Source organism: Drosophila kikkawai, chromosome 2R, assembly GCF_030179895.1.
Source record: "Drosophila kikkawai strain 14028-0561.14 chromosome 2R, DkikHiC1v2, whole genome shotgun sequence".
NCBI lineage: Eukaryota > Metazoa > Arthropoda > Insecta > Diptera > Drosophilidae > Drosophila > Drosophila kikkawai.
Genome location: NC_091729.1, coordinates 23,872,945 through 24,354,990, shown reverse-complemented (window position 1 = coordinate 24,354,990; position 482,046 = coordinate 23,872,945). Strand labels below are relative to the sequence as shown.

The 482,046-nt window shown below is 44.0% G+C and overlaps 80 protein-coding genes across 129 annotated transcripts; 29 read left to right on the top strand and 51 right to left on the bottom strand.

The window, feature by feature from the left end:
* Positions 1 to 4,800: 4,800 nt before the first annotated feature.
* Positions 4,801 to 14,602, bottom strand: wech (tripartite motif containing 71 protein wech). Of its 2 annotated transcripts, XM_017164282.3 has the most exons (6): positions 14,418 to 14,602; positions 14,087 to 14,332; positions 10,621 to 10,921; positions 8,604 to 10,554; positions 8,387 to 8,539; positions 4,801 to 8,331 (listed from the first exon to the last, which is right to left on the bottom strand). In XM_017164282.3, the coding sequence occupies exons 3-6, from the start codon at positions 10,842 to 10,844 to the stop codon at positions 8,161 to 8,163; spliced, it is 2,499 nt and encodes an 832-aa protein (XP_017019771.1). In that variant the 5' UTR covers positions 10,845 to 10,921; positions 14,087 to 14,332; positions 14,418 to 14,602; the 3' UTR covers positions 4,801 to 8,160. The 2 variants fall into 2 exon arrangements, with proteins under 2 accessions (XP_017019771.1, XP_017019772.1); XM_017164283.3 differs by lacking the exons at positions 14,087 to 14,332; positions 14,418 to 14,602 and adding an exon at positions 13,169 to 13,757.
* A 984-nt stretch (positions 14,603 to 15,586) lies between these two features.
* Coop (Corepressor of Pangolin) lies at positions 15,587 to 18,192 on the bottom strand. Its single transcript, XM_017164291.3, has 2 exons — positions 16,806 to 18,192; positions 15,587 to 16,738 (listed from the first exon to the last, which is right to left on the bottom strand). Exons 1-2 carry the CDS (start codon positions 17,029 to 17,031, stop codon positions 15,834 to 15,836), a joined length of 1,131 nt encoding a protein of 376 aa, XP_017019780.1. The 5' UTR covers positions 17,032 to 18,192; the 3' UTR covers positions 15,587 to 15,833.
* Positions 18,193 to 19,021: 829 nt separating this feature from the next.
* Positions 19,022 to 21,370, bottom strand: LOC108073043 (mesoderm induction early response protein 1). Its single transcript, XM_017164506.3, has 3 exons — positions 20,569 to 21,370; positions 19,907 to 20,505; positions 19,022 to 19,826 (listed from the first exon to the last, which is right to left on the bottom strand). Exons 1-3 carry the CDS (start codon positions 21,323 to 21,325, stop codon positions 19,404 to 19,406), a joined length of 1,779 nt encoding a protein of 592 aa, XP_017019995.1. The 5' UTR covers positions 21,326 to 21,370; the 3' UTR covers positions 19,022 to 19,403.
* A 194-nt stretch (positions 21,371 to 21,564) lies between these two features.
* dpa (disc proliferation abnormal) lies at positions 21,565 to 24,724 on the bottom strand. Its single transcript, XM_017164495.3, has 7 exons — positions 24,582 to 24,724; positions 24,187 to 24,500; positions 23,196 to 24,124; positions 22,761 to 23,132; positions 22,337 to 22,703; positions 21,824 to 22,276; positions 21,565 to 21,760 (listed from the first exon to the last, which is right to left on the bottom strand). Exons 1-7 carry the CDS (start codon positions 24,643 to 24,645, stop codon positions 21,665 to 21,667), a joined length of 2,595 nt encoding a protein of 864 aa, XP_017019984.1. The 5' UTR covers positions 24,646 to 24,724; the 3' UTR covers positions 21,565 to 21,664.
* Positions 24,656 to 32,815, top strand: didum (dilute class unconventional myosin). 9 transcript variants are annotated; one of them, XM_070284279.1, is made up of 18 exons: positions 24,656 to 24,793; positions 25,871 to 26,684; positions 26,752 to 26,990; positions 27,052 to 27,540; positions 27,608 to 27,701; positions 27,762 to 27,988; positions 28,156 to 28,179; positions 28,516 to 28,629; positions 28,687 to 29,573; positions 29,641 to 30,164; positions 30,230 to 30,365; positions 30,489 to 30,586; positions 30,668 to 30,833; positions 30,891 to 31,409; positions 31,505 to 31,636; positions 31,693 to 32,239; positions 32,299 to 32,523; positions 32,592 to 32,815. In XM_070284279.1, exons 1-18 carry the CDS (start codon positions 24,725 to 24,727, stop codon positions 32,733 to 32,735), a joined length of 5,448 nt encoding a protein of 1,815 aa, XP_070140380.1. In that variant the 5' UTR covers positions 24,656 to 24,724; the 3' UTR covers positions 32,736 to 32,815. The 9 variants fall into 9 exon arrangements, with proteins under 9 accessions (XP_070140380.1, XP_070140379.1, XP_070140382.1 ...); XM_070284278.1 differs by having other exon boundaries at positions 32,589 to 32,815; XM_017164430.3 differs by lacking the exon at positions 24,656 to 24,793 and adding an exon at positions 25,115 to 25,435.
* A 362-nt stretch (positions 32,816 to 33,177) lies between these two features.
* mEFTu2 (mitochondrial translation elongation factor Tu 2) lies at positions 33,178 to 34,830 on the bottom strand. Its single transcript, XM_017164435.3, has 3 exons — positions 34,438 to 34,830; positions 33,615 to 34,380; positions 33,178 to 33,552 (listed from the first exon to the last, which is right to left on the bottom strand). Exons 1-3 carry the CDS (start codon positions 34,828 to 34,830, stop codon positions 33,353 to 33,355), a joined length of 1,359 nt encoding a protein of 452 aa, XP_017019924.1. The 3' UTR covers positions 33,178 to 33,352.
* Positions 34,831 to 35,037: 207 nt separating this feature from the next.
* LOC108072895 (succinate dehydrogenase assembly factor 2-B, mitochondrial) lies at positions 35,038 to 36,096 on the top strand. Of its 2 annotated transcripts, none has more exons than XM_070284284.1 (3): positions 35,038 to 35,174; positions 35,315 to 35,496; positions 35,557 to 36,096. In XM_070284284.1, exons 1-3 carry the CDS (start codon positions 35,118 to 35,120, stop codon positions 35,825 to 35,827), a joined length of 510 nt encoding a protein of 169 aa, XP_070140385.1. In that variant the 5' UTR covers positions 35,038 to 35,117; the 3' UTR covers positions 35,828 to 36,096. The 2 variants fall into 2 exon arrangements, with proteins under 2 accessions (XP_070140385.1, XP_017019708.1); XM_017164219.3 differs by having other exon boundaries at positions 35,170 to 35,259.
* Positions 36,097 to 36,948: 852 nt separating this feature from the next.
* Positions 36,949 to 38,100, bottom strand: LOC108072929 (uncharacterized). Its single transcript, XM_017164276.2, has one exon. The coding sequence runs from the start codon at positions 38,098 to 38,100 to the stop codon at positions 37,552 to 37,554; it is 549 nt and encodes a 182-aa protein (XP_017019765.1). The 3' UTR covers positions 36,949 to 37,551.
* A 24-nt stretch (positions 38,101 to 38,124) lies between these two features.
* Positions 38,125 to 42,969, bottom strand: RanBPM (Ran-binding protein M). 2 transcript variants are annotated; one of them, XM_070284419.1, is made up of 12 exons: positions 42,905 to 42,969; positions 40,737 to 42,137; positions 40,092 to 40,256; positions 39,820 to 40,013; positions 39,575 to 39,756; positions 39,400 to 39,512; positions 39,187 to 39,338; positions 38,924 to 39,129; positions 38,687 to 38,862; positions 38,497 to 38,636; positions 38,319 to 38,430; positions 38,125 to 38,261 (listed from the first exon to the last, which is right to left on the bottom strand). In XM_070284419.1, exons 2-12 carry the CDS (start codon positions 42,058 to 42,060, stop codon positions 38,125 to 38,127), a joined length of 2,901 nt encoding a protein of 966 aa, XP_070140520.1. In that variant the 5' UTR covers positions 42,061 to 42,137; positions 42,905 to 42,969. The 2 variants fall into 2 exon arrangements, with proteins under 2 accessions (XP_070140520.1, XP_017019770.1); XM_017164281.3 differs by having other exon boundaries at positions 39,820 to 40,010; positions 42,905 to 42,968.
* Positions 42,970 to 43,041: 72 nt separating this feature from the next.
* Polr2E (DNA-directed RNA polymerases I, II, and III subunit Rpb5) lies at positions 43,042 to 43,845 on the top strand. Its single transcript, XM_017164275.2, has one exon. It carries the CDS (start codon positions 43,122 to 43,124, stop codon positions 43,752 to 43,754), a length of 633 nt encoding a protein of 210 aa, XP_017019764.1. The 5' UTR covers positions 43,042 to 43,121; the 3' UTR covers positions 43,755 to 43,845.
* Positions 43,846 to 44,083: 238 nt separating this feature from the next.
* Positions 44,084 to 45,807, top strand: LOC108072927 (uncharacterized). Its single transcript, XM_017164274.3, has 3 exons — positions 44,084 to 45,215; positions 45,277 to 45,410; positions 45,480 to 45,807. Exons 1-3 carry the CDS (start codon positions 44,224 to 44,226, stop codon positions 45,662 to 45,664), a joined length of 1,311 nt encoding a protein of 436 aa, XP_017019763.1. The 5' UTR covers positions 44,084 to 44,223; the 3' UTR covers positions 45,665 to 45,807.
* On the bottom strand, positions 45,782 to 47,677 carry LOC108072925 (uncharacterized). The gene has a single exon (XM_017164271.3). It carries the CDS (start codon positions 47,627 to 47,629, stop codon positions 45,797 to 45,799), a length of 1,833 nt encoding a protein of 610 aa, XP_017019760.1. The 5' UTR covers positions 47,630 to 47,677; the 3' UTR covers positions 45,782 to 45,796.
* Positions 47,678 to 47,943: 266 nt separating this feature from the next.
* On the top strand, positions 47,944 to 51,418 carry achi (achintya). 2 transcript variants are annotated; one of them, XM_017164272.3, is made up of 9 exons: positions 47,944 to 48,083; positions 48,918 to 49,047; positions 49,105 to 49,667; positions 49,729 to 49,880; positions 49,970 to 50,353; positions 50,452 to 50,538; positions 50,598 to 50,734; positions 50,800 to 50,946; positions 51,006 to 51,418. In XM_017164272.3, exons 2-9 carry the CDS (start codon positions 48,933 to 48,935, stop codon positions 51,125 to 51,127), a joined length of 1,707 nt encoding a protein of 568 aa, XP_017019761.1. In that variant the 5' UTR covers positions 47,944 to 48,083; positions 48,918 to 48,932; the 3' UTR covers positions 51,128 to 51,418. The 2 variants fall into 2 exon arrangements, with proteins under 2 accessions (XP_017019761.1, XP_070140521.1); XM_070284420.1 differs by lacking the exons at positions 47,944 to 48,083; positions 49,970 to 50,353.
* A 316-nt stretch (positions 51,419 to 51,734) lies between these two features.
* Positions 51,735 to 71,206, top strand: fdl (fused lobes). Its single transcript, XM_017164270.3, has 6 exons — positions 51,735 to 52,317; positions 67,885 to 68,067; positions 68,138 to 68,649; positions 68,725 to 69,460; positions 69,525 to 69,843; positions 69,908 to 71,206. The coding sequence occupies exons 2-6, from the start codon at positions 67,904 to 67,906 to the stop codon at positions 70,160 to 70,162; spliced, it is 1,986 nt and encodes a 661-aa protein (XP_017019759.1). The 5' UTR covers positions 51,735 to 52,317; positions 67,885 to 67,903; the 3' UTR covers positions 70,163 to 71,206.
* s-cup (stanley-cup) lies at positions 55,586 to 62,443 on the bottom strand. Of its 2 annotated transcripts, none has more exons than XM_041776936.2 (3): positions 61,868 to 62,443; positions 58,700 to 58,850; positions 55,586 to 57,153 (listed from the first exon to the last, which is right to left on the bottom strand). In XM_041776936.2, exons 1-3 carry the CDS (start codon positions 62,221 to 62,223, stop codon positions 55,960 to 55,962), a joined length of 1,701 nt encoding a protein of 566 aa, XP_041632870.1. In that variant the 5' UTR covers positions 62,224 to 62,443; the 3' UTR covers positions 55,586 to 55,959. The 2 variants fall into 2 exon arrangements, with proteins under 2 accessions (XP_041632870.1, XP_070140194.1); XM_070284093.1 differs by lacking the exon at positions 61,868 to 62,443 and adding an exon at positions 58,945 to 59,100.
* A 56-nt stretch (positions 71,207 to 71,262) lies between the features above and the next one.
* Positions 71,263 to 83,299, bottom strand: Dh44-R2 (Diuretic hormone 44 receptor 2). Of its 6 annotated transcripts, none has more exons than XM_070284002.1 (5): positions 82,897 to 83,299; positions 74,611 to 74,970; positions 72,459 to 72,576; positions 72,195 to 72,261; positions 71,263 to 71,709 (listed from the first exon to the last, which is right to left on the bottom strand). In XM_070284002.1, exons 2-5 carry the CDS (start codon positions 74,836 to 74,838, stop codon positions 71,613 to 71,615), a joined length of 510 nt encoding a protein of 169 aa, XP_070140103.1. In that variant the 5' UTR covers positions 74,839 to 74,970; positions 82,897 to 83,299; the 3' UTR covers positions 71,263 to 71,612. The 6 variants fall into 6 exon arrangements, with proteins under 6 accessions (XP_070140103.1, XP_041632871.1, XP_070140104.1 ...); XM_070284003.1 differs by having other exon boundaries at positions 71,643 to 71,709; positions 72,195 to 72,245; XM_017164277.3 differs by lacking the exon at positions 71,263 to 71,709 and adding an exon at positions 71,758 to 71,973.
* Positions 83,300 to 84,266: 967 nt separating this feature from the next.
* Positions 84,267 to 86,483, bottom strand: Nepl10 (Neprilysin-like 10). Its single transcript, XM_017164298.3, has one exon. It carries the CDS (start codon positions 86,452 to 86,454, stop codon positions 84,541 to 84,543), a length of 1,914 nt encoding a protein of 637 aa, XP_017019787.2. The 5' UTR covers positions 86,455 to 86,483; the 3' UTR covers positions 84,267 to 84,540.
* Positions 86,484 to 86,913: 430 nt separating this feature from the next.
* On the bottom strand, positions 86,914 to 89,906 carry LOC108072941 (uncharacterized). The gene is made up of 3 exons (XM_017164296.2): positions 89,720 to 89,906; positions 88,691 to 89,655; positions 86,914 to 88,629 (listed from the first exon to the last, which is right to left on the bottom strand). The coding sequence occupies exons 1-3, from the start codon at positions 89,814 to 89,816 to the stop codon at positions 87,088 to 87,090; spliced, it is 2,604 nt and encodes an 867-aa protein (XP_017019785.1). The 5' UTR covers positions 89,817 to 89,906; the 3' UTR covers positions 86,914 to 87,087.
* Positions 89,907 to 90,435: 529 nt separating this feature from the next.
* dgt5 (dim gamma-tubulin 5) lies at positions 90,436 to 93,221 on the top strand. The gene is made up of 5 exons (XM_017164297.3): positions 90,436 to 90,578; positions 90,646 to 90,923; positions 90,979 to 92,203; positions 92,270 to 92,457; positions 92,532 to 93,221. Exons 1-5 carry the CDS (start codon positions 90,484 to 90,486, stop codon positions 92,792 to 92,794), a joined length of 2,049 nt encoding a protein of 682 aa, XP_017019786.1. The 5' UTR covers positions 90,436 to 90,483; the 3' UTR covers positions 92,795 to 93,221.
* Positions 92,880 to 105,871, bottom strand: Lac (septate junction protein lachesin). The gene is made up of 2 exons (XM_017164299.3): positions 104,968 to 105,871; positions 92,880 to 94,207 (listed from the first exon to the last, which is right to left on the bottom strand). The coding sequence occupies exons 1-2, from the start codon at positions 105,503 to 105,505 to the stop codon at positions 93,666 to 93,668; spliced, it is 1,080 nt and encodes a 359-aa protein (XP_017019788.1). The 5' UTR covers positions 105,506 to 105,871; the 3' UTR covers positions 92,880 to 93,665.
* A 2,318-nt stretch (positions 105,872 to 108,189) lies between these two features.
* On the bottom strand, positions 108,190 to 125,344 carry Dyb (Dystrobrevin). Of its 6 annotated transcripts, XM_070284080.1 has the most exons (10): positions 124,849 to 125,344; positions 112,946 to 113,311; positions 112,795 to 112,880; positions 111,894 to 112,726; positions 111,226 to 111,838; positions 110,793 to 110,954; positions 110,454 to 110,513; positions 109,784 to 110,192; positions 109,414 to 109,721; positions 108,190 to 109,159 (listed from the first exon to the last, which is right to left on the bottom strand). In XM_070284080.1, exons 2-8 carry the CDS (start codon positions 113,278 to 113,280, stop codon positions 109,819 to 109,821), a joined length of 2,463 nt encoding a protein of 820 aa, XP_070140181.1. In that variant the 5' UTR covers positions 113,281 to 113,311; positions 124,849 to 125,344; the 3' UTR covers positions 108,190 to 109,159; positions 109,414 to 109,721; positions 109,784 to 109,818. The 6 variants fall into 6 exon arrangements, with proteins under 6 accessions (XP_070140181.1, XP_070140177.1, XP_070140180.1 ...); XM_070284076.1 differs by lacking the exons at positions 109,784 to 110,192; positions 110,454 to 110,513 and having other exon boundaries at positions 109,414 to 109,457; positions 124,849 to 125,342; XM_070284079.1 differs by lacking the exons at positions 109,784 to 110,192; positions 110,454 to 110,513; positions 110,793 to 110,954 and adding an exon at positions 109,230 to 109,282 and having other exon boundaries at positions 109,414 to 109,457; positions 124,849 to 125,341.
* Positions 125,345 to 125,695: 351 nt separating this feature from the next.
* Positions 125,696 to 126,606, bottom strand: Tmem18 (transmembrane protein 18). Its single transcript, XM_017164216.2, has 4 exons — positions 126,444 to 126,606; positions 126,271 to 126,388; positions 126,055 to 126,203; positions 125,696 to 125,999 (listed from the first exon to the last, which is right to left on the bottom strand). The coding sequence occupies exons 1-4, from the start codon at positions 126,501 to 126,503 to the stop codon at positions 125,865 to 125,867; spliced, it is 462 nt and encodes a 153-aa protein (XP_017019705.1). The 5' UTR covers positions 126,504 to 126,606; the 3' UTR covers positions 125,696 to 125,864.
* A 447-nt stretch (positions 126,607 to 127,053) lies between these two features.
* DUBAI (Deubiquitinating apoptotic inhibitor) lies at positions 127,054 to 131,358 on the top strand. The gene is made up of 4 exons (XM_017164468.2): positions 127,054 to 128,416; positions 128,475 to 128,806; positions 128,955 to 129,744; positions 129,811 to 131,358. The coding sequence occupies exons 1-4, from the start codon at positions 127,613 to 127,615 to the stop codon at positions 130,411 to 130,413; spliced, it is 2,529 nt and encodes an 842-aa protein (XP_017019957.1). The 5' UTR covers positions 127,054 to 127,612; the 3' UTR covers positions 130,414 to 131,358.
* A 1,412-nt stretch (positions 131,359 to 132,770) lies between these two features.
* On the bottom strand, positions 132,771 to 133,807 carry LOC108072879 (trypsin delta). Its single transcript, XM_017164198.3, has one exon. The coding sequence runs from the start codon at positions 133,792 to 133,794 to the stop codon at positions 133,012 to 133,014; it is 783 nt and encodes a 260-aa protein (XP_017019687.1). The 5' UTR covers positions 133,795 to 133,807; the 3' UTR covers positions 132,771 to 133,011.
* A 1,179-nt stretch (positions 133,808 to 134,986) lies between these two features.
* On the top strand, positions 134,987 to 138,672 carry Cyp4aa1 (Probable cytochrome P450 4aa1). Its single transcript, XM_017164265.3, has 4 exons — positions 134,987 to 135,114; positions 136,919 to 137,102; positions 137,235 to 137,618; positions 137,684 to 138,672. The coding sequence occupies exons 1-4, from the start codon at positions 135,097 to 135,099 to the stop codon at positions 138,628 to 138,630; spliced, it is 1,533 nt and encodes a 510-aa protein (XP_017019754.1). The 5' UTR covers positions 134,987 to 135,096; the 3' UTR covers positions 138,631 to 138,672.
* On the top strand, positions 135,756 to 136,326 carry COX6AL (Cytochrome c oxidase subunit 6A-like). The gene has a single exon (XM_017164267.3). It carries the CDS (start codon positions 135,846 to 135,848, stop codon positions 136,134 to 136,136), a length of 291 nt encoding a protein of 96 aa, XP_017019756.1. The 5' UTR covers positions 135,756 to 135,845; the 3' UTR covers positions 136,137 to 136,326.
* A 15-nt stretch (positions 138,673 to 138,687) lies between the features above and the next one.
* LOC108072919 (myosin light chain kinase, smooth muscle) lies at positions 138,688 to 161,780 on the bottom strand. 6 transcript variants are annotated; one of them, XM_017164260.3, is made up of 22 exons: positions 159,836 to 161,777; positions 158,983 to 159,765; positions 158,018 to 158,797; positions 156,201 to 157,856; positions 153,655 to 154,362; positions 153,427 to 153,599; positions 153,012 to 153,099; positions 151,225 to 152,548; positions 149,369 to 149,501; positions 148,274 to 148,442; positions 146,432 to 146,477; positions 145,502 to 146,367; positions 145,020 to 145,443; positions 144,533 to 144,866; positions 142,940 to 143,254; positions 141,923 to 142,197; positions 141,358 to 141,861; positions 140,950 to 141,291; positions 140,787 to 140,888; positions 140,530 to 140,707; positions 139,708 to 140,434; positions 138,688 to 139,295 (listed from the first exon to the last, which is right to left on the bottom strand). In XM_017164260.3, exons 1-22 carry the CDS (start codon positions 161,529 to 161,531, stop codon positions 138,970 to 138,972), a joined length of 11,949 nt encoding a protein of 3,982 aa, XP_017019749.1. In that variant the 5' UTR covers positions 161,532 to 161,777; the 3' UTR covers positions 138,688 to 138,969. The 6 variants fall into 6 exon arrangements, 5 of the variants coding, with proteins under 5 accessions (XP_017019749.1, XP_017019750.1, XP_070139694.1 ...); XM_017164261.3 differs by lacking the exons at positions 144,533 to 144,866; positions 145,020 to 145,443; positions 145,502 to 146,367; ... (9 more) ...; positions 158,983 to 159,765; positions 159,836 to 161,777 and adding an exon at positions 144,067 to 144,202 and having other exon boundaries at positions 138,716 to 139,295; XM_070283593.1 differs by lacking the exons at positions 144,533 to 144,866; positions 145,020 to 145,443; positions 145,502 to 146,367; ... (9 more) ...; positions 158,983 to 159,765; positions 159,836 to 161,777 and adding an exon at positions 143,833 to 143,948 and having other exon boundaries at positions 138,716 to 139,295.
* Positions 146,683 to 148,272, top strand: LOC108072922 (uncharacterized). Its single transcript, XM_017164266.3, has 3 exons — positions 146,683 to 146,894; positions 146,955 to 147,148; positions 147,207 to 148,272. Exons 1-3 carry the CDS (start codon positions 146,764 to 146,766, stop codon positions 148,235 to 148,237), a joined length of 1,356 nt encoding a protein of 451 aa, XP_017019755.1. The 5' UTR covers positions 146,683 to 146,763; the 3' UTR covers positions 148,238 to 148,272.
* Positions 161,781 to 162,234: 454 nt separating the features above from the next.
* Positions 162,235 to 183,871, bottom strand: LOC138927871 (titin-like). Its single transcript, XM_070284413.1, has 9 exons — positions 183,258 to 183,871; positions 181,652 to 181,823; positions 179,571 to 179,862; positions 178,376 to 178,860; positions 178,222 to 178,313; positions 177,628 to 177,840; positions 163,035 to 177,566; positions 162,437 to 162,939; positions 162,235 to 162,240 (listed from the first exon to the last, which is right to left on the bottom strand). The coding sequence occupies exons 1-9, from the start codon at positions 183,307 to 183,309 to the stop codon at positions 162,235 to 162,237; spliced, it is 16,347 nt and encodes a 5,448-aa protein (XP_070140514.1). The 5' UTR covers positions 183,310 to 183,871.
* Positions 183,872 to 184,059: 188 nt separating this feature from the next.
* LOC108072980 (palmitoyltransferase ZDHHC3) lies at positions 184,060 to 185,599 on the bottom strand. Its single transcript, XM_017164421.3, has 4 exons — positions 185,181 to 185,599; positions 184,818 to 185,039; positions 184,537 to 184,749; positions 184,060 to 184,463 (listed from the first exon to the last, which is right to left on the bottom strand). The coding sequence occupies exons 1-4, from the start codon at positions 185,466 to 185,468 to the stop codon at positions 184,302 to 184,304; spliced, it is 885 nt and encodes a 294-aa protein (XP_017019910.1). The 5' UTR covers positions 185,469 to 185,599; the 3' UTR covers positions 184,060 to 184,301.
* A 101-nt stretch (positions 185,600 to 185,700) lies between these two features.
* On the bottom strand, positions 185,701 to 186,678 carry Pex11ab (peroxin 11). Its single transcript, XM_017164423.2, has 2 exons — positions 186,434 to 186,678; positions 185,701 to 186,380 (listed from the first exon to the last, which is right to left on the bottom strand). Exons 1-2 carry the CDS (start codon positions 186,609 to 186,611, stop codon positions 185,827 to 185,829), a joined length of 732 nt encoding a protein of 243 aa, XP_017019912.1. The 5' UTR covers positions 186,612 to 186,678; the 3' UTR covers positions 185,701 to 185,826.
* A 33-nt stretch (positions 186,679 to 186,711) lies between these two features.
* Positions 186,712 to 187,730, top strand: LOC108072982 (transmembrane protein 208). Of its 2 annotated transcripts, none has more exons than XM_017164424.3 (4): positions 186,712 to 186,866; positions 186,932 to 187,087; positions 187,149 to 187,285; positions 187,347 to 187,730. In XM_017164424.3, exons 1-4 carry the CDS (start codon positions 186,861 to 186,863, stop codon positions 187,570 to 187,572), a joined length of 525 nt encoding a protein of 174 aa, XP_017019913.1. In that variant the 5' UTR covers positions 186,712 to 186,860; the 3' UTR covers positions 187,573 to 187,730. The 2 variants fall into 2 exon arrangements, with proteins under 2 accessions (XP_017019913.1, XP_070140911.1); XM_070284810.1 differs by having other exon boundaries at positions 186,766 to 186,870.
* Positions 187,731 to 188,019: 289 nt separating this feature from the next.
* ATPCL (ATP-citrate synthase) lies at positions 188,020 to 195,683 on the bottom strand. Of its 5 annotated transcripts, none has more exons than XM_017164416.3 (9): positions 195,553 to 195,683; positions 194,127 to 194,292; positions 192,307 to 192,492; positions 191,524 to 192,250; positions 191,148 to 191,465; positions 190,419 to 190,620; positions 188,997 to 190,230; positions 188,593 to 188,933; positions 188,020 to 188,530 (listed from the first exon to the last, which is right to left on the bottom strand). In XM_017164416.3, exons 2-9 carry the CDS (start codon positions 194,283 to 194,285, stop codon positions 188,362 to 188,364), a joined length of 3,336 nt encoding a protein of 1,111 aa, XP_017019905.1. In that variant the 5' UTR covers positions 194,286 to 194,292; positions 195,553 to 195,683; the 3' UTR covers positions 188,020 to 188,361. The 5 variants fall into 5 exon arrangements, with proteins under 5 accessions (XP_017019905.1, XP_017019908.1, XP_017019909.1 ...); XM_017164419.3 differs by having other exon boundaries at positions 190,419 to 190,572; XM_017164420.3 differs by having other exon boundaries at positions 190,419 to 190,569.
* Positions 195,684 to 195,954: 271 nt separating this feature from the next.
* Tmem131 (Transmembrane protein 131) lies at positions 195,955 to 201,165 on the top strand. The gene is made up of 3 exons (XM_017164446.2): positions 195,955 to 196,723; positions 196,779 to 200,484; positions 200,546 to 201,165. The coding sequence occupies exons 1-3, from the start codon at positions 196,145 to 196,147 to the stop codon at positions 201,001 to 201,003; spliced, it is 4,743 nt and encodes a 1,580-aa protein (XP_017019935.1). The 5' UTR covers positions 195,955 to 196,144; the 3' UTR covers positions 201,004 to 201,165.
* Ufc1 (Ubiquitin-fold modifier conjugating enzyme 1) lies at positions 201,150 to 201,931 on the bottom strand. Its single transcript, XM_017164447.3, has 3 exons — positions 201,715 to 201,931; positions 201,356 to 201,655; positions 201,150 to 201,286 (listed from the first exon to the last, which is right to left on the bottom strand). Exons 1-3 carry the CDS (start codon positions 201,835 to 201,837, stop codon positions 201,215 to 201,217), a joined length of 495 nt encoding a protein of 164 aa, XP_017019936.1. The 5' UTR covers positions 201,838 to 201,931; the 3' UTR covers positions 201,150 to 201,214.
* A 532-nt stretch (positions 201,932 to 202,463) lies between these two features.
* Positions 202,464 to 208,088, top strand: LOC108073009 (uncharacterized). Of its 2 annotated transcripts, none has more exons than XM_017164466.3 (4): positions 202,464 to 202,600; positions 206,238 to 206,353; positions 206,425 to 206,898; positions 206,957 to 208,088. In XM_017164466.3, exons 2-4 carry the CDS (start codon positions 206,276 to 206,278, stop codon positions 207,827 to 207,829), a joined length of 1,425 nt encoding a protein of 474 aa, XP_017019955.1. In that variant the 5' UTR covers positions 202,464 to 202,600; positions 206,238 to 206,275; the 3' UTR covers positions 207,830 to 208,088. The 2 variants fall into 2 exon arrangements, with proteins under 2 accessions (XP_017019955.1, XP_017019954.1); XM_017164465.3 differs by lacking the exon at positions 202,464 to 202,600 and adding an exon at positions 205,967 to 206,107.
* On the bottom strand, positions 203,800 to 206,153 carry LOC108073008 (transcription factor grauzone). The gene is made up of 5 exons (XM_017164464.3): positions 206,038 to 206,153; positions 205,712 to 205,982; positions 204,628 to 205,640; positions 204,188 to 204,569; positions 203,800 to 204,134 (listed from the first exon to the last, which is right to left on the bottom strand). The coding sequence occupies exons 2-5, from the start codon at positions 205,829 to 205,831 to the stop codon at positions 203,847 to 203,849; spliced, it is 1,803 nt and encodes a 600-aa protein (XP_017019953.1). The 5' UTR covers positions 205,832 to 205,982; positions 206,038 to 206,153; the 3' UTR covers positions 203,800 to 203,846.
* Positions 208,074 to 209,072, bottom strand: Prosbeta1 (proteasome beta1 subunit). The gene is made up of 3 exons (XM_017164467.3): positions 208,915 to 209,072; positions 208,379 to 208,853; positions 208,074 to 208,319 (listed from the first exon to the last, which is right to left on the bottom strand). The coding sequence occupies exons 1-3, from the start codon at positions 208,957 to 208,959 to the stop codon at positions 208,168 to 208,170; spliced, it is 672 nt and encodes a 223-aa protein (XP_017019956.1). The 5' UTR covers positions 208,960 to 209,072; the 3' UTR covers positions 208,074 to 208,167.
* A 290-nt stretch (positions 209,073 to 209,362) lies between these two features.
* LOC108073048 (uncharacterized) lies at positions 209,363 to 212,316 on the top strand. Of its 2 annotated transcripts, XM_017164511.3 has the most exons (3): positions 209,363 to 209,518; positions 209,675 to 209,754; positions 211,535 to 212,316. In XM_017164511.3, the coding sequence occupies exons 2-3, from the start codon at positions 209,704 to 209,706 to the stop codon at positions 211,721 to 211,723; spliced, it is 240 nt and encodes a 79-aa protein (XP_017020000.1). In that variant the 5' UTR covers positions 209,363 to 209,518; positions 209,675 to 209,703; the 3' UTR covers positions 211,724 to 212,316. The 2 variants fall into 2 exon arrangements, with proteins under 2 accessions (XP_017020000.1, XP_017020001.1); XM_017164512.3 differs by lacking the exon at positions 209,363 to 209,518 and having other exon boundaries at positions 209,553 to 209,754.
* LOC108073046 (histone-lysine N-methyltransferase 2D) lies at positions 209,761 to 210,985 on the top strand. The gene has a single exon (XM_017164510.3). The coding sequence runs from the start codon at positions 209,871 to 209,873 to the stop codon at positions 210,903 to 210,905; it is 1,035 nt and encodes a 344-aa protein (XP_017019999.1). The 5' UTR covers positions 209,761 to 209,870; the 3' UTR covers positions 210,906 to 210,985.
* Positions 212,317 to 213,607: 1,291 nt separating the features above from the next.
* Positions 213,608 to 220,444, top strand: ADD1 (ADD domain-containing protein 1). 2 transcript variants are annotated; one of them, XM_017164426.3, is made up of 5 exons: positions 213,608 to 214,039; positions 214,111 to 214,579; positions 214,642 to 215,969; positions 216,623 to 217,534; positions 217,599 to 218,213. In XM_017164426.3, exons 1-5 carry the CDS (start codon positions 213,949 to 213,951, stop codon positions 218,150 to 218,152), a joined length of 3,354 nt encoding a protein of 1,117 aa, XP_017019915.1. In that variant the 5' UTR covers positions 213,608 to 213,948; the 3' UTR covers positions 218,153 to 218,213. The 2 variants fall into 2 exon arrangements, with proteins under 2 accessions (XP_017019915.1, XP_017019914.1); XM_017164425.3 differs by lacking the exons at positions 216,623 to 217,534; positions 217,599 to 218,213 and adding an exon at positions 218,357 to 220,444 and having other exon boundaries at positions 213,632 to 214,039.
* A 734-nt stretch (positions 220,445 to 221,178) lies between these two features.
* On the bottom strand, positions 221,179 to 223,343 carry GalT1 (beta1,3-galactosyltransferase 1). The gene is made up of 2 exons (XM_017164427.3): positions 222,835 to 223,343; positions 221,179 to 222,769 (listed from the first exon to the last, which is right to left on the bottom strand). The coding sequence occupies exons 1-2, from the start codon at positions 223,097 to 223,099 to the stop codon at positions 221,658 to 221,660; spliced, it is 1,377 nt and encodes a 458-aa protein (XP_017019916.1). The 5' UTR covers positions 223,100 to 223,343; the 3' UTR covers positions 221,179 to 221,657.
* A 1,181-nt stretch (positions 223,344 to 224,524) lies between these two features.
* RnrS (ribonucleoside-diphosphate reductase subunit M2) lies at positions 224,525 to 226,724 on the bottom strand. Its single transcript, XM_017164513.2, has 3 exons — positions 226,505 to 226,724; positions 226,079 to 226,324; positions 224,525 to 225,759 (listed from the first exon to the last, which is right to left on the bottom strand). The coding sequence occupies exons 1-3, from the start codon at positions 226,562 to 226,564 to the stop codon at positions 224,878 to 224,880; spliced, it is 1,188 nt and encodes a 395-aa protein (XP_017020002.1). The 5' UTR covers positions 226,565 to 226,724; the 3' UTR covers positions 224,525 to 224,877.
* A 366-nt stretch (positions 226,725 to 227,090) lies between these two features.
* On the top strand, positions 227,091 to 227,757 carry LOC108072881 (RNA-binding protein 48). The gene is made up of 3 exons (XM_017164201.3): positions 227,091 to 227,250; positions 227,306 to 227,450; positions 227,504 to 227,757. Exons 1-3 carry the CDS (start codon positions 227,158 to 227,160, stop codon positions 227,755 to 227,757), a joined length of 492 nt encoding a protein of 163 aa, XP_017019690.1. The 5' UTR covers positions 227,091 to 227,157.
* A 1-nt stretch (position 227,758) lies between these two features.
* rho-7 (rhomboid family intramembrane serine protease rho-7) lies at positions 227,759 to 229,474 on the bottom strand. Of its 2 annotated transcripts, none has more exons than XM_017164199.2 (6): positions 229,316 to 229,474; positions 229,016 to 229,235; positions 228,658 to 228,952; positions 228,289 to 228,509; positions 228,023 to 228,222; positions 227,759 to 227,964 (listed from the first exon to the last, which is right to left on the bottom strand). In XM_017164199.2, exons 1-6 carry the CDS (start codon positions 229,360 to 229,362, stop codon positions 227,874 to 227,876), a joined length of 1,074 nt encoding a protein of 357 aa, XP_017019688.1. In that variant the 5' UTR covers positions 229,363 to 229,474; the 3' UTR covers positions 227,759 to 227,873. The 2 variants fall into 2 exon arrangements, with proteins under 2 accessions (XP_017019688.1, XP_017019689.1); XM_017164200.3 differs by having other exon boundaries at positions 229,016 to 229,229; positions 229,316 to 229,470.
* Positions 229,475 to 229,656: 182 nt separating this feature from the next.
* On the bottom strand, positions 229,657 to 231,769 carry Spn55B (Serpin 55B). The gene is made up of 2 exons (XM_017164383.3): positions 230,579 to 231,769; positions 229,657 to 230,028 (listed from the first exon to the last, which is right to left on the bottom strand). The coding sequence occupies exons 1-2, from the start codon at positions 231,434 to 231,436 to the stop codon at positions 229,762 to 229,764; spliced, it is 1,125 nt and encodes a 374-aa protein (XP_017019872.1). The 5' UTR covers positions 231,437 to 231,769; the 3' UTR covers positions 229,657 to 229,761.
* Positions 231,770 to 234,234: 2,465 nt separating this feature from the next.
* Positions 234,235 to 236,309, top strand: BEAF-32 (Boundary element-associated factor of 32kD). 2 transcript variants are annotated; one of them, XM_017164385.2, is made up of 2 exons: positions 234,235 to 234,472; positions 235,461 to 236,309. In XM_017164385.2, the coding sequence occupies exons 1-2, from the start codon at positions 234,235 to 234,237 to the stop codon at positions 236,054 to 236,056; spliced, it is 834 nt and encodes a 277-aa protein (XP_017019874.1). In that variant the 3' UTR covers positions 236,057 to 236,309. The 2 variants fall into 2 exon arrangements, with proteins under 2 accessions (XP_017019874.1, XP_017019873.1); XM_017164384.3 differs by lacking the exon at positions 234,235 to 234,472 and adding an exon at positions 234,894 to 235,248.
* A 96-nt stretch (positions 236,310 to 236,405) lies between these two features.
* On the bottom strand, positions 236,406 to 265,030 carry kn (EBF transcription factor knot). Of its 3 annotated transcripts, XM_017164376.3 has the most exons (12): positions 264,545 to 265,030; positions 259,427 to 259,644; positions 259,302 to 259,357; positions 252,845 to 252,918; positions 251,037 to 251,105; positions 240,044 to 240,125; positions 239,791 to 239,971; positions 239,303 to 239,584; positions 239,080 to 239,227; positions 238,727 to 239,016; positions 238,025 to 238,431; positions 236,406 to 237,832 (listed from the first exon to the last, which is right to left on the bottom strand). In XM_017164376.3, the coding sequence occupies exons 1-11, from the start codon at positions 264,724 to 264,726 to the stop codon at positions 238,289 to 238,291; spliced, it is 1,725 nt and encodes a 574-aa protein (XP_017019865.1). In that variant the 5' UTR covers positions 264,727 to 265,030; the 3' UTR covers positions 236,406 to 237,832; positions 238,025 to 238,288. The 3 variants fall into 3 exon arrangements, with proteins under 3 accessions (XP_017019865.1, XP_017019871.1, XP_017019868.1); XM_017164382.3 differs by lacking the exon at positions 238,025 to 238,431; XM_017164379.3 differs by lacking the exon at positions 238,025 to 238,431 and having other exon boundaries at positions 239,080 to 239,224; positions 264,545 to 264,794.
* Positions 265,031 to 276,137: 11,107 nt separating this feature from the next.
* hui (hase und igel) lies at positions 276,138 to 277,932 on the top strand. The gene is made up of 3 exons (XM_017164220.3): positions 276,138 to 276,301; positions 277,204 to 277,453; positions 277,511 to 277,932. Exons 1-3 carry the CDS (start codon positions 276,241 to 276,243, stop codon positions 277,830 to 277,832), a joined length of 633 nt encoding a protein of 210 aa, XP_017019709.1. The 5' UTR covers positions 276,138 to 276,240; the 3' UTR covers positions 277,833 to 277,932.
* An 8,355-nt stretch (positions 277,933 to 286,287) lies between these two features.
* Positions 286,288 to 288,403, bottom strand: Pgm2b (Phosphoglucomutase 2b). Its single transcript, XM_017164208.3, has 2 exons — positions 287,369 to 288,403; positions 286,288 to 287,307 (listed from the first exon to the last, which is right to left on the bottom strand). The coding sequence occupies exons 1-2, from the start codon at positions 288,294 to 288,296 to the stop codon at positions 286,340 to 286,342; spliced, it is 1,896 nt and encodes a 631-aa protein (XP_017019697.1). The 5' UTR covers positions 288,297 to 288,403; the 3' UTR covers positions 286,288 to 286,339.
* A 14,240-nt stretch (positions 288,404 to 302,643) lies between these two features.
* On the top strand, positions 302,644 to 303,811 carry LOC108072894 (uncharacterized). Of its 2 annotated transcripts, XM_017164218.3 has the most exons (3): positions 302,645 to 302,795; positions 303,016 to 303,361; positions 303,418 to 303,599. In XM_017164218.3, the coding sequence occupies exons 1-3, from the start codon at positions 302,772 to 302,774 to the stop codon at positions 303,453 to 303,455; spliced, it is 408 nt and encodes a 135-aa protein (XP_017019707.1). In that variant the 5' UTR covers positions 302,645 to 302,771; the 3' UTR covers positions 303,456 to 303,599. The 2 variants fall into 2 exon arrangements, with proteins under 2 accessions (XP_017019706.1, XP_017019707.1); XM_017164217.3 differs by having other exon boundaries at positions 302,644 to 302,795; positions 303,016 to 303,811.
* A 10,854-nt stretch (positions 303,812 to 314,665) lies between these two features.
* NaPi-T (Na[+]-dependent inorganic phosphate cotransporter) lies at positions 314,666 to 317,235 on the bottom strand. Its single transcript, XM_017166161.3, has 7 exons — positions 316,973 to 317,235; positions 316,619 to 316,839; positions 316,261 to 316,506; positions 315,746 to 316,201; positions 315,554 to 315,686; positions 315,251 to 315,492; positions 314,666 to 315,191 (listed from the first exon to the last, which is right to left on the bottom strand). The coding sequence occupies exons 1-7, from the start codon at positions 316,980 to 316,982 to the stop codon at positions 314,910 to 314,912; spliced, it is 1,590 nt and encodes a 529-aa protein (XP_017021650.1). The 5' UTR covers positions 316,983 to 317,235; the 3' UTR covers positions 314,666 to 314,909.
* Positions 317,236 to 317,627: 392 nt separating this feature from the next.
* LOC108074218 (hormone receptor 4) lies at positions 317,628 to 320,112 on the bottom strand. The gene is made up of 3 exons (XM_017166162.3): positions 319,861 to 320,112; positions 319,427 to 319,582; positions 317,628 to 319,369 (listed from the first exon to the last, which is right to left on the bottom strand). The coding sequence occupies exons 1-3, from the start codon at positions 319,861 to 319,863 to the stop codon at positions 318,011 to 318,013; spliced, it is 1,518 nt and encodes a 505-aa protein (XP_017021651.1). The 5' UTR covers positions 319,864 to 320,112; the 3' UTR covers positions 317,628 to 318,010.
* A 136-nt stretch (positions 320,113 to 320,248) lies between these two features.
* Positions 320,249 to 324,367, bottom strand: SMC2 (structural maintenance of chromosomes 2). The gene is made up of 7 exons (XM_017166149.2): positions 324,120 to 324,367; positions 323,753 to 324,064; positions 322,971 to 323,700; positions 322,488 to 322,915; positions 322,161 to 322,430; positions 321,900 to 322,093; positions 320,249 to 321,845 (listed from the first exon to the last, which is right to left on the bottom strand). Exons 1-7 carry the CDS (start codon positions 324,285 to 324,287, stop codon positions 320,405 to 320,407), a joined length of 3,543 nt encoding a protein of 1,180 aa, XP_017021638.1. The 5' UTR covers positions 324,288 to 324,367; the 3' UTR covers positions 320,249 to 320,404.
* Positions 324,368 to 324,478: 111 nt separating this feature from the next.
* Positions 324,479 to 326,553, bottom strand: clt (cricklet). The gene is made up of 4 exons (XM_017166159.2): positions 326,389 to 326,553; positions 326,211 to 326,336; positions 325,926 to 326,149; positions 324,479 to 325,869 (listed from the first exon to the last, which is right to left on the bottom strand). The coding sequence occupies exons 1-4, from the start codon at positions 326,440 to 326,442 to the stop codon at positions 324,588 to 324,590; spliced, it is 1,686 nt and encodes a 561-aa protein (XP_017021648.1). The 5' UTR covers positions 326,443 to 326,553; the 3' UTR covers positions 324,479 to 324,587.
* A 357-nt stretch (positions 326,554 to 326,910) lies between these two features.
* PTP-ER (Protein tyrosine phosphatase-ERK/Enhancer of Ras1) lies at positions 326,911 to 332,139 on the bottom strand. The gene is made up of 2 exons (XM_017166146.3): positions 328,988 to 332,139; positions 326,911 to 328,924 (listed from the first exon to the last, which is right to left on the bottom strand). Exons 1-2 carry the CDS (start codon positions 331,934 to 331,936, stop codon positions 327,701 to 327,703), a joined length of 4,173 nt encoding a protein of 1,390 aa, XP_017021635.1. The 5' UTR covers positions 331,937 to 332,139; the 3' UTR covers positions 326,911 to 327,700.
* Positions 332,140 to 332,425: 286 nt separating this feature from the next.
* On the top strand, positions 332,426 to 333,216 carry LOC108074222 (uncharacterized). Its single transcript, XM_017166167.3, has 3 exons — positions 332,426 to 332,592; positions 332,649 to 332,934; positions 332,988 to 333,216. Exons 1-3 carry the CDS (start codon positions 332,546 to 332,548, stop codon positions 333,090 to 333,092), a joined length of 438 nt encoding a protein of 145 aa, XP_017021656.1. The 5' UTR covers positions 332,426 to 332,545; the 3' UTR covers positions 333,093 to 333,216.
* Positions 333,217 to 333,458: 242 nt separating this feature from the next.
* Positions 333,459 to 334,066, top strand: LOC108074226 (ATPase inhibitor A, mitochondrial). The gene is made up of 3 exons (XM_017166170.3): positions 333,459 to 333,621; positions 333,695 to 333,833; positions 333,888 to 334,066. Exons 1-3 carry the CDS (start codon positions 333,572 to 333,574, stop codon positions 333,954 to 333,956), a joined length of 258 nt encoding a protein of 85 aa, XP_017021659.1. The 5' UTR covers positions 333,459 to 333,571; the 3' UTR covers positions 333,957 to 334,066.
* A 21-nt stretch (positions 334,067 to 334,087) lies between these two features.
* Positions 334,088 to 335,113, top strand: Mthfs (methenyltetrahydrofolate synthetase). The gene is made up of 3 exons (XM_017166166.2): positions 334,088 to 334,481; positions 334,540 to 334,795; positions 334,856 to 335,113. The coding sequence occupies exons 1-3, from the start codon at positions 334,299 to 334,301 to the stop codon at positions 335,086 to 335,088; spliced, it is 672 nt and encodes a 223-aa protein (XP_017021655.1). The 5' UTR covers positions 334,088 to 334,298; the 3' UTR covers positions 335,089 to 335,113.
* On the bottom strand, positions 335,057 to 341,174 carry vir (VIR_N domain-containing protein). The gene is made up of 5 exons (XM_017166143.2): positions 340,994 to 341,174; positions 340,241 to 340,929; positions 337,286 to 340,179; positions 336,466 to 337,162; positions 335,057 to 336,409 (listed from the first exon to the last, which is right to left on the bottom strand). The coding sequence occupies exons 1-5, from the start codon at positions 341,057 to 341,059 to the stop codon at positions 335,164 to 335,166; spliced, it is 5,592 nt and encodes a 1,863-aa protein (XP_017021632.1). The 5' UTR covers positions 341,060 to 341,174; the 3' UTR covers positions 335,057 to 335,163.
* Positions 341,175 to 341,325: 151 nt separating this feature from the next.
* Positions 341,326 to 347,141, top strand: LOC108074225 (ATPase inhibitor mai-1, mitochondrial). Its single transcript, XM_017166169.3, has 4 exons — positions 341,326 to 341,398; positions 341,632 to 341,708; positions 342,002 to 342,146; positions 346,825 to 347,141. Exons 2-4 carry the CDS (start codon positions 341,659 to 341,661, stop codon positions 346,951 to 346,953), a joined length of 324 nt encoding a protein of 107 aa, XP_017021658.1. The 5' UTR covers positions 341,326 to 341,398; positions 341,632 to 341,658; the 3' UTR covers positions 346,954 to 347,141.
* yellow-d2 (L-dopachrome tautomerase yellow-d2) lies at positions 342,157 to 343,613 on the bottom strand. Its single transcript, XM_017166165.3, has 2 exons — positions 343,315 to 343,613; positions 342,157 to 343,251 (listed from the first exon to the last, which is right to left on the bottom strand). Exons 1-2 carry the CDS (start codon positions 343,508 to 343,510, stop codon positions 342,209 to 342,211), a joined length of 1,239 nt encoding a protein of 412 aa, XP_017021654.1. The 5' UTR covers positions 343,511 to 343,613; the 3' UTR covers positions 342,157 to 342,208.
* On the bottom strand, positions 344,553 to 346,631 carry yellow-d (L-dopachrome tautomerase yellow-d). Of its 3 annotated transcripts, none has more exons than XM_017166163.3 (4): positions 346,504 to 346,631; positions 345,626 to 346,149; positions 344,816 to 345,565; positions 344,553 to 344,742 (listed from the first exon to the last, which is right to left on the bottom strand). In XM_017166163.3, exons 2-4 carry the CDS (start codon positions 346,040 to 346,042, stop codon positions 344,611 to 344,613), a joined length of 1,299 nt encoding a protein of 432 aa, XP_017021652.1. In that variant the 5' UTR covers positions 346,043 to 346,149; positions 346,504 to 346,631; the 3' UTR covers positions 344,553 to 344,610. The 3 variants fall into 3 exon arrangements, with proteins under 3 accessions (XP_017021652.1, XP_017021653.1, XP_041633143.1); XM_017166164.3 differs by having other exon boundaries at positions 345,626 to 346,197; positions 346,504 to 346,623; XM_041777209.2 differs by lacking the exon at positions 346,504 to 346,631 and having other exon boundaries at positions 345,626 to 346,314.
* Positions 347,142 to 348,322: 1,181 nt separating the features above from the next.
* Positions 348,323 to 353,904, top strand: Golgin245 (golgin subfamily A member Golgin-245). The gene is made up of 8 exons (XM_017166145.3): positions 348,323 to 348,525; positions 348,751 to 348,841; positions 348,916 to 349,112; positions 349,167 to 349,370; positions 349,436 to 353,086; positions 353,153 to 353,224; positions 353,284 to 353,400; positions 353,465 to 353,904. The coding sequence occupies exons 1-8, from the start codon at positions 348,442 to 348,444 to the stop codon at positions 353,480 to 353,482; spliced, it is 4,434 nt and encodes a 1,477-aa protein (XP_017021634.1). The 5' UTR covers positions 348,323 to 348,441; the 3' UTR covers positions 353,483 to 353,904.
* A 1-nt stretch (position 353,905) lies between these two features.
* Ice1 (Interacts with the C terminus of ELL 1) lies at positions 353,906 to 359,317 on the bottom strand. Its single transcript, XM_017166144.3, has 2 exons — positions 357,811 to 359,317; positions 353,906 to 357,750 (listed from the first exon to the last, which is right to left on the bottom strand). The coding sequence occupies exons 1-2, from the start codon at positions 359,090 to 359,092 to the stop codon at positions 353,921 to 353,923; spliced, it is 5,112 nt and encodes a 1,703-aa protein (XP_017021633.1). The 5' UTR covers positions 359,093 to 359,317; the 3' UTR covers positions 353,906 to 353,920.
* A 128-nt stretch (positions 359,318 to 359,445) lies between these two features.
* roh (reduction of Rh1) lies at positions 359,446 to 360,095 on the bottom strand. The gene is made up of 3 exons (XM_017166172.2): positions 359,964 to 360,095; positions 359,684 to 359,884; positions 359,446 to 359,618 (listed from the first exon to the last, which is right to left on the bottom strand). Exons 2-3 carry the CDS (start codon positions 359,862 to 359,864, stop codon positions 359,551 to 359,553), a joined length of 249 nt encoding a protein of 82 aa, XP_017021661.1. The 5' UTR covers positions 359,865 to 359,884; positions 359,964 to 360,095; the 3' UTR covers positions 359,446 to 359,550.
* eIF2Bdelta (eukaryotic translation initiation factor 2B subunit delta) lies at positions 360,064 to 363,064 on the top strand. 3 transcript variants are annotated; one of them, XM_017166157.3, is made up of 4 exons: positions 360,064 to 360,187; positions 360,586 to 361,224; positions 361,284 to 361,853; positions 361,919 to 363,064. In XM_017166157.3, exons 2-4 carry the CDS (start codon positions 360,727 to 360,729, stop codon positions 362,600 to 362,602), a joined length of 1,752 nt encoding a protein of 583 aa, XP_017021646.1. In that variant the 5' UTR covers positions 360,064 to 360,187; positions 360,586 to 360,726; the 3' UTR covers positions 362,603 to 363,064. The 3 variants fall into 3 exon arrangements, with proteins under 3 accessions (XP_017021646.1, XP_017021647.1, XP_070140158.1); XM_017166158.3 differs by having other exon boundaries at positions 360,087 to 360,182; XM_070284057.1 differs by lacking the exon at positions 360,064 to 360,187 and adding an exon at positions 360,363 to 360,404.
* On the bottom strand, positions 363,050 to 370,799 carry Mtmr6 (Myotubularin related protein 6). Of its 2 annotated transcripts, none has more exons than XM_017166153.3 (10): positions 370,555 to 370,799; positions 367,170 to 367,286; positions 365,339 to 365,501; positions 364,994 to 365,277; positions 364,780 to 364,914; positions 364,488 to 364,717; positions 363,914 to 364,426; positions 363,612 to 363,854; positions 363,319 to 363,541; positions 363,050 to 363,250 (listed from the first exon to the last, which is right to left on the bottom strand). In XM_017166153.3, exons 1-10 carry the CDS (start codon positions 370,576 to 370,578, stop codon positions 363,107 to 363,109), a joined length of 2,076 nt encoding a protein of 691 aa, XP_017021642.1. In that variant the 5' UTR covers positions 370,579 to 370,799; the 3' UTR covers positions 363,050 to 363,106. The 2 variants fall into 2 exon arrangements, with proteins under 2 accessions (XP_017021642.1, XP_017021643.1); XM_017166154.3 differs by lacking the exon at positions 370,555 to 370,799 and adding an exon at positions 369,021 to 369,562.
* A 179-nt stretch (positions 370,800 to 370,978) lies between these two features.
* LOC108074209 (focadhesin) lies at positions 370,979 to 376,598 on the bottom strand. 2 transcript variants are annotated; one of them, XM_070284163.1, is made up of 7 exons: positions 376,388 to 376,598; positions 375,876 to 376,156; positions 374,495 to 374,713; positions 373,411 to 374,434; positions 373,149 to 373,360; positions 371,359 to 373,090; positions 370,979 to 371,297 (listed from the first exon to the last, which is right to left on the bottom strand). In XM_070284163.1, the coding sequence occupies exons 2-7, from the start codon at positions 376,145 to 376,147 to the stop codon at positions 371,148 to 371,150; spliced, it is 3,609 nt and encodes a 1,202-aa protein (XP_070140264.1). In that variant the 5' UTR covers positions 376,148 to 376,156; positions 376,388 to 376,598; the 3' UTR covers positions 370,979 to 371,147. The 2 variants fall into 2 exon arrangements, with proteins under 2 accessions (XP_070140264.1, XP_017021636.1); XM_017166147.3 differs by having other exon boundaries at positions 376,392 to 376,598.
* Positions 376,599 to 382,038: 5,440 nt separating this feature from the next.
* On the bottom strand, positions 382,039 to 391,658 carry LOC108074201 (serine/threonine-protein kinase phg2). 2 transcript variants are annotated; one of them, XM_070284612.1, is made up of 7 exons: positions 391,331 to 391,658; positions 391,095 to 391,164; positions 384,850 to 385,018; positions 384,487 to 384,782; positions 383,604 to 383,861; positions 382,561 to 382,692; positions 382,039 to 382,457 (listed from the first exon to the last, which is right to left on the bottom strand). In XM_070284612.1, exons 2-7 carry the CDS (start codon positions 391,152 to 391,154, stop codon positions 382,359 to 382,361), a joined length of 1,014 nt encoding a protein of 337 aa, XP_070140713.1. In that variant the 5' UTR covers positions 391,155 to 391,164; positions 391,331 to 391,658; the 3' UTR covers positions 382,039 to 382,358. The 2 variants fall into 2 exon arrangements, with proteins under 2 accessions (XP_070140713.1, XP_041633085.1); XM_041777151.2 differs by lacking the exon at positions 383,604 to 383,861 and having other exon boundaries at positions 391,331 to 391,657.
* Positions 386,028 to 387,705, top strand: LOC108074224 (uncharacterized). The gene is made up of 2 exons (XM_017166168.3): positions 386,028 to 386,328; positions 386,395 to 387,705. The coding sequence occupies exons 1-2, from the start codon at positions 386,125 to 386,127 to the stop codon at positions 386,581 to 386,583; spliced, it is 393 nt and encodes a 130-aa protein (XP_017021657.1). The 5' UTR covers positions 386,028 to 386,124; the 3' UTR covers positions 386,584 to 387,705.
* A 2,531-nt stretch (positions 391,659 to 394,189) lies between the features above and the next one.
* LOC108076208 (uncharacterized) lies at positions 394,190 to 407,038 on the bottom strand. 2 transcript variants are annotated; one of them, XM_017168944.3, is made up of 4 exons: positions 406,718 to 407,038; positions 395,105 to 395,236; positions 394,736 to 395,044; positions 394,190 to 394,661 (listed from the first exon to the last, which is right to left on the bottom strand). In XM_017168944.3, exons 1-4 carry the CDS (start codon positions 406,745 to 406,747, stop codon positions 394,440 to 394,442), a joined length of 693 nt encoding a protein of 230 aa, XP_017024433.1. In that variant the 5' UTR covers positions 406,748 to 407,038; the 3' UTR covers positions 394,190 to 394,439. The 2 variants fall into 2 exon arrangements, with proteins under 2 accessions (XP_017024433.1, XP_017024432.1); XM_017168943.3 differs by lacking the exon at positions 406,718 to 407,038 and adding an exon at positions 399,259 to 399,425.
* A 10,817-nt stretch (positions 407,039 to 417,855) lies between these two features.
* LOC108076161 (odorant receptor 59a-like) lies at positions 417,856 to 419,059 on the bottom strand. Its single transcript, XM_017168887.3, has 2 exons — positions 418,335 to 419,059; positions 417,856 to 418,267 (listed from the first exon to the last, which is right to left on the bottom strand). The coding sequence occupies exons 1-2, from the start codon at positions 419,057 to 419,059 to the stop codon at positions 417,856 to 417,858; spliced, it is 1,137 nt and encodes a 378-aa protein (XP_017024376.3).
* A 241-nt stretch (positions 419,060 to 419,300) lies between these two features.
* On the bottom strand, positions 419,301 to 420,506 carry Or59a (Odorant receptor 59a). Its single transcript, XM_017168990.1, has 2 exons — positions 419,782 to 420,506; positions 419,301 to 419,715 (listed from the first exon to the last, which is right to left on the bottom strand). The coding sequence occupies exons 1-2, from the start codon at positions 420,504 to 420,506 to the stop codon at positions 419,301 to 419,303; spliced, it is 1,140 nt and encodes a 379-aa protein (XP_017024479.1).
* Positions 420,507 to 424,399: 3,893 nt separating this feature from the next.
* Positions 424,400 to 478,403, top strand: LOC108076160 (uncharacterized). The gene is made up of 14 exons (XM_017168886.3): positions 424,400 to 424,652; positions 438,655 to 440,350; positions 449,693 to 450,000; positions 457,895 to 458,069; positions 466,355 to 466,487; positions 466,813 to 466,956; positions 467,014 to 467,214; positions 468,959 to 469,027; positions 470,740 to 470,849; positions 470,919 to 471,133; positions 472,296 to 472,434; positions 472,513 to 472,618; positions 472,704 to 472,866; positions 476,080 to 478,403. The coding sequence occupies exons 2-14, from the start codon at positions 438,951 to 438,953 to the stop codon at positions 477,264 to 477,266; spliced, it is 4,350 nt and encodes a 1,449-aa protein (XP_017024375.2). The 5' UTR covers positions 424,400 to 424,652; positions 438,655 to 438,950; the 3' UTR covers positions 477,267 to 478,403.
* On the bottom strand, positions 440,737 to 441,436 carry SkpF (SKP1-related F). The gene has a single exon (XM_017169444.3). The coding sequence runs from the start codon at positions 441,316 to 441,318 to the stop codon at positions 440,800 to 440,802; it is 519 nt and encodes a 172-aa protein (XP_017024933.1). The 5' UTR covers positions 441,319 to 441,436; the 3' UTR covers positions 440,737 to 440,799.
* Or59b (Odorant receptor 59b) lies at positions 452,691 to 454,812 on the bottom strand. The gene is made up of 3 exons (XM_017169443.2): positions 454,005 to 454,812; positions 453,598 to 453,955; positions 452,691 to 453,539 (listed from the first exon to the last, which is right to left on the bottom strand). The coding sequence occupies exons 1-3, from the start codon at positions 454,772 to 454,774 to the stop codon at positions 453,471 to 453,473; spliced, it is 1,197 nt and encodes a 398-aa protein (XP_017024932.1). The 5' UTR covers positions 454,775 to 454,812; the 3' UTR covers positions 452,691 to 453,470.
* Or59c (Odorant receptor 59c) lies at positions 455,194 to 456,973 on the bottom strand. Its single transcript, XM_017169442.2, has 2 exons — positions 455,940 to 456,973; positions 455,194 to 455,798 (listed from the first exon to the last, which is right to left on the bottom strand). The coding sequence occupies exons 1-2, from the start codon at positions 456,713 to 456,715 to the stop codon at positions 455,336 to 455,338; spliced, it is 1,239 nt and encodes a 412-aa protein (XP_017024931.1). The 5' UTR covers positions 456,716 to 456,973; the 3' UTR covers positions 455,194 to 455,335.
* LOC108076535 (uncharacterized) lies at positions 457,051 to 457,716 on the bottom strand. The gene is made up of 2 exons (XM_041777078.2): positions 457,624 to 457,716; positions 457,051 to 457,540 (listed from the first exon to the last, which is right to left on the bottom strand). Exon 2 carries the CDS (start codon positions 457,531 to 457,533, stop codon positions 457,246 to 457,248), a length of 288 nt encoding a protein of 95 aa, XP_041633012.1. The 5' UTR covers positions 457,534 to 457,540; positions 457,624 to 457,716; the 3' UTR covers positions 457,051 to 457,245.
* On the bottom strand, positions 460,298 to 460,938 carry LOC108076534 (uncharacterized). The gene is made up of 2 exons (XM_017169445.2): positions 460,773 to 460,938; positions 460,298 to 460,504 (listed from the first exon to the last, which is right to left on the bottom strand). Exons 1-2 carry the CDS (start codon positions 460,894 to 460,896, stop codon positions 460,335 to 460,337), a joined length of 294 nt encoding a protein of 97 aa, XP_017024934.1. The 5' UTR covers positions 460,897 to 460,938; the 3' UTR covers positions 460,298 to 460,334.
* Positions 478,404 to 482,046: the final 3,643 nt, after the last annotated feature.

Below are 482,046 nucleotides of genomic sequence, written 5' to 3'. Positions count from 1 at the left end.
AGTAATAATCATCGAAAACGATGGATTGTTGTCGGTTGCACATTTATTTTTAGACGCAAAATAAATGTTAAAAATTCGCTGTTATCAGCAAATTGAGTCTACTTTTAGCAAGGAATTTGTTTACTTTTATAAAAGCATAATTAAATATTTCTGTATTCTTTAAAGACAACAATGTAGTATAAATATTTAAGGGATTTGAAGTTTTATAAGAAAAGGTATATGTATTCAATTTAAACATATTTCAGTTCAAAGCTTGGAATTTAAATATTTTTTAAAATATTTTAAAATGGCAACACTTTTAATTTTAAACTTATTTTTATTCAAATCTTGGAATCTAAATAGTTTTAAAAATATTTTATTTGTAATAGCAACTCTCACATTAAAACTATTGTCCACCATCAATCAAGTCGCTCTGAAAAACCCAACTTAGTTTTGATTTGACTTTAGTTTCAGCCTTAGTTACTCTGTTAATTTCACTTTCATGACAGCATCTGAGGTTGCAAATTGTCAACGCATAGGTTGGCTAATCACAGCGATTAAATAACCACCACGGATCTACGTCCGTTCACTGGCACTTGAAAACTGGCCTAATCTCTCACAAACAAAATCCACGCACGATTACAGCCGCAAAACAAACTGATTCCAGTGGCAGACCTCGGCGAAATGGTGGCCAATTGATGACTGACCAACCGGTGACCACTCTGGGTATCGGGTAACTGAAATCCGTGGCCGATGCAGTCCGCGCGGGGGTCTTTAATTACACTTTCCGGCGGCGCGTCGGCGCTCCGCTCCAATTTGTATGCGCAACCCGTCACTGCACGCGGACGACGCCCGCAACTCGAAAAGCAAAGCAAACCTAAAACAAAGTATTGAAATCGACACGCACTCGGGGGGGATTGGTGCGAGGACTCTGATTCCGATTCGGATTCACCTGAAGCCACCGCCAAGCGCACGTTTCAAAACACGTCTAAACTAAACAAAAAAAATAAACCTGGCTAATAACTCAATGGACTCTTCGGCTCGTCGCTTTTCCAGTTTCAGTTTAAGTTTTCTTTTATTTATTTATCTTTTTGGTTTTTGTGTTGGGCCTTGTTTACACGCTCCGCTCTTCAAATTTGAATATTATTTCTTGGGTCAAGATGCACACCACCACCACGAATTCTAGGCTCAGAGATAATGGTGATGAATGATTGGGTCTACAGTCCGACTTCTGTAACCTGAACCTAGACTGGCCACTCCACTTTGAGAAATACTGGTCGCCTTGCAACATAGTTGTAGGATCAATTAAGAAACTGGCATCACCAACTGCCAATTAAGAAACTGGACTTGCACACAATTATGATTTGGTTTAGCAATTTGATTTGATTAGGTGGCTACGGGTTTTGTATTTATTTTTCTTTTATGTTTGTCTTAGATTAGTAAATATTATTTATAATTTTTAAAGCACATACTATTAAGCATATGTTTCAGAACTGCATTTTAGATGAAAATTTAATTACATAATTTTTGTAGAAGCCAAAAGATGAGATGAAATACAAGCTAGTAATTCAACAAAAATTCCTGACACTTCGATTGTTTTTTAAGAAACACGAGAAACTTGAGCTGATTCTAATTATAAATTTAAGTGGGTTTTAACTTCCATAACTCACACCTAATAAAATTAGATTTCAGGTTGTAATTACAGCACTTTTGCTTAAAATTGTATAGAATTACACTTTAAAATTACAGAGAATATCTCAACTTTTTTGTTATATGTTACACGATGCGCTGCCGAAATAGGTATAGTTCGGCTTAGGCTAAAGATCGTCCCGTAAATAATAATTCGTTTGCCTTTTCAAACAGCTGTTTGGAGGCTGATATAATGTGGAGGTAGAAAAGCAAACAAGTAAATAAATAGGCAAACACATAACCAGTTTTTAAGTTTTATTTAGCATCGCATCGAACCCGAACCCTGACCATGAAAGCCGCCGGACAAGCGGACACACGGACAAACTGTCAGTGTCGGACGAAGATTGAATCAGGCAAGCGCACTTGGCGTGTGTGGAGGAGAGTTATCTCTATCTAGTCCAGTACACCTGAAAATTGGTATAATCGAGCCCCCCCGTTTAAGCCATATTCTATTGCCGTAATTAACGCGTTCTCGACTAATGGCTAGCCTGGACTTTGGCTAAGTTTTGCTCAACTTAACGACCAGTAAAAAACCAGTAAAAAAAACAATTGTAAAAGTGAATTGAAATAGAGAGGTATTAGTATTTGTACACAGAGTCAGCGCAATTTTTAAAGTCACGCAACGGACTCCTTGCCACCTTATTTTTGAGTTTTCTACTTTTATTTGCAGTATTTCGCATTTTTGGCTTCATAAAAGTCTCATTATGCCGGAGTACTTAGCTATTCCTTTTGTTATTCTAAATGGCTTTGTTACTTTTTTTTGACAAAAATCTGAATCGCATTTTCGTTCTTTGTGGTTTTAAGATATAAATATATCTGTATAATATAGTGTAGCCTTGACCCAGGTTCCGGGTGTACGTGGAGGCATCTTTGGCAGCCATTAAAAGATATTAATTATTAGAATATATGAAAATAATAATATGAAAATAATAATATGAACATAATAATATGAACATAATAGTATTCTCATTGAACAGATCCTATTAAAAAGAATATTATTATTTAAATCTAAATGAATAATTAATGCAAAAATATTATTTATTAAATTTAATTAAAGCTAAGGAATTCTATAAACTCCTGATAAAAATGTTTTTTATTTACAGATTTTCTTTAAAATGAAAAGAAAGCTACCTTCGGGAAGCCAAAGTTTCTTACTCTTGCAATTTCATCAGGGAGCCAAATTAAAAATAGATCTTAACTAAACCAAACATTGATGCTTATCAAGAAATTATATGATTTATAGGATTGGAAATGACTCCTTCATATAATATAATATAATTATAACGTGCAAGACTATAAACTAACTAGATAATTAATACAATAACTAGTTGTTTTTATTCTCTTCAATCTTTAATCTCTTAACCATGAACCTTTTTATATGTCAGTGTCATAATTGTTCGTCTTTACTTTTAATACTTAAATACTTTATTAAGAAATGCAGCTGGTCTTGGTTATCTAGTCTTTAATTACCCTCTTACTGATATTTACCAAAAGTGCATTTTAATTTAATAATAGACCAGAAGCCGATCAGGCAAGTTCCAATACTAAGTTGCTTGGCCTGTTAAGTGGTCAATATTATAAGCTATCATTATTCAAATTTTGAGCTTTTTAAAACTTGACTTATTCAAGACAAGTTCAAATGTATTCTGGTATACTTTTGGGCATTTAATTTATCTTAATAAAGATTTCAAATACCATACATACAACCTGAAATAAATTTCCCCCAAGTAAATAAAATAAAAGCCAACTAATTTCCACAATTATTAGTGTATAATTTATTATTAAATATGTTATAAAATTTGTTTATCGTATAAAATATACTCTTACTCTTGTCTCGTCAAGTCCACATCTATATGTGTATATATATATATACAATATATATATATATTTGGGTATATAAATATGTATGTGTATGCATGTATATAGAAAAATGACCAAGCCACGCTTCGCAGTTTGCCCGTTCGCTTTTCGTTCACTATTTTCATTTTCATATTTTTTTTCTGACAATTACAATTTTAAACTGCAACTCGTTATTGAATCTGTCGCTTGATTTTGGTAGATTTCCTTTAGCTTTCGGCAAATATACAATATATATGACTTACGTAGCTGCTTACTGGTGGGTGTACCTAGTACCCGCACTTCCCTACATACTATATGCTGAGTGGGGTGAGTGAGAATGTATGAGATAATTTCGCGTATGCCGAGAACCTGGTCTCTATATATTATATGGTATATTCCGAAGCAAATCATAGTTGAAGGAGAAGAGTGGGATGGTTTTTTTTTCATTTTCTAGATATATGTGTGGGGGGTTAGTCTATGTTTTAAGTAACTATGTAAGTATGTGACTATGCGAATAAATGTGGTTAGTATGCTGTCGATCGTTCGATCCTCTATGAATATCCTTGCAGTATGCAGTACTTTTTGCTATGCGAAACCAGTAGCTGGCACTATCAATATTTTCTTCCTATGCTGCTCTGCGCTCTCCAATCGAAATCTATTATATGCTTTAACTTTAAACTTAAAACTGTGTGTGTCGTCGTCTGATCCTGGCTTAAAATTTAAATTTGTACTCGTTTTGTACTCAATTGCTCCATAATTATTACATATGTGTTTAGTAATGTGTGTGTGTGTGTATGCGTAGGTTTGATAATTTCCAAATACCATCAAAAAAATCGAATTTAGATATAATCTGGTTTTGTTGTCTTCGTTTTGTGGTGGATTTGGGTTCAACTTAATTGCTAAATGATTTTGACAAAATATAATTATGATCGTAGGTAAGTAAGTATGTTGTATGCATAATTTTAGAGATTTTCCTTGTTATAATATAGTAATAAAGAAATAATTTCTCTGTGCTTGCCGAGAATTGCTTGTGGTTTTTGTGTCATTAAAAGTTTTACTCAAAATTGTATTTTGATATAAGAGTTCAATCCTTTTCTTTGCTTTCTCTCTTTTCTTTATTTCCTTTTTGTTATGTTTTAGCATCGTCAATCGATTGGTTTATATATAAAAAGAGTTGCTTAATCAATATGTATGTCGGGGTTTATTTTTGAAAATCATTCGCACATCCCCAGGGATTATTCTTAGTCGATTCTCGTTATTTTCTCCCCCTTTCCTTAACTGCTAAGTACGTAATACGAAAGAAATTGAATACCTGATTTAAGTTTTGGATTCGTTTTTAGTGTTTTTTTTTTACTTTAGTTTAGTTTAGAGTTTAGAGGCTACGTTTTAATGAGCATTCTGCTTGCTTTTAGAATTAATTGTTGGTTCGGGCAAACTTTTGTTTCGTTTTGTTTGGTGTTTTTTGGAATATATTCGGTTTATTTTTAAACAAAAATACCTGTTTGCAATTGAATTAAGAGTGTATGTGTATTTTTTGGTATGTACTTTGTTCTTTAATTAACTATTTAATGCGTAGGCTTTCTTTGAATGTTGTGTATAATGTAGAGTTGGAAGAAAATAGAAGTTATCGTCATGCCATCGAAAACAATCGAAGCTAATCGATAAACATCAATGTTCGTCCATCTCTGATGTGTAATGAGTGTAGTGTTTGTTTTGTAAGTTATTTTTGCTTTTTTATTCGTTTTTTGATTCTTAAGCCTTTGGCAAATTGTTCAGTATCTTTTCATGACTTTTAGTTTTTAGTAAATCTTGTTGTTTTGTGTTTAACATACTTTAGTATATTCTATAGATATATAATATATATGTTTAAATGCTTTTTATTTTGAATTATGGCATTCGGTATTCTCGCTTAGACCTCAATAATTGTCATCCCTTTCTTTTTTTTTTTAAGCTTGTAGTTTATACTATTATTATTTTTTTTTTTCCTTTTTGTTTTATTTTTTTTACACAATTTCTAAACTGTGGCTTTTAGAAAACGGCGCTCATTTGTAATGATATATAAGTATTTAGTTCTTTAGTATTGGTTTTGTTTTAGTAGTAAATCTCACACAAATATAAAATATGGCATTCTCTCGGATGTCGTCGCTAGGCCCGATACGGTTACGATACGATATTGTATATATGATATATATACACATATGTGTTGTGGGATGATGCTTTCGGCGTGCGCTGAATGTGTGCGAGTGTTCTTTTTTTTTTAATTATTATTTGGATTTGAATAATGATTCGATCTGGATCACAAGAAATGAACGGCGCTTCAAGGTTTACGATTTACGGTTTACGTTTTTCGATTTTACGATTTACTATTACCGATTACCGATTTACAAATCGGTGAATTATCGATTAAAAATGAGGTTACGACGAGTATGTTATGGCGATTCGTGTGGGGTTGACTAAACTAAACTAAGGTGTAAAATAATTACGATATCTACTCTCTATATAGCTCTAAGTATGTAGGTAGGTCGACCCCCGTCTCATTCTGTTTGCATTCTGCGTTCTGGTGTATATATTACGTGTATATATATAAATATTGTATATGTTTTTTGTTGCCATCGCTCTCGTAGAGCCTTCTAGCATTTTTGCATTATTTTTTTTAAGGTATGGTTAGTTTTTTTTATGATTTTAAGGTTGTTTTGTTTTTGTTTTTAGTTTTTTCTTTGCGCATTTTATGCAATGTTGCTTTATTCGTGGAAGGAGTGTAGCTATGTATTCTCTCTCTCTCTCGTACACACATCTATCTCAATCTCTAAGGTCGGGTTTTTGTTTTTAAACACAAGTACAAAGAATATAGACTGAACGTTTTAAAAAACAGGTAAAGTAAGAACATAACGTAAACTAAGTAACTAAGTTGGCTTAATACATTTTGCAATTTTTCACCAGGATCTATTTAGCCTAGAATCGTACCTAGTCTCTGTTTAGTGTGTGTGTATATATTTGCTAGTAAAAATCGTTCCACCTCCAAAGACAGATAATTCAGCTAATTCAGCTAATTCATTCATTGTTTTTCAATTTGTTTTACATGCTTTGTATCTTATTTCTGGTTGTTTCTTGTGTTTCTTTTGCGAGGAACATGTCACCTAAAATGTGTATTCAATACGCCCATACATTGTATATTGCTCTGGATTTTTCCCATACGTTTTTCACTATGCCACGCCCCCGCTAAGTCTACTAAATGCTAATGAACACATTGAGTCAAAAATTATGATAATTTTTTTCGTTACTTTTGTTTGTTTTAGCTAACCCCTCACCTCTACTACCGCCTGTCCTTCTTAATTACAAAACGGAAAGCCCTGCCTGTGATGCTTGCACAAAAAGCGCTGGATGAAGATGCGGAACTCGATATTGGATGTGGATGGGAATGTGGATGCGGATGCGGATGAAGTATAATGTAAGTTAAACTCGGTTTTGTCAGCTATGCCCATGATTTTATGACTTTGTGATCGGATCTCTATAGGTATAGGTGTGTGTTAAGTTAAGCTATGTTAAGTTACTTTACGTTATATCAATGTCATTGCAATTTTTGAGTGTTGTCTCGTTTTCACGTTGTTGTTTTTTGTTTTATCTTTTTTGGCCTCACCATAATATATGGTTCTTTCAGTTGGCTCCGAAATTGCGGTTTAGTTTTAATCAGTCTTTGTTAAAAAGTTCAACCAAAAAGTCAGCGGGTTTCCTTCCATTGTTTACTTGTTTTTTTTCTTTGTTTTGCTCTTACAAAGTTCGTGTACTCACTTGCTCAGTCTCAATAATATAAGAAATCAGTATAAAATACATACAAATATCGCGGAAAAAAAAAGTTATTTTAAAACAAACAAAACAGTTTAAGGACAAACGAATTAAGAATATAATACAATCATTATTAATACCATATTCCGCACAAAGTCTGCTAACTCTTGTCGAACCAAAGATACAAAAAAAAAAGAGAACATGTATTGTATATAACCCTATATAGTAGTTATCTCTCGCTCATCTTTCCGCTAAGCAACCGATGCCATAAAAAACGCACTCTCCATCAGCTAGCAAACTGCCTTTTCAGTCTAACTAACAGGTATTTGAATATTTTCATCTAGTAAATGGTTCGAGAGTTTACCCCCTTTTTGCTTTATCCTTTTCACTAGGTCCTGAATGCTCCTCTGACTATCTATCGCCTACTGCTAATTATCTCCTACATCCTATATGCTTCCACTTTAGTTTTTTTTCCCGTTCTAGTTGGTTGTTTTGGGGCTTGCTCTTGTATATTCGCTATATATATATATGTATATATATTGTATGTTTAGGCATACGCGTCTGGTAGATATCTAGATATCTGTAGATACATATGTGTAATTCGTATTGTTGTATTGTGTAAATTACCAGAATCGTAACCATTATAACTCTTAAGCATTATCGAGGTAATCGTTGTAGCACTTAAGCTAAAAATTTTCACTAATTTTTCCATGCTCTCCGGAATTTTCTTCTACTGATTTTTATCCCTTTCGCTTAACGGCTCCTGTTTTCTACTTTGTTCTTTGCTTTGTTCCTTTTCAATCTGATCTTGGCTCCTGTGTGTCTGTGTGTGTAAATGGTCTAAAAAAGATCGGCACTCGCTAACCTAACTTAGAATACGTGCACAAACCGCTTGTAAGGGTTAGACCCTTCCTTGGAGTCTGGCGACAGTTCAATGAGGAATACAATGCGACCGTCTGGCATAAGGGCCACATCGCAGGTTCGATCCTTCTCGTCCAGCGTCGGTGGCATTAGCGGATTTATCGAGGGACGCACCTCAATCTGTAAGCAAAGTGATTAGTGCATGTTTCGTAGACGTGTTTAAACTTCAACTTACATCCCACATAAAGTCCAGGTTCTGATTAAAGACCAGGATGCGTTGATTCTTGGAATCGGCCACTATAATGCGGCCCTCGTCGTCACAGCACAGGCCCGAAGGCCGATTGAACTCGTGGAAGCCCGAGCCCTCGTGTCCCTTGACGGACAGGATCTGCACATCAAATAAATAACCAATTAATAATCACGAAATGAACTGATATAGAATGGCAACTTACATCGTTAATGTCAGGATCAATAAGGTAGAGGCAGTGGTTGTCAAAGTCAGACACTATTATGTTGCCCGTGGGTGTGTAGCAAACGCCTCGTGGCGAGGCAATGCCCTTGGTCTGCCCATGGTTGTCGAACACTATCTGGCGGATGAAGCGACCCTCCGAGTCGAACTGCTGGATGCGATGATTGCGCGAATCGGTGACCACGATCTGACGACGGGAATTTACGGCCACATCCCAGGGATACTGGAACTGGCCGTACTCCTTGCCATAGCTGCCGAATTTGAGCAGGAAAACACCGCTGGCAGTGAAGATCTGTACGCGATGGTTGTCCTTGTCCACCACTATGATGCGATTATCCACGTCCACACAGATGCCGGCGGGCAGATCGAACTCGCCATTGCCCACGCCCTTGCGACCAAACTTGAACTTCAGGGAGCCATCGGGATTGAAGACCTGAACGCGATTATTGCGACGATCCGAGACCAGTACATGGCCCATCTTGTCCACGCACAGGCCCCATGGCCGGCTCACCTGTCCATCCTCATGGCCCTCGGTGGCAAACGACAGCGACAAAGCATTTGAGTTACGCACTTTGACCAGATCCATGCAACCGGGAATCGCTTGCGTTGTTCTCGGCGCACTGAAGTGCAATCCCGGCGAGCTGCGCAATCCATTGAGCTCCCAGTCCAGAGCAGCGCTGGACATGCCGCAGGCACTACCTCCTCGGGGCTGCATAATGGGCGACGGGATGCGGAAACTGTTGTCGCGCAGCAGGGGACGTCGGACATTCGTGGAGGCCACACTCAGCGGATTGTTAGGCAGATTCATGCCAAAGGCCATGTCCATGCCGTTGCCAACTCCCACGTTGCCAACTCCACCGCCAACGGTGCCGACACCAACTCCCACAGAGGCAGCAGCGGCAGCGACAGCACTGACGCTAGAGACGCTCGGCACAATGCCATTGCTACTAGAGACGATGGGCATGTTCTTGTCGTCCACCAGAATGACGCCGCCTTGGTTGCGGATGTCCTGCAGTAGACTGTAGTCGGGTGGGGCGAAGGCAAAGACCTCCTGCTTGGGCTGCAGATCCTTGTAGATGCCGGCAAACTGCTCCATCTGTCGCTGGCCATTGGTCAACTTCATAGCAATCTCAATTTGGTCCATATTGCAGGCATTATCGGCCACCTTGCTGAGCATGTCGGAGGTCTCCGAGAGACCGGCGAGGGCAGACTTCAAACCTGCCATCTGATCGTGCAGAATGGCCAGGCGTCGCTGGCGAAGCTTCTCCACAAAGTCGAGTAGGAAACGCTCGCGATCCTCGATGGCAATGATGAACTGACGGAAGGCTTTACGTATATTGTCACTCAGCTCGCTGCAGTTGCGCTCAATCAGCCGAATAAAGGCCAGGGCCTTGTCAATGCTGCTTTTGATGCACCGCGTCCCCACCTGGCTGCTCTCGATGGCGCCCTCGAGCTTCTCCTTGGATCCAACCATGAAGCTCTGTATAGACGCATAGCTGTGCTCCTTGTGTTCGTGCAGCGTGCAGCATTGGCACACCAGCTTGCGACAGTAATCACACACATAGCGCAGCATCTCGTTGTGTATGTCGCAAATGAAGTTGCCGCTGGGCGGTGTATGGACATTCGCAGAGCTCCCGCCCGTGGGTGAGGCTCCAATGGGCGTCGGCAGAGAGACGATCGAATGGTTGGAGGACAAAGGACTGTTCCTGTGCTCCCTTAGGCAGTCGTTGCACATGAACTCGTTGCACTCCAGGCAGCGTATCGAGGCGCTAACCTCGCACCAGCCGCAGCTAATGCTTGAGTTATTGGATGATTCGGGAGACATTTTGGGATTGCTGCGTGCACCGCTGCCGATGGGACCCATGCTGAAGTCGCCGTGTGTGTCCAAGCCACCCAAGAAATTGTTAATGAAGAAGTCCGTGCGTGGTGGCGAGCTATAAAAGGTTTAAAATGATTTATCTTAGTTTATTTATTTATTTAGTTAGCTTAAGCACACTTACCTCTGACCCACATTCGAGAGCATGCCCACATTGAGATCCCAGGCGGGGAAGCTATCGAGGATACCCGCCAGCAACCGCTCGGAGGAGTTGCTGGCATTGCTGCTAACGCTGCCGCCGCCACTGCCATTGGCCGTTGAGGAGGAGTTGGCCACGCCATTGGCGCTCGGCGCATTGCTGCTGGCCATTTGTTGCGGAACCGAATTGTTTGACAAGAGTTCCATCATAAGAGTAATGTTGGTGGTGAGATCACGTTTCTATAGCACAAGGCGGCAGTCGTCGTCGATGCAAAGGCGCTTTTCCGCTATAAAGGTGAGCAAGAATTTTCCGTAAAAGAACTTTCGAAGAATTGGTTTTTTTTTGTTGAACGCTAAAGCCAAGATCGATCGATCGGTTATGTTTTCTAAACAGCGTTTGGAACGCGCGCGATGATACGTCGTCGGTTGCCGAGGGGTAGCAGCTAACTAAATTGGCCAGGGAAAAGGTACTGCATTAAGTAGTCCCAAACCAGGCATGCAGCTGCATCTTTCAGCGTCTTAGGTAGCAAGGAAAATCCCCCGACCTTCGACCCTTGATCCTTTAAGCAGGCCCGTCCCCGAATCCGAGGAAAATGCAATGCAACCCGAGGAGTGGCAGCTGTGTGGCGCGAGCAGTCGCAGCAGGTCAGATTTTGTGCGTTTCTCTGTGTGTGTGTGCCTTTGTATCGAGAAGACGCACAATCCTGAAATCCTGGAATTTCAAAATCAGCCACGCATTTCCTTTAAATTTATGTGCCCAAAATGGCCAACTTTTGCGCGCAATTCTTGGGAATGTGGCTGTACTTTGGAAGGATATTCGTATATGTACATATCTATTTACCTCACTTTTAACCCAAATACCAGGAGCTTGAAAATTCCCTACTACTCCTGCTGCCCTCGAAAAGCAAAGGAAAACAAACGGTACAGGATAGCTCCGGGCTGGGATTAGAGTATGAGAACCCACCCCCAAAGGAGCACACTCCACCTTATCGCGTAGTTATAGCGTAACCCCAGCTTTTCCACCCACCCACCACTCCGTCGCCTGCAGTGCGCAAGCGACTTTTCCGGCTAAGGTTTGGGGGGAGCAAGTCGTAATAAAAACAACAGACGGACAGAACTGGTTGCCATCTTCAAGACGTCGAGCTACGTACACCTAATCAACCAAGCCGACCGACCGACTTTCATCCCCTCAAGCAGGAGCAGGATTTCGAAGCGACGACGGCTTCTTGTACACTTCGCCGAAAACTTGATGACCCAACAAACGACGGAACGTGTTCCTCAGTTATCCTGATTTTGGGTAATTCGAGTTAATTTATAGCCTAACTTCAAGGGTGGACCTAGAGACGAACCCCAGTTCATTTGGCAGACTTGGGTTAATGTTAACCTGGAAAGGTAAAGGGTTGCCAAAGTGATGAGGGGTTTATAAGAAAAAATAGAAGTTTTCTCAAGCAAAAAAGGATCAAATGAATTTATTAACCCTGCATTTGTTTCTGTAAATGTATTTCATATTCACATAATCCTGTGTATTTTTAGAGAATGTCAAATTTGTGGTGGTGTCAGGCTGTCAGAAAAGGGTTTCTAAGAAAGGTATAGATCTTTTCGATACTTTTTAACCTGTTCATATTTGTTTGGGTAATAAAAAAAGTTTTCTAATAACTAAAATTTAAACCCCTTTTCTTCGTCAATAATCCCAGGACTTCCGTTTAAATAGATTTCATTAATACCTTTTTAGAAAATTTTAAGAATTTAAATTACTACACGAAAGGGATTGCATTGACTTAGATTTCTAATGATTTCATCGAAGGAAAACGAACAAATCCTGACGAATCCTGCAATCAATACGCAAGAACTCTACTTTGATCCCCTTTTTCCCAACGTTACAATGCGACGCCCTTAGGCAAAGAATGCAATTCAAGGATATTTTCGAACCGTGTAGACAGCAGCAGCAAGACCAACAACAACAACAAGGATAAGAGCAGGAACAGGACGAAGAGGAGGAGGAGAAAGAGAAATATGGGGAGGAGGAGGCAGCGGCTAAACTACCCTTGTCACCCTTGAACATTTTCCATTGAAACTGGTCTGCTGTCTCCGAGTCGCAGGACGTGGAAAAAAACACGACCAAGAAGTTAAAGTCCTTTCAAACACACACATATACATCGGTACACGTACTTGTGCGCCTGTGTGGGTTTCTGTGTACGTGCAGGCGACGATACAACGACTACGACGCAAAATATAACGGGGGATGAGGACGAGGGTTGTATTTACACACAAGTTTCTCTACATGTCCGTTTGTAGGTGGTTTCTGCGCCGCAAAAATCGTGTATATTTGTATATTTGTGTATGTATATTTTGACACAAGCAAAATAAAAAAAAACTAGGCAGGGGGAAAAGTTGAGAGGAATCTTTTGCGAAATCTTCTTCAGAAAATCAATACATTTTTGCCTTCGGAAATAAAGTTTATTTATTTATTTTCCATTGATAGTTCCTCGTCTGCAACGCCCCTATTAGCTGCTGCATCTCTTTCCCGTACACACCTTTTTTAGCAGCCGCATGCAAGTCGCCGTTATATCCGCGCTCTTATTGTTGTTGTTTTGAAGTTTCTACCGTTTGCTTTTCTCGTTTTCCTTTTCCCCGTTGTTGTTTCGCTAATTGATTCGATTTCGTATTTGATTCGGTCTGAATTTGATGCGGTTTTCGTTTTTATTTTCGTTTTGATTTTCAGCGGATTTTCGCGAGGCGAGATACAAATGTGTTTCTTCCAGAGAGTTCTTATTATATGCGTATCCGTGCGCTCCCGACATTCGTGTATTCCTTACTCCGACTGAGGAAGAAGATACATCCGAAAGCGACACCGAAACCGAAAACACAACATAACACGCTCAACTCAATGCTCTCTCGCTGTCTCTGTTGCTTTATTCATCATCATCATCATCATCATGAGGCCTAAACAAAAAAATAATAAACTCAAATGTATCTCACACAGTTAGTTTTTTGATTTTGATGTGCGCATGTCGCTCTTACTCTCTCCCACCGAGCACGCTCTCTCTCTCTCTCCTTGGCATGGGCACGTACATATTTATGTACACACATACATACATATGTATGCTCGCATGCACATTTTTATCTTCTATTTATTTTCACTTATGCCGCAAAGAACTGCAGTAAAATGCAGCCGACGGAAGAGAGGGTCGTGGCAGGAGTTTACCAAAATGCGCTCCTTTTAGTCTTAAACAATTGAATCCACTGATTAAAACTTCCAACAGGCTCATCACAGCTAATAGGATAATGGCGTCCGATTTCGGCAAGGGTATTTAAAGGGTATATTGGTTTTTCACACAACGAACACTATCCCATCAATTGCTTAGCTTCATTTACAACTACTCGACTCAGAATCCATTTTGGCTTATTTCTCTTATTTAACGTTTTTGAAACTTTAATTGTTTACCACTCACTTGTCAAATTCACGCACTCTTCGCGATCACGGGGTATCCCATAGTCGTCACTTTGCTTGCTGCTGCTTTCTCCGTCCGTTCTTATTCGTTTATCTCATGCGTGTGTTTGATCGATGTAGAAAGCTATCGAAATCTTTGGAAAACGTCTATCGGTGTTGTTATTGTTCACAAATTGTTTACATTTTCCCCGGCTCTGCGGCGTATCTATATGCGAAGTTGTTGTACCACCCTCGTGCACTTTTCCTCCTGCAATTAAAAGCCGTGAACAATTGCCCTTATTGTGTATGTGTGTGTGCAGCTTTGGCGCGCCTGCTTTTCCTGTATTATTTACTTTGGCGGGCGTGTTTCGGCTTCAGGTTGCTGCGCTGGTTTATTTGGCTTAATCGAACGCTTCCAATTCTGACCCACTTTTGTGGCGAGGACTAGGACTCGAAATCGGCTCGAATTCTTCACTCCAACCTTCACGCACGCATTTAACAAACTGCAAAATGTTCATGCGCTGCTCTCTCGACGCTGACGCCGCTGCCCTTCTGGCGTTGTTGTTTGCGCCCCTACCTCGGCGAGGGTATTTGGGCATATCCGACTGGTGAGTGTTTTTATTCTGAGAACGCTGGGATCTCACCACGAACATGGAAATATATAGTTAAAAATAAAATTTGCCTTTAAAAATAATTATTACTAATTTTTATTCGATTTGCCGTTGTGTTGTTCAAATATTATTCATATCATAAAAAATAAAAAGTTTTCTTCAAGTTTCCGAATAACTTATCGAGTTGCAATCCTTCGAGTTAGGGCATTCAAAAGTCGTGTTCTTATTGTGCATATGCACCAAAACTGAGCAACTGAGAGAGCGGCAGAGAGCGAGTGAGACCACTACATCAGTGTTGCCAGTTCATCATATTTCAGGCTAGATCTAGCATATTTAATCATATTATAGTTGGAAATTGCCTCTAGCCTTATTCGTGATAACGATTTTTTTATAGAGTAAATTATTTCCGGGCTTATGGTCGTAATAGACACTAATGTATTCTCGGATTTAATAATAGCTTGTTTTTAAGCAATCATTTTATTTTATATTTAGCTATCTAGATTCTAGCATCACTGAAGCACACTGAGCAACTGAGAGAGCGATGAGCAGCGCATGTGGCGCGAAAATGCGGAAAATGGGAATAAACGGAGATTTGAAATTAACGGAGGAGGAGTGGAGGAGAGAGAGACACCACCGGATGACGATGAGACCGGTGGCGCGCATTGTTGTTGGTTGCAGCAGAAGGCATACCCTTAAGGAACTTGTTTTGCACGGAGAGAAATTTCGTAGCAAATTATTTTCAAGCCGTGGATAATTGGGAATGAGAATGCGGAACGGGGAATGGGAACGGGCAACTGGAAACTGCGGGCGGGCGGGCTAGGGCACGGCGAGCAGGTAAAATGCGCAGGTGCGCCGGAACGCGATGGCCACAGGTAAGGCCAACTCGGTTATCCTGTGGAGAAGACAAGTAATTACGCTGGTATTTCTTGATCGTCTATTTAAAAACGTATGTAAGTATGTACGTACTACAGGCTACAGGCTATATGGGATGTATTCAAGTGTATGTGTTTGTGTGTGGAGGAAGGCAGGCCGGAATACTGATTACATGCTACGTATGTATGCAGATCCACGGGTTAGTCAGTCGCGTTCTTATAATACTGTAAGCTAAGCTTATAAAGTACACATCATCCCCCATTCCCGGTAGCGTGAATCACGGGATCAGCCGAACTCAAGCTCCTCGATGAGGACATTCTGCAGCTTCTGGCGCACGCGCAGCCGCCGGCGTTCATCCAGGCGCTGGAGAAAGGGCATCAGGCTGAGCAGGAACATGCGATCCGCCTCGTCCTGCAGATCGCCGCCGGTGGGCTCCGTATTGGTGGTGGCATCCATGCTGATGTACTTGAAGGGCAAATCCGCCGTGTTTGGGGACGGCAACGTGGATGGGCTGGAGCCCTTAGCATCCGGCTCGCTTTTCAGGCTATGACTCAGACTACGGCTTGAGGTGTTGCTATTGTGGTTGTTATTGTTGTGGTTGGCCTTCATTTTTGTCTGCTCCATTTCCTCATCGTCATCGTCCAGCACTTCGATAGTGAATACGCTAGGATTAGCCGGATCCAACCGCTTGCCACGCTCCTCCTCTTGATTCTCCGATGCGGCATCCTCGTCAAAGTCATCGTCATCCTCCTCTTCTTCGCCGTCTTCTCCCACACCAGCCATTTCCTCCTGATCTGTGTGGTGTGGCGGCTCCAGCTTGACCCGCTTGGTATCCGGCGGCTGACAATCGCGATCCTCGAAGAAGGAGCTAATGTCCGAGAAGCTAGGCTGATGCAGCTCAGAATCGTAGCTGTCACTCAGCTCACAAATGGGCTCCGTGGCCACCAGGGGCATGGAGTCGTATTTGTCCACGCCCAGGACGTTATTGTTTTCCGACCAGTGTCCCGGCGGGTGCTTCTTGCTGCTGCTCCGTGTCTGACGCATGATATTTTCATGGACGGCGGGCTCCATGAAGCGCATGTCGTTGTAGAAGCGCCACGATGAGGGTGTCTCATTGGACAGGTTATTGCGGATGTACACCTTGCGAAAGTTGTCCCTCAGGTGGCCCCACTTGATGCGGCAGATGTCAGCTGCGGGGAAAGGAGAAGGAGAGACTGTTAAAGCCACTGGCCAAGAGAGATCTCTGCAGTTACTCACCCGGAAGATTCACATCCTGGCCCACCTCGAACCAGATGGGCGTAATGTCGCTTCGCTTCTGGCCATTGGCATTGTTTCGCAGCCACAGCATGGGGCGACGGGAGACGGCAGCAATCAGGCGCTTCACCGTTTCAATGGGCAGCTTGGCGGTGTTGGTGAAGGCAAAGGTGGCCGCGGAGACGGCCGAGGCCGCCACCGACGATGACGCATTGTAGGCCAGCTCCATGACCGATCCCAGGCCAGCTCCGAGTCCGATGACTATCCGATTCCAATTCCGTATTTCCCAGCAAGCGACTCGCGCAGCTCAAGCGCTAAGGCAGCACTGAAAATACGAAAAATACGGGCGAGCGAGCGCGACCACGACCACGCGAGTGTGTACGGGAACCAGTTTACGTGCCTTTTAGGCGACGGCGAAGGCGGTGCCAAAAGAGAACCGGCGAGGAGAGAGCGGCTCAAGCAGAGGCAGCAGCAACAGGCTTTGCCACGAACCGAGGAGCAAGAAGAAGCAGCGCAGAACCCCAAAGGCAGGCAGGCAGCAGCAACAAAAAAAAAAGCAACAACGGCAACTAAAGCAGCCGCCGTCTCTGGTCTCTGGTCGGTCTCTGCCTGGCAATATTATCCGGATGTAAAGCTTCCGCTGGCCGCAACGCAACTCACTGCTGGCTGCTTGTGTCGTATTTGCGCGCTTTACGGTTGTTAACTTCGCCGTCGCTTCAGTGCCCGCCGTAACGAATCCAATATGCTCTGCCAAAATTCAGTAAGAGCATCTGACACGCGCAGCGCAACGACTTGAGCGAACATGTCGCCTTTAACACCTGTTGTCTCCCTCTTATCAAGCCCTTCTTCACACTGAATGTGTGTGTGTGTGCGTGTAGGAGAGAGTATCCTTGTCCAGGCTAAAAGCCTGCCTTAAATGCCTGGACTTGGACAGTGTAGCGTATGGTGTATGCGCGGTGTAGCGTACTTTTGTTTATTTTTATCAAAACTGGATTTTACTACGGTCGGCTGGCGGCTGGTGGCTGGCCTGGCATGGAAATGGAAATGGAGCTGGAGTGAACGTAAAAAATTCACGCCACGCCACGCCAGTGGGAGCACTGGCGGAAAAGAGAGAAAACGTGTGAGTGTGTGCCGCCTGCCTGTGTGTGTGTGTATGTGTGTTGGATGGGAACAAAAGCTCCAGCTGGAAACTTCGTCACGATCGTGAGCCTGGAACCCCGGGGCCTTCTTCTTCATGGATATGTATGCATGGATGTATGTTTACAAATACGTTTGTATATATGCAATGTCTCCCCTGTATCCGTTGTCTGTATGTACCGCCCAGTTTGCACGTTTCGGGGCAAGTCTTATCCCTCCTCCACCTCCTCCTCTTGCCACTCCAGCGAAAATGCAAGTGAAGCAGATACGAGAATTGGCGACCGGGGTTTCTTTTATCAGATCGGCAGCTTTGACTTGCGGTTGGGCTTCTCTTTTTTCCAGCTTGACATTTGATCCTCGCCGCAATAAACAAATACTTGTATATAAAAACACATACATACACGTAGACGGCCAATAAGTGGAATCCAACACCGTAATTGGCCATTTTCAAGAACGTCTTGGCGAAGAAAACTGTGGAAAAAGATCTCGCATGCAAGGCATACATACTGAAAAAGTACGGGGACCGGTTCTCGGCAGCAATCCGGTCGTTTTTAACGGAATTCCACAGGCTAGGCTATCTGGCGTTGCTATCGAAATCCAGGATTGAAATGAAAACTACTTCTTAAGGCAGCTTGAAACATCAAACTATAGATCATGCTTAAGTTATAGCTGTAGTCATGGGGATCCTGAAGCTTGACTTGATTATTACGCCATTTTTTTTAATGTCTTATTAAAAAGAATCCTTGAATGGGTTTAGTTTAAATTTAAAATTTTGATGAATACAAGATTTTTAAAAATATTTTTAAGTGATTTCCAGATTTTTAAAATATTTTATTTTTATAAATTATATAATTTATAAAATAAATATATATTAAACAAAATATTTGAGATTTGGACTATAAAATTTAAAAATGGTTCGTTTAGGAAATCTTTAAAGGAAAATAAATTAGTAAATATTTTCCTGCTTTTTAGAGATATTTATATTTAATATAAATTACAGAAAACATTAGAAATCTCCAAATATATTCACCCATTTAGCCTTTAAAATACTCAAATTTGCTCAAGAAGAGATAAAAAGTGACTTTACAGATTACATACACACGGATTACATTTATTGACAATTAACGAAACTCAAGGATTGAGCCAAAATATATACCTTATATAGTATCTTATGCAAGCGATAAGTACTTGGTTCCGGAATCTAGACATGAACATGTAACAAATAGACAAATCACAAAAACACACGCTTAACAATAAAGAAATTCATTTATGGGATTTTTGAGAGATGTTTCGATTAAAGAATCTGGAATATATATGTTTTTGACATATGGCCTATACTCTACACGTACAGTATGCATATTTATAATGAGTGGTAATGGTCATGTTGCCCGGTCCAGCGCCTGCGCCCGGTAATGATCGCGATGATGATGATGATAATGATGATAATGGCGATGATGTCGTCTTTCACACAGCAGCCAAATTTGGTTCCACCTCGACGTTGTTATCCTCGTCTTCCAGCGGTAGCGAGGCGGATGTGCCACGCTTGCGATTTCCACTTGTTTGTGGCGTCGCAGCCGCTTGGCCTCCCGTCATGATGGAATAATTCTTAGAGCCGGACTTTCGTGGACTAACGCCGGGTGGATCTTTCTCCAAGGCCACAAGCTCGCCATTGCCGTGACCATTGCTGCTGTGCGGTGAGCAGCTGCCATTACTATTACCGGTGCCGTTGCCAAGCCCGTTGCCATTCTCATTCCCAGCTCCCGCTTCATTGATAAAGACGTCCATGTGATCGATGGTGTCGTTTAGGGCAAAGCTCTGGTCCCGCCGCTCGCTCTTCTTCCACAGATAGTAGAAGTGGACCAGTTCGCGCATGGTTCGCGTGCGCACCTGAAAGAGCCCAACGATCATCGGCAGACACACAGAATTACTTACTGGGGGCGATCGGCGGGCGATGGACGGTGCTTTACCTGGTTCTGTCGTATCTGGAGGAAGTCCTTGCCGAACTTATGGATGCCCTCCTCGAACTTTAGGCACTCGTCCTCCGACCAACTGCTCATGGTGTCGCTGCTAAGGGGCAGAACGTTCATACGCTTGCGACGCAGCGCCTCCTTGAAGTCGTAGCCGCACTGAACGAGCAGATGTAGCGCCTGTTCGTTGTCCTTTACCACAGATTCCTGATCGCCCGCAGGCAGAGGCTTAGAAGGCGTGGTCGGAGGAGGAGCGGGGGGCGGAGCTGCCTCGCCTGTAGTTATTGCTGCCGCAGAAGCTTCATCGCCTGCCACAGCTTCGGTGTCCTCCTCGGGCGGAACTATGGGTCGCGTTTCCTGAATCTTGGCCAGATAATCCTCCACCTCGCGTTCACTGACTTGGCTGGGCTCCCAGATCAATTGATCCTCGTTTTCATACGGCAATATGTCGCCATATTGCGATAGACCCTCGGGTATTTCCGCCTGATAGTCGTTGCCCACCATTATGATCTTTCGGGCATCGTCCATCGACTCAGACTCGCTGTCCTCCTCCTCCTCGTCGGCTTCCACTTCATCGAATAGCGTCTGCAGCGGTGTGACTGCAAAAGTGTTACATAATCGGAGTTAGTGATCCCCTCCCAATTGTTTAGATTCAAACCTACATCGTTCAACGTCCTCGGTGCTGGTGGTCGCTAGATTTGCAAAGGACTCCTCCGGATACAGGTCGAGCAAGTGCGAGCGATGTGGCTTCCTGGTGCCTCCTTCAGACGACGGCGGTGGCAGCTGTAGCGGCGCTTCATCAGTGTCCATGGAAGCTTCTCCCGCTTCCAGCACTGGCTCTTCCTCCTTTTCTCGTAGCTGCTCTAACTCGTTGCTTGTTTTCTCTGAGTGCACGGCAACGCCCGAGCCTGAAGTGTTTGCCGTCTCTGTGTCCAGCTCCTGGTACTGCCGCTTGGTAGCACGTCGCGCCCTTCGTGTGGAGCTGCCCGAGCGATTTGAACTGCTCACTGCCGGTGAGGACGCCATGCTCCCACCGTACTTAGCCAACAGCTCCTCAATGGGCATTTCGCTCTCCTCGCGCAGCGTGGCTATCTCATCCTCGGCGCTGTGTGCCTCTTGATCTGCCAGGGCCTCCTCCTCGTTTAAGGTGGCCTCATCATCAAAATCATTGACCATCATATCGATGGTGGGCTCGAAGGTGGTGTCCGCCACCGAGGATGACGGCGACATGGGCGGCTGGACGCTAGTGCTTGTGTTGTCCGAACTGGTAGCCGGGGATTTGCGGCGCTCACGCTCCCGCTTTGTGGGCGTTAACGATGACATGGCGGATGTGTCGCTGTGGGGCTGGCTGCCGGAGTCCGCTGACGCCTCGGAGGCGCTGTGCAGAGAGTGCTCCGAAGATTTCCCGGACTCCATCATTTTCCCTACACGCAGTGTGGCAGCGGCCAGAGCGCCAAAATATCTTGAATTTAGTGTGGCTTGATGTGCTAAAAATGCCAGAGTTTGTAAAATTGGAAATGGTCACACTTATGTGATTTTGATTTTCGGAATTAAAATTTACTTAAATTTAAGTAAATTTTTTATTAATATGTATAATACAGAAATTAAAAATAATTAACCTGGAAGCCAACAGAAAATACCTAACAAAATTACAGAAATTATTTTTTTTTTTTTATTGAAACACATATTTTGTAATTTGCTCTTAATAATAGGAATGAATATGAGTTAATAGTGAAAAATGAGATAAATATGATTCAATTAACAAATACGTATGGTATTTTTGCCCATGACCACAATGGCGCCTTCATCCTGCACCTCCTTCAGTGCATCTTCGAATTGTTCTCGCGTAATTAACTAAATTAAAAAAAAAAGAAAATTATTAATAAATTAAGAACAACAATTTTTAAAAAGACTCACAATTTGGGATCCCTCCTTGATCTCCTTAAACAGCTTTTGATAGGGCACTGTGGGCACCTTGCCCTTCTTCTTCAAGTTCTCCTTGATGGCCGCCACCAGGTCAGCGCGCTTCTTTCTCGCCGCCGTTGATAAGCCTGTGGTTAGGATGCCCACATCGATCTTACCGGACAGCGGATCCGTGGCCGACTGCTTCAAGGCCTCGCGATGCAAACGCCAAGCCTCCTCCACGTCTAGCAACTCCACCTCATTGCTAAGCCGCACCTTGGCATGAGCCTCCGACAGGCGTATAAGACTCTCCAGCTGGCGGGGATAGGCAGAGATCTGGCCACGACCAGCGCCCACCTTACGCATGTCCACATAGGCCTGGATCAAGCGCTGCTGGGCCTCATCGGAAAGCGTGGGCGATAGGTGTTCACGAGCATAGGCGATGTAGTCACGCAAGACACTCATGTCCTAGAAATATTTTTCTTTTTAGAAAGTCTAGATGGTTATTTTTAAAAGTCTTAGCCTTACAAACATGGTATCCTCCTCCTCATGCCGGGTGACATAGTAAAGCGAGACCAGGTGACTGGCCAGACGCTTGTCAAAGACCTCATCCTGCGGATCCAGAACCAAAAAGATCAAATCAAAGCGAGAGAGCAAGGTGTGCGGCAGCTGGACATTATCGATGATGTTCTTGCGCTTGTTCCACTGCGACTCGGCCGGATTGGCGGCTGCCAGGATAGAGGTGCGAGCGTTCAGCTGGCAAATGATGCCGGCCTTGGCAATGCTCAACGTTTGTTGTTCCATCACCTCGTGGAGCACACTTCGCGTGGAGTCATTCATCTTGTCGAATTCGTCGATGCAACAGACACCATTATCGGCCAAAACCAGAGCGCCACTAAACATAACAGAGCCTTTAGCCAATGATTCTACATAATTTCAAAAGAGAACTCACGTTTGTAGGACCAATTGCCGAGTTTCCGGATCCTTGGTCACATAGGCAGTCAGACCCACAGCCGAGGAGCCGCGACCCGAGGTGTACTGCGATCTTGGCACCAGATTGTACACATACTGCAGCATCTGGGACTTGGATGTGCCGGGATCACCGCAGAGCAGCAGGTGAATCTCGGACCTAAAGTTCTGTCGGCCCAGAGTGGCGTGCTTTTTCTTGGTGCCGCCAAATAGCTGCAGGAGAATGCCCTTTTTAATGTCATCGTTCTCGTAAATCGAAGGAGCAATGGCCCTGGCCAGGCGATCGTAAATGTCGGGCTTCTTGGCCAGCAACTGGAGGAGTTCAATGCGTTCCGGTGGGAAAATGTGATCCTTGCTGGGAAGAAAAGAAAACTCGAGTTTAGAAGGTGATAAATAAGGGTTATTTGCCCAGGCTTACCCCTCCTCCTCCTCGTAGAGACGCTTGTTGTCCACCTTGCGGAAGTGCACCACATCGACATGGGTTTTGTAGACGCTCTTCACGCTCGAGGAAATGCCTCCAGTCTTTAGAGGCGTGGCGCGATATATACCCGTGACGGTGACACGATCGCCCGGCTGAACCTTGTCCACCAGATCGTTGTGGGCATACAGCAGGACGTTATGGGGCGTTTGGCCGGCGGCCATATCATCCGGCGACTCCTGGAGTTTGACGAGTTGCTTATCCGTGAACTCCGAACGGTTGTGGATCAAACGGAAGCAATGATTGGTGTTACAATTGGTGCACAGCGTGGGCTGGTTAATGCGTCCGCGATCCACCTCGACGGTGGTGCTAAAGGAGCAGATGTTGCAGCTGAAGAAGGCCTCGCGCATCTCGGGAATGACGTTGGAGGAACGGATGACCATGCCGCTGATGCTGATCAGTTGATCCATGTCCTCCGGATTCAGGGAACGCATATTACGCGTCTTGTCCGCATTGAAGGGACGCACCTGGATCTGGTGCTCCAGCAAGGCGGCTGGATAGCGTTCGAAGAACATCTCATTGATGGCCATATCGAAGCCGGGAATCACCTCCTGCGGATAGCAGATCAACTGGCGGTACAAATCCGAATCGAAGGTCTTTAAATGGGCACAATTGAGATTCAGATAGGGCTCCTCCAGAGTGTGAATCTCTTCCAGCTTCTGCAAATACAGCGGCTGATTGACATCGATGTTCTCGGAGATTTCATCTTGCTCGGCACTGGGATCGATGAAGCGCAGTATAAACGACTTGAACTTGGACTTGCACTGACTGACAACCACATTGGTGCCCCACACGACGAGCTGCGGTGCTTGCGAGGATTCAGAGACGGGATCTGTGGTCTCGGAGCCCTTCTCGGGTATAGGTTCCAGCTGTAGAGAAACAGATAAGTTAGTTGGCTTCCCTTTGAAAGGGGTTTCGGGTAGCTACTTACCCCCGAGCCACCACCAATGGCCACCTGGCGGATGCGCTTGTCCGTCCTAATATCAGGACGAGCCCGCAGCGGAGTTCCGCGGATGCCCGAGCGCGGTGTACGAATGGAACCCATCGAGCTGGGCGTGCCGTAGTTGAGCGGCGAACTCAAATCGATCTCGCTCATGTTGGCACCCAATCCTCGCGCCGGACTTGTGGCCGGCAAGCTGATGTTACCCGGCGATGTTGGCGGCAAGCTGATGTTGTCCGAGGGCCGGGCACCGGCACGGCCGGGACCCATGCGCATGGGCGTCTCCACATCCTGCGACGCAATGCCTGCAGGAAACCGACACAGAGCAGAGTTTGGAATACACAAAAAAAAACAAAGCAAACCCATTTTCAGACTTCAAAACATACCTCTGGTGGGCGTGCGAGCTCCCTGCTTGGCTGCGACACTGGGCGAACGTGCGGGACTCGACATTATCGAAGCGCTTCTGTATATTTTCTAGAATTTAAATTCTGATCAACACGAAATCTGGAGCTGTTCTGGCTGGCTAGCTATGCCTCGCTGGGTTAAAGCGCGGCAAAATCTGACAGATGCCGAGTTCAGTGTTGGAGACAGGCGGTGGGTACGTATCCAGTGTTGGCCAACACGCCGAAGGGCCTAGCGCGCCAAATGATTAGGGTCTTATTTCTCCCATATTCCCACACAAATTAGGTAATTGGTTAATGGTCATGGGTTTTTAGTCCCTGCTTTTGGGTAATTAAACTGCTGTCAGGATAAATCAAGGTCTTCGGGGGAACTGGGCCCTAACGGCGCAGACACTTGACAACCCTGCCCGTGGGCCAACAACAAAAGCGGCGGGGGAGCCGTCAGTCCGTCAGTCAGAATAGAAACGTCAGAGACGAAAGTTTTGTTTGTTTTCGTTTTTTTTTTTTGGGTAAATTTCAGGGTCCTGAAGTTCCCAATGAAGTAGCTTACATTCAAAAACTCTTAAAATTTTTAAACACTTTTGGCTTTCAGTTAACAAAAAATACAAAAAATAAGGCAATCAGAATGGTCATGTAGAGGACGCTGCAATCGGGGTTAAGTCAACAAAAACAAGAGAGGCGAAACACACCGAAAGGGAAAACAAACAAAGTAACGGGATTTATGAGCCCATCGCACTGACAGTTGACGCGAGGAGAAGAAGGAGCAGGAGAAGCTGAAACCGTCAGGCGAAGGAGGCGCAGCGGGAAAAATGTCAAGCGAGGAGATGCTATACGCGCAGGTATTACACGTCCATCGTTGGATATATTGATGCCCCACAAGTGCATCGTGGCAGATTGCGGCGGCGGGTGTCGGTGTCGCTGACGGTGCCAATATAAAATGCAACAATAACCGTGATTCCGCGTGCTTGTGTTTGTGTTGAGGCATGTGTGTGTGTGCCATTTGCCGTTCTTCGCGTTCTCCCCCTTCCAGTTTCCATTGCTCAGCCCTGATTTCTTCCCATTGATGACTGCATCGTTGATGGCTTCTCACCGAAATATGTTTTGTGGTGATTCAGCGGCCTTATCGCAGCTGGGGCGGGCTTATCACACTTTCGTTGTGATAACAAAAAGTGAAAGAAAGCAAAGCAAAGCAGAACAGAGCAGGTGTCACAAGTCGTCGCGGATTGGGGTTAAATGCTAATTGACCAATTAACGCCTCTGCTATCTCCTTTTAGGGCGCGAAAATATGGATAACGCACCCGGAACATGTGTGGGAGAGCGCCACGTTGGAGGAGAGCTACCGCAAGGGTGCCGGCTTCTTGAAGATCTGCACAGAGTCGGGCAGCTTGCGGGAGGTGAAGCTAAAACCCGATGGCAGCGACCTGCCCCCACTGCGCAATCCGGCCATTCTGGTGGGTCAGAACGATCTCACCACCCTGTCCTACCTGCATGAGCCGGGGGTGTTGCACAATCTGCGTGTCCGCTTCTGCGAGCGCCAGATTATCTACACCTACTGCGGCATCATTCTGGTGGCCATCAATCCCTATGCCGAGATGCCTCTGTACGGTCCAAGCATTATACGGGCATATCGCGGCCATGCCATGGGTGATCTGGAGCCCCACATCTTTGCCCTGGCCGAGGAGGCGTACACAAAGCTGGAGCGCGAGAATTGTAATCTAAGCATCATCGTTAGCGGCGAGTCTGGAGCAGGCAAGACGGTATCTGCCAAGTATGCAATGCGTTACTTTGCCGCCGTCGGCGGTTCCGAGTCAGAGACTCAGGTCGAGCGCAAGGTGCTGGCATCTTCGCCGATCATGGAGGCTTTTGGCAATGCCAAGACAACGCGCAACGACAATAGCTCCCGCTTTGGCAAGTTTACCAAGCTGCTGTTCCGCAATCAGATGGGCGTGATGTACCTGCAGGGCGCAACCATGCACACGTACCTGCTGGAGAAGTCGCGAGTGGTGTACCAGGCCCAGGGCGAGCGCAACTATCACATTTTCTATCAGTTGTGTTCAGCGCGGGCCAAGTATCCGGAATTGGTGCTGGGTAAGGTCTAGATTTGCTTTAATATTTCCTATAAAAAGGAATTCATCTTTGATGCTTTTTGTGTTAGATCACCAGGACAAGTTCCAGTTCCTGAACATGGGCGGTGCTCCGGACATTGAGAGGGTCTCCGATGCGGATCAATTCAACGAGACTGTGCAGGCCATGACAGTGCTGGGCTTTTCCATACAGCAGATAGCGGACATCGTCAAGATACTGGCTGGCATACTGCATTTGGGCAACATCGAGGTGTCCAAGAAGTTCCACGAGGGCAGCGAAGAGGAGGACACCGACTCGTGCGAGATATTCGTAAGAATCATACTCAAATCTTTACCAGAAAATGTAATGTAATTGTATAATCCCACCTTAGCCCAACGACATCCACCTGCAGATCACCAGCGATCTTCTTCGGGTGAACGCCGAGGATCTGCGTCGGTGGCTTTTGATGCGTAAGATAGAGTCGGCCAATGAATATGTACTGATACCGAACAGCATTGAGGCAGCCCAGGCGGCACGCGACGCTTTGGCCAAGCATATCTATGCCAAACTGTTCCAATATATTGTCGGTGTGCTGAACAAGAGCCTCAACAACGGTAGCAAGCAGTGCAGCTTCATTGGCGTCCTCGATATCTACGGCTTCGAAACGTTCGAGGTGAACTCGTTTGAGCAGTTTTGCATCAACTATGCCAACGAGAAGCTGCAGCAGCAGTTCAATCAGCATGTCTTTAAGCTGGAGCAGGAGGAGTACCTCAAGGAGGGCATCACCTGGACCATGATTGACTTTTATGACAATCAGCCGTGCATAGATCTCATTGAGTCGCGGCTGGGCGTGCTAGATCTACTCGACGAGGAGTGTAGAGTGAGATTTATGCTTTGTTTTTACTTTTATTACGTTTTATTAATGTTATTGACCTGATTTGATGTAGATGCCCAGGGGCTCGGACGAGAGTTGGGCTGGCAAGCTCATCGAAAAGTGCACTAAATTTCCGCATTTTGAGAAGCCGCGCTTTGGCAGCACCAGTGAGTGTTTCCTTAAAGCAAACTCTTCTTAATTTCTCACTCTTTATTTATAAATTTCAGGTTTCTTTATCAAACATTTCTCGGATACGGTTGAGTATGACGTGAACGGTTTCTTGGAGAAGAACCGTGACACTGTCTCCAAGGAGCTAACCCAAGTCTTGGTCGAGTCCAACATGTCGCTGGTCAAGCAGGTCATGTGCCTCGAGGAGATTGACACTCTCAGCGTGGATACGGCCAAAACCTCCACCTTGGGCGGTCGTGTGGTCATCAGTGCTGGCCGGAAACAGGTTTGTTATCGATTACCGAGGATGGGTACATGACTGGGACATGCTTTTGTACCACCACCACCACCATTTGTAAACCTTGTCTTATTGCTATTTGTATTTTTTATGCGCTATTTTTCCCCATTCGCTCATCGCCAACGTCTGCCTCGGAACATGGCCAACAAATACAGCAAATGAATGAAACACGTCGACGAGTTAGTTACCAAAAAACTTCAATTTATTCTACTAACTAGAATGACTAACCCAAGACCTTTATGTTTAGCTTTAAGTTTGTTTTTTACACACTTTTAAACTTGAAATTTTAATAATTAAGGTTAAATTTAAAACTTAAATAATACAGATCGACAGCGTTTTTGTTTAACTTTAAGTTAAGCGAATCAGAAAAGCATTTTTCCATTCTTGATTTTTAGATTTTGTTTTTAAATTTTGTCGGTCTGTGTAATTTAAGTTAAGTTACTTAAAATTTACTGTGTTTTTTCCTGTTTTTAACTCTATCTAATGTAAAATTTTTATTCCAACATAATAAAAAGGTGGTGCCATCGAAGCAGCATCGAAAATCTGTTGGCTCGCAGTTCCAGGAGAGTCTCGCCTCGCTGATATCCACATTGCACGCCACAACGCCACATTATGTGCGCTGCATCAAGGTGAGTTTCAAGCTCAGGGCTTTCTCTTAAATATAACAAATTCATAATTTCCCGCAGCCAAATGACGAGAAAGTGGCTTTCAAGTGGGAGACATCAAAGATCATTCAGCAACTGAGGGCATGCGGTGTCCTGGAGACAGTTCGCATTTCGGCCGCTGGCTTCCCCTCGCGCTGGCTCTATCTGGACTTTTATATGCGCTACCAGCTGCTGGCACATCGCGCCAATATTGACAAGAACGACATGAAGCAGTCGTGCCGCAACATAGTGATGAAGTGGATCCAGGACGAGGATAAGTACCGCTTTGGCAACACTCAGATTTTCTTCCGTGCCGGCCAGGTGGCCTTCCTGGAACAGGTGCGTGCCAATCTGCGCAAGAAGTACATTACGGTAGTGCAGTCTGTGGTCCGTCGCTTTATTTACCGCCGACGCTTCCTGCGCCTGCGCAAGGTGATCAGTGGGATTCAGAGGTGTGCCCGTGGCTTCATGGCTCGCCAGCGGGTTCAGGAGATGCGCGAGGCTCGGGCTGGATTGATATTGTCGAAATACGCTCGAGGTTGGCTGTGCCGCCGGCGATATTTACGCCTACGCCACTCTATACTGGGCATACAGACCCTGGCCCGGGGCATGCTGGCCCGCAAGAAGTTCTATGCCATGCGGGATAACTATAGGGCGCTGCAGATCCAGCGTTTCGTGCGCGGTGCTCTGGCTCGGCGTGCTTACCAGAAGCGAAGACGTGACATTATCATTTGCCAGGCGGCCGTACGCCGGTTCTTGGCACGCCGCAAATTCAAGCGGATGAAGGCCGAGGCCAAGACCATCTCGCATATCAGTGCCAAGTACATGGGGCTGGAGAACAAGATTATATCCATGCAGCAGCGCATTGATGAGCTCAACCGCGACAACAGCAACCTGAAGCACAAGACCAGCGAGATTAGCGTTTTAAAGTGAGTAAAGTTGAGAGCACAAGGAAGCTCTCAATCTGATCCTGATTCTCCTGATTCTATTTCGCAGAATGAAACTGGAGCTAAAGAAGACCCTCGAGGGCGATCTGAAGAACCTAAAGGCGGCTTGCCAAGACAAGGACAAGCTAATCGAAGCTCTCAATAAGCAGCTGGAGGCAGAGCGCGATGAAAAGATGCAGCTACTCGAGGAAAACGGGCATGCCCAGGAGGATTGGGTCAACCAGAAGCAGTCTTGGTGCTCGGAGAATGAGGATTTGCGCCGCCAGATCAGCGAGATGATCGAACTGGCCAAGAACGCTGAGGTAAGTCAGCGCACACAAGAGGACCGGATGCTGGCTGAGGATAACAAGGAGCTCAACGAGGCCTACCAGCGTGCCATCAAGGACAAGGAGGTGATTGAGAATGAAAACTATACCCTAAAAGAGGAACTGAGTCGCCTCACGGCTGGCAATTACCGGCTGCATGCGCGCACTGGCAGCAATGCATCCAGCCAGAACGAGGAGGATGTGGGTTATGCTTCGGCCAAGAATACGCTGGACATCAATAGGCCACCGGATCTATTGAGCAAGAATTGTAAGAGTTAACTAACAGCAGAAGATGGCAGAGATTGCAGAGAGACTCTCTTTTGTCATTTGTAGATGCCACCAGTGATGTGACCACTTTGGTGATGAAACTGCGCGCTGTTCTCGAGGAGGAGAAGCAAAAGAGCAAGTACCTGCAGGAGCAGTACCTCAAGCTGGCCAATCGCTACAAGCCCAGCGAGGATTCCTATCGGTGAGTGTACACAGCTCTTTCCCCTCCCAAAACCATGTCCTATGACCCCAAACTAAACCACAAACATGTACATTTGTCCACATTCTTGTTATGGCTACCACAATGACCACCAAACCTACACAGAGTCTACGAGCTTGAGGTAGAGAACGAGAAACTGCGCAGCGAGTACGATCAGCTGCGAACGAGCATCAAACACGGTGTTGAGATCAACGAGCTCAATGGTAACCGCTACCTCGCGTTTCTAGCGAACCAATCTGGAGCTGACCTACTGATCCTCTCTTTCTTTTTTTTTATCCCTACAGCCCAGCATGCGGCTCTCCAAGCCGAGGTACTTAGGCGACGCGACGAGTGCATCCAATTGAAGGCGGTCCTGCTGGAGCAGAGCCAGGTTATGAAGTCTATCAATCCGGAGAGCAATGATATCCATGTTTTGGGCGAGGCTTTGCAGGCCCAGAAGCTCATTAATCGGTGGGTTAAGTACTAACAAGGGTAAGCTTTCCTAGGTCTAACTTCCTTTTTCCCTAGCCAACTGGAGTCCGAACTGGAGGCCATTACCGAAGAGCACAACAGCAAGCTGGTGGAGATGACGCAGGTCATCGAGAGGCTAAGCAATGAAAAGGAAGACCTGCAGAAGGTGATCTTTGAAAGCATTGATCAGTTTGAGGACGCCAATGTGGACACACTGAAGCATAACGATCGGTATTTGCGAAGGGAACTGCAACAGTCCGTGGCCCAGTGTCTGCTTGTTCAGGAGGAACTGAAGTTGGCCCATGCCAAGCTCAAGGCATATCGCCAGGATGGCGGCGAGCTGGAGCACAAGCTGGAGGTGGAAATGAAGCAACAGCAGCAGAACGGCGGCAGCGGCGATAGCGTGGGCGCCGTGGTGGTGACCAAGCAAAAGTCACAAAATCCTTTGGGTCTAATGAAGTTCCACAGCAGTGATCTCGACAAGATTCTGCAGCGTTTACTCCACGCTCTAACGCCGCGCACAGCGGTGGGCCTGCTGCCTGGCTTCCCAGCTTACCTGATTTTTATGTGCATAAGGTGAGGCTTTTTATTTGAAGAATCCTTGAATGAAGTAGCTCCAGAAAAAGTGTGATATCTCGTTCTCAAATCCTTTTCTTCCCTTTCCTTAAAAGATACACCGATCTGACCAATGCCGATGACGATGTGCGCGAGCTTCTGAGCAAGTTTGTGATACAGATCAAGAAAATGCATCGAACTCCGCATCCCATTGAGAACCGTGTCATTTGGCTTGTCAACTCCATAACGTAAGTGTGTCAAGGATCCTGCCTAGTTCCTTTTAATTAATTAATTCCCCTTTTAGACTGCTGAATCTCCTCAAGCAATATGGAGATGTGGAGGAGTATGTGAAACTGAATACCGAGAAACAGAATCAGCAGCAGCTCAAGAACTTCAATCTCTTCGAGTATCGTCGCGTGATCCTTGACTTGATTGTGAATCTGTACCAGGCTCTGATCATGCAAATCCAAGGCCTGCTGGACCCCAAGATAGTTCCGGCCATACTCAGTAATGATGAGATACAGCGCGGTCGTCAGGCTCATGGCATACGCAGTCGAACGGCGTCGATTGGAGCAGCTGCAGCTGCTGCTGCCTCATCGCCAGAGCATGCTGGAGCGGGTCCCGCCTGGAAGCAACTGATTGGCCAGCTGGAACATTTCTATACGCAATTCCAGCACTTTGGTTTGGACAACTGCTATGCAGAGCAGATATTCAATCAACTGCTGTACTTTGTGTGCGCCGTGGCCCTCAACTATTTGATGTTGCGCGGTGATATATGCATGTGGGAGACTGGGATGATCATACGCTATAATATAGGCTGCATAGAGGATTGGGTGCGCAGCAAGAAGATGGTAGGAATAACATCGAGATACGAGATTCTAGCTTAACTTTCTATGTAAACTTATTTCAGTCCAACGAAGTTCTGGCTCCTTTGGCTCCACTCAACCAAGTCTCACAGCTGCTGCAGTCCCGTAAAAGCGAGCAGGATGTCCAGACCATTTGTGATCTGTGCACATCTCTGAGCACTGCCCAGGTGCTCAAGGTGATGAAGTCCTACAAGCTGGATGACTACGAGAGCGAAATAACCAATGTTTTCCTAATGAAGCTCACCACGGAACTTAACACCCGACAAATGGTTGATATTTTTTATACAAAATCGTATTATATATAGAGAATTTTATATATTTTTACCCTTTTCAGCAGCGAAAGAGCCATGGCGACGAATTTACCATTGACCAGAAGTTCATACAGCCGTTCAAGGTGGTCTTCCGGTACAGTGACATCAAGCTGGAGGACATTGAACTTCCGTCGCATCTGAATCTGGACGAATATCTCACCAAGATCTAGGATATTCGCTCTCTTTTTTTATGATTTAAGCCTAACGATTGTAGAAAAATTAATAATGTATAATGTACTTGTACTTGTAATTGATGTCTGCTTAAAATCGATTACCAAATCGATGCGAGGCTTAGTGTAGGTAGAGTTCCTGCTTATTTTACGTGTCCCTCCATGTTCCTTGTTGCCAACCATGTTTAGTTTATTTGTTGTACGAATTAATTGTAGCAAAAAAAAAATTAGTAGGAAGAGGTTATAAACCAGAGAAAGCCTTTTTGAAATGTGAAATGTTAGGGGTTGGACCCCATGAAACGGAGCATTCCTTGCCTTGTGACCTTGTACCTTAGAGCATATATTAAATGTACTTAACCAGGCCGCTTTAGTGGCCTTTAACTACAGATGATAGCCTCATAAGACTCATATTTAAAAAGAGAACACCGAAGAAGCCAAGCAATCACTTTCACTATTATTTATGTATTCTCATTCTCTGTTTTAGTTTAGGCAACTTTTGTTATTTGTAGATGAAAAATTGTTTAGCAAAATCCATAGATATCTTTAAACACTTATATACACAATATATTAACGAAAAAAACAATGAATTTGTACAAATATATATATGTATTTGCGAGTTAACAATCCACCAGGACTTTGGACAACTTATTTTTGGGCAAATCCAGGGAGGACAAGCGTTTATTTATCATTCCGGTAGCCACTGTGGCTCCATTCTCTCGTATGGTAAAGGCCTGGCCTGGCGTCATCACCATTTTCCTTAGCAGAGTCACGCGCACCTTGGAGTGCTCGCCCGGCATCAACATGGCTTCACTGGGAACTACACAAATAAAACATAATATACATACATGCTTCAATTTCTACTAAACCCAAGCCACTCACCTATATCTATGCGTGCTGGAACATTCCACGTCTGACTAAATAGCTGCTGTATATACTTGGAGAGCATGGGCCTGGTGCGTCCGCCTTCGGCCCGGGACAACAGATACATGGAGCCCTCAAAGTGATTGGATATATCCTCGCTGCCCGTGGCACACAGCAGCATGCCACGCTCCACAGCCGAAATCTTGATGCCACGCAGCAAAGCACCCACATTTTCGCCGGCCAGAGCTTGTGGTACACTTTTCCGGAATATCTGAATGTCACTTACGCTCGTCTTTAGATTCTGATTGAAGCCTAGAAGATCGGCATCGGCATTTCGTGTTATGGTGCCTCGTTTAATGGTGCCCACAACCACAGTACCGCGGCCGGGCACTGTGAAAGCATTGTCTATGGGCAGGATGAAGGGTGAGGCATTGTCACGCTGTGGCGTTGGAATATACTGGTCGCAGTGTTCCAGCAGCTTCTCAATGGACGGCACACCGAACTCGGACTGATCCTCGCGTAGGGCCAGCAGGGCAGAGCCACAAATCACTGGGCTGTTGACACCATCGAAGCCAAAGTCACTGAGCATTTCACGCATCTCAATCTCCACCAGCTCTAGGACCTCCTGATCCACCAAATCGGCCTTGTTTATGAAGACCACAATGCGATTGACGCCCACCTGCTTGGCCAGCAGCAGATGTTCGCGGGTCTGTGGCATCTGGCCATCGGTGGCGGCCACCACCAGGATGGCGCCATCCATTTGCGAGGCTCCCGAGATCATGTTCTGCAAGAAGAGTGAAGCTTTAAGAGTAAACCAGGAGTTGCTTTGCATCCTAGCTACCTTTATGTAATCCGCATGACCCGGACAGTCGGTGTGGGCATAGGTGCGCTCCTTGGTGGCGTAGCCTATGTGACACGCATTGATGGTGATGCCGCGTGCCTTCTCCTCGGGCGCTCGATCGATCTGGTCGTAGGACAGGTACTCCGCCAGGCCCTTTTGTGACTGGATCTTGGTAATGGCAGCGGTCAGTGTGGTTTTTCCATGGTCCACATGCCCGATGGTGCCCACATTGCAGTGCTGTCGCTCACGTAAGTCGGCGGACGTGCTCTTCTCGGCACTTATTGTGGCCAGCTGCCGCCGGATGCCAGCGCTGGCCAATGCCTGTCTGATCCGGGGCAGGAAGGCGGCATCGCAGTGACGCCACAACCTTGGGAGCATTATCCCGCCGCTCATGGTAATCCAGAGAGGATGTAACCAACTCAGGTGCACGTCTTGGAAAGCCTGCCAAAACAGCTGTTCCAGCCAGTGCTGCACAGTGGATTTTTCAATTTGAAATTTTGATAAGGAGTAAGGTGTTTTGTTTTTAAATAAAATAGTAACATAACTTATGATTTGATTTTTAAGTATTATTTTAACTATTTTTCCGAAGAAAATGAAACACAAAATCCCACTTCATCGGAAGAAAAAAGGGTTTCTTATACAGAAAATCAAAAAAGATTTATTTGCCGCCTTGAGGGACAATGCTGGAAATGTCTGCTTTCCAGCCCAAATATTCCAGGCTTTATGGAATTATTAACGTTAAGTAAAAAGGTCACACTATTGTTATATCATTGTTATTCTTCGAGTGGTCTTTTGTTTTTTAACATGCTGCGACAGTTTTTGGTAAAATAAAGACTTTTAATTAATAAAAAGTATTCATTAAATATCGAATTAACAGGTATCTACAGTGGGCCGTCGCCTGGCGTTGCCTATGTTTGCTCAAAATCGTTCTGCCAGCAATTTGGACAAAACGGAATTCACAACGCCCGGCGAGATTGTGGACTACGATGATCCGCCGCACCTGCCCGTGCCGGAGTATCCAGCCCGTCCTGATGAGCCCCTGGAAACACGCAAGCAGCGGTATGATTACTAGAAAATATTTTAATATTTTTACTTAATTTATTAATAAACCTTTTGCAGACTCCTCTATCAGAGCCGTAAGCGCGGCATGCTGGAGAATGATCTCCTGCTGAGCACCTTTGTGGCCAAGTTCCTAAAGGACTTCAATGCCGATCAGACCGCTCAGTATGATCGTTTAATTAATGGGGTTAGCAACGATTGGGATATATTCTATTGGGCCACCGAAACCAAGCCCACGCCTCCGGAATTCGATACGGAAATAATGAGAATGCTCAAGGAGCATGTCAAGAACGCGGAGAAGGTGCAGCGAATTAGGCAGCCGGATTTGTAAATGTAAATATCGAGCTAAAACTGCATTTTTTTGTAATATTAAAACCTCTGTTTTTGTTCTAATTTATAAAAATATTTAAACATAATTTTACTAAATTTTTCCCATTTTAATGCCACAAGATTAAAGATCAAAGTTTTCTTTAATTTCTATTGGTGAAATGATTAAAATTTGGATAAAATTTTGAGGAGTAAATAAATAAGAATACTTGTAAATAATGTTTAAAATAGAATAAAATATTTACGAAAAATATTTGAATTTCGGAAACTATATTTAATTTGTATTTTTATTTAAGGTTAAATTGATGTTTTTTTAGACATTTTAGAAAAGTAAATAAATGGTGATATTTATACCCTTGCAGGGTATTATAATTTCAGTCAGAAGTTTGCAACGCAGTGAAGGAGACGTTTCCGACCCTATAAAGTATATATATTCTTGATCAGCATCAACAGGGGAATCTTTCTAGATATGTCAGGAAGAAATCGATTTTTTGGCCATTTTTGCAAAATTTTATAAGGGGTTACATCACTAAAATTTTTGATTTTGATAAAAAATTGAATTTCCAAAATTTTTAAATGAAGTATGCAGATTTATTAACTGTAGAAAATCTTGCACAGAACAGTTTTCCGATTTAAAATTAATGCTCTTTTGGCCGAGTTATGCTATTTTTAATTTTAAAAAAAATCAAGAAGTTTTTTAATATAAAAAATCAGATTTTATAATACAAAATAATATTTTTCTAAGTCAAGGAATCATTTCCGACCCCATAAACCACATATATTCTTGATCAGCATTAACATGCGAATCTTTCTAGACATGTCCGGAAGAAATCGATTTTTTGGCCATTTTTGCGAAATTTCATAAGGGGTAACATCATTAAAATTAGCAAAAATGGCCAAAAATTTTGATTTCTTTAAATTTTAAATATGGTATGCATTTTTGGCTTAGTTATGATATATTTTAATTGTTACCTGCAAGGGTATACAAACTTTGCCAGGCCAAAGTTAGCTTTCTTTCTTGTTTTGAAATAAAATTCCATATAATCAAACAAATTATATGGTATAAATATCAACGCAGTAACAATATTTTCTGCAACCCAGCTCCACTTTTATAAAAACAAATCCTTTTCATGAAATACACATCCATACAATATATATTTAAACGATTATCCAGTTGAATGGTATATCTGCGCTTGCCTTGCCTGATCTGTGTATACATTATATATATTTATAGAGTAAATTTAATATGCTTAAACCCTATAGAGAAAATATTACACTTGAAATGTTTCACTTGCTCGCGCGCTTAGCCTTGCCACAAAGATGATGAGAAAATCGCAGAGAAAACACTGGAAATCGGAGGAGAGTCTACTACGTTTATGTTTATACCAATCAACTATGGGTTTCCTATATTCCAACGTGCTAATTAGATGGATGAACACTTAACTAGTTCGCTTTCTAGATTATATTTTGGGGCGTGGAGAAGAGAAGTTGCGGAAGGATACATCATAATATTACACACTTTATGCTTAGAGAGAGACTATATAAAATATGTGTGGTTTATATGTTAAAAGATATTAAAAATCACGCCAAAATCATCATCACCGTGGCGCACTTTAGCATATTTCTCGCTCGAACAATTAAAAGAAGGGCATTGTGTTTGAAATAAATGAGAACGCGGGGAAAGTAACAACAAAATTTAACCTACTACGAATTGTAAATAATCTAGATTTAGTCGAGCGTCTCGAAGAAGTCCTGCGGATCCCCGAACATGGACGCACTGCTGCCATCACTCATCGTTCCCGCCTCTAATTCCTCTTGCTCTGCCGCCTCCGCTTCAGCTTCCTCTTGCCCCGTCGCCTCCTCTTCCTCCCCCGCCCTTGCTGCTGCTGCTGCCGCCGACGCCACTGCTGCTGCTGCTGCTTGTGTTCCCTGTGCAGACCGCGAAGATGAGCTGACCCCGCCGCCACTGCTGCGATGCCGCCCCCGACGCACTGGCCCTGTGCCCACACTGACCGAAGCTGCCACCGCAGCGGCCGCTGAACGGAGACTGCTGCCCGTCATTACGGGATCATAGGTGCGGGAGGAGGGGGCATCAGTGCTGCTGGACAGTGAGGACTTGCGGCGCCTTTTATTACGCCGTCTTCGTCGGCGTTTGGTCGTCTGAACGGCGACCGCTGCCGTCGATGTGGAGGGCCCGGCCCCGCCAGTGCCGGCGCTGCCCAGTGGTGATTCCGTGAGCACACTGGTGCGCGGCAGGGTCAGCGTGGTCTCGAACATCTTCAGCAGCGTCGGCGAACTGGGTCAATTTTGCGGGAACACGTCGTCGATGGTAATGAAAGCGTCCTCGCCCAGCGAGTGCTGACCAATGATCTTGATGAGCTCAGAGGCGTGAGCCACCAGATATTCCAGCGGTGGACGGCGCTCGAAGTTAAGAGACTCTGTGGTAAGACTCGGAATAAGTTTTTTTAAGATAAAAAGATCCATCAAGGACTCACCCAATATGGCCGAGTTGAGCGTGGTGGAGATGTTCCACCGTCGCGAGGGACACAGAAGCCAGCCCAAGGGACTGGACCAAGGATTTGAGTAGGCAATCAAGCTAAATGCATCCTGTAATTAAGTTTAAAATCAACATTAAACTTCAAAGTTAATATGCATAATCTATGCATGGTTTACCTCCAACATTTGACGCTCTTCTTCAGTCATGAGGTTCTCCTTCTCCAGCTGCTGTCCCATGCTGGAGAGTTCCTTGCCAAACTCCAGAATCTTCTCAATCACACGGCCACCGTTGCGCGACGAGGGTGAAACGTCTACGTCTAAAGGGGAATTAGGCTTGGTTTTGCCTCAAAAACTGACATCTACTTACCCATTTCCTCGTCGATGGCATCTAGAGAGTTGCGCACGGCGCTGGCATTGCCATTAGAGCAGGAGTTGGAGTCACCGCCGCCGCCGTTCGAATGGCTCTGGCAGGGCTCCATTTCCACGTCCATGCTGTTGCTGTCATGCTCCAAGCACTTGTTGGAGTTGTCGTCAACCAACATGCTAAGGAATCGGAATCGTTTAATAATAATTGTGGGTTTAAGCAGGTTGAAGCTGAGGTTACCTTTTCGTATCTGGCTTGTCGCCCACTTGTGGCTTTATCACAGCTGGAGTTGCAGTGTTCGGTTGCTGTTGTGATGACTGATTGATGTTTCCATTGCCATTGCCATTACCGCTCTTGCTGTGCTTGAACGCCTTGGTGGACTGTATCACGGACGTCTGATTCGTTGGCATGGTCTGTGTGGTGGCGGTGACTTTGTTATTGGCATTCTTTTGGAGAGATGATGTTAATCTGATTTGGAGGAATATATATTCTCTTTAACTAACCTCAACGTCGGCTCCATTGATCATCTCTATGAACTGGCGGCACTTCAAGGCGAACCAGAGGTTCTTATTGTTCTCCAAAAGCCCGGGATAAGAGCGCAGGGTATGCTCGATGGCCTGGCTCATTTTTCCAGTTAATATAAGCTTGATAATCTCTGAGGAGGTAGGTAAATCAATCAATTTGTAAGGATTATTTTAGGCATCAAGGAAACCTACTTTGACGCGTTTTAATGGAGGAGAGATCCTCGTCGAAGGGCTGGTTTGTATAGCCATTGAACGCCTCGGCGGTCTTGCTGTAGCCATTGTGCACCAGATAGGTGGAGACCAGGCTGTAAAATCAAACAAATAAAATCAAAAATCGATTCAATACACAGCATATTCATTTACACACCGATTCATAAGATTCTCCGGGGTTTCCAGCAGGTGTGGATACCTGTCAATCTTGCGCAGCACACTTGAGCGCATCTCCTTCATCATTTCCACAATTTTGTCGAACTTGAATGGCTCCTGGCCAAAATTGGCATCCACCTCCTCGCCGGGCGTCTGCAGGCCCACGGTTGGATAAAGCTTGGTCTGCACAGAAAGACATCCGTAGAGTTAAGGGATGATAAGCAAGTTCCTACTTGAGATACCCACCGGCAAATCCCTAAATGCGATGCCCAGATCCACGCCGTTCTTGGTGTAAAAGCACGTGTTGTTCACAAAGTTGACGCAGCAACCAATAACATCGCCGGTGGTGAAGGTGGGCCCGTAGGTCTGTCCATTCCCAGAGGAACTGAACGAGTTGCCGTCGTCGCCGTGATAGCCATACGATTGCTTGTCCCAACCTACTTGATGAGGGGAGGTCATTAGGAATCATGGTGAGCACCGGAGCAGCGAGCAGCGCGGCATCATCGCAACACACAAACCTGGCAGGCGATTCATCCGGAACTGCTGGGCGGTCAGGCCAATGCCCATATAACCGTTGCGTCCCTTGGAGATGATTCGCACCTCGAAGTAGTACAGTCCGCAGGAGGACGGGATCGGGTAGGCGGTGCGCACGGAGGCGGCATCGCTGTGCTGCTTTCCAACGCCTGCAACAGTAAAATTACATATCAAATTGCGAAATATTCTTTACTTTACATTTAACAGACACAATATTTTACATGTTATGTTAGCTGCGCACAGCTGTTTCTGTTAGTTTAACAGTCACGCGAATGAGCGTGGGAGAAGTGAGTGGTGAAAAACAAAACCACTAGTAACACAGCTGTGAGCACCTGTCTGTCTGTGTGCGTGCGTGTGTCAAAGAGAGCCAAGAGCGAGACAACTGCAGTGGCCCTCAAAATGCACTCGCTCATCATCTCTCTCTCAGTCTCCGCTTTTTTTTTTTTAGAATATTTGATTTTTTTTTTGTTATATTAAAAAGATTATTTGGGGAAGCCAAAGATAAATAGGAAAGAACACCATAATAGGAGATTCACAGTATTATGAATAAACTAAATTTAATAGTGTAATTAGGGAACTTTCTTTCTAATATCAAATTAATTCCATAACTATAAGAGGCTATGACTCACCCTTGTAGGTGACCCTCAGGTTATTCTGCGACAGGCCGATGGACAAGCACTTGTCATGTGGACTCCAGCACCGCGGCAGCGGAGTCTCGCTCTCGTTTACATTGGGATACAGCAGTCTCAGGGGATCCACGCCCTGGTGTTGCGGCGAATTGGAGGCGGCAGTGCGCGTCGAGTGCTGGCTGCGACGTCCTCCGCTGCCCACCCGGGGCGAGCCCTGGGCACTGGTCCGGGGGGCGTGGCTGGGGAACATGTCGTTGCTGAAGTGACTGCCGTTGTTGCTGTAAAAATGGCGAGTGCGTCGCGAATTGCCGCTGCCGTTGTTACTACTATTATTATTACTGTTGGTGTTGTTGTTGGTATCGTTGCTGGCGGTTCGTGGCGCCCGGACCAGCTGGGGCAGTGGTGCAACTCTAGACGAGTGACGCGAGTGCAGGCGCAGGGCCCGAATATAGGCGGAGGGGGAAGCAAACTCCCTGCCCACTATCTGGACGCTTTCGATTACAACCTCCGCGTCGTCGTCGTCCTCCACGACCTCGTCTTCCTCCTCGTCGGAGTCGTCGATGCGCTCCACGGCGTTGGCCTCTAAGTTCTCGTCAATGATCCCGACAGGCGGGGGCGGCGGCGGCCCTGGCAGCTCCTGAGATTCGGAGTCCTCCTGCTCGTCCACGTCTTCGAGGAGAAGGGGCTCGGCTTCTGGTTCCGGCTGCACTGGGAGTAGTTGGGCTTCCCTCGCCGGTTGATCCTCATTCAGGGGAGGTTCTTGAGGTGGCTGCTGCTGTTCTAGATGTGCCTCCTGTTCCTGACGATCTTGCTCCTCTGCTGGAAGCTGCTGCTGATCTTCCGGGAGAAGCTGTTGTGGACGTTGCTGCTCGTGATCCTGCAACGGTTGATCTTGCAGCTCCTGCTGCACCTGTTGATCCTGCAACTGTAGAGACGGGTGCTGCTCTTGATCCTCCAACACAGGCGGTGTCTGGTGCTCCTCCGGCTGCTGATCTCGCTCCCGCTGTGGTGCCGTCGATGGAGGAGTCGTGGATGGCTGTGGCGGTGCCGGTGCGGTCTGGCGGAGATCAGGAGGAGTGGGTGAGTGTGAGTGATCTTGCGGTGAATGCTCATTCAATGGGGGATCCAGAGGAAGGGGAACGACGGCCGGGGGAGGAGGTGAGGGCGAATGGGAATGAGATTGCGACTGTGACTGGGACTGAGATGAAGGGGGCGCTGCTCCCACGGCTCCCGATTGAGACAGATGGTGGGAGCTGCTGCTGGCGCTGCTGTTGTTGCTGTTGCTCTCCTCGGAGAGCAGTGGTGGCTCATCGATGTGCTCCATGGCTGTTACGGTTCTTCCGTTTTTCTGTTCTGATTCTGTTTCTGTCTTGTTGTTGTTGCAAACAGGAGGCAAGAGTGCTGAGAGAGAGAGTCAGCGGGCGATTAGAGAGGGTGAGCTAACAACGAGTGAGAGCGGATGATGCGGATGCGAATGCAGATGCTGTGTGTATACGTGGGGGAAGAGGGGTGGGGGTGGGAAGGCGGAGAGGTGCCAATTGCAAACACAAACAACAACCTCGAAACTGCAAGTGTCCTTTGTCCGTTACACTGTCCAAATCTTATTCGCTCTCTCTCTCTCACACTATCACTGACCCAAAATGCAACAGCAACAACTTACAGCGAACAACAACAACAGCAACAGCGGTTTACAGTTGGTACGCGCAGCTGCAGCAGCAAAAACAATAACAACAACAACGATGGCAGCAGCCAACTACTACAGCTACAAAAACGGCATGCAGCAAAATGCAAAAAATCGATAACCAATACAAAATTAGCAAACACTTTTTCGCTCTTTCTTGCCTTGATATCAATTTATTTCATTTTATTAGTTTGAAAATGCCTTTTTACGTCGTTCTTTTCTGAAGTTTTCTTTGTTTTCCCTTAACCAGCGAGTCACTGTCCACACACAAACAAACACAGGCAATCCCTCGTTCTCTCTCTCGCACTCACCCACACACATATGCATGCAGCACGCACACACGCATACACAAGCACAGAGAAGAAAATTTTAGCTGGGGCAAATGATTTCTGTCTGTTTGTGGTTTGTTTTAGCTTTAGATGAATTCGATTTGGCTGTCATTGGATGCTGCTGAACGTAGCTGCGTCTGATATTTGCATATAGTTACCTTCGAGCAGATACTTGTGGTTAAAAACTACGAATTTTGATTTATGTACTAAATCGTACTAGGGATGTGAGAGCTTCGATGGCACTATCGATTTTTCTTAGACCATCGCGATATGATATATTTATAATCGAGTGGAAATTTTCGTTGCACCAATCTGGTCACACAGTTTCATCCGCGTGTATAAATTGTAATAATTTCTTAATTTTTTGAAACAACCATGGACGACGAGGCGGAGACGTACAAACTGTGGCGCATTCGCAAGACCATCATGCAGCTGAGCCACGACCGCGGCTACCTGGTGACGCAGGAGGAGCTGGACCAGACTCTGGAGCAGTTCAAGAACATGTTTGGCGACAAGCCGAGCGAGAAGCGGCCCTCACGCTCTGATTTGATTGTCCTGGTGGCGCACAACGACGATCCCACGGACCAGATGTTCGTCTTCTTCCCGGAGGAGCCAAAGATTGGCATAAAGACCATCAAGACGTACTGCACACGTATGCAGGAGGAGAACATTCACCGGGCCATCGTCGTGGTCCAGGGAGGAATGACGCCGTCAGCCAAGCAGTCGCTCGTGGACATGGCTCCCAAGTACATTTTGGAGCAGTTCCTGGAGTCGGAGCTGCTGATTAATATAACCGAGCACGAGCTGGTGCCGGAGCATGTCGTGATGACCGCGGAGGAGAAACAGGAGCTATTGAGTCGCTACAAGCTCAAGGAAAACATGTTGATGCGCATCCAGGCCGGCGATCCAGTGGCCCGGTACTTTGGCCTTAAGCGCGGCCAGGTGGTGAAGATCATTCGCTCCTCGGAGACGGCTGGCCGGTACATCTCGTACCGATTGGTCTGCTGATGCCCAGATCTTTGTGTGTAGCTTAAGAAACCTATGATTTAAGACAAGGATTGTGTATTGTAAAATCCAATAAATTGCAATCTTATCATAAGTCATTAGGATTTTGTTTATGGTGAAAACTCCAGGGAATCCCAACAAAAGGGTAAAAAAATATACGCACTCTGAAATAATGTTTGCAAAAAATCGATCATTTTCAAGACACATCTTCGTTCAAATTCCATTAAAAAACGAATAAATGAAAAAATGGTTCATATATTTTCTTTAAAAAAATTAAAGCCTAAAACTGATAATAATAGAGAACGGTTTTTATCGACTATCGATTTATTGCCATCTCTAACACCCAAACAAAACGGATAACGAAAGAAAGGTGCAAAACAGAATTATACAACCAAAAGAGAGGCGAAAGGAGGTGTGTGAGGACCAGCATCGCGTCTAGAGGAGCATCGGCGGCAGAGGTGACCTCTTAACAATGGCCATGTTGACGCGTTTGACCAGCAGCGGCACCACCACCGTGGCCGGAGCTGCACCTGGGTCGCCGAAGGGTCTGCAGAGATTCCAGAACTACATCGCTGCCTTCTTGTGGCCGGGATCGCAGCGCCAGAGGCGGAAATCTACCCAGTTGGACGCCATCGACTGCTTCACCAACGATCTAGTCACGCGCAAGACGCAGAAATGGGAGGAGTTGCGCGACAACCTAATGAAGCGCCAACCGTCCGCGCAGGAGACGGATGCCAATAGCAATGTGGCGACGCAGGTACAGGTGGGCAGCAAGGGAACGGCAGCGACTACCACTAGCTTCAGCCAGAATGTTGGTCTGATGTCCAAGGGCATGATGAGCGATTTGAAGGCACTGCGTTCGCCGCAACTGGGCCTGGACATCCGATCTCTGTCGCAGCCGCAGCTGGACAATCTATTGATGGCCACGCTGGAGATAAAGAACAAGCTGGACTTTCTCTACCTGATCCGCCAGTGCATCCGATGCCACCTGCTGCCCTCCAACGAGGTATTTGTGTCCTGCCTCAAGTATCTGAGTGCCCAGCGCAAGCTCCAGCAACTGGAGGCGCTGGCGGAGACGTGTCGCCAGCTGGAGCATCCCTTCTCACAGACCTATGCCGATTTGGCTCCCTTCCGGGCCATCGCTCTGTGGAATAATGGCAATGCAGACGTGGCCCTGATGACCCTGCATCGCGGCTATGGGGTTAGCATGTCCTCGGAGGAGGGCAGGCGGATGGCGCGCACAGCTTTTCGCACAATTTCCGAGGAGACCCTGGCCCAGAAGAGCGAGGCGGTGCTGGTGTCGCTGTTGGAAGTGGCGCGTGCTATACACCGTGAGCACAAGGACATCTTCGTGGTGGCCTGCGTGTGGAAGCAGTGTTTCGCCAGCGACTGGTTCTGTGACCAAAAGTCGGCGGGTGAACTGTTCGAGCACTACAAGGAGCTTCAAGAGCTGGTGGAGAGGAGGTGTGTTAATTGAGATTCCTTGGGTATCTTTAATCTTAATCCCTATACTCTTCCTCCACAGAGCCAGCCCTTTGTGCTCTTCATTCCTAGGCCGCAACAATGTGGATGCCGTGCATCGCCTGATCGAGGTGTTTTTGCAGCACCAGCAGCGCTCCGCCTGCTCCAGCTGCCTCAGCCTGCTCTTCAACTATCAATGTGGGTCGTGGGATAAGTTATCTTCTTTCCTTCCAAAAATAATACTTCAAATTCCGATTTCCCTTTCAGATATGCGCAAGGATCTGCGCGCCTGCGCCGAGATTGTCAAGTCCTGCAGCGAGTTGGAGATGCCGCTGAACGAGCTACAGAACGAGCAGTTCCTCAGTTTGTTCCTCGACCAGAGCGATCCTTTGGACTCCTCGGGCGCAGTCAGCAAGTACAAGGCACCCAAGTCCTTCCAGTACAAGTTCTAGTGTTGCCGCTTTTGATCGTTATGCCGTTGTCATCGTAGATTTAGCACAAGAAAGCGTTGAGCAATATGCATCCATCCCATCCCTTAAAAAAACCCAGCAGTGGTAGCCTCGCCTCTCTTCAATAAATGTTATTTAATGTCCAAGTTCATCGTCTCGCATATTGCCCTCGGGCAGCTGGCTGGGCAGAATGCCGACGCACTCGTAGCAGCGAGAGATCAGGTGGTTGCCGCACCGATGCGACTGGCACTGCTGGCATCGCGTGCGGGACTTGGTGCCCCGTTTGCTGCGGGCGCAGGGCTTGCAGCGTCGATGCTTGGCGCCATAGCGACTGGAGAGATTCACGCCCACCGGCAGACTCACCTTGTCCGGTGTGAGTACACCCACGCTGTCGGATCGCTTGGCATCGCCGGTGGCCTCGCTGAGCAACCGCTGACTGGATTGTCCGAGAATCTCGCAGATCTGCAGGCGCATCACCAGCGATGTGGTGGTAGACCTACGCTGGAGGCGTCTCTGTAATCGCTGCTGGGTGAGAAAGAGTCCCAACTGGCGTTGGAAGTCGCGCTGCTCCATTGTGGCATCTCCTTTGGGGGAGAGTCGAAGCAGGATCCAGGCATTCACGGCGGCCACGTTCAGCACGAAGTGCAGAAGCTGTAGGAAGGAATTGCTCTGCTTTTCCAGGGCGGAGGGCAGCATGTGGGCGGTACTAAAGCGTTCCGTGAGCTCATAGAACTGCTGGCAGGCCTGGGAAGTGTTCTGGTATGCCTGGAGTGCGTCCACTTGCGGGCTGAGGCCACAGCAGAAGACGGCTTCGCCGTCGAGCGGAATGAGCTTGGAGGAGCCACTGTAAACGAGGCTATCACACTGCCACTGACGCGGCCACTCCGGCGACGTGGCCTCCAGCACTCCCAGCGAGCTGAGCTGGCGCTGCATTAGCTGCTCGCTCTGTGGCAGGGTAAGGTGGCGCAATCCCAAGGTCACATTCCTGCTCGTCGTCTTAAAATCACAAATCAAATGCTCCACATCCTTTTCCAGCGATCTCTGTTGTCTGCTGCTCACCAAAGCATTGGTCATGTACAGGGTCCTGGCGTCGCAGCAGAGGGTCAACCGGTTTTTGGCCACCGTGCCGCTGACCTCATCCACATTCAGCCAACTGCTGCAGCCGTAGTAGGAACGACAGTTGATGAGGAGCCGCTGCCAGAGCTTTTGGGCCTCTGACCAACCACCACTGGGGCCCGATAGGCACTCGGAAATGCTCTCGAATCGGGCGAGGGTCATGGAGGCCCGGAAGATGGCATTGCCCAGCTCCAGCGTCCAAAGTTCCTCGAGTTCCCCCCTGTACTGTGCATTGCGGAACACCCCGCAGAGGTAGCTCAGGCCGAGAAATGACCGCAGCTCCACAATGTCCAGGGGTCGCTGGGCACCCGTGGGATTCCGTTTCTTGCGCATCTGCTCGTTGGTGTGACGCAGCAGGGACTTGAGCATTTCATCGTCGAACAAGAGCATCCAGGCCTCTACCGCGTTGGAAACGGAACGTGCGGGTCCCTTGCCGCAGGCTTGTTGGCCCAGCAGAGGCAGTTCCTCCCCAGCTGCCACTTGGGGATCCTTGGACACGCTCCATATTTGGCCAGTGCTCGATGTGTAATGGCCAGCATTATGGGACGGGCGGCCACGGCCCCTTTTAGGAGTGACTCCCGGCCGGACTGAACCCTCAGACTTGAGCACCGTCTCCGCCAGTTGCTCGTCACTGATCAGCACATCGCCGTCCTCGAAGATCCAGGAAAAGCGGCAGCTTCCTGCCGTCTCTTGCAGGGGATCGGCGTCGTCTTCGTAAGCTTCCTGGGCTTCCGGCAGCTGTGGCAACTGCTCCTCCACTTGCATCTGCATCTTCTCCTCCTCGTCGCCAGCATCCTCCTGGTCACTGCATTTTATATTGGCCAGCAGCTCCTCGTCCAAGGGGCAGTTCATATTGTTATAAAAAAACAAACAAAAATGTTATTTTGTTTGCAAATATTCAGCAATGGTCACTCTACTGCCAGTGTGACCATCCGATATAGCGCACTTATTTGAATTTGAACTGCAGTTGTCATCGGAATTAGCTCATAAGTACTATCGAACTGAGCGGTTATCGGAGTGCTGCCATCACCATCATTGTTGTGTTGTTTCTTGGCGAGCCCGAAAAGAGAATAAAACAAACCGAGAATTAGAGGCTTGTTGCGGAAAGCCAAAGAAAACGTTTTATTAGGCAACCGTAGTCCCGGTCCCCCGTTAATCCCGCGTCGAATGGCCACGACCCGGTGGCTGTGACCCGTCGCCTGCGTCGCTATCCCAAACCACTGGCAGATAGTGTGCCGAGGGCAAAAATTTACGGAAAATCGAGTGTAAAGTGCAATTAAATAAAAGTGGCCAATGTACAAAGCAGGTGAATCTATGAAATGAATGGATTAACTAGTCAAGTCGCCCGTTATTTAGGCGCGCAACGAATTTGTGTCAATTTGACATGTTATATGTCATCAGTGGTGCCGTATAAGCTAGAGTCTGACCAAAAATTAGCCGAATTAGCTAGATATAAAAAATAAATTCTGATAAAAAAGTTATAAAAAACGACAATGTATTAATCATTATTTTCCGAATTTAATTAAATGGATTATTTAATCGTTAATTTCAAAATTCTTGTATCGTCTTATAAATATTTGACGTATTTTATGTGGCATGTCCCGTCTTACGATCTATTACATCGATATATTTTCCCTATAAAACCAATAGTTGATAGTGCTAGAATTTGATCATAAGATAGATAAACTAAAAAGTAATCTGTATTCAGGGCTTTAAACTATTTGCAATTATCATTATCCTTCAATCTAGCCGGAAAAATGTTAACTGGCAAATCTGTATGTCATGGACTGGCCGATAGAAAGTCTATCGAAGTTGGCGGCTATCGATAGTTTTCAAACCAACTGAAAGTTAAAAGTGCAATTTGAAATTAGAAATTTGAAATAAGTCCAAGCGGGCCATGACATTGATGTCTAAAGGACATATAGTCCCATCTCCAAAAGTTAGTTTAATCTCATAGCCCGTGCTGTGAACACGGAAAATCTAGCTCTCAAAAAAGAAGGAAAAAAAAAACAACAATTTTATCGAGCAGAAAAATAAGAGAAAAAGAAATTGGGTTGACAGCTTTTCCAATTACTTTTCGGTGTCATTTTTTTTTTACTTTTATATTCGTTTTTTTTCTTGTTTCCGCGATCGGGAATAGGCGGCTGTGTCTAATATGATCTCTCCGGAGCAGGAGCACGTCAACCTGGCGCTGGACCGCCAGGTTCGCCAGAACATCCATGACATGATGCGAGAAGCTAATGTCCAGGCTAGCATGCTGGACAGCGAAGGTGAGCAAGGAATCGACAGTACAGGGGCTTTGTCCCTGCTTCATGGTATGCTTTTAGTTTCAGGACGCAACCGCTTCGAGTCTGAATGCAGCGACGACATAAATGCCGAAGGCAGTATTGCCGTGATGGAGGCCTTGTCCGGCGATGGCCTGATGGAGGATGACAACTCCACCGACCAGGTGGTGGTGGTGGCGGCGGCGGAGGATAGCATTAACGATGTGCAGAACTACCACGACATGATGGTGGAGGCTGATCAGAACAGCAACTGCGGCTCAAGCCGCAAGCGTCGAGGCAACTTGCCCAAGCACTCGGTGAAGATCCTCAAGCGTTGGCTCTACGATCATCGCTACAATGCCTATCCCAGTGATGCGGAGAAGTTCACCTTGTCGCAGGATGCCGGCCTGACGGTGCTGCAGGTGTGCAATTGGTTCATCAATGCACGTCGCCGCATCCTGCCCGAAATGATACGCCGCGAGGGCAATGATCCGCTGCACTTTACCATTTCGCGTCGCGGCAAAAAGGTCAGTCCAAACTCCTCTGGGTCGAGCGTTGCTGGCGGTCAGGGAATGAATGTGTCAGGGACTCTGGATCCCATTTCCGTTAGTCCCGTCTCCGAAGTGGTGAGTTGTGTAAGGGTTTTTTATAATTTTGAACTTACTTACTTTTCAATACCTACTCCAGGTCGTTGGTGCCACCGAGGAGGTAGATGGCGCCGCCGGCGAGATGCACGAGGGCATTGCCAACGTCTTGACCAATTTCGATCAGTATGTCCAGGGACCCAACGGTCAGATGGTCAAGATGGAGCCAGAATACGACGACAGCGTCATATACAGGTAGATACCGGTCGCTTCCCTTAGTCGTAGTTGCTTAGGCTGTGCTCCTGTCCCAATCGTCATCCACCTCCCATCCTCCTCCCATTAAGTTGGCAGCAGGCAATTGCAAACAACCCGATGGGCTTCCAAAGTCTCCATGCGTCGCTGCAGGCAACCATGATCGAAAAGATCCAGAATTATCAAATGCGCAAGGCAGCAGCGGCCCTTGGTGGTGGTGGCAGTACTAGTGCCGGTTCCACCTGCAGCTCTGCCGGTTCCATAATTCCATACAACTTCGATGATGATGATGATGAGGATAAGCCGAGTCCGGCGAAGCGTGGAAAAAAGAAGCAAACGGCGGCAACCGGCAAGACGGCTGGAACAAAGTCCAAGCAGTCGAAGCAGCTGGGGTCTGAAATCAAGCAGGAGGTCAAGAAAACTAAGGCTGTGTACTGTTACCAGGACGAATTTGGCAGCTTCGTGATGGCCTCTAGGTACAGCTATCAAACGACGACACCCACCGACTGGCCTTAGTTTCTAGTCCGCTTTCGCGGCGATGTTACATTGCTAAGCGTTTTCTTTTCTTTTGCAGATCCGAGACGGACGAGAGCACCCAGGAATTTGAGCAGCGTAGCGAGGAGGGTCGCTTCGAGACCGACGACTGGCAGAGCGTGATGAAGTGAGTTATCTGGCCTTGTTGGGGGGCTTTCTCAATAACCTAAAGTCTTTGCTTTTTAGATCTGTTTTCACCACTGAAGAGGTGACCACCACTAACACTGCCACAACCAACACTGCCAATGAAGGCGTCACATCTGGAACTACATCTGCCAATACTTCATCGTGGAATCCCAACCAGCAGATGGCCACGGGGGATGGTGAGCCCACATGCTGTGATTACGTAGCAAGGCTTGTTAACCTTTTGCCATTTTTGTATTTATAGCCGGCCCCCTAGAGCCCTTGTACGAGGCCACAGTCATTCCTGGCCCAACTCAGCCGGAAGTTAGGGAAAATCTACAGACGGAGGAAGTCTTTGCCATTACAGACATCGAAAATACCGCCGAACAAACATCGCCAGCGCCATCGCAAAGTATGTTCTCCCTCACCAGCTACTTTTTGTTTAGCTTAATCTTTATAAATTCTGTGCAGGCCTCAGCCGAGAGGAGCGCGACAACTACAAGTGTCTGTATTACCTCGTGGAAACTGCCATGGCTGTGCGCCAAAATGATACGGGCGAAGACGACGACGACATGCCTGTAAATATTTTTTAGAAATTTCCAACTGGAATGCTGCAGGTTCTGATCCCGGTGCCAGAGCCAATACCTTGTTATTATGTTAATAGACAGATCGTGAGAAAGATGTAGGTTATTTAAACTTAAATGTACAAAGCACTAGATCAATTGAGTAAGAATGCAATCGCAAGTCGCATATTTATCAAGTCAATTCAAAGGGAAAACGATGCATCACTTGCTGGTTCTTGATTTTATCCTAAACTCTATGCGATTGCGTGAACTGTTAAGTAAAATAAACCAAATACTTGTGCATTTGCAACACCTGCGCCATACAAAGCAAAGTGTTTTTAAATTTGAATAGAAAGTGCGGGCTAACGGTTAAGTATGCTTGACTGAAAAGGTGACTCAAGAAAGCAATTATCAGATTCTGTAAACCTCTTATACTGCTAGTTGCTTGGAAAATCCTAAAAACAGTAAAAAACATTAACTACCAAGGAAATCCATTAACTAGTTAAATATAATAGAAACTAAAATGCTTTCAGTGACGTCACAAATGACACACCTCATACAAGTCAGTATTTTTCTCTTTCAGTATATTTCCCTTGCCCAGCAAATGACAGTATTTTACCGTTTTCCCTTATACGGTCAGTCACCGATTTTGTTTTTTGTTTTTTTGCAATAAATGTTTGCCCAGCACAATAATTAACCAATTGTCAAGGCAAACACGGAAAGTGCTATTGTTTAAACCACACTCCGAATGTCTGTCGTCCAGCTGTTTCGTACGGACAGCGTGCAAATAGGGGACTTATTCAAGTGCAGCAGAATTTTTCCGTGTTCATTCGTTCGCTCGCCCCGTCTCGCTCGCGCTGCCGCTGTCGTCGTGTGCACTTTGTGTAAATTACAGCACAAATGAGTTTCGATTGGAACCAACTGTTTAAAATGTAACGCCAGTCCAGCCCAGCAAGCCGCTGCCGCACAAAGCCGCCGCAAAATAAAGCACAACAAAAAAAAAGTAAGGCAGACGCACCACAAGCCGCAAAGCAATAGCAATAGGAGCAGCCGCTTCTGTGACCACACCTGCCTGCCTGCCTGCCAGGCTCACGCTTATCTTATCGCACCAGCAACACCCTAGAATCTACAAGCAAGCTTTAGATCCTCTCCTCCGCTGGCTCTGTTGTTGTCCTGGCAACGGAGGAAATCAGGACATGCTAAGAGCATTCCCAGTGTGGGTAAGTCTACAAAAGTACGCTTGTACTTTACAAGCATTCGTACATATTTTTGTCTGCAATCGCAAGTGTGTGTATGTGTGTGTCTGGGGCTATTGGTCAGTGGCGTAGGCAGGGGAGGACATTTTGGGGCCATCATCTCAGCCTAGTCTCTAGAGTTCGTTTGAAAAAGTCTCTGAATTGGAAGTGTGTTACATATTATAAGTTTTTCAAAACCAATTTGATGTTTATGTACTTAAAAAGTTCTTGGTTCTATTAATAAATAAATAAAAGAGTAACCTATTCCCTTTCACCTTTTCCTTTTCCCAAAAAAAAAACCTGCCTACGCCACTGGAGGCCCCTTTGAATAAGTGAGTGCGCCAGTACGTGTACGGGCATATTTTTTGGCTATTTGCTATTTGCACTTTTACTTTCGGCTTTCGTCTTTCCTTTGTGGCTTGGCCCACTTGCGTCATGACTGGCTTTATTTGTTGCTGTTGTAATCTTAATGCATTTGAGTTACTGTTTGCAACTGTTTTTTTTTTTTTGTGAGAGTGTGTGTGTTATTCAAAACTCGAGCGGTTCCAGCCGGCGTTCTGGGGAACGGAAGCGATATCGCGGCCCTGAGCTATTCACTACTTAACAATGCCTTATCGGTAAAATGTTTTAAAGGCTCCGGGGAAAAGAAATAAATTTGCTTCAGAATAAAATATAATAATAAGATATCTTTAAAAGAATTTAAAGTTCTTTTAAAATAATTCTTTTGTTTTATAAATACATTTATTTTTCAATGTTTTAATCATTAAAAATTCGTTTTTAATCGTTATAAACTTTGTTTTTCAAGCTTATATTGCTATTTTGCTCTCTGACACAGTTTGTTTTAAGAGATAAGAAATTTAATTATAAATAATTTCTAGGAAAGAAACCCTGGCTTTAATTATTGTTTTTCTTAGTATTCTCTTGCAGTGCTCTTAATTGCTTCTTATCTCACTTTTTTTTTTATTTAAGAGCATTTAAGAGTTCGTCTTCCATTCACACATTTTGAATATCTGAAATTTTAGGTCACACCAATTGCCAAACGGTTTTATATTTAGTGACCCATTATAGTCTATTTTTAAGCACGTGCCTGGCACTCACTACCAGCAATGATAATGATGATGATGACGCTGTTAGAATGGTGATGCTGCCGATGCTCCCGATGATGATGATGATGATGACATCGGCGTAAGTGGCTCGAGTAGTTTGGCCCGATGCCCCGGCAGGAACATGAGTTTCTAAGCGGCAATTTGCAGCAATTATAAATACGAGAGGCAGTTGTTGGCAAAGTGCTAGTGCTAGAGCTTGTGTCGCCTCACAGCTCACACCTCAGAGTGCTACAGCTCATGCCACACCACGGCTCGCCCGTGTTCGTGTGTCTCTTTTGGTTTTATTAATAAATCGAAGGGGCTGTAGCTGCTGTGTGTGTGTGTGTGTGGAAAGGGTCAAACGGTGTGCTGCGCAGTTTGGTTCGGCAGCGGAAAAACACCATCCTAAAGCCCATTCGAAACCCATCGATACCCCCATACCCATCTCTTTCCCCATCTCCCGTGCCCGTTCATTTCTCCCATGAGTTCAGCTCGGTTCAGTCTCATTTTCAGCTCTCGTTCGCCGCTCTATTTTGTTTGGCATGCACATATTAGCAGCCGCCGTCTGGGGTGCTCTCTTTTCTATCATTTTCCACCTCTTTGTGCCGCTCAGCTGTGGCTGCCACTCGGCAGCGGCATCGGCATCGGTGCAGATGTGGCTGCGACTTGTTGTGCCACTACATCATCATCAGACCGGCAGACGCATTCAGTTTGCAATTATCAACAAAAGGCGCGCGCGGAATCGGATTCGAAATCGGGAATAGTGCTAATGCGTGGCCCAAAAATATCGCCGCTGGCATGGCCATAAATAAACCAAAATTAAATTCTTTGTATTTATTGCCCACGTTGGTGGTGGTGGTTAAGAGCTCACGTGAAGAGCAACGATTGAACAACAACGGTCTCAAATGCTGCTGACACGACGGTACGAGAGTGTTAAACGAAATCATCCCACACACAAATAAAGCGTTTATAAACCGCATTTGATTGGGGTTTAAGTGGCGATTTGAATGTGATCTCGAGTGTAATCCTAGGCCTGTGCATAATTGTGTAGCCCCACCCCTGAGTTTCCCTTCAAGGTTGCATAATCGGTAGGCGGCATTCAAACCCTTCCTTCTGTGAAGTGCCACTAACAAGTTTCTTGTTACCATTTTCAATGTGGCACGAGGGCAAAATGAAAGGTACAAGCAGTAAAAACAAGAGTTCTTCTGCCTCTCCGCTTGACCACACCGAGAGCAGAATCCGCAATTGTAAACGATTTGCTACTCTAATACCCTTGGCATACTTGATTCATGTTAAAAGTTGTTTTAAGTGGGCGAACAGTGCGTATACTTGTTTTGTGAAGTTGCTCTAAATTAGGGTAGGTCTTGCGTATACTTGATATTTAGTGGAGTCTTCAAAATATGTGAAGTGCTTTTGTTTTATTGAGGTTACTCTGTTTGTAAGTTGCGAAACAGTGCGTATACTTGATATTTTGTGAAGTATTTAGTGGGGTTTTTCGGTGAAATGAGGAAAGCTGTTTGTTTACAAAGAGACTTTAAACTACAAATAAAATATTACTCACCTTTTTTGCCTATAAATTCTCTAAATTAAAATAGTAATTTTGTTATTTAAAAAACTCCCAAGCTTTAGGGCATCAAGCAGCCGACGTGGTGACCCTTTTAAACATAAAAACCCTCTCGTTCTCATCATGCAAACGATCCAGACAGAGACACAAAGCCGTCGTCTGTCTGAGGTAAGTGCGGTGAAAAAGGAAAACGGAAAATTCACAGAGAAGGCTGGGAAACTAGAAGGGGGGGGTTTTGGGGTCGTGGGTGGTTGGATGGTTTGGTGTTGTGTAGTCTCTGTTATCTTGGCGCTTGTTAGCCCGTTGTCTTTGACGATTTGTTTGCATGCCATTCTTTGCTCTGGTTTCGTTTTTTATAGCGCTCCCCCACCGCCGACTGTGTTTTTTTTTAATACAAAATCAATTGGATTGCGTTGGAACTAAACTAAAAACTAAAAAACCTCTGCTGCACTCATGTGTAAATAAGGTTGCGAAGGTTGCGGATTGCTGATTGCGGATACCGGATTGAGGTTGCCATTGCTTGTTGCTTTCAATTACAACTTTTGATTCTTTATTGATACGAGTATTCATATTCGAAACGAACATTTACAGGGATATGCACGATGAGGGGGGGCTTAGCTCTAGACATTTAAACGTTAACATTATTGTTTTCCTTTGTTACCAGAGAGATTTGTGTGCGGAATGCCAGCTTAGGTAAGGAAATACCCCTTGGTAACCTCTCTCAAAATAACTCTCTAGTAAACAAAATACTTTAAAGGCATTATATTGAAGTGTGCATGTAACTTTAGTGGGTTCTTAGTAATCTTTTCGTGAAACAAAAGACTCTCTGGGGGCTGTAAGGTAGCTAATAAGGTGGCTTACAGGCAAGTTCTAGTCTGTAGAAAGGCATATTCTTTCTCTAAATATCGAAACTCATCTTAATCGTAGTTAAAGCACACTTGTGATTTAGGTTTTTGGTTTACAGACGCCCCATTAGGCTCACACATAACCACTGGACTCCAGTTTGAGGGCTCCCTCGTATGTGGGCAGGCCCGATCTGTCAATTATCTTGCTCATGTCCAGGCTGATGATGCCGTTCTCGTTAATGGTGTTCAAATCCTCGTCCTCGTCCTGCTCCGCCCTCTGATGATTGCCCGCGGCCTGCTCTCCGCCGGTTGATGTTGCTGCCTCTCTGTCCGATGTTGCTGCTGCTGCTGTTGTGTCCAATGTTGCTGATGTTGCTGCTGCGTTGTCATTTTCATCGTTGACAGCGGTTAGGGGCGGCGAGGAGGAAGTGCGTTCGTTAGAAGGCGCTGCCTCCAATGTGGCGGCTGCCTCTACGTTCCCATTTTCCTCATCCTGCTGTGCATCGCCGGCTGCCATGTGGTTGCCATTATCGCAATCGCTGGGACAGGGACAGCTTGGCGGATTCTCCTCCTCCTCTTCACGTCGTCCACTCATATTCAGACCGCTCTCTACGGACAGAGCGGTCAGGGGCTCATCCTCCGCCTCGATCTCATAGCGGAACTTGCCGCACAGCGGACAGCCCCGCCGGTAGTGGGTGGCACTGTGCTGATGGCTCTGCTGCAGGTACCGCCGCCCAAAGGTATTCAACCTGATGTTCTGGACGGGCTTGCGCACCTGCAGGGCCAGTGGCAGAGAGGGCGGCGGCGGTGCCGCTGCAGGCTGCAGGGCCTCCATTTCCAGGCAATTTCCGCTTCGGGCTGCCACAGCCGCTGCCGCGGCATTCCACATACTCTCCACCTCGGCCCGTTGCAGGGAGCAGCAGGATTGGGCATTAAGCGCCAATTGCAATTGCTTATTGACCAAGAGTCCGTTGCCGCCGCCACCTACCCCTCCTCCGGCACTGCCACTGGCCACTGCATCCACGCTGCCATCGGGGGTACCGCGGCTTCCGCCTGCCCCCGGGTGCTGCTGCTGGTGTTGATAGTTTAAGTCCAGCGAGGAGCGGTATCCTGGCGGCGGTGAGACTCGCTGCATGAGAAGCTGTTGCTGCTGTTGCAGTTGCAGCTGCAATTGCTGGTGCTGCTGTTGCTCCAACTGCTGCTGGTGGAGCTGCTGCTCGTGCAGCACCACAGCATCGTACGAGGGCGGTGGCTCGTGGTGCAGGGCCGGCACGGCAGACAGGCCATCGGTGGAGTCGCCTAGGAAGAGGCCCGAAGTCTCGTAGCACTGCAAGGGAAGATAAGGGAAAGTGGGATAAGAAAGGGGAGTTAAAATCGATATAATTATTTACCTTTATAATTATATAATTATTAACTAAAATAAATTATATTTAGAGTAATGTTTGGGAGTAAAAATATTACATCTACTTAATTCCAAAATAATACTTTACTTTCCCTAAAACCCAAACTCTCTATATAAGTCTTATCCTCCCACAGAACCCAAATTCCCTCAAGGTCATGAGTAATTGCTGATCTCCGCTTGGACGAATTGTAATTTAGCTTCTTAATGGAGATGCGGCGGGCAAGTGAAATTTACGCGATCAAATAAAAAAGTTTAAATTGCACACATCATAAATTTATTTGTCTCTGTATACAGATATATCTGTACAACCAGGACTTGACCACCAGGCCCAGGAAACCCATGCCAGGCTATGGGCTTCCCCCTCATTCTGTCCGCAGTTGACATTTGGCGCCTGGACGGGCTAACGTTGATTTACGCGGTGGAGCCTTTTGCCGGCATTTTCCTCTATTTTTTTGTTGTTGCTTTTCCTCCTTCGTTTCCCAGCGGGCCAACAAACAACAATGAACTGACTGATGGCAAACCGGGGGTGTTTGGTTGTTTTTTTTTCTGGTATTAGTGGGCCGCAGGCGGTAACTGGTAACTTAATAAAGCCCTAGTCCAGGGCCAAGTGTGCGGCTTCTGTGGCGTCCACTTGCAATGGCAATAGAAAATTGTCGCTCGGCCTTACTTTCTCGCGGCTGTCGCACCTGTTAAATGCGCCGCATAAATATCCATTACTGGCCTGCTTTCAGCCTGGCCTCTGACTTACTTTCAAACTGTCTTCATGAAATGTTGGCTTAAACTTGAAAAAGGATAATTAGGGTTGGCCTGTGGTTGGTTGTCTTTTCCCCACACACAATTGGTGTTGGGTCATCAAAATGTATTATAAACTGGGTTACTAATATTTCATTTTATACTTTGCTTAGCCTTAATTGTGATTTTAGTTTTTAATTGGGGTTTTGGAGGGGATTTTATTGGATTTAGTTGGGGAAGGTGATCTGTCTTTTTGGGTATTTAATATTTTAATATATTTTTCACACCTATTAGCTCTTTAATAAGCTTCTAAATATAAATTATTAAAAATAAATAAGTAGAATGATGATATGTACTCCTTTGTACTTGAAAAGTGGACAAGACAGCTTCTCAGTCTCCAATTGCGAGCTTTCTTTTTATAAGAAGAATTGTGTTTAATTTGAATGAATTTCTAGCTTCATAAATATATACAAAATATAATTGAAACCCCCTGCATAATTGAACATTGAACTACCTTCTCTAGTTTCCTTTAATTAAATACCAACTCCTGATTCTCTCTCCGTTGGAGGCGAGTTGTCAGTTTCCATTGTGGCCCCTCAACTATTGGTGGAGCCTTTAACATCATCCGTTTGTTATTCTGGCAGTTGGACAACACAATGAGCCGAGCCCAGTCGAGCCCCTGCCCGAGTGGAGATAGAACCCCGAGCTACATGGATACTAATATATAAACACAACTCACCTGTTCGACGCTGTATATTTCCATGTTGGGATCGCCTTCGAGCCACTGGTGCTGCTGCTGCCTGTAGGCGGCCTCTGTTCGCTTTTTGATGTTTCGATGGCAACAATAGCAGACCACACACAATATGGTTGTCACCAGGGAGAGCATGGCCCTGCAATGGGAAAATGGGAAAATGGGAATGGGAATGGCTAATAGAAATGGCAATATGAATGCAGTGTGTGTTATGCCACGGATATCGGGCCCACATGGTGGAATGAAATTGATTGCCAGGCCTCGATAAATTGCCATCATGATAATATTGTATTAATGCCGTTTTTGGCATTTATTAATTTTGTCAAACAAATTGCAAATGCCTGTCTCTGTCTCTTTCTGTGTTTGTGTTTGTGTTTATTTATTTTAGCCTGCATATTGATGGCCTAAATATCTGGCACAATGTTGTCATTGTGTTGGATTCATACATCACCAGAGCGGAAATTACTTTTCTTACGTTATGATGTTGCCTTAATTAGTTAGTGCAGACTTTTGTTGGCTTTATCACGATTTTAAATCAACCCAGAAACTAGGCAAGTTAACCTTCCTAGCAGCAGAGTGAGTTTTGAAGAGCCTTTTGCTGCTGGTTAGCCAAGCACACTTTGTCTAACAATTTCGCCTTGGTAATTTCAATAGTTTCCCTGAGCTAATTTCAATAATGGTTGCCATAATTTGATAGTTTCATTAACTCTCTTGGTTTCTGTGAACCACATATAACTGTATATTGTTTACCTTAAGCAGATAATTGGCATAAAGGCGGTCTAAACCTTATAATTTCATTTATTTAATTGCCTACCTAAGGTAAACATATTGCTTGGCTTAGAATTGTGGCTAAAATTCTGGCTTAAATCAATTTTTGAGTGGCATTTAATTGCAGTTTACAGAGACAACTATGTGTTTTGTGGTTTTACAGGCAAATTAACAAGTTAGTTGAGTTGTTTTGGCAGATATTTGGCTAGGAAATTAATATTTTAATTATAAGATAAACCTCTCTTGGCAGTGTTTGTTAAATTGTGTTTTTTTAATCAAAGTTTACAGAGTTAACTGAGCATTTACTTATCTTTCTTAACACTTTTAACAATTTATTTAAACTCTCCTGATTTCTCCAGTATCTGTACCATTATTCGCTAATCGTTTTCTTAGGTGTGGTAGCCCTAGAAACTTTTCCGGAATTTATCAATAAATCAGGAAAATACCCCCCACTATCCGCCTTGATTGCCAGTTATCAAAATTTCCTTTTAACGCTGTCGGCTGTCGGATTCATGTTGGGTTTATTGAAACCCACTGGTTTATTTAGTCCGTCCCTTGCCCGGAAAAAGGTTTCGTGTCGATTTCGCTGCTCGAGGCATTTCCATGACGTCACTTAATCCACTTTAGAATGCAACATTGTGTCCCACTTGTCTGTCCAGTGTTCGTTCCGCTCTTCCACTGTTTCTTCCTCTGTCTCTCCTGTCTCATCCTGGTTTTTCTTTCTGTATTTTTTTTTGGCTGTTCATTTTCCCCCGGTTCACGCAATTTCTCGCATGTCAACAGTTCATTAAGGACCTCTTTTCGAGCCCAGTTTCTGGCAACCTTCCACAGAGAGACAACAACGGCATGTGGTTCTCCCTTCTGCTCTACCCTTTCCCCAATTTGCCCCATTTTTATTTGTGGCTATTTTCAATGAATTGCCCACCAAGACAAATCGATAAAAATGTAGTTAAAATAAAGTTTTTTCGGCGCGTGATGTTTACAGACATCAAAAAGAAGTAAACTATAAAAAACTGTGTTGACAATACGCGCTGTTTGTTGTTGTTGGATTTTGTAACCAAAAAAAAAGAGAGAGGGGAAAAGTGGGGAAAAGCTCGTGTTGCACACGAAAATAAATTTTATTAGGCAAAGGGAAAAAGGATGCTTCGGTTTTCCGCGAAAAAAAAGGCAGAGAAATGGCTTGGCGCAATTATAATTATTATTTTGCGCCTGAAAATAGCAAAAGAGCGGAGGCAGCTTGACACCGCCTCGCATCTCGACGACGCTTAAAATGTTGATGTTTATTAATTTGCAGCTCCAGCTCATAAATCAAGAGCGCACAACAGGGCATTATGATCTATGAGAGAGAGAGCTGTGTGCTGGTAATATCCTTCTAAAATATGTGTGCATATTTGTGTGTCTACAAATGGGGCAATTACTGCAATTTACGAACTGCTGTTAAGCATTTTTAATGATTGGTTGATTTTGTGTGCTTTCTGGGTGGTTAAATGCAGCTTTTAGCTAGTCCTGTTAATGGTTAGCCATTGGAAGGGAGATCTTTAGATAGTGACTGCAAATTACAGTTTTGTTAAGTGAATTATCAATAGAATATATAATTATTTTCTGGTAAAATGTTGATTTTAACTAACCTCAGGTTAAGGGTTTAACAAAACAAGAAAATAAATATTTAAAAAAATATACTTAGCAGGTAGTTAAAGTCATATTTCAGCCATTGAATTTTTAGTTAGTGGTTTGCCAATATAAATGGTTTGTTTGAATAGTTTTTCTTCAGTATGACTTTTTATCAGTTATGTTTACTGGATAATTTAAAATATATATACTTTACAGCTAGTAAAAGTTTGATTTCAAGTAACCTCAGTTTAGTGGTTAAACCAGAAATAAGCGATCCTTACATAGCTGCCTCAAATTAAGCCCTTGTGCCAGTAAAATTACTGAATTATCCATAATAAATATTCAGTTAAAGCTTTTACCTAATCTCCAGTTAGTAGTAAATCAATAGATAAGATATCTCTAGATAATAGCCTCGAATTACAGCCCTGTTAAAGTAATCAAAAACAATTAACCCCAAGTACAAATGCACCAAACAAATAGGTTTAGCTGGCACTATCGATCGAAGGTACAATTTCTAGAAAAAAGTTCCTTAAAAATGTAAATATTTGATTGATTTCAGTCCAAGTCAAGTCCGTCCAACTTTGTTGCCAACTCTAATTTATTAATGGCCAGAAGGATAGGACTTGTGGGAATGCTTAGCTTAGCCAGTTCAGTTGCCAAAAGTTGCAGCCATGATGTGTGCGCCACTCTTTCACATTTCCCACGAGCCCCACCTTGGCTCTTCCTCGTGATGCCTCGCCATCAGTTGTCAACTGGATCTGGAGCTGTCAGACTTACCCGCCAAGCAGCAGATTCACATTTCCGTTGACAACATTTGCATAAGTCTGGGGTCCGCCAGGTCCTCCTCCTCCTCCTCCGCCGCTGGAGCTGACAGATCCTTGGCCGCCGCGCTGCTGATGATATTGCCCCAGGCCGCTGGTATAGTAGGTGGTAAATGTGGTAATCGAGGATGAGGAGGAGATATGCTCCTGGGATTGCTGCTGCTGCTGCAGGAGCTCCTCCTCCTCGCTGCCGGATGATGTTGAAACTCCCGGCGTTGTTGTGGCAACTGATGTGGTTGGGATTGTTTGATTATGACCGAAGGCCATTGGTGCTCCCGCTCCCGCCTTAGTTGCATAATGCTTTAGAGACATTTCACAGCGACTTCAAGTCCAAATCGAAACGGTGCGATTGCATAACGATTAGCACGGCGCAGCACTCATTACACTAGCCATTAGCACGCACACCTTTGCCTCGGGCTGGGCACATCTAGAATGGGCTGGCAGCCCAGGACTTGTGACTAACCCTCTTGACTGTGTGTGCGGGCTCCTAGACCGCAGCAAGGACGAACAGCGACTGTTAGACCTCGCGACCGACGACCCGAAGGCAACACACTAGCACGACCAGGCAACACCAAGGTTCACACACTAACTGACACACTACACTTTAATTTGTTTTGATATTTTTGGTGAAGGTATTTTCTTTTATTTTAGGGTTAATATATTTTATATATTTAACAGCTTTGGCTTTTATTTATAATATATTTTCAAGAGAGATATCCTATTTAGTATCTGTTGATAGTTTTGCAGGTTTTTAGCACTATAAATTGAATTTAATTACTTTTTCCCCTTTAACCACCTTTGTCTTTAAGGTTTATTTAATTTTTCGAATAATTTATACTCTGCTTTATTATCATTATTGATTTCAAGACTGATCATTTAATTGTTCAATCACTCTGCTTAATTGAATATATTTGATTGAAGACCGATAAATATTTTTTTCTCTGTGTAACTGTTACAACGATCGATGGCCAAGGCAAAAGAACAAGTCTATTTCGGTAACTTTGTTTAGTAGTTTTCGGCCGCGAATCGCGAGTTGTGCGTCTGGGCAAATGCGTTGCGCTGCTGCAACTGAGCTCCGGCTTGACTTGCTGACTAGTTCGCCCGCTCGCTGGCTGGCTGGCTGAGGACTTTGGCTTGGCTTATCCTTTTGTTGTGTGTGCCCCGACGAAGTTGCCTTGGCAACCGAATGAACCCGACTTCGGCTGGGGCTCTTTTCACTTCGTGTGTTGCTGCGACTGCTTATCCTGCTGCTGCTACTGTTGCTGCTGCTGCTATTGCTGCTGATGTTGCTGCTTGCCTGTTACAAGTTGCGTTGCCCATTTTTCAGCTACTGCCTTTCCCTCTCTTTATAGCTTGTGGAGGAAGGCGGGTTGTCAGGATAAAGGAAGAGTCGACGACAAAGGCCAAGCATGGCTATTTGTATTGAGCTTCCCTTTGTATCCCTTTCACTCACTCAAGTCCTGTTCCTGCACGTTTCACGTCAAATTGAGCGCCAAAATGCTTTTGTATGCTCGTATGAGTTGTCATTATTGCTGTTGTTGCTGCTTGCTGTTGCTGCTTGCGATTGCTGCTGCTTCTACTGCCACATTTTGCTACTGTATTTGTTGTTGTGGCAACCGTGCATGCCATTTGAACAACACTTGTCGCCAACTGACATTTTTCACGGCATGCGCCCATAAATAATAATGCGACTCAGAGGCAACAGTCTGCGTCGCACATATTGAGCAATGCAGGTGGCATGCTGCAGGGCACACGTGGCGTATGAGTGATGCGTTTATAAATTTAAAGGGAATTTATCTCAGAAACTTTAAAATTTAAACCAAATTATAAAGAAAGGGGTTTTTTTTTTAAAGTTTACTACATTACTATACCTTTTTTATGGTCAGTTTTGAGGCTCACATTGCGTATCCTTAATTTTCGGCTAATATAAACCAAACATTTTGTTTAAATAAATGATTTATCATCTATTCAAAACCTAAAATTGCTCGTGAAATAATTCAATTTTATCATCATTAAATGTAGACATTGTAAAGGCGTTAAGACCCCTCTTCCTCTTTTATTATTTTTACAATATTCCCCATTTGTTAGCCTTTTACATAGCCCCCCCACTCTCATTTCAAAATAACTGCAACAATATGGAAACAATTTCAAAAATGTTTCGCCTAAATGCCTCAATGAAATGTAGACCATTTGCATATCGGTCCACGTTTTATGGCACCACCGGCCCGGCCTGGCCCGGCTCTGCCCGTCCCCCGTATGCAATCATCATTATAATTGCCAGCCGTTAGCAACTAATTGAAATGCACGTATTATTTCTGGCAAATTTGCTTTTAATTTATGACGCACTCGCACTCGTACAAACATTTAAATGGGCATTTTTGGGCCTCAGTGTGCCTGTCCAATATTCGGGGGCGGCACTGTGTTCCCTGAGCAGCTTCTCCTCAGTAACTATGACTTTGGCTATAGGTAGAGCCCAAGCCAGCTGCACACAATCACAGGCAGGCACGGGCACAGTCGCCCTGAGTTGGTTCAAGAACATATGTAAATAGTTGCACGCCATTTTTGTCGCCCCTCTCATTTACTTTCTCAGTTTTCTCTGCACTGGGAGTCTTTTTAGCCACTCTGCAAAGAAATCAAATTTTGAGTAATTTTTTCAAAATTTTATAAGGGGTTACATCGTTAAAATTTTTAAAAATTTCAAAAATTTTGGATTTCTTAATATTTCAAATTGATTTGTTAACCTTGAAAAAACTAGCATAGAAAAGCTTTCCGAATTGAATTTGATGCATTTTTGGCTTAGTTACGATCGATTTTTGATTGGATGTCAGGATCATATGCAAACTGAGCCTTCAGAAGTTTGTTTCTTTTCTTGTTTTGGCTTTGTTCTTTGTTTTTCAATACCAAGTTTATCTTTCTAAACTATTAAATTATCCAGCAAAATTTTTATAGCAATCCCTTAGATTTCCTATTGTTACTTGCTAAAAATTTGTATATATTTCTCTTCAGTATGCAAATTAGTATCCATTTTTCTCTGTGCACGCCCTTTCTCTTTCTCTCTCTCAGTCGTCCTGTGTGTGTTTTTGGTTGTGCCAACTGTTTGTTGGCGGCGTCGGCGGTGACGGCGTTGTTGGAGCGTCTTGAAATCCGCGCTACGTTGGCGGCTCAGCAGTTGGGCGGGCTCTCCGCACGGTCGTAGTTGTTGCCTGCACCTCGAGTGTCGCGCGCGCTGAAGAGCACGTTGTTCTTGCCGCTCGACGGCCGTGAATGGCGCACAAAAGCTGCTGCTGCTGCTACAATTTTAGTTTTCCATCTTTCTGGCATAATTTTAGATTTGTGTGAAAGAAAATTTGTCAATTCAGGAGGAGGACGACACCGCGGGAACAGCTGCAACAGCAGCAGGAGGAGGAGGAGGAGCAGAAGCATCCACAAACGGGCGGCAGCCACGTTTTTGTGTGTCACGCCGCCCCTCAACAGTTGGCAGCTGGCAACGTGACTCATTAGAGCGTCTCCCTGAAGGAGGAGTAGTGGGAGGAGAAGGAGGAGCAGCAGCATTGGGTCAGCTTTAGGGTGACACCGTGCCAGGGAGATGCGGGGGCCCAACGATGATGATGGATAGTTTCGGCCGCTTCTGGTCACTTTCGGGGGCCGCTCTGCGCACGCGTTGCGGGTAAGCAAGCCAGGCAACCAAAAAAGCCACCGTGTGTGGTGTAAACCCCAAGTGACAGTCGGCTAAACGGGGCAACAAATGGTTGTATTTATAAATGGGGAATCTGGGAGAAGTATAAAATTATTATAACTGCTAAAGGGTTTACCAATTGAAGCGTAAATACGTATTTTAATTTATTTAAAACTTTTTTAGAAGATATTAGACCTAATGCCTAAAATGAATGCCCTATATATTTTCAATCCCCATATTTTGCTTTGTCCTATGACTAGAGAAATTCTTTTAATTATTTAGGAAAATATAAAAAGCATTCTGAAAGACTCAACATTAATATTAAGGTTTTATTTCTATTTATTTATAAAAGATACAGTAAAAGGTAAATCTTAGTAGAGTTTCGGGTCAGTTTTCAGTACCTCTTTTTTCCTTACAAGGCTTAAAACCCCATAAAGTCTTAATAAAAAATATAAAAAATTATTTACAACCAACCTGCCCCTTGTAGACGCTCCAATTCAAAGTCCGTTTCAGTTTCTAACCCACTTTTGTACCGTATTTTATAAGCACAAAGCCAGGGGAAGTCCCCCATGAAAGCGCTGCAATGTATGCTACACTTTATACAACATATTTTTGACAGTCGCCGTGCGGGAACTAATGAGGCTGTCACAGTCACAGCAATCCTTTCGACCCCTCGCACTGCCTTCGTTTTCAAGCATTGGCAGGCATTAATTATGCATGCCTGTTGATTTATTATGCACGACCATCAAGGTAATGATGGGGCCAGGCCACAAGCAAAGAGCACACGTCGTCCATTGCAATGGTGGAGCACTATATGGCAGCCAGCGTTAGTTAACCTCCTCCACCTCCAGTTGCCGGTGGCAACACTGAAGAGGAGACGAGGAGCAAAAGTAGAATTCACCTCTCTCTGTTGCATGACCTGCAAAAGTATTTCATATTTTCACATGAAGCGTAATGAAAATTTTAAGGTCTCACCCAAGCCCAGCTTCGATTGTCGGGAGTCGCACGGCACGCAAAGGTTGCACTGCATTTACAGGTGTGTTCGTACGTATATTCAAACTGGAAGTCACGATACCTGGCACCTGGTACCATTCTCCATTGGTGGCAAGGTCTTGCCCTCGCCCTCGTTCTCCGTTCCTCTATGCAAAAGTTTAAAAGAGACCGCCCTAAAAATATATAACATATATATACATAGGTATAAAATCATATTTGGGTTTGCGGGTCCTCGATTCTCCACTCATTTGTTAAGTAATTTGATTTGAAATCGATAAGGAAGCAGCATAAAACGTTAAATTATAGGTTTTTATTATAAACCTGATATGGGTATGGGGATTACAGTTGAAAGGAAGGTGTTTAGGGGTTGACACGCAGGTTAAAATCGGGTTAAACAGGTCAAACAAACTGCTGAGAAAAAAGTGTTTACTTGGGACACTTTGTGGGGTTTAGTATTCTATCTACCTTGCCCAAGGAACCCACTGAAGAAGCAGACTCTGACACCTTTGATCTTGTATTCTTTAGTATTCCATCAAGTTTTTTTATATTTAAATTACTCAAGAATTATGGGTTTTATATCCAACTATGTGAAATCTTTCAGCAAACTAAGGTGAGCCTTATCATACCCCCAACTTATGTTTCTGTATTTCTGCGGAGGTGTCTTCGATTTTTCATTATGTTTGCCCCAGCCAGGCGCCACCAGGAGACCTCAATTCCCTTTGCGTGCTTCCCAAGGTGGGGATGTATGGTGTGCCATGTGTGCGTGTGAGTTGTTATTGGAAGGGCGAAGGCAGTCGCGGTCGCGAAGAACAAACAATTGCCACTAAATGGCATGTGGCTGTGGCCCCAACTCCTTGCGCTTGGGTTTCCTTTGATTTTATCGCTCGTCAAGCCCAAGTCGCGAGCATTGATTAAAGTTCGATGTGTCCTCCGTGACAGAGAGCGGGCGAAATGAAGGAAGGCGGACCAAAAGGAAGGGTCCCTGTGACACGACCAGCTATTGTGCATTATTGCTTAACTGTCTCAGTTCTTTGAACCAGAGCCAAAACAGATGATGATGTCAACTAGTGGGAGGGAGGAGTTAAAGCTGGGGGAAAATCTGGTTCGAGGAAAAACAGTTTACCCCCAAGGGTAAAGTGTAATTAAAGTTTCACTATAATTAATAAGGACAATGGGTTAAAAATAACACTTTAAAGATTAATTAAAGCTTTTGTATTTTGTTTATAAAAATTTTAATTGATTTGAAAAACTAGTTTCCCCACTCGGATTATTAATAAACCCTCCATTCTCTACCCTTTTTCCAGCCTACGTTATCTCTATAAGATGTCCCTGGCCGTTTCGCTACGCCGAGCTCTCTTGGCGCTGCTCTCCGGCGCCATCTTCATCCTGACGGTGCTCTATTGGAATCAGGGAGCCACCAAGGTCCAGGCCTACAATGAGGCCCTGGAACGTCCGCACAACCATCGCGATGGCAGTGCCTTTCCCATGTGAGTGTGTCTATGTGCCAATCAAGCTGCTGAAATCCAAGTTGTAATCCTTCTTCATCATTTCGGGCAGACCCGTCGAAAAGTCCTGGACGTACAAGTGCGAGAGTGACCGATGCCTGCGGGTAAGCCATCACGGCAAGTCCGGCAAGCGGGTCTCGTTCATCAGCTGCTCCATGACGTGCGGTGACATCAACATCTGGCCCCATCCCACCCATAAATCCCAGCTCAGTCAGCACACGCACAGCTTCTCCGTGGAGGATGTGCAACTGCAGGTGGACACATCGCACCGGGAGGTGCGCAGGCAGCTGCAGTTGGCCTTTGACTGGTTTCTGAAAGATCTGCGGCAGATCCAAAGGTTGGACTACGGCGGCTCTGCCTCGGAATCAGCGGCTAGCGAGTCCTCTTCCAAGTTAAGGCGTCATGTGGATTCGCAGAGCCCAGCAGCCACGTTGTTTGGCGCCACCTTTGGCGTCAGGCAGGCCGGGGATCTGTCCAGTTTGCAGATCAAGATCAGTGTGCACAAATCGGGAGACATTAACTTTAGTTTGGACAACGATGAGAGCTATCAGCTGAGCTCCAGCAGTGAGTAACTTGTGTTTTAGAAGGATCTTTTATTTATTTTTCTAATATTTTCCTTTATTTTGCATGCTTTAACAGCCGAAGGACACCGTCTGCTGGTGGAGATCACAGCCAACTCGTACTTTGGAGCCCGTCATGGCCTCTCCACACTGCAGCAGCTCATCTGGTTTGACGACGAGGATCGCCTGCTGCACACCTACGCAAACAGCAAGGTGAAGGATGCTCCAAAGTTCCGATATCGTGGCTTGATGCTGGACACCTCGAGGCACTACTTCTCGGTGGAGTCCATCAAGCGAACGATTGTGGCCATGGGCCTGTCCAAGTTGAATCGCTTCCATTGGCATCTAACGGATGCCCAGAGTTTTCCCTACATCTCACGCCACTATCCCGAGCTGGCTGAGCATGGTGCCTACTCCGAGAGCGAGACCTACACCGAGCAGGATGTGCGCGAGGTGGCGGAGTTTGCCAAGATCTATGGTGTTCAGGTCATCCCGGAGATTGATGCTCCGGCCCATGCCGGCAATGGCTGGGATTGGGGACCGAAGCGTGGCCTGGGCGAGCTGGCCATGTGCATTAACCAACAGCCGTGGAGCTTCTACTGCGGTGAACCGCCTTGCGGACAGCTGAATCCGAAGAATAACCACACCTACCTCATACTGCAACGCCTCTACGAGGAGCTGCTGCAGCAGACGGGGCCCACGGACCTCTTCCATCTGGGCGGCGACGAGGTGAATCTTGACTGCTGGGCGCAGTACTTCAATGACACAGATCTAAGGGGTCTGTGGTGTGATTTCATGCTGCAGGCGATGGCCAGGTGAGGGCGGGTGTTCTTTTAGCCTCATAAACTTTAGATTTTAATTGATTTTCTTCCCTGATAGACTGAAGCTGGCCAACAATGGCGTGGCGCCCAAGTATGTGGCCGTTTGGTCCAGCGCCTTGACCAACACCAAGTGTCTTCCGCACAGCCAGTTTGCCGTGCAGGTGTGGGGCGGTAGCACCTGGCAGGAGAACTATGATCTGCTGGACAACGGCTACAATGTGATTTTCTCTCATGTGGATGCCTGGTATTTGGACTGTGGGTTCGGCAGTTGGCGGGCCACGGGAGATGCTGCCTGTGCTCCTTACCGCACCTGGCAGAATGTCTACAAGCATAGGCCTTGGGAAAGGATGCGTTTGGACAAGAAGCACAGGAAGCAGGTAAGATTTTCTGGGAGTTCATTTAATATATAACTTTTATTAATAATGGTTTTCCTGTGCGTAGGTCTTGGGCGGCGAAGCCTGCATGTGGACGGAGCAGGTGGACGAGAACCAGCTGGATAATCGGCTGTGGCCACGCTCTGCTGCTTTGGCTGAGCGCCTGTGGTCGGATCCCAGCGATGATCATGATATTGATATAGTGCCGCCGGACGTATTCCGCCGTATCTCATTGTTCCGCAATCGCCTCGTGGAGCTGGGCATACGGGCGGAGGCTCTGTTTCCCAAATATTGCGCCCAGAATCCCGGCGAATGCATTTGATATTACCTCTAAGAAGTGAAAGTAAACCCGAAATCCCAAACCAACCCCTCCCGAAATGTGCGTTAGTTAGTTGATAGTCCAATTGTTATTTTATACGGATACCTAGGCTTCGGAGCAGGCGACGAGGACTGTTTGAAATGGTTTCTGGCATAAACCATGACTCGAATTTCGTTTACATAGATCAAACTATACAAACACTCACTCACTCACCCATAACTAGTACAATTCATCTCGAATTATAGCGCACATTGCAGACATGACCTAGTGTAGGGAATCAAGTCGAGGTTGATGGAATGCAGGTGACGACATTGAACATTAGCGTTCATAGTTCATAGTTCATAGATTTAGTTGTAGATTTCATACGCATCCAATTCACAGACATAGGCTTACGATATATATATATATTAATACATAGTATTTAAAAGGATCAAAAACAATTAAGAAATTACGCAACCTTTTGATATAATTTGAACAAAAAAAGCTTTATTCGCAGAACATTTATTATTAAGACATGATCTTTTTCACTTTTTTTACCTGTGTTTGTTTTTTTACACTTTATTTCGCGTTGCCTTAAGTTATATAGTATACATTAAATTACATTTTCAGTGATATAAACAATGTGACCTTAAGAATCAGAAAGTAAAACGAAAAAACTGCTAAAAATGAGTAAAACTTAGAATTAGAAATTAAAAATTAATCGTTACGACAAGTTTTTTGCACGCATTGGCACACCCAACTAACACTAACACACACACTCATACACATTAACTCGATGACTAGTAATTTAGTAGCTAATCTAGACTACACTGAACATAAAATGGGGGGTATTCACAGTTTGTTTTCCTTTCGATAACTCGATGATTCTACCTTTGGAATGTTTGGAATGTAAGCTTTATGTTAGCCACTTGTTTTCGTACTTAAGATCTTACTATAAGATATATCAAAAGCAAAAAGATACCGAAAATCATGAACCTACATTAGTTTAACAACAATTTCTGCTGTAACTCCAAGTCACTCTCGATAATAAAAACTACTACAAGTCCAGTCTAAGCTGGTTCCTTTTTTGGGGTTTTAATCTAACAAATGATTAAAATTAATAAATAAAATCTAGCAAATTATTAAAATTAAAGTCACTTTACAGTATAACTGTTGGCTTTTGTAGCTCTTTGCACAAGGTCAGCATTCAAAGTAATTTTTTAGCAAAATAAATATATTTATATAAAGGAAAAACAAAATTAATAAAGTTGACAAGGAAATCTCTTGATCTCTTAATCTCAGCTAAGGACAGAACCCACCAAGATCTGAAGATGTTTGGAAACATCCTACGAACCCCTTCTGCCTGCCTGAACGAAGTCTGATCTGATCTACTTCGCACCTAGGACCTCCATAATACTTCATGGGCTATTTTAATTTATAGAAATTATTAGAAATACTATAACCAAAAAGAAAACTAAACAAAATCTGAGATGTCGATGCTGTGGTAACGCTGCAAGGATCCCAGCCGCGTGTGGGGAGATGGCCGCAGGCAGATCACACACTCCTCCGTGCTGAAAATCAACAATAATTAATGACAGCAAACAAGAGACAACAATAAATCGTTTATAAAAAATATAATACTTTAATCTGAGCTCTAAATGTGTAAACTATAGCATGCAAAAAATACTTATGGCCAACAAAATATATATAATAAGCATGCTCTAATGTAATATATAGTTTGTGGGGGGAAATCTCTGTGTCGTATACATAATTGTGTGCGGTGTGGTGGTGTTCATTCATAGTGTCCGGTGGGTACGGGACTTGTTGATGTCAGTCTACAAGAAAGAGGATAAACAAAACGGAAAAGAACCCAGGTGAGAAACGAAATAATAAAGAGTCATCAAAGACAGGCATGCAGATAAATCAAATAGTATATTGGAAAGGAAATAAACTACAGCAGGTGTTAGTAAGCGAAACGAGTGCAATTTAGCTCTGGGTATATTAGTGTTTAGTGTTTAGAGGGGAAAGCATATACATGAGCATTGCGTATACGCACCGGAGACTTTCGGTTCGCGATCTCAGCGAGTAGTCTTTGGAGGCGCGATGCCTGAAATGGAAATTAACTGGTTAAGTGACAACAACGACGACGAGGACTACATAGCAGCCAGAAAGCCACACCAACTAAATAGTGCAAAACACATAGTGTAAAGCCAATATATATATATATATATAGTAGCGAGTGGCATTTTCTAAAATATATATTTAGTTTTTCAAATATATATATATTTTTAAAATTAATTGAAAGATAAACCCCTCTTACCTGTGGTGTCATAATGCACCCCCTTGAACTCCTCGAAGCAGGGCAAAACTGCCAGACTCCCAGCATTGGTTCGGGGCCAACACAGCACGGAATCGAAGGAACTGGGACATTGTAAAATCTGTAAAAAAACACACAGCTGACTATAGTTTGGGGGCCAAGAAAAACATAGTTTCCAAAGGCTGAGATAAATATTTTCAGCCTTTTAATGATGCTGATGCTGCACGGTCATTAAGTTTCTCACTCTCTCTCTCCCTGGCTAAACGGAACCGACCTAACTCAATCCCATTAAAACCGATTGTACAGCCGATTTATGCGTTCCAGCTGACATAGTATCTTTATGTGTTCATCTCCAGCGCCCTCGCTGCTGGGCTTGTACTTTTATAGTTCTGACGCACTCGGAACCCAACAGAATTTCCAAAAATTCTACAAATATGCATATGTACATTTATATATATACCAGAGAATCACCCGCTGTTATTTATATATTTGCAGTGGCGATGAAATTGTTTATTTCGCACAGATATACAGATATATGGAATATATATATATTTATAATATTAATGTTAAGTATACACGATCGGTCGACGGCGGCGTCTGAGCTTCCATTGATATTTTTTATGGGCCTTATCAGCTGACATTGCACAATACCGAAGCACCTGGAGAATCGCCAAGGAATTCCTTTCAATTCTTTTATTGTCTTCTCCGCTGATAAGCTAAAGCTCTTGGCTGACAGCTAATGCGATCGGACTTAGCCACGCGACACTGAGAGTTGTCAACGAATAAGCCAAACATGAGGGGGAATTCCGCTCCAATATTTGTCTTTGCTTTTTTGATTTTCACTCATTAGTCAGCTATATTAACTTAATATTTGTGTCCACAGAATTAACGCCCTTGAAACTTGCCGGTCGCTGTGCCTGCCCCTTTGATCGTATTTATAAATTCGGGATGAACGATAAACAAAAATGGCAAAACGCAGCCTCAAGTGGGTTTCCTTGGCTTTTATTTTGTTTACAGCCAAGAGGAATACATAAATAAATATTTATTGGGGGTTTGCATTTTCCGGAAATAAAATTTGCCTAGAATATTTGCACAAAAATTAATCCAAAAGACCGCTGTGTGCTGCCTAGGTTTCCCAACGGAACAGAGATTGACAGCCGGATGGATGGATGGATGGATGGGAGGGAAGGCAATTATTCTTCCAGAAAGAATATGGATCAATTAGCGCCAACGATTAATTGGTAAATTTCGTTCAAATGGCCCAGAAAAAATCAATTGTTTCTTTAAAACAATGGGTAATTAAAAAATATTTATAGGATGGCTTGTTGCCTTTGGCGATTGTTGTTATGATTGGCTTCGTAAAAATGTTGATTGTATGTGATGAATTGATGGAGATGACTTGCTGAGTAAAGCATGATATTTATTTATTTATTTTCAAGAATTTATTTGTAGAAAAGTGCAATTTATATTATTTTTCAGACATTTTTAAGTGCTTTAGTTATTGTTTTAGGAAGATTGTATGGGGAAAGTTGCAGGAAATCTTTAATTCAAGACATTTAAACATTTATTTGAAGCTTTGAAGTTTATTAAAAAAATATTTGTAATGAAAAATAGGCCCAACAATCTAAATCTTTGAAGAATTTCAAACTTTTCAATGTTCTTGTAGACAGATAACGATCTAAAATCTATTAACTTTGTTGTGGTTCCATGTCTAAATATGACTTGGAGCTATTATTAATTTTTCAAGCATTTCCCAAGCTCATATTCCATTGACCTTAGCTTTAATTGCTTTATTTCTTAATACTGGCATTCGAAGAATGATTAAATTAATAACTCCCTCGATAGCCTCTTTTACAGATAAATCAATTAGGTGGCTTATTGATCCATATATGTACGATTATAGCAGCTTATAATTAAGTACATGAAACGGTTTAGTGTGGCGTAAAATTGCCGAGTTCCTGGATTGGCTAACAAACAACTTACTAGTCGCTGGCTCTAATTAGTTTTTACATATAAACTTGGCTAAATAGAGGAACTGGGACTGGGACTGTCTGGGAATTTATGTGCTGCGGTCCCTCTGGGAAACTAAATCCTCCTCCTTAGTGGAATATATATACATATAACATATATAGAGGGAGCACCAAGGACAACTCACCCGCTTGCCACCGGCTGCCGCCGCTTGGAGCTCCTCCAGCTCCTGCTGGTGCTGACACTGCTGCGTGCGGTTGACGAGGAGCGCCCCACTGTGCGGCTGCTGGGCGCCAATTAGGGCGCTGGCCCGCTGCAGCATGTCCAGCGAGAAGTTGGCTATGACGTTGGCCAAATCCTCCTGCGAGGCGTCATCCAGGCTATCCACCAGTGCCCGCAAATCGTCGTCGGCCATGAGGCTTGGCTGGCTCCTCCTCCACGGATGAGCGATGCGTTGCAATATGGCGATGGAGGACCTGTCAGCGAGGCGTCTCCGCTCCTGGCACTTTCTCTCGAACGATGCGGACGATGCGCAATTAAATGGAATCTGGACAAATAAACCGCCAGCGTGGGTGCAAGAAAAAAAATGTATAGGGGAAACGTTCTTCATATCTTCGTTTATCAGATAAAGCAAAGACTGGAGAGTCGAAAAGATCCGAGAGGCGAGAACCCTGAACCCAAAGAGCAGCATCCCCAAGGGTGCTGCTGTACTGATTGAGGGAAATAAATAAATATATATACTAGATCACTAAACACTCTTCATTTCTGCGCGGAAAACTTTCTGGAAAGGTGTTTTCATCTTTTACTGTATACAAATTATAATAAAAATCTGTTCAAATAAGGCATGAGCCACTCACGTGACCCTGGGTGGGGGTGAGGAGTGAGTCTGCTTTATGGTGGGAGTGTCAGTGGGCTCAGATTAAATGTAGATAGATAACCCACAGCACAATCTTTATGGACAGCCCCAAGAGTGGCACCAGAGTGGGTGGTGATGGCCAGAAAAGAGGTGAAGCTCCCTCTCTCTCCGAATGGCGGCAAATACCCAGTAATTGAACGCTCCAGACCGTCTGTCAATATAATTTGGGGGCGAACGCGAAACCCGATCAATTACAGCGTCGTCGTCATCGTCACCCCCATTAGATCCCCATTAGCTGCCATAACTCCCAGCCCCGCCGATAATATTTGCCATAAGCTGTTGTCGTAATGAAGATTGCAGGGCACAGATAACCTTTCCGATTCACACGGGTAAAAACGAGTTTTTGAAAAAGCTATTAAATGGGTCTTGATATGAAGATGATAATTTGACCATGTTTACACCGCTAGTTATTTAGACAATTCTCTTACGATTTTAGATGCATTATTAAAGGGGAGATTTCTAGCTTAGATTTTGTATCATTCAAGTATTAATATAACTTTAACCTTTGGTAATTAAGTCATGAACTTCAACCTAACAAAAGAAAATACCTTTTGTATCTTCTGAATTTCTAAGGATGGATTAATTACTCCATGTTCCTCATCTCCATATGCCACATATATATATATATACTCCTTAGTCATATGTAAAATCAGCAGTCACGCACAATCATTACGTTGCAACAATTAAGATACAAAAGGTCGCCGGAATAAGAGTAATTAAACTAGGACGACGGCCGTAACTTTATCTGTTAATTGTGGAAGGGCGTAGGACTGTGACAGATGTGTAAACCAGACCCAAGTACATAGTACGTTTTCACCTGGCGACGGCGGTGTGTACCTGCTCAATGGAGCCCAGCCAAACAGCCAGCCAGCACCACACAGTGATTAAAACAAAGAGTGTCAAGTTATTTATTAATGAACAAATACCATGGCAGCGAGCTGCTCCACGGGTCGCCGACTCATCCCATCTCATCTCATCTCACATCTCATCGCGCAGCATCGCACGCACAAAGCTGGAAGTAGATGGAGCAGGAGGAGCTTTGTCAATGTCAAGTTGAGGGAGATAACATGGCATTTGTGCCCCTGCATATGGCGGCTATGGACCATGGATAATGTCATGGCTTCTGGCTCGTCAAGTGTTTCGGTATGCAGGTGGGCCATCTTGCATTGCTGGCCCGCTCTCTCTCTCTCTCTCTGGTTAATTATGGTCTATAAATAGCCCGCAACAACTTTGATCTCTGGCCAGGGCCAGGTACAAGCAGCAGGTGCACTTGCACCACCTTGCCAGCAAAGGAATCTGACTAAACAATTTCAGGTGGGTGCTCTGCCTTTCTCTTCTGGCCGGAATTCTTAAAGAATCTTTCTCTTTTTCTCTTCCTGAATTATTGTAATTGTTTTTTAAGTAATTTTTATGTATAAATTCAAGTTTTACTACTTTAAATTCCATTTTATCTAGTATAATTAATGTGAGATATCTAAAAAACCAAGTCATAAGTAAATAATATTATTTCTTGTAAGAAAAAAATTTCAATTAAATAGAAATCAGATCCTGCAAGTTGCCCTTCTACTCTCCCTATTCCCTTTAGTTATTTCAATCTCTTCAACTCCCACCCATCCACCTACCCTCTGCTCCCTACGGCGTGCAAATATTTGCCTTCAATCCTGAAATGGCCAAACATCTGGCCACAGAAGTCGTCATGCCACAATCTTAAGCTCCCTCTCCACAGAACCCACAACCCATGAAACACGAAAAGAAGCAGCGATTTATTTATGGGCCTTAGCAAACAAGCGCATTATTTGGACGAGCGCGTGCTGCTGTTTATCACGATGATTATGATGATCATAATAATAATAATAATAATGGTAATTAGCATCCATGTCATTTGGAGCCAATGGAAAGGCGACTAATCTGGCCTTAAATGCGCCACAATTGGCTGCCGCCGAAGTAAACATTTCAACCGTTTTGACCAATGTAAATAATAACAGTCAGGAGGAGTCTTTAGCGGTGGTGCAACAGGGCGTATGCCTAATATTCGCTAGCCACCGCTTGGATGATTTATGGAGTGTCCAAACAAATGAAAATTAATTGGCAATCGGCATGTGTGCAACCAGGGGGAAGGGTAAGTTGAGAAGGCCAACGAAGATGGACATGCAATCCAAAACATGCGCATTGTTCGAGCCATCAAAGTCGGTCGATTAGTAATCTCTATTGTTGTGTGTGGGAGCTGCGAGCCAGGAGAGCTTTTTTCTCCACTATTTTTAATTGTCAATCGGAATGAAATCGTGTACCTACATGATAATTTTCAATTAAAATTGCTTGCTTCATGAATGAGTAATAATAATGAGGAAGAGAGTGCTGTAAATTGTTTCCATTTCCTTGTAATATTAATTGCATCCATCACAGACATTATGATTAACAGGAGGCCTTAATGAAATCACTGCGGAGTCCTGGTGAGAATTCAATTATTTACTTGTGGATTTTAATAGTATTTTTTGAGCTCTTGAATAAATAATAATGGAATTACTGCACTGGCATTTGTAATGTCAATCTATTAACACAGTAGGTGTCATTTGTAATAATGGTGTTATGACACTTGATTGTGGCATGGAAAATAATAATGATATTATGACACTACATTGTGGCCTGGAAAATAATAATAGTGCTATGACACTATGCATATTGTGACTTTGAATTTAATAATGGTATTTTGACACTATATTGTGAAAGAATAAATATTGAAAAAGAAAAATTTGCTCTTTGCTTGATTTTTTTTCAGTAAATAGGGTATGGTAACGCCTTTATTTTACTTGTATTTTTATACCCTTGCAGGGTATTATAATTTCAGTCAGAAGTTTGCAACGCAGTGAAGGAGACGTTTCCGACCCTATAAAGTATATATATTCTTGATCAGCATCAACAGGGGAATCTTTCTAGATATGTCCGGAAGAAATCGATTTTTTGGCCATTTTTGCAAAATTTTATAAGGGGTTACATCATTAAAATTTTTGATTTTGTTAAAAAATTGAATTTTCAAAATTTTTAAATGAAGTATGCAGATTTATTAACTGTAGAAAATCTTGCACAGAACAGTTTTCCGATTTAAAATTAATGCTCTTTTGGCCGAGTTATGCTATTTTTAATTTTAAAAAAAATCAAGAAGTTTTTTAATATAAAAAATCCGATTTTATAATACAAAATAATATTTTTCTAAGTCAAGGATTCATTTCCGACCCCATAAACCATATATATTCTTGATCAGCATCAACAGGGGAATCTTTCTAGATATGTCAGAAAGAAATCGATTTTTTGGCCATTTTTGAAAAATTTTATAAGGGGTAACATCATTAAAATTAGCATAAATGCCCAAAAATTTTGATTTCTTAAAATTTTAAATTTGGTATGCAGTTTTTTTAAATTAATAAAAACTAACACAAAACTGCTTTCCGAATCGAAATTAATGAATTTTTGGCTTAGTATGATATATTTTAATTGTTACCTGCAAGGGTATACAAACTTTGGCTGGCCAAAGTTAGCTTTCTTTCTTGTTTAGTTAGTAATATTTTAATAAAAGCATAAATCTTAGTTTTTGTAATTTCTTCACTTTATTAGTGTCATACTTTCAGCTCAATACATACATTTAATATGAGGTAAGCAAAGCCATTATCCTGCATTTATTTTTCAGCGATTTCCTCGAACTCAATTCATGCAAATATGCAAATTGTGTGATTTGAAATTCATTTAGATTCCACGTAAATAAGCAAAAAAAAAAATAATATATTTCTTTACCTTTTTGAGAAGCTACGAAAGTGACAATTACAACTGGCCTTCTTCCGAGTTTTGTATAGAAATTAGACCTTTCTCCATAGATAAAGTCTTTCCAAATATCAATAACTGACTTTTCCCTCGATTTCCAACACTCTTATCTTTAGAATCAATTAAAATACTTAAAGCCAATGCCATATGACAGTGTCACACTGCGTGATAAAAGGCACGTAAATGAAATGTACAAAGACATACGGAAAAAAGGTAATAAAAATTATGGGCAAGCAGGAAGGAGGCAGAAGCAGTAGCAGTTTATGAATGAATGAGCCCGGTCAGCGAAGCGTGTAGAAAAGTCAGAAGTCAGCGCCGTCAGCTGGCAGACAAATTAAATCGAAACGAATCGAATCGAATGGCATCGCATCGCAGAGCGGGACGAGGCGGTGGATATGGCTATGGCGAATTAAATCGAACCGAATGGAATGGCAGACGCAGTCAGGCGCTATCATATCGTTATTTATGGTTTTGGCCGGCCGAAAGCAAATAAATAGATGGGTTCGAGCCTCGTCATCCGCCCCGGCAACATCCCATCCCATCCTTATCCTCTTTTGCTCGGGCCCGCATTAATTCCGTGGACAGTAGAACCGTAAAACAGGGCAATCTACGGCCAAGCCAACACACACACACCGCCCACACGGACACGGGGAAAGTTTACAAATTAAAAGAAAATTGAATCGAAACCAAAGACACACACACACAACCAGAGCAAAGCAGAGCAGAACTTGGGCCACACGGCGTATGAGCAACTCGAAACGATATCAAGCATACGCCGCGTTGCCAGACGACTTCATTTCATATGCTCACTAATTTTATTGCCTTACAACGGCATAACAAATTCTCAAGATGCTTTGAACTCGCTGGAAGCTTTAGATTTGCAGGGGCGACCTGTAAAGTTGCCAAAAAGAAGCAGCAGGAATAAACTTGAATAAAGTAAAAATAAAACAACAAATATTTTCCTTTTCATTTGCAATTTTTAAACAAGTTTCAGTAACTGAGGAGCTGCGGGCATTTTATTGCCTGTTGCAGGTTGGCAGGTGAAGCGGAGGAGGAGGACTAAGGCCAGGAGTCATGGCAATACTCGTAATAAGGCCACCCCCGCCACGAACACGCCACACAGAGATACATAAATATGATGTAATTTTAAAATTTCATGAGTTCATGTAAAGTTTGTTTTATCTGCTTTATGGCAGAGCAAACGAGCGAGCATTGCCAGTGGCAGTGTTTCTCCATGCAGAAGGGGTTCACCTAGACAGGCCGCCTGCAGGCATCGTGGAGTGCAAACTACGAGCAGCTGCTCTGGAGAAGCAGCAATCAATACATACTTATTAGAAAATTCAATTAGTTAACTGCGGGCGGTTGCCATTCATCTTTGGTGCAAAAACAGACACTTTGCATGAAGAAGAGCACTTGGAGAAATATTTGAGAAGTTTATTGTTAAACTTATATTAAGATAATCGTTAAAAGTATTACTAATTATTAATGGAATTATTTATAGAAATTTGTAGGTACAAAATTCTTCAAATTCTATTTTTTAATTGATACTTTATTTATAGGAAATTGTAGTTCAAATTCAATTATGTTAACTTTAATATTATTACTTTGTATTACTTATTATTAATGGAATTATTTATAGAAATTTTCAAGTATTTCTCAATTTCTCTCATTCAACATTCAAGTATCTTGTTCTCCGTGTAAAAATAAAGTGTTTACTGCTCTTCACAATATTGAGAAAGACAGTCAGCATCTTGGCAAACACACAAAATGCATTTAGAGTACGTACGAGTATTCAGATCGAGGGAAACCCTCTTCTCCGACCCACTTACACTCGAAAGCCATTTGCAAATTTTCAGCAAACCACAAGCCTCCTGCCCGCCTCCCTTTTCTCTCCTTAAATTCTGCTCTTGTTTCGGCCTCCTTACAATCGAGTATAATTAAATTTACGTATTTACTTAACAATTCATATTCGAGAGTCATAAACAATTTGCCCCCAGTTGTGGCCCGAACTCCGTTTGCTTTTTTATTCGCTGTTTGCTTTTCGGGAACCCGTGGCGGCCTAATGAATCGAGGGAGGAGAGGAGCTGGGAACTGAGAAACTGGGAACTGGGGAATATGCATTATATATACCTATATAGATGCGGGGTGAATATTACAAATGTTTATCTTTGCTCAATTACAACAATACCGGCAGCGTTGGCCATGTGCGAAGGCGGGGGTGCAGATCTGAAATATGCATGAGATTTTCCAGGGAACACATAGCATTTTGAAATGCAATGAAAAAGAGAGAATAAGAGGAAGCCGCCCCATCCTGCCGGAAAGGAATTAATTAAAAAATCCCATACTCTCGGCCTTCCACCTCAGGATGCAGGAAACAAAGAGGCAGAGGAAGAGAGCAGGATATAGAGCGGGTAATACAGAGAGAGATAAAAAAGGGAGCGGGAGCCAAACAGGACATGAACATGGTGTCCCCAATCACCTCGAGGCACTACTCCTCCGCCTGTAAACGAGTCGTAAACATGCAAATGGAGCACAAACATTTGCATATATGAGATAAAATCAAGCCAAAGCGAAACTAGCAAGGAATCCATTCGCATACATTGAAGAAAAATGTTTATATTTTTATAAATAGTGAAATATAACCTTGGAAATTATCTAGTTTTGGAGTCTTGTCAAAGAAAATATTGATAAAATTAAGTCTCAAGATAATTAAAATTTAAATTTATTGAATTGGATATTATTTTAGTGATAATTTTTGAACAGATTTTCGGCTAAGAAGCTCACATGCTTAAATAATATGTTTGTAGTCTCAGTTGCTGCTTTTCCTCTATGATAAGATTAATATTTTATTGACACTTTTTTATATGTCAAGATCGAAGTATTTTTAGCAGTGCAAAGCCATGGGAATAGGTCGTTAAATTAAATTATTAAGAACTTGATATGTTTTCATTTATGGGAAATAAAATTTAATGATTTCTTTAACAAAAGACATGAAATTATATATAAAACCTAATCTTCTACTGGGAATAATAATAGATCACTCAGATTTTTATACTTTACATACTTTTAAGTTATAGAAAATTAAACAATTAAGACTGGATGTATATTAAGAAAAAGTACAATATTTCTGTAGGATATGAAACAATTAAAACTGATTTCAAACGAACTTACATTTTAGTTTGCTATTAAAGATTCCCTTTAAAATAAGTATAAAGTTTTATAATAATTTTCCTAAATAAAATAAACATCTTTGAGGTGTACATAAAACTTGTAACTTTTCTTCCTGTGCACCAGATGCTCCCTGCTCCTTCTTTTCTCATTCCCCACCCCTTCCTGCCACCCCTCGGTTTCACCTCAGTAATTTGTTTTCGCCTTTTGTGAAGCTGGCAGCGGATAATCTGACGGCCATTGAGTCTAATCAGACGTTTATTCTTCAATTTAAAGTCTATTTGCGGACTTCTCCATTGTTTGCTAATGGGAGCAAGCTGCTAAGTGATCATCGCCACTTGGTCGTGGATGTGGATGTGAATGTGCCCCGTGGCGCTCTAAAAGATTTGCCCAAAAATGAGGAATGTTTTTCGGCTTCGATATTTGCTGTATTTGTTAACCAGTGCCCGAGGAATGGAGGATCGCGGGAGATCTTGGCGAGAACACTATATTGGATCGCCATTGGGGGTCAGGGTTTCACGCTCCCGCAAAACTGTCGGCTAAATGCTGGAATTAGCGCCTCTCCTTAGCACTCACATGGGCTTTGCTGCTTGTTGCTGTTTTTCTTTTCTTTTCTTTTCTTTTCTTTTCTTTTCTTTTCTTGAAGCTTTAAACGTTTATCGCCTTTTTATCATTATCATTTATTTGTTTGCATTACTTAACACACACGCACACACACCGGGACACACTCGCGAGACTCGATCGCGGAATGACACATTAAAGACTTTAATTTTAGACGAAAACAAAATCAAATCACTTCCGAAAAACACCGAAAAAATGCGGGGCAAACTAAGCCTGCGGCGCTTTTGGATGGATGCCTGGGATGCTGCGCAAGATTATCAAAGCATCTGTCCGGATGGCGATTACAAACGGTGATAGTAATGAAGCGATGACGACGACGACGACGGCGGCGGCGACACGCGTCCAATGGCGGCCAAAGACAGCGCCAAACTGCGGCCAACGGGGCGTATGAAAACGAGAGCTTTGCGGAAAAGCACACGAACACATGGAACCACCGAACACCGAACACCGAGCACCAAGCACCGAGCACCTCTCACGGAGGCAGGATACAACACCAGTTGAAGTCGGCCCGGCGGCAACAAGTTGGAGGTGGAAAGAGCTTCGTGAGCAGCGCGCCAGTGGGAGAGCGAAAAGCTTCCCAAGAGACCGGCGTTTTCTTTCGGTTCGAGTAAAAGTGAGTATTTTGTGTTTTGTTTTTTTGTATTTTTTGTATTTGCCTTCAATTGACACTGCTGACCACAGATTGCAGCGCAATAGCCGGCGATGGTGATAGCAATTGCCTGTCACCTGCAATTGACACTCAAGCTGAATGGCCACGGTAAATGGGTTTTGTCCACTTTCAACGGGAATAAGGCATTTAATACCCTAGGGAGGGCAATGGCTAGTCCCCGAAAGTGCTTAAAGCTGGCTCTTTACCTTCTCAATCAGAAGATTAAGAGCAGTTAACTCTGTCATTCCGTTTACTAGCTACTAGAGGTACTTCGAAACTAGGTTTGTTATCTGCTAAGATTGTTATCTATTAAGAGAACTACCTACTAAGAGTGCTCCTTAACAAAGCAAAGATTATAAGTTATAAAACAAAAAAATAATAGATTGATCATCATCACAATATTAAATAAAGATTTTGGCTCACATTTCAGCTTGCTTTCGCTGAAATTAATTAGTAGATTAAGAGCTAAAGTTTACTATATATTAAAGATTTCCTGATTTAACTATCTCATAAAGCGTATAGTAGTAACTTAAGCTGCTCTTTATCAAAGCAAATAATATAAGTTATAAATCAAATAAGAAAATATTGAAAATATTTTATTGTTTCCTTGTACCTTTTACATATAGATTATATATATATATATTATATTATTATATATATACCATATATATTCCTCACATATGTTAGAAGTTTAAGACCCAAGTAAATATATTATTTTAGCATTTATTGCATTATAGAACAAAATAATAATCCAAAACATTATTTAGAAAAATTCATTAAATACAATTTTACCCAAGCAAATATATACGATTTGCACAGGTAAAATTATAAAACAAAATAATATTTCAAATAATTCAATAAATCCTTTTTTTTAGCTCACAAAATTGTAAAATTTAAGACCCAAGTAATTGTAGATTCAATCAGCATAGATTCTGTATTACATTTTATAGTTATGGCTGCAATTTAGCTGGCTCGGTCTCTTCCCTTGGGCGCCATATTTCACACAGGGAAGGCGGAGACGGAGGTTGACGACACTGGAAGTCGTATGCAAATTGACGCAAATTGCCAACGCTCACGTTCACTCGCTCATCGTCGCGATCGTGGCCAAGCACCGGCGGCAGGGTTCCGCAGAAGAACTGGGCATAGCTCAGGTAGAACAGTTTCGACTTGAACTCCGCGTCAAAGGCATAAGGAAGATACTCCACTGTCCGCGGGTCAGAGTTGAAACCGAAGAAGGAGTCATAGGCCAGCTGAAGGCCATTAATATCGGCCACGCACTCCTTCAGGGAAACAGGGGATTTTTTTCCCCTAGCGCACTTGATGGCCTCCTGGAAACTTTTGGATTCAACGATCTGCAAACCTATAGGTGACTCATTTCCCGAGGAATCGAACAGCAAGCCCTCCTGCTCGAAGGCATGGCTCATTTCGTGACCCAGCACCGCACCCATAAGGCTCTCCTGGAAGATGGGATGCTGGCGATGATCGAAGAGGGGAAACTGCAGAAATTCCATGGGCACAGTGATGGTGTTCCTTTCGTTCTCATAGAAGGGAGAGGTGCGAGCCTTGAACACATTATCGTTGACGTAGTAACGCCTCAGATCCAGCCTAGCCTGCGGCTGCAGGAGTCCCGCATGCTGGAGACGGGTTCGGAGGGTCAGGGCCTCGATAAGATTCTCCAGGAAAGTGGAATTCTTGAATTCGGCACTCTCGTAGTGCAAGTTATAGAACTCTGAGGAGTTCTCCTCCGGCAGGTTGCCAACCTTCAGCTGCATGCCCGTCAACTTGGCTTCCAGGTAGGCCAACATCTCGGCATTGAGCTCCAAACGATTGGCCTCAAAGTATTTCTTAAAAGTGGCCTTCAACATGGTGAATATCTCCTGCAGACGACGAGTGTCCTGCTCCCGGTTTTCGTACACAAAGCGATTGTAAATGTAGTTTATGCCCAGCGGCAGGATGGCTCGCATGTGGTGAATACAGGACTTTGGATTGCGAAACATAGGCTCCGCTTCTTCAAGGACAACTAAGTGGTGTACTCTTGCGTACTCTCTGTAATCCTCATATTTTACGAACTTCAGAAGCTGAACCAAGTCCCGAAAATACTCCACATTGCTGACCTCGAAGACGAGGTCCTTGAATAGCGGCGAGTTCCTGTTGACCTCGAAAAGCTCACTAAGGATCTCTGCCCAGGACAGGTGGGGAATTTGCTCAAACATTTCCTTGTAGGTCCATGTGTACACTGTGGGCTCATCAAAGCGATGCTTATCCTGCAGCTCCTTCAAGTCCTTGATAAATTGAGTCAGATTATCCTTGTTTTGGTAGTTGTTTTTGGGATTTTCTATAAACTGCAGTGCTCGGAGCATCCTATACCTGAATCTCGGCTCGGGCATCGTCAACTGGACCACACGGCGCGTGGAATCATTGGTGGCCACATCCGCTCGCTCATCGAAGGCTATGCCAAGGGGTCCTGAACTGGCCCTTGCCCAAAGTTGGACCATCTCTGGAGGATCTACTGGCGTCCATTGCTTCTTATCCCTGGTGCAGGCCTGGTAATACGTTCGCATTTGGTGGATGAGCTGTGGGGCCTGGGTGTCATTAGCTTTCAAGTCGCTCTCCATAAACTCCACCAGGGCAGTGGCAAACTGATCCTCGACCCACCCAAAGTTGTCCACATATTTGGAGGCTGGCGAGTTGTGGTTGACAAAGTTACCGCAGGCAAAGCTCCAGAAATCAGTGCAGGGCGATGCCGTTCTATTGATGTTCCAGCGGATCTGGTTGGCCGTGGCCCTATTGATGTCCACATCCGCTTCGATGGAAGCCACCAAGACGAGAGCCAGGCTAAAGCCCAGTAAAAGTGCACTTTGCATGTTTGTTTGCCAGATTGAAACTGAAATAATGTTAATAAACTCGCCGCTTATCAAAACGACCGAGTCTAAGCTTGGAACACTTATGATCCGAGGGCAGAGCTTGCTCTCTGGGAACTGATAACTCAGCTCAGAGCTTTCCGTGAATAAGTAGTAGGTGGATAAACCCGCTTTGGGACTATATTAAGGCGAGGGTAGCATTTATTGTTAACATTGATTGTTAATTACAAAACTGTTTTCTTTAATTATTGAATTGAAAATATGAAAGTTCTCAGTGTAAAAATAAGAAACCGTAATCGCCCTTATGGCTTACTTTTTGGAGTTTGGCTTCTTTCCCACCCACCTTTGGCTTCTCCTTCTGCTTCTTGATGGGCTTGATTGTCCCACACATAAACAATTTATACAACATTTTAATTTTAAATATTGTTTCGCTTTCCGGGAATAAAAAGAGAGTAGACCCGCTTAGTGACTATATTAGCATTTATTGTTTATATCGACCGTTAATTACAGCACTGTTGTATTTTAAAAATCGAATTTCGGCTAAAAAAGTTCTCAATAGTAAACAGGAAATAGTAATCGCCTGGGGACTGCCCCAACTTAATTTATACTCTTAAATTAAACAGGGATCTCTAAGGTTCACTTCTTGAACTTTTGCTTCTTTCCCTCTTTCCCGCTCGCCTTCGACTTCTTCAGTTGCCCCACCTGCTTTTTCTTCAGGTTGTTCTGCTTCTTGATGGGCTTACCTTCCAGCAAGGGTACTTTGTCTTCGTGAGGTGCATTCACTAGCTTGGAAGGGGTCTTCGGAGTGGCTGACTTTTTCAAGTTTTGCTTACGCTCAGGCGTCGCGGGAGAAGCGCCACCATTTACCGTTGGCTTGGAAACTTTGGATGGTGACTCGCTTTTAGGTACTTTCTGATCTGTTTCCGGAGTTTTTTTCACCTTCTGAAGCTCCTGCTGTCGCTTCTTAGATGCCTTCCCTTCTGCTTTGGAAGAACCATTGCCATTGGATAGCGCCGCCTTCTCCTCCTGCGGCTTCTCTGGCTTTGGCTGCTTGGGCGCCTTGACGGGCTTTTCGAACACCTTGGCCACGTACTTGGTCTTGCTCTCCTCCAACTTCTTCTTCTTCAAATCCTGCTCAATATCTGTGAGACTGGGCTTGCCGGCACGCTTGCCCAAAAGCTTGCGGGGAACCTTGTCACCAGCTTCCGTCTCCTTTTCAGCTTCCCCTTCAGTTGCACTTTCTGCGGCGGAGGCCGCTTCAGCCTCGATGGCGGCGTCCAATTGCTTCTCATCCTCCTCCTGCTGCTCCTTGGTCAGCGGTATGGTGTTGGAGAACTTCTGCAGCTTGGCCACGTAGAATCCATCCATGTTGTGGGTGTGCGGATAGTAGCGCCGGGTAAGGTTCAAGCTGGGATGGAAGCGGTGCTGGCGGAAATTTGTAAAGCCATTGACGCCAAAGTTCAGGCCGGTATCCACCAGCTTGACATTGCGCTTCTTAAGCGCGTAGTCGATGACCCATTCATTCTCCTCCGGCAGCACGGAGCAGGTGGAGTATACAATAAATCCACCTGTCTTCGATTTCGCGTCCACACAATCAATGGCCGAGAGCAGAAGTTTGCGCTGCAGGTTGTAACACCTCTGAACATCCACCTCAGACTTGGTGGTCTTCACACTGGGATCCTTGGAGACCACACCAGTGCCAGTGCAGGGAGCATCGAGCAGGACGCGATCGAAACCGGTGATAATGTTCCTGAACTTGGTGCCATCCTCGCAGCTGATGATCGCATTCACAATGCCCAGCCGATGGAAATTGGCCTGAACAGCCTTGACGCGATCACGATTGAAGTCGTTGGCGAACAGCGTTCCGGTGTTCTTCATTATCGAAGCAATGTGCGATCCCTTGCCACCAGGGGCCGAGCACATATCCAGGATGCGTTCGTTCTCCTGCGGAGCGAGCGCCATCACCGGCAGCAGCGAGGAGGCACCCTGGCACATGTAGTGACCGGCCAAGTACTCGGGTGTGGCACCCAGCGGCACCGTCGAGTTGAAGACCACCAGTCCCACCTTGGTCCACTTGCCCAGGGGATCCAAATTGACGCCACGATTGATCAGAGCAGCGGCCAAGTCTCGACGACGTGTCTTCAGCGTGTTGGTGCGGATGGTTAGTGGACGGGCCACCTGAAAATACAAATATAAATTTTTAAATGCGTTTAAAAAGCTTTCTTGCAGGCTGACCCACCTCCGAGGCCTCGAGGTACTCCATGAGTTCGGTTAGCGGGAACATGTCCATCAGCTTTTCCATTAAAAACTCATTGTAGCTGTAGTACAGGCACAAATCCTGGCGCAGCAGCTCAATGTACTCCCCGCGAGAACGATCCGCCTGACGATATTTCTTGAAATCGGACAAAACCAAGGTAACATCTTTGATGCGCTGCTGCACCTGCTGCAGGGTGAGTTCCTCGGTCTTTTCCTCCTCGGTGGGCAGCTGGAAAACATCCTGATGATCAACCGTCATCTGCATTTCCTCCTCGGCCAGCTGGGCGTCCTTGGCCTCGCGCTTCTTGAGCTTCTTGTTGGCACGCTCAATGGGCAGCTTGTCATCATCATCGTCGTCGTCGTCATCATCCTCATCGCTCTCTGCCTCGGCAGCATCCTCGTCCCCGGAAATGTCAAAGTCATCGTCCGAATTGGCCTCATCGTCGGAAAGATCGGCCAGCTTGCCAACCTGAGCGGTGTCTTCATCGGAGTCCTCCTCTTCATCATCTTCATCGTCGTCCTCCGCCTCCTCCTCCTCGTCTTCCTCAGCCGACTCTGCAGCTTCTAGGCCATTTTCATCCTCAGAGTCTTCCTCCAATTCCTCTTCATCCTCAGACTCGGGTTCTGGCAGCTTCTTTCCCTTTTTGGGCTTTAACCAGGCATCGTTGTCGTCTGTGAAGCCCTTGGGAGCTGCCGATTTTGTATTTATGGGTGCTGGCACCAATTGTGGCACCTCTTCGTCGGATGAAGCCTCTTGGGCCTCCACTTCCTCCTCTGGTTCGCTGTCGCTGTTGTAGGCCGTTTTGCGTCTGACTTGTGGCTGCTTCTGAGCACCCTTGGCCCGCTTTTCCTGGAGTTTCGCTTTCTGGACTACTTTCTTTTGCTCCCGCTTGACGAAACGTTGCTTTTGACGGTGGGAAAGCTTTTTATCCTCCTCCTCCATGGGAGCTGTGAGAGATAGCATTTGAATTTAATACCGGGCAGTCGGTGAAGAACTTTGTTGGCCACTTACCAAAGGATTTCTTGCGGAAGACGGGTGGTCCCTGTTTGCGTGCCTTGCGGCCAGGTCCCTTCTTCGGTTTCTCACTATATTCAGCTTTGCGACCCATAGTTTTAACTTAATTTAACTGGTTTTAGTAGCTGATATAAAAACGTGAGAATTTACTCCACGTGCGCTACTTAAATGGCAGCCGGACTTTTCCAACACTACGTTAGTGCTGATCTTCTTGGCTATAGCTGCGAAATCGAAACCAAAGAATAGCCAAATATTAATTTAAACAATGCACCCGGGCAAGTTTGCTTTGATTTCTTGAATATTGATTTTTTAAATATTTAAATCTTAAGTTAGGAAGGACTTAACATTAAATCTCAAAAAAGAAAGCGTGCAAACTAGCTATACTTGTTGCTTCAGCTGTTTATTAGTTTCCAGTGTTGGTAGACACGTAAATTTTGGTAAAATAATGTTCCGCGAACTGGTTCTTTTACAAGAGCTGCCAACTTGGCTTAAATGATTCTAATAAAAATTGAATTTTTAATATTAAACAGTAAAACTACTTATTCTGCTCTTTAAAAAACGTTTAAGAGTTGTATTAAATAACTCTTATTACTTAAAAATTGCTCATAACTTTATTTTTATGCCCCAAGTTACTAGTGGCTGACAATTTTAAATAGCAGTTCCGTTACAAGGAATGATGTTTGGTGTTTTTAAGGACTTTACAGACGGTCATACTGAAGGTTTCAAACAACTGCGCCTTTTCGTATTATTTTCTGCAAATCATGGCTTACCAGGATAAAATTAACGATTTCAAGTGCTGGGCGACTAGCCTGGGCTGCCCGCCCTCTGACCTGCCCATCGACGATGGCCTGGGAAGGTAATAGATTGCCGAAAAGCATTAAATCCACTTTCTGATTGACCACAATCCTTTGATCCCCCGAAAGGATCTTCAAGTCGGGCTCCAGTCTTCTTCTAAACCAGCTGCAGGCGCGCATCCACCCGCAGGAGGTGGTGCGAGAACTGCGCGAGAACCTGCTGATCGCCCAAGTGGCCCGCTACAAGGATAAGGTGGTGCCCCTGGCTTCCCGCAGCTTCCAGCCGCCGGAGCTGCAGCGATATCAGAAAATGCAGAAGCTTAAGGAGCAGAAGCAGAAGGCGGAGCAGCATTTGTCCGATGCCCGAAAGGAGTACCAGCGACTAGCCGCCAGCATTAAGACCAAGAGTAGGTATTCCTAGCCAGGGAATAAATCAAACGTTTATTAATCCCTTCCCCGTAGACATTCAAACCATCAGTGCCACGAACCGGAAGCAACTCCTGGAGGCCAAATGCAATATCCTCAAGCTTAAGCTGCAGTCGCTAAACAAGAGCTCCGAGCAGGAGCAGACGACCAAGACCCAGATCCTGGCCACCACGCCGGTGGTGTTGAACTCAAGGAATGCTAGCGAGAAGCAAGCCGCCCGCGATGTTGAAACGGCTCTCAAAAAGCTGGAGAACTTCTACGGCGTGTGTGATGAGGACACCAATGCCCACACCCTGACGGAGGCCAAACGGCAGCTGTGGGATGAGATGCGCACCATCTTTGCGGACACACCCAACTCCACGCTGCTGAACGTCATCATGAAAATCAAGGAGGAGCAGCTGCAGCACATAATGCACCTCAATGAGGCCAGGGACAACCCGACAATGAGCAAACCTCCACTCAATAGCTACGAGGTGAAGCTGCTGAAGACCAAGGCCGACATGCTGGGCCTCGCTGCGAAATCCCTGGCCGCCCACAAGGAGTTGGAGGTGAAAGAGGCACGCTTCTGCCAGGAGTACAGCGACTTTGCGGACGAACTGCAGCAGAAGGTGCACAGCTTCAATGGCATCGATGGCGACTCGGTGGAGGCAGAGGCCGCCGATGAGCTGATAAGCGACTATCTCGTCCAGTACAACATGCGTAACTTTAATCGCGCCCAGAACGACTTCTTGCGCGAGCAGATCGAGCAGCTTCGCCAAGAACTGGACGCCGGCAGCAACCAACTGGAGAGCCACGACCTGAAGCTCGGCTCCGTGAAAGAGGTGTACGGCGACATCAATGCCTCGATCAATCGCATTCAACAGGACATGGTGCAGCTGTCGCAGATCAAGGACAAGATCATCTTCTCCCGCAACATGATGAAGAATCTGCTGGACGACATGCAGGCCACGGCGCAGAAGCAGAACGCCAAGTCCCAACTGATGAGCACCAAGCTGAAGGTCAGCAACATGTCCATGCTGGGCGCCGAGAGCTTCTGTCTGGCCAACGACAGCGTCTTCTCCAGCACCAAAATGGAACTCGATGTTAGTGTTATGAACTCTTCCATGCGTCGCAGCTTTGACAACAAGACACTGATGCCGGGTGGCGGCGATCTCACAATCCTAGTGCCACAATCCGGAGCCACAGTGCCCGCACACCTGCTGGAGCTGAACACATTTGCGGAAATGCCACTGGAAAAGCTCAGCTGCCTGCCCAGAGCCTGGTAAATATGAGTGTATTTAAGAGGAAACGAAGGAATTTCCAATTAATTACTTTTTCTGGGTTGCAGCTCCTTCCTGCTGTCGGCCAATCCGCTTATCGTAGAGGGACAGGAGCTGGCCTCCACTGTTCAACTGTCGCCTGGTTATTTGCTGACACCCTTCGGGGCCCTGCAGGAAGTCCGCAAACGCATTTTGTGGGCGTCGGCAATTGCCGCGCACATGTCTGACTTGAAATTGAATTTGGAGCCGTTAATTGGTAAGCTCAAACTCAGACATTTTGTCCTCATATCCGGCCAGACTGGAAATAACCCTCCCATTTCGTCCACCTAGTTGATCCGCACGATTTGAGGCTGAAGGCAAGCCGTCAGCAGGACGAAATGGACCAATTGCTGGACAACATGCAGGCCATTGGGGTGAAAATCCAATTGCAACGGGACAGAGCCGAGCGCATCTATCGCTTCCTGCTGGACAATCCGCTGCGTCGCTTTGTGCCACCCAGCAAGCGCCACAACAACGGCTCCTTTGCGGACTACGAGTCCGACTTCAATCTCTACTATCGCATGGCCACCAATGGAGCCTCGATGAGAGACTAGGTTTAGTATAAAATATTCTATTGTTCTCATTTACAAACATATCCTTTTAAAACTAAATGTATTCCCAAAGAAAAGGTCTTGCTCGTTGGTTTTTCAAATATTTTTATTGATTTTTTTGTTTGTTCATTTGTGTTTTTGTCGTTTATCATTTTTTTTTCTTGAATTACAAAGTCGAAATTGATTTTAATCGTCGTCGCAGCCACACAAAAACTGGGCTCAAAAATCTTGTCTTGTTTATCAAAAGAATTTCGTGCTTAAGACCTAAGTAGAGAGAGAGATGTTTACAGATGTTTTTGCCTCGACTTAATGCCGGTGTTAGTATTATCATTAGGGTTTATTCGAGTTGTCACGAGAATACTTTATTGTTTATTAAATAAAAAATAAAATATCTCTGTTCCCCCCAGCAAAGCGGAAACGGAATGTTGAACTGTTGCATATAGTTCTTAGATTAAGGTATTTAAAACATATACAGTGCCAGATTAGAAAGCAAAACGAAAGGGATTTTAGGGATGTATATCAAGAGGGAGAGAGTCCTACACAGTATGGTTAGAGTTCGAGTTGGTGGCCCAAAGGTAGGTGCTAATAAATTATATCGATTGCTCTCGGTCCCCCTCTTTTTCACTTAGCATACTTCTTAACTTAAGACATAATATATTGGACGTAAGAAAAAGGAAACGGGAACGGGAGCTACAACAGATTTTTGCGTTTAAGAACTGGAATTCCGGTATCATTTGAGACTTCTATTGCGCGGTTACAAGGTATATCTATTATATATATATTGTTTATGTTTACGTTTATGCATTCGAGGGCTGAGTGTGATGGATTTTGTTTTGTTTTTGTTGGTTGTTGGACACGGAGAGCGGATATTGGCTTATCTGGCAAAGATCAGCGCCGCCAGGATGCCCACCAGGGCGAACGAGGTGGCAGCCACTTCCTCGGCACCGGCAAATGACGCCTGACCGCAGGCCGGTGGGCATACGGGAATGATGGTCTCGAAGAGATTGACACGCGCCTCCGCCTCGCCAAAGCGATTGGTGGCCTTGCACACATAATCACCGTACTGACGCTTCTCAATGGTGATCACACGGAGCGTCGAGTCGGAGTACTCGTCGGCGGTGGCAAAGTGCGAGATGCTGTAGTGCTGGTTGTTGGCCAGCTGGATGTCATCCTTGGTCCAGACAATGGCTGGCGGTGGGTACGCCTCGATGTGGCACTCCAAATCCATGTCGTATTGCAGGGCCTGTCCCAGCCGGGGTCGGGGCACAGTGATTACGGGGGCAAACTCCACTTCCACGTTGACATTACGACGATCGCCCTTGCTGACGCCATTGTCGGCCACGCAGTAGTAGGTTCCGCGATCCTCCTTCTTGACTGACTTGATGCGCAGGATGTTGCCGGAATAGGTGGCACTATCTGGAAGGGAATAGAATGGAGAGGGAAATACTTATTAGTTGGGGGTATACTTCATATTTTTACTAATTTCTAATACATCGAAATCATGGGTACGTCTTTAAATGACCTGCAAAGTATTCAATTTCAAAAATCCTTATCTTTGCCTAAATAATCACTGATATTCTCCCTCTAAAATGCATTTAAACTCAAAATGTTCCTGCTTTTATAATCTCTTACAAATCACCACAAATAATTGCCCTTTTGAACTGCGGCGTAACAGTTCCCATTAACCAAAGAGTGGAAGCTTTAATGTGATCCGGTCCTAGGCGCGCGTTCATGTGCAAACACATCTATTCAATGGTAGTGGCAGCTATTAATGGAGCAGCTCTAAACGCTCTCCCGGCCGACGAAGCTATTGTGTTTGTGCAGCGGGGAGCAGAGAGTCAAAAATCCAATTTTAATGAGCCAACACAAGGGGCACATCCGTTGGCACTTGCTGCGGGTGACCTTTTCCAGAGCGGCGGTGTCCACGCCATGTTCGCACAAAACAATGGCCACGTTAATGACCTCTAACAAGTAAACCATTTCGGGCCGAGCACTGTTCGCTCTGCTCGTTTGCTTTGCCAACTAATTTTGAAAAAAAAAAAGTACGGAGTACGCCACTGCACTTAGGCATAAGTGCACGGAAGGATGGCCCAGGGAGTGGGAGGTAGCCGAGTTGGGGTGAGCCACTGAAGCGTAAACGTGAATGGGAATAGGAATTGCAGTGCGAATTGCGAAAGGTGCTCCGGGTTCATAACCGGAAGTTGGCTCGGCTCAGCGGGCTAAATAGGGGGTGAGATGCAGGGGCAACGAGTGCAATGAGCCTAGGGATCTGTTCCCTCTCATCCAAACACACACACACACACACTCCTTCTGGCTGCGTGTCTGTGGCTGCTCTTCAAACATTTGCCAAAACAATTCAGGCTCAAACAATTGACACAAACTACATGGGAGTAGAAAATTCCACGGAGAGAAAAAGAGCTAATAAAGTTGGTTGAATTTATATCTTTATATTATTAGAAAGAGATTTCGGTAAGCCCAAGTTTGTATATCCTTGCAGGTTACAATTGGACCAGGGGTCGCACTTAAAATTGTTCATAGGAAAGCCAAAAATGCATTCATTTCAGTTCGGAAAGCTGTTTTGTGTTAGTTTTCATCAGGGTAACAAATCTGCATACTGAATTTTAGATTTTAAGAAATTCAAAATTTTTGCAATTTTGAAAATTTTAATGATGTAACCCCTTATAAAATTTTGGAAAAATTGAAAAAAAAAATTTTTTCTTCCTGGCATGGCTAAAACGATTCGGCTGTTAATGCTGATCAAGAATATATATGATTTATAGGGTCGGAAATGACTTCTTCACTGCGTTTCAAGCTTCTGACTGAAATTATAACAACCTGCAAGGGTATATATGTAGACTAAAAGTATGCCAGGGAAACCTATTTTTATTTTAAAATTTTATCAAGCAAATTCTGTTCCGAATTTCGCTCGGTGTTCAAAAAAAGAGTTAGAAGAAGGGGAAGCCCCGACAGGCAGCCAGGAGAGAGCATTGACCAAAGCTCCGGAATGCCAGGAAAATATGTTTTATGCGAATTGCACACAAAATGCGGGCCACAGCAGCTTTGGAGGGGGGCAAAATACCATATTCGAGTGCGGCTTGTGCCTGCTCAACTGAAACATTTCAAATTAATTGCGCCTGGGAATCGAAGTAACACATTTCATTAAAATTGGATTGACAGAGTCCACACACCCCTCCCTGAACTGCACTCAAAGAGCAAACAGTGTGATGCCAATGGGTTAAGGCGGAGTTGACGAGCTCAAATGGCATCTTGTCATGATGCGGGCTCTCCATCCTCTCCTCACAGTCGAAAACAACGCAACAAACTCATTTCAATATTAGAAAAACAAACATTTAAGCAAGCCTTCGACATTTGTATATATCTAGATATCCGAGAGGATATACATATATATTTGTATATATCCAGAGGCAGACTCAAGAGTCGGAGATCGAGAGGGGAATTGGTTTAATTAGTCCAAATGGAAAATGATTCACTTTGGATTATATACACACAGAGAGATAGGCAGAGAGTGTGTTGTGAGGGGCAGACATTTCCCTGGAGAATTGGACGAGAATTTAAGCTTTGAAAGAAGGCGTTAATATACATATATAGAAGAATAATGCCCTAGGGAGTTCTTAAATATGAATTATCAGGGAATGTTATATTATCGACTTCAAGCTAATTTGTTTTTAAGTAAATACTTTTCGATATAAAGTTCTTTAAGAGTGAAAAGATTAAATCAAAATTGAATACAGAACCCTTATCTTTATCAAAGACATTCTTGAAAAAAATCAAGCTTAGTCTCCCACTTTAGAATAATCACAATATAAAGCAAAAATTTTCCCAGGATAAAGGCAGATATATACATATATATATTTTCATGAGAACTTGAGCCCAACTCCGATAAAGACATGTACTTATGCATAAATATACATATCTCTAGAGAAGATTAAGACTTGGCACCATCAAAGTTACGCAGAAGAAACCCACCGAATCCGCAAAATATTCTCAGAGCCACCGAAAACAAAGGCCATTCGCATCAATGAAAAAATATATACACAAAATCGTACAGCAAGTAGAATTTGTTGCGTTTGTAATTTACGAGCGTTTACTGTGGCCATGTCAGCAGGAGGAGGAGAAGTACCCTGGGTCCACAAAAACAGGTTCTTTCTCTATCTCTAGGTTCTGTTTCAGTTTCTGTTTCTGTTGCCTTTTCCCCCTAACCATTTACCTCTGACTCCAGCAGAGCCTCTCTCTAGTACATATATTCCGATCGAAGCTAGAGTTATAGTTCACATGCAACCTACACTCGAAATAACAAATTTCCAGCCATTACCACTTTGTTTTTTACTATTTTTTATGCCCTTTTTGATGGATTGACGCTTACTTACTGGACTGTGAAATGATATGCAAGTCAGGTAGGTAGAGTGGCTAGGAATTTCAGAGCTTCAAACATTTGTCGCCTGTTTACCGTTGTAAAAACTAGAAAAACTCCAAGTTTTTCAAGCGGAGGTTGCGCATGCGCGTAATTGGGGCGTGTCGAGGAAAGTGGCAAATATTTAATTGCTAATTAGTTATGCGACGCAGACAGAGACAGAGAGAGAGAGCGACCCCGCAGCTGCCAGTATCTTGAGTTCAAAACGTTTCTCATTCTCTGGCTTTAATTAATGCAGAAATAATGCCTCGAATTGACTGCATACGACACTTTCCGGGGGTTCGAAATTTAAGAACTAGAGCATAAAGTCATTGAAACAGAACACCCCAAAGGGAAGATGAATGAACGTCTGGGTCTGTGTTTGTTTGAGAATTCGAGATTATGTAAGAGTTCATGAATCGAAAACATTGTTGTAATGGCTTCAAATTACATAGACCAGACTCGTATATCACTCGCTAAACGAGCCCAAGGCAAAGGGGTTGGGTCTACGGTGTCCAAATATGTACATACCTTTGAGATCGGTGATCTATTGGGTTTTTAGAACCTTGTATAATAACCATTACATATTGACAAATTAAGAATGAATTCCAGTTCAATCAAACTAATGAGAGATGCCCGCATCTTAGGGATCCAACAAAATATATATGTACATATGGTAGGGAGAATGCGAGGCGGAAATAGGCCTATCCTCCTCGATTCCCATATCATGCCAGCCATCATCCATCAACGCCGAATGGTGCCGAGTAATTTCAGTTACTAATGAGAGAATTAAAAACACTTTGCACCGGCCCAGGACAGGATGGATGATGACTCCGACTCCGACTGCGACTGTAACTCTGACTGTGCAATCTCCGACAACTAATGAAAGGAAAACACAACCAGAAAGAGAACGAACCCGGGCCACAGAAAAAGAAACATAAACAGAGCTCGAAGAGAGTGCAGGCAGGAAAGATGGAATCTGAAAAGGTAATGAAAGCCCCGACAAAACAGTCGGGCGAGGCGAGGCGGGTCCACACATTTGTTTTAGGCCGGCTTCCTTCAAGGGAACCTGTCTGGGGCTCTCAGGCGAAATGAAAACAAGACCCCGACCAAGTCCAAGTCCGAGTCGTATCCCGTCCCGTCCCTTGGGCAAACACAACCAGAGAGAGATAAATTGTCAGTTGAAGAAAAAGGAAAATTGTGCAAGGGAAGAGAGGTGAGAATTGGGTTCCTGCTGGGGAATAGGGAGTGGGAGGAGGTGCGAAGTGCAGGTAGATAGAACCTGGCCTGAAAGGATGCACCAACTCCTTTGTGCTCCAGAGGAAATGGAAAATGCCTGGGAAAAAGCAGCAGTACTAAAAGGAAACAGGTGCACCGAGCACGAGAGCTCGAAGTGTAGGTGTAGCTGGGATGACTATGTGACCCGCTCAGGTCTAGGTCTTGGCGCTTGGATGACTTCTAGCGTTAAATGCATCAAAAAGGCGCTCGCTTGGAAAATTTGTGACCCTACGAGAAGGTGGAAAGGGTTGTTGCTACTCGTCATTTTTCATAAACTACTTAAAGCGACAAACGAGGCACGCCGCCATTTTGTGAAGCAACGAAACAACCACCGAAGGGAGGAACAGGACGCGGACACGGACACAGACAGGGACTGGGAACCCGGGGAAATACCAAACCGACGGGCATGCAAAAAATATGCGCACCAATCACAGGACCAGAGACGCCGCCCTTTCTCTGCCCCTTCGGAAAACCGTGTGACGTACAGCGAACTAACCAAAATAACATTGATGCCGCCGGAGCAGCGCTTTCCCTTTCCCAGGAAGTCTAGGTCTAGTCCTGCGGCCATATTTGTTTTTTCTCCGCATTCAATTTCCTGCAATTTGGCGGCAAACTCGTCTTTCTGCCCAGGAAAAAGCTGCCTCTGAAGCTCTTCAAATGTCAACCGAGAGAGTCGAGTTGCCTGGCGTTGAGTCCAAGGTTCTATGAACCGAACGTTGCCATGTGGAAATTATGAATGTTAATGCAGCACGTCAACAATGTGTGACTCATCATAATTTAAAACACGGACTGGCAAAGGCAGAAGCCAAATGCCGAAGCGGGTGCGCTTTTAATGACGCTTCGCATTATTTGCGCCCGCTGCACACACTTCCCAAGCCTGAACCCAAGCCTGAGCCCAAAACCCAAACCCCCAACGAAAGGAAAACCCAGGCACAGCAGCAGCCACCCGACATATCATAGCTCCGGGGCATGTCACAGATGGGTCATGTCTCTCGTTCCTCTCCAGAGTTCGTTGGTTTGGCAGAGAAATCCAATTAAAAAAGTGCACACAGTGTTTTGATTCTAACACGATTTTCACTTTTTTCCTCGTTTGGGAAATGCTTTTTTCCAATGGGGTTTGATTTGATTGTCATTTGTAAGCCTGAAAAGCTTGATTCGGTTCTACATATAGCAGATATTCAGGGATATAACTGGGTGGCATTGCTACCTGTTTGGGGTACACAAAAATTCTGATAAAATGCCTAAATAGAAGTAGATTTACTTGGTTTATTTAAGTAGAAATATAGATTTTCCATCAGAGAATCAGACTAAAACCAATCCATGTTTATTTTATATTAAACAGCTCTTCATAGACCAAATTTCAGCATTGTTTTATGTATAGAATATGAGTTACTCAAGGCTGTTCTTAACTACTGTCTGTTTATGAAGCTCCCACTAGCTTTCTAATACAATTTTCTAATTATAAGCCAAGAAAAGCTGTTTTCCATACCAGGAGTCAAGTGTTTGGAGTTGATTAAACCCATAATAATAGGAATACCCTACTGTATCCACTTTGATTGCCCAAAGAACACCTGGTATATACTGCCTTAGAAGCTTCTGCAGTTCCTCCCCACTCCTAACATTGTGTGGAAAAATTGCATGCCTTTGCAAATTTGTCGCCTCTTCCTGTTTTGTCACCCAAACTCATCAAGGAACATCAACATGAACCGAGGGCTTCTCTCGGCGCGCACACACAGATCCGAACGTATATATCGAGCATATAACAAGCTCTTGAGACATGTGAATGCACCCACTTTGGTGGGTAACGCTTCGCCTTTGCCTTCGCCTTGAAACCGCACAGAATGTGACATGAAGGCAGCCACCACCCAGAGCAAGGCCACCCACCTTCACCTCCACCTCCAACGCCAGAGGAAGAACCAGGAACCACCCACCGACAGACAAAGCCACAGACGCTGTGTGTTGTTGACTTTTCAAAAGTGATTTTCTCCGTCGAGTAGTACATTATAGCTGGCCGAGAGTTATGCCGCCTGGCATGCCATTTATTGGATTACACTCCACTCCACTCCACACTCTGCTGCTCTTCCTCCTTCCCAGGGAAACTCAATTGCCGACGAGTGCAGACTGTACTTGTCGGCGAGAGAAGAGACTCATAAATCAGGGATTGGATTGAAAAGAAAACTATTAAAATAGCAATTATGCCAAAAAAAGAAATGGATAAGCTGGCGGAGCAAGAAGGCTGACCGACGTAAATCCCTTGTGAGCCGAGTGCCTAAATAAATATTGGCAAAGTCCCAGGACAAACAAAGAGCAGGAGCAGGAGCAGGAGGGGTGGCTACGGTTTGGGCTTGGAGCGAAAGCCGCGTGTCCTTTGTGTGAGAAAGTGAGTGTGATAAGGATTAAAAAGCCGGTCTGCTGTCGTTGAAGGTGAAACATGCAGCTAAAAGTGCTAAATAAATAGGGGAATTGCCGCCACACACAGAAAGAGAAAATGTATTCAAAGTGTGAAAGGATTCATTGATGCACGGCAAGAAATTTAGAATACATTTGTATAATATGAAATATTACTGTATATTTATTTATTTAATCTCCCTTTTCCTGGTCTCCGATTAGTTGATGTAAATTGGTAGGAAACTGGGACGATTTAGCTGGCCATTTGAGCTATCAACTAACAAGTTATTACTTCAGGCTGAGTAACTGCCACAAAGGGCTGTTATATCTCCGACTCTCTGCATTTTGCTGGCTGACTGAAAGCCGCCAGTTGGCGGCTCATGGCGTTCCATGTTGACCAAGTGGTCGTTGCCCCAGCAACCAACATTTACAAACAGGTTTTTGCCACACCGCGTTCGGTAAGTACGTCATTGGCGTTTATCGTTCCCGTTCTCACTATGCCGCTTATGCCTTTGCTTTTTGCTTTTGCTTCTGCTTTTGACTTTGCAACGGCCATAAACAATGCAGGCAAGCTTGCAACAGGAAGAGGAAACAGAAGTAGTAGCAGCAGCAGCAGCAGGACAAACAAATAATCATCAAAGGACTTGGACGCTCACTCCTCTAATTGCGAGTGTGCCAAACCTAATTGCTTGCAAATATTCGCCCCAGCTGCTTCTGCTTCCTCTCTGGCATCCCAGGAATGTTTTTCATTATAAATCAACATAAAATCGAGGGTAACTAATTTCGTATACGGCCTGTTGAGATCTCGAGTTGAGCATCAATTGCGCATCGAAATGTTTGTGTGTAAATATTATAAACATTAGCATTTTGCACCCTTCTTTTGGCGAAATTGGAATACTTCAGAGATCACGCTCACTTGAGTCTAATTCGCAATTTTCCAACAATTTGCATGAAAGGTTAATCAAGCTTTTTAAGCAGGGGAGTCGTAGTACTAAAGTACCGGACCCATAGAGTCCCCATATAGAGCGTGTGCAGACACCCCGAAGTGATCCCGAGCGAGTGTACTCGCATAATTGAACAATTAAAGTTAATTTAGCCTGATCCTCGCGATCAGAGATCCCTCCTCGATCAGATAAGTATCTGAAAGATGCCTGGCTTCCGGCTCTGTCTGAAAAGAGAGAGAATCAGACAACAATAACCCAGATGTCGACAGCTGTCGTGGTCGTCGTCGTCGCCGGTTGAGAGAAGAGATTCAGCAAAAAATGGAAATTTAATTTTTGCTTTCTTTGCATAACAACAATTTGTGGGGCCGGGCCAAGGTGAGGTTTATTATGACAGCCCAGCATATGCATATATGCCCCATAGATAACTTTCAGGTGCGCCAGGTGCATGTCTGTGTTTGCTCAATGGCCATTGAATGGCGTAAAAAACCAATCGATTTGCCTGGCAACGCACAAATTGGCATGGACATGGGTCGCGTTGTCGACACCCTGCCAAAAAAGAACGGAAGTCTATGCTTAGGGAGGGGGTTTCCATTCCTCAACCCTGGGCGGGACCAGGAGCTAGGGTTAGGGGTTGCTTAGAAGAGGGATCCCGATCCCGATCCTGAACAGGGGTCGAACCGCTCGCGGCTTGTTTGTTTGCATCTCTTACATTGTACTCGCCCCGGGAAGCGGTCTTTGTTTGGGTTACCTTTTTAGCTTGTAATTTATATATTTTGTATACTTCGATTGTATTTTGCCGGCTATCAAAATAAGAATTATATGTAGCCGAGCGGCGGAAGGAGGGTAAGGGTTTCGGTTTGGTTACGGGGTTTCCAGGCGACGCCAGGCCCATGCTCTCTCAGGAAGCCTTTGTTTGCATATGTTTGCCCGCCCGCCTCGCCTCCCCTCCTCTTTCCTCTTTCCTCTTTCCCGTTTCATTTTTTGTATTTTTCATTTCGTTTCGTTTTTTATGCAGTCGGGAGGAGGCAAAAAGCCCAAAGCCCAGACCGTGTCTGATGTGTAAGAAAACAGCCCTCTCGCCCTTCTGCTGCTGTTGCATTTGCACCGGTTGAAGGAAGGTTTGTGTGTTGTTTACGCCCGAACTCCGACTCCGGCACCGGCCTGGCTCTGGCTGTGGCTCCGAGCAGAGTTGTTCCCGGAGACCATCAAACGGTCCGTGGAACGTTTTCAAGTTGCGGAAGCAATTGCGCGTGCTGAAGTTGTCGAATGCCTCGAAAACTCGAATGGGAAATGGTGAAATGCTGCCACAGCACAAAGGCTGCATCTGTGGAGAACCTCCCCCCTGGAAAACCCTCCTGTGGAAACCCCTTATCCCAGAGCATTTGACTCGGTTCGTTGGCGCATTTCAAAGCCCCGTGTGGGTCCGTCAGAATTTGTTTGCTTAAGCGCTTTAAATTAGAGCGTAAAAAAGTGTGAAACTCCTGGCAAATACTGGACCCGACCCCCTGTTCCTGGGCCCTTTTGATTTATAGGAAAAAAAGAGTAAAGCCTTTTCTGGCTGCCATCGAGCGTGTCCAACCTATTGCGGTTCGGGTTTTATAGTTTTTTAGCGGACCACGCCTAGAAGGCAACCTCAATGTCGCGGCAATTAAAGATTGCACAAGATACAAGTTCTGGAACTAAGCTAGCTTACAGATACAGTATCTGAGAGAGCAACCAAGGGTGTAGTAGTGTAGTACAGGGTGTGGTGACTGTTCTAGGTAGTAGGTAGTCATCCATCGGATTAGTTTCACTAATTGCTTTTCGACTGCCGTTCAAATGACGCTGCAATCTCGTTAAGGGCATCCATTATGGCCGCCGCCCGAGGGTCAGCCCTCAGGTAGAGATCGGTGTTGCAGCAGCACCTGTACGGGATTAACCTTAAGTGAAGGTTCTACTCTCTCTACCTGAGCACCAAATTATTTTATTGTTTTATTAGCTTTTTCCCTCTTAAACACGAAAATTTTGGAAGGACAAAGGAAAGCAAACAAAACTGAAGATAACATTTGCACTTGCCGGGACTGTCCGGGGTATTTCCAAAGAAAACCTGGAGAAGGTGTTTGGAAATTTGTAAAATTTGGATGGAAAATAGAGAGAGGATGAAAGGCAATAAATCTTTTGTTGCAAATCTTGAAAAAAACAATACAAAAATGGAAGAAAATAAACCAAAATGGTGATAACATTTGCACTTGTCAGCAGGGGATTTCCAAAAAAAAATATTGAACTTTGTCTTAGAGATTAAAAATAATGCAAAGCGAGGCATTAGAATATAAATATAATATATGAAATTCAAGGAATTGTTTACTGTTTTTCGATTGCTTTTTATATGTTATCTGCACTACAAATAACTCCTTATTAATTTCTTTTAAATATAAAAATGAGAAGATAATTCAGTTGAGAACCCTTTTTTCTTAAAAGCTTCAAGAAAGTAGAGAAAGAATAAAAACCTTTTAGCAAGATTGAGTTTAAAAACCAATCTCTTGCCTTAAATTTAATATTAGCTTTCAAATTGGTATTTGATTAGGCTGTGTTTTCCGTTTCTTAGGGTTAAAAAGTAAGCAAGGGGTGGATCTTGTTTATTAAATCGAAGAAAATAAACAATTCTTAAACCCAAAAAAAGCTGTTTTTATTTCACAAAAAAGTAAACAAAAGCGGGCAAATGCCATAAAAAGAAAGCGTGCCGAGTGAGGCCAAGAAAAATCAATCTTGTGTTGCAAAACCTATGGCCCTCGGACGACAGGTGGTGGGGTTGGAACAAAAGGTACAAAAAGAGCGGAAAAGAAAAACTTAAAAAGGGGAAAAGCTAGCTGCCGTTTAGTAGCTCCAGAATGCTAAATAAACAAAGCTGAGGTGACGCCTGAGTGAGTCACGGTCACCACCACCACGGGAGCCAGTGCACACACCTTGTAGCCAAAGCAAAAGCCAAAGCGGGACGGACAGTGAGACGTGCTTGAAGCTCCAACTGGGGGACTGAGAGCCAGAGAAACCGCGCGAGAGAGAGAGAGCCACAGAACAGCGCCCCAACAAACGTGAGACTTGTAAGTTAACTCGGAGCCATGCTCTCCCTCATAAAATTCCACAATAAATAACAAAATATATTATAGACCAGGACTCACCCGTGGGCAGGATGGCGTTGTTCTCGCGACGCCAGGTGATGGTGGGCGTGGGATAGCCGCTGGCATAGCACTCCATCTGGACGCTGCTGCCCTCGCTGGCCACGATCGACTGCGTGGAGTTGTCCGAGATGACGGGCGGACGGCGCACAGACAGCTTCACCTCAGCGCTCACCTTGTGCACCGTGGAGATGACCACTTGGCAGGTGTAGGTGCCCGCATCCGTCTCCTGGATATCCTTGATCTGCAGCTTGTACGTGGACGAGTTGGGATCGTAGCGGAGCGAGAAGCGCGAGTCCTTAATCACCAGCGTCGATCCGGTGGACAGGAAGACGGGATCGCTGTCAGTCTTCAGAAAGAGCACATTGTACTCCTTGGCGTACTGGACGGAGCAGTCGAACTCGACGGTGCCGCCAATGTCCTTGATCTGCTCCTGTGTGATGTACGAGATGGTGGGCGTGCGCTGGGCCGCCGCGCCCTGGAGCAGGGCCAGCAGCAGGGCGCTCCACACGCAGCCAAGTAGGTTCTTTGGGCTCCACATCTCGTCGTCGTCTCTGCGGATCTTTAGCACCACACCCTGAATAACGCGCGGTATACGAGGTATATAATTTCTCAAGACGTTTCAGCTGAGCAAAGCTGCGCTCCAAATGTCTGGGAAGAGTCGTGGAGAGTGGCGGTGTCTCCCAAAACTGGTATCGCCGTTTCTTTCGCTTGCACTGCTAACGTGGATGCTGGCGGCGCGGCCCCACACTTGTCGGCTCGCTCTAAGCTGGTTTTAGACTCGGCTCTCTCTTGCACTTATTCTCTCGGAGATCGGTCACGAGTTTTTTGGCCAAGACGGAGGAAACGCGGCGAACTGCACAGCACGAGTGTCGGAAAGCGAATAAATGAGTGCGTGCTTTTTGAATTATCCGCCCGCTCGAGTGTCAGAAACTAGGGATGTGAAAATCGAACCAAGACATCGATAAGAATATCTATCGATATTTTTAAGTCTCGATTATAGCTATATTGCCGCCAGATGACGAATTATTTCGCAGGTTCGAAACTGGGCTGCCTGGCTTATAACTCCGCTAAACAAAAACAAGAAAGGATACTAGCTTCGGCACGGCGAAGTTTGTATACCCTTGCAGATTGGTTTCGATGTTTATATTATAGATTTAAATGCTGAGAACACTCACAAAACAGAGTTTCATTAAATTTTACCTATACTTATTATGTTTACAGTTTGACAGTTTCAGTTTTACATTCCCAGCTTTACATATTTTATACATTTACCGATCGCTTCTATGGCAGCTATATGATATAGTTGTCCGATTTTTATAAAATGTATACCAAAATTCTAGAATAATAAAAAAAGCTTATATCTGAGAGTAGATAAACATACGTTGAAAAACAACGAAGCTATAATTTTTATACCCTGGCAGGGTATTTTATTTCCAGTCCGAAGCTCATTACGCATTGAAGGAGTCATTTCCGACCCCATAAACCATATATATTCTTGATCAGCATTAGCAGGCGCATCTTTCTGGCTAAGTCCGGAGGAAAAAAATTTTTAATCAATTTTTTCAAAATGTTATAAGGGGTTACATCATTAAAATACTCAAAATTTGATAAAATTTGCAATTTCTAACTAAGTATGCAGATTTGTAAACCTTATAAAAACTAACATAACGCCGCTTTCCGAATGCAAATTACGGCATTTTTGACAGAGTTATGCCTTTTTTAGTTTTTAATTTTCTGTTTTTCTCATTTCCGATGTAATTTTTAACATCATTTTCTGAATTTTTAAATTTTTTTCTAAATTTTAAAAAATTTTCCTGAATTTTTAAAATTTTTTCTAATATTTTAACTTTTTTTTTAGATTTTTAAAATTTTTTTAGAATTAAAAAAATTTTTTTTAATATTTTAACTGCCAAATTTGAATTTGAATTAAACTGCCAAATTTGAATTTGAATTTAACGACGATCAGTTTCAGTGCTCACTTCCATCAGTGATGCTCACTTCCATCAGTGATGCTCACTTCCATCAGTGATGCTCATCTGGCTATATTTCAATATTGGAGGGCAATAAAATCGGGCTTAATGGCAGTGATGCGCATGTGCATCAGTGATGCTCATCTAGCTATTTTTTGCATTATTGGTAGAAAATTGCATCTAACTAGCTGCCAGTGATGAGCATCACTGATGGAAGTGAGCATCACTGATGGAAGTGAGCATCACTGATGGAAGTGAGCATCACTGATGGAAGTGAGCATCACTGATGGAAGTGAGCATCACTGATGGAAGTGAGCATCACTGATGGAAGTGAGCATCACTTATGGAAGTGAGCATCACTGATGGAAGTGAGCATCACTGATGCAAGTAGCAAAATTTTTCATTCAAATTGGCCGCTTTCCAAACTGGGGTAACAGGCGAACAGAAATCAGCAGCAAGCAACTGAAAACTGGTATAAACTGTTATAAAAACATTTGGGCAAAAATAATAATTGGTATAAACGGTTATATTTCAATTTATGCATTTATACCTATTTGTTGACGACAACAACAGCTTGATGGCAACAACAACCTTTTTACAACAACATCCCTACAGCAGCCAATCCAAATTTCCGAACATTTTCATGCAAATTGCCCGTTTCCCAAATTGGGGTAACAGGCGAACAGAAATCAGCAGCAAGCAACTGAAAACTGGTATAAACTGTTATAAAAACTTTGGGCCACGAAAAACGTGCCAGTGTGACCATATTGTAAATTTTGTCCAAGTTTCAAACCATTTCGGAGCCGACGAAAGTTAGCGCAGACTCAAACCTTTTGAATCCAAATTTAGGTGTTATTTTACAACTGCACCTGGTCACACTGAAACTGATCGTCGTTAAATTCAAATTCAAATTTGGCAGTTAAATTCAAATTCAAATTTGGCAGTTAAAATATTTAAAAAAATGTAAAAAATTCTACATTTGAATTTGAATTTAACTGCCAAATTTGAATTTGCATTTTGCATTATTGGGACAAAATGGCATCTTACTAACTGCCAGTGATGCTGATCTAGCAATTTTGCAATATTTGATGTTTTTTCCATTGTCCACCGCAAGTATGCCCTTCTATTGAGCGCCGTTTAAAATTGAAATTTAAATCGTTTTAAAACATTACTCAAGTTTTAAAATCTATCTTATATTCTCTCCAATACATCCCAAATAACACTCCCCCTTTAAATCAAAAACTCCTTCGTATTGTGATTGTTTAAAATGCATTTTTATTTAGTTTTTCTCTTTTTGTAATATTCTTCAGTAGTTATTTATGTATACGTTCTATATAAATGTCGGATTCTCTCTATATCTCGTCGTGCTCTATATGCATTTACGATTATATGGTATAACTTTTGCGGTATGAATGCATATTATAAATGGAGATTAAGTATAAATCGAAACGCGGCGATCGTTTTAGTTTTTAGTGTTTAACATTGGGTTTGTTTTTGTTTTTCTTTACTGTGGCTCAAATAGTTTTTCATTTTCCGTTTTGTTGTCTTCAATCGTATCTCAAAGTGTGTGTATATTGTGTATATAAGTTTTAGCGTTTAGAACTGGAACAGCATCGTCATAAAAACGTTGAAAAGCCCGATGCCCTTCCAGCCCCGGTTTAGAATTTGATTTTCGGTTCTTTAACAAGTTGCTAGTTTAGGTTTAAGTTTAAGTACATAATAAGTTTCTATATCGTATTTGTATTACGCATTACTCGTACATGTTTGATTTTCGGTTGTTGTTAAGTTTTGCTGGTAATAAATAAGCGCTGACGCGCGGGCTTACAAAATCTAAAAGCCGAGCATTACAGAGTCGCAGAAACCTAAAATTAAAACGCCATACATGTCTCTTATTGCCCATTAGCAGTACGTCCATGTACGTATCTTGTTCAACGAGATTCAATTGTATATTCATATTCTTTGCTTCAGTAAAATAATCATATATCCCGAGAGAAGAAAGTCTACGGCTACGGCTCCATTAAATAATAATAATAATAAATAAATTGCTCTAAGTCAACGTAAATATGAGTTAAGGTAGGGTGTAAAAAGCTAAGCGCGAGTTCGTCCTCCTGGGGCTCCGGCATGGTATACTGGTCCACTGGTGAGGCGGTGTCTTCTTAGTTCTTCTGCGAGTTAAGACTCCATTGGGCAAACTGCTCCTGCCATTGGCTATTCGCATTTGCCTGTGAATTTAGTGAAATAAACTAGTTAGAGAGAGAGTGGCTAAGAGTGGGTTTGCTTGATTAATCGTACTCAAGTTAAGAGGTCTCAGTGGCATGCAAGGTGGCAATCAACAACTACACTAGCTACGGGATATACATAGATATTATAGTATATATATAGTATGCTTATCGAGTGCATATACAAAGAGAGAGAGGAAGATAAGGAACAACATCTAGAGCAACAGTGAGCGGGATTTCGTGGCGAAACCCTTTACCTTTTCGTTCCACTCTTGGTTATACGATTGAGACTCGTCGAAATCTGAAATTGTATCAAGGTTGCGGTAAACAAATATAAATATTGACTTTCAAAGGCACAAATCAAAGTCAAGATCTGACAATTTATTCGAATCCGTTTCGAGTCAAGCAGCCAACGTGAATCAAAATCTAGAGACTAACTAGTATGAACTGAGACTGAGATTGCTCGAGTAGAGAGAGGCGATTGACAGTGCAGCGATGATGAGGATGCGGCTAGGGATAGAACAGAGAGTGGCACCCACACTAGAGTCTAGAGAGAGAGATCTACCTGACGTGAGACGAGCGAGTTAGGATGGTCTAGAGAAGCGGTAGATTCTGTATATATTTTACCTGATCGGAGAGAGTTATATATCGTTGAGAACCCCTTACAAATTCAAACTATACTTCATGATATAAGCGTGCATGATCAGCTGCAGTTCATCGATTGTCTCACCGATCTCGTGCAGCGCCGGGAAGCCGGCCTGCTCATCGTCGATGAACAACTCCGGATGGTTCCTGTAGCCCAGGATGCGATTCACCTGTGACAGCTCCTCGCCCTGCCCGAACGTATAATCAAACTGGTCCTCTTCGGCCTGAATATTATAGGGTTTGGGATCGGTATTATAGGGGGCAGCGGCAGCTCCCTCGCACTCGAGATCCTCGTCGGTGCGGAAGACCTCCTCGTACTCGCGGCACTCGCAATCGTTGCATTCGCACTGACTCGATCCCTCCGATTCGCCGCCCTCGATGTGTCGGAATTCTTGTTCGGTTTTTGGTTTAGATTTTCGGATTTTTGAACAGAAGAAACGAGCACAAATTATAAAGGGAAGCTAACTAAGCAAAAGAAGAATCTCAATATTTGCAGCACTTTTTCTTGTGCCGCCGATTAGGGAAATAATCTAAAACCAAAAACGATTCAAGGAGACGAAACGAAAAGAAAACGATATCGAAAAAATGAAGCTTTAGAGACGGTGGCTTATGGGAACCAGCAGCAGCAGGAGTGACCACCGGGACAACTTACCCAATGGCAGGATGAAGCGTGCCTGCGGCAGGGAGCTCGACGGAGCAGCCCTTCCCCGTCCTGGAAATGGCGAGACCCAACACACAAAAGAAACACACACGGCATAAGCACAGAGAGAAACACATTCCAGTTTTGTTTGGGGGTCAGGGAGGAGCAGTGGGGGATTAGGTGGCGGCTCTAGAAGCGGTGCTAACTACGAGTTCTAGGTGCTGTCTGTGCTGGTGCAGTGCTGACCACCATTCACGGGCATCTTCGCAAAGCGGGGGCGGAGAGCAGCAGCAGCAGTTGCAGTTGCGGAAGCGATAGCGGGTTTAGAGTGGTTCGAATCCTTGGATTTACCTGCATTCAGGTCGCTGACCATGTGGGAAATGGCCGACGTTAGATGGTCGGCGGCCTCATTGAGCTCCGCGTCAGGATTCGGAATCGGATTGAGGCTGGGAATGCCACTGACATGGCCTGTGGCACTGGCAGTGGCAGTGCTGCTACGCATTGGCGGTGGCGCTGCGAAGGCGAAGCGATCAAGAAACGATTGTGTGTGTGTGTGTTTTGGGTGTGTTGGGTGTATTTAGCGTGTGTTTGTGCCAGTGGTGGAGGTTTTCCCGCACCATTGAGTGGATTCGATTAATATCTGATGTCTGGACCCAGGCCTAAACTCTCGCCAATTGACCAATTCCTCGGGAGATTTCAAAATTTGGACATGACCGAAACCTAATCGAAAGTATCCCGCCCGCGGGTCATCTTTCATTGGATCCTCCCTCCAATCCCTACTCACTTGCACTTCCGTTGGCGGCGAAGGCGCTGCGCATGTCGCTGCTGATCTGGTTGAGCTGATCCAGCTGGCTCTGGCTGAAGGGACCGTGGCCATGGGCCTGCTGCTGTTGTTGCTGCTGGAGGAGCTGCTGTTGGGCGGCCCGCACGCCACCGGCCATGGGATGCTGCTGCATCTGCTGGGCGTGCAGGGCACTCATGGGTGAGGTGCCAAGGATACCAGCTCCTACTCCTCCTCCTCCTCCCCCGCCGCCGCCTGGCATCGGTGGCGACTTCCCTGAGCGTGGACTCGAGTTGGGCGTGGAGCGGGGCGAGGCGGTCTGTTGGTTCTTCAGCATACGCATCAGGCCCTCCAGTTGTTCCATCAGCTGCCGCCGTGAGTCCTGCAGGGCGCCCAAGTGGCCCTCGAGTTCTCCCTTCCGCTGCCGCAAAGCCCTTAGCTCGTTGATCAGCGCCGGATTCTCCGGTGCCATCTGCTCCGTCTCCTGCTGGCGCCTCAGGCGCGCTATCTCCCGCATTATCTCCTTGTTCTTGGACTCCAGTTGGGCAATCAGCTCGCGTTGGGCCCGCGAGTTGTCCGTGCCAATGGGCGTGGCACTGTCGGGCAAGTTGGAGGGCTAAAGGAGGCAGGAATGAAAGGGATTCGGATAATTCTCTCAGCTAAACACTTACCGCTCGGTTCTCCTGGGCCAATCGGGCGGCATAGCGGGCAATTAGACGGTGCTCCTCATCATTGGCGGAGGCAGCGGCCACACGGGACATGGTGGTGCCGCTGGCGCTATCCAAACTGCGACCGGTGGCCCGTGAATCGAGGGTGCTGGAGCGATCAAAGAGGCCAGGCGGCAGGCCGTGCTGGCCCGGGTGACCCGGATGGGGTCCGCCATGGTGGCCGGATACGAGGCCCGAGGGGTCCGAGAAGCCATTGTGCGAGGGCAGCGGCGAGGGTGGCACGATGTGCGACAGGTTGAGCGTCTTCTCCGGCTGGTCGGGGAAGCGGGGTAGCACCTGCGCCGTCTTCTCGGGCACACAGCGGAAGCTCTTGCGCAGCGAGTGACCGATCTGTTTGCTGGGCGACTTGTAGCTCGAGTACTCCTTGACCTCGTGATCGTTCTGGTGGTTCAGCGATGTCTTGCCGTGCCAGAAGCACTCCTGGCACAACTGGTAGGCGTGGCACCGCTGACAGCGATAACGAAACCCGGTGAAGTTTTCCTTGTGGCAAACAGAGCAGACAGTCGGATGCACAATGGTCTCCACAGTGGCCAGCCGGTGCACCAGCGGCAGCCAGACGAGGCAGGACGGCCCCGGCTCGGACATAAGCGTGGCCATAAAATCGTTCACCGTCACCTTGTTCTCGGCCGGGAAGATCTCCTCCTCGAGCCCCTCCTTGTAGTGGAATGTGGGCGACTCGTACACGGCCGCCGGCAGGGCCAGCACCTCGCGCAGGAATTCGCCCAGTTTCCAGGCCACCAGCTGGCCAGCGCCATCCGAGATCTGCGAGAATATATCTATGGAAATGTAAAGAGAGAGAAATAACTTAGCTTGCGGGTTTATTTTTAGCTTGTAAACCACTCACATCTGAGTTTGTCCACCAGTTTGCCAGAGCACATGGTAGCCAGGGCCACCTTGATGGAGAATACGCGAATTTTGCCCGAGTTATCACTGTAAAAAGAGAGAACCATTGTTAAATGGGATGAAATCATCTCAAACATTACCCAAACCCTTACCTTGTGTAAGCAGCCAACAGCCAATTGAGCAGCAAACCCGCTTTAGAGTCGACAGGCACCTGCTGGGCGGTGGGCAGCCGCTTGTTGAGATTGTGATACAGCGAGGACACAAGCGTCTCCAGCCTGGCCACGCTCACCTCGCTCTGTGGCTCCAGGGTATTGAGGCCATTCTCGCGGAATGCCTCGATAACGTTCCATATGTCCACCAGATGCAGATTCGTTGACTTTTGTATGTAGCGCAGCTTGGAGGCGGTGCGATAGGAGGCGAAACGGATGGAGTCAAAGGTCTGCAGGCGCAGGTCCTGCAGGATGGCCACACGCGGCTCCAGCTCCATTACTGATGATGCTGCTGCAATACCGATATGCCTGCAATTTAATTAAAAAGCGTGCATTATAATAGCGATAATCGTAAATAATAATAGTTCTGGGTGGCAGCTAACTGGGTCAGTGATGGTTGGGGGGTATTAGGGAGTTGGAATGCTACGCTTAGAGGAGCATTCAACAGCCACCACAGGGACATAGAGGGACGAAGCGACACCGCATGGGGAATATGCTCGCCAGTCCCGTTTTTACATGTTCCATTGTGTTTGGCGTCTGGCTTCACCAGTGCTCGTTTATTGTCGATGCACTTGGAAAAATAAGTATTTAAAATAGCTTACCATAAATGGTAATAGATAAATTATTTCTTATATTTAATGAAATAGTTTTGAGAGATAAAATAAATCACTTCAAGAGCTGGAAAGTGAAGGATTTCAAGAACTCTTAAAAGCAAAGACATGGACAATCGTTAATGATGCCTCAAAAGTCTGTGAAGACAACCCTTCACAATAGTATATAATATTTACTAGGAAAATCTTGATTTATCGAATAAATTTGGCAGTTTTTATCCTATAAAATAAGACATATTCAAACAAACCCTATTAATTTTCCCATTAAATAAATGAAATACACAAAATATGTATAATTTTTTCTCTAATTACAATCAAGCACGCCTAGCTCTCATATTTCTCGTTGTGTTCTCCCTATAGTCTGGCCGCTGTTGTCTTTGCATCCCTGCTGGCGGCAATCGCCGGAAGAGGAAGTGAGCAATCCAGCGAGGCAGACAGTAGGGACTCTCATCCGCCGCCTCATGCTAACCCCACAGCTAGTTAGGGAAACAAAGCGAATTTAATAATCCGCCTACGCGCTAAAAGTTTTCGCTCTCTTTCCCATAAACCGCTTTTGCCAGTCCAATTAATCGACAAGGATGCCCCGCTTGCAGGCAGCGTCCTCCTCAACATATCCTTGAAGCATAATTCCACGCCAAAAGGGTGTCGACAACTTCAGAAGTTGCTGTCACATCACGCTTCTCATACCCAACTTTTCCCAATTGATTTTCCATCTCCCAGGAGCGAGAAAAAAACTTGAAATGTCCTTGGAAAAGAAAGGAGAAGAAAGCCAGAGGGCAGAGTAGGGGTTGTCTCCGAGTCTGAGTCATCATTGGAACGTAATCAGAGTACTACTTTCTGTGCGGATCTGGTGGCTATTTCTGTCTCACAATGCCAACATATGTCCCCATCCATGTCCTGCCTGCCATGTCCTTTTCAACATCCGAGAGCTGGCCAATTTAAACAAGTATTCTCATTTAAATGCCGCTTCCTTTTCCTGCCGCTGCCCTCTGTCAACTAAATGATAGTGTTATTACAAGGAGAGCCAAAATGTGGTGACAGGCAGCGGGGAGCTGAAAGCTGAAATTGAATTTCCAAACTGCAAACTATGAATGAAGCTGGGAGTCGAGATGATGGAGATGATGATGATGGCAGTGGGAATACACTGGGAGAAACGCTGCTAGAAAATGAGGAAAGTGAGTGGCACTAAGTTGGGTACTTCAGAAACTCTAGAGTTCTATTAGAAATCAAAGCATTTTGTTTAAATTTAATAGAAGTTTCGCCATAAAGTCAGTGGGTAAACTGTCCTGGAAAAGGTATAGGGTTAGAAGGCTAGGCTTCAAATATAGAGCTGAAAGCCAGGCATTATATTATATTAAATCCAAATAAAATGATGTAGTTTTCCTTATAAAATCTGTTTAATATTAAAGATGTCTTCCTTATTCCCCAAAGATCTTCCTAAAACTATCAAACTTCATACGCTTTTCTCATTCTCCAAGGATACTCATATATATTTCTGTATAAGAAACCCTACCATGCTCAACTCCCGCCTTCGAGGATGCTATTTTCCCCTCAGTGTTGGTTATGGCAGCCTGGGCGTCTAAAGATTGAGGATGATGACTCATAAGGCTTCACGTGCCTCGGCTTTTTCTCCTCATCCTCCCTCTTTTGCCATACGAAATAGAGCAACAACAGCCGTTAGGACACACATAAATGCCCGCACACATACGGGCACCCACTCCCCCCTGCTCTCACACTCTTGAATTCTTTGGGGCACGGAGCGAATGCTGCGAGCTCGGCAAACATTTGCGCTCGAAAGTATGCAACAAGACCTGGCTGAATAATTTGAGTTTGGTCAGGATAGCAGGGCGGTGGAGCAGGAGGAGGCGCAGAAGGATGAGAAGAACGTTTCCCCCGAAAAAGTGAGAGGAAGGGAATTCCGCATTGCCAGCGGCTGCTGCAGTTTTTGATGCTGCCACTCGCCCCGAGCGTTGACATCCTGCTGCTGCCGCTGCTTGCAACAGCCTTCTGCCAAGTGGCCACCACCCACCGATTATGCCAGCAGGGAGAGAAAAATTTTGGGATTTAGCAAGACATTGTGGAATTTCAATATAAAAACTGGGTTTTGAGAGATTTTATTTAATATTTTTGATAAAATAACGTCGAAAACAAACTATGAGTATTTTTAATATTTAAATCCGTAATATGAATAAGTTTGAATACTTTTAAACCATTTCCAGGAAGTTTTAAGGTGCTACAAGTTATTTTTAATATAGATTTCAGAAAGTAAACTATCTTCTTCTTTTTAAAATGACACTCTTAGAATAAATATATTAATTATTGTGTGGTTTAAATATGTTCTATGACTATTAAAATCATATTTAAATAAATACTATAATATTTACAAAATTTCCTCCAAGTGCACCCTAAAGAGGTTAAGGAGGATGAGAGGCGTGTGCCCCTATTCGTGTCATCCAGAGATCTCTGCACTAAAAATTCTCTTTTTATCCGTGTCAGCAGCATATTAAATTCCATTGCAAAAGTACAAAACACCTCCTGGTTCCGTAGCGTTCTGTTCTGTTGGGGATTTACCAATTGTAACCGCAATTGTTGGCAGCTTTTGTTGTGGTGGCTGACCACCAGGCAGGCAGCTCAATTCATGCAGATTTCTTAGTTGTTTTACATATTTGTGCTTGGCCCATTGTTAGCAATTTTACCATATAAATAAACCAACAAGGAGGCCAGCTAGCCGGCAGGAAACTTTTCTAATCGGAAGTCCTGCTGGCGACACACTCTTGAAGGCAATTTTTTCCAGCAACTTTAAGGATCAAGCTGAATGTGTGGTACGAGTATGTGTGTGTGAGAAGTTTGAACCTCATTACCGGCGAGCAGCCATCAAAATCAGGCTTAAATACACAGCCTCAAAGGCTAAATGGGTCGAACTGAACGATGGCATTAACGAGAGGCAGAAATATTGTGTATATATTATATTTAAATACGAGTGAATTTAAATAAGAGCGGAAGCTAACTGTGGGAAGCAGAAGTTTGTATACCCTTGTGGTTTGCCATTTAAATCGATCATAACTTGGCCAAAAATTTACTAATTTTAAATCGGAAAGCTTTTCTGTGCTAGTTTTTTATAGATTAATAAATCTGCAAACCTAATTTTAAAGTTTTTAAAATTTCGATTTTTATCAATTTTTGAAAATTTTAACAATGTAACCCCTTATCATATTTTTGAAAAAAAAAAAATTGAAAAAAAAATTTTCTTTCACAATAGGCTAGATCGACTCGGCTTCTTACGCTGATCAAGAATATATATGGTTTATAGGGTCGGAATGGACTCCTTCACTGATAAAAACTTATAATACTCTGGGAAAGGGTAAAAAAATGAGCTCATCGATAGAAACTCTATGCAAACATTTTCACATACATTTGGATAATCTCTGGGGTTTCCAATACAGTTAATTGAATAAAAAAGACAGAGAAAAACAAATCCATTAGAGTTGGAGCAACAGAAACTGAAATCCCATTTAATTAATACAAGTTTGGAGAGCGTTTTCCCATTGGGAAAGTTGAAATCCTGACTAAACATCGAAGCAAAGCACGTTGATGCAATTTGTGACATTTAAATCACAGAGAGTTGGGTAATTTCTGTGATTTTATGCATGGAAAATCCATTGGAAACCTCACAGTAATAGTGGCAACCAGAAAATGCATCCCTTTAATTACTCTATTTGATAATGTGCTCCCTCTCCAGCTAGAGTCTGAATAGCCAGCGCTCCAATCATCCATCACCTGCACCCGGCTGACCCCAGGTGAACCCAAAAAGAACCCACGGGAAACGGGGGAAACAGGTAAGTCAGCAGAGAACTCACGTTGATGCTCAATTTACTAACTGAGCTGAAAAAAAAGAAGTAAAAAGAAAATATAAAAAAGCGACGAGCAAAGCGGAGGAACCGCACGGATGAAATATGAATAGCAACAAGGACGATAGCGTGTCCAGGACCTGCATCAAAGTTTTCCCTCTCCACCTTTATTCCATCTTTCACATTTTCCCTGTTGCCGCAAAGCAGAAATTAAACAAGTTTCAGTTGAAAGTCCTCCGTGTCCTGGGAGTCCTGGGTGCTGTTGCTGTTTTATGCCATTTGCGTGCCAGGGAAATCAAAGCCAAACAACCGACTCCAGCGATGATAACCACCGGGCACATAATTTGCAATTTCAGAGGCAAAACCCGTTCGTTCTTTTGCCTCTCCTGGATTCGTGTATCCCGGTATTCCTGTATCCCCGAGTCCCTGTATCCCCGTATCCCTTGTATTCCGTGTTAATTCCGACTTTTCCGTTTTTGCAGCAACAGGACAGCAGCAGGAGATTGCATGTCTGGCCGAATTGATCAGCTCAAATCGCAGGCCGTGCAATAACCTTTTGTCCAGGTGAGAGGCTCAAAAAGGAGCCAAAGGTGAGGCTAACTGGAACTACTGCTGCCGAGTTAATTGAAAAATTGAGTCCAGCCAACAAGAGTGGATGTGCATATGCTCTATTTGTCATAATTGATGGCCCTGCAAACGAAGTCCCATAAGTTTGCCTAGCTTATTTATGCAGAGAGAGAAATTTTTGAGAAGCAATAATGTGAAATTTGATAAACAATTTAATATAAAATGAAGAATTAATTTTTTAGAATTTTCTTTTAGATGTTTTACGGAATAAAGTAATTTTTATATACTTTTAAAGAGGGTCTTAAGTCGTTGATATTTAAGTTTTCCTTTGGGTACTATTTATTCTCCCTGCTATAAGCTATCAAAGACAAACCAAATTAGTCCAGGAACACAACAAAAGCTGGGCAACTAGAAAGAAAACTATGTTCCGGACTGGAAGGAAGTTGTGTCCCAGTTAGACGAGCCAACTGTCATCAGCCTCGTCAGACTGCGCAAGCGAAGTAATTATGTGTACAGCTCGAAATGGGAGCATTCAGGAAGGGACTGGGACTGGGAATGGAACTGGAAGTGGTATGGGCGCTGGCAAGGATACGGAGGAGTGGCTCTGCGCCACTTACTGTGCAACTGGAATGGCAAAGGCAAAAGCGAAATGCACATTCCGCGGCACCACAAAGCGCCATTAGTTGTCGCCGCTCAAGGATTGCCAAAGGGATTGAGTATACATACTATACATACATATATGTGGGTATATATAGGCAAGAGCTTAAGAATCGGAGCTGGGCGCTTTGCTTCAAGTTCTAGAGGCACTCTGAAGAGTTTACTGCGGCCCATAATCCTGGGGATCTAGTGGATTTACCTGTCCGCTTTTTGTTCACAGAGCAGGTGGCAAGAGTGCTGACAGCAATGCAGATGATGGGGCACCAAGCCGGATCGGCTTTTCTCACAGCCACCACCTGGCCAAGGTCAGGGTGCAGATAAGGCCCAGTTGATTTACCTTGATAAAAGGTAGGAGGCTTGCATTGTATGGACTTGATTGCATTAAACTTAAGCTGTCAGCTGAATTTAAAAAGGTAAACAGACGCATAGAGAGAAAATAAGAGCTTGTCTAATATATTCAACAAAAAAGGTAATTAAATATTAGCTTAATTTAATTCCATATTTTAAAGCAATGACTGACTTTAATTAGCAACCTTGAGCTTCATTTAAAATCAGAATGAATGAATGAATTAGAAAGTTATAGTTATAGTTAGACCTTCTAAACGTACAAACAAACATATTTTAAGAGCTCTGTAAAACATTTAACAAACAAATTTGGAAACTGTATAACCAGCCAATATTGACACAGTTTTGTTTATAACATTTTCAAGTCCAATCAACCGTTAAAGCCAGAGTTTCCTTGGGGTAAATCAACATTCGGCGGTACGAACTATATGCATAACTTATTATTCCGATTGAGGCACTCGCAGCGGTTACGCAGGCCCGCCACCTGACACCACCTGCACCTATCAACACCCACCGCCCACACATTAATAATTGCCACTAACCCACGGCAAATCCAACCAGTTGAGTTGAAAATTCCACTCGAAATATGCAAATTATCAGCTGAGAATTGATTGCAGTTAGAGAATCAGAGACTATATAGGCAGATATAGAACCCGGGGTGTGACAACCGTTCAGCCATGATCCATCGATGACAATCCCCTGTATAATTAGCACAGATGAGCGAACGATTCGCGGTAAATATTTTCCACTTTATCACACGAGTCACGCCCTATTTTTGGCGATTTGTGAGAACGTGCGATTTGTGGGGGAAAACCGCAGGGAAAACGAATACTAAAAGCGACCCGAGACTCAAGAATTCGGAATTTGAGCTGCAACAATTGTAAATAGTCAGCTAATTGGCCAAACGAGTAGAAAATCAGCCAGACAGAGCGTCGCACTGAACTGGGCCAAAGTGTTTGGCACGAAACCACTAAAAAGTGGCCTAAGAGGAGGAGGAATGGGTGAACTTTTCCCTGGACGGCTTTGATGTAAGCGATTATGGGAAAATTTTTGGTTTTCTGTTTTCTGTTTTTGCCCCTGCCCACGCACACACAAAATCTCTTACGAAACCAAAGGGCAGCGGCGGCGCTACGGCACACCAACATACATATAAGCATCGTAAACATTTTGGTGTGGGCAGCTTTTCCCATTTCACGATACATTTGGAGGACGTTCCACTATCTCACGGGCGGTGATAACGATCTGCAAAGCAAACAGACCGTAGCCGATAAGATATATTCCGATTAGCCGAGCGAAACTCGTTAGAACGCTGGAAAATTGTGCAATTTCTGTTGTTCTGATTTCTTGTTTCTTCTTTGGCATTTTTTTTGCACGGGGGAAACTCTGGCCATGTCAACGACAAACGACAAAAAAAAGGGCAGTCAATCAACTGCAACTGAAATGGCAATCGAAATAGGAATGGAAATGGAAATCGAATAGCTGTCCAAGAGGAAAGGGAACCCGGTGACAAAGAAAGCCCCACAAATCAATGCAGGCCAGGGCTAAAGTCGACAGAGAGAGGCAGTCTACAAGTCTGGTGCCTTTCTTCGGGGTTTCTGCTTACATTTTGCATAAATCTATAATGAGATTTGAAATGCAACTGCCACACATAATGGCATTGTCCACGATGACTCTGACCAATCAATGGGGCTTAGAGGAAACGCCAAAATGATGATATAAAAGCATTATAAGGGTATCGAGTAATCAGAAAGAATAAAAGCAAGAAATGAACTTGGAATTATAATGAGGAAAGATCTACAATATTTGTTTATTAGTTAATTATTTGAACCCCCGTCAGACAATCAAATGAAATTCCAGAATTACCACAACTGCTGCCCAAATATATTAAATATCCCTCGCGTAAACAATACTTAAATTATTTTTCCCCTTTTCAGCAAAAGCGGAAGTTGGCTGCCCAAATATTTGTTGGCCACCGACTTTGTTTACAAACAAATAGCCCGAGATGAAACGATTGCCATATATTAACCCCCACCGCTGTCGATCAGTTTGTTATATATATTTATATATATAAACAATCTGGTTGGCTTTGAGGGAAAAATCGCATTGTTCGAGGCAATTATCAAAATTTTAGAAAGGAGAAGCTTTCTACCCGCCCACAGTAAAGTCCAGCATGTGAGTCCTTGCCCTTTCACCAGAGTTGATATTTCCTCTGACGGATCTCCGCCATTAGCCAGAGAGCATGTGCTGGGGCCAAAAGTTCAATCCGTTCTACATTGGACCCTATCCGGAGCGCGCCTGCGGGAACTGTCCCTACGGCATCTACTCGGGATTCACGCGTTGTGGCTGGGATGGCGGAAACGGACCCTTTGGCACCACCTTCTGTGATGCAAATGGATGTCCGTCCGATGGCTGCTGCGGATCGGCTTATGGGCCATGCTGTGATCCCAACTGTGGGTCATGTTGTGGTCGATCATGCGGTCCCTGCGGCAGTTCCTGGTTTAGTCATTGTTGTAGTCCCCGCTGTAGTCCGTGCTGTAGTCCCCGCTGTAGTCATTCCCGTAGATCTCGTGACAGAGCACACTGCTGCGTGATGTGCTGCAGTGGCTTGGACTATTGTGGCGAGTCCCGTTGCTGCTACCCCTGCTGCTGAGAAGGAAGACACCAGCTCCCGTAACTCTCTGTCATCTGGACTTTACTGTATGCGGTTAATTGGTTTCTTGAGCAAAATGTATTGTGAATCACAAACAATTATGGCCAGCCCTTTGGGGCTTTGGGTTTGTCACTGGCTGCCCCGTGGGTTTCTACTCTAAAAATAACCAGATGCTTTACGCTCCAATCGCCACCGAGCAAGCAATTCCCTTGTAATGGCATTCCCATACATGACTGCCCCTTGACTGGGGAATATCGCAGTCGCTCCCGATACATATCCCATACATCAAAAGAGAACTGGAGGGGTGAGGGGGAAAGAGGTTGGCGCCGCTAAATGCGATTACAGCATAAACGATTAATTTTATTGCATTTAGCTGGGACGCGGCTCTACGGGCGCTGGTTCTTGTTCTATAAACTAATTAAAGCACAGTGGACAGCCTCGGAAAAGAGGCGACTTCAAAGCGAGAGGGCCCACAGGCAAAAAAGGGTTAATTGTGCGCTACTCCCCCACTATTTTCCTAGGCTTTACGCGGACTTGCACTGGGAGAAAGGTTTTAGATAAAAGTAGAATTGTAAATAACACGAACTTTTCATGGGAAAAGCTATGACTATGAAAAGTTTATAATCTAAAAAGTAACTAAATTATAAAAAAAATAAGTGATACATTTTTCTAAAAGCAGTTAATTAGTTTATATGTTTATTACCAATTCCCGTATTATTTCCAAGTGCATTTGACAATTTTTCCAAGCGTTTTTCTTTTTCAATTTTCCCTTTGTTTCTAGGAGACAACCCGAGCAATGTTTTTTGTAGGCCAAAATTACTCCATGGCTGGTATTTATGTGGCCCCAAGTTCTTGCTCTCCTTTTCAGCGGTCTCTAGTGCCAGCCATTGTTGGCTGCCATGTTGTGGGTGGCCGCACTCAACTTTGTTTGTTTTCGTTGCCCCCGTATCATCTATGTTGTGTGTTTGTGTTTTGTCGCTTGGCGTTTTTTTTCATGTCACGCCTCATTTAGCTTTTCACAACATTTCCACCCACCCAGCGGAGGAGATGCAGAGCAACGTGTGTCGCCCTGAGTCTCGGAAATATCTGGGGATCTGGAGCAGTGCTTCCCAATGCTCTCCACTCTTGGCGTCGGCTCTTAGCACACATCAAAATTAACCGAAATAACTAGCGGGCTGTACGGACGGATGCGTGTTTGTATCTATGAACTAGATCGAGGCTGGAATGTTTCTTTTAATGAGCCTTAATATGTTCGAGGTAATTGAATCTGATTGGAGATTGGGGGAAATTATAAACAAATGGTCAAAATATACGGCAAGAGTTGGTTTTTAAGATGTCATAGATGATTTCTGTGTTTTATATGATCTATAAAATGGATAACACCTGGAAATCTTGCCATAAATAGTTTATAAAACACGCCTATGTAGATTCTAATTTCTAGAATATTTATATTAGTTTTCCCTTAAAACTTTGCTCTTTTATTTGATATAATGTAAGAGACCAATTTCTTATTAGCCTTTCGCCCCACTGGTTCTGTGATTTATGTATTCGTAAAATTAAAAGATCGTTAACGCTAAAACAGCCAGCAATTAACGCAACTGAAAGATGGCAAATCTGGCAAATTGTTAGCACACTTTCTAAGATACATCTCGCCCGATCTGCGTTTATTGCGCTGTGATAAAAGCAATGCTGGCGCACTCAGCGGATTGCGATTGCCGGCTGATAGCGGCCAATAAAACGATCTGCGCGAAAGTGAAACTATATGGATAGCTGATATATCGAAGCACCGCGACGATCTATTTATTACCCGTAGGTGTTGGAATGCCGAATGACTTTGGCTTCGGGCTCGAGCTTCGGCTTCTGCTTGGACTTCGGCTTAGAAGCACCTGCTCCGCTCTCGCTCTCGCCCTGCCCGCCCTCGCACGCCCCCTGTGCGCCCAGTGCTCGCTCCCACCTAGTGGACTCTGTGGGGCGAGCAGCAGCAGCCGCCGTTTTTCAAATGCTAAAATTGGCGATTAGTCAAAATGATGTCACCGAGTTATTTTGATTGTTTTCTTTTTATTATTTGTATATAGTTATTTTGCTTGACTTTGGCATTTTGGCGACATGTTGACCATAAATTCCGTATTATTGTTTTCCGCCAATTGCCCGAGGTGCGGAAAAGGCCAAAAAAGATAAGCGATAAAACTGAAAACTGTGACCTATGACGGTCTGACGTGTGTATGTGTGACTTTTCATTAGCCCGGGAATCCAATTATTAGCTGAATTAATCATTCCAATGCGCCCACCATATGGCGGCATTCGGTATCTGATCTAATCTTAATGAGTACAACGCACACTTAGTATAGACCTCTGTCTGAGCTAGCTCATAGAATTATGGAATGTGGCAACATATTAGATAATGTCTGGAAAGGAACTATAAATATATATCTGATATAATCTTAATTAGTACGGAAAGGCCAGTACCTGATATAATCTTGATTAATATAGGAAGAACATGTTTATTCCCTGCTGGGAATGTGGCGTATATAACTAAAAAATATCTGCAATTATAGGTATTTTAAATATTTTTAAACTCTTGGACTAGATTAGTTTTTGCAGAGACTACTATACATTATGAAGACTAAAAAATATATATTATTTTTTTATATAGATTTTTGATATTTAAGAATCATCTTTAATATTTAAATTTCACATTACTTTCCCTTTAAAATATGTCGTCTCCTGATTAACCCCCAAGTGCTGTATTATTTCCTAGTATTATGCAAAATAGGGGCGTGGCGTGACCCCATCAGAAATTATGTTTCACTCGACACAATTATTTTATTTGCATTTCCCCATACATATCTCCAAAACAGCAAAAACTGCAACGGACTTTGAAACTGACAAACAAAAATATTTGTAAACTAAATTCCAGCAGCAAAAACACAACAAACATTTGGAGGGGGGGACGAAAAAGTGAGGGGAAAACGGCCCCAGACGCTTTTTATGAATGAACGCCAACACGTCACTCATTTCTGCTGTGGGGATATCGTGAAAATCTACAACTACGCATTGGATGATAGGGAGAGTAATGGGAGTGACAAATCCAAAAAACATTGCTTTTACGGCTATTGTTATGGCTGTGGTGGAATTTTGATGCGATTCGCGATGAACTCGGTTGTTTACCTGTCGTAATTAGCAACCTCTATGCGTCACTATTCGTTTTCCTTTTGGCTGCGCGGAGTTGCTGGCGTTCTTCTTCTTTCTCTCCTCCCACTCCTTGCACCTGGCCACTTTGTGTGTGTGTCTTATTTTCACCTGCCGTTTGCACAATAACTGAAGTTGCAAAATTCACGCTGCTCTTCAGGCGAGAGCAGGACAGAGCGAAGATGCTGCGCCCTTTTGGCCTTTGTACAAAATATGGTAACGGGAAAACTTCTTTTTTTCGGCCAACACGCATACACACGCAGGCAGCGACGCACCAACACACACACTCACAGCCGTAAGCCGAGCTTTAATCCGCGCTTAATTTTATGCGTTTGCAAACGCTTTCGCGCGACTTTTAATTAATTTAAGCGAAGTTATATCTTATCACCGATTTTGTTTACCAGAATTCATTGCTGCGCGACACTTTGACTTCGACCGGTCGAAAAAAGGGAAAAACAACAACAACCAACAACGAGCAGAGATGCCTTTTCGGAGACAAGCTAGAAAACAGCTAAAAGCCAAATTCCAAGGGAAATAGCTAGGTTATCGAGCCACCATCGATAATTTCCCAGCTCTAGTTTCCATCTCTAGCACGTTGTTGTTGTTTTTCCCTATTTTCGCTTAAATTAATTTTTAAACCCTTTAAGGGTATTATAATTCTATTCGAAATTGCTACAATTTGAATTTTCAAAAAGAATCCTACAAAATACCTTACCGATAATATCGAATTTTCGCTTTCGATATATATCGTTAAAACACCGCCAAACTTCGTGTTTTTTATTTCCTTAGAACAGCCAAACTATTAACAAAATAAAATGCACACCACTGCGTTTCTAAAATATATTAAGTATCGCAAGAAGCTATTCTGAAATGGCAGCAAGTACGACTCTAAGCCTAATTCTAATTCAAGTCGGGGGACTTTAGCTTTACATCTTTGAAAAAGCAATGGATTCCTCACAGCTCCAATGATAACAGCTTAAAATTAAACGCAGCTCCTACTCAGCTTTCTCGTGCTCCTCGGTGGCCAACGATGTGTCTTCCTGGTTTTTTCGTCCCTGACGCGCTCGCTCCCTGATTTGAGCCGTTTTCAACGAGACCATCAGCTGCGTGGAGTTGTAGAGCCAAGTTCCCTGCAAAATCACCAGGTCATTGACCCCTGTCCGCAGTTTCTATGGCGTTACTTACGATCAACAGCATGCAGTTGAGGAGTATGGGAATGGAGAAGACTGTCGAGATAAACAGCCCGTTGCTATCAAAGTACTGCTGCTTGGAGAAGGAGCTCCAGTTCTGGGCCGCGTACTCGTTGATGCTCTCCGTGAAGTAAACCGCCAGCACTGCAGATAACAAGAAAAACAATTAAACAACAACAAGAAACAATTCGGCCGTAGAATCCCCACGTACGCAGTACCAGGAACAGAAAGACCTGGAAGTTGGTGTTGTTCCGGCTGAGTAGAGCTGTTGCTGTGGTCAGGACATGCACCAAAACTAGGCCAATCAGCCACGGATCTGTCCAATCAATCTGAAATCAATCAGTTATTATTAAAAGCACAAAACCGTGCCACTAGTGAACGTACGCTGAGGAGAAACGTCCAGTAGCCGGTGACTTCGTTCACTTCCGTTTGGCCCGGATGCATTGTCTTGCTTTTGTTAAAGTTCGGTTCAGTGTAAAGACAGTTAATTTGGTTAATTTCGAGCAAAGCTGTATTATTGACGATTTTGTTTACTTTGACAACCGGTTAAAAAAAAAAAAACAAACAAATGTATCGATACATCGATATTTTTGAAAGAAATATTTGTATCGAGATATTTTCGGTGCTATTTTTTAAATGCCAAAGAGTAATTGTAAAACTTGGGTTTTTATTAGTTCTTTATAAATTGCAAATAAATGTTACACATTAATTTTTTTTCCCGTTTTTAAATAATATCAAAAATACTACACTGTCGATATATTAGGGTGCCTACACACTGCAACATTCCAGCCTGTCATTCCGCCTGAAATGTGAAAGAGTAATTGTAAAACTTGGGTTTTTATTTATTTATTTTTTATTCCTTATAAATTTAAAAGAAATGTTACACATTAATTTTTTCCGTTTTTTTAAATATCAAAAATACCACTCTATCGATATAGTAGGGCTCCCACACACTGCGTCATTCAGCCTGTCATTCCGCCTGAACGTCTCGATACGCCTGTCAGTAGACACAACATTAAAACGGAGAAATATCACAAAGAATTCGTTGAAAAAACATTCAAAATTGTAGTTAATAAGTCGACTCAACTGAATCCAAGTCAACCAGTTGAGCAGGAGACGTGTGAGCAACCACATAGTGGCCGATATTAGAAGGAATCTTCACAAGCGGAGCCATAGATGTGGCATCGTCCACAAAACTCCCAGGGCACCACATTCGCTTAGAGACAAGTGGAAGTGGTGGTGGGTGCAGCAGCAGCACAAGCAGCAGCAACAGCAACAGCACCAGTAGCGGTTTCTGGCCGAGATCACTGCATGTGGACACGGACTTGCCGCACCTGAAAGGTCACTCCGTAACAACGACACGTAACGGCGAGCGGTTCAAGGACGCTCGGCTGAGACTTAGCGCTCAGCGAAGGGGGACCCGCAAGAGCAGCAGTGCCCGGGCGCTAGGCAAGCCGAAGCCCCTGTCCTTCGGCAGCTGGCTGCGCCGCTCCGCCCTCTGGTCCACCAGTGTCCACGCGCCCCACTCCCACGTCAAGCGACTGCTGCGAAAGATGGCCGTCAAGCAGAACAACAGTGAGGCTGGCGAGGCCCCGGAAAATGCCGGAGGCAGCGGCAGCGGTCTGCCCCCCAATGCCAAGCCCAGCACCTCAAACGGAATAAAAATCATTGCCGATGGAAACGGCGCCGCCGAAAGCATGGAAACGGGTTCGTCCGCCGGCGAGGGCTCCGGCCCCAGTCGCCAGGGCAAGCGAGACTTTAATACGCTGCTAAGCAACCTGCAGAGTCTGGAGCCGGCGGAGGAGACGGTCCAAATGTACGAGCGGGTGATTGTGGACCTGGCACGCATGCAGATGCCCCTGGCGCCTTCGGAGCTGAAGCGCTTCAAGGAGGACGTGATCAAGGTGGGCGCATATTTGGCCGCTCGCAACGAGAAGTTCCATCAGATGTTCTACCTGCGGGTCGTCTACGAGCTAATCACCAAGTCCCCCTCCGATCGGGCGCCCTCTTGTGCGGTGGCTGTTGTATTCAAGCTGTTCGATAGCACCCAGATCCTGGAGGCGGTGCACTCGCTTCTGGAGCAGAATGTGCATGATTCCAGCATTCAAAAAACGGTGGGTCTGCTCTGCGAATGGATAACGTATTGCAGCTTCTGCAGCAATCTGAATCTGTGGGTGATGGCTCTGCTCACCGGGCTGGAGGAACAGGGCAAGCGTGCTCTTCTCGACGAGATTGCGTTGGAAAATATTGATAAGCTCTTTAAGCTGCTCATCATTCCGGTGCTGCGGCCCAAGGCCGCCCCGATAGTTTTCCATATGCTGTCGACGACTAATTACACGCCCGAGGTTTTTCACAAGGTAAGGAGGTAATTACTCCTATCTAGGGGACTTTAATGAATTTCCGAATTCGTTGCAGATATTGCCAAAGATCCCCCGTGTCCTGCACTTTATAAAGATACAGTTGAATACAGCGGACGAGAATGAGCTGGAGATTCGCGATTGTCTGCAGCAGCTAGTGGACCTCACCAGCGCTTTGATGCTGCACTTTCACGAGCACGACGAGCTCTATACGCCGGTCAAGAAGACGCTGCAGATGTATAACCCCTCGGCGAACTGTGTGGCCCTGGCGCGGGCCATGCACGAGAGTGCCCAGCCATGGGGTCGGCGGAATGCGCGAGTGGGGCTGGTTAACCTGGGCAACACCTGCTACATGAACAGCGTACTCCAGGCGCTGGCCATGACAAGCGAGTAAGTGAAAACGGAGCCATAGCGTAAACATAAATATAAATTCTGGTAGGAACTGCTTATGTTTATGGTATAGTTTTGGATTACCCTTTCGTCTTAATTTTCTTGATTTCCTCGTAATGTCTTTAATATACTTTTCGCTGTTTTACAGCTTTAGCCGGCAGATTCTGCTCATAGAGTGCGACTCGCTGCTGCTGAAGAAGGTGCAGCAGCAGATAGCCTTGATGCATCACTCGATGCGCTATGAGCTGACGCCGTCACGAGTGCTAGACGCCACCCGGCCACCTGGCTTTATGCCGGGGCTGCAGCAGGACAGCTCCGAGTTCCTAGGTCATCTGCTCGACCTGCTGCACGAGCAAGAGATCAAAAGCTCCTCCTCGGAGACGGCTCCGAAGCCCGGCGACGAATTGCTCAGCGAGGAGATCGTGACCAGCGGGGTGATACCCTACAACAGCAATGATCATGAACTTAGCAGCGGTTGCAGCAGCGCCAATAAGACAGCTCCCAATCCGCCCGCAACACCCACCAAAGGCACAAACGGCAGCTCTCAGCAGGGACTTTCCCCGAAGCTAGCTTCCACCATCGATAAGACTTTCGCCGGGAAGCTGTCGACCACCTATCGGTGCCTGAGTTGTGGCTGGGAGAGCCGCAATGAGGATAGCTTCAGGGAGCTTCAGCTATCCTTCCCAGACGTCAAGGACGACTGCGGAGCTACCAACTACTCGGTGCAGGACCTCATCGAGTACTTCTGTTCGCCGGAGAAGCTGGACGGCGACAATCAGTACCACTGTCCGTGCTGCAAGAAGCATTGCGATGGAGAACGACACATCGGGGTCACCCAGGCGCCCAGGAACCTAATCCTTACGCTCAAGCAGTTCAAGTACGACCAGAAGTACCACTATCGCACCAAGTTGATGCACAAGGTGTTCCACGACGAGAGTGTGAGTATCCGGAGGCGTTTACCTTTCGGCTTTCGTTCTGATTATATATTTCTCTCTTGCCCACAGGTAACCGTCAAGATGTGCGCCACCGACTCGCTGCAGGAGATGTCCACGGTGCACTATGACCTCTATGCTGGCGTGGTGCACTCCGGCTTCAGCATGGACTCCGGCCACTACTTTACGTTTGCAGCGGATCAGTCGAAGAACTGGTACAAGTTCAACGACAACCTGGTGACCCATTCGCAGCCGGAGGAGATGCACAACCTCACCTCGCCCAATACGCCCTACATACTCTTCTACAAGATGTGTGCTCGCTCCAACGAATCAAATGGTGCGTCCTCCGCCAGCTGCAGCTCGAGCATAAACGGAGGATCGGTGGCGGGGGGAGGCCATCAGGTGGTCTCGGTGCCGATATCGCCGCCACTGACGCTGGAGGAATTGCCCCGCCAACTGCGCGACTATGTCAAAAAGGACAACCACATGTACAACGAGGAGTTGCGGATGCAGCGCTATAAGCGAGGCGCCACCGGTGGACACAACAATGGATTTGTTAGCCGTCACAACTACGACGGGGAAGGGGATGACGACGATGATGACCAGGAACTGCCGCCGTCCGGCGGATGCGGTGGCAATGGCCTGGGCATGAACATCAATCGTTTTGTCTACTGAGGCGATCGGTGGAGCGAGGGGAGCGAGCAGACTGGAAGTCACCACTAGACTACATACACACACAACCATATATATATATAAATATATATATATAGTATATATATATATTTGTCTACTTTATAAAAGAAACGCGCATACTAATCTCTAAATGTTACATACAAATATATATATATATATAGAGCCGATCGAGATACATACGATACACAAGGCTATAATAGCGTATGTGGCCGCTCTGCGCTCTCCGTTCGCTCTTCCGTTGTTTTCCATACTCCATTTCCACACTAATCCCCGAAATCCAGTTTCGAACTCCCCAACGAACTCCACTCCACTCCATCCACTCTCATACATACGCGAAACTATGAATGTATTGTTATGATTTTTTTGTTTTTGTTAACACAAACATAGTTTTTAGAACGAGCATACATATACATATATATATGCGTACACACACATATATATACTGATACTGATAACAATTAAAAATGCATCTGAAATTGCCAGAGAAGCGAAACAGAGAGATGGAGAGCTATATACTCGAGGATCTAAGAAGACCACTGACTTCCAAAGCAGACAAGCAGCTAAATCAGAGGAGAAGGCACACACTAGCTTCAGCTCGGAGAAGGATATCATCACAGCGAGCGGGGAGCATTAGGGACCCTCCCCCGACAATGACTTGTACAAAAGTGAGCTGGTTAATACCCCAAAATCTACGTATTATTAGTTTCCCTGTTGATTTTTTGTTAAAAACGAATTTGTAATCGATATTCAACACAACTCTTTGGAATCTGGTGAGCAGAGAACGGCGATTAACTTGGATATTATTGCAATTAAATTGGAATAATTTCAAAGAACCTTTGTATATGGTGTATGTCTATTGATAACCAAAATCTATACTATATGCTATGCTATAAGTGTATCAATAAAGAGAAAAGAACAAGCCCAGAAGCATTTGTGTGCGGATTTTTATTATATCCTTGGAGGCTATATATTATCAGTCGGAAGTTTGCCAGGCAGTGAAGGAGTCCTTTCCGACCCCATAAATCATATATATTCTTGATCAGCATCAACAGCCGAATCGTTTTAGCCATGTCCGAAGAGAAAAATATTTTTTTCAAAAATTGATAAGGAGGACATCGTTAAAAATGTCAAAAATTTGCCAATATTTATATTTTTTAAAATTATAAATTAAGTCAGCAGATTTATTAACTTAAATAAACCAAATGCAGAACAGCTTTTCGAACTGAAATTAATTAATTTTTGGCCGAGTTATGACATTTTTATACCCTTGCAGGGTATTATAATTTCAGTCAGAAGTTTGCAACGCAATGAATAAGACGTTTCCGACCCCATAAACCATATATATTCTTGATCAGCATCAACAGAGGAATCTTTCTAGATATGTCTGGAAGAAATCGATTTTTTGGCCATTTTTGCAAAATTTTATAGGGGTTACCTCATTAAAATTTTTAATTTTGATAAAAAATTGAATTTTCAAAATTTTTAAATGAAGTATGCAGATTTATTAACTGTAGAAAATCTTGCACAGAACAGTTATCCGATTTAAAATTAATGCTCTTTTGGCCCAGTTATGATATTTTTAATTTAAAAAAAAACAAGAAGTTTTTTATGTAAAAAATCAGATTTTATAATACAAAATAATATTTTTCTAAGTCAAGGAATCATTTCCGACCCCATAAACCATATATATTCTTGATCAGCATCAACAGGGGAATCTTTGTAGACATGTCCGGAAGAAATTGATTTTTTGGCCATTTTTGCGAAATTTGATAAGGGGTTACATCATTAAAATTCGCAAAATGGCCAAAAATTTTGATATCTTAAAATTTTAAATTTGGTATGCAGTTTTTTTAAATTAATAAAAACTAACACAAAACTGCTTTCCGAATCGAAATTAATGCAGTTTTGGCTTAGTTATGATATATTTTAATTGTAACCTGCAAGGGTATACAAACTCTGGCTGGCCAAAGTTAGTTTTCTTTCTTGTTAAATTTAAAAAATTTTAAAAATTAAAGCTACTTATATATAAGTCTTATCTAATTAATATAAAAAAATCGACCTCATAAATCATATATATTCTTGATCAGCATCAAAAGCCGAGTATTTTTCTTTCAATTGGGTGGAAAATGTTTTATTTTCCCATTCATAATTTTATCTGATATGCTGATTTGTTAATCTAATAAAAGCCAACACAAAAAGGCTTTCCGAATTTAAATGAATTCATTTTTTGTCCAAGTTAAGATACATTCCAATTGCAAACTGCTTGGGTGAACAGACTTTGACTTCCAGAAGTTACATTCCTTTCTTGTTAGTCGTGATATATGACCCAGACTTAGTACTTAAGATTCCAGATAACTAGCCAAAGTCCAGCATAATTATCCGCTTAAATGTGTTAATTTATTGATAAATTCTTCAGACAAAGTGCTTTTTTTATATAAACATAAACAAGGTTAATGGTGACTTCCATTAAGGTATTAATCATTTTAAAATCTTGATTTAGTCAGTAATGTCATATTTTGTTCGTTTAATTTGTTCGCTTTCAGGCCGTAAAGTACCTCTTCTTTGACAGAGAATCTCCCACTAGAGGTACGGCTCTGCCTGCTCCTCCACCCAGGCAATGTGGGAGTTGACGCTGGTGTACACTCCTGGGAATCCCTCCCTGCCACAGCCCACGCCCCAAGACACTATGCCCACCTGAACTCCATCCACAACCAGGGGACCGCCGGAATCTCCATTGCAGGTATCCTTGCCGCCTTCCAAGAAGCCAGCGCAAATCATCTCATCTGTGATGGTGTAGTCCTTGGTCAGGTACTGGGATCCGCATGTGCTCCTTTCCACAATTTGCAGCTCGACGGCACGCAGCATAGCAGGCAGGGCCTCATCCTCTTCGGTCCGCTTGCCCCAGCCACTGACCACGGCATGGGCGCCCGATGGAGGAGCCTCCAGGGCCAAGGCAATAGGCTGAACCAGGGCGGAATACTCCAATGGCTCGCGGGTAATGATCAATCCAATATCATTCACATAGGTCTTCTTGTTGTAGCCACTGTGGTAGATCAGCTTGCTGACCTTCACGCCCTCCTCCTCCAGGTCAGCGATCGAGTTCTGGCCAGCCACGATCCGGATGTAGGAGGCAAAGCGTCCCTTGACGCAGTGAGCGGCTGTGACCACCACCTTGGGGGCGTAGATACTGCCGCCGCAGATGTGGAGCAGCATGTAGGTCTCCAGACGAACCGAGACCTGGTACGGATAGTTGGCAATGTCCGCCTGATCGCCACCCACAATGAGTGGGTTTATGAAGGCGGAATTCACAAGGATTAGAGGGGCAAGCAGCCCCAAAAGAAACAGTCCCAAGCGTAGCGACATTTTCACAATTCTAAGGGGTGGTTCGATTTGGACTCCTTATATAGGGCCATAGTCAGCGGCTTATCACTTATCACGAAATGGCGAAATTGGCGATCATCCCCGATCCCCGATAGGTATTTTGGATTTTTTTTCCATAAAATTCAGCAACGATATCGTAAAGTTTATGGGACGGACGTTTTATATCCATTATAAACTGGCCTGACCGAAGGCGGTGGTCTTCTAAAGACCCAAATGGCCACAAAGCCAGAGGAAAGCCAACTGGCCAAGCTAGAACCATTTGGGGATTATCAGTAAGTTAATGGTTGAGTCACCGCCCGGCCTTATATCATTAACCATCGAACTTTACTCGTGAAGACTGACGAGGATGTCTAGGTGTTGAGGTGTAATCTGGTCGGCGGGAAGCCCGCCTATTCATCATGTCTCCAGATAAGGGGGGAGAGATTTATTTTCTATGTTAATCTCTGGCGGTACTTGGGCACCCAAAGCCACAGTCAGTACAAGAGGCTATAGTCTAATCGGGGCTGATAACCATAATTGTGCCACCAATAACGATTATTTAAAGGAAAACCATTAGATAGGAATCCAAATTGTTTTATAATTGAAATTCTACTACTATACTATGAGTAAGTAGAAGGTGGAGGAGGTGCACATAGCACATCCAACTATGATCCCTTGTTTGCCCAAGATACTAGTAATTTCGCGGAAATGATTCCCAAAGTTTTGGTCAACATTTATGATGACGTTAAAAGGCCTGAGCCCCCGAGCATCGACCACTCTGTAAATATAAATGATTGATGTAATCCAGCGACGATAGGAGGAGGCCCGGCCCGCCTGGGATCGAACCTGGTCCGAGCAAAGTTCGTTACACTGTGCACAAATAGGCGCAGAGAACGGATAATTGATTGCCACGCCACTTGGCGCGGAGGCGCAGCATCCCCAGCATCGTATCCACTTCTAGCTACTTAGCACTTCGAGTGCCGCCGACTAGTTAGCAATTACTATACTCGATATCGGGTACCTGCAGTACCTCTAGGGGGGATATAGAGGTGGCTCCAGCTCACGTACGCGCCGAGCAGCGGCGGCGTCTTTTTCGGCATGTGTAAGCCGAGCTTGATCGGCCCAAATTGGTTATAAATAGACGCTCAGCCGGCGGAGGTCCCGCATTTGCAGCTCAACTGTCGGCGGATAAGTAGCCCTAAAATCGGAAATATATATAAAGCTATATACTAGCGTAATATAACTTCACCGTCTAAGTGCGGCAAGGACTTGCAAGTGATTAAGATTTGTGTGAATTAAGTCAAAATGTTTGTGGAAAAAGTGGTGAGTGGTAAAAGATATAAAAGGAGATTGAAAGTGGTTATAAAATAAGGTCAAGAAAATGGATGAAACTATAAAAAAATCAAGTTGAACCAATGGAAATACTAAATCCTTTATTAGAAAATATTCAACAAACTAAAAAAATGTATCGTAAAAGTGTTTAAACATAAACTGTGTTCCCCTGTAACTCTCGATTACCATAAATTTAAATTCATTTTAAAGTCTTAACTGAATTATCTCACCTCTGTTGGCTTTTTAGCCGGAATTACTGGCAACAACGAGTCCCTCGTTTGGTAGAAGACCATTATGATAATTTATGAAATTAGTGGGAAATAATCATGATGTGTATTGATTAGTGGCCAGGTGCCAATTGGCGAGCAAATAAACGCTCGGGTTCTGCACACCTCGCAGCCTGGATACGCTGCCGTGCCCAAAAAGAAATAGAAGACGTCGTCGCAAGTGCGGAGCGGAAGCCTTCTGGACGCTTCACAGGTTTTTTCGGTTTCTGCTCAAATATTGATCAGATCAAACAGGGGTTGTTGGACCTCAGCCTTGGCACGGGCCTCTGTGCGTTCGATTTCCTTGAGAGTTTCTAATTGCTATGAACAATATTTATTTCGAAGAGGCAGCAGCAGGCGTGGGCGTCTTAGGTCAGATTTTGGGTTCCTTCACAGTCAGTCATCAGCCTGACTCTCCTTGAGCTTTAAAAAATTATTTGAATCTAAATCAAAGCCATGCCTCGATCCCGATTCGATTTCCGGCAGATGGGCTTTGGCTCTGGTAATACCGCCAGCCTGTGGAAGCGTCTTACCTTCCTGGTGGCCATTCCGGCCATTGTTTTGTGCGCTGTCAACGCCTTCTCTGGGCACGGGCATCAGGAACGTGAGCCCTTCACCAAGTACGAGTATCTACGGCGAAGGACCAAGAGATTTCCTTGGGGCGATGGCGATCGCAGCCTGTTCCACAATGCCGACAAGAATGCCCTGTCCGAGGGCTACGAGGATGAGACTCCACCGGCGGAATAATATTCCAAAGCCAAAAACATGGTTTCTTCTTGAGTTTTTTGACCACTGGACAACTGCATTTTAGAGTATACTTTATCCAAAACTCAGGGATATCGTGGAGTCCCTGGACTGACGACCAAAACTTCTACATTTATAATCCACCAACTGCATGTGTTTCTTTGCAAACAATAAATTAACCATTGAAATCTGAGTCAGAGTCGGGTTTCACCTGACCATGAAACCTGACGGATGTGTGGCTAATTGCTGCTGTCCCATCCAGAACCGAAATCTGCCCTGACACATCACATCATGTGGGAACTGGCCGGGCAACAATGCCTCTGTCCCTGGTGATCATCATTTGTCATCTTTTGTGGCTCGGCGTAACCTGTTGCACCATTGACACCAAAAACCCGACCACGTACGACAAGGGCGGGGGCGAACCCAAATGCTTTAATCGATCTCCGAGCCGCACACGTACTTGTATCTTGTATCTGCTCTGCGATGCTAGGAGCTGCCATCGCCCATACGCCGTGTTGGCCCAAGCAATTCACACCGCAGTTAGATACATAACTTATACTTTCGTTGCCGATTACGATTACGATGCCGAAAAAAAACTTACGACACACGGCAAGGGCATGCCAAGTGCGCTCCCTGCTCCTCACCGAGATCTTAGTTAATTAGTTAACTCGAGGGCTGATGGAGTGCGTCGCCGCTCGATAACTGAATCAATATTGGCGCACGCAGGCAATTATCCACCTGACTGACCCGACCCTGATATATGTATCTCTTTGTCTCTCTCACAGTTTGAGCGTGCCACCAAGCTGGAGTTGTTCTCGCTCCTGCTGCTCATGGTGATCACTTTGAGTATCTACACATTCTATGCGACCTTAAACACGTACCTGAAATCGGTGCTTTTGATGCTGAGGCTTACGGGACCGCCATTGGTGCCATTTCTGGGAAACTGTCACCTGATCACGGACAAAGGGGGTGAGTTTACATACCTTAAGGTGAAGTATGTGTAGTCTAGATCTTGGAAAGGCTACCTAAAGTCCAATTTAAGAGGAAGTCTATGTTTTACAATATATTAATCACAATTTATCCCTAAAACCCCTCTTCCAGTGATGCAAAAATGGTGCGGCAATGCCTATAAGCTATATGGCTCCGTCGTACGCATTTGGGTACTCCTCTTCCCCTTCTTCGCCGTTCTAGATCCCGAAGATCTTCAGGTGATTCTCTCCTCCAAGAAACACACCAACAAGGCGTTCGTCTACCGGCTGATGCACAATTTCCTTGGTGATGGTCTCATCACCAGCAGTGGCTCCAAGTGGAGCAACCACCGGCGGCTCATTCAGCCTGCCTTCCATCTCAGCCTGCTGGAAAAATTCATTGACACCTTTGTGGATGCCTCACAGTCGCTGTACGAGAACCTAGATGCCTCTGCCAAGGGCCAGGACATCAACATAGCCAAGTATGTGAACAACTGCGTGGTGGGCATACTAAATGGTGAGTCTCTAGAGAGGATTAGTTTCTCCTGGTCATCAACTAACCTCTATATGACTTACCCACAGAGGCCGTTCTGGGCGTGCCCATCAAGAAGAGGGACCAGGATATGGTCAACATGGAGGACTCACCTTTCCGCCAGGGCAAGCTCATGATGCCCCAGCGCTTCACACGTCCTTGGCTGCTACTGGATGGAGTCTATCACTGGACCAATATGGCCAACGATGAGCTGAACCAGAAGAAGCGTCTTAATGACTTCACACGCCAGATGATCAAGCGACGTCGCCAGATGCAGAATAATAACAATGGGAACGACGAGCGCAGGTGCCTGCTGGACTTTATGATCGAGATCTCCGACAGCAATCCCGACTTCACCGAAGAGGACATCGTAAACGAGGCCTGCACTTTTATGTTGGCTGGCCAGGATTCCGTGGGCGCCGCCGTCGCCTTCACTCTTTTCCTGCTGACCCAGAATGCCGACTGTCAAGAGCGTTGTTGCCAGGAGCTGGAGACTATCTTTGAGGGCAGCAACAGGGCTCCTACGATGACGGATTTGCGGGAGATGCGCTACATGGAGATGTGCATCAAGGAGGCACTGCGTCTTTACCCCAGTGTGCCACTGATGTCCCGCAAGCTGGGCGAGGAGGTGCGCCTAAAGGATTACACACTGCCCGCCGGCAGCAATGTCTTGATCTGCCCCTATGCCACCCACCGGCTAGAGCACATCTACCCCGAACCGGAAAAGTTTATACCAGAGCGATTCTCCCCTGAGAACTCGGAGCACCGCCATCCGTACGCCTTTCTACCATTCAGTGCTGGGCCGAGGTACTGCATTGGCAATCGTTTTGCCATTATGGAGATGAAGACCATAGTGTCGCGGCTGTTGCGTAGCTTCCACCTGCTACCCGTGCCAGGCAAGACTACCTTTGAGGCCACCTTCCGGATTACTCTTCGTGCTTCCGGCGGCCTGTGGGTGCACCTCAAGCCCCGCGATCACCCGCTAGCCGATCACTAACCCAAGAAAGGAGTTTCCTCCCGCACACACACAGATTTCGTTATCATTAACTTTAATTAGTACGGTAAATAAGTATATAAATCGATATAATAATTTAAACACTTAGCTTCCTCCTAGCCTAAGTACAGGGCCTCCGACGGGAGGGAGAGGGGGCGGGGGCGGCGTACTGTGAGTGGGTGCGGGTGCGGGTGCTGGATTCTGGGTGCGCTCCAAACCGCAGTCGCTTCGCAGTCGCATCTCGCATTCGCTTCATATTCGAGTGTCGTAGAGTTGAGTTTCTCCTGGGGTCTTTGCTTAAACAATGCTATATCTGCTATATATTTGTAATAAAGTTATAAACTAGGACGTGATATGCTGCGTTTCGTTGTTGTTGTTGTTGAATCTGTTGATGAGCCGTCGCGCACGTGACTCGCGATTCGTCTCCGTTGTCTTCGTGTTCCCATTTCCGTTGCTACCATTGCTGAACTGCCGCTGAGCACTGGCCACCGTGTGCTGTTGGGCAAGACGCTCGGCCGCCTCACGGACACGTTGGCTCATCAGCCGCGTCGGCGTGGCTGATCGCTGTGGCAGCGGTGAGCTGGGCATGGATCGCACCTGAGCCGGCTTGGCTTTAGCGGAGGATCCACTACTAAGGGTTCCACGTTTCGATTTTTCCGAGTCCTCTGCTGTTAAGGGAGGAAATAGAAGAGAAGAGTTAGTGGGAAACGGTTAGGATTTGTACAAAAAAATCCCAAAACAGACCCTAAAGTTAAATAATTTAAAAGTGTAAGTTTTTTCAATTTAAAAATAAATTGTTTTGGCCTGATTCTGAAATGGTTTGGAGCCTAAAAAAGGCCACATTTAATGTATTAATTTAGTGCAAAAATAGCCAATTTTCAAAACTGTATTGTGGCGTAACGGCTTAAGTTAGCTTATTAAATTTAATATCATATAATAACACAACAATAAAACTATTTTGTACTTATATTAATCTTGTATTAAATTTTTTTTTTGCTTAAAATATCTAAATTCATAAATTTTTTCTAACTTCTACCATACTCTAGAGGTCTGTTTTTGGTTGCTTTAGCTCAAAGTTACTTCTACTGATGCGTCCCACGCTCGCCACCTTGGCTATCTTGAAGGACTCAAAGGCAAGCGGAGGTTTGTTAGCAGCAGCAGCAGCAGCAGCGGCGGATGCAGCGGGAGCAGGAGCAGTGGGAACCTGGAACCTATCCTTCAGCTGCGACACCTTCAGCTTGGACTCACACAGAGGCTTGACCTGGGTCTTGGACTTTGGTTTCTCCCGAGCAGCACTATCCTCGAGAGACTTCTTCCGCATCTTGATGGTGTTGGTAAAGTCCGAGCGCATGATGGCCTCACCCTTGCTATTGGTGGGCAGCTCCAGGGTGACAGCAACAGGATGTTCTGGGTCCAACTGCTCTGTATGAGAGACATTGCCAGCCTTGGCTATGGCTTCCAACTTGGACTTGGCTAGGGAGAGCAAGAGGTTCTCCTGGGCGCCGCTGCAGTTAGAGCATTCGCTGTATCCCGAGTCACTTCGTTCGCTGCACTGTGACTTATCTCTCAGCTTCAGGACTGTGCGCTTCTCCACCGAAGGCATCTCCACGCTGAAGTCGTCTTCTTCTTCGTGGAGGGAAGTCATTTGGGAGGACATGCCACTGCTTAAGGCACTGGCATTTAGCATACTCAAACCCGATAAAGAGGGCCTGGGACTGCTTAAAGCTCCCATGGCTATGGCCGAGTTCCGGCGCGACACTGACAAGTTGGCCATGCGTCCCAGAGCTCGAATGGCATTGCCAGTTTTCTGCGGCAGCAGGAGCAAGCAAAGGCAAGGAAGCAGGAGTAGCATAGGGTTAGGATTTAAAAAAAAAATGCGGAGGATTAAAAGCTTAGACTAACCTGCCACTTTCTGCGGATAATGAACTTCTTCAGCTTGTCCGTGCAGATCTTGTTGTTGCTGAGATTGTCGTCGTGTCGCTGGCTAAGCCACTTGGATTCCAGGCACTGTTGGGCGGTCAGGCGCTCCTCCTTGCGGTGCACCAAAAGCTGCGAGATAAAGTCCTTGGCCTCCTGGGAACTACGGATAGGAAAATAAAGGATTTAATAAATTGAAAATAATAATAATAATAATATTTATATTTATTTATTTAACTTACACGCAGTCAAAGGCCTCGTCATCGTAGTCGTAATCCGCTCGTGTGATATTCGAGAAGGTCTCCACATCGTTGTCGCCCATGAAAGGTGAGAGGCCGGAGAGTCTATGGGAATACATAATATATATATAATTCGCCAAGGAAGTCCCAAGTTAGCTAGACTTACAGCACATAGCAGATGACGCCCACGCTCCACATGTCTGACTTGAAGCCAATGGGCTCATAGCTGATGATCTCCGGCGGTATAAACTCGGGGGTTCCAAAGAGAACGCGTACAGGAGCCTTCGTGTCCAGCCGCTGGGCCAGGCCAAAGTCAATGATCTTGATCTGGTGGCTGGTGCGCGTATGGCACATAATATTCTCCGGCTTCAGGTCCAAATGCACCACGCTCTGGCTGTGCATGTAGGCCACGCCATCGCACACCTGTCGCAGGAAAAGGATGCAGTCCAGCTCAGTCAATGTGAAGTCATCGGCCACCACACGCTCAAACAGTTCGCCGCCAGTGATGCTAAATAACAAAAGAAAAAAAGAATTAATCTAATCTAATCTTGAAGAAAAAACCTGGTAGACTTACTACTCCATCACCATGACTATCTCCCTGGGACTCTCGAAGGAGGCGGCCAGCTGCAGGAGCTTGGGATGCTGCAGGGAACGCATTATGGAGATCTCTTCGAGCACCTTCTGTCGATCTTGTGACTTGATGCACTTGATCACCTTGGCGGCCAGCAGTTGGTCCGGCTGCTCGCGTTCCTGCACCTTGTAGACCACGCCGAAGCGTCCTTTGCCCAGCTCCTCGATGATTTCAAAGCGGGCTTTGAAGTCTCCGCCAGCCTGGACACTCACTGTCTGGCCATAATGATCTGAGGGACTCCTCTGCAATCTGCTAGTGATCTGCACCAGTTCGCTGGCCTGGCCGGGTTCACTGCGTCCATGGATATTCTCGGCTCTCACGCGGAATCTATAATGCATCTGTGGCTGTAGGTTCTTGATGGTGTAGGCCAGCGTGTCCACCACTCGGGTCACCTGTTGCCAGTTGTCCGTATCACAGTCCTCGCCCTCGCAGGTCTGCATCTCAATGCTATGTTGATTAAGATGGATTTAGTTACAGGATGAGCTATTTATACCCTTTGGTTACTTACATAAAGCCTGTGATCATGCAGCCGCCATCGTAGGGTGGCCCACACCAGGCCACTGCCACGCGATCTGGGCCTAGGGAGACACTGGGCTGACCACTGGGCGGTTCTGGTGGTCCCTCCACTGCCACCGAGGCGGCAGCAGCCTCCACGCCATAGTCGTTCATCACTTCCACCGTGTATTTGCCGCTGTCATCCGCTGAGATGTCCGTGATGTAGAGGGTCGACTGCTGGCTGGTTGTCCGTATTGTCACATTGGAGCTCTCTATGATGGGGTGGCACTGTGGGTGAGGGGAAAAGAAGGTTTGTTAAGTGAGGAACTTAAAAAGGAAAGAAAAATAATTTCGGGGAATCTAACAATTCTATACCCTGCAGTTTGCCTTAATTTTTAATTGGGAAAGCTTTTCGGAGCTGGTTTTTATGAGTTTCTTGAGATATGTTATAAGCAAGGTCAAGTTGAAAAACAAGACAACATAATCTTTAATATACAATATATACATTGTTTTATGTGTGACAAAATAATGAAGTTCGGCACTTTTTTGAAGAAAAAAAAATCAGCATAAAAGCCTGATGAATTGCCAAAGTTCGTGGCAATGTATTTTCCAAGTGTTGTTGGAGCTGATCTCTGGCCACACAACCTTCGCGGGCGCTGCTCGTCTCGTATTTGCGGTTTGCAACCATTACGTAGCCAGACCAGACCAGGCTACCCATAGGCAGCCCATCAACCCAACGTGCGTCGTTCGTAAACACCGCAAACTGATCGTGACACAGTCAGAGAGTCACCATCGAGCCACAGAAATGCCCAAAGCAAGAGACAGGCGCCCAGCGAGATAGGGCTGGCACCGGAGTAGTGGGCTTATAGCAGATAAAGAATATGGATCCGATATGGCCTTATAATCCCACTGGCACGGCTGCTCTGCCCAAATTAGGTCAAGATTGCACAACACCTCGCTGTGACGCTGAGACACGCAAACCGGACCAATTACCATAAGCCTACTTGCGAGGATTAGTTCAGCAACTTACCGCCTTGTACCAGATGACCGTGGTGCCCGGGAATGGCTCGTAGCGCACGCTCAGCCGGACATGTCCGCCAATGAGGGCGGTGCAATCCTCGGGGCGTGTTAAAATGCAGCTATTGCGTCCCGCCAGCGAGGAGGAGGCACTGCTGTTGCCCCTGACGGCGGGCAGAACCAGAAGGCTCGTATAAGTACGGGTGGCGGGTATACGCCGTGAGTCTGCCAGGGGATGCTTCACCTGCAGACAGATCTCGCCGCTCCTCGAAGTGGTCACGTCTCGCATGCGCAGCAGCCGAATGCCGTTCTCTGGATAAGACTCCAACTGAAAGGAAGAGGGTGAAATATATAAGATTGTAGGGAGAGAACACTAATTATATTACTGAATGAAGATTTTTGTAGATTAAATTGGTCTCAATTATTTTTTATTTAAAAATTTTATTGAGTCGTAAAAAGCACTGAGTTAGGCATCTTATTCCTAGGGACTATTTCCCTCTTCACTGCTTTCCACATAATTTCCTTTGTTAGTAAAATGTCTAGGCCTTAGATTGTTTATCTCCTTGAAAGTGAATTTAATGGCTCACGTTTGTGCTAATTGAATTCCAGGTGTGGAGGGTAAAACCGAAAGCACTCCTTGTATATAGATAGGTAGCTTCTCCCCTATTATTGATTCAATATCAACAGGTCGCTGCTGATTTTCAAAATATATAGAATAATATTTTCTTTGCTATTTTTACCACTTAATCACGGGTTTAGAACGCTTCCCACATGGGTAAACAATTATATACTGTATGCACAAGTGTCTGGAGAGGGGAGAGGCAGTAACCGATCGATCCGGAGCAGGGCGAAGCGGCGCAAACTGAGGTTGTTGTACAACTGAACGGCCCTCTCAATGGCACGCACCAATTAAGCGGGAACGCTACGCGAGAACATGGAATGCCACGAGCTGAGCGCAGCCAACGATCGTGACAATGACACTTTCACGCTCGCTCTCATTTTCACTGGAGCACACCAGCACCACCACCAGCCAATGCTAGGGGGACTGGGAATAGTCACAGGGCCTTGCCTTGCCTTTGGCTTTGGCTGAATGCCATTAGCGATATTGATACTCGAATGCAATCCATTTGCTTTGCCTACCTGTGACATCTTCAAACGGTCACGCCCTGTAGACTTTGATTTTCCCCAAAGCCCGCTCTCTGGCGGGAACAAAACCGGGGGGGAAAGGAAACTGGGACTTAGACCGGGACTTAGACTACCACTGAGACCGAGATGTGCGCCGCTTGAGCGCCGACAAGCGAGTGTTTCTCCTCGCCAGCTGAGCAACTTGAGCGCCCAGCAGCAACAGCAGCAGCAGCAACATCGTTGGCATGCAAAGCGCATGCCGCCGTATTTCAATCTTTTGGGTCTCTTATATATCTCCTATATGTATCTTATGCAAATGAGCATGTATACACACAATTATTATTATTGTTTTCTCCCGGCAGAAGTGTGAACAAGGCAAGAGGCCGAAAATGAAGAGCTCTGTTTTGCTTCCCCTCTGGGATTGAGGCCAAAAGCAAGCGCGCGAATGACTCTGCCTGGGGTTTATTACACGCATACGCACCGTCATGTTAAGTGAGTCATCCTCCTCGGCTATTAGTTGGCCATTTAGATACCATTCGGCTTCCGCTTCGCAGGGAAAGACACGGGCATAGAACAGGGCTTCCTCGCCCAAGCCACATACCACTGGGAGGGGAGTCTTTAGCAGCTGCACGCGCTGCTCATCTGCCTGGGTCAGATCTCGCTCCAAGACGCACAGCTCGCCGCTGCTAGTGCAATCGGGTTCGGAGTTGGAGTCTGAGTCGTTGGTAAACACCTGACAGCTGTATATGCCGGAGTCAATGTCGAAGGCATCGTTGATGCGCAGGCACAGGCGTCCATTGCCATGATCAATGTAACTGGAATTAAAAAACAATTAAATTGTGATAAATAAATGACATTGGGAGAGCAAAGGAGAGAAGCTTATATATAGTTTTGGGATCTTAATGGCCTCTTAATGGAATCTTTATGCTTTTTATAGCTACTCCCACCTCCCACCATCTACTACTCACTTGAATTCATCGCTGTCCGGTAGTACTTCCCCATTGCGCAGCCAAACGTAGCTATAGGGCTCTTGGCAATCGATGCCGCAGCACAGATCAATCACCTCTCCCTCCAGCGATTTGGTTATCTCGGGCAGTGGTTCCGTGATGACGGCTCCGCGTCTGGTGGGAATCTCATTCTCCGTATCATAGAAACGGACTGTGGTGGAGCTGATCAGGGGATCGTGATTGCTGCCGCTTATGATGCAGGTATATACTCCCTCGTCCTCGCGCGTAACAGTATCCACAATGAGCAGGGCCATTGAGTCCTCCTCCTGCAGCAGGATGTGCACTCGCTCTGATGGCTCCAGCTCCACGTTGTTGCGATAGAACCTCACCGAAGGCACCGAAGAGCCTCGATAGCCGCTAGCCAAGGCCATGCGTCCGCCAATTGCTGCGGGAAAGCAATGATAAATCAGAATTTTACTCCTAAATAGGAGCTTAAAACCCACCTGTGGATGGACCCATGATACGCCTGTAAAGGCGGGAGGAGGAGGCGCGTACACTGCGCACAGATGGAGACTTGGAGTAGCGGGAGCTGCGTATCACATCCAGGCGGGCAGTAGCCTCAATCCTTCCAAAATCATTCTCGAGAGTCACGCGGTACAGGCCCGCATCATCAAAGGACACCTCATCGATCTCTATGATCCGAAGATCATCGATTTCCTTTACAGCGATTCTGGGCGTGGGCGTGACAATCAGACCATCCTTGTCCCAGGTGGCCCAGGGTGTGGGATGGCCCGCGATGGCGCACTGGAAGCGCACACTGTCGCCCTCCTCGACGACTCGATTGTAGGGAATGGCAAGGAACTTGGGTGCCGTTATGGCATTGCGGGCATCGCTACGCCTTCGCTCGGCCACCGCGGAAAGATCGATGCTGCTTGTGGTGCGATAGGAGGAGAGACGCATGGGTGAGAAGCTCCTTGCTGGCGTCGAACGCGGCGTGGAGCGTGGCGTGGAGTGGGCGGAGAGCAGGCCACTGGGCCGTGTCAACTGGCGACTGAGCATGTTCTCCTTCTCCTCGGGCACATCGACAATTATGCAGGCAGAGGAGAGACTGCGACCAACCGAGTTCTTGGCCACACAAGTATACTCGCCCTCGTCCTCGGGGTACACGCGTGGAATGCTCAGCGTGGCCTTGGTGCCATCAAAGGACATCACGTAGTCGCGGTCAGCGGGAACCACTCGTCCGTCCTTTTCCCAAATGATAAACGGTTCTGGATCGGCCTCCACATGGCATTCCAGCGATATCGCATCCCCATCGCAACAGCGCAGGTTTCGCAAGTTGCGGACGAAGCGGGGAAGAGTCTCGATGTTGCTGTGTGGATAAATATTTGTTTAATTATTGCTCCGGGACGGAATTCCTGATAATCTGAACTCACCCATGTCGTGTGTGCACTTTGTCCATGCGGCTATCTTTAAGTATGTCTAAGGGAGAGGACAGACAAATATGATAAATACGATTTTTTTAAATAAATAAATTTCTAGATTTGAAATTGGCGCCAGTTGTGAACTGCTTTAACATATTTCGCAAGCAGTGCAACCTGTTAGCCCCAGTTTTTGTGTGACCAGATAATATTAATTGTGTAGGGTTAAGAACACATCGATATCACTATCGATATCGATTGCTAGAGTTATTTTTTGCATCGCTAGATTTAAGAATGTTCTGTAATTTCTTTTAACGAATTTTTGATTCAAAAACTGCCATTTAACAATGAAAGGTATGATTATAGTGCCCATGGACCTGGAGCCCGGGTTCCGGAGGGCTGACATGCACACTTTACCGGTGGTCAACAGCGCAATGGTGTTTAACTTTTGCTCAGCCGCCGACAAGTCTAAACAAATGTAAGTTAGTGCCTCCTTAAAATTAACTATAATTAATAGAATTGTTCTTCCTACATACAGAGCCACGAATAAAGGTGACCTGCTTACGGACTATGTACAGATGCAGCGGCGTGGCGAGGTCTACGAACTCAAGGGACTTGTCTTCCCCGCTGCTGACTTTGCCAACACGGACACCCACGCCAATGTGGGCCTGAAGGTCGTGGAGAGCTCACGGATTATCACAGATGGCCAGTGCAGCCTGTGTCCCGCCGCCGGTGAGAATTACTCTGGGTCAACTCTGCATTTTCTTACTAAAAACCAACTCTTTGTTAGGAGCCTGTGCCCACATTGTGGCCTTTACGTTTTGGTTGCTCAGCAAGAGCACCGAACGCAATCCCTCGGCTGTGGTCGAGTTCTGGGGCCACGAACTGGAGACACTGGTGCAGCCAGAGCCCGCGGTAGCCACTCGTATTTGCGATATATTGCCCAAGGACGAGGTGCGATTGGAGAGCGAACAGAGCCTGCAGGAGATGAACGCCAGCGAGGGACAGGCCTTTCTGGACGCAGTTTTGGACGAACTATCCGCCTGCGGACGAGACTCGGCTCTGTACCGCCAATGCGTGGACATTAGAGACGAATTCGAGCCCTTGTTCATACACCATGTGCTGCTCCGAGCAGCCGAGCTCAACATCTTGGACGTTCCCAGCTTTGTGCACTACATGGAGCTCCAGGCGCAGACGGGAATCTTCGAAACCCTCAACGAGGTGACCCGCAACCAGTACAAGTCCAAGCTGTGGATCGAGGCGCAGTACATGCGCATCCGCTGCTCCATGATGCACATGATTGTCAACCGCAAGTCGACCGAGGAAGACGAGGAGATCTTCAACATGATGTTCTGCAAGGGCCGCGACCGGAACATCGACGATCGCGTGCAACAAAAGCAGCACAAGCGCTTTATCCTCAAGCAGACGGAGAAGCTGGAGAACAAGCAGTACCTCGAGTGCGGCCTGCTCCTCGACGAGAGCTATCCCTTCCTGTGTGCCGCCCCGGATGGCATCACGGATGATCACATCGTTGAAATTAAATCGCCCAAGACTGATGAGGACTTTGAGAAGTACCTGGAGGCTCGCGAATCAATAGCCCCGAAATACATGGCCCAGATCCAGATCCAGATGTTCATGGCCAATGTGAAGAAGGCTCTATATTGTGTGCTGAGCCCAACGTTTGAGACCAATGGAGCCCTGCACTACGTTTGGGTGCAGGCGGATCCCGAGTTCGTGTCTAGCCTGCTCACCATGGCCGAGGATTTCTGGCGGGAAGCTGTCTTCCCGCGCCTCTCGAATATCTACCCCCAGGTGGGGTAGACTATACTAGTCAATAAATCGCAAAACTCGACTTACCTTTGGCGAATATTTGTAGGGATATTACAGCCTTGGCTTCGCCATGACAGTTGCTGGCTATTACTGAGTAGGTGCCGGTGAAGTCCAACTTGGCGCTGGGTATCTCCAGCCTGTACTCGGGTCCGTCTCCGATGCGCCGGAAGTGGGGGGCGTCCTTGTAATACTCCGGCTGCGGATGAGACGAGACAAGATGATGGATGCTGTAATTAAGCTAAAGACTCTCAAGGTCACGTCGAATGGCTTCTATAAGGATCTGATCTGTCCGGCTGACGGCGAGCATGAATCACGAATTGCGACTGTGTGCCTGATGCTGCTCCGCTGTTATTATTGTGTTGAGCTTATAACCATATAAGCACAAAATTCAGTTTCAAGACTGTCGAATAGGAAAACTGGTAACTACGTTGTTGCCCACCCTGACCTCCTCCTCCTGCTCTCGCTTCCTTGGTACGTTGCACGACCAGCGACAACGACAGTGGCTAATATTTTTTTCCTTTTTGGCTCGCGTAATTGTTTTTTTGCGAACACAACAAGCCTGTTATTTGATATGGCTTGAACTTGAATTAGCGTTTGACAGCGAATCGGATTTGTAAGATCTGTCGCCTAGCCGTTCCCAGTGGTCTTGTATAATGCTGCAGTATGACGCACTTGCTCGTAATCCGAGCTATTCTTCACTTGCCTTTGTAGCAACTTTGTTGCCGTATCGGTTTCTGTTAGGGATCTCTGGACACTTTGTTCTCACTCGCGGATCAATTAAACATTTCAAAAAAACTTTATCCGCGCGAGCAACTGTGGCAACTCGAAAAAAAAGATCACTATAGTGTCTGGCCCACTGGGAGTTCACTTTTTATAGAAAATTAAAAGCGGAAACTAACGATTCAGACTTCCTGATGTCCGAGTATAGGGCCCACTTGTGCCCCTGATAAAGCCAACTTTGACTGGGAGACTGGAAGCGAGAGCAGGCAGCGGTAGCGCGATAATTCGACCCACATTTGTTGGCGCCGCGATTGCAACTGGCCGCCACTGAGAGCTGCGCCTGCGCGCCTGAGCGGTGCTGCTGCCTCCCCGTTTGACGTCACATGCTCAACCATTACTCACATTCAGAAAATCGCGCAGCCAAACGACTTCGGGCTTGGGATCGCCAACCACCTCGCAGAATATGATGACGTTGTCACCCTCGTAGGCTTCGCTGGAACGGGGCTTGACCACAAACAGGGGCTCCTTGGAGTACCTAGGGATTGAATAGGGGAATAATTAAAGGGGAATTTTATTAAACCCTTGTATTATAATTTATATAAAATAAAAATTATTCCTAAAAATTAGTAAGAAGTTGGCTTTCCTTCTTGTTATACCCTTGCAGGGTATTATAATTTCAGTCAGAAGTTTGCAACGCAGTGAAGGAGACGTTTCCGACCCTATAAAGTATATATATTCTTGATCAGCATCAACAGGGGAATCTTTCTAGATATGTCAGGAAGAAATCGATTTTTTGGCCATTTTTGCAAGATTTTATAAGGGGTTACATCATTAAAATTTTTGATTTTGATTTAAATGAAGTATGCAGATTTATTACCTGTAGAAAATCTAGCACAGAACAGTTTTCCGATTTAAAATTAATGCTTTTTTTGCCGAGTTATGATATTTTTAATTTTAAAAATGTATTAAAAAAATCAAGAAGTTTTTTTTAATACAAAAAATCAGATTTTATAATACAAAATAATATTTTTCTAAGTCAAGGAATCATATCCGACCCCATAAACCATATATTTTCTTGATCAGCATTAAAATGCGAATCTTTCTAGACATGTCTGGAAGAAATCGATTTTTTGACCATTTTTGAAAAATTTTACATCATTAAAATTTTTGATTTTGATAAAAAATTGAATTTTCAAAATTTTTAAATGAAGTATGCAGATTTATTAACTGTAGAAAATCTAGCACAGAACAGTTTTCCGATTTAAAATTAATGCTCTTTTGGCCGAGTTATGATATTTTTAATTTTAAAAATGTATTAAAAAAATCAAGAAGTTTTTTAATATAAAATTTTTGATTTTGATAAAAAATTGAATTTTCAAAATTTTTAAATGAAGTATGCAGATTTATTAACTGTAGAAAATCTAGCACAGAACAGTTTTCCGATTTAAAATTAATGCTCTTTTGGCCGAGTTATGATATTTTTAATTTTAAAAATGTATTAAAAAAATCAAGAAGTTTTTTAATATAAAAAATCAAATTTTATAATACAAAATAATATTTTTCTGAGTCAAGGAATCATTTCCGACCCCATAAACCATATATATTCTTGATCAGCATTAACATGCGAATCTTTCTAGACATGTCCGGAAGAAATCGATTTTTTGGCCATTTTTGCGAAATATGATAAGGGGTAGAGGTTTACGCCGATGGTTAAAGGCATCGGCGGCGGCGTAGAGGTCAAAATGACTCGGCGGCGGCGGCGTAGTAGTCAGAAAGAACCGGCGGCGGCGGCGCGTCAAATAAGGCAAAAAGGCCATTTTAATGAGTTATTTTTTTTTTTTTAAGTTTTATAAAGAACAATGACACTGAAGGCCGCGCTGAAGCTGCGCCGATGCCGCACCAGCGGCGCGCCGCGGCGCGCCGTTATTTTCATAATTTGGCGGCGGCGCGTCAAATAAGGCAAAAATCGGCGGCGGCGGCGGCGTGGCGCGGCGGCGTATATGTCTAATAAGGGGTTACATCATTAAAATTAGCAAAAATGGCCAAAAATGTTGATTTCTTAAAATTTTAAATTTGGTATGCAATTTTTTTAAATTAATAAAAACTAACACAAAACTGCTTTCCGAATCGAAATTAATGCATTTTTGGCTTAGTTATGATGTATTTTAATTGTTACCTGCAAGGGTATACAAACTTTGGCTGGCCAAAGTTAGCTTTCTTTCTTGTCTATATTCTAATACCAAAACCCAAATACTCACGGCAGGTCGTCAGTCTTGATGATGGGAATATCCAGGGATCGTTGCGGCGTTGCTATCTTGTTCAGCTCCTCCTCGATGGCCACCCGGCAGATAGTTTCCACCTTGCCGACCACGTTGGAGGCAACACACACATAGATTCCCGCATCTCGTAAGGTGGCCTCGGCAATGATTAGTTCCACATAGCCATTCGAGTCCAAAGTGGCTGTCAGGCGACGGCTCGGCCTCAGGCGCATGCCATTCCGATGCCAGGTGACGCCCACGGCAGGATAGGCCTCCACTTTCGTGGAGAGACGTATCTCAGAGCCCTCGCGGAATATGTAGAAGGGATCCAAGGGTACATAAAAGTCCGGCGAGATATAAGCCCGAATGCCCTTGTCCACCACCAGGGTGCAGTGACAGGACACCGAGCCCAGTTCATTCTTGGCCAGGCAGGTGTAGGTGCCGCTGTCGTCCAGCGTTGTGGCCGCTATCTCCAGCGTGAAGAACTGTCCCTCGGAGCTGATGAGATGCTTCCTATCGGCATGGATGAGCTGATCGTCCTTGTACCACAGGATCTCGGGCACGGGATAACCAACGATCTGGCAGGTAAGACGCACCGGATAGGTGAACTGGACACGACGATCGCGCAGGCGCATGGTGAAAATGGGTAGAGAGTCGCCCACATCGGCCACGTTACGTCCATGAGCGATCTCCTTTAGACGCGAATCAGCCTCGTAGATCCTCGAATCGGCCACGACTTGGAGGCGGGCAAACGTGGAGACCCTGCCCTTGGAGTTGGTTGCCTCGCAGGTGTAGCGACCCGAATCCAGCTCGCTGACGGTGGCAATAGTCAGAGCACAGGTGGAACCGATCTGACGGATCTTAACCCGCTCCGAGCTGCTGCTCAGCTGAATGCCATCCTTGAACCAGGTGACCTGCGGCCGAGGCGCTCCGCGCATATTGCACTGCAGGGTGAAGGATGAGCCCAGCAGAGCCTTCGCCTGACCCGGCAGGATTTTGACGAACTCGGGCAGACACTCGACGCCGCCCACTTGCAAAGCAGAGCTGGTCTGGACCGTGGGTCCCCAGCCATAGCGGTTTTTGGGCGTCACCCGGAAGTGATACTCCAGGTTGGGCTTCAGGTTGAAGGCATCGAACGAGTTGATGGGCGTAAGGCCCAGCTCTCGCCAGTAGGCACCGCCCTCATGGCCCACCACCCAGGCCTCCACCTTGTAGGCAATCACCGGGGCAGAGTTGGCACTAACCGGCTTGCCCCACGACAGCGAGATGTGCGTGGGTCCGGAGTCAACGACCAGGGGCTCCGTGGAAATGCAACCCGGGGGATCTGGCAAGAGAGAAGATGTGTAAATGAAATGAGGCTTCGAGAGGTATGGAAGTTAGAGGTAAATGGATGGCCTCAATTAAAACGCTTTACGCCCCGGAGAAATATATTTTTTATTTTCTTGTTTCCACTACGTAAATGTATAAGCTGGATTGCTGTGCTTTATATAATACATTATTTATATATGTAGGTACGATAATAAAAGTAATTAAGTCAATCGTTCAGAAATACTAACAAAAGATAAATACACGAATTTATAGTGTCTGTGTGCTGCTGGGTTTCTACGATCTCACAGGAAATTTCTTTTGTCGTTTGTGGGCTGAACCGTCGATCTGCAAGATATTTTTTTCAGCTTGGAAGTGGAACTGGAACACAGAAAGGACGACAGACACAGACAGGAGGACGGACGGACAGCTGGGAGAGGATTGACTACACAAAATATACATAGGTACCCAGAAACACTCACCTCTGAAGTACGAAGTGTCGCTGTAACTATCCAGGGGAAGGCCCCAGCGTGGTTGCGATGGCGTGGCGGAGCGAGCGCGCGGGTTTACCTATAAGTTTTGTAGTCAGAACGATATATTATATTGCTTTGAATGAACACATATAGAGATTCAGGATATGTATATTGTTTGGTGCTGGCTGAGGGAGGCGGAGGCGGCGTTCGAAATTGGCAAATTAGATTTTTTGTATTAATAAAGCTTTATTCTTTCTTTTTGGGTATCTTAATCTGTAATAAGAGAAGAAGAGAAGCAGAGAGAGAGAGAGAGAGAGAAGTGCAGCGGTTAGTTAAGCGAAAGCGTTTATCCAGAGGGGACAGCCACAAGCAACAGAGATAGAGAGAGCAACGAAGGACACAGATACTGTTACGAAAATCCTACCGTTACAGTGACGAATATCCTGTCAGTGCCAAAGTTGTTGCGGGCCACCACAAAGTAGGTGCCAGAGTCGGAGATCTGGGCTTGCTGCACTGTGAATCTGGTGTAGTCATCCGACACCTCTTTGCTGACCCGGTCCGACTGAGTGATGTCCTTGGTGCCCTTCATGAATGTGACTAAAAAGAACAGAGGTTACAGAGATTACAGCGACTGACAGATTCAGCGACTTACGCTTCGGTTTCGGATCCCCGCCAATGCGGAAAGATAAAGAGAACGGATCACCCACGGCGATCTTCATCTCAGTGTCCGGTCGCGAAAGGAACAGCGGCGGACGCTCGTCCTTGGTCTCGGCCATGGAGACATCTATGTTGGCATGCGACTCGATGCGACCAAAAGCGTTCGAGGCCCGGCACGTGTAGGTGCCCTCGATCTCAGGCAAGGCATTCATTATAGTCAGTGTGTAGACGCCACGATCAGCCAGGGTCTTGACATTGGGTCCATCCACCGCCTGGCGATCGCGGTACCATTTCACCTCAATGGGCGTGCTGGTCTGCATGAATTCCGCCGAAATGGCCACGGTGCCTCCCTTGCAGACCGTCTGGTTGCCCAGGGGCAGCAGGAAGTGCGGCTTATTCGGATCGCGATGGAAGAAGCCGTGCGTCTTCTCCAGCGAGTAGTGCTGGCGGCCCTTGAAGTCCACCTGATGGGAGATCTTGTTCTCGGCTCCCTCGTTGCGGGCCACGCACGAGTAGATGCCCGAGTCCTTCTCCGTGGGATTGTTGATCACCAGCTTGGCATAGCCATCGGCCTGGTCGGTTAGTTTGTACTTCTCATCGTTGGAGATGATCTCGTTGCCCTTCATCCACTCGATCTCGGGACGGGGCTGGCCACGTACGCGGCAATCCAGAACCAACTCATTCTCGTTGAGAGAATATGTGTCTGCAAAGGGGGAAGATAAACCTTATTAGTAAATCCTTATTGGAGGAAATGAGAAACACAAGCGGTTAGAACAGCAGCCAGGATGAACAAAAGCGAAGATGGAGTCCGCAGCTTGGCTGGATAATACCTCGGATTGGCTGCGTAAAAGTACTTGGTTGCGAGGCCTCCTTGAAGTGCTTGTAGACACGCAGCTGGGCGTGTGTGAGGCTCTCCCCGAAATCGTTGGTGGCACAGCAGGTGTAGTTGCCACTGTCCTCGGCCACGGCGGCATAGATCTCCAGCGAGGCCTCACCGTTCTGGTAGAGCGTCTGATAGCGATTATCCGCCGGCAAGGGTTTGTGATTCTTCAGCCACTCAATGTGGGTGTTTTCATCCGCAGAGACGGTGCACAGCAGGCGGAGATTGCCGCCCTCCGAAACAGTGCGATCATGGAGTAGGGTATGGAAGAGAGGCTTTGCCTTGCCCACGCTGCGCAGGAGGCGATCTCCAGCGCGATGAAGGTCTCCATTGCCATTGACCACCTGTGGCAGCTGCTGTTGGCTGCTAGAACTTAAATAAGACTGACTCCTCGACCAATCCTGCTCGCTAAGCGAGGAGCTGTCCTCCTGGCTGACATTGATTAGGCGCTTGAGATCAAAGGCCTTGATGGTGGTGCTGATGGAGTCAATGCGGTCCTCATGCTCCGCATAACAGGCAAAAATTCCGCAGTCAGAGGGTATGGGGTTGCGTATGATGAGCTTCCTAACACCGCCAGGCTCTTCAACCGTCCTGTAGCGATTGTTGGAAATGGTGTGGTCATCCCGCATCCAACTGACATTGGGACGTCCATGCACCTGGCAGCTCAGCACAATCTCATTGCGTTGGGCATCATAGGACTCTAAGAAAATGAGATCAGCTATAAAATAAAAATGATTAAAAGAGATGCTGGGACCCTTACCTGTTATGGCTGAGGAGAAACTTTCCGGCAACTTGCCCATGCATTGATCCAACACACTCAGCTGGCCGGCACTCTCCACCGTCTGCCTGCTGTTCTTCACCACGCATCTGTACTGGCCACTGTCCTCCACGCGGGCATCGTAAATCTCCAAGCTGATGGCTCCGTTTATGTTGTAGATCTTGTGACGGGCATCCTTGGTCACGCGCTCGTCGTTCCTTAGCCAGTGGACATCCTCAATGATGCCAGTTACATAGCAGATAAGCTGAGCTTTGTTGCCACTACCAATAGTCATGGTCTTTAGGCTGGTCTCCAGATTCAGTCTTAGCTTGGCCTCGCGTGCCCGGGCCTTGACAGCAGCTGTATCGCTTGACGGAGCGGCGGAGGCCTCATCCCGTTTGATCTCCTGGATAACCACGTCAATGGGTTTCTTGTCCGAAGTTCTCTCCCTCACATAGTCCGAGGCCTGCACAAACTTGCTGATCTTCATCTGGCCATTTTCGCTCTCCGCATAGCAAGTGTACAGGCCGGAATCCTCGCTGCCAAAGCTGGAAATGGTCAAGAGCTTAACCCCGTCGCTTTGCTCCGCATACTGGTACTTTGGACTCTCCACAGGCAGCAGGGTGTTGTCCCGCTGCCAGTAAATATGAGGCTTGGGACTGCCCGAGACCTTGCACTCCAGAGTGAGCTGGTTGCCCTGGGAATGGTATGCATCTGGACATGGAACATGGAAAGAATAAAGACAAGACACACAAGACACATAAGACAGAGTACGAGAAGGTAAGGGAATGGATTTCAGGACTGTTAGCTTTCTTATAACTTACTCCTAGGACTACAGATAGGGCTACATATTGCTCAAAAAAACCAAGACACTCGGACGAGAACACACAGAGCCTGCTCCTACCTTTAATGCCCACTACAAAGGTGGGCGAAATAACCTCCGGCTTGCCCGTGCTGTACACAAACAGGTTGCAAGTGCTCACGATTTCGTTCTCCGAACCCCTCACCCGCAACGTATACTCGCCGGCCTCCTCCTCCGTTACCCCCACAAGATTCAGCCAGGCGATGCCATCCTGCATGGACATCTTGCTCTTGGGACCAAAGGCTATCGGCTGGTCGCCATGGAACCACTTGGCCGTTGGCTCCGGTCCATCAATGTTGACCATCCACTTGACATTGCTGCCCGACTTGACCGTGCGGTTTGAAAGGAAGTTCCTGAAGTATAGGCGCTTCCTTAGATCCGGTGGTGGTGGCACCTCACGCCTGGAACTGCCCTGCTCCTCCTCGTCGGGCTTAGGCTTCCGGCGACGCTTCTCGCCACCGGCAGCAGCACCCTCTCCGCCCTCGCCGCCTTCGCCCTCCGCGGCGGCGCCTTCTTCACCGGCTGCCGGTGCCTCCTCATCGCCTCCAGCCGGACGCGGTGGCCTGCCCTCCCTGGGCGGAGAGTGGCGCGGTACCCGAACTCGCGGCTCCACAGTTATAACGTGGACGATTTCCGTCTTGCCCTCACGATTCTCGGCCTGGCACACGTACTTGCCGCTGTCCGAGGGCTTCGGGTTGCTGATGAACAGCTCGCAGGTGCCGTCATCGTGGTCCACCTGCTGGTACTTGTCGCTATTCTCCACCTTCACGCCGTCCTTCACCCACGTAACCGAGGGTGTGGGCAGACCACGCACATGGACATCCAGCTGCAACTCGTTGATCTTGCCGTGCAGCGTATCCTTGATGTTGCGCGTAAAGGTGGGTGGCACATCACCGGTGCCCGGATCCTCGTATACTTCCAGGCGACACGAGGTGGAGGCCTCGCCTGTCTCGTCGCGACCCCAGCACTTGTACTCGCCATTGTCCTCGGCCGTAGCGCTCATGATCTCCAGCAGGCACAGACCCTCGCTGTAGCGGCCCCTGATCTTGGGACTGTTTTGGATCTGCTCGCCGTCCTTGAACCATTTGACCTGCGGCTCCTTGGCGTCCAGGAAGCACGAAATCTTCACCTTGGATCCCTCGGCCACGACACGATCCCTCATCGAGGTGCTGAAGTGGATGGCGATGTTCTTCTCGCGACGCTTGCTGGACAAACTGGCCGTATCAGAGGCATAGTCGGTGGCGTAGGCGGAGGATGAATCCGCTTCGTCGTCCTTCTTAGGACGTCGCTTGCCCTTTCCTCCCTCCTCAGCTTCCGATTCGGCCTCAGGAGCTGCGGCAGCCGCTGGCTTCTTCTCAACGGGCTTCTCCACCTCCTTGGGGCGCAGCAGGCTCTTGTCCGCATGGAAGACGCCATGGATGTTGTCCGCAATGTGATGGGCCTTGCCCTCGAAGAGCACATAGTGGGAGATCTCCATCTTGCCGGCGCGGCTCTCGGCCTTGAGCACATATTTGCCAGAGTCCTTGTTGTCCGGCCGATCGATGATGAGCTCACAGGTTCCATCTTGATGCTCGATGAGCTGGTAACGACCACCGCTCTGGATCTCCACGCTGTCCTTGAACCACTGAACCTCGGGCGTTGGCTGGCCACGCACGGCTGTCTCCAGGATCAACTCGTTGGTGTTAAGATGATAGGTTTCTAGAGGAGAAGAGCACCGAGTCCGGTTACGTAAGCACACACTCATTGCATAATGGAAACGATCGATGGATGATGGCATTGCACAATCACACACAATGTGGGATGGATCTCTAAATATAGATCAATCGGTCGATCGATCGACGCTGCCAGCGAGATCTTACCTTTCAGAGAGCGTATAAAGACGGGCTGCACATCCGTGTTGACCTTTGGCTGGTACACATGCAGCAGGGCCGAGGTGGTGATCTTGCAGAACTCGTTCTGGGCAATAATGGAGTAAGTGCCCGAGTCCTCCGCCTGGGCATTAACGAACTCCAGCACCGCCAAGCTGTCACGATTCATGTTACGGATGCGTGGTCCATAGGTGACATTCTGGTCATCCTTTTGCCACTTGATAATGGGCTCCGGGCCACCGATCACGGCCTGTAACTTGACCTTGGAGCCCTCGGCCACATACCGATTGGACAGATTGACCGTGAAGTACAGCATTTGCTTGGGCGAGGGATCCGGCATACGGCTGCGGCGCTCATAGCCACCCTCACCGTCACCACCGCCGCCCTCAGCGTCGTCGTCCTTCTTCTTCCTCCTGGCCTTGGCCTTGCCGCCACTGCCGCCGCCGCCCTCAGCTGGCTCACCTCCTTCCTGCATGGCAATAGCAGACAGAATGCTCGATCGCCTCGAGGTATGGGTGGTGTCGACCACAACCGTGTGGGTGGTCGACTGAGTGCCCAGCTTGCTCTTGGCGGTGCAAACATAGATTCCGTTGTCATTGATCGTCGGCTTGTTGATGATCAGCTCGCAGATGCCATCCAAGTGCTCGATCTGCACCACACGATCGTCGAGCACGATGGGTATCTGGTCCTTGGTCCACGAGATCACCGGCCGGGGATTGCCGCGCACCTTCGTGTCGAGAATCAGATCATTTTGCGAGGCATGGTACACATCTAGAGAACAAAGTCAATCAATCAATTCCCAGCTATTTTTGTACGCCAACGACCTCAATTGATCGAACATCGATGGTCGGACAATAGACGACACAAACACACACAGTCGGGAGATGGGGATCGTGTAACCAAAGCGACAGAGCACACACATCGAGAGACACAATAAGAGGGGAGACGGGGGATACCTCGCAGTGGCAGGGCGAATATGGGCTCCGATTCGTCGCCATCCGCCTGCGCCGTGTAAACCTTAAAGTAGCAGGAGGTCTCGATCTCGCTAAGATCGTTCTTAGCCACACACTTGTAGACGCCCGAGTCGGCAGGGGTGACGTCGGCGATCTCAAGTATGGCCTTGCCCTCCTCCGACAAATTCTTGATGTTGCCGCCCACCACCACCCACTTGTCGTCCTTCATCCAGCGTGTGTTGGGCTGGGGTCCAATTACCGTTGCCACAAACTTAATGGTGGATCCCTCGAGCGCCATGCGATCACGCAGCTGGGTGGCAAACGAGAGCTTCTGCTTGGCCGGCACTAAGGGCTCTGGAGAAGCCCGGACTGGACGCAGCCGCTGCTGCTCGGCCTCGGCATCTGCTCGCTTCTGGTCGGACTCGGCCTTCGATTTAAGGGCCGCCTCCATAGCCTTCTTGGCCTGCTTCAAGCTGTCTAGCTGGATCTTGTCGCGGGCATGGAAGATGCCGGGCACATGGTAGTGCAGATTCTTGGCCACCTCCACGGTGTGATTGATCTGAGCCTCTCCACTGGAATTAAAGGCCTTGAGCGTGTATATACCGCCATCCTTGTTGCCTGGCTTGTAGATCAGCAGCTTGCACACACCGTGAGCCTCCTCCAGGATCGTGAACTTGTAGCTGGCCTTCACCTGGAAGGCGCCGCGCCACCAGGTGATCACGGGACGGGGAACGCCGTGAACGTGGCACTCGATGGTCAGCTCGTCATCGCGCAAATGGTAGTACTCTGAAACAGGCACACATAGAGAGAAGGAGCTCTTAGGAATGCACTGAAATCGGGGGCCAGGAACAAATACCTTTGATATACTGAATGGAGGGGGGTTTGGGTTCGTCCTTGAACACTTCGTAGATGGTGACAATGCAGGACGATGTCACCTCATCGTTCTGGTTCGAGATTACACACGAATACTCGCCGGAGTCCAAAATGGTGGTATTGAGCACCTCCAGCACCAGGATGTTGTTGTTGTTGATAATGCGATGGCATCCATCGCGCTCCAGTTGCTTGCGGTTATGGTACCACTTAGCCGAAAGCTCTGGTCCGTCTACGGCGCAGGCTAGACGCACACTCTGGCCGGCTTCGGCGGCTCGATCAGACAGGAAGTTAATAAACTTGGGATTGCGGGCCTGCTCACGGCGGCGCTGCCAGTCGGCGTCGCGCTCCTTCTCGCTAATGCGCTTGGCCTGGCTGTATTTGCGCATCTGCTGCATGAATTCCTCGCCCTCGATGGCGGCGATGCGCTGCCAGCGCTCCTCCTCGTGGGGATCGGGGCGAACGAATTCGTCCGAGGAGTCACTGCCGCGACGTTTCTCGTCTTTCTTCTTCAGATCGGTCACAGCGTCCTCCTCCTCTTCGATATCACGATCCTCGTCGCCCTCACCGTCTTCTCCGGCATACTCCTGGTCCTGGTCCTCATCGCCATAGCCGGCTTCGGTGCCCTCCTCGCCTTCCTCACCCATGGCCGATGGATCCTCTTCATCCTCCTCAGCCTCGGCCTCTTCGAGGGCCCGCTGCTCGGCCTCCAGTCGCTCCTGCTCTTCTTTCTCGGCCTGCAGGCGCTTCTGTCGCTCCTCATAGGTCTCGCCCTTGGGCTTGGTCCGGGCTGCCTCCTCCTCAGCGGCCTTGGCAGCGGCCTTGGCCTGCTCCTCCATCTGGAGCACCATCTTGCTCTTCTTCGGCGGTGGCTTGGGTGCGGGCTGCTGCTGCTCAAACATTTTCTTGCTAGCCTTCTGGCCTCCACCGATCTCTAGTTTCAAGGTCAATTTCGGACTGGGGGATTTCTCCTTCTTCTCCTTCTTCTTGGGCGGAGCCTTCTTCTTGCCCTTCTTGACGGGCTCATCGCCTTCATCGAGATCGATACTATCCTCTCGATCCTCGCCCCCGTAGTCTCCCAAGTCATCGCCATCTTCGGCGCCGGAAGGACTCATGTCCTTGTCGATAGACTTGCGCTGAACGCGCGGCTTCCTGGCCTTTTTCTCCTTCTTTTTCGGCTTGACCTCTTCGATGATCTCCTCCTCTTCGACCTCCTCGTACTCCTCGACAACGTAGATAACCTCAACGTTGGACACATCCATTACGGCAGCGCGATCGATCACCGACAGATCGGAGGTTATGTAACGCACGGGCTTCTGCACGTCCACGGGCTCGGAAATGTCCATGATAAGGGCGCGATCGAAGACGGCGATGTTGCAGGTCGTCTGGCTCTTAATGTCCCGGCCAAGCTCGAAAGGAGTCTTCTCCTTTTCCTCCCGCTTCAGGAAGGGAGTGATGCTGCGCCAAGTTGACGGCGTGGCACTGCGCCGAGTCATGTACAGTGTGAACGGGGTCTGACTCCTGCCATGAATTGGCGTGGCACTGCGTCCGCGTAAGCTGCCCGGAGTTGGTGACTTAAGCTTGCGCTTCTTTTGCGTCGGCACCTGCAGGGTATCCTGGGCAGCGCCCGCCTCCGGTTCGGCGGAAGCCCGTGGCTCGATATCTCCGTCCGTTTCTCCCATTTCGATTTCGGATTGTATTCGTTCCGCTTGCGGGTTTCGGAAGGATAACGTGAACGGAATGAAATTCGTAAATGAAAACCGATAAAAATTATATATCCGTCCCGAGTTTCTAGATCAATATATATATATATTTAGAGCCCGCAACGGTTCGATCGAGTTTTTCGGACGTGAGACGTCCGTTCGATGCTAAAGAAGATTCACGACTGTCACCGAACGTGGTGAAAATTTCGAAAGCACATTCCCCGTGTCTCGGTTCGATCTGAGTAGTCCAAATCGCCGAATCGATTTAATTGTTAATGCTAAAAACAATTTTACGAATTCTGTTTTGTTCGTTGTACAAACGGACACACACATGCAGTAAAATTGATTGCCAAAATGCATTTCTATTTAAATACCGGCCACTTTTAATCAATGCAGAGGCATTCAATTTAAGTAAACGGAATTATATAAGTTCAAATCGAATTGGCTAATTAAAGAGGCGTCTATTTAAATGCGATGATAAAGTGCCTCCTCAACTCTCGCACTCGGCACATGCCATATTTACGAACCGAAAGTGCGAAGCGATGGGTTAGTCAAGACAGGTATACCACACCCGACTAATCGAGACTTATTCTGGCCTTACAAGATAGCTTCCTATATACTAAATATACGCCAAAGGCAAGGTGCACATTGTTAAAGTAAAAGAAATATCCTCAATTGCAAATTACCACTAATTAAGTTTGAAATTCGGGCATTGGATCAGTAGGTAGACTAGGTAGACAGCACTTACCTCGAATGTTGCGTGTAAATATTGGAGGAGTGCCAAATTTGCTTGAAGGTGCTTCGTATATAGTCACAAGACAGCTAGTTTCGACTTCTCCATTTTGATTGGACGCTATGCAGCGATAAATGCCAGAGTCACTCACTTCGGCCGATTTAATTTCAAGGCATGATAGTCCGTCGTTCAATGTTCTCCTGTACTTGGCATCGTTCTCGATGGGACTGTGGCTGTTCTGCTTGAACCATTGCACGTTCATATCGTGACCCGATAGACCGCATGTCAGCTTGAGGTCGCTACCCGAGGCCGTGTTCCGGTTGGTTAATTGAATGTCCACTGTGGGCTTGCGCTTGGCACTGCGCGACTCCTTTCGGTTCTTGTACTCCGAATCCATGGATTTGTATGTCTGCAGGATAACCGAATCAGCCAAGTGTTCAGATCTCTGAATTCTCTGTTCGGGTTGCTTCATAACGAATTCATCTTCGGTTTCTTTGGTTGGCAATTGGGGTTTCTTAACGGTCGGCTCTCCGTCGATTGGTTTTGTCTCTGCAGGCTTCTTTTCATTAACGAATTCTGGTTGTTCGCTTTCATCTTTCAAGGCCTTTGCTTTCTTGTCAGTTACAGTGACAGCCGTAGTTGATGGTTCTTCATCTGCAAAACGTTTTTAAAATAATAAAACGATATTAATAATTAATAAAAGGATATTATTTAGAATACATTTGCATATGTATTTTCTTAAAACTTACGGATACGAGAAGAAACCAAATCCTCCGCCTTTGCCAATTCATCCTTATCAGCACGGTTTTTGGACTTGGCTTTCAATGGCTGTTTTTCCGGTGATGGTTTATCCACAGGCTTCTCTTGTTCCGATTTATCTTCAGTCCCCTTCTTTGACTTTCTCTTTACGTCCTTTTCTGCCTGTTTCACAGACCCTGCTTTCTGTTCTCTTTCTTCACTTACAAGTTTCTCGGCTTCTTCAATCCTTTCTTCGGATATCTTTTCTGCAGCAACCTCAGAAACATCTCCCTTTTCGGACTTCTTCTTGATATCCTGCTCAGCTTGTTTTTGTTTCTCAGCTTCCAATTTCTGTTCTTCGAGAGTTTGTTTTTCCAAAGCCTTTGCTTTCTTTGCCTTAGATTCAGCATCCTTTACCTCAGGCTTCTTGGCTTCTTCAACCTGTTCTTCGGATATCTTTTCTGCAGGAATCTCAGAAACTTCTGCCTTTTCGGACTTCTTCTTAATATCTTGCTCAGCTTGTTTTTGTTTCTCAGCTTCCAATTTCTGTTCTTCGAGAGTTTGTTTCTCCAAAGCCTTTGCTTTCTTTGCCTTAGATTCAGCATCCTTCACCTCAGGCTTCTTGGCTTCTTCAACCTGTTCTTCGGATATCTTTTCTGCTGGAACCTCAGAAACTTCTGCCTTTTCGGATTTCTTCTTGACATCTTGCTCAGCATGTTTTTGTTTCTCAGCTTCCAATTTCTGTTCTTCGAGAGTTTGTTTCTCCAAAGCCTTTGCTTTCTTTGCCTTAGATTCAGCATCCTGTACCTCAGGCTTCTTGGCTTCTTCAACCTTTTCTTCGGATATCTTTTCTGCAGGAATCTCAGAAACTTCTGCCTTTTCGGACTTCTTCTTAATATCTTGCTCAGCTTGTTTTTGTTTCTCAGCTTCCAATTTCTGTTCTTCGAGAGTTTGTTTTTCCAAAGCCTTTGCTTTCTTTGCCTTAGATTCAGCATCCTTCACCTCAGGCTTCTTGGCTTCTTCAACCTGTTCTTCGGATATCTTTTCTGCTGGAACCTCAGAAACTTCTGCCTTTTCGGATTTCTTCTTGACATCTTGCTCAGCATGTTTTTGTTTCTCAGCTTCCAATTTCTGTTCTTCAAGAGTTTGTTTCTCCAAAGCCTTTGCTTTCTTTGCCTTAGATTCAGCATCCTTTACCTCAGGCTTCTTGGCTTCTTCAACCTTTTCTTCGGATTTTGTTTCTGCAGGAACCTCAGAAACTTCTGCCTTTTCGGATTTCTTCTTGATATCCTGCTCAGCTTGTTTTTGTTTCTCAGCTTCCAATTTCTGTTCTTCGAGAGTTTGTTTTTCCAAAGCCTTTGCTTTCTTTGCCTTAGATTCAGCATCCTTCACCTCAGGCTTCTTGGCTTCTTCAACCTGTTCTTCGGATATCTTTTCTGCTGGAACCTCAGAAACTTCTGCCTTTTCGGATTTCTTCTTGACATCTTGCTCAGCATGTTTTTGTTTCTCAGCTTCCAATTTCTGTTCTTCAAGAGTTTGTTTCTCCAAAGCCTTTGCTTTCTTTGCCTTAGATTCAGCATCCTTTACCTCAGGCTTCTTGGCTTCTTCAACCTTTTCTTCGGATATATTTTCCGCAGGAACCTCAGAAACTTCTGCCTTTTCTAACTTCTTCTTGATATCCTGCTCAGCTTGTTTTTGTTTCTCAGCTTCCAATTTCTGTTCTTCGAGAGTTTGTTTCTCCAAAGCCTTTGCTTTCTTTGCCTTAGATTCAGCATCCTTTACCTCAGGCTTCTTGGCTTCTTCAACCTTTTCTTCGGATTTTGTTTCTGCAGGAACCTCAGAAACTTCTGCCTTTTCGGATTTCTTCTTGATATCCTGCTCAGCTTGTTTTTGTTTCTCAGCTTCCAATTTCTGTTCTTCGAGAGTTTGTTTTTCCAAAGCCTTTGCTTTCTTTGCCTTAGATTCAGCATCCTTCACCTCAGGCTTCTTGGCTTCTTCAACCTGTTCTTCGGATATCTTTTCTGCTGGAACCTCAGAAACTTCTGCCTTTTCGGATTTCTTCTTGACATCTTGCTCAGCTTGTTTTTGTTTCTCAGCTTCCAATTTCTGTTCTTCAAGAGTTTGTTTCTCCAAAGCCTTTGCTTTCTTTGCCTTAGATTCAGCATCCTTCACCTCAGGCTTCTTGGCTTCTTCAACCTTTTCTTCGGATATCTTTTCTGCAGGAACCTCAGAAACTTCTCCCTTTTCGGATTTCTTCTTAATATCTTGCTCAGCTTGTTTTTGTTTCTCAGCTTCCAATTTCTGTTCTTCGAGAGTTTGTTTCTCCAAAGCCTTTGCTTTCTTTGCCTTAGATTCAGCATCCTTTACCTCAGGCTTCTTGGCTTCTTCAACCTGTTCTTCGGATATCTTTTCTGCAGGAATCTCAGAAACTTCTGCCTTTTCGGACTTCTTCTTAATATCTTGCTCAGCTTGTTTTTGTTTCTCAGCTTCCAATTTCTGTTCTTCGAGAGTTTGTTTCTCCAAAGCCTTTGCTTTCTTTGCCTTAGATTCAGCATCCTTCACCTCAGGCTTCTTGGCTTCTTCAACCTTTTCTTCGGATATCTTTTCTGCAGTAACCTCAGCAACTTCTCCCTTCTCTGGCTTCTTCTTGACATCCTGCTCAGCTTGTTTTTGTTTCTCAGCTTCCAATTTTTGTTCTTCGAGAGTTTGTTTTTCCAAAGCCTTTGCTTTCTTTGCCTTAGATTCAGCATCCTTTACCTCAGGCTTCTTGGCTTCTTCAACCTTTTCTTCGGAAATCTTTTCTGCAGGAACCTCAGAAACTTCTCCCTTCTCTGATTTCTTCTTGACATCTTGTTCAGCATGTTTTTGTTTCTCAGCTTCCAATTTTTGTTCTTCAAGAGTTTGTTTCTCCAAAGCCTTTGCTTTTTTTGCCTTAGATTCAGCATCCTTTACCTCAGGCTTCTTGGCTTCTTCAACCTTTTCTTCGGATTTTGTTTCTGCAGGAACCTCAGAAACTTCTGCCTTTTCGGATTTCTTCTTGATATCCTGCTCAGCTTGTTTTTGTTTCTCAGCTTCCAATTTCTGTTCTTCGAGAGTTTGTTTTTCCAAAGCCTTTGCTTTCTTTGCCTTAGATTCAGCATCCTTCACCTCAGGCTTCTTGGCTTCTTCAACCTGTTCTTCGGATATCTTTTCTGCTGGAACCTCAGAAACTTCTGCCTTTTCGGATTTCTTCTTGACATCTTGCTCAGCATGTTTTTGTTTCTCAGCTTCCAATTTCTGTTCTTCAAGAGTTTGTTTCTCCAAAGCCTTTGCTTTCTTTGCCTTAGATTCAGCATCCTTTACCTCAGGCTTCTTGGCTTCTTCAACCTTTTCTTCGGATATATTTTCCGCAGGAACCTCAGAAACTTCTGCCTTTTCTAACTTCTTCTTGATATCCTGCTCAGCTTGTTTTTGTTTCTCAGCTTCCAATTTCTGTTCTTCGAGAGTTTGTTTTTCCAAAGCCTTTGCTTTCTTTGCCTTAGATTCAGCATCCTTTACCTCAGGCTTCTTGGCTTCTTCAACCTTTTCTTCGGATATCTTGTCTGCAGGAATCTCAGAAACTTCTGCCTTTTCGGACTTCTTCTTAATATCTTGCTCAGCTTGTTTTTGTTTCTCAGCTTCCAATTTCTGTTCTTCGAGAGTTTGTTTCTCCAAAGCCTTTGCTTTCTTTGCCTTAGATTCAGCATCCTTTACCTCAGGCTTCTTGGCTTCTTCAACCTTTTCTTCGGATATCTTGTCTGCAGGAATCTCAGAAACTTCTGCCTTTTCGGACTTCTTCTTAATATCTTGCTCAGCTTGTTTTTGTTTCTCAGCTTCCAATTTCTGTTCTTCGAGAGTTTGTTTCTCCAAAGCCTTTGCTTTCTTTGCCTTAGATTCAGCATCCTTTACCTCAGCCTTTTTGGCTTCTTCAAGCTTTTCTTCAGAAATCTTTTCTGCAGGAACCTCAGAAACTTCTGCCTTTTCGGATTTCTTCTTAACATCTTGCTCAGCATGTTTTTGTTTCTCAGCTTCCAATTTTTGTTCTTCGATAGTTTGTTTTTCCAAAGACGTATCAAGATCAACCGCCTCTAAATCAGCTTTCACCTTGTTTTGATTCGAGCTTCCAATTAGGTTATTTAAGTCTTCGCAAATATCAAGAATCTTGTGCGTTACAGTTTTAATTTTGCCATTGATCACCACAGTATGCAGTTGGCTCTGGCTCTTCTCAATATAGTCGTATTCATTTAGCACTATTGTCTTGATTGCTTCAATTTGTGGTTTCAATATTGCAGTCTTTTCGTCTAAGAGATCGTCAAGAATGACGAAAATATCCATTAAATTCTGTTGCAAACTTATCATTCTCTCCGATGATTTGTCAACGTGTCGCTCGGCCTGAATTTTAACTGAAATTTTCTCCAGGTTACCCAGTTTAGGGACCAGTAAAGATGGCTTGGTAAACATGTTGCTGTCATCAATAAGTTGAATTGCGGCTTTGGTTAAAATCACATTCGTTTTAATTTCTTTAACATAGTTTTGCATTACTCTTTCAGCCGCGGCTGGGCATGCCTCTAAAAGGGATTCCATGAAAGACTCGAAAAGCTCTTTGTACTTTTTATCTTCGCTTGACTTTTCATCATACGTGTGCACTATATGACCTTTCAATTTAAATATAAAATTGGAGACCTCATCTATATCTTTAAGATTATTAATAATATCTCGACAATCAGCTACAATCAAGTTTAGGTCGTTCTTTTTACTGCCGCTGTTTATCGCAGCGGCCAACTCAGCGAAAACGTGTTTCAAAATCTTAACCAAATCTTCTTGGGATGGTTCTTGATCCTCCTCAATCTTCTCTTCAGAAACCTGATCGGCAGTGACCTCAGAAACTTCTCCCTGCTCGGACTTCTTGGCGACATCCTTCTCGTCTGGCTTCTGCGTTTTAGCTTCCAGTTGTTGCTCCTCAAGGGATTGCTTCTCCAAAGCCTTAGCTTGTTCAGCCTTAGCAGCCGTTTCTTTCGCCTCTGCCTTTATGGCCTCCTCAATCTTCTCTTCAGAAATCTTTTCCGCAGTGACCTCAGAAACTTCTCCCTGCTCGGACTTCTTGGCGACATCCTTCTCGTCTGGCTTCTGCGTTTTAGCTTCCAGTTTTTGCTCCTCAAGGGTTTGCTTTTCCAAAGCCTTAGCTTGTTCAGCCTTAGCATCCGTTTCTTTTGTCTCTGCCTTTGTGGCCTCCTCAATCTTCTCTTCAGAAATCTTTTCCGCAGTGACCTCAGAAACTTCTCCCTGCTCGGACTTCTTGGCGACATCCTTCTCGTCTGGCTTCTGCGTTTTAGCTTCCAGTTTTTGCTCCTCAAGGGTTTGCTTTTCCAAAGCCTTAGCTTGTTCAGCCTTAGCATCCGTTTCTTTTGTCTCTGCCTTTGTGGCCTCCTCAATCTTCTCTTCAGAAATCTTCTCCGCAGTGACCTCAGAAACTTCTCCCTGCTCGGACTTCTTGGCGACATCCTTCTCATCTGGCTTCTGCGTTTTAGCTTCCAGTTGTTGCTCCTCAAGGGTTTGCTTTTCCAAAGCCTTAGCTTGTTCGGCCTTAGCATCCGTTTCTTTTGTCTCTGCCTTTATGGCCTCCTCAATCTTCTCTTCAGAAATCTTTTCCGCAGTGACCTCAGAAACTTCTCCCTGCTCGGACTTCTTGGCGACATCCTTCTCGTCTGGCTTCTGCGTTTTAGCTTCCAGTTTTTGCTCCTCAAGGGTTTGCTTTTCCAAAGCCTTAGCTTGTTCAGCCTTAGCATCCGTTTCTTTTGTCTCTGCCTTTATGGCCTCCTCAATCTTCTCTTCAGAAATCTTCTCCGCAGTGACCTCAGAAACTTCTCCCTGCTCGGACTTCTTGGCGACATCCTTCTCATCTGGCTTCTGCGTTTTAGCTTCCAGTTGTTGCTCCTCAAGGGTTTGCTTTTCCAAAGCCTTAGCTTGTTCAGCCTTAGCATCCGTTTCTTTTGTCTCTGCCTTTGTGGCCTCCTCAATCTTCTCTTCAGAAATCTTTTCCGCAGTGACCTCAGAAACTTCTCCCTGCTCGGACTTCTTGGCGACATCCTTCTCGTCTGGCTTCTGCGTTTTAGCTTCCAGTTGTTGCTCCTCAAGGGTTTGCTTTTCCAAAGCCTTAGCTTGTTCAGCCTTAGCAGCCGTTTCCTTTGTCTCTGCCTTTGTGGCCTCCTCAATCTTCTCTTCAGAAATCTTCTCCGCAGTGACCTCAGAAACTTCTCCCTGCTCGGACTTCTTGGCGACATCCTTCTCGTCTGGCTTCAGCGTTTTAGCTTCCAGTTGTTGCTCCTCAAGGGCTTGCTTCTCCAAAGCCTTTGCTTGTTCAGCCTTAGCAGCCGTTTCCTTTGTCTCTGCCTTTGTGGCCTCCTCAATCTTCTCTTCAGAAATCTGTTCGGCAGTGACCTCAGAAACTTCTCCCTGCTCGGACTTCTTGGCGACATCCTTCTCGTCTGCCTTCTGCGTTTTAGCTTCCAGTTTTTGCTCCTCAAGGGATTGCTTCTCCAAAGCCTTAGCTTGTTCAGCCTTAGCAGCCGTTTCCTTTGTCTCTGCCTTTGTGGCCTCCTCAATCTTCTCTTCAGAAATCTTCTCCGCAGTGACCTCAGAAACTTCTCCCTGCTCGGACTTCTTGGCGACATCCTTCTCGTCTGGCTTCTGCGTCTTAGCTTCCAGTTGTTGCTCCTCAAGGGATTGCTTCTCGAAAGCCTTAGCTTGTTCAGCCTTAGCAGCCGTTTCTTTTGTCTCTGCCTTAATGGCTTCCTCAATCTTCTCTGCAGAAATCTGTTCGGCAGTGACCTCAGAAACTTCTCCCTGCTCGGACTTCTTGGCGACATCCTTCTCGTCTGCCTTCTGCGTTTTAGCTTCCAGTTTTTGCTCCTCAAGGGCTTGCTTCTCCAAAGCCTTAGCTTGTTCAGCCTTAGCAGCCGTTTCCTTTGTCTCTGCCTTTGTGGCCTCCTCAATCTTCTCTTCAGAAATCTTCTCCGCAGTGACCTCAGAAACTTCTCCCTGCTCGGACTTCTTGGCGACATCCTTCTCGTCTGGCTTCTGCGTTTTAGCTTCCAGTTTTTGCTCCTCAAGGGATTGCTTCTCCAAAGCCTTAGCTTGTTTAGCCTTAGCAGCCGTTTCCTTTGTCTCTGCCTTTGTGGCCTCCTCAATCTTCTCTTCAGAAATCTGTTCGGCAATGACCTCAGAAACTTCTCCCTGCTCGGACTTCTTGGCGACATCCTTCTCGTCTGGCTTCAGCGTTTTAGCTTCCAGTTGTTGCTCCTCAAGGGATTGCTTCTCCAAAGCCTTAGCTTGTTCAGCCTTAGCAGCCGGCTCGTTTGTCTCTGCCTTTGTGGCCTCCTCAATCTTCTCTTCAGAAATCTTCTCCGCAGTGACCTTAGAAACTTCTCCCTGCTCGGACTTCTTGGCGACATCCTTCTCGTCTGGCTTCTGCGTTTTAGCTTCCAGTGGTTGCTCCTCAAGGGATTGCTTCTCCAAAGCCTTAGCTTGTTCAGCCTTAGCAGCCGTTTCTTTTGTCTCTGCCTTAATGGCTTCCTCAATCTTCTCTGCAGAAATCTGTTCGGCAGTGACCTGAGAAACTTCTCCCTGCTCGGACTTCTTGGCGACATCCTTCTCGTCTGGCTCCTGCGTTTTAGCTTCCAGTTGTTGCTCCTCAAGAGATTGCTTCTCCAAAGCTTTAGCTTGCTCAGGTTTGGATTCAGTTTCCGTTACCTCAGGCTTCTTTGTTTCATCAATTTGCTCTTGAGATATCTCTTCCGCGGTAGTCACAGAAACTTCCCTCTTCTCAGTTTCCTGGTCGATATTCCTTTCATCTGCTTTTTGAGTGTGAGCTTCAAGTTGTTGTTCCTCCAAAGATTGCTTCTCTAATGATATTCCCTGATCAACAGTGTCTTTGTGTTGACTTTGATTTCCAAGAATATCTTTTAATTCTTCAGAAATATTAAGAATCTTCTGCGTAATAACTTGAACTTTTCCTTGTATGACTGCAGTATTTAGTGCCCCCTGAACTTTCTCAATGTAGTCATATTCACTAAGCAATAAGGTTTTGGTTTCCTCTATTTTTTGCTTAATATTCCCCATGTTTTCGTCTACAAGGTCATCAAGAATAATGAAAATATCCATAAGGTTTTGTTGCAAGCTGATCATTTTTTCAGATGACTTATCGACATGTTGATCGAATTGAATTTTTTCGGAAATACTTTCCAGATTAACCAATTTTGGCACTAGGGAAGATGGTTTTATAGACATGTGTTGGTCGTCAATTAGCTGAATTGCTGCTTTAGTTAAAATCACGTTGGTTTTAATTTCTTTTACATAATTTTGACTTATTTGTTGAGATGCTTCAGGGAAGGCATCGAAGAGAGACTCAATAAATGCTTCGACAAGTTCTTTGTCCGACTGCTCCTCTGGAGCCTTTCCATCATAAGTGTGAACTATGTGCTCTCTTAATTTAAATATTGATTTGGACACTTTGTTGCAGTCGTTCATATTTTCGATAATATCTTGACTTTCTGCAATAACAATCTTCATTGTTTCGTTCTCTGTGTCGCTACCAAGTGCTTGGGATAAGTCTGATAATCTTTCGGTTAACGTCTCTAAAATTGCTTCTGGAGAACTCTTTGGAGCAATAATCTTAGATGATTCTTCTTTGTCCTTTTCTTGCGCAGAATCCTTATCAACCTCACTAATTTTCTTATTATCCAAATCTGACTCTTTAATTAAGTCCTTTGTTGATAATTCCTGCTTGACCTTCTGTTCATTTATTTCCTTGATTTCTGATTTCGATATCTCCTCGGATTCTATTTTAAATGCATCTTTCGTTTCTTCAGATTGCTCTGCTTGCTGTTTATTTTCTGTACATTCTGAAACTTTTGTGGTAGGAACTATTTCTGCTTCCACAACTTTAGCCCTCTTAGGTTCTGGTTCAATATCTTCTTGGCTTTCAGCACTTTCTTCAGTCTTAAAGTCTGAACCTAAAACCGACTCAGAAGAAGAAATATCCGGTTGCTTTTGCAGCTCGTCAATGAAAACATTTAGTTTACTAAGCTTGTCTTGTAAAATATTTATTTGCAGGTGCAGAGTATCTATGAGAGTAACTTGTTTAGCTGTTATTTGTGTAAGTTGGGGTTGAGAAAGGATTTCCTTCTCGATTTGCACAAGTATGGCCTCCAGCTGAGTAATATCGTCCGTGTTTTCATCGAGCAAGAGGAGACACTGGGGATTATTAGCTTGAAGACCCTCTTCGATTTCGGTGAGGAAGGCTTTGCCAGACGAAACGCTTTCAATGATTTCGCTTATATCTATTGGCACCGTAGGTTCAACTGAAATCTGAGACAAAGCCTTTAATTCCGCAGTAATGGAATCCATTTCTTGCAGCAGTTCAATAACGCGAATGGTACTATCATTATTTTCAATAAAATCAAATACAGTTACTAAACTACTTTGCGTCTTTAAGAGTCCCCCCAAAATTTCATTGCTGACCTTTTCGCTGACTTCATTTAGGCTGCGAAAAGCTGCCATCAGGGTGGTCTGTAATTGTACAATTACCGCCGAAGACTTATCAATGTCAACGGTGGGGTGAGCGGCTACAGCTGCGATAGACTGAAGTAGATTTTCAATAGGCTTCCTCAGAGTTGAAAGCTTTTTATGATCAACTGCTTCTGGGCGGTCGCAATACAAAATGAAATTATTAAATGCCTTGGCAATTTTTCCAAACATTTCCTGTGCCAGCTGGGTCTCTAGAACTGGCAAAGAAAGCAATATATCTTCAAAGGCACTCTCAACGTTTTCCAATGAGTCCACCAATCCCGACTCATAAGTATGAACCAGAGATTCCTTTAATTTAAACATAGTGCGGGCTATTTGCGCTTGGGCCAGGACCGTTTCCTGCTGAACACCTTCCGAGACAAGAGCAGTTTGAATATTCTGTAAATCTGACTTTAGCTGCCCCATGATTTCGGCCACTTTCTGGAGTTCCTTGCTGGAATCAGTCTGTGTGACCTCGAGACAAGCCTCAAGCTGTTTAATGCCGCTTGCCACACCTTGTTGTATGTCGAATACCTCCACCGTCGCATCCTCTTCTACAACAGCCATCTCCTGAATATGGTCCGAAACAGTTTGCTTGTGTCCAACACTCTTTAGGTCAGAAATATCCTCCTGGGTAGATAAATCAGTTACATTTTCCAGCACCTGCATATCAATCTGTTCGCAGTACTGCCTAACTTCGCGGAGTGGAGTAGCCAGCGTCTTGAGCTTCGAAAGTTCAAGTTCAGGAAGGCTCTCGACGCCACTGTGGGCCATACACTCCTCCACGTTAAGGACACATTGCTCCAAGCTGCATACGGCCTCGGCGAAGGTGCCTTGTTGACTAGCCTCTGACAAAGGTTGTGCTGCTTCCACAAGGGCAGTTTCTTGAACCAAAGCTATGGTACTTTGCAGTTCCTGCATTTTGACAATGGCTTCTTGTACTTTCTGGGCGGCCACGCCGGCTAACGAGGCAACATCAGCATCATCGCAGTGCGAGAGAACCGAAGTTATCCCCTGATTTAAGTCGGACAGCAGGACAGCTACGGACAATTGTTGCTCGCCGCTGGTGGGTTCCACTTCTGGTTCTGTGGGCAAAGACTCTGCGGCTGACTTAAGCACTGAAACGTCATCCAAAGTCGACAAGTCTTCGACTGAGGCTCTAGAGGGCTTCAGGTTTTCAAGGACATGAATCAGACTTGAGAGGGGACTTGCTATGGAAAGCTTCTCCTCCATTAATGGCTTTTGCTGCTCCACAATGTCAGTAAACTGATTCAGAGCATTCAAAAATTGATTATCGGACAGAGTTGTTGCTGGACTGTCCAGGGCTTTAGCCAAGTCAGCAAAGCTTTTGCCACACTCGAAAAGTATTCTGGTTGTATTCGCCTCATTTACATCGAGAGTTGTCTCTGCCTCGCTAAAAGTAGCCAGTCCCTTGGCGATTTGCAGGATCCTCAAGAGGAAAACTTGAGCTTCATTGGCGGATATCTTTACCTTTTCGGATGCTTTTGCGTTTTCGCTAATTTTATTCAGAGTTTCCTGAAGCGTTTCAATGTTGCCAACGGCCTCCTCCAGAGACACCTTGGTTTCAAGAACCTTGCGAAGGGCACTGAAAGATTTATCATGCTGCTGTGAAGCCTTCTCCTCATCCTGCTGTATTTCCTGCTGCAAAATCTTGAACTCGTGCTCCTCGATATCAATGACTGCGTTTCGAATAATGCTGCGTATATTCTCCAGGGTGTGCAGAGCTTGCTGGTCGGGATCCCGAGCTGTTAGCATCACCCCGTGGCCTTTCTGGGTGTTCTCCTGCAGCATGCTCAAGGGCTCAATAAGATCGGCTAGAGAACCGGTCATGGACTTGACCTCCGTCTGCCGGATACAGTAGTTGAGCTCATCTACGGGACGCTTTAGTCTTTCAAGAAGATCCACATGATGAATAGAAATGTCTTTTTCCAGAATACTGCTAATTAAAGCTGATAGTTCATCCTTCAGATTAAGTAAACGGATTTTAACGTTGGATGAAAGTCTGGGCGAAATCCTTTCAATATTCGTTTCAAAGTGCAATACAGCCTGGGCAAATGACTGCAAAAGTTTTTGGGTATCTGCAACATCCAAGCCAGGCTCGGATCTGTGATCCTCCATCGGTATTGAGGCCTGTCCGCTCTCTAAATCCTGGCCCAGCTGCGCCAGACCATTTTGAATCTCCTGCAGAGGTGGCACCATCGATTCCACGGTGCTGACTGTGAGCATGCCACCCTCCACGCTGTCCGATTTCTCGTTGAGGATGACCTCCAAGCCCTTGTTAAGCTCGAAAAGGGGAGGCGTTACAATATCAAGAATGGCCATGTTTATTTTCTGTTCCATTGACTCGGTACCCGCCAGGGATTCGGTCTTGTCTTCAATGGACTGCAGGGTGCTCTGCAACTGCTTAATTGGCTCCACAATGCTCTCGAGTACTTTTTGGTGCACCTTCTTGTAGATCTGCTCCTCGGAATCCTCCAAAGACAACTCCATCTCCACACGTTCCAGTGCTTCCTGAATCTTTGCCACTGGCTGGCAAATTTCTTTCAAAGCGCTCGCTTCACTTGGCAAGTTCGCCTCCGAAATTGTGGCAAAGGATACGGAGTCCGGAACTTCTTGCATTTTCTCAACAGCTTCGGAAAAGTGTTTGGCTGCCTCCAGTTCTTGGGCTTCCTGTAGAAGCGCCTGAGACTTAATTGTGCCCTGCGTGATCTCCAATCCCTGCTGAATGTCATCAGCGGTGAGCTCAATTTGGGCACGGAGGCACTCAGACTCAAATTTCCTGCTGACTACCTTAAGCTCTTCCAGGGCTCGCTTCATCTGATCGGCCACGCTGTCGATAATGCACACACTGGTGCGCTGGATGAGCGTGGCTCCCGTTTCGTCAATCTCCACGCACTTTTCAATGACCTGCAGGCCCATGTGCAGCCGGCGGATATCCTCGTCCATCGATTGGATAAGGGCATCGATCTGTGACTCCCCGGAGTAGACCCTAAGTTTCGATTCGATTTGCTTGATCGGTTCTATGATATTGCGAATGATGGCAATGCTTTGATCTGCTGCAGCCGGAGTCATCATCATGGTGGATTGCTCCAGGACCTCATTCTCGACAGCTGTTAGATGATTCTGAATGACCTTGAGCAGCTTTGCCAGGGGGACCAGGGCCATGAGATTCTTATTGATTTCAGCTTCATCGGTAACTGCTTTTGGGTGCGACGATGGTGTCACTAAAAGTCCATCTCCCACGGCTCCAGAAATGTCTTGCAGTCGGGCATCGTCTTCTGTTGTCTTCGAAGAATCACTGTCTGTCGGTTTTTTCGACTTCTTTCTCTTTGGCGGGGCCACTGACTCTTTGTCCTTCTCCGAACTGGTTTGAGCTTCGACAGGTGCCTTTTGAGATGCCGACATCTGGGCGCTGGCAAAGGTCTGCAAGTCCGATGTTTCCTCCTCACCTTGGCTGCCCGATCCTGAGGCCTTAGACAGGCTAAAGAATTCATCTGTCTCCGTGGGCTTGGACTTTTTCCGCTTTCGAATTGGTGCTGATAGCGACAATTCCTCCTCCATTTTCTCAAAGGACTCCTGCACATATTGCTCGGTTTCCTTGTCAAATTTGCCCTCTCTGCCGGATGAGCCGTGCACTGTGATCTCCGTGATGGATATGTCATCCATATCAGCCTCAGTGCGCATATCCTCCTCTACGGTAAAATACTCGGGTGAGATGTCAATGACCACGGCCTCCATCAGCAGCTTGCCCGACTGCGAGGTTTCTTTGACAAATCGGAGCGGCGGCAGCTCCACAATGTTGTGCTCAGTCACATGTTCCGAGATCTGATCAGCATACATTTCCACAATCTTGAGGGCCTCTTCCTCAGTGAGATCGGGCGTTTCGTAAAGTGAAACGGAGACCTCTTTGCCGTCAAAGGAGAAGGATACATCGCCCTTGTCATCGATGGTAATGTCGCCAACGGGTGTTTCATACATTTGGGATGTGCGCTCCTCCTGAATGGTGGACAGCGAGTAGTTTCTCTGCAGTTCGTTCTCGCGCGGTTCCTCGTTCTTCTGCTGCTGACTCCTTTGGGCATCTTCAAAGCCCAGGAGTGAGGCAGAGCTGGCGACGATACCCATACAATTCCTTGCCTCGCAGGTGTAGGTGCCCAGACAGCAGGTGCCATCCTGGCCCGAAATGATGCGATGTATATCACCCGGCTTCAGTTCCACACCATCCTTGTACCACTTCAAGGCCGGTTGAGGGACGCCGATAACCTTGCACTCCAAATTCACGGCTCCCTCCTCGGTAAGCACCGCCCGGAGGCATTCAAGAAAACGGGGCTTCTTATAGTGACGCGGTATCTGCAGCTTCAGGAAGCAGGAAGTGATGCTGGTCCCAAAATCGTTGACAGCCACACACTTCCACTCAGCCTGGTCGACAAACTCAACGGCCTTGATGTCCAACAGCCAGTCCTCGTTTTCGCCGCGATAATGATTGTATCGTTCGTTCGGATCAATGGGCAACTCGTCCCGAAACCAGGACAGTATGGGATCTGGGGTGGCCTTCACCACAACCTTGAACTGGAAAGGTTCGTTTATCTTCGCATCCGTGCTCTTAAGTCCGGTAAGGAACTTTGGGGCTTGATTTTGGTTTTGGTTAGTGAACACCAGTCGCTCTTCGTCGGTCAGCTGGTTTTGGATATCCTCCACGGTGAGGACAGCGGTGCTACTGGTCTCTCCCATGCAATTACGTGCTATGCAGCAATAGGTGCCCAATGAGTTGGTACCCGTCAGCTGATACACGTCGCCTGGCTTCAATTCGTGGCCATCCTTAAACCATTTAAGCAAGGGTGTGGGAAAACCTACCACTTTACACTCGAAGGACACGAGACCCTCCTCGGTGAGCACGGCGCGAAGACTCTCCATGAAGCGGGGCTTGCGATAGTTCCTGGGAACTGTAATAATTTGGGTCTTAATAAAAAAAGCCACACTTTAAGGCCAACAATTTCCACTCACTGTCCATTGCCACGTTACACGATGAAATGCCCACACTGCCATCGAAGCTGGTCACCACACACTTCCATTCGCCGGCATCGCAGGACTCGGAAGGCTTCACCTCGATCATGTAAACGCCCAGGCCATCCTCGATTAGCTTGTACCGCTCAGCGGTCTCCACACGGCCTTCCGTATTGTACCAGCAAACGCTTTTGGGCCAGGGCGGAACCACCACTACGGGAGAGATGGGGGAGAACTTGTAAACAATCTGTGTACCGGAGAGAGCGTGAGCAGAGTGATCTCTCCGCTACGTCGTCTATGCTTTCTCTTCTCTCTTTGGCGGCGGGCAATTATCGGTTTTGTTTTGCTCGCCACTCGACGGGATGTTGATGACCCACCTCAACATACCAACCGTGCGATCGAGTTCAAGTTTCTGGCGCGCGGTCTAAAAACAACAAGCGCCGGCGAAGGCGGGAATTGGACCAAATTCGCCATTACGCACACAGCTCTGAGTGACCAAGTATTCCGAGTGTCCGAGTGCCCGAGAGAAGATAAACAAAGACACGTTGGCCCAGTGCCAGCAGGAGATCGGCAGCTAATGCTCCGAGTGCTCACCTTGACAGCCCAGAATGATAGTCTCGCCGATGTGGAGGCTCATGTCGCGCAGTTCGTTCGTGAATATCGGAGGCGGCGCATTGGCAGCAACGCTGCGGAAAGATTAGTCAGTAAGAGAGCTCCGACTAGAGACTCACCCCCAAAAGAGACTCACCTATCCGCCGGCTTGAGAGATCCCTCGCGGCTACCACGTCCTACCACATGCACCTTGGAGCTGGAGTAAGTGACGCCCATGCAGTTGCGCGCCTCGCACGTATACGTGCCCAGGCTTGTTGGATCATCGGCATTGGCTGTCAGGGCAAAGATGTCGCCGGCCTTGATCTCTTTGGAGTCCTTGAACCACCGCAGATGTGGCGTGGGCACACCCACTACCTTGCATTCCAGCGAAACGGTGCCCTGCTCCGTGAGCACAGCCCGCAGCTCCTCCACAAACTCCGGCGTCTTGTACGCCTTAGGAACCAGCACGTTTAGCGTACCCAGGCAGGAGTTGCGTCCGCCATAGTTCTCCGCCATCAGCATCCACTGGCCGCCATCTTCCATGGTCACTGGACTCACCTCGAGGTAGTGGAAAGTTCCCTCGTTGATCTCTGTTATACGATCACTGGCACACACCCGCCGATCATTTCGATACCAGGTGAGCTGGTAAAAAAGGAAAGGAAAATGGTTGTTTATGAAAGGATAATTTCAGTCAGAAGTTTGCAACGCAGTAAAGGAGACGTTTCCGACCCCATAAACCATATATATTCTTGATCAGCAGGGGAATCTTTCTAGATATGTCAGGAAGAAATCGATTTTTTGGCCATTTTTGAAAAATTTTATAAGGGGGTTACATCATTAAAATGTTTGATTTTGATAAAAAAAAGAATTTTCAAAATTTTTAAATGAAGTATGCAGATTTATTAACTGTAGAAAATCTTGCACAGAACAGTTTTCCGATTTAAAATTAATGCTCTTTTGGCCGAGTTATGATATTTTTAATTTTAAAAAAAATCAATAAGTTTTTTAATATAAAAAATCCGATTTTATAATACAAAATAATATTTTTCTAAGTCAAGGAATCATTTCCGACCCCAAAAACCATATATATTCTTGATCAGCATCAACAGGGGAATCTTTCTAGACATGTCCGGAAGAAATCGATTTTTTTGCCATTTTTGCGAAATTTCATAAGGGGTTACATCATTAAAATTAGCAAAAATGGCCACAAATTTTGATTTCTTAAAATTTTAAATTTGGTATGCAGTTTTTTTAAATTAATAGAAACTAACACAAAACTGCTTTCCGAGTCGAAATTAATGCATTTTTCGCTTAGTTATGATATATTATATTATATATATATTATATATTACCTTCAAATCTGTCGAGCTCTTGATCTCAGTGAGGAGACGTGTACGGGTGCCCACTTTTACAGAGAGATCGACGAGGCGTCGCAAGAACACTGGTGGATCGTCGCCGGTGGATCTGTCCTCCACAATGAGTTCCACGTGCCGACGCACCACATCCTGGCTCTTCGTCTTGGCGAACAGCGTGTAGTGGCCGGCGTCCTCCCGCTGAACATGCTCCACGGCCAGCTGTACGGCATTGCTGGTGGCCGTGATGCGGAAGCGATCGGAATTCTCGATGGGAACTTCACCACGGCTCCTGATAATACAAGATAATAACGGAAGAGAGTGTGCGTGAGTTTCAGATATAGTGCAATCCATAGGGAAATAACAGAATGGACAGCAAGGGATCACCTTTTCCTGTAGACCGAGGAGGCCGAGGAGAGTGTGCCATGGATTTGTTTGTGCTCATTGCACTGGCAGCATTTGGAACATCCGTTGCCCATGGCGTTTATATGGTTATATTACGCTTTTTACAACTAATATTCGGTTTAATTTTCACTTTAATTTTGCTATAGCCTCTCGGAATGTTGTACTAATTATCATTATTTAATTTTCCTTTTGATGGAGAGAATATAATTTAAGGGTTTCATAAAACCATTATGAGTAACTCATTATAAATTATCTCAAATCAGTTCAGAGTCTTCTGTTAGAAATTTTGATTTATTTTTTAATATTATTATTTATTATTTATTAATTTCTCTATATTATTTATACCACTAGCACGTGCAAACATTTACGCGAAACGTTTGATGCGTAAGAGCCGTTTATTTATGTGGCACTTATTATTGGCCAATAAACAGATTCTCAAACCAACACCAGAACCACCACACAAAAACAATAATAATAATACAAAAATGTTCTGAAAGAGAATAATGGCCAGAGTATTTCTGAATCGAAGCGAGAATGTTTATAAATAAATGCTCGAACTTGCTACGCTATTAATTGTATTTCGCATTCGGCCAGCTCGGAAGGAAGACAGAGCAGAAACCGCGGACTGCAATAATTTAAACGCTAGCCAGGCTAGTCAGTGCTTTTGCCAATTTATTTTTGGGCTGCGTGTTTTTTTTTTGATGTTGAGCGCTAATAACTTGTTGTTTCGCTGTCGTCTTCAACCGAAATCGAGAATTTTCAAATTGTTTCGTGTTTCCTTTGTGTGTTCTGTGCCCAGAATTGTTTTATTTATTTATCTGTTGTTGCCTCTCGCGGATATTGCCAAACATCTGACTCTCCTCTGTTCACCTAACACACATATCTCTCGTTGTTTCTACGCGCCAGGCGAAGGCGCATTATGTAATTTTCCGAATTTCGTTTGAAAAACTATTTTCAACAATTTTAGGGCATTAATTGGAAAAGCCGAAATTCCTTTCGCTGCCCCAACAACAGGCCACCGCCCCCCCAAAGGCTGCGCCAAAGAGGTAAACGTAGACGTAGTTCCGCGGACGCGACGCGATGCGATTTGTTAATACGTCTATATATAGCCGATTGTTACATATTTCGGGCACCGATCCCGAGGCCCGCATATGCCAGGTGCTGGCTGGTGCGACGTCCCGGAGGAATTCCACCGAAACTGATTGATTTCGATATGCATGTGATTTATTAAGTATGCGCCGCGTGGACACCCCGGATTCCACGCACCAGTACGTATACGCAGTGGTGTATATATATAGAACTCTCGTATAGCGCTGCTGAGGCTGCCTTTCTCGATGTCCGCCCGCTGGGCAACGGATATGTTAATGCGCCGATCGTCAAAGTGGAACTGGTCGCTCTAGCAACCTGGGCACCCAGAGATGAATGGGGGACGACTCTCTCGCTCTTTCAAGGGGCGCAGACGCCGATGGACCTGCTCTCCGTAGTATCTGATTGAGCGGATCCGTCGGAGGCAACCATGAAGGAGAAATCATATGTTAATGCGCAAAATTTTGGCATAATGCACACACACACACACACGGCCGGCCGGACGGAACAAGGACGGCAGTGATTCACGCGCACCGAATGCACAGGTAAGGCGAGAAAAATAGATTGGCTGCGAAAGATTTATGACTTACCATTCGAATTTGAAGGGCAGCAGTTCCTGCTCATCCTTCTCATCGCAGTCGATCTTTACGAAGAAGGTGGCGCGCTCGTTGGGGATGCAGCGGATCAGGGAGCTGGAGTTCTCGCTGAATGTGATGCGGGGTGGTCGGCGTTCGGACGACTCTCTATCCTGGCCAGGAGGTTCTGCAAAGTGGTCAGGCGGCGTTGATAGTACGTTAATTATAAGCGTGACTAATCGCTTTATAAGTTTCGCCGGCAACGGCGGCGGCGGCGGCGACGACTAAGGAACGCCCGCCGAACAAATTATCATAAATATTTGCGAAATGTCAAAAGTTGCCACATAAACAGACACATAGTTATGCCGGCAGCAAAGACGATGAAAGGGGGCAAAGAGATTCGACTAGGAGATACTCTCTAATCACGGGAAACTTTGATTGCTTTCCAGTCCTATTTATAATTTATTGTTTTATATATTATTGTTTTTTTGGCGAATTTTAATTATGTAAGCCCATATAAAATTTTACAACAATTTGTAATAAATACTTTCTGCCCAGATAGACTCGGTTGTTGATGTTGATCAGGAGTATATATGATATATAAGGTCGGAAGTGACTTCTTCCCTGCATTACTAGTTTCTGACTAAAATAATAACCTCATAGGGGTATGAAAATTTAAATATTTATCTATTATTTTGTATGCGTATTTTTATGAAAACATCAGGTTCATAATTTAATAACTAAGCCAAAAATGCATTAATTTAAATTCCGAAAACTGGTCTGAGTTAGATTTTATAAGGTTAATAAAATTGCATACAAAGTTTAAAAATTTAAGAAAACAAAATTTTTATAAATTTTTGACAATTTTGACGATGTAACCCCTTATAAAATATTTAAAAAATTAAAAATTTTTTTTTCCTTACAAACATGACTCAATCGACTCAGCTTTTAATGCTGATCAAGAATATATATGATTTAGAGGGTCGGAAATGATTCCTTCACTGTGTTCCTAGCTTCTAAATGAAATTATAAAACCCAACAAAGGTATGAAAAATATCTACCACGCGGAATAACAGCATCAAAATGAATTCTGATTTTATTTCGGTTTTGCCCTTCAAGGAACTTCTCCTATAATGTTTAGTGTTTGGTGTTTGTTTGTCCCGTGCACATTGCCATAACCTGCCCAAAACACCATCGAGTATTCGAAATATGCACTAAAAATAGTTCCAAATATTATTCATACGCCACCACACAACGGGCACTATTTGCTGCCAGCATGTCGAATCTTTCTGCATGGGGTAGCCGTGTAATCAAATGTGATTTGCACATAGTATACCGGCAGTTGGCCACCGCTCGGTCCTCGCCGGGGTGCGGATGACACTCGACCAGCGTTTATTCCAACGTACAATTATGAAAATTTCTCACACAAAAATTACGTAACCGCACTGGGGGCCGCCGTATCACGGCAAAGAAGAACAAGGGGAGCCAACGAAGACGGAGCCCGTGGCAGGCCATAAAAATAACGCACACAAATAGCCATAAAGTACATTGTTCGGGATCGGGAACAGACCGAGGGAAACAAAAAGGAGAAACTCTCGCTTTCCCGGCACCACTCGCTTACCCACTGCAACGGCATTCTCGTCCGCGGCATTGCCTGCTGGCGATCTTTCCATGCTCAGGTCTCACTATATAATTAGCCGCAAAACAGGGCAACTTTGGCATGGGCCGGGAATATGGGGCTTTGCGCTTTTCAGGACTTGTGCTGTGTGTAGGATTAGGGCGCAGTATACTTTTCCGAAAGCGATTTCTTTTTTTTTTTTATTATTTATATTTAGAACGCGCCGATGCCGCCGCACACAATCAACGTTAAAAAATTTCGTGAATTTTTTCGTTTCCGAATCACTGAAATGAAATTTTCCGCTGGTAATTACGCGTATTCGTTGGGCACAATGGCTCGGAAAATGTGCAATTAGGATATATTCACATTTTCGACTGCGATGCAGCGGATTACATAGCCATATTCCTCGATTTCAATTCCAATTCCAAGTCGAAATCCACCAGGCGCACTCACACTCACAAAGATTGACACATTTGGGGGAACACACAGAGATGTTCTTTTCTTTTCTATATATAAACAATATGTACAACACAGCGTCGACGTCGAGGGCGCGCACCACGTCCAGCAGACACCTCCTGGATCTCCGATCGTTTTTCTCAGACTAAACTGAACTGAGCAGACAGATCAGCAGCATCGCCTCGCCTGTCCATGTCGTATGTGGGATAATTTTGGCCACCACGAGAAAGAGCAATGAGATCGGCAAGCTCCTCTCCTAAAGATGAGCAGAGATGCTGCGCATGTCTTCTATATCAAAGCTCTCAGCAAGACAGAAAACATGAAGAAAACCAAGAAAAACAAAGACCAGTAATTGATTTAGTACGGCTTTCAGGTAAGTACAACTCTTCACCTGGCTAAGGCTGTGAATCTTTAATTCCTAAATACACACACACATATACAAATAAGTTAAAGTTAAGAAAACTTGATTGAAAAATACAAAAAATTGCACACTTTGCAGCGGAGCAACAAGTGGCGGCTACTTGTTGCCCTTGTACGTTGGTTCAAGTATTGTTCGTTTAAGCTAATTCCTATTCCAAGTCGAAGCCTTCTTCAGACCGAGTAGAAGTGCGAATGGAACTTGGTTCGGCAGGAGGAAGGTTCCGTGAAAGGTGAGAACCAGGCTAGCGAAAAGCGTCCAAAAACCGATTGTATGCTCTTGAGGCGCGACTTCTTGGCCCAGCGAGCCTCCTCCTTCTTAAGCTGCTCGATTCCCTGTAAAAAAAAAAAGTAAGAGAGTGGAGAACATTAATTGTTAAATCTTCCGAGAGAGAGAGCGGCTACCCACCGTCTGATCGTTGAGGATAGCCGTCAGCTGAGTGGCCAGCATGATGATGGTGAATATGCCGAACATAAGGCCTTCAAAGGTGAGAAAGAGCAGCAAAAATATGGTAGCCGGCGGCGAGTACGGCGAGCAGGTGCGCCAGTCGTTCTTCACACACTCCGCGAATTGGGTGAGAACCAGGAAGAGCGTGTGCACGGAGATCGAAGCTATGTAGAACTAAGAAGAGAGAAAGGAGAGAATTGGCATACGAGGAACCCATTAGAAACAGAGAGCTCCGCACTTACTGTAAAGAGCACAAAGTACTTCTGGTTGTTCTCGCCCACGCAGTTGTTGACCCAGGGACAGTGGTGGTCCATCTTTCGGATGCAGCGCTGGCAAACGGAGCAGTGATGCGCCCGATCTGGCTTGATGCTGCAACACTTGGGGCACTTGTAGAACATCTGGCCCTCGCGGTAGCCCATTTGTTCGATCATCTCCTTGGTGGCATTGCCACGGGGTACAGCGCCCTGTTCATGAAGAAATGAGGAATAAATAAAGATATGTATATGCTTATGTGGCAATATTGAAAACTCATCCTTATTGGGCAGTTTTCCATCACGTAGATAAGACTAATTAGTGTACCCCGAGTACATCCCACCAACACTCACCGGATCTGAGAGCATTGTGCGTATGTGGGAGGCGAACGCTAGAAATGCGAGCGCCTGGAATACGATCATGTTCAGTGTGCTGAAGACCGTATAGTTGCTGGGCAGCAGAATGAGGCGCATGACCACAAACTCGGCAAAGAGGATAAGCAGCCAGGTCATTACCACGCACACAATGCCGCAGATGTCCTTGACACACCAGGCCCGGTTCCCACAACACCGATTGTGGTCGACGGCACCGGGTCCTGATCCACCGCCACCGGTGGAGAGCGACGAATAGGAGTAGTTCATGATTCTCGGATGCAGCACACGCACAGGTGACGCACAGGTCTCACCAAGTGCCTGATAACGCGGCCGGACTGCGGACCATTAGCCAAAGGCGAGTGATAAAAGGCAACCGAAACAAACGAAAAAACACAATACTAGAAAAGTGTCATTCACGGCGGGGGGGCTGCATTTCATCAGCTGTTTGGCATTCACCAAGTGGCGCCGGCAAGGGGGCGGAATTAATAGGTGGTTTTTTAATACATAAAATCGTTCGTTTATCTTTTCACTTAATCCGAGCACAAATACAAATACAATACAACAATTAAAATAGCTACACGGACAGCCTATCTACAAGGTTGCCCATTTATCAGGTCGCTGGGTGTTATGCAGGCGTTAGCTTGGCCTTGGGCTCCAGCAAAGCCCACAGTCCAGCCAGCGATGACACCGCTCCCAGGAGTCCTATTGTCCTCGGGGTGAGCTTTGTGTAACCAAGCGCCGTGAGCGGAATGAAGAAATCACACACATTCTTCACCGTGTCCACCACTATGTCCTTGTGTCCCTGCATCAGCACAAAGGATTGCAGGGCAAGACGCTTGAAGTCCTCGGGCGAGTTGATGCTCGTGGGGAGGCGGCAACGTGATATGCCTCCCTTGCAGCCGGATCGATGCAGGTCCAGGACCCTCAGGATCTCGTAAAAGTCCCGGCACAGATTCATGATGATCGAGAAGAGCCAGTACTTGTTGGCGAGGCTGGACCAGCGCTTGGCGTCTACTGCCGTCAGTCCCGTCCTGGCCAGCCACAGGAAGTGGTCAGCGAAAAGGAACAGTGACTGCGACAGCTTGCTCAGGGTGAGCGTCACACGGATGGTGAGATCCGGATAGTGGATGGTCTTCAGAGTGCCATAGAACACGTCCACGCACTTGCCAAACCGGAGCACTGCATCGAACAAGAATTAGTTAAGAATTTGATAACCATTAGAGGATACCTACGCTTCCGGAAGGTGCTCAGGATGTACTCGATCGTCTTGAAGTTATCCACCAGCGCCGGACTCGAGTTGGCGGTCTCCAGCGAGTCCCACATCGCACGGGAGGCATACTGGATGAGCCTGGCGATCTTGTCCCGTCCGCCCGCTTGGTTGTTCAACTGCACCAGTCGATCCATATTCATGTTGTGACCGCAAATTCAAACTTAATCCCAATCCAAAATCCAAAGGTCGAATGTTTAGCAGGGGGGGCCCATCAGCTGTGGCGACGTTTCGCAGTGAGTGTCAAAAGATTAAGTTGTGCCATTTTACAACACTGTCCCACTATCAGGCAGTCGTTTCACAACACTCGCCTTTTTTACGCAAATTTCTCGCCACGTAAAGTGGTCCGATATTAGTTTTGAAATACCTGACACACAACTAGCAATTTCACCATGGCTGTAGGTAAACCCGGAGCTAGGACGATGCTAGCCAGGATTACATGGAATCTTTTCTCTACTCGCAGCCACCACAGAAGGGCAAGCAGGGCACGAAGGGCGCCAAGCAAATCGTGGAGGAAAACAAGACGACACTGACTTTCTACAGAAACATGGCCATTGGCTGCGCTGCACCTGCTCTTCTGCTCAGTTCGCTAGTCTTCGAGATCACCAAAACCTCGGTGGTATGTCTGTGGGCAGGGACTCTAATCTGGTGCGTTTACTCATGACCTAAAACCCCCACAGTTCATGCACATCCTGGCATTGCTAATCCTTGTCGGCGCCTACCAGTTCATGGCCTTCATGTCCCGGCCGAAATACTCCGAGAGCGGGGCTCTTGTGGACTCGGGTAATGATCTAAACATGGAAGGCGGCATTGCGGAGTAAGTAAACTAAGGCCCAGACTTTTGTCCATTTAGCTAATTTTCCTTTGGTTCTCCACAGAAATGTCAAGGATCTGATAATCCTGACTTCCGGCACGCTTCTGCTTGCCTTGATCTCCAACTACTTCTGGCTGGTGCTTCTCCTGGCGCCTGTACGGGCTGGATGGATGCTCTGGGGTACCGTCATCCAACCTTGGCTGTCCCAGCGAAACGCCCAGGACGAGAGTCCCGAAGTGGACGAAAAGAAGCAGAAGAAAATGGAGCGCAAGATGCGGCGTATGAGATAGGAGTCGTCCAACACCACCAGCCAAGGGGTTGCTCGCTTTAGTGGTTAGGGGTAAAGGTTGGTTCCTGGTTCCAATGAGATTCTACGCTTAGTTGTGTGTGCGTTTCCAAATTGTTAATATTCGTTCGGCAAATTAAACTCGTCGGAGACAAAAAAGCATTTCCCGGTGTTCTTAAAACGTTTGTCCGGTTTAATTCCGGTGATTTTGGGTGTTCTTCTGAAAACTTCGACTTTCTCTTGTTTAGATCCATCTCAAAAACCGGCATATTTTTAAATAAAAAACTCATTTAGAGACTCTGTGCGTGTGCTTGTAATTGTTTTCTAAATCAATTTGTGCTTCAGTGCAGCAGGAACTAGTGCTGTGTCCAAGATCCGCTTCGATAGGCCGGCCAAAAGGGAGCGTGGGAATAAATAATGGAAAAACAAGAAGGGTGATCAACATAAAAACTAAGCTTTTGCAACAATTTATTCACTTGTTGTCCAGACAATTGTGTGTGAGAGAGAGAGCATCCAACTAAAGTATAAAAAGTATCAAATAAAGAGTCATGCTGGGTTATGTTTTGTGCCCTCTCCTCGGAGCACTTCACTAGATTTGGATCCCAAAACCCCTAACGGGCTCCGAGTTATGATGGTAACTTAACAACTTTAAATGCAGGTTAAGTGATGGGGGAAGGGGATGGGAGGTGGACCGGGACTGGGTGCCTCCATGCCTAACATCGTACATCTGTGCTTAACTACAACAACTTCCGAATAATATTTATATGCTTGTCGCCGTCGCCGCCGCCGCTGCTTAGTTGTACTGCTCGGGAATGACGTAGGAGATGTCGTCCCACGGGTGGCGGTACAGACCCTGCTTAAGACGCTTCTGGTCCATGTAATGGCCAATGAATCCTATGCTGCGGCCCAGCACAAACAGAGAATTGATGGCGCCGACATTGATATACTCCTGTGCCTCCTCACTGAAAGTCAAGAGAATTTTGGATTATCAGGCCATCATCAGAACCCATGTTCATTAGCTCACCTGGTGAAGGAGCCGCTGTTGCGCAGCATATCCACAAATGCGGTGGCTATCACGCCGTCCACATTGAGAATCAGATTCGGCTTCTTGTTGGTGGTAATCTTCTCCACCTCGAGGGCGTATTTGAGGAGCGGACAGGCCGGGAAATTCTCCAGCACAAACTCCTTGATGATCTTCACACGCACATCGGGATTATTGATGGACTTCACGCGGTGGCCAATGCCCAGAATAAGCTTGCCCTCCTTGCGCATTTTGTTCACAAACTCCATGGGATGCAGATTGGTGTCGTATGCCTCCGAGAACTGTCGCGCAGATCCGTCCAAAGCACCTCCAAAACGATCACCCTGCAAATGGAGTCCCGAATTAGCATAAAATCTTCATTGTTATACCAAAGATTCTTCACTTACAATTGTCAAAAGACCGCTAACGACGGAAGACACCAGATCCTTGCCGGCACGAGCACACACAATGGTGTTGTGAGCTCCCGAGACAGCTGGGCCGTGATCTGCGGTGACCATCAGGCACATCTCGAAGAACTTGCACACGTAGGAGGGAAGGCAACGCTGGAACCACAGCAGCGAGATGACACCGCCGATGCCCACGTCCTTGCTCAGCACCTCGCTGATGGGCATTCCTGCGTAGATCAGCTCCTGGCCACGCTCGTCGCAAATGGAGGTCATGAAGGAGGCGGGCTTACGGATCAGGCCCAGCTCACGAGCCCACGAGTAATCCATGGGCACTGTTGGAGGCGGCACTTCCTCCTTGGGCACCACGCGACCCGTTTTCACCAGCTCGCCATACACGTGGTGAATGAGCTCACCCAGCGTGTCGAAGGAGTCGGGCACGTAAGCACCAGCCTCCCGGAGACCCTTGTTCTTTGCCGTCGCCGTCTCGCGATCGGAGTTGGCGCAGGATCCGGCGTGACCGAACTGCACCTCTGAGGTAAACATGCTGGCGCAGGTGCCAATGCACCAGGCCACCAATGGCTTCGTTATGCGTCCATCCTTCAGGGCTGCGCACACATCATACTCCTCGGTGCCACCCACTTCGCCCAGGAGGACGATCAGTTTGGTCTCCGGATCGGCCTGGTAGCGCAGAATGTGATCCATGAAGGTGGAGCCCGGGTAGCGATCACCGCCAATGGCGATGCCCTCGATCACGCCATCGGTGGCCTTCGAGATGATGTTGTTGAGCTCGTTGGACATGCCGCCGGAGCGAGAGACATAGGCCACACTGCCAGGACGGTACAGTTTCGAGTGTAGAATGTTGTCCAGCATGCCGCCGGTGTTGCCAATCTTGAAGCAACCAGGCTTAACGCCACCCACCGTGGCGGGTCCAATAATGGCCACACCCTTCTTGTCCGCCTCGATAATCAGCTTCCGGGTCATATTCTCGGGAATGCCCTCGGCAATGATGGCCACGGTGCGGATTTGGGGGAACTCGAGCACCTCCAGGGTGGACTCGTAGGCGCTGCGCATGGATGCGAAATTGACCATGACATCGACCTCCTTGTGCTTGTGAATGGCATCGGACATTTTCTTGTAAACTGGAATCAGAATCTCCTTGTGACCCCAGTAGTACTTTTGCTTGTGGTCGCCGGTGAAGGGATAGACCATGGCCACCACAGAGGGCTCATCGCGTCTGGTGGTGGGGAAAAAAAAGAAAGGAAGAAAGCAACGATAAATTATTGAATTGTATATATTGACTCTCGATAAATGGATTCAATTCACTGAAAATCGATCTAAAGGTAAGTTTATCGCAACGATAAATGATCGAAATATAGTTGATCCTTGATAAATCGATATTTTCTGTTATCACTTCCCACTCACCTGCAAATAAAGTCAAAGTCAAGCATCGATTGCACCGCCCGCTGCTGCATGCCCCACACAATCGCCTTGGTGGTGTTTGAGAAGAACTTTCGGTTCAGACTCGATCCATTGCGATGGGCACCGCCAACGCTGGCGCTATTGTCGCCCTCATCTGCTGAGATAGGTGGTAGTTTAATCGGTTTAGCTGCTGTCGGGCTCAGGGCTATCCCAACGAACGAATGGAACGAACGAGTCGAGATCAAGAGACGAGATCGATGTCGGGGGGCATCGATTAGATGATGATGGAGGAGGAGCAAAGAGCGAGATCAGGACGTGTAGAAGATTGACAAGCCAAGTACGATACACAAAAACACACACATTACACGAACGAACGAACGAGCAAGCGAACGAACACGGGGGTTATGAGGGATCGGTTGCAGATCGGCGATATTTCAAATATATTTTGTTGTTTTTTTTTTTTTATCAATTTGGTTTATGTGGATTTTTTTTTGGTGAGTGGCGACAATTTTTGTTGTCGTTGGTTGTTGTCGAGGGCGATCAATGCAAACATACAAAATACAGAGAGAAAGAGAAAATACAGAGAGAGATCAGATATAAGTGCAGACGATCGGTCGGTCTACATATGCCACCCGCCAAAATGGATTAGTGATATCCCAGGGGGGGTCGTTAGGCGTACACAAACTACCCAAACTACGTCACAATCCATGCCAGTCCAATATCCACACTTACCAGAGCCCAGAACCTCGCCAGCCTCACTGGCCGCCTTGAGATCCGCCTGCGCCTGCTGTCCGCCGGGCAGCAAGAAGTTGGCCGTGGAGAACTCCACGCTGGCTGCCTGGGGAATGGGCCGCTTGCCCAAAGCCATACCACAAATGGCGGTCATGTGCGTTTCGGGTCCAAAGACATGCAGCGGAATGCCCAGGGTGCTGCCAAAGTCACGCATCCGCCGGAGACCCTCCTGGTAGTTGGGTCCGGCACGGCGCACAAAGATCGATACGTTGTGCTCCGCCAGTTTTGGCTGGAACTCGCGCAGGGCGGTGATGATGCCTGCAAAGCGAATGACATTTAGATCGATGGATGAGATAAGATAAGACCAAACACTCACCTTGGAAGGTCGCCGCCACATTAGTAAAATTGGCAATGCCTCCACCGGTGATCAGCACCTTGCCATCGGGATGCTTCGGCGATGAGGTCATCAGGTTGAGGATCGTCTTGGCATACTCGTACGTCTGCTGCTCCGATGGGGCACCACTATACTCTCCATAGTTGGCCAGCTCCGAGGCGCCACCCAAGTCACAGATGGTATCGGAGTAGATGACACTAGCTCCGCCTCCTGCAACCATCGTCCAGATGCGTCCATTACGATTGAGAATCGTTAGCTTTAAGGAAGCACCGCTCTTGGCATCCAGATCGGCAATGTAGGCCTCCTCGGGATAGGCATCACGGCCGAATGGAGGTGGATAGTCGATCTCACCCCACTTGGGACGGCAAATGAAATCGGCGGTCGAGTCCAGCTTGGCCGCCAAATCCAGAATGTACAGGTTGTCGGCCGTCACGACCAGGGGATTGATCTCCAGATACGTAAAGTACAGGTCCACAAATGTAGTGTACAGAGCGCTAATGAACTTTGCAATGCGTTCCTTGGTGCCAGCATCCTTGACCTCTTTCAAAAGCTTGCTTTTCACGTCGGCCAGCGACAGTGTGGAGTTCACAGGCACATCAAGTTTTACGGCCTTGGCATCCACATCGCCAATATCCACGCCGCCCTGGTGATAAAACAGTATGGTGTCCGCGGCGCGATTCGAGTAGATGCACACATACATCTCCTCGGCCTTAAAAAAAATCAATTTTAAAAAGGAAATTCTAGATGAAAAGCTCTCGAACTCACATCCGTGTGCGGCACAAAGGGCTCAATGATAAAGTTGCGTAGCTTGCCCACGGCATTTCCAATCTTCTGGTCCTTGTTTAAACGCTCACCAATCCACTGCTTCACCTGCTCAAAGTTCTTTTTGACGCCAATCAATCCTAGCTTTCCACGGCGCTTAATCAGTTGATCCGGCTTGACCACCAGCGGCTGCAATAAAGGCAAGAGGGCGAGATGCTAATTAAATGTGTTTTTATGAGCTTACATATAATGAAATAAGCGACAAATCGTTGAACTTGTGCCTCCTGAGAGGCACTGAGCTCAGCGAAAAGCCGGTTCTAGCGGTCAGATCAGTCGATAACACCAGGGGTCGTTCCAGCTCGGCCCAAGTCCCGCGTCATTGGCAATGACAATAATGCTCGTACTTGTACCCGAACTTGTGTACTTGTGCCCGGCGCACAAAAGCACACATCCGAGATGCTTATTAGAAGATCGTACGAGTGTAAATTAAGCAAGCTCGAAACTGAGTACCAAATGTCAGCCGAGTCGTCAGGTGATCCACAACTTTGTAGGTGTATATATTTGGTATAGGATGTGGGGTTTTTAGTTCTAATAAACTGTTAATTATAGATTGCTTTATATCAAAAGGATTTAGTATTTATTTATAATAATTATTTGCTTCCAAAAGTCCCGAAGAACGACCTCTGTCTTGTTTATTGTTTTGTTGGTGTATTATTTCGCTTCCATTGAGAACACCCATTCTAATCTTGAGGAAAAGTGTGTGTTTACCTACTCAAGTAAACACCTTTATCACCTTTAGGGGTTCCTCCCGCAAATGGAGTTACACATTTAAGACAAATACTTGGGATTCTCCTAAAATAATTAAGCCCCATACTAAAGATTAGATTTTGTCCAGAAGGATTACTAATTCCTGGGCTTTTTTAACCAGAAATATTACTTTTATTTTCAGATAACTCAAGAGGGATTCACCCCCAAAACCCCAAGATTAGATTTGAGGGAACTAGGATTTCCACAACAGCAGTTCTCACCAATAAATTTCCATCTGTTTATTCTATAGAAAAACTATGATAAGATTTTTGCTCTACCAAAATATAGATAACTAATTGCAACAAATGAGGACGCTGCCTCTAAAGTCAACAAACAACTTGAAGATAAGCATTACTAGCATTTCCACGATTGCGATTCTACCTGCCAGATAAGACTTTAAATAGTTGTGTTGAGTTGTTGAGCTTCCTCGTATAGGTGCTCGACCCCAATAAACAAAACCCCACCTCCAGATAAGTTCCCAGCCACTGCCAAAGTTTCCACGATCGATGGGAAGGTCAATCGGAGATAGGTGCGTGATCGAGAATCCCAGTCTCCACGCACGCTTATCGTGCTCGCCCGCAAATGAGGTGAGGCTGATCCGCTGGCGGATAACCAATCAAACCTAGACCACGCCATGCCACGCGACCTACAGCTGGGAATGGGCACCAAATCAGGCTATCATAACAGGCCGATAAACCAGAGAGAGCGCGCCATCGGGTGAGTTGGTACTTGCTGGGTTCCCTTTCTCCGCTTCCCGCCCGTCTGTCTACGCAGCTTCTAGCAAATCACTCGTTCGAGTGGCGCCCAAATCGTGCTTATCAGGCAGAGTCAACGCTTAGTCACCCATTACCAGCGTGCTGGTAGAAGCTCTGCGCAGAGCCGCAGTCGGCGAGGTCAAGTTCAATGACAACCTCGGGGAGAGTTTTGTTGTCGCTGCTGGCCTAATTGTTGTTCCTGATCGGCTGATTCGCAATCAGCAAGCTCCCTGTTCCGGGCTATTTTTAACTGGCACTCACCGTGGTCAGCAGCCAGGGCTGGTCAACGCTGAGCTTGGACCAATCTGTTGTTGCGTTCACTGTGGCAAAACGGCAGGTGGCTGCGCCGGCGCCGTGGGTGTTGAGGTGACGGTTCAGGATGTCCTTGCCGGAGGCCTCCGTAATTGCTTTCGCCGACATTCTGGAGCTGCAAGAGATTAACCAGAGGTTTTATAGGTATTTATATAGTCAAGTAAAGCGATCTATTCAAAGGCGTTTAGAGGCTATTTGCGCGCGTACCGTGGCTTGACTTTGTCTGTACTTTCAAACTTTGATTTATTTACTTAGAATTGATTAGGGAGCGCGCGCTATTGTGTGCAGGTGCAATAGGTTTCGAGTTCGCTGGCGTCGGGCTATATGTGTGCGTCGGGCGAGCGAGCGAGCGATTGTGTGTTGCTTTGGGTGTTTCGAGGTGTTTTGGGGAGCCTGGCAGTTAGTCAACCTGCACGGCGTCGAGTCTGGGGCTAAACTGAAATCGAATGAGCGCCAGCACCAGCCATGAAAGGGAGCCAAGCAACAAGCAACAGGCGTGCGGCGGCGGTGGCGGCGTTCCGAGTCCGATTTCGTCACTGCTTCTGCTTCGGCTTCGGCTCTTTAGAATTTCGGCAGCTGGCCCGCCGCTCTCGCTCTCTGCCTTGAGTGTGTGTGCCTGGAGACAACAACAGGCACCGTTAGCTGTGGCACTGGACCATTGAGTGGAACCGGTTGTCATCACCATCACCAGCAGAAGTGCAACGGGTCAAGCTAAATAGCTGTTGCGTTCGATCTCCACCTGAGGGCCTGTTATGCATTGAACTTTCTCCCAAATACGCAGCAAAAAAGAGTGCTCGGAAATCGTCACCAGAGCCTAGCGTTTGGCTTGGAATCTAATTTGAAAGGCACACATGGAAGGGGGCTGATGACTTTGCAAGTACACCACACACACACGCCCAGCCCCAGTACGGGGCTCATTTACATCTGGACACGAAGTTCACGCTGCCGCTGAAAGCGGAAGGTGAAGGAAGCAGAGGTATGGAAATCGGTGAAACTAAAACTAAACCGAAAACTGGAAACTGGCACTGGGCGAATGTGTTGTAAGCGGAGAAAGTGGGCAAAATCAATACGGTAGTTGCATCACCTTTCGCAGGTCAAATATTTGGCAATCTAAACAACCATGGGGCGTGATTTATCGCAGAAGGGGGCGAGGCAAATCGCTGGGAGATTTGCAATAAAAAAAAAATTATTCATAAATATTTCTGCAAGATTGTGCCTTGTGTGTGTTGGTATGCGTGAGTGTTTGTGCATAGCAAGCCGACCGATCTGTGCCAAGTCTCTACTGGTCATGTTTTCCCCTGCCCTTGACACCTGTGGAGTTGCACGCTTCTCGGACAGAGTAGGGAGGGATTATCAAGTTAGCCGGAGGACTCACTTTAATTATAACAGCTTCACGTCCACTGATTAATTAAAACACGTAAACTAACTGCAACTTTCTTTTGGTTTTTTCGTTTTCTATATCTGAGTGACCGCCTCTTTCAATCTTCAAAAGGCAAAGTGTGGCGGAATGCGCTTTTGGTCACACTGAGTCTGGCGGGAAACGCAACTTGGTTACAGTTTGGAGTTGCCAGATTAGGAAAAATCGTGTTTTTTATCCGTTCTTTGCTTGCGGAATATTAAGCAGCTTGAGTTTTGTGTACAGCCATAGGAGCATGCCAAAAATCCTTTAGAAAATCCTTGAAAATCCCTGTAAAACAAATAAAGGAACAGCTCTGCCAGACTATCGACTACCACTCCCATCTCTAGTTTACTCTACTTTTTAGCAAGTTGACAGCCCGCGGTAGAACGAGAGGGAAATACGCGAGGGGAACTAAGCGATAATCAGTTTTGGTCAGCGAACGATATTGGATAATATAAATAAAGCACTGCGTCAAAGGAAACCCCAAGAGAATTTGAGCTGGACAGGAAGCGGGCCCGCCACACCAGCGCCACCGCCTCAAATACACTCACACACACACACAGACACCATGGCCACACAGGCTCTGCTGAAGCCGCTCCCGCGGCTATTCGCCGAGCCATTCCTGCTTATCCTGGTCCTCTTGCTCACCTTGGAGGCCAGTGGCGAAAAGGTGCTGCAAGAGAGCTTCATGGGAATGCAGGAGCCGTCGGCCCACGACTTGGGTGAACTGCTGCGCGACCTTCGGCTCGTGCCGTCTCGCCTAGACTTTGGAACGTGGTCCGTGGGCCAGGCGCGTTCCCAGACGGTAACGCTGTTCAATCAGCACGCTAACCGAACGCTCCAGATGAACGCCGTGGCGGGGCCAAGCCCAGCGTTCTACAGCAGCTTCCTGGGCACCAGGGAGGTGCCGCCCCAGGGCAATACCACCTTCAATGTGGTATTCTTGCCGCGGCAACTGGGCGCCATTGCCGCGGATCTGCTCATCCACACCTCGTTCGGCCAGGCCGAGCTGGCGGTGCAGGGCGAGGGCAGTGAATGCCCTTACCGCCTCAAGCCGCTGGTGGGGATTAAGGCGCCCATGAATGCGACGCTCACGCCGGAGATTCATATGTACAATCCTCACGAGCGGCCGCTGCAGATATTGGAGGTAGGTGGACGTAAGGTCATGTGGGATGACTTCTAATCGGCTTTTCACTTTCCAGATATACAGCAGCGGGGGCGAGTTCCAGTTGGAGCTGCCCAGCGGGGGATCAGAGGGTCCGCAGAATCTGTGGGAGATTCCCCCGCACACACTTAAACCGGTTATACGGATCTCATTTCACGGCCGCACCGCCGGCAACCACAGCGCCTACATACGCATCAAGATCGCTGAGCAGGAGCTGGACATGGGCCAGGAGAACGTCCTGGTCATACCTGTAGAGTTTGAGATTCTGCCGCGACATTCGGCGTATGCCCGGAATCCGCTGGCAGACTTTGGTCGTCTGGCCACCTTGAATTCTCCTGAAGCGCTGCAGTTTAAGCTGGATGTTCGCAAGGATCAGAGTCACCGACTCTTTGGTAGCTATCTGCGCAAGATTCCGGGCCTCTCGTTTGATGCCAACAACACGAGCATCGTGCTGGATCCCCGGCTGTTCGAGGGCAGCGAGTCCATAAACGATCTACTGGTGATCAATAGCAGTAACCAATCCAGTTCAGATACGGACACGGATCCGGCCTTCACGGTGCTGGTACGTGCGGAGATCTTCCACGGCGGACTCTCCTACGATGGGAATATCACCAAGTTTGTGTCAAGCTCACTGGAAGACGGTGAGACTGCACCACCGCTGGAGAGGAAACGTTCGCTGATAGTAAGCAACAACTTTGCCCAGCCGCTCATCCTGTTCAACGTCAGTCTCAGTGCACCAGTGGACGAATCCCTCTTGGAGGTAACCCTACTGGGCGATCCCAGGATAGTGCTGCAGCCCGGCGAGGCCGTGGAACTGCTGCGACTGAATTTGCTCAACGAAGATGTGCCGTTCGAGTCCTTCCTGCGAATCGAAACGAATGTCACGATCTTTGAGCTGCCCCTGGTCTCATGCAGTGGACGCCTGCATGTATCGACGCAGCCATTCAAGCTCAAGCTTGACCAGGACGTGCACAAGGAGGATGCTTACAGCCTGGACCTGGATCTGGGCACAGTGCCATTCGCCGAGATGTCTCGCGATGGTTTCGTTCTCCTGCACAATGACAATCCTGTTCCCGTAAAGATCACCAACTGGTTTTTCAAGCATCCAAAGACCGTCTACTCGCAGAGCACCTTCCTGGGCTGTCGGAGGCGGGAAGATCGGGAACGCGTTCAAAACGAGAGCAGCCCTTGGCACCTCTGCACCGAGTTGCGTCCTGGCGATAGCGCTGTCTTCAAGGTGGCCATTCAGACGTACGAGGCTGAGGTTACCTATGGCACCCTTAAGGTGTGGACGCCCTACGAGCTGATCCGCGTGCGCGTTAAGTTTGAGGCCTCAGTGGGACAGCTGGAGATCGAGCAGGAGCAGCTTGATTTCAAGAACTGTTTTCCCGGCAAGATGTGCTCTGCAGTGCTCAGCATCCGTTCCAGCTTCACGCAGGCGGTGCATGTGAAAAGCATATCCTTTGCCCGACCTCTGGGTCTGCGCTTCAAGGATTTCAATGCCAAGGGCACTACGATTGCTCCGCAGACGCTGACCAAGGTGGGACGCATATACTTCGAGCCGGCGGCCATGTGTAGGAATCAATGCTACATCAAGGAGTCCACGAAGGAAGACGAAATATTTTTATCCGATGCCAGCAATTGCCTTGTCAACAATAATCTCATCTATGATGGAGTGGAGCTGCGCCAGCGCACGGAGCTCTTCCGGCAACTGCGACGCCAACTGGCAGCCATGTCGCTAACCCTGCACAGCGAGGAGTTACCTCCCTTGGAGCTGGACTTTGCCATAAATATCGAGTGGCCGAAGCTAGTGCAGTTCCAGCCGATACCGCCCACGCCGGCCATCGAGGTGGGCCAGGTGCAGCGCCAGTGGATTACGCTGACAAATCCCTCGCAGCATCCGCTGCTACTGGACTATTATCTGTCGGATCCTATGTTTGCCCGTCGGACGCAGTTATCCCTACCGCACGAAGTCATTGACGTTAGCTCCACGAGTTGCTATCTTACGGACAAGAAGGTCTTTTCGCTGCCAGACGCTGGGAATCCCATTCTGCTGCCCGGCGGAGCCAGCCTTAATATACCCATCACCTTCAGTGCCCAGCAGCCGGAGAAGTACTGCACCCTGTTGCACGTGCGGAGCAATCTCACTCTCTACGAGGCCGTCTGGCTGCAGGCTCGAGCCGTGCAGTCACAGTTCCGTTTCGGCAATCGTCGTCCAGGATCTGCGTCTCCTCTGCTCTTTGAGCTTTCCACCGATCAGTTCCAAGGCTGTCAGTCTGGTAATGGAGCTGTGGTGGCCAGTCGGAGTTTTACGGCCCGCAACTCTGGTGTTATCCCGATGAGGATCGAGGGCTTTCTCATTGGCTCCCTGCCCTGCGAGGACTTTGGCTTCAGGGTGATGGACTGCGAAGGCTTCGAGTTAGGTGAGAATGAGACGCGCAAGGTGGAGATCTCCTTTAGCACGGACTTTACTTCCTCGCGTGTCAAACGCTCCCTGACGCTCCTCACGAACCTCAGCTACGACATCAGCTACCAGCTGCTGGCCCAAATGCCGTCGGAAAGTGTGGAGCTGTGCGCCTCTGTCCTGGTTAGACCGGGATGGGAGTCATCACTGAAGAATGCTGCCCTCGTGGTACTCTTAGCCAGCTTTGGTCTAGTCCTGGTGGCCGCTGTCTTTGATGCGAAAGCCATAATGGCGCAGCAGAATGCCTACGATGCCGCCAGGAATAAGGGACCCCTGCAGCCTACCTTTAATCTGCGGAATATTGTGAAGATGCAGGCGGAGGAGGCAGCGGCCAAGGCAGAGGCAGTGCAGCAGCAGCAGAAGGCCAAGAATGGTCAGCTTAAAGAACTGCGCAAGCGGAGTGTTCTGGCCACGACAGCTCCTCCGCGAAAAGCCAAGTCATCGTGGACACCCTGGAGCATGGACATGAATGTCCTAAGCAAGCATCTGCAGAAATCCAAGCCAAAGCCAGCGGCGGGTAACCCTGTGACACCTCCGACTTCTACTTCTTCCTCTAACCAAACGGAGGTAAAACCTATAAAGAAGTCCTCGACACCATCGCCCCAAACAGCTGCCGCTCCAATTTCAGTGCGACCACAGAAGAAGATGAAGCCTACGTCTATAGTGTCACCTGTGCCATCGAAACCAAAGCCGGAACCCTCGACGCCACCAATTGTAGAGATGTACGAGAAGCCCCTGGTGAAATCTAGTCCTCCGCAGCAGGAGAACATCTCCCCAAGGCCCAACAACAACAAGGTTCCAGAACAGCGAGTGGTGCTCAAGGAGCAGAACGGGTCGACCAAAAAAATGGGCAAAACCCCTGGCAGGGAGCGGGAGAGGGAGCGCCGCAAGGAACAGAAGGCGGTGAACGGCTCCGCTGGGACTGGAGTGGGAGCCAGGAAACCAGAGCGGAAACAACGCCAGAAGCTTAACTTTGGCCAGTCGATGACGAACAGCACCTCGCCCCCAGCTTCGCCAGATGCCATCAAGTGCATATCCTCGCCTTGGGAGACAAGCAGTAAGGTCTCCTTTAGCGAGGTTTTGCAAAAGAAAGAATATGCAGCCACCAGCAATGGCTTAGACTGGAGTCAGGCTTTGTCTTCGAGTGATCTCGGGCCAATAGGAGACAGCCGAAAGAACTCCACGCCGCCGGCGGTAACGTCATTATGGGAACCCCTCTCAGCCACGGCTAGCAACTCGCTGTTTGCCAATGGGGACGTAGATCTTCCCACAGGAGATGGTAAGGCACCATCAAAAATATATGACATGTCTATATCCTAATCCTGGTTTACTTCTTCCAGCTATTTACGAGCAGCAGGAACGGGAACGACAACAGTGGCAGCGCAGCGAGTTGATTATGCAGCAGCAACTGCTCCTCCAGCAGGCCCAGCAGCTGGAGTTGCAGCAAAGGCAACAGCAACAGCAGCAACTGCTGGCGAATTTGGAGACGAATAACTGGGCCAACCACTGGTCGCCCCTGGGCTTCTCCTCCTGGCCGGATGTTGCCACCAATACCCTAGGGGTCATGCGTCCGCCGCCAGGTCTGGAGCAGAATTTGGCTCCACGTCAGATGCTGGGAACAGCGCACAATCTTGCACAAGAACCGGGGGTAGCGGGTAGCAACAGAACTGAGGCATCAGTTCCGGGCGAGAGCAGCCTGCCCACACAGTACGATCCCTTTACTTCGCCCAGCTCAATTTGGTCGGACACCTGGCGCCAGTCCTCGCAGCGCAACAACAGCAACAACCACATGAACTAACAGGGAGGACGAGGAGCAAGCTCACTGATCAAACCAAATGAAATTCTTACCACTTAGATTCACCTAGGATACTAGGATACGCGACGAGGCAGGAACGCAGCAAGATCTTTTCCAATTTGACTTTTGACTAATAAATGCAAAGATAATGACTTTCTTATCAAACTTTGTTCATTATTTTGTTGCCAGCGGTGATTCCATCTACATTAACTAACTACTTTTCCTTGTACGTGATGATGCCCTTCTCGATGAGGTCCGGCACCTCCACAGCCAGCCAGGGAGCGAGCTGCAAAGACAGAGGAGATGCTTTAATAAAGAGAAAACTATGGGTAAAGCCTCTCAAAAAACCACTTACACCTAAAGCCATGGCATGGGCAATGCCGAACTTTGGCACATTGCGCGCCCACAGGGGCTTGAAGTGATCCGTGAGGCAGATCTTTCCGCCGCGATACATCTTCGCCGTCTTGCCATCGAGCTCTGGCAGAGCAATTTCTGGCGCTGTCGTTGGGTATGTCACTGGAATGTCGAACTCCACATCGAACTCGTACTTGAGCAGGTTGTGCATGTACCAACACTTGCCGAACCACTTGGTGCCCTCCTTGTTGGACTCCAGGCGGAACCAGTCGCTGCCAGACTGCTTGTTGTTCTCCACATACTGAAGGATGGCAAGTCTTAGTGGGACTCCAATCGAGATTACTAATTTGGTCTAGTCACCTTGATCAGCGCCTGATACTCCTCCTTCAGTCGCTGTACCCACACGTCCTTCTCGCGTGGTCCAGCGCGAATTTGAAGCAGTGGAATGCTGCTCAGCGTTTTCCGGGTGCTGTCGTCCACCATTGTGTCCTGATGCTGGTCAAAAACAAGGAAAACCCAGAGGAAAACAAAATGTTGACACGTTCACACGTTTGGTGGTGGGCGAAAAAGAGACAAATGCAACAGCTGAGCTGAGGCGGGTGTAGACAGGGGCGTAGGCAGGAGAATTGCTAGGGGGTTGGATGCGAAAAGCTTCATTTGGCAAAGTAATTAAATTAGATGTGATATTGGTCTTAGAAACGGATATAAAAAAAATAGTACAAAAAAAAAATGTCTTATCAGCGTAATCCCTTTTTTTTGCTCTCCACGCCCCTGCATATGCAGAGCTGCCATCAGGCTTGATTGAAATAACAAGTCTAGAGTTGCCACTCGCCGTTTTCGTTTTTGAAATAACGGTTTTTATTATATTATCTGCAAAAGCTTAAGAATTTATCAATTAACTTCTGCAAATTAAACAGAAATATATAAAAAACACTTTTAACGCAACTAAATTAAACCTGCAATCGATAGTCATCGATTCTCTGGCGGCAAAATCTAGTTGCGAAATTATGAGTTTTTTTCGCTTCATATAATCAGGAAATATCTCACTGTTTTCAGGTTCCAATAAAGAATATAAGGCGGAGAGGTCTGGCATTCTGCTCAAACAATATTTGCTCGTCGCGCGATAAGCATCAAATCTAGGAGAGCTCCAGTGATAGTGTGAAATTAAACAAACAAGACGTTGAAAAGTAAACAGATTTGGCGCTCAGTGACTCGGTGAATATTTAAGTTGCCTAATTACAAACAAGTAAGTGTCAATTTGGATCGGGTTATTGTTATCTCTTTAAATTTAGATCATTATGTTGCGAAATAAGAAATGTTGAAATTACCGCAGAGGGTGGGATAAATTAAGATTTGTGATTGAAAGATCTGAGGATTTAAAATGCAGGATAAATGAAATCCTAAAATGCATATATGTAACTAGGACATACAAATCTGAAATTTGATGTGTTAAATTTTTGATTAGTTGTCTTGAGAAAGAAATAAATTATGCAAGTATCCCGCAACCATTAACCATTCGAAATGTTCAAATTTATATTCCTCCTAAATAATTTAAAATTATTATGATATCAAAAATGAAGTTTTTATACACATATAATTTAAAATTGGGTAAATGTATTCAAAGAAGATTGGTAAAGATTTACATAAATCAATAGTTTTTAAGCTGAGCAAGAAAATCGCACAGTAACCCGTACTATAGGTTTCTTTAGTATCGGAAATGCCTTTCTCCATATTATTCAAGACTTTTTTAATCATAAAAGAAAACCCGATAAGAACGGATGTTCTTATTGGCATTGTAAAACAGGTACCGGGATTCACTTTAATGTTAAAAGCTATTAAAATGAAGTCAGATTACAATTTAAAACCCCCTATAAGGCAATCAAATAATATAATAAGTAGGCCTGGGAACCACTTGAACGTATAAGGAGTACTTAGGGGAGGTCCCCAAAAAGGCCAAAGATCACGACGACAACATGTGTGGTTCGCAAAAATATTCCATTGGTAAATAAGATGGTTTTCTAAAGAACAACAAGGCATCTGGAGATTTTGTCTCGTCATTTCTATGGCATAGATTTAGCATTCCGCAGAAGACTAGAAAATTGTACAAACATTCGCCGCTGAATGGTACCTTTGAACCGAGCATGATAATGCCAATCCGCTGATAAGGATCCAATCCACTTCCCAAGCCGCCTCGAACCGGTTTTCTCGTCTGCCCCGGAGCCTGGAAACGCGGCTTGATCGTCGTCAAAATAAGATTACCAAAGCTGAACCATGTGCTATATGCGTTTATAAATTACCAGATTCGACCTTAATCGCTGATAACGCCGGCTCCGATGTCCGTTATACCAGTTCGCGACGATCGGCCTGCAGTCGGGCAAACCGGTTATGGCCGGTCGATCCAATCGAAGCAGGGTTTTTCAATTAATAAGTTGTTACAACAACATCCACAGTGTCTTATTTTGGTTTTTATTAGGTCAAAGGGTCACCAAGGGCTAGCACTCGGCTCCAGAGCTTACGGCTGCTGGTGGCGGAGGTGGTGCTGCTATCTCTGTAGCAGCCTTTGCCTCCCCAACGAGTCGTGCCTCCGTCGTCTTGCGCACGCTTACAGCAATGATCGTGTCCGCTTTCCGCGGCTGGTAAACCCGCTTATGACGATTCTCCTCCCATTCCTTGCGATGAACCTTCTTTCGGTGGGCATGCATATTGGCATTGGAGTTGAAGGTCTGCGGACAGTGGGGACAGGTGTACAGCACTTCCCCGGTATGGGTGGTCATGTGCTCCTGGAAATGTCATCATTAGGAAAATCTTTTTAGAGAGAAAACAAATATTTCACCTTCAGCTCGTTGGGTCGCTTGAAGGCCTTCTCGCACATCGGGCACTGGTGAGTGCGAGCCGTGTTGTGGGTGTACTTCAAGTGGTGCTGATGCGCCTGCAGGCTGGGCGAGATCTTGAGGCAATGCTCGCATTGCATCGGCTGGAGATTCTCGGCGGTGTGCATCATCTTTATATGCCGGGCCAGGCCATATTTGGTGGTCAGCTTTGAGTCACACAGATGACAGCTGATGGCTGCCTGTGGTGCGCCCGTGTGCTCCTCCATATGGCGGACCAAAGCCTCCCTGCCGCGGATGGATTTACCGCAGACATCGCAGATCTTGGCATATAAATTCAAGTGGACCAACTTCACGTGCTGCTTCATCGTATACTGAGTGGGAAAACTAGGCAAAGACAAGGATTAAGCATAAGCGAAGGGTAACTTCAGTGTGTGGGACTCACGTCTTCTCGCAGTGTGTGCACTTGACGAGCCACTGATCCCGGGGAATGTGCGTCAGCTTGTGGCGCTCGCACACCACCGCACTGTAAAAGCTTTTGGAGCAATGCTCGCACTGGTAGCGGCGCCCGTTTGCCTTGATCTCGTGCATCCGCATGTGCAGCTCCAGACTCCGACGCTGGCCCATTACGCGATGACAGATGTCGCACTTGAAGAGTTCCGGATCCTGGTGGCGGCGCAGATGATCGACCAGGACGCCCCGCTTCCAGAACTTGCGGTTGCAGCATGTGGAGTAGCCACGCTGCTTGTGCTCGCGTCGCACATGCACTAACATCTCCGAAAAGCCCTCCATGGGCAAACTGCAGACTGGGCAGTGGACCTTATAGTGCTCCCGAATGTACGCGTTGAACTCCTTCGACTTTGCCATATTCGGCACCCCGGTTCGCTTTGGCCGTTCAGGCAGGCTTACTTTTCCCCGTCCCCGTCCGCGGCCGCGGCCGCGGCCACGTCCTCTGGGACGACCGCGAGCCTTGTGCTGGACCTTAGGCGGCTTCGGCTTTGGCTTTTCTTCCTCCTCCTCATCCTCCTCCTCCATGTCTTCGCCAGCCTCGTCCTCACTGCCGCAGTCGCTGGGCATGTAGTCGTGCTCCTCCTGGTCTTCCAGGACATCGGCTATAGTCAGATCCGCCTCAGGATACTCAATTTTGATCTCATTCAGGTTGATCTGCTCCAACACGGTCTTGAGCTCCTCGCTGACATCCTTTGGCTCCGTTTTACGGGGACGTCCTCGTCGGCGCTTAACGCCAGCCGCCACGCTGTCTCCTTCCTCGTTCTTCACCACATCCTCCCCTCCACCGAGGATCGCCGACACCACTTCTGTGGGCAGAGAAGGCAACGTCACATGCGTCGTCTGCTCCAGCGCCATGTGGGCCTGCTCCACGCTGAGGTAGAAGCTGTGAAAGATCAGCAATTGCTCCCAGCAGTCGCCGCACACGTAGCCGCTGCCTGAGTCATGGATCTACAAGTCGGGGGAATCCAAGTTAATTGGAATTTCGAACCAGGCGCAAAAAGAATTCTTGTAATGTTTACCCGCAGCCAGAAATGTTTTTCGATGATGGGCTGCAGGCCCATAGAGTCAGCCTCCTCGGAAGGAAACTCAATGTTGCCCACGTTGTCATCCACATGTTTAGTGCACAAAAAACACGGCATTTTTAATGGTAAATGCGTAAAAGTGCGCCAGAAATGCGTTTTATTTTCCAACTAAATGCGATCCGTGGCACAGCTGACCGGTGTCGTCACTAGCAGTTATCGATGGACCGCGGATCCGCCGAGCAGCTGATTGATGTCATCACTAGCAGACCTTTGGGATTAATTTATTTTAATTTAGTCTTTAATTCGGCTTAATTTGTTAATACTTGTGTTTACGAAATGGCCACGCAAATTGGGGAAACCTCCGAAACCAGCCATTCGCCTCTCCACAGACGAGTAAGTGCGTTGTTGTCTGGCTTATCGGGGGGACGCACGTTTCCACACCTAGACGCTAGACGCCATAAACAAAAGATGTCGTTTTAACAATCCCTAACTTATCTTTCCCACTCTTCTTGCCTATTTACAGCCAGTCTAATCTTGTTGACCGCTTCGGAGAGCACTGACATGGAGGTGCAAACGAATCGTGTGGTTCCTGATGGCGGCTACGGCTGGGTCGTGGTGGCCGCCGTGGCCTTGATTAATGTAAGTTTTAACCGAAGTTTTTCTATTAAAACTCCAAGTACTAAAGGATTTGCTTAAACTCCCGCTTGCAGATGACAAACCAGTCCATTTTGTTCGTATTTGGACAGCTCTTTGTGAGCAAGCTGCGCCTGATGCACGAGGATACCTTTACGACGGCCCTGATCACCAATCTGAACAGCCTAGCTCTGAACTTTTCGGGTCTGTTCATCGGTCCGGCCATCAAGAGCTTCAAGCCGCGCAATGTGGCCGCCACCGGCTGCGTGCTGGTCTCCCTGGGCTTGGCTCTTTGCGCCTTCGCCACCGAAAGCTGGCACTTTATTGTCGGCTACAGCTTCTTCGTGGGCTTCGGCTTGGGCCTGATCTCGCCCTCCACATTTATGGCCATCAACTCGTACTTTAGCAGCAAGCGAGGAAGAGCGGTGGGGGTGTCCCTGGCTGGGGCAGGACTTGGCCAGGTACTTATACCTCACCTGGTGCGATACCTTCTGGAGAATCATGGTTTTCGCTACGCCGTCCTGGCCATGTCTGGTTTGTCTCTAACCGGGGTGAGTTTTAAAGGATTACCCACCTAAGAAGTCATCTAATGTTAATTTTCCTACTCAGCTCTTTGGTGCCGCATTCTTGAAGCCTCTGAATCCGCCGGCCAAGCACAATAACCGTCGCCACATGCGTCTCATGGCCGAGCCGGATGCTGAGAAAGCTCAATCCAGTCCCCTGCAAGTAGTGATTGTGCCATCTAGCCAAGGCAAGGGCGAGGAGCTGCCACCAAAGAATACGGATACACTGTGCGGCCGGATGGGCCAGCGCCTGGTGCAGGCAATGGACCTGGAGCTACTCAAGGATCTGGCATTCTGGAGCATCATTGTGGGCATGGCCCTGGTCTACACGGCCACCGTTAACTTCACGATGATCTTCCCCGACTTTCTGGAGCATACGGCGGGACTTAATAGCCAGTTGGTTGCCTTCTGTTTGTCCGCAATGGCGGGAGCCGATATTATCTGCCGCCTGCTGTTGCCCGTCATCACAGACCACCTGAGGATACCGTACCGCGTGGTGTTCCTCCTGGGCACCGCTGGTCTCTTTGTGGCCCGCTGTGTGCTGGCCGAAAACCAGAACCTGGCCACCATCATCTCCATGTCCATACTAATGGGCGTGATGAAGTCGGCCACCGTGCTGAACAACAATCTGACAGTATCGGCGCACTGTCGTCCCGACAAGCTGGCCGGCGGATTGGGTCTGAACATGATGTCCAAGGGTGTGATCGTGATAACAGTTGGCCAGCTGCTGGGATGGGTGCGTGACTATGCGGACTCCTCCGTCAAGTGTCTGTACGCCCAGGGAGCTGTTCTTCTACTGGTGGTGATTGTTTGGACACCGGAAATCTTCTTCCGCCACCGTAGGCAACGACGCACCACCTCCAAGTCGATGGACACCACCGTAGACGCCGCCGAGGAAGTGACCAAGCTCAACTCGTAAACTGGTCGGGATTAGGGTTTAAGTGAAGGAGGAATTCGGTATTGATTGTCATGTGATAGAGGGGCTCTGCCTTTGAGTCGCCGCAGTAGTTATCAGGGTTGTGAGCCAGAACCAGTGTCCGGGAGCAGGACGATTTGTATGACTATGCCTTTAGGATTAGGTTTTCGACTATTTATTACCATTTAGCCCGTAGAGACTTAACTTTTGTACTGCCTCAAGAGCCAAAATACAAAATAATCAAGTATCCATATTACAAAAACCAAGTTTATTACCATAAGGCGAGTTTGCAACTCAGTCTCGGTTCGATCTTAAGCCTTAATTGGTGGAAAATCCATTATCTATGCCGTGATAAAGCTGGGTGTGCTCGAGACCTCGGAGGCGCCGGATTCAGTGTTGTAGAACAGGCGGCGCTCGATGCCATCCTTGGTAATGATGCCAATGCGCACCACTCCGCCGGAGCTGCCATCATGGTAGATGGCGTGCTGGACAGCTGTGAGAGATACGGGTTAACCCTGCTCATAGTGGAGTTTCCAGAAAGTGCACACTCACCCTTCTTGACAAACGTCACACACTCCTCTTTCGGCATATTGGGACGATAGTGCTCGCGCACGAATCCGTAGATGAAGCTAGATCCAGAGCCACCAATCGTGCAGGCCTCGCGCGTCAGCATGCCACCCAAGGGAATGCTGTACACCTGGCCACCGGCCTGTGCATCCCATCCAGCCACAATGATGCCGGCGAGCAGGGAATCGCGATAGTTGTAGCAGAAGTTGCGGAACTCGGAGGCTGCCTCGAAGACCAGTGCCTCCTTGTTGGTCTGGTTCTCATGGTAGTTCAGCGAATAGGCCACGATATCGGCAATGGCCTGGGTGTCGGCGGCGGAGCCACTGCGGCAGCAGTATATCTTGTCCGTGATGCGGGTCAGCTTGTCGGTGACTCGGTTGGCCACATAGGCCCCGGAGCTGGTCCGGGAATCTGCTCCAATAACGACTCCTCCGTCGAACTCCACCGCCATGATGGTGGTCTGGAAACGTAGAAATACAGCCTCAATGCAAGGATGATGGGCGCGGTGGGGGCATACTTACGCCGGTGCTGACGGGAGTGTCGGTAAAGTCGAAGCTTGGATCCATTCTCTGGTTTTTATTGGTAAAATTCAACTTTGTATTTTAAGAAAAAGCCGCTCCGAATGACTGGCTTGTTTTAGACGATTGTAGCAATAGAGATGTTCGAGACATCGATGATAATATCGATATACCGATATTGATTTAAAAAGGTGGGGAACTTGGATCTGATAGGAACGTAATCAAACAACGTGAAGATGATCGAGAACGTAAGGGCAGAAATTTAAATTGATCGTAACTTTATCGGATCGTCGGTTTATATCCTTTTAATCCTTTAAAGTTTATTATTTCTTGTCAAAATTATAATACCCTGCAAGGGCAAACAAAATAAATAAAAATAAATATCTTACGTCATTACTTAAAATGTAAATCGATAGTCGGAAAAAACATCGATTTTTCTATGGGCACCTCTACCACAAAATGGCCAAAGGGCCACCTCTTGCTCTCACACTCTAAGAATTAATTCTTATTCTCTTCAGTTTCTTGGTTTTAATTTGCTCCTCTATTTTTAACAATAGAGAATCCGACGGCTGCAGTGCTGTGGCGATTGGAGAGCGCCGCCCGAAACGTAAGTGATAAGCATAAGAGTGCCTCATTTTACTGTCGTCGCTTGTCACTCGACAAACAACGAGCAGCGCTGAGAAAATTCAGTGAAAAATCAATTCGTGTTATGTAAGCTTAGCCTGCGCTCGAATAACCGGAACTTTTGTGTCGTTGTCCGCAGATCCCGATTAACCGCAACTGGAACGGACCATGAAAACTACCAATCTCGGACTGTACGCTTTCCGTTTAACCTTCGGTCAGGTGAGCCACTCGCACATTAAACCAGAAAAACGGGAACCCGCTCTAGGCCGCACGTGGCGGCGAGTCTCGGGGGGGCAGCCACTACGCTTTTACCCACACACATTCATCTGCTCAGAATGGAGCACCTGAAGGTAGGTGATCCGTGCCAGGAGTGTCTGGCACAGGGCAGGGATCACAAGCTGCGCCTCTTCTACCTAAATCTCGAGGAGGATCAGCTGCTCAAGTGCGAGGCAAGGACCTGTTTGTGGCCACACAACGATGAGATTTCCTCGGACGAAGAGGTGGATTTTGAGACATCAGATATACCAGCTTCACCATTATCTGTGCCAGTTGCTTCACCACAATTTATGCCGCCAGCTCCACTACAATCTATGCCACCTGCTTCACTACAATCTCTGCCTTCTTTGCTGGAAGATCTTAATGCTGATCCAGCAACTAGTGTCCCTTGGGAGGAGAGTCCAATGCCATTTGATGACCCCAATGAGGGCGATGACGACGAATTTATCCGCCAGCTGCTGCAGAACCTCACACCTGCCACAGAAACAAACTCTGATGGGACAACCCAAGAGCCTAAATTGAATCTCAACTCTTTGCCGGATCTTAAAACGCTAACAGAAGTGAAACCCACCCTGGAACCACAGCTACCAGATTTGAGCTGCCTGGATGTAAACATTCCCGAGCAGAACAGCAAGCCCACAAAGGCGGAAATACCTCTGCTGCCCGCCAAACTGTTGCCTCTGCCAAAGCTCAAGGCTCAAGGAAGGCAGACTTACCCCAGAGCCAAGCAATCAGCCCAAAAAATTCAAATTCCAGCGAAACAAGAGTATGAAATTCCGCTTCAGCCCGCCAAGCTTATGAGTCCACCAAGCCCAAAGGGGGAACCTTTCATCAGTGCGCCCCAGAAAGCATCCACGCTGCCACGCAGTCCCACTGCTGCAGTCCAGCCAGCCTTTAACATCATTATCAGTATTCCGGAAATAAATCCAACCAAGTCCTTTATGGACGCCGTCAGTCGACATTCGGCAGCAGCAAAACCTTCGTCCCGTGGAGGAGGTAGAAGCACCACGCGCCCGGCCATGGGTAGAAAGCCACGCACCCAGGCGGTGATGCAGATGATTGAGCAACTGGAAACCACCAAGCGAACGTCATAAGCAACTGGAATTTTTTTTTTTAACGTTTTTCGAGTATTCCAAATAAATTTGCATATGAAATTATGCATGCATCTACCGGACCACAATTCAAGTTCGTTTATTTATAAACAATTCCGCTTTGTTTGTATTATATATACATTTTATTTGGCGACGCGATTTGCGGATTATTAATGCTCGGCACGCGTCTACCGCATGTTCAAGTGGCCAGGAGAGATATGTGGCGGACATCCTGCTATCAGCAGATGTGAACTTTGGAAAGGAGGTCGCAGCAAGTGCGTCATGCGGAGAGCGGTGCCTTTCAAGCCGAGATTAGCCCTGAAGCGGGCTGTAATTGATAAGGCACATTTAGGCGTCATCAATAGTGAGCTCTATATCTAATCAGGCATTACATCGCCCCCCCTTGGCTATATATCAGTTCAATGAACGTGGGAATGTGTGTGGGGTAATCGCTTTCGTGTGACCGGAGCAAAGCACTTGAGCCTCGTTGCCAACGGTTGCTGCGTAGTTTGCCTAGGTGGGCGGGCGTGTCCGGGCAGTGGGCCAAGTTTATTGTTTGTTTGGTCAGCTATAAATACCCTAAAAATGCGAGACAACCTAATCTATTTGTTCTCTTATCATTTCTCCCACAGGCGCCTCCGCTGTCCGCACAGTCCACGACGCACCTTAGCCATGGCTTTACCACCAGCTCATCGGCGCCAAACCGTGTGGTGACCCGCTCGGCCACCATGCTGGCACTCTTCGGCATCGCTCTGTCCTCGTTCAGCCTGAAGCAGCTGCTGGCCAAGAAGCAGAAGCACCAGGGATTGCGGAAGCTCTAGGAGCAAATAACTAGCCAAGAAACGGAATGAAGAAGTGGGGGGAGCCATGCGCCATGTCCTGAGCCCGCGCACATTCACTTAAGTTCATCATCATGTTCATGTTGTATATTTTCCTAAGTTAAGTCATCTACTACACTCACTCACTCAGCACAGACGGCCGGAGCTCAGGCATGGGGGCCAGGATTATTTTATACCCATAAAGGAGATGTATATTTTCTTGTTTACACATGCAGAGCCAACTAAAAGGAATACATTTGTGATAAAAACAAAAAAGAAACGCGTATGAGTTTAGCCAAGAAACTAGCAAACTAAACAAAAGGGAAAAAAAGAGTAGAAGAAGCGCTAAATTAAAGGAAATCCGAAATTATCGTTACCGCCGCTTTTTAGTTATAAATATTTTATGTGTAAACAAGTCCATCATATACGTATATTTATTTACAAATTGTCAGCAGATCAGAGAAACGACCTAGTTAGAAGGGATAGAAACTATAGTGACATCGCTGGATGGCAGACAGGGAGCAGGCTGCAACAGTATCCACGAAACCAACTAGTTGTAGTTCCTAATTCTAATAAATGCATTATATTCAATTGGACATTTTTGATTTTTATTTCACTACTCGGATAATATAAATAATCGAATGTTTTAAAATAACTTCTATAACCAAATAAAAAACTAAACGTTTGTTTTTTATATATCTGGAGTTTTATTCGGTTTCTAAAACAATTGAAATTTGAACTATACTATTCTGGCTAAATCGGCCAGAATTTTGTTTTAAATTTTATTTTATTCATTTTAAATAAAGCGCCAATACAATTTTACACTCGTTTGAGAGGGTAACACTGAAACTATCGATATCAATTTAAATACCGATCAATAAATATGATATCGATTCTTATCGCTGTTTTAATTAAAAATGAATTAAAATTAAATATATGCGATGATCAATTTATGTATAAAAACTACAAAAAAATACGCTTGATTCAAAGAAAGTTCGATTTAATTTAAAAGCTCTGACATTGATTACCTAAGCGCTGCCAATATATTTAATTCTTCTCTAACTCTATCCGAAAACATTTTCGATTTTATATCGATATAACCGATAACATATAGTTATTACTTATCTGGAGTTTGCTCATCTAAAGATATAGGCTTAATCGTCCTTTATATAAGTGTGATATAAATTTAACAAACTATATATATATATGTAATTAAAATGTATTCTTCTCTTCAAGCGCTTTAAACTTCCACTTGCTTTTAAAATTTTTCAGCAACGATATTACAATTTAAGAGATAAAAGTTATCGATGTTTACTACGGTCACACTGATTGAACTGGTTCGATTGGGAAAAATATTTGCAATTGGCAAGCGCTGGGCTAATGAATTATTCATTTAATTAAATTCTTATTATAGATATAACACATTTGAATTAACTTTAACTCATCTGACCCCATAATATTTTAAGCGACATTCTTCTCTTTCTTGTTGCGCTCGGCTTCTTATGGCCCTGCCGTAAGTGGGAAAGAGACAACTAGTATGTTATAGGGTTGCCAAGATCTGCAAAGTATGAAAAATAATTATTAAATTTGTATTAAAAATTAATAAAATTAGCCCTTATTTCATAAAACATGATTCCATCTATTAATTTGTGATCTTTAAGCCAATTTTTAAGGTTAACTCCGCTTTTGTACCCAAATAAAAGCTTAAAGATCTCATTTTTGAGGTGGGATTTTGGGTAATTATGCCGATCTTTAGGATCAGAAACGATTAAGCTCAATTTTGCCAGGAAATTCGCAAACTTAAATTTACCAAATCGGGCATAAATCAGTATCCAAACTTGTTATATATACTTCGTACAGCTTCGTGTACAAAAATTTCACTCGGAACAGCCGAAGTAGCCGCCATATTGGAATTTCAGCTGGCTGACATTCTCGGGTGAAAAAATCTGTTCTTTCTCATTTTCCGAACAGTTCGTTGTGAATAAGTGAAAATTAAGGAAATTTTCGAATTTCTAAAGATCTTTTGCTGGTTAAAAGCAGCCACAAGGAAGGGGAAAATACGCGGCAGAGGGAGGGTTGTTGTTGGCAAACAAATAAGAGCGATTAGCGCGCCGCTTTGTTGTTGCGGCGGCCAGCGCGTTGTGTGATTTTTGCAGAAAGTTGGCATTTTTCGTAGAATTTTGCACGTGGAACAGGACTAGGGACCAGGAGCAGGAGCAGGCCACATCATGAGTACTCCGGGAGGCAGCGATGTGGCGTTGGTGAAGGCGGCAACACCATCGCCCTCGCCACTAACGAAGATAGATGTGGAGTACACGGGTAAGTGATGACCCGTCTCGGTCGTCTAGCGTGGTGGCCCCAATAACGTAGCACCCCTCTGTTACCGCCAGGCTCCAAGTTCGAGATGCATGCTTCGCTGTCGGAGGAGGAGCGTCGCTTCTACCTGAAGATGTATCCCAACGTGGACATTGTCAACCAACGCCGAGTACACTGCACCGTGTGCCGCCAGCATTTGGGCACCGCCCTTGCCGCCGAGAACAACATCAAAATGCATCCCATACTGCGCGTGACGCACTGCGTCAAATGTCACGACTTCTACAATAGCGGGGAGTTCTCCAAGGGTGAGGATGGCTCAGAGCTGTACTGCCGCTGGTGCGGGCAGGGCGGCGAGGTCTACTGCTGCTCCACCTGCCCGTACGTCTTCTGCAAGTCGTGCATCGTGAAGAACCTGTCCAAGGGCGTGATTGTGGACATAGAACAGAACGAGCACTGGAACTGCTTCAACTGCACATCGAAGATCCTCTGGCCATTGCGGGCTCAGCACTGGGCGCTGGTCAACTACATTCAGTCGACGAAAAAGTGAGTTTCTACCACAACATACTTTACCCCAAAGCCCTACAATCCTCTCCTGAAATCCACAGAGCTCTACAATCTATGCAGATGCCCGAGCTGGAAGCCCGCCGCCATATGCTTAAGGACAACACCAGCTGCTGTCGCTTGGCCAAGTCAAAGGCCACCAGTCTCTCGGACTCCATGGAGAGCCTGGAGTCCAATGCATCGAGACGCAGCCAAGGCAGCTTGGCGAACGCGGTCAAGAGAGCACTCCCGTCCAAGCCGAGTCCGGGACCAACGACAAAACGCCCCAAATCCTCAAATGACGAGGTGGTCTGTACACCCGATCTGCTCAGTATGCTGGAGCCGGACTGCCAGCTCTCCATGCTCCCCAAGCCACCGAACCGTCAGCCGGGGCCAGCATCTAGTATCACCACCACCCCAAGGATTGTCACCGTCCAGCAGAACTACACGGGACCCAGTCCCAGCAGTGGCACCACCAGCAATGGTAGTGGCTCCTCCGCCTCAATGGGAGCGCCACGCGGCAGCCTGCCACCGCCCTTAGTGCTCACTGGTTCAGGGATTCGTTATCGTCAGAGTTCTCCTGGCAATGTCACGAATGTGCGACGCACTGTGGTGCCCAATGTGGTCCGGAACAGTGGCCCTGTGTTCCACACCATCAACGGGTTCCGTGTGGATTTGAACAGTGCTGCCCAACAGGACTCCTACCGCCTGCCCAATGGACGACTGATTCAAGTTAAACGCCAGATGCCGTTGGCCAACCAACCGGCAGGAGGATCAACCGCTCCAACGTCACCGATTGTCATCCCTCCCATGAACCCGGGTGTGGTTATACGTCCGCGAGGCCCGCCTACAGTTGGCAGGCCGCCGACGCAGGGCAATAATAATTTTGGCAACAACATGGGCATCTACAATCCGCAGATTAATCAGCAGCAGCGAGCACCTCAAGTTGTGCGAATTAGCCAAAGCCAGGCGGCAGCACCACCATCGCCAGCTCAGGTCCCAGCCTCGAATGTCAATGGGAGTGGTGGTGGTGGTGGACAGACGCTGATGATTACTCCCGTGCCCGGTCCGGCCAAGACTCCAACTCTAGTGCGTCACAATTTCCCCAACACAACACTGGGACAGGCACGGTCACAGTTGCAGGAGCAGATCTTCAGCGCCATGGACATTTGCACCCATCTCACCGGCAAGGTGGTGTCCCTCACCCACTCGAATGCGTATAACCAGGTCCGGAATTACATAGATCTCAAAGAATTGTATATTCACATGTCCTACCTGATGACGTACGCCATCGGGCGGTTCAAGCATCTCCAGGAGAAGTGCCTGGTGGATATGCGGGAGATGGGCTTCAAGAATGATGCCAATAGTCTGGAGAACGGACAGCTGGCTGCCGGTGAGTTTTTGTTTATATACTTTTATTAAGCACGTAGTCACAAGTTAGGTCTTTTAGAAATAAGTTGGTAGGGTTAATATAGATTTCTGTAATGATTTTAATGGAATTTAAGCTAGGAATAAAAATATGTATATAACGATATCTTATATTAATATATAAACGTTGCATTTTAAGTACAATGGATCTAGATTCTGTGGGAACTGTACCAAAGAACCTAAACTTATTTTAAACTAGAAAGAACCTAACTTCGGATAGCCGAAGTTTTTTGTACAAAAGAGGGCTAAGTCTATGGGGATGTAGTATTCCTTTAAGTTGTAAGGATAAATTGTGAGGATTATCCTCCACCCTAAACCTTTCTTTGGTGCATATTTTCGACACATGGACGGGCGACGGCGTTGTCACTTTCTTTTCGGTTTCCGTTTTCCGCGTGTGTGTTTTTTTATAATTTTACCAGCGATGAGAGCCTATATGTAAGTATCCTGTGTTTTATAACGAAAAAAAAACTCACTCTGCGGGTTCCATCTCATTGGCTGCAAAGGAAAGAAACGATTGGGTTTTAGCTTGGTCCATGTGTTAGCAAAATACCATCCAAGGAACAGGCAATGGGATGGAACCGAGCAGCAGCAGTTTTTATAGTCTCTCGCTTCTTGCAGCCGTGGACTACGTGTGCTATGGCCAGCTGGACGATGTGGATCTCTTCAATACGGGCTGCAATAGTTTCCACCACCAGGTCTATGAGTACCGCAAGAGTCTGCATGCCAATCTGAAGGAGGGCGAAGACTGTGAGCCCCTGCCGCCGCTAATGCCGCTGGGAGTTCGAGCCGAAGGCGATCCAATCGAGGAGGAGGAACCAACCGAACAGAATCGGGAAGCTGATGATTTTGATTACGATGAGACGGAGGATTTGGATGATGACCTGGACGATGACGATCTGGATAACGAGGAGTGCGGCGAGCTGGGCACCGAGGAGAGTATGAATCGTAACGAACAGGCTCATGCCTATGACCGCAAGCTAACCCGCCTTCTGCGCGAATATCCCTCACTCTGGTGCACCCGTCATCCGGATTATGGCAAGAAGGAGGTAACTCTCAAGCAGTGGCGGGTGATAGCCACTCACTTTCCCCGCGGCGATGACATCAAGCTGCGCTGGAAGAACGTACGCAAGCGTTATGTTCGCATCGAGCGCAGGCTGAAGCAGGGCAAGCGCTTCAAGGGCTATTTTGACAAGGCCACCAACTATTTGGCCAACAGAGATCGTCCCCGAAGCGAATGGCTGGCCGTCGACTGTGGCGAAGACGACGGCGATGGCTTTGAGCGTAAGCAACTGGATGTCATTGAGAACACCATGGAACACAAGGAACAGAAGGCGGCTGCTCTGCCACCACTGAAACCTAAGCCACGTTTACCCATGCGACCTTTGGAAGTGCGTGCCATTGATCAGCGCATCATTACCTTTGCCAAGAGCCATCCCGTGCTCTGGCGCAAATCCACAGATCCCGAATTTAACAGTATTGATGAGCAAACCAGGAAATCTCTTTGGCAAAACTTTTGGAAGTCGGCGCCCAGTAAGAGATTAAACTCTCAGCTTTTTCTTAGTTTTCCCTAAAAAATAATCGTTTTCTTTTTCAGATTATGCCTACGAGTACCTCGTGGAGCGCTGGCAGCAAATGTACGAGATGTACAAGTCCTTCCGCCTCAAGAGCATCAAGGACAAGGGCATTTTTGCCAATCTCGAGTTGAAATACTCCAAGTACTTGGCCAGCTTGTATTTTCTGTACAAGATCGATGAGCAGGACCTGCGCGATGAGTTTGAGCCTTTGCAGGATTGCGTGCCAAATGGCACTGACATGGCTGGCAAGCTTAAGGACATGCCCGATGACAAGCAGTTTGCCCAGCAACTAGTGCTGGCCATACGAGCCTATCCCACTCTATGGAATCCCCGACATGTGGACTACAATGATGTGGGAGCCAGGGAGCGGCTTTGGCCAGAGGTGGCCCGTCGGCTGCCACGTTTCAAAAGGGATGCCAAGTCCTGTAAACTGCGCTGGCAAATGGCCAAATTTGCCTACGAATGCTATTGCCGGGAGATGGAGCAGCAACCACCTACGCGGGCCAGCGAACAGAAGCTCCAAAAAATGCGGGCCAATTTCCCGCTTGAAGAGATGCGTTTCCTTAACACTTAGGCTTTATATTCCAGTATTTAATTTAGTTTAGTTATGCTTCGAATTTTGAGATTATAGTTAAGGCTTAAATAAAACCCTTTGCCAACTTCTTTCTGTAATAATCTCTGCTACTTCGAGGGGTTTTTTAAAGGAATTAAGTCTCTTTTAATATTAAAACTATATTTAATTTCTCAACTTTTCTAATTTGTATCTTTACCTTTTTAGAAAAACAAGCCAGCGATGACGAAGACAACGAAATTGAGATTGTAGAGCCCAAAACGGATACCATTACCATTGATTCCGATAACGAGGATGATACTCCCTCGACCTCAACGCAACAAAAGGCCATGATGAAGATTGTCTCGGTAACATCAGCGGCTCCTAAGAAGGAGCTCAGTGAAAACCAAGCTGATATCGATGTGGCTGCCTTTAGCTCCACGATCTTGGCCAGCCTGCTGGAAGTCGACATACACGAGGGAGGCACCACCGGTGATCCAAAGTCCATTTCCCCTGGTCAGAAGAAGCAGCCGCGCAAAAAGACCACAAATAAACCGAATCCAGCTCTACTGCAGCTGGAACGCCAACGAATGGAGGAGATGAAGCGTTCCGATGCCAAGCTGAAAAAGAAGTGTAGGGTGAAGCTGCGACGAGCTGAGGAAGACTTTGAAGTGGCGCGTAAATGGGTGGAGAGAAACAGGAAGGGGGATCAGGAGCAGGCTACAGACATTGCGGAGGCATCGCTAGCCGAGGCTCCAAGTGAAAAGGTTGTGGAGGAGTCTAAGGACGTTCCCCAGCCTCTAGAAATTGAGGTTCAACTAATTGCTTTGTCTCCAGAAAAGGAATCCCCGAACAAGGACAGAGAGTCTGAAGACTCGGAGATAAAAGGGTCCGGTAAGGAAACTCCTTCTGAAGCCAAGGATAAAGATAAAATTGGGGAAATGTTAAAGGCAGCTATAAAAGCCAAGATAACACAGAAAGCACAAAGAGGAGAAGGAAGAACGGAAGAGCAAGAAGAGATGGTAACAGAGGAGGACAAGGCTGCAGAGGAAGAGGTTAAAGGAGTCAAAGAAAAGGAAACAAACTTGGAGAAAGGATCAGAAAAGGATAGTCTCAATGAGGATGTAAAGGAATCCAACTCGGAATCCGAAAAGGTGACAGAAAAAGAAAAGGCTGAAGATAAGGACAAGGAAGAAGTTAAACAAAAGGTAGCAGAAAAAGAAAAGTCTAAAGAGCAGGATAAGGAAGAAGTGGTTTCAGAAAAACAAAAGCCAGTTGAGAAAGAAATGAAGCTCCAGTCTAACAATACTTCAGAGACAGAAACAGAAAAGGTCCTAGATCCAGTATCATCTGAGGAAAAGGAACCAAGGCAGTCCAAAAAAGAACAAAACAAAAAGGATAATGAAACAGCAACCTTGTCCGAAAAAAGCCCAAAAACCTCTCCCTCAGATGAAAAAGCTAAGAAAAAACCTACTGAAACTATCTTAGATGAAGTGTCCACCGAAGCAGCATCTCCTCCAGAGGCAGAACCGAGCCAAGCTGAAAATGAAGTTGTAACAGAAGAAGTAATTCCGCAAGGTGAACCACTTCCAAAGCAAGACTCCACCGCGGATCTTGTAGAAACCATGGACACTACTCCTGATAATGAGGAGCCCTCGGCCGCTGAGCTTGTGGAAAGCATGGATGTGATTGAACTAGACGAACCGCCCAAGGAATTACTCGATTGTGCCATAGACGAAGTGATTGCCATGGATGGCATCGAGCTGAGTTCTGCCACCGAAGAGCTGATGAAAGCCTTGGCCAGTAGTTCGGAAAATGTCACTGATTTGGATGCTGATGAACTAATAGAAACCCTGCCACTGGAAACTACAGAGCCACCTGAGATCCTACTCAAAGAAGACGACAATGGAGAGACTGAAAAGGGACAGGCACCTGCGATCAACAGCAGTGAGAACGGTCAGGCCAGTGAGCCCACCTTAACAGAAGATGTGCCCGCCACGGGGCAGATACTGGGCTAGTTTGTGGTGATCATTCGAGGTCCTCCCACAGCAGGAAAAACCTAACGCAAGGACCTTAACAGACGAAAGACAAAGCACATTTTGTACATTAATCATCGTAGATCTACGATTCTATTGAACATATTTGTTTACTTTTAAAATTTTCTTGTGTAGAACATATTCTTTTTTTTAAACTCATCATCATGCTCAGCTAAGATCTAAGGCTTAGAGACAAAATCAAGTGTACAGAAAGGGGAATTTCAACAAAAAAAAAACAAAGCACCTTATCATCTTTAATTGTATTTATAGATCTTGCATTTTCTAATGCATTGTTATGTTTTCGAAACGCTTACAAAGCCGGTAATCCCAAGGAATATGTGTGTGTGCATGAAGCAATCGTATGACTTCTCTGAACGATCATTGAAAGCTAGAATAAATATAAAACAAAAAGAAAGCCAATTGCCGATAATTACCGATTAGTGTTTAGGCTAAACAGATATTATATATGTTTAACTCTAAGCTATCTAATGACAAATAAAAGGAGTACTGAGCTAAAGTCAAAGATGTATTTATATTATTAGTATTTATGATTTATAATTCTCGGGATTATATTATGAAAAGGTAAGTATTGGCACTAACCATAAGACATGTTGTATGGTTAGTAGTATTGCTCAGTGTAAGGATTTAATGTAAAAGAGTTTTGCGAATTTCTTGAATTTTATTCATTTTTTCTTTTGCAGTTTGAACAAACAACTAGATATTTGGCAATTTAATTTATTAAATATTGTTCCGTTCTTATGTATCACACGTTTGCCAACTGATTATAAATAATGTTACAGTTTCTGTGCGTGGATCAGCCAAAAAGTGATATATATATTTGATTTACAACATTCAAAAGAGATATAAACAAGCAGGACTTGGCAAAATAAATACTTACATATCTAACTTTAAATCTCTTTTTATGATCTGGGGTCTATACGTACGATATATATATATGTGCTTTACTTTTAACATTGATATGGGGTTACAGGGTTTCAGGGTGCTAATATAATGAAAAATAAAGTAACATTTACTTGTATAAACTTATCGCAAAAGCCCTATCTCAATTTTAAGGGGGTTGTTTTCGTTGATAAAAGGGTGAATACATTCAGTACGAGTAATGAGTTTGGGCTAGGAATATTATACATGTAGACATCGATCATTACAGAGACGATAAGGAAAAAAGAAACTATAACACAATGTTCTTGAAAACCAGGGTCCATAAATAATGATTTATGTTAAATATTCGCAAATAACTCGGAAAAGAGTGAGTTAAGTGAATAACTGGGAAGCTTGATACATTTCTAATCTTTGTCCAATCTAAAAACTTTGAGGGTTTCATGTATCACCTTCTCTTGGCAACCAATTCAGCAGATAACCGATAACTGATACTAATTACTGATAACTGATAACTGATATCTTATCCGCTGCAGACTAACAAATTTTTGTAAAATGATGAAGCAAGTAGAGAAGTCAAGTAGAGAGCCCGGGTTCTAACAATTAGGCCGCTTGTGCAGTCGCAGCTGGCTGAAGTACCGCTCCGGCGGCGGACACTTGATGGAGTAGTCGGACACATGGTTCCAGGCCTCCACCATACTGTCGTCCTTTACCTGATGCTGCAGTATGCTGCCCTTGAAGGCGCACAGTTTCTTCGAATGAGCGAAGCTGAAGAGAGGATGATGGCGACGCTTGACATTGGCCCGTTGTGCACACAGCCCCGTGATGTACACATCCTCCAAGTAAACCAGCGTTGTATTAAGTGACGCCTCGTATAGCCGCTGCACCACATCGATGGAGAGCAGGTAGCCGGCTCCAGAAAGATACTTTGGATACGCCTCCGGCGGATACATGTACGAGGGCATGTACCACTTGCTGGTCACATCACTCACCGGTACCACATTGCAGAACTGATGGCCGTACATCACCCCGGAGCTGTCGTTCATCCGGTTCTGCGGCGATGTGGCCAGGAAGGTGAAGCGATCGTGATAGTCCAAGGTGTCGTTGTACAGCGGTATGGTGCCTCCGAGGAGGAAGTGCAACAAATTGGGTATATTCAGGAAGGTGTCGTCGTCGCACTTGAGGAAGAAGGCGGATGTATTCGAGCAGCTCCGACTGATGTGCTTCAGAGCCATAACCGACTTGAGGGTGAGGTTGTTGTAGCTGTCCACAAAGTTACCCTGGATTATGTCATTGTACTGCTCCGCTTCGCTGTGAATGCGCGTCAGGGTCTCGTTTCCCACAAGTGCCTCGTCCCGGCTGCGGCCAATAACAAAGACAACGCGCACTGTGGCGGTCAGGGTGTCACCCATGCCGTGCAGGTACTCAGCGTACAGCTTGAGACGCTCCGGCAGCAGTGGCAGGTACCTACCCTTGAGATGGCCATGGAGCTTGGCAAAGGCCGGGTAGTTAAACTCGGTGGTGTTGCCCCAGGTCTCGCGTATGGTCTGGCGCTGAACAAAGTTACCCAGGCCCGTGCAGACGGCGATTACCAGGAAGGTCTTGTTCCGACAAAGATCACGGGGCACAATGGTTGCCGTTTCCTGTCCGGGATCGAGATAATCGCTTACGCTCCGGGAGGTTTCCAGCGTCCAGTCGGGCAGACCAGCTGCAAAAACGTAACAATGAATGGGAGGTTCTCCTCAGACGACAAGGCACCACCCATTGTCTTACCACTACGCCGGTGCACATCCATGTAGATGAGCGGCAGGTAGACGAAGAGCATCAGCAACACAGTGCAGGCGCTCAATGTGTAACAGCCGAGGCGTCTCAGGCTCCTTGGCAGCGGCAGGCGGTTGCGTCGCTGCAACTTCCTTAGCTTGACCTTGGTGCGGTGCTGGTTCCCCTCCTCGTCGGATCCAGTGGCGGAACTATCCGCCGCCGCCGCCAGCAAAGAGCTCTGCTCCTCGCCATTATCCGCTGTCCAAGTGCCGTGCATTTGCCTCTTTGTTCGCTAACGGTTGCCGTCGGTTTGGTGGCATTTCATTTTGGGGACATCTTATCCAGCGAACTGAGTGTTTTTTGGGAGCGATAAGCGTTTGGTGCTCTTGAGTTACTCCCCGATTTCGCGTCACATCTAATCGGGGTTCTTTTTTCTTAATTATTTTTCGCAACAACTCGTAATAAGGGTTCGACAAATCAGAGATAAATCTGTTAACTGTTCAGCTGATTGCCGAAAAAACGTAAAGCTCGTGACTATCGATATCAAGAGACTATCGACATTAAAGATTTTATTACTATTAATAATTAATTTAATTTAATTTAAAAAGTCCTTGAAAAGATAAAGAAAGGAAAATGTTAATAAAAAATAAAATATATTTTTGTATGCTTAAAGATGCCTGTTTAAAGCTTTAAATCTTTAAAGAAATATAAAATATCTTCCATTATAATGTAAAAATCATACGTAATTCTTAATGTTTGGCCTAGATAATTGTGGATGAGCCCCATTTTATGGGTTTTTCATTATCAGCAATTAGCTTTTTGGCTGCCATAATTTATGACTAATAAATATAATAGGTTTTGATAAAGTCGACATAACTTTCCCTTTTACAGATTAAAAAAAATATCAATGAAGATAACCAACTTTGTAAACCCGAAGGGTGTATACCCTTGTAAATCGATCGAAAAAAAACAAATAAAACTATTAAAAGAGGTAACTTTGGTAAGCCGAAATTTGTATATTCTTTCAAGAGAGCCAGAGGGTATTTTAAATCGATCATAATTTTTTAATTTGAGTTCGGAAAGCTGTTCTGAGGTAATTTTTATAAGGTTTATAAATCTGTATACAAAATGTATATTTTCTTAAACTAAAATTTTCTTTAAAATTTTAAAATTTGTTACTACAGGTACAATTTTTTTTCCGAATAATTAATTTTTTATTTTACTTTTCGCTCATTTTTACCCATTTCAAAATTTTTAAAAATTAGGTAATATTTTTAATTATTTTTTTCCCCACGAATACAGCTAGATTGACTCTGCTTTCAACGCTGATCAAGAATATATGTGATTTATATGATCGGAAAATAAACTTTTCTAGGTCTTTCAAGAAGCTTACCAATATAGTCATCCGATTTTCATTAAAATCAAAAACCAAGTTCAGAAATCATTAAATATGAAATTATTTATAGTAGATTTAAACAAGTTGCAAAACTGCAAAGGTATTATTTAATAGAATTAACCTACGTTTTCGTTTTTTTATTTTAAGCTCCGTTTCTCACAACCTTTTTGAAATAGTTCCAATATAAGAATGTTAATTATTTTAAACTGATTGTTTTATTCCACCAACTGCATGGCAACCAAAACGCAAGCTAGGAAACCCTCAGAAAGTTCTAATTGTTACACAAAATACTCCCAAAGAGAACTCTTTTATATAGTAGTGCTTAATAATTGTCTATGCATAAATTTATTTAAAATGTTGTATGTACAATGAATTCGAAAAAAGGTCGCTCCTAGTCAAGTTTTGCTGAAAATTCCAATGATCGAGCGCTTTTCTGGGTCCCAAATAAGTAATGATAAAAATAGTGGTGATGGTGTGCGGGTCAGTGATCGGTCTTAGCCTAGATTAAATTAAAAACGGACAACACATTAAGGCGGTCTGCTTAAAGAATAGTGCATGAGAAGCCAGCCCTTGCGTCCACTTGAATGATTGCATTAAATTGCATTAAATTGAATTAAATTGAATTATTGGCTTGGGGGGATGATGACCCGGGACCAGCCCTAAAAGTCCGCGTCCAGGGTAAACACATTGTCCAATCGGTTGGTGGCCACGCCCATGCGCTGATACTCGCCCACCTTCTTCTCAAAGAAGTTGGTCTTGCCATCCAGCGAGATCATCTCCATGAAGTTGAACGGATTCTTGGTGTTGTAGATCTTTCCCACGCCCAGCTCGACCAGCAGACGATCGGCCACAAACTCAATGTACTGCGACATCAGGTCACAGTTCATGCCGATCAGATTAACCGGCAGGGCATCGGTGAGGAACTCCTGCTCAATGTCCACAGCGTCGCGGATGATCTCGATGATGCGCTCGCGCCTCGGTCGCTGCACCAGATGCTGGAACATCAGCACCGCAAAGTCACAGTGCAGACCCTCATCGCGGGAGATCAGCTCATTGGAGAAGGTCAAACCAGGCATCAGGCCGCGCTTCTTCAGCCAGAAAATGGAGGCAAAGCTGCCGCTGAAGAAAATGCCCTCGACGGCGGCAAACGCAATGATGCGCTCCCCAAAGTTGGCCGACTTGGAAGAGATCCAGGACAGGGCCCAGTCAGCCTTGCGCTTCACCGCCGGCATGGTCTCAATGGCATTGAACAGATATTCCCGCTGGTGTGGGTCCCGAATGTAAGTGTCGATCAGCACACTGTACATCTCCGAATGCACGTTCTCCATGGCGATCTGGAAGCCATAAAAGCAGCGGGCCTCGGTGATCTGTACCTCCTGGCTAAAGCGCTCCACCAGATTCTCGTTGACAATACCATCGGAGGCGGCAAAGAAGGCCAGCACATGGGAGATGAAGTGGCGTTCGTCATCCTTAAGGCGATGCCAGTCGGTGAGATCCTTGGACAAGTCCACCTCTTCCACGGTCCAGAAGGAGGCCTCGGCCTAATTAAGAAAAAGTACGAAATATTGTTTTACACTTCCGATAAATAATAATCTCACTTGGTAATTTTCCCGCCAAAACGAAGACACATTGAGTAAACAGTAAAATCAGTGGAAGGGGCAAGGGCCGAGGATTGGGGGAGGGGCTATCACAAACATTGATTCATGCTATCGCCGACGTGACCGGCTTTTGGCGCGCTTTATCACGAAACGCCCGCCCTTCCACAGTTTTTGCCGCCCAAAATCATTGGATTTTCACCACGCACACAGTTACACACACGCCACCACAACTACCACCACAAATACATGCACATACACATACCTTCTTGTACATCTGCCAGATGTCGTGATACTGGATGGGAAAGATGACGAATCTCCGGGGATTCTCGCGCAGAAGCGGCTCCAGCGAGGGATCAAAGGGTGCTGCCGACTTATCCATGATAGAGGCAGACTTGCCGGCTCCATTCTCTGCCACCTCTTTGACCGCCTGGCCACCGTTCTCCTCCTGGCCAATGGACATTTTGCGAACGTTGCTGGCGTTGTCGGTCAAGACCTTCTTGCTGGGGCTCTGTTTATACGGCGAGAATAAAGAGAAAACAAAAAGAACATATATTTTTTCGCTGCGTAGTTGTATTTTTCCCCCCGGGAACCCACGCAGACAGAGACACATGCAAAAATTCTATGTATAGCCCTGAACTTGTGCATTTAATTGTGCACTCCGCTGGCGTTGCATAAACGTGTCAATTACCTTTAGTGAGAACTTCTCCATGTTGTCCGCAATGTTTTCCTTGGACGCCATTTGAGACATGTTTGTGCTTTGATTTATCCTAGCTTGTTGCTTGTTTTTTAATACTGCAGCAGGTAGCTCTGGTGAAATTCACTTTAAAACGCGGTTAATCTTTAGTATCGAGTCCAAAATGTCAGCGGCAAATGAGTTGTTAAACGTTGCTTCCGAGGTTTTTATGCGGTTTCGATTTGCCGCCAATTTTAGGGATGGTACTACAGCATAAATGGTTCTATCGATACTGTGATAAATGATATATCGATTTATCGACGATCAGTGAGATTTAAAAAAAGGTACGAAACTTTGCTCTGAACCAGAACGGAAAATCAACATGAAGGAAAATACTACTGAGACACTTTGTGGCTTTGGACATCGAAGTTTAGCTTATTACTTAGCGTTTTATCCAGCCGACGCTCAAAAACTAAATTAAATCCTCAGAAAATAACAGCACTATTTGAGGTGCCAGTGTTGGGCAGCCCACAAAAACAGTTTTCAATCGATAGGTTGAATTATCGGTCGATATTCGATGCATCGATGTTTTCAGCATCACTAAGTCAAATTTGTTTTTATTTTCCGCAATTTTTAGTTTTAAAACTACAATTTGTGCATCAGCAAGTATGGAAGAGACATCCTCGGACCACCACAAGCGAATGGAATACTGCACCACTAGACTGCAGTATCGTCAAGGACGAGAGCTGAAAGCTGTAAAGGTAAGTATATTATTTTGTATGCATTGTACAATTTAATAATACCAACAATCCTCAGGTTTATACAGTGGCCAGTGAGTCCAGGCACTTGCTGATATTCGGCGTGCCAAAGATAAACCTTCAAGCGAATCTGAAGACCAAGTTGCAGGGCTTCGGAAGGCTGGAGTCCTGTATATGCATAACCTCAGTTATGGCTTCAAAGAGTGAGTCTTGGTAGTGTCTTAAAATGATCATTGAACTAACTAAATATCTCTAGTGGAACTAGAGGCCTTTACAGACGTATTTGCAGTCAAATTCGAGCGTTTGGACGTAGCTAGAAGGGCAAAACGGATGTTGGATGCTCGCCCATTCTACGGGGGCATCCTCCACATTTCCTACGCTCCGGAAAGGGAATCCCAGCAAGAGCTGCGGGAGAAGCTGCTGCAGCGCGGGCAGGAGGTGGCTCTTCGCATCCGTTGCAATCGGCGGGATGAGGACCCGCCGCCCAAAAAGAGCCGAGAAGCCAAATGAATACTCGATCGCGACGCTTTATTCAACAGAACTCATTGCAATGAACCTCTAAGGCAGAACGATGTCATTATTATCTCCACGTTGCAAAACCTGGCCAAAACATCTGCCCCGCCCTACTATTTCTGTTTCGTTCGCCGCAGATCGTGGTAGTAGTTCAGCAGGCCAATGCGTTTCGCCCAAATCTGTGCTCCGTACGTGGCCCAGAAGCTGTAGACAAAAACAGGATTAAGAGGAAAGGATCACACTAGATGAAAAAGCAACTTACATGCCAAACATAGCGCCGCCCAAGTGAGCCGCATGATCAAAGAACTTCCAGCCCAGGACACATCCGGCAAAGTCAATGCCCATGATCACCTTGATGCCGGCTCCGGCGGAGAATGTCAGCGCGGGCAGGAACAGAATGCTAAGCTGCGTATCCGGATATTGGGCGCAAACATAAGCCAAAACAGTCATTATGGCGCCAGACTAAAAGGCAAATTTCCAGCTCATAATTATACGAATTCTGTTAAAAATTTTCTGTAGCATCCTTACCGCCCCCAAAGACATTCCCGCCGAACTTGTGCCGGCCTTGTAGAGCATGCTCATCAGGCTGGAGAATACGCCGGCGCTGAGGTAGACGGCCAGGAACTGTTCTTTGCCCAGCGAAAGGACCGCCGCATTGGCAAAGCTGTGCAGCACGTACATATTGGCGAATATGTGCATGGCGGAGTAGTGGCTAAATGTGGACAGGAACATGGGCCAACAGACGACTCCTGTGAACAGAATATATCAGTTGTTTTTTTTACATAATGTAGCATAAGCATTAAGATAACCTTGCGAATCATCAGGGAACCTTACAATTAAATACTACGAACCCCTAATAACTGCAAGGATATCCCAAAACTTGTCTTCCAAACTCACGCGCCGCCGGATTGGAGGTAAAGTATGTCATCATGGTTGTTCGCAAGGAGGGCACCCGCCACAGGGCAAAGGCCAAAGCATTGCACAGGAAAATGGGAGCAAACATCTTGTCGCCCGGCGTCAGGGCATCCCAGTGGCGCTGGATGTCCTGCTTCAGCTGCGTCCAATAGTTGCGGTCCGCCACCGATCGGCTCTGCCACCAGCCAAATCTCGCCTGACGCGCCTTCGCCAGGATGGCGCTGCGTGTGTTCTCATACTCCAGAATGGTGGCTCCGGCAAAGCAGCCCACCGTAAACTAGGTGCAGATATATACGAATTCATTAGCATGAGTCTAAATCCAGACGAGTCCGCCGCTTACTGCTCCAGTGAAGGCCACCGCCTTGATCACATTGTTAAGCGGCACTGAAGTGTTTTGCTCCGCCGCCGCCGGCTCACCGCCCATCGGCTTAAGGTCTCTGGTGCTCTGCTTCCGGTTGCCATGGAAGGTTCGGCGACATGACCTCGTCGCCGGATGGCCCGAGGTAATGGTGTGTCTGTAGGGCAGGATCAGCGGCGCTTTGGCATGATGACATCTGTGGCTGCAAGAGTTAATGTTTGGTTTTGGGCTGTGATTACTCCGGGATGCCGGGTCTAGGCGGTGGTCGCCCCGCTTACTTACGCCACCTGGGAGAGCCAGCTCCGGCAGAGCGCGCGACTCATGAGCATGATAGTGTGGGTCTGGGTAAATTTAGCATAAAATATAATAAATTTGTTTAGTTTTTGCTTTGTGGAAAAAGTCCGGATAGTTGAACATGTGGCCGGAGGAGAGGAGGGAAAAAATACCCCGTTCATGGGGTTTTTTTACGATTTGTTGTTTTTGTAAAGCACACGGTCATACTTGGGCTCCAACTTTTGATTTTCTAGGGAAACTTTTCTATTCTATTATAAAAAATAAAAATAATATAATTACACAATTTTCAAAAAATGTATACAAATATTATTTTGAGACAAAAACATACATTTATTGACTTTGTCATGATGCGTTTATTAATTTTAAAAATACTTTTCGATAAAAACAATACAAAAACAATTGAACCTGAGTCCACTGAGAGAAAATTGAGCTTCTTAGACAGCCTTCACAAAGGCTCCGGCAAAAAGGATATTCTTCTTGTTCCAGATAACATACAGGAAGGGGCGATCCGCCTGGAACTGCAGGGGGAAAGTCATCATGCGGGTCATCATGATCATGCCAGTGGCAGCCGCCGCCTCGGTGCCCTCCTCATTCACCTCAATGGTGGCCTTGTGCAGGACTTGGGAAACGAATATACCCTCGGGGGATTCCAGCAGATTGTTGAACTCGGCTCCGTCGGTGAACATTTTCGTGATGCCCAGCTAAAAGTATATAAATAAGCAGAGTATTAATATGTGTCTGGGGTAAATAATAACTAATGAGGTCATAGCCACTCTCGAGGGTTTGTGATCGATAAGATAGGTAACCTTAGCAGGGTGTGACTGCAACTAAAATTGTTTAATTTTATGGGTTCGTGCGGCTGATACATGATCTTTAACACGAACCGCAGGCTGCGTCAATAAAAGTATGAATATCGCAGTCCATTTTTGACTTATCTTAGACACCTTTTAGTGGCGATAAGCTACTTATAAATAATTCCATACATCAAGCAAAGGAATTTTTTGAGATAAGAAACTCAATAAATGGTTTTAGGGGGCGGTTTGCAGTGATGCAACGTGGCTATAAAAGTTACTATTTTGGGGTTTATATTAAAGAGAAGTTACTAAATCCGAATAATTTCACAAAGGCACGCACCTACCCAAACCATTTATCATGAAAGTGGGTCAAAAAACTATGTCAAACTACGTTAAGGCGAAAGCTGACCATGAATAAAGTGTAATTATACCAAAAAGGTGCCAACTCCTCCCTCACCTGCTTCAGTTTCTCGGCCAATTCCAGGGAGTAGTCCACCTTGAACTTTGGGAACTTGACGTTCACCTCCTCCACGGCCATCTTAGCCGACAAATCCACCAGATTCACTTCCTTGAGCTTCTCAGCCAGATCGTACAGGCCAGTGCGCTCCTGCGGCAAAAGCACAAGCATGGATAGATCCGAATCCTGGTAGGGCATATCCAGGGCAGTGCAACCCAGATCCTCAAAATAGCCGTAGGCAAACTTGGCCTTCTGGTTCATGTAGCTGACCTTGACCTGCTCCTCCTCGCCCACCCAGAAGTCATCCTCTTCGGTGCGATCCTCGCTGAACTTGTGCGCCCAGCTGCCCTTGAAGTGCAGGGCATTGAGCAGAACCAGCCGGGTGTTGTCATTGAAGGAATCCGCACTGACCAGCTCCGTGATTTTGCCCTGGGTCTTGGCATTCACCCAGGCATTGATGGCCTGGGCGGCGGCATCGCTCAAGGCAAAGTTAATGGACTCGGCCTCCGAGTGGTACTGTTCCTTGATGGCCTCCTGATAGGCTGCTTTCAGCTGCTTACCCTCCTGCACATACAGCTTGTTGGCCGCGCGCAGCAGGTTACTGTTGCGGTACTGCTCCAGGACGAACTGGAAGGTCTGGGCCACCTCTGGCGGGAAGTTGGACACAAAGTGCAGGGCCGTGGCGATCTCATCGGCGGTTTCACCCTGGGCTCCGGCAAAGGCCAAAGCAATGCAGGTCTGGATGGAGAAGGGCGAGAAGACAACGTTCTCCTTGAAGCCACCAGTGGCCAAAAGCTGGAAGAGTTCGGTGGTGAAGCGGGCACCTCCCCTCGCGAATTCCAAATTGAAGTCGAACATATTGATTGTCTGTGGGTGTGCGTGTGCTGCGTAATCGCGGAACTGCTGCGTGTACTTGCTTTCTGGCCCGCTGTCTACACCGGAATGCCTTAAATGCCGTTTCGGGGCCACAACAAAAGTGAAAAAGTGAAAACGGAGAGCCCACAGCCGGCGTCGGCTGATGAGTCACTTATCAAAACACCAAAACATCAAAACAGAAGAGTGGTGGCGTCACCTTCCGGCGCTGTTGTTGCCCTTGGTGGTTTCCCCAAGGATTACCCAGTGCAGTTAGACCTATAAATAGCCTTTTGATGTATAGATCTTGTGGTTTTAGTGGCGGAAATTCTGTAAAGAAGGTCTTGTAATTCCATTGTAATTCGTTAATAAGACCAAAGTAGTGGTCGCCGGGAAATACCATGCAACAGATGGGTAACTACAGGTTCTGGGCACACTGGGTATATGTAAGTACATATATTGTTTTAAATTATACGGTCATTTCTAGTGTAATCCCCCCATTGTTCGTTTTCAAAAACATTACCCGGTTCAGCTCATCGATGCTGCAGGCAGAATCTTTTATCAGGTTGCTAGCCTGCGAGAGCACCAATTCGGAGGATGCATTGCTGGCGGGTATGGCCAGTATTTGGCAACTAGTCTTGTAGAGCAGCGGAAATTGCTCCCGATGGGAGTGCCACCATTCGAGGACTTGAAAGCCATCATGGTAGGCCATCTGAATGCCCTGATATCCTCGCATTTCTTTCGTGATCTTGTCCTCTTGGCTATCCATGGCCACAAAGTCCGAGAAAAGATCATCGTTCGCCTCAAAATCGCGCTGTTCAAGCACATCACCCTCTCCCTTGATTAGGACCTCCTCCACTTGACGGGGCTTTGAATGCTCCGTGGAGTTGTGCCGCCTCATAAACTCCTCGCAGTTCGCTATGGTCTCCTCACGCTCCACCTGGCTGCATTGCAGCAGCCTGTTGGTGGGCGGAAAAAGAAAATGGGCCATCATGTGGTACTTGGTAATGCAGGGCATTAAAATCCAATCCATGTTGTCGAGCAGACAACGCTTTAGATCCACCTCTATCGCGTGGCTTGAATCGCTGCTGCACAGTTTTCGCAGCCTATGTACATGTGGAATGACCAGATGCAGAGACGGTCCCGTGCTGGACTCCAGCGTGGAACAGCACTTTTCGAACTGACCCAGCAGATTGTTGATGGCTGCCAGGCCAGCGATGTCGCAAGCCTCCATTAGCTTCTCATCCTCGTTTGCGATTATGCTCCAGTTGGCTTCCAGGGATTTGAAAATGTCCGAGATCCTGACCAGGCCCTTTGATGTGGGTGTGGGCAGCACTCCCAGGATAACTAGCTCCTTGGCCGTGTTCAACATCAACCTTAGTTCAGCTACGTCGCGGAAGGTCTTCTCTACGACTCTGTCCAGCAAGGTGTTGAAGCAAAAAATGGTTTTCCGACCCTCGAATACCGCCTTAATGGTCGTACGTTCGTCGTACACAAAAATGGGATCATCTTCAGCCAACTCACAATCCAAACCCTTTAGATTGGCATCGATCAGCTTGACTATGTAAGTATCTACAACAAAAATTGAATAAATATAGAGAATATAGAAAATTATAAGGAGAATTTCCAAATCTTACCCGTAGAGGACTTGTTCCTGGGCACCTGGGTCACGCCGAGCAGTTGGTTCTTCTTCCGTCCATCGTGCACGTAGTGGATAGTCGTGGAAAGATAGAAGCTTTCCTCCGCTAAGTCCCTGCTCTCAGCTATGGCAATACTATAGCCGGTTTGCCGCGCAGCGGACATCTCGCGGTGCACCTGTTGCAGGACATTATCGTACCAATTCTGTACGTTCCAGGCGATTACACCATGATTCGGCAGCAGATCCTCCACACAGACATTGCGACCGTACTCCGAACCGACCTCCAAGAGAACCGAGACTAGCTTTCGCAGTCCCGAATCCTTGCCAATATTGAAGGGACGACAGTTCACCACGCACCATTCCACCATTGCCTGGCTGACCTTATCGGTGGCCTCCACCTCCGCAGTGGATTCTTCTGCGACATCTGTTCTGGGCTCCTCGGAGCCAAGGGGATCCTTATTTACGCCGAGCACCTGGATTCTGTAGCATTTGTGCCGCACCATATTCGAGGTGCATCCTTTGTACTTGTAAATACTGGAGCAGGTGCGGCAGATCACGACGTTGGGGATTTGGTCACCGCTTTGATCATCGATCCTGGCGAAAACATCCCAAACGCGGCTCCGGCTGCGCTTGTTGCTAAAGCGAAGGGTTCCGGCTTGAATGAGAGCCTTAAGGTAGTCGTAGCTATAGGGGGTTTTTTCGCGCTTAACGGTTGTCATTTTCGATATTTCGCTTTGAACTGGAAAACTAGAATCTGCAGAATTGAAATAAATTAAATTTAATTGAGTACTGTGCTCTACAGATTGTATATACTGTGCCAGCATGTTATCGAAGTGCACAGCATGTAATCGATTCGTTGAAATCGATTTTCTTGAAACATTTTCATCTGTGCTATAAAGGAAGCCCAAGAATTAGGAATACAAATTCATTAATTTTTAATTTTATCACTCAGGGTAATATTTAATTAAATTTATAAGATAAAAATATTATTCACCTGCACCACCTTGCCTATCTTGCACCCTGCCCTGGCCGCTTTCCTGCACTTTCCAACACCGTTTTGTGCGTGACTGAACTTCGTGACATGCGTGTATTTGTTTGTATTTGTGTGGATTTTATAATTTGGATCTGTTTTGGTTTATCAAACAATATCCAGGGATAAAATACAATGCACGTGGAGAGAAAATCTGAGCTGCGCAGCATGCTTAAGTCCGGTGACAAGCGCTGCAAGCTGGTGGAGCCCCGGAACACAAAGAGCTGCGTCTGGAGGTTTTTCAACCTGGTCTCCTGCGACGACCAAATAGAACCGTATGCATGCTGCAAAACCTGCGGAGATCTCCTTTCCTACAGCGGGAAGACCGGAACGGGGAGCCTTCTGCGCCACCGGTGCCTCCACTCGAGTAACGGTAAGTTCAGGATCCGAAATATCACGCACGCCCCCTCACTGCCACGCGTGCTCCGCTCCGTGTCCGTGCCCGGAGACACTGAGCACGGATCACCGCCAATTGCCATCGCGATAGCACCGTAGCGATAAGTCCACGGTAATCCGTGTTATTGGGAAGAGCGGGAAAAAATCCATATAAATTCGAGTTAGACGTGCGCCAGTGTTTGCAGGGAAAACCAGTGCCCCCACAATCAGTGTTGATTTATAATAGGACCAGGGGAAACCCAAATTACAAATTAAACCCAATAAAAAAACCAATTATCTGCTGTTATATTTCCATAAATAAATTTCGTTGCTTCCTTTTATTTTTATTTGTCCATTTTTTATTTTTTTTTTTATTTCTACCTTTGTTTTCACCCCTATGCCCCTGCGCTTTCCAACACTGGTAGTGGCGGTACTTACCAGCACTGACAGCAACAACGCCGATATCTCAATTATACGAAAAAAGAAAATTGGAAAATCCGTTTAGCGTCCGAGAAAATAAAAGAAATTAAGTAAAAATGCCCAAGGGACGCGTAAGCAATGTGTGGCAGCACTACGACATCAACGAGGAGTGCGAAAATTTTGCGATATGCCGCTACTGCGGAAACAATATATCGCGTGGCGGCATGGCCAGCAATCTTAAGGGGAACAATACGACCAATTTGTGGACGCATCTGCGTCACAAGCACAGCGACGAGGTTCTGGTCAGTCCCGTCCAGCAGCGTCCGAACCGGGTCTTCCCGATAATCAAGAAAGGTAAAGGGCGCACCAAATCCCGCGCGGCCCGCCAGCGATCCCGCTTTGTGTACAGCTATCGACCGTCTGGCCGCGCGGCAAACTATCGCCGTCCATCTCTCGATATGATTATTTTAATTTATTCGAAGTCTTTCAATATGTATCGCAAATAACATCGCCACCCGCACTATTGCACAGCCATTGATATATCCTCCTATCGCATATGCTTTCAGAGAAAACCGTGCGGATAGCCAAGGCCAAGCAGCTGCGCGAGCCCCTGCGCCTGGCCAAGCCGAAGATTGACGTCTCCGGTTCGTATGTGGGCGAGACCGGGGCCCTGCCGCAAAAGTGGGAGGAGTACGAGCAGAACGACGAGATCACCGACGATATCAAGGACATCATATACAGCGAGGATCCGCTGTGCTACAGCCCCATACATGTGATGGAAGATGAGACCCTGGAGACGGGCGAGAAGGTGCATGTGGTGGGCAACGCCAGCGTTGTCGGTGCTGGCGGTAGCCGGGCCAGTGCCACACCAGTGGTGGCCACCGTGGTGGCCTCTTCCTCGGCCAGCTCCCCGGCCAAGCAGCTGAAAAACAACCTGGAGACGTCCATCGACCGCTTGACCACCGTCAGCGAGCAGCTGAGCTACATCATCCAGCAGAGCCACGAGGAGCAAACAAAGGACGACGATTACTACTTTGCCCTCAGTTTGGTGCCCATTATGCGCCATCTGTCCATCAATCGGAAGATGTACGTGCGCTCGAAGATCCAGGAGCTACTGTTCAAGGAGAGCGAGGGCGAGTCACTGGCTTCCAAGGACGAGTAAGGGGATTCCCAAGCCCCCAAGCAAGGAACAGGAGCAACCAGACATGTTCTCGATGTCGATAATTAAGATAATTATACATATATACACTTTCCCTGTGTATTCAGTTAAATTATGTAAACACATATTGCGATTGTACGTTCGGTTTTTACGACTAATATGGCATTACACATATATTTTCAATTTTTCATTATCTTTATCTTAGCCCCAGACACGAAATAAAATAAACTGTACCACATAGTAATAACCAAAAGCATTCATGGTGTAAGACGTTTATTTTAAATAAATTTTATTTAAATAACTTGTTAAGATTTACAAAACAGAGAGCGTTTGCTAGATGGTTGTTATTATAAATTATTGTATTTGTAATTTACAAATCGATTTAGCGGTTAATGCTGCTGCCCTTATAGATATGCTTCACTATCGTCTCTCGCATGGGATTTCAATTATTTTGTAGATCTAGGAGTGCAAGCAAAGACCATATAATAACAAGATGAATAACGCTGGCTACAAAGTGAAGACCATTTAGAATTAAGAATGCTTAAGAACAAAACTTCCAGAGATCCTGAAAAAATCCTACAACCGTTACCCATCTTGTTACTATAAGGCCTTTGGTGCTAGCATACGGCTTTATATCATACAATACGAATACGAAATTACAGTAAAACCCCTACAAATCGAGTAATAAACAATAAACTTAGGACTACTTGTGTGTAGTACTTGTATGCACCCCCCAGATATGGGGCCTGGCTTAGAGTCTAGTCAACAAATCGGTAGTTTATCAAACACACTCTGACTTGAATAGCAAAATGTATACATGTATATATCTTATGATGATTTGGTGTTAATCGAACCGTTCTATATGAATTTCGAATGGTGGAAATGATGTACTATATATACGAGTATGGGATTGCGTGAGATGGACTTGTTGGATATTAGGGCTAAGTGCACGATATGTTTTTGCCAAAAGTTTTTTGTTTTTTTTTTGGTATAAATTTCATTGTAATATTACGCTTAGATATGCTGCAAATGTCACCGCGAATGTGGTGTATATCTATGTAGGTATATAACATTTTGATTTCGGTTTTCTCAATTGGCAGAGAGAGCGAGGGTATTCCCCATATGTCTTCCATTTTCTTTAAATTTCTTCTTTTTTTTCGATATTTATCCAAGAAAGTATCGTATACAAGCAGTTAGTTTTATGTCCAAAAAGTTCATTCAAATTGTATCTGTTTTGGTATATCTTGATTCGTATTCGTATTTTTGTTTAGAATTGATCAATCATCATCATGGGTATATATAAATTGGTATAATTTCCTCTATTCACAGTTCCGATTAATATTAAGCATTAAGTTTATGTATATTTTGGGATAAATATTTACAAAATGATTTCTTGTTGGGTTTTAAAGACCCTCTTTCATATGTTTTAAATTACTTTGATATGGTATTCTATATGTATTTGTTAGGTATATATCTAGTACCGAGGCGTATTTAAATATAAATTAAAAACGGGCTTTAATCAAAAAATGTACAATTATATCAATAGGTTTTTGTTTTTTATGAGTTTTTTTTTGTTTTATGTTTTTTGCGAATTTTGGAACCATTTCCTCATGTTTATTGCACTGTCGAGCTTCTTGTGGATGTCCGCGAGGGGATTGGTGGCCTGCCAATAGCCTCATTAGTAGTAATATTATTTGGTTGAGGTCACCAGTTGGGTGCTATAGCCCTGTGTGTTGCAGGTGGGCAGGGCGAAGGGATTGAAACTCAGGCTGCTGACCCCTAAAAATATAATATTAAAAAGGGTTAATATTAAAAATACATTTGTAATACTCTTACAGGTAAAGGGAATTTAAAGGGGGAGTTTCCTACACAAAAATCTACACAAATAATACGCTTTCCGGGAGGTAGAACTAAGGGGAAAAGGATCTTTCTTAATTTTACTTTCTTAGGGATAATGGAAATTATAAATACCGTTAATCGTGTGTTGTCTGTGGTGTCTGTTGAAGGTGGATGTGTGTTTTTAGAGTGCTCAGATTTGTTATTTGCCACCCCTTTTGGCCATGTCCTTGCCGATTGATAGATTGTCTCTGTCTGGCTATCTCCCTCTCTCTCTGCGTGGGTGGCTGGCGTGTCGATTTTTCTTTATTTTCTTGGGGTTGGACATGGGCAGCATTTAATTTCCTCGCAGGTCCTGGCTCTGCTCTCCTTCCATTGAACTCTCCTGGTATATATGGCTTAAACGGCCGCCGCCGTGGCTGCTGACACGGCCGGATTGTGCCAGGGCTGGTGGGGATGCGGGTAGTGATGGTGCGGATGGGCGGCCGCTGCATGATGATGCTGCACGAGCGCCTGATGCCACGTCGACGACACGGCGGACACTGTTGGAATTAATGGCGAAAATGCACTTGCTGAGCATACTTTGTTCACTTTGTTTCGGGTGAGGAGAAAAATTCTCGGGAATGGGGTTTATGGAGGTGACCAGAGAGTTATGTGGGGGCGGTATTCATGTGAGAGTTTTACAGAACGAAAGGTAAACTCAACTCAAGTAGAAAAAGTAGGGAAAATGAATCCTTAATCGAGAGATGATGGAACAGTGGTTATTATTCCAAAATCAATGGGTTCTTCCCTTCACCTTTATAGAGTGAAAACTTAGATCTAGGGATCATAACTTACTTGACGTGGAGTTGAAGACGCTGCCGGGCGAGGAGGACAACGTGCCCATGTTGGGTGCAGGTGCATAACCATTGGCAGTTGCTGCTACGGCTGCACTAGCCGCCGTGGCTCCATAGGATCCTCCCGAGCTATGCGGCGTAGAGGCACTGCTGCAGTAACCACCTCTCGGACTCACACTGCTCGACTGGGCCCGCTGGTAATCATCCTCGGTCCATTGGCCAGTGCCATCCTGCACACTGACCGCCAGCTGGCCGGCATAGGAGTTGAAGCCTGTAGAGCCGCCCGGGGATCTGCTGCAACACGGGTTGCGTATTAGCTTTCTGAGGAGCATAACTTAACAGAGCTGCGCTTACCTGGGCATGGAATACAGCGCCTCGACCAGGTCGGCTGCTCGCTTGAGGATTATCTCCTTTTGCAGCTTCTCGGGATCACCAGGATGCCGGGGTATCAGCTTCTGCAGGCGCTGGAAACCATAGTCGATTGTGGGTTCGTTGAGAGCTGCTTGGAACGCAAAACAAAATACAGGTTAGACTTGGTGTAAAGGTTTAGGAGCTATTCCAAGCTGCGACCACTTACAGACATAGACGAAGCGACCGGGCGATCCCTTGCAGAATTGCTTGCTCTTGTAGGATAGCGTCACCTCTACCACTCCAGGAATATGCCGCGGTGGCGTCTGCACCCGGATTGCATGTGAGGTGATCAGCTCGCTCCAGACCAGCATAGTGCCAAAGACCACCTGGAGGCCATCGAAGAAGTTATCGCCCACAATAATCACGGTGGCACCGCCAGTTGTCCAGCCCTCGCTGGGTGAGATCGCCTTGATGCAGGGCGTGGCCACAGGCAGCGGGGGATAGAGACCTTGAAACAAGAGATCCCAGAGAAGGTTTTGGTTAGTTGGTTTATAAACTTTGGCGAGGATGAACTCGTTTCGGATCTGCCAATTGCTACATAACAAAATGAAAAGTGGGAAATTTCTTGGGGGGATAGTTTTTGGGGGATCTTTGGGAGCTACGTAAAACGAATAAAATGTGTGTGGTCGGAATAATTGGAATTTTGCTACGGACCATCGTAGGTACTGTCGGGCGCTAGGGGGTGACCGGAAATGGACAGGGATGTGTTGCCTGTACCTTCCGTGGTGTCCAGTCGCTTGGCCCTCCGTCCGTGCTTCGAATTGTTGTGCACGAACATGTTGTCGGAGATGGCCAGCAGTGGTCCATCAACGGCCACCTGTGTGGAGATCACCACCTGAGATTAGAGTGGATAATAATGATATATTAATTGGTATTCTAAAGCCTGGCCTGGGCTGCGTTTACTCACCTGAAATCTGCGCATATCCCGCGGGTTGCCGGCATTCTTCAAACAATTTTGATTGCATTTCAAAAAGAACTTGAGGAAGAAGCTGGAAGAGAGGAATTGATTGGAGTTAATCGATGGGTTGTAAAATTTAACTATAAAGTTTAATTAACAGAGAAAACAGAAGGGTTTTTATAAGATCAATGTTATTTCTGTGAGCCTGAAAAAGAATCCTTGGGAGTTAGGAAAGTCTTAAGGTTATGAAGTCTCTAAAGAAACCAGTAAAAATTTATGTTTTCTCTTCAAGACTCCTGTTTAGGCATATTTACAGGGTTTCTATAAAATATTTAAACAATTTTAAACTATATTTTTGAGTTATTAATTTTAATTTTTATTTTAGAACTCTTTTTTCCTTCTCCCCATTACTAAGTGTAATTTGAAGACCTGCCATTTCTGACACTTCCCAAACCCAGTGTATACAAAAATCCCTGACGTTTGGCTTTGTGCAGGCAATTATCCATAAGTTGGGCATAAAAACCATTCATAAAGCCTTCAATTAAGACTCTTTAGGAAGGCTTTCAGACCTCCAACGATAACCAATGACGACTTTACGAGTAGCTAATGATGGGTTGCGACGCCTTTTAGCTGCCTGCCACTTGCTCTCTTTTCATTCGTTATTCCCAGTTTTCTGGGCAGATGTTTGGCCCCGGGGCCACAGGCCGATAAGTGGGGTGACAGACGGCGAATGTCCTGCGGCCAGGATGCTAGAGTGCCAATGGAAATTGACACCCGTGTGCGTTGCATTTAAATGCTGAAAATACTTTTATGCATCCGCCGGCGACATGATACCGGCCCCCTTTTTTTTTTATTTGCACAAATAATATTTTCCCTTCCAAACAGCAGGGGGTTCATCCTTACATATATAGTTTTTTGTTGCTTTTCTCACTCGACAAATTGGACAAATTAGCAGGAGCCGTACGAAGAGGAGGAGGAGGGTTGATCTCTGGCCAAACAGCGGGCGACGGCCTCTGCATATGTCCATGTCGCAAAATTTATTTAATTACTTATTCAGAAAACTTGTAGGCAATTTCTTTAAAGTTTATCTTGAAAAATGAAGTCATAAATCACAGTTTAGCGGCGATAAGAGACTGACAGGCTCGAAAAAAGCGAAAAAATTCAATTAAAACTGATATGCGAATGGCGCCCCAAACTTTATAATGAACCAGAGAAACATATACAAAACATATACAAAAAGTATACGAAAATAAATAAGCACGCTTTTATTTTTATTTTGCGCATGGCGCTTATCGGGAACTATGCCTGGGACCTGGCAATGGAACCAGATGTGCGTCCATTACACCAGCGGCATCATCATCATCGTCATCATTAACACAAACCATCCCAAGAGAGCCGTGAGGCGTGAGCCGAGCCGTGTATCTGTCAGATACTGTATCGTATTACACACGCAGCTCACAGATGCAACTGCAGCTCTGAAATTTGAATACGTATCGAGTGGCTATTGAGAGGATCATTCCACTTGCTCGGGCGATGACTTCATCCCCGGGAAACACGAGGATATACAAGGGATGTCATCACATTCGGGATGCTCCATTACAGAGCCTAGGTTCGATTTTTATGGGCAGCTAATTGACTTCTCGGAAGCAGGCAGCCTTCGTCCTCGCCCTCGCCTTGCTTGAATTACAATGTTTTCAAAATATCCTGTCACAGGACGCATAAATTCCCAGGGTCTCCCCTTCGGGACATGGACATTTGCATATGTCTAAGACGATGTCTTCTTCTGCATCTTTATCCTGTTGCAGTTTGAATAGCCTCGAAAATCTCTTTACCAATTCAATTTCTTCAGCCGCCACAAGGATTTTTCCGCTGTTTTTTCGTTTTGCCTCCTCTTGTATTTTTTCGGCAATTAAAAATTCCAGTCGCGTCCTGCCAATAAATCAAAGTGTCTCCCATCTTAAACGCCCTTTCTCCTGCAATTCTCCAATTCCCATTCTTTCTCCTCTCCTTCGCAACAAAGTTTACTCTGTTTTGGCCTTTGCTTTGTCCTTTTTGTTTGTGCCAGCAACGCGAAAATTTTCATTTAATGAAAAGCTACGCATCATCAAATGCGCTAGCACATGACACTGGGGCCACCACCTTGACGGGGAGAAGACATTTCCCGAGAATTTCCCCGAAGGCACACAGATTCGCCCGCGGACTCCATTGGCAGCTCAGGCACGTAGCGCCAACGAAGTGCATAATTGGTCATTCATATTTGGTAGCAGGAGCTGGCCGAGAGACTCCCCTTTGGAGGGGCCTTTGATTGGAAGGAAATATCGGTTTTTTAAGTCCTTCAAATCGAAGCTTGATTGATTTTTCTAGATTTTAGTGGTAAAAAATTACCGGAAAGCTAAGGAAATGTTAAGATTTTATGGTGATGAATTGTTTTTATAAAAATAATATTGAACTTCCCTTGTAACTCCATTCGTATCCTACATCCTTTCAAAGTTGTAGTGAGAAAAATTAAATAAAAGCATGGAAAAAGGCTGTGATTTGGGTTAAGATATTAAAATACTTTACTTTCTTTGTACATATTTTAAAAACCCTTTCCTAAATATCCTTAAACTTATTTTAAACTTAAAGAAACTCTACCCAGTAATTCAAAAACTTCTTATCTTCTAAAATGTCCTCACCTAGCCTGTTCTGCCATAACTCCTAAACCTAAATCTAAACCCTAACCTTAACCTTAACCTCAGCCCCGTCCTTTATCCCACGCTCATCGCAGTCACAGAAAATTGAAATAAATTCCCAGAATATCTTTATCTAAAAAAAGCGTCAAAAACTTTTTCCTGGTTTATGGTTTTCCGAGGAGGCAAGCGATTAACTGTGAATTTGCCAAGCAGCAGCAACATCGCGCGAACAACAAATTGTGGCATTATCTTTGCATCGCAAAACAACACACAAATTTAATGATGAATTTGGCAAGGACATAAATCGCTTTGCCCAGGCTCGACACAGGCTCCTTTGCCACCTCCGGCGTACCATTTTCCGCTGATTTTATCTGGAGATGGCGTGAACAGCCGTGAGGAGCCGAGAGCGTTTTTGGCGCACGCCGCAAACAGGACACCCAGAAGGTAAGAGAGGTATGCACACACCCCCACCAACTTGTCTCTAATTTTTCACTAACGATAATATTCAAAATTTTCAACTTTATTGTCGCATAAACCCAATGACTATGGGGCAATGACAACGAGTGCCGGGGTCTATGGAAGTGGAGAAGAGGCCTAAAATAATGCGAAAACTTACTTTCGCTCCATTTCTATGCCTTTTGGCATAGAAAAAAGGAAATACAACAGAAGAGACAGGGAGACAGAGAGTCGTAGAGAGACAGAGAGAGCTTCACAAAAACATGGCCGTCGACAAGGATGAAGTCACCATTTTGCCGCCTTCTATTGTTGCTACTTGGGCTTTATTTATTTATGCTCCTTCTCGGCTTAACGCTCCACGCTTGGCAGCCCAAGGATTCCATGGATTCCGACTGCGATTCCCACTTATCCACCCTGCCATATCTGAAGTTCATAGCTTTCTTTTTTTTTTTGGGTTCCTTTGTATTATAATAGACTTTCGCAGGGGGTGAAGTTGCAGGATATGTCTTCAGTGGCTGCACTGGGGGAAATATTTGTAGTTCTGGAGAGTTTATTTGGGTTTAATTTAAGGAGTTTTTTAGCTTTGATATTTTTCTAGAGAATATATATGAATTTTCAAGATAAAAATCCTTTAAAAATACGACTTTTCATACCTCAAAGCTTCTTTAAAATGTTCTCATTTATTATCTTTCTAAAACATATAGAAAAGGTTTTAATTTTAAATTTTTAACAGTGCATTTTGCTGCTTGTTTGGCGTGCCGCTTGTCTGCAGATACGTTTATCCTTTTGGCCGGAAGAGAACTTGTTGAAAACACTTTCGCTTGGCTTTCTCTCAGAGAGAGCGAAAGTGAGTGAAGACACTTTGAGTGTTTCTTAGGGATACGAGTGAGCTTTTTACTCGAGAATCCCAAGTTCATTTTTGGGTGAATGAATCTCTTTGGCTTTCTGTGTTCTGTTTTTGTGTATATTTTTTTTTTTTGTGGGGTTGCTTTGGGACCGAAAGTCATGCCGCTGGGACCGGGGAAATACCTTCCGAATGTTGTCGTTTTTTTTTTGTATTTGCTTGTTTCAGTGGGGGGAAGCCAGAGAGCAGCTTGTTGTTCTTGGGATTTCTTCATCTCTAAACTGATTATTTTCATACACACACAGAAACACACACACACTCGCAGCGTATCGAGGTTAGATATCAGACGACGATAAAAGTAGCTGAAAGATACAAATGTATCTGAGGGCCTTTTCGGGGGGAATAACGAGGGCGACCTCCACTGAACCATCAAATTATCGACCTCATTGAAATGCCCCGAATTATGCCAACTATTTTGGCATGTGTGTGTGGGCGTGCGTGAGTGTGTTGACTGTCAGTTAACGCTTTTAATACCATTAATTATGCAACAGGGGTAAATGGCCGAGGAAATGGCTAACACACACCAACTAATAGATGAGTTCCTCCCAAGATGATGAGACGAGACAACGACAATGTGGCTTTTCGGCTCAGATCTGTGCATTTTTAATCCTCCATATGTCTCCTCCACTCTGGTTATATGTGTATATCAATTATGCACATTAGACGGGTCTGCTCTGGTTAATTCATTCCGGTTAACCTCAGGGAATGGTTTTAGCTATTTAAAGGTTACGAATTTTAATTGGGGAAAATAGTTTTGAGTGGGGAATTAGGTGAGATTAAGAAATAGGATTATAAGTAATTTTTAAATATATATTTTATATATACAGCATCGATTAACCATTATTTGTGGACATTCAAAAATGGTTTTCCATCTCAGAAAATGTGCTTACAATATAGTAATTAATAATCACTTAGTTAATCGATATATAAATACAATCGTATACAATAACTTTTGCATATTTCAATGTTGAATTTCTATTGGCATTTGAAAATATCTACCTACATTTATGATTTAATAAACTGCATTTCCCAAGAGCAATCCTAAATTCAGAATGCCAAAAAAATGGGGGGAGAGAGTGCCAATTTAAAGTGAAAAGTGCGAAACGAAGCGCTGGAAAATTTGCATTAATAATTCAATTTCAATAGACACTGTGTCTACTACAAATATGCAAATGTACTCGAACCTCGAACCCAGAGTTCTTTTGAAATGCAAAAATTCAATTCGTTTGATTTACGAGGTGCAAATATCTAAATGCAGTTCGAACTGAAGCTCAAACTCAATTGCTTCCACTTCAAAGATAATCGCGGGCAAGTATCTATAAAAATTATATATATCTTGCTCAACCCTGCCTTTTATATATCTCTTTTATTTTTGGGGGGTAAGAAATAGCTTGGCGCTGTGATAAAAAGTCAGAAATATGCGCTGCTTCTCATATCTTTATCGATAATTAACTGTTATGGTCGCCACCACCCACTCTCTGGATGTCTAGCGGGGATGTCTGCCCAATATTTCATGGCGGGACGATTGTCGATTCCTGCTGACCGCAAATGCCGTCGAAATTCTCCTCTTTTTTCCACATTTTGCTGTGTTTGTTTGCCTTTTGCGTCGCTTTGAATATTTGAGCAGGACACAGGCAGAGAGCAGCAAGGACTTGGGAAATAACCACCTACTCGATCCGCAGGACACGACATCCCAACCAGGTGGCCGGGAATGCATTTAGAAAATTAAAAACTGTGGCAAACGGCAGCAGCAACTAGCAGCAGCAGCAGTTTTGTCATCATTTTTAGCGCCCGTGCGATTATCAAGGCAGGCGGCATGCAATGAATGGCCCAAAACATTTCCTCACCACTCACGCAGGACACTCGGGGAAGGGATAATAGGAAAAGTAATTAAAGAAGGAATTGTTTTTATTTTTAAGGAATTTTTCCTGATACTTACAAGCTGTTGGTTGATGCAAAAGTTTAATTTAAGAAATGGAATTTGATTTTTTAATTTGTTTAATTTTTGTAAATTTCTTTCAACATTTTATTATCTGCTACGATTTATTATTTCACAATTTAAGGAGATTTTTAAAAGCCACAAATATTTTTGCATATAAATGTTTTATATAACTTTGCTAAAATATCTTGGAAAAAATTTGCATAATTTATTTACTTTATATAAACTATAAATAAAATATTATAAATTGAAATGTATTTTTTAAGTAACCTTACTAATCTCAGAACCACTGTTAAACTCTTTGGCTCTATGTTTTTTGCATATTGGACACCACAAAATGTCAATTCTATTTGTTGCCTGGCTAAAAGGGGTGGAAAAAGGGGGGTTATAGAGTGGAGCTGGAGTTGGCACTTAGTTTATTTGGCGTTGCTGCGGTGGACAAAACGCTGGCAAATATAGAAAATTGAAATAAAGCGAAGAAAACGCCAATGACGTGGATAAATGCCAGAGTGGCAAATTTTCGATTGTTCGCCTGAGAGCTTTTCCCCCTTACCCACAATCTATTCTTTTTCTTTGTGTTCTCTATTTATTTTTTTGTTTTATGTTGTTACGTCGCAGATGGGTGTTTTTTGTGGTGGCCAGAATACTTTTTGTTTTGTTTCGATTGCCCCCCTAAATATTTAGCCAAATTAAAAAGTCAATTCCGCTTGTCACGCGATAACGTTTTTAATGACCGCCGCGGCGATAACGATGCCAATTGCATGCCTGTCAATATAATTCACGTCATTACGCATACGCACCAGATGTGGAATCAAAAAATGATATTCAACAAATGGAACACACAAAAAGCACGCACAAAAATAACATTAACGTTATATAAAAATAAGAACCACTCAAGATCGGTTGGAAATGTGTGACAAAAACGTGGAACATGTCGCTGAACCAGCAACACGAATACCTTCTCAAGAGTGCCAACAAATACAAGGACTTGGAACAATAAAAACAACAGAAACAACCGACCACCGCCGAAGTGAGCTTTAAATTCACTTAATTATGGAACACACACGAAGTGCATGCCAACAACAAACTGGGCTAAAAGGAAAAAGGCCAGGCTCGAAATGCGATTCATTTTGTTTCGTTTTCGATGCATTTCGATTCCGGAGACAATGCGAGTGTCCTCGCAAATCATAAATAAAAAAAGGAGGTCTCTACAGAAAGAGAGGGCATCACTCCAACCGAGACGAGATGGAGGAGATGACTGCGACTAAGCCCTCATCTCATCACCTGCACCAGGTAATTGCAAATCCCAGCGATCTAGGCCACAGTGGGTGTTTATATAAGGAACTTGACAGAAAATATTATATACTAGAGTAATCTAGAAATCACTAGGAGGTTTAAACCCATTTAAAAATGCATCTAAAAGTATGCAATAAAATTTGACTACAAATTAAGTGTAAATTTGAGTTTTGTTGCCTTTCTAAATTATGTATCCTTTTTTGGGTACCTTTTAAAATGATTTTAAAATCCCGAGATAGTGATAAAAAAATCTCTCTTTTAGCCCTAAAAAATATAAATAAACATATAATTAAATAGGGAATTTCCCCCAAATATTTTACCCAAAATTAGGCCCAATAATGATTTTAAAGGCAGCTTTTTGGACTAGGATTTCTTTTCTTAATTATTTAAAAAATATTTTTGGACTAGGATTTCTTTTCTAAATTATTTAAAATATATTTCCCCCTTATTTTTAACCCTCTTAACCCACTGTTTCCCCGCTCATTGTGTGCACAATTTCGGCATCTCCAAAGCCTCCTCTGTGGCGAACCGACTCGACCAACTGCAGATCGGCTGCATGAATAACAGAAGTTCATCAATAAAACATGTGCAGATCGTCGGCGAATGTGGCCAAGTGGCTGCTGGCTACTGGCTACTGGCTACCGTGATTGTTGTTATTTTGTTGCTACTCTTATTGTTGTTGCTGCAGCAACTCTCACGGCACACGTTCGAACGTCAGTCGGGCTAAAAGAGAGAAATCTGGTAGTTGGATGCACACCAAGAAAAATCAGGTAAGGAAATTAAATGCTAATGAGCTAAGTAATGTAAAAAATTAAAAAAACTCTTATAAAAGATAATACTTGATATAAATATAAAAAATATTATATAAAAATCCAGCTAAATTCCAAGCCAAAAATTCATCAAAAAACTATGTTTGGCAAATATATTATCTTAAAAATAAGTGTCTAAAAAATCCTCTATTTTTTCTCCCAGTGCACCTGCCTTTGGACTGGTGTTGTTGTACTGTTGCTGTTGTCATATCGAATCAGTTTTTGGCTTTCGTCAAGCCACTTGGTAATGCAAGCCCCTGGATCTGTGGATCCCCGATTCGGAATTTTCAATCAGTTCCAATTGTTGCGCGCCGCTGACAAAGTTTAACCAGGCAGAGCAGTAGGTATACAGGAGGCGAAGGAGGTGATCCAGAGGAGATCCCGAGGAGAGAATGGTCAACACTGAGTGGCAAAATGCGTTGGACCCCCGGGCAAGTTAGCGCTTTAGCTTGATTTCCCTCCCTCCCGCGATCGATTGGATGGCAAAATTTAGTTGCGAACAGATAGATTATCCCGGGGTCTTTGTCTTTCCGCCGGCGGCGGCATGATCTACTGGCATATCAATGAGCGGGCGGCGGCGGAGTGGGTTGCCTGACTCCCTGGCTTGGCTGGATGCCACTCCATTCGACTGATCCATGCCGCCTTTTAAGCTGATTGGAGATGGTAGCTGGTAGCTGGGAGTGTTTTTAGCCAGTGATTGATATGCGCCCGCTGGTCGAGGCTTCGCTCCTCCTCGAGGAATGCGATGCCGACAAAAGTTACAGCCCGACTGACAAATGCGACATGTGGTAGGGGGAACTGGAGGGGATCACAGGTGTGAGCGTGTCACGATAGCTTAATAGAAATACCTGAGAGGTACTACAAGGAGCCCAGTAAGTGTTAGATTCAGTCAATTAAGGCTTAGAGATATTTAACGCCAAGAAAAGAGCACTGTTTCTATGAGAAAATAATTAAATATAATAACAATCAGTAACCTTTTGATTTCTTTTAAAAAAGTATATAAAATATTGTTTAAAAATGTATTAGAAAGTTCACACTAAACCCTTCAATACCTTCTATAAACCTCACGTTGCCATCTCTAAATGGGATTAACTATAGCTCTCGAGTTGAAGACTTGCCCAACCGGCTAACAAGGCAAATAAATAGAGGAGAAATGAATTAATAATCGTAAATATCAAGCGCAAAGTGTCGCGCCTGGGCACGTGGAGCAGAAAAAGAGATGACCAGAAGGAGATGCTCTGCGATCTAAGATATTCTCCCGATTGTAACTGTTATTCCAACGGATGACAGTGGCATTCGGGGCCATTCTAGAGCAACAGCAACACGCAAAGCAATTTTAACAAGATCATAAATGTGCAACGCATGGACCTGTGATCTTGCCGAGATCGTGTTTTCAACAATCTCCCAATCTGTGTGGCAAGAACCACTTGGGTTTTTTCAATTCCTAATTTGCAAGCTTAGCGACACAAAGGAGTAGAAGGTGGCCAGGTGGGAGAGCAGGGGCAGGAGCAGCCATCAGAGGCAATCAATTAAATTTAATTATGACACCAATTATGGGCTGATTGTCGTCAGGTAACTGGTAACCGGCTGCAGACACACTTTTGCTGGCCACTTTAATAATAGAATCATTACGTAGACTCTGAAGATCTTGGAGTTTCGCGGAACACACCTTTGTGGGCAATCCTAGAAATGGCAGTCCTGGTATGGCGATAGGCAAATACTCGGGGACACCCTTCGCCGGAGGTCCGCGATCTGCACGCTTTTACGGGGAATCACACAGCGGGAGATGATTATCATCTGCATAAGGTGTGCTTCAATTTAATGGGGTCTGGGGACTGGAAAATTGTTTAACAACTCAATGAGTTTGGTGGCGATGTCCAAGAAAGGTTTGCTTCACTAAATAGAAATCAATGGGGGCCTATTTCTTTTATTTCGTTGAAGAAGCCAATGGAGTTGAAGCTGATGGTTGAGTAATTATACCAGAATTGGATGTCTTTAAGGAGTGAAATTAAATAATTAAAGGTTGGTCTTGAAAGGGAATTATTGGGCTTTCCATTACTTATTTTATTTTCTATAAAAAATATATAATTTTGAAGGGTATTTCAAGCAGGACAGTCAATTATTTTGGCCTCACAACTACTTTTGAGGTTTTTCCCTAGAAACTCTAAGAATAAAAAGCCCCTAAAGGGCTTGTAAGGCACCTAAAAATTGCTCCTAAAAGTCATAACTTCCTAGAGCTTTGCCTTACATTTCGTCTCAAAGGATTTCCCAGACCGCAATAACAATTTGTTTTGCATTTTTGGTTTCTGTCTAATTTCCTTCACTCAAAATAATATTTCCGAAGCCAATTAGAGAGGACACACGCCGGAATAAGAAGGACGGGGGAGGCGTGGCAGCCACAAGGATGTGCATACAATTAACATAATTCGCCTGACACGCGACAGTCCTTGGGGTGGCTTCGCTTGAGAGACAAGAGCGTCCTGCGTCGAGGGGGGAGGAGGTGTCGGATTGCCGCGAACTCGTCTCAATTTACAATTTATGAAAATAGAATTTGCCTTTGCCATTTTGATGAATTTTTGTTGACTCTCCCAGCTGCAGCAGCAGCACAAGCTTCTGTTTCAGTTTCAGATCCTGAAAGGACTGCCCTTTCCCCCCGGATATTTCATTCGAGGTGCTCTTTGCATGTCTGCCGCATCGTGTTTTATATTGCAGTTGATAATAATGCCAATAAATCAACGATACGCATACACAAGCCGCAGAGCAGAGCAGAGGCTGGCTGGCAAAAATAAAAAGCCAGCCACGATGATGAAAAGCAGCTTAAAATGTCATCTTTTGTGTGTGTGAAAGAGCAACAGGATGGGGGTCCTGGACAGGGGTCTGGGTATGGTCATGGTTATGGAGGGGAGAATGAACTATGACTACTTACCGATCAATAATGACGGGGTCCGATGGCGTCTCGTTGCGATTACCACAGCTCTTCTTATCACAGCAGCGGCTGAAATAAATAAGGATTTTTATTATATTTTTTAAAGGTAAAATTATAGTTAGTAAAAGTTATAAGACATAAATAAATATAAAAACGAATACAAATTTATAGAAATTATTTTAGTTTTGTTTGCTTTTAAAGAGTTGCCTTTCAAGGGACAACGGTGCGTATACTTTATGCTTCAGCAAGGGTAAGGGCTTTCTAAGACAGAATACTCTGAAGTATAAGCTTTTATCTGGGTAGAAAAATATTAAAAAAGCTATATTATTGTGAGAACAGAAAATAGTTATTAAACAGTAGTTATTTTTTATATGAATAATGTTTTTTAAGGAAACAAAATAAACCCTTTTTATATGAGTATCTTAATAAATTCTTTTCTGCTTTTAAAAATTATTATTATTTTAAGTTATTACATTTTACAGATTCCTCTGCCTATCTCCTTTATTTGAATAGTTTAACCTACAAAATAAAACTCTTTTCCAAAAAACTATCTCCAACTAAAGCTCCATTTTTAAAGCTTCTACTATGATCTTAAATAGTTAACTTTTTAACTCTTTGAAGCCCTCAAGGCCTTAAATTTAAACATTTAATAGCCTCTTGAAAAAGTATGATAGAAGTGCTTCTATTTTTTGGGGGTCAGACATTTGTCATTGCTCCTCCGCCGACATCGCCGCACTTATCCGTTATCTGCATCTATATACGAGCAACATATATCTATATCGAGTTCAATGGCTGCGTAATTCCACGACTGCACAGCCCCGGGGCTGGCTCTAAAAAAAAAAGAAAATAAATAAATACAGGCAGGGGGGAGAGAGGGAGGCTGACTGGCGCTGAGGGTCATCCTGGGGGTGGTATTTTTGGCTTGGACCCGGCTTTCGGCCGTATAACATAAACATGGATGACTGAAATGGGCGCAAAGCCAAAGCCAAAGCGATAAAGAAGACGCCACCCTGCTAGCTTTCTCTATCCCTCTCTCTCTCTCTAGCAAGGACTCGTCCTTTCAGGGGGGAGGCTGCAACCCCCGCACAGAGTATACGTGTGTGCGTTGTCCCCTTGTTTTTGATAATGCTACGCAAACATAAAAACTGGGTGCCAATCCGAAATAATAAAAGATGGCCGGCCAGCAACAGCAACAACAACAGGAGCAGGTCCTTGAAAGGGGGGTTGGCGCCGGCTAAAGCTGTGTAATTTTTTCGTTGTTGTTGTTCTCTTGGCTGTTTTTTTTTTTGTTGCGCCGTTTTTATTTTCTACGCAACCTTCAACTGTCAGAAAGCTGTTAGAAGGGTGAACAGCAGTAGAAGGCAGCCCAAGTGTCCTGCGGGGGTGTCCTGGGGAGGCTGGCAGTCAACCATTTATACGTTTCAGCTCGCGTGCGTTTGAGCGTGAAAATAAAACGAAGGACACTCTCTGGCAAAAGCCGGACGGAGCTTAAAAATCAACAAAATTAAAGCGCAAGAAAACTCAGGGAAAATCACGGAAAAACGGCCCCCGACAAAAAACAAAAGCAAATGAGAACTCAGGTCTCTATAATTTGAGTGGCTATGAAAAGGAAGGGAGAGGAAAAAAGAAGGAAAAACTTAAAGGAAGCTTCTCCTGGGAACTGTCTCCCGCCGAATGCCCGCGAGACTTGTGAGATTTTGATTCGCAAATCAGTTAGAGAAAGGTGTGGATTGTTTTACAGGCAGCGAGAAAGGGTAATAAAAGTGTAGGAATATTATTGATAAGGACATAAAGGACTAAGCTCTCACCTGCACATCACCTCGTGCGTGAGAAGCACGCGACACATCTCCGGATTCTTGTCCTGACCCTCGTATATGATGGCCTGAAAGAGATCATAAAAGGGGTATAAGGATTTAGAGAATTGTATATAAAAAAATATATATAAATTAGAGCGTTAATGAAAGGGACTTAAGTATTTACTGGTCGAAAAATATATTTATAAAGAGGAGTTCTTTAAACTTTAACTGAATCTAAATGTTTTAAAGAAAATACCCTTAATAACTCCCTAGCAAATCCTATTATTTCCCCTTCCCTATTGATTTATTCACCTGCCATAGAACCCCCAACCTGACCCCGCTATTAACCCACTGCCATTGACACCCGCCTTAAACCCCCGTCATCTCCCTTACCTTTGACCTCTCCACCCTTCCCCTCTGTATCAACTATATCATTTTTGGCCCAAAGACAAACACACATAAATGCTAATTACAGGACAACGAAAACTCGGTCCTCCAGCAAATCGACATATGGGACCCAGTGCAAATATTGACAGTGTCCACAATTTTTACCTCCGCATGAATAATATTCGAGGGGCGTACTGTTCTGTATACTATCTAGTATTTGAATTTGTATTTATATTTTTGTGTGTGGTGTGTGTGTTTGCTCAGTGAAAACGCCACTCGAACGAACAGTGTTTGTTTATTTGGTGCGGTGGAAGTGAAGTGAGGCGTGTGGCGGGCTGGAAATCGTGCCATGTGGAAGCTACGGCGACCGCAAGTGCAGCGTTAGACAATCTGCTGCAATTTCGGGGCAACAAAACCTCTCGAACTTGCCAAACTCTCGAGGAAAATAGATAAACAAATGGTTGCCTAGGGGGGTGGCTGGCTGGGCAAAGCACAAAAAGGCCTATAGTTCTCTAATTTAAAAATGATTAAAGCGGGTGTCCTGCCCTCCCTCCTGCTTGCTGCTGTGTGTTCTTTCCCCTGTTAACCGTAATCCAACACTCATCCGGCGAATTAGTTTGGCGAAAAACACGGCATATGCGAAGGACACCCAGGACTTTGGGGGGTGAGAGGATCATTCATCAACTGACGGCAGGAGATACACGCAAAAGTAATAACAATAACCGAGTGAGGAGGCAGCAAACCTGAGCCAGGTTCGGGTTCATCCACCAAAAAGTAAAAACAAAAAAATAAAACCAGCAGCAAGGACGTCAAGGACGAGTGGTTCCTCCATACATATGTGCATTTCCTTTTTTCAGAAGCTGTGCCCAACCAGATAGATAATCAGAAATTAATTTTAATGCAACCAGCAGCAGCAGCAGCATCAGTCCTCTAGAATCCTACCCCTCTGACATGTATATATAACAGCCCAGACCACCCGTTGTCTTTGGCATTAGCTGGGCACATGTAAAATTATGATCATCCCTTATTATCCCGTTTGTCAGGTTAATAATTCCCCCCCAAGCCGTAACCTGTAAAGGATCCGACTCAGAGACTCAGCTAGCTCGATAGCCCCGGCTCAGTGTCCAATATGTTTGTGGGATATCCTGGGCATTACGGCTGGAACTTGTCCCGGACGGAGTGCAGCTAATTATAGGCCGGACAAGGACACGGGACAAGGATGGCAAGTCCTTTTTATCCCCTTCCGAGGTAATGGATTTTCAATGTTTTTTTGTGTTGGCAGAGGACATAAAGTTTTTTTGCAGGACAACTTGTATTTGTCACCTGTTTATTTTGGAATTTGGAGTGAGTTTTATTTAGTTTACGAAAAATATAGAATAAAAGGATATAAGAGCAAGCCAATTAGCATTTAAAAAACAGCTACATAAATAATAAGCCCCACTTAAACTCAGCTAAACTTGTCTCACAAAGCAAATATAAATAAAAACCAACTAAAACCCCAACTACAAAAGGATCTCTTAACCTAAAGAGGGTCAAAACATCAGAAATCATCATCCATCATCCTTGCTGGCTGAGGGATGCAGAAACAAACAATTAGTTTGTATCTCTAGCCAACCGTTTTTGTGGCCAAAAGTCAGGAGTTGAGAGGAGGATGCCAGGAGTCAAGAGTTGGTGGCTGGAAATCCGAGGCTAAATGGCTCTTCTAATAAAAAAACAGCAGGCAAACTAAACGAAAGCCACTAAAACTGGAGTAAAAGCGTTTAAACTACGATTTATCAACAGGACAAAGAACAGGAGCTCGCAGGAGTTGGAGCTGAAACAGGACAACCCAACAGGACGAGCAAAAAAATGAGCTGAAAAAAGCGAGTGATGAAGTGATGACAGGACAGGCAGGCCGAGGATGAGGGAAAAGCGGGTCCAAACAGGATGAGCCGAGGCGGCTTTTAAATTTTAAACGATTTTCCATCAAACTTCGGCGAAGAGCCAGCGATTTTTTTTACAGTATTTTTGCAAATTGTTATTATCGCTTTTGGAATAAAATGAATCGACACTTGCTGCATTATTCACGCACTTGAATGCCGAGAGTTGCATGCTTCATGTTGCATGTTGCATGCTGCATGCTGCATATTTAACGTGCCAAATAAAAATCTCGCCAAACAAGATAAATTATCCCGCACAAAAGGGCCACAGCGACTGCGAAAAAATGTTTGTGAAAGGCCAAACAATAAAACAAAAATAAACTAAATAAAAAAAGGGGAACCTATAGAGAGGGTAGCTCTTAATTTATTAAAGCTTCATTTATCAGGGCAACGCATAAATTGCCCACGGAAAAAAAGAAGGGAAAGCGACATAAAGGTTAACGTGGCTGCAAGGACCTTGTGCATCCTCGCTATATGTATTTCGTATATGTTTGCACCTTTGCTAAGGGGTCCCTTTTTGGTCCCTTTTCAGGCATTTGCATATTTTTAGGGGCGCAGGATAAGAATGTCACATTATGTTGAAATGTTACTTAAAGCAAAGGAAGCAAATATGCTTAATTTTTTGAATTTTTGCATATTTATTATGCAACTTAAAAGAAATTATTTTATATCTTGATTTTTTGATTACTTTAAATTTAAACAATACAAAGTAATGCTATAAAAGAGCTATTATAATGCAATTAATTTATATTTAAATGTGTTTGCTTATCGATAACTCTAGGCACACAATACCCTGCTTTACCCATTTCCGCACTGCTTTCCCCAATTTCCGTTCATCTACAGGGTGCATCTGGCACACCTTTGCAGAAAACCTCGAAATCCCCTATGGGAGCCGCAAGGATTTCAAAGGACATCCGCCGCATGCATTACACATTTCGCATAATGAGGCCGATATGCCAGATTTCATACATAATTTTTTTCACGCCTGCTTTTGGTCACCTCTCTACCTCTGTTTATCTCCCTCGCTCCCTCTCTCCCATCTCTGTTTCGACCGCAGAAATGCACTTGCCGTGAAAGCATTTTTAATCGCATTGCGAGTGAAAGAGAAGGGTAGATTGGGGGGAGCCTGCCAACAGAGAGAGAGTGAGAGCGAGGTAGACAGACATGGCGGCAGGCAAATGGCTCCACACTCTCTTCACACACACACATACACACCACACACATGCATGGGAGAGATGCAAATGTGGAGATTTCGCGCAATCTGTTGAATTTATTGAGCGGCGACGCCAACAACAACAACAACAACAAACAGCAATAATAACACTTTGCCATTAAGCGAGCATGCACAATTTGTTAATAATCGAAAATGATTCTCTCGCTTCTCGGCTTTTTAAGTGTTGACATACAAATTAATTTTATCGCTTAATTAACACGCGCAGACAAGTGTGAGAGAGAGAGGGATGGCTACAAGTCATTTAATGAAGCGCTTCTTTAACCGTTAGTATAACGTTTAAAATGTTATTATTTTTATAGATTTTAAGTTTAATTTTCTCAAAAAATATATTTAATTTTTGAATAATAAAAGGGAACAAGAAAAGCTAGTGATAAATTTTATAAATAAATTGTATACAATAAAATGTATTTTTAAAATTTATCAATAGCTTCTCTTGTTCCTCTTTATACTGAATATTGATAAGCGATTTCTTTTTCAAACCCGGCATGCGTCTATCACACTTATCTCAGTGCATTAATCGCTGGCTGTCTCGCTCTCCGCTCTCCTCTCTCTTTATCACCACTATCAACATCTCTCACTTTTTCGAGTTTAGAATTTCGCTGCGCTTTTATGTGCGTGTAAATCGCGATAAGGACAATTTTGGCAACAAAACACAGAGAAAAGTGGGGGGAAAAAGGATTTTCCTATTGTTTTATGCTGGACCCGTGTCCTCTGATGATGAAAATGAAATATGATCGCCGAAATGAGGCGATTTTCCGTGGTTCCATCGTTAGCTCAAATTGCAGTTGCGCCGCCGTAGAGCCGCTGCCTCCCGTTCGAACTGTAATTCGCCGTTATCTGATCGAATGTAATTATGATTATGACCATGATTTGCTGCATTTGCCTGCCCAAACGGCCCACAGAAAAAGGGGTTGCAAGGGTTGAAGCTGGGCGAAGGAAGGATGTGGCCACGTGGATGACAGTTGACAATTGTCCTGCCTGCGCGTCCTGCTTTTACGATTGCTTCCGCCTATACCGATTCCCTGGTAATCTTATTCGTCCTGCCACAGTTTCGGGCTGCTCCATAAATAAAATACAACCTTCCTTCTGACCTCCCACCCCCTGAGATAACACCCGCTTATCCCCGCCTTACCTGTTACGCAATCCGATAACAAAGGCGACACGCGACAAACGAAATGTAAAATTCAAAAAAACAACAGCTACAAAAAATAAAGCGGAAGCCAAACCCACCTAATCCGATCAAATGATTGTTCTTTTCCCAGCTTGCGACACTTTCCACTGGGAGTCTCATGTGAGTGTTTCCCCTGGACTTAGGGGTAGGTCCTTCAAAAACACATCACAAGTCAAGCGGAAGTGGGCAATACAAGGGGAAGTCGGAGGAGTGAAGGTTGTGTTCTCTTTTGAATTATAACTATTTTACCAGTACTAGTTTTTCTATTTAAGTTATTCAAGTTTAATTTAAAACTGGCAATAGGCATTTAAAAAAACATTTTTTTATTATAATAATGATGTCACTATTAAAAGTAAATTGAGGAAATAATGCCTATTTTTAAAGTAACTAAATTCAGCATAAAAACTGTTATCAAAAAATCCATAAATTATTTATAAGAATTAAAGATAAAGAAATTTCAGGCTGTCATTTTGTATTTAAATGTTAGCAATTCACAAAACCTACTCTACAATTATTAAAAATTCCATGTATTTCTGGGGATTTATTCTTATGAATTAATAACAAGAAATATTTGCCGCTCATAAATCACAAAATAATCAGAAGAAAAAAATTGTAAGATTCTTAATAAGTCTTCAGGGAACCTTTAGTAACCCGGAAACTAAAAGTTTTCCTTAAAGAGCAATAAGGCTTTTTATAATTTAATTAAATATAAATTTTAATGGCTCTTTACAATATGATAAGCTTTATTTAAAACATCAGGGTGACGTCAAGACGATATTTTATCAAAAACATAAGAAGTTTTCAAACTTTTTGGGAAAACTCTTAAATTTCTTTGTTTTATTTGTATTATATCTATATTTCATTCTTTTTTTGTCAAATTGAATTGAAGGCAAAAAGGGGGAAATATTTTTGCGATTAAATTGCATTGCGCACAAATGGATTTCTCATAGGGAGAAAGGGGATAGGCTGCTGTCGATAATTTGTGGATAAATTTATTGTGAGCTCGTTTCTGATTCCGAACGAACGGGCTAAATGGGCAAGAAACGCCCACAAAAAGTCGGAGAGGCATTGGAGAAATAGAGAGAAATCGAAATCGAAGCCAACGAGGGGGTTAATGGCAAAAGACACACACCGAGGCCAGCCGACGTCTATAAAAATTTGTCACTCGAGAAATTAATTGCCCTTGAAAGGGAAAAAGAGGCAAAAAGGCCGGGAGGCGGACGGGCATTAGGCCCACAAAAGTGGACATATGGTGCACTGTGAGGATATTGAAGGACTCGCCATCGCCACAGGACTTGCACGCACCCACAACAAAGCGCATTAACAATGTTCGATCCCCGTGCGATTCTCTAAATTCTCTTGCTTTTCTCGCTTCTCTCGTTAGCTCCGGTCACACCCCTTTGCCACTTTTCCACATTTCTGGCTTTTGGGGGGAAGTCGTGCGAACAAACTAAGCGCCTGACGACTCAATTTATTGGCCAAAGGACACACCAGGACACACTTAATTAGCCGTGACAATCAATTTCGAATGCAACTTATGCTCGAATCAGCAAAACAAACATCGGGAAAATGCACGGAAAAGCGGCCAAGTGGAAGGAATTAGTTTTTCATAGACCGGTTAACTTTTCCTATTGAATTTTAAGCGACAGGAAGGAAGTCCTTTTTCATTTACTTAAGTGGGAAATGCTATGGGGAAATGAAATCTATATATCTATATATTTATCAAATCGCTATATCTATATGTATTCCTTGACTCACCTGTTTGGTCACCGAATCGATGAGTCGCACGAATATATCCTGCTCCTGGCGGGCTCCTATAAATACCAAAAAACAACCATAAATATAATATTTAAATATTTAATTCAAAGCCCTTCCCCACTCACCATTGGCGTACAGCAACTGCAGCCTGTACTGGATGCCATTGTTCGTCTTGGTGGCATCCGACTCCGAGTCCTTCTCAATGAACCCAATGAAGGCTGTGCGCTCGATCTCGATGGGTTGTCCAGCCCGATCATACAAGGCGATCACAAAGTGGAAGAAGTTCGACTTGCGCAAATTACTGGGCGGCTGCTTCTCAAAGTGGGCGCGGCCAATGCCCAGACTGCAATGGGAAAAGGGAGAAAAACCAGTACAGAAATTAGTACAATATATAGCGGGAGGATGACAATGGTAATTATGCCATTAGCTGGGTAAACATAGAGCAGGCCTAAAGAGGCTCTAATTGGGTCTGGAGGAAGGCGAGAGATACTCCGGTTTAGTGGCCGGAATTAGGGACAACTCAATTACGGTGGAGAGTGACATTCAAGCAGCAGCAGCAAGGACTACACACAGTGACAACTATCATTAAAAGCGCATAAGCAACTTCAACGTGACACAATAATCCTGATGTATGACAGTCCCTTCCCCGCCTACACTTGAAATATTTTATATGCGCTTGTTATATATATATATATGTGGGCCAGTGAACAGACACACACACACACACACAGTGATGGCAATTATCCTTAGGACACGTGGACACTGAGCCGCAGACGGCGGAATAAAGGCTTGTCCTTGTCCTGGCCATATGCTAAATGTCGGACTGACCCCATCCTTTTGGCCCTGTCAGCGGACAATTACCGGACAATGTCGAGCAGCAGGACTAAGGTAGGGTCCTGCACCTTGGCTCACCTCCCTCTTCTCTCTCCCTTGCTGCATAACGAACAATTTAATTTAGAAAATGCTGATTTTATCAGATTTTTTGTTTTGTATTTGCGTTACTCGCATTTCCTGCACTATTTATGAGTGTTTGTGCTTCGCCTGTTTGCCTAGGCAATGTCAAGGAGCATGTCCTGGCCCACTGGCTCGGGGGTCCTGCAATTATATACACATTTGCCAAAGGATAATGCCAGCCATCAGCTAATGACAGGCGACTCTCCCCCTTCTCCAAACGAGTTGTGCAATCGAATTCGAGGGAATATATGCGTCCTAGTTATTAAATAAGTAGTTGGATATCCCCAATGGACTCGTAGGGCAATTTTATCAGCGTTTTTCTGTTTGGATTTAGCTTTGGCTTTGCCTTTAGCTTTGCTGTTTTCAATAATTTTGATTGCAACTTTGATGGTTGCCTCTAACTGATTCGCGGAACAACAATTGAGCTGAAATGGTAATTAAGTCTTAAATAGGGGTTGACTTTCTAGGGAATTATATTTTTAGAAGCAGTACAAAATGTATAGTTAAGAAGGTAATGTAAATAATTAAGAAGTTGAAAGGATAAGTATCTATAAAAAGCATTTTTCTAAATTAGAAAAAGTTTTAGACACCTTAAATTACGATTTAAAAATTTTATTTAATTGATTTTAATAAGAAAATTCTTCCAAAATTGTTTCAAAAGCTAAAATCTTATTTTAAAAATTAAAAAAAATTAAATTAAGTTACCAAAAAGTCACGAAGCCACTTAATTTCGTATAAAACAATTTCGTTTAATCTCTTCCTTTAGATTATAATGCCTTTTGACAGACACCGAATGATTTAGAATATACGAGTTTCCCAGCGAAATAAAAGACATTTCGCGGTGCTAAAGTTGATTCACCCACAAGCCGATATCAAATTAAGAGGACAGTCAGCTTTTCGAGGTGGGGGAAAAGCGGCGGTTGAATGCGATTTCCACTGCCAAACGGAGGTACAAGTGCGGAGGATGATAATGGGAGGAGGATGGTGGAGCTTTCCGACATATAAATGCCAGACATGTTACATTCTGGTGAAAGGTTATTGTTATGGTGGAGCGGTAGAGTGTGTTCGGAAAGTGAGCAGCAAAATAATGCCGAGTACATCCTGGCAAATAAAAAACTTGCCTGAACTGAACACTCCTCCGCCCACCTAAGCACCCCCCTCGATTTTCCCCGGATCGCTTTCTTTCTTCTTTTTTTGTTGACTTTTCAACTCGACCGGATGGAAAATCGTTTGGCGGCAGTTTGCCAGCTCACTTTGTTTGCACTTGCCGCCAATTTGCGAGAGAGGAGCAGCTAACATGGGGAAAAAAAAGAACGTGGAGAACATTTTTGTGGCCGTTTTGCTGTTGATTTTATTATGCCAACATTTAATTGTCGCAAATCGATGCCCAGGTGGCCAACCGGGAAAAGGCGAGGGATGAGGAGGATGAGCCTCGATTCGTGGTCACGTTTTGTCTATTTCTGCACGTGAAAAGCTGCTTTCCACACATGGAGGAGTGGAGTCCTGGAGAGTCCTTTAAAAAGGCAACTTTATTTCCGGCCATATACTGGCTGGGCTCTGTTTGCTGTCCATTGTTTAAGGACACTTTACGACCAACTTGTACTTGTACTTTGAGAGAGCTCGTTTCGTGGGCAATCTTTGTTGAAATAAATTTTCGAATATTCCCTTGATTTATGAGCGGCGACAAGAAACACAACACAATTGTGTGTGTTGTGTTGTGTTGTGTGCTTTATGCACTTTGTTTTACAGTGCAACACATTGTGGCTGTTCCAGTTAGATGTACAGATAAGTGTTTAAATAAATGGCTGGGCCACAAAACATATTGAACAATTATCGGCAATGGAGGAGATTTATTTGTCGCAAAACTTCCATTCACACGAGAAGGAAAAATGTGAATTTTTTGGAATTTTCAAATAGTAATTGCCAAAGTTTTGAATTAGGAAGAGAGAAAGAGGAAGGGGTTAAGTCTCACAGGGGATTTATGGGGTAAGTAAGGGATTATTAATTGAGTTTGTGAAAATTTTTAAGGCTTTTGTTGTTTATAAATAAACAAAAAGATATTGCAGGGGGATAATGAGAAAGATGTAGTTTTGAGTGTCTGAAATCTTAATTAAAATTATTAAATTATAGAGATTTTAGATTTGCATTAAGAAAAAGTTAATAATTTGGATGCATTATAAACTGGCTAGGCTAAATTGTATTTTTCAATTCAAATTTGTTTATAGAAATAGTATGAAAAGTAAGAACTTTTGGTCATTATAAAAAAGTAATATTTTAAAACACTCCTTTGGACTTTTGACAGACTAACCTTTTAAAAAATGTATTTTAGAAATATTCTGCTAATATTTTAGATATTTTCTAATAATATTTTAGATATTTTCAAATCACTTTACACTTCTAACTTTTGTAAAGAATATTTCTGAAGAAAGAAAGATTTTTAAAGTTAATTTAAGAATTTAACTAATTCATTTACCTTTCTCAAATTCTATATATATTTTTTAAAGTTCCGCACTTGAGTATAATTTATATTATTAATTTCAACTTTTACTAACAAATCTCTTAAACAAACTTCTCTAGTTTATTAACCAAAATTCTTAACACTCTTAGATTTCCCCCACTTTTTTTTTTTACCTCGTTTCACAGCGCATTGTCTTAGTGCCTAAGTTCTGATTGTGATCCTGATTAAGATTGTCCTGTCTCTGATGCTGGTTATGGTCACCCAAATGGTGGTGCGAATTCGGATGCGGGTGTGGGTGTGGGTGCTGATGATGATTTGCCGCCGCTGAATGGACAAAGCCCGCTGTCATTTCGCTTTCGCTTTCCGTTTGGGCAACTCGCGCACTTCTTCTCGGCGCGAACATCTCACGCCAGAAACATCTCAAACGCAACTAAACAAACATGGGAAAAGCAAAAGGAAAGCGAAAGCTTTTCCCAAGCAACCCTCCGGAAAAGAGAGCGCCATTCTTGGAGGCATCCCTTTGAGCTCAAAGGCGGCATCCATTGCCTTTATCCCCGCATCAAAAGTCGAAAGAAAAGTGCGTGAACCACGCACTTTGAGTGGCTTTTTCGAGTGAGTCTGGGATCTGAATGGACTTTGTTTTGGGGTTCATCCTGGCTATGGCAGAGATGGAAGCGGGTGCTTTCCGGGGTTGGACGCCATCAAAACGAACCCCCGCGCATCCCGGCTGACTGACTGACTTACTACGTTTCGAAATCGCTCCCCCAGGAGACTTTATATATCGTTGGACACGATGCCGGCTTTTGGCTTTTTGTTGGCCAAAAGTAAACAAACGCACTTTTACCCCCACATCAGGGTATTTCCTTTTTGGAGACTTCCTTTTGCTTGCTTGCTTGTGTGTTGCCGCAACATTGTTGCTGGATTTTGGGACTTCCCTTGGAGATTGGCCAAGGTGATTAATGGAGAGATTAGCAGGGATTAAGGAGCATTTCATTGAGCCTTCTATGAGTCACGATGTCAATGGTGGGTGTTAATTAGGCCCCAAAGAATGGGGATTTGCTTTTATCTTGGCAAGTATTTACTTATCCCCTATAGGGGAATTTGTGTTGAGCCTTTGTTGAGCTTTTCAGGTGTGTGTTATGTTGATGGGACTTGGGCGTCAAGGGGAATGGGAAAATATTTATTCACTTTATATGAGTGAATTTTAATTATAATAATTATTTAGCACTTTATAGAACTATTTAAATCAATAACTGGGACTATTCCTTTATAAAAAAAATTATTTATAATTTCTACAAATTTTATTGGTTCCAAAAGAGAGCCAAGACTGTGATTCTAAGAAGCTCGAAATCTCTATTTTGATTTAAAAAACTTGCCTATTCATCATTTAAATTAAATTTATAAATACTAAAAATGCTAATAAACTAATTTAAGTCAAGAACATTTTCTGGAAGTCTCTAATTATAAATGATAATTAATAATTAGACTCTTTCAGATAGGTTCTTGACTATATTCTCTGTTTCTTATAGAATTCTCTTCATTTTAGCATATTATCAAGCCACCAAAATACCATTCTATATTTCCATATATTCACTAATAGAGTTATTTTCTCCTAAATATTTTTTTTATAATATTTTCTCACACTTGAACACGGCAGATCACCTTATTGGTTCACTTTAGGGCAGAGTTTTCTTTTGGAATTTCCAAATTTCTGGTTTTCTGTACTTATAGTCTTGCTTTTTACTTTGTTCACTTGAAAGATCACTTGTCTTGCAGTCACTTTAGGTCACAAGGAGTCACATTTGGCAGTGGCCTCACCACCCGCACTTACTTGCTCTGATCAACGACTGGCTGCATGGCCCACCGGCTGCCCAGGGGCTCCTCCTTGAGGGACGTCATTGGACCCCGCGGCTGATTCATATCGGCGGCTGTAGGTGGCAGGCCGAACATCAAACCGCCGGCGGACCTGGGGCCGGAGACGGCGCTCGGATAGAGCTTCCGGCCCCATTCCATGCCCAGCTCCAGGGTGGGCCAGGGGGAGGCCGAGCTAAAGCCCGGCACCGGCTCCTCGGAACGCAGCTTGAAGCCGTCGGCGAAGGGATGCGAATGCGGGTGTGGATGCGGATGCGGATGGGAGCTGGGATAATGCTGCGAATGCTGGTGGAGATCAGCGTACGAAGCGACTTCGGCGCCGGCTGCTGCTCCTAATCCTGCGCTGCTGGAAATTGTGGCTGCCGTTTTGATCGGTTTCCTGGTCTTGTCCGGGAATTTTTGGTTTTGGTTTGGGTTTTGGTGTTCTTTGAGTCTCTGGAGGAATGGCAATCAATGGAGCACACTCTCTCTTTCTCACTCTTTCTTTATTTCACTTATCGCGAACGTATGTGTATGCGTTTGTGGGTGTGTGTGTGTTACCAATGCACCGCAGAGAATTTGGGATTTTCGGAATCGGAAAATTTTTGAGCGGCGCGCTACCGTCCCGAGTGGCTGTTAAACCCCAACTGAATCCTCGCCAGCGATGCTGCTTTCAAATCGCAAGAAGCAGCGCAGCAGCAGCAGCCAAGCACCAAGCAGCGCAGCAGCAGCGGCAGGCGACAAACGACCAACGAGAGTTTTGAAAATGGAAACGAAACGCCTGCGCCACAGGAGAGCAGAGAGGGTGGCAGAGGCGACGGCGGCGCAGCAGCACGCAGGGGGTGGCAGTGGCAGCTGCTGGCCAAGTGTGATGGCAACCAATCCCGTGGTGGCAGCAATGCGCAAGGCGTGGCTTTCCATTTTTCGTCTCATTCCACATCACCCAGAAGGTTGAGACATGGCCAGAGTTATTCCCCCAGTAGGCATAGTCGTCCAGTTTACCTGTGAAATAAATAAAATAATAAATAAAATAACAAAAAAGAAGCCTCGAAAAGGAAGAGGATCTTGAGTTCAAAAAAAATCCTTCTGGATATCTAGGGAAATTATGGCCTCCCTAATTCCAATTGGATTGTGACCGTTCGTTTAATATATTATTTTATATTTATTTTTGAATTAAATTAATTTATTTTAATACAAGATCCTTTAAGTTACTTTTGTAATATTTACTACTATAATTTATTAATTTATTTAACTTGGAAAACACAAAATTACCGTTGCACTTCTTCCCGTGGAGAGCCAAAACTGTCACCAAAAAAAAAACCACCACCGACGACGACAAGCAGGCGCAAGGGCCCCTAGGAACGCTGCAATGGAACGTATGTACGTTCCCGAGTCGAGGGGGCGTGCTGTTGGCCCAGGATCTCAGCTCGAAGCTCTATTCCCAGGCTCAGTCTCAGTCTCAGGCTGCTTTTGGCCCCCAGCTGGGAGACCAAGTGTCAACGCCTGCACATGCAAAAAGCGCTAAACGCAAAACCAAACTCCCTGGCGAGACCACAAAGGAAAGGTTGCGGTTGCCGCCACCCGATTGGTCAGTTAACGGTGAACCAGGGCATCAAGAGAGCGCCGAGCCGGTTTTTTCAAATTCTCTTCGAAATGGCTAAGCAGTGCAAGCAGTCCCGTGTATAGGTAAACGGAATGAGTGGGATTAAGCGAAACTATAATTATTTGTTATATTTTTTGGGAATAAAAATATTTAAAATTTAAAAAATAATATTTCTGGTGACCTTTTTAAGGGGTATTTAAAAAATATATATCTCCGCTTTATTTGGTAAATTTTGAAACCTTGTTTCTTAATACTCTAGGAAATTTTATATAAAATTATTGTTATTTCTTTAATAAATTTGTAATTGATATTTATAGTCTATACATAAAGGGTTTTAGCTCAATTTTGGTTTTAAAAATTTCAAAAAAAAGTTAAAATAAATTCTCAAACCTTTTTAGTTAAATAAAATCGTTTTGAAACTGAAAAAGATGTTTTGCAAGATGTTATAAATATTTATAAATTCTATAATAAATTTGTACTATTAATTTTTGCCACATCCTGAACCCTTAACCCCTTTGTTGCCACATTTGTTGTGTGTGCACAAAGTTGATTAGTCATCATTTTCAGGTTTAACCCTTCTGACTTTCGCACATTATGATCCTGAAAAGTAAAAGAAGTTGTCAAACACTTTGTGGAGTACCTAAGATTTTTCTATTTTTCCTTTTACCCCCTCTCTGTCCCTCACGGATTAGTTACCGAAACCGCCCACAAAATTTTCACGCCTCGTTAGGAGAACAAAAAGTGAAAAGGTCAGGGGATGGGCTGCTTCCCGGCTTTTGGTTTTTCGGTTTTCAGGTTGAGGTTCACAGAGAGAGAGAGAGAGACGGTGCTCGGGGTTCGGATGAAAAACAATTTGCATTTTCCGCATTTGCGGTTTCTGGCTGTGACCAATTGAATGAACGGCGACCCAAGAGTTTGTTTGACTTTTCCCTGAATTAATTTGAGGGGCGTGGTAATCTCATTAACTTCTGACGTGGCCCTAAAAACTGGCCAAAGAAACTCCGTTAGCTCCGGAATTTTCCTTACCCCAACTCCCACTTGTTGTTCTATTTTTGAGAAACTTCTCGGGAAGCATTTCCCCAGAGCGGCGGCGGCAGGCACAAACATTTTATTTTATGTTTAAATCAGAGGCGAAAAAGAGCAAACAGAAGATGTCCCCAGACATCGCTAATTAACCAAAATATCCCGAAGGAAATGTATTTTATTTATTTATTCTTTCATCCTTGGGCCGAAAAGGTGAGGAGCATTCCCTTTCCCTTGATCCAAAAATGTTCGATTAACCCCTTTTATCACGCCTAATTCTCGGCGGAGTTTCTTGGGCCGCGACAGCTGTCACGGGAACTGGACCCCTTAACCCCACAGCAGCTCGCCATCGCCATCGCCACCCTTAACCCCTTGTTTGTTGTTGCTGCCGCCGGAATTGGTTTCAAATTGTTTACAATTGCATTTACATGGCACTGGACTTTCACTTGTAGTCCGATTTCTAAATAATTTGCTCTTCCTTCTGGTTTTATTTCTACCCCTCAAGTTGTGGCAACTTGAGGGATTAGTGGCAGGACTCGCAGGACACTCTCATCACCACAATTACAATTGGACGTCAATTAGTCAGGGGATTGACTTGGAACCACAAAGGAGAGTTAAGGGTGAGGAAATATTATAGAGAAATTTCAAGTTAATTGTTTCTATAAAAAGTAGTTTCAAATTTAGGTAAAAATCTTGAAATATTATAAAAAATATAAACCCCAATTCAAATCAAAAAAAATCATTGACTGATCTTAAAAATAAATCGTCGTTTTCAAGTGCCCTTATATTGGTTTTAAATTCCTATTTCCACCATTCAAATATCCTGTTTTCTCTCACCGATTTCCTCTGTTGAATCCTTTCCTTCCCTCTCGCATCCTGCATCCCTAACGCCATCTTCAAAGGACCATGAATAATTTTAATATTCATAGAGACGCCCCAAAAGCAAGACTCGCATGTAAATGTCCCATTTGTCACTCGTAAACAAAAAATAAAAAATAAAATAAAGGAAGGGAAAATAAGAAAGCAAAATGCAGGAATATACATATAGCAACTGCCAGACTCAAACTCTGTCCATATGCAAGACATTCCCAGTCACAGGGTCATAAATAAAGGCGAGCGAAGGAAATTTGAGGCGCGAACATTTTAATTAGTTTCCCCTCTCGAGTGCCTCGTCGTCGTCGTCGTCGTAGTCCTTTGCCAGGACACTTATGCAAATTACCCGGAGTCCCGTAGCCTAATGAGAGGGAGAGCCCTGGGCTAACACACCGTGAAAATAAATCATATTTGGTTACAGTTTGAAAAGAAAATCTCTCTTGATTTCCACGAGTCATCATCATCATCATCATGATCATTGTGGAGTTTTTCAGGGGAATTCCCTAGTTTCTATTTCCTATTCTCCATGGACCCTGTGACAGATGCCAGAGATCCATCTCCTCCAGTTGCATTGTCAGCCAGCGAGAGACCACCAAAGTTTATCAATTCCCGGGAATTTCCACACTCTCTCAACCCTCAAAACCAAAGCTAAATGCTGCACTTGCCACAGTTTAAAGTGCGATTTAAAAAACTAAAACCAGCAAGTGCTCAAGTGGCTTGGAGTGGCACGTGGCTGGGCAAGTAAATTTAATTAAATTATCTCAAACACGTGTTTGACCAACTGCAACGATTTTAGGTAAACAATCGCAACCAGTTCAAGTGTTTGCCCAAGCCACCGGCCTAAACGTTCTCGTGAGGGTAACTCTTAGGAAAATAAAAAAAAAAAAAAATAACAAAAAGGGATTCGTTTACATAAGAACAACAACAACAAGCGGAGAAAGGCCTTAACAAAATAAACCATTCTTCAGATTTATTATTTCAGAAAACAAAGGTAAACTTCTTCCCACAAACATTTTCGCACATCGTCCTCCTGGTGCTACTCCCTCATCCTTCTCCTCAGTCTAAGAAAAACCCGTTTCACTTATAAAAATCGCTGAAAAAATCATAAATATTTACAACCTGAGCTCTCATCGATCTCCAGCTCTCGATAAGCATTTTTGTGGCTGGTGAAAACAACATTGCCTTATTGATATGAAATTATTTTTCAGCCTGGCCAAATATGTGTGTGGCTTCCTCGACGCATCAAATTCGAGATTGGAAAAACCCGCCAGAGGTTCATTAACTTGGCCAAGAGACTAAAGATTGATTTGGCGGTTAACTAAAGTTAGCCAAAAGTTAATTACTCAAATTGGAAAATATTTATCACAATATGCGATTGATATTTGAAGTTATATGGTGTGTGGGAATGAAAAATAAATGGAGTGGAGTTATTTAAGCATTTAAAAATTAAAAGAAATTAAGATTTAAAGGGGGAAATTGTTGGCTCCCTTTTATATTTTCTATATTTATATACCAAATTATTTTAAAACTATTTTAACTACATTTAACCAAGACTTGAAATAGAAACCCTTGAAACAAATTCTCTATATTATAATTTAAAACTTGTTATATTTTATTTCTAATTTCTAACCCTCTGGAAATACATTTAATTCCCAGCAACTCCTCCACTTAATTTCCCTTGAAATATGTTGTAAATAATTTGATGTAAACTTTTATGAGGTGCTTGTCGCGGAAGCGGAATTCATGCATCTCATTTGGGGTTTTAGTGCAGCTCCCCAAGGGGTTACGCTGCCTCGCTCCCCATTCCACCCCCAAATTCTGGGCCACCTGGAGAAGCGTGTCACAGCGATGTGGAGCCTCTGGAGAACCACAAAAACGCGAACCAACCATCCTAACGAAAACAAGAAGGGGAATGGGGGAAAAGAGGGAAATGGGAAATGGGGAAATGGAAAATGGGTATGAGCTGCGATACATTTACTAGATTAATTAGCTCATTTACGGCTGACAATGTCCGTGTTAATTCCCAGTGAATTAAATGATAACATCACGCGGACTTTTGGTGTCCTAAAAGTATGGTATTTTCCACGTGTCAATGCGATGGCTTGGCAAATAACCGATGACACTAATATGTGTTTTCTTAGGGGGTATTCAGAGGGTATCCTTTATCTCTTCTTTGGGTTCTAGTATCCTGGACTGACTGCATGCGATTTGCATAATTTCAAGGACCAAAGGACCTCGACTGGACGCACCCTTCACTGATGACGCCCCGCTTGTTTGCATCACTCACACCTTCCACGATTCCGTCCTTTATTTTACACTCCCCCTTCTTGGCAGAGGGAGAGCTTCCCCTGTTTTTCCTGCCATATAGTATGTATGCATAGCCAGGCGAAAATATATAATTTGACTTCATTATGCGAACAGTTGTTGCCTTTAGTTTTGGTAATTTATTTCAATTTTTTCAGTCCTCTGCCGATGCTTGCATGTAGCTGCCCGTGGGCAAAAAGGGGTTAATGCTAAAGCACTGGAAAAAATTAAAGAGGTTTTCAAATATCAGAAAAGAAAAAGAACTAGTTTTATAAAGTTTCAGTTGTAAAGTTAAAGTTCCTTTTTGGGTTTTTAAAGATTTACCTTTTTTATACCCTTGCAGGGTATTATAATTTCAGTCAGAAGTTTGCAACGCAGTGAAGGAGAGGTTTCCGACCCTATAAAGTATATATATTCTTGATCAGCATCAACAGGGGAATCTTTTTAGATATGTCAGGAAGAAATCGATTTTTTGGCCATTTTTGAAAAATTTTATAAGGGGTTACATCATTAAAATTTTTGATTTTGATAAAAAATTGAATTTTCAAAATTTTTAAATGAAGTATGCAGATTTATTAACTGTAGAAAATCTTGCACAGAACAGTTTTCCGATTTAAAATTAATGGTTTTTTGGCCGAGTTATGATATTTTTAATTTTAAAAAAATCAAGAAGTTTTTTAATATAAAAAATCCGATTTTATAATACAAAATAATATTTTTCTAAGTCAAGGAATCATTTCCGACCCCATAAACCATATATATTCTTGATCAGCATCAACAGGGGAATTTTTCTAGACATGTCCGGAAGAAATCGATTTTTTGGCCATTTTTGCGAAATTTGATAAGGGGTTACATCATTAAAATTAGCAAAAATGACCAAAAATTTTAATTTCTTAAAATTTTAAATTTGGTATGCAGTTTTTTTAAATTAACAAAAACTAACACAAAACTGCTTTCCGAATTGAAATTAATGCATTTTTGGCTTAGTTATGATATATTTTAATTGTTACCTGCAAGGGTATACAAACTTTGGCTGGCCAAAGTTAGCTTTCTTTCTTGTTTAAATATTCATATTAAATATATATAAAATTACAAACAATTTTTTCTAGTGCTTACTGCCACCCCTGAGCATATCCTGTATACATTTCCAGGTCCTGCAACTGTTCCTTTGACTGAATTAAGTGTGTGCGTGTGGGGAAAATGCCTCAAATATTGTTACTTGCTGCCATTGTTGCAATTGTTATCCCGTTTTTACTGTTGCTCCTTGTCCAAAAGGACACGATTTCGGGTGTGGCTAAAAAAAAAGGAAGAATCTCTCTGGCAAATCAAATGTTAGTCTCGCCTATCATAACATGGATTCATAATTAATTTTTGTGAAATTTCCAAGACTCATCAGGGTCAAAAGAAATGCGGCGGCGGCGGCGGCGGCAGGACTCAGGACGAATCCCGGGAGAGGCAACCTTTTTGGCCACTTAGTCTCAGTGTCAGCCACAAGTAAACAAGCAAACAAACAAAGACTGCCAACAGACTATAACGGTACTGGACTTTTGGGCGTGTTGGCCGGACAGCTGCAAGGATATTGACACTTTTCTTCGTCTCAGAGAGAGAGAGAGACGGAAAGACCTCCTCTTCCATCTAACCAAAACTTAGTCCTGCTCTAAAGGACATAACCATGCATATAAATTTGATTATTATTAAGTCGGGCACATTAGTGAGCATTTCTAATGAACGTAGAGAGATCCTTGCGGCCCGAAAAAAGGGTCAGCCCACAGACACACCCCTTCACACCAACTCCTCGTTTCATATAAGCCCACACACATGAGCTTGTTAAAGTCAATTTATAAATGCTCAGGTTTATGGTTTTAAGTATTTAAATATTTAGCACACTTCTTGGCCTCAGACTGCGGCTTCTGTTGGCCATAAAGGCTACTCATACACCTCCTTTGCGTGTGTGTGTGTGAGGCTTTTATTCATAATTTATGCCTCCGCAGGGCGACACTCACTCGAATGTGTGGAGGGTATGGGCAGTGAGTGCACTCATTAACTGAAGGCTGTCCTTAAAGCCAAATGAGCTTGTTTTAATTTGCACTGGTTCGGGATTTCGTGGATTTAATTAGGGTTTTAATACGAGTTTTTGGCTTAAATAAGGCTTAAAGGATAAGATACCTTAACTTTAGTTGACACAAAAGTCGATTTATAAATCAGAAATGGTTCATGTTCTTTACAATTCAATTCTTTACAATCATTTTAATAAGAGTTATTTATATTATCTCCAACAATTAAACCAGAATCAATCAGTCTAAGTGAAATGCATTTTCCAACCTTCAATCTCCTCCCCCTTCTTCCAATTGTGATGTTCAGCTTAGCGATTTCAATTATCGGGCATGTTAGGCGGGGGGTTGCATTTTCCTTTGCTACTTATTGGGGCAGGATATGTTGTGCTGCCAGGATAAGGGGTGGGTGGTGCAGGCGGCGACCGCCGATTAGCACGTGCCGCTCGTTGCGAGGAGGAAGAAACGGAGGAGGAATAGGCAAAAACGCAAGGACACGTGACCCTGAGCGCAGCTTCCGAAGATAAACATAATTATGCAAGCCGGCGGAGAGGGGCAAGGCAATGTTGGCCAATCTGATAACACGCAACGAGATTTGTCATCATCAAACAAAGTGGGCGTGAAAATTGCGGATGAACCAGATCCCAGGCAGCTCCCTGTTTCGGGAAGGATACATGGCAGGACTTCCTGGGCGGATGCAATCATGTACGCGGCGTGTGCGCGACATGGCCTTTGTTTGCCTTTCCCAGGGAAGCCAGAGAAATAGTCGAAAATAATTGCGGAGCAGTCAGGATAATGGAGATACTCGTGGGGCAAGTACATTATTATATAGTATATCTATATATCTGGCATATGCTAGTAGGATTTGTAATAATGCTTCTCTGCGAGAGTGGGCAGGATAATAATTCTGCATTCAGAAAGTGTTTCTTCAAATGCCACACAGCCTCCTCAATGCATTCTACTTTGTCTTTTGTCTAAGCTTAAGCACTGGGAAAAATTTAACATTTAACTGTAATATTTATTAAGTATTTTTACAAGTAAGTTAGGTATTAAATCAAAACTTTTTCTATATTTTTATGTATTAAAAAAAGCTTTGAAAAATGTATCTAACAAGGTAACCTACAATTACTTAGAAATGTCTAAAGATATCTTTGACACTCTTCTTATATCTTAAGTGTACTTCCCCTGACCGGAACGTAGTTTAGTATATCCTGGCAGCAACTCCTTTCCAGGCCTCGTCCTTGTTCGGCATTAAAGTTTCATTTTCATTTCATGCCCATGGCCACTTGGCATGCGAGAGAGCCACTCTTGACCTGGCTGAAAGGATACTAATCATAGTCCTGCCGCCATGCATCATCCTTTGCACATCCTCATCAGGTTGATTGCGAAAAATCACTAGAGAAATCAGAGTGAGCTCCGTGACACATCCCAAATTTCCATCCTTCTCTTTTTTTGGGTATTTTTAGGCGAAAAAAAACATACAAACAAACATTGAAAATCAATTTCGTAATCAAAGCTTTGTCATTTCGCAGTTGAGGGAGGTTCATTGTCATTCAGCGTCTCTTCTCTTCTCTTCTCTAAAATAAAATGCCAACAAATGTGAAACATTAAAATACAAATATAGAAAAATCCTCAGCTGTTTCAATTATTCATATTTTTCACAGGTCCCTGGGGTAGCGGGGAAATATGAATGAAGGCCAAAGAAAATGTACTTGAATTAACAGAAAATTCAAATTTATCAAAACAATTTGACTTTGTATACTTTGAAAACCGAAAATATCAAAGGAAAGGAAATTTAATTAAGAAAGAAAAAAAATCTAAAGTTATAGCAACAACCTATTATATAGAAAATAATTCAACAATTAAAACTCTTTGTTATACCAAATAATTGAATACTTTTTTACTTATATAAACACCAACCTAATGTATTATTTTTCGATGAAAACATAAAGCCAAATAATTGTTAACCAAAAAACTTCCACAAGGTCAAAACAATTTAATTAGTTGTTTATGTTTACTTATATTTTTTTCTCACCAAACCAAACTCTAAAAGTGAAGAATAATAAGGCCTGAAGCTCCGTTTTAAACAAAAATAGTTGGCCAATAAACAAGACCAGGAAGCTAAAAGAATTTCAGCTTTTTTTTTATTTAATTTCTACAGGACCTGTATGCCTTACTCATGTCCTGTCTGGCGATGAAAAAGTAGAGCAGGGGCTGGGTCCCTGAGTGTCCCAGGTCGGCTGTCAAACATAATCACCTTGCCAGCTTCCCCCCAGCAAACCTATATTCTCCGAGGAAATTTATGTTTTTTATTCGGTTTCGGGATGGACAGCAGAGACAAAAAGTCTGGCTGTGAATGAAATATATTATTTGGGTTTCTCCTCCCCCCTTTAGTTTATTTCATTTTTTAACACATTTTGTAATTTCAACACGTTGCCACGTACCGCAAAAGTTTCCTTTTGCCAAAGAGTGTCCACCACTCGGACTCGGACTTGGATCTGGACTGGAATGATTAATGGTTGGTTGCGGGACAGGCTCCGAGCTGGCTGGGCCAAATAATAAATCGTTCAAATCGGCTGGGGATTATTTTTCCGAGTAGGCGGACCAAGTATTTTGCTCTGTCACCATTTGCGGAAAAGGTTTTTCCTTTTTTTTGGCGAAAAACGTGTGCAAAATTTTGAAAATATTTGTGTACAAATGTCAGGAAACTTGTGGATTTCTATTAGATTAATATAAAGCCAAGGAATTGAATTTGTTGAGGGATGTCAAAGTGTCTAAGCTGGGGTGGAATATTAAGGGTATTTCTTACAAAATAAATATATATAAAAATATATAGCTCATTCATAAGCTAAAAACCCACATCAAAACTGGTTGCTGGGTTACCTAATGACTTTGCTTGGATTTCCTGGAATATATATGATAATGTAAAATTAAATAACAAGACTTGTTTTCATTTGCAAACAAAAACATGCCAAAAAAAAAAAGCAAAACCAGTTCAATTTCTAACGGAGCGTCATATTTTTGCTTAAATTTAAAATTCGCATAATATTATAATATTTAGGCGACGCATGCCGGCCATTATAATAATTTAACTAAATTAATAGTTGAGTCTCAACATCTGTTTAACCATTTCTTGGGCGGTGTAATCAGGTTATTGCCCCAAGAAAAACAGAAGAGGGGTCTCTCTCTCTCTTAACAAACGAATAGGGTCAAAAGCAGGGCCCAAGGCGGCGAGAGCACTTGGCCAAAAAAGAAATATACAGACTGAAGCTCACACGAATCCCCATGTACATAATGCGATATACAAATAAAGCGAAAACAAACAGAACTGAGATATACCAGCTGTCATGTATTCTTCATTAGCTTTTTCGGGGGGATTTCTTGAAATTTGCTGAGAAAAAATACCCGCGAGATAAATCGAGTTAAGAGAGAAGCTGTGAGTTTATTACAATCTATGAATCATCCGGTTCTAACTTTAGTTTTACGAGTTTAAGCCAGGTTTTAACTTTTAAAGAGGCATCATTTTGGTTTTTATTGCTGATTCTTTTGTTTATTGTGGTGGAGTTGTTTGCTCAGCTCTTTTTCTGCTGGTTTGACAGCTTCTCTTCCACCTTTATATATATATTTATTTTTTTTTCGATGATGATTTGCACTACGTCAGCGCTAGAAATTTCCATATAAAAGCCCTGTTGATCCGCAAAGCGCGTTTAGTCGATTTTGAACTTTTCACGCGTTCGCTGCCTCAGTCTTTCGTTCGTCTTTAACCGAGAGTGTGTGTGTGTTCCCGAGTGCTTAACCCCAGAAAGCTTAACCCCTACAAAAATGAAATACGCCGTGCTTGCCCTCGCTCTGTTTGCGGTCTCTGCCGCCTCGGCTTCTTCCGGTGAGTCGAAAGTTAATTGTAATTAAGTGAGTTTTAGGGGAGTGATTAGAGGCCTGGCCAAGTCTGCAATTACATCATCAACGTCCAAGGCTGTTTATCATCATGTTTATTATAAATTTGATTAACAAGTCGGCGGACGGGTACGACTTGTGGGGTTCGAGTATGTTAATAATAGTTATATACCCAAAAAAAAAATCTATCGAACTCCAAACCCAAACTGGTTTGTGAAATTTCGCTGCCTCATTAAATGTTCAAGCGACAATAATGTTTGCCCTGCGAAACTTTCCGCACATTAATTTTGGCTTTTGTGTATAATTATATTATAATCAAGCAATTCAAATTCGCATTGGGTTTGCACATTCACGCGTCTCAAGAGTGGACAAACTTTCACGTTTTAAATAGAAATTTCAGTAGGTTTTTAGAACTGCAAGTATGGGGGTATAATCTATATTTAACTAAAGAATTTATTGTATATAAATAGTAGGACCTAAAAAACTCATTAACAACAATAAAACATAAGGGTTTTATACTTTAATTTCATCTGAAAATGTTAAATATAGCAAATGCCTGTAGCAAACAATTGTTAAAGATTAATTTTAAAGGTTTTCAAGGTAGTTTTTCTAAAGAAAAAGTACATTAATATTACTTATTACTATTACAATCCATTTCCTGCATGTTTTAGCCATATATATATTTGGATTTTAAGAAAATAGTTCTTTATAATTTAGTATTAACCATTAAAGCCAGTTTTAAGCTTTTGCCAAGTCTTTGCAATGGATTAAGTCTTTATAAATTCTCAATTTAGGTGTTTACCTAAGGTAGAGATTTCTGTTATTACTTAAATTTTATCAAAATTATGTTCCTTATATATCCTCTAAAATTCAATATCGTAATTTTTCTAGCTGGCCAGTTCCTGCCTCGTGCCTTCTTCACCTTGGACTCTGAGGGTCATCAGTCGGATGTTCACCCGGTGAATGCCCATCTGCTGAGACGTCTGCGTCGCCAGGTGGTTAGCTCATCCTCCTCCTCCTCCTCCTCCTCATCTGGAACTGGCGGCAGTTACACCTTCTCCTCGCACTCCGTTCAAAATCCCGATGGTTCGGGACAGTCAGGCTCCTCCTACACCCAGCAGGCAGCGTCGGTTCCATCGGCGTAAGTTATCTTGCCATGAATCTTCTATAGTTACTAATGATTTCTTATTAATATCAGAGGCGTAAGCTTTGACAGCCGCTTTGGAGAGGACTCTGCCACCGGCAACTACAATCCTTCGTACAACAACGGTGCCTACAATACCGGTGTCAACAGTGGAGCCTATAACACTGCCTCCAACATTAACACCAATGCCGGATTTGGATCCCTCAGCAGCTCCCAGCAGAGCTACGGATCTGGTGCCGTGCCCTCCACCCAAATCCATCAGACTGTTACAACCATTGATGCTAATGGCAACCAAAAGGTGACCACCGTCCATGGAGCCACCGATCAGTCTGGTGTCCTGAATGTGCAGAAGAACACTGCCACCTACAGCGGTTAATAATTGGATCTATGTCCATTTAATTTAGATATTTCTGAGTGTGCCTGAGGTGTAAATTTGAATAAATTAAAATAAAGTAAATTAAAGTAATTAAAAGTGATTTTAAATGATTTTAAATCTCTGAAAAGGTTGCCAGAAAATATGACTTTGAAGTACTTGACATATTGTATCTTGGAAAGTTGAGTATTTATAGCTCTATCTTATCGTGTTCCTATATATATTTCTTGCCGCTTGCCATTTGTATTGGTCAATTAATTGCTTCCAAGTGGGCGCACTGACACGCCTCCTTCCAGATGTCGCTGCTTATTCATTGCGGTTCCTGTCGCTACCACTTTTCAAGTGCTCTTTTTTACACACTCTAGATGATTGCATCCACATTCTGGGTACAGAGAGAGAAATGGGAAGCCTTTTTTAACTACATTTATTAATAAACAAATTTACTAAATTTAACCCATGAAAAAAGGATAAATTTATTAAAATATAAAATTATCTCTACAGAAAATGTTCCAAATTCCAAATTCATTTAATACAGAATTTTTCGCAGTGCCTCCAGCATCCTTTAGCCTGCATCCTGCATCCTTTACACTTTGCCGAGTTTAATCTCGCGTCAAAAAGAGATGGCAAGGTGTGAGGAAAAGAGACATAGAGAGTGAGAAAGGGGGACCTTGTGCTCTACTGAACACAAACAATTGCAAAAAACAGGGGCGTGCTTAGGGGGGTTAATCGCGCGAATGTGGGCGTGACAGGCAGTGTTGGTAAATGCTTTTAGCGAATTAGGGCAGCCAAGCGGAACTTGCACAGCCTCCGGAAAGCTGTTAGCAATGATTAAAAACTAGTGCACTTTACACTCTCCAACAAAGCACTATATATCCCTCCTCATTTGGAGAGGGAGATATGATGAGCAGGGAAAGGAGTATGTAGTTCCGCACAAGATATGAATATGGGATTTGCTTGGGGAATTACCGAAATCTCAACAGGTGCACGCACTTTTCAACAGACACACACTCGGTCTTCATCCGGCTTAATCCCCGAAAAGTTTGTCGAAAAGTTTTTAATTATTATAATTAATTACTTTGATCTCTGTGACTGGCAACTCGCTCCTTCTCGCTGCTATTAATTTACTTGATTAAGATGCGGTTTTTCCTCCCCCCCTTTCGTCCTTATTAAAATGTATTCCACACAATTCGTAATTCGGAAAGTGTAATGAATTTACTTTTCCAGCAAGACCTGCGCTGAATGTGATAGATTTTCATTAGCAAGGACCTTCTCATGTATGTGTTCGTGTGTGTAAAGGGGGTTAAGGCAAAGGGTTAATTAGGGCGGAGCTTTCAAGAAGGATTTATGGGGATTCGCTGGCAAAAGGAAAATTTGTAAGCTACTTTCAACTATGCATAATTTAGGGGTTTTAAGTAGAAGACTTAACTTTATAGTTTTTAATTAACTTAATTTTCTTGATCAGCATCAACAGCCTAGACGATTTAGCCACACTGGGAAGGGGGTACATCGTTAAAATTGTCAAAATTTGTCAACAATTTTAATTTAGAATATAAATAAATGTAAAAAACTTACTCAGAACAGCTTTCCGATTTCAAATTACTGAATTTATGGCTTAGTTATGATAGATTTTCAACTCAAATTGCCTCTGCAAGGGTATACAACTTTCAGCTTCTTAAATTTAACTTCCATTTTTGTTTTTTATTTAAATTATCTAATGACTTAAAGAGTGATTAACTTCTAAATATAGTATTTATGATCATTCCAGCTTTAATTGCATGATTCAACCTTTGACTTTGAAGAAGAACCAAGTGTAGATTTAGCCTAATGACTCTTTGCCTCATTCTTGAAGACCGTCTATAAGCATAAGCTTTTATTGCTAAAAGAAAACCCCAAGCTTTTCGAATTCTTCTAGGCTTGAACTTGAAGAAAAGCTTTAGTGAAGCTGAAGAGAGAGCGAGAGCTGGAAGACGGAAAGAACATGCTTCAGTTCGCGTGTTCTGAATTTCGATGAAAACGGGACTGGAGCAAAAAGAGTCACCATTCCAAGGATGGACCAAGGAGGAGCGGGAGGAGCCAGAGCCAAAGTCGTTGTGGAGTGAAGGCATCATCGCATTGGAGCCGCTGATTGATGGGGAGTCACGCGGAGACAGCGGACAACTTGCAACAAATTAAGCGTCTTGTGTGGTCGAGCGTTGCGGTAGATCGACGCCACCTGGTCAGGTATCCACCACCCCGTCGTCAGCCCCGTCACTCCTAACGTCTCCAGATTCTACCCACCTTATCCTCATACAAGTTATACACTGAAAAATTAAACAATTGTTAGATTTACTAAGGAAATGATGTGATATTTTGTGTCATCATTTGACAATTTGTGCAATAAATCATTATTATGTTTCAGATGGCAGGCAATATAATTTTTAATATATTTTAATAGATATATAAATAAATTTCCGTGCATTATCAACTCCAATTCCAAAGTTCCAGAGAGTGACCACCGCCGGCGATGCCTAAATTCAGTTGGACACGAGCGCCGATGCAGCGATCAAGTGACATTTTATTGTCGGCAATCGCTGGCTTTATTTTATTTTTTGCTTTTTTTTCGCTGCTTCTGGTTCTGTTTTTCCTTTTTATTTGTATTTATTTTTCGTTTTTGCCTTCGGCTGCATTTGCTATTTAGAGGCATGAAAGCAGCGACGGATAATTGACAACAGTTAATTCCATTCCATTGATCGCCGGAGCGTTGAAATGTCGCAAATTTAATTATTGAAGCCGCACGCTGCCAGTTCAATTGAAGTTGGAATTGAAGTTGGAATTGGAAGCGGAATCCTCAGCTGACCGTGGGTGGGCAGCAATGTTAAAGGATTCCAAGGAGGACAGGCAGGAGGAAGCAGGAGTTTGCCAGGAGCGTAGCCTGGACTAAATGGGAGAAGGGTGCTGAAAATGATGCACTAAACTCATTTAAAAATCCTTAAAAACCTTTTTTAATCAATTTTTTAATACTTAAAATACAAATTAAATTTAAATTTTAAGTTCTTTATTCTTAAAGACCCAGTTTTAGTCCCCTTTTTGGACATACCCTTGAGGTTAAGTGGGAAACCCTTAAGCACTTTTGGGCCTTTAAGCAAAAACAAATAAAACGTCGCAGGAACAGGAAACAGAGGATAGCAGAGGAGGCCAGGAAGAGCCGAGCAGGAACAGAAGGAGCAGCAGAGAAACCCAGGAAAAAGAGTCAGAGCAGAGCCCCATCGTCCAGGTGAGTGCCGCCAAACGAGAACCAAACAAAACGAAACATTTCCTGACAAATTTCTGTCATTTCAGCAGGAGCTGGGCATAAAGCTGGCGAAAAAAAATAAAAGAAAATGCAGCGGGGAAAGCGCTCAAAAAAAAACATAAACCAGGACACCAACGATTTGTGCAGTCATCGGAAGCGGAAGCACTGCCAGGAATCGGACTCTCTTCCTCTCCACCTCCAAGGACCAGCAGGACATACAAACTGACTGAAGGATAACGAGTAGAGCAAGGAGGGAGGAGCACACTCCTCTGTTGACTTAAATCGTTTAGGTAAAGTTAAACAACTTGTTCCGTTAATTGTTAAACAAAGCTCAGGCAGTTGAGAAAAAAAAAATACGAAGAAGTGAAGCGCAGAGTTTTCCCCATTTTCTCCCCTTTTTTTCCCATTTTCCTCGGAGATTGACAGAGATTGCTGGGAATAATTGATGGGAAAACTAAGAGCAAACAGTTGAAGGGAAAACTGCAATCATAAAGTTGAAGGAGTTGAGCTTGATTTAATATTATTTTTGGAATGGGAGTTAGTTTAAAGGAATTATTCACAAATATATTAAAAGCTTTAAACAAATACCAAAAACCCCTCTATCTTTATTATAAATATCCCCTAATTAACATCGCAATAAACATATCCTTGATTATTTAAATTAATTATCCATTTTCCTATCCATTTTCATTACTCTGGAAATATGTATAATTACTTCTATAGCCAACTAACTTTTATGGCAAACCTTTTTCTGGAGTATCAAAAACTTTAATTGAGGCTCCTGATGAACCTTTTTTCATGCAATATGTGCACTTTTCCTACATTTGTCACTCCTTTTCCTTTTTTGGCAAAAAAAAAGGGTGAAGTTTCCACCCAAAGTGTGTGTGTGTGTAGAAAATAAAAAAAAATAAAAACGACAACAACAAGCGAAGAGGGGGGTTTAAGAGCAATAGCATCTCCATATGCAGACGTTGATTTCCGTTGCGTTTCCCTTGGGGCATTATCCTGTGCCACATATATATGTCCTTATCCACCCACTTTTAATGGGAGTGACGGTGTGAGTATGTGTGGAAAGAGCATCTGACCCCGCAAAACCCTCTTCTTAACGCACTTTTCAAGCTAAATGACAATACAGCCTAGGAAAAAATATAAATAAACTGGGAATAAATCTACATTTACTTTTGCTAAGGAGAAGATTAATTAGTTTTTTTTATAGGAAGTAAGGCTCATAAGTTAATTAAGAGAAAGGAAAAGAAAAAGTCTTTTGTTTTATATTTTTTATAATACTTTTAAATATATAAAAATTGTAAATATATAATAATAATTAAATTTGTCATAGAGATTTTTTTGTGTTTTGCTCTATAAAAGTTTTCCTTATACTGTGTTTACTTCATATAATTAATTTTATTCATAAATACTAAATCACAAGTAATAACATTCTCTTAATTTAAACAAAAAGCAGTGCGCTTGTCGATAAAGCAGTTGTATAGCTCTCTTCATGTTCCAGTTTTCAAGCAAACATTTCTCTTAAATGCCAAACGAAACTCTCTTAAATCCTAAGCAGTTGTTTCTCATTGGCTAAAGTTAAATGGAAAGAAAGAAAAAGGAAATAAAAAAGAAACAAAAAGAGAAATAAAAGAAGAAAATTCCAATTGACCAGAAGGGATTTTTCTTAAATTTTTTACTTAGATTTATAAATATTTATACAGCTGCATTACATCTAAAAATCATGTAAATGTTTGGGTTTCAATTCAAAGTTATGAACTTTATTTTTATAAAAAAAAGAAAAGTTATTTATTGCATTAATAAAATACCTAAAAAAAGGTGAATAAACCCAAGGAAAACAAAATTAAAATGCATTACCAACAATAAACAAATTTGTCCGTGAAATCTGTAGGGTTTCCCCCGTAAGCAATGCATATTAAATTTATGCTTTTTTCAGGTTTTTTGATTTGACTTCCTTTTTTTCACTCACAAATTTAATAGAAATGTTCAAAATGTTCCGGCAATTAAGCTTCCGTCGCACGAATTTTCCACTTTTGTGCACAAAAACAAACATTTCGAATGGAAAAAAAGCGGGGATTGTTTGCATATTTAATAAAGCTAATCAAAAACACGTCGCGCCCCCTCGCAGGACTCGGAATCTCGGAATATATGTATATATCCCTCGTGTTCGATAGGGGAGTGAGGGGTTGAAGCTGTGTGTAGTTGCACTCCGACAGCATCCTTCACATAATTTATTGGTCCTGGCTCAAGGACACCAAAGTCGGCAGGGAGAGGAAAAAAAATAAACAAACGGATATATCGAACAAAACTGTGAAAAACCCAGCGGGAAACCACCGACGGCAGCCAAACTAATTTGTTGTCATTTTTATGCGACAAAAACGAAAACAATAAATGCAGTAAAAACAAATTGTCAAAAAAATATACCGAATGGGGGGAGGACGCAGCCGAGGAAGATCCTTGCAGCTGCCGTGAAGCTGATGAATTATTGATTTAATTAATATTTATAGTTTTGTGCTTGGTTTTTTTTTTTGTGAAATATAGAAAATTAAACAAGAAAGAAAGCTAACTTTGGCCAGCCAAAGTTTGTATACCCTTGCAGGTAACAATTAAAATATATCATAACTAAGCCAAAAATGCATTAATTTCGATTCGGAAAGCAGTTTTGTGTTAGTTTTTATTAATTAAAAAAAACTGCATACCAAATTTAAAATTTTAAGAAATCAAAATTTTTGTACATTTTTGCTAATTTTAATGATGTAACCCCTTGTCAAATTTCGCAAAAATGGCCAAAAAATCGATTTCTTCCGGACATGTCTAGAAAGATTCGCATGTTAATGCTGATCAAGAATATATATGGTTTATGGGGTCGGAAATGATTCCTTGACTTAGAAAAATATTATTTTGTATTATAAAATCGGATTTTTTATATTAAAACTTCTTGATTTTTTTTTTAAATTAAAAATATCATAACTCGGTCAAAAGAGCATTAATTTTAAATCGGAAAACTGTTCTGTGCAAGATTTTCTACAGTTAATAAATCTGCATACTTCATTTAAAAATTTTGAAAATTCAATTTTTTATCAAAATCAAAAATTTTAATAAAAATTTTTATAAAATTTTGCAATAATGGCCAAAAAATCGATTTCTTCCTGACATATCTAGAAAGATTTCCCTGTTGATGCTGATCAAGAATATATATATCTTATAGGGTCGGAAACGTCTCCTTCACTGCGTTGCAAACTTCTGACTGAATATATATATAGGTTTCCTTAAAGCCTAGATTAACCTTCAGTTTAATCCCTGATCTGACCCCAGTTATCACTCCAATATCAATATGCATAATCCTGCGATTACAATCCCCCGAAAATCCCGTTTGTCGGGAAATCGGGTGTAAGGAAAAACCAAATAACAAATAGCAAATACAAGTGGAAACAACCACAGCAGCAGCGGCGGCGGAAGTCAACAAATGTCCTTAATTAACGATGCCAGAACACCAGAAATTTCGAGTGTCAACTAACAATTTTGTGGGTGCCTGTGTCCTTTGTGCGCCTGCGAGTCCTGCGGCACTCGTTAGTGGAAAGGATTTTCGCGCATATGGACTGAAATTGATGATGTGAGCAAGTGGCACGTAATCAATTTACCAGAGCCTGTGAGTGAGCCTGTGCCTCATTTCGAATGCGAATTTAAGATGCCATTGTCCCACTGCCGCCGGCACCCCCTTATTTTTTTCCAGTATTTTTGGGATTTCAAGGGTGGTTCCAGGTCCGCATTACACTGGCCACCGCCTAGCTGGTCTGGTGTAACAAAATATCCACAGCATATGTCCAACTCGGCGGCAGGATGTTCAAAATTCAATTGGTGAAACTCTTCAATGCGGTTGTAATCCTTGAGGAAACCTACGAATTAAGGATTACAATTTTGTAGCCACTGCTTAACGAGATTAATTTGACAATTAATTGTTTGGGAACTATTGGAAATTAAATTGGAATTATTAAAAATATTTCTAACTTGGGATAACTCTACTTTTTTCGCATACATATTATAAAAGCATTTAAATAAATTGAAAACCCTTAAACAGTATAAGCTGTATATTTTTCAATCTCCCAAATATACCTCCTATAAATTTCACTTCTCACTTAATATTCACGCTTTTATGGCTCAAAAGCCTCTTAGTTAAGTTGATGGGGAGTTCAACATTTTCAAAGTTGAAAGGAGATACTTGAGAGGGAAAGGGGGAAGCACTGGCTTCTCCCCCCTACATGTGGGACATTCATTCATTTTATTTTGTGTCTTATTGCCAAGGACCTTTCGGGTCGCCCTTTTATGTTCCTAATGTCGCATAAACAGTGCTTAATAATGCACTAACCTGGGCGCAACGCCACTAACCGTGTAAAACGCGGCCGAAAATATAAAATAAAAAATAAAGGGAAAGACACACACGACACACAAGGACTTGTCGTCCTGCGCAGGGATAAATATTTAATTCGTGTGCGTTTTTGGATCCTTTTCGGCGTAGGAATTTTAGGGAAAATTGAATGGCCACGTATCAAGGAGATATGAGGAGTATGGGGCTGCCCTTTGTCCTGAATGGAAATTTGACTTGACGAGAAGGACGACCTCTGGGATCAGCTCCTTGTTTACCTGGGCACTCTCGCTTTTCGCTTTCGCCTTCTATTGAAATATTCCGTTTGACCTCTTTGGCAAACATGTTCCAAAATTACAAAAAAAATAAAGGAAACAATAAATGTTGTTTGCCTGGCGACATGTGAGATGAGGAGTCCTTGCTTAATCACCGCTTTCATTATGCCATCAGCCGACTTTTGCTGATTCGCACAATCGGAAGCGATTACCACACAATCACGGGGGTGGTGCTCCGCCCCAGGAAAAGAGGTGGTAAAGGAGGCTTTGAGGGGGTTTTTGCGGGGGCAAAAAGCACCCCCAGAGTGCAATTAGCACAGGCAAACTATAAAATTTCAGTGTTTCTACGTTCAGTGTTTGTCTTGTTAGATACTTTGGCTCTAGAGGAGATCAAGATACAGATATACGTATGTGTATGTAGAGGAAAAACAAAGGATGATGCTGCTGCTCCTGCTCCTTCCACATTGAGGGCACGCTTAATTGGCCTTCTGCGGCCTGGCCCGAACCCCATCTTGGCCCAAGACAAACACGTTTCCACAGCTCTTTAATAGAAATATCTCCAGAGTTCCTTTAATATCTCTAAAATAACCAAAACCTAGTCAGACGTCCGTCGTGGATCAATCAAAGCATACTCCTCGGGCTGTAGGAACTCCTGAATCACCGCATTGGTCATCTTGTTTAGCTTATCCTGCAGATCCTCCCAGTCCTTCTCCTCCGGCAGACCTGCTATATCGGCATTGATCTTTATCTTTGGTATATGGGCATTGGCCTCCGTTCTCAGGGTGACCATATAACCATTAGTAAAAGTAAAGGTGATCATGTGAATCGATTCATCCACGGGCATCCTGGCCTTTCGATCAGGGAAAGAGGTATCCAGCCCAGTGGTCAAGTCCCGGATATGCACCACCTCGAACTCGCCGTCGAGTATGGACTTGGGATAGCCCCCATCCGGGTTGGAGTTTCTTATATTCTCAAAAATATCATCAATCACCTCCTTAGACTCCGCCTCCAGGAACAAGGACAGCGTGGAGTGAAAGCCATAGACTTCATAGATCTCACGCAGTTTCTCAATCAAGGTGATATTCCGGCTGCTCCTCAAGTGACAAGCCATCGAGGCCAGCTGCATGGCGGGTCCAATGCCATCCTTGTCCGGCAAAGTCATGCCGAACATATAGCCAAAGCAATCCTCGAAGCCAAAGAGCACCGTCCGACCAGATTTCTCCAGCTCCAGGGCTCGATTAGCTATCCAGGGAAAGCTGGGTATGCCCTCCACATAAACGAAGCCCTCGACACGGGCCATGGAGGCCAGGATACGGGAACTGATCAGAGTGCCAATCATAATGCAGTTGGACACCTGTGGCTTGGCCACCCGCACCTTGTAGCTGTCCAGAGCCCACCAGCCCAGCAAGGCGGCCAGTTCGTTGCCATTGAACAGCTTCCAGCGTCCCCGAGGATCCAGCTCCGCCACAGCCAGGCGATCTCCATCCGGATCGTTGGCCAGGATCAAAGTGCAGTGCTCCTGCTCGGCCTTCTTGATGCCCAACTTCAGGGCATCCCTACCAGCTAAATTTTATTGAATATAATCATAAGTATTACCTAAGATATAGAGATTCTTGATATTTACCCTCCGGATTTGGCTTTGGGAGAGTAGGAAACTCCGGATCCACATCCTTTTGCTCGGGCACGGGTATCAAGGGCTTCAGCCTGGCCTGGTAGAAGGCCTCCCGCATGAAGGTAAAGCCCACTCCATGGAGCGGTGTGTAGACAAACCTCAGCTGGCTGCACTCGTTGCTCTCCAGGTAAACCGACGGAATGAGCTTCTTTAGAGCCTCATAAAACTGCGGAAAGATGAGGCGATAGGGATCCTCCAGCAAAGGATGTCCATCCAGCATGGTCAGTTCCCAGGACGAGGGTTTCGGCTCCATGTGGTTACCTATATATTCATTAATTCGCTGATCATGCGGCTCCATTACCTGGGCCCCATTCGTCCAGTACACCTTCAAGCCATTGTCCTCCTTTTGATTGTGCGAAGCGGTGACTATGATCCCCGCCAGACACTTGAGCGTCACAATCGTAAAAGGTATAAACGGTGTGGGAACCATGCGACTAAATAGGTACACCTTAAAGTCATTGTTCAGGAAGACGGTGGCTATAAGGTGGGCGAATCGCTTGCTATTGTACCGTCCATCGTAGCCCACGACCACGCCCTGCTCGGTGCGCTTCTGGATGCTGGGATAGAAGTCTATAATATAGGCACAAATGCCCTGGGCCGCCCCGATGATCACGACATCGTTGATGGAATCGAAGCCGGCCCGCATGCCACCTCGCATTCCAGTTCTGAGGTACTGAATCCTACTGCACAGCCTTATGCGTAAAGCATCCCAGTCTTGTTCCTTCACTGCCCCAGTTACCTGGTTGAGTGTCGCCTCATTGCGATCCCACAGCACCCAGAAGCGAATCTGCTTGTCCAGGTCCTCGTCGCCGGAGAGGACGAGTATCTTGAGCAATTCCTGTGGGGACATTGCCACCTTTCGCCTTCCAATGGCCGACATTTTATCTGGTTACTTTTTTTTGTTGGCCGAGTCTAAAAAATAGAAAATTTTGAAACACACACATACACAATTTATTCAAAGGCTGAGTTATAAAACCCTGCTAAAAATGAGAGATTTTACGAATATATGTATATAGTAGGTTATTAGGTAGTTAATATAAATGTTTTATTATCAAATAAGTTAATCCTTAAATATAAACAAATTGCTATATTAAATGCTTATTTAAACCAAAAGTGTTCCTTTAATTTCATTAAACTCTATGCTAAGCCATGAATTACCATTCCTTTATTTTTTTTTAGAAAATCCTTAACCCTTTTCGCTGTCCACCGACCAATTGAAAATTTATGGGCCCAACTCATTGCGATTTACGAGCCCCGGGAGGGAGACACAAGCGGCTAAGCTCCATCAACCGCAAATTGATCCATTGGCCATTTGATTTTGCTGGATTTATGGGCCCAGGAAAAGTGTGAGGAAAAGGGAAAGTCCAGCGAAGACTGTCTGAACTCTGGTATTTGTATGTGTAAAATATATTTTATGAAATGTCCTGGCTTTCGTTCCGTTCGATGCCATAAACACGATTTCAATTTGTCATCAATTATGCAAAGCGAGTCTAGGAATGTGCTGCTCCTCCTGCTCCTTTTGGCCAGTTGGAATGGGTAATTTGCAGAGCGGTAATTGGGTTACACAGGCGCATGCAACATTTATCAGCCACCCACCCCTCCTACTGCCTATTGTCTGATGTCCTCCACTGCAGGTCCTGTGTGAGTTGGCCCGCTCCTGCCCTCCGACACGTCAATTGCATTCTAAACATTCGGCGCCGAGCTCTCAGCTCTCAGTAGTCATGGTCCCCACACAAGCCACAGGAGCTCATCGGCATGCAGTGCGGCATTAGTCCCTTGCCCAGGATAACACGCACACACACACTCGCAACGAAATGCATTTCGCGTCAAATTGTCAGAGTGTTAATTAAAAATGGACACTTGAATAGGCAGAAGGATAGACAAAGCGCTGCAGTTGCCCAGCCTCGTCGGTGGTTGTGGTAATTGTCCTGCACTCTGCCGAACATCCTTGCCCCAGGCCACACATTCGCGAATAAACTCTCAGACCTCAGCAGTCGAGGCAATCATCAAAAGCTCTTTGGGCTGGTCCAAGGAGAGATCTAGGAAGAGAAACTAAAGATTCCATAGATTTACAATACGAAAAGGATCCAGATATAGGCTTTAAAAAATTTGAATTCGAATTTTCCCAAGGCATAAGAAACCTCTAACCCAAAGAAAAAGTGTGATGAAACAATTAAAACTTCATAAATATGGTATACACCAGCCACTTGATATATAAAAACATATAACATAATTGATTTATGTATTCCAATTTAGTGATTAGTTGAAATTTTATAATTTATTGGAATAGTTTCCTCTATACACCGCTTTCCAGTTGATAAACATCAACTTGTTCCCAGGGAACCCAACCCAGAAAAGTGTGATAAAGCAATTACAGACCCATAAGTAGAGCCCACTTGCCTTGTTTCAAGTTGATTTATGGGGCTTAGATTTTTAATGGAGGCAACCAAAACCTTCGCCGCGCTCCCTCCCTCCACCGAGAGTTTCTCTCTATCTAAACGGATTTGTTTTAAGTGCTCTCCCAACTTGGTGGTATTTTCCACATTTGCATAGAGAATGCCCGGGCAATTTACTTTACGGAGGGAATCTCATCCTGCGGCAACAAATATTGAGTGTTTACGGCCCATGGCTCCTGTGAGAGTTACCCCCAGATCCTTACCCATACCATATCGTATACCAATACCCACACCATATCCTATTCCCATACCGAAATGCAGCCTGGCAGATAATGCGTTTGCATAATTTTAATCGCTGGCTGTTGTGTGAATTTTTTATGGCACCCGCGAGTGTCCTGTGTGTGATCTCCTTCTGATTTTCAAGTCGAATAACTAACGCTATCGGAAGCTATTAATATGCTAATCTAATATATTTTATGGCAGACTAAAAGAGGAGGAGAATAACCCCCAAGTCAACCCCCAAGCCGGCTCGTTCCATCAGAATTAAAACCGAATCATTCATCTCATTCGACTCCAAATTGAAATTGACATTTGTTGGAGAATCCTGGAATTATTTGACATTTTTTCATTCCAAACATATTTGGGTAATGCCAATCAGAAGGATTTTGCGCCTTTTGAAAGTACTGAAAGTGGTTTTTAATGTCTACGCACCGGCACTGCGATGATGAGGCTGACATTTAAGGTCCTTTGGCAGCAGCTGGTCCTTGACAAATGTGAAATAAATGCAAATCTCTTTCGGCCTGAACTTTGATGAATCTAATTTTCTAGAAAGACTAAGGGAAATGGCCACATCTTACCCCTGAAATAGTTGGCAAAATCGCCTTTCAAGTTGCCAAATAAATTCGATGTAATTTATTTAAGGACAGCGGGCGGCTTTTCATATTTTCATACATTTCTTGGAAAATGAAATTTACATCATTTGTTTATTTGTATCGCTCATATCCTGGCCTGTCCTGCGGTCACCCCCGCTGGAAATCCTCAGGGAATACCCAAAGCCAAGCAATTCAGTAAAAGAAAAAGAAACAACATTGCAAATTTGATTACCGCCCGCAAAATATAAAAAAAAACGGAAATATATTTTTTGGTTTGTTTGCATATAAATGTCTCTCATTTTTTTTGTGCCTGTGCTGCTTGCCAAGTTCCTTTGAAATTAACGCATTATGTTTATGTATTAGATGCAAATAGAAATGGCCAAAGGACCTTCACACTCGGCTGGCCAAAGGGTCAGAAATCCAATTTTGCAATTGCCATTTCCTGGGGGCAACAGTCACAGGACAGCTTCCTTTTGGCAAACACTTTTATTGCACATCAAATTGCTTCGGTACAGGCAGGACTTTTGTGTTTTCTGGTTTTCCTCTTCCTTTTTGAGTGAGAATTTTAATTGCCAGCATTGATTCCCTGGCATGTGCAATCCTGGCAGCTCGTAAGCGGTTTCGCAATCACCATTACCAAGGCTTTTCTCAATAAAGCTTCCCAATTTTCCCCAACCAAAAACCCTGTCACCTCAAGCCTAATCAGCTGAATGCGATTTCGGTGTTTTCCCTGGCCGGGGGAAAATGTGTGAAAAGCGACGACAACGTGACAGGCTTCAAAAGGGTTGAACTTTGATGGAATTGTTGGCACTTTTCCACCCAAAAAAGAAATGTATAAAATCGGAATAAATAAAAGAATATTTGCAATATATGTTTTCGGCGGGGTTAAGTCGAATGTGTCGCAGTCACAGGAGACCAAAAGCCAGGAACCTGACACTATCTAAACATCAAGTGCTTTTCCTGCCAAAAGGAAACTCTGCCTGTCAATTTGTTGTTTTGCATGAGGAATATTTAAGGAGGAAAATCAAAGGCAGGCGAGGAAAGGTTAAGCATATTGATTGATAGATTTTCTGCCATTGGGTTTGCGTAGGTTTTTTAAGAGGAAATCTGGCCTTTTTCCTATATATAAGATAGATCCTAGATCCATCCTATAAATAATCCATTTAATAATTTAATTTCCTCTTCTAAAATCTCCACCTTTCCCCACCGAATTTCGCGCTCGATTCATTGAACTCCAATTATGACTCAAATTTCGCTCTCATCTCTTTTTTGAACTGTAATTAAGGATTATTGTCATGTCCTGACGCTGGCCAGAGATGTCCTCCTTTGAGCTGGCCTGCAAAGCCGCCCGAGCCCTGGCGATGTGGCAGAAATATAAAAATTATTGATTATCAGCATTGGCATCTCAGCGATTTGTGTTGGCCAACAGTCGGCGCGGTTTCAGTGTCTCAACTCTGGGGTTTTTTTTTTTTGTTGTTCCCTTCAGTTGGGTTCTCCTCGTTTTGGTTCGCTTCGATCCCATCATTAAAATCATTGTGCGATATCGACACCTCGGCCAGCACTTTTTTCCGCGTTTTTTGTTGCCAATAAATACTCGGGTGCTTTGGCAAAAAGCGAGATCGTTTCGCTTGTCGCACAAGTGTTGTCAACAGGTTCTCCGGAATTCGCCACAGACTCTGGACTCGCTTCAGGAGTTCTTTTTGAAGCGGGAATGGGAATCGCTTTGGTAGTAGTTGTGGATCAAAGGGAACTGGAGGAAGAACTGGCCACTGGTTCTGCGGCGATCGTTCATCATGCAGCGATGACAAGTGATCAAAAATGCAGCAATATTTTACAGCCAGCAGTTTGTTCTTCGTGTTTACAAGTTGATCGCTGTTGGACGATGGTTCTTAAAGTGGGTATGACAAAGTGACACGGGTTTATATAAATATTAAAAAATAAATGTGGGTTATTTATTTATTTATTTACATTTTTAATTTGGTAAAAGCCTTTTCTTGATCCAATTTCTACCAAAAGTAAATTCCTAAAAAATATAAATATACTTTTCTTAAGGGTATTCAATCTCCCATCTCAAACATACTCACTCTGGTGACACATTTCATTCGCTAAAGCAACGAGGAGACGAAGAGGACTCGTCTACCTTTGGTCGCTGGGCAGCTGCTTTCTCCTTAATTGTCCTTATCACTTTGTCATTAGCTTTGGCTGGGCCTCGGAGGCTGCTGGGCTGACTCATAAATATTTATAACCAAGAGGCCGACACTGACTGGGCTGTTGGCAAAGTGCAGATTTGAGAGATACTCGAACATTGATTAAATGTTTAACCAGCGAGTGGTCGAATATGGCAAGGAGTTCATAAATTAAATCAAAAGGGTAGAAAATCAATTAAAAGTGTCGCTGCAAAGTCTTTAACTGTTAATGCCTCCTAGCCAATTCATATGGCTATAAAAGCCAACAATTAAAGTTCATAAATTACAAACCAGGTAGCCACTCTCAGCTGTCCACAGCTACAGGTTCCATATACCAACTCCCAGATTCAGCTCCAGCTACAGCTTCAGCTCCTGCTTCCAGCTCTCAACTCTTGGCTCAAACTTCACCTCGATCTCTTTCGTTGTGCACGTGCCGCGAATTTCCAAAGTGATTTTGGCATTCCATCAAAGCCAAAATCAGTTCCCGTCTTTTGTCAGGGATCAGGCTTAAACATCAAGTTAGTAAATCCAACAGAAAATATATATATAACACTGAGCTTGAAGACAAAAACTGAGTGGCAACTATTGACCATATAAGGCCTGGGCTTCCTATTAAAAATTATTACTTAGTGGCCCCGTCTTTACGGATTAATGTTCCATTCGCCGTCGATCTTAAACCCCTTAACCCTCGGGCACAAACCGATCGTGATCAGCACTCAAATTGAAAGACTCAAAACCAGTTTGGCGGCACTTTCGTTTTGGATTAACGATTTAAGGGGATACTTAGCTGGATAAGGAACTTCTTTAAAAGTAATATTAGTTAACTATTTTTAGTTACTTTAAAATGTATTAAAATCTCTTTAAAGCTAAAGGCTAATCTTAGGTTTCACTAGAATATTTCCAGCAAAATCTCTTCCTTAAAAAATCAAACTCTCCCTAAACTTCTAATTACTTTAACAGCATCCAATTACCTTGGCCTGGTCTCTGGGCGCCCTATGAATTGACTTTCCAAAAATAACACCTGCCCAAATTATTAAGTAATTAACCGAATACTCAGCCTGGCATAATCCTTTTGGGCCAACTTTCACTGGCTCATTAAAATTAATGATTTCGAAGGAGCTGCCGCCTGGTGCCTGGACCTCTCTTTCTCTGCATATTAATGGGCCGAATGTCCGCGGGGATAATAAACCGCTAATAAGAAATTAAAAGACACTTGTACTCGGGTTTTGCTTTTGGACTTTTAGAAAGATTTCTCAAATTTCTCAGCCTGAGCTCAGTCATAAAAATTAACTAATTGGTAAATGATGGAACAACAACTGTCGCTAGGTGCGAAAGGGGTTGAGCCAGGAGCATCAGCATCCTTGGACATGAATTTTTAAGTAGCCACCGCGTAAGGAGTTCGCCTTGGGACTTGGCCCTGGACTTGGGTCCTTGAAAGAAGTGCCCGCTTGGGGGTTGATTCTCTTTAAAACGATTGTTCAATCAACTGGCAATGGCACTGGCGCCGAATGCAAATTAAATGGCCCATCCGATCCACCTACTCCTGCTCCTCCTTCCGTTCAGGATTCATATAAGCCGCACAGGAATGCAACCGAATCGAAGCGCAGCCGGCGGCGTTAATTAAATACAATTTTTAATACCCTCAAAAAGCAGGTGTAAAGTGGGTATAACAGGTATAAGGTTTATAAGAAACTTACTTTAAAAATTATACATTTTTTGTAGTAAATAATTTTAGTTATAAATAATAATTCTCAAGCATATTCATAATACTTTCAAAATAAATAATCATATTTACCCCAAAAATTTGGTACCTTAAACAACTTTTTGCTGAATAATTAAAATTCTAGTAAAGTAAATAAATTATTTAATGCATTAAAACCTAGAAAAAACCTTTGAAAATATATTTAAAAATAGATTTCCTGTATAAATATACTTTACAAAGATTCAAAATTAAAAAGTTTACTTGTAAACTTTCTAAATAAAGAAAAATTACAGTAAATTCATATTTTTAAAGGGTATAAAACATAATAAACAATGCCTAGCTACCTCATTTTTTGTACTTTTATTTTAAATGCTGACTGGAAAATTGTATTCCCCGAGTGCAACTATGGATGCACTCCTCGGCATGCCACATTTGTTTATTGTTTTCGCAATTACAATTACAATTTTTATTTATTTTTTTTCCAGCCCCAACGCTGTTGTTGTTGTTGTTACTGGACCCTGGGTCTTTTGGTGCAAAAATTATCGCCAAGCCCATTTGCGGTAATTATTTAATGTGCACTCCCAGGTGGGACCCAACACGGGCCTAAAGGTAAGAGCCATCATGGAATGGCAGTGGAATTATCGTTATGCCATTGCATTTGCCACCCAATTCACCCGTTCACTGTGTCAGTTGTGGCAAGTCCTTTGGACGTCCTCGTTCTTTGGTCATGCGAGGGCAGAGGTGTTTGGTCAATTAAATTTTGCCAGGTTGACAGTGGGCCCACACACACATATGGGTCCTGTAGTCCAGCAGGAGGCCTTTTTCATGGCATATTTCCCCCCCATTTACTGCCTCATAATTAATGCCGCTTAAGTCCTTTTTTGAACTCCGCCAGGATTGCATTGGCTACTACCCTTCCTCCCCTGATCCTGTTCCTGCTGCTGCTTCTCCTTCTCTCTTCTTGCCAGGTTTTAATTCAATTTCATGGAGTGTAGAGTGAAGTGGCCCTGAGTACTCATAAAGTGTCATCCACTGCCGGGCCGTTTACAATTAGGCGCAACTTTTTCCTAAAACCCCAGGCCACTTTTAAATATTTTGCGTGTTGAACTGTTCTTTTTTTGTATAAATATGTTTTTTCTGTGGGTCCCCCTGGCTTGTGTATATATTTTTATAATTTCCCGAGAGGGTCATTTCTAAGCAAACATTGTCCCCAAAGTTGACGTTTCTCACCCAATTTGTTGGATTTTTATGCGTATTTATTTCGAGCACTTCAACTAATAACAAAAGGCTGTTTAAGGCGCTATTTATTTATCTTGACCCACATGCCGCCGATAAGAATATGGTAATCAGTTTAAAATATTTAGCAACAAATGGGAAACAACAAAAGTATATATGGAAATGAGGCTCCCTGATGAATAATTATGGAGAACAAAGAACTAAAGAAATCTTAACTTGAGAGCTTGAAAGAAAGCAGCAACTCTTTTGATTTTAATAATAATTTATTTGTTTATTATTAAAAAAAATTATAGCTTTGAAATTGAGTTTATGAAATGTTCAAAAATAGTATTAATTGATATTTATTAAAATAAAACTATATCTTGGGAACTTCTGCTTAAGAAATATACAAAAAATAATAATAATAATTAATATTAATTACTTTTGATTCTCTCATATAACTGTCTTTTTCAGATATTTATTTTATTTTATTTTTATTTTTCAAGAAATGTATCTATATGTCATTATATTTGTACATCTTTATGTTTAGGTTTTTGTTTCTCTAATTAAAGTTGAATAACTTAAATACTAGTTTCTTTGTCTTGAGGAAAGTTGAGAGCTATCTAAGGTGATGTCTTACTTATTTTTAAGTATTTGTTTACTAGTTTCTTAGTGAAGTTAATAGCTATACAAATAGTAAAGCTCTCTGAAATACTATTACTAAGATTTCTGTGGGTTAAGTGTAATTATTTGTTATTCTAAACAAGTTTCTTTGTCAAGTTAAAAGTTACAGAATTAATAAGCTAAATTTACTTATGATAAAGCTTTTTAAAAGATTAGTATCTTCACCTATAGACACACTAGTTTCCTTTTACCTTTACCAACTATTTCCCAACATTTATTTAACTTACCTTTTAAATACTTTAAAAAATGTTACTCCAACTTTATGACCCAACAAAGTTCAGTTCGCTGTCCGCTCTTAGACCCACCAAATTCTAAAGTTCATTAGCACCAAAAGCAAACAAGATTTCAGCATTAGTTATGGGGAAAAGCCTTAGCAATATATGTAAAATTATACGACCCCGCGTAATACTCACCCACAGGATAGTTTTGAGGCTCTTTTTATATATATCCCTGAAACGAGGACAATAGTTTTGCATAAACATGTTGGCCCAAACAATGCGTGAAGGGAATGTGAGAAAAGGTTAATTAATTTATGTCGCACATGCTTAATGCCCATTCGGGGACCTCCTCCGTCGCACTATAACCCAAACACCCCCCACCTCTCTGTGTCCTTAATGGACACATCCCACCTATGATTAAAACTAGGCATGTTTGTCCATTTAAGCCTGTAATTTGTGTCGTAAATCACTCCAAAGTCAGCGCCCACGTTTCGCACCTCGTCGTCAGCGGGGGGGTCTTTTCCGGTGGCTTTTCCGTACATTTTCCGGAGGTTTTCCGTGTAGTGTGAGGCATCCATTGTAATGCCCGCTTTGCCTAATGAGTCTAATTGGGGTTGAAACTGCCCAGAAAATGCGGCGCACGCACTTAAGGAACCCTTTTGCGGGGTAGAGTCTTTAGCCGGTCATTCCAGCCGAGTGAGTGGTGATATATCCCTGATATGGTGATATACTCCTCCACAAGGTGTCATCTTGGCCCATCATTAGCGCCATTTGTTTTGGCCCAGCGGAGTGCTAAGCAGCAGCAGCAGCAGTAGGTCGGGGGAATCCCAGAAAAGGAGGAGGAGCAGTGGCGGCGACTGTAAAACCGGTTCATTTGCATATCAAAGGCCATAATCAACACCTTGCAAAACAGTTCGGAACAAGGTCCAAGCAGACACCTATACATGTGTGTGGACACACAGCTTTTTATGGGTTCTCCCTTGCGACGAGGGAGGGGGAGGAGGAGGTGGTCATATGGGTACACTGCTACAAAAAAAGAATTTACCAGAAATTTTTAAAACCTTAAAAGGGTACGTAGTGAAGGAGTCATTTCCAACCCTATAAATCAGCATCAACAGCTGAAAAAAACATCGTAAACATTTTTATAGTAATTTATATATATTTTTTTTAAATTTCTTCTTGTGTAAAAGTAGGTGGACATTTGCATTTACATCTGCCATATTGACAAGCTCCATTTGCCAGTTCATTTGCATGGCAAACTCACCTCTCACACACGCACACACACCTGAGTTTCATGGAGTTTGGGTTAATGTTTCACCGTAAGGCGTGAAATTATGAGTCCTGCATTAGCGTTAATTGGCGCTGCGTGAGGGAGAAACACAGGACGTGATGCCTGGCCAGGATTACCTACGTATCTGTCAGTGAAAGGCAGCCTATAAACCAAGGATTTTAAATCTGCCAGGGAAATTATAGTATATTCTTCATTTTCTTTAAAATCACAGAAGAGTCCACTGACTCCCGCTCCTCCTTTTAGCTGCTGTTCTCGGGACTTGGAGTCGGATTTGGAAACATTTTGGAATCGGAACAGTCTTGAATGCGGCTCCAAGGACCTCCCACTCCCACCCCCGGAGGCCAGCTGCCTCCTCCCAAACGATTTGCACCAACTGGACGAGGCGAAAGTCCTGCAGCTGCGCAGTAAAGGACTGCGTCTAACTTCCAAGTTGGAACCCCAAACGTTTCAGGGCGGAGTCATCGTGGCATTGGCGGGCACCTTGTCGGGATTTAGGTGCACGTGGAGATTATGTACATGCTGCCTGATATCCTTCCCTCTATCCTTTGGCCTTTCCCCCCCCCCCCCAACATTTTCCGCTGCCTGGCCATGTCCTGGGGAAGTTGGGCTGGTGGCCACCGCCCAGTCCATCAGCGGCAATCCGTTAAATATTTTAATGGCTAACAAAAGCGTTTTTCGCAACGAATTTATGATGATTCCAAGGCAAATATTTACTCGAGTTTCAGGACCTTAAATTTATATATTCTCCCAGAAAAGCAGAGGTACACAAATTAATGAAGACCTGGCAGGAATAAGGAATTTCATTAATTTCCTATTAAGTTGTTTAATTTTTAAAGAGAAAAACTATTCTTCTTCATATTTAATTTAAGTTTTAAATTTTAAAGTAGTGAAAATGTATGTATTAATGATTTTTCAAAGAATTTAGTCACAAAATGCAAAAAAATATTACCATTTCATTACGAATAGTAAAGTCTTTCAATAAAAAAAAAATTATTTAAATTTTGGATCAACTCCTATAACTCCTATAACATCAATTCCTATAACCCATTTTTAAACCCTCCCTTCCTAAATAATAACCAGTTTAATCAGCTTGATTCCCATTCTTATTTTCCCTCAAGAAACTCCCAAGAAAACTTCCTCTACCTCAGCCAAAATCTTTCCTTAACTGTTATGCCTGCTTTGACATTTGTTTAGCCAGCGAAATGGCATTTCTAGTTGCTATTTGCAAGCTGATAACTCGACGGAGACATAACCATTTCGGGTTTGTAATGTCTGCCAGGGAAAACCCCAACTCTAACGCTCACTTCAACTGCAACTTTCGACAGGAACGATTATTGGCCTGGCCAAGTGCCACTTTCGGCCATTCTTTTTTACGACAAGCCATGCTGCGGTGTGAATGTGGCTTCCATATGCTCCCCTGATTGTGGTAATTGTCATGTAATAAAAGCCAGAATCATCTACCAAGAAGAGTGTGTGATAATTTCCAACCCCCGAAGTCAACTATTTGAGTCAGCACAAAAATTTTTCAAAAAGGATATAACCAGGGGCTAGGTTTATCTACCCTTCTCTTTATATTTATTTATTTTTTCAGAGCTTTAGCTATCACCTGTGTAACATAATTAAGGCGAAGCTTGGGCCACTCGTAAATTATATGTGATCCCTATAGCTAATAGGTAATTTATGTGCTGACCGCAAAAACACAAAACCCACAAAAAAAAAGGACAAACTTTGGTAACAAATGTCCACGGATTTGCTGTCCATTAGCCTCTGGGTGTGGGCAAGGGTTACTTGGTGGCCAGCAGATATATGACCCAGGTCCCTTTTTGCAATCTAATTACAAGGACAGCCTCTGGGCAACCACACACACACATGATACCCATTTTGTATATATACATTTTTCTTGCAACTTTAAGGACACTTTAAATAATCCATTAGCCTAGCCAAGGAGTGAGAGACTTAAAAGCTAAAACCTGTTGAGTTACAACTCAATTCCCCGAACACTTGGCAAACTAAAAAGCCAAAAAGCCCCCACGAACACAAACCCTTTCCCTGGGCTTTCTCCCTTCTAACAATTCACTTTGTCTCGATGCGACGATGTCTTGGCACAGATTATGGCTGCTTTGAATAACAATCGATGGCGCGAGACATTGATGGAGGATGGGAGAAAGGGAATGGGAATCTATACCATTCTATACGAATCTATACAATCCATTGTCTTGGTCCTGGCTTGCTGGCATCCTGGCATTTTATTACCGTCTGGCAGAGTGGCTTTCCGATTTTTCTCTGATGTTCCAAAAGCTATAAATGGTTTTTTGTCATCTCTACTATGGCTAGCAAAGTGAATTTTTACGATGGCAATCTATATATATATATAGCAAGCAGATCTCCCATTTTTTTGGCCATAAAAATCGCTGACCCCTTTAGCCGCAAAACATCATTAGCATAATCATCATCAGCGTCATCGATGATTTGTTCTTGGCCTGATCGATGGAGTTATTCAATCGCATCGAATCGCTGCTGACTGGGTCAATGAATTCCCATTAAACCCATTTCGTTGGGCATAACTAATGAGTTAGTCGCCAAATACAGGTGACATAATCAAGCGAGTTATTAACTTGTCTTAGTTTTTTCAAAATCAATTTAAACCAGATTCTCTTCTGGCACTTCATTTTTTGTGTGCTCACAACTTCAATTAAAAGATTATAATCCGCAACAAATGTTAACCTTGTTCGGGGCCTTTATTTCAAGATCTCTAATTCCATTGAGCACTATTTCCCCTACTGTCGGATTGAATCTCCCATCTCGTGTCAAGTTGCTTGTTCGAACCAAATACCAGAAACCCCAACTAGGAACAGAACCACATTGAGTCATCGTCATCAGCTTCATGACTTCTATATCTTCCATCTGAATACAATTGAATTATAATTGTCTAAGCTTTGATGGACTATGGGAAGTAGTCAGTTAATTGAGGAATAAATCGGTAAGTTCAAGGAAAGTACTTAATTAGATATAGTATTTTAAATAATATTTAATCTGAGTTAAGCTTATAAGCAGTCATTTCAGGGTTTATTTATTGATATTATAAATAAAATAAAATATGAAAACCTTTTACTTGAATTTGTATTATATTTAAATTATTATTCATTTATTGGTAGTATATATCATGTTTTTATTAATTTACTATTTTATTAACAGTATTTCCTATAGAAAAGAAGTGTAATTTGTTATTTACCTAAAATTATTCGTATAGTTAAGACGCAAAACCCGTTGAAAAACTATAAGTAATATGGTTTTTCCATATAAATATATAATTAACTCACTAACACTTTTTATAGGCACTAAAATTATATAAGAAAAAAACACTTGTTCATTCATTAAGTTAAGAAAATAACTTTACTTTAACCGTGGACTAATTTAGATTACTTTTAATTAAATGTTAAGAACTTATATGTTATTAATCTTTCTTTTCTTTTATTTTTATAATATATTTATGTAATATTTTTATTAAATATTACCCTTTTTTTATATTCTCTCATATATAAAATTATAAGCTTATTAGAAATTATCCCATTGTACCTTGTCGGCGTCTAGCAAACTTAAATTTATTTTTATTATTTGCGATTTGTTTGTGCACACGCCGAATGGCCAACAATGTGCAGTGTCTGAGACTTTGACAATTATCATAAATAATTTCATTACAATAATTAGTGATGCACGCTTAATGATTGAATGATAAAATATATTAAGCAGATTTGTATATATCAAATACTCTTTTCTTAATGATAAAACATGTGTAATTGTTTTAATTATATTAAAATAAATAAAAAATATTATAGAAAATGTATATTTTTGTTTGTTTTATATATTTCATTTATTTTTCTATATAGTTAATAACAATAAACACAGACCAAGCCTTTAATAAACTTGTAAATTTAATTTCAAAATTAGATTTATATTATTTAATTAAAAAAATATATACAAAATATATAAAAATGAGTCATAGTTTTTTTCACCAATGTATGCCTTGTTTGGATTATTGTTTACCTTAAGAAATAGCTTTAAAATATCTCGTTTATGTTTATTTGTTTTTTGTTATGACTTTTTTTTAAATAGAATTCACATTTATTATTGTCATAATTGTTCTGAGTTGAAAGAAAAATAAAGCCATTAGCAGTAGTTAAAAAGCTATTTGTCTGTGAGCTTCAGTCAAAGAATTTCCTGACATAGCTCACTCCTCTTCACAATCATTATACCCTTCTTAAAGCTTAGTAAATTTCTGATGAAAAACTCAGTTAAAAATATTACAAAAATCCCAAACAATGCACAAAACAATCACAATCAGCCAACGTCAATCGATGAGGAGGAGTCCCGCTCGTAAACAAATTAATCAATGAGGTAATCAGCCATAGCTTATCGCTAAATAAACACTAAATTGATTTATTAACTACCAAATTTCCACCATACCCTGACCCACTGTGCCGTTCCAGATCCGGGGAAAGGGGTACCCACAGACAGATGACAAAAGACGCAACAAAACTAACCAATTTTTGGCTCATTATTTGTTCTGGCTTCTCTCTCCGCCAAACACTTCATTATAAACGGAGGGGGGCACAGGTGGGATCGGAGACTCCAACAGCTCTAAAAGCTTATAGCGATCGCTGGGTTCCAGCTGGGTTTTCAGTCGTCAGACGGCAGCATCCAACACAAGTCGCACAGTTGCGGAATCCCACAGAAGCCTCAATAGAAATAGCTTCATCACCTTAACCGAGCAATCTTAGCTGATCTTACACGATGTTCGGCCATCAACGGATTATGGTAATTGTGATTGATCGCCCACAGTGAATGGGAATAAAGTTATAGCTGGTGGATGACCTAGGAAACCTCTAGAAAAAATCAATCTACACTTTGGGAATATCTAAATACATTTGTTTAGATTTAAAAACATCTTTCCTAAAGCCTTGAGATCCTTCAACATTTGTTTAGATTTAAAAACATATTTCCTAAAGCCTTGAGACCCTTACAACCCTTCTTTCAGCTCTTCAGCATCTTCTTGGCATCCCTGCTCGTGGCTTCCTTGGCCCTGGAGGAGTCTTCAGATATAGAAGAAGATGTGATCAGCATAGCCAATCAAACGCAGAAGGTGATCCGTGTCCATCCGCAGGATTTGCCACCCAAAAAGGACAGCACTGGCAGCCAAATGAATTCGGCCTTCTTCCAGATCCAGACCCTAAGGCCAGGCAGTAGTTTCGGAACTGGATCCTTGCCAGCAGCAGCAGCAGCATCCGACAGTGGTCATCGTCAGTATTTGGACTCGAAACAGATGCGCAAGCGTCGCCCCCGGCCCGCTGTGAAGGCGGAGGAGCAGATGGCGGCCGCCAGTGGTGAAGATGCGACGCAGCGAGCCTTGAAATACGAACTAAAAGCCTTTCCCAAGCAGAAACTCAAGCAGCAGAAGCAGCTCAACTTGGACGCTAAGGGCGATGGAGTGCAGGTTCGTCTGTCTCTGGATGGGAACCAGGCCGAGTCCCGGTCTGTGCCCGTCCAGATGACGCCGGGCCCCTATCCCATATACTATGTGCTGTCGAGGACCAACGGTCGGTTTGGCAAGTTCCCCGTCAAGGCCTTCCGCTCGCCGGCCGAGTTCTCCAAGTATCTGGTGAAGAGCAAGGCGGAGCCCATTGGCAGGGATCAGCGCTACGAGTTGGTCGGTGCCCGGTGATCCTCCACTAATCTCCCCTAATCGTAGTCAACGCTAAAACCTAATCGTAGAAGTAATTATAAATTATGAATTATAAACGCTAATGGCCGCAATAAACCTATGTCTAAATTTAGCCCAGACTCTCGAGTTCGAGTTCGAGTCCGCCTTTGAGTCATCGCTTTGAGAATTTACGCCCATAATTGGTGGGTTTTTTCGCCACCACTCCGACACCTGGTAATTACATGGCCAAAGCTATCTTCATCTGTGACTCCATCTCCGAAGTTGGGTTAACTGTTTTGTAGCTGTTAACCGGCCTTGTCATATGCAAATCCCCATCGACTGGGGTGTTGCTTATAATTAGCTACATCTATGATTATGTATATATATATAGAGTTATAACTATTGGCTGGCATTTACATACGGCGCATTCGACAATAGATACTGGGCTCTGAGATACACAGATACGTAGATACGCAGATCTGAAGATACGCAGATACTTTTGATTTATGGCTTTCCCCTTTCCATGGCTTTCTTGCGAATATTGTCAAGTCTTTCCAAGTGTCGTTTGCCTTTTGTCTTCTCATAGTCTTAGGCTCCCTTTGTGGTGTAGATTCTTCTATTCTTTTCTTCAGACAGGCAGCTTTCTTTGCCAATTCTGCAGAGCTTTCTCCAGACAGAAAACGATCTTTAAAATGTTCTTTGACTATGGGAGAATGCATTAAAATCGTGTAAACAGGGAAATAAAATTTAATATTTGTTTAAAATATATTAAAAACGTATAAGTAAGTATATTTTACCATTTATTTAAACTTCTTACTTCAGATATTTAACAAATAATAATATAAAGAAAGTAGAAAATGAATTGCCAGTTAAAAACCATCTATAAATAATCGAAAAACTTTGTTTTCCACCAATCAAAACGCAATTAATGATTGCCTTAAATATTTTTGACTTCTCTTCCTTCATAAATATTATAATAAATAATTGATCACTCATAATTAGCAGATGGAAAATCGAAATCATCTATCCGCAATCATGGCAAACTGTCAGATACTTTCCACTCGACTCCACAAATCAGAGGCGAAGTAATGGCAGAGATAATAATTGAGATTTTTATGGCACACACATCCAGCCACACATTTCTTTCCGGGGGTTGTGTCTCTAAGTCTGGTTAATCAACCTGCTGGCATCCCATTCCAACCCCCAAAACCCCACCCAAAACCCCCTACCCACCAGGCCAGTGCATTTCCCATTACTTTTGCTCATTTCGACTCCGGCGAATGTGTAATGAACTTGCGGGCATGACGAGAACGCTGAACAAAGTGTGATATCGAAATTTCCCAAAGGATTCAACGCCATATTTTTGCCACAGCCACGAAAAAGATTCCATCCTCTGCAGTTCCTTTGTATGTGTGTGTGCCTTGAAAAATTCAAGGCGAAAAAAGCTGGAAAAACTCCCAAGAAAAGTCCTGAAGTAACACGCACAAGGATAGTAACGCAGGAGAACTTCTTTGGGTCTCTCGTATAATCAAGCGTAAAAATGCGAAATTAATCAACTTCAGCAGGACGACGATGTCTCGAGTTAACAACGCACAAGGAATTGAATTAAAACTTTTCTGGTCCGCGATTCACCCTTTCCTTTCCTCTCCTTGGGTTATTCAATTATGTATTTGCGCTTGTCCTGCAGTAAAAATTACTCCACAGGACACGGGACAAGTCAGCGGAATTATGAACACGCCCGGCCAGTAAAAAGTAAATAAAATAAAAATCCAGCAAGAAGAAAAAAAAATGTATATACATATATTTTTCAAACTTTTTCTCGGCGACAGAAGCCGCCCTTTTTTTTTTTGGTGAGTTTTCTTTCTCTTTTCTGCGGTAATTGCAACGTCTCGCTGTCCTCGGGGAAATGTGAAACAATAAATGAAAATAAATGAATTTTTGTGTGTTGTGGGCCTCGGCCAATCGCCGCCGGTCCTGGCCGAAATATAAAAAAATTTCATTAATTTCCAGCTTTTGCCGGCTAACCGCTGAACCAACTTGATAACTTAACTTCATTTGGCTGAAAACCGAATGACATTTGACAGGCGGCTCCTTCTCCATTTCTCCAAGTTCGAACTGTGAGTTGTTCAAGGATGCTGGCAAGGATTCAGGCAGAGTCCTGGACCCTGAAGCAGTCGAAAGCCATTTGATCAAAAATTAATGTGTAGTTTGGAACATTCTGTCACATTATACGCGTGTCAGACGGTTTAAAGGGTTACAAATTGGGCAAAGACAACAACTACGGTCAGGTACTGAGGGTACTGAGGGTTGGCCCTTGCTGAGGGGTGGAAGATATAGCAAGAAAACCAAGGACCTTGGTTAAAAAAATATTGAAAAAGTTGTACAAGTTTTAAGAAGCAATGTACAATATTTTTAAAATATAAAAAGTTACAGAAAGATATCTTAAATATTTTTAAAATTTAGTTAGATATCAGAACAGGGAATTCAGGGAATTTTTAGAAATATTACAGTAATTTACTCTTGAGAGAAATTTCCAAGCTTCCTTTTAAAATTAAGGTTTTCAATTACAATGCAATTTTCACCCACTGTATCCTTAGGCATGGCCAACTTTTGGTCCATAAAAAATGCTGCCCTCATGTCCTCGAGACGTTGTTACTGACAGCCGCAGCAACAGCCACGGAAACAGGTACAGGATGAGGGCCAGCAACACAAACTTTGCGACAGCCCCGCCAAAAAAAACTGGGAACTCGTGACCCCAAGCAGGCCAGGATCTCGGGAAAGTCCAAAGGCACAGGCCGGCCGAGAACGACGCTCCTTAAATATTAATGCCTTGAGAGTCTGTGGGGCAGGCCATGAATAAATTTTTGGCTATGAATTTTCAATAGCCGACAGTCCTCCGCCCCTTAAACTACGTTTCCAATTTGTTCCACGACTTTAAGAGTGTCAACCTGACAGAGCAGGTGAGAGTTTCAAGTTTTCCCGAGCATTAGGTGTCCAGGTGAGTCACCGCAGCAACCGCAGACATTGAGCCGGAAAAGGGTCAGGCGGGTGGTTATCGAATTCATTTCGATTTTCACTTCCGCTTCCTGGGGGGCAGATTCCAACTCCCAACGCGTGGGAACTTTACGATTCTGCCGCTGTCCCCCTTAGGAGAGGAGAAAGAATGGAGGAAGGGAGCGTGCGTATGGCGCCAATTGCCAAATGACCGCAAAGGCTCAGGGGTAAGGCCATAGAAGGACCCCCAAAATAAATGCTATTCGATTTTGCACAGAGCGAAAGGTCTTAAATTATATATTATATTATTATTATATTTTAAATACTAAATAAAAATAATAACAATTTAGATATTTTATAAGCAGATATATTACGAAATTAAATAAACTTAGCATACACTTACTTCACTAAGACTTTCTACATAGATAAGGCTTACCTTTAATTTTCCTCTATTTTCCTAAACCAACTGGTAATAACTTTATATAAATATCTTCCCGTGTATTCCTGAAACTTAATCAAAAACCAAACTCCTGGCGGAAGCACCTCCTCTTGACTCCCAATCGCCCATCTCCCATAACCAAAAAAACCCAGCCTGACATTGCCCACTGATTTTATTTGCTCATCCGGAGCACTTTATGAAGCTTTTATTTGATTTTTATGCCAGCCGCTATTTCCATTTCTGTAATTGAATTGTCATTGTCCGTGCGGCCAGGCAGCTAACCACTGCCTGACTCCCCAATGCCATCTCCTGGTTGGTCCTCCTCCTGGTTGGCCATTCGATACTCGTGTGTGTCCGTCCCGGACATGTCAAAAACGGTTTTGCGCTTGATTGGCGCACCGAAACCCCCTGGATAAACACCCAACGGTGTACAAAAGTGACGGACTTGGGACAAAAGGACACCCGGACACACTGGCCAAAGGACATGGCATGTTTGTGGAGGAAAAAAGGGTTGCGGTCAGAAAGTTTCGCCCCAAGGCAATGGAATTGGTATGAAGTTGGGAAGTGTCCATTCATTGGCAAATTGCGGCAATTGATGCGGGTGGATGTGGTTCCAGAAACCTGACGGCTGATGTGCTAAATGTGTCGCCGCAGGAGCAGCAGCAGCAGCAAAAGGAGAAAGTGAGCAAATAAAAGTGTCAGGATGAAGAAAAAGCCATTTGAAGTTTACGCTGGCCCGGGGGAAAGTGATTTCCATTTGAAGAAAAACTCAAGACACCTGGGGTTTTGACCATAAAAAGAAACATAACACGGAGCCAGGAACTAACTGAGATTTTTACTATCTAAGAAGTTAGATAAACGAAAGGGTTTAATGGGTTTACAAGCAATATTATTGGTGTGGAAATTAGGTACAACAGAAAAGAAAGCTAACTAAGGCCAGCCAAAGTTTGTATTGCAGGTAACAATTAAAATATATCATAACTAAGCCAAAAATGCATTAATTTCGATTCGGAAAGCAGTTTTGTGTTAGTTTTTATTAATTTAAAAAAACTGCATACCAAATTGAAAATTTTAAGAAATCAAAATTTTTGGTCATTTTTGCTAATTTTAATGATGTAACCCCTTATCAAATTTCTCAAAAATGGCCAAAAAATCGATTTCTTCCGGACATGTCTAGAAAGATTCCCCTGTTGATGCTGATCAAGAATATATATGGTTTATGGGGTCGGAAATGATTCCTTGACTTAGAAAAATATTATTTTGTATTATAAAATCTGATTTTTTATATTAAAAAACTTCTTGATTTTTTTAAATTAAAAATATCATAAATCGGCCAAAAGAGCATTAATTTTAAATCGGAAAACTGTTCTGTGCAAGATTTTCTACAGTTAATAAATGTGCATACTTCATTTAAAAATTTTGAAAATTCAATTTTTTATCAAAATCAAAAATTTTAATGATGTAACTAACCCCTTATAAAATTTTTCAAAAATGGCAAAAAAATTGATTTCTTCCTGGCATATCTAGAAAGATTCCCCTGTTAATGCTGATCAAGAATATATATACTTTATAGGGTCGGAAAGGTCTCCTTCACTGCGTTACAAACTTCTGACTGAAATTATAATACCCATATAGTTTACATATATGTGAATTACCAATAATATATTCAGTGACTTTTAAACTTTTAAATGCTTAATCATTTACAGAGATATTTATAAATTAAAACACTCTTAAATACTCCCCTGTGATAACTCACAATAATATTTCGATATTAAATTATTATAAATAAAATATTATACCTTATAAATATTACCCTTTACTGTCTTAAAAATAACCCTTTTAGTAGAAATACCGTAGTAATAACCCTCCCAACATACATATATCATTACAAACAAATACCATCCCCTTTGTAAGGATCTCCCATTCCAGGACACTTTCTTCCATTTCACCTGTTTATAAATGCCAACTCGCTTTTTTGGCACACTCTTCGATGCCCATTCCGAGGACAATTTGAGCAGTTTTCATATTTAAAATTCCCAAAATGGTGCTACGTGAGATAATAATCGTTACATTTAATGGGAAGCCAGGACTTGCTCCTGCTACTGCTACTGCATCAGATATATGTATTTCGCATTCGAGATACTTTCAGCACCGAGCAATTTTCGCTGCATAAAGGAGATAAATTTCAAGGAAAAGGGTTTCCCTCTGCCATGTCTTGGCAAGAGAAGACAACATAAGTTTAGAGTTGGCAACAACCCCGGGGCCACGGAATGGTTAAACTTCCGCCGGATGTGCCATTAGCCGGGGTTGATTCCGGGGGCAATCGGCAAACATAATGGCATAATCGAATGATAATTTAATAAGGCCCAAAAACCGTGACGTCAACATTTGAATTGTGGTCGTTTAATTGAATCCTCGCCGTCGCTTTTGCTATATTTCCTTCTCGAAGACGAGGAAGAAGAGTATAGTCCTTGTCTGCGTTGAGGTGGAGACATGGGGTCCTGTTGGATTGGAATGTGTTATTCATATCGATGTGTGTGCATAATCAGAATGAATGTTCACCCGGGGAATTGCTGAGTTGCGAGCGTTAGTTGAAGGAGCAGCACCAGCCACACGGAGACATGGCCAATTCGTTCTGACAACAGCTCCTGCTCCTCCTTCACCTGCTATATAGAGTGTTCTCTGCTCAACCCTCTGGCATTCCTGGCTTTGTGTCCAATTCAATTTGCATGCACTCATGAATAATGCAGCCAGCCAAACATCCAAATAATTCTAATGGACTTTGCCTGAAATATTTATAAAAGAAAACATCAATGAAAACGAAAGAACGCAATGCAAGGTACAGGGTTGTATGAAAGGATCAAAAGTGGAAGACAATTTGTGATTAAACTCCTTAAAAGATAGTATTATAAAGGTGGTTATTAAGAGGTTTTTAAATCCTTTTTAAAACAGTGTAACTCTTATTTTAATAATTTACATGGCTCTATATCCCAAATAGACTTTCTTCTTGCCCAAAACCTGCTCCAAATAACAAAGAACTTAATCAAGCGAAGAGTTTAAATTACCAAGAAACCACAAATATCGGGGAATTTATGTAAATATTAGCTGGCTCGATTCTTAAAACAAGAAGAAAGAAGGAGTCCTGCTCCTGTCAACTGTGGCCTGTCGTCCTTAATGTCTTGGCAAACACAAGTATCCAAAAATGGGCGGAATGCTTGTGGCTAGCCAGGAAATTGGCCAAACTCTGACCTGAGAGCGACGTCGTGCGTCCTGCCTCCTGGTTACTGCGTCCTGCGTATTAAAAATAATATGCAAAGTGCGGGGACCTGTTGAGATTTTCACAATTCCCAGAACAAATAACATATTCACATATTGTTGTGAAATACCGCCCACCCTGGGCTCCCTTCCGGCTGTATGTCTGACTCCTGTTGGTCCTTCCCTCGCTCTCTATGTGGTTTTTTCGGTTGGCTGTTGGGTTCTTCCTTTGTTCGTGGGTATGCTTATGATTTATCATCGCCGAGGCCAAAGTTATATCTTCAAGATTAAAACAAGGAGCGTTGCTTTCCACTGACATGCCACCATGGCCATCCCTTATTCCCGTTCATTTACCTAATGTGACAACTTTAATTTGGCTTTCTTTAAGTGGCTTTCATATTTAACATTTTGATAAGGATGTGGATTCAGGATATAGGATGAGAAGCTAAACTCGAATTGGCAGAAACTTTTCCGCTGGAAATTCAACGGCTGTAGTTTTTGGCCAATTCAAACAGAAAGTTTCCCCCGCAGAGGTCTAATCCCATTTGGCTTGTATGTGTGCTCAGTGAAGTTTCTTGCAATGGCATAGTTAGTTGTGTGTCCTGGGCTCTGCAACTAAATAAATTAGCCAAAGGCCCTGGCAGACTTACAACATGCCAGGGAACTTGCCACTTCCCGGAGACCACCGCAGCCACACATTATTAATAATATTTATGATTGAGTGACTGGCCAAGGGATGGGCTAATACAGTCTATTTCAAGGAGGATGCTCTTGCCAAGACGGATGAGGAAGCCAAAGTGTAAATTAAAGATTTCGGCCAGGTTTGAATATTTAATGCTAATGAACAAGTTGAAGGCCAGGCTAGAGTTCAATTAAGAGGTTATGATCTGGGTTTAAAAAGGATAAGATTGGATTTCAAGGAAGAGTTTTTAGTGGGGTTATAGTTGGTCAAGTTTTCAATAGGAATTTAAATTCTTTTTTACTATTTAAAATAAGGAATTCAGGGATTTTATCCATAATACATATCAATAAAGTTACTATAGTTTATTTAATTTAAAAATTCTTGAATTCTCGGGAGATTCCCCAAAAGTTAATAAATTGAAACGGGTTTAAGGTTCCCCTGACTTTAAGGCTTCCTCCTTTTCCCGGAAAGATATCTGTGCGTAGTTCACCTCCATATGCATGTTGGCACATCCATTAATCCCTTCCTGAAACACACACACAATGAAAAAAAGTGACAAAAGGGGGGATGGAAACGGAACTGGAGGACAGGAGGTACCTGAACCCGAATGCAAGTCACTGGGGAACCAAGGAATTTATGGTATAAAAAATGGATTTGCGATGTTTTCGCTGTGCAAATTAAATTTATTGCCGCGGATACTTATCCGTGAGAGTGTGTGGGCCCATTGTTCGAGTGTACCTTCCCAGGTACATGTGTGTGTGTGTGTGCCTGGATACACCCGTGGATCCACCCACAAATTTATTCGCGGCTTTTCCGTGGCGTTTCCCATTTAACAGATGGAAATGGAAAATTATGAAGCGACGTGCCCGGAACTGCAAAATTCCTACAGCTACTGTTGCTTTTTTTTCGGAGGCCCGTGCCCACATAATAAATGTACTTCCCGGCTAAGTGAGCCAAAATAAAAAACGACACAAACGCAAGCAGGAATAAAAATTGAAAATTAAAAAAGCAGGGAGGCAGTTGCACGCTTTTTGGCGTTCCTCTTCCCCCTCTGTGTTTTGTTGCACTCGCCTGACAATGAGACAGGTCCTCCGCCCCATCGGACGAGAGCTCCTGCCACCAGCAGGACCTCCCTCCACCGAAACAGGACCTCCTCCCACCTCCAACCACCGCAGACTAAACGGAATAAGCGTTAATGCTTCGTTTGAATGAATTTTTGATTGCGTTGTTTACGATTGAATTTACTTCCTGCCAGGGAATTATTTTTTTTTTTTTGCTACGCTTTGTTTTGTTTGCTTGTGTTCTTCAGTCCTCGTCCTTTTTTTTTGCATATTTTTTTTCTTTCAGGGAGTGAGCATAAATTTTGCGTAACTTCAACTCCCGCGGAATTCGCAAATCCGTGCTAAATTTTTTATGTACGCAATGTTTGTTGGAGTTGTGTCTTTGTTATTGAAGTTAACTCTTGTTTACAGCTTACCAGATTCTCCAAGGAGAGTTTTCCCGCTTTCCCCCAGCCAGATCGGCAGAGATAATGCAAATGGCAATGGAAAAGTGTCTGTTTTTGGGAGGGCGTGGAAAATCTCCTTAAACACTTCTTTTCACATTCAATAAGCATTAAGGTGGGAGTCAGGGAAATGCGATTAAATAAGCGATAATTTCTGATATGAATAAGTAAATGAAATGGCATTGAGAAGCATTAGAAATTGTTTAGGGAAATGTTAGAAAATACACTTTTTCTTGTAGTAAAAATATCTATAATATTTTATTTATTTATAATATCTATATAATATATCTGTAAGATTTTATTTATATGAATAATTAAATATTATTTTATGTCCTGTTTGAACTTTCTTTATCTCTTTGTATTTTAATTCCTTTTTTAAAAAATAAGGAAGTTAGCTTCGAAAAACTGAATATTTTATAACCTTGAAGTTCAAAAATTGATTAGGAAAATTTGTGATAACTAAGCCAAAAAGGGCCTAATTCTCATTCGGAAAGCATTTCTGTGCTAGTTTTTTCTAGGTTTACAAATCTGCATCCTAAATATAAAATTTTAAGAGATCATCATTTTTTTCAATTTTTGAAAATTTTAATGATGTAACAACCCCTTATCACATTTTGAAAAAAATCAATAATTTTTTTTTTTCTTTCCAGAATGGCTAGAAAGATTTGCCTATTGATGCAGATCATGAATATATATGATTTATAGGGTCGGAAATGATTGCTTCACTAAATAAAATCATAATAACTTTCAAAAGACCAGAAATATTGAAATTCTTTAAATGGTTATTTATTCAAATTTTCTTTTTTATTATTAATAATTTAATGCACAAAACTAAGTTTTTTTCTTCAGCTACCCTGCAAGGCCTTAAATATATACAGTTTCTTTTTGTAAAACCTTAAAATGACCTCAGTAACTCCCAACGCCCACTCCTTTAGAAGTTCTCAATTTCAGGAGGTTCGGTTGATGATGGCAAATCAACGATATAATCTCGTTATGGCACTCCTCCTCCTCCTCCTACAGACCACATCCTCCACGTATTTATCAGCCTATTGCTCAAACGTAACGGGAAACCAATTAATCTCTATCAATGCCCCGGACTTTGCAGGCTCAAGCTCAAGGATCAAGTGACAAGACATCGACTGGCTTAACGGACGAGAAGCGAAGTGGACAGGCCAGGATGACTTGGGGGGTAGATGTTGGTAGATGCCACCGAGTTGGAGACGGGGACTGACATCTACGACTCCCTGGAGTGCAATCGGAAATGGACGCCAATGAAACAAATGCAGGCACGTAAAAAAGTCGAGGACCAAAGGTTGCTTAACCTCTCGTTCACCTCTCAATGCCAGTTTCCTTCTCTCCTTTCTCTACTTGAAACTTCCAATTGTGCAACGCGTGGTATGAGTAATGAGAGAAACGGCAGCCAAAAAGGGAAAACCATTTTCCGGTTCAATCAGTTTTGATTTAAATTGCAATTATTAACTTCAGTTTGGCAAATCATTTGTTCGAAGGGTAAATTGGGTTTCTCATTAGCTGGGAAATGGATTGAGAGGAGTGTTTATATAAATCCTTGAAAAAGGAAGAGAGTTGCTAGTAGGTTCAATTTCAATATACATATTTAAAGAACAAATATTGCTATCCAGCTAGAAATTATGTGCATTTATTGTTTCCTTTAATAAATATAAATGATATAGAAATAGCAGCGCTAAAAAAGTGCTTAAAGAAATACAATATTTTTACAACAAATAACAAAAACTCTTCGGGTCTTACATTAGCAACTTTATCTTTATCTTTATTTATACTTACCTAACCCCAGCTGATAATTTGTCTAAAAATAAACCTACAATTTTAGATAGCTCACAATATACTGACCTCTGTTTATCCTTCTGAGAAAAAAATAGTTATCTACATTTGGGATTAACTGAATCATCGCCGTTTTTTTTAAGAAAACTTTCCCAGACAGTAGCTGATCGCTTTCAGCTTCCGTAATCATAAAATACTTTTATCTAACTGACGCCAAGCCAAGCCATGCCCAACCCAAGTGATCTACTTCAAATGACTTTTGGGGGGTTTCGGATTTTAAGTACATATTATACAGAGAACACTGGTCAGTAAATCATTTTTAGGTTTTCTTTTATTTGACTAAAAGCACACACATACAATCTCGGGGAAATGAATCCCATGTTAACGTAAACAACTCACTTAAGTCTAGAGGTTGGAGATGCTAAACCCGCCCAATCCGTAGGGTAATTATTTACAGAGAACGGCGCGATAGGCGTTATCAGAGGACGTACGCCGAAGGTGCCATAACTAACACGGAATTATGCCAATAAAGGAGAGTGACGCAGCCCCCAGTCTTGTTACTTTTCATCATTGCCCTCAGATTTTGTTTTGGTCTCTGTTTCGACCACGTTGTGATCCGTTTCCTGATCGTGGTCAGCCTTCAGAGGCTTCTTCTCCTCCTCATCTTCCTTTTGCAGAGCCAGAGTTTGCAGTTCCTTGAGACCAGGATCGGGCAGCGGATGGCAGCCACTGTTCCAAGGCTGCAGCGTGGATTCTGAGAAGAGTACGTAGAGGATGCCGCTGCCCGTCAACATGGCAGAACTTAGCAGGAAGACCTGCTTCCAGGCTTCAATCGTTTGCTATAATAATGAAAAGTAACTTAATTTATGTTTGTTTTTTAACTAATTTGTAAACTCACATTTCCCTGGGTTAGATAACCCACTATTAGGGGCGAAATAAAGCCCGGCATTCCTCCAATCATTCCACTCACTCCCAAGACAATGCCCGCATAGTTGGGTGACAAATCCACCATGGAAGCCAAGGGCCCCGAGGACACAGCACCATGGAACATGGTGGCCAAGGTGACCAACAGAATGGCAGCTGTGGCATTGTAACCAAAGTAAGCCAATGCCAGGACTATAATACCCTTGACGCCGCAACCTGGAAGTAAGATTATTATTACTATATCTCTCTGAAATATCAAGGATCCCCAGAAACTCACAAACAAAAGTGGCCAGCTTGCGCACATTGGTACGACTCAGACGATCAGTTCTTAGCAGATAATCGGCAAACATGGAGAAGACATAGGCAAACAGCATCCTCATGAGATGCGGCAAGCCGGACAAGAAGCCCGTCTATAAGAAAATAATAACTTTTACTCCAAATCCAAATAAGATAATCAACCCCCACTTACGGCTCTCATATTCCAGTGATGGATCAGGCGGAAGTAGGTCGGCGCATGGGTCATCAGGGTGAACAGGCCCCAGATGCCGCCCCACTGAGCCACCACATTCAGCCAGACGGGACGAGATGTGGCTATAGCTCGCCAGGGTGTGGGTCCTGGCTTTGTAGTCTGAACGGAGGCGCCCAGGGATTTCTCTATGTACCTTCTCTCTGAGTCGGCAATGCGCGGATGTTGGGCGGGACTGTCAAAGACGAGGAACTGCCAGGCGATAAACCAAAGGGTACCCACAATGCCACAGATGTAGTACACCCATTCCCAGCTAGTCCAGTCGATTATGAAGCCAAAAATGGGATAAAACAGGGCCACACCCACGGAACTGCCCAAATAGGCGCTCACGAACTTGCTGCGCTCGTTGGGGGGTATCCATTTCGCAGTGAGCACGTGCATCGATGGCCAGGCCAGGCCCTAAAGAGAGAGAGATTCAAAATATAATCATTAATCCCAGCCAAAAGTATGGTACCCACCGTTATCCAGCCCTGGAACACTCGAATGGCTATCAAGCCGGTGTAGCTCCAATAGGAAATCAAAGGAATAACGAAGCAGCAGAAGACACCGATGCCATTGGCCCAACCAAAGACCAACTTGGTGCCGTATTTGGTGGCCAGAATGCCGCCAGGAATCTGCAGCGTCCAGTGGGCCCAAAAGAAGGATCCCAGGAGGGCAGCCTGCTGTTTTTCATCCCAGTGGAAGCCCTCCCTCTCATACGGAATCTACCGGCGATATATATGGGGTAAACATTACTCATACGCCCCGTTGTTGCATCACTTAGTGGCTTCATTAAGCACTTAACCAGAGATGAATCAGTGATCCCATGCTACTCACATTCGCCCAGTTCAAAAACCAACGCTCCAGCGAGAATCCCTTATGCAATTCCTCCACCGGAAGGGCAGAGGAGTTTCCTTCCAGCGTAGCGTTTGCCAAAAGGGAGGGAACCACCTTCTTGGCCACCATGTCCACAATGGTGATGTTCAGATTGATCCGGATCATGTAGTTGACAATAAAGCCCATGAATGTCATGTACCACAGCACGGTGCGCGCCTCGACTGAAAGAGATCGAGAGGAGAGACGAAACCACTTGAAAAGCAAAGCCACAGCTTGTGGTTAAGTTTTGCGTTTGGAGAGATCTTGAGCCAGATCTTGGATCTTCGATGAACTTGAGCGAAGTGAGACAGGTACCTGCAGCCATGGTGAATGGTTGTGCTTAGTGCGCGCGGGACTCCAATTGAAGTTGGTTGGCGAAACCGGGATCCTGGGTCTGGCCTGGACTCTCCAACGATCAACTGCTGCGGACCGCTGCCGGAATAGAATGCCAGCCCCAGACGGCTCCCAGTCGATCCAATCCGATCCGCCAGTATCTCTGCGCCTCTGCCCCCGTATCCAAGTCGCACGCAACTGATAAGCCCCACAGATCTGGCGGATTATGCTGCAGCTCGGCTCGTGATCATCATCAACCTGCATGCGAAGGCAGACGATAGACGACAGACGACGACGAGTTTGCCCGATCGGCCCCGCTCAGATAAAGTTCGCATTTAGGCAGATCGGATCAGTCAGCTGTTCGTTCGGCTATCTTTATGATATGGCGTGCTCCCGCCTCGGGTTCAGTTGTCGCGTAACGAGAGCTGGAGACAAGATATACCAGGAGACAGTTTAATGGTCCACCGCTCTCGGGGATTTACAGCCCTGCTAAAGTCCAAGCAAACGAAGATTTCTTTTGGGCCTGGCGAGAGGAGAAGCCATAAAGTTTGGCAAATAAATAGAATGTGGATATGAGAGTTCTTTTGTCTGGTTTAAAGACCTTAAAGAGTTTTTCAAGAAATGAAACAAACATCACTTAAAGATATATGTTACTATATTTCTGTTTACACCGATAAATTCACGCCTTGCGACCTATTGAGAACTTGAGTCACAGTTTAGCTGTGCTTGTATTGCCACCGGAACATTTACATGAGGATCATGGCTAGATCACTTACCACCAGGCTGTCATAATTCCACAGACATTACTTTGGAGACTGAAATATTCCATATATCATATACATCTCGTTAGAATTACAAACAGCCTCGCAGCAAGAGATCAATGCAGACTTAGGTATAGGCTAGCATAGGGTATGGGCTACGACTACGATAAGGTTAACAGGGATGCGAGTCTGCCGTCGTGGGGGACACCGTCGCAGGGCGTGGTGCTCCACAAGTGGCTTCCCACAGACGGCTCAGCACTCATCCGACATTCTCGTAGGACATGGCCGGACGCTCGCTGGCGCTCGAGCCGAAAATTGTGGGCGGGTGATGTTGCTGTGCCTGCTGCTGCTGGTGGGGATGTTGCTGCTGCTGCTGTTGCTGGTGGGGATTATGAGGATGCTGGTGCTGCTGCGTGGGTGGCTGTTCGTTGCGCATCTGGCCCAGCGGAAACATGATGTTGTGTGTCATCTGCGGGTGGTGTAGATGCTGCTCATTGGGCGGTGGCGGCGGCGGTTGCTGGTGGGCAGCGTGGTGCGCCTGAGCAGCCTCCACATGCTTACGCTGCTCGCTCTGCTGCTGCTGCTGTTGCTGCTGCTGGTGAGCCTTCTCAACGGCGCTCTCCTCGTACTTCTTCTGCAGCTGAAAGAGCGGCAATTGCTGGGAGGCGTGCAGGGGCACGGCCACGGCAGCAGCCACTCGCTCCACTTGGGACTGCGGCGAAGGTTCGCGATCTCCCTTCTCGTACTTCTTCTGCAACTGGTACATGCTGTGCGAGAGGTGGGCAGCCACCGAGCTGCTGCTACTGCTGCTGGAGCTCTGCTTCGAGGAGGTGGACGTGGATGAGGCCGTGGACTTCTCCGCCTTGACGGGTGACTTCTTCTGGTACTTTTTCAGTATCTGCATTAGTTCGGACTTTACATCCAGGCGTATCTCCTCGGGCACCCGCTTGATTTCCTCGTACAGGGACAGTAGGAACAGCTTGTCCGGATCTCGATTTTTGCGCTTCTTGCTCTTCTTGGGAAAGGCGTCCTGCATGAACTGCAGCAGCTTCTCCTCGAAGGGCGATTCCCTGGGCACCGATCCACTGCCGTGCTGTCGCCTTAATAGGTGCGGATGCAGACTCCCGTGAAAAGCTGGATGCTGCGGAATCGAGTGCAACTGCCCGCTGCCGCCTCCATGCTCACCTCCTCCACCGCCGCCACCGCCATTATGCGTTTGAAGCTGCGGCACGGGTTGTCCTTGATAGGAGCCACCATTGGAGGAACCAGGTGCATCGTTTGTCTCTCCATCGTTGGTGTGATGATCCTGCTGCTGCGGCTGTCCAGCGTGACTCTGTGAGTCCTTCTGATGCTGCAGGTGCTGCTGATGGTTACCCACGGCTGACGTTAGAATGACATCACAGATATGCTCAGGCGCATAGTCGAATCCGGACATGAAGTTCTCCGGCTTTAGTTCGCCGTTCATCTCCTCGTAGAAATACTCGGTGCCCACGATGTCGATGATGTCGTTGTCCTCCTGGTTGAGCTCAATTCCCGGCGGAGGCGATCCCCCAGAGAGTTGGCAGCGCTTTAGCTCCGCCAATTTCTTCCTGGTGGTCAGACGCATGTCGCGCCAGCACTGCAGGAATTCGATTTGTATAGAAATGGTAGCTGGCACTGGATGGCACTAACTCACCTTTTTCCACTGGATAATGGTCTTTTTGGGTCCGATGGTGTTCAGGGCCGCCTGGATCTTCTCCCAGTACCACTCCTTCTCCTTCTTGCCCTCCATGTACTTGGTTTCCCGCAACAAGGTGATGAGCATCTTCTTCTGCGGCTTTGTCACTCGATCCTGCCACAAATAAAACCAAAACACTAGGACTTAATATGGGAAATAGAAAAAGGGAGCAAGAAATCCCCAACGGGAACATTTCTATAAATGAGTATCCGTAATTCTGGACTGGAAAACACTCAATTGTTGCTATTGTTTATCCAAATGCCAGCGGTGTCTACAACTTTTCGCTGCTCCCCACACACGCACACACACACGCACACGCCCGCGCGGATGCACATGCATACACATGACCAGAGAATCGAACGATTCCCCCGATTCAAGACATTTCCAATTACCATTGTGAGCTTCTGGAGGAATCTGCGTGTGCTCGAAATCTTGATGTTTTGCTTTTCGCCCGCCTTCGTTAATTGCAGTTGGTCGATTTATTATTTAATTCGAGTTTTTTTTCACTTCTCAAACATTGTGTTGCTGCCTGTTCTGCTTCTTCTTCTTCGTCTTCTTGTTGCGTGCGTGTGTGTGTGCGCGTTCGGCGGTCTCACCAGCGTTCCGTCTCTTTTTGGCACGTGCGATGCACAGTCAGTCAGTCGCTTCGTCTCTGTCGGTCCGTCAGTTTGACGTTTGCGGCCCGTAGTTACCCGGTTGGAATCAGCTGATGCGCGGAAAAACCGTTACTTCATTTGAGTTACGGTAAATTGCAAATATTTTATTAAAAAGGATTTTATTTAATAAATAAAAACCACAAACATATTCTTAAGGTTTTTATACATAAGAACAGATTTATACGTTTTGTGTTAATACTAATATTCAAAACATAAATACGGTATTAGTTGAAAAATCGAACATTTTTTCATGGAACTTGGAATCCAAAAGAGATTTTAATCAACGCCGATTGGTGGTGGCTGCCTGACGACTGACCTGCCTGGTAATGGTGGACACACCCTCCTCAAACAGCGTGCGAAACAGGACGTTGGCATGGTTGAAGAGGCCATCCTTGAGGGAGACAATCAAGAACTGGGAACTGGTAAAGTGCTGCTTCAGCATGCTGCCGATATTCTGCGTGTGCGACATGTCCAGCGCGGCGTCCACCTCGTCCAGGATGTACAAAGGAGCCGGCGAGAACTTGAGCATGGCCAGAACCAGTGAGAGGGCAACCAGTGACTTCTGGCCACCCGACAGCTCACCCAAACTCTCCTTCCACTTGCCATTGAAGCCCACTTTAATCTCTAGACCGGTGAGACAGCCCTTGGTCATGACAGGATTGAGTTTCGCATCGGCGCCCGGCAGAAGGGAACTGAAGATGCCGCTAAAGTTCTTGTTTACCTCGTCAGCAGCTCGGTTCAGCTGGGCCTGCTCCTCTTCATCCATTTTGACAATAATCTGCTTGATCTTCTCCTTGTCCATGGCCACGATGGTGCGCCGGCGCTCTGTCTCCTTAAAGTTCTCCTCCTCGCGGTCCAGCACCATGATGGCGTTCATGTTGAGGTTGCGCTCCATCTTGGATTTGCTCTCCATCAATTTGGTCAGCTTGTGGCCCGCCTCGACAGGATCCTGACGCTTGTAATCGTAGCGGGTATTCGTCATGCCAAAGAAGTTCTTCTCCTCGGGTATCCAGGGATACTTGACCTCCAGTTCCTCCATCTGGTTCTTGGCATGCTGAGCTGCCGAGCTGATCTTTTTCTTTTCGTTCTCCTTCTTCTTGACCTCCAGCTCGATATCCTGGTTCTGCTTCAGCATTCTGTCCTTCTTGACCAAAAGGTTGTGCATCTCCTTGTTCTGGGCATTAAGTTTGTCCTTTTGATCCTTGATGGCCCGCTCCAGCTCCGTTACCTCGGAGGCGGCACTGGAACTATTCGCCTTTAGGGCAACCAGCTCGGCCTTGAACTTCTCCAGGTTGTCCATCATCTCCTGGTGCTGCTGCTTGGCCGTCTCAATGGTCTTCTTCAGCTCTGTGATCTCCAGTTGCAGCGTTTCGTATTCCTGCTCGCGCTTTTTCCAGTTGGCCCGCGACTTTTCCGCCCGTTGCTTGGAAGCCTTCACCTCGTTGGTGGCTGCCTTGAGTTCGCGTTCCCGATAGCCTTTGGCATCTGACAGCTTGGCCTCGATGTCCTTGATCTTGGCTTGAGAGCTCTTTTGCTTCTCACGCGCATCCACGGCTTGCTGCTCGAGAGTCTTGACCCTCTCCCGCATTTCCTCGATTTCGGCTTGGTTCTGCTGGAAGGTGGTCTGGGCCAACCTATTCTGGCACATGGTAAGCTCGTGCTGGCGCAGCTCCAGGTTCTCCTTCATCTTGTTGAACGAGTGGGCCACGTTCTCAATGGATCTGGAAAAAGTTCGGATTTAGATTTAGATTCAAGAAAGTGGTTTTTAAACCTACGCCATTTGCTGTTCCACGGCCGCTATCTCAGAATCGATCTGTCGGTATTCCTTTTCCACTTTTCTGATGGAGTACAGCTCCTCCAAAACGTTGGCACCCTTGGGTGGAGCACCGCCGGATACCGTGCCATGGGGATCCACCACATCACCCTCCAAGGTCACCGAACGACACATGATGCGCGGATCGTAGCTGATCTTTAAAATAATACAAAATAATAAGTTAAAATCTTGCAGAAGTGTTACCCTTTTAGAGACCACTTACCTCCTTGGCTATATCCAGATCCCTGCATATGAGGGTTGACCCAAAGATGTACTTAATCACGGGCTCGTAGTAACGGTCATAGTTGACCAGCGACATGGCCCACTGCACGTTCTCAGCGCCCACCTTGTTCTGGGCATACTCTACGACCTGTCTCTGGAGAGAACCCGATTGGATCTTGTTGATGGGTATGAAGGTGACGCGTCGCTGCAGCTGTCCTCTTTGGAGAATCTTTTTACAGGTCACATCATCGTCCGTCACATAGCTGTATAACTGAAAGAGGAATCTACGTGAAAATACAATCCCTAGGAAATTCAAGTGCCAACTTACGCTTCCGCCTGCTGTTGTCACCAAAGCCATGGAGTTCTGCATGTCGTTCACCTGGAACAACTTGCCCACCATACCGCGCACTTTGCGCCTATCAAAATTTGGCTCTGGGTCCTGGTACTGCAGGTCATATCGAGAGGCATTCGAGCGGTCCAACTCTCGCTTGAGCTCACGCTTGCGGTTGTGCAGCTCGTTTCTGCGCTCTCGGAGCTGCTCGAACTGGCCGCTCTCGTAGTTGATGCCCTGCAGCTGGCGCTCCAAGTTCTTTATTTCCGCCACCAACTGATCGTGAAGGCCCTTGTCCTTTGTGTATGCTGCATCGTTGGTCTGCGTCTCACCTTCGCGCTGCTTCAACACGCCGCGCGTGTGACGTAGCTCCATCTCCGAGGTTTTTATAGTGGTCTGCGCCTCGCTGAACTGCTCCTTGGCCGCTGAAAACAGGAAGAAATGAGTCTGAATGTAGATAGAGATCGCCCAGTGACTCACCTATGAGCTGATCCTGCAGTGTGGTAGCCTGGCCATCTTCATTGGTAGACAGACCCTGGGACACCGCCTCCAGCTTCCGTTGAGCATCCTCGTAGGCCTTGGAGTCCGTGGCATCTGCTTCCTTGAGGCTCTCAAACTCGCCCTGAACCTTGGCCATGTCCTCCTCCTTTTTGGCTAGCGCCCGCGTATCATCTTCTATATTCTTAGCGGCCATTTTGATCTTTTTCTCATCCTGCTGGATGGTTCCTTGGGCCGCCTTCAAGCTGCCCGATGCGGTGGCCTCTGTGGCTCGCTTGGCCTTTAGCTGTGTCTCCAGCTCGTTGAGGGAGCCACCCATCTCGTCGTCAATCTGCTTCTGCATGACCTGTACGGTGTTGTCGATCTCCTCGACTTCCTCTATGTTCTTGGCATGCGTGGCCTGATCCTTTTTAATGCGCTCCTCGATTTTCTGCTCATTGGCTTCCACAGACTTCAAGATCTCGCTTTGCTTGCGATATTTGGCCGAGATGTGAATCCTGACGAGAAAGTCAATGTCGCGGCAGAGCTTCTGGTACTCCTGATAGGCGGCGCGCTCCTGACGAAGTTTCACCAGCTTGGGCAGCACCTCCTCATCCAGCAGCACCTTTGTCTCCCTCACCCTGGTCTCCTTCTTTTCTATAAGGGTCTTGGTGGCGTCTCGCTTCGATTTATACTGACTGGTGCCCGCTGCCTCCTCCACCATGGACAGAACCTTAAGCGGAAGGCATGGATTAATTGAATCGATCAGATCTCTTAGCACCTACCTCCTTGGGCTTCATGTTAAGCACTTGCTGGATCTTGCCCTGCATGATGAGAAAGTTGGGATTGTTCACGTTCAGCTGAATGGAGCAAAAGAAGTCATGGACCTTCTTGTTCTGCACCAGTTTGCCATTGATCAGGAACTTGTTCTTGCCGCCGACGGCCACCTGCCGGGTGACCGAGATTTCGCGGCACTTCTCGTAGCCCTGCGGACACTGGGCGGCATTGGTGTTGTCGAAAACAATGGTCACGGTGGCCTTGGTGATGCCCGCCTGCCCATTCTTGTACACCAAGTCTTGCAAGGCAGAAGCGCGCACCTAGCATGGAGGGAATACTATAGAAATATCCTTAAACATCACCGGGAACACTTACATTCTGCAGATTGCTGATGCCGAGCACGAAGCAGATGCTATCCAAGATGTTTGATTTTCCCGAGCCGTTTAATCCCGTGATGGCCGTGAACTCCGGATCGAAGCCCTCGATTTCCGTGCGCCGGCCGTAGGACTTGAAGCCGTCGAGCACGAGCCTCTTCACATACATTTCCGGAAAAATAAATTGCAATCCGTAGCGTCCTTTGCCAAAAAGTCCGCGTCAAACAGTGTTGCCAGATGACTTGGCTTTCCTCCTAAAAAATACCTAAAGCGCAGGAAAAATACTAGACACAGGGCAATTTTAATCGATAGACGATACACACAGTCGAGTGACAATGGAGCCAGCGGTTTTTGAAATAATTTTCTTTGGAAATTAAACGATTTTAATTAGTATTTTTTTAAAACCTCAGTTTTGAGTACACATATCAGTTAAAAGTATTTTAAGGGGTTCTTCAATATCGTCGACTTATTAAAGCTTCGCTCTCAGAGCCTCATAGCACTTGCTCCTGTACCTCCTGTACATGCTGCGCCAGAAGTCCATCCGCTCGCCATCCGGATTGACGCACATATTCAGCTCCCGGTCGATGAGCAGGCAGTCCAGCTGGAAGGGCTTGCCAGGGTGCGGTTTCTGCACCGGCAGCCAGCTGTCTGAGGGCTTTCCATTACGCGCAAAGTTCGCCCACATCTTGCACAACCGCTCGGTGACCAGCAGGTCATCCTCCCTCATCTCGGTCTCGTCTCCGGCCATCTGGAAGATGTAGCAAATATCGTCGGCATGGGCAACGCCCCGCAAATCCTCGTTCTGAAAGATTTTCTTGTACATATTACGGCCGCCCACGTAATCTAGGCGATAAAAATACAGGGGAGCCTGCGTCTGGCAGCTGGCATGGATCTCTGCCGCGTGTTGGAGGTCCATGTTAAAGTGGTAGTCGGTAAACAGGTCCACCAGGTTGTCCAAATTATCCTTGGTTATGGCCTGACCATTGAAGAAGAAGGCCCGCAGGTCGGAGGCAGCTTCCTGGGCCTCTGGGGCCTGAGGATCCAGCACCAGATTCTTTGGCACCATCCTGGCCAGATCATCTCCGTAGGCCTCCAGTTTCTGTTTGGCCTTCACCACCATGGCCAGTCCCTCGGCTGAGTTGTAGCCCATAATGGTGGGCATGCCACCCAGAGTCTCCTTTTGGTGCATCAGATCGAGAATGTTTTGGTCCAAGAAGCTGTCCGGACTGCTGCTGTCCTCGATAACTGGCTTGAAGGCGAAGGGCAGGTGACGCCGCCGCTCGTCGGCCGTTAGAACCTTCATGGTGTTGGACAAAATGCCGATGGGACTGGCCTTCTCCGACCTTAAGAATTTCAGGAGCGCCTTAGTGTCTCCACCAAAGTCTCCGCCGCCAAGAAGCTCCGCCAGCTTGCGGGTTTTAAATGCCGGATCGTACTGGAACACCCACTCCATGTTGCCTGTACCGCTCTGCATGATGGCCTTGTGGAACAAGCGGTTGGCGTGCCGGGCATATGTGTGCAAATGCACTGACGCCCCTCCAGCACTCTCGCCGAACAGGGTCACGTTATTGGGATCACCATTGAAGCTGGCTATGTTCTCCTGAACCCACTGCAGGGCCAGGCGCTGATCCTTGAGCCCCATGTTGCCATGGATCCCCTCCTCGGGCAGGCTGAGAAATCCCAGGGCTCCCAGTCGGTAATTCAGGGTGACCACAATGACGTCCTGTTCCAAGAGCTTGCCGGGAAAGTGGCTAAAAGGGAGGCACAAGATTAGATTAGATCTTAGATAATAAGGCATGACACTCACAAATCACTGTTGCCGTTGCCAAAGAAGAAGCCGCCGCCATGTATCCACACCATTACGGGTAGTGGAGTGCCCGGGTTCTTGATCTTGGGAGCGTAGACATTGAGGAACAGGCAGTTCTCGGAACCGGCCACCTCCAAAGTGAAGGGATCACGCTGATGGGACACATCCCGCTCCTTGCTGCAGTCCAGTTCGGGCTCCTCGAAGCGCTTCAGGGGAAGGGGACTCTGAATTGGAATTACATATAAAAGTTACTTTAGGGAATAGTGGAATTTGAGAACTGCTTACCAGGAAACGAAGCTCTCCCACTGGTGGCTCTGCATAGGGAACACCGAGGAAGCTGTTGTACTCCAGCCCGCTGGCCAGCTTCTTCTGTTGGCCCACCACAACACCTTGCTTCACTGGCACTTTCACCTGGCAAATCATTAAATTATTATTATTATTTCCTTTAAGACGTTAAATTTACCTTCATGCTGCTGTAGAGTCTCGTAAAAATTGATCTGGCTGGCGGGCGGAGCATGGCGAAATTAGTTGTCCGCTCGCAGAGATTCCAAACAATCTAATCTCGCCGCAATTATTCGGCAATACAAATAACAAAACCTGATTCCCCCTGAACTTTGCTCGTCTGAAACAGCTGACTGGACCTTAACCCTTAGATGGTGCTGGGGGGTGTCTTTTTCTGGCATTAAATATTAATTTATTTTATAATAAAATATTAAGAAACGTTGGCTTATACATTCTTAAATACAAATATTACTTTAATTTATTATTTTATTTAGAAAAAAAAAGTAATATACAATGTTTATTTAATGATAACAAAAAACAAGAAAAGAAACTGACTTATAAAATTTTGTACATAACTTTTTCTAGGCTTGAAAAATGTATATTTATAAAGAATAAAAAAGAGATATACCATGTTTATTACTCTACTTTAAATATAAAAAAATATAAACCAAAAATCTCCCCCCCCCATTGACAACACCTTCGATTTCACACATTTAAAGATACATTTAAAATGATTCTAAGTTTTATTTGACTAGTTCCATTGCATAAACATTAATACAAGTTGTTCATTTATGGGTTGTGTGTTCCATTTCGAGTTTTTCCTCTTGTATTTCAAAGATGAGAGCTCTCGATCCCGTGAACTTTGGCCCACGTCCGAAGGTCGGAGCTGGCCGCTTGGGTTATGGGGAAATTGGTGTTTTAGTCAGATGGATCCCCCCCTGGTTGGGGGGTGGTCCAACTTGAAAAAGGTTTGAGCTTTCCCCGCCGCCAAGCCGGATGGGGGCCAACTCACCGAGGGGCGTGGCCGCACGGCTCCGAAAAGTGGGGGGTAGGACATAAGCAAAGACTTTGTATTAACAAGATGCATTACCCAGCTTGTTATTAGAAGGTCTTTGGCATAAGGTAAGGTATGGTAAGGTTTATAATAATTGTTAATTAACTTTAGTTTAAGCATAGTTCACACCAAAAGTCGGAAACATTTACACTTATGTACACGTTACATGCACACACTTAGCACACACATACATCCAACACTTATTAACATTTATATGTATATATATATATAGAATATGCGGTAATAGTAATATTTAGCAAACATTGAGAGCATCTCTCGTCGAATTGGGGTTCGTTCGTTCGAAGAATGTCATCCTATGTAAGGTGTTTCGAGACTCTTTTAGCCATGGTTACTTGTCGGGGTTGCTTTCATTAAAATAAGGTTCACAAAAATTGGTAAATTGGTGTTTGTTCTTGCATCTCTCTAATGTCATCATCGCCTAAAATCGTCTCAAGGCCAAAGTGCGTTTCAGGTAGAGGCAGATGGAGCGATGGATCAGCTCGTACTGCTCCGAATTCTGAACCATTCCACCCCTCTGAAGGCGCAGATTGCACACAATTCCCAGCACGTCCACAAAAATGTCCGGCATCTTGGGTAGCCTATCGAAGGATGGTGGTGTCTCAGCTTCTTCCTGATGACCCAGAATGTGCCTTATGTGCCGTATGGTGTTGCAGGTGAAGCTGCTGTCACTGTCCGACGGGAATTGGAACTCCTCTGCCTTGCTGCTGGTCAGTGACTTGGTGAGCATTCCCGTCAGGGAGTAGGCCAGCGATTGTCGCAACTGACGCACTGCATTCAGGATGGCCGTGAAGCAACCAGTGCGTCCTATCCCAGCCGAGCAATGGATCACGGGCAGCGGTTGCACCGCATTAAAGATATCCTGCTGGTAGATCTCCAACCGCTGAGCTGCCAGGTGGGCATTCCTCACGCTCCGGCTCTCATCATAGTTGTCAAACTCCGACTCGCACTTGCCCAGATTGAGGACATGCAGGCAGGTGTCCAGCAGCGTGTTGATGTCCCGCGGCGAATGGTGGTCCGGCCAGTCCGGATACCAGTAGTGGTAGCAACAGATCTTCTGCAGGTGAAAGCTTGCACTCTGCGGCACGCGGATGCAGTAGAGCAGGACGAGCTTCCTCACCGAATAACCATTCCGGCGCACAATGCCCACGTTCTTGACCAGAAAGAAGCTGGTCTGGGCGGGCAGGGCCTCCAGCAGATCAGCTTCCAGCGTCACCTTCACCGACTCCACGCCAATGTGCCGGCCACCAAGCTCGTTATCATCATCATTACCATCCGTCGGCACCACTGTGTCCGGCACAAAGGTGGGCGTCAAATGCCGATCGAAATACTCCCGTGCCGCCGCACTCAGTTGGAACACCTCGCACTTGGCGGCCACCGCGAATATTTCGTTTAGCTCGATGGGAAAATAGACTGCACACTTCTGACGATTCGCCTCCGTGAAGTTGGTGAGCATGACGATCTTCTGGAAGTACTGCTGCAGGACCTGAGCCCGGTCCATGTGCGGACTGCTGCTGCTCCCGCCATCCACGCAGCGACGGATGTAGCGCTGTGTGTTCTGGTAAATCATCAGCCAGAACTCGAAGATTGTGTTGGGCAGGGGCCCCTGGGTGGCCACATAGCACTTGGACACGTAGTCGGGTCCCTGAAAGATTGATTAATCCGGGAATCGTCTCAATAAATCCGTAATTAAAGAAAGTATGCTTACCTTTATGTAATTGGCATTGATGTAGGGCACGTCCTCGGAGGAGCCTGTCCTCTTGACCTCCTCCTGCAGGCCCATCAGCTCGCTGGACTCCATTTCGAGCAGCACGCGGGAATGCTCGTTGGGCAGGATCGTCTTGTAGCGATTCTTTGTCTGAGAACCAAAAACCATGGGCTTCTCCTGGTGATTGAGCGGCAGATCCCAAAACTCCTTGTGAAGGTCCCGAAAGATGCGCTTTTGCTCCGCTTCCTCCAGTTGGGGCAGCGATTGCACAATCCTCTTGACCACCGCCTGATAGCATGCCAGCAGTTCACTGTCCTCCGAGCTTGGAGCCACCAAATCAGTGGGCGTATCCAGATCCCGTCCATTGGCACCCAGTATCGGCGGCTGCTCGATGATGCTCCTGTTGGTCTGGTAGCTGTGATCGAAGACGTAGTTCAACCGGATCAAATCGAACTGGTTGAGCGGATTGGAGGCGCTCTGCAGCATCTGGATGCTGGCCAGGTAGATCTTGAACTCCTCGCTGGTAGTCTGCGGCGACAGGGGTCGCGTCATGATGTTGCGCACGGTTCCGGCGCAGGTGCAAGAGGCCTGATCCCCGCCTGCCGACTCCTGCTGGGGATTGGGCTGCAGGTCCGAGGCGGAGCCATAGCTTACCTGACCGAAGAACTGCTGGCTGACAGCCTTGCTGCTGTTAAGGTTCTCCGTGCTGAAGAACTTACGCTGATGCGGCGCCTGGTTGGCGGCCGCACAGCTGCACACCGTGACCTTTGGTTGCCCCACATCCTGGATTTGGATCTCTGTGCTCGCTCCACCGCCCAGTATGCTGCCCATGTTGAGGGTGAGACTCTGATTGGAGCCGCGTCGTTCCAGCAATCCCCTCTTTGGAGTGGGCACATTCGATCCCGATCCCGAGCCTGAACCCGTAGAGTTTGTGCGCATGCCCAGCCTATTGTACTTCTCAGCCGTCAGCATCGCCTGCTGCTGCTGCTGCTGCATGGAGTTGAGGTCCCCGCACGAAGTGGTCGTGTGGCCTGTCTTCAAGGTAATGCTGTGATTGGATCCTCGCCTCCGGAACAAACCCTGCCGGCTGCCCTGGTTGCTGGTTGCCAGCAAGTGCGTCTGCTGGCTCTGATCCGATCTTATGGGGTTGGCCGTGCCCGCATCCAGATTGCAACTGGACTTGGAGTTGAGTATGGAGCCCAGGCTGTAGTTGGACAGGCTCAGGCCGCTGTTCATCAGGTTGCCGCACGAGCTGTGCAGATTGAGCGTCAGGCTGTGATTAGATCCTCGCCGCTGCAGCAGATTCATCGACGATGTGGTCACGGCGGCCTTGCTCTGCAGCGTGGGCATCGGCAGATCCATGGACTTTTGCTTGAAGGGAGACTCCCTTGGACCGCCGCCGCAGCCGCTAGAGGAGGAGGAGAACTCCACCAGGGTGAGGCATTCGGGCAAGGTCTTCAAATTCGTGCTGGACGAATGCAACAGCTGATTGTGCTTGTGGGCGCTCCTCGGCGCCAGACTGGCCCCCAATCCAAACTTGGTGCTGCTATCCACGCTGCAGGCGGACTTTAGCTCCGTATCACCCAAGCTGGGTGTGAGGCTGGCCTCCGAATCCAGGGAACTCTGGGCCGTGGTGCTGCAGTGCGGCGTTGGCACCTGATATGGGTTCTGCTTGCGGTGGTACATCAGCCAGTCGGAGGTGTTAATGCCGGGCGACTTCCTACGCGGCGTGCGCCTCTGGTTGGCCAGGCTCAAGTGGCTATCGAGCCGCGAGAGCGAGGTCGAGTGAATGGTGGAAGCGGGCTGCTGGAGATGATGATGGTGGTGGATAACGCCTACAGATGGTTTTAACTGCCCATGGCCACCCGTTTCCATGTCATCGCAACTACCATGAGATTCGGTTATGTTGTGCACGACAATCGACAGCTCCGACTCATTGGCCGCCGAGTCCAGAGACCGGGCCTTCTCCTTGGTGCTCTTGATGGTCGGCGTCTTGGGCTTGGGCAGCGGCGAGGCCTGGCTCGAGTTCCTGATAGGTACGTCCGTGATGCGAATGGTGAGATTGTTCTTATTCTTGCGATTCTTGCGGCCCTCGGACTTCTGCTGCTGCTGCTCCAAAGGCGGATCCGCGACCGCCGGACTCCTGTCCCGACGCGGAGCCTCCTCGAAGGCGGTGGTATCTATGTGCGCCTCCGGTACCACATGATCGATTTCCGGGAAGCGAAAGAAATTCCCGTTCTTGTAGCCAGCCGAGTTAATGATGTTTAGGGGTGAGCCGGACACGTTGAGATTGTTGATGGAGGAGAGCAGTTTCGGGGAATAGCTCAGGCGACTAGCCTCCAGGCCCGGCGTCGTCGACGCTTCATCTTTAAAGATTATGGTGGGAGAGTTGTGTTCGCTCTTCGACAAATACAGGGTGTTCTCCAGGTCCTGGTCGTCGCCGGCGCCTCCGCCCTTGGGCATGGTGTTCTCCTTGTCGGTGCCACGTCCGCCACTGCCGCGTTCCTCAGCAGCGGAGCTGCTGATATGGGGCGAGCAGGATCGACGGTCGTACAGCGAGAACCGCTTGAACTTGCGGCTCAGAGTGGGGGACTGCGAGCTGGCCGGGTGTGGATGGGAGTGCTGGTGGACTAGGGGCAGGTGCGGACTGGCGACAGTGAATTGCTTGGGGGTGTAAGCCCGGGCCGAGTCCTCCTCCTCCGCAGACGACTCGGGTATACCCAGAATACCACCGCCGCCATCGCCCGTGGGCGAGGGAAACTCAAAGGAGGTCTGCAGGAACTCGAGGGGAGTGAAGTAGGGCGTGCTCTTGTTGCTCTCCGCATCCTCGCAGCCCTCCAGCGGAGTGGAGGCGCCTGCAGAGCCAGTGTGATGGCCGGGGGGTGGTGGCTGCGGGTAGGGGTACTCAATGGGTGCATTCTCCTTGTTGTTGTTTCGTAGCTTGTCCATGATACACACACAAATGCAGGAGCGGGCCGCACGCGGCGCGGTCGCTCTGCCCGTTTAGTGTTTTAGCCTCACTCAATCGGCATTATCTCGCCCGCACAGATAGCACTTCCGTTTTGGCCACAACTAGATCGCCAGCAGGAGAAAACCAGCGTTTTCACAACACAACATTTTCTTTAGCTTTGCTCAGTGTTGCCAGATGAAAAAGTTGGCTTTCACCCTAAAAAATCTCAAAAGATGAAAATTCGATAGCTGAATTCGATATATTTGATATATTTCTAAAATTTGATGTTTTCCATCTCTAACGTCTATCGGACTAGTATTTTTGATACTACCGCAAATGGGACAGGTTGGCAGCTCTAGGTAATGTTTTTAAAAACTCTATATTAACTATATTTCTTAAGCTACAAATAAAAAAACAGTAAATAAATGGAAATGAAATTCTGATCTATCCCCTTTTTACATCAAATAATATTTTGAAATAGCAACCACTGCCAGACATCTCCGAAATCATTCAAGTCTGTCTACTACTATCTCAGCCTGTGGTTTCGTTTGATTTGCCTAACTTTTTCAAAAAATCTTTCAACTTTTCATATATGTACATAAGCTAAAATGTTTTGTGTTGCAATTTTACAGCGTAGACTGTGCCAAGTGCACTGGTGAGTAGCATTTGCCAACCGGTAACTAGTAAATCCCAAAATAATTATCCACAAAGGCGCTTCAAGATGCCCAAGATGTCCTATTCTGAGGAGAAGAAAGCTCCAGCTCTTTTCTTTTGGGGCGGGGGACTTGAGAAGCTGCAAGGCGGTCTGAAGGAAGAGGAATATTTTACTTCGCTCACCCAGAATCTCATGTTTAAGATGGGAACCAAGAAGGACGACGCCGACTACTTGCCCAACTGGGATGTGTTTCAAAAGACACTGGAAACGGCCTCCCTTTTCAGTTCTTCATGCATGAACAAACACAAGAATGCGCTCGAGGAAGCTTTTTTCCTAAACGAGGTGAAATAATTATCACTTTTCTTTAACTAAGTAATCTAACTTTTTGAATTCAGACCGCGGACAACATGAAAATAATACATGATCGTGCCCAAGGAGACCCTGAAGGCATAATCAAGACCATCAACATCATGGAACTGAAATCAGATTCCACTAATTAATTGTTCTGTTTATAACTTTACATCAATTCGTTATCAAGGACGAATTTAACGTAGTAAAATTGTTAGTTTTTGGTTAAATAATCGTTTGGCAAAATACACTTACTGGTTTCTGGTTCAAAATTTAGCTGTACAAAGTCCGTTAATTTTGCAGACAGTTGGCAGGCCGCACAGCAGGGGCGGAGCTAACGGGGGATATGGGGAAAGGTGGCCTCCCCAAGCTATAATATTGGATGAATTTATTCTTAAAGTGAATACATTAACACTCTATAAATCAATTAACAACATTAAATAAGATTTCATTTATTTATTATTAATTTACCATATATTTTTAGGTCATCCCTTTAATTATTTTTAGCCACGCTCATGTCTCTTTTCGAATAGTCTGTTTTTACAAGTCGGCGAAACTCATAGCGACAAATCACCCCTTATATGTATATAGCTTAACTATACTATATAAATCGCAGCTATAAAAGACAAACATGTTTACACTGCGCCGCTTCAGTCAGCGTTTGTATCCAAAGCAAATTCAGTAAGTTTTTCATAAATTGGAGCACAATTGCATAAGTATTCTAGAACTATTCTCAATCGTTGCAATATTGCAGACACCTGAAAATGTCACATGTCGGTGAACTTGGAAGTGGAGCAGGCAAGGGCGGCGGTGGCGGTGGATCCATCCGAGAGGCAGGAGGTTCCTTTGGAAAGATGGAGGCTGCTCGCGAGGAGGAGTTCTTCTACAAGCAGGTTGGTTTTTAAATTTCTATTTTAATTTTGGTAATAATATTAATTTATAATCAGCAAAAGGAGCAGCTGAAGAATCTGAAGACCAAGACAGACACCAAGGCGCCTGAGGCACCCAAGAAGTGAAATGTTTTAAAATGTAGATTCTGCTTCGTAGCACTTGATTCTACAGTCTGATTTGTATTTATTAAAAATTGTTTTTTGAAATAAACTATATGCATTAAGTTCGTTAAAAAGGTTTTTTTATCTTATGAAAATCGAAATTAAAGATTGTTTTAATTTTCTTATTATTTTTACGTCATAACTCCCCATTTTCCATCCCTGATCAGCGGATCGCGACCCCCTGGAAATCTCCACATTATACTCCCCAACACTTTGTTTACGAACCCTGATCACAAAAGAGAATACCAACTGATAAAGCCGGGACAGTGTAAAACTGATAAGAACCCGGGAGACTGGGACCTACAGATGCCCGTACCGGACAAGCGGATGGAGACAGTTCTCACCGGATTGCACGAGTGTTCAGAAGCACAGATGGCGGCCACAATCCAAAACAGCCTGAAAGTGGCGCTAAGGAAGAGCATGAAGGATGCCCTCAAAAGCCTGGATGCAGAGGCCATTGCCCGACAATCCAAGGCGGTCACAGCCAAGGTGAATTCCTAATCGGGGTGAAGGGTTATCAATAATTAAAGTAATTCTATTCAAACAGGTGCTCCAGAGCGAGGTGTTCCGGCAGGCTCAGCGGATTAGCATCTACCTGAGCACCAGCAGCGAACTGGATACCACGGCATTGCTTTGCGAGATGTTTCGCCTGGACAAGATGGTCTTTGTGCCCACGTATGAGGGTTCCAAGATGAAGATGGTGCGTTTGCGGGGGATGGAGGAGTACGAGAATCTGCCGCTGACCAAGTGGAACATCAAGCAGCCGGATTTTAAGGAGGCTCGCGAGGATGCCATGACCAATGGTGGGTAATATCTACTTGGGAGTATTTACTTTTCTTTAAAGAAGAGATCCTATGCTTTAGGCCATGGCATTGATCTCTTCATCATGCCCGGCGTGGCCTTTAGTCGCTGTGGAGCTCGCCTGGGCCATGGCATGGGTTTCTATGACAAGTTCTTGCGCCAGCATGCCGAAAAGTATCCGCACAAGAAGGTCTCCCTGATGGCTTTGGCTCTCAATGAGCAGATTGTTAGCAGCGAGGAGGTGCCCATGGAAACACACGACGTACGTTTGCAGAGTATAATTACTGAAAATTAACTTTTAGCTTATGTACAAAATACAGCAGTAAAAGGAAACTAAAACCTAAAAACTAAAACTAGAAAGTATATCTTCCTAACGCAAGTAGGATGGTCGTGAGCGCAGGCCACGTCCACGGGAACGGCCGCTGTAGTGGGGCGAGGAATAATGCGAATCGCTGCCGCTGAAATGCGACTCCGAGTTGCCGGAGCGGTAGGATCCCGGTGACTCTGCCCAACTGGAGGGCGAACCAATGCGCATTAGCTTCTTTTGCCTAAAGGCAGCCGCTGCCGAAATGCGTGAACCGCGATTGCGTCCCACCCGGGAGCCCCTTAGCATGGAAGGTATCTTGTTGTAGCCCGTGGGTCCGGTGGGCTGGGCGCCACAAGTCTCCAAAGCCAGGAAATCATCAACATGCAGGGATGGCGGTCTCGAAGTGTTGGGTGGACGTGAGCGGAACAGATCGCCTCTGGAGGGAGGAGGACGAGCAAAGCCACGTCCCCTGACCGAAGACACAAACATCTTCTTTTCGGGCCTTCCCGTGGCGGGTTCCACTTCCACGCGTCGGGTGCGGAAACAAGGCGCCGTTGGGGTCATCTCCCGATTGGATTGCGGCGAACCGGACAAATTTAAAGTCCTCTTGGTATCCCCGGCTGTATTCAGGTCCGGATTGAGGCACACATTGGCCAGATCGGTGAGATCGCAGGCAATGCGTTCGTAGAGCGGCTCGTTCATGTCCTCGATCATCTCAATGGGCAGCGGCTCCAGCCAATAGCGCGCCGTGAGTTGTGGATTCTCGGCGGTGGCACAGAATCTTGTAAAGATAGGGCGCGCCTCATACTGGCTGACAATGCCCTCGGCCTGGGGCAGGTAGGGTTCAATGCTTAGCGCCAAGCTTCCAGCATTGGCAGAGAGATTTGCATCTCCACTTCCCTCAGTTTCAGCGGGGGCTTCGGTACTTGCTCCGGCGTTAATCTCCTGCTTGGAGGCCTGCAGCAGGATCAGCTGCTTGAGGTCACAAAGGGCCGCCTCATTGGCCACCGCCTTGTACTTTTCCATTACCTTGAGTATGCGACTCAGAACGGGGGGCTTGGCCAGTTCAATGTCCTGGAATTCCACCAGCTGGGCAAGCTCCACGGCGCCCAATTTGAGAGTGCGATGCGGCATGGCCGTCATGGCGGGCGGTGGTTCTATTTGGGTCAAGGAGCGCAGCAGCAGAATCAGCGACTCGATGTTGGCATTGTACTCCACCGTTTCGTTGTGTAGGATCACGCGCTCCATCCATGCCTGGAACTCGGTTATCTTTTGCTTCAGGAGCTGCGCGAGGTGGTAGAAGGTAAAGCTGTCCAAAAAAAATGATTAAAACCAAGGCAAAGAGTCCAAGAAATATAGACTTACTCGTGTTCAGTGAGTATAACCAGATTGCGAACCGCCAGAATGGAGATGCCATGGGTGACCTCCACGCTGGTCAGGTTACTAAACACAGCATCGATAATCCGGGGTATCAGTTCCTTGGGAGGCAAAGCCGCCGAAAGATTGAGAGCAGGCAAAGCCGTCGATTTGTGCGAGATCAGCGATATGCCCGAGTCCAGGAAGCTGTCCAATATGCGATGCACTGCCTCCTGGCAGTTGGACACAACCTCGTTGAATTCATTCAGCGCCAGCAGGGACTGAAAGAGCTCCCAGAACTTCCCAGACAAGATGGACAGCATGGAGCTCTTTAGCGGAGCAAAGGCACACAGGCGGGTGGAGAATCTCAAAAGGCGTTCCAGATTGGTGGTGGGAATGCAGTTGGAGCTGAGGTATTCGCTGCACAGTAGCTCCGTGATGGTCTTGGCAATGAGAAGAGTCATATTGGGTGCCAGATCCGATAGCTGCATGCACACGCGCTGCAGCATCTCCGACAGCTGGGGGAAGCTGGAAGGAGCCAGAGCCTCCACCAGCTTGGCAATCTGGCCGCTCTGCGGATGCAGGTGGGCAGACCACAGCTTTCGCTCGGTAATCAGGCGCTGCTTGTGCTGCTGCTTCAGCTGGTCGCACAGTGGCTGGGGCATGGGCAGCGGCAGGGGCAGCAGCTCGGCCAGAAGCTTGAGTCCTGAAAGAATATAAAATTAGACAAAAAAGAAGGAAAAAAAGGAAGCTAACTTCGAAAAACCGCAGTTTCAATTTCGATATATCGATCATAATATTTTCACAGACTCTAAAATCTTCTGCTTACCTGGTATAAAGTGGGCGGGTCCGTCAATGTTCTTGAGAACCTCCCGGATCATCAGCGTCCACAGCGACTTGTGCAGCGACTCCTCGTCTTGCTCATTAGGCTGGGTATAGGCCAGCAGTGTCTGGACCACCTCCATCTTGCACTGCTCCACCTCCATGCCAGCCTGGCACCGCGTGGGGAAGTAATATAGCAGATAGTAAACCTTCACTATATGATCGATGGCGGTGAGGTCCTTGTAGGTGCCATCCCGGCACAGAATCGCATAGGTTAGCAGTTCCCTGAGGATCTGCAGCGTGGGCAGCATAATCTGACAGCAGTGCACGCCCTGAATGGTCATTAAGGCCGGGGCATGGGCTCCCGGCTGCTCAAAGTAAGCGCACAACCTTTCCATAATCTGGATGCAGAGCTGGACACCATCCGCCGCGTACAACTGCAAGGCCACAAACCGATGCTTCAGCTCCTCGGTCACGGCAGGCGCCTTCTGGCCCAAGATGGGCTTGCTAATGGCCAGGTAACGCAAGATCCTTAAAGCCATAATCAGATCCCCAGGAAAGGTGGTCAGGTAATCCAGAGAGCGACCAATCACCTCCACCAGGGGCATGATGTCGTCGTAAACAAACACATTAATGGCCTCCAGTGGCTTCATGTACACGTACATCTCCTGCAGAACCGCTGACACAGAGGGCTCGAATGTCTCATGATTCTTGGCCAGCTCCAGGATCACCGCCCCGTGCTCAATGAGGTAATCCAACTGCTCGCAGTAACGCACACAAGCATCTACCATATCCACGGCATAACTCAGCACGGGACTCTTGTACTTCATGCCCGGCGAGCTCAGTTGGCGCTGGGTCTGCAGACGCTGCTCCTTCTTGATGAGGTCCATGAAGATCTTGAGATTGTTGTTCAAACCCAAAACCTCGACGGTGTGTTGGCGTCCGGCGGGATCGCAGGTCTGCGAGTAAATAGCATGCATGTGGGTGGCAATCTTGACGGCATCGTACTCCGGTGCCGCAGCAGCATAGACTATGGCGTCCAGGTGATAGCGGGTCTGCACCTTGTAGGACATCTCAATGCCCAGTCGGGCGAGGCGTGGCAGCACGGGACGAAGTATGGGTCGGGGTCTCAGAGCGGGTGGGGGAGCGGGAGCGGTAGTGGTAGTGGGAGTTGGAGGAGTCCCACCTGCAGGTGCCGCCTCCTCGGCGGCTTCACTCGGTTTCTCTGGATCCTCTCCTTCCACAGGCTCTGCCACCGGCTTTTCCTCCACCTCAGACTTCTCCACCTTGGCCTCCTCCACTTTGGGCTGCCTGGGCACATCCTCCAAACCCAGCAATATGGCCACAATCGCCTGGGTAACATCAAAGGCATCATCCACAAAGTAATCGATGCCCACATGGGATCGCAGCAGGCCGTGCATCAGGTCCAGCAGGCATAGGTAAGTCTTGGCCGGCAGCTCCTTGCAATGGCCCAGCATCAGTAGGAGGCACTCCGCCAAGCTGTGTTGCCCCAGATACGACTGCAAAGCATTCCCGAAGCTGCGCTGCGCCATGGAATCGGTGACCACCTCAAACTTCTTGGAAACGGGAAGAAAGCGACGCGGCTGCTGGTAGCTCAACTGGCTGGTGGTCAAAGCATCCATTAGCATCTCAAAGGTGAACTCCAGCTGCTGGCAAATCTGCAGATGCGTGCCCTTGTCCTCATCCTCCTCCTCTTTCGCTACATTCCGGTCCACAAAGAGGCGACGACACCAGGTCTTGATGCTCTCTAAACCTTCCCACAGATGCAGCTTCTTGATGATGGCCTGAAGGGCGTACTTGGTCCTGGTTAGCTTGGCCGCCTTTAGGGACTCCATTATCACCTGGTAGCCATTGCTCTTGGAGGCCAAAAAATGCTGGATGCCCAGCCGGGAGTCCAGCAGGGCGTAAATGGCTTTTAGGAGTTGCAGCTTAATAGACAGCGCCATGTAGGGTTCGTGGTACAGCCGGAAAACCGCCTCGAAGGGATCAAAGTGATGCTCCTTGAGCAAATGCTGGAAGAGATCCTCGCTGCTGCCCAGAAGTTCGGCCATACGGGCGCCCAGCTTGATGTGACGAATCTTAAAGGCGGGCTGGGGCTGCATGCAGGCTGCCTGGAAGCTCAGGGCTATCTGCAAGACATTCGCCGCCTGGCGGAGATGCAGGTCATCGTTGCCGAAGAACTGCTGCAGGACAAAGTTGCGCCGCTTGTAGTGCTGCGCCAAGTAGGCCAACTGGTTGTTCAGCTGCTCGCCCAAGTACACAAACTGTTCCCTTTCGTCCACACTGGCACCGTGTTCCTCGCCAAAGGCAGCCACATTCTCGCAACGTGTCTGCAAAGCGAGCTTCTTGAAGAGCAGCCGCAGGGTTTCCAGCTCCTTGCTGAAGTGCGCAGACAAATCACCGTCATAGAACTGCAGCGGCTTCTGCCAGGGCTCAAAGGCATCGATGGCAGGTGGAGCCGAGGCCGCTGCCAAGTCCAGTTCCCTTTCGTACTCGGCAATGGCTGCGGCATCCACGCCATCGTCCTCCTCCTCGTCGCCTATGATTTCATCATCGCTGAGAATGGGCTCAAACTGTTCCTGGGGCGTGCAGGAACGCTCCTCATCGTCCCGGTCTCTCTCGCCACGATGCAGCGACTCCGAGGAGTGTCTGTAGTGCGAGGACTGCATCTTGTAGTGCGAGCGCGAATCATCGTCATCGTAGTCCATGGTGTCAGGCGAACGCGGTCTTGTCGGGGAATCTATCGATGCCGGCGGCGTTCTGGGCCACTTGTGCTCATCCACATCGGAGCGGGATCGCTCAGAGCGCTTGCGACGCGACGACCGGTGGCTGGAATAATCCGGAGAACGCGACCAATCCCTGGAGCCCTTGTCGCGTGAACTGAAAAGGGGAAGTCAAAGGTTATTTACATGAATCTAGACCATCCAAACTGCTTGCTTACTGCCTGATGTACTCTCTGTCGTTGCTCTCGGAGTGCGTGTGCGATCTTCTTGGCGGCGGCGGAGGCGATTGATCCGTAGAGTGCGTGGAGCGACGCAGGCGGCGCATTTCCCTCTGCTCCTGCTCCTCGGCCTGCTGCTGCTGCTGGTGGTAGTGTTCCCGCGTCAGAGCGTACTCCATCTCCTCCGGATCGTAGTCACTCACGTTGCCCTTGTGCGCCGTCAAGATCTCCGCCTGCATGGGTTCCTGCCACTCATCCTTCAGCACATCCTCCTGCAGCAGAACCTCACCACTCAGATTGCACATCTCCGCACCGACAGGCTCACAGGGCATCGTTGGACTGGCAATGGGCTCCGTCACCGAATTGGTGAGGATTCCATACACAGCCAAGGTAATGGTGCTGTACCAACCGCGCAGCACCAATCCATCCGTTGGTATCTTCTCCTGCGAGCAGTCCAGGTGGATGCAATCGTTCTGATTGTACCGCAACAGGCCGAGATTCTCGAAAGCCGAGGCACCCGGCATTCCCAAGTCGTTCACAAAGAACTCCAGGTCGAACTTGGAGGGATTAGTGGCCCCTAGGCGAACGCCGCCGGGAAAGTCAGCCTGCACACGGGCTCCAAGGGGGATGATCCGCACCTGTGTGATGAATACCGGCTTGGGAAACTGCACCAAATCCAAGTTGATGTCCTACAAAACGAGAGAATGGATAAGGGAGAAATCCCTGAAGAGCAACGGCGGCAGGGGGGCTTACCGTCACTTCCTCGTGGGAGAAGGTGTCGAAAAACAACAGCTCGGAACCGTCGTCTACCTCGGCCATGTTTAGAGACTAATTAATAATGGTGCTTTAATTAGTTCAGCTGCTTAAAAGTTTTTATTTATTTTCCGAAAATAACCGAGTTGGCGTCAAGTGTGCCGGCAGTGTGACCAGAGGTTACAACTGGCCGGGCAATTGAAATTGGAGCTATAAAACGGCGCTGCCACCCTCCACTATGTACTCGATACTATCGCACTGCTTGAAATGTTATCGGACAACACAAATTCTAGGTATTTTGAGGTGCCCAAGCACGGTCATACTGCATTAAACTTTTGTCGTCATTTGAAGAAAAGTAAGTAAAGCTGCTCCGCAGTTTTCCCGGCATTTAAACCTATAAGCAAAGCAAGTATTCCTGGGATAGCTTACTTATTTGATATACTTTATATATTTTGTGCAAACAACAAACAAAGAGACGGCAATTGTATAGACTGCCTGGGCGTTGGATGGGAGAACTTATTGCGCCTTTGCCTTTTCGAAAGTTGAATGCACCCCGGCACCGGGTTTATTTTTACAGTTACTGCAATTCATTTAGATTATTAATTTTTCTTTAATTTTATGTGCTTATTTTCTTGCAGTTGTGACTACTTAAAAAGCAAAGCAGAATGTTCGTGGTTCGTCGTAGCGCAGCCCGCCTGTACCCCGCTGGAGTCCAGTAAGTTACCTATATATGTATATAAATAAGCTTATATTCAAGCTAACCTGCTAATTTGAGACTTGAAAAAAAGAAGAAAATACTCTTTCCCCAATTACCAAGTGTGTTATGTATGCCACTTTTTCTCCATTGGCGATAAGATAAACAATTTCGATCCGTTCCAAATCGCTTTCGCCAGCCCACAGTACATGTGTGTGTGTGTGGATTCTATGCTGACTTCTTTGTTGCGTAATCACAAACCATGAAAAAATAAGTAGTTTCTACAAGTATTTCTCTCTTTTTCTGCTCTACAGGCTGGCTAAGATGAGCAACAGCCAGGTGGGCGACCTGGGCAGTGGCGCCGGCAAAGGAGGCGGCGGCGGTGGCTCCATTCGCGAGGCTGGTGGTGCCTTCGGCAAGCTGGAGGCTGCCCGCGAGGAGGAGTACTTCTACAAGAAGGTGAGTGATAAGCAAAGATGAACTCCTCTGTCATATACCAGCTTTATTGGTTAGTTTTCAAGTCAAATGCACGGCCTGCCGCTAAGCAGCTCCTGAACACCGCACTTCAGAATGCGAAAGTTTACCTCCTTGTAGTTCAAGCCCGCTCCAAAGGCTTTCTGCAGCCGATTGGACAAAGCCCACATCTCCTCCTTGCCCTCGTGGTTACGCACGATCTTAAGGCCGCTGGTGAACTGCAGTCGCTCCTCGTCTTCCACCAGCATCACCAGATTCTGATGGCTATAGGGTTCGCGTATGTTCCAGGCCAAGATGCTCGAGGGCTTGACCAAACCGCAGAGAAGGAAACCCGTCTCACTCATGGCCGTGCCCACACACTGGCTACCCCGCTTGCCCAGCAGCTGGAACTGTTCCAGGGCGGCGCCAATATCGTTCAGCTTCCAGTTGCTGCCATTGTTGACCACGTCCAGGGGTATGCCCATCTGCCATTCGCTGGACAGTGAGTGGAAGTACAGCATTCGCCGGCCGCCAAGGCCATGAGGGGTGAGAGTGGTGGACACCGTGCCATCCCACAGCTGGAAACTCTCGCCGGCTATGGTGAAGGTGCCAAAGTCGGGATGGGGATATGTGAACTTGTTCTCAATTCGCCACGATTGCTGGGCGGCCACGTCGTACACCACGATGCCGTCACCAATGGAGTCTGCCATGTACACAAAGGTCACGTCGCAGTTCTCGGGATGCAGGTCCACTGTGGGCGTGACAAAGCGGCTCACGCCCTCCTTGTACAGACGCTTCGGCATCTTGTATTGGTGCACGATCTTGCCGTTCTCCAAGTCAATGGCGTACAGCTGTGGCGGGCAGAGCTGAATGAAGTCAATCTCCCCGCTGTCCAGGATCCACATCCTGCCGCACTCGTCTATCTGGGTTCTGTACACAGAGGTCAGGCCATTGCAGTCCGCACCGTGGGTCTTGTGCCACTCGTAGCTGGGATAGGCCTGAAGGAGGGTTCCATTCGGTCTCATCTCGTTGGTCACATAGGCCAGGGAGTAGGGAACGCCCTTGGCAAATCGGGGAATGGTCACAAAGATCGAGGGCGTGGCATCGCCATCTAGAAATTAAATGCCAGTGAAGGGGAGTTCCGGAGAGAGAACAATTCAAAAGAGAGCCTCACGCTTGTAGTACACATCCACATCCACGGGTATGACGCTGCTGGGATCGTACAGACCCTCCCTCAGCGTACGCTCCCTTTCCTGCGGCGTGGGAAACTCCAGCTCCAAGTTAAATGAGCCAAAGATACTCTCCAAGGCCTGCACGGATGCCAGCAGCCAGAGGCAGCAGCCAAGACAGGCTCTCAAGACAGTCTGCATGCTGTAATCCTTTCACTTTCGCACAGACGGCTGCTCCACTTAAAGTCCAAACGGATACTGAGCATGCGCCGCATGCAGCTGGGCCATGTCTTTCTAATCCAGCCCAGGCTAAGCGGGTCAGCTTTTTGTAACTGGTTTCAAATTGCACACACAAAACACACACCCAAAGCGGTAAGTGTGTGCACTGGAATTCTCGTTGAGCTTACTTGGTGGACACCTCGGCGAAAACAAGTCTCCGGCAATAGCTAATTATGCACGCCACCCAATTGGTCCCAAACTCTGGTGATGGTTCATCGCCCCATTAATTGTTATCAATTATCCGCTCCCAATCCAGTTCCAGTTTCCAGACCTTGTTGTTCGATGGTAACTAATAGCCAGCCGCCTGTGCCTCCAAAACGGTTAAGGTCAGTGGCGGAGAGAGGGTCTAATCTGGAGGTTCTCTTCCCAGTGGATGTGTTGCCCAATCATTTGGCGATAACAGTGACCCTGAACTCTGCCCGTTGCCGCAAGAGAGATTCGGAAACGGCAAGTAATTGGGCACGTCGTACAGTAAAGCTTAAAATGATGTAAGAGCTGAAACGTAAACAAGTCGTTTGGAAAAGTGGTTCCTGTTTCCGATTCCAAAACTAAGATTGCTGGCGGGGATTTGTACATGAATTCAAGGGGGGTTTTTTTGGTTGTACATAGAGGTGTTTTTTGAGGGGGAAAAGCATTATTATTAATATTTTAAAGGAAAATAAAGGTCTATATTATATTATCTCCATTTGCAAGCAAGTCTGTTTGTAAACATTTTAAAAGCTGAATTGGAATACTTTTCTTTAGAAAGGTAAATAATATAAGGTTCCTTGCCTTTTTTATCTGGTAACTTTCAAGACCTTTCCTAAGAATTTCTCAAGTCATAAAAAAATATATTTTAAGCAACTGTGCAAGCTTTGCAAATCTTCCAGAGAACCTATCATCTTGCACAAATAACCTTTCGAGATAAAGTAAATCTGAGGCAATCCCCTATTTAACACTTCTCTCCCCCCATAAACACAAGAACTTTGTTTATATTTACAAAGCCTATTGTTTATAGTTTAGTTATAGTTTATAGGTTTAAGTTAGGTAAAAACTAAACGATTGGTTAGGTCATCATCGTTGGCAAAGAAAACACCGCCCTGGACATCGTCCAGCTTGCGACGCAGAATGCGGAAATTCACCTCATCGGATTTCAAAGTGCCAGCGGCAATTTTCTGCAGGGAATAATTATAATATAATAATCTTGGTTTTGAAAACCTGGAAAATATGGTGAAATCCTCAACTCACCTGATACCGGTTGGAGAGCAGCCAAAGTTCCTCCTGTCCGCTGGCATTCCGGACTATTTTCATGCCGCTGACAAACTGCAGCTCATCGGACTTGGCTGGCAGGGTGCCAAAGCTGCGCGAGGCATACGGCGTATTCACATTCCACACAAAAAGCTTGATGGGATTGAAGGTGACACAGTAGACATTGTTCCGGCTATCAATGGCGGAGGCAGCGCACTCGCTCTTTCGCCTGCCCAGCAGAGTAAACTGCTCCGGCACAGCTTCCGGACCATTGGCCCAGTTCTCCTGCCTGTTCAGGGCACTCAGTGGCACAGAGTACTCACTCACACTGGCCAAAGGATGGAAGTATAGATTACGCTTGTCATTGTTCAGGGCAAAGAGTCCGTCCATCAAGATGAAGCTCGTTCCGGCAATGGTGTGTTGTCCATAGTCAGGATCCGGGTACATGAAGCGATTCTCTGCACGCCAGGAAGTCTGAGCTTGGTGATCGTACACCACTAGACCATGATAGCTAACGTCGGCTACATAGATCATGGTGCGACTGCAGCTGCCCCGGGGTGGAGGGTCCTGGACCAGGACATTTGGGGTAATAAAGAGTGAGCCACTGGGTATGTAGGTGCTGTTCGGGAAGCGGTAGCGATGCAGCAGCCTATCGGTGCTCAGATCGAACTGCAGCAGCTGCGGCGGACAGTGCTGGGTGGTGCCAATGACACCTGAATCGATGACCCACATCTGGTTGCACTCAGTGATCTGCAGAAGATTTCATCTTGTAAAAAACTCACTTAGAAAACATCTTAAACTTTCACTTACGGCCACTCGGAAGGCGGAGGTGATCTTGTCGCAGTTCTCGCCGTTGGCATTGTGCCAGGAGTAGCTGGGATATGGCTGCAGCAGTGGTCCATTCCTGGCCTGCGTCTCGGTAACGATGGCCAAAGTGTAGGGAATGCCAGTGACGAACCTTGGTATGGTAGTGAACACCCTAATCTGACCATTCTGCTGATACTGGGCCTGCACATCGATGGGTGTGCCATTCTCTGGGACTAAATTCCCAGCCGCCTGAGCATTCTCACGATCCTGGGCCGTAGGGAAACCAAACTCCAGCTGGCGCCACTGCGTCAAGGTCTCAACGGTGCGCACGGGTCGGGATCCTCCCGTGCCGGGTATGCCGCCATAGCCCTGGACAAGGGCCAGCGAGATGACGACTAGCAATATCCGAAGATGCTCCATTCGGCTGTAGGGTCGGAGAGCAAATGTTCCGGTCCAACTACGAGCGGGTGCTTATCAACTGAGCGCGACTCGGTTGATAACCAAAGAGAGACGAGAGGCTGGCGGCGCTGATTGAAGAGAATGAAGCAAGGTTGAGCTTTGTCTAGCTTTGTTGACTGGCAATTAAGAAGAGTGTTTGCGGGATTAGTATTCCACGATATTGATATTTGGCCAGATGCGGCCTGAAATGCGCAATAATAATATACGGTGACCCCGATCTGCTGCCAGCACTTTCTTCGTCGTCAGAAGCCAACTATCGACTGAAAACAGGCTTTGGGCAGGGCAGGGCAAGGCGGCGAAGATGAGAACGGAAACAGCCGCCTGCCTCTGCTTGTAGGTATAGTAGATGCTGATTCAGGTTCATTGGCAGGTTGCTGCTGCTGCTGGTTTTCCCCCGGTCTTTTTTTTTTACCCCTACTTACAGCCCGTGTTTCGCTGATATGCTGCCGGGTTTTTGGTGGCCAAGACAAGTTCGTGCTAAAAATTGTTAACCAAATATTGTCTCTTGGACGTTGACAAAAGGGCTGATGATGTGTTTGCGGTCTGGAGCGGCTCAAGCTGAAGCCTCTTTATATGGCTGACTGATGGCTAATAATCACCTTCCATTATTGATGAGTTGCTTCAGTGGGGGGCCGGGCTTAGCTAACCCGTAATTAGTTTTTTACGACTCTCACACTTAATTTTTAAAACGTTATTTTTCTCCTTCACGACATTGTGCTTATCGGGACTTTTATTCGTTGCAGCAAAGGGAGCAGCTGGATCGCCTGAAGAACGACCAGATCCACCAAGCTGAGTTCCATCACCAGCAGATCAAGGAGCACGAGGAGGCCATCCAGCGCCACAAGGAGTTCCTCAACAATCTGCACAAGTGAGATGCTGGGCCACCCGGTAGCAGAAGTGTGTTTACTCGAGACATTTACTTAATTGCATTTCACGCTCTATTTGTAATACTTGTTTCCAAGATGTCCCCCCTCGCTCGATTAAAAATAACTCAAAGAAGAAATGTTCATTGTATTCGAAAAATCCCATGAATAAAACAACAATATTTTAAAGGCTTTAATCGAACATAAATCTTGGTTGATGGGTTCGGTTAGCTCGGAAGCACATCGGGTGGCGCGTGCTACAACAGGTTAACAGGTTACCCAGTGTGGATAGACATGCCCAGATGTCGGGATTTGTGGAAATTTGTTATATTCTCCAGCATTCTCATAGCATTAACTTCAAGTTTCACAAATTAATTAAATGTTTATGCACATTTATTACAAACTTCGTCGCTGTAAGGAAATATAAACTTCATTTTTACGAAGCTAATTCACAAATTTCATATGTAAATTTAATTATAATATGAAATTTGTAATTATTTTTTTATATGGTATTTTTTGGTACAAATCAAAGTTTAAAAATGTTATAACTAAGCCAAAAAAGCATCAAATTCAATTCGGAAAGCTTTTCTATGTTAGTTTTTAATCGGCTAATAAATCTGCATACTTGAAAAAATATTAAAATTTTTATACATTTTTGACAATTTTAACGTTGTAACCCCTTATAATATTTTGAAAAAATATCAAAAAAATTTTATTTTCATAACATGTCTATATCGACTTGGCTTTTAATGCTGATCACGAATATATATGATTTATAGGATCGGAAATGATTTCTTCAATGAATTTCGAGCATCTGACTAAAATTATAATACCCTGCAAGGGTATACAAATAAGTTTTAAGTTTTATATATAAAAATTCCCAAAACTAACTTAAGATCTTAAACTCGAAGAAGCTTAATTTTAACAGATAACTTTATTTTAGGATCAAAACTATAAAAATATTTATAGGTAGCGCATCTCCACGGCAGATAAATTCCCCAAACACAAGCCGGGGCTCATAAAAATGCTAAATCATGCCTTAATTAGCAAACTTGTCTAGCTTTCATTCAGTTTTTTTTTTTGTTGCAGCCTGTGTTGTTTACAAGTTTATTATAATGTCAATGCTAAAAAAAGGGGAGTGTATATTTAAAGACTTTCTACATCGTAAAACAGAAGGACTGCTGAATAAACCATCAGTTATTTATAAAATTTGAAATCTTATCAGAAGCATATTTAAATTTAACGGACTTTGCTGTTTCTTTGGGAAATGTGGCGCCACCTACCGATTAACGATAAGCAGTGTGGACTGCTTGACTTGTTGAACTGCTTTTGTTTGATATATCGATATTTTGATTTATTTTTCGCATCTCTAACTTTAATTTATACGGCCACATTGCCCTGCAGACACGTATTTTCAATGTTTTTTAATTAAAAATTAAATTGTTGTTAAACCAGGCACCGCAGGCCAATTAAAATTAGCACAGACAGTGCCTCGTCATGTTCGCCAACCTGAAGAACAAGCTGATCGAGGAGGTGAAGGCGTCGCCGTCCAAATTCCAGCAATTTGCGAATGCTGCACAGGTATTGCAGTTTGTGGGTGGAGGGTGAAAGCAACGAAGAGGGAGGTGTAAAAATGCAAATTAACGAAAACATACGCAAATTCGTAGTATTTGAGTGTATATATGTGTGTGTGGAGCTGGGAAAATGATTGAAATAGGTGCAACTGTGACCCATTTGGGGAGAAACCCCCAGGAAACCAGACAGCTGTCGCAAAAACACACTCATATAATTCGGCAATCTTTCTAGGCCGCCGTGAGCTCATCGTCGAGCACAACGCCAACTTCGGAGACGAACACCAGCAGCAACAATGAGAACTTTTTCAGCATCACGGAGGAAGGTAAGGCATTTCTTTCCCTGCGCGTTTTCCCCGATGACTCAAAGCTGATTTCTTATCGGTCTTTTATCTTGCAGACACGCCTCAGAACTCGCCTTATCGCATACAGAAACTGCCGGCCACCAGTGCATCTTCACTGCGGGGACGCTCCTCCACGCAGTCCCTCAACGGAGTGGGCTTGAGCGGTGGAGCCACGCCCAGGACACGCAAGCTCTCCAACTCGTCCATGGCCAGCGATGTGTCCTTCCGCCTGCCCTCGTACGATGCACCAGCTGTAAGTCCTTAGGATGTTTCAAGAAATCCCTAAATTATAAAGCTGTTTTAACAGGTGTATCACCTCCAATCTGATCTGGACGAGACCAGCAGCGAGTTTGACGACTCGGCTTCTACGGCCCGCCTGGATGTGATCACCAAGGACCAGCTTTATGATGCCTACAAGAAATCCCTGGACCGCTACCACAAATACCGCTGTCGCTACACGGATTTGGCGAAGAAGTACAAGGATTTAGAGCGCGACAGCTCCAAAGCCAGGGTATATCTTTATCTTTATCCACCAGATAAGCTTTGTTTACTTATTTCTTTTTGTTCTTTTTCCAGTCAGTGCTGGTGGAAACCCAGGACAAGGCTTTGCGACGCATCAGCGAGCTAAGGGAACAGTGCACCCTGGAGCAGCAGGCCAAGGCCCATTTGGAGGAGGCCCTACGTATCGAAATGGATGACATGAGCTGCAAAATGCAGGCTTACCAGACCAAGCTCAAGCTGCTGGGCGAAAATCCGGACAACATAGCGGCAGCTCTAGAGCGCAGCGGTCAGTCGCAGGATTCGGAGAAGCTAATTGACCTTGATGAGTCGGCGGGGAAGTCCCCCCCACCACCAGCTAATACGAACGGTGCTCCCACTGAGGATGTGTCCCGCCTGCAGGAATTACTTAAAGACCGGGAAACTCAACTCCAGGAGGTGAAGGAGAAGTACGAAGCCTTGCGCAAGCAGGAGGAAGAAAATGTCCTGCTCCTGGCTCAGACCAAGCAGGCCATACACACGGAGCTGGAGCACAAGGACACCGAGGTAAGCCAGTTGCAAGAGAAGCTGAAACAGCTGGAGTTGCAGCGGGAAACGCACACCAACGAAGCCAAGGAGCAGTTGAAGAAGCTGCAGGCCACCAAACAGGAAGTGGAGGCCAAGCTCATAGCCACCGAGCATTTGCTGAGCACTCTCAAGGGTAACTTTGCAGCCAAAGAGCAACAGGTGGTTACCCTCGAAAAGCAACTCGAAATATTCAAGACAGAAAGCGAGCAGAAGCTGAAAGCTCTCGAAAAGGAGAACCAGGAAAGCGACTCAAGTGAGCAACTGAAGCAGCTCCAGTCAGCCAAGGAAAAGGCTGAAGCGAGTCTCGAATCTCTTCGGAGCCAACAGGCAGACCAGGAGGCACAACTGAAGGCTCTGACAGAAGAGCTGGCTACTCTGAGGAAAGAAAACGAACAAAACTTGGCTAAACTTCAACAAACTAGCAAAGAAAGTGAGTCTCAATCGAAACAGAACCAGGAAAACCAAAGGATACTTCAAGCCGCCAAGGAGGAAACTGAAGCCAAGTTATTAGAAACCGAAGAGCAGCTTAACTCTCTCCGAAAAGAGCACAAAACTCAAACAGAAGAGCTCACCAAACTGCAAGAGAAGCTTTCGGAAAACGAAAAGAATTTGGAGAAATTGCAACAAAACAACCAGGAAAGCGAGTCACAAACCAGCGAAGCCCAGGAGCAGCTAAGGAAACTTCAGGCAGGCAAGGAGGAAGCTGAACATAGCCTCAAAGCCTTGCAAGCAGCTCTCTCAAGCAAAGAAGAACAAGCTGCTTCCTTGGAACAGCAACTGAGTTCCCTCCAAACCGACAGCCAACAGAGCCTGCAGGATTTGCGCTTGCACAACGATCAGTTACTGGAAATTGTCCAGAGGCATCAGCAAAACGACTGGGAAAGCCAACTGCAGGTGGCCAAAGAAGAGCTAAAGCAGCGAGAACAGCGCAGTCTCGAACTCGAAAAGAATCTGGAGATGGAGCGAGAATCCTTGGCTGCCTTGAGCTCCGAGAAGATAGCTTTGGAGGAGCAGCATCGACTTAAGCTGGAGCAGCTAAATCGTGAGTTACAAATCCTGCAGGATCAGCATGCCCATACGGAGAGCGAAACGGTGGCTGCCCTAAAGACTCAGCTGGAGGCACTCAGCCAGGACTTGGCCACCAGTCAGGCGAGTCTTCTGTCCAAGGAAAAGGAACTCAAGGCCAGCGGCAACAAATTGAACAAGATGAAGAAGCAGCATGAGCAGCATCAGTCCAGGTCCAGCGAACAAGCCGCTCGCTTAGAGCTGCTTCAAAAGGACTTGACGGATCGCCAGAATCACTCCCGGCAGGTGGAAAGCGAGAAGGAGGAGCTGCAGGCTCGTGTCACCGGCATATTGGAGGAGATTGCCACCATGCAGAGGCAAATGCAGCAGGTCCAGGATTCTCACAGCGAGCTAGAGCGGGAGAAGCGCAAGCTGGAGTCCCGCATCGAGTCACTGCAGCAGGAACAGGTGGACAGCACGGCCCAGGATGAACGAACCTCCGCCAAACTCGAAGAGATCCAAAGCGATAACACCAAGCTGGCTGAGAGGAATTGCCTCCTAGAAGAGCAGGCCAATTACTTGGAGTCCCAGCTGCAGGACAAGCAGGATGAGATGGGCAAGATTCAGGTGAAGATGCAACAGGTGCTAGATGAGCACTCCAAGCTACAGAATGCCCAGGAGCTGATGGATCACGACCACCGCACGCTCCAAGACAAGTGTGATGCCTACGAGAAGGACAAGCTGCTGACCAAGGACCAACTCGAGGAGCTGCAGCGGATTAAGGCCAACCTTGAGAGGGATCTCGAGGAGCAGCAGCAGACCAAGGCCAACCTGGAGAGAGATCTTGAGGGGCAGCAAGAGGAATTAATGAAACTGAGAGATTGCGAAAGGGAACAGGAGCAACAGCTGCGAGACCAGGAGGAACGTTGCTCCGAGCTAGAAACTAGCAGGTCTAGGATGCAGGACGAAATCAGCAATCTGCAGGAGCTATTGGCCAACACGCAGCTGCAGGCAGAGCAGGGCGACCAGGAGAAGATCCAGGCTGCCAGTGCCTCCTACACGACGCAAATCGAAAACTTGGAAGCTCGCTGGAGTGCGGCCAATGCGGATGTAGAGCGTTTGCACGAAGCCAACGATGCCCTGCAACTGGAAATGGAGCAGCTGAAGACCAGGCACAGCCAGGACAAAGAGGATGTCAAAGAGTCCATAGCGCAGAAGAACCGACAGGTGGTGGAGCTACAAGAGAAGCTGGCCCTCAGGGATCGTGAGCTGACGGAAAAGGTAGATAATACCCAAAAGCTGGCCAAGTTCGAGGAGCTGCAGGTGGAGAACGAGTGTCTGAACAAGCACACCAAGCACTTGGAGCAGGAGCTGGCCGAGGCTGCAGAGGTCAAGGAGAAGCTCAAGTCCCTGCAATGCGAGCTCTATGTCCTGCAAGAGAAGGCCGAGCAGCATGCCGTCCAAGTGTCCGAAAAGGAGACCCAGAGTGCAGCCGCCAAGGCAGAGGCAGTTGAGCTCAAGCGAGCCATTGAAGAGCAGGCCGTGGAGTTGACCCGCCAAAAGGAGCACGCCAGCTTTGTGACCGAGCAGAGCGATGCGGTCCAAAAGGATCTTCTGCAGGCCCAGCACCAGCTTCAGGAGAAACAGACCGAACTGGCCCAGAGCCATGAAGAACTGGCCAGCCTAAAAGCCACCATTGAAGGTCTGAGCTTAGAGGTGACCACACTTAAGGAGCAGGCAGCAGCCACCTTGGACTCCGATGGCCTGCGCAGCCTCAACGAGCGTCTGCAGCGGGAATTGGAGGATCTCAGGCACAAGAGCAACGGTGCGGAGTCCAATATGCAGCAGGAGATCGAAGAGCTGCAGGCCAACAACCAGCAGATGGCTGAGCGCATCAACGAGCTGGAAACCCTGCGAGCTGGCATTCAGGCCCAGCAACTCCTCGCCAGCATGGCGCCCAAAACCCAGCAGCAGGAGGATCCCGCCAAGGCTGAACTGGAGGCCAAGCTCAAGGAGATCATGAGCGAGGTGCAGGATGTCACGAATCGTAATCTGTTTCTAGAGCAAAAATGTGAAAACTTCCTGATCCTCGAGCAGTCCAACGAGCGGCTCAAGCTGCAGAATGCGAAGCTGTCGCGGCAACTGGATGAAACACTGGTGAGTTGAGAAGAGGACTCTTGGTGGGTTGTTGATTCTTAACAGATATCTGTACTTCTTTGATAGGTATCCATGCAGCACAGCGAGAGCGTTCCGGCCAACACGGAGTTCGAGTACTTGCGCAACATCATGTTCCAGGTGAGGAAAAGTGTGCTATCTGCCTAAATTGAACTCACTTAAACTCAACTTAATTGCAGTACCTCACCGGCAACACTAATAACGAGACCCTGGTCAAGGTGATATCGGCGGTGCTCAAGTTCTCGCCACAGCAGGCCCAAGTTGCCCTGGAAAAGGAGCATCAGCGCCGATCGCTGGTAGGATATAAACCCAATTAATAGTTTATCTGAAACTTAACTTGGTTGCATGTCTCCCTTGCAGCTAAACAAACTAATCTAGCATGAACTGATGGCTCTCTACGACGGCGATTGGAACTGGGAGCCCTGCCCCCGCGCATGAAGTCGGAATGAATTGGCCCGAGATATCACAACAAGTACCTTATACCTCCCGCATGGATGAGATTCCGGCTGACCCTATAGACTCGGAGTTGTAAGAGCAGTGTGAACCCCCAGCTAGATCAATGTTATATTTGTACAGTCCCATAGCTTACTATATTTCTCTGTCCAAATTTGTACATTTTGTTTTCCCATGTTTCCGCTTCCTCCAAAATCCATCTAATCCCTCTGCCCGCTTAACCCCAAGTGCAATCGATTTGTGTGTATTTTAGTTTTAAGTTGAAATTTGTAAAAACCCGCGCAGTTGGCATTTAGTTTAATTCAAATTCTATATAATTACATTCATAAATAAATAGTTACAAATTATTTACGAGAGCAGCGCCTACTTTCTGGCACAGATTCCTTTGGTGGCCAGGATGTGGTACTGCTTCCGCCGCTCCGCAAAGCAGCGCAGCATGGCCCGCGTGAGCGGATCCAGTGGATATTTGGGTCTGTAGTTCTGCAGGGCATCGCGTATGGTCTGGAATCCGAAGCGTTGCAGGCGCAGGCAGGCCTGGACAGCTGCCTGCTGGACACCGGGACGTGGCACGGCCACAATCAAGCGCTTGACGAGTCCCACAAGGGCAGAGATATCCGTATCTAAGGGGAGCGGCTTTAGAACCATCGAGATGCACTGCAGCACAGCTACGAGGCGGTCATCGTAGGACTCATCTTGGGCGAGATCACAGTAGCTGGTGGCCAGCGGCATTAGGTGCTCCGTGACAAGATCTACCACTTTGAGATGCGGACTGCGCCGGCAGAAGAGGGCAAAGGCGTAGCCAAGCTGCTCCAGGCTGCGGCCCGCCTTCAGCTTCTCTACGAGGTTCTCCAGCACCTGCTGCTTGCTGGGCTCAAAGGGCTGGTAGTGGTACTCGAAGCGCAGCTTGGAGAGCAGCAATCTTTCGGCACCATCCGGATCCTGCATGTCGTACGTCCGACTCATAAGCAAATGCTTAATCACAGTAATCAAGGGATCCGAGTGATCGTACTGCCGCTCCTCGCGGTGGGGCAGCGCCGTGGGAAACTGGCGGAGGACCGCCAGCACCGTCTCTGGCATATCCTGTTCGTAATGATAGAGCAGCTTGGCCAGCAGCAGTCTCGCCGGATTCGTGTATTCTTGGGTAACCCTGGCCGTGTTAGAAACCGCCTCTAGGTACAGCTTTACATACTTCATGGCCAATTCAGTGGGCGGTCTTTCCTTGGTGTTCCTGAACAGACGCTCCTCCAATTCAGCCAAAAATCTTGGCATGAATTTAAAGTAATTTAGAGCAGAAATCAGACGCTGGAGAGGATTTCCTTCGATGCCCATCTTGGTGATTACCACCACAAGGGCATTCACAATCACAGCCTCATCCTTGGTCAACTTGTACACCTCCAGGGAAAAGTCTTCAAGATCCAAACTCTCTTCTAGGTATTTACCAATGCTAGAGCATAGCTTTTGCTGCGATTTTCCCAGAGTTTTTCTTCGCAATTGGCTGAGCTTTGGCTGGGCTTTGTACTCATCAATTACATGTTCTATAATCGACTTTGGCTGGCCACCGTACTGCAAGCCATTAGGTTGCTCTAGAGGGATTTCGGGAATGGAATCAACGTTGTCATCAAGGGGCTCGGCACAGGGAGAAGCTGGCGACTCTTCGTAGCTTCCAAAACTTTGTTCAGGCTCATCTGGGTTTTTCTTTGACTTTGCAGGATCAGGACTATAGATCCCTTTGGGGGGTTCTGATTTATTTACAGCTGGCTGAAATTTTTCCACAGACTTTGCAGGAGCAGGATCCGTTTTGAGGGGCTCTAATTTACTTAGGGTTTGCTGGAACTGTTTCACAGCCTTTGCGGGAGCAGGATCCCTTCTCAGGGGCTCTGATTTATCTAAAGCTTGCTGCAACTGCCTTCTTATTTGCTCTACAAGCGATATTCGGTTCTCTGTCTGGGACTTCTCTTCTAGCAGCATTTGTTTGGCTCTCTGGCGAGTGAGGCGGCCTTCTCCTGGGGTAGGTGGACTCTTAATCTCGGATAGAGTTCTTTTTCGCTTGGAGGTTACTGTAGAAGGCGAGTCTTTAGACGTTATGCTAGGAGGTAATTCGGCATCAATGACCAGCTTGTCTTCGTCTCCGGAGTCGTCATTGGAGCTCAGGGCGGGACTTGATATTTGCGTGGAAAGCAACTTTTCTTTCTTTTGTAAATCCGAGTTGGAATCCCTGTTCAAACTAGGAATTAATTCTGTTTGGTCAGCATGATTCTCCGCCACAACCAGTGGTAAATCTGTTATATTTGTTTTAAGGGTCTGTTTCTTGTTTAGCTTATTTTCCTTGTATTCTGGCTTGTCGTCCGTTTCATTAAAAGTCTTAATATTTGCGGAATTGTGCTCCTTAGCCAGTGGCTCCTTAAAGCTCTCAGAGGAGGCCTCCATGTCTAGCAACTCTTTCTCTGATTCTTCGGGTGGCAGTTTGGTTTCTTCTTTGGACAACAGCTTTTTGCAGGATTCGGATTTATACTCCGAACTTGCCTCCTTAAGGAGCTTTTGCTTGCTGGATTCGGACTTACCTTGGCTTACATCTTCCTCCGATTCTATTGGATCCGATTCGGTATCTTCTTTGGGGAGCTGTTGTTTACTTGCTTCTTCCTCCGATTCAATAGGACGCCATTTGGTTTCTTGTTTAGGCAACAGCTTTTTGCAGGATTCGGATTCGGATACTTTGTCGTAGAACTCATCTTTCGACGCAATGGGACTCCATTTGGTTACCTCCTCAAGCAGCTCTTGCTCGCTGGCTTCAGACTCACTTAAGCTTAGGTCTTCCTCGGATTCTGCTGCATCCAATTCCGTATCTTCTTTAGGAAGCTTTTGTTCACTAGAGTCAGAGTCACTTCTATTAAACTCTTCCTCTGAATCCATAAAACTCGTTTTGGTTTCTGCTATTTCACTTTCACTTTCGCTTACATCTTCCTCCGACTCGGTGTCTTCCTTGGGCAGCTGTTCTTCACTTGCTTCAGACTCCGAATCACTGCCAAAAAGGTAGGAAATAGATCGTTTTGAATCCACTAAAGTTCTACCTTTGCTTTTATTAGACTTGCAGGAGTTGCTATCCAATAAAGAACCTGTAACACTCTGCATGGTGTAGTCCTCTGAATCGGAATCGCTGGAGTATACATTTTTATCCACTTCTGGTATTGCTTCTGTTATGAAAGCAGGGTGTTCCTGGTCGGAAAAAACCTTTTCAGAGTTCAAATCCGAATCAGTCTCTTCACTAGGTAACTGCTTTTCACACAGATTGGATTCTTTCTGGGAATCACTGCCATTAAAGGACGTATCCAGAGAACTTGGCGGTTCTTTTAGGAAGTTGGTAGTGTTTGCCTTTCCCTTTGGCTGATTTTCCATATCAAAATCAGCACTTCCAAGGACTGGTTCTGAAGGATTTAAAACCTCTGTAGACAAATCTGGTAAGCTAGTAATGATTGTCTTATCTTTTTGCTTATTTTTCAGTTTGGGACATGTACTTAAAGGCAGATCTGTTTCCTCAGTAAATAAATCTGGTAAAGTTGGAAGGTTTTCCTCTGGCTTTCCTTCTGTTTCCTGGCAGGTAATCCCTCCAGAGTCCTCTAAGTTTTCAGTATTTGCTGTGTGCTCCAGGTTTTCGTCTGGCTTTCCATCTGTTTCCTTGCAGGTAATCCCATTAAAGTGCTCCAGTTCCATGTCATCTTTCAAAGACGACTCAGTGTCTGCCAGGACTTTAGGTAAGGTTGGGAAGTGGCTTACACATTCACCCTCTGTGGCTTGCTCCTGTTCTGCCTGCCTTGTCACCTTGGAAGTCAACTGGAGCAAGTACATTTCCTCCTCATCCAATTCCATATTATCGAGATTATCACAGTTTGCCATGTTAAAAGTATTCAAGTTGCTTAAAAATTGTATGGCCGTCTCTGGCTCTTGTTCTTCGACTAATTTCACCGATTCCTGGGTGTTTCCTGGGTGATCCTCTGCAGGCTTCATCTCCTGACACGTTCGCTTGGCAATGGGCTTTATAAGAGAAGCAGCTGCCTGTCGCTTTTTAGATTTTCGCTTTCGTTCTTTAGGTTTTGGTGGCAGGCGTATGGGCGTGATATCCCCGCCGTGACTGATGTTTGGTGAGGCTATGATGGGATCTAAGCCAACGTCCATGCACTCCGTGCTGGCAGAGAAGTCTAAAAGGAACGTCGACTGGATTAATCCACTTACTGACTTGATTTTGTTGGGGTTTTTACCTTTCTTGCTGGCGCTATTGCTAGAGTTCTCCTCCGGCTGGCATTGGGTGCCCTCATAGAGCTCGTAGAGCCATCTGGTAAAGTCCGCCTGACTGACAGTGGGCGGGCTGGGGCGCCGCTGGAGCAGTCCCAGCACCATTTGGCCAAATACCTGCCACAGCTCCTCGAAGGCCTGCGGCGGCAGATTGGCCAGGCAGCTTTGGTTTTGAGGTAGAAAGTTGAGCAGCTCCTTGGCGAGCTCCCTGGAAGACCTAGCCTCCTCCTTAACGCTATCCAGCATGGTTCGCGAGGGTGGCCGTGAAGCGGACACCTTGATTTGCGGCGGCACCTCCGATATAAAGTCAATCTCCCGGTGTATATTACAAAGCGTGGTGCTGGTGGCCACACTGACGGTGGCGGGCATATGCTGCTCCTCCACTTCGAGTGGGAAATCACATAGGGGACTCAGCGGGCCCAGTGGTTCATCTCGCCAGGACAGCATTTCGTCGAGTATCTGTTGCACATTAGGCATTGGCTTCGGTTCGGGGAAGGTGGTGCCCACATGGCACTTCTTGATAAACGAGGCCGTCGTGGTGCCCCTGGTGGTGGTGGTGGCCTTGAACTGCATGCTCTGGTCGCGGGTCTGTATCAGATTCTCCACCTGCACGGCCACAGAACACAGAATGGGCTTCTCTGGGACAGGCCCCGCATCTGTTTGCGTAGCTTGGCTCCGCCGTTTGTTCCGCGGACTGGGACTCTTGGGCGTAGGCATACTGATGTTGGCCGTCTTGCAGTAGTCCTTCAGCTTCTTAACGATGTTCTGGTCACGACGCACTAAGCCAGCATCGTCGCCCAGTCGCTGTTCCAGCTGCAGGAGGATTCCTAGCACTTCTTTGGCATCTACGGGCAGAGCCCGCTTCTCCAGCTCCTCTTGCAGATTCTCGCCGATTATGACCTGCGCATCCAGCTCTTTCTCCAGCTCCGCGCACCGGTCGCCCAATTGCTGGGATTTCTTTTGCAGCTCAAGGCGCTGCTGTTTTTCCTTCTGGTACAGATCCGTCACCTCCTGTGCGGTGCGCTGCAGGTCGGCCAATTTTTTGTTCTGTGCCTGGAGCTGCTTCACCTGCCGGATCAAGTCGTCGCCTTGGGCAATTCGCTCTGCCAGCCGGATGCGCCTTTCCTTGACCCGCCCGTTGATCTTGGGCATCGGAATCTGCTTGTAGGGCGCCAGGAAGCCATCTTCCAGCGCTGTGGTGGTGTCCAGAAGGTGGTCAATATCGATGTCTGGAAACTCGAGGTCCATGGCTGCGGTATTTCACGTGGTCGCGTTATTGCTCGCCGCCACGGCGGTTACATCGGGTGGAAAGGGAAACACGAATGCATTTCTCTTAATACTCGGCGATTACAGCTGCTATTTTGAAGTCTGTGGCGGTGGGTTGACTGGTTTAATATACAAAACAGAAAACTAAAACAATAATCCGCGTTTTTCTGCAGCCGGTCACCAAAACATTTCCCATAGAGATGTGACCGCAGCGATAGGTTGACCCAGAACAAAGTTATCGATAGGTTTTTGGTATATTTCAGGGGTCCATTAAAATACCATTCTCAGAAATTTCTTAACGCCATTTTACATTTTCATTAATATTATTAAAATCATTTTATTTCCGTTTTCAACTCATTTTATTCGCCGATTTCACGTTAAACCAAACACAAACAGCTCTGAAATGTTGATGCAACTATTAAAACTAAGTGACTGGCCGTTTAGTGGTGCTCGGCATGCTCCTTAGCCTGGGACTCGGCCCATGCCTTCTTGTTTCCCTCGGAGTTGGCTGAAAGGTGGCAAAATAAAGTTTAGCACAATGATTAAATAACAGATATTCAGCAAGAAACGCACCCAATTTGCTGATCTTGTAGAACACGGGAACGCAGGCGATGGCTGCAACGAAGTAGTAGCGCCAGATCCACTGGTTCTTCACATAGTGCTTGATGGGGAACTGGGCGATCTTCGCCGAGAACGTGTAGGGGTAACGCATGGGGCGCCCGGCGGGCTTCTCAGCTGCAGCTTTGTCGGCCATGGTAGTTGAAGATTTGGATGCTGCGGCAATCAAAACGATGGATTTTCAATTTATGCAAAAATTATGTAATTTTCAGCAGCGGCAGGCGAACGTACGTACCTCACAAAAAGACAGCTATGGGAATGCCAACTTGCTTGGGGTAACAAACGCTAAAAATGGCTTTGCCTATCGAAATACTTATCGGTGGCAGTATTTAATACTTTTCCTAGTATATATATACAAGGAAATCTCTGGTACCACTGGGACCCAATATCAGCTGGTAGACTTTTTGCCATCGTGAGCAAACTTTTGACGCCAACATAAAATAAAACACAAATTGTAAGGTAAATGGGTAACCATATACAAAACTGTGCGTTGCTTCGAGCTCTTAACAAACTAACCAAAAACCCTGAAGCCAAGCCTGGAAGCTAGCCACGCTGCTACTTAAGTTTGAGCCTGCCACCTTTCACATGTCCTTTTGCCATTTAAAAAAACAAGCCTCTTTCTCTATATTTCAAGCTTTCTTTCGCAATGGTTGTAGCCAGCGAACAGGTGCCACAGGTATCTAGCTAAACACACTTGAGTCCTATTAACTTTTGTTTGATTTTATCAAGTATCAAAATTTAGACTTAAATTTTGCATGGCTCTTTCAGTTGATACCTGGATTGGTTATATCTTACAAACATTACTGAATCATTAAGCTCTTTTAAATCCCAATTAATCCCAAATTCCACCACCGCAGACTGACGGTCAGAGCGCAAAGACCAAGCAAAAGAAGCAAAGGCAACGCAATCGACCTCGCAACAAACGAAATCGCCACGAAGATAGCAATCTAAACAACACACCGGAAACCGAGAGCTCAGCCACCGATTCTGCAAGTGCAATGCCGGGCGATAAGAGTGAAAAAACGGATGCGGTGGCCACGGAGAAGACGCGGGAGCAGGTAATGGCCGAGAGGGAGGCCAAGAAGCTAGCCAAACAGGCCAAGAAACAGAAGAATCCCAGTGCAGCCACTGCAGCCGGTGTGGCCACTCCAGCAACCACAATTATCACGGAAGTGGAGCAGACCACCATAACCACCAAGCTGACGACGACCACCACAACCAAGGCCAAGGAGAAGCTGGAACTGTTGGAAAAGAAAGCGGATACGGCGGTTACAAAGACATCCCCTGCGCCTGTGGAGAACGGCAAGGAAGAAAAGTCTCGAGAACAGATCAAGGCTGAACGGGAGGCCAAGAAGGCGGCCAAAAAGGCAGGCAAAAGCACGGTAGATAAAGTTGAGGCCGCCACCCAGCAGTTGTCCAACTTAAAGGTGACAGAAAACGTTCAAACACCAGCAGCAGCCAAGGCACAACCTCCCAGCTCCCTCGAAGCAAATCAGGTGAGATTTCTCTCCACAAACATCATAATCTTCAATTAAAATACCTTCTTCTACCACAGAAAAAACCAACTCTTAGCAAGGCCGAAAGACGTGCCATCCAAGAAGCCCAGCGTGCAGCCAAGGCTCAGGGACAGGCAGCCAAGAAACCGCAGCCTGGAGGCAAGGCTTCTACTGCTGCCCCACCCAGCAAGGAGCTTAAAAGGGAGAGCGTGTCTCCCGCCAAAGCAGCCACCAGCAGTTCCCCCAGCAAAGGTTCAACATCGGGTACTCCGCAGAGTGAGTGCCGGGTGAGGCTGTTCAATCACCTGGTTTGCGCCAAGGGAGACAGCCTGTTCATTAACGATCCCCTCGTCCACCCGAGCATAGCTCGTTTGGGTGTGCAATATGCCAAACGGACGGTTGTGGGTTCCAATGCCCGGTGCATTGCCTTCCTTCATGCGCTGCGGCAAGTGGTCCATGACTTTGAGACGCCGCCGAAGAAGGAGTTTGGACGCAGCTTGGATGCGGCTGTAAAGCATCATGTAGATCACCTGCACAAGTGCCGACCGCTGGCGGTTTCCGTCTCCAATGCCTACAAGCAGTTTAAGAACCAGCTCACCCAACTGCCAGCGGATACGCCAGAAACGGAGGTAAGTCCTTCCGTGAAGGTCCTTCCATAAATTCCTTATAAAAAAGCTTGAAATTCCTCTTGCAGTTAAAGGAGCTCCTGGACCACTTCATCGACACTTACATAGAGAATCAGATTGGCAAGGCAGCCCAAGCAATAAGCGGCTTCCTCCAGGAGAAGATCACCGATGGCGATGTCCTGCTCACCTTTGCCTGCTCCTCACTCATCCAGTTTATCTGCGAGGAGGCCAAGCGGCGGCAGGTCTCCTTTCGGGTGATTGTCGTCGATTCCCGTCCCGGCTGCGAGGGCCAGGAGATGCTGCGCCGCCTGCATGCCTATGGTATACCCTGCACCTATGTCCTCATCAATGCCGTGGGTTATGTCATGCCGGAGGCCACTAAGGTTTTATTGGGTGCCCATGCCTTGCTGGCCAATGGCTATGTAATGGCAAGGACGGGTACGGCTCAGGTGGCTCTGGTGGCCAATGCCAATAATGTCCCAGTGCTGGTCTGCTGCGAGACGCACAAGTTCAGTGAGCGCTTCCAAACGGACGCCATTGTGTACAACGAGCTGAGCGATCCCAACCAGCTGGTGCGCGGCGACAAGTGTCAGCTGAACAACTGGGCGGCGAAGGGTAAGCTGATGCCGCTGAACCTCAACTATGATATAACGCCACCGGAACTGGTGAATGCCGTGGTCACCGAGGTGGCCATCCTGCCCTGCACCAGTGTTCCTGTCATCCTGCGCATCAAGCCGGACATTGGCTACTAAGGGCAGGTCGGAGAATTTGTTGAATAAATAATTTTTATTACACTTTTTGATCAAATCGATAAACAAGGTTGCGTCTCGCCGGTTAATGCTAGTGGAATATATATGTATTAGTTAGTTCCGTGCCGCCCAGTGTCTGTACATCTTGGCTCCGGAATATCTTTGGGAAAGTATCTCCACCTAGAGAACTGTTTCCTCTTTCGTACATGTATTTTACATTCATAATTTGCACTCGATTGTACTTATTTTCCAGCTTAGGGATGTGTGCTTTCGGGTAGTAGCTCTAAATTCTAACAACAAAATACAGTTTTGTGCCCGACTTACATAGACTAGGATCATTCCTGGGAAGCGGATCTACTCGGGAGGGGGGAATGGGTGTATCCATTTGCAACAACTTTGAATGAGAGCTTCTATAAGCAGCTACTGGCTACAAATGCAACAATAAATACATACAATACAATTTAATTTAATAGAGTTATCATTTCCAATCACTGCCTGACTTGCCCCTTACGGGCTCTGCTTTTGCATCTGCATTTGCCGGAAGCAGCCGCGGCACACGGGCACTGCCTTGCCACTGTCGTGTCCAGGCAAAGCCACATTCTTGTCTATGCAACGCTCGCAGAAGATGTCCCCGCAGCGCCAGCAATGGGTCTAAAGAAGGATTAAGAAGAGGGAATACTATAATAAAGAGGATTGCTAATAGTGGTTCCGATTGTTACCTTTTTCGTAAACTGATCAAAGGGCGTGGAACAGGAGCAGGTGGTCACATTCCTCATGGGCTTCCAGTCCACAGCCACGGAGTTGATCTCCTCGGGCAAGGTTTGCGGCGCACTGGCTTGCTCCGCATTCAGCGACAAGCTGGCAAAGGACATGTTGCTGGCTTTTAAAGGATGATCGTCATCGGCAGCCGAGAGTTCGCTCAGCTTTTTGTCATAATTGTATCTGTTGAGGAACATACATATATTATAAAGATTATACGATCCCTGGTATATATTTCAAATTTAGGACTTACTTGTTATCATTGATCTCTGCGCTGGCGGGCTCCTTGCTGACCTTTGCGGTGTTGCTGGTGGCATCCTGCAGCTTCTTGGCCGATTTGGAGATGTAGTTCTTGAAACTGGCTATGCGCTTGGTTAGATGCTGCACGTGATCCTCCAAGGAGTTGCAGTGTTCCTTGCTATCGAGAAGCAGATCGCCTAGAGGCTCTCGCGGATGAATGCCGCTCTCAAAACGGCTGTACATGCCCCGCCAGAATCTAGCCAAGAAAAACAAAAGATTAAATCATAACAAAAAGCATTTAAAAATTCCAATTACTTGATGCACTGGGGCGCCAGGTTGGCCTTGATGGACTCATCCACATTGGGCTTGTACAGCGGATTAATATACTCATTCAGGTGGTTGGCCATGAAGCCCCACAGGGAGAATGTGCGCTCTGCCAGCTTCAAGTCCAGGCGATCCTTCTCGCAGTTACCCACAAAGGTGCCAAACTGACACGAATGCACATGGTCGTGTAGGATCAGCAGGAAGCGCTCGTTAAACTCAAAGGATTCGCTGCGCTGCGACATCAGCTGCCAGGTGCAGTCCAGGAACTGGGTAAAAATCGGTGAGACTTCTCGCGCATCCGTCTGAATGTGACCGCAACGCTCGCTAAACTTGTGCCCAAAGGCCAGCCAGTCCTTCTCGATCAAAGCCTGGAAGCCCTTGATGGTCCGGTAGTAGGGATTCAGCATGAGCTGGGCCAGCGAGCACACCTGGGCAGTGCGATCCCAGCCATCAGAGCAGTGGACCACCACAGACACACCCTTGTCCACAGCGTTGGCTATAAAGCTGTGAAGGGAGAGAAGAATATGTAGGGAATACCCAACCATTTCCTCTTCTATTTGCCCACCTCGACGTGTCCAATATGGAGCGTATGTGCTTCAGCCAGCCGGATGACTCGAGGGCATTCAAAAAAGCGCTCATCGTCGGTGACTTTTGTTCGCAGGCCTCCAGCACTTTCTGCAGGCTGGCACGTTGCACGTGAATATTCTCGATGCCCAGGAAATGGAACTTGATGTTCTCGTAGAAGGCCTCGTTCTCGTATCCCTTGCCGGCGGCTCTGTTGGCCATCGCATTTATCTGTGAACCGAAACCGAGTCTAAGTGGTTTTATTTACATATGCTAAGCATTTAGGAACTTACCCGCGGCCTCGTGTCCACCACGTACATGTAGTCTGTGTTTGGATTTGTCTTGCGTATGGCCTCCAGCATTTGCTCATCCTCCAGACAGCGGGCACTGAAGCCGGACAGGGGCTGACTGCAGCGGCAAATGGAGGCCTAAGTTAATAGATTTTGAGTTTATTAAAGTTCTTTAGTAGTTTTAATAATATTTTAAGGTTTTAATATATATATTCACCTTGTTATTGTGCAGATAGGTAAGCGCTGGCAGGCGACCCTTGGAGCGGAATCGCGAGCTGCTGATCAGCATTAGCGTGGTGGCCTCCTTGGGCACATAGATCTGACGCGGATAAGTGTCGCACAGCTCGTACTTTTCGTTCATGGAGCACAGCGTCCAGTTCTCGTTGGGCACCAGCATGTGCTTGAACTCGGCCTCCAGCTTGAAGAAGTCCCAGCCGGCATTCTTGGGGAAATCATCCTTGGCCGGTTGGTAATTGAAGCAATACAATTTGTTGATGGACACTGCAACCCCCGGGAAATGATTTTGTTATTTGCATATTATACTTGGTTTTTGCACTCTTACCCGGCTGGAAGAGCTTAAGGAGCGAGGTGTATACATCGTGGCACTCGGAGTCCTTGGGTATGACAAATGTCACCGACAAGAAGGTCTTGCAACGGATGAGCAGCGGCGATCCTGTGGTGCTTAGTGGTAGCTTTTCAATGCTGGCCACGTGCATGTGAAGTATCTGAAGGTTATAGGAATTACTTAATTAATTTCTTTCCTAATCTAAAATAATTAGCTTGCTCAATATTTGTTGAAAAAATCCTAGCTAAGATCCCAACTAAGCTCTTAATAAAGCATTTCAATCTACAAGTGAATTAGATACTTATTTCTGACGCTACAACTCTCGAAGTTCTATGTACGTGCCTGCATCCCAGATACTATATACTCTACCAAATCAAACTCATATGATACTAAATACCAATCATACAAGCTTACTGCCTGTTACTTTCCTCAAAAAAATACAGCTTATGGCCCTGACTTCGTCCAGGGTTGCGATTATGCAACTGTTCGCCCCAAAAAAAAGAAAACACGGAAAACCTCAATGGAACTCTACTTACTTTCCCACCCCCCCTTTTGGGGGAGACCGACTACGTGCCTGGCCAGGAACTGCTTTCGCCACTAAATAATTGATGCGCCCCAGTGGCGGGCAGTAAAAAAAAAAATAAACAAAAGTGAAGTAAGGGAGCCAGGACAAGGGGCAGCTGCTGGATTATGAGAAACTAAAAGCAAGCAATTTTCAATGGCACAGAAAATCGATATCTCCTTTGCTGCTCTTCTTAAATGCCAGGCCACTCTGCTGCCGCTGGACTTGGTTTCAACTTTTAATTAACCACTTAGTGTGTGGGCGACTCATCCGGGGATAGTGCGGGGGCTTCTCCTGGGGCCACTTGTGGCACTCGGGTTCGCCAACTTGCACCAGGAGAGCTTCAGCGGCGACGAGTGCATAATTAATACAATTTTTGGCTTGGCAATTAAAATGCAATGCATGCGTGATTTTGGAGGGCAACTGAAAAAAAAATATTACGTATACGCCGGGTAGGGCAATTTGCAGATGGAATAATTAAGCACATTTAGTGGCACTTGCACACCCAGTGATGTGGGGTTTTCCTGTAGTAAAAACGAGGGAATATCAAAGGATACTACCACTGGCTTGGCGCTGAGCCATTGTCCTTTTAATATAGCAGCGCAAGGAGAGCCCCCAGCTTGGAGGCTAACAAATCGCGTTGCCCGGGACAATAGTGAGGCGTTAAGCTGGCACAGCATTTACTAGTTGATTTTCCTTCCCCCTCTTGGCATTGCATTTAAAGAGTTTCCCTTGGTGGTAACAAGGAAATATGCTTTGCAATTAATACACACAATAGCTGTGGGCGAATGGGGCGTATACGCAACACGCTTATGCAAACTTTCTTTTGTACGCCTTGGAATGCAGTTTGTAGAATTAAATTCCTTCGATAAACAGGCTAAACTTAAAGCAACAGAAACATGTTGCAAAAACTTGTTAAAAGGAAACTTTTCCGCAGCAAGGCACTTATCCTAAGCGTAAGCCTTGGTGCTTGGTGGAAATGCAGCAGATCTCAGCCAGCTTATGGTTTTTTCTAAAAAACATTTTGACAGCTGCAGAGAGGTTGGAAATAAACCAAAAAAACCCATTTAAGCACGTACCCAGAGACGCAGACTAAGGTGACTCACTAAAGTGTTTGTTTTGTTTGGTTTTGTTTTAGTTTCTCTTTTTTTTTCCAGGCCAAGCAAATAAACATTCAGCACTCTTAAGTGAACTGAAAAAAGTTCTTGCCACACACAATGGCCGCGTTTTTAGTTGAAGAAATTGATGATGTCATCCTTCACTTACCCAGGTCTCCTTGTTGCTGTCGGGCTCCACGAAAATCAAATGGGTGGCTGTCAGATATAGGGTACCCACCGTGGGATTCTTGGTGTTGTAGCGATCTATCATCCGCACGTTTTCCACCTGTAAAGAGAAGAGAGAAAAATTGGTTACACTTTGATTTAAATTCTTTCTTTTTTGGCGAGCGGAATTTCTGGTACTTTCTTTCAGCTGCTGCTGCCCCCCCACTGACGTCAGTGGAATTCATATAGTTATCCCCCTGCCAAGGATAAAAAACAAACTGCATTGACACTAAAAGGACGAAGGGAAAGTTTTTCAATCAACGTTTCAGCGAATCCTCAGAACTTCATCAAACATTCAACAGGAACTCAGGATATATCACAGGATGTATGTATATGGTATGTAGGTTAACTTTAAAGCATCAAATAAATATGGGCATCCTCGCTGCCCTTTTGCGGTTAGTTGGTATTCAGCCATTAAATAAAACCGCCGGGCAGCCAGCAGCCGACACATTAATTCCTTTGATGGTCCTTCAGGTCCTTCTACCCTACTCCTCATCCCAGTCCCTCGCTTTCGTAGGCTTTCCTTTTTGTTTTTCGTTGCCTCCCCGGGTAGGAGGCAGTTTTTATTGCCCTGGAGACTTACATATTGCATGTCCCGGGAGCTGTTCATCATCGGACTAATTTCCTTTCATGTCACTCAGATTGAGGCCTTTGTTTGAGCCGGGTCCATGGTCGGCGAATAGATAAGGTTAGTTAATTGTCTGATTTAGCCAGTGGGAGTTCATTACTCTCGCCCGGCGGGGCGGACAATTCAATTTAACATGTAAATTATATATGGGCTTCACGGCCGGATGATTGGCTTACAGATACTCGGCTAGCAACATTAGGAGGTTTTGTAATCGCTCCATGGAGTATTGCATTTATAGAGTAATGGGTTGGGGATTAAAAAGATTTATATTTAATTTTCTCACTTGTTGTTTTTACTTTTAAATGGGAAGTAACCTTGTAGGTTTAGTTAATTATATAAAAAATAGAGCCCTGTTGAATGCTCTGAAGAGACACCCTTTGGGGGCTTCGAACTGTTGAAATTCGATTCGATACATTAAATCCCTTAAATTAAACCAATATCCCTTAAGGCTGTATATTTTTCCTCAGGCATATTTAACACATATTGCTCTTTAGACTTAAATTAGCTGAACAATGAAACAACTAATCTTACATAACAATAAATTTCTAGCTAATCCTTCCTTGCTAAACCAATTCAAACCAATGATCAAATGTGTGTCAAAAGCCATAAATCGAACATAAAATTGGAAACACACGCCGGCTGCCATTAAACCTCAAACAACGGAATTGCAAATAGAGATTAAATTGAACCCAGACCCCGGGAGACCTTGGTAGATGTCAGCCTGTTGCCACCACAGTGGCGACAACACTAGATGAACGAGTGCAATTTGCCCCAGCCCAGAGGAAGCAATTCCATCTCTGACTTTGATTGACAACCCATTACATTCCGCACTCGAGTGTCCTGCTGGCAATGCAACAATTCAACAATTTGTACGTGCTTGTGGCAGGGAGTGACGCACAAGGCGCTCCGGATGCAGGGCAGGATGTATATAGTCCAACTGCAGTTTTCCTCTAACCAAGTGACCCAAATAGTTGGGGAACAGTTTCGGGAAGGGCAAGTGCCTCCCAGGTCCCCGAACATATTGCCCGAGCTCTCTGGCCCGCTGGTAATTTGCATATTTTCCGGCCACTAGCCGGTGGCAATGCGTAAAACGGAAAATTAGTTGGATTCCATTCTCTCCCGCATCGTTGAGATTTGCATAAAAATGGGCCGCAAGGCAGTTGTTACCTTCTTGAGCACAGTGTTGCCATTGTAGAAGACGGGCGCCTCGTTAAACTCCTCCTCGATCCACGATACGACTTTGTCGGAGACGAAGGGCGGCACGGGCACACCCCAAAGCCGCTTGTTCCCGTCCGGCGGCTCTTCCGTCTCCGGCGAGATGTTGTCGAAGCTCAGGCGCAGCGCTGAGGTGGGGGACAGTTGGCGCTCGATCTCGTTGAACTTGTTCATGAATCGGGTGAAGTCCATTGTGCAAGAGCCAGCCGGATTTTATTGATTTTAAGTCAACAACAAAAACAATAACAACAGGAGGGAGGGCGCTCGCAAATCAAACGGAATGAATTCGCGCTGGGTGGGCGGTAATAACTCTTGAGACTTTCACTTTTCGCCTGCCGCACGAACGGCAAAACTCGAAATGTACACTGCAAATCGCTGTGGCTTCTTGTGTGCGATTTTCTATTGGCTTTCTCTGGGTGTATGTGTGTGTGTGAGTGCTTTTCGGAGAAAGCGAGAGCTGCGATGCGCTCCCGTCGAGCGTGGAAAGTTAACTCAGCTGCCTGCCAGGCGCTTAAAAGCGTGCTACGATTTGTGTTGGGGAATTTTGGCATGAAGGGAAAAGCTCTCTTTGACATGGGAAATTTAAAGAGAGCAAGCAGGGCACATTTGCATACCCTGCAAGGGTTATAGGTTCTGTTTACTAACGGTTAGAAGGGATTTTTAAGAAGCAATAGAAAAATATTACTGGAAGTTCAAATGAAAATGAAATGAGATTTAAATAAAGAAAATAATAAACAATATAAACAAATAATAAAAATTAATCTTATATCTACAAATACTGTCCAGATTCCCGCCAAAATGGTTTTTGATATTATATCCTTTTAAAAAGCGCCAAATACTTTGTAAGAAAATATAAGCCCTTTTAGGCGCTTAACTGATTAAAATAGATTTGGCCTCAATTGACTTTTAATAAATTGCGATTTCTGTAATTAACGTCAAGAGATTAGATTTCTACTGATTACACACCTTGTGGAATATTTTACCCTGGAATTTTACCCTTTCAACAAAATAATTTCATATTCCAAGCTCAATATAAACAATCCTGTGGAAGGCCTGGGATTCGGACATCTCCATTGATGCTGAGGGTATTATTTTCGACAAGTTACTTTTTCACGGTTAAAAACTGGCCCCTCAAATTGCGCCTGTGTGGGATGTTGTGGGTGTGGATTCATGGGAGAGAGGTCACCCCCACCTATTTACTTTCTATGCGCATGTTTTACGGTCATATATTAATAGATATGAAATTGGTTCTTGTTGCTTTCTCGGGAAATGCTTCCCACGATATGGTGGGGGAGAGGGCGTGGAGCAGCCAGCCGGTAGCTCCTTTTCGCCTGCACAGGTCAACACCTGACCGTCCCATCGATTTTCAAGCCATCCAGGCGGATGACTCACAACCCTTTCGGGCATCCAGGTGCTCCCCACATAACGGCCATGGCTGCGTTTAACCCTATCGCACAATTTGGCATTGATTAAGCTGGGAACTAACCTTGGCGAGCTTTATTTCGTCCATTGTTTACGTTCTGATTGGGTTTTTCCTGTTGCCTGCGTTGAAGAGCGCGCGGTGCTGAATCACAGTCCGGCTTGAGTGGACACCGGTTTTAGAAGCACACGCGACGAAAGCTTTGGTATTTGGTGTTAATTGTTGATGCACTTTCCTATTTAATTTGCATTTTTGATAAATAATAATAATTCTGCGATTTGGTGTGACCGTGTTTAAGCCGTTAAAATATACCGTGGAACTGTCCACTCGGGCCACATGGCAGTTAATATCGATAACATACCACAGAATAAGGTGACCAGAGTTACTTGCTTTTAATAATTTCAAATTTTAAAGGTAACGGTTTTACAGAATAAGCTTTTTGTAATACACTGCAAAAATATTTCTATTTAATTCTAAAATTAAATTGTGTGCGCAAAAATGCCTTTAATATAATAGTTCAAATTTGAAACACATATAAATAACAAAGATTGCTGTTTGCTATCAAAAATTGACTAACATTGACGGTATAGTGTGGGCTTAACCCTTCAAGTGCACTTGAGGCGTGGGTTAAATGCGGTGAGTGTATTCGTCATTGGTGCTTATTTACGCAGGCCTACGTATTTGGTCCAGACGCCCTTGTTGTCAAAATATGGCTTATTCCGGGAGCAAATGATGGCCTCCCTGAACACATCGGCATAGGAAGAGGGCATGGAAGTGTGTTTGTACAAGTTAAAGAGGAATTCGTAGACCTGAAAAGGATACAAGCGCATTAAAATAAGATTTTTAAATAATTTTAGGGTTATTTCAGACCTTGGCCTCCTGATCCTTCCAGAAAATATGATCGCACAGGTACTGCATGCTCTCCGGGAAGAGCGCCAATCGCTGCTTGTCATCCTTGGCCACCACATCCACACTGCCCAGCAGAACTGCACAGCCGGAGAGCACATCCACCGCCAGCATAAAGATGTCCAGCAGATACAGAGCCCGGTTCACCTTCTCCTTGTTGGAGGCCTCGGCCAGCAGCATCTGGATCTCCAGGAACATCTCTGATATCCAGTTGCAGGCATGTTCGTCGCTTCCAAAGGCATACAGTGTGGCAGCCAGGTGACGATAGAAGAATGCTCGCTCCTCCTCCCGCTTTTCATAGGCATCTATGATGGGCGTTAGCCACTTCAAAGGATTCGGCAGCTTCTCGTTGTACAGCACCAGATAACATCTGATAATGGTGGCCTTTTTGAGTTTGCCAGCTGGTGTCTCCCACCAGTTAGCAGGCGTGGTCAGCCCATCAATAGCATTTGGATGCAGGGTGGCCACCACCTCGGTGTAGCGTTCGAAAAGCCTTGAATCCAGATTCACTGAGTCCATGTAGCGCTCCACAATCAGCGTGAAGACATCGAGGACCTCGGGTATGTCGCACTTTCCCGTAAAAATGTACTTGACGCTCTCCAGGAACTTCTCAAAGAGACAGCCTTCTGCAAAGTCGTTGAGTTGCGATTCCTTGAAGCAATACACAGCCACTTTCTCGGCAAAGTTCTTTAAGATTTGCAAGCTCACGCTGTTGGCAATCTCCGGCAGCAGCGAGAAGAGTAGGAGGAGATCCTCCTCAAAACAGTTGGGCTCAAAGTCCACCAGGAAGTTCTCTAGCAATCGCTTGGCTGTGCGCGAGTTCAAAGCCTGATTCTTGGCTATCATTATGCAGTACTTCCGGGCATCAAAGGACAGGTGAAAGAAGCTCGTGAGGCAGCTCCAGTCGAGTGGCGGAATGGGCTTGGAGAACTTCTTCGACAGCGAACGCAGAGCAAAGGTCACGGCATAGGGCTCGGGCACGTAGTCCCCAAAGCGAGCCTGGCTCACCACATAATTGGTGACCGCTCGAAGGGGACTGGTGGCGAACAGACCCACCAGCTTGCGTGGCTCTGGTTTTCCCTCGGGCAACCGATACACTCCACTCCGGAAGCCATCAATCTCGCTGCCTATGTGATGGGAAATCAGATCTGCCGCTGCATCTCCACACTCGGGACGTATCTTCTGCAGCAGCTGCACCCACACCTCACCCGGCACTGTCTCCTGCTGGAGATCTAGGACCTCCCGGCCACCTGGGACACTAACACCTCCTCCGACAATCTCAAATCGAAACTGGGCTGGTATGTGGCGTAGATTGAGGGTGGTTCCCGGCTCATAGTTCTTCAAGGCAGCCAGGGAATTCCGAACCTGTGCGGCATCTGTGCCAGGACGACTAATGGCCTGCCACAGCTGTTCCAAAGCATCGTCCGCCAGCTTCTCGTACTCCAATGTGGGCGTCTGCAGGAGCGGCACAAGGCCAAAGAATCTGTAGAGCGACTTAAGGGTTTGTGGACGCTGTTCACTGCGGAATTTACTGCCCAAGGCCTGCCAGGTGGAGGCTATGTTTACGGTGTGGCTATCGCACAAGGCATAGATGGCATCCAGGGCCAGGGCAGTGGCTAGATCACCTGCCTCATCAGAGCAGTTGTTGAGGGTGTTGCTAAGATGAGGCAGCAGCTCCGAGCCATGCAAAGAGGGTCTGAAAAAACAAGGAATTTGTTAAGGATAATAAGGAAGATTATAAATTTTCTACTTACTTTTCCTGACAGATTTCCCTCATGGCATGGGTGCGTGCTATCTGCAGTTCCCAGCGCTTGTCGCCCTCCGGCAGAGGCTGCGCTATTTGCTTTAACAGAAAAGGATAAGTACGCGTTTCCACACGCCACAAGCGCAGATACAAATCCACGCAAAAGGTGCCATTCTCAGCAGACAGATTCCTTATGGTGTTGAGTATCATGGGGACATTGTCCTAAAATAAAACATTAATTAAGGAACTTTAGAAACTTCCAAGAGACTCACCTTGGACACTGCAAAGCTGGCCAAGCCCCTCATTAGCTCCAGTTGCAGCTCCGGATTGTTTTCGTGGGCCAGCTTAAAGATATACGTCATGAGGAAGTCATAGGCAATGCCCTCGTTCACTTTGATGATCTGCAAGATGACCTCATAGATCTTGAACCAGCAGTCCACTGGAGGCTCTCTTGAGAGGAATAAAGCCCTAAGGAACAGATGCAAGCGCTGACAGAAGGCCGTATTGGCCTTGACATTTAAGGCATCTACAAACGCAAACACATCCTGGTTATCAGAGGCATCAAACGACTCCACCAGAGTGGCCAGATCAAAGGCTATTGCTATGTCCGGATGATAGTTGCGCATGTGGGCAGGCTTTAGCAACTTGGTGGCTATTCTCTCTCCATCCTGCTCCGATCTCTGGGTATCCAGCACCCTGTCCACTATCTGGTGAGCCAACGCCAAGCCCTCTGCGGGTATGAATGCAGTCTGAGACATCCACTGGATTATGCCGTCCAGACACATGTTCAGAATGTATTCATGGCCACAGCGCTCCTGTACCACCACGAAAACGATGATGCGCAGCAGATCCGCCAAATAGAATGGCGATAGAACGTGCAGCACCTCCGATAGGAGCACGAGCAGCACATGGTAGTGATCCTTGGTGTGCTCTCGCGTGGCATGGAGCACTCGCAGCAAGCATTGCAGGCTGGGACGCGGATCGATGCCGTAGTTGGCCAGTTGCTTTATCAAACAAGCCTGATAGATGGCCAGATCTATGGATTGGGCGTGATCCTCGCGCTGGAGGAAGTGATCGATGGCCTCAATCACCAGAATGCTGGTGCACAAGCAGGTGCTGGCATTGTTGAACTTGCTCCAGGCCAGCAGCTCCTGCATTAAAGCTCTAGCCTCTGGTTGATTGCCACTAAGGTTGAGGAGGCAAGTCCAAATGGGCTTAACATCGTGCAGGGTTTGAGGATTGCAGAGTATGTATAGGAACACCGGACGAAGGTACTCTATACTATAGTCCCGAATGCTGGTTGTTTAAAGGGAAAACATGGGTTAATCTGTTGGGAGGGGTAATATAAGTACTTACCCCTTGTCATGGTGCTGACAGATGCCAATGATCTTGTTGCTCACATCGTGCATGTTCACACTCGAGTGCTGGAGCAGCGAGATCAGAGGATGCTGCTGGGTCTTCAGGCCATAGGAGCACTGGTAGGACTCCTGATCTTTGAGCAGCGACGTCTTGCGCTTCAAGTTAAGGAGCTGGAGACCCAGAACGCTTTCCGTTATGATGGAAAAGTGCAGGGGTCTGTAAGGAAAATGAGAAAATTTTCATTATTTCTTTTTAATTATTGTATTCACTTTACACTTTACTTTATAATTGTTACGATTCCTGGTACAAATCTATGAAAATATTAAAGCTACATGAAAAATATGCAACTTAATCAGCAAAAAAGCCACTTTGCCTCAGAAACCCAAGTAATCAGTGTTAAATTCCAGATAAAAGTACAATGTAAGCCATCATTAAGGTGGAACTGGCGTTTAGCACCCACTTCCGGGGGCAGTAGGAGCTGGCAGGCAGCAGAAAATCAGCAGTCAAGGATTAGGAGGTGGAGCAAATCGCTTTGCGTTTGACGGGGTAATTATTATTCACGCGCTGACCGCTGCTCCCCCCTGCAGGCCAATTAATATGCAATCCTTTTTACCTGCACCTGCACTCGGCTAGCACTTGCAGCCCGCCTTATCAAGGTTAATTCCGGTCTTACATGACCGCTGTTGTTCGTCCTTCGTCAGCAAACATTTCAAGTTCAATGCCAGACTCTAAGCCAACGCCTTTTGCATACAAATCAAATCAAATATTTGGTAGTCAAGGACGCTGGACATGATATAGGAGGAAGAGGACTTTCTACCTGTGCGTGGCTGGAAGTGGCTAATAGTTTTTATGGCACCGCCTGCATAATCGCTTAGAGCCAGAAGATTGACGACCACGGATTGCGGCCAAGCGGAAATCAACTCAATGCCAAAATAGAACTGGGTTTGAGGGGAGTAACACAGCAAGAGTCATAATTCATTTGCGCATTTGTTACATGACGTGCCAAGTGCTGGGGGGCAATTAATTTGGGCCACGCGTCCAGCGGAAATGCGAGGGATTGCGTGCTGACGGAGGGACAACAATGTTCCTGGAGGCACTCGGTGGCAGGCGTTAAATGGCGCGTTAATTAAGTGGCTGCAGTGGGTTTAGCTTTGCTGACTGCTTCGGTAATTTATGCACCTTTATGTGGGCAATTTTGCAAAATGAAATCGCTGCGCTCCACTTAGCCTGCACCTACAGCAGCTGCTCCCGCTCCTGCTCCTCCTCCACCTGCTGCAGGAAGTTCAAAGGCGCGCCCCTGCGGAATTGTGCTATGTGGGTCGTGGGCGTGTTTCCAGCTAGATATAGATATAGACATGCAGATACTTTATACTCTTACCCCGCACTGGCCAGCATGGAGAGCAAACTGTTCTGCACTCCATTGGCCTCCAAGGCGCCCTCGTCCACCAGCCGCACCAGCGTCTGACAGCTCATCAGGCTCAGTTGCATGTGTTCGTGCTTGCACTGCGACTTGAGGAACTCGATTTCCTTGATCTGGTGCTCCGGCACCTGCTTGTCCCGACTCTCCACTATTTTCGTGTAGATCTTCTCCAGGCAGGCGGCCAATTTGACCACCGAACTGGTCGGCTTTATGCTGGCAAAGTCCTCCATGATGTGGTGCTGAAAACAGTGCAAAAACACAACTTATGTAGACTGAGAGATTTATGGTTTGTTTGGGCCCCCCGAAGTCGCGACGACTTTTCACCAACGGTGTGCGCGGCGCGTGTCCTTTCTGCTGCTCGGCTGCCACTCGAATGGAGAAGCCGATGTCGCAACGTCTGGGTTTGAACATTGCCGCGTTTCCTTGCGCTTTTCCACCCTCGTTGGGGCCACCACCCACTCTAGACTCACTCACGTTTTCCTTGTTTACTCCGGATTCGCTGACCACTGCGTGCTAGCTCATTTCAAGGATGTGGCGATGCAGGAAGCCAGTTGGTTAAGTTGGGTTTCCGTGTGAAAAGCTGTTTGAGCGGGGAAAACTGGGGAAATTATTGCAAAATAAATAAAAAGAAAAGCCGGTTGGCGAGGTTTTGTTTTGGTGCTTATCCAGTGTGACCGCGGTGCGGGCGTAGAAATATACCAAGGGATTGCGAGAAAAACACCAACTACGGGGGTTTCTGCAGAAACGATGGCAGCCCTGTTTTAACGGTATCTTGGGGATTTTAAATTCAAAATAGGAAATTTCAGCTTTAACATTTTACTTAAAAATACAATTTAAAGCTAAAATTACTAAATACCAATAAAGAATATACAGAGAAGAATAGGGTTATAGCTTAACTTACAGATTAAAGAATTAAAAACCATAGGAACTAGTTTCGTTTATAATAATTACTAAAAACTTCTTTTAACTTTTTCATTGTAAATTCACACGAAAATTAAATTTTAAATTACAGATTCTCCTTATTTAAATATCTATTAACTGAAAAGAATTCCGCTAGTAAATCTCCATTCCATTCAAGAAACCAATTCATCTTCATTTAATTCCATTTGCTAACCATGAAAAAAATTAAGCGAAATCTGAGAAACCCAACCAGCACTTATAAAAAAGTTAAACATTCGGATAATGGACTGCCCTTTGGCCGAGGAGGAAGCCAGAATTTATGTCCCAACACCAACTTCACCCGTTGATTTATTTACAGCATGCTCAGTTAAGCCACTACAACCTCATCAGCATCCTGCTGCTCCGAGTATCCTTTCGGTCCTGCGGAGCTGCTTCCGGGCCCTTGTTCTTTGCCGGCTGCTTTTTCAGTTAATTGACTTTATGCATTTTTGCAACTCCGCCGCGCCCCGTTGTCGTCGTAAAATGGAATTAATTATGCTGCTGCCGTTGCAGCTATAAAAATGTAACCAACCAGAATGGAGCTTCATAAAGGCCAGCGGACTCGGGACAAGGTGCTCCGAAAAAAAAGAGGCGAAGCCTCTGCTGGGAAAGTGAGCTCCAGCGAGTTTAAACTGCAATCATTCATGGCCGGCGCCCGCGAATCCTCAAACGGCAACGGAAAAAGCGGCGAAGACAAAGGTTAAGCCCAAGACAGGCCAACGTAATTTCCGCTTCCTGCCCCGGAGTTCATATTTTTCGGCAACTCCTTTCCTTTTTGCTCTTTGCTTTTCCGTTCCCCCTTTAACTTTTAGCTGGGGATTTATGATTTTATTACCAAATGGCAAAAAGGCATTGCAGAACGCAGAACTCGGAAGGCGGAAGCACTTTTTAACTCTGCGATTTTTGCAACTCAACTTGGGTTCTTTTTTTTTATTTGATTTTCTCCTTTTTTTTTTCTTGGCAAGGTGGCAGACCGAACTGCTGCAATTTGATCGCTTAAAATATTTCCCACAGTCTTAAAATGTGTATATCTTGAGCTCAAACAGATTTTGCGGTCTTTGTTATGTGGTTTATCGCGGGGGGCTTTTCATAATTTTCTTCTATTTTCAAGGCCACAAATCCTGGGGCATCTGTTGCTTTTCACCTTTATGGCCTGATGGCAAGTTTCAATACAATTTTCAACGGAAAATGTACATTAAGTATGTAGGAGGAGCAAGGACCTGTTGACAGAGAGTTCCTGAATATTTGCGGTTAAGTTAAGCCTGGCCAAGTTTACGATTCACTCGGTTAAGGTACACGATTTATTGAGTTGTATATTTGGCAACAGCTATCTTCTTATTCATTGCTTTGGCCGGGAAAATAAAGAGTTCCCCTTGTGCGCTTTAGTTTTTGGGGTTTCTGTGTTATTTACGGTTTCAACATAAAATATTTAAAGTGTTTAGAGGTTGGAATATGGCTTTGGAATTCCCTTTAAACATATAAGACAAGGTGGGTTGGAGTTTAAAAATATTTTTAAAATTATTTTCTGAACAAAAATAGATAAGTTATTATGTAGAAATCACAACTTCCCACGTTTTTACTACAGTTACAGGTCAAATAAATCATTTTTACAGTTAATATAATGAAAATTCATGAACTTCAATCAATTACTTTTTAATTGTACATAACTTATGATAATAATAATCCTTTTAGTTTATGTTTAAGCATATTTATCACCCAAATTTCTCTTGAAATATAATTATTCACCCTGCTTTGATGTGTTTTAGCCCCAAATTTAAATTCTCTCATTGCCTTAAATGCCACTCTGCGGTGGAATCACACGTTTCGGAAGCAATGCCGACTATAAAGGATAACGTTTCCACGAACTGAGTGTGTTGACACACCTACCTAGCAGCCCATGCGGCGACGACTAAGACAGAAAACGTAGACCGAATTCCGGGATAACAGGAATCCAAAGTTGGAGACGCCCGGAGACACGTGGCAAGTCGAATTTGCATATGCCCAGACACGACAGGTGTTCAGGCCCGTTCGGATCAACGCACCTTGCCGCCATCCACCACCACCTGTCGCAATGGCCACAATCACATTGCTTCAATTAAATGAAGGAGACTCATTAATAATGCAGACAGCGCATATTCGGATGACATATATATATATAGTATATATAAGGTAGCTGCACGTGTGTACAAGCAAACTTTAATGAAGAGCGACAAGCGGTGAATGAAAGGTTTTCCAGCATTTTCATTTTTTTTTTATTTTTTTAGTTCCAGATCTCCACATACAAGTTGCCGTGGAATTTATGAATATTTATGCTCGAGCTGTTTGTACTCGATCTGCGTAAGCTGGGCCGAGGAGCAATGAATATTTATAAGTGCCACAGTTAGTTACCTGGCGATGGAGGAGTTCGGCAGTTCAACTGGGATATCAAGCATACGCAGCGTTGGCCCGGCAACGATTTACCAAAGTCTGTGCTACGCGAACATTTTACACATTTTATACAGTTCATGCTGATTTCCAAAATAGAAAGGATAATTTATAATATTAAGGAGGCGATAGAATCATAAAAATTTCATTGAAATCTATATTTTTTCCAAGAAATATAAACCGTTAAAAATCTGACAAGTACTTAAAAAATACATTTTAAAAAAATTAAAGCCTTATACTTTTCAGAAAAAACCTTATTCTTACAATATATCCCACATTATTCTCAAAGAAAAGCCTTTTTTCCAGCCTTTCTTCATATTTTTAAAGCCACTTTGACTCATTAACTTTGAAACATAATGCAATTTAAGGCTTTAAACAACAAAAGACAAGCTTTATATTTTGGAAAGGAAATTAAATGAGAGAAAATTAGTTTCCTGCAATTAGGTAGAGTGCAAAGTAAAAGCTATATGAATGTGGAAAATTCGATTCGCTTTGCTTTAACGAAGAACTTAAAGCAGCTTTAACAGCTCAATTTGGAGTGCGGTCTCGTCAGCAAATTACTGAAATTTTATGTTGCCTACCTTTTGGGGAAGGCTCTCTAAAGAAGGCAACTTAATAAGGACATGTGTGTGTGTGGTTTTCTCGGTATATAGTATGTGTGTGAGCACACATTTGTTGAATGATTTAACCTAGACCAGCAGCTATTCATTCGTTCTTTCGGCCCACGTAAATTGTAGAACGAAGGAAAACCTTTTCAATTTCTCCACTAGCATTTCCCTTTGTACTGGAACTCTAAATTACGAAAATGTTTAAATGTATGCCCACTCGGACAGCGAGTGTGTGTGTGTGTGTGGTGTGTGTGCCTGTGTGTAAACATAATTTGTGCGGCACGTGCGTTAAATTTAATGAGGCAAGCCGCGACCCACGAATCGAGCTTCGAGTTGCGGCGCCTTTAACCTTCCGCCCTCTACTCCCGGGCCACAGATATCCTGTGGTCTCTGCTGCTCCTGTTTCTCTTCTCTTCTTCGGGCTCTGCTCTGAAAGGAAAAAAGACCAACAAAAATATACAACAAAATATACAAAAGCTGCCCTGTTGATTTTGGCCGGCCTTAACTATGCCAGAAATTATTGAAAATATATGTTTTTCTGGGCTCTTGAAGGAAATTTAAATTATGGCCCAAAAATAATTTCCTGTGGCTTAGTTTTCTGAAAAATGACCAGGAAGATTGTGCTCTATCACAGGGTTTTATATTTTTTGGTAAATATGCATGTGATTTCAGTTGGAAAAGCATTAATTTCAATTAAAAGGTCATTATTGTATGAGTTCCAACGTTTCCTGGAGGGAAATAAATATACAAAATGATTAACTACAAATTGCTTAATTATGAAATGGGAGAAATAATTCAAAAGCAAACCAAATTAATGGTAAAATGTAGTAAAGGCATACTTGAATTTATAAATTATTAATATATTCCCAGAAAATGCAATTATTATATGAGTTTATGTATTTTTTGAGTGGGAAATAAATAAGTCAAAAGGTTTAATTATTAATTGCTTAATTATGAAAATGATTCAAATAAAATTTATAAATAAATCATTAAACCATAAATATTGTTAAATAATCAACTAATAAATCGGAAACAAAACCAAATCAAGAAATCATTCAGAAAATAAATGAAATTTAAAGAAACTCAGAGCCTAGCAGTCCCTTCCATTCCCTCCCATAAATTTCTTTAGAAGGAAATAAAGACAATTAAGACTATATCTCCAGATTTTGCATGCCTTAAATCATGTTTTCTTTTAATTCCAACAGAGCTTCAATGTTTACCCAGTGCAAGGACAGAGCCTGCCTTAAAAGCCTGTTGCACATTCATTTCCGTGTAAAAGGGGACTGCAAAAAGGACTCTAAAAGGATGCCCCATTGGATGTTTAGTACACCGACTAACGGGCAATAAATTCCCGGTCAAGCACTAATTAAGAAATTTAAATAGCGGCCACTACACGAGAGGCCGCTCCCTAAACAAACGCTGACCCTTGCCGACTCGTCCTGACTCGGGGGGGGGGGGGGGGTTAAAAGAATAANAGCCCCCCGAGTATTTAAGCACATTTACACAATGCATGTCCTGGCTGTTGTTGTGCATTCATAGCCCCCCCTTTTACACTCACCATCTTCTAAATTTGGGGCACACAAGTGCCTGCGGTTGCGGAGTGTGAAATATTTTGCTGCCTCACACTTAATGGTGATAGTGTGGCGTCTGTGTGTGCCATATCTTGTCTGAGGTCTGGATCTCGCACACACGTTCCCTAAATAAACAAGCTTGGTTGGGTATTTTGCCAGCAAGCTTCCAAGTTGAATTTCCAGCGAATTTTCCCAGGCAATATGCGGATGCCATTTCAATTCATTTCCCTGCGCATTGTGTGTTGTGGCATTTGATTTAATGGCTTGAGTGTGAGGGACAAGAGATCCTTTTTAATCAACAACAAACATGGCTGGCAAACACTTTATCCGGAAACTAAGAGTTAAGTGCTTTGACCAAGAACTGACTCCTGGCACTGGTCTAGGCCAGAATTTCTTGGAATTCCCATTTTCAGCTCAAATAGTTGATGGAAAATTAAACACAACACGTGTCCCAGCACTTGCAACACTTTCAATTAATTTCCAGAGATTATCCTGTAAACGAAGAGAATTTCTGGGAATTTACTTAACTCAAACAGTGTGAATCAGTCGAAGGAAAAATATATATCAAATTTCAATCAGCACTTTTAAACCAAAGCCAAAGTATTTTAAAACTCTAACTTTTCACATATATATTTCAAGAACTCAATACATATTTAATGATAGTTATTAACTAGTTTTAGACTTTTTAACTAACACCCACTGTAAGACATTGTCTTGGAAAACTCAATTATGGCCGATTTCCTTTTGTCACTCATCTTTATTCAATACAATTGGCTTTGTCTTGGGCGTAAACGCTTTATTGATTTTCACCAGGTTGCAGGGAGGATTGGAGTTGCCTTAAGAAGGGCTTACAAATACCGTTAACTGGATTTCTAGGACCTTGGTCGTAGGAGCTTAGCTTAGGGTGCGTGGACAGCAGCGGGCTGTTGAGGAGGAGCCACTCCGCCGGTCAAAGCGCCCAAAGATTGCTGCAGGGAGCGCAGGATGCCAATGGGAATCTGTTAAATAAAAATATAATTTTTTTATTTAAATTCAATGTTAATATTTGTAACTGCTTATCTTTCGTTAAACAATTAATTTTAAACTTAAGTTTAAACTCACATCCAAAGCCAATCCCACGGGTCCCTGGGCCTGAGGTGCTATAAAGCGGTTGTTCAAAGCCTGAGGCTGAGGTCGCTGCACAGACTTGTACTTATGGGTCTGTACCACCTTGGCCGCGCTCTTCACTGGCACCTGTGTGCATAAAGATATATATTCATAAGTTAGGGCTAAATTTTTAACAAGAAAATTGCTTTCAAAGGCCAGCGAACACCACATGCACAAAAAGGAAGAAATTTTCAAGTTGGGTTTGGGTTTCGGGGTTCAGGTTGAGGAAATTAAAATTGTATTAAAATAAATTTCACTGAAATAATAAAGCCAGAACGCAATAGTAGCAGCCAAACCAACGGCAGCTGACCCAACCAACCCCTCTGTCCACATTGTCCGCAAATGTTTTCAAATAAAATTACAGCCCAAAATGTTATTTCGCCTCAAAGCGAAAGTTTTGTATCCAAAGAGCTCCACCAAAAAGCCAACAATTTGTGTACGGTGGTGTGAGGTGAATGTGTGTATGTGTGTGTGCCAGTATCTGTGTGTGGATTGTAATTGCACTGAGGATACAATTTTGGGTTAGAGAAATATAGTGAGACACTTGTAACAATTTAAAAATTCTTTAAAATAGGTTCACCCGTTTTTTAAAACCTTTTTTTTTATGAATAAATAAAATTTATATATATCTTCATTTAAAAACAAGAATAAACAATTTTTTTAAAGCTTGAAATTATTGGTAGGACATATTTCAGATATTCTTTATCTCTACAAAATAATAAATCCAAATAGACCTTAAAAATCATAATCAAATTCAATCAAGAGTCTTAAATAAAATTCACAAAGCGTAGTTGCAGGCTTTTCTTGTGCATTTCCCTTGATTTCCCCAAAATTCAGCGTGCTTTAAAGCCTTAATCTACATGTGTGCAATCTTAAAGCCAAGATATTCAAGCTTAAATTGCTTTTCTTCTCGTGTATCTGTGAGGTTGTGTATCTGCATCTGCATGGTGTATTTGTATCTGTTGCCGCACCGCATTCCCTGTTGTTGCTACGGTTACCTCAACGGGCGACTGTTGCTCGTCCTGATGCCCCTCCTCTTGTGGAATTTGCTCCTCCTCCTGCTGCTGCTGCTGCTGCTGCTGCATCACGTATACGGTCCGTTGCCTCACTGGACGGGGGCGTATGTGCTTGACGCGTAGGCGTGGCCGCTTGACAATTATCAAAGAGGCGGGCTGGTGTTTATCCACCGCAACAGCAGTGGCATCCGCATCGGCGGCTGCTTTAACATCATTTTCAATGATTTGGCTGTGGTCCGGCTAAAACATGAATGGCGGCATGGTGGGAGAGGCCGATAGATTGATTGCTTGCCAGCTTGTTATAGAGCCACATTGATCAATATTCAATGTTTGCAGTTAAATACTATTGGAGGATTTATAGCCTACCCGCCTGATGTTTTGTTTCCCAGAAATTGAGCTATTGAAAAGCCATATTACGGGCTTAAGTTGAACCTTAATTTTACTGTGAAAAAGAGCAACTTTAACCACCACTTAGGCTATAATTAAAAGTTTGCCCATGGAAAATATTTTCCTTGTAAAGTTTAAATGCTTTTGAAGCTGTCAGTTTCCGAGAATTTTGTAATCTATCGATTATATTGTTGACGGAATGTTTATTGTCTCAAGGTTATGACAAGAGTTGAAATTACTTTTCTGGGAAAATCTTGATTGGAAAATCCTTTGAGGGCATAGCAGGAAATGTCCTGGTTACTATAGTTCGTTAATGACAAGTTTTACTTTTACTTAGTGATTTTAGGGTATTTTAAGAAGTTGTAATTTTGTGCTTATTATTCCTTAAATTTTAACCCTTTTTAGGCTGAGTTCTTACCTAATTTTTCCCTGAAAACGTTCTCTTATTTTTACCATTTTAAATAGTTTTTAAACTTACATTTTGACTGATCAGTGAGTACTTCTTGGGCGGCTTCACCTTCTGTATGTGATTGCTGCCAGTTGGTTGAGGAGTCATCGGTGCCAGAGTGGGCAAAGAAGGATAGCCAGGATTGACAGGATCGTTAGGATAACCCGGCTGGACACTATGCTGCTTGGAGGAAATCACCGCCTTGCCTGGACTATGGGCTTCCGCGCCAATATAACCATTTTCGCCGACACTGCCACCCAAAAGGGCACTGGCGCCCACCGAGGGATTAGCCTGGGCGGCGGCATAGCCCACCCCAGAGGTGCGTCCTGCGGGCATAACAGGGAAAAGTGTGTTAAATCGAATCAATTATGCTAACCAGACTCCGAGACTCACCATCCAGATTGCCACCCAGACCGGCGGCGGCCCGGGCACCCCATGGAGTTCCGGCGGAGGCGCTGAGTCCACCGTGGGCTGAGTTGCCTGTGAGCAGGCCGCCCAGTCCAGCATCCGCATGGTATCCGGCAAAGTTCACGCCCACCTTGCCGTCGCGCAGGGTAATCAGCTAAGGGGGGAGAGAGAGCGGTAGGATGTGAGAATTTTAGCACAAAGTTCGGCGGCGCACGTTGCGTATACTTAATGCTATTCAAAGTTCGCATTTTGCCCTAGCAAAACTTTTCGGCCCAAAAGATGTTTGGTCCGCTTTTCAGCAATATAGTTGTAAAGTTACGGCACAACTTTGGCCAAAACCCAGAAAAACAGGCAAACACCCTTTGTGCCCCGGTTTAAGTAAGTTTATAAATATTCCTTGGCCCAAAGCATTGTGTTAATCAATTTAAGCGGAATTTCTCAACGCCTCAAATCGCCGGTGAAGGTCGCTGAAGTTCCGCTTTGGAAATGTTTTGTTTTTGTTAAATATTTGCACAGTACGTTTTGTCAGTTTATGGCATAGAGAATAATAATTAAAATGTCTAGAACTAAGATAAGCTGCTAGTAGACCAAGTTCGATCCGTAGATAAAACAAATTCCGGAGAGTGGTAACAGAGAGGGAGAGAGAGAGAGTCAGCGTGGGAGGGTTTTTTTTTGGTAGATTGTGGAAACTCGGTTAATGGGAGTGAAGAGAACGTTCCACATATAGTAAGTTATCAATAATTATGACACCTTTAACAGCTAGCACAACAAACCCAAAGCAAACAGAACGATATGGAGTAGTTCTTTATGGATTTTAGTGACCTAAAAATACTCTTTTCTGGCTTTGAGATGTTAAGATGTTTTTTATAAACGGAAATTATCATTTTTAAAGTGTGTTTTAGTCTAATTTATAAACTGTCTCAGTTAACTTAGTTTTTATATAAATTTTAAATTTTATTTTAAATTTAATATTATATGAATAATCACCCATAAAGTAAGGGTATCATCATAGTGACAATAATGCTGATGTCTCTAACAAAAACAAGAGAGAGAACGAGAGGCCATTCTGCCACCTGTCTGGCTGATAAGAGTCTTGCCAGGCCAAAACTACGACAATATTTAACTTGGCCTCCTGACGGCGACTCATTTGGGTTTCACACGCCGACAGCAAGAGGAGGAGGAAGAGGTGGAGTACTTGGTAGCCAGAATCCCAATCCAGAGACAAGGAGACGGAGACACAGACTTTGAAGAAGACGACGAATGGAGACACATGTTGTCATGTTGACAAGTGCAAGGGAGTGGGCGTCGATGTTGGCGCTGTGCCTGCTACTGCCCGGGCTGAGGGTGGGAGACGGTGCCTCGGTCACCTGGGGACATGTCGGCAAATATGCCAGCCCGTTGCTCACCGAGGATGTTTACCTAACGCCCTCGGCCCCCGGCCGGGATCTCGTCTACGGCTCGCAGGTGAGATTTACATCGAGAGCATACGATGCCTGCAAATTGCTTAATCTCCTTGGGAATCTCCGGCAGAATGCCAGCGATAACTACCGGATTACGGGTATTCATGTCGAGGATCTGGGCGGTGGAGCCGAGGCCCATCTTACAGCCGGTGGCATTGGCCAGAAGTTTGTGGTCTTGCGTTGCCAGAGGAACCAGACGGGGAGCATTGAGGGCCCAGCTCATCTGGAAGTGGCCATCTATGGCCTGGACCTAATCTAATAAGTGCTACATGGTGTGTGTTTGTGCTGTGTTTTTTTTTCTGTTTTACGAGAGTAAGCAGCACTCTTATGGACTCGAAGTTGTAAATAACAATTAGTGTAGAAAATCTAGGAAAAGATAAGAACGTTGAGAGAGGTGCACTGGGAAGAATAGGCTATAATTCTACATTTTAAAATATTAAATTAATAATTTTATTTTAGTTTAGATTCTAAATTGAAGGTAAAATAATGTTACTAGGGAAAAATATTTTGAAACATAGTAAAACTATATTTTTTAGGCTTTATTTATTATTATTTGATGTAAGTATTTTAATATAAAATGGCTTGTTACTAATTAAACTTAAAAAACCCAAAAATTACACAATTTTACTTTTAAAATTTTAAATCAGAGTTCTATACTTTCTTATTTTTAATGTATTAATATAACTCTGATTTACAATTTCCACTTACAAAGCTTTTAAAAACTGATCTGGTTTATTTCCCCTTGGAGAATATGCCTGACTAATTATTTATTAATATAAACAAGATTTTCCAGTTTAAAAAGTAAACAAAATAGACCCTGTAATAACTGCCAACAACCTCATGGCCTAAAGTAATGAATGAGATCACTTATTAACCAAGATAAAAGCGAAAATAATTAAAAATTACAATTAAAAGCGGAAAAAATTATTCAATGAAAAACTTGAACATTGCAAAGCTTCTATTTGTAATTTAAAGACCCTCTTACAATAATTAAAAATTTATGTTTTTCGTAAGACACCTTTGTAATCATTAAAAAACCTGTACTTTACTATCTGAAAATTGTTGCTCTTTCGACTGTAAACTTTGTCACTGACCTTGGAACTGAAAAGTTTGATAATACTAATTTCAAATGAAAAGTTGCAAAATGTCATAAAGTTTTAATGTCTTATTAAGACTGACACTGAGGTTGACTACATTTTAATTGAAATAATATGGAAATGAGAAGCGAAACTTTGTAAGCCAAATAAAACATTATTAAACAATATATTTCATTTCTTTCAAGTACATTTTCCTTTTCAATGATCATTTTTAATTATTTTTTATATATATTTATAATTTTTCATGTTAATGCAACAATAAAACGAACCATGTTAACTATTTACCAACTTTAAAACAATTTACTAAAAAATAGAATTACATATCAAAATGTTTCCTCCCCATAAACAATGAATAAAACCCCCACTTAGCTCGATTTAATTTATATCTTGTTCTGCTGAAAAGCAAACAAAAAGTTTTACCACTGGTTTTATGAACAAAGCCAGGCAAATTAATGAAATAATTTTATTAAAATAAAATACTGCACAATTTATTTTGGCCAAACAAAGAATAAAACTTTTGTTTGCCTGGCCAAAAACCCATTGTTCAATATTTACCGAGAATAATTTAAATGTTTTCACCTGTCCCAGGGAGTGAGAGTAAATTTATACAATTGCCATATTTGCACAGCAACCACAACTCCCTCCCAGATAAGGATCCCCGATATATCCAGAGAGTTGACAACCAAACTGCCACAATTGTGTTTGGCTAATTTAGGGTAATGGCCAGCGGCAGATTAAAGATTGCCAGGAGTTGGCTGAAATTCATAAGCTGGGGTCATGACCCGAGCCAAAAATATTACAACTTGAAGAAAGATCTAAAAGGGATTTCTGCGATTTCTTGGATCTCAACTTCATTCAGATATGGCATGAATAGCATGGCAATTTGCATGAATTCCAGGGAATTGCTACCGCAAATTGTAACCCCTGGGTCAGAGGGAAACCCTTCTCAGGACTCTTTACTTGCCCGCCACCTAATTTCAATTCCCACGACCCCAAAGAAAAAAATTATTTTGGGCAAATGCAAATTTCATGCATGCCTTGATTAAAATCTAATTTCTTATAGCCCCCGAAGCCGCAAACAGAAATAAACTTTCCCTAAATAAAAGCAAGACAATGGAAAAAGGTGCTAAAGGGTGTACAAAAAAGTGTTTTGCGAGAGAGCAGAGTGTGTGAAAATTCCATTGGTCAAAGGGGTTAGCCTAGCTTAAAGCCGTCTTAAAGGGCTTAAGAGACATTGAGTGACTTAGAATGTGTTTATAAATAAATCTCACTCAACTTAAGAAACCATAAGAACTAAAGCCCTTCGTAACTTTATATTCAAAGGAATGTTTTGTAATATTTTTAGGTGAGTTAAGGCTTTGTTTAGAATTGTTTTTGGTTGGTTTATAGTTGGATTATGAAGAGCAAATGTGTTGAAATTTAAAAATATTTTTATTTGTCTTCAAGCGAGCAGATAAATGTTGTTTAATTATATTAATAATTCAATTTGTGTTAAGGAAAGAAAGACTAATTTAACTTGAAAAAGAAAGCAGAATTGTTGGCAAATAAAGGAAATTTTTGTTTGTTTTTCAGTCCTTAATAAGTTTACAAAATGTTGAGGTATTATTTAACTACAGCTCAGAAAATATAAATCTTAAATAACAGTAGTATTTCCCCTCTGAGTACCTAGTTTCTCCTAACTTTACCTTCTGTGCAACACTGCGTATGAGTAATAAGCGTTAAAAAAATGCAATTAAATTGATATTAGTTAGTCGAGGCAGGCAAAGTTCAAGGCAGCCACTAAAACCAGCAGCAGCAGCAGCAGTTATTAAAATGATGTATAATAGTTGAAGCCCAAGATTAATGATAAGCAAGTGAGCCAAGCCAAGCCAACTCACGGAGGTAATTGCTATCCAGGCCCAGGCAGAGGCAGGTAAGAAAATCAAGCAAGCCTTGGCCTGTAATTACAGCTCCGTTACCGGACGTGGTGGACATTGTGCAACGGTCATGAGAGACCTGGCCAAAAAGTTCACCCTGCACTTTGGGCGGGCCAACAAAATTCGCATCGAATTTTGCACTTTCACCTTTCGACATTAATTTTGTGGCCACAAGCCGCAAAATAAAATCATCGCGAGTCACTGGTTTTGAAATCTGTGCTGCAGCATTGATTGCTGTCGATTTTCTAATGCAGATTTTCATTGCTTAAAAAGTTGAATTTATTTCAGAAATTTTTAATGGTCAGATTTTAGGGATTTTAGGAATGTTTTTTGAAGGTATCTAAGATATTTAGGGTATTTATTAATAGAACAAGAAAGGATGCTAACTTCGGCACGCCGAAGTTTCTATACCCTTGCAGATATTATTTCATTACATTTTACCTACGTATACTTATTATGTTTACAGTTTGACAGTTACAGTTTTGCATTCCCAGCTTTATATTTTATCTACATCTACCGATCGTTTATATGGCAGCTATATGATATAGTTGTCCGATTTTTATGAAATTCGTACCAAAATTCTGAAATAATAAAATAAGACTATATCTCAGAGTAGATGAAAATACGTTGAAAAACAACGAAGTTATAATTTTTTTTCTATTAATTTCCTGATCGTTCCTATGGCAGCTATATGATATAGTCGTCTGATTTTCATAAAATTTTTACCAAAATTCAGAAATAATACAAAATGGTCATATGTAAAAAATAGTGCACATATGTTGAAAAACAGCTAAGTTATAATTTTTTTTCTAAAAATTTATTGAACATTTGAATGGCAGCTATATGATATAGTCGTCCGATCCGGCCCGTTCCGACATATATAGCAGTGAGAGCATATAGAAGACTATATGCAAAGTTTCATTCAGATAGCTTTAAAACTGAGGGACTAGTTTGCGTAGAAACAGACAGACGGACAGATGGACAGACGGACAGACGGACAGACGGACAGACGGACATGGCTAGATCGACTCGGCTGTTGATGCTGATCAAGAATATATATACTTTATAGGGTCGGAAACGTCTCCTTCACTGCGTTGCAAACTTCTGACTGAAATTATAATACCCTGCAAGGGTATAAAAAGAGGATTTTCCAAGGAATTTACTATAAATTAAATGAAGTTTTATAAAATAAAAACTCTTTTGGCAAAGTTTTCCCTATAGTTCGACCATCTTTAAAGAGTCCAAAGTCTAATTTTTATTTATTATACATTTTCCATACCTCAATTTACCCTTTAAAGACAAAACTCAAACTCAAACAATTATTTCTCCCTGTTGACAACAGGAAATGCAATTCATTGATTGATCTATTAATCAAAGTTAATGAATTCAGTGTCAATTAGGGTTGAGACATTCAAGTGTCTGTGGGAAATATGAGTCAGCTGTGGCTGGAACTTTTAAGGCTGTGGCTGGAACTTTTAAGGCTCTCGAAAAGAGGCGGAACCCCGGGACTCGTTTGCCACATAAACGTGGCAGTGGCAGTGGTAATGCAAAAATAAATAGCAAGTTGACTGCGTTGTAATTAAAATATTTTCGAACCGCACTGACTGACTGACTGGTTTTTGGTACAAAAGCTCGTCCTGGCCCAACACTTGGGTCGGTAGAGTGTGCCCAGTGGCAGGTGTCAGTCGACTGGATGCTTTTAATTAATTTTTCGGAACTGGATTTCGGAGGAGGAGGGAAAATGGAATGGGACTCACCTGGGCGGGGATCAGGCTGGCCGTCTGCAGCAGGCAGAGCACTCCCAGAAAGACGAACATTGTTTTGCGGCTAGAAAACAAGAAAATCCAAAGACGGAATCAATTCCAGGGCTCCTTTTGTATGCACAACACGTTTCTCCCCGCGAATTCTTCCTCGCACTTGGTCTAGGGGAGCGGCCCAGCATAATTTCACATGCGAATCCAAGTTTTTCTGATTAATTAACGAGGCTCTATACCTTTGTTGTAGATCTTCTGCTGCCTGACTTGGCTTTTTATTAATTTATTTTAATTCAATTTTTTGTTGTTTAGAGGGAACTGCCGGCGGTTCGTTGTTGTCGCGTCGCGATTTCGCTTTGCACTGAGTGGTCGAGTGGCCGAGCGGCTGCTTTGAGCCGGGCTTAAACTTGAATTCTGCTGAAGGGGATAGCAGCCGTCTTCTGTCTACTGTACACAGTCTTCTGGCCGAGTCTTCTGGCTGAGTCTTCTCTCTGTCTGGTGGATGAGGCCTTCTGTCTGCGACTTGTAATGCCTCGCAAACTGGAAATGTGTCGCAATTAAATAAGCAGGCGTCTATTTATATAGGAGCCCGTCTTCCTCTTTACTTTTCTTTATTATACATATTTTATTATCTTCCCAGCTGCTGCTGTGCTTCTGGGTGCAGCGATGATGATGCAAGAATTTCTGAGTTATGTATACTGTATTTTTTTCGGCGACCTATTAGCACTTTGCCAGTCTGAGCCGGCACCTGTCCTAACAACTGGGTGAGAATTTGGAAAGATTTCAGGCCATCTACGATATGTGTCTGCCGAATGACAAAGCTATTTTTTGAGTCAGTAGCCAGTGTTCTGCTTTTTGTGATTTATTCAGGGGGAAAAAATTAAGTTTTAACTTGATTTATTGTATTAATTAGGTAATTAATGGGTTAATATATTTATTTAGGCCTTAAAATGGTTTAAGAAATCAGTTTAAAATAAAAATGTTTTGTTTCTAAGATTATATTAACAAGATAAAGCAGTAATATGATAAGTTATATGTTATATTTCTTGAAAAATTAAGAAATACATAAAAATATTTACTTATTTATATATTTTTAGGTCCCTGACAAGTATAAATAAAATCCAATATTTATCTAATATTTTTTGAAAATAATTTTTATTCAATTTAAACAATATTTCCTTTTAAATATTTTCCAAGTAATCTACCCAGAGTTTGTGTAATAGAAACTACAGTAAACAAACCATTAACCCTGAGCTTTAATCAAATATATATACATATATATTAATCTTAGATCCGCCGAAGCTTACACGAATTACAGACAGAATCGTAAAAAACAATAGCACGTTATTCCATGACATTACTCATACGCCCCATTAAACTGCAGCCGTTTTGGCTAGTACTGAAAAAACCGGTTTATGGCCAATATGCAACGTTTTTTTGGGAGTTTCTCACTACCCCTGTGTTGTGTTGGCTTTTGCCCACTTTAAAGCCTTTGGCAATTCGGACGTCTGCGGTTGCCATCGGCTGCATTTGGTCATAAACAGTTTCGGTTTTCGGTTTTGCTTTTTGTTTCACGCTTTAACGAAGCTGCAGAAAAAAAATTTCGATTGCCAATTGCAGTTGGACAAATTAATAAGCCGCGATTTTCTGTGGTTTTATTTCTCGCTAAAGTTTCCATTGAATCTATTTCGCTTCTGGGGTTTCTTGAACCCCCTAACCCAGCTCTCTCTCTTGCTCTATCCAACTTGCTCATTAGGTATTCAAATGACAAACAAAGCCGCCTGTGCTAAGGCTGCCTTCTGTTTTCTGGCTCCCAGTTTCTGGCCAAAATTCGCAGAGCACCGCACGTGCTAGATATTTTGGAATGGCCGAAAAAATCAAATGCCACCAAAAAGGGTCCAAGAAGAAGATATATAATTAAATTCAATTCATTGGCGATTCGTTTCGCATGGTTTGGGGTCCCTTTCTATCACGCATGATTACCAACAGCACAAAAAAAGGGACACTATATCGTTGATAAAAATCAGTCCTTTTCATCATCCTTCCTTCCTTCGTATTCGTTTTCCCCCCATTAATTACGTTGTGTTTTTTCCTGCGCATTGGAAATGAAAATCTCATTAAAATTAATTAATTTTCTTTAGCCACGTCTATTTGTATTACACAAATCAATGACATGAGTGGAACAATGTTTGCAGTATTTTGATTGCCAGGAAGTGCCATTGTGCTATTGATAAGCATTTTTTTTCAACGTAGATTAATCTACTGGGAAGTGTTTTTTGTGCATGCGTTTATTGACTCGTCAATGGCTCATAATATTTACTCTGTGCCGAAAAAAAATATATATATTATTTAATTGACGAATTAATCCAATGTTTTTTTGTTTTTGCTTTAACCCCAGATGCATATTTTGTGGGAAAAGCTTTAAAATATGCTAGCATTTTAACCAGAAATATGTGCATAAACCGAGGCAGAGCTCGTATTCAGTGGCATACTTTGAGGCTGCCAGTTTTTATGATTCGTGTAAAATCCGTTTATGATTTGCAATCGAAAGGAATTCAACGAAAATTGTATTTTGATTTAAATTATAATTACTATTTTACTGCTCAGATGTGGAATTTTTTGGAATTTTTCTCGTAATAAAAGGTAAATAAAGGTCTGAAAAAATATGAAATATTTATTTTTGTTTTTTTAATTGGTTGCCAATTACATTTAAATATTTATCAAGCAACAACACATAGAATTTATATATAATATTATATTGTTTATATTAAATATTGAAATAGAGCCATGGCAAATCTGTAACTTAAAGTTTTGCCTCTCGAATTGGTTCCAACATTTTTTAAAATATTTTTTTTAATTGTCACCGTTCTAAATTATATTTATGCTTTTTTTCTATCTATTAAATATATAAATAAACCCCGTAAAAATTTTTAATAATTAGTTTTTGTTCTTAAAATAGGTTCAAAATTATATTAAAAATATTAGTTAACTCACCTTGCAATTATATAACTTCAATATAAATTTATATAATATTTTAAGACTCAAAGTAAGTTCTTCATTTAATTTTCCATTTCCAAATTTCATATTCCATTTTCATATTTCTGATACATTTATTTTATTAAACTTAATTTTTTTGGGTTGTTTTTGTGTTTTGTTGTTTGTTTATGCTTGGACATAAATATCCTTAGGCTAGCCTTACAACAAGGTCACATATATCACAAAGGTACAAAAAGAAATGCATTAAATGCACAGGAAAAAATCAAACACACAGTTAAGACATACACTGACTGGAATTACAATACATTCACACGCACAATTACAAGCTAAAAGTTGGGGTTTTTCCTAAATTTACGCCATCTCCTCGCGCATTTGATGGCGCTCAGCGTCCGGATGGCCATGAGGCAGGAGGTTGGGCGGAGGACTGGGCCTGCCCGAGGGCAGGGCAGTGCCGGCCGCCACCGATTTCTGTAACAGTTCCGTCGTGGCACCGGCACCGGCACCCGCCTGACGATAGCTGCCGGTTAGTCGACCCACCAGATTGTTGACAGCGCGCAGTGTCGAAATCGGAATCTGCGGGAGGGAAAAATTCGGTTGAGCGACTTTGGCCGGCGGAGAGTGTGGCAATTGAATCGCTGAAAACTCACCTCGAAAATGCTGTCGATCAGTGGTCGCAGACTGAACATGGGATATGTGTTTTCTGCTGTGTGAGCAGGCTGCGGGGGCCCATCGCCCAGGGATAGGATGGCCCCATTGCTGCCGGGAACCGATGTAGCTCCAGCTGCAGCCGCTCCCGCTGCCTGGGCGGCCTGTGCCGCCAGACTACTCAGCAGCAAGGCAGCATTCTGCTGCAGGCTATTCACAGAGACTGCGGAGGCGGGACGCTGCTGGTACTGGCCATACTCCTGGCTGGGGTATAGAACCATATTTTGAACTGGCATGGGTTGCAGGAGGGTCTGTAAAGCGTTTAGGGTAGGGTTTAGTAGGCGTTAAAAATTGCAGCTTTTGTTACTTACATCATTTAGTAGCACCAGCTCTTGCCGCTGGCCTCGGGCATAGCCAGAAACGCGGGTGAACTCGGTGACCAGGTGCGACATGACCACCAGCAGGACAAACCACACAAATCGGTCCATGGCCGTGATGATTATCTGCAAGAAACAAGGCAAAACAAAAACCATTAATGGAGATTTTCAAGAGGAAGCAGCACCATGCATACATCATTGTTGAAACTCATGCCCGCTGCACATTGATCTTGGCAATCCGCACTTGAACGGCACTTGTTTGGCGCCAGACGGTCCAAAACGGTATGATTGCAAAGTCAAGTTGCAGCAGCAGCAGCAGCAATGCATTTACGCAGCTATGAGCCAGGCTCGTTCTGGCCAATGGCTGCCATCATGGCTAAAAACGTAGGCCAAACAATCGAGTATCATGTTTGGCCACAGAATCCACCCGCCCGCTAGCCGCCGCCTGTTGCTTGGCTTGGGGATTCTGAAATGTGGATTAGACCAAGGCCAGCCAACTAGCCAAGCAACTAGTTTTTTCTTTTTCTGTACAGCTGGATGCATCGAGTTTTTCCAGCAGTGAAGTGAGTGAATTTTCCCGCCCGTCTGGCCGGCAAATTTCAAGTATTTCGAAAGCCGTCCAAGGCGAAAGGTTCAAATCCAGCGAACTTTGAGCCCGCATTTAGTAACGAAAATATGGCCAAGTATCCATCAAAGGTCTGTGTCTGTGTTTGCTATATGTCTGTCGTCTGGCTTCGTAAAACAGAAATCGAAACATAAAAAGAAAGAATTTCGCAGTAAGGAAGTTAAGACTAAGGGATACTTTGTAATAAATAAACATTTGAATACAAATAAAAGACAAAACCACAATAAATACTACTTAGGAAAACCCTAAAAACCACACTGAACTTTTAATAAAATTCCCATTAACCAACACCTAGTTTTAGTTATAAATTAAAAGCTGTCACAAACACTATATACCCACGTGTACCTGGTATAAAACATAAAACGCCAGTGCAGAGCAGGTCAAGCTAAAGCCAAAGCCAAAGCCCAGCCAAGTAAAGTTGGGAAGGGGGACGGGCAAGGGGGCTATCCAGCGGGCCATGACAAACCATGACTTTGGCCCGAAAGGGGGCCGGTCCAAAGGGGGCTAGGCAGTTAACCCTGCAATTGTCTAATTGTTACTCGAAAAGCATTTAAGCGGGCTTTTTTTCGAGACGGAGATTCTGCGGCAGCCCTGACACGAATGCAGCCGCATGTTGCCGCTTAATTAAACAAATAATTAAACAAATCTCAGCCCTGACCCTAGTTGGCCAAAAAGATTCTGCTGTTTCACTTGGCTGTACTTGAACACATTGAGCAAAACGAGCCACAAAAATTAAAATAAATTTTAACCCGAGTTTCGAGCTGCTGCTTGCTGGAGTTGAAATAAAACATCAAAATAGAGCTTCTGTTTTGCTTTCCGAATAGAAAAACAATTTGGTATTCAATTTGGTTCTGGCTAAATGGACGTTATCATAATCATGCGCATATCAATTGGTCGCCCCAATTGTTTATGATGCCCAGGCTTTATTTTATTTATTTATTTTTATTTATTCCCTAAATGCACACAAATTTATCCAGAATTATTTAAATCGAGTATCGGGTGAAAGCATTGATGCAAAATGTTAAAAATATTCTACAAATTGATTACAGTTTTTCCACACATTTATCACAACTGCCTGCACAAATTGTCCGAGCTCTTGGGTGAAAACTTGTGAATGTGTAATTAAAAATACATAAAAACTATTTCCAACAAATATAAATTACAGGGAGAGTGCTCGAGAAGGGTTCTTGGTTCTTGAATTTATAGGAAAATCCATTCAAAAATGAAATGTGTGTGTGTGTGATGCCCTTTTACTTTGTGAATTGTGCGTAAGAGAATGTGAGATTCCATTTGCATGACAAAAATCCCACAGGCACCACAAAATAAAAGGGACACCAGAGAATAATAAGAAGTTGTTTGAAACCATCTGAATATGGGATTTCTCTTTGGTTTTTCTAATGCACTGAGAGAGAGAGGGAGAGTGTTTTAAATTTAAACCAATCAAGGCAGACAAAAAATATACTAAAATGATTTACTAACTCATAAATTATTCATTTAATTGTTTAATTTCAAAGAAAAACCTACGCTAGAATATTTTCTTTATTTTTTACTGTGCAAAATCTTTTGCGAAGGCATTTGCATGTCGCAATGCAAATTGAATCTGTTTGCAGTTGGCCAAGTTAAATTACGGTCAGGCGAACTGCAGATTGTCTGTGCACAAGACTTGGCCGAAACTTGTGCGGTCCGAGCTGTTTCCGTCTGCATACAAGGCGTATGCGTGATGCTGCTACCTCCTCAGGCATATCACGCATACGCCCAGTTGCCTAGTTGGCCCGGTAATTGTTGCCATCGATTGACAGCACTTGAATATATGTATGTATAAGAGCGACTAAGTGCGTGTGTGTGTGTGGGGGCTTACCGTCTCACTGTGCCACCGACACTCTGTTTACTCGGTCGCGCAAAAATCTTTTTGTTATTCTTACTCAAAATTTGTGGCAAATATTAGTCGAGCAAACAAAAGTCTAAACGCGAGGCAAACAAACAGACAGGGCAGAGCAGAGCAGCGCAGTGCTCGCTACCATTTTGTGGGCGCATAATGCCAGGACACACATATGAAATATATATATATAGTTATATATATTCAACGAGAAGAGATTGAATTTACGAAAATAAGCAGAGTGTGTAAGCGATGTACATCAACCCGAAGCGTCCGCCCACCAACTTCTTGTTTGTCCGCAGCCAATAAACGTTAATTACTTTGCCAACAATTCAGGGCCAAGAGGGAGGGGTAGGTTGTCAAGGGGTGGTTGGCTATGGGCCTCTGAATTGGCCTCTTCTTGCGCCGCTTAAGCTTAATTATAGTTTCGGTTTGCATATTAGTGGGCGAAGGTGTAACACAATCTCATTTAACTTTGCTAATGAGGTAACCGCAGCAGCAGCAGCAGCAGTTCGCTCACCTGCTTGTCTCTAATTTCTATTTTGAGCTAAAATGTAAGTTCAAGTTTATTCTTAAATTCTTGGAATAGTTATTAGTGCCCAGGCTTACAAGGGTTAATTTCTGGTTGATGTTTGGTATAAGTACTCATAATTGAAGCATAATTGAAGTTGGTTTGAATAGAAGATGGTTCCAAAGCTCTTTAAATTTTTAAGAATTTTTAAAGACTGCAATTTAAAAATATAAAACATAAAAAAATATTTAAAATTTCTCAATTTTCTTCCACTGTATCTTATTTTTGTTGTTTTGTTTTCCTGACTTTAAATTCGCTTTCAAGACGGTTTTCCACTTCACTGCCAATGACCGCAGCCATCTCTTTCACTCTCTGTTTTTGCTTTTCGTTATTTATTTGATTTCCTGAAATTTCACTCATAATTAGCCACATTATTATTATTATTTCTTTATAATTTGCATTTGATTTTGCTTCTGTTTTCCTCGTCTTTCTTTTGGCCCCCCAGGGGGACACACTGAAAATCTGGATATTTAGATGTTTGCTTTTTACTGTTGCTTTCTTTTTGGACTGCTTTTTAAGGCCCGGCAGCTGTTTGCCAAAACGAATACTAATTTATTCAAATCACTTGGAATCCAATATTGCGGGATAAAGGCTTGCCCCGTCCGGCAAAAGGAAAATTGAGGCGAGTTTTCTCGCTCTAATTGTTTTCATTGATTATTAATTTGGATATTTAATTTTCGCAAAGGGGGCGCCTTTGTCTGGCAATTAACAGGCAGAGATGGAATTTTGTTTGACCCAACTTTCCGAGAACGCTTGTTCCTGTTTGCTCCGCTTGGTTCTCGTTTCAGTGTGTATGCTCTGCGTATTGTTGAGAGCGGTCTCGAGTGTCCGAGCAACAGTTTCGTTCGCTTTTAATGAGGCAGCACTAATTAGCAGCCAGTTTCGGAGTGCCACTCATCATCGTCAGAATCAGAACCGAAATCAGCATAAGTATCAGAGAGAATCGTAATCAGAATCAAAAGTGCCCGCGGCAACCTCCATAAATTATTCCAACCCGGCGTGTGTTAGCGTTCGGGTTCCTTTTGTGAGCTTTGCCTTATTATTATTATATTTTTTTTGGCAAAGCAGGAACTCACCTCGTTGGTGATATAGACCCCGCGCTGCGTCGTCGTCGTTGTTGTTGTGGTTCTATCAGCTGTCATTTTGGCAGTAATTTGAATGAATTTGATTTTGGAAAGAAGGAAGAAGCACCCGCCACTCGAAACCCGAACTAATTCGCGATGTGTTCTACCGGAGTGCAGCTGCGCGACTGAGAAGCGGGCGGCGCATGCGCCCCTTTTATAGCCAGCTCAGCCGTTACAAGAGGAGAGAGCAGCAGTGCATCTCCTCTCGCCTTATCACTGTGTGCGACAGCGAACACACAATCGCACCGATGCACCTGAGCGGGGAGAGAGTAAGAGAGAGTGATGGAGGAGAAAATGCAACAGCGAACACACACACTAATGGATGTAATCTTAAAGATGGGAGGGAGAGACTAGAAATGAGAGTGGGAGAGAGTCTGGTATTTCAGCGGTTGGTATTGCATATGCAACAGCGAACACACACACTAATGGATGTAATCTGGGAGAGTTTTAGAAATGCAATGAGAGTGGGAGAGTGTGAGAGAGGCTTGAATATCAGTGTGAATATCATGGAATTCTAGATAAGGTGGAACTGCCTTTTATAAACTTTTTAATTTTGGGTAATGATTCAATTTAAATTTACTGAAAGAAGATTAAGGATTAAAGTACAAAAATGTAAAATATATAAATAAAAAAGATAAACAAATACAGCTTAATAACGAAAAGCTTAAATTAAATTAAATTAAATTAAATTATTGAGAATAAAAGAGAGCACTCTCTGAGCTTTAAGACTGTTACTTTACACAGTAATCTCGTTTAAACAGATACTTAGGCCCCAGTCATTTCTTTAGTTCTCATCATTTCGCCAGCTTTCTCAGCATCTGTGGCAACTGTAAACGGGTTTCAGGAAAAGTGGACCATCTACTTTCAGTGTAATTGTCAGTCGGCCTGACACACTTCCAAGTCGCCGCACTCTCTGCGCCCACGGCATCTCCTATGCTCATCGATCGCACCTCTCGCTCGCTCCCAATGCCAAGCCAAGCCAAGCTTCAACTGCAGTTCAGTGAACTTTGGGATCACCGAAAGCCAACAATATATGTATATGGCCACAATATAGCCACAATATATAGCCACCGCAAGTGGCTCACCTCATCTGTCTGACCGAGTTTCGTTGCGATATACCGGGTTTCGTTATTCTACCATAAAAATTATATAGCTTTAAGCCGACGACGGATGATGATGATGATGATGATACCTGATACTGATACTGCACAATGAAAATGCACCTGGAATCGACCGGAACCACCTTGAACTCATGCCTAATCCAGAAACAGAATTAAAAACTGGATTTTGAACATCACGAATTTTGCGAAAAAGAAAACTGGAGAACTATTAAAAAACTTGGGATTCATGAAAACAAATTTTGTTGGTTATAAATAAAAGCGGTTTAATGCTGAAAACAAGTTTATTGTTTTAAATGAAACATGTTTGCTTCTAAACATGTGAAACATGCGTGACATTTTCACAGAAAAAAAAAACTTAAATGTCACTAAAAATAGTTATATTTTTTTAGAACTAAAAAAAATCTATTAAATGTAGAAAATTCCTTAAAAATATATAGATATTTTTAATTCAAAGATAGCTTTAAACTTTTATAAAATAAAACAAGAATTTCTTTAAAAATTCCATTGAATTTCATGTTATTTAACAAATAACTTTATTAACTACTATTATATCATTTTCTGACCCATAAATAAACTAAATATCTCAGAAATCGATTATATATAATTAAACCCTAACAAGCTTTTAGCCCTCTGATCAAAATCCGTTTAAACCTAACTTTTATGTAATTCTGTTTCTCCCGATTTATAACCTGTTTAATATGATGACCTGATCTACCGCAATACTATTAATCAGTTAGATGACTGATCAATCATCTGTTTAGTGATCACTCCAATTGGCCAATTAATATTCGCAGAGAACCTTTAGCCCTAATGGGATAACTAGATTGATTGTCATGTCAGTCATCCGATTAATTGCTTGCCTAGTCCCCATAATGCAATTATTATAATTAGCTGATCTGCCGTAAAGCTGGTCACGTGTACCCAGTTGCCACTTCCCACCTTGTTTTATTAATTTTCACTCCCACATTCTACTTTGTGCAGGGGGCTTTATGCCTTTGTGACTTTAACCTAGCCACCTTTGGGTGGAACTGAATTAAATCTCCATGCACTAAAGAAAAACAGGGATAATTTGAATTCAGAATATTACGTTTAATAAGTAAATATTACGTTTAATAAGTGGTTTTATAATAGGATTTGTAGGAAATTCTTACATTTAAATATTGTATATAAATTAATTTCTCTTTAAATATTCTAATATTTAACCACAAACTGATTTATTACTTGAATTAACACCCGGAATTGGATAAATACTGCCTGGGACACATGTTATAATACCGGAAAGTATTTAACTAATAAATATTTATATATCCAGGCATTGCCAGAACGAGCATTTGTAATGCAAATGGGTTCTCATTAGTAGGTCTAGGTAACTAGGTCTAGGTAGGATTTTTTTTCTGTGTACAACCAAAACAAGCTGGATAATGCAGTGAACGATGATGAATCACGTTGAACCCCAGCTACGCCCTTCGACACGTCCCTCCCCCTGGCTAAATATATAAACATCGAATACTAGCTGATGGGGGAGCAGACTCTTTACTGTGAAGTTTTCAGCGCTGCCGATAAACAGATGCGTCTGTTTGCATTTGCCTTTTTTTTTTCCTTCATTCTCCACTATTTGTTTGGCAATTTTACAAATTGCAAACAAACAAACAAGCGAACACACACACAGACAAAGTTAAAGTCGGGCCAAAATGCACGCCAAAAAACAGCTATTGACCCTCAACTTGAACTAGAAAACCCAATAACCGGGCCGGCAGCATGGCGTTAAATTGAATTGTATGTTCGACCGCCGCTGATGCCGCCGCTCCCCCCAAACATTTTACCATTTACCATTTCGTGTTGTTGTCCGCTGACAATGCATAAAATTTGAATAGCCAAACAAGCGCTCTAAGCAACAACAACAAAAGCAGCAAACAAAGGCAACAATAATCAATAAGAGCTTTAAATTTGCCATTCAACTATTTTTACACCTATATTTTATAGCTGGACACACTTATGTGTGTGGGTGGAAGGAATACAAGAAAAAGAATCCTGCTATTGCAGTGTCATAGCTGCCTTCCTTTTTAAAAGGGGTTTGTAAAGGTATATTTTTATACTCAGAAAATGCGATAATACGACTAAAAAGTAATATATTTTTATATTTTTAAATATGATATAAAATGGCAACTTAAAACTTTTTAAAATATTCTATTCAAGGATATGTAAACCTTTCTGTTTATAGCTAGTCATACTTATTAACGTTGGGAAAAGGATAAAACTCCTCTTACTTATACCCAAACGTTATGAAAAACTATTTTTTAATTGATTAACTTAGCATGATAATTAAAAAATCAAAAATCAGTTTAAAAAAACCTTTAACTAAGTTGGTTTTCAGTTAAATGTTTAATGTGAACATTCATAGAATAGTTTCATTAATTAATAAATTATTATATAAAAATTCAGCTAAGCAGTCACTTAATTTGATCATTTTACCATTCAATTTTCTTCTCATTTAAATTTTTATTAAAACCGCCCCTTGTCTAAGCCCCTGCCTGACATTGCTCAGGGTCATGGAGTAACTGTACAAAACCTAGGCTAATTGGCAATGCGAAAGAGCGAGAGAAAGGGGAAGGCACTTGACTTTGCATGGGGTTACCGACACTCTCGCATGTACATAAAAAAAGCATTAACCATTTTGTAAGCTTGATTGCCAGATTTTTGCTTCAATTTCATTACACATTTTGTTTTTTTGTTTTTGTTTGAATCGCTTCTTTCGCTTAACGCTTTTCGCTGTTCACTTTTCGCTTTATTTGGCGTCGAGTTTTGAGTTTGTTTTCGTACGTGACCCCCCTAAGCGGAAAGAATCGGTTGATATGCTTACATATTCCCGTCTATATCTTTCTTGGTACACCCACCCAGTCATGGGGAACACGTGCAGATAAATGTTGGCAACAAAAAGTAACGATAACTATTTTTCGTTTTACATTTTTCAAGCCCAAGCTTCGATTATATTTACTTGGCGGCTTTTCGCGTTTGTTGTTCTGTTTGGCTTTTGTGTTATTGTTTTCCCGCTGTCTGTGTTGTTGTTTATGTTCGCACATGTATTATTTGTTATGTTAACGATTTTCTTCTTCTTAGTGGATTTGATTTAATTACCATCCAGCGTCGTTATTGTTATTGTTTCAAGTGCTTGTTGGGTGGGTTTAGTGCTTGTAAGTGCTCTGGGAGAAATAATATGGCACATACATACGAGTATAAGCAAAGTTCAATGGCAGAAGTTAAACTACAATTAAAGCGGGTTTTAGCCAAGAGTTCGGGGAAGGGGGTACTACTGGGGGGCGGTACTATCGTTAATCATGCAGCTAATTAATGGCATCAGGGCTCCCACACGGCATCGGTATCCGGCCGCAGGAGTATCGCGCAGTAAAATCAATTTAATTAATTCCCTCTGTATTTCAATTATATCTGGGAAAAGAGCTGACCGTTTGTTTATTTAATTTACTCCTTAGAACGAAATTAATTTGCATTTAACCAAAGAACTGCAACGAAGTAGTAAAGAAGTACAGTAAAGGTTCGGTATAAAGGAGTTTTGGGTAATAATAAGGTTTAAAAATATAAAAATTATATTTTTAAAGCAAAAGGAAAGTGTTAGCTATTGAATTTTGATCAGAAGTAAATTTGTATAATTTTGTTTTAATTTATATATTTAAATCTTATATAAAAATGTACAGATTTCGACATTAAAAATATAAATTTTAAAGGTAACTGTATAGTTTTCTTTAAAGTATAGTATTAAGTATAATTTATAATTTTCTTCTATAAAAAATATTCTTTAATATATACATTTTCATTTTTTAATATATAATTTTCTTTATTTCATTCTTGAACTATTTATAGACAATATATAAAGACAAAATAAATATTATTATATTCTTTCAAGAATGTTCATCTACCAGAGTCTCCATTCTATAAAAACCTACAAATTAATTGATTAAAAATGCAGAAAAAATATGCTATTCAATATGTTAAAAGCACACGTTATTTTTCTGATAACCACCCGCAGGTTAATGAAATCCATTCCCTCGATATCTGGAAATCAACCCCAAATTAAATGATAAAGTCTATAAAAGCGTTAATAATAAAGTGACACGAGGGCGAGAAGTGCATAATGCTAATGCCTTGATTAATTTAAAACCCGCCCGCTAATCTGATTAAGCGTGCACACGATTTGTATTGTTTTTATAATATATATACATTTTTTAATATGGTGCAACTTTTAATTACACGAATTTAATGCGTCGCTAGAAGTATGAAAAATAAATTCAAAAATCTAAATTTAGATACTGGTTCTATGGCAAAAAAAACAAATAATATTGAATATTAATTTTTCTAATGAGCTTGCTTGCCTGATAATAAAATTTAAGCTTAGCTGCTATGCATATAGATTTTTTAAACTAATAAACTTGTTCAAGTTGTCATAAAAAGATAAATGTTTTTGGGAAGTTAAAGCCCAGGTACTTAACAAAACTGCTAGTTATTCCCTTTTGAGTAATTAAAGTTAAGTAGCTAAAAGGTTTTATGGAAGCGGATTTACTAGAGATTTTTTCATTTAAAATTCTTCAAAGTAATTCTGTGAAAAGAGCTTTAAAAAACTCCTAGTCCTCCTTTTTTTCATTGCATTTTTCCTGCTGGCCTCTAATTGCCTGTATTTGTGCAAGTTTTTCTGTGTTTTTCCTTATCCGCTGCTCAGTCTTTATCTTTTCTTGAATTTTTATCTCTTTCAAGCATTCAGCTGCTTTTTGTTTCTTATTTTTTACCTAATTGCAAAGACGTCGTGGTTCGGAGAAGTCTCATTAATAATAGAACTTAATCTTCTTTCCGCTGGGAGATTGATGTTTGAGGGGGTTCCCTAAATAGAGCTTATTATATGGCAAATACATATATATAACCACACTTTATTTATCACTGTAGCGAAGGCTACGTGACGAAGACCACGGCCAAGAATCAGAAAAAACTAATCCGCAGCCATTCAGAACCCAGTTAAGGCCCGATATGAATGCAGCTGGGCATGCGCGGTGACGCTGATCCGATGCTGACGTCTATATACATACTATACATACGTATCTAAAAATAATATTATATCGTTCAGTTGGCCAAAAATATACCGACGCATTTCCGCTGAATATTAAGGATCGTCGATGACGATTCACGCTTTAAATACTTTGTAATCGAAACGATTTGCCGGGAATTCGCATAAATTAGACATTTACTTTCGCTTTGTATCGAATCAGGGGGAACATCTTCTTACGTAACGCTATACGCACATAATTAATAAGAATTTCAAACATTTCTCAGAGCCCAGACAAGCAGCGGTCCAAACAAAAGCAAAAGTTTGTTAACAGCACAAACAAATGCAAATGAGTCAAGTTAGTCTTCGGACTGAGTCATTTCCCAGTTGGGTATTTATGTGAATTTCAGCTTCATCTGTTATTATTTTTTTGCTTTTGCGAATATTTAGATAAGCCAGAGGCTAGAGATTGAATACAGAACACGATCTGCGACCAGAAGCCAGAAGAAGCTTAGAACTTGAAAGAAAAGCTGAGCTGGAAACCTGAATCGCTGTGGGTCCGAAGACAACTCTTGGCTTCGCTTCGGTCCTCAGTGATCGCAATCAGAAAAATAAATATGTTCTGTGCCTTGTATCATTGAAACTATATATCAAACTGTTTGAACAGTCATTAACCAGCAGAATTTTAGTACTTAGCAAGTCGAAGAGGTGTATACTCTTCTAGACATAGACTTTCGGTTTTACTTTGAGTCATGAAACGTTCTTTCCTTTCTAATTTAATTAGCATAAATATGGGTAATAATGGCTAATACAGATAGGCTACTAATTTAATTATGGCTTTATAAATTAAGTTAATTAGATATATTTAGCAAACAACCGAAAATAATTAATAATACATGCCCCCTAAGAGGATTTATATGGCTTTAAATATTTAGAAACATTATCAAAAGGTTAATTTTATATTATGCCTTAATTCTTCACTTTCTTTACCATATAACTGTTATTTTTGCCTTAAGTTATTAACTTTTTGCACCATATTGTTGGCCAGCATTTAATGTATTTCCAAACTTTGATTTTCACATCAAAATTACTCTCACGTTTGGCCAAAACTTTCATAAACAATAACTAAATTTCCCAGTCTAGTCTAGAAGCATTTGCTTAACATTTAAGGGATCACAAGTTATTAAATTTAAGAGAAACAAAGCCAGAACCTTATGTGAAAGTGTCTCTGATGGTTTATTACCTTATCCAATTGGCTGCGCCTTTCAATCATTTTGGCCACTTGGGTTTTATGTACAGACGAGGAATTCAACACACTTTCCACTGGCGAATTGCAGAAACACGAACACACAGACACACTCGCGGGTAAATAATTATTTGCTCGACTAATTTCCGCCTAATCGCGAAACTATATATATATTTTTTTTTTGGCAAACTCTGTTGCGGAATTGAAGTGGAGTTTTGTTGCTATATGGAAGGTATATTAGAGTGGCTATTTAAGATCTCCGGTGTGGGGCAGAATAAAGCCGCATCGCTCGAAAGGCAACAACCGTCTCGTGTTGTATGAAATTCGCAACTGAACTGAGTTAAGCACTTAAGAGTCTCTTACCCGACACTCAAAGCCTCAAGCTCCAAGCCCCCCAGTCTCATAGGTACACGGAAAAAAATGAAAGGGAAATATGAATAAAATATGAGAAATTATAAAGATAAATGTGAATGAAGCTAGGCTTAAATTTAAACAAAGTCTGATTTGTTTTTCTAAAATTAATACTTTAATTTTATCTAAAAATTCAAAATGTTTTCTCTCAGCTTAATTTACTAAATTCCATTTCAATATTATATAATTTTCTCTCATGTATTCTTAATTTTTCCCTTTAAGAATCACTACTCTTTTCTTTTCGTGCATAAGCCTGGCTCTGACGCTCTTTCTGGCCAGCTCAACTAAAGCCGGCAACGAAGCGTCTCACGTTTTGTTTTCTTTTCGTTTGGCGTTGTTTTTATTTTTATTTTTATTTCGATTTTTTTTGTTCAGCCTTTTTTTTTGCTTTTTAGATGGGCTGCGGGCGGGTTGAGCTGCGAGCGGGTTGCCAGGCGGGTTTGGCAGCTCAGTTGGCGCCTAACGTGTTTGCTGTGGGCCTGAGTGAAGGGACCTGGGGGAGGGTCTGGGTCTCAAGTCTGGCTTGGCCGGCAGTTAAGCGGGCGAGCACGTAGCTCAGCTGTTCGCCAGCAGCGCTGCGCGTGCGCAGTTGAAGCCTCAAGCTCAACCATTTCGCTAAGTGTAGACGCGCGACAGAGTAGGGTTTGTGACGGAAAGCGAATTGTGGGTACTCTTTATGATAAATATCATACAAGAAATACAAAAATAGCTTGTATTTTCTTATATTTTAAAATGTAAAAAATCAGTGTAAACTTTTGTGTCTGCTTTAATAATAATTTAAATAAATTTAAAGGGAAACCCAATAATTTATTAAAGTTGCATAGGAGAAACCCTGTAATAAAGCTTATTTGCTTAACTAATACACATAAATATGACAATTTAATACAAGTTTCCCTCGACTTTTCACCTTAAAAAATGAAAAAAAAAAAAACACTTCCCTCAAACAGCTTTTTTAATGTTTAATTAAAATGTTTAATCAATGATTGTATATTATTGTATAAGCTGTTCAGAGCAGTTATGACTTAAATAAAGTTCAAAAAGTTAATTTTCCAAGTGGATCAATGGGTCAGTTAGCTCTTGAGGGTATACGTCATCCTGTCTATATGCATTCTCTATAGTTTTTTGTTTCAATTCGCGTTTTTTTGTTTACTTTCGGTGGAGTGGTGCGAAAAGGCAACAGTCAGGCCTGACTGAGTGGCTAACTGATTAGTTGCCGTTTTTGGCGTTTGCCGTTCGGATAACTAAAAAATCTGAAGGGGGCCAGCTGCCTCTGCTGTTCAAATAATTGTTAATTTTTGTACAAGCACTTGGTATTGGAGTGGATTACACAAGAAGAAAATGGTAGGTAGCCCTCTGAATAAGGTAACCTGTGAGTCTTTGATGTGCCGAATGCTAAGAAAACTAATTTGTAACCTTTTTGTATTAGGAATTTTTATATAAAAATAAAGGAATATTTAACAAGTAAATTATTTTTATTTGGAGAGGATTTCTATTAAAATATATTAAATAAAAAAGCTATAAAAACATATATGCCAGCATTAAACTAGAGCATAAATTAGAACAGCTTCAAAAGACATTTGAAATATTATTTTTGGTTTCTAAAAAAATCTTAATAACATAAAGAAAATAATCTTAAGTTAGAAACAAACGCTAAGGCTTACAAAATCCATTTTTTTCTCTCTGTGTACTTTGAATTGGTCACTCTACCGCGGGGGCATTGACGTGTATTTGAGTTTGGCAGCCAGTTGTGAACACTTTCTTTTCCGCATATGCGGCAATCAATTCGCCATGCAGTCTGCGAGCAAACTTAAAACGAAAAATGCACAGACAACTGCAAATGCAATATGCAATAGCAAATGCAAACCTGCCCGTTGGCCAACTTTCACCTGGTTTACGCGGCGTATGATGAATATGACTCAGGCAGGGGCGCATCACTCATACGCCGCGTGGTCCAGCCAGGCAATGGGTGTGAATATTTATACTTTACCTGGTTATTTGCAATTTGTTCACACTTGATTTGTTTGCCGCACAACTTGATCGATATTTGACCTGTTCGCTGGTCTAGAAAGCCCGCTTTCAACTGACGCACGCCCGCCGCTAACAATTGTTATTTATGCCAAAAAAATATATAAAAATATAATACTATGGGAAAAATAGCTGGCGAAATTTATTGATATTTATTGAAGCAGTTTTAATTGCTCTGCGGCCAACTCGGTTGTGAATCAGGGCGTGACGCATTGCTGGCCAAAAACCAATCGCTAATGATTTCAGGAGAGAAAGAGTGAGAGATGCCATGGCAGCTACGAAATCAAATTTGAGTTTAATTCGCACCCAGACATCCTGCATACGGAATTTCAGAGGACAATAATTGGTCTTGGACGCGTACGTGATTCTATTGCGGAATTAGGTCCAGGCTTCCGGGTCTTTGGGTTTCCCGGAAAATGTTTGAATAAGCGAAAGATTTCCAAGAACACCAGGGAGATGGATTCAATGAGATTGGAATGGGGGGAGCCAGGCTAGGCACACACGTGAATCCATTTGGCATCTCAATTATGGTTGGATTCCCCATGTCCTGCCTCAGTCTCCCTCCATCCTGACCACAATCAGCAAGGTTATCTCAAATGAATGCACTCCAGCTGGAGCATCCAGTTCATCTTCATCTTTATACCCCAAATATTGTGGTCGGAAGAGATATAAGCCCAAGGTGATGGAGACTAGAGAATACTCTATATAATCTGCTTATATTACTTTTTATACTTTTCAGTTTTTATTATTTATATTAATAGGGTTAAAATGTAGTTCTTAGTAATTGTTTTTACTTTCTTTTTTGGTTGTTAAAAATGCTTAAGTTTCTTATGGAAATTTATGTATTATTTCTATTAATTTTAACAGCATTATACTAATATATTTTGAGTTCTTTTGATATATTTTGTATTCTTTATATATTCAAAATATTAAACATATTTATCCAAATAGGGCAATAACCTCTTCCCTTCTCATACCCCTTAAATTTTCCCATTTACTGGCCACTGGAAAAGCGGAAATTGTGCCAAGATTTCGAATTAAATTTCGACTTGATTCTGCAACTGTTTCTTCTCCGATTTTTTATTTTTTGCTATATTTCTCTTGATGTTTATTTTTGCCTTGCTTTGCTCAGCTTCTGCGGTTGCAATTATGCGAATCTCGTACTGCACACTCGAACATTACGTTTCAAGTTTATTTTACAGCACGCAGTTTTAATCACCGCCAGCATTGGTGACCTTAAACATTGCCAGAGTCTGGGTCTGGGTCTCGGGTTACGTGTGGAGATGGGTTTGTCTTGGGCCGTGGCATTGATGGGTTTGCTACGAGCAAACAAAAGTGACACAACTGTGCTGGGCTGGGTTGAAGGGAGGCCTCTATAGAATCGATTAAGTAATTTGTGTCATTTAAATACTTTTCCTGTGCCACTCTTATGAATAATTTCTGATTGATTGCATTAAATGAAGTGCAAACAAGGCAGCGAGACAACTGATGTCAATGGCAACAGGTGAGATTTGATTAACATTGAGCTGGGGGACTACAGGTAAGCCTTTTGATTAGGTGATTAATAAATAATGAGGAGCAGTGTTTGTATAAGAATAGGGTTTCAGTTTGAGAGAGAGAGAGAGGAATATTTCAAAATAATTTATAAGTTTTTGAAATAGTTAGTTTTATTTATTTTATTTATTATATTAGAATATACAATTATTTGAAGTAATAATTAATTTGACACGATTAACTGCATATGAAAATATTTGAAAATCTTTTAAAGAGTAGTAAATAATTTAGAAATATTTTTAGAATATTATTAAGAGTCTATGGTAAGTAAAAAGATTGTTTTACAGGGGTTTATTAGCTACAAATTTATTTTAAAATTTATAAAAAATTTTATATTTTGTGAATTTGTATTATTAAACATATTTAATACTAAATAATATATGCATTTCTCTCCAAAAATATAGTCATGGTAAATTCTCTCTTACCAAAAACTATGGAATTTGCTCTGATCCCTCTCCTATCTTTGTATCTCTGCAATTATTTCATGTGCCTCGACAGTGATGATCTCAAAATTAGTTTTAAATTGCCCCCAGTCAGCCGACATTTCGTGTACTATAATTTTATGTCATTTTAACTTAAATGTTTGACTCTAATCGTGAGCAAGCCACTAAACCAAAACATGTCAAGGTCGCTGTGTCTGAATCAGAAATAAATAAATAAAATAAATATTATATATCTATATACAGAAATGACAAAGACGCAAAGGTCAATTGCACTTGGCCGCATCGATTGCCACCGTTTTGCATTATTCCCAGCAACTGGCAGAACCGACTTTCTTCTTGGAAAAAACCAAAAGCCGATTATGTCCAAACGAATTGTAAGAAATTCAGAAAACCAGAAACAAGGTTCAAAGGTTTCCTGCACTTTCTTGCTCCCTTCAACAACTAACAAATTGTGTACAAGTTGAGGGAACTTTCCTTTGAGATTTTCTGCATTTAAATATAGTTTTGTTTAGCCAAACAAAGTCAGGAAATATAAGCAAAGTTTGTTGAACTCAAAGGTTAAAATAATATGTGAGATTTAGTTTAAATTTAGAGGAAACTAAGCTTAGTATTATAAAGATATTTTTGTGACTAGATTTTTTAAAGTTTAATCGTAGGGCTTAGAGTTATTTATTTATATCTCAAATAATTATAGACTTTCTTAAAGGTTTCTTGAAATATAAAATAAATTACCTTTAATTTTTTTCTAAAATAATTTCTAACCCTTAACAAAATCTGAAAATATATACATCCCCCCTGGAATACATATCCTAATCTTATTTTTATTCCCTTTCCCTATAATCCTAGCAACCTATCAAAATTTCACCCATAAAAAAGTTAAGTTCTAGCTTAGGTAATATATCAAAAGTTAAGTGGCAAAAAGAGACAGAACATGGCTATGAAACGGCTCATTAAACATGAAATCGCATTAAAACCCGTTCAGAAATACATTTAATCACTCGTTATCAGTCAGCCAAACCCCGCTAAGAAAAACAAACCCGAAAAAAAATATATAAATACCGCCACGTGGGCAAACAATCGGATCACGCCCACCAGCGAAAACCTGGGGAACCGGAGACACAGTGAGTGCCTGTAGTACACACACACGTCATCAGCATAATTGTTGCCATACCCCGACATAATCATCATGCTCATTATTGCCACTGCCATTTTGCGGCATTTAAAATTTCAATTGTCCCGCCAAATCCGCACAATTGGGGTGTACACGTGTCGCGGCCACGCCCCTACCTTACGCATGCCAGGCCCCAAGGCCCACGCCCCACATCATGTAATAAGAGCTAAAGTGCACTAAGAGAAATATTATTTAAAAATACAAATAATAAATAATATTTAATGAATTCTAACTTAGATTATTAATACCAAAATGTATTGCCTTAAAAATGCTATAAAATAATAATAATTTTTAAATTATCACAACTTTAAAAGGTTTTAAACAAAGGTACATATTTTTATTATATTAAATTTATTTGATTTTAAAATTAGTAAATACTTTTCTGTCTGTGTTAGCTGCTCCTCCTTGGCTATACTTGTTTTTCCCGCTTATTCGCATTTCCGTTCACATTTTCCGCATATGCGAAAACGAAATGCCTTTTGGCCACGTTTATTGCCAACGACCAGAGTCGTCGCATCATTTGCATTTAAACGGTAGCGAGTTACCTGTGTGTTACCTGTGATTAAACCCGCAACTCAACTGCAGGGGCAGCTCGTAACCAGCTCATTCGAGAGCAAGGCCTGCTGGCTGGATTTATGGCGATATTTCAATATTTTCTTTATCTTTGCTAATTGGCCGATAAATACTTACTATTTATATATTTTACGTCTTTAGTTCTTTGGTTGAAGTATATTTTATATAATTAAATATATTTAAATAATAATTACACACCATTTGGCGACTGTCTGGGCTTGGCTTAAAGAGTTTAAGTATGGACACGTTCCTGTCCTGCCTTCAGTTCCTCGAACTCCGTCTCCTCTGTGTATCCGTAGACAGTGTCTGTCACTTGTTGTCGCTGTCAATTAAGCGTAATCCCTTCGGCAGAGTTAAAATCCGCTCGTCCTCGTCCTTTTTCTCTTTCTCTCTGTTGTGTCACAAGTCAAGTCTGTCGCCGCTCTCATCCTTGGGCCATTCAAAATGCGAAATGAAGTTGAGTGGGCGTCGGGGCACGAATAACGCTCATTAGCCGTAATGAGTTATAGTTGGACTACAATCCACATCGGACGCCAAACAATCTTTAGCGGCAATTATGCTGGAAGGGAGGGGGATGGAAACAGGAGGGATTCAGGCCAGAACTTGGCTTTTTATGAGCCTGGTAGTCGTAAAGTTTTGAGCTATAAATACTTTGGCAAAAAGGCCTTTAGGCTGGGCCTGTAAATGGAGACAGAGGGAGGAGGGGTTTTGGCAAAAGAGTTGGAGGGAGTTAAAGGATAAAGATGGATGGAGAAAATTTTGGAGCAGAGAAAAAAATATTTGGAGGTTTTTGGAAAGAAAAACTATATTGGAAATGAGGAATTAAGGCTTAGAAAAAATATTTAGAATATATTTGGGACTTAAATCTTTGAAAATCTATAAAATTTATAGAGTGTGCAAACTATTAATTTCGAGTCAAAGCCACTGGCGGTTGGGATTTAGTCCCTCCTTTCGTTCTCAGATTGTTGCTAATTAAATGAAAAGTTGGGCCAACCAATAGGTTTAGCTTGAGTTGTGAGCGAAGGAAATACGATTTGCCCGCACCTGTTGGGTTCTGTGGTTCTTCAGCACGAGTGGTTCACGTACGGAAACCACTTGGCGCTCAAGGACGAAGACATGGCCATGCCCAGGCTCAGTCTTTGGCTACTTGTGGATGTCAGGGTAACGTAGACAGAGAAGCAGGAACTGAAAGCCACTTGCTGTTGCAACCGTATTAACATTCTGCTTAACAACAAATTACATTCGGCTGCCGGGAAAGTGGCCAATGAGCCACTCCAGCTGAGTGCTCTGCACGGCGGGAAAAACAGTGGGTTTTATGGAAGATATGAATATATTTGAGTTGGTTTTGGGTACTGGGAAACCATGAAGATTCTTTTGAAGTTAATAGATGCATTTATGTATTGTTAGGAATTATAATAAAGTGATAAAGAATAATAGAATGTATTATATTAAGAGTTTTCATAGAGCTTATCAATTATTTGTATTTAAAAATAATATATTTAAGTATTCTATACCTTTCTAATTCTTTTTATGAGCCTGGTAGTCGTAAAGTTTTGAGCTATAAATACTTTGGCAAAAAGGCCTTTAGGCTGGGCCTGTAAATGGAGACAGAGGGAGGAGGGGTTTTGGCAAAAGAGTTGGAGGGAGTTAAAGGATAAAGATGGATGGAGAAAATTTTGGAGCAGAGAAAAAAATATTTGGAGGTTTTTGGAAAGAAAAACTATATTGGAAATGAGGAATTAAGGCTTAGAAAAAATATTTAGAATATATTTGGGACTTAAATCTTTGAAAATCTATAAAATTTATAGATCTTATAATAAATCTTAAAAATCTTTATCTTCCACTTCAAAAATACTATAAAAATCATCTAGAATCCTTACAAACCCTCCCCTTTTTCTTGCTGTGTGGCTTAGAAAACCGCAAATTGTTTGACATTTGGCACTGGCCTCTCTCCCCTCCGAAAAATCCTTTCCTGAAACCGAGTAATGTTCTATAACTCTTGACGCTGACGAAGCATCGGTCCACCCTCTCTCTCTATCCCCCCTCAAGTTGCTGTGCGTTATTGTCACTTGCCAGCGGCAGTCCTGTGTTATTCTAGCCAAGTTTTCCGTCACACAAGAAGGACAAACTTTTTGTTGTTAATTCGTGCAAGTTTCTGGCAAGTATTTACGTGCTCCAAAGAGTTGTTTGGTTGGAGAGACATGGAGAAACATAGCTGGGAGGGAGTCACTGGAACAGGCCGGCTGCTGGGAAAGTTTTTGTATGTTAATGGCATAGTTTAGGCAAAATGTTTTCACTGACGCCTCCTTTTGCCCACTCCACACAGTATCCAGAGTGTCTTTGACATCCTTAAATTTTGTGTGGGTGCATTGCATACATACATACATATTTTCTTTTGGACCTCCCTCACACATTTTCACATTTTCCGGAGGGGCCCAAAATTAACTTTCACTCGGTAGCCACATCACCCCCACATCGCTCACTTAATGTGCCATTGCCCACGTTAAGTGACTTTCTTATGCCGGTTGTAAAATTCCACTCTTTATATGGGACCATATGGATACTGATTTTGCCACTATTATTCTGGTTTTTGGGTGTACTGAGAAAATTAGAATTTATTTCATTCCTTCAGAAAATTCCGGAATAATTTGAATAGTTTCCTTTTATTCTTGAAATATTAAACATTATTGCTTGAAAAAATATTAAAAATATCCTCAACCCTAAATAAAAATCAACTTAAATATTCCCCCTAATTTTTCCCCCAGTGCATACCCATGTGTAAGATAACACTTGGGCCAACACTAGCGACATAGCTGCGGTTAAATATGCCAGGACTATGAAAGCTTGTAATTTACTTAAGCACACCGCGCTGCAGATGTCCTGTTGGCCTGTGTTCCCCCTCCTGCCTCTTTCTCCTCCTTATGGTCGCATGTGGCTGTTGGCCAAGTTAAGCCATTGACAAAAGTTTTGGGCAATTTTTCTTTTGATTTACTTTGCAGTATTTGAAACTTGGAGGAGCCCCAGACAGACTTTCGAGTGTGCAAACTATTAATTTCGAGTCAAAGCCACTGGCGGTTGGGATTTAGTCCCTCCTTTCGTTCTCAGATTGTTGCTAATTAAATGAAAAGTTGGGCCAACCAGTAGGTTTAGCTTGAGTTGTGAGCGAAGGAAATACGATTTGCCCGCACCTGTTGGGTTCTGTGGTTCTTCAGCACGAGTGGTTCACGTACGGAAACCACTTGGCGCTCAAGGACGAAGACATGGCCATGCCCAGGCTCAGTCTTTGGCTACTTGTGGATGTCAGGGTAACGTAGACAGAGAAGCAGGAACTGAAAGCCACTTGCTGTTGCAACCGTATTAACATTCTGCTTAACAACAAATTACATTCGGCTGCCGGGAAAGTGGCCAATGAGCCACTCCAGCTGAGTGCTCTGCACGGCGGGAAAAACAGTGGGTTTTATGGAAGATATGAATATATTTGAGTTGGTTTTGGGTACTGGGAAACCATGAAGATTCTTTTGAATTTAATAGATGCATTTATGTATTGTTAGGAATTATAATAAATTGATAAAGAATAATATCTAGAATGTATAATATTAAGACTTTTCACAGAGCTTATTAATTATTTGTATTTAAAAATAATATATTTAAATATTCTATACCTTTCTAATCAAATTTCTTGGATTTTATATACCAGAAGACACTCCTTTTCTAATTTTTCCAAGTGCACAGGTCTGCTTTCCAACTAACTTAAGTCATCCTTCTCCCTGAAGTGCAATGGACTTTTCAACTGGCACACTCACAGGTCCCCTCCTTGGCCAGAGGGAAATGATAAGCACAGGAAATGATGATGATAATGATGATGGCGGTGACGAGGTCCTCACGAAATGAGCCAAGTGACCAAATACAATTTCCGGCTGTCGGCGAACAGCTGAGTCTGCTAAATGCTGGAGATGTACTCGCCTCAAACGTGGAAACACAAAAACGGCTTTGGCAGTTTGAGTTGTTGCTTGTTTTGATTAAAAATTAAGCATGAGTCTTTTGGTTTGGGTCCTGTATCCCGAATCCTGGGAATTCAGTACGTGCTCGGCTTGGGGAATTAGGCGGCAAACAGAAGTAAATGCGTTTCGTAATAAATTCAAATCAACTGTGGATGCCGCCCCGGCTACATGGTCATCAAATCGATTGGAATACAAAGTCACACCCAGGCGTAGTCCTGCTCTTTAGTTTCCCTTTTTGTCAGCTATAAATTCTGGTCTGTAGGGTCCCTTTTTGGTCTTTGCCTGGGACTTTTCCTGGGTCCATTTTACAGCGTTCAGTACGCAGATCCAAGACGGACTTTGTACGGACTTAAGCGCATTACCGACTCCGACAGCGAACTCCGGCTGCGATTCGAACGGAAAAGGCAAAGGCAAAGTCTTTTAATGTCTTATCGCTTGTGCAAATAAATAAGCGGGCAATGGCGTTCGGCTCAAGTCTTGTTATCCTGGTTGAGCAATTGATTTACTTGTCGACTGACGACTGTCTTATGCAAATTTTGCACAGAGTGATTCAATTAGCAAAGGAGACCAGTCAGTGGGGCAGTCCATCTGGCACACGTGGCGTATACTTAACGAGGAGGAAGGAACTCGAATTCGTGTAAAGAAATAGAGAGCATTGGTGTCCCAAATCAATTATCAATAAACGTCCTATTACATCCCATTACGGTCATCTCTGTGACTTCCGTTTTGGCTGCTGCTGAGACGGAAGTAGCAAGGCCGCCATTTTGCAGGCCAATGTGAAAAATGGTTGCCGGTTGCAAAGACCTTTTTATGAGATTTTATTGGAGTTATTTATCTTTTAACTGAGTTAAAAGTATTGTAATACATATATATAAATGTATATCTAAAAGATATATAATACAATTTATTTGAAATTGCCAAAAATAAATAAATTTTAAATTTATATTCCAATCCTGTTTAATCAATTCTTAAAATAATCGTAAACAGCGAGTAGGCAAATTTAAGAGTAGCAAAAAAGGTCATCAGCGAAACGGAGACCATTCCGCATGCCATGGCCGTGCTGCTCTTTAAGGACCTCTCCACAAATAGCATTAACTTCCGCTTGAAGGATCTTTCCTGTATCAACCAATTGCAACTGAAGGCCGCATAATGAAGACGTCCAAACCAGAACTCCGATTCCGTGCCAAAATAACAGCAGGGAAAAATCTGTAGGATCATGGCCAGGGTATAGCAGAGGCTATAGGCCCGCACCATGGGCTCATCGGTGGAAAATAAAAACGAAGCAATGCCAAGGCAGCTGTTCACGGCGCTGCATAAAAATTGAATGGCCATGGGAAAGGACATGAAGGCCTCGGTAATCCTGAAGAGTCTGTATTAAATACATTAAATATATTTTAAAGAATAACACAGAAATGATATTCTTAAGCAATACTCACTCTAACAGATTCTTGTGATCGGTTATGCACTTCTCCAGCTCCCTTTCTGCATTCTGTAGAGGATTTTCCCCGATTTCCTCTAACCTACAGTACAGGATCTTGGCATGAGCGGCGACCAAACACAAGACCAAAGCCGGAAAGCAATCGTTGACATAATTCTGCACCAATTGGTAAGAGATTCCAGCACTCTGATAGCCATTCGCGAGGCAGTAGCTCACAAAGGAACTTTTCCAATCAAAGGGAAACCAAGCGTAGTACATCAGTGACCGCTCTTCAGCAAAGAGAAACATCATCACTGCAGTTATTCCACACGGAGCATAGATGCCAATGAACAGGCCCACCATTACTCGCAAACGAGTCCTGACCTGGGCGTAGATACTCCTCTGTTTGTGTCCAGAAACCCGCTGATCCAGCAATCGCAGCAACTCCTCCATGCGACGCACTTTTCCAAAGTTTAAGGCATAAATGATGAACTTCGAGGAGGCTCCCAGGCAGGGCAGAAAAGTGCCTAAGTTTAACATATTCTGATTCCTAGTTTCATTGCGAAACAGCTTCATGCCGAGGTGAAGAGGAAATCCCAGCGAGAAGAGCAGACTCACAATGATGGTGCCACAAATGTAGACTCCTTCACCAGCCTCCAGTTTCTTGGGATCAAAGAAAAGCATCATTAGGGCGTACCTATGGCTCTGGAAATGGCTTAAACTGTTGATGTTACTTCCTGACATGTCGAATTTGCAATGCCTTTTAGCAAGTTTGTACCCCAACTTATATAAGAACTTGTGACGGTTTAAGTAATGGCCCTTACTAATGTCCTACGTTGCAATTAGCACCAGCTGCTACTTCCCAGAATGGCCCAGATAGTGACAATCAATCAAAAATTGAGGAGACTTTAAAAGGTGGAATTTTAGTAAAAAATGAAAGGATTTAATAAAGCTTTAACTCCTTTTTAAGTTACGAATTTTAACACTACTTCCTCAAACGAATTATGAGAGTAAAAAGCGAGTAGGCGCCTTTTAGGGTAGAGAAAAAGGTGTCCAAATGGACGCGTAGCATTCCCCCAGCCAAGGCTGTGATCTTCCTCAGAGATTGCTCCACAAACAGCATCATCTTCCTTTTGAAACTCTTGTTTTGATTGTGCCAATTGCAACTAAAGGCCGCATAATGGAGTCTTCCAAACCAATATTCGTTGTCAGTGCCAAAGTAACACGAGGGGAATATCTGTAGAGGCATGGCCATCGAGTAGAATATAAGATAAATCCTGGCCATGGGCTCGGAGACGAAGAAAACCAAAGCTGCTATGCCTATGCAGACATTTAAAGCTGTCACCGTGAACTGGATGAACATGGGCAAGGATATGAAGGCCTCAAGGCAACGAAAAAGTCTGGAAAATAAAAATAAATACAAGTATTCTCTTAAATCTTGAAATCTCCTGTAAATTATCACTCACTTAATCAATCTCTTGTGATCTGTGATGCACGCTTCCAGCTCCTTCTCCGAGTCTTCCTCAGGATCCGTTCCCACGTCTTCGAGTCTCTTATACAACATCCTGATGTGCGAGGAAATCAGGCAAAAAACCACAGCTGGAAAGCAATCGCTAACATAGTTCTGCAAAAGCTGATAGGATATGCCCACTATTTGATAGACATTTGCTATGCAAAAGTTCCTGGTGGAGTTCATCCAATCAAAGGGAAACCAGGCGGGATACATCAATCCCCGCTCCTCCTTGCGCAGAAAAGAAAGCTCGGCGAAAAAAGCGATGGGCAGGTAGATGCCTATAAAAATGTACAGGACATTGCGGAGTTGCACTTTCACCTTGCCATAGATGGCTCTCTGTCCAGGACCCTTAACCCTTTTGTCCAGGAGATTTAACAGTCGCTCCATCTCCATTACATCCTTGATATTATAGGCATAGATCAAGCACTTCAAGGAGCAGGCAGTGCAGGTCACAAAGGTGGTCAGGTTGAGGATGTCTTCAGTGAGGGTACGGTTTTGAAAGAGCGACATTCCTAAGTGAAATGGATAGCACAGGGTAACCAGCAGGTTCAGCAGGATACCATAGCCCAGGTAGAGGTTCCTCCAGGACTTGACGCGTTGATGGGCCACACCCAGCACACGCCAGGCAGTCCAGTGGCTGCCAAAGAACTCCAGACTGTTGACTGTGACCTCGGCCATGTCTCCTTGACTTGTTACCTTTAAAATTTCGGGTGTAGCCACTTAAATAGTCCTTCTTGGTGTTACCTTAATTGCGCGTGATTGCTTAATTATATAATTAGGCTTGCGTGGTCACAACAATTAGGAATTATGGCAGCCATCTGTTAAGGCTTCCCAGTTCAAGCCTCGTGAAATTTCAATTAAAAGAGAACTCAAAGTGGGGCCAGGAAACACTTTCAATTGGGCAGTCAAAGGAGGGCTATGCTTAGTCGAAAAATTCTTAGGAAAATGTAAATAAATCAAACACTGTTGTAGGGGTCAGAGGGTAGCAGCAGAGAAAACAAATAGGAAAATATAAATAAGCAAATCGTAAGTTTAAATGATAGAACCGACCCATCGAAACGCATATGCCGCGACTAGAGTGTAGGGTAGCGCCTTCCAGAACATGCCGTTTTTCTTCTACCTGCATTCGCAGCGCCAGCGAAATCGTACGATTTTTGCATATTTTTCCTTCCTCCAGTCCTTCGCTCGCGAGCATCGAGAACGCGAGAGAGGATTTGGGAAAAGTCCCGTAGCTTTTGGCTCGTTTGCTATGCAAGGCACGCTGCGCGTAGAGAAATTTTGTGACGCTCGCCCAGAGACAAAATTATGAATTATCCTGAAGTTTAACGAAATAATAATGGAGTAAAAACGTATATTTTTGGTCTATGTTAATACAGCAAGTGGATGTCGAATGTCTTTAGAATGAGCTAAGATCGAAAGGCGAGCTTAGTTAAGGGGTAACACTTAATTTATCAGAGTTTACCACGGCAGGGAGGGTAAAGACGTGGGGGCGGATGACACCTCAGCCACCCTCAACGCGAGCCACCCTCTCTTATACCTACTCTTTAGGGTCCGTCCGTACGTCCGATTAATTCAACCGTTGACCAATCATTTAGTTTACAGAATGTGCACTTAAACTTTTATTACAGTAGTGAAAGGGTGTGACTTATAATCGGTGAGGAAGGCCCACGCCATATCCGACGAGTTTTGAACCGAGCATAGCAAGAAGTGCACACATACCGATCCGATTGTACACTGGAAAACCCACAGTATCTAGTGGGCACCTGCCTCTTGGCTACTACACTGTACTGTTTAATCACAAATTAATTGGCAAAGGTAAATGGTTTATATTTTATACACTCTTAAGGTAAATATTATGCCTCTGTAACTTTAATTCATTTATTAAATTCGTTTTAGATAGGGTAAAGTTACCAAAAGCAAATAGTTCTGCAAAAGTTAATGCAATATTCCAGCTCAGATTCGCATACTTTTGTTGCTAAACAATTTCCAGCCAAAATGTGCAAATGAATAGCAAAATAGCGAAATAATGCAGATGTCATTCTATACTTTCGGGCTGACCCCTTGGCCAAGCTCTCATGTAACACTCCCGCCGCTTTTATAATTAATAAAACTGACACAAAAATCTGTATGGTCCTCGTTTCTTGGCTCATTTTGCATTTGTGTGTCTGCTTTTGTCAGCGGTTTTTCTGTCAAAATTTTGTGCTAAAAAGTATGCTACAGAATTTATGGCGCACTCGCTGTCAATTTTACAAGCCTACACACACTCACACACTACATACTACACACTCCAGCGAATTTATGGCGCATTAAATTATTCGCTTCGTAAAAATTTCAACGCGACTCACTTGCTATTTCCACATGGTGCATGCAATTAGCATGTCCAGGCGAAGGGCAAAAAACCATGTTGCCATATTGCTGACAGCCCCATAAATTGTTGCATGCTACGATGTCGTCGACATTCAAATGGCAGGGAAATTCCGGAAAAATCCGAGGCTAAAATGGGGCAAAAACAAACTCAACTAGTGCAGGCATTGCAAATATTTGCATACATGCGCAACATGCATCTAAACGCATCGCACAGCTCGCTAAAGTCTTAATTGTTGCATTCCCAAATTGTCTCGCTTTTATTTCTGGCGGAATTCTACGATTCCCTCTGGAATGTATTTGCATTTTGGCCGCCATAACCCAATTTGGGCTGAAAGATTCATCCGTTTCCGAAATGCAGCGGAAACATAATTACCACTCAACGCGACAAAGTTAATTTAGTGGGAATAATGTCAGAGCAGTAGGGGAAGGGGACTAGCTTTTGTTTATTTCAACAAGTGCAGAGAACAAAAAGAAAGGTTTTTCTTATTTTTTGAAAAGAATTATAAGAAATAACTAGCATTATATCATTAAGCATTAAATATAAAGAGATAATTAAAAGTACCAATAAGTTTTTCTAATTAATTTAAGTTAGTTATTCAATGAAATACAAAAACTTTGAAGTGTTAAACAGAAATGATCGTAAAAGTGTTTCTTAAAGGTTTAATTGCCCCACAAAACATCTTTAACTAGTTACTAACCAGTTACCCAAAATGTGCCCCAATATGAACACTTTTGGATCTTCTCTCCTCTAAAAATCACTAAATAATTTATGTTTTGACCAGGCGGCCACCAGCATGTGCAGTTTGCATTAAACATGGTCGCTTTTTCCGGCATGAACAACGGGGAAAGTACATATTTTCGGGGGACCGTTCTTGTCTAACGACTGAGATTGTGGCGCTGCGGCAAAGGCCCAGCTGCTGTCAGCCAAATGAGAACGACAACAATGTAATTATCATAATTAAAAGGCACCCCCAGCATCCCGACCGGTCACGGCGGCCATGAATTTCCTATTAAAAGCCCGTTCATGTTCCCCCGTGCGAAAAAGCATCAAGCAAAGATTCACGGCGGAGGCTGTGCAGGTTGTTACTGTGGAGGAGGTTAAGGGGGGCACAGAGACTGCTGCATAATTGGGCCAGTTCGCTAATTGTAAAACGGTGAGCATTAATTGCGTCTGCAGCGTTGCGCATTTTGCGGTTTCACAACGTAGTCTCCATCGGGTTTAATAGTTTTCCCTGCTTCCTCCAGCATCCTCCATCCGCAGAGACCACAAACTGGACGGCGATGATGATGATGATGTTGATGATGATGATGATGATGAAACTCTTATGCAATGGCAAAAGATACGTGTTGCTTTTGTTGCGGCTTCTTTCGTCGTAATGCATTCTTATCAGCGATTCTTATCAGCGGGATTTCCAGTTGCCGAACTCACCACGATTTCACCGGAATGCCGGACACTGTCAAACAGCTGTGACACAAGGAGACTTTTTTCGGCGAAGGCGCAGGTCCTAGGTGCGAGAGGAAAAAACATCGAAATTTTGAAAAAAAAAATTGAATTCAAGAAATTTTAAAAAACTTCAAATTCAAGTTTGAATATTTTTTTAAAGATTTTTGAGGTTTATATTGAGGGCTTAATTAAATTAGTATTAAATTAAAGCAATTATATCCAAGTAAATTCAATATTCAGTGTATTAACTTTGATGTGAAATAAATAAAAAAAAAAAATTACTCATTTATAATTAAAAAATTTTGAAAAAATTAAGAAATAAAAAACATATTCAAAAATGTATTTATTATCGGACCCTATAAGTCATATATATTCTTGATCAGGAACAATAGAAAAGTTCACTGTTGAATAAGAATAATAATTCAAACTCAAAACTCCCTGCCTAACAAGTTACATGCAACAGTTATCCTTTGGCTTTCAGGCTTATCAACCGCTGCTTCCAGTCTAATCAAAAACATCGCTGGAAGGCGGCAGAGTGCGCTCTCTGTGTTTCGCCAGAAAGAGCACAATACTAACCTGCCTCAACAGCTTTCACTTTTCCCTGCTGCTCCACAGACCCACAAAGAGGCACAGCCGAGCTTCGCCACGCCTCGGATTCGGACTTCGTGTTGTTGTTCAGTGGTGAATTTCCGAACTGACGAATCCGACTCAGAATCTTTGCTTCGTAGCCGCAGTTCGTTCTGAATCGCGTCGCGGCGTGGTTGTGGTGGTGTGTGCCCTACCGAAATAAACCCAAAAACTACTCTTGAGGACTACATTCCGATTGAAGCCATCCTCGAACCAGAGATCGCGAGTGAAGTGCAAGTTTTTGAAGCCTAAAATCAGTCAAAAATGGCAGTGACAATTTAATAAAAATAAATAAAATTGTGAAAGCTAAATAAAAACCCTGAAAAATAATACTCAGAACCCAGTTTCTTCTTTGTTAACAAAAATATTTGGACTACAATCCTAGGGTAAGTGGAAAAACCATTAAATATAAGCTCTTTCAGGTAAAATTTCAGTAGATTCTCAGGTGTTATCAAATGCTTTGAAGGAAAAATACGCAAAAGTGGAGAGCAGCTGTGCCAACAATTTTTAATTATCAAATAAAATTCAAATTTTAAATGCAATTTGCACTTCCAAACTTTGACTTTAAATGCATGGCTATTTGCTTAAGCGATTGCATGCCGGCGGGGCGTATACGTAATGCCATTGTCCAGACAACAGCTTATGGCAATCCCCTTTTCAGTTCAATTGTGCGCCTGCCGTTAAGGGCTTAAATGGCAGGACATGTGTTGGAAGGACAATGCCAAAAAAAAGAGGCTTACAAAGACAAAAATAAAATAAAATAAAATTATCATCTGCCTGCACAGCTTGAAAATGCTGCAAAAAAGGACCAATAACAAAGGACTCGACGGGTGCTGCTGTGAGAGTGAAAGTAAATACTGAATTCCATTATTTGCCAATGCACATCCTACTGGGCACTGGCACTGGGAGTTCATAACCACACACGCACAGAGAGGAGGCCAAGTCAATTAATTAGGCGCCCTTTTATATCACTCATACGCCGTGTGCTCGCTGCCAGGCCAAGTGTGAAATTGTATTTCCACAGAACGGCCCCCCTGACCAAGGCCAAGGGCTTTGCCAAATTCCCACAAAAGTTATTTTCCTGTTAATTTCGGTTCCCCTTTTTCTGCGGCAAATGAAGAAATTATGCTTCCTTTGCTGGTGTCAGCACATTCCTACCGAATTCACATCCAGATTAAACGCTTCTTCGCTTGAGTTAATTGCCACCGCCGCAAATCCCGAGCTTCTGTTCCGAGGACATTGTTTTAATTTGTGGCATTTACCTGCACACTCTCTCTCCGAGTCTGGCTGGGTTTCACTTACTGTTTACTTGCCCTGCTCAGTTCATCCGTTTATACTTAACTTTGCATACAAATGGGCTAACTGGGCGCTTCTGCTTTATGAATGCAAATTTGCCCAGCCTCCTGCTGATGCCTGCAGTTTGCCATTGACCCATGCTGCGAGGGATGTGGATGCGGATCTGGATACTGTGGTGGCTGCTGCTGCTGCTCCTGCCAGGGGTGTCACTGCCAGTTTCAGTTACTCCAACCTATTTGCATACAGTTGGAGAAATGTATCCCAGCTTCTGGTGGCAAACTATGGGTAACAAGAGGGCTTTGGCTTGGGTTGGTATTGTCCCCCAGGCGTGTGGCTGGAAATATTTTCTTTCTTTCTGGCTTTGTGCATTTTGACAGATAACTTTGCAGAGTTTTCAAGTTTTAGAAAAGTTTAATATCGGTAGGAAATAGGAGATTTTAATGCACTTTAAAGAGAGTCTAAAAGAAGCCAATGATTTGTATATTTTTGCTTAAGGAAGCATACTTTGGTGTCTAGTGCTTTTAAAGAGCTCTTTTTATTTCTTTGAGAAGGTTTTTGAAATTTTAAAGGCACTCTAAAAATATGCAATGATTTTACTATTATCTCAACTTGCTAAAGCTTAAGAAAGTTTTAAGTAAACCTAAGCAAAATTCGACAGCCAAACAGTATGGAATGATTTGTATATTTTGACTTTCTAAGGTAACTAGACTTTTTTGATTCCTGTCTACAAATATTTAATGATTTTATAATTTCAAAAAAATATTTAATTTATTTTTGATAATTAACTTAAATATTTCAGTATCCTTATCCAGTATTTTTTTTTCAAGTGAATCGTTGTCACTAGAGACAAACAAAAACAGAAGCATCAGGCAAATAGTTACACCCTCCGTTGGCCGTTGGCCGTTGGCCGTTGGCAGCTGTTTTGGCCTCCACTTATTCGGCTTTTATTTTTCGCCTCTGCTTTTAGCTTCTTCCCTTATTTTTTCTTTTGCATTTTCAAGTCCCTTCTAGGAGTTAACAGATATTCCAGACGCGGACAACGTCGGATTTAATGTAAATAAGGAAGCTGCGCTGGATATAAAAATATGGCCTGCTGCCAAACAAAAAAAAAAAGAAAAACTTGAAGCAAAAAGGCAAACACGTGTCGTGGCTCAAGTTACATGGAAATTTGTTTAAACAAAGTCCCTCTGGGCGGCGTGGCTTGTGGCTTTCCACATTGGTCAATCGGCGAGTGAGTGAGTTTGCATAATTTCCATGATTCGCCAACGTAATCCCCCCTTTCGGCATTATAATTATAAATGCGTTGTGCGTCACCGCATTATGCCTGCTCGCGGGGCTGTGTATATATTATTTAATTATGATTTCAACTAAGCTCTGCCTCCCCCACACCGATGATGATGCATTTGACCAGCGAGAATGTAATTAAAAATTAAATCAAATAAGCAAAAAGGGGGAAAAAATCCCCTAAGCTGTCTCCCTTTAAGCTTTCATTTCAGGGACTAAACTCCCATTTAAGCCTAGAGCATACAGATTTCGGGGTAAAACTTGTGTGTTTTCCTAAGTCTCATCAAATCGGCTTAAACGTCAGTCAACGGCTGCTGCTGTCGTTAGGGGCTTTTTGGCTAAACTGATTAGAAATTATTAATTATGCAATGCGACAGTATTTGCACTAATTCCCTTCGAAGGTTAAACTAAAACAAGAAGGCAACTTGGTCGCATACTTTTCGGGGGAACTACTCTTGTAGAAAAAGTAGTTTTTGCTCCATCAAGTTTTCAACATGCAACCAATTAATTAAGGACAGCCTGGGCTCACAGCCAACCCAGGGGCAATCAATCTAATTGACCAGACAGAGAACCAATTAAAAAGGCCCGCAAAATGTTGATCTTTTAGGCCTGGTAAACTAGGCGTTGACACCAGCACACGCCCAATGGTTAAACAATTTAGTTGCTGTTGCTGTTGCTGTCTCTGTTGTTATTGTTGTTGACTCTCATTAAATTAGTTATGATTGTGGCGTGTTAAGCATTAATTAAATGGCCCTGATTGCGGTGTGGCCGTTACAAATCAATTATTTAAGCGATTTTAAATGCCTGAAAATCACGCCTCTTTGCTCCACACAGAGACACAGGTCAGCCTCATTAATGGCAAACGCTATAGCTTTTACGATTTGCCTTTGCTTTGAGCACCAATTAGGGGCAGGTAAAAGGTTATTTAGCTACGGCTTTGATTGAGTATCCTTTGACCCACTGCCAGTATTGGTCAATAGATATCTCCACCACAGAAATGCCATTCCTTTGGGGCAAGTTAACAACAAAGAGGCAGAAAGAAAAAAAAACAGCATACGAATGGCAGATTAATTGCCATCGAATGCCAAAGTTGAGCTAGAGTCGAGTTCCAGCCCGTTTTTCCTGCTGTCCCTGCAGATGATTTGTGCCTTTCTTTCAGCGCCTTTCTCTGCTATATTTTTTCTACTTTTTCATGGTTTTTTTTTTGCCATAGGCAGCAGGTGCTTTGAGCCAAGGTTTCCCTTTTGCCTGGCCGTGATTGAAGCGCTTGCAAATGGCAACAATTGCTGCGTTTCTCTCTAAATAACAAATGGCCCAAGAAGCAGATGCATGCGGTGAGGGGGTCAAGTTTTATTGCTCGCCTCCCCAGACGTTTTCCCAGGAACTTGTTTGGCCAAGTGTCGTTACCAACTTTCTTCTGCCTTACACGGGAGAAGGAAAAGTTAAGAACAAATATTCCAAAACGGAAACGGGCTTACGAATATTTTGTATCTTGACAAGGAAAATCTCTGGAGATTTGCGAGTTCATGTAAGGAAAGTCCTGAAAGTGTGCAGAAATCTATGATTTCCTGTGTGATATATATTTTAGTGGATAGATTTAGACTCTTTTTAGAGATTTTAAGTTTCAAAAAATCTATAATAGTTAATTTCCTTCACAAAGAAAAACTCTAGAAAAATCTAGAAAATCTCTCTGACAGAATTTAGCTTCTAGAAATTGTAAAATGTTTATTTCCCAAAAACCGGGCTTGGAAATATTTTTTATCTAGACAAAAAAATTTTTTAAAAGATTTTAAGTATCAAAATTTCAAAAATTTGAAAACTTTCTTTAACACAAAACCCTTTAAATTTATAGACTTATCTCAGTTCACAATCACTAGTTTTTCCCACTGGTCCTGATCGTCCTGGTTGCCTGAAAAAGGGTTGCTCCGGTTGTCCTGTAAAAGTGAATTATGGCGACAGTTGTCAGCGGCAACTTTTAAGCTGCCTATGAAGCGGCCAAGACAAAGACAAAGGCAAGGCTGCACTTAGCCAGGACAGGAGAGAGGAAAACGGCAGACTGGGAAAGTGGAAAACTGGTAAAGTGCAAAACTTTCACTGCCAGGCGTATCATTTGTCAGGTTTTAAAAACCCCACCAACTGGCAACTTCCTCGTTGCGAAACTTCGGCTCCAATTGAAGCTCAGCTCAGCAACAGTCAAGTGTCAAGGTTGATGGCTGAATGCAGACTTTCCCCGCCGCCAAGGACACGCGCGAGAGCGCGAAAATTGTGCTCTTAAATTGTCATTTGTGTGTGACCCACAGAGTCACCCACAGTCACAGTGCCGTATTGTCCTGGCACAAAGGACAATGCCATGGAGGCGGCAAGCAAAGACAAGCATTTCACCGTCACTTGACTGACAAGTCGTGCGTGTGGGCGTGGTCCCGGCTCAGCCCCCTCCCCCTTTGCCACCTTTGCAACGTTTATTTCAGGACACACATTGTGGGTGTGTGCGGGGGTATGATGGAATTTTATTCCTGGAAAAGACAATCAAGAAGAGTTGAAGAAAAAAAATATTTATGGAAGAAAAATTTTAGTTGAAGAGGTAAAGAAGGGGATAGGCTTGGAATATATGTTTTATATATTTTTGTGGTAAATAATTATATACTTGTTTTCGATATAAAAAACAGTCTAAGTTTTGGAAGGTTTTTTTCTTTGGTCTTCGAAGAATAACCTCCTTACATTCCCTGCTATCTTACCTCCTGCTGTCTGTGTTTATTTCTGTTTAAGTACTCACCTACTCACACACAGACACATCTGCTTAAGGACACTCGTATCCTTTCGCCGTGTACTGCCTGTATTATTTAATGTGGCCATTGTCGTCAGTTTGGTCCTCAGTTGCTACAGCTCGTCCTGTTATTTTCTGCTCCTGTCCTGCTCATATCCTGATGCGTTGATTGCTGCTTCACTTGTTCGCCGCTTTTATTAATTTACGAGCTGCGATAAAAGCGAAACCAAATGAAAATGACCCTTGGAAAAGGCCTGGAGGGCGCTTGATCTAGAAAGAACCGAAAGTTATGTAACAGATGGTGATGAAAATACGCAAGGAGGCAGGTCCCCTATACATATATGCTGCCATTCACCTGCCTTTTGTCACTTGCTCCACTCTCTCTCTCTGAAACCAGCACGTGTGCCATCACTTCACTCCTTTCCACCCCAGACAGGAGACAGGCGCACAGAGAGAGACATTTCATGTTCAAGGTCCTGGCGCAAATTGATTGACATGGGCAGGAAATTAAAATAGGTGCGCTACGGGGGAACCTATAAAGCTTTAAGTTTGGCGACCAAATCAAGTGAATTTCTTTTGGTTAAACAGATAGCCGGCAATCCGGGGGCCATTAACAAAATTGGATTTGATTATTTATACATGAGAAAGCAGCGTGATCGGCCACAAAAAAGAAAGAAGAAAAAAAAGAACGATGTCATAAATCACATTACACACAACGAGCAGAGAACAAATACCAAAGAATTTGGTGGCTATACAAAAAGAGGGAAATCTCCGCCAGAGAGGAAGTGTTATTGATGAGCATTTAACATTTGTTATTTCCGCTCAGAACGTTGGCTTTAAACTTTTTGGCCAAGATGGCGTCATCCTTGGTATCTTTACGATGCTTGACTCGGTCCTCCCCCTTTTGCTCGTCGATAATTTAGTTAATAGTTTTAGTACGATTCCGCTCTTTCATTTTGGCAACGCCAGCGATTTGACGGAAATGGGATTTGAGGAAATCTCCTCTTCAGGCCTGCTGACGATTTGCCTTTCCCAAACTGCCCGTCTGTTTGGTCAATAAAAGGGCAACGTCATGTTTTATATTGGCTCTCATGTTTTTCGAGGCCCATAAATTAGGGCAAATTCCATTTGACTGAGCTTTGGCTTTCACTTTTTGGGCTGCCATTTGCCTGTCTTCGTTTATTTTGTATATTCTTATTCTCTTCTTTTTTTTGTTGTATTTATTTTATATTTATATTTTATGCGCTCTTTATTTTTATTCGGCACAAAAGTTCTTTTTTGGCCAATTTATGGCTACACACTTTGTCCATTAGGAGGCGGTTTAAAGGCCAAACTTTCAAGGCAGTCCATTAACAATGAGCAAAAGTTAAAGCCGCGTTCCACAGGGCGTATGAGTTATATAGCATTTTCCCTTTGGCTAGACATAGTCTGGCTTTTGAATTTATTGACCATACAGAGCCAAGGTCAATTTCGATTGTTTGGAATATTAAGCCAAGGAATTAGTGGTTTAACTTTGGGCATTAATCATAAAATGGAAAAGTTGAAACTGAAAAAAGTTGGGATTCAAAAACTAGGCCTTATACTTTTAAGTCCTCTTAATATTTCACCCTCAATTCACACATTAAAGTTTACTTTTATCAAATTAATTTCGAACCGCATTAAAATTTTCCAAAACTCAATTAATTTAGCTTTATTTTTTGTGGTCCCCAAGGCTGTGTTTCCACACATTAAATATGCATTTCAAAGAAATCGAAACTCATAATTAGCATAATCACGGGATAAGTCGTTCCCGGAAAGGCTTGCGGGCGTATTAAATTTATAAATGTCGTGCCAGGCACTAATACACGTGTGTATATATAGCCATAGCCAAGCTAATATGTTGGCAATTTCCCATTTTCCACATTTATTTACCATTTGGAGTGTGTGTTGTGTTTGTGTGTAAAGTTTTGTTTGCATTCGCCTCTGCTGAGCACATAATTCCGGTTATAAATTCTCCTCGAAATAAACAGTTGCGCTGTGGGTCTCGGTGTGAGTCCCGTTCCCAAGGTGTATTCTTTTCTCCTGTAAGCCAGGATTAGGACTACAGCTTCATTTTATTATGGCAGCGTTTGTCTGCCCGATTGCTGAATGCCATGGCTATAAGTGATGGCAATAAGTTGGGTATGTACTAAAAATGGAAGGAAAATATATTTTAAAATATTAAAAAAATAAAAACATTTACAAAAGTTGATTTTTTAACGAAATATAAATATTTTTGGAGGCAATCTAAAATCTAAATATATTTTTATATCCTTGCAGGGTATTATAATTTCAGTCAGAAGTTTGCAACGCAGTGAAGGAGACCTTTCCGACCCTATAAAGTATATATATTCTTGATCAGCATCAACAGGGGAATCTTTCTAGACATGTCCGGAAGAAATCGATTTTTTGGCCATTTTTGCAAAATTTTATAAGGGGTTACATCACTAAAATTTTGGATTTTGATAAAAAATTGAATTTTCAAAATTTTTAAATGAAGTATGCAGATTTATTAACTGTAGAAAATCTTGCACAGAACAGTTTTCCGATTTAAAATTAATGCTCTTTTGGCCAAGTTATGATATTTTTAATTTAAAAAAAAATCAAGAAGTTTTTTAATATAAAAAATCCGATTTTATAATACAAAATAATATATTTCTAAGTCAAGGAATCATTTCCGACCCCATAAACCATATATATTCTTGATCAGCATCAACAGGCGAATCTTTTTAGACATGTCCGGAAGAAATCGATTTTTTGGCCATTTTTGCGAAATTTGATAAGGGGTTACATCATTAAAATTAGCAAAAATGGCTAAAAATTTTGATTTCTTAAAATTTTAAATTTGGTATGCAGTTTTTTTAAATTAATAAAAACTAACACAAAACTGCTTTCCGAATCGAAATTAATGCATTTTTGGCTTAGTTATGATATATTTTAATTGTTACCTGCAAGGGTATACAAACTTTGGCTGGCCAAAGTTAGCTTTCTTTCTTGTTAGAAATAGTTTAGATTTTTAATTATTTTGTTTAAGAACAAAAGAAAATTTACTATATATTTTTAAATATATTTTATTTATAAATATATTTTATTTAATGTAAACAAGAACAAAAAATATTTTTAAAAGTTATTCTAAGCTTCGAAATCGTTGTTTAACACCTAAAAGTGTTAAAAAAATTTTCTTTTTGGGCTTTTAAATATGAAATAAATACAAATAAATTATTTAAAAGAATTATAGAAATTTCAAAAATTAAATTAAATTAAAAAAATATTCTCCATTAAATATAGAAAAAATTTTCCATCAAAAAAAAAGGACACTTTCGCATCACTCTCATATATAGCCCCCGGCATCTGGCACACGTCAGAGTTTTGGAGAGTCTGTTACTGTGCAATTTATGCGCTCACGTATAAATAGAATTGATTTTGCTTAAGCATCGCATATATATTTTACCTGCTGCCGGTGATTTAATGTCTGGCGACATAATCTGCCATTTGGCACTCGCTTCCCTGCCATCACGTACGCGAGGTTCCCCCAGATCCTTCTCTCTTCCCCGAGATCCTTTGGCTCACATATCCTTATAGCCGTGTCTTTAAGCTGCGTGCAAATCCGAATCCATTTTCATGGGGATTTCATTATGCGAGAGGAAGCTTGGGTAAACAAAGGGAAGTACAAACACACACACACAACAGGGATATAAGCAATATCCAGCAAGTACTTAAATCCTGCGAAAAAAAAGATACAAAAACGACAGAAAAACAAAAAACAATTATGTTGGAATAACACGTTGAAATATATTTGTGCTGTACAGCGGTTTCCTGTTGTTATTTTTAGTTTTATCTTCGTTTTCATACTCCAATCTGATTAAAAGGGCGAAATTAAGCCCCAGGATATATACAGGCTGTTGCTTTATGCCCTCGATGCAAGTTGGTTAAACAATAATCTGATTTTTTCCATTGAATAGTAAAATTTTTGCCATGAATGTTTAAGCTTCTTTATAGTTTTTCCTACTAACAGGTTCAAGCTAAAGTAAAAGTTATAAAGCCGAATGTACTTAGTGGGAAATTTGAGGAACCGGTAAAAGTTTTAGTTTCCGAAAGTTGCCTTAAATATTTTTAAAAATTTATACATTTTCCAAGTAGAAAGCCACAAAAAAGTTGTGAAAATCCGTATTTCAATTTTTTTTGGAAATTGCAAAAATATTTATAAAAGCAGCTTGGCAAAAGTTCAACAAGAAAGCAGGGAAATCTGGAAAATTCAGGAGTTTCTATAATTAATAAATGAACTGTAACTACTTAGCCATAAAATACCCGATTTTTTAGCCAAGAAATAACTCAAAATATTAAAGATGCAAGCCCACAGTTACCTGTCCTAATCCTAGTTACCCAAAAAAAAAACATGTGTAGGCGGCGCCTCATTAAATATCCAAAGCTTAAATAATACACGAGCCTCGACAAAATAGCAGACAGACAGACAAACAAACAAATAAATAAATAAATACATCCAAACTTGGCAGGGCCAGGACCTACGGGTTCAGTCCACAAATAGAAGCTAATGAAGGAAACATTTGCGACCCACAAAAAAAAAAAACCTAAGGGAAAAACAACTAGAAAACAGAGCTTCCGTTGACTGCCTTTTGCAATTTTTATTTTTCATAAATTCTCAAAAGCATGTTTGCCAGCTCATAAAAACGCAGCGCACACATACCGCCGCCTGCTTTTCCCTAGATTTTCGGCTTCCTCGGAAAAGCCGAGAAAGCCAAGACCAAGTGGCTCATAATCTGAGCAATTTGCTAGCGTTTTATGTGATTTTTGTAGCTAGTATTAGTGGCTGTAAAGCGCACACCCCAGATGAGACAGTACAAGTGACACTGAGTGTGTGTGTGTGGAGTGTGTGTTTACTTTCTGCATCATTTGTATGCAAATTGAAAGCGTCTTGTTCGTAGCATACTTTCCAGGGCGCTGCAACTCTTGAAATTGAAATTTTAATCAATCTTCGCGCGTCTAATGTTTGTCAACATTTGACCCAAAATCAATTAAATTAAATTATTTCGAAGACTAAGAGAGAAGTCCCTCCTAGTTGCCCCCGTTGATTGGCAACCAGCCAGGGGGGAGTCACAAAAAATTATCCAATTTAAAAGTCAAATGTCATTCTTTCGTATTTCCTTTTCCGTTTTTTTTAAGACATGCCTTTTTTGTTTGTTGCTGCTGCTGCTGTGTGTGTGTTTTTTTTTCCTGACGCCATTGCCAGCCAACACATAATGTGAATTACCTAACAAAGGTGCCGCTGCTGATGAGTTGACGACGACGAAGACGAAGGACTCAGCTTCCAGGAAGAAAAAAAAAGGAGCAGAAGGTGTCGCGCTGCCATTTCCATTCCAGCCTCTTGGGATGCCCTTGCCAAAAGGTGTGGAAACTATGCTGGTTTTCCCTTCTGGGAAGAAAAATATATATCTGCTAGGGAAATGTTTCATTCATGGAAGAAAAATATCTGGTAGTTTTCTTGTTCAAATGTAAAATATTCTACTCACATGGAGGGGAAAAAGAATTTACAAAAAATTGCAGAATCAAGAATCATTTAAAATTCATGGAATGTGTTTTTCATGGGTTTTAAAATAAAACTTTTTAGTTTCTTAGAAAATTTGGTAAATAAGTTTAGAAGGTTCTGTTGGTTGAATAACATTATTAATATTCATTAGGGGTGAAACCCAGAAAACTTGTTACAAAATTAAAATTAGTTTTTCTTCGCTAGTTTTAAAGTATTAAACAAAAATCTAACAACTAAAATTTAAGTATAAAATACATTAAAAATATTAGAAAATAAAATAATTATTAAAAAGGCTTTGTCTATTTTAATATATTTTCTTTAACATAAATACTATTTGATAGAGTAACAAAAATTCTAACTTTGTGAAACCCAAATCCTTGCTACCTGCTGTCTCCCCTGTTTCACGGCTTTCCGTTTCCGCTTCCGTTTCCTTCGTTTTTTTTTTTTTTTTGCTATTTTGTCAAAAGACATTTCATTCTTTTCACCGGCAACGACAGAAAAATTACCCGAATTTCATTTAACGCTCCAACTTTGTCACTGGCAGCAGCAAGGACACAACAAACACACACCCAGGCACACCCAGTGTGTGTGTGTCTGGTACATGTAAAGTAAATGCGCTGAGTTTGTTAATGTATTTGCATAAATTTCAAGGAAGAAAAAACAGGAGAAGGAACTGAGAACTGAGCATAGGATATGGTTATGGAAAAAAGGAAAAACAGAGACATTTTTTTGGTTTTAGTTTGGGTTAACACTCGGCGGATAATAGGGAAAACAATCAAAGAAAAGTCTCTTAGGAGTTAAAATAAATATACAAAAAACTATTTAAAATAATTATACAAAAGTATAAATGAATAAAACAAATTTTTAAAATAAATATACATTATACATTTGTTAAAGAAATGTATTCTATCTTTTCCCTTTCCTTTATAACTGAGTTTTACCCTTTACCTTTAAGTTATTGCTTAAAGTAAGCTGCCATTAATCAGGCTAAGCACACTTTGCCTGTTCCACAGTCGCAGATGCAATTGCTCTTAGCTTCAAATTGGATTGTTAGTTTTCAAACATCCTGGACACGTGTGTGGAATAAAGGGTGGCAGGTCACAGGTCCTAGGTCGGGTTACCTGCATCAGCAGCCACTCACCTGTGACGACAGGACACCTGGAAAAAGGCGAAAGTTGAGCTGTCACAAGGGTTCACAAAACTGCCCGCATGCTGGGCTGGGTTGGAGTTGGATTGGGTGTCACGGGGTTAAGTGCACGGGAATGTCACTATCCTTGCTTTAACCCCCCCGCTGCCGACCGGGCTCGTTTGTCGTAATGCATTAGCTGTGTCACAGGAGACCCGGAACCGGAATCAAAACTGTGGCCCTCTCCCGCTGCTCTCTCCACACGACGACTCCATTTCCAATTGTCCGAGAGCCCCAAAGGACCCCTCTGGATTTAGTTGTCCTTTCTTTTCTGGTTGGGGTCTTTCCCCCCTTTTGACTTGCCGTGGCATTTATGAATAATAGATGCACCCTCGGATGTCAATTGTTTATTTATTGTCTGATTGGATCGTCCAAACCGCCGAGGCCGCGACACTTGCACATAAAGAATTCATCGGCGTTTGCACTGCGTTTTGTGAGCAGTAAAAATAACAGTTTCCAGTGAGGTTTATGCGTGAGAGAAGTGGGGGAACAGAACTGAATTAAATCTCGGGAAATTCTGGGAGCTAGTTAAGGGAGAAAGAAAAACTACTTACTTTAAACTTTAACATTTAAAAACTACCAGAAAATAACAAAGAAACAATGTAATTCTTTTGTTAAATTCTGATGGAATGATTAGTAATGCTTGGAAATTACCAAATAAAATATAAACCAACTACAAAAAAGTCTCTTCCCACACTTATTTACCTAACAATCGTGTCTGATTAAAATTAATACCCCCATAAAGAGTTGTAAGTGCTACAACTTAAACCTGAGTTTGTCTAAGAAAAGGGGCATAAATAAATCGCAGGCTAAGCTCAAAAGTCGCGCCATAAACTGCAAGTGAATCTGGGCTAATCGCATATAGTGCCGCATGATCCCGGGCTCAAAAGTGAGTCTCACCTCGCACCTTCTACGAGTGCGGCTGGAGTGTCAATTACTCTTGCTGCGCCAGGGCCATTGTGCCATCGTGCTGCCCCGCCCCTCTGTGAAGTATCCTTGCGTGAATGTCCTACTACCAACAAACTTCCATTGTGCTCTCCTTGTTGTTGTTTGTCTGTGCTGATGTTTGGTCTCGCCTTGGAGCAATTTTTATGGCTCATAAAACTCGAAATTAGAACTGGTGCTGCCTGTGCCTCAGATATACACAATATACACAGGATATATATGTATGTGCCTTTGAGTATAAAATGTTTATGCCGCTGAGCATTTGGAAATCTGGTGGTGGCGCTGCCAAGTGGATTTTCTTTTCAGAATTAGTATTACATTTAAATGGCATATAATTTGTTAGCGCCATAATATTTATGCGACTTGTGGCCGTACACTTTTATTTATGTTCACTTGGCTGCCCAAGGAGGGTGGTGCTTACCGAGGGGCGATCCCCCAGCTGACAATCAAAGCGCACTTCTAAGGAATTGCGTTTAATTTGCGTCTCGCTTCGCCACAATGCAGCCGTGCCACGCGGCGTATGCGCAATTTTTCACTGCCGCTTTCCGCTGGCTCTTGGGGAAACAATTATTTATTTGTGTTGTTTTTTCCGCTGCGTAGATGCGGAAATTTTTAATTGCCGCCTCAACGCGAATTTGTGTGAGTGCTGGCTGTGAGTAGGATAAAGTCCAGAAAGTCTTGGTCCAGAGAGCCCTCTCTGATTACACTAACTCGGCGTCGCCGAAGCGAATACTGAATTATTATTCTAAAGCCAAGCGACCTTCAGTCGCCATAACACAAAAATCTCATAATTCAAAGAAAACATTTTGCTTACATTCCGGAAAAGCAAGCGCACAGCAAAGGGCAGAAAGGAAAATGGTTTCAAGCGAGCGGCGAGAGGAAAGTAATGAAAGAAGCTTCAAAAAATAGTGAGGAAAATTGGATGAAAAGCTGTAGGTTCTCGGCGGGGAAAAGAGGAGGAGTATTGATAGCTGAGATTCTAAATTAGGTATTTTTTTGTTTTTTGATTTATGCACAATAAGAAAAAGTCTATAAATTTGGTTAATTTTCATTTTAAATGTTAAATTATGGACTTAAGGATGATCCAAGAAATAAAAAATAATGCCTAAACCCTTTTCATTCCAATAACAAAACTTAAATAAAATATATAAAGAAGTTATAATCATTTCCCCGTCTGTATATATTCACCATTTTGTTGCCTTGATTATCCAGCTTGAAATTAAAGCCCAAAGATGTATATTTTTCCCAAAAAACCCATCTCGCTCTGTGTCTATCAACCGAGCTCGTCGTCATGCAGCCTTCACTGTGATTCAAAGACTAATCATTGGATTTTTGTTTCCTCTTTTTCAGAAGACGACTTTCGTCAGGCCAGTTAGTGGCACCGGGGGAAAATGGAAAACGGTGAGCCACAGTCCCTTCTCCCCTCAAACTGGCGGCCGGCCACGGTGCGGATGCGTGATGTTCTCGCCGCGGCCTTTGACAACTGAAAATGCCAAAAGGTAGCACCAGGAAGGGAGCCGGAGAACTAAATCGATAACCACAGCACACGCGGCGGCAGCACAAAGTGCTGATCAGCCAATCAAGGCGAGCAACTAAGCGATATAGGGGTGAACTCAAAGGGGGCCACAGAAACCCTCAGCCCGAGGATGCGGATGCGGATGCAGATGCGGATGCGACTGTGGACTTGGCTGGGCTGGGGAGTGTGGCTGCTGCTGTGGATGGGCTTGTGCGGTGTTCTGGCGCAAGCAGAGGAGCTGGAGGAGCTAACGGCTACTGCCGGCGGAACAGCGGGCTCCCCACGGAGTCGCATCAAGGCGGAAACGGAAACCCTGATGACGGGCGACAGCTTCAACATACGCCACGGGCGCTCTCGCTCGCATTTCCTTCACGGTAATGGCACAGGTACTGGCACTGGCAGTGCCATCAGTACCCGCCTCCTTCTGGTACCGCCCACCCAGCTCCCGAGCGTTACCTCCCCCGCACCTGTTACGCATAAAATTCGCAAATTGCACAAAAAGAAAATTAACGAGAGCATACGCAAAAGCGTGGACAAGAGCCTGGGCCTGCTGCATCCGTCGAAGAACCATCGCAGCCTGGCCGAGGCCGAACACCTGCAGGGGCGTCCGGCCAGCGAGGATACCGGCGAGGACCGGGCCCTCAGTGAGGTCATGCAGCTGGCGGACGAACTGGAGCTGGAGAGCTCCCTAACCACGCCCCCTGATCCCAGTATCGGTGTCCAGCAGGCTCGCCAATTTGTGCGTGCCAGTGCTGATGAAACCAATTACCAGGACCAAGAGGAAAACACCCATGAAAGGCAGGTGATTCAAGAGGAAGAGGACGACGATGACGATGAGGAGGAGGAGGATGAAGAGCAGGCGGAAGAGCAGTTGTCCACCACAGCCAGGCCCAGAACCCGCCTGCTGCCCGTGAATGGCACCTGGGAGAGAACAGGCAAGACCTCCCGTGATTCCTCCTCCGACTATGAAAACCATGACCTGGACTTGGAGGAGGACCAAAGCCAGCTGAGTCTCAACCGCCTGCAGCTGCTCAACGACACCGAGTGGCCGGAGGAGGCCACTGTCCCGAAGGAAACCCGCAATGAGCCTGAGGCGGAGGCCAGATCCCAGGCAGCCAGCATGGAGATCAAGCAGATAAGCTTCGATAGCGACTCGGATTCCGACTCAGACATCGATTCCGATGCCGGGCTGGATACCTCTGAGGTGACAATGGACGATGGCTATCCTCCAGATGCCCAGATCGATGACAAGACCAAGCAGCTGGTCATAGGCGATGTGGAGGGCGGCGATTCAGATGGGGACAACATGGAATCCAGCCAGATCACAGCCGATGTGATCAATGCTAGGGATAGCAAGATTGATCTGGTGTCCAAGTTTTTGCAGTACATCGAACAGCAGCATTTGATGGGCTCCAATTGTGTGGCTGGAACCTCCCTGAATCTGGGCGAGGGCGTGGTGGACAGATATGCCCAAGACCGGTTTCGGGTGGAGGCCGAGGTGGCCGTCAATCGCGCCAATATGCTGACCAGGTGAGTGGCTCTGAGTTGCCTTTGGTTAAGTTTTTCGCCTTCTCCCGCATCATATTCATCCACATGCCAAACTTTTCCAATCGAAAGTTTTGGCCGACATGCAAGTGGAAATGGAAATGGATTCAGAAAAACATGTAAACACTCGGGGCTAAGATTATAGAGAAGGAAATTTAATTAGTTAATATGGAAACTTCATTATTTTCTGTTTATTTATGTCTATTATAATTTCGCTTTTATTTTATCTATTTACATTAATTCAAGATTTTCTTTTTTAAAGCAAGTAATTACCTAATAAATCCCAATTTTGCGCCCACAACTGTGCCTTTGGTCGATAGTTAACACTGACAAAATGAAACCTTGATGACTGGATAAAAAAAAATAATCTCTTGGAATTCAGAATATAGTCCCGTTTCTCTGACAAACTTTATTAAGTAATTTATGGTCCTTATTTAAAGGTCTGGAGAGACCAAATCCTCCTGTTCAAGTGACACCTCCTCCTTGGGCAAGAGATCCTCCTCGGAGGGCGAGAAATCGTTCGGTATGTGAAAGGTCTGGCGTATCTCCTCGACCGTGTGTCCTCTGATCATATTGGCCACTGTCTGGCAGGTGGCATTGAGAAGCTTCCGTATATCCAGATAGTTGGCCGCCAAAATCAGCTCAAAGAGAGTGCCCTGATCGATGGTCAGAAACTCCACGTCCCAGGGGCTTAGCTCTGAGAAGGGATTAACCTCGTCCTCCTCCTTGTCAAAGTCCGAGTCCATGTCAGCTTGGTGGTGCTTGGCCCAAATTAGGACCTTGTTCAGTATCAAAGAGTTGACATTGGGCAGGGGAATCAGTGGATTCTCCTCCGACTCTGCCTCCAGGCCGCAATCCTCTAGCAGGGCCTTGATGGTGTTCGAGCACTTGGCTGTCTCGGCATCGGTCTCAAAAATTTCGCCATCAGAGGATTGCAACTTAATCAATGGCATGGCTGTTACTAACCACCTCTGACAGGATTAATTTACACAATACCAAAACTGAAAATATGAAAAAGGAAATTTTTTTGACAATTTCAAATGGAAAGTAAGAAGACAGTCAAGGCGTTATGACACTACAGTTGTTGCTTGGATTAGGTGGAGTATATGTTGAAGAACAAAAAGAGACCACTATATATTTGATATATTTTTGTAAAGAGGGAAAAGGTCATTGTACAACAGTGTAGTGTCATAGCCCGCTTAAAGTTAGTTACCTCAAAGTTAATATTAATATATACACTTCTTAGAATAGCATTTAAACAAAATTCTCTGGCTATTTTCTATACATTTTTCACCTGGAAAATGGCCAAGGCAATCATCGATTTGCCCAGGATTTTTCATTCTCCATCGCTCATCGCTCACGTTTCACTAGTTAGTCGCCAATTTCTGCTCAGCCAGATTGGCTGGCAAGTGGCCTTCCGATAACAACGAGCATAATGTGCTTTTCTTGTTGCGGTCATAGTTGCCAGAACTAGCTTCTTCCACAATTTTCCTCCAGGTTTTCCCCTCGGCCTGCCGCCAATTTCCCTTCACGTCTGCTTGGCTGCGTGCAATTTTTTGATAAAAGTTCAATTACTTAGCTGAACAGGCGTGCCTGGGACAGGACAAAAAGTTTGTGGCATTCCTGTGGCCGAAACGAGAAGCAGAGGACATTGATTTACCTGGCAATTCATTTGGTTCTATTTTTTTCTCTTGGAAAGAAAAACTTTTTTTCCAACAGCCACGACGTCGATGTGATGTGTGATTCGTGTGTTTTGTTTTTCCCGTTGCCATGCTGGACTCCTCGTCATCGATTTGGGGCAGTAGTATCGCATCAAGCGAAGTGACAATCGCAAGGACATTTGAGAAGCTGCAATCCCTCTCAGTATCTCTGTGAGAAGGAAAGTTGTTCCAGCATTCTTTGAGTTCTTTGCTCTGCTTTTCCTTTTGCCTTTTCCCCCAGCACCCGCACACCCACAAACACACGCACACACACAATAAACACTAAGTTTCATCAGATGTCGCATATGTGGGCACAAAGTCCTGGTCCGAGTGTCCTTGCCTGCATACACGCATCCTATATGTCAATGTCCGTGTCTGTGAGACTTTCACGCAGACATTAGACCAGGAATTTATGTCTTTCAGTTTTTCTTTAATGCCTCTCTGCGTCTGCTTTGGTCGAAGGACAAAAAACGAGGCAAAAAGAAGGTGATAAGAGTCCTGCGAGTGGCCTGGGTGTGGCTATGTGGGATCCATGCAACAGGCCAGGGATGTGATTTAGTCCCTGGACATAATTTTCAAGAACAGAAGATAACAACTTTGGCTCACTGATTGGTGAGCAGCAGGAAATCAAGGCCATTTGTCCACGGAAAACTAATTTGTTAAAAGCCACAAAAAAAGGAAGACAGGAAGCAAGGACATGAATACAAGCTGACAAATCTAATGAACAAATGCCGCTTGTCAATAAAACGTACAAATAAACAATTAACCCAGCCGAGAAGCAGCTTGACAAATTAAGTGACGGAGGGAAAAATGTTGAAATGGGAAATGCCGGAAAACAGGGAAAACCCCAAAAGGACTAGCGAGGAATGGTGGTGGTGCTGCTGCTGTTGTAACTTGGCCTGGGGAGCAATAAAATGTCAAATGTTAACGTCAAATGTCAATAAATTAAATTGCTCGTGGCCTCTGGATCTGGGATCTGGTTTCGGGATCAACATTATTGCATTTAGTGTCATATGCCAGACATTTGTTTTCATTATTTGTTCAATACGTGAATGTGACTCCTGGGACTCTTGGGGCTCTAAAGCCTGTCCTGCTGATTTATTCAGTCCCTCAGCCATAAATTTAATGGCAAGTCCTCGCCCGACTGGTTCATAATTTCCAACAGCGCCTGGGCTGTGCTAATCACAGAGCCTGTTTTAATCAGTTTTTCTTGTGTTAACATAATCAAGGCTGGCCGGAAAAACTTTTCCCTTCTGCAGAAGGAAATTAACCGAGAGGAGGGAGCAGGAAGAAGGGCAGGAGCTGGGAGGTTTCATCTTCAGATAGAGACTAATTGAAGTTATTGTTTTGTGATACATTGTTATCGCTTTCCCCCAGCCAAGATCCAGTGATTCCGGCGGCGTCGGCTCCTTGTTCCTGCTCACTCTTTTTTTTTTGTGTTTGGGCATTTCCCGTTTACTTTGTTGCGCAAACAAAAACAAGAATAACATTTAAGGATAACAAAAAGGCAGGGTTTCTAGGGAAAAGGAGCTCGAGGTGAGTGCAAAAGGGATGGTTAGCTTGGCAGGAAAACAATATCAATTCAACTTGAAATTACGAGCTTCAATTGTTTTCTTGCCTTGGCCACTTTTCGTTAGTTTCCGTTCACGCCATGTTGCCAAAGTGTAGACAGCAAACAAAAAGGACGACGACTCCTTACACATAGACACACACACTTTGCACACCGGCGTGGTGGCAACATGGCGGATGGAATCGGAAAACTTTTAAGTACTTAAATGTGTTGTCGTCGAGAGCGGTTCAAGAGCGACTGAGGGAGTGTGTGAGGTGAGAATGGTGAGCCCGGCTCCTTTGGCTTTTCCCTTGAAATTGAGTTTCCGGCTTTTCCAAACTCTTTTGTTTCTTTGGCTGGCTTCGAATGCACATCGCTCTCTCTTGTGCTGGTATTTGCCAAGCAATGATTTTGTTTTTCTGCGGAAGTTCGGCGATAAACTTGGCAAATAATTTATTGCCTTTTCGTAGCTTGTTTCAATTTTACTGCTGTTACTGTTGATGTTGCTGCTGCTGCTGCGTTCGGTTTCAGTTCATACAACAAATCGAAATTGAAATCTGCATAAGCGATGCAGTTTCCAATTGCCAGCGGCAATAAAACGCGACAGCGGCAAGGACACCTCCTCCCTTCCCAAAGGAGAAACCTAGCCCCCTCGTCGTTGTCATTGTCAACATCCTTCAAAAGTTCTCCTCCAAACGGAAGCAAACAAATATCTATGCAAGTCAATGTTCAGGCAACAGTTTCACACAGGAACCTGCGTCAGCATTTCACTTGATTTCTCTCAGTGTGTGTGTGAATGCTTCTGGCTTTGGGACTTTGTGCCGCTTGATTTACTCGACTCGGCTTCTGCCCGGCGGGCGGTGCTAATAACGCTGCCCCCACCGAAGCTTTTCCGACCTCTTTGCCCCACCTATTTTCCAACCACTCCGCCCCTTGCTCCTGCCACGCCCACTAGACCCCCCGACCATGCCTTTGCTTTGCTCTATTTTTATTGTTGTTTTGGTCGCTGCAGAATGCAGCAGCTAGCTAGCAAGTTGTCTAGCCCCAAAATGGAAATTGTTTTCATTTCTGGGCAAAGCAATCCTAATGTGCATTTTTCCCCGCATTTCCCACGCTTTTTACCTCCCCCCCTGGTCCCAGTTGGATTTGGCACCGCTTTTCCCGCAACTGGAAAACTGCAACTGACACGGACATGCACAAGGCCCCACACTGTGTGTGTGTGTGTGTGTGTGGGGATGGAAGCAGTGCACCCTGGTTATGCGGATGGGAAGCACTCGGCCGCGGACCTTTTTTCCAGCTGGTTTATTTCAGATTCTCGCATCTGGGCCTGACTCCTGCTCCTGGGCCCGACGACTGCTGAATGCTGTTGAATCCTGGCCTTGTCTGCCGCCTGCCTGCTGGCGTTGTTGGATGTAAATGTTCCTGCTCGGGGTTCTGGTTCAGGTTCTGGTCGTGGCTGCTCCGTATGGTTTCCCCGCAGAAAAGTACAGTCAGGCCTGTAGAAGGGGGAAGATTTTAGCTTAATTTTTGCTACCTTTAAAAGGATTTAAAAACCTCTACTGATCTCTGCTGCAGCTTTACTTAGATTATTCATTTTAATATTCCTTAAAAAAAATCTATTTAAAAATACCTCTTTTCGAATAACAACTGTACCAGCTCAGTGGCTAAATGCCTTTTCAACTGAATTCTATTTTGAGTAACAGAGAAAACTGTGGCTTAGGTTAGATCGACTGTGAATGTTTTGCGGTGTGGCATGTGGCGGGGTGTGCTCCCCACTTTTAACGGCTTTACAAACTACATTGCTGCAACGCTGTGGCACTGTGGAGCGCTTTGTGCAACACATGTTGCCATAACTTAACAGCTTAACAAACTTGTCGAGTATACCCGAAAACGTGGCACCCCAACCCAGCACCAAGTCTCCTCCTCCTTCTCCAGCTCTCAAGTGGCTGCCGGCCCAATTGGCGTATGCGTAACGTTTAAAGCGGCCCCAGACGTAGCCACAGCCGCAAAGCAGCAGCAGCAGCAACAGCAGCTTTTTTTCGTGGCACCGCGGACTCGCAGTCTATTTTTGCGCAATAAAAAAAGCATTCGGATCAGGACCCAGAGCCGCAGACAGCAGCGGCCAAAGTTTGTCCTTGCAAGAAGGCCCAGAGGCGCGAGGCTTTCGCTCTCCACTCTCGACTCATTATGCTCCATGGCAGGAAATCAAAAGGGAAACTTTTTGCGCCCCGAAAATGTTTGGCAACTTTTCGCCTCCCGGACTTTGCTCTGTTCTCTCTCTTTCTTGGCGCCTGCAATAATAATCATCGGGCTGGCAAAGTGCGTTGCCAAGAAGTTAGCAAGTTGAAAGCAATTAATGGACTAAATCAAAAAGCATTTTTTGAACAATAAGCGAACAGGGCGGCTGTGGCCAGCATAAACATGTCAACAACAAGTGTCGTTGAGGGGGGAGGAGGGGGTTCAATTAGCCGCAAGCTGAAGCCAGGAAACTGGTAATTAATTGAACTCCTTTTTCTAGAGAGAAGCTGCCAATGATTACCCCCACTTTGATCTTGCCTCTTGTGTGTCATGTCAGGCAATTTTCTCTGACATAAGCCAACTTAGTTACACAATTTCCTTGGTAACTTTTTAATTTATGCATCTTGGCTGGTTAAAAGTTGGCAGCTTTTTAGTTTGTTTGTTTAACGGGGTTGAAAATATTAAACAAGTTAAGTCAGCATATGTTAAGCAATCAAGGAAACTTGATTATAAAGTAAAGAAAAATTAAAGAAATGAGTTCTTAAACTGGACTTAATTTTAAATATATTAAATCATATTAATCTACTTTCATTTCCTTATTTATCAGCCCAAGAAATAGATTTTCCTTAAGAGATAAGTTTCTTCTAATAAATTTCCTTAAAAACCATTCACAAAAGTCTATTAAAAGACAGCTTTGTATGATTTCCTGGCCCCTAAAAATTACATGTTTGCCTGAAATATATCTATAAATCTCTTATTTTATATATTTCTTCCCTTCTCGATTTAAATATCCATTAAAAAGTGATTTCTTCTTGGAGATATCCTGTCAAAACAAAACTCCCTTCCGACATAAAACATAATTCGCAAAAGTCAATTAGCAGGAATCATATCTCAATATATACATCTTATAAAATTCGTTTCGTTTCGGCCCAGTTATGACTTTGCCTCACCGTTTGATCATTTAATTATAGCCTAATTAAAATTGGCAAAAAGCCTTGACCGTTATGGGCCATTAAAAGGCGCAGCCGGCAAACAAAAATAAAGGACAGACAAAAGGGACCGAAGCCAGGCCAAAAAGCATCATCATCCTGTCCCATCATGATGGCCATTCCATTCATTCATTCATTCATTCATTCAGTCATTCGTTGGGCCAGGACGAGAAGGAGTAATATGGCCAAGTGCCCTGGCTTTGAATAATTAAACCGGAGCATTTCGCTTTCAATTAAGATGTCGACACGCAGGCATCAAGATGCTTGAGGCATCCCCCAGAGAGTCCTTTTGGGAAGCCCACCCAGGTGCCTGCCTGCCAGCCAGCCTTAAAATTTCACAAAATTCACACTGCGCATTATAATGGAATTTAATTTCCTTGTTTATGGCTGGCCAATTAAATGATTTGCTCGCGTGCTTCTATATATAAATATTGTTTCGCCCCCGTGCTCTCCCTTCGAAATCAATAAATCGCAGCCTTGGCAGCGACTTGAATGCAAATATGAGGCTAACAAGGAGCCCGGGGAGCAGGCAGGCAGCCAGGCAGGAGACCTTCTCATCCTCGACATGGAACGACCTTCTCAAGTCAAATAACAGAAAAAAGCGGCTTAAGTGCCAGCGGGCGCCCGCCTTGAGTTTCTAATACGGCCAAGACGGGCATCATGTGCTAAACAAATAAGCGAAACAGCCGACTTAAGTCCTCCATGGAGATTTTTTCCCGGGATCTCGCCGTGGGTGGGATTTTTCTTGTGTCTTGACAAAGCACCGGATATAAATTGCCAAGGCCCAGGCTAAAACTTTAGACCGTTCGGTCAGTTTTAGACAAAACATGTTTTTAATTAAACGTCAGAAAAGATTCGCCGCTCAAGAACTTGCAGTTTCTGTGTAATTACACCTATACACTAAGCATACACAGGTGTTTATTACCTAAAATTCCCAAGCAACCACACCTAGAGCGAGGGTTGTTAGGGAAGTTTACAGTACGAATCTGTATAAAAATAATAAAACTAAGTATACGCCATGTTGGCTTCTATGTTTTTTTTTCACCAGAAATTCCTAAGATTTAATTCTAAAATTTAAATAAAGGTATTTCCCTAAAGCTAAGACTCATTTAACCCTCGAAATAAAAATGTAAGCAGACAAAGGACAATAGGTAGGGAAAGGGAGAGCACTCTCAAGTACTTAGTGAGTTACTTACTTCTGGTTCCCTCTCGTCCTGGCCACTGGCACACCTGAAGCTTGTTTGGCGCTTGTTTTCACCTCCTTCCCCCCTTTTAGCACTCAAGTGGTGAAAAGTGTTTTTAACACACTTTAGGAAAGTCTAGGGAAGAAGGGTTTCGGGGGAGAAGAAGGAGAGACAGGAGCAGGAATGCAACTCTAGCCGTCCCGAAACTATATAACCACACAAACAGTTCAAGTTGTCTAAGGAGAATGTTAATTTGGGAAGGAGAAGGAAGGAAAGGAAAAAAACACTGAAAAAATATCTAGCTATAAAATAATTAAAGACATATAAAATTAAAACTCTTTACATATTTTTCTTTCTGTAAATCAGAAAGCTATATATTTTCCTCCCATCTCTAAATCATTTACCATAAAATCCTAGTGGGCCATAAATAATGAGGAGGCTGGTAAAAAAAAAAAAATCTGTCAACTCCATGTCGGGCTCCCAGCTAAGTCAGCATTATCGCCAGCGAACGGCGGCGTCATCATCATCATTAGGCGACTTTTGAGCCCTGACACGGCCTTGGACACTCGCATGGATTTGCTTTGGTTTGGTTTGCTTTTGGCAAAGGCTGTGGGGGGATTTGGATTGGGTGTAGGTGTGGGTGGTGGCTGTTTGCTGACAAAATGCCGTTGACATTTACAAATGAGGCCCGCCAGCGAATTAATGAGCCACGCCCAATTAGCGAGCGCGTCACATGAGAGAAGAGCTGCGAGCCTCGGCAAGATCCCCAAAAAGGCTCCCATTATCCTGATGTCTGTGCTCCTGGCTAATGTATTGGAAAATGAAATTGAAGCCAATGGCTGTAACTTTCTTTTTTTACCTCCTCTTAAAGCAACAATTTAATTAATTTGGAACAGACAGGAAAAAGGTGGTAATCTTGGCCCCCACTTTGGGCTAAAATCATCAATGTAATTTTCTCGTTTACTCGTTTTTTTTCTGGTACAAAGAGGTCTAAGGGTGAAGGCATCCTACCATCCTACCATCCTGCCATCCTGGCAGACAATAGAAAGCCAGGAGCGCACTTGAGCACAGTTTGAGGCGGCTTGAATGCGCCGCGCCTATAAGTATGCACTTGTGACCGTATTCCGCCCCCGTTTCTGTTCGGGTTTATAAATATAATAAAAAAAAAAACTGAGAGAGAAGGCTTTCTTGCTGGTCCACTGAGCCACTTTCGGGGCTCTGCTTGAGTTGCAACCAAACTTTGTTGTATTATATTGTATAATATTATATTATATTAATACATTATATATATTCTGTCACAGTAAAAGGGGTGTAGCCCCTTGGGGTTTAAGCAGGAAATTTGTGTCACTTATATAATAAGGACATGGGTTAAGGACCTCGCTTAAAAGGTCTTAGTATTTTTTAGCAAATGTTAGACAAATAATAGAAAATAATATTTTGAATAATTTAATTTATTTTCTACTAAAAAAAATATAATTAAATCGCTGGTAAGGGTATCTAAAATCAACTTTACCATAAAAACCTCCTCCTTTATGAAATTTAAATGCAATTTCATGCAATTTCCTGGCTGTCCATCGTCATAAATTCAATTGAAATACACATGTTTTTGTTGTACATTTTAAGGACCTGCTACTAATATCCTTTCTCTCTTTCGCTCTCCCTGTCAGAATCTTCAAGACCACTGGCCGTTCGGTCCAGGAGGATGTCAACCTGCTGCACGCCTCCGTCCTGTCCATGGTGGAGTTCGACGATGATATATTCGCGGCCGGAAATTGCTTCGACTGGAATGAACATCCCGCCCAGCCGGGTCTCTTTTGTCCTTTTGCCTACCGCCTGCCGCCTCCAAATTTGGGCGCGGTCTTTGCCAAGGATTTGGCCATGGAGTACCACTATCTGGGCAATACCTCCGAGTGGTTCTTCCTGGCCCGCAAGAATGCCGAGAAGGTGATAGCTCGGAACGAGCAGTATCTCAAGTGTAAGTATCCCGGGGTTGCTCTTATGTTCTCCGTCTGAAATCTGTGTTTGGGAATCGGTAATGTCCTTGATTTATTTGCCAGCTGGGGGTAAGCAGAAGCCTGCCCCCTTATTTATGGCGACCTGATAGCAGGGAATACATATAAGTACTATGGTAGACAAAATAATAGCTCTGAGAAGATCAAGTGTTGTAGAATGTTAAAGAATAAATAGAAAAATAAAATAAATATAGCTGAATAATACTATTTGAATAATACTATTTTCAAAGTTATTAAAACAAAATATAGTCCTTGCATAAATATATTTGTTCTTCTCCTCTAGCTATCTTCGCTCCTATAATTCTCCCTCGAACTGTACATACTTATAGACAGCATTAAATATTTATTTTTGGAAGCTTTAATCTGCGACTTCATTAGTCACCGGCCAGACGACGGCAGAAATCATGGTAGGAGCATCTCGCCTAATTGCGAAAGAGAGTCGCATATTTTACCCGGCTTTATCAGGGGCCGAAAATGTCCCCCCTGACAGTCCCACAATTAAGGAATAATAAATAAACGGGATCCCAAGGATCCCTAAAGGGAACTCCACTTTAAATGGAAATTACCTGGACCCGGTGCCAATTTACCAATTCCGTTCGTAATTAGCCGGACTTCCGTTGGCTCCTAACATCAAACGGTGGGTGATGCGTGTAAGCTAATTTTATGCAAGACTCGCCATCCGACGGAGCTCGTCATAGTCAGGGATTTACTAGTTGTCCTTTGCCTTTCCCCCTTTAAATTTAAGTTGCATCAAATTAATTTTAATGATGTCAACTTATTTTGGCAACAACCTTACACGGTTTTGACCGGCAGTTTGCATAGTTTCCCGTGGCGTGGGGGGAAGCAAATGCACTTGACACGACCATGCCGCAACATTTCAAAATAATTTGCAAATTAAAGGTTACGGTTACACCACGTTGCAGGATACACCCTGGCCCCCCCGTGGATGTCTTCGTGTCCCCTGCAGTTCTGGTAGCTTGCGTGTGCAGCGTTGGCATGCAAATTATTTGTTTGCCTGCCTACAACTAATACTAAACGTGGAACATGGGTTTTTTGGGTATTCCCACGGCATTTACACTATGGAAAAATGTGTTTACTTGGGTGGGAAGTTTAAATAAGATATAAAGTTTATTTTTTTAATTTTTTGGTACAGGTTTTGGTTCTAAAAGATTCAAGTATTTATAAAGAAACAAACAAATTTAATTATATTTTAAAGATTTCATTTTGAATTCCAAACGTTGGTCACACTGGTGGAAAAGGTTCCTTCAAGGACACAACTTTATAAAGGGTTAAGAAACAATAAAATTATGTTAAAGATGTTTTTCAGACTTGTTATATTTCCTAAGCTTAGCCAAGTCCAAGCACTATTTCTCCCAGTGTGACAACACCCTCGCCTTAACCCCGCGCACTCCTCGGTACCGCATCCGCAGCCGACAAAACCGGACCCGGCCGCAGGCTCTGTGCCTGCAAATTGCATGAGGGAAATTGCATGAGATGCCGTTGAAAAATGTGCGCAGTATACGTATACGTAACGTGAACGGCCGCACTGCCATATTACGTATACGCCGCGTTCGATTGTACTCTGTGACTTTGGCTGCGACACTCAACCACACACATAGCCGCGGGGGCAAAACTGGACACCCATGCATACTAATAGCGTTTTTGGGGCGGGGCTTAAGGGGGGGACTTTAGCCTGATTGCAGGCTGGGAGCCAACTATTTGCCATAGATAAAGGTCCGTTTGGCCATCCGTTTTGTTTGCCGCGGCAGCCAAAATTGAAAAGACGACTAGAAAACAAATAAAAAACACAAAGTTGCCAAATTATATTTGTGGCTCAAACAATAAACGAAAGCGGTGTTCGTGCCCTGACATGGAGTCTCATTTATCTACTGGCCAAAGCTGTCCTAAGCCCTGGTGAACTATGATTTACGATGTGCTGAAACTGCATTTGCATATTTGCTCTTGGCTTTAAAGTTCGTCCTGCTGCGGCAAAGAGTTTTCCTTTGTCGAAAGAGTTTTCCTCGCGGAGTCATAAATCCTGGCATTGCAGACTTATTAAATTATTGCCACACTTTTCAAGCAAGGACTTTCATTTAAGCCTTGCGCGAACATTTTTCACACCACAACCAATTTGCGGCCAATTCGGGCGCAATTAATTTGATTATATGTTTGCGGTGCACAATGCAAATGTTGTGTCTTTTTTATTTTGGCCAACAAAAAAAAAAAGCCAATTCGCGCAGTGATTACCTTTTCATGGCATAATTAATAATATTTTTTGTTCGTTATTTACCACAGGCCGCCCATGGCGCCCAAATGGAGCAATCAATGGTAAAACGAGTGCATTTAATAGCCTTTTCAGTTTATTGGTTGTAATATTCAAAAAATGATTAATAATGTCGATTTAAGTGCACTCAATATATATATAAGCATTTAGTCTAATTGCTAATGGGGCAGGGGGATGGAAAATCACTGAGCTAATGAGGGGGCAGTAAATTGTTTAGAGGGAATTAATAGGATATAAACAGCTGAAATTAATTTTTAATGAGGTTTCAGAGGAGTTAATTAAAATAAAATTGTATTATATAGTGAGGGGAAGGAGTGATTTAAATAAATATATATTTGCTTAAACTTTATTCATATAAAATGCCATGAAATGAAATTAAATTGCCAGACAAATATGAGTCTTTTTCTCTTCGATTGACCAAGATAAAGTTGACAAAAGGGAAAAATATACATAGACAGGATTCTTTCTTCTTTTTCGTATTCCTGCCATTGTTATATCCTGGCTATGCTATGTATACATTGCCATACGGCCAGTCCATCTATCTTGGCCGCTTCTAACCACTTTACATGTTTATGTACTCCTACTCACACTCATACTCAGGGACTTATACTCATACCCACACTCCTGCTGTGCTCATATGAGCACGCGTGTGCGGCAAGTAAACCGCAAAAATATGTCATAATATTTGCTTTCTGCCTGAATCCTTGGTTGCCAGTTTTTCCCTCTCCCTAGGCAGACTGGGCGATCCGTTTTATATTATTATATTCCGCCTCTGCCTTTTCGCTGGCTACAAGTCACGTGTTTAACATAAAATTTAAATAAAAATCGCATACAATATGTAAACGGTTATATGTACTTCCTGTGGTTCCTTCAGAGAAATATTTTCCATGGGCCTCGTCTCTCGGCCGTTGTAATTTCCGTCTGTTAACACAATTTGCAAATTCAGTCAGACTTTCCACATCCTTTGCCATTGCCATTACCATTTACCAACTAAATCAGCCAAAATCTTATGAGATAAGCCACAACATATACAGATTTTATGCAAATCAAGGACATAAAGAATAGCAGTTGGGATTTCTTGTTCCTTGTTGTTGTAGAAGTCGGGTACAGAGTGCACAGGATAATTCTAGATAATTTTTGAAGCTAATTTTACTGGAACTGGTCGGCCAGATTCATTTGCCGCACTATTGTGATGATGCTGAAGGCGAACTTGGCCACCTAAAAGTGTTTAAAAGTGAGTTGAAGTCTGGGTAAATTAGACAAGTCCCTGACTTACGCTTATGTTGCTGTTCATGGAGATGGGAAATATGCCTCCTGCTATGAATATTATAGGCTGCTGGACATGATGCATAAAGTGTACCAAGGTGGCCTTGTAGCGAGGCTCTGCATCCACCCAATTCGATTGGAATATAGTGTTTGCCAAGTCCTGGGCATCATCCAGGAGTAAATTGCAGGTATAACAAAAGGGAAATGTTTGCAGCAGGATGGTGATAACAAAAAGAAAAGAAGCCACTCCTTTCCAAAAGTTCGAGAAGAAGAACACATTGATCAGGGTCAAGCCCAAAACAGAGCCAATGAGGAGGAACTGCACGAAAATAGTTCTGGAAATCATGGGACGTATCATGTCGCAGCATCTAGGAAATAAAAGTTACTTAGAATATCATATCTCAAGCGCAGACTCACCTCAATATCATCTTGTGATCTATGACACAATTAACCAAATCCTGGTAGTTATCCGCCTCACTTCTCTCCGGATCCATTCGCAGATTTCTCACATGATCCTTCAGCACATCCATGTGCGCCCGAAAGATTATAGTAAACATCAAGGGATAAGTATCAGATAGCTGATCTTGCAGCACCGCAAAGGACATGGTTATGTACTCGAAAATAGCCTGAATCCACAGGCTACCCAGACCATCGCGCCAGTCCACAAAAGGATTATAAACAGACCAAGGAGGACGACCACTTAGGGCATAGGAAAGAAAAGTGGAACCCGCATAGCCACAGTAGATAAAGCTATAGATCAGGAAAGCATAATTGCAGCGGGCCACCATTTCATGGATCTTCTTGCGATCCCCATCACCCTTCAGTCGCCTGTCCAGATTATCCAGCAGCATCTCCGTTTTCCGTAATCTCCACAGGAATATATACGTAATCGTTGACTTTACAGAAGCTCCATACACGTTAATGCACACCTGCAGGGAGGTTAGAAACTCGCCAGGCGTAAAGTTCTTAAACTCATTCACATAGCTGATGATGAAGCCCACGGGCAGGTAGAACACACCAAAGGCAAAGGGCACACAGGTCCAGAAGAGATACACATACCGCAGCAGACCCTCTTTGGGCGGAATCCATCCAATAAGCCACATGGCCCTGTAGAGATATATATTCGCCTCGCGCGACTGCACCTTCTCCTCCAGCGGCGCCGGATGAATCAGCTGGAAGAGCACCATGGTCACTAGTAGTCTCTACCTACTGGCCAGCGGCTTTATATATGGTCTGTCACCCACGCCCACCTCAACCGATAATTGGACAGGTGCTTGGTTTCCTGCCAAAAGGCACGCCCCACAGCTTTGTGGCCTGTAATTAGAGTTAACCATCGGGCAAAGTGCGAACAGGGATTTATTATTGAAGAGCAGGCAGGCAGGCGCAGGTCTGTCAACTGTCAATTATACGATTAATTGTTAAATGGATTTTGCTAATCACTCAATTTAGGGTTAGAAAAACCTTTAAATTAACAGGGGAATTAATTAAATATATGGATATTTTGTTAAATCAAAAGCATATGTCAGAAATTATTTAATTGATTTCATAGATTTTCTTTGTCTATAATTTACAAATATCTTTTAAAGTTTTACATATGTTTTCCCCCTTCGCCTACGCCCCCTGGCCAAAGGATTCTCGAATCCTACCAGTGTGTACCCACTTGAGCGTTCAACTTTAGTGACTGTGCAACTACTTAACGTGTCTTTGTGCCAATATTAGTTTAGAAAATGATCTCCTCCTTTCCACCCTCACGGCTCTATCTCTCCTCCCAGCTCCCTATTTGTCTTAAACTTCTCCCCGAGATTCATTTGATTGACAATTGTAATAATGGTGAAAGCAAACTTGGCCACCGCTATGTTGCTCTGCACGGAAATGGGAAAAATAGAGCCGGCCTTGAACTCAATGACCTGCTGAGTTCGTTGCAAAAAATATATAACCGCCGATTTATAACGCTTAGTGGCAGTCAGCCAGTTGGAATGGAACAATGCATCCGAGAGTTTGGTGCAATCCTCGATGAGAAATTCACAGAGCAGGCAGCAGGGAAAGGTCTCCGTGCATATGGCCAGAATGAAGGCAATATTCGAAAGGATCATCCAAATGGTGTTGGGGAAAAACAGGATATTAAAGCCGGCCAGGCCAAGGACAATGCCAACCAGCATGAACTGGGCAAAGATGGTGTAGGATAACATGGGACGGATGATGTTGGAGCATCTAAAAAATCAAAATTTATTACAAATTTACAAAAGAAAATTTAGGGAAAAAGAAATCCTTGGAAAAAGGCTTTAAATATAATTTAATATATTTCAAAACCTCCGTTTTGACACTGCATTAAACCGATTTCATAATACTCACTCTATAATAGTACGATGATCCTGAATGCAGGCCACCAGCTCCTCGTAATGCTCCTCCTCACTGAGCTCCTCATCCTTCCGCAAATTCTCTATGCGATCCTTGAGTATAGCCAAATGTCCACGAAATAAGGATATAAATACTATAGGAAACGTGTCTGCCATCAACTCCTGTGATTCCCCAGTGCCAACCACAAAGAACTCTAGGATCGAGGCAACCCACAGCTGCCAGGTGCCATCCATCCAGTCCACAAAAGGATTATACAATTGCCAAGGAGCCTTCCCAGCCGCAATGCTCGTAAAGAGAGTCAGGATACTAAAGGCAAAGTACATGTACATGAAGAATATTATAATGCGATTCACCCGAGCCACCATTTGGTGGAGTATCAAACGCTGGCTGGGCGTGCGGCATCTCTCGTCCAATGGAGCTATCAGCTCGTTCATCCGCCGCATCCGCCACATCTGAGAATAGGTCACGCACGTCTTGATCACATTCCCCACACAGTTGAGGTCCACCTGCAGCGAGGTGAGGAATTCCATGGGCGTGAATCTATCAAAGTGCACCACATAGGTGAGAGACAACCCAAGAGGCAGATAGACCACACCCATCAGCATGGTGGTTCCTGTCCACAAGGCATATGCCCACCTAAGCCAACCCTTCTCCGTGGGCGGCATCCATCCAAGAAAGGTGGCAAAGCGATAGAAGTAGGCGCAGGCATCCAAGGATGTGACTGGCTGGTCCAAAGGAGCCACTGCCAGGCGTTCGAATAGCTTACTCATCTTGTCCAAGGAGAGATAAAGTACTTTTAAAGTGGTTGGTTGGCTTGCAGAGGGTTTTTATATATGGCGGGAGAATGCATTTCCTGATCTGTTTTTAATGCCTTGTCATTTTTGGTTTATTCATCAGGGGAGTGCTCCTTACCTCCTGAGTCCTGCGTTTATAAAGTCATTAGTGGCAGGATTGGCTTAGGCAATGCAAGTTATGCAAGTGAAACACTGGGGAAAATGAAACCCAAAAGATGGGAGAACTTGGGAGATATTATCTTTAAATTAAAGCTACAAATATTTATTCAAAAATTCGTATTAAAATATTTTTAAATAGAACATAACGAATATTTGCTTCAAAACACCTAATAAACACTTGTTTATTTAACAACATATTTTGCGTAGCCTAAAATCGAGCACACTTGAACATATGTTTCCTATGATTTTGTGGTGTCACTAATGTACAGAGTATATAGAGTATTTACGAGTATTTAGAGTATCTAATGGCGCATCTTTACCCAAGATTAATAACTAATTAAAATGTACTAAAAACGCCTCTTCAGGAGTCGTAAAGTGCGTTGCCAAAGACCTGGCATGGCCAGTTGCTGTCGCAAATTCTGCAGCATCTGGCCAAAATCCGCACCCTTGTTGTGTGGCGGCATGGGGAGCATGGCATCATCCGGAGCTACCTGTGGCCCACGGTAGGTTTCCACAACGGCGCGACGTTCCCGAAAGCCAGCAGGTGACATGCGTTGCACCGGCGTAATGGCCTCCATCAGAGGCTCCATCTTCCTCAAGTTTGGATTTAGGTTGGGATTACGTTCTGGATTCATTTTCTTGCTGGATACGAGTTTGTAAAATTTTAGGGAAATTTAGAAATTTAATAGTAAATAAAATATATAACTGAATTTTCGACTGTTTACCGGATGTGTTACTGAACTGTTGTGGGGGGAGTCTGAACGAGATCTTGACAGTTTAGGGTTGAAGTTTTAACAGTTTACTGGGTTTCCTTTTGAATTACTTAAAATATCTATTTTAAATAGTCTCAGTTTCTCGCAGTGCATCCCCTTGGGTGCTTACTACCCTTCGCTGGGCCTCGCTGAAAGGCTTATCGATTTCTGGTTCCTCTAATTACATTCTGCATAATGGATTACGCTATTGAACACCCTTTCCTTGCCTCCGTTGTCCTTGCAGCCTTTCATCTCTACTCGAATCGCACCGAGGAGCGCATCGAGGACGACACGCTGGCTGTAAAGTATGAGGACGGCAGATGGTCAAAACCCTACTATGACTGCGGTGGCGGCAACATTTGGATGCTGACCTACACGGTGCCGTTCTTTGGTTACGAAAATGGAACCTATCACTTCAAGTAAGTGGAGACTGTTAAAAATTATGGTAAAATTGCTTTATTTAAATTTTAAAATATAAATTCAACGAGGGAAAGTTTAATAAAGGAAGTGTAGATCTTCAAAACTTATAGACTATTCAGAGATGCAGATAATCCAGCTCGTAGAACCTTTTTCTACCCTTTTTAAACTACATATTTAAATTTCTAAAGCAAGTTCTGACTTTAATTTCCTTTTTAAGTATATTACTCGTTCATTCATAAATTTTTAATAATTTTAGAGCTTATTTTCTTCGTGTATCTTATAACAAAAGCGCATATGCGAGTGCATGCACATGACGGATGCCACTGGATGAGCATTCTATAAATAATTTGCAGTTGGGGAAATTTTGTAAGAAAACTGCAATGACGCCGCTCTGCGCTAAGTGCCAACGGAGCAGTTTTCTTAGTATAGTTTTTCATATACCCGCTGCTGCTACACGCTGGAAAAGCCGGAAAAAAACTGAGCGAATGGCAGTTTTTGGCTTTTGTCTGGGAATGGGAAAAGTAATTGAATAGCTGAATGGCTCTGGTGCGGCACGTGCAATGTGCCACCGACTGAGTTTTAGTTTTAGGACTTGCCAACCATCGAACTTTTTGGTCAAGGCGAAGGAGAGGAAAAGCTACCGAATTCCGCTCACGCAACGGGCCGAAAGGAGAGTGCGTTAAAAGAACAAAACATTCTTATGAAACTTTATAACGTGCCGCTGTCTTTTCATCTCCATTTTCCCCCAGCTAACTGTATTTTTTTCTCCACTTTAAATATGTTTTTCTTTTTTTCTCTCTCTCTCTCTGACCCAAATAGTTTTTCTGTTTCTGGGGAAGTTTTCCAATTGAAATTTCGGTTGTGTTCTGAAAGTGAATTGGAAACGAGGCGAGCCAATTAAGTAGTTTGAGTAGAACTCCATTGATGTTGCCTGGTGAGACATCATTTGTAAGACAACATATTTCATTGATTTGACTTTTGAATGAGTAATTACTTACCCATAAATCTTTAGTTTTGTGATAAATTCAAGCCTTTATTCGTTGATGTACTAAGTACCTTCCGCCCGATGACAGTTGCTAATTGAAAAGCACTTTGATATTTATGACAAAACGCAGTGTTGGGGCTTGGCTCAGCTAGCCTGTCATCGTTATTGTCTGCTTTTCCACTCTACTTCATTCATAATTCGCAATTATCACTTGGCTGGCAGCAGACAAACAGCTGAACATCACCAGGGAGTGGGGATACAGGGTACAGACAGCAGATTGCAATAGCAAGAACATCGTTTTGGCCAACAAACTATTTTCACTTAGTGGCTGCGAGGCGGTGGGGAGTGTTGGTGTCCTGGTTGGGCGCTGGCCAGGATTACGTGGCTCTTGTTTTTCAAGCCATTCTGATGTTTATATGCTTGTTATCCTTAAAAATCATCAGAGAATAAGTTGGAGAGTCTTTAACTATGATGGTGATTGGGGAATTTGTTCAGCTTTAAATCTTAAAAAGGTTGTCAGAAATTTGTAAAGATTGTATATTCATTTATATCGTATTTTAGCAATAAACATGAAAGAAAGCAAACTTTGCCCAGCCAAAGTTGGTATACCCTTGCAGGTAACAATTAAAATATATCATAACTAAGCCAAAAATGCATTAATTTCGATTCGGAAAGCAGTTTTGTGTTAATTTTTATTAATATAAAAAAACTGCATACCAAATTTAAAATTTTAAGAAATCAAAATGTTTGGCTTTTTTTGCTAATTTTAATGATGTAACCCCTTATCAAATTTCGCAAAAATGGCCAAAACATCGATTTCTTCCGGACATGTCTAGAAAGATTCGCATATTAATGCTGATCAAGAATAAATATTCTTTATGGGGTCGGAAATGATTCCTTGACTTAGAAAATTATTATTTTGTATTATAAAATCGGATTTTTTATATTAAAAAACTTATTGATTTTTTTAAAATTAAAAATATCATAACTCGGCCAAAAGAGCATTAATTTTAAATCGGAAAACTGTTCTGTGCAAGATTTTCTACAGTTAATAAATCTGCATACTTCAATTAAAAATTTTGAAAAAAATCGATTTCGTCCTGGCATATCTAGAAAGATTCCCCTGTTGATGCTGATCAAAAATATATATACTTTATAGGGTCGGAAACGTCTCCTTCACTGCGTTGCAAACTTCTGACTGAAATTATAATACCCTGCAAGGGTATAAAAATTAGTAAAATGTACAAACAAATAAAGGATATTATAATTGAATTATAATTTAATTCAAAAAGAACAGCTCCTTGGGCTCTATCATCTTTCTTTCCCAAATCTTAGCCGAATCGTCCAGCTTGGGCTTGAAGCAATAACAAGGATATATAATACGGGTCTCCAAGGGCTCGGCAGTGGCTCCTGGTCTAGGGGTTGTGGTGAACCTAAGCCTCTGATACCCTATACATATTAGAAGGATATTCTTTTATTAATTTTTTTTTTAATTTAATATTATTTAAAGTAAATATTTTACTTATTTTAAAACAATACTGTAAGTCTATGGGAATTTTTAAAACAAATTTCATAGAAATTGTTGTTTCACCATTTCTACGGCTTTTTAATAATTTCTAAAATATTTTTACCACTTAAATAATTAAAAATATATTTTCTAGAATTTATAATATAGTTCTAATAAGTCGTTAAATATTGTATAGCTCTAAAAACTCACATTTGTTTTGATAATACTGCCTCTGGAACCAGGTAAAGTTCCTATTGGGCCACTCTTGCCGGTACTGATCAGCCCACGTGGCTGCCAGACCAAAAAATAACAAATGCACCAAGGTCAGGAACATATCAAAGTATGGGAAAAACCCTCCCACGAGCCGTGGAAAAGCTCTGCCTAATGGCTTTCGTAATTATTGCAAGCAATTCGCTTCAGCCTAAGTAAGCGTTTAAAATTTAATTACACGCGAAAGGCACAAAGGCAGGGAATGCGATGCTCTATCGCAGGTGGGTCCCTGTGCCCCGACATCGTTTTCAAAATTTAATTAAAGCAATCAATTATAAAACACCCCCGCCGCCGCTGCCTCCACTCACACATGCCTACTTACGCGTTCGATGACTTTCCACGCTCAATAAATTTCACACGCAGCCTCTAGGAAGGAGGGAGAAATCAGGAGCAGGATCCTAGGCAGGACCTTCTGGGGAAAAAGCCAACTGTCTGCCTGGCTAGGGCCTGCAATTAGTTGCAACATAAATTTGGTCTAGGCTAGAGAAGGAGGAGAAAGCATGGTTTGAGCGGAAAATGTAGCCTATTGTTTGGCTTGGAAAATTTCACTAGGGACGGAGATTTTTGCTGAAAAAGTAGGTATTATAGGGTATGAAGTTTTAATTATTAAATTAATATTAAATTATTTAATATATTTCATTTTTATGCTAGCATTTTTTAACAAAAAATGTATTTAATATTTGATAACGTCCAAAGTTCCCTGTTTAATTACTTGCATTAAAATTTATTTAACTTCCCTTATAACCCCCTCAAAAAAAAAAAAAAATAAGATAAAATTTACAGTACCTAGTTGTTAACCCTTGAATATATTTAAAACTTTTTGCACTTCAATTTAGCAGTTGCTCCTCTGCCTAATTGAGATGCCCCCCTCAACCGTCCTACAGTAGTAGTTGGCGAGCAGAATTAATGTGGAAATGTTAAAAGTTCTTTAGTTCAGCCACCGGAACAGTGGAGAATATTCAGCATAGAATGCACTCCTCTCGGCAGCAGGACCACGTCAAACAAAGCTCATTTGTTTCACGGGCTTACAGCAGCAGCAGAAAAAAATGACCCAAGTTGAGGTCCAGCTTCGGCTTCATTTTCCCCAGGAAAGTTTCCACTGCTAACTGGTGGCCACATGCCGCACCGGACCCTGTCCGTGTCCGGCTCGTGTTAATAATGTGCTGCTATCAGTTTCCCATTAGTTGCTAAAATTAATTTGTTTACGTTGTGGCGGAAGCAGATGAAAAAAACAAAAAATAAATGCTGAGAGAGAGTACTAAACGAGTCGGTAGTGTGGCGAAGCGTGGCGGAAACTTGCTAATTAATTTCATTTGCCATGCGGTGTGTGTAGCTGCCTCATTTTTCTTAATTGCATGAAATATGCAGGCAGGCAGGCAGGAAGGCTATCACAAGCTACCAAGCTACCAAGCCGAAACAATAAGCATCCACATTAAGTTAAAGTTAATTTTATTATAAATTATTTGGCTTGAAGACTGGCCAGCAAATCACATTAGTCGCCCAGCCGCCTGCTGCGAAAGGGACCGACCGACCTCCAGCCGTCGAGCAGAAAAGGACCTCCTGCTGGGGCAATAATTTTATTTGATTTCATTTAAGTTTCGCTTAGCGTTCACAACTCTGCGGGTACCCAGGCCAAGTTTCAATATTAAACGGGCCGCAGGGCGGCTGTAAATGCGAAACAGTAATCCCGGCATTGTATTTACTTGACTTACGAGTATTGTACGAGTATTTCTGCTGCAATATGGCTCACTCAGACCCACTCCAGCCCGTATCCTTGGAGCTCTGGCATAATGATGCAAACGGAAGCGGAAATCTCAAATATCAGGCAATAAGCCAGCCTTTGTGGGGCTCCGGCAGCTGCAGCGGTCTGAATGTGTGCTTGATTATGAGTTTGCATGTTCAACATGTCGGCCCTCTCGGAGATGCATATGAACATAAATCCAGCTATATATTCTACTATATATGCTGCATAAACTATGCATTCGGAGAAGGTACAAGTATTCTAGCAAAACAAACATTCCCGGTTCTTGGTACTCTAACAAAACCCATCGCTCTAAGTACGGAATGAAATTCAAAGAATTTTTGGAAGTTTTAAAGGTTTTAAGCCCTGCAGCTGAATACCTGCGTATTTTACTCACACTCTCTCTTTCTAAACATTAAAGCTCACCTGGGAAATATGCAAAATATTTGCTTTAATGTGGCCTCGACAGTAAGCCCTGATTTTGGCCAAAACTTGCAAAAAGGTTTGACATTCATTTCGGGCCTGTCATCGGGCCATATTAGAAATTAGTTTGGAAATTACACAGGTGCACTGGGGGAAAAATATGACTCAAAAGGAGCTTTACAAATTTTTAAAAGAATTTTTACAATAGGAAAAAGGAATTATTTTGAACAAGATCTTCCCTAGTAATATTTTTAATAAAGTTTTAAAGACTTTTATGACAAAATTTAAGTTATAATTAAATAAATTATATATTTACCATGATTTTTATTTAGTTTTTAAGTATAACTTCGTTTTTATTTATTTTTCTATAGTCTAAAGTCAACCGTTTTCAAAGATATTTACCCATTAAAGGAATTTAGTTTTTTAAATAATAGAAAAATATATTTATAAATTTTTTAAAATATTTAATAAAATAAACACAACATTTTTCCATAGTTAAAAATCATAAATAAGTAAAAAAAAAATTTAAAATAATTGGTTTATATTTTAAAACCAACTGGAAAAAAAATGTAAGAGAAATCCTGTATTTCTATTTACAGGAAATTATTTTTGTACAACTTTTTTCCCACCGTGTAGTTAGGCTCAAAATATGGCAGATGAAGTGTGTCTGCGGGTGTTTTTGGCCACCGTTCACTTTGCTGGTGCCTAGGTGCAAACTACAAAACTGATTACGTGCATTAGCTGCCACGACCGAAAATTGTGGCACGCACGGCGTATACGTAATGTGGCGCAGCGCAGATGAGTTGTTTACAAACTGGCAGCTACAACACTGTAGCTGCGTGATGGCGGTTTTGGTTTTAGGATGGTACATGCTATTACGTTTGCCACTCTCTGCAATAAAGTTGTTGCCATATTTTGGTTACGCAGCACTAAACAGGGGAAAGTCCCCCACTGCCGCCCAGATCCCCAGCTTTATGAACTGGCAAGGAACACTGCTACTAGTGTCGCCAATTTTAAATAGCTGGCACGTGCACGTAGTATATATATAGAGTATTATTTTGGTATAGAAATCCCAGAATGCCAGCTACTCAGAGATGCATTTCACTTATTCACGTAGTGCGTGTTTATAGCACGTGCGCCACATGCCAAGCTGCAAGCTAAGCCACAGCAGAGCTTTAAATTGCACTCGAAATTTAGTTAGAACACTTCACTTACTTATGTATACGAGTACAAGTACAAGTCCATTAAATTATAAATTCCGCTTTGACGATGTCAGCCTTAATTGGAATTCAACAGGCTCTGACTGAAATCCAGGCTGGGGGGGAAAATAACTTCGTTTAAGGCTCATTCGTAGGCATTAGGCAGAGCTCTGGCTCAAAAGGAAAGGCGTTTGTCATACGTATAGATAAATCAAGTGACCGCTAGATGATAGGCAAACATTGTCACATAGCCTAGGCATCTCCTATATATGTATATGTCTCCCCTAATAAATCAATATGGACACGTCCCTCTGTTTGTGTATACATATATATATTCCTGGACAAACTCATTCGGTCCGGGGCTCAATCAGCTTATTTTCTAATATCCGTTTACAAATTATCTTCAAAAGTGTCAACAACAACAAAGCCAGACACGGACAAAGGCCAAAAGGAAGACATGAGCTGGGAAAACTGAAACCACAGCAAATAGAAATGCCAAATAAGAACGAAGGGACAAAACACATATGTATGTACATATATCCTGGCTAAAAGGACGAACAGAGAAACAGAAAAAAAAGGCCATTCGGGTCCCGGACATAAAGGCGTTGGGATCAACTGGCCGGGAATTAACATAATCATTACGATAATGTAATATGGCCATTGTGCAGTCCGTCCCGTCGCTGTGCATTTCCCAGGCAGTAGTAGTCCCTTTTTCCCGAATCGCAATCAATAAGTTGTCAGAAACAATCAAATAAATACAAACTGATATGTCAATATTAACTGACAGCCGCCCCTCACATGCACCATTATTCTGAACCCGAATTCGACTCGAATCCTTAACCGAAATCCAAGGCATTGGCCACCGGATATAGCCCCACCATGGGTGGCCATCCATAGGAGAGTCAGGGACCTTGAAAGGCCAAAGGGAAAAGGCAAGCGAAAAGTGCGTAAGAGGAACTTTTCCCTTTGAAGAAATGAAATGAAAATCAATCTACACCCTAACCTACCTCTACTCTATATTTTATATGTATTTTGGGTTGTATTTTTTAAATATTTTAATATGAATTTTGAGGAAGAAGAGGTTTATTGGAAGAAAATTTTCTGTAGAATTTTAAGATGGAACACAGAATATTCTAGTACATTTTTTTTAAACTCTTACAAAAAAACTATGAAATCTAAACTAGTAAAAAATCATCTCAAAAAGAAATTCCTTTGCCCATAGTTTTCTCCTTAAAATAGCCTTGAGGAAACTAGAGATACGCAAAACAAACACCAAAACCAACTGCCAAAGGGATCATGCCACACACACGCACAACAAAACTTCCTCCGACTTCCTCTAGGGAAAATGGGAAAAAGGGGGGAACAAAAAGGACAAGGGGAAACATGGGGAAAACATAGTGAAAGCTGACGAAAAGCTTGCCAAAGGTCGAGGCGTGAAAATGCGGACAGGCGGGCGGACTGAGATTATGCGTAAAATTCTACATGTGTTCCGGCCGAGAAGCTCCAGCTGTCTGGCCGCAGGACTCCTCTGGATTCTGCTTAGGTATGCGTGTAATTGGGTGGCTGCCCATTGCCAAAGCCATTGCCGGCGGCGACCTTTTGCGGAGGCATATTGGGTTTCAACTATATCCTGACGAGGGAGGTGCCCCAGCGACAGCTTACTGTGCACCCTTTTCATGGCTTTATGTCTTTGTAAAACGACAAGGCCAACCTTAACCCCATATACCCCTCATCCAGAGCAAGAAAATAATTTTCTGCTATATGTATTTTTTTTTTTGTTCCTTCTTCCGGAGCTCGTTTTCAAAATGGAGAAGGGCAACCGGAACCAAGCACGCATGTTAGTTTATCCCTTTTCTATTTTTTTTGTTGTGCAAAATCCTCGCCATCTCTCAGACATATGCACAATCAAAGTAAGAATTTATTGTTTGTTATCGCCGGGGACTAGGGAAATAAAGAGTAGAAACTAGAACTGCGACCAGGGTCCATAAATATTCCCCTGGATGGTACACAGGTTTTATTGAATCGGGCTTATAAATGGCGCCATTTGGCTTAAGTGCCGCCCAGTTGATTGTTGGCCTGACAAATTAATAACATAAATTTTTAACGCCTTCTGCTGACTCTGTGTTTTGTGTTTGTTTTTGTTTTTGTTTCGCTTGCAGGGGCACATCTGGCATTGATATTGACTTGCGGCGCGTGGACATCGACCAGTGCCCGCAGCGCCACACGCCGGGCACCAAGCGACCACTGAACATCTTTGCTGGGACGGATAAATGCAAGCAAAGGACCACAATGGTAAGGGAATACACTGAGGGAAATTATAGATATCACAAGTATATATAATATAAAAATATAATGATTCATTTTGGTGGAAATTTAAATTGAAATGTGAAGATTTTAATGACAATTTAAAAAGAGAAAAGTTTAGGTACCAAAATAATGATTGTTTTTATACAAGATCATGAAACCTTTTTGTTATATAAATTTTTCTTTATTTCCACTACCTTTTAAGCCCGAATTTTCCTCACAGTGCAGTACCCTCTAAATTCTCCACAGTCAGCACTTAATTTTCATCTCTCATTTAACATTTTCCTCTCCGCCCTGCTTTTCCGTATCGCAGTGCGAGGCCATCATGGGATTGGGTTTTCGGCGCGGCTCCTACAAATGCCTGTGCCGCAAGGGATTCTACTTTCCCGACGTGGTCTCGCTGCACAAATTCTTCAACGGGAGCCTGTTGGAGGAGGAATACGAGAAGCTGATGCTGGTAAGTCGGAGCCAAGTGGCCGACGTAAGAGCCTTATTCTCATTAAATATGTATTAGGGCAAGAACTCGACGTACAATAGCAACAGCGAGTACGAGTGCCTGCCGTGCGCCGAAGGATGTGACTCCTGCGAGGACTCCTCGCCCTGCATAGCCGCCCTCAACTGGCCAATGCGCACCAGCATCCTGGCTTTGGCCTGCATCGTGATTGGCCTCCTGCCGCCGGCGGCCTGGTTCACCTTCCGCTACCAGCAGGTTAAGGTGAGTACCGCCGGGAGTCACCCCTCAGGGAGCCATAAGTATTTCAACACCCCGATAGGAATCTGGGTGAGAAATCAAGTCAGCAAGTCGCTTTGAGGAAGGAGCTCAGTGTTTTTGCTGACGAGGAAGGAAGTGGGGGAAATTAAGTTCATTTTCATTAAAGGTTTATTTTTATGAGATTTTCTTGTTCTAAATTATTATTATTAGATATTCTTTTATTATTTAAATATTATTTAAGGTTAATAAATATACATTTTTTCGATTAAAGGTTTTCTTATTGGTTTTTCTTTTAAATTAATAATTAGTTCTAAGCTATTAAAATATTTTCCAATACTGATTTATAACAAATTTTAGCTTTAATTGAATTTACAACAGACTAATCATAGTTTTCCCTATTTTGTTAGCAAAGAAAACTTCTTTTACAAACCCCAAATATTTTTCCCTCTGGTCCTCGCAGGTGAAGGCATCCTAATCCGCTTTTGGCAAAAGCCACACACTGCCAGGACGAACGTTTCGAATCACAGTTGTGGAATTAAAAGCTCTGATAAATCACCTAGAGTTCCGACCGAAATTGTTAAGCCATTATAATGGCATTATCCCCGGTCAGCTTGTTTTCTTGTTATTTTTTCTCTATTTTTTTTATATTTTTTATTCCATTTCATTGTTTTTATTTTCTATGTTTGTTCATGGCTCTGTCAAATTCCGCTGATCCTTTGGCCGGGCCAAAACCTAAGCTGTTGTCATCAATGAGCCGCTAAGCGGCTTAGCATTGTTAGAATCAAGTTAATTTTGTACGTGGCCTGGACAGGACATCCTGCCCGATGACAGGCGGCCAACAGGATATTGTCGCGCATAAACGGAAGTGCAAACATTCGCACAGCTTGCCCATGTCCATGCCCATGCCCACTTCCTGTCGCCAGGATGCATGTTGGAAAGGTCCCAGGTCCTGACTTTGTGTAGAGAGAGTGTGTCACTCGCTCATTAGAAGGACGAGGACCAGCAAGTCCTGCAAGCTGGCGGCGTCCAATTGTCTCTGGCACTCGGGATTTAAACCATTCGCAACTTTGTCTTGCACTGCGGATGTAATATAGAGACACTGAGAGAAATATAATTAACAGAAATTAGGGTTTAAATTATTAAACAAAAAAATATAAATTATAAAGATATAATTAAAATAAAATATTCTTTAAAAATCTATTTTACTTGTATTTAGTTTCTAAATTTTCTAATTTCTCTCTTATTTTCCCGAGTGCCCAGCTAGAGTGTGCAGGAAGTGAGTTATTTTATTCCCTTGTCGCTGTCTGACATTTGTGTGCTGTCTGCTGTCCCTATACCCCAGACCCCAGTCCCAGTCCCCAGTCCCCACCACAGCCCTACCACATCCCTATCCTGTTCCACTTGCCCGCTTCTCGCGTCCCAAGGCAACTGGCCAACTAAACTGTTTTCATTCGTAATGCGATTCTGTCGCATTTGTGTCTCTCCCTTCAATGTCTTTCTGTCCCCATGTCCTTGCTGGTGTGTGTGTGTGTTTGTGCCCAAACTAATTAAATGGCGCTAAACATGCCGCCCAACATCCTGCCAAAAGTGTGTGGAGAGAGGTTTGGTTCGGAGTCCTAGAGTCCCGCTGTGATTTTCTTCCTCCAGTCCTGTGAAATTGTGCAGATTAAACGATTTCAATTTAAATTTACAAAGTTTTTCCGTTCAAGGACTAATTGGAAATGTTTTGTTTTGGATTTTCTTACAGGTTGTGAGGGCCGCTAGTCCTGCCTTGTTGAGAGTCATTGCATTGGGCGCCTTTTTCATTTACTGCACGGTAAGTAAATATTTAAGAATGTCTTTTTTATTAATGGATTTTCAATAAAGTTTAGAGGATTAGGAAATTGAGTGTACAGTAGATTACAGGATTTTATCAGAGGGAAATAAACCTTTTAAAAGGACTTGTTTTAGTTAACGTTTACACAGAAGACAGACAGAAGACTTCAAGCGCTTTTTGGGAATTTATTTTTAAAATAAGTAATGGTTATAAATAAATGAAATTTTGATATGAAACACACATTTTTTTAGCTAGAAAAAGCAAGAAGGCTTCTTCAAAGCGCTGAGTATTCAAAGAGCTCACCTAAAAAAGTAATAGCTATTTAAATAAATAAAATTAAAAAATATTTAAATACTTTAAAAAAATCTTAGAAATTTAACAAATGTTTAGAGGTCATAAAAAATATTTAAAAAATATTTCCAGCCCTTAAAAATGTGCCTAAAAAATTTTTTAAATTATAGAAAATGTTTAAAGATCAAAGCAAAATATCTCAAAAATATTTCCTCAGCATTATAACTCCTTAAAGTTGTGCTTAAAACATTCTAAGAATTACACCAAATGTTTAGAGATTATAAAAAAAATCTCTACAAAATATTTTCACAGTATTATAACCCCTCAAAGTCTTCCTCCCATGCTAGCCAGTGCAATTCAACAATTTAATACCATTTGAGCGGCATAATCGATGGCTTTCACTGCAATTCCGAATTAATTAAGAGCCTTCGCATAGATGCAGAAACCGAAAACTGAAACATTTTGCCAGCCAAAAGAGTCTCTCTGTTGAACATCATTACAACTCAATGGTGCGCTGGGGAGAAGTGAGATTCATTCAAAATTCGAAGCCATAAATCGCCACACAATTTGCATGCGGTGAAAAATGAGATAGCAAACCGCTTGCCAAACAGAGCACTCGAACCCAATTCCCATCAATTTCTACACAATTTAATTTGATTGATTTATGGCCCCGGACTGAGACCGAGAGAGAATGCAAACTAATGGGATGCTGGCCAAATAAACAACAACTTTAAGCGAGTCCATTTGGGGGGTGGGTGGGGGCAGGATTTATTTATGTACTATATATATTTATTTGTGGCAGATTTATTTAGTATCTCCTGCACACACAATAGACATACGATGAGGGTCCTGCTGTCAGCAGAGTTTGCCTTATGATTTTTTAATATGTGTGCAAGGCGTGAAAAGAAAGAAAGCTCCCCAAAATAGAAGCCAAATCCTCAACACCACCATCACTACCTATTGTCCTTGACAAAGCTGCCAGGAGCCAGAGAGGCTATGAGGAGGTCGAAGCCTATTGTCACATGTGTGGCTGGATTCCATTGAACCCGATTGTCTGCCATCATCCATATCATTAGCCAATGCCTATTATTTCCCCCAGAATGACTCATAAATACAGTACTTGACTCTGCTGTGGGTATATTGATATTTTAAAAGTATTTAGCTTGCAATATATATTTGAGAAAAATTTTGCAGGCTTCGCTGAAAGCAGCAATATTTCAGGGTTTTTTTCTTTATTGAAGTTTAGTGAAAGGAAGCCTTATTGCAACAGAACAAAAAGATGAACTTGTATGAAAATTATTGTGAAAAGAAACAGTAAACTCAACAAAAATCTCTTAAGGTAGTTTGTAATTATATATTCTCACACTCTAAATTATTTATTGTCTTTTATATATGATCTTAAATGTATTTATTCCCACCAGAACATTGTGATGTATCCCAATCCCAACCTCTACACCTGCACTGCTCGCATTTGGCTCCGCGAAATAGGTTTCTCCTTGACTTATGGAGCTCTGATGCTCAAGACCTGGCGGTAAGATATAGTTAAACCCCTATAAAACACCTTAAAATTTCTTAAACTTCCCTTTAATCCCCCCCCAAGGATCTCGGTAATTTTCCGTGTCCGGTCTGCCAAGGCTGTGAAAATCACAGATGCCGCTCTGCTCAAGAGACTGGGCATCATTTGCGGGGCCATTGGCACCTGTCTGCTGGTCCGTACTCTTGTCTCGCCGCCGGACGTGGTCGTGGGACGCACTGCCGATGACCTTAAGGCATTTCTCTGCAAAACGGACTGGTGGGACTATACATTCACGTCAAGTAAGTGGGGGTATCCTTAATACAATATGGCTGATGGTCTGGAGCTTGATTGGCCTCCGCAGGGGGGCCCTTTCAAGGTGACTCCATAAGAGAGCAGCCCCGAAATTCAATGCCCACGTAACGTATACGCATTGTTGGCCGGGAAATATGAATTTCGAAGGAAGCCAAAAGGCGGAATGCAATAATGCAATGGCAAATAAACGTTGCCCAGCCAACCGCCAAGAGCAAAAGCGAAAAGGGAACACCTGCTGCTTCAAGTAGTTTTCACTAGATTTTCAATAGCTTTTCCTTGCTTTTTCCAACTTTTTTTGCTGGTAAAATCTAGGTGAGAGTTTTCAAGCTATCTTTTGGCATAGGGTGGACCTTTATGAGTTACATTTTTGGATATTTAATTTGTGTTAAAATATTTTAAATTTTTTGGTGTCAGAAATATTCAAATTTCAAATTCTTTGTATCCTTTAAAGCCCTAAAATAAACACTTAAACACTTGCAATATAATCTTATAGTATAGAAAAAGTTATTGTGCCATTTTATTTAGCATAAACTGTTTTTAAAAATCTTTTTTTTTATACCCAAAACACCTTAAAGGTTGGTCCTCTCTTTTACATACAAGTGTATGCTTTTCTCCGCCTTTTTCCCCGCCTTACCAGAGATATTGGTCCGTGCCAAAATCCATGTTCGCGCCACGGTAGAGTGGCTTTTTCAAGGAATCCCTGCGTTCCACTTGCTAGCTCGCTTAATTAAAAAAGTTGAGGCAATAGCGAGTGCGAGTCCTTCCTATCCTGCAGAACAATTATCGCCGTTCATCACGCACTCGCACTGCAGCTGCCAGATGCTAAATAACTTCATTTGACTTTGCAACAAGCCAGAGAGCTTGTATTACATTTATAATTGCAGCCCTGAACAGTTGCCAAAATTAAAAAGGAAAAATAATAATAATACATGCACTTTCATTTCGCTGCCAAAAAAAAAAAAAGGCTTATAAAGTGAAGCTACCACTAGAAAATGGGGCCACACAGAGTGGTAGTTAATCATAATGTAATTACAACTAATTTTTTTTAATTCAACTTCAAAGCGAAACTACGGCAGCCAGCAAAGTGCACTCAAAGGAACTAATCCCTGGCCTTGTCTTGATCCCTTTTTTCCCCCCTCTTCTTTCCAGTGGAGGTCTTGTTCCTAGCCTGGGGCGTTCGTCTGTGCATTATGGTGCGAAAGGCTCCATCAGAGTTCAACGAGAGCCGCTTCATATCCATGGCCATCTACAATGAGTTCCTGCTCACCTGTTTTCTCAATGTGTCTATGTGAGTAGGGGAAGGTTTTTGAGTGAAAAATTATGAATTAAAACATCTAAATAATTCCCTTTTCTCTTACAATTCCAGGCTCTTTCTGCAGTCTCCCGCCAATCCGGATTTGCTGTACATCATCTTCTTCTGCCACACCCAGTTGACGGTGACTCTACTGCTGGCCCTAATCTTTGGCAGCAAGGTAAGTGGTCCTTCTCCCCTTCCCTTGCCTCGTTTATTCCGATTTCCTCTATGATCTCTCTCTCTCTTCATCTCTTTGACATCAGGTGTACATCGTTCTGAGGAGTGGCAAATCGCACCAGGAGAACATTGGCCTGGGCACTAAGGCATCGGGGGCCAAATTCAATTTTCGTCCTCAAGTGCGCACCTTTGCGAATCCCAGTTCGGTGACCACCTCCACCGTACCCGTGGCGGGCACAACGTCAGCAGGTAAGTGTAGAAAGGGAAGGGGAAGAGGGAAGTCTAGCCAACAGAGTGCTCTGCTAGCGATAGCCAAAACGGGCAATTGGCCCATTTGTCCTAATGGGCCGCAGCGAATCGACGTTTATGACAAACGACAGTGTCCACTTGACAAATAATCTGTGGAGGGCAGGATACAAAGAAAACTTCCCTGGAACCTCTTGGACTGCACTGAGCAAAAAAATATGTACTAAATTAAGGAGTTAATAAGCAGAGTAGCAGAGAATAAGAAGGGGTCCTTCATTAGACACATGTGATCTTATTTAAGAATAGAATTTAGTTTCCTACTTTCTACCCCAACTTTTTCACAGTGCACTGTCAAGAAGGTCTCGCTTTTTCGTTGATTCTTATTAATGGCTTAGTATTTGACAAATATCAAATAATTTGTATAGAAAATCAATTCAAATGCTAACGAGAAGCAAGTAAAGACCTTGAAAAAAGCAACAGAATTTGTTTTTTTCTTTTCATAAAAAATCCTTGGGAATATATTATATTTAAAATAAAAACTTCACAGTTCACTGCTGCTAAACTTTTAGACTTTCTCTTATTTAAACCCAATTTTTTTCCCCAGTGCTTGTGTCGATTAAGTCTTCTTGGTTGCTTTGACTTTTATTTATGGCGTATTATTTGGCAAATTAAAAAATGAGCGGAACAGGCGGCGTCAGTGGCACGCTTATCGCCGCTGTCTAGACATGAGCCGCGGATGGCCTATCCTCCTATCTGGTTGACAGCCCCGGATGCTGATTTATGTGCTCCAAAACAATCTGGGCTGCGGTTGGCCTGGAGTACCGGGAGACCGTATGTGTGTGTGTGTGTGTGTGTGTGTGTGGGTGCTTTCACGGCGGGAAGCAGCTACAAAGCACAAACTTCCGCCAAGTTGCCGCCGACGCCATATTTGTTTATCGCTTCGCTGGCTTTGATGCATAAACAACTATGCGAACTCCCTGGAGGATCCAAATAGACCAAAGCTTTGGCGGGGGAGGAGGTTAGGAGGTCAGGTGGGTGTGGTTGTGGGTGTAGGTGCCCTTTGGCTTCCACCCTTACCCCAAGGAATTTGGATAACATTGAGCGTGGGCGGTTGTCTTTAAAGTGGCGCCTCGTTTGTAATTGAACTACAAATTTACGCAGATGCCAGGGCAACCGTTGGGCCAATCAATTTTGATTAGAATTCCAAACCGAAGCCCGGGTTTCAAGTATCAAATTTTGGCTCTGGCACTAATTGCTCAAAGTTTTCGCGTTTCCTTATGCCAGAAAATTGTTCGCCTCATTGTCGTTACTAATAATAAATTATATTGAAAGCAAAACTTGAAAGAGAATATGATATTAGCTAAAGGCTAAAGCTAATAATGTTTATACACAGCAATGCTTAACTAATTTATATGCTAAGATGGGGGAAATATTTTAATCACAAAGTAGAAATAACTTAAGATTTTTGTTATTTAAGTGCTGGTAGTTGAGGAACTTAAAGGAAGTTTTGATGAACTTGTAAAATTAAACTAAATTCCGACTATTATATAATATATTTTAATTTTTAACACACTTTATATGGTACAGAAACGGAAAACCGTTGAAAAATATATAAAATAAGATGCATAACGACATACAATAATTTTAGCTCTCGATTTTTTAGGGCTGCAGACTATTTTTAATTTTCTTTAAAAGTTTCTTTATTAATTTTTGCAGAAAAAATACTATCTATTTATTTGTTTACTTTTTCTTTATGTAAATAAGAAGTGTTTTGTATAAAAAAGTTAATTAAAGTCCCTTTTTAATGTAAAACCTGAAAAACCTTTACAAAAAAATTAGCCATGAAAAGATACATTTCGAAAGGAGGTAATTTCCAGCATTATGGGGCTATAGCCCACTGAAAGGTGGCTCCTTTTTTTCCTGAATCATCCTGGCTCCCATTGTTATCGCAATGTTTTCTATTCGCGAACCTTTTTAATTTTCAGGAAGTTTATGGCATAGAGAGAGCAACGCGACGCTTTATGTTTTAATGCTTTATAGGCTCTCGGTCGCCTGCTCTCTCTTGACGTTTTTTATTTAATTTTTTATTACTCGTATTTCTATTTAAAAACACAAAAAAAGTAACGCGTTTTTGTGGCTGCGTAAATTGTGCGTTAAATTTACATTTTTTTCTTTTTTTTTTTTGTTGTGAGCGAGTCCTTGTCGCTGGGCCGGTTTTTTAAGCGTCACTCAATTTGCATATTTAAATTGAACAATCACAAAGTAGCAAACACTCAGCACACCCACACACACACACACACGCATGCCGATTGTGTGTCTGTGTGGCGAATTTAAAATATTTCCCAAGCGGAAAAGGAATATTGTGTTGCATACTAAGAGGGGCACACATAATAAATTCAATTTTGGCCACTGTCGACTCTCCTCCGGTCCACTCTGCTCCGCTTAATTTCACAGCCATAAATCTAAATTCAACGGACAACAGGAAGAAAGCTTTGTGCGGCTAATACACTGACCGGAAATGGGGGTTGCCTTTCACTCAAAATGAAATGAAAGAAGAATGTAGAAAGTCCTGTAGCATTTACTTTCAGTGTGCGATTTTTCATTGTAAATTTATTTGTTTTTCTTTCTTTATTATTTGAAAGTTGATAGCGTGAGTTGTGTTGTTGCCTTTGAGTGGACGTGGCTTAAATCATACCGACAGGCTTTCAGCCGAATTGAACGGCCATTTATCATTCCGACGGCGAAAGAGGAAGCCGTGAGTCTCGAATCTCAAGTCTGAAAAGCCACAACTTTCCTTGCCACACATCCACAGCCGCTACAAACATTACGCATTTAAATTTGAGGTCCTTTTTTTCGTAGAGGGGGTAAAAGGGAGCAAAGGGAGGAAAGTGCGAAACTTTTGACACGGACGGGCAACTTTTTTAGTGCAAAAGTTGGCCAGCGGAAAACAGGCAGCAATGCCTTTTTAAGCCGCGCGAAAACGATGCTTTCAGTTGAGATTTTGGGATCGTATTTCGACTGCATTCGTAGCGACATTTGGTTAACATTTTCATTTAAAACTTGAGTTTGGGGATTTAGAAGTAAAGTTTCAGGTGTGACTTTGAATGCTTAAATTAATTTTGATTCGCACTTTCAAGTTGTAAATATTTAAATCACTTCTTTGTAATATCAACATAAACTATAACCTTTAAATATATATTTTCTTGTAATCCTCAGAAAACAAACTCTCCGACCAGGAGGCCCTGGAGGAGATCCGCCAGCTCAGCATGCAGCTGCAGCGCATCCAGGAAATGGCTCCGCCCAAGGGTGTGGCCGTGATGACCATCTCCAGTTTGCTAGATGGCCTCAAGACACCTGGTGGCCTCATGGTGGTGGCAGCAGCTGCTGGAGCTGGCCACTCAGCCTCGGCCGCCGCCAGCAGGCAAAGTGCTCTGCCCCTGCTGGCCCTCAATGCCGAGATGCAGAAGTACAGCCAGCAGAATAACAATGCCAATGGCAGGAGCAGTGCCCGAGCCAGTATACCCACCATGGTGCTGGAGACCCCGCCCAGCTCAACACCTCCCTCAACGGCCTTTGAGGAGCGGGCCATGAACACCGAGCTGAGTGGGGATGACTTCCGGGAGCAGCTCCTCAGGCGAACTGCCGATGGGCATATCATCTGCAGCAGGTGTTTGGATGCGTCCAAAGAGCACTACTACTGCTGTCCACCTAGGAGTGTCTGCGACCATTTGGGTTCACCGCAACAGGAGGCTGGCGGCAGTCTCAGCTTTGCCAATATCAAGCTGGAGTGCATGTGCTCACAGTCAGAGGACCTGGACCAGGATAGGGATAGGGATCGGGGGGACCAAAGGCAGCGCAGGCCTACTGTGAGAACGGCAGCCACTAATACTCCCCCCACCAGCTGCAAGCGGGCTCCAAGGAATCTCCTCGAAACGGAGCTCAGCATTTCGTATCAAATTTGTGATAATTGTAGAAGTAAGTACAAGCTGACGGGTCGAAGGAGAAGTGGCAGCTACTCCCAGGCCCAGGCCAATGCCCAGCTCTGTCAGCAGCAGTTGCCGGGTGTCCCTGCCATACAGTCCCGATCCAGTGAGATCCTGGATCGCACAGCCACCGCCGGCGATGTGGAGACGGAGTCTAGGACCAAGGCTGCCCACTCCACGGATGATATTGTTCTCTACTCGAGTGCAGAGAAGGAGTTAAAGGAAGGAGAAAGAGTGGATCAGCTGGAGGAGCCTGTGGCAGCTCCTTCTCTGGGGAACGTGTCCGTGAACTCCAATAACTCCACAAGTCAGACGGACAGGACCAGTGGCAGTGGCGGCAATTCGCGACCCAAAAGACCGGATAAGCTAGTCCTAGATCTGAATGATAGGTCCAAGTACACCAAGGAGGTTTCCGTGTAAAGAAAGGAAGGATAGTTAAATTTTTAAATTGATTTTGAGGCGGAATAACTGAGATACACCACAAAAATATCCCATACAAATTCAAGAAGCTATACTTTTTGATGTGTAAATACTTAAAATAATTTTCCAGATTTTCCATAAACTTAAAGCTTGAATTTATAATTTGTTCATGTACCATATATATATATGCATTGTTGAAGGGTATAATTTTGGAAATAAATTTCCCAAGGCAACCCGAATTTATACCTTTAAAATACAAACCAGTTTCTTCATTAGGTTTCGGCTTTAAAATTTAAATCAGAAATGTTTTTTTATGCTTAGGCCAGTTGAAAATAAAAATAACAAAACAAAAATCACCAAAGACTTTATTAAATTGTATTTATAGATAAAACTGATTGATTTAGCTAACTATAGGGTTAAGTTTAGGGCCCAAAACACCTGACTTTCGGAAAGAGGGAGAGCTGTGTGTGTGTGTGTGTTTGTGTGATTTGCAATTTGCATTGCTAAGCGAAATCATCATTTGCAACTATAATGAGCCCCGTGAATATATGTTGTGAATATATTTTGCATTTGGCAAACATGCAGAGAGCAAAAGTCAACAACATTCTGCCTGAAAGTCATTTGTTTTCGGTCGGAATTTAATTAAATTTACATTTTCATGTATGTAGATAATTAAATCCAAATTGCTTACTAATGGAAAAGCTGCAGCGAGACATTTCCCATGAAAATGATTTAGATAATACTCATAATGATGGTGGTAAAATGCATTTGCTGTTATATTTATTAAGTCATGTTTAAGTGCCGAACTATTCAAAATGGAAGCCCAACCACACACAGACACTGTAAAATATAATATATAAAAATAAATATAAAAGTTGATGTGAACTGTAAAATACACATATCCTCCTTGAAAACTCACACAATACCTTCCAACCCCCTTATAATATAGTGAGTGAATAACGTTTAGCCCTAATTGTAGCTACAATTAAATACTATATTAATTAGCTGTCCTACACTTAGTGCTGCAAAAAAAATAAAAAATTAAATTGAATAATCTCCAATTCAATGCTAACAATTGCCCACCCCCCTGCCCTGCCACACATGCAAATTAAAATTAAATTTAGAAGGAATCAGATGATGTACGATATATTTATGTAATGTAGTTAAGCGTTGCTGTTATCGAGTTGAAAAATACTTGTGTGTGTGTGTGCGGCAGACAAAAAAAAAACGTTTGTTTAAAGCAATCCAATAAATGGCGAATCTACTGAATAATGTACCGAGTACCCACCGACTTTTGTTGATTACAAATTTTAGCAGCACAAAGAACACAATGTTGTTCTCTAACGACTTCATTAAGTATACGCAGCGGGGTACCAGCCTGCATTTCGGGTGAGTATCTCCACCTAGTATCTATATTGTATGTGTGTGTGTATCTGTGCAAAGTGTTTTGGCGCCTTTTTGCGCTTTATGAGCACGTTATGGTTTTTATCTTTATGGACATGCCTGCGTGTGACCCTTTTTTGCCATTTATGCCTGCCATTCCGGGAATGCCTTTTCAACTCGAAACGAGAATGTAGCCGGTTTTTTTGAAGGAGACGTTAATTTAAATGTTTTACGGCCTCAAACGGATATGTTTGGTCTGTTTGTTTTTGTACCTAGTACTTAGGGGGAAGAAGGGTATTTATAACTCTGTGTGGACTGTATGAGATAAAAGATCTCAGGGACTATAAGAGATAGGGTACCCTTTTTATTAAACTAAGATAAAAGCTATTGTTTTGGATTAAGTGAAACGTAACATTTGAGAAAGATCGGTTGATAAACCTGCAAGTTATTTCAATACAAAGTTTCCAACTTATATTTCTATCTTGCTCGCACTCCCTTAAGGTGTTTAGTCAAGTCCCAAACCTTGGTTACGAACTTGAATGATCCAAATTGCTTTTTTATTAACTCTATATTATTTTTAACACTTTTATTTGTAAAGTAAATCAAAGTTTCCATTTCTTAGCCAGGTATCCCTTAGTCGATCATCTTCCCATGTTTCCTTCTTTCTAACTTGCTTTGTTTTCTTTACATTTTGCTTTGTTTTGTCTTCTGTTTGTGTATCAAATTAAACTTCAGCAGTCAGGCAGACAACATTAGTGTTATCAGGCATTCGAAGGACATCCAGGATGCGTGCGTTGTCTGCGTTCCTGTGTGTGTGTGTATTGAATTTTAAGCACTCGCTTTTGGAAAAGTGAAAATTCATTTCGAGCCGCACGTCCTAAGAGTTTTCTTTAAATTGAATTTCAATCATTACACCATGCCAGATATTTCCGAAAATAAAATATTTAATATATATATATACTTTATATATATCTGCCTTGCTGCGAGTAATTTACAAACGAATTTCATCTTCGCAGTTCCAGCACGTGACAACATTAATTAAACTTTCAACATATGCGTGTCAGCCACATGCCCCGGCTCTCTTGGCTCGCGGAAAATGGAAAATTCCGGATGGTAAAAGTGCGTAACTAAGGGGGCGAGGTGAAGCAGCCACCAACGTAATCGTGCCTGTTTCCGCTGCGGGCCTGAAACAGATTTTTATTTTTATTTACTTTTATTTTCATTAACTTTTTCGTCCCGGCACCATAGCCCGAAAAATATCGCCATTTATTGGCGGGAATTGTAAATCGGTACATTTTCAACTCAACTTTCACTATTTTTCGTTTAATTGCCCCCAGAAAAAAAATATATCTCTATAAAAAAAAAACAAAATTGAGGGGTTTCCTGATGAAAAGCAATTATTTAGTGCCTCTAATGGAAAATAGTTCTTAAATAAAAAATATTTAAATTCTTTCGTTGTGCAAGAAATCACTAAATATATTATTTAAAAAAATATTAAATCGATTTTAGAAAATATTTAATGATTTACTTTGAAAATAAACCTAAACCTAAACCTAATTCTTTAAATTATATCATTTAAATATTTGTTTAACTTTAAACCTCCCACTAAGCTTAAAACTATTTAAATTAGGCTTTTGAATTACTTAAAAAATTGCTTTTAAAAATATTAAGGTTATAAATCCCCCTTTAAGGCAGCTTGAATCGAAATTCCTGGAAGATTTCATAAAATTTAATGACCAAAGGCGCTGGCCACTTGTGAAGGAGCTCCCAGCGAGGGGAGGCATTAGGATCGTTTAATTAAACGCCTGTTGCAGAAGCCGGGACACCGAAAAGTCTGAGGACCTCTCCTTTCTCCTACCCAAAAACTGGGTCATAAATTTCAAAGCGAATTGAGTGACGGTGCTGAAAGGGAAGGCAGGATGCGAGGTGGCTGTTTTTCAAACAAAGAAAATGGCACTTACCAGAAAACACAAATTGCTTTTTGCTTTCTTTTTTTTTTGCCATCTGGCAATTGCAAAATCTTCAGCAGAAATTTATTTCCATGTCGATACTGCTGCTGCTGGTGAAGCTGCTGGTCTTTGATGGCCAGCTTGCTTTGTTTTGGACCTGGTCTAAAGCCAGTGCGTTACGGCGTATTTCAAGGATTTTTTCCATCTCTTAATTACGGCTATAAATGCCAATGGCAATTTCTTTGGCATTAAATAAGAACATGTTAACGACCTGCCAAGCCTTCAAACAGAAAAAAATAGCAAGTGCCTGCATAAAAAAAAGGAAATATCACACACACATGCCCCGAAAAACAATTGGGAAAGTCCCTTTTCCTCTGCCGATCGAGTAACAACAGGCTGTGTCCTGGCAAGGACACCGCTTGTTGGCTCACGTGCGCCTGGGCGTGGAGCCAATTAAAATTAAAGGAGCCTCCTACGGGCATGTGGGTGTGTATGCTGCGTATGTGTTTGTGTGTTTTGTGTTAGCCAGAAACCAATAAAATAAAATTGCCAACACCTTATTAACAGCAGCTGCCTCTGCAGGAAGCTGCCAGCTAAATGGGCTTACAAGTTGTTTCTATTTGCTGCTTTCGGAGCTTTCAATATGCTTCTCAAAGGACGAATCTGTTATGGAATTATATTAGAGCTAAGAAGTTGGCTAAATTGATATTTTCAGGGTACTTAATAGTAGAAAATTGAGACTATTTCCCCTAGAAATACAAATTTTTAGTTAGTTTTCTGCTTGATAATTTCTTAAAAGTACTTTTAAAGACCTTTCACAAGCAATATTTACAGAAGAAATACCCTTTAAACCCTTTAATTGAATATGAATACCTACATATGTAAACTCTTAAAATCAAGTTCCCTGGAAAACAAATAAAAAAATCTAATCAAAATTCATAGAAATTCACTTAGATGTTAAGCCTATTCACAGCAAATTCGTTGACTTAAAATATGGACTTTAATTGCTTTCCATTGTTTGAACTAGTTTGCAGTCCAATCTCTCTCTCTCTCACCTGCTGGTCGAGTATTTAGGAAAAAGAGAGCTTGGCATATGTTGCACAGGTATTTCAAGGATTGTTACACAGATGTTTCCATGTATCTGTCGAGGATTTCAGACTGCAACGAGAGCTTGGGAAAATATTTTTATTGTGCATATAAAACACGGTCAAAACTCGAAGGAGAACTTCTGGCAGACACCTCTACCTTCTCACTTATTCAATGCAAATGGACTTCTAAGGGACATTGAATTTTATGCCCCAGTGGGGAAGGTCCTTAAAGTCGTGTGTGTGTGTGTGTGTGTGTAATGTGCTCTCCGACACTTGAAGCCACGCACGCAGCCACACACAATTGCATTTATTCGCACACGTGAATTGCATTAGATAGTTGCCAGGACATAAACTAAATCT

Bases quoted from the DNA above. Each gene is read 5' to 3' on its own strand.
- wech (XM_017164282.3), bottom strand. From the start codon at position 10,844: ATGATGGAACTCTTGTCAAACAATTCGGTTCCGCAACAAATGGCCAGC. The intron at 10,555-10,620 runs GTAAGTGTGCTT...AACCTTTTATAG, and splicing joins CTCTCGAATGTGGGTCAGAG to CTCGCCACCACGCACGGACT. The intron at 8,540-8,603 runs GTAAGTTGCCAT...TTTGATGTGCAG, and splicing joins TTGATCCTGACATTAACGAT to ATCCTGTCCGTCAAGGGACA.
- Coop (XM_017164291.3), bottom strand. From the start codon at position 17,031: ATGGAGCTGGCCTACAATGCGTCATCGTCGGTGGCGGCCTCGGCCGTC. The intron at 16,739-16,805 runs GTGAGTAACTGC...CTTTCCCCGCAG, and splicing joins CCAGGATGTGAATCTTCCGG to CTGACATCTGCCGCATCAAG.
- LOC108073043 (XM_017164506.3), bottom strand. From the start codon at position 21,325: ATGATGGAGTCCGGGAAATCTTCGGAGCACTCTCTGCACAGCGCCTCC. The intron at 20,506-20,568 runs GTAGGTTTGAAT...ACACTTTTGCAG, and splicing joins CACCGAGGACGTTGAACGAT to TCACACCGCTGCAGACGCTA. The intron at 19,827-19,906 runs GTAAAGCACCGT...GGGCTCTTTCAG, and splicing joins TCCAGATACGACAGAACCAG to GTGCGCACGCGAACCATGCG.
- dpa (XM_017164495.3), bottom strand. From the start codon at position 24,645: ATGTCGAGTCCCGCACGTTCGCCCAGTGTCGCAGCCAAGCAGGGAGCT. The intron at 22,704-22,760 runs GTGAGTTCTCTT...TGTTATGTTTAG, and splicing joins CGGCAATTGGTCCTACAAAC to TGGCGCTCTGGTTTTGGCCG. The intron at 21,761-21,823 runs GTGAGTCTTTTT...TTTTTAATTTAG, and splicing joins TCAAGGAGGGATCCCAAATT to TTAATTACGCGAGAACAATT.
- didum (XM_070284278.1), top strand. From the start codon at position 24,725: ATGCCTCGCTGGGTTAAAGCGCGGCAAAATCTGACAGATGCCGAGTTC. The intron at 27,541-27,607 runs GTGAGATTTATG...GATTTGATGTAG, and splicing joins TACTCGACGAGGAGTGTAGA to ATGCCCAGGGGCTCGGACGA. The intron at 28,180-28,515 runs GTTAGTTACCAA...CATAATAAAAAG, and splicing joins TGAATGAAACACGTCGACGA to GTGGTGCCATCGAAGCAGCA.
- mEFTu2 (XM_017164435.3), bottom strand. From the start codon at position 34,830: ATGAGCGGCGGGATAATGCTCCCAAGGTTGTGGCGTCACTGCGATGCC. The intron at 34,381-34,437 runs GTAGCTAGGATG...CTCTTCTTGCAG, and splicing joins GTCATGCGGATTACATAAAG to AACATGATCTCGGGAGCCTC. The intron at 33,553-33,614 runs GTGAGTGGCTTG...TTATTTGTGTAG, and splicing joins TCCAGCACGCATAGATATAG to TTCCCAGTGAAGCCATGTTG.
- LOC108072895 (XM_070284284.1), top strand. From the start codon at position 35,118: ATGCTGGAAATGTCTGCTTTCCAGCCCAAATATTCCAGGCTTTATGGA. The intron at 35,175-35,314 runs GTTAAGTAAAAA...TCGAATTAACAG, and splicing joins GGCTTTATGGAATTATTAAC to GTATCTACAGTGGGCCGTCG. The intron at 35,497-35,556 runs GTATGATTACTA...AACCTTTTGCAG, and splicing joins CTGGAAACACGCAAGCAGCG to ACTCCTCTATCAGAGCCGTA.
- LOC108072929 (XM_017164276.2), bottom strand. From the start codon at position 38,100: ATGTTCGAGACCACGCTGACCCTGCCGCGCACCAGTGTGCTCACGGAA.
- RanBPM (XM_070284419.1), bottom strand. From the start codon at position 42,060: ATGGAGCACATCGATGAGCCACCACTGCTCTCCGAGGAGAGCAACAGC. The intron at 40,257-40,736 runs GTGAGTCATAGC...TTACTGTTGCAG, and splicing joins CCTGAGGGTCACCTACAAGG to GCGTTGGAAAGCAGCACAGC. The intron at 39,513-39,574 runs GTGTGTAAATGA...TTGATTTTACAG, and splicing joins CCGGAGAATCTTATGAATCG to CCTGGTCTCCACCTATCTGG.
- Polr2E (XM_017164275.2), top strand. From the start codon at position 43,122: ATGGACGACGAGGCGGAGACGTACAAACTGTGGCGCATTCGCAAGACC.
- LOC108072927 (XM_017164274.3), top strand. From the start codon at position 44,224: ATGGCCATGTTGACGCGTTTGACCAGCAGCGGCACCACCACCGTGGCC. The intron at 45,216-45,276 runs GTGTGTTAATTG...CTTCCTCCACAG, and splicing joins CAAGAGCTGGTGGAGAGGAG to AGCCAGCCCTTTGTGCTCTT. The intron at 45,411-45,479 runs GTGGGTCGTGGG...TTTCCCTTTCAG, and splicing joins CCTGCTCTTCAACTATCAAT to ATATGCGCAAGGATCTGCGC.
- LOC108072925 (XM_017164271.3), bottom strand. From the start codon at position 47,629: ATGAACTGCCCCTTGGACGAGGAGCTGCTGGCCAATATAAAATGCAGT.
- achi (XM_017164272.3), top strand. From the start codon at position 48,933: ATGATCTCTCCGGAGCAGGAGCACGTCAACCTGGCGCTGGACCGCCAG. The intron at 50,354-50,451 runs GTACAGCTATCA...TTTCTTTTGCAG, and splicing joins AGCTTCGTGATGGCCTCTAG to ATCCGAGACGGACGAGAGCA. The intron at 50,735-50,799 runs GTGAGCCCACAT...TTGTATTTATAG, and splicing joins GCAGATGGCCACGGGGGATG to CCGGCCCCCTAGAGCCCTTG.
- s-cup (XM_041776936.2), bottom strand. From the start codon at position 62,223: ATGTCTCTAAAGCATTATGCAACTAAGGCGGGAGCGGGAGCACCAATG. The intron at 58,851-61,867 runs GTAAGTCTGACA...TTCCCATTGCAG, and splicing joins GTGAATCTGCTGCTTGGCGG to GGCCATGCTCTCCCTGGTGA. The intron at 57,154-58,699 runs GTGAGTTGTGTT...CTTCCCTTGCAG, and splicing joins AAATATACAGCGTCGAACAG to TGCTACGAGACTTCGGGCCT.
- fdl (XM_017164270.3), top strand. From the start codon at position 67,904: ATGTCCCTGGCCGTTTCGCTACGCCGAGCTCTCTTGGCGCTGCTCTCC. The intron at 68,650-68,724 runs GTGAGTAACTTG...ATGCTTTAACAG, and splicing joins CTATCAGCTGAGCTCCAGCA to CCGAAGGACACCGTCTGCTG. The intron at 69,461-69,524 runs GTGAGGGCGGGT...CTTCCCTGATAG, and splicing joins ATGCTGCAGGCGATGGCCAG to ACTGAAGCTGGCCAACAATG.
- Dh44-R2 (XM_070284002.1), bottom strand. From the start codon at position 74,838: ATGGCCGACGACGATTTGCGGGCACTGGTGGATAGCCTGGATGACGCC. The intron at 72,577-74,610 runs GTGAGTTGTCCT...GTTTTTTTACAG, and splicing joins CGGCAGCCGGTGGCAAGCGG to ATTTTACAATGTCCCAGTTC. The intron at 71,710-72,194 runs GTGCGTATACGC...GTTGATTTTCAG, and splicing joins TCGCGAACCGAAAGTCTCCG to CACGGAGGAGTGTGTGATCT.
- Nepl10 (XM_017164298.3), bottom strand. From the start codon at position 86,454: ATGCAAAGTGCACTTTTACTGGGCTTTAGCCTGGCTCTCGTCTTGGTG.
- LOC108072941 (XM_017164296.2), bottom strand. From the start codon at position 89,816: ATGGGTCGCAAAGCTGAATATAGTGAGAAACCGAAGAAGGGACCTGGC. The intron at 89,656-89,719 runs GTAAGTGGCCAA...TATCTCTCACAG, and splicing joins CTTCCGCAAGAAATCCTTTG to CTCCCATGGAGGAGGAGGAT. The intron at 88,630-88,690 runs GTGGGTCAGCCT...TTGTATTTTCAG, and splicing joins AGTACCTCGAGGCCTCGGAG to GTGGCCCGTCCACTAACCAT.
- dgt5 (XM_017164297.3), top strand. From the start codon at position 90,484: ATGGCTTACCAGGATAAAATTAACGATTTCAAGTGCTGGGCGACTAGC. The intron at 90,579-90,645 runs GTAATAGATTGC...ATCCCCCGAAAG, and splicing joins ATCGACGATGGCCTGGGAAG to GATCTTCAAGTCGGGCTCCA. The intron at 92,458-92,531 runs GTAAGCTCAAAC...TCGTCCACCTAG, and splicing joins GAATTTGGAGCCGTTAATTG to TTGATCCGCACGATTTGAGG.
- Lac (XM_017164299.3), bottom strand. From the start codon at position 105,505: ATGTGGAGCCCAAAGAACCTACTTGGCTGCGTGTGGAGCGCCCTGCTG. The intron at 94,208-104,967 runs GTGAGTCCTGGT...ATTCCCTTCCAG, and splicing joins CAACGCCATCCTGCCCACGG to ATAGTGCCACCTATTCCGGC.
- Dyb (XM_070284080.1), bottom strand. From the start codon at position 113,280: ATGGAGCTGGAGCCGCGTGTGGCCATCCTGCAGGACCTGCGCCTGCAG. The intron at 110,955-111,225 runs GTGAGTAGGGAT...TCGCCTTCGCAG, and splicing joins CGCCGCCAACGGAAGTGCAA to CGCCACCGCCAATGCGTAGC. The intron at 110,193-110,453 runs GTAAGTTGTCCC...AAACCGAACAAG, and splicing joins ACGCTTCATCCTGCCATTGG to AATTCCGACACATCGAGGGC.
- Tmem18 (XM_017164216.2), bottom strand. From the start codon at position 126,503: ATGCATCCGGGCCAAACGGAAGTGAACGAAGTCACCGGCTACTGGACG. The intron at 126,389-126,443 runs GTACGTTCACTA...GATTGATTTCAG, and splicing joins ACTGGACGTTTCTCCTCAGC to ATTGATTGGACAGATCCGTG. The intron at 126,204-126,270 runs GTACGTGGGGAT...TGTTATCTGCAG, and splicing joins CTTTCTGTTCCTGGTACTGC to TGCTGGCGGTTTACTTCACG.
- DUBAI (XM_017164468.2), top strand. From the start codon at position 127,613: ATGGCCGTCAAGCAGAACAACAGTGAGGCTGGCGAGGCCCCGGAAAAT. The intron at 128,417-128,474 runs GTAAGGAGGTAA...AATTCGTTGCAG, and splicing joins CGCCCGAGGTTTTTCACAAG to ATATTGCCAAAGATCCCCCG. The intron at 129,745-129,810 runs GTGAGTATCCGG...TCTTGCCCACAG, and splicing joins AGGTGTTCCACGACGAGAGT to GTAACCGTCAAGATGTGCGC.
- LOC108072879 (XM_017164198.3), bottom strand. From the start codon at position 133,794: ATGTCGCTACGCTTGGGACTGTTTCTTTTGGGGCTGCTTGCCCCTCTA.
- Cyp4aa1 (XM_017164265.3), top strand. The intron at 137,103-137,234 runs GTGAGTTTACAT...CCCCTCTTCCAG, and splicing joins CCTGATCACGGACAAAGGGG to TGATGCAAAAATGGTGCGGC. The intron at 137,619-137,683 runs GTGAGTCTCTAG...ACTTACCCACAG, and splicing joins CGTGGTGGGCATACTAAATG to AGGCCGTTCTGGGCGTGCCC.
- COX6AL (XM_017164267.3), top strand. From the start codon at position 135,846: ATGCCTCGATCCCGATTCGATTTCCGGCAGATGGGCTTTGGCTCTGGT.
- LOC108072922 (XM_017164266.3), top strand. From the start codon at position 146,764: ATGAAAGGTATGATTATAGTGCCCATGGACCTGGAGCCCGGGTTCCGG. The intron at 146,895-146,954 runs GTAAGTTAGTGC...TCCTACATACAG, and splicing joins GCCGACAAGTCTAAACAAAT to AGCCACGAATAAAGGTGACC. The intron at 147,149-147,206 runs GTGAGAATTACT...ACTCTTTGTTAG, and splicing joins CAGCCTGTGTCCCGCCGCCG to GAGCCTGTGCCCACATTGTG.
- LOC108072919 (XM_017164260.3), bottom strand. From the start codon at position 161,531: ATGGGAGAAACGGACGGAGATATCGAGCCACGGGCTTCCGCCGAACCG. The intron at 157,857-158,017 runs GTAAGATCTCGC...CTTCTCCTCTAG, and splicing joins CTTTATACGCTCTCTGAAAG to AAACCTATCATCTTAACACC. The intron at 146,478-148,273 runs GTAAGTCGAGTT...CCTCTCCCTTAG, and splicing joins CCTACAAATATTCGCCAAAG to ACATACTTAAAGATAGCCGC.
- LOC138927871 (XM_070284413.1), bottom strand. From the start codon at position 183,309: ATGGAAAGATCGCCAGCAGGCAATGCCGCGGACGAGAATGCCGTTGCA. The intron at 179,863-181,651 runs GTAAGTCATAAA...TTGTATTATCAG, and splicing joins CTGCCCTTCAAATTCGAATG to GAGCCGTGGTGAAGTTCCCA. The intron at 162,940-163,034 runs GTAAGTTTTAAG...AACGTTTTGCAG, and splicing joins TTTGGTTTCTTCTCGTATCC to ATGAAGAACCATCAACTACG.
- LOC108072980 (XM_017164421.3), bottom strand. From the start codon at position 185,468: ATGAACTACTCCTATTCGTCGCTCTCCACCGGTGGCGGTGGATCAGGA. The intron at 184,750-184,817 runs GTAAGTGCGGAG...CTCTCTTCTTAG, and splicing joins AGTACTTTGTGCTCTTTACA to TTCTACATAGCTTCGATCTC. The intron at 184,464-184,536 runs GTGGGTAGCCGC...TTTTTTTTACAG, and splicing joins CTATCCTCAACGATCAGACG to GGAATCGAGCAGCTTAAGAA.
- Pex11ab (XM_017164423.2), bottom strand. From the start codon at position 186,611: ATGAATATGGATCGACTGGTGCAGTTGAACAACCAAGCGGGCGGACGG. The intron at 186,381-186,433 runs GTAGGTATCCTC...TGTTCGATGCAG, and splicing joins CCTGAGCACCTTCCGGAAGC to TGCTCCGGTTTGGCAAGTGC.
- LOC108072982 (XM_017164424.3), top strand. The intron at 187,088-187,148 runs GTATGTCTGTGG...AAACCCCCACAG, and splicing joins AGATCACCAAAACCTCGGTG to TTCATGCACATCCTGGCATT. The intron at 187,286-187,346 runs GTAAGTAAACTA...GGTTCTCCACAG, and splicing joins ATGGAAGGCGGCATTGCGGA to AAATGTCAAGGATCTGATAA.
- ATPCL (XM_017164416.3), bottom strand. From the start codon at position 194,285: ATGTCGGCGAAAGCAATTACGGAGGCCTCCGGCAAGGACATCCTGAAC. The intron at 192,493-194,126 runs GTGAGTGCCAGT...CCTTTATTGCAG, and splicing joins AGCCCTGGCTGCTGACCACG to CCGCTGGTGGTCAAGCCGGA. The intron at 188,531-188,592 runs GTGAGCTAATGA...CTTGACTTTCAG, and splicing joins AACAGCGGCTCCTTCACCAG to TGAGGAGGCACAGGAGTATA.
- Tmem131 (XM_017164446.2), top strand. From the start codon at position 196,145: ATGGCCACACAGGCTCTGCTGAAGCCGCTCCCGCGGCTATTCGCCGAG. The intron at 196,724-196,778 runs GTAGGTGGACGT...TTCACTTTCCAG, and splicing joins GGCCGCTGCAGATATTGGAG to ATATACAGCAGCGGGGGCGA. The intron at 200,485-200,545 runs GTAAGGCACCAT...TACTTCTTCCAG, and splicing joins AGATCTTCCCACAGGAGATG to CTATTTACGAGCAGCAGGAA.
- Ufc1 (XM_017164447.3), bottom strand. From the start codon at position 201,837: ATGGTGGACGACAGCACCCGGAAAACGCTGAGCAGCATTCCACTGCTT. The intron at 201,656-201,714 runs GTGACTAGACCA...GCCATCCTTCAG, and splicing joins AGTATCAGGCGCTGATCAAG to TATGTGGAGAACAACAAGCA. The intron at 201,287-201,355 runs GTAAGTGGTTTT...CTGTCTTTGCAG, and splicing joins CCCATGCCATGGCTTTAGGT to CTCGCTCCCTGGCTGGCTGT.
- LOC108073008 (XM_017164464.3), bottom strand. From the start codon at position 205,831: ATGCCGTGTTTTTTGTGCACTAAACATGTGGATGACAACGTGGGCAAC. The intron at 205,641-205,711 runs GTAAACATTACA...CCCGACTTGTAG, and splicing joins AAAAACATTTCTGGCTGCGG to ATCCATGACTCAGGCAGCGG. The intron at 204,570-204,627 runs GTGAGTCCCACA...GTCTTTGCCTAG, and splicing joins TGCACACACTGCGAGAAGAC to TTTTCCCACTCAGTATACGA.
- LOC108073009 (XM_017164466.3), top strand. From the start codon at position 206,276: ATGGAGGTGCAAACGAATCGTGTGGTTCCTGATGGCGGCTACGGCTGG. The intron at 206,354-206,424 runs GTAAGTTTTAAC...TCCCGCTTGCAG, and splicing joins CCGCCGTGGCCTTGATTAAT to ATGACAAACCAGTCCATTTT. The intron at 206,899-206,956 runs GTGAGTTTTAAA...TTTCCTACTCAG, and splicing joins CTGGTTTGTCTCTAACCGGG to CTCTTTGGTGCCGCATTCTT.
- Prosbeta1 (XM_017164467.3), bottom strand. From the start codon at position 208,959: ATGGATCCAAGCTTCGACTTTACCGACACTCCCGTCAGCACCGGC. The intron at 208,854-208,914 runs GTAAGTATGCCC...CTACGTTTCCAG, and splicing joins ACACTCCCGTCAGCACCGGC to ACCACCATCATGGCGGTGGA. The intron at 208,320-208,378 runs GTGAGTGTGCAC...TATCTCTCACAG, and splicing joins TGTGACGTTTGTCAAGAAGG to CTGTCCAGCACGCCATCTAC.
- LOC108073048 (XM_017164511.3), top strand. From the start codon at position 209,704: ATGAAAACTACCAATCTCGGACTGTACGCTTTCCGTTTAACCTTCGGT. The intron at 209,755-211,534 runs GTGAGCCACTCG...TTTCTCCCACAG, and splicing joins TCCGTTTAACCTTCGGTCAG to GCGCCTCCGCTGTCCGCACA.
- LOC108073046 (XM_017164510.3), top strand. From the start codon at position 209,871: ATGGAGCACCTGAAGGTAGGTGATCCGTGCCAGGAGTGTCTGGCACAG.
- ADD1 (XM_017164425.3), top strand. From the start codon at position 213,949: ATGAGTACTCCGGGAGGCAGCGATGTGGCGTTGGTGAAGGCGGCAACA. The intron at 214,580-214,641 runs GTGAGTTTCTAC...TGAAATCCACAG, and splicing joins TACATTCAGTCGACGAAAAA to AGCTCTACAATCTATGCAGA. The intron at 215,970-218,356 runs GTGAGTTTTTGT...TTACCTTTTTAG, and splicing joins GAACGGACAGCTGGCTGCCG to AAAAACAAGCCAGCGATGAC.
- GalT1 (XM_017164427.3), bottom strand. From the start codon at position 223,099: ATGCACGGCACTTGGACAGCGGATAATGGCGAGGAGCAGAGCTCTTTG. The intron at 222,770-222,834 runs GTAAGACAATGG...ACGTTTTTGCAG, and splicing joins GGATGTGCACCGGCGTAGTG to CTGGTCTGCCCGACTGGACG.
- RnrS (XM_017164513.2), bottom strand. From the start codon at position 226,564: ATGTCTCAAATGGCGTCCAAGGAAAACATTGCGGACAACATGGAGAAG. The intron at 226,325-226,504 runs GTAATTGACACG...CCGTATAAACAG, and splicing joins TGGAGAAGTTCTCACTAAAG to AGCCCCAGCAAGAAGGTCTT. The intron at 225,760-226,078 runs GTATGTGTATGT...TTTCTTAATTAG, and splicing joins TCTGGCAGATGTACAAGAAG to GCCGAGGCCTCCTTCTGGAC.
- LOC108072881 (XM_017164201.3), top strand. From the start codon at position 227,158: ATGGAAGAGACATCCTCGGACCACCACAAGCGAATGGAATACTGCACC. The intron at 227,251-227,305 runs GTAAGTATATTA...AACAATCCTCAG, and splicing joins GAGAGCTGAAAGCTGTAAAG to GTTTATACAGTGGCCAGTGA. The intron at 227,451-227,503 runs GTGAGTCTTGGT...AAATATCTCTAG, and splicing joins CTCAGTTATGGCTTCAAAGA to TGGAACTAGAGGCCTTTACA.
- rho-7 (XM_017164199.2), bottom strand. From the start codon at position 229,362: ATGCTCATGAGTCGCGCGCTCTGCCGGAGCTGGCTCTCCCAGGTGGC. The intron at 229,236-229,315 runs GTAAGTAAGCGG...TAACTCTTGCAG, and splicing joins AGCTGGCTCTCCCAGGTGGC to CCACAGATGTCATCATGCCA. The intron at 228,223-228,288 runs GTAAGGATGCTA...TTTGCCTTTTAG, and splicing joins CGGGAATGTCTTTGGGGGCG to TCTGGCGCCATAATGACTGT.
- Spn55B (XM_017164383.3), bottom strand. From the start codon at position 231,436: ATGTTCGACTTCAATTTGGAATTCGCGAGGGGAGGTGCCCGCTTCACC. The intron at 230,029-230,578 runs GTGAGGGAGGAG...ATATACTTTTAG, and splicing joins TGGCCGAGAAACTGAAGCAG to CTGGGCATCACGAAAATGTT.
- BEAF-32 (XM_017164385.2), top strand. From the start codon at position 234,235: ATGCACGTGGAGAGAAAATCTGAGCTGCGCAGCATGCTTAAGTCCGGT. The intron at 234,473-235,460 runs GTAAGTTCAGGA...ATATGCTTTCAG, and splicing joins GTGCCTCCACTCGAGTAACG to AGAAAACCGTGCGGATAGCC.
- kn (XM_017164376.3), bottom strand. From the start codon at position 264,726: ATGGAATGGGGCCGGAAGCTCTATCCGAGCGCCGTCTCCGGCCCCAGG. The intron at 259,358-259,426 runs GTGAGTGGGGAA...TGGTATTTATAG, and splicing joins GCAGTTGCTGTACGCCAATG to GAGCCCGCCAGGAGCAGGAT. The intron at 239,585-239,790 runs GTCCGTAGCAAA...TCTTGTTTCAAG, and splicing joins GCCCGACAGTACCTACGATG to GTCTCTATCCCCCGCTGCCT.
- hui (XM_017164220.3), top strand. From the start codon at position 276,241: ATGAAATACGCCGTGCTTGCCCTCGCTCTGTTTGCGGTCTCTGCCGCC. The intron at 276,302-277,203 runs GTGAGTCGAAAG...TAATTTTTCTAG, and splicing joins TGCCGCCTCGGCTTCTTCCG to CTGGCCAGTTCCTGCCTCGT. The intron at 277,454-277,510 runs GTAAGTTATCTT...TATTAATATCAG, and splicing joins GCAGCGTCGGTTCCATCGGC to AGGCGTAAGCTTTGACAGCC.
- Pgm2b (XM_017164208.3), bottom strand. From the start codon at position 288,296: ATGTCGGCCATTGGAAGGCGAAAGGTGGCAATGTCCCCACAGGAATTG. The intron at 287,308-287,368 runs GTAAATATCAAG...AATAAAATTTAG, and splicing joins CCCAAAGCCAAATCCGGAGG to CTGGTAGGGATGCCCTGAAG.
- LOC108072894 (XM_017164217.3), top strand. From the start codon at position 302,772: ATGTTCGGCCATCAACGGATTATG. The intron at 302,796-303,015 runs GTAATTGTGATT...CCCTTCTTTCAG, and splicing joins TCGGCCATCAACGGATTATG to CTCTTCAGCATCTTCTTGGC.
- NaPi-T (XM_017166161.3), bottom strand. The intron at 315,687-315,745 runs GTAAGTGGGGGT...ATTTTCTTATAG, and splicing joins ATCACTGGAATATGAGAGCC to ACGGGCTTCTTGTCCGGCTT. The intron at 315,192-315,250 runs GTGAGTTTACAA...TCATTATTATAG, and splicing joins GTTATCTAACCCAGGGAAAT to CAAACGATTGAAGCCTGGAA.
- LOC108074218 (XM_017166162.3), bottom strand. The intron at 319,370-319,426 runs GTGAGTTAGTGC...GAATTCCTGCAG, and splicing joins CCATTATCCAGTGGAAAAAG to TGCTGGCGCGACATGCGTCT.
- SMC2 (XM_017166149.2), bottom strand. From the start codon at position 324,287: ATGTATGTGAAGAGGCTCGTGCTCGACGGCTTCAAGTCCTACGGCCGG. The intron at 322,916-322,970 runs GTGAGTCACTGG...TCCTGTTTTCAG, and splicing joins ACTGCAGGATCAGCTCATAG to CGGCCAAGGAGCAGTTCAGC. The intron at 322,431-322,487 runs GTAAGTTGGCAC...TTCCTCTTTCAG, and splicing joins TGACAACAGCAGGCGGAAGC to TTATACAGCTATGTGACGGA.
- clt (XM_017166159.2), bottom strand. From the start codon at position 326,442: ATGCTCCGCCCGCCAGCCAGATCAATTTTTACGAGACTCTACAGCAGC. The intron at 326,150-326,210 runs GTAAGCAGTTCT...ATTCCAATTCAG, and splicing joins TGGGAGAGCTTCGTTTCCTG to AGTCCCCTTCCCCTGAAGCG. The intron at 325,870-325,925 runs GTGAGTGTCATG...CCTCCCTTTTAG, and splicing joins GGCAACGGCAACAGTGATTT to CCACTTTCCCGGCAAGCTCT.
- PTP-ER (XM_017166146.3), bottom strand. From the start codon at position 331,936: ATGGACAAGCTACGAAACAACAACAAGGAGAATGCACCCATTGAGTAC. The intron at 328,925-328,987 runs GTAAGCATACTT...TCAATCTTTCAG, and splicing joins TCAATGCCAATTACATAAAG to GGACCCGACTACGTGTCCAA.
- LOC108074222 (XM_017166167.3), top strand. From the start codon at position 332,546: ATGTTTTGTGTTGCAATTTTACAGCGTAGACTGTGCCAAGTGCACTG. The intron at 332,593-332,648 runs GTGAGTAGCATT...TTATCCACAAAG, and splicing joins AGACTGTGCCAAGTGCACTG to GCGCTTCAAGATGCCCAAGA. The intron at 332,935-332,987 runs GTGAAATAATTA...TTTTGAATTCAG, and splicing joins AAGCTTTTTTCCTAAACGAG to ACCGCGGACAACATGAAAAT.
- LOC108074226 (XM_017166170.3), top strand. From the start codon at position 333,572: ATGTTTACACTGCGCCGCTTCAGTCAGCGTTTGTATCCAAAGCAAATT. The intron at 333,622-333,694 runs GTAAGTTTTTCA...GCAATATTGCAG, and splicing joins TTGTATCCAAAGCAAATTCA to ACACCTGAAAATGTCACATG. The intron at 333,834-333,887 runs GTTGGTTTTTAA...ATTTATAATCAG, and splicing joins AGGAGTTCTTCTACAAGCAG to CAAAAGGAGCAGCTGAAGAA.
- Mthfs (XM_017166166.2), top strand. From the start codon at position 334,299: ATGCCCGTACCGGACAAGCGGATGGAGACAGTTCTCACCGGATTGCAC. The intron at 334,482-334,539 runs GTGAATTCCTAA...CTATTCAAACAG, and splicing joins CCAAGGCGGTCACAGCCAAG to GTGCTCCAGAGCGAGGTGTT. The intron at 334,796-334,855 runs GTGGGTAATATC...CCTATGCTTTAG, and splicing joins CGAGGATGCCATGACCAATG to GCCATGGCATTGATCTCTTC.
- vir (XM_017166143.2), bottom strand. From the start codon at position 341,059: ATGGCCGAGGTAGACGACGGTTCCGAGCTGTTGTTTTTCGACACCTTC. The intron at 337,163-337,285 runs GTAAGCAGAAGA...ATATTCTTTCAG, and splicing joins ACCCGCCCACTTTATACCAG to GACTCAAGCTTCTGGCCGAG. The intron at 336,410-336,465 runs GTAAGTCTATAT...TTTTTTGGACAG, and splicing joins GTTATACTCACTGAACACGA to CTTTACCTTCTACCACCTCG.
- LOC108074225 (XM_017166169.3), top strand. From the start codon at position 341,659: ATGTTCGTGGTTCGTCGTAGCGCAGCCCGCCTGTACCCCGCTGGAGTC. The intron at 341,709-342,001 runs GTAAGTTACCTA...TCTGCTCTACAG, and splicing joins CTGTACCCCGCTGGAGTCCA to GCTGGCTAAGATGAGCAACA. The intron at 342,147-346,824 runs GTGAGTGATAAG...TATTCGTTGCAG, and splicing joins AGGAGTACTTCTACAAGAAG to CAAAGGGAGCAGCTGGATCG.
- yellow-d2 (XM_017166165.3), bottom strand. From the start codon at position 343,510: ATGCAGACTGTCTTGAGAGCCTGTCTTGGCTGCTGCCTCTGGCTGCTG. The intron at 343,252-343,314 runs GTGAGGCTCTCT...TTTAATTTCTAG, and splicing joins TGTGGATGTGTACTACAAGC to ATGGCGATGCCACGCCCTCG.
- yellow-d (XM_017166163.3), bottom strand. From the start codon at position 346,042: ATGGAGCATCTTCGGATATTGCTAGTCGTCATCTCGCTGGCCCTTGTC. The intron at 345,566-345,625 runs GTAAGTGAAAGT...AATCTTCTGCAG, and splicing joins CCTCCGCCTTCCGAGTGGCC to ATCACTGAGTGCAACCAGAT. The intron at 344,743-344,815 runs GTGAGTTGAGGA...TATTCCCTGCAG, and splicing joins TGCTCTCCAACCGGTATCAG to AAAATTGCCGCTGGCACTTT.
- Golgin245 (XM_017166145.3), top strand. From the start codon at position 348,442: ATGTTCGCCAACCTGAAGAACAAGCTGATCGAGGAGGTGAAGGCGTCG. The intron at 353,087-353,152 runs GTGAGTTGAGAA...CTTCTTTGATAG, and splicing joins GGCAACTGGATGAAACACTG to GTATCCATGCAGCACAGCGA. The intron at 353,225-353,283 runs GTGAGGAAAAGT...ACTTAATTGCAG, and splicing joins TGCGCAACATCATGTTCCAG to TACCTCACCGGCAACACTAA.
- Ice1 (XM_017166144.3), bottom strand. From the start codon at position 359,092: ATGGACCTCGAGTTTCCAGACATCGATATTGACCACCTTCTGGACACC. The intron at 357,751-357,810 runs GTAAAAACCCCA...CGTTCCTTTTAG, and splicing joins CAATAGCGCCAGCAAGAAAG to ACTTCTCTGCCAGCACGGAG.
- roh (XM_017166172.2), bottom strand. From the start codon at position 359,864: ATGGCCGACAAAGCTGCAGCTGAGAAGCCCGCCGGGCGCCCCATGCGT. The intron at 359,619-359,683 runs GTGCGTTTCTTG...GCCACCTTTCAG, and splicing joins CTACAAGATCAGCAAATTGG to CCAACTCCGAGGGAAACAAG.
- eIF2Bdelta (XM_070284057.1), top strand. From the start codon at position 360,375: ATGGTTGTAGCCAGCGAACAGGTGCCACAG. The intron at 360,405-360,585 runs GTATCTAGCTAA...CCACCACCGCAG, and splicing joins CCAGCGAACAGGTGCCACAG to ACTGACGGTCAGAGCGCAAA. The intron at 361,854-361,918 runs GTAAGTCCTTCC...TTCCTCTTGCAG, and splicing joins CGGATACGCCAGAAACGGAG to TTAAAGGAGCTCCTGGACCA.
- Mtmr6 (XM_017166154.3), bottom strand. From the start codon at position 369,260: ATGGACTTCACCCGATTCATGAACAAGTTCAACGAGATCGAGCGCCAA. The intron at 364,718-364,779 runs GTAAGTTCCTAA...TTCGGTTCACAG, and splicing joins TGGTGGACACGAGGCCGCGG to ATAAATGCGATGGCCAACAG. The intron at 363,251-363,318 runs GTAACAATCGGA...ATCCTTCTTTAG, and splicing joins TTGATCAGTTTACGAAAAAG to ACCCATTGCTGGCGCTGCGG.
- LOC108074209 (XM_070284163.1), bottom strand. From the start codon at position 376,147: ATGGAGGACTTTGCCAGCATAAAGCCGACCAGTTCGGTGGTCAAATTG. The intron at 374,435-374,494 runs GTAAGTACTTAT...TTAAACAACCAG, and splicing joins TGTCAGCACCATGACAAGGG to CATTCGGGACTATAGTATAG. The intron at 373,091-373,148 runs GTAAGTAGAAAA...TTGTTTTTTCAG, and splicing joins AGGGAAATCTGTCAGGAAAA to ACCCTCTTTGCATGGCTCGG.
- LOC108074224 (XM_017166168.3), top strand. From the start codon at position 386,125: ATGGAGACACATGTTGTCATGTTGACAAGTGCAAGGGAGTGGGCGTCG. The intron at 386,329-386,394 runs GTGAGATTTACA...AATCTCCGGCAG, and splicing joins ATCTCGTCTACGGCTCGCAG to AATGCCAGCGATAACTACCG.
- LOC108074201 (XM_070284612.1), bottom strand. From the start codon at position 391,154: ATGTTCGTCTTTCTGGGAGTGCTCTGCCTGCTGCAGACGGCCAGCCTG. The intron at 383,862-384,486 runs GTAAGTTTAAAA...TTCATGTTTTAG, and splicing joins ACTCACTGATCAGTCAAAAT to CCGGACCACAGCCAAATCAT. The intron at 382,458-382,560 runs GTGAGTTTAAAC...TTTATTTAACAG, and splicing joins CCGTGGGATTGGCTTTGGAT to ATTCCCATTGGCATCCTGCG.
- LOC108076208 (XM_017168943.3), bottom strand. From the start codon at position 399,324: ATGACAGCTGATAGAACCACAACAACAACGACGACGACGCAGCGCGGG. The intron at 395,237-399,258 runs GTGAGTTCCTGC...TGTTTCTTGCAG, and splicing joins GGGTCTATATCACCAACGAG to ATAATCATCACGGCCATGGA. The intron at 394,662-394,735 runs GTGAGTTTTCAG...TCCCTCCCGCAG, and splicing joins TGATCGACAGCATTTTCGAG to ATTCCGATTTCGACACTGCG.
- LOC108076161 (XM_017168887.3), bottom strand. From the start codon at position 419,059: ATGTCAGGAAGTAACATCAACAGTTTAAGCCATTTCCAGAGCCATAGG. The intron at 418,268-418,334 runs GTGAGTATTGCT...TATTTAATACAG, and splicing joins GATCACAAGAATCTGTTAGA to ACTCTTCAGGATTACCGAGG.
- Or59a (XM_017168990.1), bottom strand. From the start codon at position 420,506: ATGGCCGAGGTCACAGTCAACAGTCTGGAGTTCTTTGGCAGCCACTGG. The intron at 419,716-419,781 runs GTGAGTGATAAT...TTTATTTTCCAG, and splicing joins GATCACAAGAGATTGATTAA to ACTTTTTCGTTGCCTTGAGG.
- LOC108076160 (XM_017168886.3), top strand. From the start codon at position 438,951: ATGCGGATGCGGATGCAGATGCGGATGCGACTGTGGACTTGGCTGGGC. The intron at 450,001-457,894 runs GTAAGTATCCCG...TTGTCCTTGCAG, and splicing joins GAACGAGCAGTATCTCAAGT to CCTTTCATCTCTACTCGAAT. The intron at 472,867-476,079 runs GTAAGTGTAGAA...TGTAATCCTCAG, and splicing joins GGCGGGCACAACGTCAGCAG to AAAACAAACTCTCCGACCAG.
- SkpF (XM_017169444.3), bottom strand. From the start codon at position 441,318: ATGCCATTGATTAAGTTGCAATCCTCTGATGGCGAAATTTTTGAGACC.
- Or59b (XM_017169443.2), bottom strand. From the start codon at position 454,774: ATGGTGCTCTTCCAGCTGATTCATCCGGCGCCGCTGGAGGAGAAGGTG. The intron at 453,956-454,004 runs GTGAGTCTGCGC...TTTATTTCCTAG, and splicing joins GATCACAAGATGATATTGAG to ATGCTGCGACATGATACGTC. The intron at 453,540-453,597 runs GTAAGTCAGGGA...AAACACTTTTAG, and splicing joins CCATGAACAGCAACATAAGC to GTGGCCAAGTTCGCCTTCAG.
- Or59c (XM_017169442.2), bottom strand. From the start codon at position 456,715: ATGAGTAAGCTATTCGAACGCCTGGCAGTGGCTCCTTTGGACCAGCCA. The intron at 455,799-455,939 runs GTGAGTATTATG...TTGATTTTTTAG, and splicing joins GATCATCGTACTATTATAGA to ATGCTCCAACATCATCCGTC.
- LOC108076535 (XM_041777078.2), bottom strand. From the start codon at position 457,533: ATGAATCCAGAACGTAATCCCAACCTAAATCCAAACTTGAGGAAGATG.
- LOC108076534 (XM_017169445.2), bottom strand. From the start codon at position 460,896: ATGTTCCTGACCTTGGTGCATTTGTTATTTTTTGGTCTGGCAGCCACG. The intron at 460,505-460,772 runs GTGAGTTTTTAG...TAATATGTATAG, and splicing joins GCAGTATTATCAAAACAAAT to GGTATCAGAGGCTTAGGTTC.